The sequence below is a fragment of the Nesoenas mayeri genome (assembly GCF_963082525.1).
Source record: "Nesoenas mayeri genome assembly, chromosome: 1".
NCBI lineage: Eukaryota > Metazoa > Chordata > Aves > Columbiformes > Columbidae > Nesoenas > Nesoenas mayeri.
Window position 1 is genome coordinate 7,964,326 of NC_137541.1, and position 576,716 is coordinate 8,541,041.

The 576,716-nt window shown below is 44.3% G+C and overlaps 4 protein-coding genes across 7 annotated transcripts; 1 reads left to right on the forward strand and 3 right to left on the reverse strand.

The window, feature by feature from the left end:
* Positions 1-11,846: 11,846 nt before the first annotated feature.
* On the reverse strand, positions 11,847-59,236 carry BEND7 (BEN domain containing 7; the record flags this gene model as incomplete). Its single annotated transcript, XM_080353361.1, has 9 exons — positions 58,975-59,236; positions 55,096-55,179; positions 44,272-44,571; positions 38,247-38,369; positions 34,983-35,248; positions 30,851-31,076; positions 25,109-25,228; positions 16,665-16,715; positions 11,847-11,908 (listed from the first exon to the last, which is right to left on the reverse strand). The coding sequence occupies exons 1-9, from the start codon at positions 59,033-59,035 to the stop codon at positions 11,847-11,849; spliced, it is 1,293 nt and encodes a 430-aa protein (XP_080209487.1). The 5' UTR covers positions 59,036-59,236.
* A 12,855-nt stretch (positions 59,237-72,091) lies between these two features.
* PRPF18 (pre-mRNA processing factor 18) lies at positions 72,092-92,231 on the forward strand. 2 transcript variants are annotated; one of them, XR_013922773.1, is made up of 10 exons: positions 72,092-72,183; positions 73,816-73,893; positions 78,799-78,912; positions 80,644-80,790; positions 83,540-83,608; positions 84,657-84,797; positions 85,826-85,897; positions 86,836-86,991; positions 89,952-90,975; positions 91,730-92,231. XR_013922773.1 is itself a non-coding variant. In XM_080352676.1 (10 exons), the coding sequence occupies exons 1-10, from the start codon at positions 72,118-72,120 to the stop codon at positions 90,030-90,032; spliced, it is 1,029 nt and encodes a 342-aa protein (XP_080208802.1). In that variant the 5' UTR covers positions 72,092-72,117; the 3' UTR covers positions 90,033-91,242. The 2 variants fall into 2 exon arrangements, 1 of the variants encoding a protein (XP_080208802.1); XM_080352676.1 differs by lacking the exon at positions 91,730-92,231 and adding an exon at positions 77,034-77,138 and having other exon boundaries at positions 89,952-91,242.
* Positions 92,232-99,872: 7,641 nt separating this feature from the next.
* On the reverse strand, positions 99,873-484,510 carry FRMD4A (FERM domain containing 4A; the record flags this gene model as incomplete). 3 transcript variants are annotated; one of them, XM_080354261.1, is made up of 23 exons in its annotated part: positions 99,873-99,942; positions 101,770-101,866; positions 104,693-105,552; positions 107,332-107,496; positions 108,393-108,630; positions 109,359-109,415; positions 110,617-110,845; positions 114,014-114,136; positions 117,687-117,820; positions 126,613-126,754; positions 133,022-133,160; positions 136,803-136,879; positions 151,776-151,862; positions 153,678-153,735; positions 153,939-154,004; positions 161,724-161,807; positions 169,839-169,861; positions 172,055-172,111; positions 177,518-177,602; positions 192,035-192,127; positions 200,242-200,336; positions 232,420-232,485; positions 484,466-484,510. In XM_080354261.1, 23 exons carry the CDS (start codon positions 484,508-484,510, stop codon positions 99,873-99,875), a joined length of 3,090 nt encoding a protein of 1,029 aa, XP_080210387.1. The 3 variants fall into 3 exon arrangements, with proteins under 3 accessions (XP_080210387.1, XP_080210386.1, XP_080210385.1); XM_080354260.1 differs by lacking the exon at positions 484,466-484,510 and adding an exon at positions 310,929-311,021; XM_080354259.1 differs by lacking the exon at positions 484,466-484,510 and adding an exon at positions 288,487-288,949.
* Positions 484,511-558,335: 73,825 nt separating this feature from the next.
* FAM107B (family with sequence similarity 107 member B) lies at positions 558,336-564,722 on the reverse strand (the record flags this gene model as incomplete). Its single annotated transcript, XM_080364186.1, has 3 exons — positions 564,580-564,722; positions 560,212-560,365; positions 558,336-558,452 (listed from the first exon to the last, which is right to left on the reverse strand). Exons 1-3 carry the CDS (start codon positions 564,705-564,707, stop codon positions 558,336-558,338), a joined length of 399 nt encoding a protein of 132 aa, XP_080220312.1. The 5' UTR covers positions 564,708-564,722.
* Positions 564,723-576,716: the final 11,994 nt, after the last annotated feature.

The window sequence follows — 576,716 nt, forward strand, 5'->3', positions numbered from 1 at the left end:
CAAATGCCTATGCAGGGGGTTTGGTGGTTTGCCCTCCTCCAGGGGCTGAATGTGAATGTGTTGCCATAACAATCTCAGAGCAGAAGAGGAACCTGAACATCTCTCTTGCATCCAGTCCAGCTAGCAGAGGGGACATGAGGTTTGCTTTGACTCCCCTGAGAAACTCCTGAGAAGCCCCTGATTTACACACGGCAAGCGGTGCAAGGGCTGTTTCATGGGGATGATCTGTGGAGCTGCCAGGAGACCCCTCTGGTGGAGCTGGACCTTCCACCATACTGGGATGTGGTGGTGGACAGAAGAGGGTGTTGGGCTCCCCACAAGCTCTACATCCCAAAATGCAGCTCAGTAGTGGTGGGAATTGCTGTAATGTGGTGATCCACATCTTCCTAAAGGGTTTCTACCAGCATTTAAAAGAAAAAAGAAAAACAATATAAAAAACACACAAGGAGGACAATGATCATGCCGTTAAACCTTTCAGTTTCTCCATTTCTTTCCCATCCCCTGCATCACAATCATAGAATCATAGAATCACAGAATCATAGAATAGTTTGGGTTGGAAGGGACCTTCAAAGCTCATCCAGTGCCACCCCTGCCATGAGCAGGGATATCTTCACCCAGATCAGGTTGCTCAGAGCCCCATCCAGCCTGGCCTGGGATGTCTCCAGGGATGGTTCATCCACCACCTCTCTAGACAACCTGTTTCCGTATTTTACCACCCTCAGTGTAAAAAATTCATTCCTTATGTCTAACCTGAATCTCCCCTCTTTTAGTTTAAAACCATCAGCCTTTGTCCTATCATAACTATGTGCCCCACCCTCCTGCTGCAGCCAATTCTGAGTGTATTTTCTCAGGATTTGTGCCCAGGATTGGCACTAAGTGAACTCTACACGACAGCATTGACGTTTGCAGGACCCCACGCTTGGGCACGGGGATAAGCGAATGCAAAGGGGTAAATGCTTGAGGTAACATGGGGGTCCTGAGAAGACACATCCCTCCGGGTAAAATATTTTCTGGGAAGGCAAAGCCCACATACCAGCAGATGCAAGACACAGATGGGCAGCACTTGTTGGGAAAGCAGCAAAGCAAAAACCAGTGATCAGCCCCAGCAATGTCTGCTTTGATTTCCAGAAATGCAATTAACACTCCGCACCAGAGAGCGAACCAGCGGAGAAGAGCTGCTCTTCCCAAATGCAAAGTGTTGTGCCAGGCCACATCCACTGCTTGCTCAAGTGATGCCTGCGGAGTTCAGAGCCACTGCAAAGCCAAGCCTGAGCGTTGTTTTTAATTCAGTTAAGCTGAAGAGCCAAACCTTGCTATGACTCATATTCTTATTACTATCCATATGTCTATTGTAACTAATGGGTCAGGGAATAGATTTGGGCTCCAGAAAATGGGGTTTTCCCCCTCTTTGGGGGGTTGATTTAACCTGGGTGGCTCTGCAAAAGCTGTTGTGAATGTCAGAGGTTGAGGGGTAGACCTGAGATGAATGGGCTGGAGCAGAGAGATGCACGGAGCTGCTGATAGGTCTATCCGTACCACTGAAACTGCACCTCCTGACACCCAGCAGACAGCGTCAGGGACAGAGCAGTGAACCCAACCCAGTCTTACCAGTTTGGGCAAAGACCATAGGCACTGGAATGGCTCTTGCTTATGGCATCATAGAACGGTTTGGGTTGGAAGGGACCTTCAAATGCTATCGGGTCCACCGTCCCTGCAATGAGCAGGGAGATGTTCATCTAAATCAAGTTGCTTAGAGCCTCATCCAGCCTGGCCTGGGATGTCTCCAGGGATGGTTCATCCACCACCTCTCTGGAAAACCTGGGCCAGTGTTTTACCACCCTCACTGTAAAAAATTTCTTCATTATATCTAGTCTATCGTGTCCAAAGTGATCTTGGTGGTGCATAACACAGGCAGGCTGGGGTGGTCGTCATCGCTGGTGGTGCTGTCTTGTGTTGCACCACCAGCATCCCACCCGGGGGGACCATTGGCATGACTGGGATGAGCAAGGTTTGCTCCAAGGGACTCCCTGCTGCCAAGAGACCCCTGCAATGTTCACAACAAGGAGTCCAAATATCCTTGTGGAGAGAGCTGACTGATTTTACAAGCGGAGGTAATATTTTAGGGGTGATCTCCTTGAACAGGCAATGATATTCCAGTGACTTACAGACTGAGGAGGCAGAGTTCAGGGTAGAAAATTGCTTTTAAGTTCAGCCTTTTAAGATATCAGAGATAGTTTTGCTTCTAAAACTTCCCAAATGTGAGCAAGAATCACCTCACCCACCCACACCACTAAATATTTAGTCATTTTTAACAAGTTAAACAAAGCCCTTTGATTGGATTTATGCTAATGGCTCCTCCGTAGGCATTTCTGATTCATTTACATTTCATTTTGAAATTGCCTGTGTACATTGCTGATTCTCCCCAACACCATTAGCAGATAAAAGGAACAAGTAACGGGTCACAGACGCCACAAGATGGCAATAGTTGAAGAGCAATTTGTTTCTGGAGGATGAGATCTGGGGTTCGCCAGCAAACACCGAGCTGCCTGTGCATTAACCTTCGCTCTTGAAGAGGGGTTTGTGTCGGACGAAAGCAAAGTAGCTTGTATGCGAGGAGAATGGGTTCACCTTCATCCCCCCAGCGACAGGGATGGAGGAGAATGGAGAAGATGAATTGTTCAAGGTCGGCCCAGCAATGTCCTGCCTCCCAGTTTTGTGGAGCAAAACTTGCAGTGTGGAAACACAGGTGGTTTGCACACCCCGAGATGGAGCCTATGAGCCTGGGCTATGGGTGCAAATTGGGTTTTCCTGTGTATGAGCCTCTTGGGTAGGTGACAGCTGGGAGTGTTGCTGTGCTAACATCCAGCATGTATCTACCAACAGGGTAGATTGGTGACTGACCCTGATTTGTGAGGTCGAGATAAGAGGTCTCAGCCCCACAGCATCCCTAGACCCACCACAGATGCACTGCATCTCTGACTCCATGATAGGGCTAAGAGACTGGACAAGACAGGCCACTACTTGATTACTTTTCAAAAAATGTTAGATCAGTGGTTTCAAGTGAAGCCTCAGGAAGTTTGCAGATGACACTGAGATGAGAGGTGTGGTTGATTTGCTAGAGATATAGGATGCCATCCAGAGGGACCTTGACAGGCTGAAGGAGTCAGTGCATGTGAACATCATGAGGTTCAACATGGCCAAGGTCAAGGTCCTGCACCTGGGTCAGTGCAACTCCCAGTATCAATCCGGGCTGGGGATGAAGGGATTGAGAGCAGCCCTGCCAAGAAGGACTTGGGGGTGCTGGTGGATGAGAGATCGGACATGAGCCGGCAATGTGCGCTTGCAGCCCAGAAGCCAATGGTGTCCTAGGCTGCATCACAAGGAGCGTGGGCAGCAGGTCAGGGAGGTGATTCTGCCCTACAGGTGAGACCTGTGGCCAAGGCTGGAGTCTCTGCTGCTCTAAGGCTTCCTCAAGGGGTCACCAAATGGAGGATGATCCATCATGCTCAGTGAAGGTCAGCAAAGGAACTGCACAAGACCTCATGGCTGTAATAAACGCTCAATGCAAAATCTGTGTTAATGCACTGGGGGCTGAAACACTTTGTGGTCTGCAGGTGATGAAACCAGGAATGATGTCCTTATGGGCAGAGAAGCCAGGAAATGGAGGAGTTCTTGCAACAGCACCCAAAACTCCATCTCTGTGGGATGTAGCACATCCACCGCCATGTCCTGGCTCCCTGCCCAGAGACTGGCAGCACCTGGGTGTCCAAGCAAATTTTATGCAAGCGAAGGATGTTTCTGACACCAAGGGAAGGCTCATTTCCCACAGGGCATCCACCCCAGCCTGGTCCTTGGCTCTGCCCATGGCATCAACCTCATAATGGCAGGGTGGATGGAGAAGCAGATACCCCACTGGTGCTGCCAGCATTAGCCAAGGTAACATGCTCCAGGGTGCTGGAGATCTGTGGGCTTTGGGGACTAAGCCACCATCATAAAAAAAAAATCAAGAAAACCAAGGGTGGATGGTATCACCAATCTCACCAGCCAAAAAGCAGGTGGGATGCTGTGGGCAGGATCTGACACTGCTGCAGTGGTGGGAGGCAGAGATGTGGCAGGGGAGAGAGTTGGGGTCTGGGCACTCACGCAGGAGCTCAGGGAATGGGGGATCAGAAGGGAGCGGAGGTCCAGCAAGAGCAAAGTGATTTCCACACGTCCCCTGTGCCACGATGAATGGAGACATGAGATACAGTCAGTGAATCCTGAAATCTCTTGGGATTAAATGATTACATTAATCTTTGCTTTCTCTAAGCCTCAGTAATAGCAACAGCCACATGCTGGTTCCAGTCCAGATCTGTCCGTGTTAACTTCATGGTGACCGGTTGGAGAGCTGGCACGGGCTCACAGTATCCCAACACGCGAATGTCCCCCTCCAGTTCACACTCACTTTTCACAGTATCACAGTATCACAGTATGTTTGGGATTGGAAGGGACCTCAAAAGATCATCCAGTCCAATCCCCCTGCTGGAGCAGGAACGCGCAGGTGAGGTTGCACAGGAACATGTCCAGGCGGATTTTGAATGTCTCCAGAGAAGGAGACTCCACAACCCCCCTGGGCAGCCTGTTCCAGGCTCTGTCACCCTCACTGAGAAGAAGTTTTTTCTCAAATTTAAGTGGAACCTCTTGTGTTCCAGCTTGATCCCATTACCCCTTGTCCTATCATTGTTTGCCACCGAGAAGAGCCTGGCTCCATCCTCATGGCACTCACCCTTTATATATTTATAAACATTAATAAGGTCCCCCCTTAGTCTCCTCTTCTCCAAACTAAAGAGCCCCAGCTCCCTCAGCCTTTCCTCACACGGGAGATGCTCCACTCCCTAAATCATCTTTGTTGCCCTGCGCTAGACTCTCTCCAGCAGTTCTCTGTCCTTCTGGAACTGAGGGGCCCAGACCTGGACACAATATTCCAGATGTGGTCTCACCAGGGCAGAGTAGAGGGGCAGGAGAACCTCTCTCGATCTACTAACCACCCCCCTTGTAATACACCCCAGGATGCCATTGGCCTTCCCGGCCACAAGGGCCCAGTGCTGGCTCATGGTCATCCTGTTGTCCACCAGGACTCCCAGGTCCCTTTCCCCTACACTGCTCTCTAATATGTAATTTCCCAACCTATACTAGAACCTGCGGTTGTTCCTGCCCAGATGCAGGACTCTACACTTTCCCTTGTTAAATTTCATTAGGATGATGCCTGATGCCTGATGCCTCTGTGGTGGTGTCGGGCACAGGGTGAAGGTAGAGCCGGGATGTTGTGAGGTGGGAGTGTTGCTGCCAATTTGTGTTTTTTGGAAGTCTCCTGGACTGATTTCACTTGTCAGAGTGTGAGACCACCTCCCAGTGTGCACAGGCCATTCGTATGAGGGTTTGCTGAATGACTCTGGGGCTGGGAAGGTCCTTGAGGCCACCAGGGCATCAGTGGATGGCAGAACTATGTGGGTTGGCCTTTTCCATCCATCCTGACCCGACCAGGCATCATGTGAAGATGTGTGCTGGTTTGACTGAAAGTGAGTTGATTTTCTTCATACAGTTAGACACTTTTTCATAGCTAGCACTGTCATTGTATTTAGCTTGAGAACAAGGATGACACCCGGGGACAGCACTGAAGTTTTTAATTGTTACTGTCTGGGAGCAAGGTCTTTCTGAGTGCTCTGCCCACAGGTGGGAGGCAGCTGAGAAGGGGGACATGGATGGGACAGACATTGCCTGACATCCAGACCGATCAATAAGGGTATTCCATGCCATTAGCATCATGCTTCATCTTTAAGGAGACTCAGGATCTTCTGGCAAGGGATGGAGTCAGGATGGACAGGGATGGAGAGTAATAGAGACCTCTTCTGGTGCTGCCCTGTTTCGGGGAGGTCTGTTTGGGAGTTTCTTGATTTCAGCCTTTTGCCATCCTGCTGTTTGCAGAGTTTTTCTGCCTTTTTCTCTCTTTTCTCTCTGGGATTGGCTGTTCAGGACCATATGCTGCTTCCTTAGATGGGCTGCTCAGTATGAGTGGAGTTCATGAGGAATCACACTGAGTATCTTTTATTTTATATTCTATTTCCATTTTACATGTATTATCAGTGGTAGTAGTGTATTAGTGTTATTTTATTGAACTATGTTTGTCTCAATCCGTGGGTTTCTTCCTTCCCTTTCAGTTCTCTCCGGTTTGGGGATGGGAGCCGGGGGAGTAAGCAAGCGGCTCTTGCGATTGTATTGCTAACTTGGGTTAAACCATGACAAGATGACATTTCTCCTTGGTACACTGGCGATGGACACGACCAGGGGACATCCCTGACCACAGTGGTGGTTGCTACTCCAAGCTGGCCCCACCGTTAGGTTCCTATAGGGGCCACAGGTCACCATGGTCCTCCGACGCATGATGGATCTTGTTGGTTAGATGGTAGATGAAGGTCTTCATCCCATGGCAAGTGGCAGCTTTGGGGACAACCATGGTGGTGTAAATGCTTTAATGCAAAGTTACACTGGGATGAGCTGCATGGGAGAGCAACCATCAGGGGACCATTCCTCTCCCCAGACCTCCAGGAAAGATCATGCACCAGTTTGGCAACTGATGGGCCCAGGGTCCAGCTGATGGCCTACTACCCATCACACCAGTTTGTAATCCTTGACAAACCTCCCTCCAAAGGGTCTCAGAGCACAAGGATGGGCCCAAGCAGCTCCTTCTTGAACTTGGCTCAACATTTCCAGCCATGGGACCTTGCTTGTCCCTCACTGCTGCTCTTGATGAGTGGATTTGCTCTCTGAGCGATGTTATTGCTATTTGGCAGTTCCCTTCCTTGCCCTGCTGTGGTGACATCTTCCAGGGCTGGAGGGCCACAAGGTCGGCTTGAGGTAGGCTTGGACACCCTGTGAGGACTCCTCCTGAGAGCAATTTTGAAGCGAACCAGCTCATCTGAAGGCAGCAGCTGGGAAGGTTGGATGGATGCTAGATAGGGTGAGCTGGGTGCCTGGATCCACCCAAGGAATGAGAGGACCGAAGGGGAGAATGTGGGCCATGAAACGCAGCCTCTTCTCTTACCACCACCCCTCTGGTCAATGATTACTTGCAATTACAACCAGAATTACGTCTTCATTCCTAATTAGCTGCCTCATCCTAATTCCTCTATACCTCTGAGGATCTGGGTGGAGGAAGGAGCCAGCACAGAAACACAAGGGGTGTGACTCCCGAATTTCCAAATTCCCCAAGTATTAGCTGTTTTCTTCCCCCATTTACAGTTGGGCATAATGACATGTACATGGAGGGGAGGGGAGAAAGCTGATGGAATTATTTCCTTTTTTTTCTTTAAGCTCAGAATCAATGTTTACACACCGGAGCTAAATTATTTATACACATAATGTTATAGGTTTCACATCGGTAGCTTTTATTAGCATTTGGCGGATGAGAAATCATACCTGACCTACTTGTACAAACCCTTTTGTGCCTCTCCAGGATGACAGCGTGGTGAGGAAGGGGTGAAGGCACTTGCCCCAGCTCAGCTATGAGGATGCTTGAGCAGTGGGAGAGTCGGTGGAGGGCAAAGGGGTGTCTTGGTATGACCTACAGGACATTTTGCTGCTGTAGATTTGGGGGAGAAAATACATAAAGGAGTTATTTTTTCAGAGTCTTATAGAATCCTGGCTACCTCTGTCTCTCTAGAAGGATGTGCGCCCATTGGATTTTCCTGGGACTGTGCTCCCTCCCTTCCCCGGTGAAGGAGAGACACATTTCCCGTTGAGGCACCACAATTTCAGCATGGGTAGGTTTTTGGGGGAGAAGGTTTGTCTCCAGAAGGGGTGGCTGTGTTAGAACCACCCATCCCCAAACCGCTCCGACGTGACTGCTCATGTTTCCCCCAAAAGACTCAGCCAGCCATTTCTAAACCAATATGTCACAGGCACTAGAGATGACTTTCTTCTTGTCTCGCAATTAATGCATTTTTTATAAAGCCAGGGCTCCAGTTTCCTTTCATGTTACCAGGAGGATATCCTTTTTCCTCTTGAGCTTCAGAAGGATTATTTTTACACCCAAAGTATTAATCTCTAGTGTCCTGTACAGCAGGACTCACTGGCCAAATGGCCTGGCGAGGTTGCTGGAGCTCAGCTGGAGCCCAAGCGCCGGTGCTGGCAACAGTATTTGCTCCATCTCCAAGCCGCTTCAACAGGTGAAACCACAACCTTGCAGTGGTACTTGCTGCTGACTTTGCAGCACAGATGAGACTTAGTACCTTGTAGATCCTGACACATAGAAACCTTTCTCACCCTTATTTATATCTTAAAGATGGGCATTCCACTTAACGTTACAAATAAAGGTGTATTAACCTGTGCCCATTTAAAATAAGCCAACCAAAGCCACATTTTGGGCGATGACTTGGAGCACAGAGTGAGGTTGCACGTTGGTTAACAAAGGATGGATTTGTTCCATCAAGCCGGAAGATCCCAGTTGTGTGAGTGATGAATTGCATTAAGATCTGAAGCAGATTTGTGGGCACGAGGAGGGTGCCAGCAATTGCTGTTGACCTTGACAGGCTGAAGGAGTCATTCCATGTGAACATGAGGTTCAACACGGCCAAGTGCAAGGTCCTGCATCTGGGTCAGGGCAACCCCCGGTGTCAATCCAGGCTGGGGATGAAGGGATTGAGAGCAGCCCTGCCGAGAAGGACTTGGGGGTGCTGGTGGATGAGAGATCGGACATGAGCCGGCAATGTGCGCTTGCAGCCCAGAAGCCAATGGTGTCCTGGGCTGCATCACAAGGAGCGTGGGCAGCAGGTCAGGGAGGTGATTCTGCCCCTCTGCTCCGCTCTGGTGAGACCCCACCTGCAGTGCTGGTCCAGCTCTGGGGTCCTCAGCACAGGACACACATGGACCTGTTGGAGAGGGGCCAGAGGAGCCACAGGAATGATCCGAGGCTGGAACAGCTCTGCTGGGAGGACAGGCTGAGAGAGTTGGGGTGTTCAGCTGGAGAAGAGAAGGCTCCTGGGAGACCTTATTGTGGCCCTTCAATATATACAGCGGGAGCTTATAAGGAAGACTGAGAGAGACTTTTTACAGGGGCCTGTAGTGACAGGACAAGGGGTGATGGTTTTAAATTTAAAGAGGGTAGATTTAGATTAGATATAAGGAAGAAATTCTTCACCAAGAGCACGGGGAGGCACTGGCACAGGTTGCCCAGAGAAGCTGTGCATGCCCCATCCCTGGGAGTGTTCAAGGCCTGGCTGAACGGGGGTCTGAACAAGCTGGTCCAGTGGAAGATGCCATGGCAGAGGGTTGGACTAGATGGTCTTTAACAGTCCCTTCCAACCCAAACCAGTCTGTGATTCTACAATTTACTTGCTCTTTCAATATCCCCCCCAGAGCGGTACTGAGCTGACTCACACCAGGCCACACGGTCGCAAGACGAGCACCAGGCTTCGGCAGATCCTGCAGCCACCGAAGTGCAAAAGAAACTCTCACTACCCTTTTTACCAGCAATTTATCCCTAGCACTGCTTATATAAAGCAGAAAGGGTGTGGTGAGACACTCTCTCACTTCACTGGCTCCTTGTAATTGATGGGAGATTATCCAAAACATGTTTTTGCAGGAAATATTTTCTAAGGCTAAACAACATTTGATGAGGGTGTGATAATAAATTACCAAGCATATATGTCTGCAGCTACTCCGAATTATAAGTATTGGTTTGTCCTTCCTATGTGTTGTTTCCATAGAAGCAGAGCTTAACCTTTTAAATGCAGATTACAAAGGCACCTAATTCAATTAAAATTCGACTTCAAGCATATCAGCACTTAATACTCAAGAGTTATTATGTGATTGGATATAGACGCTGTTGTGATTGGCAGGCAGAACGGTTTCTGTCAAACCAGCTAGAAAAATACCGTTGTGGTGGTGACTTTTAGGGTTTTCCATATATTTCTCTATGTTGTTCATTAATTGCTAGGTAATTCCTTTGAAATATGGGAATCCAGCACAGAACACAGGGACGCACATGCAATTAAAGTTATTTATTGTAGGTTTTCTTTTCTGAACTGACAAAGAGGGTTTCCCAGAGATTGATGACACGACACAATGTTATACACCATTTCACAACTAGTCCCTTGTCGCTTTATTAAGAACATAGTAATTTAAAAATATCTAAATATTTACATATTAATAAAACATATATACAGAAGATTGAGACATTTTTACCTAAATATGGAATGATTTATTTTTTTTTCTTCTCTCTAATAAACCCTATAAAAAGATTTCTGAAGAAAGTCTGAACAGTAGTCACAGTAAGTAAACACGAATGCAATCTTCCAAATTTACAAAACGCTGATTCTGTCGCTGAAGGGTTACGATATGCACACGACGGACTGGTGCCCCCTGCCCCATGCAGGCAGCTCCAAGCCATGAAGGAAGGAAAGTATTCAAATGTTAAGGTTTGCAGTGCACATTCAATCTATTCCACAGTTTCAGAGAGAACGTGGTCATTCCCAAAAGTCCATGGTAGGTGGGTGGGGAAGGGCTGGGACCCTTGTTTCTCAGGTTATTCGGTGATGTCTGAGAAAACGGGCTTTGCGATTGCTAAAAAATAAGAGGTTTAATATTTTGAAAACCATCCCACTCTGTAATAGCACTTCTGTTGAGACACTCAAAGGCCAAGTAGTTTCCAAAGAAAAAATGATGAACCTAAAATATTCAGAGGGAAACACAATGGTAAAGGCTCCAGCGAGCTCTCCTTCCAGTTGCAGGAAACGTGCTCCAACTGCCTGGTGATCGATAGATGTTGCAGGTAACACCTTCTAGACATTTTCCTCAACATTTTTAAAGTGAATTTAGTGCTGATGAAAGGTGCAGAAATGAAGGTTTGCGTACGATCTTCCCTTAGCCCTGACCTAAAAGGACCGACCCTTTCAGCACCTAGTGCAATTTCTCGATCGATTCGCTCGTTTAACTGCTGAGATATCGAGAGTGCCAGTCAAAAGGTGACTCTTCTTTTCTTTTAAATAGGTGAATATTGTCGCCAAGGGCAGTGGTTGAAAAATCACAGCGTGCAGACCCTCTTCCAGCAAATTAATACATTTTGAGATTGAGGTGGTAGGGCAAACGAGGAGGGGAAAGTGAGTGGAGAATGACCCCCTCCTGCATCCTGCACTATGAAGATGCTCTAGAGCCATCCTGCTAGGACCACATAGGAGAAATTATTTGAGGAACAGCTTCTGGCTATAGTTAGGAAACAGGGCACTGCTGGGAGGAATCCTCCTTTATTTCCTGCTAAATCCAGCGAGGAGCTTTTCATCCCATCACGTACAGCTGGTCATCGGTCCCACAGCAGCCAGGAAAGGAAACGTGGGTCTGCAGCAGCAAAGAGCTTCACCGAGGCAAATTCTCATCGAATGCCCAGGGTTTGTGATGGAGAGAGATGTCACCCCGGGCCCTGGGGACGGGAATTGTCACCAGGCTGTGTGGATTCACCTCTGCGTGGCTTAAGACAAAACACTGCTGGCAAGGATACAATCATGTGGAAAAATACAATCGTGGAGGAAGAACAAAGGCAAGAGAATGTCTTCAGAGTGGATACCTCGCTAATTAAACAATGCATTCGATACGGAGGGAAATCATCTTTAATTAAGATGAGGAGTGAAGCAATCTGGCGGTTTCGTTATTGGAGGCTACATGAAAATGAATGAAACAACACAAACTCGAAGGGAAAACGGTACGGACGTCCGCGTCTCGTGGTGAGCTGAAGTTCTCGTGCCGATCTTGTGGGAATGTTATTCAAAGGAGAGGATGTTTCTATCCACTAAAAACACTGACGCAGAGTGTGAAATTCATGCTGAAAAATCCAGGTTTGCGTCTATCAGATGATCTGTCGTGGTGTCAAAAAGGTTACCTGAAGGAAGGAAGAATTTGAAGAAAGCGGTTACAAAATCTAAACATTTAAGAAATCAGTAATTTGCAAAAGAAAAAAAATAATTAAAATGATGGAAATTACATATTTGCGTTCTAACTTAAATTTATGATGGGGCTGAACTGCTGGTGTGTACACAGGCAGCAGCTGCTGAATTCCGTTTAGAATAGAGCTCAATCAGCTAAAGAAAAGCAAATTAAATGGGGTTTTTTTGAATACAGAAATTGGCGGCGAGGTTTTTTTCACACAACATATAGCGCTCCCCACTTGAGATGTAAAGCGTCGCATTAGGCTTCGGCACAAACTGCACTGCGATGCTCACCCCTTTGAAGTTGTGGTTCTGAAGAAGTGAAAAAAGCACCACATGAATTTTAAACCTAGAGTATGTACTTTGGAATCTTCTTTGGGGGAAAAAAACCCAATAAACCGAACCTAAACGCACCACTCCACAGTAGTCTAAATGCATATGGGAGAATATATATATACATATATATATATATATAAAAAGGTGCACGGTATGATTGTATCCCATCTTTTTAAAGCACTTTAAGAATGTGCTTTTTCTAAACAGAACAATGAAAGATGGACAGAAGAATTACAAGGAGAGCACTAAGAACACAGGGCAAATAGGAGACAGACATCAATCAGCCTGAGAGGCAAATACAACCCAATGAAAAGGGAAGACTCACACAATCACGCGCTGAAAGGATAAAGATTTATATTACAATAAAGGATTTATATTTAAGGTTTCGAAAAGGAGTTTTTTTTTTGAAGTTTCATTTTCTTGATACTGTATTTCAAGAGGAAAGGAGACAACCTGTATAGAATTGAATCGTTGCTGTTTTCTTATCATCTGTTTCTTTACCAAGAGATTGCTCTCATCTTTTCACAAAGCTGCATCACCCCTGGACCTGAGGATTGGGATGTTAGAGTTTCCACGTCTTTCAGAGATATCAAAATTCTTTCTCATCTTTAAATTAACCCAAGCGTGGAGAAACTATCTGGACCCTCAGCACAGCTGTGGTCCAAAGCACGGGCATAAGGAGAGCTCTCTCATGGTCCGGAGCTGCATGTATCTTCCAAATGTGATTTTCAAGATGAGGGTGTTGCAGCTGGCTTATATTTGTTTCCACATGCAGAACTTATGGGTTATGCCTTCCTTTATTATTTTTTTTAACAAAAACCAAAATCTAGATGCTTTGTGCAAATTATAGCCCAAAATAAGATGACCCTTTTTGCAATGCCAACTTATACTTAAAGACTCTAAAAGCTGCCGCATCTTCATCCTGATAAAGATCTATCTCACACCTTCCCGTTCTTGTATCACTGAGAACTAATCAGTCCTTCCACTCAGGCCACGGTAATTAGCCCTGGAGCTGTCTGGTCTGTCTCAGCTCAGGTCTGGACACAGCCTTTAGCTTTTCCTAGGTGTAAAAGCTGGAACTGAAGAGGATCTGAGCTTTGATTATGTTTGTTAGAGTCAATTTTTCTAGTATTTTCTTGAGATTTGTCTGTCAATGCACCAAAGTTCCCGGCAAGTTTAACTGCCATAGTTCTTCCAATTTCTTTAAACACCCTTCAATCAGCAGCGTTCAAAGCAAAGGCTCTCTCAGCATCGAGAGCGATTTTAAAACGGGAATGTGATTTCTGCTTGGAAGTGCTAAAATATAATTGGGCAAAAAATGTCTTCCTTGGTTTTATGAGGATGTACCAGCTCAATTTTTTTTTACAAGGCTTTTGAGTTCCAAAAGAGAGTTTTGAAAACAAACCACCTCCTGCTCACCCCAAAAGTCCAGGACATTGCTAACTGTGTTCAAACCCGGCTATAGGCACCTAAACCAATTAACTGCACTCAGACCGGTCCTGCTGGCACCAAAAGAGAGACACCTCCAAAAAACAACCCTATGTGATCTGACCTTCTCTCTGGAAGCTGTCCTCTTCGCCCCAACCATGAAGAGAGCTGAGAACAACCACACTTCTGATGGAGGTGTCTCAAATGAAGCGTCAGCCACAGCCTGTGGTCTGAAAACATGTAGGCTGAGGCAGTTCAGCACTGGAAGTCCATATATACCCAGGTCTTGGTCATAATGACACCAGTGCCACAGGTAGGGTTGACCAACCAGGAAAGGCATTAAAGGCATATGAGTTTCCCTTTTGTTTATTTTTTTCACCAACACTCAGCATTGTTTCAAGTCGTTCACTCCGGGTGCTTTTGCATCACAAGTTTGTTCAATTCTTGAAAGCCAAAAGACGAAACGTTTTTCCTAAACAGCTTCCATACCCCACTTATTCTCCCCATCCAGTCCCCTGCGATACTCTCCTCAAGCAATCAAATTTGGGCTGGTTTTATTCTGCCAACACACCAGGTTAATCACTGATCACAGAACCATTTAGGTCAGAAAAGACCTTTAAGATCGAGTCCAACCATTAACCCAGCACTGCCAAGTCCACCACTGAACCGTGTCCCCAGGCACCACATCTACACGTCTTTTCAACCCCTCCAGGGATGGTGACTCCACCAATTCCCTGGGCAGCCTGTTCCAATGCCTGACAACCCTTTCCATGAAGAAATTCTTCCCAATATCCAATCTGAACCTCTCCTGGCGCAACTTGAGGCCATGATTTATCTGATATCAGTTGTCATTCACAATCAAGGCCCATTGCGGCAGGCACTGTACAAAGGCACAGTCAGAGAGAGTCTTCCCCAAAGATTTTTCGAGTTAAACAGAGAAGACGTCTGGATAAATCACACAAAGGCTCGCTTTAAAGAACTTGTTAGTAACACCCCTTTATAAAACCAGCTGTGCTAGGAAAGGGAAAGACCTCTGTAAAAGTAATACTCCACCTCTTTTGCTACACTCCTTGATAGAAATCATCTGTATTTTGGCTTTCTATTATAATTACTGTCATTATACTGTCTGTATATCACTTTAAATCATTTGCTTCCAAGAACAGCACGATATTTCATGGATACGTCCTGTAAAGAGGCACTCGCACTCATATAATAACGGGGGTGAGTCAAACGCTTGGCTTACAGCCTGGAGCATCACCTCCCCCACCAACGCAAATTGCAGCGTGGTTTATTTAGGCATCCTTCCACAGATAGTACGGGGAGGTCTGCCTCACAAAGGGAAACATTTCAACTCAAAAACTGCCCGCATGGGTGCTCAGAGGTGTACAAGGAAGCAGAATGCAATGGTGAGCTGCTTGGGGGTAGAAACTGAGTCAACTTCTCCACCACAACCATCTCAGCACACTCGTTTCCATCGGTGACGTGTAGTAGCTACAGAAACTGTGCTCGAAGAAAAGCACAGCGACCTGATAATTCTGCTTCTTCATATGATTGCCAGAGCAATAAAATGATAAGAGTATGTCGTACTACTAACCTTTATGAGGGTCTTCTTGCAATGGAATTGCTTCCCTCCCTGATAAAACAAACGAACAGGATGTCCCTTGGAAGGAACCTTTCAAACCAGAGCTTCCTGCATCTACTCTCACCGCCGTCCCCTGCAACATTCAGCAGCTGGCCAAGAAAGCAGCGCGGTAGCTGCCGCTCGGCGTGTGCTCCCAGCCCCCGCTGGGTCCGTGCCAGAACAAGACTGGAGCTGCTTGTCCTCCCGAATGCCTCGCTGCTCCCATTCCTTAGTAACTGCACGTGCTCCGACAGCGGGATTGCAACCGGCAGCGCTCCGCGCCTGGCAGCTGCTGCTCCGGCACACGGCAGCCGCGTCTGAAAGCTCCTTCTCCAGCCCTTCTGTTATGCGAGAGAGATTTGGAAGCCCTTGCACAGATGCTGCAATGGTCCCAGTGCTCTCCTGAGCGCCCCGCAGCCCCCAGGTACCGTGCCACATGCTCAGCAACCCAGTACCAGCCCTGGTTGTCCTCATCTCCAACCACCCTTTGTTATTACACTTCAGGAGAATGATAAAAATGCACCATAATCCATGGCCCTATGTGTCTGCTCAAGATCTCCCCTCCTTTAATTTGGCTTTGGGGTCACCATGCAGCATCTTGGTGAAATTACAGGGAAATGACCATCTCCCCAGACTCTGGCTCTGCTGGATTTTCCGAGGATGGCAGGTCAATTCCTATCATGAGGGCGCCTATTGATGGACTGACTCTTAACGAGGTGCTGCTTCAAATTTCAGTCTCAGCCTGTCTTGATTTCAATACCATGTGCAACAGCATGCAAAAATCTTATTTACCAGCCCACACCGCTGCATGGCTACGCTGCTGTTCAGCAACTGGCAGGCTTTTAAGGCAGGGTGGCTGCGCTTCCAAGAAAAAGGAAAACACTTAACTAGCATATAAATGTCTTTGCAATCCTTCTGTGAACACGAGATATTATTGCTAATACCTTGGACAACTGAACAGATGCTAATACAAATTATTGTGTCTGTCCCTACCAATAACTCCGTAAAGAACTCAAAAAACTGCCAGAAATATCAGGGATGAGCACAAGTCCCTATCTGGCAAAAGGAGGGTGAAACTTACTGGCCTTATTAGCTTATTTGCTACCATGAACACTGAGATTTTATGAATATGAAATAGAGGGGGAAATTGTAAGATTCTGATACATTTGGGTTTTAATACAGGGCATTTAAAACTTAAGACAGCTGGGTCCTGTGTGCAATTACCTGACTGTATATGGCACACCAGGATTATTGAAAACTGCTTCTGTGCCATAAATAAACAAACACACACACTGGAAGCTGATAAAAATTTTAATGCATTTTACCTGTTTGTAGTAGAGAAAAGTCCGGCTTCTCATCACAGTCAGTTGCCTCTGCTGATTACAAATATAAACAAGAAATCTCATTACTTTTACTGAATACAGGAATGCGATTAAAAAGCTACACACTGTAGAGTGATTTTGCATTTTCTATCTACTTTCCCCAGCTGCAATTTGCTATTGCTCTGTTAAAAACTCACTGCTTGGAGGAAAAGGTCATATAATAAAAATGCAAACTTAGAAGAGGGAGTTGGGTATTAAGAAGCAGTTTTTCCAGCAATGGGATAGAGAAACACTTGCTCTTTTTGAGGTTTAGGGATATTTGGATGATAAAGGGAGTTGTGATTATTTGATAAGATCGTGTAAGAATAATCCCCCGCAGCACTTGAAGGAAGAGCCTCTCAGGCTGGTTTTCCACCCTCCAACAGCTGCTGTCACCCAATGTCTATGGGGAAAGGGTGAATCCCCAAATTTCTGCACCCATGAGCCAGCTTATTTTATGGGGGACACCTTTACTGGGGCAAAAGACGCAGGTGGGCACCTGGCACAATAACAAAAGCACATAAGCACCCAGGTACATAGGCAATTACAGCATACATACACACACGTGTGCTTTCAACCCGCAGCTTATGCAAGATCATTTGACTTAATTTAGCCCATGGTGAAGGAAAGCTAAAAGTTTAATTTGTTCATCTCGTATTTGCCACAGGCCAAGGGGATGCATGAAGATGGCTAATTTGGCTCAGCAGATGTGCAGTGACTTGTCAGACTGCAGTACCCTGGAGTGTGCATGTGAGCCCTGAGGAAATTATAGGTGTGTAACAAGAAACTGGTGCCTAACCTACACAAGCCCTATTCAAAATCCTATTACTTTTGTCTTTTGGCACTTCAGCATGATATTTAAGGTCTTTGAAGCACAATGAGATCTTTCAGAGCGCTTAAGCAAACAGGTGTGGTCCGAAAGGACCAGCCCATTACATTGTACACGGTCAGTGTGCTGGATAGACATCTGCTCACGTTGATTCATCGCACAATATCCACAGGGATCAAGTCTGACCAGGGCTGTAGATGCAGTGAGTAACTTAGTTCAGCTCCCAACTGAAACTGAGCTAATTGTCCTGGTCATCTTTACCACAGCTCTATACATGAGGATGTTGAGTTGCTGCCTTTATGAGGAAATCCTAAGAACTAACCCCAAAGCTGATCCACATTAATTTCCTTCCTCCATCAACTCCTGGTTATCCATCCATGGACCAAGAGATTGCTCTCTCTCCCCCATGCGTTTGGATGTCTGGTTAGTTTTTAGCTGTATGCTCGCTACGCAGTTCTGCAAAATCAATTGAACTAAAGAAAACAGTAACAAACAATAAACCGGAGTGCTGAGCAGCTTTCCTCGCATGGAAGGTTTAAATGGAGAGCCCTGACAAGTACACAGCAGAGACCTGTGACTCTGTGCCTTGCACTGACACCTTTTTCCACCTCCTGTGAGAAGGTGGCACGCTGAGCAGATATAAATTAAGTGCTTGGTACAGTTCACTGCAAAACCTTTGCATTTTGGAAGGAACGGGTGGCTCGATAAATGGGAAGAGGTTACTTAGGCTGGTTTGCAACTGGACTGGACTCCCAGCAATGGAAGGACTGGGTGCACAAGGAAGGAGACAGCACGGTGAAACGAGCAGCTGAGAAACAGTCAATGGAACATACAGGCTTAAAACACCAAAAGTGACAGTCTGAGGCCAACATCTAGCTATGTTATGAAGGACCACCCACACCAAGGGACACGGCTGCTCAGCACATGAGAGATGAAGCTGTAACTGGTCTCTTAGGTTGAAGGGACCCAAGGTATGAAAAAGAGGGAAGCCAGATATGAGTCCTGGCAATGGGCTGGGAAGCCTTTCCTCTATCTGTACCAGGGGTAGTGCCAACCAGGCTGTCCACTCAAGTCATAGGTTTTCTGGAAATCTCAGTAGCCACTCTTGAATAATAGAATAGTTTGGGTTGGAAGAGACCTTCAAAAGTCATCTAGTCCAATCCCCCTGCAATGAGCAGTGACATCTTCAACAAGTAACTCTAGAGATGTGTTTACCTTTCTGCCTAAATGCTCTTCTCAGCCCTGGCTAAATCTGAACTCAGCTGAATGCAGAATGAAACAAAAGGCAGGCAGGAACAACCTCGCTGTCAGAAGGTAAGAACTTGAGTCTACAGCTTTGCAGAACCAGCTTTGTTAACAGCGAAGTTACATGACTGTTTTAATCTGGCACAAGACTGATAGATGAGGTCTAGTTCGCCACCAATTGTTCCAGTCCCTTTCCTCATCCTAGCACAAATGTTCACACGGTCATCAAGATCAGATCTAGTTAAAAACTGACAATATCACCACATAAATCCTCATGCCAGTGCTAGAAAGGCAATGGGAGCACAGCAGATGCCTGGAGAGCCTCTTCAGTCATAGCTGCCTGAATTTATTTTATGAAACTGGATGTGTAACCGCAGCTCCAGGTGAATTATGACACAAAGGCACAACAGACACCTCGACCTCCTACCATGGCTGTAAACCACCAGCTTCTCACATGGCATTCTAAGCAGGAAAGAAGGTTTGTCTTCGAGAACCGCACCCAGAGACTGCCAGCCAAGCTCTACTTGTCTTGAGCCAGCCTGCAAGACAAGGCAAGCAGGAATAGATCCTGCTGTGGGAATTCAGAGCCTCTTCTCCATCCTTTGCTTAGATAGAGCTCAGTAGCTCTTGCAAAACAATCCTGGTAATAATTCCTTTAAAGTGCTTCCCCCAAAAAATAATTGTTGAGCTTCTGATGTACATGTTTGTCTGCTAAGTGCACACCTGCTGTCCCTGGACAGAAATACATGTACGCTCAGGGCTGGGAAGATGAATGCAGCGGTTATACATGTTAATATTGTTATCTTTATCTAAGATACTGGCCACAAAAGCACCGTGCCGCATGTTGGACTCGCATCCTACGTCCTTCCTGGCCATGTGTGTATTGCTAAGCAAGAAAAAAATCAAGCCGATCTTTCGCAACACGTAGATATTGCATCAACAACACAAACCTGGGAAATCAGAAGGATAAAGTGAAATAGAAAGCAAAAAAACCTCCAATGAGACAATGGAAGTAGCAGCTTGAACAAGGACATGGGAGAAAAGGTGCATTTCCAGAAAAAAGGCTGGCATTTATTCTTCCTTCGTTCTCACTATTGCACATCTCAACAAGGTAATGTAAATTTTAAACAACAATTCAAGGATGAAATGTGCTGGCATGTGATTTATTGAAATTAATCCTGCCTGAAAAACCTCAGCATGTTTTCTAACATTGCCATATTTTCCTTTACGGAGCAGGGCAATCAAAAGCTTCCAGGTTAGGCACCAGGTAATCACTTTGAGCAGCTCTTACTGTCTGTACTTCGGGAGTATTATTCATGGGGTACCAGCTTTTCTGTCTGTGCTGTGGACAGCTGCAATAGAATAATGGCTTGCAGGCTCTTCAAACAGAAAACGTGAGGAAGAACTTGCTGGGAGAGACGTGTGGTCCATGCCCTACTGCTTATTAATGGACGGAGAGTTTAGTAATCAAAAGGCTCAGATGTGACATCTGGTGCAGAGACGACACAAACAGCATCAGTTCCTTCTGATTTTACCCGTTTTAAGATCTTTATGCTAATGTTCGATTGACTCCCTCTGTGCTGCTATCGGCAAGGCCACCAGCCACCCACCCATAGTCTCTTTTGCGGGGTGAAAAGACCACGCCGTGGGAAACCCGACATAAATTACGAGGCAATTTGCATGGTAATTCAGGCTTTAAGAGAGGAAACCTACGCACGTGCCTTTTCCTTTGACTTCTGCCCTTCTAGGGTCACTTCGCATCCCGTCCCAGCAGCCAAGAGGGTTCAGCTGCTCTGCTGGGAGAAGGCAGACCTGGCACTATGAAGCTGGGCCCCAGTTCGCTGTGCTGCTGGCATGAAATTGGACCAGTCGTCAAGGCTGAAGAATATCACCATCCTCCTGAATTTTAATTATAACAGCTGTTTGTAACATTAACCTCGCAGTCTCTTCTCCCCTTCGTGACAGTTAACTTGTGAAATTTTGAAAAGACTGAACAAGGCCAATAAAAATTTAATAGCAGTGACAGCTCTATTCTCAGATCTAACAAATAAGAAGAAAACCTACCCAAGTCTCAGATCTCAGGCAATAATCTAAAAGAGCTAAGAAAAAGCCTAAGAAAAAGAAATATTTCCAGCTATGAAAAATATTGTCACTGATTCAGAACTTAAATGAATTTTTATTTGGCATAGGATAACAACCTTTCAAAATCTGCACGGGGGAACTATTTTCTAGAAAGCAGAATTTTTAAGTGTTTTTTGATTAGCTTTCCAAGCAGGGAGATTTTCTGTCCCTATTTCTAGGAGATGAGCTAAACATGGTAAATAAGGTTGTGGCTGGGCAGCACCTATGATGCAGTGATCATGATTTCATTTAATTCTGAAACACTCAGGAGAGTACATCCTATAGAAAGGGGTACAAAAAGCAGATCCCCCCCACCTGTTTGCTGGAATTCTCTGAAATTATTAATATCGCTGAAAGCTAGAGCAGGATTTACGTTATCAGACTGAAATAATGTTTCATAGGATAAAGTAGAGAGGGCTGGTTGTGAATGCAGTGTCTTACTGCCTGGTTTGAAATAAAAAACTAATCAGAGTATGTACTAAATGGCTCAGGGGAAGGCAAGCAGGATTGAAAGCCTTTCCCTCCTCTCTTAAATATTTTTGCTGTTAAAATTTAGCCCAACTCAGTGGTGACTAAAAAGTTGTCTTGTGGCTTCTGTAAAATAAATGGATTGTCTTAAGCTTTTTCTACATAAAGCCTCTACATTACAACAAACCAGAAGCTGATGTAGATGAATCGGTGCAATCAGGCAGCAGGGAGACACATTGGCTCAGAGAGTTTTGGGTGAATTTAGCCTAACGCAGGCTCAGATTTGCTCTTTGGGCACCTTAGTCTGTATCCACAGAGTTAGCCAGCGTGTTTCAGTGAGCAAATGGAGACAGAATGAAGAGAGAATGACCTGGGACATCAAGGACACTCACTCGGAATGGCTCAGCCTCTGCTCCACCAACCACACATGGACTGGCAGAGTTGAAGAGCTCAGTTGGAAGAGTGATGAGTCCCATGCCTCAGTGGCTGCAATTCCCATAGTTTTCAGATTCTTAAAAGCTAAGTTTTGCAACATGGAGTCCTTGGACACCTTCTGCCCACAGCACATCAAACCTCCACCCCTCCTGTTTTGGTCTCTGTAAGTTATGCACAGCTGTAAGAATCTTGGTATTGCTTCACAATGCATAGTTAAAATGTGCACAGTTCCCATATAACCAGTTTTATATCAGGGTAAAGCTGCTGAGGGTGGTGAGACCATGCCAGCAAGCATCACAACATCCTTCCCTCAGTCCCATAGATCTCCCCAGGCACCTGCCCACAGCCATCACTGGAAACAAAATATGGGGCTAGACGGATCTGTTGCCTGATCAGCTCCATGTCCCTGGTATCACAGAATCACAGAACGTTAGGAATTAGAAGGGACCTCAAAAGATCATGCAGTTCAATCCCCCTGCCAGAGCAGGAACACCCAGATGAGGTTACACAGGAAGGTGTCCAGGCGAGTTCTGAATGTCTCCAGAGTAGGAGACTCCACAACCTCCCTGGGCAGCCTGTTCCAGTGTCTGTCACCCTCACTGAGAAGAAGTTTCTTCTCAAATTTAAGTGGAACCTCTTATGTTCCACTTTGAACCCATTACCCCTTGCCCTACCGTTGGTTGTCACCGAGAAGAGCCTGGCTCCATCCTCCTGACACTCACCCTTTATATATTTATAAACATTAATAAGGTCACCCCTCAGTCTCTTCTTCTCCAAGCTCAAGAGCCCCAGCTCCCTCAGCCTTTCCTCACATGGGAGATGCTTCACTCCCTTCAGCATCTTTGTTGCCCTATGCTGGACCCTCTCCAGCAGTTCCCTGTCCTTCTGGAACTGAGGGGCCCAGAACTGGACACAATATTCCAGGTGTGGTCTCCCCAGGGCAGAGTAGAGGGGCAGGAGAACCTCTCTTGACCTACTAACCACCCCCTTCTAATACACCCCAGGATGCCAGGTTGTAGCACACAAGTAGTAACAAATCTTGTTTCAACAAGATGAAGATGTTATTGCAACCAGCTGTGTGCTCCTGCCTCTCTGGAGCTATCGACTGTTTTGTTGTTACAAAAACTGGGGAAACTTCTCATTTGCTTCAGTGCGAGGTCAGGTTGGGTTGGGTTAAGCCACCAGTGAAGATGGTAGGGGATGGTATGGTCACAGAGGCGTGTTCAATCACAAAGAGCATGTCTGCCTGTGCTCTCACACCAGAGGGAAAACAGTGCACTCCAGGGAACGGCCAGGAAACTAAACAACACCAAAAAGAGCTTTACTACCAACCCAGGTAGTGTGTACTTTTTTTCAGCAAATAAATCTGAGGTAAGTACATTGCTGCTCACTACTCATCCACATGCTGGTTAACAAGTTACTTTCTGTCTTATTCAGTCACACTATGCTCAGCTTCACTTATTTTTCTTTATGGTCTTGCTAGCTTAGAGACAATATCCTCTGCTTAGACTCTCCCACCCTGAGAAAGGACCAGAGATGGAGATGGCCCCATTTGAAAGGCAAAAGCTGCATGTCTTTGTCATTTTAATTAATATCCTGCAGAGGCACGAAGAAAAGCAAATAAAAAAGGATGAAAGAAAATAAAAATCAAAACAAAATTAGGTCAATCCTCTTTCCTAAGGGATCTTCTGCAGACAGCCCAAGGACCCTCTGCTCCCTGCATCCAGCACTGCACTTTTCACCTTATGGAAGCCTGGCATCCCAATTCCACCTTCCCGTCCTGGGGGGGGACAGGCAGCCTGGGAAGGGGCAGAAAGCAGTCCTGTTGTACAACACCAGTAATCTGACATTGTCTTTAACAAGATTATCTTGTATCCCTCTCTCCTCCCTCCCCCTACACGCACAAGAAACCCTTTTAAAGGCTGGTGCTGCTTTGCTGCTTTACTTAGGGAAGCTTATGTTACTGAATAATCTGCACTTTTTTCCTCCCCCCCATGTTATTTCTGTCTCTGGGTGTTCCTCAATTCCCTTAGTCTTATGCTTTTCCCTCCTGGCATTAATAATGTTGTGGAGAATGATTTCAGATGCCAGTCTAAGTGTGTGTTTCAGAGACACAGCTTTGACAGATGTCTCTCAGAGACAGGGAGCTGGAGAGGACTTTTCCTGTGGTCTCGCTCACCCCTCAGTAGCCAAAGGGACCACCGAGCTATCAGGTTTCCCATCCTGCCAACCCACCCATGCCAACAGGCACTTAATTGTGGTGAAGGGAAGAGGGAAGAGGGGAAAAGGCAGGCAGGTAAGTACGGTAACAGCAAAGGACCGTTTTAAAGGATGTTGGCACATCGTGCCTCAGACAACCATGTCAGATGCTCTAATGGAGCAATGGGAAAGAAATACGACCATGAAAGAGCCTTAGAAGAGCACTAGGATGAGGGAGAGTAAGTGAATCCTTGTATGAAGAAAGCCCCTTGTAGGATAGGGAACACAAAGACAGGAAGGAGACTAGTTAAGGTTTATAAAGTAATTACACGTCTCTTAATCAGTGATATTGCTTCCCAATGAATTCTACCGGGGATTTTGAGGCTGCACGTTGCTGTTTGTCGCTGAAGCTGAGTGCTCACAATCCGCACGCTGCCAGGGTGAAAGCTCAACACTGAGCCTTCAGCTGGTCCCAACCCCAAATGTGTATGTTATCCCTGCCCAAGTTGAGCAGCTTTGCTGCAAAATCCGGCCTATATTACCCGTCACTCACGGCCGGCAAGCTCCCTCCCATGTACCGCAGGACCCCGCTGGCACAACCAGGGTGGGTGTTGTTTTTATTTTTAGCTACAATGATGCTGATTCTTTCACAAGGAATGTGAGAAAACTCATCTATCCTTCCAGATGCATAGAGTTTAGAGGGAAAGGTCATTTGGGTTATGTGTTAACAGTAAAATGGGCTGCTTGTCAGAATAAATAATACAAAATTAAAACACTTCTACCTGCAACCCTGAGCAGATCAGCTACTTTAGGACTTAGATTTCATCAAATACTGGGAAGAAGAGTTTGCGTGGTGATGGAAAGAGGTTAGAGACAACATATGAGGAAGACTCAAAGTTAATTGGAATGCAGGGACAGCTCCTAAACTTGGTACCATATCAAACATAAGGAAACACTCCACACAGAAACCCGCTCACATCTGAAAGGGCTAATTTTCAAAGGGTAAACATATACAACTCTATAGTCAACAAGAAAAACACTTCTATGGATGCGAAGGCTCTAAGCTTTTAACCTTACACTCACATGTTGTTCCTTGTATTTTTATACATACCTGAACCTCTTTTTAACCGTCTTCTTGCCAGTTTAATTTGATCCTGAAGAATCTGGACCCAATCCCTAGGACCGGGAAGTTTATCCACATGGTTAGCAGTGCAGTATTTTTCTGTAAAGACTGAAATAAAAAGATATTGTCTTTTTAAAATGTGTCACCAGAACTGAGAAAAGGAGGCTGGAAAGGATTGTACAGAGAATGTATGAAATTATCTACTTTTCATAAAGCATTTAAATGGCCAACTTTGAGAACTGCAAAACGAGGGTCCAACTCAGTGTTTCACAAGTCAGTAATTCAGATGTCATTTTTGTGAATAAATACCATGGTCATATTAATACTGTAGTTACTGCTTATAAAAGCCTATCCTAGAGAAACGATCTACACCTGACGTCTTACATTCATGAATGCCATACAAAAACATCACAGAAAAATAATAATGTACTGAGTCTTCAGATGTGGTAGGTACTTATAGATGGTGCCGCCCATCGCCCATGTGCTACAGATTGAGAGCTCAAGATCTGGTTATTTGGTGGCCTCTTGGTCAGGTTTCTAGAACTGCAGGCAAACTGATGAAAGACTGAAGTCACAGAATCACAGAATGTCAGGGATTGGAAGGGACCTCGAAAGCTCATCCAGTCCAATCCCCCTGCCAGAGCAGGAACACCCAGATGAGGTTACACAGGAGGGTGTCCAGGTGGGTTTGAATGTCTGCAGAGAAGGAGACTCCACAACCCCCTGGGCAGCCTGTTCCAGTGTCTGTCACCCTCACTGAGAAGAAGTTTCTTCTCAAATTTAAGTGGAATCTTTTGAGTTCCAGTTTGAACCCATTACCCCTTGTCCTACCGTTGGTTGTCACTGAGAAGAGCCTGGCTCCATCCTCCTGACACTCACCCTTTATATATCTGTAAACATTAATGAGGTCACCCCTCAGTTTCCTCCAAGCTAAAGAGCCCCAGCTCCCCCAGCCTTTCCTCATACTGAAGATGCTCCACTCCCTAAATCATCTTCATTGCCCTGCGCTGGACTCTCTCCAGCAGTTCCCTGTCCTGCTGGAACTGAGGGGCCCAGAACTGGACACAATATTCCAGGTGTGGTCTCACCAGGGCAGAGCAGAGGGGCAGGAGAACCTCTCTGACCTACTGACCACCCCCCTTCTAATACACCCCAGGTACCATTGGCCTTCCTGGCCACAAGGGCCCAGTGCTGGCTCATGGTCATCCTGCTGTCCACCAGGACCCCCAGGTCCCTTTCCCCTACGCTGCTCTCTAATAGGTCATTCCCCAACTTATACCACTTATACCAATTTCCTACCACTGCGGAAATCTCTACAGTTCTCCTACTGCCAAATCAGATGCAATAGAATTTTTATAAAGCTACTAAATAAAGCCATTATTGAGAAAAAATAAGTATCCCATAGGTCCAATTTTATGTTTTGTAAAAATGGTACATAGAGGGTCAATAGTGTCTTTAATTCCATATTTACAGCAAACCTAGCAACGTTATACCAAAAATACAAAATCATAAATGGAGTGAAACCTAGGCAATTGATTTTCATCATGCAAGTGAGAGATGTGCAAAAGATAAACGAGCAGAAATAGAAAAAACATTATTACTGTTAGTATTGCTGTGGTAGTCTTGGTCAGAGGTCTCAGAGCACCATGTCCAATTATAACCAGCAAAGAAAGAACACTGGTTCCAGCTCAAGGAATTTGTGATCCTTGAGAATAAATGTCACACACATGGGATGGGGAAGCAGGCGACAAAAAATGACAGTTTCAGTATATTTACACACACTCTTCTGAAAACTGTGCTAGCTGGTAAGTATAAAGGGACCAAAACTAATCACAGCTTCCAATTTTTTCCCACGTTAACAGCTTCACAAAACCATTGCATGAAAGGCAATAGCCATCTTTTCCTCTATAGTCTGATTAGAAAGGATGTCAGACTAACTCTAAGGGCTTCCCAGAGAAGTCAATGCAGCCCCAATGCCAGGGTCCAATTTGCAACAGTTATGGGTTCTCCGAAGGTAAAAATAATCTCTCCCTTCTGAATCCATACAGTACCTGACGCAACAGGAGCTGATCAATGACTCAAGACCCCTGCTTATTTCAAACATGCAACTGCAGATCCTGCTCGTCACCAGGGCCTGGGGCAATGCGTGACACCTGGCTGTACCCAGGCCACCCACCTGCAGGTACCCACTGTGGAATTATGACTACTCACTTTTCTTTTCTAACTTGCTGCTGCTTCTTCTGAATGAATGAAAGTTAAAATAGCTTTGATTGCTCAATGTGTGGTTAGGGAAACACCAACATAGGCAAAAAGGAATGGGAATGCAATGAGAAGGGGGAAAGAGAAGTGGGACCTCCCCTTTCTTGTCCACTTGAGCAGTGTGGTGCTAATAACCTCCTGTATCATCCAGTCATAGACTGGTTTGGGTTGGAGGGGATCTATAAAGACCATCTAGTCCAACCGCTCTGCCACGGGCAGGGACATCTTGCACTGGACCAAGTGGCTGAGAGCCCCATCCAACCTGACTTTGAACATTTCTAGTTGATTGGGCATCCACAGCTTTTCTGAGCAGCCTGTGCCAGTGTCTGACTACCTTCACTGTACAAGAAAAAGTCTTCTGTATGTCCAAAACTGTCACCTCTTGTCTTGTCACTACAGATCCTGGTAAAAAGTCTGTCCCCATTTTTCTTATAAGGCTCCCTCTATAAATATATTGAAAGGCTTCAATAAGGTCTCCCCACAGCCTTCTCTTCTCCAGCTGAACACCCCAACTCTCTCAGCCTGTCCTCCCAGCAGAGCTGTTCCAGCCTCGGATCATTCCTGTGGCTCCTCTGGCCCCTCTCCAACAGGTCCATGTGTGTCCTGTGCTGAGGACCCCAGAGCTGGACCAGCACTGCAGGTGGGGTCTCACCAGAGCGGAGCAGAGGGGCAGAATCACCTCCCTGACCTGCTGCCCACGCTCCTTGTGATGCAGCCCAGGACACCATTGGCTTCTGGGCTGCAAGCGCACATTGCCGGCTCATGTCCGATCTCCATCCACCAGCACCCCCAAGTCCTTCTCGACAGGGCTGCTCTCAATCCTTTCATCCCCAGCCTGGATTGATACTGGGGGTTGTCCCGACCCAGGTGGAGGACCTTGCACTGGCCTTGTTGAACCTCATGAGGTTCACATGGACTCACTCCTCTGTCCTGTCCAAGTCTCTCTGGATGGCATCCCGTCCCTCTAGAGAATCAACTGCACCACCCAGTTTGGTTTCATTTGCAAACTCGCTGAGAGTGCACTCAATGCCACTGTCTGTGTCATTGATACAAATATTAAATAGGATCAGTCGCAGTATGGACTCCTGAGGGACACATCACATACATCTGAACACAGCTCGTTGACTTTTGCAGGGAAGGATTTCACTGGCTGGATTTCTAGTTGATGACATAAAGGAAAAATAACCACTTCTCATCTCTTTTTCCTTCCAGTTCTCAGTAAAGGATTGATGCAACCCACAAGGGAAACTGACTGTGAAAGAGAAACGCTGCAACTGATTCAACAAGTGCCAGTGAATACCCGAAGTCAAAAGAGATAATTTCTCCCCAGCTAATCATCCCGTTGCAGAAGTGTGAAATTATTAATACTTATAAGGACAACAGTTAAAATGTTTCCAGACAGGAAGAGTGAATTTTAAGCAAATAATTTCTCCTTAAAGTACTCTGCTTATTTTTGTCATGAATGTGGCCTTTTCTCCACTTTTGTATCTCTGTCATGGAGAAGAACTAGAAGTGCCACTAAAGGATGTCAGGGCATGTCATAGAGCAACATCCTCATGACAATAACACAAACAACACAATGTTGTTCTTGTGGAGATTTCATATTGGCTCAGTTATTTCTTGGAAATACAGCCCAGCTCTTTGGAGGGAAGAAGGGTGCTCTTGGAGCCAGGCCGAGTAAAGATCCACAGGACATGGATCACCACAGATGAAATGTATCTGTCGTAACTCCAACTCCATCCTTTCTTCCCCCTCCAGGCTCAAGGAAAGAGGTTAAACCAAGTTTCAGAATTTGCTCTGCTAACATGAGCTTATCTACTGTGAAACATTGCTCTCTGCAGTGGGTAACAACTGCTATTTTAATAGTGCTGCTCCATCCACTGAAAGACACTTATTTTATCACAGTGTTGCTCAAATTAGAGTTGTTGGTTTTTGTTTAGTTTTGTTTTGTTTTTTAAAGCTAATTTTGAACCCCTTTCTCTTCCATTTATCTTATTTATTAAAGCTTTTAAGGAAGATGAGACACAGATAGAGTGAATTCAACTTTGTATTTTTCCAGGTTACTGAGCTCAAGTAAAGAAGGTATAAAAAGTGTTTATGATTGAAACCTAATTATAACTGTAACTGTACCAGAGTCTGCCAGAAACTCTGTACGATGTATTAGGAGTATGGCATAGCCACAACATACACTTTGTCACAGAACTGCACAGGTTGAAAGGGTCCTCTCAAGATCTCCATGTCCAGCGTGATGCTCAAAACACAGCCAACTTATTCAGGATGCTCTGGACTATGACCAGTCAAGTTTTGAATATTTCCAAGGCTGGAAATCCTGCAGCCCCCATGAGCTCTTATTCTACTGTTCAACCACCCTTACATTGAAAAAGTTTTTCCTTATATCATGTTGAAATTTCCCATGTGTCCGATGCTTCTTGTCCCTTTGAGAAGAGTGTGACTCCATGTTCTCTACACCTTCCCATTAGGTAGTTGTGGACAGCAAGAAGGTTCCTCCTGTATCTTCTTATCTCCAGTGCTCTCTGCCTCTCCTCACACGTCACTTCACATCCACTTACCTGCTTCAGTACCATAAGTCTTGGTGGTTCTCAAATGAACTCACTCTGGTTTGTTAATGTCTTTCTTGTATGGGGAGGGGGACACCAAAAGTGGACACAGAGGTGGTTGCCTCCTTTTGCTGCCAGTGGACTTCTAGAAGCTCTTCTCCCTGCCTTGTGTCTCCTAGGTTAGCAATATGTACCTCAAGATGAGTCACAGCTTCTAAAATAAGCTCTACTTTGCAACACAGCCTGTCGTTTGATAACTTTTCCCTGCTATATCAGATTTCAAAATAACAGAATCCAGTTCAGAATCTCTGGCTGAATACTAGCTCTTTATATGCTGTTATCACAGAGTTCGAAGCTACATTTGTTGTTCTAGAAGCCAGAAAGCAGTGATTGTTAAGAAAAACCACCCAGCACAGGATCCTCACACCAACTAAGAAATTTGCTCCCACAAGAGAAGGACCACCACAGTTCTGATGAGCATCTCAGTCACCTCAGTCCCAGTATTATCGTCCTCCTTCTCTCTCCAATCCAGCCACCAACTACTAAACTATTTACAGAGCTGACACAGATGCAGTGCAAGCCTCAGAATTTTGATGAGAGAAAATTAGTTATGTTGTCATTATGCTTTTGAGATTTCTTTGCATCTCTGATACCCAGAAAAAAAAATAATTACCTTATACGAACACAGAGATTCTAACCATAGAGCTTGACTTCAGGAACCAGGATCATTGGCTTAAAATTAACACAAGCTGTCCCTGTAGAAGCTATTTTTAACAAGTGAATGAAAAGGAATAAAAATAAGACTGCATATTTTAATAGACCTAACACACGTCAGAAATTCTAATCCCCTTACGCTATCCTTATCTGAGAAGATGTTCTAATTACACACATGAAGGAAAGCAAAAACCCATACCTTTTATTGCACCCACAATATTTTGGTCTAGTCCTTTCCGGTTGTCATTGAGCCCTCTTTTCCTTTTGCCATTTGGTAAAGAGTTAGCCAAAGTCTTGTCATCAAAAAAAGCACAGACCAGCTTCCTAAAGAGCAGACTTCCTGAGCGAGTGTAGTTTGATAATATAGAGTCCAGCTGAGATTTCGGCATGAAGACGTCAAAGCCTTCTGCAAGTTGCACTTCTGGCTACCAAAAGAATACAAACGTTTTAATTAAAAGAGCATTCAAATATGTTATTTTGCTTCAGTCACACATCTGGTGAGGCTTGGAAATCACTTAATCAAACCGTGAAATCTTTTCCCAGTTATTCAGTACCACAGCAGCCTAGTTCATTGAAATCAGACCCCATCAGTGAATAAGCACCTTAAAAGGCAAATCAAATAATCACACTCATGTCTTGCCACTGTAATAGTTAGTAATTACTGACATTATTTCCAGGTGGACAGCTAACACAAAGAGATACCTTTCAATATTGGATAATAATGGCAAACCAGAGGATAATCCCAGAGCAATATTCCCATGTGAAGCTTTTTGGACATTTATCTAATCATTTTATCAACTTGTTTCACAGCCAAATGATGTGAACGGGCTTGCTGTGGGGCAGCCGGGCATCTCCAAGAAGGACAACTATGGGTTATCAGCTGATTCCACGTTGTTTCCCAAGACGACTCATATGAGTAGAAGTGGATGATGAGTTCGAGGTTGCCCTTGAAGCCAGCACTTGCTAATCCGCCACTTCTCCCTCCTTTTTATACCCCCAAATACATCCTTAGAACAGGATGATGTTAGAGGGACAGCTTATTCCAACGTAAAAATCCCCAGTGGTAAATCACAGGGATTTACGTAACTGCTAGAAAGTGAGATGGAGGGGAAGAAGAGGAAACAAAATCATCCTGTATTTCACAAGAGTCTCATCTCACGTGCACCACGGGCCAAAGTAGAGAAAGATCTTAGAGGAAATCCCCTCTCTAAGAGTCTTTTTGCTGCCCCTGTCTGTACATATCAGAAATTACATGAACAATATTTACAGTATTTTTTCCTGTGACCACAATACTTAGGCAAGATGTCTGTATGGAATAATTTTATATCTAGAATGAAAATACATCATGAACAAACCAAAGTTTTCAAGATATTACCTGGAAGTTGGCAAAGGGGGTGCAAAAATCAGTGGTCACAATGTGAGAAAATAAGCTAATGTTACAGCCTTGTTCCTAAGAACTTACTCTTTTTTTCCCCTGTATGAAAATATATCCACCAGTGATGGTGTATTTTCAAAGATGTTTACAGAGCAAAAGCAAATGCCATCTCCAATCAAATCACCTGCAAACGTCTAGACAGAAGAAAAGGCTGCCAATCTCAGAAGGATTTGGCTGTGTAACTCTTTTCCCATGGCTTTTTAAAAATCAGTATCAAGAGAGTTACAGCAAGCAGAATATTTTCCAAGCATACACTATCATTGGATATGCCTGTGTATTGTGAGATAAAACTGAAGATTACAATGCTTTGGGAAGTGAGGATGAAGAATCTTTAAATATGCAGATAGTAATAAAAAAAAATCTAAAAAGCATATAAGTTTCTCAGCTTGTTCTGAACAAAAAGTTGTTTTTCACCTTGAGAACTTTCAAAATCCAGCAAAACAGTCAGAGTTACTCTATTTGACATTTGACAATCTTCTGATGTAGGTGGATTTTTAGTATGTTACCTCTCAACTTTCTGGTGACAGAAAAGATTTTCAAGAGTAAATAAATCTGCGCCAAGTTTACAACTTGGGAAAAATGCTACTTTGTGTTAATCAAAAACCAGAATGTAGTTGTCATGGTGATGAAGGTATCCTGTCCTGTTCTGTTCCTTGGATAGCAATCTAAGATGACCTCGATGATACAAGATGCTTAGGGCAGAGAAAACATCTTCACTAATACAGCTGTAAAACACATTTGAAACCTCACCAGTGCACCAGTGCGGAAGAGTCCATATTATTTAAGTCTTGACTATTTTATTCTTAATATAGGAATCAATCCGTGTATCAGTGAAATAATTTGAAGGCAAAACGCTGATTTATTCTCACTTTCCTTTGGTAGCAAACTATTCAATCAAAGACAAGCAGTACCTAACTGAACTTTATGATCACTTTGAATGTGATTTCTCAAAAGGAAATGCATTTGTCAGTAGATAATGATCATGGTATAAGGAACTGGTGGGTAAACTATTCATGTACAATAAAATAAATAAGACCTGAATGCCAAAGGATTTTTGCTGTGCTAAACTTAACAGGCAGCAAATTAGATTTAATCCCAGACATTTTAGTAGGTTGTACTACATAGATTAGAAATGATTAGGTTATAAATGAAATATTATAACAGTAAAACAAACACAGGGAAGTTTGACTAAGAATAACAAATAATTACATTTAAAAAGCAGGTTCTCTGACTCATGGGCCAGATTAAGAGTTGGTCTCAAAGACTTTTTCCATCTCCATAAAAGCAGTATTTCATCTCAGCGAATCTGAGCTAATTGCACTGGTTTTGGCAGCCCCAATTTTATGCACATTAAACTGAGATTTTTTCTTAAAATTCAAGAAATGTTGGCAAAACAACAGCGGTGACAGTCCTGGTGCATGACACAGCACACACTACAGACAACCCGGGCAATATTCTCAAGGGAACATTCATTTATGGTGCTGCATAAAATGCCTTTCAGTTTTTTCAGGCACTCAGACACACTGGCCATAAGCACAGTAGAGATGCTTATGAATAAATAGAAGAAGATAATACCGTCATTCACTCTGAAAGAAGTGACTTTCTTTAGCCTTCTCAAAATGTTTTAGGTCACATTTTATTTCACTGTTAAATACATTTTCAGAACTCAACCGTTTCCTTTCCAAAACAAAAGAAAATCCACTTGTTTGTCTTGAGATTCTGGCTCTGTAGATTTAGTCAAACAACTACTGTGGCAAGCAGGAGCCACAATACGGGAGGGCAGATGAGGACCTGATTTATGAGCCACGTTTTCTCTTTGTCTTTTTTTTTTGGGTCAAATTGGCACCTACAAAGAATCATGTCCGGCAATGGGACCATTCATAAAGCCAAATTAAATTCCGTCGCAAGCACAGAACTGTTTTCAAAACCGTGTTTCAAGCTGAAAAGCGTGCCACAAGAGAAGAAAAATTACAAGCACAAATTGCTTATTGGAGACAAATTACCAGGCCCTCCCCAAACCATTCCCTCAAACATTATTAAGTATAATACTACAAAAGGAAAAAGAAAAATCAAACTAGTTACTCTGTACAGACTCTCTGGCATGAGACTGCAATCTAATTAGTGGTGTGGCTTGCATCTATATAACTGAATTATCATGACTGTTCTTTTTTATTACTAGTGTCCACATCCAGAAAGGTAGAACATTATCTGCTGCATTGTTTTCATTTACGCTTATTGATACTGAATTTAATTATGTTTTTTCTAGCTCATAGTACTTAGGAAATTGGAAATTGCCTGCTCAAAATTAAAAATATATTAGAGAAATTAATGATCAGTTTACTCATCAGTGAACTGGTTCAGATGACATCTATTTGGTCATTAAACAAAGCAAATGAAGCACCAGACACCTGAAATTTCTATCCATGCGTACATATTACATGACTGAGGTATGAACTTTCTAGAGGTGAGGAGTCCCCTGAAGGTAGTGGGACCAGCCAGGCATGAAGCGCAGCACATAAATCCATCTCGACTGGACAAGGGCAGTCTCATTGGCAAGGGACGGGGTTGGGAAGGGTTTTACACGTGGTGCTTTTCACGGCTCCTAATCTCGTGGCGGCTTGTGGAGAGATGAACAACAAGTTCCCACTGCGAGCTCAAACAGGCAGCCTTGAACTCAATGGAGAACTACATGCTCAAGAAAGTGAAGAAAACAACCCCAAAACTTCATCATCAGCACTTGCCACATCCAACTCTGCTGTCTCCATTCAACCCTACTCAAGATTTGCTTGTCTGTTCTCACGAGAAGAGGGAACCGACGTCAACTCAAGTATTGATTCTCCTAAACTAACCAGTGCTTTAAAATCCAGTGATCCTGCATATTAATATATTAACTTACATCTGATGAAGCCGATTCAAGGATAATTCCAAATCCTGAAACAGGGGTTTCTGGTTTTAAGGGGGGTTCAACTGTTGGCAGGCTCGATCGTTCCGAGTTTGCTGACAGCTTCTTGTCGTTCTCTGTGGCGCTGGGTTTCTTACTCATGGAAATTGGTTCAACAGTTTTGAGGGGCAGTTTTTTCTTTTTATTCCTCTTTCTTGATATTGTTGACTTCTGCGTGCAAATCAGAGGAACAGGAGGCTGCTGTCTGTTTTGAGTCCCAGCTGAACAAAAGAAAGTAAAGAATCAAATTTCTAGAAAAAAACACATGTATAACCACACGGACACACCATTAAACTACCGACATACTGAAGTCATCTTCTGGGTAAGTGATAGGGTTTCCAACGCTGTTTGTGCATGTGAAGCAGTTACATTTTATCACCTTTGCATAATTTTCCAATCTGTACAAAGGGGATAATGACACTGAGCTCCACTATGAGATTTTTCAAGGCATATTGATGAATAGCATTTTAGGAAAATTAGGAATACGTGGTTCTTTTTCCTAGTGGCCACTGGATGGTTGGTGACATAAAGGACTTAAGCAATGATTAATTTGTATACCCTCCAGAATGATTGAGAATCTCTGTGTCTTTGAGCATCTTTTCCTGATAAAGATAATAAAAGTGCTAATGCAATTACAGCTATTTTTACGAATGTAGTCACAAAGTTAATTAGCTCAGCAAGACCATTTCAAGTACCATTATGTCAAGAATGAGAGAACACACTATTCAATAGTTTAACTTCTGGGAAAAACGTGACCCAAAGTTGTATCAGTTTGTTTTGTGAATACACAGAAACTGAGAGTTCACGTGTTACCTCTGAAATCTAAGAGACCATCTTATTTATTTATCAATATTTTGCAGTATCCACAATCATTTGCATAAATTAAGGCACCAATCCTGAACCTGTATCAACGTGAGCAAGTCCTCCAGCAGAATGCTATGTAGATACAATTATATGTCTGGATCAATCACTAAACAGAACAAAAAAAGCCAAAAGTGCTACACATGCAAATTGAATTCATTCAAGCTAAGAATAAACTACAAATAGCTCTCATCTAAAAAGCCTGAGGAAAAAAACAAACCTTGGAATACAGTTTATTAAAAGATTTCTGGGGTATTTAATTTCTGGCAAGGATTTACAAGACGGTAATTTGTAGTTATCATTTAGACAGAAGGGTGTTTGAATACTAAAATATGTTATTACACTTTCACTTATATGTTTGCATTTCAGTTTTTCTTCTTTTAGCAACAAAAATGCCAAATGATTTTTTTTTTTCTCAGCAAAACCATCACTTCATGCTTACCAGAAAGTATGAACTATTCCCAGGCCTTTTCATAATGAGATTCACTAATTAACAAGGTACTTTTACTGTAGATACGTAATAAATAAAAAATGTTCCTGCTATTGAGAAGCCAGCTCTTCTGGCATAAACCCCAGCTCTGCACCTCTCACCCATAAGCCATAGTTAATCACGCACATAATTTCAATGAAATGAGTGCAACTGCATAAGGAATTCCCTGTCCCAGCAAAGACTAAAACTGGGCTTTTGTGCGCTTCTTTGTAAATCAATGACTTTTAGAGGAGCATTTTTATGTTTATCAACTGATATTACAAAACATATCTGATCCTTCCCATCACTCGCTCAAGCACTATACGCAGTGGAGACAAGGAGTTTACTCAGCCCTTTGCTCCACCCGTGTTTCAGTTAATTACTCAGCACTCCCTTTTCTTACAGAGCTCTTATCCAGCCACTCTCTGAGAAAAACCTCCACAGGTCCACTCCCCATCACTGACAGAATCACAGGACGGTTGGGTTGGAAGGGACCTCTGGAGATCATCCAGTCCAACCCACCTGCTGAAGCAGGTTCACCAGAGCAGATCACACAGGAATGTGTCCAGGTGGGTTTGAATGTCTCCAGAGAAGGAGACTCCACAACCTCTCTGGGCAGCCTGGTCCAGGGCTCTGGCACCTCAAAGTAAAGAAGTTTCTCCTCATGTTTAGATAGAACCTCCTTTTGCCTCAGTCTGTGCCCATTGTCTCTCACGCTGGACGGGCAACTCAACTGACAAAACCTCCAACATCTCCAGCTCCTCATTAGTATTAACACTAATTTTTTAGGAAGCAGAGAGGCTGCAGCTTCACAGCGGCCTACGATGACCTGCCTATCTCCTAGCTGCCATGGTCTCATTAACTTGCTGGCTCTAGTGCTCTTCTGGCTCTGCACTGTTCTGCTTCAGCTCCTAACTTGGCAAAAAGCAAGATTCAACAGTTTCCCCAATGAACAGATTATTGCTGGTTCAGCCAGTAGAAAGAATTGGTAAACCAGCCTGAAGAAGAAGGGTGGAGGCCACAACATGCAGTGGCTAGCTCAGCTGAGGCTACCACAGAGCTGTAACTTGAAAGATTTTTGAATGAATAGAATCATAGAATCATTTTGGTTGGAGGAGACCCTCAAGATCATCAAGTTCAACCATAACCTAACTCTGGCACTAAATCATGTCCCTAAGAGCCACCTCCAGGGATGGTGGCTCAACCACTGCCCTGGGCAGCCTGTTTCAGTGCCTGACAACCCTTTTCACGAATAATTTTTTCCTAATATCCAATCTGAACCTCCCTTGGGGCAACTTGAGGCCACTTCCTTTTGTGCTATCACTTATTTCTTGGGAGAAGGGACTGACACCCTCCATGCTAATGAAATCCTATACAATAACTTAGAGTGTCATTCCAATGTTTTTTTTACCCCAAATATTAGTGAACTGGTGAGCAGATAACAGGTAAAGCAGCATTTTGCACCTCTGAATGAATACATCGTGCAAACAAACCGGGGGTGGTTATGGCATATTGACATACCCACTCAGCTCCCATTACTAGAGTATCTAAGCACGTTAGATTTATTTTTAATTTAGCCTTGAAAGATTTCTACAAGAAAATATCCCATTTTACAGGTAAGGATCTGAGAAGTAAAAATTACATTTCCAAGAAGCCTGTGAAAATTTGACTTTGAACGATGTGTCAAGAGTGCAGGTTCTCCTGACTCTCCACATAGATTTCTGTCTTACTAGACCATTCCTCCTAACAAGAAGATGATAGGATGATAGAATCATAGTTTGGGCTGGAAGGGACCTCTAAAGATCATCTTGTCCAGCTTTCCTGTAACGAGCAGGGTCATCTTCAACTAGATCCTTGTCATAAATATAAGTGTACGGAACCAGTCGTACCTGCTTGAATCTGCATCAATTTTCGCATGGTCTTGAGCTCCTGAAGAATAGCCTGTAGGGTTGACTGGCAATTACATGTACAGCAGTTTGGTCCAACTGATGAATTCACCATTGGGATTTCTCCTGAAAGAGAGAGGAACAAAATGGGAGAGAGATGATGTAACCCACACAAAAACACCCAAAAACAATTACCAGCAGGTGTCTGAAACTATTATCTATATACCTGATCATGAAATTAGATCCAAAGCAAGAAAGCGAATAATTTTCAACATGGTTTCTTTGAAGAGGAAGGGGCCACTAGGTTTTATCCAATTACTAGTATGTGAAATTATATACAGTTGGAAATGCAGTTACATGGGCTGGAGAAGACTGCTCAGAATGTGAATACAATGCGCTCTTCACAGCAGGGCTCTCTATTGTCAGTCTGGTTCATCTTGAATAACAATAGCACCAAACCTCATTATAAACATACTCACTTTATCACACACACACACAAAAAAAGCCCATCTCCCAGAACAGTCTTACAAAGAAAGACGAGTCTGTGGTATTAAAGGTTTATACTGCACATTAAATGAGGGCCTAAGAATTTTTGAACTGCTTGAATGTTACATGTGATTCTTTACCATGTGAAGAATTGAGAATGAAAATACAACCCCGTATTCAGAGGAAAAGGAAAACAAAACAAAACAAGATGGAAAAGAACCACAAGCAAGGAAAACTTTCAAATCTGCTTTCTGCGTGCTAGGGTGCGATTGTTTTCTATGGCATGTTTTCCAGGCCTGTGACCTACGAGATGGGCTTCCCATAGTTTCCCTTTGAAAATGAATATAGTAGTTCAACAGGTTCTTGTTTTCTAGTAATTCTTACTAGTGTTTAACTGTATTTACACACTTCCAGCTGTAGCCTTTAGCAGTGCTTTTATTACTGCCTTGCTTTCCAGAAGTTTTGCGTTGTAGGTCCTGAATTGGCACAGGCTGCAACAGCTGAGAGATCTCAAGCTTCACCTGAACAGTTGTATCCTGTGCTTTAGTTTAAAATGCTTTAATGCTACAAATAAAAATTTCAAAATTCAACAAAACACCTAGCAGTATCTGCTTGAAACTAACACCAGAAGTGATGCACCCTCCTTCACCTCAAAATGTACTTACAATCATTTAAATTGATGGGTATTTTACTGCTCAAAGTATGCAAGAGGAGGGATGACCATTTTATGAAGATCAGTACAAATGGATCTAGCAAAAATCATCTCGCTTGGTGTCACATGAGGTGGATTTCAGAGAGCGTATTTCCCTTTTTCTTCCATAGCCTGACAGTTATCAGGTGCCATTTAATTATTACCTACTAAAGTGAACATAAGCAACTCATTAATCTTCACTCATAAATCCTCCCCATTTATCATTATTACTTTCCCTTTCCTCTAGAGCCAGACCCGTTTATTAACAGGTTTGGTTTGTGTTGTTTCATCGGCGCTCCCTGATGCCAGATCCACACAGATCTCCCGACTTCAATCCTCATGTGCAATGGCTAAAAATCTGGCTCACTTTCCTAGTTCTTCCAACATGTCCCTCCATCCTCAAATCTCCCTTCCCAGGTTCTTGTTCTCTACCTCCTTCCATTGAGTCCTTCAGCTCTGATGTAACATCTATCAGATTTGAGCAAACTGGTGGTTGTTCTCCCAATAGCAAATTACTTCTGAAACTAAACTGATGTATCCCTTAAGGATTGCTGACATCTTCTGGGTGTTGCTCTCCTCCTTTCCTCAGATATTTAGACTGTTTGCACTACTGCAATTATAATTTTTTGTATTTTAAAATATCATCCATGGACAGAAACTTGTTAATACTGCATTAAGATAAATGGAGCAACTTAAGAATCTCTGCAAACCTAGCAAATGTGAATGCAATAGTCCCACTGGTTTCTTCAGCTGTAACTACACCAACTTTTAAAAAGTAAAAAGCGACCTGAAAAACAGGCTGAGAGTTTCAAATTAAAACACAAAACAGGTTACTGACTCAGCAGGACTCTGCCTAGTTTGATCTCACCCTTCCTTTGTACGCTGTCTATTCAAACTGAAAGTTCCTTGGGGCACAGATGGGATTTTATCTTTTCAATGGTCCATAAAGTGTTTAGCCCATTGTTACAAGTACACAGAGGAAAAAAAAAATGTTATCTTTAGCTCTGCAGCAGATTACTCGGAATCCTTCAACTTGGCTCCACCAATACCCTTTATCTATCTGTTAAAGGTAGACTTGTGATGAGGTTCAAGACTACTTATAATTGAATAGCATCAGCATAACTCTGGACCTTTCAGTAAGACAAGCAGGTACTCCACAAATGGAGTTCGGGGAAATTAGCAGTGTTTTGTTAATAAAAGATAAATACATAGTAAGAACATCCTTCCTCCAGTGCTTTCAATTATTTTAGACTAATAAGCTTCATTGGATAAGGTCCATCTATCCTCTTTCTTGACGAGAATTCAATATTCTAGTGGGATCCTGGAAATAATATGTGAAGGGCTACAGTGGGAGACAGGGCTGGTGGCTTTTGTTTCCTTTTTAACAAAGACTCTACACTGTGGTCAATTGCACATGAAAACTTGGACAAATTGTGTCAGTAAACACCTGTACATCATTCCTGTTGCAATATAACACATTCCTAATGAAAGCACGCAGGCTCCTGATGGAAAACCAGAGGGTCTATTTTCCCACTGAGGCACGGGGGATTTACATTATAATCCCCATTAGCATTGATAGAAATTAGCCGTGTAAATCTACCATAGGTACTGGAAATGGGAAAAGAGACCACCAATATTTCATATCAAAGCAGGGTTCTACTGACTTCATACATATTCATGAGGGTTTTTTATTTTCTTTCTATCCTCCCTCTTCTGATCAGCTCCACTGTCGTAAGAAACATCTTGTAGAGTGTTCTCAGTCATTGTTCCAAGCACTAGCTTTATCATTTTTAGAGGACAAAAGCAACCCTTTTCCACTTGTTATAAATCAATTTTTAATTTTAAAAGGAGAGCAGACTTTTTATTTTTATGAAGGAATCTTTAAAGAGCCATCTCCCTCTCTTTTGGAAAGAAGCCAGCAGGCAAATTTGATACCGCCTTGTGTGATTGAGAGAAGGAGATGACACAAATACAGTAGTTGCTTCCTCTGTGTGAGCAGCAAGTAGCCCAGGACAGCGGTTCTTGCTGCTGGATCTGCTGAGAGTGAATCCACCTGGTGTAACATCGCTACAGCAAGTTTACATTTGAAAAGCATGCGAGTGAAATCCACTGAAAATGATCTTGACATAAGCAAAAAACAATCCAGCTGCTGCATCACTGCTGCATTTGCTTTTCCTTTTCTTTGTTGTTTTGTTGGGGTTTTTTTCCCAATACTATTTCACTACCATCTTCTACACCAGTACCTATTAAATATTGATTCCAGCCTTTCCTTGAGCCATCTTTTTACCATGTGAGTAGATAACTGTGCTGGTTAAATGGACTTAGATGCCCATTACATTCAAAACTGAGTAATTCAGACAGCCTACAACATATATCTTGGCTTCCTATCCACAAAGGACAGAAGGTTTCTGGGCTCAGACTGCCTACTACAGATGCCTGGACATCTCCTCAGTGATGACCCAGGCCTGACAGCCCCAGGTAATAAGTTTATGTCCTACCTAACAGTTTTGCTCTGATGAGTTTAAAGAACACGGTAAGTACCAAGGAGAAGTATCTCACTTGGTATATTGCTCGGCATTTCTACACTCAGCTTTTAAGGACTTTGTCCATCTTCTGAATAGGACGAGAGGAAATGGCCTCAAGTTGCACCAGGGAAGGTTCAGAGTGGACATTAGGAAACATTTCTTCATGGAAAGGGTTGCCAGGCATTGGAACAGGCTGCCCAGGGCAGTGGTAGAGTCACCATCCCTAGAGGGGTTGAAAAGACATGTAGATGAGGCTCTTAGGGACATGGTTTAGTGCTAGACTTAGGTGATGGTTGGACTTGATGATCTTAGGGATCTCCTCCAACCAAAATGATTCTATGATTCTATAACATCTAAAATACACTGTTCAATGTTCAGGGTCCCAATGCAAGGGATGGGGGAATCAGGCATGTTACAGTGGCCTCCCAGAAGAGCTACACTCTGGGTGAGGAGCGGTTTCAGAGCCCAGAAACACATCAAAAGTTTTCCTTTCCTAGACACCAGGCTTTGGAGCCAAAGCAGCAAAACCGTTCAGCAGTATCACAACACCCGATATGAGGTAGATGCCTCTAACCAAAGAGCTACGCAGATTGTCTTTTTGAAGGTGGCCAGTAGAGAGGGTCTTGCACCCTTCTTTATGTAATAACCTAAGACTTAATTCCTTTCTGCAGCAGGACAGCTGCAGAGGGAGGGGTGGAAGGTGCCTCCTGGTGCAGTTCCCCAAGAGCTGGGAGCTTGGACATTCTTCCTGACCAGCCCAGGAGGTCGCTCAACCCAACCCTTCTACTGTCTCTAACCTGTAGGAGATCAAAAAACAGCCGAACCTTCACAAAAAAATGGAAATGCTGACATTTTCTTCCATACGGGGCCAAATCCTGTCAACATGTTTTAGCTCACATGCTGAATCAGGCCCCTGAGGGGGTAAAGATGCTGCTCCACCTACTTTCTGGATCTGGGAACCAGGCACCAAAGTTGTGCAGGCTTGGGCACTTCTGGGCATGCAGAGAACCGTCCGAGGGACTCGCAGGGCAAAGCAGGAGATGAGGGATGAATTTTGGGTCCTTCCACATTCAGAAGGTTGTTATGGTGGAATTTTAAGAGCATAGTTTTAGACTTGGATGCTAAAACCCATCAAATGTTTTCCCTTTCCCCCCTGAACCTGCATCTTAGAAAAAAAAAAACCCACAACTATTTCTTGAATTATAAAATTAATAAATGCAACATATTTCTCCAGGTCATCTGGTACCTCTGTGTGAATTACTGTCCGTACAGAGAAACAGTTAATCTGGTGAGACCTGGAGCTGTATATTTTTTTTAGTGCAGTGACAGTATTTCTTAAAGGACAGTACCGAGAATCATAATATTTTTTTGCTTGGTTGGTTGGCTGTTGGTTCTTTGTTTTAATCTGTTATAAGCTATGAGAACTTGTTTTCCTTTAGAGGAGGGCACACAGCAGATGCTCCAACGGGGAAGTTCGAATATCTTCAGAATTGTCTTGAAATTGATAGTGTTTTCATACACAATCTCACAATTTTTTATTTTCCATAATTTAGAACTGAGATACATTTTTAATATATCCTCCCCTCTCAACTGAATATCAGAAGAAAAGCTTTTGGAATTGAATTTAGATCATTAAGGAAGGCCTTCAGCAATGTGGCAGTAAAACCTCAATTCTCTAGGACTTAAAACGACAAGAGAAAAGAATTATAAGGGCTCACTGCCATCTACTTTAGGGCAGAATTATCTGCCAGTGCAAGATGCCCCATGCTTTATTATGTACTTTTCATAGGTAGACTCCATCATCTCTTTTCTCCAATGGTTCAATTGGAATAAAAGCCTAAGGTTGTGATGGGACTTTGTACCTGAAGTTCAGCAGCCGCTTATAAGGTGGATGCCGTCCCCTCGTCAAAGTCAGTAGAATCCTGCTCCGCAAGTGCTGTCACAACAGCGCTACGTTACTCATTGCAAAGAGGAGTGGTAGAGGCTGACATTTAATTAGCTACGAATTTAATAACAATGGCTAAAGTTGTTTTAATAAGCACCGTATAGAAATTAAGCCTTGTAACAGCATTGAGTAATTCTGTCCTATCACCGTGAATACATTTTAAAAGCTTAGACAGATGGCAGCAGAATGCACCGTGCCGACTTTCGCACCTTTTCAAAGCGATAACTATGTGCTCATTTTGTAGACTCTGAACTATAACTGATTTCAGTGCAGCGGTACAATAAATCATCACAACAAAGGCAGAAATTGAGTACAGTACAAGGAGAGAGAGAGAAAAAAATGAAGTATTATACTATTCTCAGTATCTAATGCAGATCATACCATTGGATGCCACGGTTCGCGTTTGATTTTGGAACGTTTTGGATCGAGTTCCGTATTGCCCTGAAAAATGGCTAGCTTGGGGTGATAATTCATTCCACGCCCCGCTCTGTGAAGGGTGAAGGCTCGCCTGGGACTCCGCAGGAGGATTCAGGCGCTGGGCCCAGGCTAAGTCTAAATCTTGGGGCTCCTCCTTCAGTTTTTCTCCTTCTTTGCCAACCCGTTGATAGATTCTTCCAGTGCTGTCATTCAGTAATCTTCTCATCCCTGTAATTTGTTTTTTAATTTCCCGGCTTTCATCTCCTAATGAAAACAGAGCCACAGTTATCACTGTACATTAGCAAAAAAAACGGTAATGGGTAGAGATTAGTGATTTTAGATGCCAATAAGAGCTGGAGCGCAAAAATAAATAAAGAAAGATGAAAAAGAAAAGGGATGGTTGAGCGGTTGTTGGTGTGTACCAGGCTGCGCTTTAACGCAGCGATGGTTGACATCTCATGGTTGAAAGACCCGCTGAACTTGGCTTTCTTGATGCCCTTTCTAAAGCTTCAATGAGTAAGATTATTTTTCTCCAGAAGGAAATCATAATAGCTAGAGGAGTTTGAAATAAATTCTCCTTTTAAGAGACTGATCCTATTCAGGCGTTGACATCAGTGGATGTTTTCCCATGTAAAGCCTAAAGGATCAGACCTTTTGCATCAGTTTGTTATATGCTCAAAGATAGATCCTACAAATAAAAAGAAACAACACAAAAAACACCACACACACAGAGCAATGCTGCATCTGTTGATTTTAATGAACAGGATCAGTTCCTTAGCCTGCAGAATTTAATAATACTGGATTATACAGGAATAAATTAAAAAGCAGCTAATACGTGTGTAACTCTATATAACCTAACTGCTGGATGTCTTAAAAATGTAGATTATGAAAACAAAATGAAAATATATACAAGAAAAATGTGGCTGTTCCAAATAAATTCAAGGCATTTAAATAACAACAATTACATACTTTAATACTCCTGGCACCATTTAAGTATTAATTTTACATATGAAACTGCTGATTGCACAATGAATATATATGTTTGGGGCAGATAGTAGCTATTTTGCTCGTTAAAGCATACATTACAATTCACTAGTAATAATGAAGTGTTCATAGCCCCTTCTGAAATCAGAAGCTTCTGGTTTTTTTTACTGGTAATGGAAAAATCAAGCATCCTAAGTAAATGGAATAATGAAGATCAAGAAACTGATGAATCAACTTTCCTTTATAGTGTACTTAATACAGTAATATTTGGAAGCCTCTACTCTATTTACATTCTCACTTTCTGAAATAAACCTATTTTTGGAGAAGTGAGAGTGCAAAGGAAACTTCAGGAAAAACATATAAACAAACAATTCTCCGAAAAAACCCAAGATGCAACATGCATCTGGTTCAACAAGGTGTGCTGATGCCAGGCACGTGAACGCTTTTATCAACTCCACAGTGCTATTGTGTTGTCTAAACTTAGGCACAGGCTTAGACAGCTGGTTAAGCCAGACAGCTGAGAGAGCAGCAAGCCTCTCCCCAACACAAACCAAGCTCAAGGTGGGTAGGACATGCTGCAAGTACCCAGGGATGCGCAGTACCGAAAAGAAAGGAGTTTTTGCTCCAGGAGGTGAATAAGCAGGAGGGGAGAGGAGCTGCACGATCCGCTCTAGCCTTGGCCTGGCACAGCGGTTCCCTGGGCCAGCGCCAGTTGGCTCCAGCCCACCCCGACCCGGTGAGGAGAGTGGGCGGTTTGCAAGAAATCCCCTAGTCCAAACTTAGGAAAAACATTTGCCAACCCCATACAGCGACACTTTACCACCACTTCCACTCCAGCTAGAGAAACCCTTTGCGAGGAAGTTCTGCTCGGTATTTATTTTGCCTGTAGATTTGTGCATGTGGGTGTAATTTAATTAACAAATCACAGCAGCAATTCCTTTAAAATGACTCTTCTTGGCCCCAGCCCAGCCAGGGGTTGACTGTTTGCGGTTCCCAACCTCGAGAGGCCGCAAAGTACCACTGGGCTCCAATTATCGAGATATCCGAACCCGTACACTTAAAGCTGTGTTTCTCCCTGTATCTGCCTGCATCCAGGCTCTAAACGCACCCACAACCCCAGAACATGAAGCAATCCCTTACCCTCGTACCATTTAGCACCACACCAGGCTCTCAGAGTTTTACGTTAGCAATTCAAATTGGTATTCAATAGCAAAAATGTCTCTGAATATCAAAAAAACAAAGTTCCCCTCACCTCCTCCTGTCAGGCGTAGCGACTGCATGCTTGTCGGGTGACACATTGTTGGAAAGATTAAATTTCCCTTCCCCAATTACATAAAATATTAATATTAATTGAGCTTATTCAGTCTTGATCCTGGTCCCTTTTTCCTTCATACAGAGGCCTTTCTATGCAGTGACATGAGGATATTTACTTCCAAACAGAAAAAAAATCTATATTTACGTTACAGTAAACCCTGAACCTGCATCCTACATAAACATGTCTTTGCATTTGAGTAGCTCTATACTTAAAACTGGGAGACTCACCCTTTGTGAATTTGTTTATTGGGGGATTTTTTGGGTTTTTTTTTAGCGCAGGACTATTTGGGGTTTATCTTATTTGTTTTGTTTGATGGTTTTGTTTTGTTTTGTTTTCTTTTACAAAATATGTCTTCTGTTTTGTAAGAAAGGGCATGAAAAACATACAGGTATGCCGCTTGACTTAGTCTTCAGTGCAAGTTTACATCCCTCCTCTCCCAACTATGACTTTTTACAGCTTTTAATTTGGAACTGACCAGTGACAGCAGCGTCCTTCCCGACACCAGTGGAGAGCAGCTGTTCTTACAGCGTCCGAATCCGCAGGAACAGCTACAACTTCTCCCTCCCTGGTTATCTCATTTGGCTATTAGCTCTAGAGCCCAAAGATAAGAGTTTTGTTACTGGCTATTCCACTGCTGATGATTTGCACGCATAATAACCATGTAATTTAAAAAATAAAACAAAACAAAAAGGGAGATGAGGCACTGAGAGAAAAGCAAACAGCTCAAACTACTCTATGGAAGAGCCAGCCTTCCTTTTTAAATGCTGTATGGTATAATAAAGCACCAAAAAAAATAGCTTGTTACATAAAAATCTGCATTACCTATCTGTGAAAAGGCTCCTGAGGTAGATCTTGAGGCCTGAGAGGAGTTCTACATATTTCAGCTTCTCCCTGTACCCCGTACACATACTGGGGTCCGCAGCTCTCCCAAGGGGATGCTGCAGGTTTTGCCCTTTGAATTCCCCATGAAATTCCTTTGGTTTTACCTGAAACCAATGAATTCACTTGCAAAACACTACTCAAAATAGATAAGCATGGCAAACCATAGCCTTATTTAGGAACTTACATGTAAAGATGATAATAGTCATAACAGAAAGCTATTGACAATTTTTTTTTAATTACTATTATAGTTGTTTCTATGACGGCCCCTTATATACAACCTATTTTTTCCACATGGCCTGATTGTAATCTTATAAAACAAAAATAGGCAAAACAAAGCCCTTTCATAAATACTTATGAATACTTCAAATATTAATAAAAACTCATTTCTCCAAAATTCATTTAAGTCCTTTTCCTTTCTGCAAGTGTACACAGCATAAAAACCTCCTGCTCTGAAAGCTGTAAAGGTCTAAAAATTTAAAAACACACAAATGTAAACCAGAACTGTCCTAGGATTAAGTAGTATCTACGTGCCAAGTGTGCAGCTGTCTGAAGCAACAGACCTGTAAACAACTCCTGTTAACAAAATATTATCGATAATTCATTAATTCCATTCTTTGCCCCATATGCCTGACCATCTTTTCACTACTGCGCTGATTAAACTTCATAGAAATAGAGCGCACCGCCTACAAACAAGTTAATGTGCTTTTCTGAATAATTTGTCAAATATTATCATAGTGCTACAAAAATGATAAAATTATAAGCAACCATACCCATTTGTTAAAATATTCATTTTATTCCAGTATTAGAGAACTGGTAAACACACCCGTAATTAATATACGGGCTTTAAAGCGTATAAATGAGGAAATAAAGGTTGGATAATTGTCTGTATTTGATGCTTTCTTCCTCTGACTTATACAAACAAAAAGCCATAGTGTCCTCTTGACCCAATCTTTTGCAATTAATTTCTTTATTTTAACATTGATCTTTCTCATATGTTTTGGGCAATATTCATGAGTAGTTGACTTTTTAAATACAGTTTGATTCTCTGTGAATTAGAGTCTCATTTTATGTTGTGCTGTGTTTTGGCAGACAAAACTCCTACAGAAACCTTTCGTTTCTTGGCTCTGCAAACAGGGCTTTTTCCTCCACCAGGTTGCCTGCTGAAGGTATGTTGTACCTCACAGCTTTCCACTTTTGTGTCACACGAGGCTGAAATCGGTGGCTGAGCTCAGAAGCCATTGGGAGGGTAGGAACGGCAGCGACAGACAGCGAGACAGAACATGTGAGCTGCCAACATGAGCCTGGTTTGTGAGGAAACAAATCTCCAGAGGTGAGAAAAAGTGGAAGTCGAAGCATACGGCTCGAAAGCTCAATAAAAGAAGAATAAATAATTGCAAGGGGGTTATATTATCGAACAGATTAAATGCTGGTTTATTAGACACCACTCAAATGTTGCCCTTTCTGGAAGAGGGTCAGAAAAACTCAGCTGCCGCGTTGGAAGGTTTTATAAGGGGTAATCTGGAGCAGCTCAAGGAATCAGGAGGCACATGTGTACACAGCACATGTCTGCTGAACTCACTGAAACACCTTTTTGAACGTTATGTGGTATTCAAGTATTTCCTTAAAGGGTAGTTATCCCAGAAAGGAGCTAAGCATCCCTTCTTAGCAAAAGCTATACCCACATCAAACAGTAACTTTCAAAGCTCAAGATATTTTTGCCACTCTCATCTTGTACCGCAAGTGGCCCTAAACCAGAAAATTATGAAGGTCAGCATGGTGAAGATAGAAGAGCCACGTGTGTGATTCCTTATCAGATCAAAGGTTTCCTAAATCACATGGTGAGTTGTGACTGCTCTGTGGATTATTTGAATGGAGCATCTGTGTCGCTAAACTGATGCGGTAAGCACGCATTTCTCAAATAAGTGATCTCCGGTTTTCGCTGGCGCATAAGAAACTATATTGAACAAGTAACAGAGGCAACAACACGCTCTGCAAATTAAAAACCTAAACCCCAAGTCAGCAGGGAGAGCAGCGGTCACGGACAATGCCAGACGGTCACACAAGAAACATGAGTTATGAGCCGGGGACTTTGACTGCCCTGAGCTAACACAGAGGGACATTTAGGTGAGGCATCTCAGCAGGGCTCTAAAACGTCATTTAAAAGCACTTAATGATCTTCCCATCACCATGCAAAGCACTAAGATTATACCTGCAGGCAAACTGGATCACCCTAAAATTAGCCTCTGTACTCCCAAACCAAGCATGGGAGTACACGGGTTGATAGACAACCCTGCCCATAAGACACAGAAATTGATAAGCATCACAGAATCACAGAACTGCTGGGGTTGGAAGGGACCTCTGGAGATCATCCAGTCCAACGCACCTGCTAAAGCAGGTTCACCTAGAGTCGATTGCACAGAAATGTGTCCAGGTGGGTTGGAATGTCTCCAGAGGAGACTCCACAGCCTCTCTGGGCAGCCTGGTCCAGGGCTCTGGTATCTCAAAGGAAAGAAGTTTCTCCTCATGTTCAGATGGAACCTCCTGTGCTTCAGTCTGTGCCCATTGCCCCTCATCCTATCGTTTGGCACCACTGAAAAGAGTCTGGTCCACCCTCTTGACACCTACCCTTGAGATATTTATAAACATTGATGAGATCCCCTCTCAGCTTCTCTTCTCCAGGCTGAAAAGACCCAGCTCTCTCAGTCTCTTCTCATAAGAAAGATCCTCCAAACCCCTCAGCATCTTCATAGCCTGCCACTGGACTCCCTCCGTACTGAGGGGTGACCTCATTAATGTGTATAAATATATAAAGGGTGAGTGTCATGAGGATGGAGCCGGGTTCTTCTCGATGACAGTCAACAGTAGGATGAGGGGTAATGGGTTCAAACTGGAACGCAAGAGGTTCCACTTAAATTTGAGAAGAAACTTCTTCACAGTGTGGGTAACAGAGCCCTGGAACAGGCTGCCCAGGAGGGTTGTGGAGTCTCCTTCTGTGGAGACATTAAAAACCCGCCTGGACACCTTCCTGTGTAGCCTCATCTGGGTGTTCCTGCTCCAGCAGGGGGATTGGACTGGATGAGCTTTTGAGGTCCCTTGCAATCCCTGACATTCTGTGATTCTGTGATTCCTTGTCCTTAAAGTGGGGAGCCCAGAACTGGACACACAACTCCAGATGTGGCCTCATCAGGGCAGAGCAGAGGGGGAGAAACAACCTCCCTCGACCTGCTGGTCACACTTTTCCTCATGCACCTCAGGTACTATTGGCCTTCTTGGCCACAAGGCCACACTGTTGACTCATGGCCAACCTGTTGTTGACCAGGACTCCCAAGTCCCTCTCTGCAGAGCTGCTTTCCAGCAGGTCCACCCCAACCTGTAGTGGTGCCTGGGGTTTTTCCTCCCCACAAACAGGAATGTCAGCAAAGCACTTTTCAGCATCAAAACCAGGATCAGGCCCTGGGACCATCCCGGATTTGGGGTTATTTATCTGGAAGCTGGATCAGCCCAGGTGTACAGGTCACGACCGCCACAAAATAACTTGTAAAGAGAGTGGCGAAACAGTTTCAAAACACTCAACAGGAGCAGATACAGAAGCACAAGGTAACACAGTTTCAGGCCATACTGCAACAGCTAAATCACTCAGGAAAGTAAAAGAGAGCAACTGTTCAATAAGTGTATATACTAATGGGGTCATAGAATGTTAAAAAATAATAATAGATATGTAACAGCTTTCCCCAGTTCTTGGAAATATCCCAGGTCGAGATCATGCTTCAGCCCCAAAGGGAATTGCTTTATGAAGTTAGATCATTGGAGAACAAAGATATATATAAAAAAATCCCAATGTCATCCTAATTACAGAAGCTACTATTGCAACAATCAATATAAGTCTATTAAAAGTAACAAGTAACCTCACAGACTTGTGTTAAGTCAACTTTTTCTCTGTGAATAAATTGCAAAGGATATAATTTCTGGGACAGAATAAATTCTCGAAATTAGTGAGTAACTTATGCATCGCTTCCCTGCTCCAAGAACACATTATTTATTTTTACCATGACATAGCAAAGTTATTAATCTGCTGCCTTCCATTTCAACAATGTGAAACGCCGTAAAATGCACAGACACCTGCATTACAGTACATTTCAGTTCCACTTTATATCAGTCATAAACATCTCTGTTTTGGACATCTCTTCAAAACAAATGCTCCAAGCACACTGTGCGCGGCATTCGATTTTATGAAACTATAAAAGTTCTTCACCGTTAATTACACAGACAAATGTCTCATCACACATTTGGTTACCAGGATAATATAATTAGTTTTCTACATTAACCTTTCAAACGTAGAGCCTGAATTTCAAGTTGAAAGCATTGTAAAAACACTCAGTCTGGAGGTATATTGTATTTCAGCTTTTTTTTAGTGATGATAATAAAATATTAAGGCTGGAAAAAAACTCAAAAAAACCCAAAAACCAACAATGTGGCGTATGCAAGAGACACTTTTTTATAGACAAGTGAGGTTTAACCAGGGTTGTCCACAAGATCTGGATGTACAGTCCCCTCAAGGGTTTGTCCAAGTCTGGCCTAGAAGTCCTGGGAAAGAAGGTTTATGCTGATAACTGGTAAAAGCTGAAGTCATGTCTGTCTTAAATCTTGTCCATACTCAGGCTTTAAGCACTGCACTTTGGGCTGCCTCCTCCTTTTCAGGTCGAGCAGTCTCTCTTGGTATCAGATAACTAAGCCCTTTCCTTCAGAACAAAAGACATGCCAGACCTCACCTACAAAACTCCATAGTGATATTTCCCCCCCGAATTTTGCAAACTCCTCTGCTGCATCACACCAGCAACCTTCCTAAGCTTCCCAAGATCCATTCGAAAAGCAGTTGGGCTTTACTTTATCACAACCAGAGGTCACGTCCAGTACTATGTTCATATAATTGTGCTGAAGCTTCCTCCAATTTGCAGCTTATGTTGACACAAAGCCTTGTTTTGCCCACCTGTGCTGCTGCAAAAAAATACCATCCAGGTTCAACAGGTCTTTCCAGACATTTGATCCCTAATTCATCTGCATGTTAAACAAACTGGATTCTTCTGATTTACTCATCTACCCTAGAAGCTCCCCTCTTTGACAGTGCACCTCTTCATTTTGAGTTCATTGTTCTCAGCTGCGTAAGCGAAACACAGACACATCCCAGTCCTTATAAAGCTCCACTCGTTCATAAAATGGCATTAACATTTCACCTTTTCTGAAGGTAACAGTTTCAATGATGTGTCTCAGCATCTGCTCACATACTAAAAGCTGCTCCACACTAAGGTTTCAACAGCTGAGCCCATGGATCAGTTAAAACACCTAAATTGGAGAACTTGACTCTAAACCAACAAGTTGAAGTGAACATCCTTCTGGGATGAATTTTAGCATAAAACAGTGAAAAAAATGAAGCAGTGATTATACCCTGAGACTCCTTATCAGTGGACAGAACACTAAGCTGGGGAATGTGTTGTGATCCTACCATCCCTGAAGCACAATGAAAAATTACTCCATGCAATGCAAAATTTTTCAAAGGAAAGCTGGAATGCCAAATGCCACTCATCCCAGATCCCTGAAGAAAGGTGGGAGCTCTGATTTAAAGTGCTTTCAGTTGAGTTCAGTCCCTGACACTTTTCCTACAACTCAGATCAGTGCCTTCATCACCAGGAATCTGCACAGAAGTGGACACCAAAGTAACCTTTTGAAAATAAAGTGGAGGATGCTTTGTGAGCTCTGAGTAACTTACTGAAGTGAACCAAACCCTCCAAGGGAAAAAAAAATGCATCATCTACAAATCTTGCTTGGTCCTATGTCTTTCAGTCTTGTCAAAAACAACACGATTTTAGGAAACCTGAAAGCTGGACAACGTGAAGGAACAGCACCTTTTGCTTTCCACAGCAACAGAAGGTGGGCTCCCAGGACTCTGCGCTTCAGTGTCTGGTAAGGAAGAGCCTTGATACAGCTCATATTCTTAAAGGTGACATTCAGACCGGCTCTTGAAATATGTGAACTTCAGGCACTTAAATGCCAGAGCACATTCAGTCACAATGAAAAGCTAGGCATACTCAAAATCCCCCCAAAACCAAACCCAAAGACAATACAGCCAATCCAAAAATCAAAATCAATTGGTCTGACTCAGGCAGGGGTGTCAAAGCACAGACTTGTGCATGTTCTCAGAATCACTCTGGCTTAAGCAAGTAGATGCTCAACTCCTGCCAAAGTTTTATATGACTTAGAGTTGGAAGAGAAAGAATTCAAAGTAAACCTCTGGTGGAGCTCAATCCATCAGGTTTATCAGACTTCACCAAAAGTGCTTACAGAACACGAAATCCAAACACAAAGCACAGCAGCCACCTTTGTTTTTCCCTGGAAATGGGTGTAGGGAAGAAATATTTGCTCAAGATCCTAATGGTGAGAAGCTGAGAAGGGATTTTAACGCAGCTCTCACCCCTGTGTAAATATTACAACCATCAGAAGATTCCACGCTGCCCAAGACGTCCTCCTTTTCTCTCCCATTTGCTGCTGACCTCTAGAAGAGGACGTGGCACTAGGAATTAAGGGGACAAAGGTACTTTGCGTGCAGATTGACATCAGGTACCGCTTCACGCACTCGGGACCCACGCTTCTTGCTGCTTCCAGGGGGCAACAGGCGCAGACTACTGAAATCTTAAACCACCCTACAAAAAGGTTTAGGCTGCTGGTGCAGTTCAGTAGAGGCAGACACCTCCATATTTCTCGCTGCTTTTTTCAAACCCTAAGCAAGGTGTCCAAGAACTTGCTTTATACAGCAAGAGTCATTACTGTAGCTCAGAAACATGGCCCTCACTCCTCTGAATTTTGCCCACCAAATTTCTGCCAAGAGGTGCAAGTACCCAGGTGAAGTCCTAAATGCAACAGGAGGGAGGTGGAAGCAGGAAAAGCAGCAGCACTCTGCTGCTGAGGAGTTATATGGGACAAAAAGCACACAGACAAGAAAGATAAAGGTTCACTGATAAACAGTCCCACCATGCTGCAGTATATATCATGCGGCAGACTCTATATTACTTCTCTGCTTTCTTTACACATTTTTAACTGTTGATTTAATTTAATTTTGCCATGGTAAGATTAGCAGGCAGGCTACAGAGGTGAAAGGACATTACATTAAGACAGCGCATTAATCCTCTATCCCACCCAAGGCAGAAGCAAAACCAAACAAATAGCGGCTTCCTGGAAATTGAATTTCTGTTATCCAGATGTCAAAGATGTAATACCCCTATTACACAAACTATTGCCAGTGAAGCATGCCAGCGAATGTGCAATGTAAATGGGGTGAGCACAGAGCTGCAAAACTGCAGAGTCAGCATCTGGCTCTCTGACTGAGTGATAATTAGCACTGTGTGTAGACACTAATAAACATTTATGTCTGAAATTACAACTTTTAGCAGTGTTAATAAAGGATATATTGGCAATTCATAGGATAAAAGGGTCTTGAAAAGAACGTCATATTAAACAATGGCAGGCGTTTCCTGTGCTTGCACAGAGATTTTTTCCTCCCTAATTGCAAATGGCCACGCTATATTGCTCGGAAATTAATCAACACAAGCACATACCTAAAAAAACTGGTTGTGTTTCTTTGGTCTCCCCATTAACATCATTGCTGCAGTCAGAGATCTTATATATCTCATGATGGTAATCTGGAATGAAAAACGATAAAAAAAATTAGAACTCAAGTGATCTGGAAAAAATGAACACTGAACACATTGCTACGGTTTTACTACATAATTTATCAATATATCTGTAGTTTATTTCATGTACATGAAATTAACCACAGAAAACGTGCTCTGTATCAGCACCTCTTAAAAAAACTTTGCTCACACAGGAGAGACTCAGCTCAAGTATTTCACAGATTTTAAGGAATAGCTACGCCTGCCCTAAATTACGGTGTTCATTTTCACAGCAAATTATCCCACCAGATGCCAATTATCTGGCTTCTTGCTTTACAGATGGAAAGCTGATTTATAATGAAAACTTTACCTTTCCAGAGACTAAGGGGAAACTTTCAAACTTGAACTCAATCAGAACACCAGCAGCGTAAGTTAGGGCTGCATCGTTCCGCTGTACTGACTCATCTTGGTGTCACTGGCCTCCGAATTTTGCAGAAAGGAGGATCAGGGACACCTTAGGATGTTCACCTATAGAAACCAGCATCTGTGATGACCCTAAGAATAAACATTAGCATCTCTTATTCAGAGACATTACGCGATTAAAAAAAATACAAATAAAAAAATATCACCATTGAATTTCTATTTCAAATAAAAGAATATTTTTTGCAAAGGTTTCTGCCATAATCCCAGGCAGGTGTTCAGTAAAACCAGAGCTTTGCTTACATGTGTGTACAGAGGGAATAGTAAGTCCAAGGAACAAAAAAATGTCTACAGGCAGCTCTCCTGGATGCTATTTCTGACTCTGCTACTGGCACACACTTCGTCCTTCGGCAAATCGCTCAAGATTGAACAATATATTCAGTGTCTAGAAACAGCCATCTCCCCACCTAACTCCTTAATGCCCTCCCAGTTCCCAACACTCTCAGCTACTCCCTCCCTAAACTGGTTTTTGTGTTTACCCGCCTCACAAAAAGCGGGGTAGAGATTAATTCACGGAAAAGCACTTTTGGGGATTCACTTAAAAGGCAGAATAGAAACAGAGGGTGGCACAAGCTGCTCCTCCTCCCATGAGCAGCACACCTGCACCTCTGACAAAACAGCCACAGGATCAGAAAGGTCTCCTGGAAGCCAAACTTTTTTTATGTGCTGTTTATTTGTACAGCACGACTGTCTCGAGGGCACAAGAGGAGGAACAACCCAGTAAGTAAACTAGAATCAAGCCTGACACAGCGACGCAAAAGAAAGAAAAGGGGCTGGAAAGAAAATGAGAGGAAAAAAAAACCCACAACAGGGAGCTGGAGGGGTCAGCAATGAGGTGCTACAAGAAGGGTTCATCTGCCTTCCAAGCACACCCAGCAAGTGAAATGGTTAAAGGTGAAGTTTGAGATACAAAGTTGAGGAAGCAAAGGCTCCTTTCACAAGGCTAAAACTATGGGATTTGTGCCGACTGCCTTCCGTGGTCATCAGACGTCCTGTTGAGGAGGGGAGTGATGGAGTGGCTTGGTGGGCACCAGGTGTCCAGCCAAGGTCAACCCACCACATTCTGCATTTCCATCCTCCCAAGGGTGTCTGAGACCTGCTGGGAGTATGTGGAGACCATAAATTAAATGACTTGCAGACTCACGGTCTTTAGATATATACATTACATGTGGTTTCTTCTCAAGGCACTTCCCTCTGTACCTTCTGATCTACAACTGCTGCCTTGAAGTCACCACATTTCACCCCCAAGGCAGCTGGCTTTTAGTGCAGGAATGCACTTCCTCTTGATTATTGATCATCTCAATAAGGTGCTCTGAAGTTTTTCGGGGGACAGAACAAGCAGTGTGGGCACACATCACTAACAGATGGTGTGTTACCAACAAATCGACACACTGCACACGTTTATCTTCGCTTCTCTTCTTCTGCCTCAGATGTTACAGTCCAGGCACTGCAAAATCCATATCAATTTCACAACAGTAAACACTAAACTGTGACATTACGGAATGACTCCAAGCAAGAGGCAAAGGCCAATTACAAGAGACAACTATTTATACATAATTATCTTTCTAATCAACTGTGATAGAAGAAGAGTATGCCAGTGCAGACACACATGCAAAATGTGATTTTCATCTCCACTCTCAAAGTACAAAGATATAATTTTATCTCTAGGATGTGTTTTCAGTGTAGTTTTCTATTTGACTTTCCAGGTCCAAAAAGAGACCCCAGATAAAATAAGAATTACCAATAATTTTCCATCATAACTGAATTTACCTATTAAAACAAGGGTAAATAGATACTGCCTTATACAGTGAGGCATACCTAAGACTGTAAGAACGGCAACCGAGAATGTGCAAAACAGTCATCTACTTCTGATAGCACACATATTCTTTCTACAGCTCCACTAAGACAGAAATAAAACCAAGTCCTCAATTGCAGTTTTGCTTTTCCACATGTTTCACTTTCACCCCCCCCAGGCTCCAGCCTAGTTCTGTAATAACTCTGCCTCCGAGCCGGGAGCATGTTCGATATCAAAACCCCACAAACCAAAGCTGCTCTCCACAAAAATCAAACCCCTCGATCGGTTTGCTAATGCATACAGACATGCAACATGTCTCAGACAGGTCTGACAAGTCACTGCCCCTCTAGTTTTTAAACAGGGAGTATGTGCAGGGAACCAGACCCCCCTATGACAATACAGTAGTCACTAATTTACTATTCCTACCAAAGGAGTTTATTTCCATCTCTCAATTTCTTCGCGTGGGACATGATTTTGCCAAGCGCCTGCAAAGACATCGCTCTCCAGCCAGCGAGTCATAACACTCGCATGTGTGTGTCCCCCATTTCCCAAGTGTGACATTACACCCAAGCAGTCACCTGCCTTGAACTTGGCATGCAGGACACACACGGCGCTTCATGGAGACATTCCCGGCCAACACTTGGAAACACAAAAGGAAAAGAGATCTCAAGTCAAACCCACCAGTGCAAAAAGATCTCATCGGCCAGAGAAGGGGTAAAACACACAACAAAATAAATCCCTATGGCTGGGAAATCCACCTGTTAAAATGCCCAGTAGCGCCTGTGTCTTTTTTTCTAATTAAAGAAAAAGCCCAACAAGAAGACTGAAACAGAGAGCTGTGCTTCTTCCCTGACATGAATCCAAATATTTCTCCCCACGATCCCTTTCCAAATATCCTCTTTTCCAAAAGCAAACACACCCCGAACGAACAAGTTACACGCCAGCGGCTCTCCCCTGCCCACAGACAATTAATTAGCTGCGTGGATTTTTAATAAAGCAACCTCTATTCGGCTCTCCTTTGAAATACGCGGATGTACGCAGCCAAGGGGAGGAAAAAAAGAAAAACCCACCCAAAACACAATAAATCCACAGGAGTTGAATACTAAGAAGGTCCGTTGCTGCTCAAGTGTCATTATTTTCTGCTCGCTTCCCCATTTTCCTCGTTTCTCCCCCCCAACCCAAGGAGGATTTACCACGAAACATGACCCAACTTTATTTTGTGCAAGATCTGCCTGGAAAAAAAAATAATATAACAGGTCCACCTTTCTGAAGGGGGGTGTGTGTGTGTGTTTTTGCGACAACATGAAACACACATTAAAAAAAAAAAAAGAGAGAGAGAAAAAGGAGGGGGGGGGATAGAAGAAATAAATAAAAGGCGTGCAATGGTTTCGGGGAGTTGAAGCGGAGGATTGCGGAGTTAAATAACAGAGCCGGGGAGGGAGAGGCGGCCGGGGGGAGCGGCAGCCCGGGCGTTTCGTAACCCCCCGATCCCCCCGGGGCAAAACTCGGGGCTGCCCCCGGCCAGGGAACAAAGCCCCCACCGCCCTTACCTTCGTTGATCAGTTTAAAGCTTTGGGATTTCCTGCTTCTCTTCCTCTGGGTGAACTCCATGGTGCGGGCAGGAAGGAGCGGTGGCAGGACCAAGGTCCGTCTCTTTAATCAGCAAAAAAAAACCCAACCAAAACCACGCGGGGGTTGGGGAGACGGCGGCTGAATAAAAAGGATCCGGGACAAGTTGGCTCCCCCGTCACCTCCCGCCCTAAAGTTTGAGGGGAAAGCGGGGGATGCCCCGCGGGGGCGATGCCGCCCAGCGCCGCCGCCTTCCCCCCCGCGCCGGCTGCGCGGCCGCGGCCCCGGCGGCGAAGGGCGGCCCGCAATGGCTCGCCGCCGGCTCCGGGACCGCGGTGCCACCTGCTGGGGAAGGCGGCGCGCAGCCCGGCGGCGGTTCCGCCAAGCCCCGGCCGTAAGCCGCCACCCCGGGGCCGGCCCGTCGCCACCACGACACGCCGGGGGGGACGGGGCGGCGGTGATGGCGGGGGGGTGGCGGGGTAGGAGGGAGAGGGGCTGAGAGGGCAGCGCCATTTTGTGTCCCCCCTCCCGCCGCTTCCGCCCCCCGCACACCCCTCCCGCCCACCTCACGGGCACTCGGCGCTCCCCCTGCCGTGCCCCGCCGCCGACACACGTTCCCCTGCCCGCCCCCCGGGACGCCGCTGCGGCTCCCCGGGCGAGCAGGGGGGGTGCCCGGCCGGGAGGGAGCGGCGGCCTCTCAGCGCGGCCTTGCGCCGCCGCCGGGCGCTGGGGCCGCTCCGCTGCCTGCGGGCCCTGAGGGGCTGAGGGGACGCAACGCTTCGTGTTTGGCGGGAGCGGAGACGCTCCCCGAACCGAGGTCCGGCGGGGATGGGGTTGAACTTGGCGGCGTGGGGAAAGTGAGGTGAGACCGAGGAGCGGGGCTCGGCCGGTGCCAACAGCCGCTTGTGCCGGTGGTTTACAGTAATTACCACCCGCTTGTGGCGCGGACCGAGGCCCGGAGGAGCGCGCTGGGCTGAGGGATGCTGCGCTTCCACCGGATCCGCCAAACGTGGATCAGCTTTAGCAAGAGGAGAAGACTCTCAGTCTTCCAGATGAATGAGATTTTAGCACGTCTGGCAGCCCCTCTCCTGGTCCCCTCGGCCGCACAGGTGGCCCAGACACATCTGACATTAGCGCTGTGATTTATTCACCGCTCCACGCCTTGGGCCGGACTTCCAGTTCACTTAACTGCGCTAAGTCTGTTCCTGGCGTAGCGTTTTTCTTACTTAGTCAAGAGTGCTTGTGCCTAAATTAGTTTGTGGTGTGTAAGGAGCCATGGCAAGATAATAGTTTCTTGCATGGCGTACCTTTTTTATTTCTTTTTATTTCTTTTACAGTCAAGAGGAAGGACCCAGGATTTTACAGTTATGACTACAGATAACTGCAAACACAGCTCCAGATCGTCATCTTGTGTTTTAAGCGTAGTCAGGCTTTGTTATGACAAGGAGAAGAGTATGTGATACTTGCGTACGCCTACTCTAACAGATGCAAATGCGGATTTTTCCCTTGGCCTCGTCAGGGTACCCAGGAGAATCCCATTGGCTCCAGTGATATTGACTGACCCTCTCGCATGGAATAAGGAAATAAAATTAGTAAGGGGAAAGCAAATTGAATATTGACCATGTCAATTTGTATCCTAACTGTGAGCGCAGACAAAGTCAGACCCGAATTCTCTTGTGCAAGGTGCTGTCCAAACAATACACAGACAATACACCCGGTTCCAGAAAATCAGGAAATAGGCTTAATGGTGAAGCAATATCAGAAAAAAATGGTGAAGCAAAATCAGGAAATAGGCTTAATGGGGAAGCAATATCAGAAAATATGTTTAATGGTAAAATTTATTAGACTCTGGAAAATTAAATTCATGAGGGAGGTTATGGAAACCTCACAGATTGGGTAAGGGTGTAATTTTCTATTAAATTGCTAAGTGGAAAATCCCAGAGGCAATCAATATGCTACTTCTGGAATTTTCCTAAACTTCACTATAAGACTTTGTGAAAGGAAACTGGGCTAACGTACTATTTAAAATCCTGCATTATATATTTTTGGGAGGATGCTGAAGCAGCAAAGGTAGATGGATGTCATATGCTGCTTGCGAAGTTGTGTGGGTCCAATTAATCGCTGGTACAGCGCAGTGAAGCCAAATCTGAAATGCAGCAGCAGTGTGTCTAAATTTTGTGTACAAAACCAGTATTTTCACTTCTTTTTTTCTTCCCCATCCCAAACCAGTTTGCTGATTCCTGTCTGCAAGCATTATTTACAAGACTTGGACTGTTGCTGAAACTGCTGTGTTTGACTCCCATCCTTCCTGGGACAATAGGAGAATTTTTATAAAGCATAAGGCCTTTATTTTCTGTTCAACTCACATGATAGGCTTTATCCTGCATTTACCAAAGGAATGTGCTACAAAAGTAAAAAAAGTATTTTCTGTTTTCCTCTGTTGCTCGATTTTGTGAAACATATTGGAGCATAATTTATGAAAAAATGATGGCAGTGTTTTATCAACTGCTGTCTTTCTCCTTTCAGTTCTTCCTTCTCTGTGTTGGATTTTTTTTTTTTTGCTTAAAGGGACACTCATGATTCAAAATCACATTTCAGTCTGGATGCTGCACGCTGCAGTTTTAAGTAACATTTTATGGGAGTTAACACATCCCCTTTTTTGTTAGTATGTATCGTTTTGCTTCTTGTGAATTAAAGAGATTCACTCTTTTCTACATGCACAATGAGCCTGATCCTTCAAACGCACCTAATTATGGTTATCCAAAGGAGTAAATATGTACATTTTCATTTATGAAAGTATTAGCCAGTTTGGATACCTGGGCCCTGATCCTCTCGTCTGCATAGAAGTGAATTAGAAACTAGGACAAGGTGACTTTAGGTCAAAGTCTTCACACAACATGGAGGAGGATCCCGTAGCTGAAACTCCAAGCTTTCCATCTTTTATACCGCTGAAGTTTCTCAGCCACGACTTAGGAAAAAACTACTCCAAGAGTAAAAAAACTCCCATGTACAGTAAGTCGTGAGGCTGTTCTGGGGAGTTTCGGGGTGGGTTATCCTACATCTGCTCCTTTGTGACTGGCCACCATGGCGTTATTGGAGCTGGAGAAACCCTGAGATGAAAGTCGTCTTTATTCCCTTAGAATGGTGCCTTGTGTCACCCCGGTCGCCGGCTGCGGCAGCCAAGTCACTTGGGATGAAGCGCTCCGGCTCCCAGGCGCAATCAGCTTTTAATTTCATCTTGCATTTCAGTTCCTGTCTCAGTATCGGATTGTTATTATTACATATCAAATACCCATAGTTCCTTTTGTGTTTTTTTTTCTGGTGAAAATATGGAAAATTCAGAGCATTTTGTATATATTCATGCATAGTCGCAAAGTATTTCCTCTATCAAACCATTTATAATATGTTTTTCAAAACACCATGAAATTAGCCAACTAAGTAAGGGCTTTATCTTACAACATATTCCAGGTCAATGTGATTATCCCCGACTATTTCCGAGTTACCATTTTATTATGCCACAAATTACTTTCAAAATATCCCCTCCCCCTTTTATCTGATGGTAATTTTCCCAATAATTTTCTGGTTGTGTAAATGCCTTTTTTTAATTTCAGATGCTAGATCATGAGCTAACCAATTAAATATAAATAATCTAGTAACACTTCAGTATTAACAGCAGCAGTTCTCTTCATGTCAGGATGTCCCAAACTTTTTCTTTGCTTCCAGTCTCACAGTTGTGTCCCGTTAATTACAGTATTTTGATTACTATTCAGAAATGATGGTGTCGGTCAAAGCAGACTGAAGAATTCTAGAGCTGAGGAGAATGATATGGGTGTACTAAGAGCTCCTTCAGCTTTTCAGTTGGAAAAGTTATACTGGAAAAGAGTTTTACAAAGTTGATGATTTGATCTGAGGCTTTAAGTGTAATGTCAAGGAATCCATGCGAGGCCGGGTGAAGCGGGACCAGCTGCCGACTGTCATATTATTAATGATAACACTGTGATTTTTTCTCATCTCAGAGCCTGGAAAAGTTCAGTGTGGTGTTAAGAAGCAGGAGAAGGGTGAAGAGGTAAATCAGAGATCAGGAGCTGCGCAGGTGACAGGTTAATAGGTTAGCTCTTTTCGTTAATTATGTGTAATGAATGTTGTTGAGGGTTTTATAAACTGTGGTAACGTTTTTCCCTTGCAGGCTTCCAGGGATGTTTTTGTGGTAATACAAAATATGTAGGCAGTGCTTTTTCCCAGCTCCCAACTTGACAATGGGTCTTGTTGATTCTGTCCTGTCTTGCCACAAACCGTCCTTTGCAGGGGGTTTCATGTTGGTGTATCCAAGGATTGGGGCATTTCTGGATGTCTGAAGCTAGGAGTGGAGTTTAACTGGTTTTCTGAGCTCTCTTAACTTCTTATTTCGGTTCCACCACTTGACACTTTCTTATGCCTCCATCCTGACGCTCTTTTCACTTTGGAACACTATTTTGAAACGGCTTCTTGTCCATTCTGCTGCTTGTTAATCTTCCTCATACAAATTTAAAAGGAAAAGCTACAGGACAGACCAATGTTTTCATCTGTTTGCAAGCTCAGGGAGACCAAAACATTCCAGAACTGTTTCAACAATGAAGAATATAACTGAATCTGTATACAAAGTGTTCTTTGTGTGTGTTGTTACAAACCCTCTGTATATTTCTGTATCGGAATGCAAACCCCATTTCGACTGTAAGGCCAGGCTTTTCCTCCTCTCTGTCATTTTATGTGCAGCTTGGACTAAGACTGCAAGGGAGGGCAGATCAGGCTAAGAGTCAAAGTGTGATGGTCATCCATTCTGATGAAATATTTGTAGGATAATTGGATAGTAAGATATTAACTCTTCCCTAGGACAAACCAGTTTTTGGATTTGAATTCTGGGAGGAGTGAGTGGAGAGACCGGGGTGTATGAGCAATGGATGTGGTTGGAGGATAAATAAGAAAAGGCCTCAACAATACTTTTCTGAAAGCTAATGTGGAAGAATAAAAACCAGTCTGCCCACATATGTGCACATCCTGAGCTTCTCTGCAATGTGGAGAAATCACAAGCTCCACAAATTTGGCCCCTGCCTCCCACTTACAACCCAAGATGCCTTGAGGGAACTGAGTGCAATGTGACTGGGGCTTGTTATTTTGCCTCGAACTTTGGGTTGTGTGCTACATAAAGAGTAACAGTGCTTAGAAATCTTGAGTCTGGAGGTGTCTTTACATCATTACCACCTCCATCTAAAGACATGAAGTGTAAAGCCAGGCTGGCACTCTAGGAGAGGCATGTTTGAGCTTTGGCTAATTCAGGAGTGGATGTTAGTCGTGGCAGCCTGAGCACAGCTCGGGTAAGTGGTCCCATTCCTGCTGAATGCTACAGGCACGAACCACAGCAAGCTCAGCTCAGGGTCCAGCAGCCCAGTGAAAGCCCTGGTAGGACAAGTTCAAAGATGGTTACACTCCTAATCACACCAACATTTTTGTGCCATCAGTCGCAGCAGCTGACGGCAGATGTAAGAGTGCAGCCATGGCAAGAGTCAGGAGCTACGGATGGAAAGTGAATGCAGAATCAGCTGCAGAACAATAGCATTTAGCAATGTTCGACAGCTCCTCGAGGCTGCGGGATGAAGCAGCCCAGACAACAGCCATCCTGCTGTAAGTCCTGACTGAGACTGATGTGGGGACATTAGACTGTGCCTCCCCAGCCCAGCCTTCTCGCCGTTTCCAGCTTGCAATCTCTGCCTCCATTCTGCCTTGATCCTCTGCCGTTTCTCCTGCCACACATTAGTAAATGCACTTGCACTAAAATCGACGGGAGTTTGAAAACTAGAAGTAATGTGTGCTTTGGTATGCTACTAATCCACTTATTTGGATCCTCTTAGTGCTCCTCTGGGCTGCCCTGATCCTCTCTATCAGCCCACCCAGCTGCTCTGATCTGCTCTCTAAACTTCTGCCGTGGCTATATTAGCATCCCTGTCAACTTGCAGGGCTGCTGCCTCGATACCTTCAATCCCCTCTCCCAATAAGAGTCTCTCTACTAAATTATAATCCTTGTAGCTCAGAATACTGATGCAAGCTAAAATAAATTCATGAAAAGTTGCTGCGGCTCCTACTAAGATGCTCTATTTCCCTAAATGTTTTCAAACAGTACTTACATTTCAGGCTGGAGAAATAGCTTAAGACACGTTCATAACCACCTGCCTGCTTTTCAGTTCTAAAAAAATGAAATTTCATTGCAAGATACAATGTGGTTCGGAATCTACTCACACATGCACTTTTAAAAGGCAGATTATGTGAATTTAATATCTGTGTCAGGCTGGAGACTGACAACACTCGAAAATGATGCTTTTATTCCGCAGGAAGACACATGCAGCAGCATTTTCAATAATGTGCCCCTCTGTGGATTTACCCTCAGAGATGTGTAGATATCGAAGACTCCATCACCCATTCAATCCATGACCTCTCTGCTGAGGCAGCTGATGCACCTGAATGGGTATTTTCTCAGAGATGAACACATACTGAAGGGGTCAAAATGACAACAAAGAAGTATCATCATTTAATAACAACTTCAAGAGATTTCTTGTCTGGGTTGAATGGAAGCTAATGAACTCAGACGTGCAAGGCGCTCAACCATTTATCTTCTGTATGCTTAAAAATAGAAGAAAAATAGATGTATTTATGAGCTTTTCTACCATCCAATGAGATCTATTTGGCACTGGGAGACGGGGAGTCTGTTATGTTTATTCACTTATAATTTGAATACAGCTAAAATGTCTCAAAAATGATGGTTGTGAAGTATGGACCTTGCTTTGGGGGAGGTTGAGGAGAGAGGCAATTGTATGGATCTTAATGCACAGAATTCGAGAAACCAGTCTGCATTTGCAGGGATTAGTCCTGTTACTTCATCTTGCCCAGAAAGAGTTTGCTGCTTGGATATCTGTATTGCTGACTGATGCTGGGAGTAAATATGTTCTCCGCTTAACATGGTTTGCCCTGTACTGCTGAAGTGCTAGAAAGAACATCTACAGAAATATCAGCAACATAAAAAAAGCATGATCATTTTCCTGCTAGGTGTTTTCAATTCTTTAACAGTCACAAATGGCCACTGCTGTCAAAAAAGCACGGTCTCCCTAGCGACACCTCGGGACTGATTCATTCGGGGCTCTGCTGACACAGTGCTGTAAGCTGAGTTATCAATATTGTTTCCTGGAACAACACATTTTCCTCCGATACCTCCTGTACCAGCCAGTTTGACGATAATTAGCTGTTCTTAAATGTAAAGCTTTTTAGAAGCAACAATACATTTTTACACCACCTCAGTTTTACAGGTCATAAAGCTGCTGGGATAGGAATTGACCTCAGCATCCTTTAGGAAACCTAAACAATTCACCTAAATATTCCTTGATCAAAACCAGAGGATAGTTATCATTCAAACAGTTATTTCAAGCATTTTTTTCTAAAAGCCACACTAGCCTTACTAACCAGTAAAATCTGTATGGATGTCGCTACTTTCCAAAGTATTTTAACAGTGCCCTACAATGGTCTGTCCTGGCAGACAGGAACTACAGGGGTTGACGTAGCACAAGAACTAATTGAGCAATGCTTTAAAAAGGCAAAACAAACCAAATTAAAATGCAACCCGCTTCTTTTACCCCTAACAATGCATGGATGTAATACACTTTTGAAGACTTATGTTTGTTAGAAATGCTGGGAAGTTTTTTTTCTGCCATTGCCTCACCTGGAGCTTTTCTTGTGTTTTCCAGTGGCTTTTGGACACCCGTGGTAGAGCACTGGCCCCCACTTCTTCCTTGATCTTTCCTCTGTGCTACTGTTTCTGCAGTTCTGAAAGGTAAATAAGAAATAGCAAGCCTAGTGACTGGCTTATATTCACTAAATTAAGGAGATGGGCACATCCCAAATGAAAGAATTGTGGGGAAGTGCAGTTTGCAAACCTTCGCAGAAGCGCTAAGAACCTGCTTAGAAAAAAGTTGTCATGCATGTGGATGTGACAAGCCAGAGATACCTGGAAACAAAGAAAATGTGGAGGCAAAGAAAGGGCAACTGGATGAGTTCACCCCTCCCAAAAAGTTAAGGATTACTTTAATAAATGAAGAAAAGAGCAAGACTGGATGTGGAGCTCCCTTTGCCAGAAGTAGACATATTTAATCATGGTGTAAAGGCAATTTTATCAAAGGTCTTTTTTGTTATAGCATTTTGAAAAAGAATAAGAGGAACCATGTACTTATCTGAAAAAGGTTTCCAAGAGTGATCTGTGCCATGCGTTACGTGAAATGACTTCTTTTGCAACCTTGGTCAGCTGTAAGGCATCAGTTCTGCCTCCTGTACGTTAAGTGAAGGCACCGGCTGAGCTGGGATTTTCCGCTGGTTTCCTATCAAATAGAAAAGTGAAACTGGATCCTCATAAAGTATTGAATACAACCTGAAAAAAAACTAAACATAAACCAAATACAACAACAGAGTGCAGCCATAATCATGCTGATCAGTTTTACACTTTGGCAAATAGATGACATCTGGGTTGTTTTGAGTGAAATGGCATATTTCTGAACTGCCTTCAATAATCTTCCTGTAAGTTGACAGTTGTCTTGCAGCAGATAAAGCTGAGCAATCACTTAATCATCAATACATTTGAATGAAACACCTCGTGTATGTTTTAAGCTTGTATTTCTATTACTTACAAGTCTCTTACGAATGTTCCAAGATTTGGAGTAACTTGTAGATTTCCCTTTTCAGTCTTGATTTTATATGGAAAGTTGTGAAGTGAATTACTTCAAAGCAGCTTTGCGGTTGACTCTGTGGGGTTGTTCCAGAGGTCTGCGGAAACCTGGATCTAGGAAAAACACGGGTAATGCTATTGCTTCCAGATCCCAGCTCAGTTGCAGTGAACTCTCGAGACTCTGCAAGTGGTTTTGGGAAAGCTTAACAGCCTGGCTAGAGCCCTGGCAGCAAATATAACATTTATTAATCACATGTGAGACAGAATAGGCAACTATCATGGTATCAAACAAGCAATATTGCCCTGAAAAGCAAAACAGAAGCAGTAGAAAACAGTCAAGCTAAGGATTTATAGCCATGATCTAATTGAGTCTAATGAGTGGAGTAACACCATATATAATGATACTTTGAAATACAGCTTGGAAAAGCACCCATTTCACGTATTAAAAATATCTTATGCACTGATGCCATCAAAAAGATCATTGCATGGATGAGGGGACAGCACAGGGAAGGAATTGTCCATTTTCATAATGCATTGCTAAGCAGTTTCCACAGTCTAAGGGCTCCTTGGAGCAGGGGAGACTTGGAGAAATCCTTCTGTGGTGCACAGGAGCTGTTTCCACAGCATGGTCCAAGGAGCGGAGCTCAAAGTGTGGTCTGTCATGTGCACCATGAGTTTGTCCGGCAAGAGATGCTCCAGATCTGCTCCCTACAACCAAGTAGCCTGTGTGAATGGAAACAAAGGATGAGAGATCCATCACAAAGCAGGCAGGGACTGTAACAAATTTCCAGCGTTGATATACCCTGGGGAAGATGTTGCGAGAAACAGAGAAGCTTTGAGCAGAGTCCAGCCGAGACCTGACCCAACCATCTCGACAATTCATGTCCTTCAGAAAATGTTGCCCTGAGCACAAGGCAAAGAGCGTTCAGATTTGCCATCCTGGAAGTCAGAGAGCAAGCCGGAATGGATCTCCTCATAAGTCATCAGTGCAAGAAAAAGAACGTACCACAACTTATTATACATCAGAAGATTTTCTGATCTCTTCAAAAAGAGAAATATCGAGAAGATGGATGACACCAAATATTTTTTCCCCCTTTCCTTCTTCAGGGAGATACTAGTGAATGCCCTCAGAACAATATAGCCAACATATAGACATATTTGCATGCATACAGCAAGTCTTTTGGGAGGGCTTGTACTTTGTAGATTGCACGTCTCTTCCACAGGACAACTCTCTTGATCACAGCAGGGATTTACATTACAGGGTGATTTGATTTGGAGGCAAGAAGAGCACAGAACCAGGAGCACTGAAGAAGAGCACCCAATCAGTCATGGAAGGTTGTGTCATCGTTAGTGAACATATTTTTGGGGTCCAGCATTAATTTCAAACCTACGTTTTACCAACATGTAGTGTTCAGCTTTCCTTGTCCATTATACCCCTTCCCGACACCTCACTGGTTTGTTTCGATTTTTATAAACCAGGAGAATTTTGGTCTAAGGTGTCACCTCACAGTAACTGCATCATTCTTGAGAGTACTGTGTGTGAGTGGCTTTCCTCCTTTGTTTTGTAACCTCTCTAACTGAGATATAATGTCAAACTGGAGCAGGAAGTGAAGCAAAGTCTAAGGTTATGTCTACACTACAGTTAATCGAGGGGGGCAGCTGGCACTCAGACACAAACATCTGGATTCATTTGCCATAAAGTCCACTACAGAATGTTCCTACAGCCTCACAATTTGTGCCCTTAGCCAAGTGTGGGCACATCCTCCCAGGCCTCTCTACTGAGACCTTGTTGGATCCTTTCTCTGCCAGTTGTGAAATAATTTCCTTTTAGAAGAACTACAAAAAAGCGTAGGAGGACTGTTCCTTCTTCCTTGTTGCATAGCAATTGTGTTCGAGCCTGAGGTAAAGAAGGGCATGATTTCCAAATATTTCTAAATCCCTCCAGCCTGGGTTTAAACAATACCTGTAAAACAACAGGCTATATTCTACAAGAAAGAACACACGACTCAGATTATCTAATCTGGGTGAAAAGCCAGTTGTGGTTGTGGCCTCCAAAATAGGTACTGGAGTGATGTAGCTTACAATGGGGAAAGGCAAAAAAATAATCTAGGGGGACCTAAAGGTGAAAAAAGCCTGACAGAGCCAGGGGGCAGAAGCTGCCGTGTGCCATAGTGTGAGGCTGGAGGAGACAGGAGTGTTGCCAACAGCCACCCTGCTCCTGTTAATAACAAAACAGAGGAGACATTCATCCATTGTTTGGTGGCCTTTGTTTCCAGCAAAGGTGTAATCTTGATGAATTTCAGCATAGTGACAGTTGACTGTTCTTACCCACATTTCAAAGCTTTTTCTGGACCTGTTGCACGTTACAAGCCACAAGATGGAAATCGCTGTACAAAACCAGATAAATAAGCAAAATAAGATTTCTTCATTTTATTATCTCTGTCACACATGCTGTATGCCTGGTGACAAGGACTAAAACTAAAAAAGGCAGTAGATATACTCCTAGGATATACACACTTGGTAGCTCGGTTCCTACAAGCTACACGAGTCCTCCTGGTCTGAAGGCAGCAGGAACCAACATCACAGTGAGTTCCCAGCACATTGTCTCAGGTGCACAGACAGCACAGGGGACAGGGAACACAAACCTTTCTCATCTCTCGGGTGATTTTTAATACCAGTACCTGGGGAAGGAGCAGGGTACTTGTGAGCGCCTTGCAATTGTACCCTACACTTTTGGTGGTGTTGCTTCACCTGAGGGCACCCTGGGGCCAGTGAAACAGTTCTGATTTCCCTTAGGGTGTTGCTAAGAGTGGTGTTGGGCTGGTGGCAGGGTGACAGCCCCACTGGGAGCAGCTGGGATCACAGCCACCCTCCCCTGGGGCAGCCACCAGCTTGTGTGGCCCGGCCCATGGGCACCTTGGGTCAGTGACCAGCTCTACAGTATCAGAGAATCATTTTGGTTGAAAAGACCCTTAAGATCAAGTCCAACTGTTAACCTACCTCTGTCATCACTAAACCATGTCCTAAGAACCTAATTTATACATCTTTTAAACCCCTCCAGGGATGGTGACTCCACCACTCCCCTGGGCAGCCTGTTCCAATGCCTGACAACCCTTTCTGTGAAAAAATGTTTCCTAATATCCAATCTGAACCTTCCTTGGTGCAACTTGAGGCCATTTCCTCTCATCTTATCCCCTGTTAATGGGGAGAACAGACCAACACCCCTCTCACTCCAAGCTCCTTTCAGGCAGTTCAGAGATCAGAAGGTCTCCCCTCAGCTCCTGTTCTCCAGCTGAACCCCCCAGGTCCCTCAGCCGCTCCCATCACACTTGTGCTCCAGCCCCTTCCCCAGCTCCGTTCCCTTCTCTGAACTCGCTCCAGCACCCCATGGTCTTTTCTGTAGTGGGGGCCCCACCCAAAACTGAGCACAGGATTCAAGGTCTGGCCTCACCAGTGCCCAGGACAGAGGGACAGTCACTGCCCTGGTCCTGCTGGCCACACTATTCCTGACACAGGCCAGGATGCTGGTGGCCTTTTTGTCCACCTGGGCACATCACAGTATCACAATATCACAGTATGTTTGGGATTGGAAGGGACCTCAAAAGCTCATCCAGTCCAATCCCCCTGCCGGAGCAGGAACGCCTAGGTGAGGTTGCACAGGAACATGTCCAGGTGAGTTTTGAATGTCTCCAGAGAAGGAGACTCCACAATCCCCCTGGGCAGCCTGTTCCAGTGTCTGTCACCCTCACTGAGAAGAGGTTCCTTCTCAAATTTAAGTGGAACCTCTTGTGTTCCAGCTTGATCTCATTACCCCTTGTCCTATCATTGTTTGCCACCGAGAAGAGCCTGGCTCCATCCTCGTGGCACTCACCCTTTATATCTTTATAAACATTAATAATGTTCATGATCAACACTCCCAGATCCTTGACAGGACAAGGGGTAATGGTTTTTAAACTAAAAGAGGAGAGATTCAAGTTAGACACAAGGACGGAATGTTTTACACTGAGGGTGGTGAAACACTGTCCCAGGTTGCCCAGAGAGGTGGTGGATGAACCATCCCTGGAGACACCCCAGGCCAGGCTGGACGGGGCTCTGAGCAACCTGATCTGGGTGAAGATGTCCCTGCTCATGGCAGGGGTGGCACTGGATGAGCTTTGAAGGTCCCTTCAACACAAACTGTCCTATGATTCCATGACCGTTTTCGGCCAGGCCACTGCAGCCTCGCAGCTGCCCCTGTGCACCCACCACCCCCCGGCGCTCCTCCCACCCACCAGGGGGCGCTGTGGGCGTTGAGGGGGGGCCGCGTCCCGGTTCTCGGCGAGGGGTCTCCCGGAAGTGACGTTCTTGTTTTTACTGCAGCACTTCCGGCGGCGGCAGTCGGTCCGCCATGGACATCCTGAAGCGGGAGATCAGCCGGAAGCGGCAGCAGCTGGAGGAGAAGGAGCTGGTGGGGGTGAGGGCGGGCGGGACGGGCCCAGGAGCCGCCCGGTGTGAGGGGAAAGGCCTGAGGGGGAGGCTCGGGGCGGGGTGAGCGGGGAGCGGCCCGGGATGGGGCCAGGAAGAGGAGGTGAAGCGGCCTGGGCCGGGGTGAGGGTGTCAGAGCGGCCTTGGGAGGGGCTGGGAGCGGCTCGGCATGAGGTTTGGGAGGGTCAGGAGAGACCCGGGAGGGGGTTTGGGGAAGAGGAGCCAGGTTGGCCCGGGAGGGGGTCACGGGAGGAGCCGGGAGGAGTTTGGGGCTGGACGCTCAGGGGATGGGGCGCAGCTGGGCCTCAGGGCCTCGCCGTGTGTCTCTGCCTTTGGGAGCTGGTTTAGGTGGTTATTTTGGGCACTGAGAGATGAGGAAAACCCGAACTACCTTTGGTGAATGCTGTGTGGATCCCTTCCCATTGTGGGGATCCCTTCCCATTGTGGGGATCCCTTCCCATTGTGGGGATCCCTTCCCCCCGTGCAGATCATTTCCCCCCGTGCAGATCATTTCCCCCCGTGCAGATCCCTTCCCCCCCGTGCAGATCCCTTCCCCCCCGTGCAGATCATTTCCCCCCGTGCAGATCATTTCCCCCCGTGCAGATCATTTCCTCCCGGTGCAGATCATTTCCTCCCGTGCAGATCATTTCCCCCCGTGCAGATCATTTCCCCCAGTGCAGATCATTTTCCCCCCATGCAGATCATTTCCTCCTGTGCAGATCCCTTCCCCCCGTGCAGATCATTTCCCCCCGTGCGGATCATTTCCCCCCGTGCGGATCATTTCTCCCCGTGCGGATCATTTCTCCCCGTGCGGATCATTTCTCCCCGTGCGGATCATTTCTCCCCGTGCGGATCATTTCCCCCCATGCAGATCATTTCCCCCCGTGCGGATCCCTTCTCCCTGAGTGAATCCCCTCCCCCTGTGCAGATCCCTTTCCTTCATGAGCTTAAAAACACCCCCGGGAGAGCAGGGCACTTGTGTGGGTGTCTGAGTTTTGGTTGTGGCTGAAGTCAGGAGCTGTGATCAGAGGCTGTTGTAGATCAGGCAGGCAAAGTATTGAGAAAGAAGTTGATAGTTCATATTAATAAAAAGAAATACTTTGGGGTGACCACTGTTACCAGCTGTTGTGTGTCTGGAAGATCTTTTTGAACATGTTTCTACATTGAATGTGCTAAGCAAGTTTACAAAACACTCTCTACAAAGGTGATTTTTTCCATCTCCTTGACTTAGTGTAAAATGACATTTTTTATACTGTTTATTTAAACAACTTTACTGTGCTCCAACCCAGGCCTTGTCATGCATATCTGAAGTGAAGCTTTACACTAACGAGTACTGTGGCCTTATGGGACAAAGGACTGTGGCCTTATGGGACAAAGGACATTTTTTTCCTAAGCTCTGGTGAACACATTGTACTTTGATGCCTGCTTGTGCAAAGGGGCTGCAAAATCACTCTGTGCTGCTCATTTCCAGAGGTGCTTCCAACTAGTTCCCTTTACATGACAATGTAGTCACCTCTCTGAAAGGATGTAGCTGAATTCGCTGTATCAAGTAAGGAAGTTGGAACCATTTTTGCCCAAGTACATGAAGCTGTGAACTGTTAACAGTTCTCCTCTCTTTTAGGGAAATAAGAAATATTTCAAACGCAGCGAGTTAGCTAAAAAAGAAGAGGAGGCCTACTTTCAGAGATGCGGCTACAAGGTATGGTAATTATTCTTCCAGGAATTTATATGTTTGCTTTGAAGTCTAAATTTTATTATCAACAGTATAAATGTTGTTACTGATTATTGTTGTTCTTTGTTCAATCTGTTAATGTGATACATTAGCCTGTAAGTGAGAAGCCACCTGGAGAGGTATGAGTTTCCAAACCCATTTTCAATGCAGGAACAGATATGCATGATATACAGCTACTTAAGTTTGTGTTATGGTTTGGCTTTTATTTATTTTATTTATTTTTTTGTGGAAAGCATGAAGTGGCTTGGGATCAAAGCTTGTCTTCCTTTCTTTCTTTTTAAGTTGTGCTGTTAGGCATGAACACTGGGTCTGATGTAGCCACCTTCCCCCACCCATTATTGGGAAAAAAATGGATACATTTGGATAATTTTATCCATTCAGATGATTTTCACGATCTGCTCAAAATGTCCCAAAAGAAATCAGTATAGCATGGGCACATATTAAAAAGATCTACCAAGTTTCATACTGTATATATTTTATTTTGGCTTTGGCCATCAACCGTCCAGCATTGGAAGAGTGCAACAACAGCATTTATCTTCTTGCTGGCAAATTATGAGAAAACAATTGGTAACCTTGAGTGCATTTTGCAACAAATGAGTGATCTGGAAGGCTTTATCTGCCTGGAAATGGTGTCAGGGCAATAGTTTATGGAAATGGAAAGAATGTTGTTTTGTTTTACAAGCGTGTGTGTCTGCCTGCCTGCCTGCCTGATCGTACGTGTTTGCGAGGGGGGACGTGCTCCCGCGGGGTCGACAGAGGCTCGTAATTGCGTTTGGTGTTACTGGGCACAAATAGGAGCTTTGTTTTCAGTTGAACTTTACCCAGTCAGTGACTTATTCTGAAACCTTGATCTGTTTGTGGAATATTTGAACATCGATACCAAAACGATTCTCAGAATGCACAGCATACAGTCATGAGAAAGCATTCTGTGAATCCAGTCGCTTTTACAAGTGGAAATGACTACGCGATGCTTTTTGAGCATTGGCTTGAATTCTTCAGAACCTCATGTGGTGATTAAAATGGGTTCATCTGTGCTGCTGCAGCACCAGTTTTGGTTTGTGATGTAACCCTGAAAATGGTTTTAAAATAAGTTGCTTCATTAAATTTAGTGCCTTTTTAGAGCCTCCCAGATTTCTGCATTTGGCCTTTGCTGCATTCATAAGATTTAGAATACAGACTGATTTCTTTTTAAATTCAGGTGCTTTTTTGCTTTGCTTAGATTTAATCAGTTGTAATAATTTGATTTGCTTGAACAATAAAGCACTGAAACAAAAATAACTGTGGTAAAGATATCACTTGTAACTTGTGGAGTCCAGCTGACAGAACGGATCAAATCTTTTCCCCCAATGCTGCTGTCTCTTTATGATTTCAAGAATGTTTGTAAGTTAAAATTTGTACGTATCCTTCTGCCATGGGAGTGTATTTCTTTATATGTATATTTACACAGTTCTTCCATATTTTCTGTCCCTTGTCAATTCCCCCTTTCCTGCATTGATGGAAGTTTTATTTTTCCCTTCCCTTTACATGTTAAATGTTGATTTGATTGTCTTTCCCGTGCTTGTTTCAAACACTTGTGATCGTAGAGTTGATTTCTATGTGTGTGCTAATACAGCACTGAATGTAGATATGTGGCTGAATCGTGTAGCTGGAGCCACAGGGGTGGGTCCTGACACCCATTTGGAGTCATAGTGACATGGGAGGGCAAGACTGGCACATTGGCCTGAAAGAATAGAAAAGCTTCTTTATAAAATCTGTATATTCATCAAACTGACCAGCCAGAATACAGACTGGACATGACAATGCCTGCTCATGGAGAATGCGAGGGGGTGCTGTAGGATTAAGTGGAGCATTTCCCTTTTAGCAAGAATGGAAAGGAAATAAATTCTAATAAGGAATCTAAGTAAAAACAAGATGTAAGTACTGGAAGTTTTTCCTTATTGTAGGAATGTTGCCTGTAGCAATCTGCTCGTGCTGTCAGAAGTGTCAAATTTGGGCTTCTAAAGGAAACTGTAGTTACATGACTGCTGTCTCGAAGTTACTTTGATCAAAGAGTTGTTTTGCCTTATTAAAATATTGATTAATAAAGGAAAGCTCTGTTTGATTCGGGAGCCTTCTTTTAGATTAAGAGGAGCTGTTAATGAGGTTCCCCTCCCTGTGAGGAGTTGTAGGTACCTTTTTATTTTAACCCACAAGAAACTGTGGCAAGCTTGATAGAAAGATGTGTTACCTTCAACAACACCTCTCAAAACCCGGTAGAAACCGTGGATCACTGGTAATTGTACTCAGCTCACTGAAGCTGGAGGTAGTAAGTATTTTAAGCTGAAAGTGCCACCAAAATAGCAGCCCCACTCTCTCCCTGCCCTTGGGATTTCATTTCTGCCCTTGTGCCTGTGCATGTGCTACACCTGGTGAGCTGGGTGAAGAGGTCACACTAAGTGGGCTGGGAAGAGTCCATTTCTTTATGTTTGCCAGGGGATTTTGTATTTGAATCATAGCAATGCAAACGCTTTTGTATGGGTAAGGAGGAGAGGGCAGGAATCAACAGACAGAGGGTGGATTTGCTATTTTTGGCATCTTCCTGCTAAAGTGATTGCCCAATTTCAGCAGTTGTCCTTTGCATTTGCTGATGGGGACAGACTTTTTAGCAGGGCCTCTTGCGATGGGGCAAGGGGTTTGGGCTGGACATGAGGAAGAAATTTTGTACCATGAGGATGATAAAACCCTGGCCCAGGTTGCCTAGAGAGGTGGTGGATGCCCCATCCCTGGAGACATCCCAGGCCAGGCTGGACGGGGCTCTGAGCAACCTGATCTGGGTAAAGATGTCCCTGCTCATGGCATGGGTGGCACTGGATGAGCTTTGAAGGTTCCTTCCAACCCAGATTAATCTATGATTGTATTCCATGATTCTGTGATTCCTGCAACTTGCAGAAGTGTTAGTTAAATATTGATATTCTGTGAAATTCAATTATTGACAATAGAAACTATGAAACTAAAGGTTTCTATGGTCACATTAAAGTCCGTGTTCCAGAGTTCTCTATCTTTACATTGCTATCAATATATGGGTTTATTTCCATCAGCACATTAGTAACTGTGTCTGTGGAATGTAGGTACAGCAGCAAGAAGAGGAGGAGCAACCGCTGACTTCTTCAAATCCAGTGCTGGAACTGGAACTGGCAGAAGAAAAGTTACCGATGACCCTTTCCAGGCAGGAGGTAAAATCAGTCACCATCAACAGATTACTTGAGTTTACAGCAAATGCACCTGAAATTTCTTGGTAGGGCCGCTTTTTCTAGTCAAGTGTACATTTTATGGCAGTTTGTATAAAATAATAAGCCTCCATTGTTACAGTCAACAATGATCATCTTCACTCACTAAGGATCTGCTGTCCAGTTGAGTGCACAGGGAGGTAGAGATGGATAGAGCCTGTTGTTATATGGGTTTGCACAGATGCACTATGACAATTTACAGCTCTTTCAGATCACTTCTAAAACAGTACCCTGAATATCAGTATTATCCTTTGATAGTACTGAAGAGGGCATGCTGTTTTTTTCCAAGATTTTTCTCCCAGTGTCTTTTCTTTGTAGCTCATTGGTCTGAACCCAAATTTAGAAACTTAAGTTTTAGAAGTTCACCTTGATTTCTAGAAGAAAAGGTCCTGAAGCCAGAACAGCTGGTGTGTTCTTTGTCCTTTCTAAGGATAAAAATACCTGTGTGAATGTGAGTGCACAAACAGATCTATACCCCAAAGCAGAAGAGAAGCAGGAAGCTCAGAAGTACAGAATAATTTCTGATTTTGGAAATACTGAAATTTACAGCTGAGATCATCTGAGGATGCCACACATCCCCTTCATTTTGCAAGATACTTGCTATTTTTCACAGGAGTATATGACAGGCTGTTGGTTTCATGTTTGGTTTGAGGTTTGGTCTGTGTGTCCTGCGTGACGTGCGATGTCTTGCTGCTATTGATCTACTTGGGTGCGTGTTTTGGTCGAGGTTGAGGTGTTGCCGCTCTCTATCCACCCTTCATTTTGTGACATATTTGCAAGTCAAATGCTTGCCAACATACAGCAAGATACTTGAAGAAACAAATTAATGCCTCGATTCATATATTTTCTTGTTGTCCAACCTGTCTATTGATATAACAGAGTGGTGGCATGAAAGGAAGTGCAAACCCTTCTCTTGATCACAAAAGTATTGCATGGTGATTCATAGATCTATACGCCTATTGCTTCACACGCTAGATGAATAACAGTATAAAGAGATTTAGAAGCAATGCGTGAGATAAGGAATCAGGAGAATTAAGTTCTGTTTTTGGCTGTGACTCTGCAAATCAGCTGAGGGGGGATATTACACCTCTGTTTTATCTAAAGTTATTATCCTATTAGATTGTAGGAATTAATATTTGCCAAATGCTTAAGGATGAGAGTTTTCAGCACGTGAGTCTTGCAGATGTGCTGGGACAACCTGCAGCCAGGTTAGGGAGAGTATTTCTGTTGCCCTAGACAAGTAGGTAAGTGAGATTTCCTTAGTGATTTTCAAAACAGTTTTGAAGCTCTGCCAGAGGGATGATTTTTGTGTCTTTGTTTAAACAAGTCAGAGCAGGAAGAAGTCAGGATACACCAAGCCGCTTAGAGTTTTACGCAAAATTTAGATTGGTAATATTTGGAATGACCTTTCACTGAAATACCATGGGAATCTTATATTTAGATTGTAAAGCGTCTGGAACATTTTTCCACTACTTAAAATATTGCCATTTCCTCTCCAGTCCAGCTCAGCTTGTTATTCTAAGCAAAGTAAATAAATCTGTCATTCTGGATTTTATTTTGCTTCCTTTTACAAGTTTGCGCAAGGGAATGCTTTGATTCTTTTCAGGTTATCAGGAGGTTACGAGAAAGGGGTGAGCCAATCCGACTGTTTGGAGAAACAGATTATGATGCATTTCAACGGCTGAGGAAGATCGAAATTCTTGCGCCTGAAGTGAACAAGGTAAGACTGGCTGGCTATTAGTTACTTATTTATAGTGGGATAACCAGTGAGGAATTCTCTAAGAGTTACAGAAAATCAGTTTTAGTAACTGTTAATTTTCAGGAGGGAGGGGCAGTACAGAGCAATTTATTGCCTGAGAAGTTACGTTAAATGTCATTGTTTTGTCCACAATTACAATTCCTTATGCCTGATAGTTCAACCTTAGGCCTGTTTCAGTTGAAAAAGGAATCTCCAGGTGGCAGAAATACCCCAGCTTGGGTTGTTACCTGCTTTTTAACCAGCAGAGAAGAGTCATTTACTGTTAAAACTAGCCTGTGTTTGTGATTATATGCATTTCTGAGAAGGTAAGTAAGAGGAGGATTGCATCCTGTCTTTCTGGTATGTAGATGTTTTCTTCAAATCCCTCAATTCCAGAGCTATAACATCTTAGGCAATCTTCTTTTTCTCCTTTCTTCCCTTTAAAGGAGCTATCCATTAAAAAAATACTATAAGGTATATCATAATTAACTGATTAATTCCTCTTAAGAATTGATCAGTTAAGTGAGGAGACGCAACCGGGCTTTGTTTTGTGTTGGCTGTCAACCAAATTTGCAGCCCGGCTAAGAGAGTGACAATTTGGATTTTCAGCCCTAATTTGTAGCAAAGTGAGTTGTTTGAAATGTCTTTGCTGGGGCTGCACAGAAAAGTCTGTTCATGTTCAAGTCTTAATGAAAAGAAACAGATCTAAAGGCTTGAAAAAAAAATCTGCTAATAAAAGCTTCCCTTGCAGGGACATGGATGACAGTGGCAGGAGTATTAGGAAATAGTGAGCTCATAAATAGGTTTATGCTGGATTTTTGTGTTATGTGTTCCAGTCACTCCTGTTGCTGTGTGTTGCTTAGAATGTGGATAGTCACGGTAACCACTTTGTGGTTCAGACATTGCTAGACTGCTAAATGATTAATAGAAATGCTCCAGACAGTCACGTATGATGAAGAGGGGAAATAACTGTGCCTGTGTATTCCCAGTGAAGTGGCTGAATTTATCTTAGGGTAAGAAATGTCACACTCCTTTATGGAGCTTTATATTTTGTCTCAAGATAAAAATGCAGGTCCTCAAACTGTGACTAAGCTGAGTTTCTTGTTCTGTTTAAAAGCAGCTCTTAACTATAGCATCACTTTGAAATCATGTATGTAATCTTTCTTTGTTTATCACCTATTCTACAGTAGGGGATTTTAAACAATTGGTATAAAATATTTTAGAATGTTTAAATAATTGATAATAGGGGGAAGACGTAAATGTTTTATGTGATATTACTGAAGGAGTGTTTTTTACCTTATTTACAGCTTTTTTTAGGGCAGATGTGATGATTTGTAAAGCTGATGGTGGCTATGGTCTGTTTTCTGATTGGAGGTGGTTCAGCACATTGCTTGGAGAAAATATCTTGACAAAACTCCTAATCATTGATTGTCCTCCATGCTTTTCTGGTGAAAATGTGGTAAAAAGTCTTTTTCATAGATCTGAACATTGCAGAAGTTCATGCACCTGATTCTTGTGAAGTGCTGAAGCAATCCAGAAACCGTCCTTTGAATTCAGTTCAAATTCAGACAACAAAGCTAAACCCTTATGCATGTTTTTACAGAATGGGGCTTTTCATAAACAGAAGTTGGATGCTCACAGTGACAGTACTGAACTGCCTTTATTTATTTGAGGGTGTTTCTTTTCAAATCAGTCATTTCTTGTCTTTTCCAGGGCCTGAGAAATGACCTGAAGGCTGCTTTGGATAAGATTGACCAGCAGTATCTGAATGAAATTGTAGGCGGCCAAGAAGCAGGAGACGATGACTCACAGAATGACTTGAAAGTCCATGAAGAGAACACTACTATTGAAGAACTAGAAGTACGTGATGGGTAGATTTTAATTAAGGATTTTTAGACGTACTATATTATTGTGAGAAAGCTTCAGGATTGTTTAGACAAAGTTAGCTTGTTTTCAACATCATCTGACTTCAGTAAAGCCTTTGACACAGTCTCCCACAGCATCCTCACAGCTAAGTTGAGGAGGTGTGGTCTAGACAATAGAGTAGTGAGGTGGGTTGCAAACTGGCTTAAGGAGAGAAGCCAGAGAGTGGTAGTCAATGGTGTGGAGTCTAGTTGGAGGCCAGCATCTAGTGGAGTGCCTCAGGGGTCAGTACTGGGGCCAGTATTATTCAATATATTCATTAACGATTTAGACGAGGGAATAGAGTGCACAGCAAGTTTGCTGATGACACTAAGCTGGGAGGAGTGGCTGACACGCCAGAAGGCTGTGCTGCCATCCAGCGAGATCTGGACAGGCTGGAGAGTTGGGCGGGGAATAACCTAATGAAATTTAACAAGGGAAAGTGTAGAGTCCTGCATCTGTGCAGGAACAACCCCAGGTTCCAGTATAGGTTGGGAAATTACATATTAGAGAGCAGTGTAGAGGAAAGGGACCTGGGGGTCCTGGTGGACAACAGGATGATCATGAGCCAGCACTGGGCCCTTGTGGCCAGGAAGGCCAATGGCATCCTGGGGTGTGTTACAAGGGGGGTGGTTAGTAGATCAAGAGAGGTTCTCCTTCCCCTCTACTCTGCCCTGGGGAGACCACGTCTGGAATATTGTGTCCAGTTCTGGGCCCCTCAGTTCCAGAAGGACAGGGAACTGCTGGAGAGAGTCCAGCGCAGGGCAACAAAGATGATTAAGGGAGTGGAGCATCTCCCATGTGAGGAAAGGCTGAGAGAGCTGGGGCTCTTTAGCTTGGAGAAGAGGAGACTGAGGGGTGACCTTATTAATGTTTATAAATATATAAAGGGTGAGTGCCACGAGGATGGAGCCAGGCTCTTCTCGGTGGCAAACAATGATAGGACAAGGGGTAATGGGATCAAGCTGGAACACAAGAGGTTCCACTTAAATTTGAGAAAAAACTTCTTCTCAGTGAGGGTGACAGACACTGGAACAGGCTGCACAGGGAGGCTGTGGAGTCTCCTTCTCTGGAGACATTCAGAACCTACCTGGACATGTTCCTGTGCGACCTCACCTAGGCGTTCCTGCTCCAGCAGGGGGATTGGACTGGATGATCTTTTGAGGTCCCTTCCAATCCCAAACATACTGTGATACTGTGTGTGACTGTGACTTTGGCATTCTGAAGTATCCTGTTAGGAAATTCAGGTTTCTAAGCCTTGAGTGCCTACAATGGACATGTGAAAACTCAAGTGATCTTTGTACAACACCTCATGAAAAAAGGGATAGGAGTTACCTGCAAGGAAAGTTGATCCACTTAGGATCCCCTCTGCAGGGGGTTTTGGAAGTGGATTTTAATAAGAATATAGCACCTGGTCATAATTTCTAAAGCCTTTCAATGAGTATTTGAGAGGGTAATGGGCTTAGTACCAGACTCTGAAAAATAGACAACACAGATTGTTTGATATAAAAACACCCAGGACAAAGAAGTGGAAGTCAGAAGTAGGCAGATCGCAGAAAATACAAGAAATACAGTGACAGTGTGTCCCAGAAAGTTCATTGCAGATGACTACTGTGTTCTGAAAGAAAACCACGGTATTTGTGTGAGTGGAGACTGAGTGCCATGAAATGCATTCAGCACCTGGTGTTTCAGGATAATGTTTTGAAAAGCTCATTAACTAGACCTGAAGACTTTCACCCTTCATCTTCAAAACTCTTTGCAGAAGTTATTCTTCATCTCATCCTTCCAAAAGTGTGTTTATGAAATAATCTGATTTATAACTGAAAGCTCAAATGAGAACATTATTATAAGGAGATAGTCTTTGGCTTTTTTCTTAGCGTATCAGGGGTTGTGGTATAAAATACCTGCAGTACCAGAATGGATAGCAGTTGTAATGGGGCTGCAATTACCAGTCTGTTAGTTAGTTTTCAAAATAGTCCCATTTTGGGGCAGTTGCCATGGAAATAATCCTTTTCTGAAAGGTTTGTAAACACTGTAATCTTAATTTTATGCTACTTAAACTGCACTCCCTTGAGCATAAAGGCTTCTACTGAATTTGGTTCTAAATCTGGGAGATCTTTTTTAACCAGACTCACTTTGGTAATGTGAGGACAATGGAAACATTATCAGTGCATCTATATCTACCGGAAGATGTTTCTAAAAATGCTGTATTAACAGTTTTGAGGTTTTGGCAGAAAGCTCAAGTATTGGAGTATACTGGTTTGGGGTTTTTTTAGTTTGTTTGGGAGTTTTTGGAGTTGTTCCCTGAATTTCACAGTTACAATTCAATGAAATGGTAAAAAGCCGCAGTACATTGAAGAATTGAAATAGCTTAACAAAATAATTAGGTTAATTGATGGCTTTGGGGATCTCAAAAATGCAGCACACCCACAGTTCCCCTTAATACACTCCTGTGAGACAGCTGCTAATTATGCTAATAATTTAGTAGTTAGTGAATGTAAAATTCCTGTTGCATTGACTTGTCAGAAATAATCCTATTGGCTTTTTGACTTAAATGTTTTTAATAGATTAATGAATCTCAGTCGCATCTATAGCTGTTTTATTCCGTTTATTACAGTTAATGGTGCAGTGAATTGTGCTCTGCTGTGTTGGTGCCGACAAACCTCTGAACAATGTAGAAATCATTGCCTTTTTTCTCCTGTTCTAGGCTTTGGGAGAATCCTTAGGACGGGGTGATGATCACTATGATATGGACATCATAACAAAGTTCTTGAAGGTAATAAACTCTAGTAGGTGAAATATTCTGTAGCTATGTCATTTTTTACTATTATGCAGATACATTTTGTGAAAAAAAGGGAGGGTTTCAGCTGCTTGGAGAGAAAACCTCGCACATTATGCATAAGATGCGGGTTTTTAAGAGATCCTTGGCACTCCACAGCCTTAATCTCAATAGTGACTTCTGTTAGACCTGGAGAAGAGCTGTTGGGAGAGCAGCGTTCTTCAAAATCTGGCCCTACTTTTCCAAACAAAATAAATATAGTATGATGATTGAGGCAGTTGTATGTATTTGCTTCCATGTACTACTGTGGCATTAAAAACTTCTGAGGAGTCCCTGCCTCCCTTCCCTAGGATCAGTGCAAGCCGAAATGAAACTTCACCCGGTCCTGTTATGTGAAATAAGAGAATTTTAAAGGAAGTCCAGTGGCTTTGCTGAGGAAATGGGTTCGAGTGGATGGTAGAAAATTGTTTCCTGGCAAAAAGCCTCTATTTACTCTCGTTTGGGTCAGATGGTCCCTGTGTAACTGTTGTGATAATCAGAAGCCACAGCAAGAGTTGAAGCTTTCGTTTGTGTGTATCAGATACATTGACATTTTAATATAATAGTTGGAGCTGGGCAGCCAGACAAAGCTCAAAAATTGTTTTCCAGGTGGACAGAAGGAACATTTGACATGTTTGCTGTCTGGTGGGTTGAATTTTCACTCTGATCTTTACTGTTCCTTAGGCGCCTTCTCAAAAGTTATCCTGAAGCATGAGCATTCTACTGAGATTTCGGGTCTTTTACGTACCCTTCCTCCTCCCAGCACTGATACTGACACTGTTGTTCCCTTGTACATGCCTTTTTATACACACTCCTCCCTCCCTCCCTCACATGTTTTTATGATAGGAGGGTTGTTCATATCCCTCCAAAAGAAGCTTCTTGCCTTTTTAATTCAGATTTCTCCAAAACCCTCATTTTTGAGGAGAGTTAAACCAATGTTCCCATCTGCTTTCCGCAAGTGTCACTAGATGGCACCATGACATCAGTGTGCTTGTTCCTCCTGCAGTTTCTTCTTGGAGTTTGGGCGAAGGAGCTGAATGCCAGAGAAGACTACGTGAAGCGGGGGGTGCAGGGGAAGCTGAACAGCGCCACGCAAAAGCAGACGGAGTCGTACCTGAGGCCGCTCTTCAGAAAACTTCGGAAAAGGGTGAATCGCTTTTCAATGTCACTACCCTGTACGACTTATTTTAGCTTCTGCTTTCAAAGTACCCCATGGTTCGTGCCCTCTCCTGAGGTAATTTTGCCTTCGCTAAAGAAGAACTGAGTTGGTCAGAGTTTCTGTGTCTAGAGCCTGGGACTCCCAGCTCTGACCTTTCTATTCTGCCCACTGCTTCTCCAGGTGTTGCTTTACGCAACACCTGTTCTCTGGGTTGCAAACATGATAGAGAATTGGGATTGTATTTTGCGCTTTGCTGCCAGTGCGAGGTGTAGCCACTTAACCAGCTGGGTGACGGGGGTGTTGGTCCTGCTCTGCTCTGCGCTGGTGCCACCTCACCTGGGGCACTGTGTGCGGGTCTGGGCGCCACACCATAAAAGAGATAAAAAGCTGCTAGAGAGTGTCCAGAAGAGGCTATGAAGTTGGTGAAGGGTTTGGAGGTGAAGCTGTATGAGGAGCAGCTAAAGTCACTCAGTTTGTTCAGCCTGGAGAAGAGGAGATTGAAGGGAGACCTCATGGTGGCTACAGCTTCATCACAAGGGAGGAGGAGGGGCAGGCGCTGAGCTCTTCTCTCTGGTGGTCGATGACAGAACCCGAGGGAATGGCAGGAAGATGTGCCAGGGGAGGTTTAGGTTGGACATTAGGAGAAGGTTCTTCACCCAGGGGGTGCTGGACACTGGAACAGGCTCCCCAGGGAGGTGTCACGGCCCCAAGCCTGACAGTGTTCAAGAAGAGACTGAACAACACCCTCAGACACGTGGTGTGAACTGTGGGGTTGTCCTGTGTAGGGACAGGAGTTGGGTCCCTTCACTTGTGGGTCCCTTCCAACTCAGTGCATTCTATGATTCTAACCTCTCGCTTCAGATCCTTCATCTAAATAACAAAGATGTTTTCCTTTGTTGAAGTCCTCAAGCTCGGGTAGGTGCTAAACTTTGTATAAATACTGAGTAGGATGATTTTCCTGAGCTGCTGTTCTGAAGTAAAGATATCGTGTTTTTTTGTTTTCCCTTCTCCTGTAGACACTTCCTGCAGACATCAAAGAATCAATAACAGATATTATTAAATTCATGTTGCAAAGAGAATATGTGAAGGTAAGTTTGTTTGTATTCTTCTGGCATGTTCAGGCTGTCTGGTTCTAATCGATTTAGTTTATTACTTCAACATTTTGCATTTTGAAGATAACTAGCTGGGAATACAACATATATTCAAACAAAATGAAAAATGGCTATTACAGGTTAAGCTCCAGGTAGCGTTTGATCCACAGCCTTTCAGAGGATCTTTTGAGGTTGGTGAAACTTCAGAGCTTTGCAAACACAAAGAGAATTTTTCTCAGAGATGGCTATATTAAGTTGCAGAGGAGTCCTATATGGGAAACCTGATATTGTAAGGTTAAATGAAGGTATTGAATTTATAGTAATAGGGTGTTGATTAATTAATTAGGAATTAATTGAAGCAAACTGAGTTATTGTCTATGAGACACTGGCTCTTTCTTTGGCTATGCTCACGTAAGCCGACCTGGTGAGGTTGAAGTAAGTTAATGAAAAGGTTTTTGGACAAAATTTGCTTACTGAAGGAGGCGGGAGGACTTTGGCACACAAGATCAAAGGCGGTGCTGGGTTTTGTTTGTTGCTGCTTTCAGAAGAGGAACTCAACTCCCAATTGCATTTGCTTAAGCAGCTTGTGTATGCAGAGGAAATTGAGATGTGTTTTGCCTTTAAATTTCTAGTATTTCTTATTATTCTTGTGAGGAGTTGGGATAATTTGTCAAGCAGACTCGCTTTTGTTATGTAAAAAGACCTATATGGCCTAAGGCAAGTTTAATCCAAATCATTTGATTCTAGAACTAAAATTGTGGGATGTACGATAGTGGGCTTTTGTTTCGGGGCTTTTATTTTCTTTCAGTCATCACTATTATGCTGAAATTCCCCTTTTGATGCCTTCCCACGTGGTGCATCTGGCAGTGCCAAGATGCTCTGTGTTCTGATGCCCTTTCTGTTCTGCTAATTGTGCCAGCACTGTGTTCCTCCAGGCGAATGACGCTTACCTTCAGATGGCCATTGGCAACGCGCCCTGGCCTATCGGTGTCACCATGGTGGGCATCCACGCTCGAACTGGTCGTGAAAAGATTTTCTCCAAGCATGTAGCCCATGTTCTCAACGACGAAACTCAGAGGAAATATATTCAGGTAACAAATTTCAAACAAATTTCCTTTTGAAGTTAGGAAATGTTTGGGAAAGAATGGTTTTATAGTTAAAGGTGATGTGGTAAAAAGATGCTAGACATGGACAATTGCCTTAATTTGGGTCAAGCATAACAGCCGTTTAATAGGTGGCTCATTCTGGACCTGAAGGCAGTTCAGTGCTGGGCTAGGAGTGGAGTTTAGTGGATTTTTCTGTATCTTAACTATTGTGATGCTGTATGAACACCAAAGTAGCTGTGAAGCCGTACTTTGTTCTGAGTTCCTTTGCTGCTTAACTCATAGTTCTAGCATCGTGCATGGAATTTCACAAAATCACAGAACAGTTGCGGTTGGGAGGAACCTCTGGAGATCATCCAGTCCAGCCCACCTGCTAAAGCAGGTTCACCAGAGCACATCACACAGGAATGTGTCCAGGTGGGTTTGAATGTCTCCAGAGAAGGAGACTCCACAACCTCTCTGGGCAGCCTGGTCCAGGCTCTGGCACCTCAAAGTAAAGAAGTTTCTCCTCACATTCAGATGGAACCTCCTGTGCTTCAGTCTGTGCCCATTGCCCCTCATCCCATCGCTGGGCACCACTGAAAAGAGTCTGGTCCATCCTCTTGACACCCACCCTTGAGATATTTATAAACATTGATGAGATCCCCTCTCAGCTTCTGTTCTCCAGCTGAACAGACCCAGCTCTCTCAGTCTCTTCTCATAAAAAAGATGCTCCGGACCCCTCATCATCTTTGTGGCTTTCTGCTGGACTCCCTCCAGTAATTCCTTGTCCTTCTTAAAGTGGGGAGCCCAGAACTGGACACACAACTCCAGATGTGGCCTCATCAGGCCAGAGTAGAGGGGGAGAAACAACCTCCCTGGACCAGCTGGTCACACTTTTCCGAATGCACCTCAGGTACTATTGGCCTTCTTGGCCACAAGGCCACGCTGTTGATTCATGGCCAACCTGTTGTTGACCAGAACTCCCAAGTCCTTCTCTGCAGAGCTGCTTTCCAGCAGGTCCATCCCAACCTGTAATGGTGCCTGGGGATATTCCCCAGGTATAGGACCCTACACTTGCCCTAGTTAAACCTTGTTAGGTCCTTCCCTGCCTAATACTCCAGCCTGTCCAGGTCTCACTGGATGGCAGCACAGCCTTCTGGTGTGTCAGCCCTTCCTCCCAGTTTGTATCATCAAGAAACTTGCTGAGGGTGCACTCAGTCTCTTCATCCAGGTCATTGATGAACAGGTTGAACAGGACTGGACCTAATACTGACCCCTGGGAAACCCCACTGACTACAGGCCTCCAACCATGCTCTGCACCATTGATCACACCCTCTGAGCTCTGCCATCCAGACACTTGCAGATGGCTTGCAAAATGCAACTTCTCCAGCTACCGTGAGTGTCTTTGTACTGTGGCTACACGTATAACCTTTAGTTTCTCTTTAACTATAGTTTTTAACGGAGAAAATATCATTGTGAAGTCAGAGGAAGCTCCAGACACAGAGCCAATAAATTCAATTCGACCAGTTCTTTTGCAAGGTGAAAACCGGCGTGTGGATTATGCATCTTCAGAGGCAGGCTCCTGTTAGTGTAATAATTAAGGGATGAAATAATTAATGGACGAAATAACTTATGTTAAACTAAATAGCTTTGTTTTTATTCTATGTTAAAAGAAGGATTTAGACTCTGAAGGAAGATTGTTGTTGGCCTCAGCATGGCCACAATGCTGCTTCTCCAATTTTGGTGGATAATTTGCCAACTGTGTCCATTTACCACCCTTCGAGCAGAAAGATCTCTACTCTGTAGTGTCGCTTGATCTCTCTTAACATACCTTGTGGAAGATACGACGTATGTGAAGGGCCCAGTTTGCCCTTTTGGGGTTACGGTTAGGGCCTTGGGGTTAGGGTTAGGTTAGGGTTAGTCAAGGAAATCTTTGTGTTCTTCTTCTCACTGTGAATTTCATATCTGTCCTTCTGAATTACACAACTTACCAAAGCACCAAGACAAAGTTTGGCTTTAAACATGTGTGTTCTCACATTGATCTTAAACACCAAGTCTTGTTTAACTAGTCTGATTCAAACTGGAGCATGAAATATTTATTATCTGTGCTCCCAGCACTTACATCAAGCAAACGTGTTTCAGATTTACAACAGACCTGGGATCGCAGCATCCCACAAAGGACTCGTTATGGTGCTAGGACGTGTTTTCCAGAGTTGCCTGGATCGAAGGGACCAAAGCTCCTCTGTTGAATCATTTTCCCTCAGCGAGGAACCGTCTAATGAGTGTCTAATGACAGGGACACGACTCTGCCATCCTGGAGTACAGTGTCACTGCCACATAATGCTACCACCACTGCACTTTTCTTCCTTCTTTGTTAGACTTTTCTGCATAACTTGAAAGAAAATAATCATAGGGTCTCCATGGTGTTGGTTTTTGGCAGTCGATGCCTCGAAGGAACTGAAGAGTCCACATTCTGCTCTTCTCAGTTACTCGTTCGATTTGCCTCCACGGTGCAGGCCAGGCTGACACCGCTCCTCCAGAGTAATTGTTCCTTTCTTCTCGTAGCTGTGAAGCCTGTTTTGATGTTGTAAATCGCTTTTTGCTCTGTAGAATTACTTTTAATATTCAGGTTTCTTTTCAGTATCTTTTCTTGTTCATAGTGCTATTTTCTCCTCCAGTGGCAAAAAGGGATTAAAGCATCACTGTGATCCTCACTGTCGTGAGGGACTGAATCTGTGGTCTTTTCAGTTATGCCTCCTCTAATATTGGAAATAACTCCACACTTTCCAAGCAGAAAGGTTGATAAAAACTGGAAAAACAAGCAACTAAAAAAAACCCACAACCCCCAAAATAGCAGCTGTTTGTCTTGAGTTATTCCTGTGAAGCTTAAAAATGCTGTAGGCTGTTAAGTTTGCTTGACAGCTGCGGTTTTATTACAGAATTGTCCTTGTTTTGTTAATTCCCAGGGGCTGAAGAGGCTCATGACCATTTGCCAGAAGCACTTCCCAACAGACCCGTCGAAATGTGTGGAGTACAACGCGCTGTGAGGCTCCCCCGCATGGCTCAGATTTTCATCTCCAAGACCCAGAGAGGAGCAAAGAGCTGGAGTTTGTGCTTTAACACCAACAGGACCCTGGGGTGGGCTTTACGAAAAGCGCAAAGCAGCACAGCTTCCTTTCTACAAGCGCCATTTATTTAGATTGCTGTTTCAATCTGTGCTTTACACTGAACACATCCAATATACAGCAGTAGGTTGGTTTGTTTGGGTTTGTATTTTTTAAGAGGTTATGACCACGACAGTGACCAGGGGACAACGAACACGACTCTTGCTTTTATTTCATTTTATTATTCAGGCAACCGTATAGACTGAACAGTTTCCCATATCTTAGAGCTTTAGGTGAGACTTAGCCCCACAAGAAGTGTGTTTGGAGCCTTTTTGGCTGCTTTCCCATTGGAGACTGATGTGGGAGCTGATTAGAAGCTGTTGAATCTGAATCTTGGTTATTTCTGTAAATATGAAGACTTCCATGGCTAATCTTTCATGTGGTATTTATCAGAAGGGCAAAAAAAGAAAGAAGTTTATATATTTCTCAACTGAAAGATACAACCAGCCTCAGTGCAAAGAGGTTTTGATCTTGAATACATCTGATTTGGCTTTTTTTTCTGGTAACGACATGTTTAATGTAAACCTTCTGGGCTTGGGGGAAGTAATCTTATGGCTCTTGAGGCTTTCAAATCCCATTTTTCTACATCTGGAGAAAATTTCGGTCTGCTGGGCATTGCAGAGAAAATAATTAGGACCTCCCATGACCACGTACAGTATTTCTAGCAGCCGCAAATCGTTACCATTGCGCGTCTTGACTGGGAATGGTGAAGAAACTCATGGAAACGCCGACGTCTAATTCTGCACAAACAGTGAAATATTGGAGCTTTGTTTGTGGTCCTCACCTCGACTGAAAATGTGGAGCTGGGAACTGGTCATCATCTCGCGTGGGTATTTACAATGGGGAGTTTGGAAGCTTCTTGAGGAGCTTCAGGTTCTTCTGGAGCTTCGCTGCGTTCTCAAGTGCCTCTTTGGCCATGGGAGTTTTTCAGTCTGGAGTGTCTGACCCCAGAGAAAATGTCAAGAGCTTAAACAGTTGAGAAGTAATAAAAATGAGGCTGATGAGACCTAATCAGAGCTCGGGAGAGGCCTTTGGGGAATAGAGGGGGATTTGTGGGGAGAAGCTGGGCAGATGGCAAGAGCACGGAAGAGTTTCATTAGTGGTGTCTGGTGATGTTTTTGCAGTGCTTGATACAGATATTGGAGGCATTATTACAACAGGAAACATTTATCACACCACAGCTTTATCCCTCTCCCCGCCCAGATGATTTCCTGAGCTGTTTCTGACCTTAGTTTTGAACTCTTTCAATAATTGAGGGACAATATTGTCCCTCGTTTGGAAGAGCTATAATTTCCCTGGAAAGCGCAGCAAGTGAGTAGCCAGGGGATGGTTTAAGGAGCTTCATAACATCTGCTGGAGAGGGAACTGGATTCCTTGGGGCATCTGTAATAGTATTAGATAGACTTATGTATTTTTTCCCCTCCTGCTTTAGAGCTAATTATCGAGGAGCGTTTTAATGGCACCTTTAATGTCTGAGTGGGGATGCGCCTCCTGTCGGGATGTGAATTTGGCATTGGAATGTTTCAGTCTGCTCGGGTTTTAAAGGATGTGATTTAAGCGATGTGCCTCCTTGCCGACAGCCCCTGAAATACGGCCGCACTCGCTTGAACGAATCCCATGACGGAAGAGCTTTATCCCTTTGCAATTCGTGGAATGGTGCTGCACGGGGAACCGAGGAGCAGAGCAGGACTTTCTCACGGCATCTCCCTGTAAGAGTTTCCAGCTGTCCGGCACGTGAGAGCCGCTTCATCCTCGGGGGCCGCGGGGGGGACACACGGCAGCTGCTTTTCATCATCTTTGCAGCTGGATGGCCCCAAATTGCAGCTACCAGACCATGATGAAATAGTTAATAATGCCTTTTAGCCAAAAAAAATCCCAAACCCACCCGAGTCTAGTTTAGGGACGAGTGGGTGTGGTGCAGCTGTCGCTGCTCCACAGCTTTTGTGGGGAGGGTACATTACACTTGAGCAATTTAGACTTTTTCCCTCTGGGCTTCTCCAGATGTTTATTTCTGATAATTCTCACATTAGGCAGAAATAATTCAGCTGAATCCAAAGATTCTCGCCTTAAGATGAAGTTTTGCGTCCAGCACAGCCGTGTCTGGAGTGGTTTTTGGATTTTAATGCCCCTGGTTGATTATTGAAGCCCCTCACCCACTCCTGAGCCTACTGGTGGAAGGGGCTGTGTGAGGTGGTGCTCTCTGAGTCGGTGGCACCTGCCTTGTGTCCATGTTATCGAGCCCAGTGGTACCTAAATGTGTTTAATTCCTTGTTTGCTGTTTGTCTGTGCTGCTGAAGGGATTTAGCTTACGTGGGGTTGACTTATATTTCTCCAGAATTCTATGTTTCATAGAATAGAATAGAATTAGAATAGAATAGAAATAGAATAGAATAGAATTAGAATAGAATAGAATAGAATTAGAATAGAATAGAATTAGAATAGAATTAGAATAGAATTAGAATAGAATAGAATTAGAATAGAATTAGAATAGAATAGAATTAGAATAGAATAGAATTAGAATAGAATAGAATAGAATTAGAATAGAATAGAATTAGAATAGAATAGAATTAGAATAGAATTAGAATAGAATAGAATTAGAATAGAATAGAATTAGAATAGAATAGAATTAGAATAGAATAGAATTAGAATAGAATTAGAATAGAATAGAATTAGAATAGAATAGAATAGAATTAGAATAGAATTAGAATAGAATAGAATTAGAATAGAATAGAATTAGAATAGAATAGAATTAGAATAGAATAGAATTAGAATAGAATAGAATTAGAATAGAATAGAATTAGAATAGAATAGAATTAGAATAGAATAGAATTAGAATAGAATAGAATAGAATTAGAATAGAATTAGAATAGAATAGAATTAGAATAGAATAGAGAACAGTTTGAGTTGGAAGGGACCTTCAAAGCTCATCCAGTGCCACCCCTGCCATGAGCAGGGACATCTTCACCCAGATCAGGTTGCTCAGAGCCCCGTCCAGCCTGGCCTGGGATGTCTCCAGGGATGGTTCATCCACCACCTCTCTGGGCAACCTGGGACAGTGTTTCACCACCCTCAGTGTAAAAAAATTCTTCCTCACATCCAGCCTGAATCTTCCCTCTTAGTTTAAAACCATCACCCCTTGGCCTATTGCAACAGGCCCTGCTGAAAAGTCTGTCCCCATCTTTCTTATCACCCCCTTTTAAACACTGAAAGGCCACAATAAGGTCTCCCAGGAGCCTTCTCTTCTCCAGCTGAACACCCCAACTCTCTCAGCCTATCCTCCCAGCAGAGCTGTTCCAGCCTCGGATCATTTCTGTGGCTCCTCTGGCCCCTGTCCAACAGGTCCATGTGTGTCCTGTGCTGAGGACCCCAGAGCTGGACCAGCACTGCAGGTGGGGTCTCACCAGAGCGGAGCAGAGGGGCAGAATCACCTCCCTGACCTGCTGCCCACGCTCCTTGTGATGCAGCCCAGGACACCATTGGCTTCTGGGCTGCAAGCGCACATTGCCGGCTCATGTCCGATCTCTCATCCACCAGCACCCCCAAGTCCTTCTCGGCAGGGCTGCTCTCAATCCCTTCATCCCCAGCCTGGACTGACACCGGGGGTTGTCCAGCTGCCCGCTGTGTGATCTCCATTATAAATCCCGTCCTGCTTGAAGAATGAACCTGCCCGAGGTGTAAACGGCTTCATTTGTCAGGGGAGGAGAGCAGCCCGGGGGTCAGCACACACCATGGTCCCCTCTAAGGGCTGACGCGAGGCGTTGGAGCTGGTTTGGGGGCTGCAGGGCTTGCAGAGGTGCCTGCAGCGCCTCCAGGGCTATAAATCTGAGCCAAAGTCCCAGAGCTGGGGGGATGCCTGAAAAATGTCATCATTGCCATGTTGTCCCATCCCAAACCCATCTGGGGATTTACTGCACGGGATTGTCCCCCCGTAGTGATGGTGGGTGATGATCATGGTGGCCTCTTGCCTCTAAAGGACGGGCTTTTTGGGGTGAAAACACAGCTTTTCCTGCCATCAGCCCGACAGCAAAGGAGCGGGTCCCTGCCGGAAACCCTGCCCAGCTGTGCGCACATCTGGACCCAGCATCTCGCGGCGACGTGCTCAACGCGCCCTCCCCGAGAGACCACGGCAAGGTTTCATTTTGAAAATGCTTTAATAAGGAAGTGTTGACAACACCGTTTTGCAAAATGTAAAGGTAACTATACAAATTCTTAATACAAAAAGAATAAATTAAAAGCAGATCTTTTTTCTTTTTAATTCTGCAACTTTTTCTACAACATACATATTTTTTCCTTGATTACAGTTGAACAGAATCCAGTAAAATCATTTTCCATGCTCTAAAGTCGATTTCAGAAGAGACCTAATTTTTTTTCTTCTTTTTCCTTTTTTTTAAACTAGAGAGTCCATTTTACACAACTTGTAATAAAACTATTGACATTAATATATATGTAAAACTTTACATCTAGTTAACTAAGCAGTAACTGGTCATCTGATAGCACCTGAATGGGGATCGGCTATGCCTGAAACTAAAACTAATACAGAGTGAAAACAAATCAGGACTGTTTCAACATTTTCCACACTCGACTGCATATAATATCATTGAAAAATAAACCCTGCGTGCCGGCGCGGGGACCGTGCGCCGGTCCTGCCGAACCCAGGGAGCGCCAGACGTGTCGGCTGAGAACGCGGTTGTGGCTTCTATGGCAGATGGAGCCTTGGGAAATAAAAAAGTCAAGGAGGGGTTAAGTTGGTAAGTCAAGTGCTTGTATATAATAGCTATGTATATACCCCTCCGCCTTCTACTTAAATATGTTAATCTCATATGATTAACATTTTATGTACATTTGTGTTTAATTGAATTGAGCTAAACAGTAAAACCTGTTTTACTTAATCTGTCTTTACTACCAGACTGGCTGCTCACGTGTGCCTTGGTTGCGAAACAGAAAAGCAGAACGCAAAGCAAAACTCGATCCGTTTCTAGAAAGCTTCTTCTCTACTCCAGCCTGTTTGCGAGTCAGGCGAACCAATTATTTGTGGTTATATTCTATTTAATGTTGTTCTTTCCCTAATTTCAGGGCTGCCACCTTTTCACCTTTGCTGCAAAACTGCAGATCTGGTCTTGGAGGAATTAATGTTTCTTCCTGTAGTGCCCAGAGGCCTAATAGTGCCGCTGTTGTTGAATTCTTTTTAATTAAAAGAAGGTACACAGATAAAAAAACAACAAACCACTTACCAGGGATATTAAAAAGAAGACAGACAGTTGCTCAGAGCCCCTAAAAATCTGTGGGCTAAATTACTTGCTGCTGCTTAATTTGGTCCTTGTTTAATCCTTTCATTTTAGCTACTGAATCTTATCAGGAAGTGTCACTAATCGGTACTATCTCTCATCCAGCTAAAAATCCAATTAGGAGCTTGAAATAATTCCCACATTAAAGACCCCAAAGCGCAAAGAGATGGTGAAATCAGCATTTTGCATGTTCATATCAAGGGTGCGATCTCACTGCTGGCTGTTCTTCCAGCAATCGCTGTCAGGGGGTTTGTTCTCCTGCGGGCGGGCCCAGGAAAAACCCCTTGGCAGGATAAAAATTAGTATGTGCTATTTTATTTCATTTCATTCTGTTTTTCCAGAAGGATAATTCATTTATGCTTCATGTGTGAACATGAGGTTCCGTCCTGGCTCTGCCACGGATTTCCCTGGACAAATAGGGGCTTTTGTCGCCTGTCACCGTCCCCGTCCTGTCTTACCGGGGATAACAGAGAGCAGCACAGCAGGCGAGCGGAGAACCCGAGCGAGCGTTCCTCATGTGCGCCGCAGGAAGGCGTTCGCAAGGAGCCGCTTGCATCCACGTTTTTAGAAACCCCACGCTCTTTCCAAGCCCAGTTACCAAGAACCCATTCTCTTTTAAAGCCTGGAATGCAGTTTTCCAGCAACCTTCATACCAAAAGGTGTGGCAGCCCCCCCAAGTCGCGGTGTTTCATTTTAAACGTTTCGCCCTACTTTGTCTGGTAGACGCTATTGTTATTCTTGGAACACACACACGCACACACACACTCGCGCTTTTTTATTCCTTAAACTAAAGCTAACTTCAGTTTCTGCTTTTCACAAAGTAACCCCCTCCAGCCGTTTCTTTTAATGCCTTTCCCATAGGAAATCATCGTTTGCACGCACAAACGGGGGGAAGCCGGCTGCCTCCCCCCATCTAGTGGCAATAAAAACAGCATAGCACCGCAGTGAAGCCTAGACGTGCCAGCTTCAACATCCACCCAGATTGTGCACTTGTTCGTTACAAAAGTGTCTTTGAGGCCTTTTTTTTTTGAAAGTTCCATGGCTTGACGTGTATAAAGCATTGCTCAAAATACGTGTAAACTTGCAGCTCCTTCCACGACGCGCTCGTACGGTTCCTTTTGGTATCAGCCGGCGGCTCTCGCTCGCGTCCAACACCTCGTTTAGTTGCTTTTCTTCTTTCTTGCGGTCGCTCCTGGCACTGGGAAGGTTCTCCTGGTCTGCTGGGTGTCCAACCCTTTCCCCTTCCCGACAGACCGGTTCTCCCACGCAGCCGTACACGGGTGACGAGCCCTTTGCTACACTGGTGCTAACGAAGGGAAAATGAGCGGAACAGACACATTACTGCAGCTTTACCGTGTCAGATTGCGATGTGCTTTCCCTTTGATTTCACGTGAACGCTTTGTGCAGAAATAGATTAGAATTTATCGGCTGTATCTGTTGGTGGAAAAGTGGTTTTTTTTTGTTTTTTTGGCAATTTTTATCTTCATCAGAGTACTAAAAATCTACCAGCACAACCCCAACCTCTTTGTGGACTGGTGCGCAGCCGGTACCACCCACAGAGGTGCTGGGAGCAGCAGCGCTCGCCTCTGCTTCAGCTAATGCCTCTGTCAACCTCGTTTGTCCAGGTTAACAGCAGATTGTAGACAGCGATGCCGTGACGCCGGCCCAGCGCTCCGGCGCGGCTCCAGCGCCTCGGGTTATTTCACTTGCAGGTATGTGGGCTCGAAGCGAAGGAGGAAATGCGGTTTTACCGGAGGTGGTCGTGCCTGCCGTTGAGTTAAACCAGAGGTTCTTGTCACAAGGACTTGCTGAGCAAACTCATCCTGCTGAAATCGGTGTGGCGATCTTTGGCAGCGCAGGTCTGATTGTGAGACTCTGACATACCTTTAAGTGGCGGGATTTTACTATTTCATAACAGATGCACTTTCAGGACTATAATATCAATTTCTCAGCCTCTGTCTCATTTTATTCTCCCCCACCCCCCGTTTGAACTAATGCTCCGTTGGCTTCAGATCGCAGGTCATGGAAATCTTACCGCTGTTACGTGCCGCAGAATAGTAAGATGTGATGTAAGCCTTGAAAGGCTTCCACCCTATCAAAGGAAAATCAATTTCTAAATTGCCGACTGACTACTAAGACGGCTGCTCATCTGCGCCCGCTACCCCGCGGGCGTGGGAGGGACGTGCTGTCGCGGTGGATGTCTCAAGGCCCGTGTTCTGCAAATGTCGTCTTGAATTGCGTCGTGAGAAAAGTGCTTAGAGTTGAAGCTGGTGCTGGGTGACAGTGCATCTGGGTAAGGCAAATGAGAGGCAGTGAGGTGATCTCAGAATGGCATTGATGTGATTCACTTGAGGTCAGGGGTTCACACTAGAGTCCCAGGCTTGGCTTTTTCCTGCCCATACCACTGGACATCTGCTAATTCCGGGTAGAGGGGAGCATCCAGGAAACAGCTATCGTTGTAGCTCCTGCAGGAGAAAGGAAACTTCATTAGGACAATGAGGGCTCCTGGGATGTTCAGCCATGGGCACAAAACATCGTAGTATGGGATATTCACATGGGCAGTCTGCGAGTGCCCCCAGAGCTGACATTTGGGCTGAGCTCAGCATGCAGGGCCCTGCCTGGACCCAGTCTGCTCTTGCCCAGCAGTCCCGCTGTCCCCAGCAACCCGCCTGGGGCCAGGAGGCAGAAAGCTGAGCTCTGGTAGCCTCTCTGGGGTTTTGGATGATGCCCAGATGGCAGCTGGCAGAGCTGTTGTGTTTCCAGCTTGCAGGGGCTTTGCAGAGATGTGCTACAAGAGGGCAGAGCAGCTGCTGGAGGCTGAGAGCTTGTGGCCAACCTCACCAGCCGTGTCCATCCCACCACCCATGGTACCACACCTGCCTCTGCCTTCTCTGCACGAGTCCTTTCCCTCTGGGGGTGCAGCAGCAGCGCTCTGCCTCCCCACAAGGGCTTGGTCTCACTTTCCTGCCTGGCAGTCAGCTGGGGCAAAGAGACTTTCAGTAGGATGCTCTTCAAGGAGCAAGTCTGTAGAGCAGCCCCGGGCATGGGCTGCAGTTCTGAGTGGGAACACGGCAGGAGGAGGGTGCTGGTGCTTTCCTGCAGCTCTTCTGTGCATCACCTGGCGATCCTGGGGTTACAGGGCTCAGGGATGCGCTGGGAAGTGACTAGTGAGAGGTGCGAGGTCCCTTGTGGAAAGGACCATGGTTTTGTTGTGGGTAGCCTAGTCCTCATCCTGGGGCACCTCTCTTGACAAGCAACTGCTTTTCTTTCGCTGCGTGACCTTTTGTTTGTTTGCACAGAGCAGATGAGACAGTTTATGGGAATTTTCTTTGCTATTTATGTTAAGGCACTGATCAGGGTTGGCTCCTGGCTTCAGCCTGTGGAGCTCCTTGCCAGACGAAAACACTGAGGTCAAAATCTTGTTGATATTTTGAAAAGTGACTGGTGTATTCGCATAGTAATACCCAGAATTTATGTGTCTCCCTCATACTTTGATTTTAACCAATTTCCAAGCTAGGGCTTGTTTTGAGGCCAAAAGCGGGAGATGCATTTTCTATATATGTTTACTGTGGGATTCTCATCCTTCCTCAGCTCCCTCCCCGCCTCGCAGGACTGGTCTCAAATCTGACGCAGCCCAGCAGTTCCTGCTGCCCCTGTCCTGTTCTCCACCTGGTTTCCCTAACACTGAACCTGAGCAAGGGCATCAACATCTGCATGTTAAAGAGCCTTTTGTTTCCCAGCTCTGTGCTGGAGTACAGCAGTTTATGGGTTATCTCTGGAAAGCTGGGCTTGAAATACTTGACAGATGCCAGCTGTGAATGGTTGTAGATTCAAATGAAAGTGTCAGACGGGACAGCAGTTTAATTAAAATTGAAATACTCTGAGGGGTTTTTTTTATGTTCCTGACACCCTTCCCCCTCTGTATTCCCACAGGAACGGGGCCAGGGAAGCTTCTCGCTCTGTGAAACCTCATCCCTGCTCTGCGGTAGGGAGGGAGGAGAAAGGGGTGCTGGGTGCCACGGCTGGGAGCCCCATCCAGGTCCCACAAGGTCCCCATTCATCTCCCAGCCACGCTGCTCCCAGACTCCCCCCACAGCACTTTGCCCACGCTGCTTCGAAATGTCCCCAGTCAGAAACTTGTCACCACCGCCCGCTCTCTGTGCCAATTCAACCTCTGCATAAATGCACGGCGGCCTGGACTAAAGTCCTTTCGCAGGGGAAAACCCCACAGCTGAAAACTGGCCGAAAAGCCACAGAGAGGGCTCCGGGATGCTTTCAAGTTGTTCTTCCAAGAGCTGAAAGGAGCCTCGTTGCCAAACAAACGGGCACATAATGAAAAGGCTGCTCCTGTGGGACAGCGGGATGCCGGTTATTCACGCCCTGTTCACAGACTGTAAGGCAGAATGAGGAAAGAACAAAACGTTCCCTTACTATACCTCTATTCATCAGTACTTTGGTGGGTTGGAGACTGAGACTCATCCATAGTGGGTGAGTTGTCTGTTGCTTCTCTGAACAAAGGAGAGCAAAAAAAGGAGGAAAGAGGAGAGAGGAAATGTTAAAGAAAAGAAGTGACACAGACATTGTTACGAGCTTATTAATCCAGTGGGGAAACAAGTTGATGAATCATCTTCAGAAAAAAGTTAGTGACACAAAAACATGTGGGGAGAACTGTCAGTCTTTTGAGTTGTGCTGGGAGGGCACTATCTGCTCCTGCAGCGGCAGAGTTTGTGTTGTGCATCTAATGGCAAATTTTATCTGCTTCTACTGTATTTACATGTACATCTTGGGTGTTATGCTCCAGCACAAAATAAGTGCTGATTTGTCTCAAACTCCTTTTGCGCTGGTTGTTGGTGCATGGCCTGAGCTTTAAATCTGGGTAAATTCACCTTCACCAGCTAAGAATTTGGGTTGATGCATTTTTGCTGTGAGAGACTGGGTGCACGAGTTCTCTCGGATAGGAAAATATGAAAAAGTTGGGATTTTTCCAACAGATTTCACAGAATCACGAAATGTTAGGGATTGGAAGGGTCCTCAAAACATCATCTAATCCAATTCCCCGATTTCTCAGCTGGCTGCTCACCAGTTTTACTTCTGATCATCACGGAGATATTTAGAGGAATTAGGACTGGCATGGAGACTAAGATTAGAGTCAAGACTCAAACCTTTAATAGTGGAAATCTCAGTGTACATTCAAGATAGCTGCTGTTTTGCCTGTCCTACAATCCCTTCACTTTTTGTGAAATGGGACCAGGAAAATTTTCCTTTTCTACAGCTGGAAGCACATGCAAGGACCATGTGAGACTGGATGTCAAGTATGTGAATTTAAAATCCAAGGTAGGCCTAAGGGGGCTGTGGTTACGGTTCTCCTCATCTCCATTTTAAAGTGCAGTCACGAGCAGTGTTGGAGTAAAAACAGAGGTCAAAACAGGGGTCATAGGTGACCAGAAGAAATTAAAGAGCATTAGATTTTTCCAGTGGCTGCACAGCAAAATGTCTGCAAAGTAACCGGTCCTGCTTCACAACTCAGGGGATCATGTCTGTTTTCCTACTCTAGGGCCTACGGTATTTTCAGGGCTGTAGTCTGAAACTTTCTAGCTGATCTCACCAAACTCCATTTACATGCAAAAATCTGGGACATGCTGAGTTAGTCGGGACCTGGAAATTATCTTTATTTCATGTGGCAAGACAGAATTACAGGAGATTACTAGAGAATACCCATGGGAGCTTGGAAAAGGTTTTTTGTTTACTCCTGGAACTCCCTGCCTCACAAAGAGGTGCCAAAGAACCCAATTACTATATTTACATTTACATGAGTAATGGCTACCTGCATGGAATGACTCACTCACGCTTTGGTGAAGCACATTAAATTAGTGGTAGCTGAAAAAAGATGCGCTTAATAGTCATTAAGACACATTACCAGGGAAAACCTAGCAGAAAAATGTGGTTACTGCACACACAAATATGGTAGGCACCTAACCTTGCCTTTACAGCAATGACCTCCTTGGTCTGGAAAGCCAGTGGGATGGTTTATAAAATAAGATGAGCTATTTCAACATACAGAACATTGGAGGAAGGAGACTGTCCAAGCAGGAAGAACCTGCAAGGCTTCTTTCACCGCGGATCTGCTTGGAGCAGCACTGCTGGGTGCAGATGGCTGTGCCGTGCCTTGGTCAGCTTAAACTAGAGTTCCACCGCTACGAGAGCACGGGTGGGAGGCTGGAAATGCAGTAGGCACCTGGAAAATGATTCCTATCGCTGTTGCTTGTGTGCGGGGAGGATTTTCTCACTGGCACTGAGTGAGGTGAATTCTCCAACCTGCTCGCACGGACACTCACCCAGTCTGCCATGCGAGGATGTGGTGGGGGCTGCCTGGTGGCGTGGCTGCTAGTTCACTTGACGGTGTTGAACTCCTCTGGCTGTGAGGTAAGGCAGCTGAAAAACAACCGAAGGGTGGAGAAAAAGAACTGGTGAGGTGAGGGTGCAAAGGTCAGGGTGGTTCAGAAGCATCAGCTGCTTGGACCAGCAGAAACATGTCCAGCTGTGAGCAAATACAGCCTGGGAGTCAGACTTCAACCTGTTCCCGGATGGTTGTGCCCGAACGTGGCACGGGAGCAGCCAGCCTGCTGCTGACACTGCTGCGTGTCATGGGCTGGATCCATCCTCAGCTCTGCAGGAATCACAGATCACAGGATGGTTGGGGTTGGAAGGGACCTCTGGAGATCACCCAGTCCAACCCACCTGCTAAAGCAGGTTCACCAGAGCAGATCGCACAGGAATGTGTCCAGGTGGGTTTTGAATGTCTCCAGAGAAGGAGACTCCACAACCTCTCTGGGCAGCCTGGTCCAGGGCTCTGGCACCTCAAAGTAAAGAAGTTTCTCCTCACATTCAGATGGAACCTCCTGTGCTTCAGTCTGTTCCTCTTGCCCCTCATCCAATTGTTGGGCACCACTGAAAAGAATCTGGTCCCTCCTCTTGACACCCACTCTTGAGATATTTATAAACACTGATGAGATCCCGTCTCAGCTTCTCTTCTCCAGGCTGAACAGACCCAGCTCTCTCAGTTTCTCCCCATAAGATGTCTCAGACCCCTCATCATCTTTGTAGCTCTCCACTGGACTCCCTCCAGTAATTCTTTGTCTTATACTGGGGAGCCCAGAAGGATGATTCAGTTCACCCGGTTTCCAGCTGAACACAGCCTGGGCTCTCCCCAGCCTGGCCTGGGAGACACCGCACCGCTCTCATTGCAAAAGCCAACCAGATTTGCTGCTGCCTGGACTGGTGGGGCCGGGCTGTGCAGCTCCACAGGACCTGAGCTGGAACAGCCCGGCCTGTCAGGCTCAGCTCCTGCTTCCAGGGGCGGTGGGAGATGCTGTGTGTCCCCTGGAGCCAGGTACACCGCCTCAGGTGCAGAGGAGGAAGGCAGCCCTGAAGATTTCAAAAGCTAAAATTACCTTTCACTGTGCATCTATCTTGTAATAAATCGAAATTGGGCTTTGCTGACCCTACTGCTATGGCACCAGAGTAAGGCTTATCTTACTTCAATGAAGACAGAAGCAAGCTGAACCAAAAATGTACCATTTGCAGTGGTTCCGGGGGGAGTTTCCCCAGTGAGTGTCTAGCTAAGAAATCCACATGACTGATCTTTCCTCTTCCTCAAGTCCATACAGAGTTGACCCTACAAATTTAATATATGCCTAGAAGTATAATCCTCTTGGAAGGGCAGTGTGAAGTCCCAGAGACCTACCAGCTAGGGCTAATCAGCTAAAATGATGGATGTTTCTACCTGGCATCCTCTTCTGTGCTGTTAAATTCTTTAGGTGCTGCCAAATTAAATTTGAAGAGACCAACAGATTTTAATCTGCTCCTTGGAGACAATAGCCCCCAAGGTCAGTGTCGTCCCACAGCTGTAACTGGGAGCTGACGCTGAATGCAAAACCAATCTATTCTGTCAACTGGTCACGACCAGTGGTGATTACTGAGCACACTTAGCACTGTGCTGCCCAGGTATCACATTTAGATGTAAAGATGCAGCTGGGTGAAGAAACAGACTGACTGACAGCAATTTTTACGTGCTCTCCCCCCAATGCCACCATTTTCCTCTCTAGATCACCTGACTTAATGGGTACAGTTTCCAAAGCTCAGCAAGGCAAAGCTTTCCAGTGTTCAAGCATTTTGAGTTGCTGGGTGAAACAGAAATGCCAAATTAACCAAAGGAGGGAAGACAGATTTTCATATGGAGACACTGAACAGTTCCATCAGTTACTTGATTGTCTCTTGGTCCACATCTGGGCATCACAGATAAATCAGCCTCTTCTCGGGCAGATATTGGTGGCCAATGAGGAGCCTGGTGTTAAACATGGAGTCAGCAGTGACTACAGAGCCCCACAGGTGTCAGTGTGGTGGTCCCTGTGGACTGGTGAGATGTTGAGATGTCAGAAAGCCAACAGCCAGCACGGGTGGACAATGTCCTGGTCCTCTCAGGGAGCCGTGAGGGCCTGTGGCGAGTGAGGCCAGAGTGACCGTGTCTCGCAAGCCAAGGCTGAGGCACATGGAAGGGTGGGGGTGGGCATAGTGCAAACTGATTAACCTGTAATCCCGTCCAGGTGGGGCCTAATTCAGTTTTTTAGCAAGTCCTTGATCTGTCCAAACTGGCTTGTTCGGTGGTGACTAATGGCCAGTAAATATTTAACCTTGGACTGTTTCATGACACAGAGGGGCCTCCTAGGTCTAATGAATTTGACTGTTTTCTTACCATTTAATATTAACAGCACAGAGGAGCGCAAAGCTCTGTACATGACAGAGAGGCATAATACTGCACAAACCTAAGTGCTCTGAGTTTCAGGACATTTATTAGCACAGCTACTGGAGCTGCATGGGAAAACCAAGTCTCAGCAGCGCACAAAGATGTCATCGCTCAAACATTTTTGCAGGGGGTGGAGGGGCTGGGATGCTCCCCATTTTACTTTTCTCAGGCTTTTGGTGTTTCACTGACGACATGAATCCTCCTAGTCTGTGCTGAGCCCCCACTTGCTTCATTGCTCCCCTTGCTGGGATTCCTGAGGGACACACTCATGGTTTCTCCATCACCCGAAACCCAATTGCAGTGTGAGGAAAGATCCAGCAACAACGGTGGTTTGGTCCCTCTGTGTCTCTTGAGCCCATCAATGCAAAGTGACAATTCCCATGGAAAAAATTTGGGCAAGGTTTGCCCCCCAGGGTTACCCCCCTGTCCCTCCCACCCCTTTGCCCTGGTCTCACCTGACGTTGCTTTACACATCTGAGGCATTCTCGTGACCCGGCTGTGCGCCACAAAGGTGCTTTGCGAAGATGTGCTGTACTGGGAGCTGCTGTCCGAGGAAGTGGAGCTCGTGTGCGAGAGGCGGCTGTGCTCCTTGTGGGAGGCCGTGGACCGCTGGTACCAGAGCCGCAGCTCGTCCGACACGGCAGTCCTACCCGAGCCTTTCTCATGGCCCTCCCTGCCCAGAGACGGAGTCCTTATGATTTGGGAGCGGGAGGGGGTGAGCCTGATGGAGTCCACTTCATCCCCATGCCAGTTCTCCTTAAACATCCCCCCCGCCGTGTAGGAGTTGGAGGTTTTGAATTGTGCTTTCACGCTGTAATGTCCCTCCTGGTCATTCTCCAGGCTCCGCACCACCACGGGTGTGGAGCTGCCCTCGATGTACAAGGGATATTCCTTGATCCTGTACTGGGAGGAGGGTTGGCTCTGGCTGTGCAGGTAGACGCGGTGATGTCCTGTCCCGTTCCTCGCAGCCAGGTTGGGCATGCTCCCTGAATTGGAAGAGACCAGGTTGCCCGCCGATTTGTGCCTTTGCCTCTGCCGCTCTCTGGCTTTCGACGGAGAATCCTCTGCCAGGGTGGAGTAGTTGGGGTTCATCTGAGCGGGGTAGTAATGCTCAGAGCTGGAATGGCTGGTGCAGGAAGAGCAGTCGTCCATGGGGTCAGAGCCGTTACTGCTACGAGTCCTTGGGGTGTAGAAATCGGGGCTCCCTGTCTCATTTTCTGAGCCGAGGAGCTTGCCTTGTGACTCCAAACTGGAGCTCCGGTGTCTAAAGTGCTGAGCTAAGCTGTGCAGTCTGGTTGGGCTGATGTCTACTGACCTGCAGGTACCAGGAAAAAAACCAAACAGGCTTGTAAGTCAACAGGACAAAGCAGTTCCCATCCCCTTCTGCGCACAAGGCCAGACGCTGGCAAGGGAATCTGAGGGCATTGGAAACCTGGACCACTCCAGCACTGCATGGGGCTGCTGCCTGCAAAGCAACTTGCTTCCCTGATACTGGGTTTGGGGTGATCAGGTCCTGTTCCTGTTCCTGTCCAGTCTCCTTGGTGGTGGCATTCAGTCTGCAGCACCACGTGGGACATAAACCCTTGCCCACCCCAATTCCTCTGTGGTTTGCCACCCAGTCTGCAGGGCAAAACTCAGGGATCTCAAGCCCCAGCTTTGCTGGTGTGAACCCATGGCAGAGCTGGCTGGATCAGCATCGTCCCTGTGCTTCTAGGTTCACCTCGCTTCAGCTCTGCAAATCCCAAGTCCTTAGCCTCAAAGACAGCAGGACTTCCTTGCAAGCAACCCGTAAATGCCTGCCCAGGTACAATCCACCTGGTGTGAGACAGACAGACAGACTGCCCATACTTAGCCCAAAATGCAGTGATTTCTCCACTGGCCATTTAAAAAGTCACTACTGTCAAGCAGCAAGGTGTCACCAGGGCCCAGCCCTAGGTAGCACATGTAGGACTGTCAATGGGTGACAGCCCTTCAGGCAAACACCCTGAATTGCAGTGTTCAAGGCTCGACTCACAGCCAAGTCTGGGTGGTCTCTACTCACACTGGCTGTTTGGAGAGCTTCAGCCATCCATTCAAGGAGCAGGAGCACCCCGCGACAGGTCACACACCCGCATGATGGATGGGCAGACAGCTCATGAAAAAGCCACAGACTGCACAATGGTTGTTTCAAACACCCAAATGGGCCCAACCCGGTCAAGGCCACTTCTCAAGCCCCGTGCCAGGCTCATTTCTCACGCAGCTTGGCTCCAGTGTTAACAAAGATTGCACTCTTGAAAGCTAGTCTCAGCCAAAAACTTGTAACAAACTTAACTTAACCCAGGGCTTTAATGCCTTGTATCGTTGCTGCCCAAGTCTGATGTGTTGGCATGTCTCCTGATTTATGTCACGTTAAATGATGTTAGCACCACCCCTTAGGGCAGGATACCTAACAGCGCACAGCTTTGGCCCAGCTCTGCTTCCCAAGGCAGCAAAATAGCAATGACACTGAACAGGTTGTAGAAATTATCCTGAAAATTGGAGACAAATTGGGCCACATCAAATCACCTCCCTTACACACTTCAGCTCTTTCTTCTGTCAACCCTGGGCTTATTCCAATGTCACCTGGATCCTCAGGTGGATTGCTTTATGCAGGCTCTCTCTCCACATAAGGTCACACAGATGTAAACCTTTTATCTATGAGACAGAATTAATACTACTCAAGATTTCGTATCAGACAGGAAACAACATGTTATCTCCAGCTGGATCCACTGAGGAATTTACTGCAGCATTTAGCAGTAGCACCACATCCCTTTTAAACATGGCACGGGTTTGTAGCGCCTGTTAACAGTCCCTGAGATGAAAGGGCCCAGCGGAAGAAAAGCCTGATTGAAAAGAGGGAGATGAGGAGCAGGATCCCATTTATCTGAAGTGATTTTAGGATCTCAGTTCAGGAGAGATTCCCTACTGGCAACAGCACTTGAGCCTCTGATCAGTGAATAGGACTGGTTTGTGTCCTTTCCTGACCTGGGAATTAATTCATACCCTGGGGGAAGGATAAAGGAAAGAATATTTATTTCAGGGTAAGCAAGGTGAGACCGGAGCTAGGAAGACTTACCGTGTGGAGTGGACGTAGTGCGGACTGCGTACCCGTAGATCTGGCGTCGACGGCATGCTGGACTGGGAGTTCCAGTGGGGGAGGCTCCGGATGGGGCTGTTCTGCAGTGAGCTGCTCCCTCCTGCCTCAGCACAGCTCCCGGTGCTGGGGAACCGCTTGTGGCTGCTGCAGAGCAAACACTCGGCTTCAGTTCCCAGGCAGGAATTTGGGGAAGGGGTTCTCAAGCCCTCCTCCAGATCTCTGGCATGTGCCTGTGATCCCATGGGGGTGAGTAGGAGCTGGGTCAGCTGCTGCTCTGAGCTGTGTCCCAGAACTTGTGCTTCTGCAGTAGTCAGAGGTCAAGAGCAATCCCTGTTGAAGCCCTCAGATAATCCAACATCATCCTTTCTTTCTCAATGTTTTTTAAAATAACATTGAGATATCAAGCGGCAGTTATGTGGCTGCAGCCTATTTTTATGACATGCCCATTGGCCAAAACACCTAAAAGTTTCCTTTTGGTAAGGGATGGCTTTGTAAATTGGTCCTGTTAGAGAGGGGCAGAGGAGCCACAGGAATGATCTGAGGCTGGAACAGCTCTGCTGGGAGGACAGGCTGAGAGAGTTGGGGTGTTCAGCTGGAGAACAGAAGGCTCCAGGGAGACCTTATTGTGGCCTTTCAGTACTTAAAAGGGCCAATAAGAAAGATGGGGATAGACTTTTTAGCAGTGCCTGTAGTGATAGGACAAGGGGTGATGGTTTTAAACTAAAGGAGGGGAGATTCAGGCTGGATGTGAGGAAGAATTTTTTTTACACTGAGGGTGGTGAAACACTGTCCCAGGTTGCCCAGAGAGGTGGTGGATGCCCCGTCCCTGGAGACATCCCAGGCCAGGCTGGACGGGGCTCTGAGCAACCTGATCCGGGTGAAGATGTCCCTGCTCATGGCAGGGGTTGGACTGGCTGAGTTTTGAAGGTCCTTTCCAACCCAAACTAGTCTATGATTCTAAGAAATTTTGAAAGGGTCTGAAAGGGCCTCCTGGAAGCAGAAGACGTCTGTGTGATGGGGCTTCAAGATAGCTGGCTCACCTGGAATGACTGTGTGAGGAGCGTTTCTTGACCTTCTCATAGGGTTCATCCAAGGATGACTCACTCCACATCTTGGGTTTGATGGGGGACTTGTCATAGTCGTTGCGGTGGTAATGCATCTGGCGGAGGCCTTCCAGTGACTGCGGAGGAGGAGGCCTGTTGTGCAAGGGTGGCCGGGGAGGGAGTCCTTTGTGTGGGGACTGGAGAGGGGATATTGTGCTGGTGACCTGAGAATCCTCTGTGAAGAGAAGAAGGGAGAGAGGTGATGGCTGTGCAATACCTCCAATGGCAGCACAGCCCCAGGGAACACCGCCAGAGGAGGTTTAGGTTGGACATTAGGAAAAGGTTCTTCACCCAGAGGGTGCTGGACACTGGAACAGGCTCCCCAGGGAGGTGTCACGGCCCCAAGCCTGACAGTGTTCAAGATGAGACCGGACAACACCCTCAGACACATGGTGTGAACTGTGGGGTTGTCCTGTGCAGGGACAGGAGTTGGACTCCGTGATCCTTGTGGGTCCCTTCCAACTCACGACATTCTATGATTCTATGATTCTATGATCACACCTCCAGAACCTGCTTCTTTACCCTGCTTCCCCTGGCTGGGTCCAGAAGCAACCTGAAAACTCAACTTTCAAAAGTGCACTGGCTCACATTTCCATTTTAAGGGTGAATAACCAGCAAGAGCATGCGATACATTAAAACAACCAAAACTTTAAGAGAAAATAAAGGGCAATTCTGCGACTGTCTTTTGAAAGAATCCAGAGCAGTAACCATGGCAATGCTCACTACTCCAGGCCTGATGTCCTACTACAAGGTGGAGTCAGGGGAGACCAAGTATTTTTACTACTGGGATATTTGAATGGATTATTACACAGAACAGTTCCTCCATTTTGAGCATCAAGCAGGAGCTCACACATCCCTCCCTGTTTCCTTCCTGCCCTCTAGAACACACAGCAGCCAACATACCATCCTCGAGAACAAGTGCATCCGAGAGGGAGCTGTCTTCACTGGCAATGTTTCCTTCTGAAGGGAAGAAAATACAAAGATGGTCAGACATTCCTGAGAATTGCAGTGACCAGGCACTGAACCGCAGCACAATCTTCATCCACTAGGTCTTAGACATAAGCACTCACCCACGTCTTCCTCCTCGCACAGCTGAGAGGCAAGATTCCTATAAACAACTGACTCAGCCCACTCTCAGCCTGGGAGGGCAGAGCTGCAGGCCAGGTCTCTCACTAGCAGGCTGCCTTTCAAGGAGCTGCTAAGTCTTTTCAATTAACAGGGATTAAGACTGAGTCACAATAGAGAGCTGAGATCCCCAGAGGATGCGAAATGGCACGGTGCCATCAGCAAGATTTATATCTCAGGCCTTAACGACTCTGGGTTTGATATCCAGCTCCTTAAAATGATCATCCTGTTGCTAACTAAAGGGTCACATTAGGTATCAGTTTTGTGTAATTCAGGGAAATGCTTTCTGAGCATCCTCTGTAGCAGCAGGAGGAGCTCTCATGTCTTTTGTATGCACATGTGTGAGCTGCCTCCGCCAACCCGTGTCCTCACGGCTGTCTGTTATCCCCGACTGCGGTGCAACTTGGTACCCAGGTCACAAATACAGCAGCTCTCATCTCAGTTCCTGCTACAAAGGCACAGAGAAAAGCTCTGCAAGTCAAAGGGAAAGGGCAAAATCAGCAAGGGAGAAAGAACTGCAGTAGAAAGTTAATGGATTTCATGAAAAACCAATCAACAACCCAGTAAACCATAAAGTGCCCTGAGAATTACATTGTAAAAAAAAGAAAAAGAGAAGCATTTGAACACAGCGATGACACTGCTACCACTTTGATTTTACAGATGCCTTTCAGCTAGAGAGCTCACCCCAATCTGCTAACATTAATTACATTTGTACAGCACCGCTCTGGAGGAGACGTTAACAGAGCAGTTCTATAGATGAACAAAGGAGTCACAGTCTGCTTTCCTGACATGCCTATAATCTACAGCGTGACATCGCTTCTTGTGCTGTGAACCAGCACATCCGTAACACACGGCACACAGCCCAGACACCAGTGTGCTGGTACGGGAGAGGACAGCCTGACTGCCAGCATCCATGGAGGCCTCCAGACAAGACAGAGAAGAGCAGGGAGGGCAAATTTGTGCCTCAAGGCAAGAATTTTGCTCCCTGACCTCCACAGAACCTTCCGTGATGCTGTTGATGCTATGTCCCGCTTACCATCTATGATCAGGGAGGCTCTCTGGGTTGGCTTCTTTCCAGATTTGATACGATACTCATTGATGGCGTTTTCGATCTCCTGCAGTTTCTTCAGGGCGTTCAGGTAGGATGTCTTCCTCTGCTTCTTCAGCTTTTTGCTGACGTTCGGGTCGCTCGCCAGGCGCCGGGCAGCCTCGGTGATCTGGGACTGAATGGCAAACTCCCTTTCCAGGCGCTCCAGCTCTGCCTCCTGGGAAAAGGCAAGAGGATTTTGGCTACCAACAAACTCTCCTGGCCCAGCTCTGGGGAAGCTCCCCCTGAACCTGGCCAGTGGCCTCCAACCAAGGCTCTCCATCAGCAAAGCATTCACGATGATGCTGCTCCCCTCAGCTCAGGGCCTCCCTGAGCGTACCCACCTCACCTTCACCTGCTCACACAAGTGCTGGTGGAAGGGATAACATGTACAAGGAGGACATGTGCACTCCAGCCACAACCCTGCCGTGCTGTTTGGCCTTTCATGACGTTCAATATGGCTTAGTCCAACAGTGCTCTACTGCTGACACACTCCTTCTTTTACACTCATCTCGTGGGTAACACCTGCCTCCTACCCACTCCTTCTCCCTGTTTCCTTTCTCCATATCTCCCTTCCAACCCAAACTACTCTATGATTCTATTTGAGCCGCGTTTGATACCAGCACTATGTATTGATGCAAAACTGCACCTCTAACCTTCTTGAGAGGTTTGCTTGGCACCCACCGACCTCTTCGGGAAAAGATAAAAAGGCAAAGGATGGCTAATCCCTCCCTGGTGCATGGCTCTCAAAGTCCAAGAGAGAGTATGAGCTGAAGTAATTATGGGCTGCTGCAACTGATTGCACCAGAAAATTGTATTCTGGAGTTACAAGCCAGGAGGGTGGTTTCAGAGCGGGCAGGGTGTAACAGCAGGCTTTCTGTTCCCCAAAAATGGACCAGTGCCTCTAACATGAGCCCTTGCAGGGTCTCAGAAGTTTTTTAAATGCAGCCAGGTGCACCCCAAAAGCCACCTACTGGTTTTTAGTTATTCTCCAAAGTCAAAGGATTCAGGCCAATTTATGGCAAAGCAGAAGCCGATATAGAGATTCCTGGTCTACATCAGGACCCCAAGCTGTGAGCTTCAAAGGTACTTGCTGTCTGCAACAGATCTGGTCACCCTCCCCAGCTTGATGGAGTTTTTGGTGCTAGTCTGCTAGAAAGGTTAACACAGCACATTACAAATTAGAAGAAAAATTCTGAGATTTTTACTTCTAGTGAATGGTGGGTGTTCAAATTGCAAGCAGAGACAGCCAATTATTCATGGAGATCCCCGTTACGCAAATACAAATTCTTTTTCTTTCTTTAGCAGTGGGGTATGCTGCAAGAGCTTGATGCTGTGGGTGTTAATCAAATTTAAGATGTTCTCTGAAGTTTCTGTTCTGGGCTTTTGGCTTAAAAAATATCACTTTGCTGTCAGTCGTGAGTCAGCATTGCCTTAAAACTACAATTATCCTTTCCCTCACTTTACTAGAGACTGAACCCACCACCCAGATTGCTTTGGAGAGTTTAGAAGCTCTATCAGTGCCAAACTTATTAAAAGTTAATTTGATACCACGGAGTTTTAAGGCCTGGAACCCGATTCACCATCTTCTGGAAAAATCCTCCCCAGAGTCAGGAATTATGGACCCGTTAGAGGCGATTACCAAAAAATACAATAGGACCCCTTCCCTGCAAGTCTTGCTCTGATAAAGCTCTTACTAAAGGTACAGAGAGTTTGATGTGACCTGTCATTTCAGACCTTCACAGATTCACTTCTAAATCATTCAGTGTATCTTAGAAAAAACATATTCATTTTCCTCCCAGCCATAATTGTCTATTTTCTTCTAGCAAGGCTGCTATAAATAAAGCCTCAGAAAATTAGGGCTATCATCTGCCTCAAGATGGAAGTCTCTTGCTTCAGGTCCTTGTCACACTTGGTCACATCAGTCCTAGATTTACGTGACTGAGGGAGCATTTCACCTTTGGTTTAAACTGAGTTTCTAATGTTTGCACTTGCTGAAAAGCGCACAAAACCCATCACTGGCCTCTCTAAATGCTCTCAAACTGGCAGCCAAATAAACACAGCTCAACATCTTTCTTTGAGAACGGAAATTTATGGTTTTCAACACAGTTTTAAAGTTTGACAGATGAAAAGGGAGGTAGAGAAAGGCTGAGTCAGCGTGTTTGGATTGCTGATGCCAAAAGGCAGAGTGCCTGCAATGGGAAGGAACGGCTTTACCTTCACGCTCTCCCCACCTAACCTGCCACCCGAGTAAGGAGATTCCTCACTCACTGGCCCCCAAAGCTGCCTTGTAGCAGTAAGATCTGAGGAAGCTGGAGATCAGGTTATAACTGAGCAGCCAACAGACTGCAGGGGTTTTAGGAGTAACTCAGCTAAGCCGTGCTTCCCTTTGAAAAGCTTAATTAAATGTGCTAGTTCATGAATATTTTGACTTTGGTGGAATTCCTCTCCCAGGCTCCATTGAGAACAAAACTAAAGAGCTCCAGCTGTTTATTTTTTCAGCAGAAGGAAAATGCCAACAAAACGACAAACAGTTAATTCCCTGGCTGAATTGAGCCTTAAACCGCACAGTCACACCAGCTTCAGTCTCTCCTCTTACAAAAATAAAAAGGAAACTCAAGACTGGAATATACACAAGTGTCTCGAGACAAATGCGTCTCTGCAGACAATAGCTGTTCTGTGAATCTGGTCCCGCCTTACAGCTGCTGCAGGCCTGTTTTCACAACCACGGTTCAGGGCACTGACCCAGCACATTGTGGGAGCAAGGAAAGAGAACAAACACCCCTTGGCAAACTTAGAAAAACATAATTCCAGCTTCTCACAGGTAGGGACGAAGGCTTTTCTGTTTAAGGACTGGAGAGAAAAATGCTGTCATCTTGCTATTGCAGGGCTAAGATGGATAACGTTGATGCCTTTCTCCCTGTTAGAGGAGATCAGAATTCGGATTGCTACTGAAGCAGAAAGCAGGTTGTGTTTGCAGTAACAAGGCAGCAGTAGGGATCAGATGGCCCAAGGGGCTCTGATGTGCTCCCTACTCGCACGAGTCACTGCACTCGGTCACCAGAGTGCCGGGACTGTCATGGTCCATGCGGTCACCCAAGCTATTCCTGTTACCTCTAGCAAAGCCAGAGCTGAATTTTGAAGGTTTAACCTTTACTTCAAGTCTGAACTAAGGGCACCAACTCTCCCCATTCTGATGGATGATAAAAATAAAGGCACCATGACCAACTGCAGTCATTTAAAGCAAAAATGGCTATAGGACTGCTGTTTCCTATGTGATGCATACTGATCGTCTTAGAGACCCGAGATGGGGACACAGGGCTGGAAGGGAAGGGCACAACCTCACCTCTCCCTTGGGCAGGATTTTCTGCTCATCCAGTTTGAAGGCAGTTCCTATTCTTCTCCTTACAATTGGCGGCTCCTCCCCAGGATCCAGGGGGTATTCTCGTGGCAGCTTTCCTGTGAGCTCCTGTAAGCAGAAAGTGCTGTTAGCGATCTTGGAAATCCTGCAGCAGAGCAAAGCACAACGCTGCTCTTGAACTGTGACCACAAAATGACGGGCTTTCATTTACACCATACCCAGTCCAGCCATCTGATAAACACAAAGGAGAGCACCCAGCCCTGCAAACTCATGCCAGGACCTGACACTGAGGGTGGGGAACTTCTCTTCCACCTGTGGATGAATAGAGATTTTTCTGGCCTGGCCAGGGTAGGTCTGTAGGTGGTGCCCATCCCTAGGGCGTTGGGCCCTGGGGCTGAGCAGACTGCAGCACACACGCTTTCATCTCTGCCGCAGGGTGAGCAGGAAAGAGGAGCTTCTGTCTGCGGAGCTGCTTCTTAGAGGGGGGGAGCAGATCCGAGAGCCTTCATGCAGGATGCAGGTCTGCTGAGTCAGAAAGCCCTGCTGGCAACAGCCATGCAGGTTATGACCCGCACAGGAAAACATTCCCACCTGATTCATGATGTGTCTGAGAGGAATGCAGTGAAAATGGTCACTAAAAGCAGTGCCTGGTACCTCATTACCTGTCTGATAACACTTCATGTATCAGAGCAAACCCCAATGATGTCATTGACAGCTTTGGAGCAATAGCAGATGAGGCTTTGTCAGAATGACGGGTTCATTTGCAAAGATTTGTTCAAAATCTGAAGACCCTCAGAACTGAGGAATATTGGGAACACAGGAAGCAGTAAGCATCAATACTGATGTTAATGCTGTGTATTGTGGTTTTCTTTTTTTTTTTCCCCTTGGACTACACAATACAGTCACACATATCTGAACTGAAGGCATTCAAATGCCTACGGAAAAAGGCAGGAGCCCCACTATGAGCACAGCCCGACTCCTTGTACTCAAACGTCTCCCCATGGAGGACAAAAGGCTTTTGTGTTCTTTAGCATCAGCCTTGAGAGGATCCAGCTGGCAGAGTAACCTAAATCATCTGAATCCCCCCGAACAGCAGCTGACCTTAATGCGAGTGCGCAGCTCAGGCCCCCGCCTGCCCTGGCCTCTCCCCCCGCTCCCTAATGGGGTTTTTCTTTCTACTCTTTTCAGGTCACTAGGAAACAAGGACCTGGCCTTTTCAAATCTTTCCATCAAGCAGTTCCCAGTAAAATGGGTTTGCGGCACGGCTCTGTGCTGACATGTGCAACCCCCACTTGCAAGAGGCGCTGTTGAAATGTCTCAGAGTCCCATTCTGCACCGTCCCTCCAGCCCTGTGGGGTTATTTCAGTTTTTATTCTGTAACATGTTCCTTCTAGTGACATGTGGCGCTAAGCGGATGCATCAAGCCACAGAGTCCTGTATCCCTTCCCAAAGGAAACGAGGATATTTTCTTTAGAACCCCTAACTTAATATGAAGCAGGGCAGTAGGGAAAGAGTTAATAATCTTCTGTAAAATGCCCAAGATTACAGCAGAACAAAATTAATGTGGGCTACCATGCTGCCTCCATAAGCTGAAAAGTATTCACAGGCACAGTCCTGAAATGTAATCTAAATTAATAAGTAACTGGAGTAGTGATGGCCCCAAGTAACCTGATGCCACTATTCTGAATGGCTCTGGCTATGCTTATTTGATCATGCCCCTTCTTTTAACCCTTTTCTAATCTCCTGGTTCTCTGCCTTCTCCCTCTGTTTTGGCCATTCCCATGCCAAAGCACAAAGGACAAAGGGCAGCCTGAGAGGAAATACTTCCAACTGCAGGCTGCTGATGGATGAGCTGCAGGGCTGCAAGACAGGGTTAGATCCCAAATGTCCATCAACTGCCTCTCTTGGATCATCTACAGAAAGCACGAGCACTTTCTACCAGCTCTTAAGGTGCTGACAGATGGGCTCTGGCCAACCTTGCTGCAGCATGTTAAGGAAATATCAAATCCCTGGAGACACTCAGGGCCAGGCTGGAAGGGGCTCTGAGCAACCTGATCTGGGTGAAGATGTCCCTGCTCATGGCAGGGGTGGCACTGGATGAGCTTTGAGAGTCCCTTCCAACCCAAAATATTCTATGATTCTGTGATTCTTACCACTGGCTCCATGCCCCAGAGGGAGCTTTTGCCTGCATTCCCTGAAGCGCTTGAGGCTGCAGCACAGATGGGGCTGGGGTTAAAGCAAAGGCACTGGGCTGGGAGCTCCTGCAAATGGGGCACTAGCACATCTTCTCCTGCATGCGTGCTGCTGCAAGACTTCACCTTAGGGTGGTAAATTCTTCCAGGGTAAGAAGAACCCTCCAGACCTTGTCCATCGCACCCTGAAGAGCATGTGATTGCTTCCTGCAGATTATCTCAGCTCTGTACTCCATGGACTACAAGACTGAATCTCATACCTGTGGCCTTTATCAGTGTGAGCTGTTTGCTGAAGTCAACCAGGACTTCCCCGGTGGGAAAGGTTTCCTCATGTGGAGTAAAGGACGGGAAGTGGGGCAGCAGAGATTTCTGCTGACTTTCTTTGTTGAGAGGTGTTCTCCACAACTTATTCTTGTTGGTGTTAAAACTACAGACTAATTAAAACAAAGTGCTACAAGAGCTGAATCAGTGACCTATTTCCCCAGTGTTGTCAAAGGTGAGATACACATCAAATATTATGCAACAACTGGAAGATCTCAGCGCCACTGTCTGCAACCAGCTTCCTGTTGTGTTACACACCAGGATTTGTTGTTAAATTCAGGTTTTCAGGGCTCCTAAACAAAGGAGGATTGCTGAATGACCCAAGTGTACACTGCTGCTGATCTCCACATGCATCTGCAGCAGTGTTGTGATTTCCCCAGACATTAAATTGATCTCTAAACTGGCCTCCTGTGTACTTCAAGAACGAACTGGCAAGTGAGTGGGAAGGTTACGAGTTCCTGAGCTGTTCTGCATGCCCTGGTATGACCGCAACGGTTCCTCTTCACAAGGGCCACCACACTGCCATTCCTCTCCAGAAGTGCCAGAGCATGTTGGGTGGACTGAGTCTACACAGAGCAGATGAGACCTTGTGTGCTGCACGTAAGAATGTGCTGGGAGAAGAAAAGCATGTAAGGTCAGGCCTGCTCCAAGAAAAAAGTGTATCGGCCTGTTTTTTTGTGTGGTTTGTTTGTTTGGGTTTTTTTTGCTAATTCAGTCAAAAGCATTTGAGAAGTGAGAATCAGTACACAGGACAGCCTTTCAATGGAATTTATGTAGCTGCATTTTCCCAGAGTCAATAAGAAGCCCATCTGAATGCATCTTATACACAATTTCAAACAGCAGTCATGGATGCTGAGCACCTTCCTAGCTCCAAGCCAACTGGGTTCTCAACTGACATGGGGTTCCCAACTGACATGGGGTTCCCAACTGACATGGTTCCCCTTCTCTGGGACAAAAAGTCCTGTGATGTTGCAATCTGGAGTTGAAAGAGCTGGACCTTCATGAGGCCTCTGTACAATGAGCTTTGCAAGAGGTGACTGTGGAAGGAATCTCTTCTCCTGACTCCACAGAACCTCAAAACAATGAGCAAGCTAGAACAATGAAAGCAACAAAGCGTGACAGGTTATAAAATGTCCATTGCCTACCGCTTCTCGAAGACACAGTTTCTTCAGCTCTTCCAAGCGTTGGCGCAGCGTCTCTTCCAAAGCTTCTTGCCTGGATTTCAGTGCAGCCAGCATGTCTTTCTTGGCAGACTGAGAACTATCTGACTCTTGGGAACCTGTCAATAAACAATGATTTCACTAGGCCAGCTGACAGCAGAATGCACATCTGGAGCGCTTGTAATTTTACCCAAGCCTGGATGCCGTCCTTCCAAAAAGAAATCAGATTATGACATGAAGCAGGTGTTACCCAGTCATGTTTGTTTATGGCAAATTCTTAATGTTTAAGCTAACAGAGAGAGATTGGACAGTGAGGCACACAAAGACATTTGTAGTCATTACACAGAAAAATAAAAGCAACAAAAATATTCCTTTAAAGATCCTAGGAAAAAAGAAGACATATGATACCCATGGAAGTTCCCAATGGCATATAATAGTTTACGAAGCCCCGGAGACTTATTTTTTGAAAATTCAGCCTAGGAGAAACCATTTGGCAATAAAGCCTGTTTCTTAAGAACTGCAATTATCCCATTAGCAAACGTTTAATTCAATCCATGTAGTGCCTGTTCTATGAAAAAATGTAATGGAACAAAATTATCTAGCAAGATTCCCATAAAACACACCAAAACAACAATAACTCATAGATCCTTTTGGGACAGTAGTTGTTTCTTGTGAAGATGAAGGTCAAGATATATAAACTGGATGTCCAAATCTCTTGATTTTTCAAGTGGCAATTACCCAGCAACTTCTACTGAAGTAGTCCACACATTAAGTCCAGCTTTGTTGATCAGATATCATGACAGCCTTTGTAACTTCAAATCTTTAGGGGAACTTATTGATGTGGTTCCTGAATTTATCTTGGTTTGGGATGGTGCATCAATTACTATCCAAGATCTTGCATCTCAAAGAAGAGGCAATGTTGGCTGCATCCATTTTTGGGTCCCCAACTTTGGCAGCTGATTTTTCAGGATGATATTAGCATTTGCCCCCATTAATATAACTCTGGACTCTGGGATGACTTCACAGTGTAGTCACTGCTTCGTGACGATCATCTTCTTTGCAGAAGCTGAGTGCATCCTTTCATCATCGAGTAAGCACGTGAAGGTTACGGCCACACTGTGAGATGAATAGCAAGCTGAAGAAAGAGTAAACGCTACCTCTACATGTTTTTCACTCAGGTATGTTGTTCAGCTCCAGCTGTAGTTCAAAGCATCCACCTTAGGTTTATGGAAAGCTTAGTTCTGGTATCTCTTGCCTCAACAGAATTGTCTAGATGATCTAAGGTATTTGAGATGTCTTCCATGGGGTGGCAGGTATGACACAGGACCCAGTGAGACCCACACTCTTTTAGACTAGCAGGGGGATACTCTAACCCACCTGAAATGGCACCAGGCAGCTACATTTAGACAGCTGGGTTGTGCCCAGTGCTTTGTAGGGACTTCTTGTGGGGTCCTGTAGGTTTATGCCTAAAGGCAGAAAAGCCTTTGACTCGGCAATGCTTTCAGAGGGGTTCCTCCTGGTCTTCAGTGGTTCCTCGGTGGTCTCAGCACTTGCTGTCCAAGGGTTATTCTGGGGGGCTCCCCTGCCCCTCTAGAGCAACAGCACAGAGTAAGCAGAACTTTGTTATCTGCAGGAGTCAGATACAACGGGACAAACTTGGAGTTTCTGTGCACCTGTAGGATGGGGTGAGAGGGGCCTCTACCTGCATTTGCAGCTTGGCCTTCAAGCGTGCAGTGAAAACACTCAGTCTAAGGAGGCTGAAAACGTTGCTGCCGTTTCACAGAGCTCTGGCAGGAACCTGGGAACAATTCTTTGTTTTGGCAGCAAAACAGAGTAAAATTTGTGCTTTCAGCTTCATCTTTTATTGCTACTATTCCAGCAGACTGTTAAAGCTGAAAGAGGACTGAGGCAACCCATGCCATAAAACAGTTCTGCACCGGCCTGGGGGGAGCAGAGAATCTCACAGATCTTTTCCACCACTATTTTCTTCAGTTTTCCTACAGAAAGACAGCTGCCACTTATTCTGTGAAACGCCACCCCCCTCTGTTACCCGTTTTGTTCAGCTTGCTGGAGTGGAGGAGGTGGAAAAAGGGCTCTCTAAAGGTCAGCCAGGTTAAGTATCATCAGGCAAAGAAGGACAACCTCATGGTAAGGTGTTTGTTTAGCTGCTGTAGTCATCCTCATTTAGCTGCTGTAGTCATCTTAATTTCATTTGGGTTTGCTTTCACAGGGCAACAAAACTCAATTCTGCAAACACATCTGTGCTGCAAGAACTTGACAGAGGAGGCTGGTGTTTGCACTGGCAGGGAAAGCTCTCTCCAGCATTTAGTAATTCTTAATAGTAACCCTGGTGAGCAGTTACTAACAAAAGCTGAACTGCTGAATTTCTTCACTGAATTGCCCACAAACTGCTGAGTCCTGCTAAAAAGTTGCTAATGATTCCAGCAGATGTTTCTACCTTTTTTCCCCCTCTTTTAGGACAACTTTAATGACCTACGTTTTTCTTTCGGCTGCTCTTCCCCTTTCCTTCCTCTCTCTGCTCCCACCTCCACATCAGCCTCAGGTTTATTTTTAAAAGCGATTCGTTTTTTGCACCACTGGTTGCCACAGCAGCTACATAGATGCTGGAACATTTAAAAGCGCATTAAGAGCCTCAGCCCTGGCCAGGCGCCTGAGCTGATTTGGGGTGTGCCGACAAGAGGGAAATGAGCAGCTTCTGGTGGAGCTGGGACGGACCCAAATCAAGCACAGACGATTCACGGTGTTTGCTCCAGCTGTGCTCACCTTGTGTGAGAACCACGCTGCGTTCAACCCCAACGCGGTCGGTGGCAGCGTCCACTCAGCGCACGTTTTGCCATCTTCGTCACCCCTCCCAGAAAGCAACTGAATCGGGGGAGATCTTGAAGTACATTGTCATATTCTGATTTAAGCAATGGGATTATTGCTGAAACTAAAGTCAGTCACTCCTTGGCACTAACGAATCAGTTCAAATTAACCTTTTCCGAGTGTGTATCACAAACTCTTCCAGCGCAGCAAGGGTTCAAAGGCCAGGGGACAGGCCACTCAGTTCTTTTTAGCTTGACCATACCTGACTTGGATGATCCTTTGAGCATACTGTAGGACTTATTTATTTCTTCAGACCTCCCTGAAGTTTATCCTTCAGAAACCATTCTGTTCTACTTGCCTTTTAAAAAAAAATTATTTTTATTTAAAAGCTGAACTATTTTGGGGTGTATTATTAGATTTTTATGGGTTGGATTCTCTGCTTGTTCTCACAGGTAAAAAGCAAATGGAAACTTGATCAGTCAAGAGAAACCACAGCCGTGTGAGATGCTTGTAAAGGAGCAGAGAACAGTGCTTTGTATTGCTGGGGTGCCCACAGCTTCCATTAGAGGCTCTTTATTTATAAATATGTATTAATCCAGCCTCAAGGAAGGCTGTGGCCACAGATCAACTTCTAAACCCAGTGGCAATTGACCCAAAAATGTCTGAACAAATCAAAAGACCATAAAAACAATGAAAGAAATAACCAAAGACCAGTACAAACCAAACCAATCAAGCAGATACTACCTTAAATCTGCCTTATTAAATATGATGCTCACTGAGTCATGGCTGCCTAGTGCCTTCCAAAGGGGATCATCAACAGAGAAAAATCCATCCTGAAAGATCAGTCCTAACATGAGAGACTCCTGCTGCAACAGAAATAGTTCACTGGGAGGCTTTCTTGGGTATTTTATCTCCAACAGTTAGGGCTAATTCCTAATGCGGTAAACAGGAGAAATGTTGCTGAAATATATAATTTCCCTGTATAGCTTTTGAACCTTTCTGTGAAAATTATTATTCCGCCACCTTCCCATTTGCTGCGCAAAGATTTACCAAACTCTGCATTTTAACACATGCTTCTACAGAACCATGTCATGTCCCTAAAAGAAAAAGGGTTGTGAAAACACACCAGGTAGCAAGCACAGGGCCATCTCTTTAGTGGGCACAGGGAACCTGCTGAGTTGTGGCCTGTTTTTAGAGATGATGCTATTGGTTTAATTTCAAAGCCAAGGCAATTGTACATGTCCTTTCCTCTCTAGTATACAGGATGGGACACAGCTCTTGATGACCTAAACACACACTTAATATCCTGTTAGGGTGTGGATACGCTACTCAGCTTCTTCATACTTGGTGTCTCTGAGCGATTTCTCCATCCACTGACATTCAGGAGAATGTGAAGTGTGAAATGGGGGCAGAATGTGGTCCTCCCTGCCCAACTCACTCCTCCTGCAGAATTCATGGCTGAGCTTCTTCACCAGTGCTAAGGGGCTTGTTTCTGATCCTTCCAACACTGGTGATGTCAAACTGTGTTGGTGATGTTGATGGGGACACGGAGCAAGTGACTCGCACCCAGAAAGGATGTGACCACAGCGATGTGCTGTGCCTGCGCAGATCTGCAGAGGCTCCTGGCAACCAGTTGTCAGCTCCAACACAAGCTTTGTTTTAAAGTTTGTCAAAGAGATGAGACCAGCAACATGTGGCACTGTTGTGAAGATGAAAGTCCTATCAGTGACTCACTGTTTGTTCCATTTGCTCCACCTATTTTAGTGGAGTGGAGCCAGCTTGGAAAAGGGATAAATGAGAAAGATGGATGGGATTGCTGAACAGCAGATAGAGCCAAGGCTTGGTGCTAGCATCTGTGAGGAGAAAGGAGATGCAACAAGTCAGCTGAGCAGCAGGGAGGCAAGAGCATCCAGGCAATTCTTTCTCATTTTATGAGTCTCCTGCTCCAGGAAAAACACATCTAAATATGGCAAACTTTTCATGCTACATCCGGCTGCTGATTCCAGCTTGCTGGCATTTGGTTGAGGTCCCCGTGGCAGGGAGGGGATGTCCCCCCACGCTTGCTCCGTGCCAGAGCTCAGGCTGACTCACCGCGCCAGGATATCAGTGTACAACAGCCAAAACCCCAGACAGCCGCTATCTCTCGTCTCTGCCAGACAAATAGGATATCCTCCGCAGTGTGCGGGAGCCCAGCTGGAGCTGCTCCGCGCAGGATGCGCTCAGATGTCTGGTGGACAACTTTTTCGCAAGTCCCCGCACTTGCGGGCCGTGCTGGAGGCTGTGTAGGTGCTGTTTATCTGCTCTGACACCCACCGGGGCGGTCCAGCTGGGAGACAGCCCTGCCGGATGGAGTGGTGGGGGCCGGGGAACCGGCTGGCCGGGCTCTGCCGTGGCATTTTCGAACATAAACAGGCCCTTGCACAGGAAATATCCAGCACTGATGAAGGAATGGGGCTCCTCAAACATGTCTGCAGAGCTAAAGCAGAGGTGCTCCTCTGTGGTTTCTCCCACTGAGATGAAGAAGGTGGTTTGGGGTTCGGTCCAACAGTGACCCAGGAATAATGGGGCTCCTCACTAGCTAGGAGACCTGCAGAACTTATAGGGCACAGACTGCTCCAAGGGAAAAATCCACCTTAGATCTAACTTGATTTTGTTCTGATAATTATCTCTGCTGGCTTAGATTAGGGTTCATGGCAGTGTGAAAGCAAGAGCTTTTATTCACAGACAAATCTTGCTCCAGTTGTCTGGGGATGGCCCAGAGATCCAGAGCAGAAGATCCTTCAGCTTAATCCCAGCAGCCCACTGTTTTGAGGGTCCCCTTCAGAGCCCAAATGAAGATGAACGTTAAAGAATGAGCTTGGCAAAAATGGACTTCGGAGCATCAGGTATCAAACTTACAACTGTTCAGTGGACCCAGACTGAGATCGAGGGCCTGGGAAACAAGGAGGAGCTTAGGCTTTGGCCCTGAATTGCTGTGACCATGTGGAAGTCCCGGCCCCAGTATGAGACTCCGTCTCCCCCTCTGCTGTGTCTTGAGACTACGTGATGTGGGGCAGTGACTGCCTCATGCTGCAGAGCAGGATCTTGGCCAGACAGTGTGACAGCTGGAAACAACAACAAATATTTCCTTGCAGTCTTGCTGCAAACCCAGGGGAGACATGCCAGCTTTGGTGTGCTCCTCGTGGCGCTGACAGTGAGGAGGAGTGAGATGAAGAGAGGAAACAGCTACAAGCAATTTCCAAGAAAAAAGGACAGAGAACAGTAGGGAAGTGGAGACAAACAGAGATTCAGTTTTGTCCTTATGATATCGAGTCACTCGGGGTATTTATAGCCTGGAAATCTACTGTGGCCACTTAATCATTTGCACTTATTCTCTCCAGCACACAGGCTGTGCCGCGATAACCCATCATTGTTGTGGCTGTGTGCCGATAATCTTTGGCACAATGGGAGGAAACACAAACGCTGGGATGGAGCTGGTGGCTTTGCCCAGTGGGACAGGCAGCAAATGTCCCCTCCCATCCAGCGGGACAGGGCCGGGTCACTTCTGCTAGCTGGGCTGGAGGGAAGGGGCTCTTGGAGCAGTGGGGTCTGGGTGACTGTGTGGAAGCAATGCAGGGTCTCCAATGCTCTGCTCTCTGTCCTCTGCCAGATTTCTTTTCTCTATAATTCCTTGCAGCTGCCTGTAGCTGCTTGAAGGCACACAGCAGCAGCAAACCCCACAGGTCTCCTTAATGTTTTGGGAAGAGCCCTGTTCTCATGGCTGGTAGGACCTAAAGACAGTGCTGAACACAGGTACCTGGAGGGAGCCATGCTCGCCTGGCCCACCAGCAGCACCTCAACCAAAACAGAGGTTCAGTCAGTTCTACGTAGGTGTCCAGGTAGACTGATCCACCTGCTCCACCTTAAGAAATGACTCACCTGGTCAATGAAGTTTGCATGGCTCTAGTCACTAGCGCAATTTGGCTGAGTCTGCAAAAACCACGCTCAGGCAGAAGGGATTTCAGCAGGGAGCAAAAATCCACAGAAATAAAAGCATGGGCAGCTCACAGTTTGGGATTCGCATCCACATCACCCTGAAAGATGCTGGCCCTACAGAAGCTTTTCTGGGCCTGATTTTCTGCTGGCTTTCACCTGGTTGCTGCTCTCCCAGTGTGAGAGCAGAAGCAGAGACCCATGTTTTTTTCCAGGAAGGCAATAAGTCAGCATATTAACGTGAAAACAGGATTACTACCAAGTAGCTCTCACAAATTTGGGAATGGTGCCCAGGAGGCTGAGATCTTGGAAAGACCTTAAGAACTTCCTAGGGGTACTTAATTTTATTTACTTTCCAGCAGGAGAGCTGGAAAAAATGCCAAACAAACAAAGAGCTCCAACAACCTGACACCAGTCTGGGAGCTGCTCGGCTACTGCAACTCCCTAAGCGATGGGAGGCACAGACCTGGATTGTTTACTTTGTCAGGAAGAGCTAAGGAGCAGAAAGGCATCTCTGTTTGCAGGCAAGGCAAGGAATTGCACAGGAGGCTGCTCTGGAGCTCTGTGAGTATTTCACATTTTAACCCCTTGCTGGACATTTTCCAAGCAGGTGAGGGTGGCTTTTAAGAGACTTGAAGGATGCAGCAATGCAAAGCTGATCTACTCCACCAGTCTAGGTTCAGTTTTAAAACATGTGTGTTCTTAGATGGACTCCTCCCTTGGGAAACATGAGAAGGTTATTCTCTGGTGTTACATATCTCAAAACAATGGATTTTGATAACTTGACGTGACATTTAACAGAGGGCATTTAATTGACTGGAACTGGTAATTCTAGTGATGCCAGCAACTTTGACCGCCTGATGAGCTTCCCACCGGACCACCTTCAAGCTCTTTGCAAACTATCAATCCTTGCTTTGCTCCTGCAGTGACATTTAACACAGTTTTACGCACAGCTTGCCACATTCACACTGACAGAAGAGCTTCAAAGAAATACAGACAAGTTCCTGACTCCTCTTCCCTGGTCCTTCTCTTCTGGTGCTCTAGCTCTCCTGCATTCCAATTTATCTCAGTTTTTTTTCCACAGGTTTTGTCTTCCTCATAATAGGAAGGTGCTCTAAGCCACAGAAAGAAACCTATAGGTCCCCACACTAGTATGGTGGAGAGTGCTAGGGAATAGTTCTTTTGAGCTTAGGACATCAGGGAAATTCCAGTAACAGAGAGTGAAGGCAGATGTGCATTCTGTGAAGAAGCCACCCTGCCTCAACACTTCTGACGAACATCACTAATTCCCAGCCTTAATTTCCCCAGTGAGCTGCAGTGGTTGACTGCTTCATCACTGGTGAGGCTGGTGAGGGGTCTGGAGGCTGGTGAGGAGTCTGGAGCGGCTGATGGACCTGGGGGCTTCAGCCTGGAGAACAGGAGGCTGAGGGGAGACTGTCTCACTCTCTGTAACTGCCTGAAAGGAGGTTGCAGCATGGAGGGTGTTGGTCTCTTCTCCCAAGTAACAAGTGATAGAATGAGAGGAAATGGCCTGAAGTTGTGTCTGGGAGGTTTAGATTGGATATTAGGAAACATTTCCTCATGGAGAGGGTTGTGAAGCATTGGAACAGGCTGCCCAGGGAAGTGGTGGAGTCACCATCCCTTGAGGTGTTTTAAAAGACATAGAGATGAGGTGCTCAGGGGCATGGTCTAATGCTAGAGTTAGGTTAATGGTTGGACTCGATGATCTTAAGGGTGTCTTCAAACCAAAACTATGATCACTGCTGCCTGGGGGCTCCTTCACAAGCACATCTGCCTACGGATGAGCTGGTGCCCAGGGCTGATCATGGTAGAAACTGTGAAGAGAGACCAGGTCTCAGCCGGAAAGTGAGAGGCTGGAGATGACATCCTGGGGCCAAAGAGGAAACGAGCAGTGGTAACAAGAGAGGGGGAAGCTCCTGCCTGTGTTGTTTGTGGGGCAACGTGCTGAGAGACAGACTGACACCTGGACGGACAGAAATGCTAAAGGGAAGTGACTTTCATTTCTGCAGTGCAGTTTCTGGCTGCTCCCCATTATGCCATGGCCACGGCCCTTCCCACCAAATTCTCTCCAGTTACAGGAAAAAGGACCTACCTGATGACAGAAGACTCCCGCTGCTGCCGCTGATAATTTTGCCTTTACTCCCCATGTTGGCCAGCTTTGAGGTCTTGAGCGTTCCAGTTTCGGTCAGGTCAATCGCAATCTCACTCAGGCTTCTTGCAGCATGGATCTTGGACTGGACATGGACACAGGACTCATTAATGATCTAGTGCTTCTTTAAAGCTCACAGAAGGAAAAAGTCCTTTTGTTGTGGCAGGAAACAAGCCTCCACAGCAAACTGGGATTGTTTTACAAGAAAAAGCAATCTAGCACAGTATTCACTGCTGCGCTTTTTACATTCCTAAGTGGGTACAATTCTGGCATTGCTTCCTGGTATTTACTATTTTCTCTGCTTTGCCATGCACATTTTTCCCTCTTAAACAATGTATGGAGTCACTGTGTTACCACATACAATAAGAAACCTTCGGAAATGCCAACATAATAAACTTTAGCCCAAAGGCTAAAGACCATCTCTAGCATCTAAAGGAAGCCAGGAGGAGCCTTTCCAAATCTGCAGTGAGCTCTGGACCAAGGCACTGTGAGGACATGGTTTAAATGGGCTGCCATGAGAAGGTGGAAGAAAATACTGGTAGGGAAACATGTTCAGGTTATGGTCCAGACTAACAAGCTGCATACAATACCCCTACTGTGAGGGATCTCTTCAAAGCATTAATATTATTCTAGTATGAAACAACAGCCAGCCCCAGCTCAGTAACTGGCCACACTAGAGGAAGGAGTCACTCATTGTACACCACTAAATGTCAACAACCAAGGCACCGCCAGGGAAAGTGAACGTATAGAACGAAACGGAACAGAACAGAACAGAACAGAACAGAATAGAATAGAATAGAATAGAATAGAATAGAATAGAATAGAATAGAATAGAATAGAATAGAATAGAATAGAATGTTTCCATTGGAACAGACATCCAATGACCATCTAGTCTTCCTCTTATCTTCCTAAGATGTCATCCTTTCTCCTTTTTGTGACCAGTACAGCCTTAAGATCACCTCGAAATAGCAACTGCCAGATCAGAACAACCTCTAAGCCTCCCGAGTCCTCTCTCTCATTTCTGACTGGGTTATCTCCAAGTACTTCAGAAAAAAAAATATAAGGAAACTTTTCATTAAGCCATTGTGGAATAATCTGTCCACGTGGAAAATTTCCTCCTGCCTCTTCTGAACTAATGCTTATACTCTAAAATCTACTTCATGTATTGGTTGTTGAATTTGCCTCAGGTAATAAGCCATGCTAACAAGGAGAAGCCTGACAACCAAGAAGCTCACTGTCTGTAATATGGCACACAACAATGGCTGCTATTTGATCTCCGACCTGGAAACAGCTTCTTACTCACTGACCCTCATCTAGGCTCCTCAATCACAGATAGACGGAGTTTGGAGCTCAGCTCATCACCCAAATTGTCACAAGTCCTGTGCTGCTGAGCTTCAATTAGCCCAGACTCACAGGGCCACTGGCGTGCAATTTCTATTTCCCAGAACCCAGGCGGTTGTTGGGACACCGTGCTGAGGCTCTCCAGCCGTATAAAGACTTATGTTCAAGATGGTGAAGCCCCAGTTCACCTGAGCATTCACCTCTGCACCTCCTCAAGGCCAGAAGAGACTCCCAGCCCTTGTTGTACAGTTCAGGGGGTGAACACATCATTACAGTGCTCACAAATCAGAAGCTGATTGACATCCAGGGTGTGATTTGTTCCCACCGGAACTAACATGAGATGAAACCAGAAGGAACGCTTGCCATGATGGGATTTTCAGTGTTATTTCACATCCTCGGGAAGCAGAAATCATTTTAACAAGAACTAAGGCTGAACTGATGGCTGAATGCTCAACACACTGAGCTTCACTCTTAGCTCTGTTACTGATTTGCTGTGGAGCTCTGGGAAAGACACTTAAGGTTAAATCTTAGCGAACCCCTGCCTGTTTGCACATCAATGAAATAAAAACGGAAATAAAATGTCTCCCTGTTGCACACTATACTTTAAAGATTAATTTAAGACTTAGCATGAAGACAGCACTGGGAGAGCCTCATACTGAATACACTCTCAGAAGTATTATGATAATTTAATATCCTTGGGTCTTTATAGCCTCTGTCATTACCATTCAGAGGTACCCAAATGCCTCACAAGATTATTTCCACAATAACCCCAAGAACAGGGTGTGTGCACTCACTTATTTGAGTGCAGAGGCTGAACTACCTGCCAAAATGTCAGAGAAAATCAGGCAATCAGTACTGATCCTCTTAAACTAATGCTACAACCAGTCAGACACCCCTCATTTCTAGCAGCTCCTCTGCAAACTCAGCCCTGGTAGATGGATAGCACTCTTTTAGCTTCTTGGATTTCGGAGGTTCCTGGTCAGAAACAAGGCTTGTGAAAAATGTTCTCCAAATAGCCCTGGAAGGTTAGTTCTGGGTGAAGAGGAAGGTCCCTGCTTTTATCTAATGATATTTCCTGCTACTTGAGTTTTGACAAGGAGCCTGAACACGAACTGCTGTCTTGCTGCAGTGTGCTATCTAGTGATTTATCCCCTGCAGGTGCAAACATGTTGTATGACCCTACATATAAGTAAGGTTATGTATATACAAGGTATATATACCCCAGGAACAGCCAAACGCAGTATCTGCCTAACCCAATATACTGAGTCCTCGCAGCAGATGTCTAGAAGAGGTGCAAACCCCAAGTCTGCACAGACAGATCCTGCGCTCCCGTTCTACGAGGCAGCGGTTTTCCTGTATTTGTGGGACAGTTACAGCGAGAAGCCCTGTAGTTTATTTCCGCTCATGTTGAGACTGCAAATTAGAGCCCGCTCTGGCCCTACCTTTTTGACTAGGCACCAACCAAAAGGCTGAGTGAAGGCAATGCAGCTGGAGGCTGCGGTCCTGGCCAGCACGCCCAGCCAGCAGCAGCTGGAAGCATGCCCTACAGATGAAAAAATACCGTAAAGACTGAAGCCTGGCATCTCTGGAGCCAGGAGAGAGGAAAAACAAACCAGAAGAGAGCAGATAGGGGATCAGCAAAGCAGAGTGATCTTCCTCCACAGAGGGTGCAATCCAAATCTGCTAAAGCCATCGGGTGAAGGTTTTAGATCCGACCGCAGTTGTGCTAATGGTACCTTGCTCTAAACAGTTGCGATGAAGCACCTCCTGAAAGGAATGGGGTTAATTTGCCATGCTGCTCAAGCCCTGCTGCCTCCAGCAATGCCAATCAGCGTCGGGTGGTCTTGTGCTTTGGACAGCCGCTCATCAGCAGCAGGAATCAGACCAACAACTCATTTCATACAGGCCACTGAGCAGCAGCCAGCACAAGGCCTGGCCTAGACTTGGTACTGACAGCACAATAGTGGAGAGCTAGATTACACCCCATTAGCGCTCCCTCGGGCCCTCCATCCCTCCAGGCTCAAAAATTTTAAAGCACTTAGCGCAGAGCTGCCAAGTTTCATTTACATAGAGGAAGACTGGCTCATTCATGAGTCATTTTGAAGCACGGGGCCAAAATGATCCCCGGTGCTGTTCTGACAGGGTCAGAGGGTGAAGAAAAATCCATCAGTGAAATGCAAAAGTAGATGGACACGAGGGATGAATTTATCCCTCTTGCTTGTAGTGATAGGGCTTTGCTGCAGGTGATTTTTTAGAAATCCCTGGCCTATTTTCTTCCAGTTCATTCAGCCAAAAAGCCTCACGCTTGGAGGAACGTGCTGTTGGAAATTCCCACTAAAAGGGATTTCTCGAGGCTTCTAGGACAAGTGCTTGATTGACTCAGTGCAGTCAACAGAGCAAAGACGTGCCTTCAAGTCCTGCTGCATCTGCCTCCTGAAAAAAAGGGAAGCTGACAGGAGTTCTGCACACTGACATGTTCACTCGGAAAGCTGGGAATCTTTTCAGTCTCCACGTTACGCTTCGATTGCAGGGAGAGAGAGACAGATCAGCGGGGAGTGAGACGCTGGGAACTCAGCAAGCTGGCAGGAGTTCAACACGGACTGAGGCTGCGAAGAAGGCTGGGACCGCACTTCTTTACAAAAGGGTCAAAATCCAGACAAAGCTGATTTTATTTCTTTTTAAAATCAAGTGAAGGGGCTTTTTCCAGTGGAGCTGTGCATAAGGTTCAGATGCAACTGGTGCCCAGTTATGTGAGGAGGAAGGAGTTCAAGATTGCTTTATCACTATGTCATATCTCCTGCCATTTTATTAACACCACTCTAGTGTCATCACTTGCAGTAATCTCTAGCAGCCTATTTCTTCTGAGCTTGTTTTAATTTTTCTTTCTTTGGTCAAAATATGAAATGCCAAATTTGAACATGAAAGGAGGGAATATCTAAGTTTTGCTTTGAAGATGGGGATTCAACTGAATTGGGGGCTGAGATTTAAGGGGATGCGAACCCATGCATCCTGAAACTCAAATAAATGTTTGTCTACATCCTTAAGAGCTGAAATAAAGACATTTCACATCGCCCTACTCTGGAGTATGTTTTACTTGTTTTCAAAAGCAAAGCGCACATGAGTACAGTGTCCTGAAGTGACCAGCATGGTGAATTGAACAGACCAATTAAAACTGATGAATCTATCAATCTTGACAGTGTCACGTCAAAGACAAGGACAACAGACTAAGACACCAGCTCACTTAAGAGAAAGGGACAAAGATATTTGTATGCCTTAACTTCAAAGCCTCAGCATGACCACCGGGATTATTGTGACAAAGCACACTGACATGGTCACAGACGTGACAGGTTGACGGACGAGGGCTGGTGGGTGGTGCTGTCCCTAGGAGTGTGAGAGAGGGGAGATCAGATTGAAACACAATCTGCCAACAACAAAAGAAGGCACTGAAGGGAAGTCCTGGACATTTAAGAGACCCAGTTTCTTACCAAAGAAATGGGAGGAGGGGGGAATATCCTTTTGTTTGTTGGTTGCTTGTGACCTAAATACCTTGCAGCTAGATCAGCAAATCCATCTGGCTAAAAGCAAAAAAACCCAAAAAACTTCTGTTTGTTTGGTGAGTTGGTTTTGTTGAGAGCAAAACAGAGAGGGCTATGCATTGCCCTGCTGTTGCTGAGCAGAGCAGGGGGACAGGAATGCATTACCTGGTATCAGGTGAGCGTGCAATTTTGTCCATACTCATAGCTGGCACTTAGGCAGGGGTGAAAAATTAGTTATACCCCTAAATTCAACACAGCTCACAGCAACTATGATTAATCATGGTTTTTTGCATTAGATGGGGCATGGCCAAAGTGGGTTTAACCATGTGTTCTGTCCAAAAGTCCTACCCACTCTACAATAAAGTCACAGAGATCATGGAGTGGACAGCAATGTCAGGAGAATTTAGAGTGAGCTGGACTAATAATAGCACGCTAGTGGCCCGTCACATAATTCAGCAAGCCAATTCAGTTCACTGAACTGGCAAAAGTATAATGTAGCAAAGAAAAACAGGAAAAACAATTTTTTTCCACCAGTTTAGTGGGCTGAAATGGTTCATGAAGGGACCTGATAAGCCAGGGCTTCTGCAACCTCTGCCTGAAAATGCGGACAGTGCGTTCAGCAGCAGCAGGATGTTGTTTCAGCTATTTGGAGGAATATCACCCTGCCCATTCCTGTCATCTCACCAGAGATAGGGGGCAATGCAGTCTGTATAAAAAGGTATCCACTCAATACAGACTCATAGGGTGCTCATAGGGAGAGGGGCATCTGCATGAGAAGTCTCAAAGTGATCTCAAAGTGATCAAAGTGATCTCCTGCTGCTCTGGGTATGCCTAAAATGACTGTTGATGAAAGGAATTAGAGTGAGAGCACACAGTCCTTTGGTTTCAAGGTGGTTTCTTTTGTATATTGAGCAGCCTTTTGTGCAGCACCAGATCTAGAGAGTTTCTTGTAGGGCTAAGCTGTCAGCATCTTGTCCCCCTTCTTCTGTTGTGAGATTCCGTGTGGAGGCAGAAATAATATCCCTATCCTTTATCTCTAGGAAAATATGACAGTAAAAAGCAAGAGACAGCAAGAAGGATTCAGAAACAGGTGTACAGTGTGAAGCTACTTTGAACTCACTTATTGGAAGGTGCCCTAACTTTACGACAGAGTTCAAGAACCAGAAGACATGTGGAAACCATCCAGACAGGGACACGACCTTATCTGCCTGTAAACTTTGGCTCTTCCAATTTGACCACAGTTCAGTACAACCTTTCCCCCAATCCTCACTCCCATAGACATGAATTCAATATAAATTCCCTCAGTCTCACCAAAGCCAGCAGATATTTAGAGTCAATTTGCCTTTTTATTGACCTCAAGTAGAAAGGGAGGACAGGAAAAGAGCCACCATCTGGACTCGACCTTGCTGGGACTGTGGAGAGTGAGAACTGACTCACTCGCCACAACAGGTGCTTCCCACCTCCAACATGCTTACCTTGCTTTGCTTTCTGTCCAGGTAGAATTGATGTTGACTAATGGCCATAGCCCAGATAGACTTTATTAGAGCTGGACAGGCGTACCACGTGTGCACAGCGATGCCACTATGCCCAAAAGTCCTCCTGGTCACAGATGCCCTGAAGAGGAGAAAAGAATGAACTGGGGTTACACCAAGGTTTCCTCAGATTGTTTTCTGTGGCAGAACCTATCACAGATCTCATAGTAAAAACTGCTGTCTTTATTGCACACACCCTTGTGCTACTGGGAAAAAATGCTCAGAGAACAGCAATAAGTAGCTACTCAAGTCAGGACAGCATTTACTTTAAATAACTCCTCAAGTTAGCAAGTTCCAGAGTACTAACAGTAAAGATCATCCAGTCAGTCCAGTTCAGACTGTATTCCTGAGTCTGGCTGAACTGATGCTGACCTGCTACATGTCCCAGGGGAGTCACCAGTGTCAGAGCATGTGTGAATCCTCTGAGTCTCATCACATGCTGAGACACCCGAGGCCAAGTCCACACACACCACTGGCTTTGGACAGTGACTGTCAAACATTAGGATCCAGGTGACAACTAAAGATCCACAGGATCATTTAGAGAATGTGGGAGAAATTCTTCAGGTACCTTGATTTCCCCACTTGTAAACAGATGTAGCAGGACTTGCCATGTGGGATGGAAAAGGGGAGTTGTGAGGCTCGGAGAGGTCTGCCTAGTGCCCTGGAGAGAAGAATGTTACTCAGCGATTAGCTGAGTGAACATAAAAACAGGAAAAATAAGAGCCAAATGTTTCCTCTCTGGGAGTCCCAATTGTCCTCGAGTATTAATAGCAAAAACCACAGTTTAGGTTTCCCCATGCTTTCACAGCTGTACAAAAGTGCTTGATTATTCCTCCCCACCTCTCAACTCTAACCCCACCAGCAGAGCCCCTGACACCAGCACACTCAGTCTCACAGTGTCCTTGTCTTTGGAGCCCTCCCCATGCTGGGATGCAGCACTGGCTGGAGGAAAACAAGCCACTGATCTATGAAGCCCCAAATAAAGGAGGTCCTCCTCTCTGGTGTGTGAAGAAGAATCTTGCAGTGGAGTAGAATTATGAAATGAATGTGAACATGGGTATAGAGACTAGCACAGAAATATGGTCTGAGACAACCGGGATCTTATGTTGCAGCGTTATCCTGCGCTGAGCCCTTTCCATGTAACTGGAGCAGAAGACCTTGTCCTGTTGTATTGTTCTCGTGAGAAAACTCTCCATGGATGCAGCAGGACGGCAGCTGATGGTCCTAGTGAGTATGGGCATTGGGCTGCCCGATCTTGGGCACTGGGCAGGGAACCCAGGCTGTGCTGGGAGGTGCTCCTGAAGCTGAGGCTGGAGAGGAGATCCAACTCCAGATGCTTTATGTTGGTTTAAGAGACACAAACCATAGCAGCACATTGGTATACAAGGCGGTAAGCCATTAAGGCACCCAAACATGGGCGAGGCCTTAATTCTGGTGTCATCCTATTCAGTTCAAATGCAGTTACTTGTTTTGAACTCTCAGAAACATACTCTGCAAGCTATTCATCTTCTCATTGAAAAAGCAGTGATTTCCATTTTTTTTTCTTTTTTTTGGGATCTGTTCATGTTTCCCATCAAAACCGCAGACCCCAATAGAAAGTCTGCAGACTTAGCTGGTTAGAGCTGTGGACTTCTCACAACTTTCAGGGACCTGTGAGAGATGGCTCGTGGGTGCTTTTTCCATGACTTCCCTCCACACGTGCCACATGCGTTATGGAATTAACCCCGTTGATACCCCTTAAAACATATCGTTTCTCTCCTTTGTGGGATAAGTAACCATGATGAAGAGAGGTTAAACGGCTTGTTTGGGACAGGAAACCATGGGCAGAGGCAGGGCTTAAAAACATACACTGTGCTGCCCAGCCCTGGCCACAACCACGGAGCTGTGCTTGATCTCTTGCGAGAGTGGCTTCGCTGACTCAGGCTCTGGTTTGGCTACATGGAGAGGAATGCAGAGGGAGCAGTGTGTTGGCTATTCCTCTGCCTCCACATGCCCAAAAACTCCTCACAGGAGTCCATCCCATGTGGCTGGGAGACTACGACCAGAGCTGGGTTCCCACCATGCCACTGCAATGCGCCTTGCTGCTTTACAGCGGTGGTACTCTCTGGTCATGAAAACCAACCAACTGAATTCCCTTGCAGTGAGAAAGTACGAGGCTGACAACCTGGCACAGGGTTTTGTCCTCCTGGTGTTGATTCAGAGGAACAACACAACTAAATAAAAAACGGAAGCTCTCCTGTGTCAGTAATTCCTATCATCAAAATATAAATGAGACAGTAAGAGGTTCCTCCATTTGGTCACATTTCATGCATAGTATTGAGTTGCAAACATCATCATGATTTTAACTTCCCAGAGCTATTCACTCTCTGTTCCTGCTTATATACAACGGCCAGCCCGGGTGTTCAGGGGCTGCTGGTTGCCTGCAACACGCGTTTCTGACACCTCACCCAGAGGCTCGGCAAGGGAAGGAGCACACCACCCCCAGCTCCTGCTGCTGGAAGATCTCCCAGCGTATTCTCAGCTTCGGGAATTTGCTCTGCTAGGTTTCATGCGACTATTTACATGCTTAATATTAAACAGATGCTTCAAGGCTCTGCTGACCTGGAGCTGTGGAATGGTACGAGCCGCTCTGCTCAGTTTTTGCTTAACAAAATGCACTCATGGAGATAGGCACTGTTGTGTTGGTGTGACTATGTGCATATCAGGGCAAATAAGTACAGAAACTGCATGCAAAATTCCCCAAATAAAAATACATATATTCGTACGCAGATAGGCATGGGAAACGGGTGAAACAGGATCACAGCTGAGCGACCAGCAAAACACAGTACTATGAGAAGCACATCAAATCAGTCTGGGAAGAGAGCTGGTTTCCATCAGCCGTATTCATACTTTGCTAGTGGGACATTGCTTTTAGCGAGAACAACTTACAGAGCAATATACACACTGTTCACTGTCTGCAATAACCACCCACTAACGCAAACGAACATGGGGTTCAGAACGCACTGATTAGATGCACCACAGGCACTTGAACTCACTCTCGCCCACGTTAGATCTGTAAAGTAAGAAAAAAAAAAAGACTCCTATGCCAAAAAGAGTGATGGGCTTTCATCCAGACTGCTGGTAAATCTCTGGTGCGGTGCCATTCCTTTCAGTTGCACTACTGAATATTTATTTACAAAGAAGCATGTGAGTACAAAATCTGGCGCCCATCTGCGGGCTCCAAGTGCAACACGGGGGCAAGGCAAACCCCCTTCCACGCACGGGGGTGCCGGCACCGCAGCTGGATCACCGGAGCTGCACATCCCCGGGGGTCAGAAGGTGCCAAAACAGAGGGAAGGAAAAAAAAAATACGGCTAGGAGTTGAGGGGAAGCGCATCCTCAGAAACACCTACCCGAGCCCAAAATGTGCCGCTGAAGGAAGCGGCAGCCCCCGGCTCAGTACCCGCTGCCCTTTGCTTACGGGATTCCCAGATACGAAGCGCAGCAAACCCCGCATAGGGGCTGGAGCGCGGCTCGGCACAGCAAAGCCTGGCTCGGCACGGCTCAGCTGAGCTGGGCATGGATCAGCCTGGGTTGGCAGTTCAAAGCCCGGCTTAGCATGGCACAGGATGGCTCAGCCCAGTTCGGCATGGCTCGGCTCAGCGCAGCTTGGCACTGCAAAGCCCGGCTCGGCATGGCTCAGCCCAGCTCGGCACTGCAAAGCCCGGCTCGTCTCGGCTCTCACCTGCGCGGGTCATGCACCTCCACTGAGAACTTCTTCTCGCGGAAATAAAGGTTCTCCAGCTGCCTCCATTGGAAGATCTGCGGGGAGAATAAGGGTGTGAGGCACCTCGGCACAAACCCCCGCCCAGCCCTGCCTGCCGCTCCGCTTCCTCCCGGCGCTGCGGCGGGGCTGCCCCGCTCCGCTGCGCTCCGCCCCGGCCCGGCCCCGCGTCCCGCCCAGCAGCCGCGGGGCAGCCCCGGGGGCGGGCAGCGCCCTCCCGCCCGACCCCCGCTGCCTGCGGCGGGCTCGGTGCCGCCGGAGGGGGAGGCGGGGAAGGGAGACGGTTTCACTTTGCAGAGAGAAGTACGGTTTAAACACATGCAAGCCACGGGAAAACCGGGATTCAGACGCCTTTTTTCCTTGGAGGGCGGGTAGCTGGCACAGCAGCCCTTCCCTCGGAGGCCGTACGTGTGCAGCACTGACCTCGGAGAGGTCTGGTTGGGGAGGTGAGACCCCCACGGGGGCAACTTGCACCACTCCACTGAAGTATGATACCCAGCTCTGCTTTTACGCCTGCAATCGATGTACAACTTCACACCATCATAAGCCAAGCAGTGTCAGTTCATCTCTCCCAGGCGCTGGCGCGCTCGTGTTAGCGGTGCCCAGGGCTAGAGCGTGCTCCCGGTGGCACGAAACACAGCAGTAAGTCATATTCCTGCCTCCATTTTACAGGCTGCCCCACTGGGGCATCTCAAAGCACTGTGTAGACAAAGCCCAACGCTATCACCAAGGGGGGAAACTGAGGCATGAAGCAGGTGACTGACTTGCCCATGGTCACAGAAGTGAAATTCAGCTCTCCCAGGTTGCTGGCTGTGTCAGTACTGGCCAAGGGGTCTCTGCCTGCCCATGGAGCTTATGATGCCCTCACGCAGTCCCTGTACCCACACCTCAGCTCTGAAGTGACCCTCATCTCCCAGGGAGGAGGGATGACTGCTCACAGAAGCAGCACGAAGGACGCGGTGACTGCAAAACACCGTGTCAGCTCTGCAAACCACCTCATCGTCACAGCCGCAGACAGGTCCTCCGCCGCCTCCTCTTTACAAATGAGTAAGCCAAAATTCAAACCCTGGCTTCCAGGCTGCTAATCCACAAGGAGGAGGCAGCTTCCACCCCCTGGGCATCTTGCGCTTCAGCTTCCCTGTGCTGCCCCCAGCAAGTAACCTCGCTGGGGAGCAGAGCCAGCAGAGCTTTCCCTGATTTATAACTCCCTCTCCTACTACAAGCAGCTTCTGTGGAGTTCCTGTTCTACCCCCAAGGAAGGCGCTGGCTCCTGCCTTTCTGAGATAAGCCGCTTGCCAGTGTCAGCGCTCTGGAGATAAGTAAACAGGAGGTGTAATTTGATTTGCACTGATTAAGCTGCTGGTGGAGCTGAAATCTAGAAAATAAAACAAGCCACAGGGAGGACTCAAAATTTTCTCCTTGCTAATGTTTCAGGTGCAGCAAAACTGAAAATATTTGTGTTTGTAAAAGTTTCCAGCCAGCAGGTTTGTTTTGTTTTGTGTGTGTAGTTTGTTTTGTTTTCTTTTTCTATAAGGGGTGTTGGAAGCTAGGATGGGGTTAGGAGGTCTGCATCGCAGAAGAGTAGGGGAGGAAGGGGGTCAGGATGGATGGGAAGGTTGCAAAGATGGGTTACACTGTCCTTATAGGATTATTTTATTCCTCCATTGGAAAAACTAATTGCTGCCTGAAAGTCATAATCACCAAACAGAGCACAGAAATACCCAGTATTATACCCACCAAGGGAGGACAGACATGGGATGAAAGGGTTAAGCTGGGAGCTGAGCTCTGAACACAAAGTCTGTCTCCCCTGCAAGTGCCCAGCACTACAGCCGAGCTTCAAAGGCATGGAAAGGAAGTTCGGGGCCGAAACTCCCACTGACAACAACAGGGGTCAAGCCTGAGACTGCCATGTAGGCTGCTGAAAACATCCCTCCCTGCTTCCAGATGCCCGTCCACAAGGCGGGGAGGATAATGCGTCCGTGCCGCACAAAATGTGCAGAGGACGTGTTTGGGAGGCGCTCAGACATGTGGAACACATAAGAGTCTTAAAAAAACCAGCAGATCACACCCTTCAGAAAACATCCCTCTGTCCCTGGGTCCCCCATTGTCATTTATGACTAAACTTTGGTGCGGCGCAGAAGGAATTTGAAACCCTTTTCCGAGCTGTTGGCAGCCGCTCTCCTTCCCATTCTTCTCCTTCAGACTCTGCCGGACTGTCCCCTGCACTCCAATCCTTTCCTATTTTATCCTCTCTGCTACCAAACCTCACAGCGCTCAGTTCGTTAGCTGCAGCGCCGTTTCCCTTCGATGATAAACTCCAACTGTCCAAACACGCAGGGCTCTGGGGGAGCTGTTCAGATGACCCAATGTATGCGTTTGGTGCCGTTTTCCATGCCCCGGGAGTACCCTGCCTGGCCCTGGCCACTACCATAGGGCTGGTGCCTCATCTGCCAGCCCCATGCAGATGTCTTGAATCCCCAGCAAATCCTAAAATGGCATTAGACACCTACATTTTGAGTACTGAAGCAGCTTCCCAGATCACTGCACTTTTATATTTAGTTTCTTTGTTTTTCTTGGCAGGGTGCAGAAGGAGGCAAATCCAAACTCTTGGGAGGGAGGGGGTGAAAGCGACCCCACAACCTGAATTTGTGTCTTTTTTTCCATAGTTCTGCTCTCCAGAACGTACACGTGCATTTCACCATTGCTGTAACCGCTCTCCCTTTGCTCCCCAAATATTATTCTGCAGCCTCCCACTCTTTTTGCCCACGTTGATCTGAGAGGTCTCTATCCATAAGGAATTCAATCTACGAAAACCTGAATGCCCACAAGAAAGCATCTGCTTTCCTGTTAGCTGATCACAACCCCTCAGGAGAAACAAAGCCTAAGGTCTCCCTTCAGCCAGACCTCCTAATGTAAGCAAGCTGTTCATTTCACCAGTTGCCCAGCTTATGTACGGTTTCAAATTGATGTTGTTAATTCAGTGACAGATGCACAAGGTGCCATTAGTGGGTCTTCTTGAATGGAAGCGTAATTTTTACCCATCAAGATGCTTTTACCACTCTGGTGCTTGCAACCTTCACTGGGGAATACGAGCCACAGCAGGGAGTTGGTCATAATTTCAACAGGGTCTTGCGGAAATGCAGTGACAACAGATGAATGCTGGTTTGGGGGCTAGTTTGAGGCTTATGATTGTCATTGCTTGATCATAGAATCATAGAATAGTTTGGGTTGGAAGGCACCTTCAAAGCTCATCCAGTGACACCCCTGCCATGAGCAGGGACATCTTCACCCACATCAGGTTGCTCAGAGCCCCGTCCAGCCTGGCCCTGAGTGTTTCCAGGGATGGGGCAACTAACACCTCTCTGGGCAACCTGGGCCAGGGTTTTACTACCCTCATTGTAAAAAATTTCTTTCTCATGTCTAGCCTGAATCTCCTCTCTTTTAGTTTAAAACCATTACCCCTTGTCCTATCGCAAAAGGCCTTGTTAAAAAGTCTGTCCCCATCTTTCTTATAGGCCCTTTTGATTTTCAGGGCTGAATCCAACATCTGTCCTTCTGGGTGAGACAATTCATATTGGCTTTTTCTGGTGTTGTATTAGGGGCATACTGGCTTTTGTCAGACAAAAGGTACCTCATAGCAGGGACTGGGACAGCATCTTCCCAAACATGCTGAACATGAGGTTTAGGAGACTAAAGTAACTCAGAAGTACAATCTGAGAGCACAGTTCCCCTGCCCTTTAGTAGCTGCCTCACTCGGAGCCCACAGACAAGGGGATAATTAGCAGTGCTTGCGGTGGGGTGAGCTTCTGTGATGTGGTGGTTTGCCTGCTGGGATCTCTTCTGAGGTCAGCAGCCTATTTGGGATCATACAGCACTAGGCGACTTCAGATGGGAACAATTTTTGGTAGTGGCCATCATTACAGGCTGCACATGAGATCATTTAATCTTCAACAGATACTTAAGGAAGTCTCTCTGAGACTGGCTTTTGAGCACAGCTGCACATTCATGCATGCATGTGAAATGGGAAGGAGTACTTAAAAAGAAGAAAAGAATTACCCTTATTCCTCTGGGGGGACTGTCCCCACTGTGGGCTCTGTTGCATCCTGCCAATAAAACTGGAAACAACGCTCTCACTTGAATTTGCAAGACTGCTTATCAACGTGCAAACATTCAAGGGAATAATTGTTCCCTGTCAGACCATGTGTACTCTTTCAAATATGCTGGGGTAGGTGTGGAGGCTGTGGTGGGGAAGCCAGTGCCAAAAATGGCTTTTCTGCAAATCTGGCAGCCTAGACGAGGAGCCAGGGGAGAGATCCGAGTCGTGCATGGTGCACTGTGGAGAATTCAGGTGCAAACTACAGGAATTTTTTCATTGGAAACCCCTTCCAAGAGGCAGGTGAGCTTGCCAGGCACCAGATGTTTGTGACTAGTTACAAAGAGTCGCAGTCAAAGCCCTTCAGACGCAAGCTTCTTTTGTGAACACACTTGTGGTTTGCTGGCTGCTCCCTAATTAAGCTGAGCCCAGAGGATAGAAGGCCCAGGGATCTGCATCCGTTTGAGCCATGTGATTCTGAAGACGATTTTTACCATTTTTATTGACTGTGGGGCCAGAGCCGTGGAGTTTGCACACAGCAGGAGGTAGGGTCAGCATAAGAGCATTTGAAAAATGCCAGAGGCTCCTGATAAAGAAGGGAGGGGTTTTTTTGTGAATGAAATGTAGGGGAGTGTTTCTGGCTTAGTCACTCATGTCCTGGGTGACCTGGACATCGCTGAGGTGTGGGGACCTGAGTCGTGCTCTGTCCCTTTGTGCTTGGAAAGCCTTGGCTGAGTATCCAGTGGAGGGACCATGCCCTGCCTTTGGGAACCCCAGGCAGTAATGAGGCTGTTGTTGGCTCCTGTGTTGTCCTGTAGTTCAGGGACAGGACAGAGAATTGCTGAGGGGCAGCACTGGTGGTTGGTACCTAGTGCTCTCTTGATTATGGTTCCTAGAGAAACATACCCAAATAGTACCTTTTGGAGCTATTCTCAGCTTCTTCATTCTGGGGTTGAGGTACTGGGTCTCTGATACTGTCTTCTGCCTGGGGACACAGTGTGAACCATTTTGCATTGGGTCTATTAAGACTGGGCACAAGCAGAACAAGGTTATTCAGAGATGCACATGCTCTCAGGGGTTTCAGATTTCACAACTGGTGGCTGTTCAGAATTAAAACATTTGCAGAAGTCTACAGAGGATCTACTTGCTGTTCGACTACTCTCTTTGGTGACCTAAAAGGGATTTACAAAGGAGATGGAGACAGACTTTTCTCAAAGGTGCGCAGCTAAAGGATAAGAGACAATGGACATGAGTTGTGGCAAGGGAAATTCCAACTAGATATATGAAAAAAACCCCAAACAAACACAATCAGTGAAGGTCATCAAATATTAGGGCCATGAGTAAGCTGATCAAACTCTGAAGCTGGCCTGACTTTGAGCAGGAGGCTATAGGCTTTTTGCTCTATATTTTTCTTTGATTCTAAGCATCTAATAAATGACCAACTGTAATTGCTCTTGGACTTCCTGACCTATATGGCATCTCTCAGTCCTTCAAGTCTTGCAGCTTCTTAGATGATTAATGCCTTGTTAAATCATACTATGCAGAAGGAACAATCACCCTCCCAAATGCACACGTTGCCACCCAGACTGGATACTCTGAAAGGCTTCTAGGAAAGGCAGAGAAATAACATGGCACATTTCTAACAGCCCAAATGCAACCCCTTCCCTCGCCTACACTGTGAGCAAGAGCCAGGCCTGGATGACATCCTGATCCTAAAACTGGTACTAAACAATGGAACTAAACAATGACAGTATTTTCACGCAGCTTGCCTGAGTGCAGCTACAAACTCCCAAGTCTTTTGTTTTGCAGTTTAAAGACAAAACAAACATAAAAAAATTCCTCCTTGGAAATGTAATTCCCTCCACTGAACAAACCAGCAAGCAAAATTCTAGGGGTTGAGTTATGCAGGAGGTCAGGGTGGAGGTTATGAGTGGTCCCTTTTTGGCCTTAAACTCTATGAAAATCACAGTTCCAGCTAAGTCAATGGCAGTTTTGTCCCAGTGATTTCAGTGGGGTCATGGTTTCCGGGCACAGATTTGTGTTCTGCCTCAAGCCAACCCTGCTCCCATCAATCATACCTCTGTCAAACTAGTTTGAGTGAATGAGGAAGGATTTGGTCCAGGCAGAACAGCACCATCTCAGCTCAAACAAATGGACTCTTGTTTCAGGGTCAGATTTACCAAGAGATTTCCGTGGGCTGTCACCTGTGAATTAGTGTGACCCATTGCTGAGGGTGCCCCCAGGTCATGAGATGGAGATGCTGCTGCACCATAACTTAGCCCTCCATCCTGCCACACTTCCATTCATCCCTGTATTTCTATTAGTTTGGGGTATGTTTTTTTTTTCTTTCACTTCTCAAAACAAAAAAGTGAAAGGTTTCCTGTGTGATTTGATGTGGGAAACAGCTCCACCAATGATCTTCCCAGAGGCTTGTCGTCCACCCTTCCCCCACGGAATGAGAGCGTGGCTTGGCAAAGTGGGACTTTCAGTGGTCTGTCAGCAATCCCAGCTCACTGTCTAATTACTTCTTCCCCTCAGGCTTCAGGACTCTTTTTGTGCCAAACAGACAAACAATTTCTGGTCCAATTTCAGATCCGTTTTGCTGTGCGCTCTTCTCATGGGACCACACCACCCAACAAACATTTCTGGCTTGACCAAACAGAAATTGAGTCTAGATCTATATAATCACCACTCTACATTCATTTCCATTATGGAGAGACAATTCCTTATTAAATTTCAAAGTGGTTTATTGACTCAGAGAGACAGCAAAGCATCAGATCACAAAGGTAAGAGCCGCTATTTGGACAAATCATTATTTGTCTACATAACATAGCTTGCTATTTGTGTCTATAACTGTATAGAGACTGGGAGATCAGACTTTGATTTTATATACAAGCAAATCCATCTTGGCTGCACATATATATCTGGTAGAGGCTGTTAAATATTGCATTGCTGTCACCATGCTGGGTGTGTCAAAATCAATACATTTACAGAGAACTTTTTTTCTTGTTCTTGTAAGTTAAATTTTCTCCCTTTTATCCTCTGCAGGCAAATCAAAGTGACTAGATCTTCCTGCATTAAAGATCTCTCCTTTCTGACATAATATACTATGTATTAGATAAAGGATGCCCAGCCTGTGAATCAGCTGTGCACCCTAGAATGATTTATACTGCCCACAAACCATTGCTGCTACTCTCTTTCCTAAGGATCATTTTGTCTTCTCTAGTGACATGACTAAAGTACATCTGTCTTGGAACCAAAATACAGGAACCACCATCCCCATCCCACACTGCTATGACAATGCACATCTGTATTAAGTTGTGTGACTAAAAATATGCCTGTGCTGCAGCGCCTGTGTATGAGGTGCCACGGCAGCAGCAATTCCATATAATGGGCTGCAATGCCTGACCTCTGAGCCTCCTGCCCAGGTCACTGACTTGAAGATGCCTCATATTCATAGCTACTGAATAACTGGGTCCCTGCTTGGCTTCATCTGCGGATAAAAATACCCAGGTCTTCGGAGTAGTGAGTCCCGGTGAGCTAAGAATTTGAGAAGGAAGGGGCAGGCGGGGAGCCTGGTCCCACTTCAGAGCCAAACACAAGCACTGCACGAGGTTTGAGTCTCTAGATCTCCACCCGAACTCCAGGGCACCGAGGTCCAATTTCTTTTACTTTGTGCTGTCGGAGTGATTTGTCTTTGCGTCTTGTTGAAGTTCCTGCTGTGCGCTGCAGAATCATTTAAGACTTGGCTGCTGCTTTTATAGAGAATTACCCTTTAAGACCTGAATACGACAAGGCACTTAGAGTAAGGGAGTTTTACTTTGATGGGACTACTCCTATATTTTATAGTAGCCATGAGTTTGACTTGGCTGGGTCAGGGGACAGGATGTCATGGTGTAACCTTTGTGAATGTAAATTCTTAGAGAAAACCTGGGAGACTGTGTGCCTGATGGTATCACCACAGTACACATATACTAAACTACCAAAATAGTGCTGGTTTCCTTATAAAACAGCAGTGCCTTACCCTGTGTATTAGTGTTTACAAGCATTATAGTTGATCAAGCTACTTATTTGCCTAGATAATGCAAACTGAGCATGACTGTTCTATGATTTTTAGTAAGTTTCTTTACTTAGACAATCTACTTAGTGGTCTGAGATCACCTCTTTTTGGGAGAGACACTGAAGCAAAATTTTACCTGCTTGTTTGAGAAAGAAAAAGTGGTGATGATGACCCATACCTAACTGTTAATTCATCCTGGTTCACGAGGGCACATTCCATGTAGCTAGATGGTGAATGGGGACACGAACTAGTTGATGTTACAAGTTCCCACTTTTTTTGGCTGGGTTATGTAGAGCTCTGATCCCTTTTCTGGAGCAATTTCCTTCCCGGCCACAGAATTACACCGGTGTGACTGAGGATGGGGCCCAGGGGACAAACGGTGGCAGGATTGTGATGGGGGAGGAGAGTGGTGAAGGCCACTGCAGTCGGTGCTGCTGCCAAAAGAAATGTTCGCTGAATGACAGCCCAAGTGGCATTTCTGGCCAAATCTCATGGAAGTTGTCAGTGTCAGGGACAAAATCCTGCTTTCCAGCCCAGTGTGCTCTGATCGGATGTATTCATCTCCCAGTGCTCTTGGCAGCTTTTTGGAACAATGCAAGACATGGGGTAGTGGATGTTGAAAGGGGAAGAGCCTGGTGCTGGATGGCAGACAACCCAAATCGAGGGCAAGAAGCAGCAAAAAAGGTGCCGGTGAGACTAGTGTCTTCTGTGTAACAGGGATGGAACAAGACATTTCATCAGAGGAAGGTCTTAAACTCTGGCTGCTCTTCAGCAGTCACAGGTCTGGGTCTTACATTTTGATATGGAAGGAAATGCAGTGAGCAACCTCTCTCCATGAGAAGAAACAGCATAATAAGGAACCTCGCTTTATATATGTCTCCCTCTTCCAGTGTTCCATATTTCCAAACACTAAACCAAGACTGAATTACTGCACTATAAAATGAGTTGAACCCGCCGTGACCTGAAGACTGGTTCAGTTTACAGCCAAGTCCATAATCCAAAAAGCATGAAGGATCAGCAACGGGAAGAGAAATAAAAGCGCTGAGCAGAAGGAGTCAGCAGGTAGTCCTTAACAGTTTGCTAATCACAGTGAATAATTTATTACAGCAATACCACTGAGACTCCACGAGCTTTTAAACCAGTATTTCCTGGAAATGTTTTCTGCTCCTCTTGTATCATTTGTAAATTTGAAATCTTTTATCCCTGTCTGCAATGCAAAGATGTTTGCAAAGGTCTTAGGAAATGATGCTGTTCCAAGAAAAGCCCAATTAGTCACAAGTCCAATACATTGTCTCTGACCCCACTTGATTCTGGATGCTCTAGACAAAGTCCAGCTCTTTCTGAACATGCCCTGTGGCTCAGTGGCCAGTGAGAGAAGCGTTACCCATGTTCCATGCCTCTGACAACAGAAAACAACCTGCTGCCAAATCAAACACCCTCCTTGAACATGAGGGTTTATAACCCCTCCCAAAGTCCTGTTTGGAAACAACCAATTCAATGTTATAACTCTGGGTGGAGGGGTCACCCATACACACTTTTAGTCCCATCTTAAACCCTTCTAAACTCTTGATCTCGTGCAGCGAGGAGTTGTGCAAGTGGATTGACTTGCTGTAACTGAGCTGAATTTCATGTTTCTTTTGCCTTTTTGACTGTCCTGATGTCCTGTGATCTGTCAGGATAGAGACCAATTTGTCAGCTTCCTCCTCCCCATTGTTCATGAGTTTCTATATATTTCACATCAGTCCCTACTTTATGTTTTTTAAGTGACTGATCTGTCATTCCTTCACCGCAGGAATCACAAGTTTAACCACTCCATCAATGCAGTTACTGACTTGACAAAGCTTCATTATGCCCTAAAGCAGAGAGGATCTCTATTTGTTCTGCAGTAAAGCAGCTTTTAATTAGGTTATTGCTCCTCCTGTGTAAATACCTAATTTTGCCTCTGGAATTGGGAAAGTTCACTCTATCTCTTGCTGTTTGGAAAAGGCCAAGTGACATCTCACAGCAACCTTTCACTTTCTGGACACAATTAATGTGCTGATTACTTTGCTTGTGCTTTTGACAAGCAGGGGTTTTCTCTCTGATCAGATGCCTAAAACTACTGATTTTACTTGCGCTTTGTATTGCTTGATAGGATGGGTCCAACTCAGCTCTCTTTTTTTTTTAATGTTTAAATGGGAAGTCAATCTGTTATGGTCGCTTTGGATTCACAACAATACCACAAATTAAATTCTTCTGTAATGAGAATCCATAGAGTGTTGTGGAGACCTTATGGCAAGGAATGGAGTATTTTCCTATCATGCTTCATTTTGTCTCAGAGAAAGGATAATGCTGGGAAGAAATGGCAGAAACTGATGTTTGGCTGTCACAGGGAAAATCTTTGTCAAGTTACATTCACAGCTGAATTTTGGGCTGCCTTACATTTTATCTTATTTCCAAATGTCTTTATTCCCCTTGGGTTCTCTTCAGTCAGCCAGAGAATGCAAACACTAATAATGTTTATGAGTCTGAGAAAAAAGGCTTACCTTAAGTTTCATTGCTACTAACCTTCTGTGGAAGAAAAGGGGATAACACCACATAGTGATATTTCTTGCAAAGGAACCAAACACTACCAGACTCCTCTAATGTCATTTTACTTTTGGTGATAAGTTAAACAAATTCTCTGTTTATTTGCCATATGGAAGTGCTTTGATTGACTTTGTTAATCATTCACTCTTCAGCTTGGCATTAATTGTTTACTAACTGTTAAGCTGTGTGCACTGAAAGATGCCTTTGGGCTCTTAAATCAATGGGAATATCTCACCAAAACAAGATCACTCACAGACGATAGAGTCACACAGTGGGGCTGCAGTGCCTTGCTCTTTCTTTTTAATTGCTCTGCAGTATGCAAATGAAAAGAAAACCTTAATAACCCTTCTCTGAAAACCATGGTTTTGGTCACTACAGGCTCAGAGGTTTGTGGGAGACTGGTGCTGGCCCATCCCATCTGCAGACCTGACTCCAAAGAATTTGCTTTGATTTATTGTGAGTATTGGATGGTGCTGACCCAAGGTGGGTAGAGCCCATCAGGACAGCGACTCCTATTTGATGTGTTTTTTCAAGGCACACTGAGCCTTGAAGTGCCTTTTCTCTTGACAGGGAAGAGTTTGTTGAAGCTAAGTCTTAATTAACATAGAGGGAGATGAATTCTGCCCATCCTGGATGCTGTGAGCTGCTGCTACAAAAAATTACACTGGTTCTGCAAGCCACTACTGAACTTCCAGAATGCCTCAGCATATGGTTATGGAACAACACTCACACTTGATACTCCCTTCTTATGTTCAGCTGCAGAGATGGATTTTGTGAAGAATACCAAAACTTTTGCATTTATTTAATACCTAAGAATGAACACCTGTCAGATCATAACTGATCTGGACCAAATCTGGGTTCAAATAGGCAACATTCAAGAAGAATCCTTTGGCAGGGTTTGCTGAATCTGTGAGCTAGCCTGTGAAAATACAGGAGAAAACCAGAAGGGAGAATGATAAGCCTCAAAGTGATGACTTTGGGTAGCTTCAGGGCTTCCACAGAATTCAAGCACAGGCAGGAGGGAACATAAAAATAGAAGCACAGAGTCACATTAGGGCTCTGCAGCTCAGTGCAAGCTGCATTCCAGTTTAATAGCCCCACATTCCTACCTGAACCACCTTGGACTAGGTGCCAGACATCCATCTCAGCTGCATCCCCATTAATCCTGCAGGACTTATGCTTGAGAGAGAATAGCACAAGCAAGATCAGGTTCTGGCCTTGCGTCAGCCTCAATTCTCCTCTCTGGACTCATCCAACTTGCTGACAAACCCAGTTAGTTTTCTAGACACATGGCTGATTTACTCCAGCAATTTAATAAAAATGTGGTCTGACCGACGGCTAATGGGATCGGCTGAGATAGGCTCAGCTGCTTAGTGTGGGTTACAGTTTTACTTGCAAACACAATAAGCGTGGAAATCTATCTAGTATGACACAATAGCAAAACATTATAATCCCCCTTATAAGACAAGCAAGGTTTTTGTATTCATTTAATATAAATGTCTTGGTTTGAGCTGGTTTCTTGCTACAATTTTCTGCTTGTGTTTCTTCCAGGGAGTTTATTTTCCATTGTAATTTTTCAATTTGTTTCTGGCATTGGCAATGTGCAGGAACAAAATCGTAAAGATCAGAAAAGACATAATCTTTTTCCCCCTCCCTCCCTAAATTTACCTTGCAGAAAGTTCAGTAAGGTTCACTCCTCCCTTTTGTACAGCAGACTTGGACCAGCCCATGCTGGTATAGTGAAATGAATCAGACTATGGTAAGCTCCCTGATACCAGGGTTATAAAGTGCAATTTTATAATCTAATTAGCAGGGGATTAAACATTGCTCCTTGCTGAGCTGGGCTGCTCTCGCCAGAGGGGTTTTACCACCTGTGTAGGGTAAGAAGTCTTTTTACTTGCTCTACAGAGGGTAAAAAGCACATGATGGTGAAATACTGAAACCTCAGCCAATCTATCCAAGTCCTGTCCCTGATTTAGGTTGTGCATTTTGGAATAGTCCTGCCAACAGATGGGGTTTGCAAGCATCATGTAACAGAGAAATGCTCATCTAGGCTGTCTTTTCACTGCTGTGGTCTCTGGATTATGGCACTGGACAAATTCTAGCCCGGAAATTCCTGCTCTCCCTTCCCACCCAACCTTCCCTCCCAGATTTATGACCACTTCTGCTAAGCCACAGAAGTCCTCGGTGGTTTATACATAAGGCAGCATCATTGTTTTGGGTCTCTTGGATTTTCTACACAATTTCCTGAGAGAGAAAAAAAAAAAGAATTCTCTATAAAGAGAAAACTGCCACCATATTTTTTAGGGTTACACTTTCAGAAAAAGGGTAGGATATGCCTACAGTCTCTGATTCTAGCAGCAATGTGAGAGCTAGAGGTATGTTAATAGGGACACAGAGGCTGGCCAAGATGTTATCAAGCTCTAAAATGAATGCTACAGATTGGATCACCCTGAGTGGCTAAGGAGAAGAGAAATTAGAGAAGCTCAGAAAGGAGGCTTGACTCTTCTAGGGGAAACATCTGTCTCCATTCATGCAGAGCACCTGACCTCTTTTTTTCTTTTGATGCTGCCCACCAACACTCTCATCCCATCACGGTTGATAAAAGTTGCTACAACCTGTGAACAGCTGAGTACTTGTCACACCAGGACACTCTTTTCCTCCACAGAAATGTTTCTATCGCTAAGACTGACTTCTGGAGGCATGTTTTAAGGACACGTTTTCCCTGGGGGGTTGGCACTAATGGAGGTATGTGGGTGCAAACCTCTAGCCTAGGCATGTTTTAAACCATCATGAGTATGGCTTGCCCTGCAGGTAATGATTGATCACAAATAGATATGTCTTTTAAAGCATAAATGCTCTGTAAAGAGCCCCCATACTCCCTTCATCCTTTTCTTCAATGAATAAAAAGCCACATTAATAGCCTTCAGTGAATAAAAAAGCCTAATCAATGCACCTATTACCTCCTACTGCCTCCTTAGCAGTTCTGTTTTCTACCAAAACCTTGATTCTAGTTTATTTTAATAGAAGATGTTGTCTGTGAGCACCAGGCAGTATCCAACTTGAATGTGATCAGAGGAGGTGAAAGAAAGGAAAGGGGGATCTTGGCACAGAAACGTATTAAGAAAGAGAAAATGCAAAGAGAACTGCAGTACGTTAACTCAGCATGGAAGCATTTGTATCCATAGAAGAGATGCCTAGTTGCTCCAAATCATCCAGTTCTGCAGTCTGCAAGCCAGCCTGAAACGTCACCTCCTGATGTCTCCACAGGTCTGGAGTACAACAAATAATGTTGCTAACAGACTGTGCATGCCCACCTGCAGGGCATGTGCTCAGAGAGGAGCTTTTTCTGGTATTAGATGGCATCTTAGGTAGGAAAATCAGAACACATGGGTCCACCTAGTAGGATGAGCTCAGGGGATCAGAACATTCCTCCTCCCAAATGAACAGGATATTCCTTAGCTGGATTTCTCAAAGGCACTTTGGAAAGACTGAAACAAATCCCGATGTCCAGATGCACTGAAAGCCTCACTAAAAATAGTAATAATGAGACTAGAAAGGCTAATCACTGTCCACGCTCTAGTTTTGTGATCAGATCTATGCAGGCCATGCCCTGATTTGTAAACTTTTTCAAAGTAAAGTTCCTAAGCAAACCAGATAATGGACACAAGCTTTTTATATGCCTTTTCTTCAGGCATGTGATGAAAGTCTTCTTGTTAGCTTGACATTAACTCTTCAGTTAGTAAAATTGTTGCTTATCAAATATAATGCTGCACCTGGGAAGTTTTTCTCTTTGTAGCAAATGGAAGAAGCTTTCCTTTCCCTTCTGCCCTCTCGGATCATTTATGGCTTGACAATACACTAACAAGTGTTGGCTGAGCACCCTCAATCCCGCCACAGCCAGTGGGGATGTAAGGTCTCCAGCACCTGAGATAATCAGTCCTTCAGTTCTCATTTATATCTTAAGAACGATGCAAAAAACGAAGCGTAAGTTTGCAACATTAAGTGACGTTTTCCCCCTGTACCACAACATTTAGTAAGTTAAGAGCTATTTTTTCCATTACTTCTTTGCAGACATTCAGACAAGTTTAGGAGAAACAACATCCTTCAAAATCGCGTGGATCAATGCCAGCATTTGGCATCCGTCACACCCCCAAATCAAGTTGTAACATGTGTGGCAAGCCCAGACCTTGATAGAAAAGTAAACACTTACCTTTCTTGGTTTCACTTTGTCGTGGTAGTCATATTGAAAAATCCCCTTGTAGCTAAGTCCTAACCACCAAGGAATTCCCTGCTTATCCTGGAAGAAAAAAGAGAAGGAGTTACGTTGAATGGGATGGGGAAATGCTGGAGATTCCCTAGGTTGCTGTTTAAGGTAAAGATTTGTTTCTAAGCAATATCTTTGAATGTCAAGGGTGCTGTTAAATTTACCCCTGCTGGATGTCCTCGAATCACAAAGCCACATTGTGTTTAGGAGAGGTCTGTTTCACTTTTAGCTATGATATATAAAAGCATTTAAAATGCATCACCTGTGATCAAGTTACTCAAAAGGCAGCCAGGGGAGGTGGGGAGGTTTGACATGGGTCCATTGTGCAGGGGTGCATCCTCTTTCTCTTCCCTGCAAAACATTCAGCCTGAAGACTCAGAGACTGGAGAGGAAGGAAAGTGAATCACCCAGCTGACTTGAATTATGTGGAGGGATTTTAGCATTAATCTTGAAAATGCAGCAGTAATGGGATCTGAGAACTACCCAGTGATAAGGTCTGACAGGCTCAGACCCAACTGCTTTGTGTCTGAGTGTGCAATAAAATGGCCTTATGGAGTAATGGCTGATATCTGATACCAGCCTCTTTGCAATTTACTGAACTGGAGTCCTCAATGAAATTACATCTGTTCCATTAATGTGAGAGAGAATGGCAGAGTAAAACACAGCAAAGCCAAAACCCCCACCTCAGGCAGAAGCCAAACCTATTATCTGCAGTGTTTGCTGCCTCATAGCTGCTCACTTATTGATCATGGGGAGTTCACTGGAATAGCTCTCAAGTGTTTACAGGCTTGAACATCCATCCCAATCCACCAGATCTTTTTGGTTGAGAGTAGTCCAAGAGATCTGGTATCCAAGGGTGCTGGAGGGGTCCTGTCCTCTGGCAAAAGATTAAGCTAATGCCTTTTGCAAAATGCCATGCACATTAGCAGGAATAGACTAAAACTGCATCTCCCTGAGACACGTGCTGCCAGATATTTGTGTTTTTATGGTACCCCTTGTGTGCAAGACATTACGGATGTACGGAAAACCATATGATCTGTGCAGAGAGGTAATGATGTAACACATCAAAACTTCAGGGGTGATAAACGAGGGAATATGCTCTGGGGAGTGTGGATCTAGTTTTCTTCATATGTTTATTGATTTCTCTACTTAAAAAAAAATAACAACCCTATACAGCTGGTCAGAAAGGGAAGTAATAATATAATAATAATAATAATATGAGACTGGAAGATTTGGTGATAAATCATTAGACAAAAGAAATAAGGGATTTCATGAATACCTGAATGAAATCCACATAGGTAGAAGCAGAGAGTTGTTTGGAGAGGGGGATATGTTATCTCTAGAGTATGGGACAATGATTTTTGGCATTAAAAAATTGTACTGTATCCTGCATCTCAAGCGAAGGGAGCTGCAGTCTGCAGGTCATGGCTGGCCCGAGTCAGTTGCTCATGGATTTGCTGTCTGGGAAAAATCTGACCTCCTAGAACTACAAAAAGGAGTGAAGCATTTAGTCTGCCAGCGATGTGTCTGGCTTGTCCCTTTGGTGCTGGTTCACCGGCATCATCAGAGCTTGCTGCTGCTCGTGGGATGAACCTCTCCGGCACAATAGGACTCCAAGAGTTTTATCTCCAAGAACAGGATTTTCCTCTTTGGACCTGTATTTACCAAACATTCACTACACAGTTGAAATAAGTTTATTCTCCTACAGGAAGTGAAATGAGATTTTAGTAGTAGTGCATTGTGTATAGCGTATTGTGTTGTGAAAGCAAGATGATTATTTGTACCACTCTCTCTCTCCTTCTCCAACAACAGTTTCATTCAATAGATGACCCTTTTTGTAGCACGTACCTTTACTGCGTAATAATGCACTCCATATGTTGGGAGGGATTCTACAATACTCATGTAACTGCAAAACAACACATAAGAGAATAACATGTGTGAGAAGGTGAGAGGATGATCTGGGAAAAAATGCTTAAATAAATAACTAGTTAAGTACAGAAATACTTAAAAATAAAGCATTAGATGAGATGGGAGACATAGTTACATATTGTATTTACAGTCCAGCATAAATATTTCCTGATAAAACAAAGGTCACCAGAAATCACTTACTTCACAATTGCTTGACCTCTTGTCTGACCATTTAGTTTCTTGTAATGTTCAATGACTCGATCCTCACTGGAAAAGAAGAAATGATATGTTTTATATAATGACAGTATCATGACTAATAATCTTGCTGAAAGGCGAAGAGATACTTCTGTTAACACGGCTACCGACAGAGCGAATCAAAATACGCCAAGCAAAGTGTTAGATGAGGGGATTTGATGCAGCCCAGGGTGAACAAGGGGGACTCAAAGACTGAAAATAAAAATGGTTTTCCAGGAGCTGGTTTTCTGGAAGAACCTTTTTTACTCACAGACATGGTATCTACATGTACAGACTTTTCCCTTTCTGCATTACTTTCCTACGTGTAAATGGTGCCCATGACATTACACTGTGTGGCAAACAGATGTGTGCTGCAGCTGTTCAAGCTCTGCTTTGCCCTTGCTGGTGCAACTTCTCTCCAAGCCCATCAAGTTATCTGAAAACTAGCAAAGCTTTCAGAAATTGGTGGCCAGTAACAGCCCTAGGCCTCATGGATTGCTCCTCAATGCAGCTGCACAAAACCATGTACAGGAGCACTAGTGGAAGTGCTCTAGAGAAACTGCTGTCAGCAAGGAGTTAAATTCCTAGTGTACACAGAGGCAAGGTCTGTAACAGCAGGTTAAACAGTGGCAGGGAATGTTTCTAAGTCACTCGGATTTTGCTGTTAAAGTACTGGTGTGCCTTTGCATACATTTGGGTTATACTGACTTGTGTTCCCCCAGGCTATGTGCTGGGAGTTGGCGTGGGCCAGGCCCCATTCCCAACGCTGCTTTGGAGACATTTTTGTGGTATAGATGGATGCTGTTCCACACCAATGGGCCTCTGCATCAGAGAACACTTTTGAGCGTTTTTGATAAATGCATGTTGAGATATTCACCTATACACAGTAGAGAGGTAGCATCCAAGAGCAGATCACCTTGACCCAAAGGACAGACTGAGAGACATCTGTAAGTTCACTTTTAAAGAATGTTATTCCTTCTTCTACAGTGAATAGGGTAGCAGGGGCACACAGAACCAGACCTATTTGATGCACACAGTCAGCTGTGCTAGCAAGGTTGCACCATAGCAAAGTATAAGCAAATCATCTCCTTTCAAAGGTCCACAGCATTCTCCTTTGATTTCAACAGCATTCTTGTCAATCTACAGCCACACAAGTCATCACAGTATCCAAGCCTGGCCAGTCCAAGAAGAAGGAAACTTAAACTATCTTTATGCCACCTTTGTGCTGTCCCCACCTGGCACTGGATAAGCTTCCAGTAGCACCAAGTGTCCATCTAATGCCATCATGCTGCATATGGCTTAGGCCAATATGGACTGTCATTCCTTCCTCCCTGCAGTTCCTAGGCCCAGCTTGAGCCCCTAACAGGGCCTTTAAGGCAGCCACATGGTTGTCCACCATGTGGTAATCCTTCCCCAGGCAGAAATGAAGCTATTTTTATTGCTAGACAGTGTGAAGGAGCACAGGAGCGTGGGATGGTCTGATAGATGACCTCACCACAACTGTTCAGAGATGCCCATGGGGACTTCTGTGGAAAACTGCAAAGGGTTTCATTAGCCCTGCCAACACAACCACATCTTCTCATTTCTGCCTTCACCATACACACCCTTGTGCCAGAGAGATCTGCATGGAGCCAGAATCTCTTTTAGAAAAAAGTTCCTCTGCTGGGTACAGCCTTCATAATGCCCTCAGTGATGTCACAGGTAGAGGCCACATAGAGCCTGCTGTGACATCGCACAGACGTTCTGTTCTGTGACATCACAAGGAGGACAAACTGCACTGTGACATAACAAACAAGCCGTGCTGTGCGTGGATGGGCTGTGAGGGTTGGCACAGGGGAGCTGAGGGCTCTGCATCCATCCCTGGTAACACAGGGAGGAAAGGAGAGAACCAGAACCACCAGTGTGGACAGACTGGCAGCAGGGCCAGCTGTTCCCCCACAGGCCTGTCATTTGTCTGAGAGCAACTGCTTTCCTGACTTGTTCACTAAGTGATTTCGCTCAAAAGTCACTTGCAAACATAAAAAGGGATCTTTATGGGGCAAGGTGATGTCCCACCAGCATGCCACAGTTGGCACAAGGTGCTGATTGAGTCAGTGACAAATTACATGGGTAAAGGAATGGTCCAGCTCTCCCATCAAATCCCTCAGAATAATTTTAATGCTTGGGAAATGATCTGTAAGCTATAAATTCAACAGCTATGAAACCATACTCAGCCCACTGATCCAAGCAAGTACCACAGATGTTATGGGCGTGCACATGAAGGCAGAGCCTGGGTCTCCTGCCATGATTCTCATAAACAGGATTAGTTTTGGAGCAATAACTGAATTACATGAGTGTTCAGTACTGGAAGATCTCCAAACCCCATCATTCTTAATAAAAAAGATAGACAGAGAGGGTTTGCAGCCCTTTGAAATTGCCTCTTAAACCCACGATTACATGTGGATGCAATTCCTCTCTGTCTCAGACAGGAACAAACCAGGAGTGACTTCTCAGGAAACAATGGAGTTATTCCAATAGAAAACGCTCTTAGCTTTAGTTTCCACCCTGTGCAGTTTATTGTACAGATCAAGCTCTCATGTTGATGCCATTCAAGGGAAGGATAGATGTACCTACAGGATGATTCCAGATGCGCTCTGATTTCTTACGAATGATTATTACAAAATAATGGATATGTTTCCAGATCATACCCCTTTGGTCGGGAAGCCAATCGATGGCCCATTTCCTTCAAAAAGACAGACTAGATGTCAGGCAGTCTTCCTGAGCAGTGGGATGAATAAAGTTATGTTCTCAACCCATATTAAAAGATGTGGGGTAGTCCAGGCTCTACCCAGTTCTCTGAACAAATGCAGGCAACACTCTCTGTACCTCAATTGCCTCATTAGGATACTGATGATCTTCCTTTCTACTGTATAATATTTTGAAGTCTGAAAATGTAAAGGGCAGATAAGAATCATTCTTATTTCTAATTTTGGGCAATAAAAAGCAAGCCTGAACTATCAATTGAGCCATGAATATTTAAGAGTGGGATTTGCTGCTTTTCACCTCTCTACAACACTGAGCAACTCACACTTTGGGGAAAGAAACAGTCCAGTGCACAATTCATCCTGACAGCAAAAGGAGGTGAGGGCACCTAGCTCAGATGGAGAGGTCTACACAGAAGAAATGTTTGTGGTCTGATGAATCCCACCCCAGCTGTGTGACAGTCATCTTCTAACAGTTCTTTGAACTTCCTTTTCTTTCCCTGCGCCAGAAGGATCATCCAGCACAGAGGTCACTTGTTGCCACCAGCTCTGGGACTGAGAAATAAGCCCAGCATGTGCCAGGGAAAACAAGAAAATAATTTGTGGGTCAGAAGGAGCATTAGCAGAGCTTAAAACCATTCCCCCCTATAATTTCAGCTGTTCACCTCTGAGTGGCTGCTGTGTTGCTATTGACAGCTGGGAGAAGCTGTGACACGGCTTGGGCCGCCAGCTGATGCCTCCTCTCCCCCTGCCCTGGCTCATTGCTCTGTCAGTGACACAGAAACTCATTCATAACACAGCCCTGACAGAGGATGCTTAACGACTGTGGAGACACGGAGGCTGCTGAAGTGCTACTGTCTGTTTGCCAGCTCATAAAACATTCCCCCCAAAGCTGCAAAAATTAATACGTGGGTGATATCCTGCAGCAGATAACTCTGATAAAGATCTTTAGAACTACCAAGAAATCCCTCCTGTCCCAGCAGCTTATAGAACTGGATGGCAGACAACTTGTAAGCAAATGCAGGGCCAGAGTTTTTCATCATCAGATCCAGATTTTCAAAGGTAATTGTTTCCCCCTCTCTTCCTATCGCACTGAGCTGTTTTAAATAGCTGTCCACTCATTGCTGTTCCTTACTGTTCTGTTTCTAACCTGATTTGTCCATTTTGATTATATGTTAGAACTACTGTCTTTATTTGCAGTCATATACTGTCCCACTGAAGCCAGCAGAGTATCTCTTGGGTCAAAGGGACCAAGAGCAGGATTAGAGCCTCAGGTCTGTGTTGTATTACAGAAATTAAATAGTGATTTTCAGTTTATATTTTCAAGAGGTGAATTTTCTGGCAACGCTGATGCTTTAGATTGCTAAAAACAAGCCTGCATTCAAAGTCTGTTGGAGCCTTGGAGAAGTCTATCTCCCCCCGGTCTGTTGAAAAACCCACTCTAGCACCCACATTTGTGCTGTTGCATCTCTTCCTTGCCTTCTTACTGACAACCTAGTACTGGGCTGGCTTGTTAGGGAGGATCTGAATTGAGATAAAATGCAAAGACAGTGGCTAGAAAGGAGCACTGTGAATTAACACATTTTCTAAAACTTCTCTCCAGCCTCTGTGATTAGTTTTATGTCTAAAATAATAAATTCTGTAGGTTGTTTCCATGCATGGGCAAGAATATTAAAACTCAGGGCCCCAGCTCCTGGACTGTGTGGGAAGATCAGCTTAGCTTTTATTTAAGAGAGAAGAAACCCCACGAAACAAACCACCAAAAATCCCCTTCTTGCTTCACCAGTAATCAGCGATGCTAAGAGATGCTTGAGAACAAGATGTGCAACTGATTCTTCTGAATCTGTAGAGAGCTGGGAACAGCAACTTGGTGATATAAAAATTACTTCAACTTTGTTGTGAAGTTTACAATCCTCCAAGAAGTTACAGTGAAAGGAAAGGCCTGCAGCAAGGGTGTGCAATCGGGAGACTCCATGAAGGTGGAGCCTGAGTCACCAAACTGTGCTGATTCAGCCCTTGCTGCAGCCCAAAATCCAGGATTCACAGAACTGCAGAATCATTTATGTTGGAAAGATCTTTAAGATCATTGAGTCCAACCGTTAACCCAATACCGCCGAGTCCCCCACTGAACCATGTCCCCGAGCACCTCATATCTGTGTCTTTTGAACCCCTACATATCTTTTAAACCCCTCCAAGGACGGTGACTCCACCAATTCCCTGAGCAGCCCGTTCCAATGCCTGACAACCTTTTCTCTGAAGAAATTTTTCCCAATATCCAATCTGAACCTCCCCTGGCGTAACTTGAGGCCGTGATTTGTCTGACATTAGCTGTCATTTGCAACCAAGGCCCATTGCGCCAGGCACTGTACAAATGCACAGTCAGAGAGAGTCTTCCCCAAAGATTTTTCAAGCTAAACAGAGAAGACGGCTGAATAAATGACATGAAGGCTCACTTTAAAGAACCTGTTAGTAAAGCCCCTTTATAAAACCAGCTGTGCTAACTGTTTAATCACCACTTAGTCCATCTCAGCTGACACAAATAAAGCACCAGATTCTGTTGTTTGTTTGTTTTACACTAGCTGGAGCAATTACCCATCCCACCCTTAATGTTTTAAATATTTCTTTCCAGAGTTGGAAATTCACTTGTTACTGCTTTGTGCTAATGCTGAACAACGGCAGCTTAAACTGACTGCACTCAGAAAAGAACAGGGTGGAATTTGTATCCAGTGTGTAATCTGCATGAGACGCAGAAGTGTCAGAAGACACAGTTTTTAAAAATCTGACATCTTAGGCCACTGAAGTTTGATCTGTACTTCAGGAGTTTTTCATCTGATTCACCGGCAGCCTCTTCTTTAGAGCATTCAGTGTTTCAGAGGGTGTTTATGATAAAGCCACCATTAAAAACTAATGAGTTACTGATGTATTAGTGGTCTCTGAGACCTGGTTACTGAAGTGGAATCACAAGGGAGTCACAGGACTGCAGCCACTGGTTTTATTACCCCACTGGAAACAACCAGCTTCCCAACCTGCGACCTGTTCTCAGTCACATGAGAACTCCCACAAAATTAAGTACAGCTACAAGAAGTGCTGTACCTTGTGTACAACTGTAAATACTCGCATTCTGTGCATGAGGTTTTTTCACGGCTCTTCTTCCTTCAGGTGACTGAACAGATCCCAAACCCCCTGTCTTATGGACAGGGGCAGTCCCAGACGTCACTGAGACTTCCTAGCAGAAGTCCTTAGCACAGGTATGCAATCATAGAATCATAGAATAGTTTGGGTTGGAAAGGACCTTCAAAGCTCATTCAGTGCCACCCCTGTCATGATCAGGGACATCTTCACCCAGATCAGGTTGCTCAGAGCCCCGTCCAGCCTGGCCTGGGATGTCTCCTGGAATGGGGCATCTACCAGCTCTCTGGCCAACCTGGGCCAGTGTTTTACCACCCTTGAATGCATGTTGGCTAACACTTGCCTGCAGTGGGAGCAAACAGATCCTGATAGGCAGCCTGGGTTGTTGCTGTTTTTCTGCATACAGATAGCACAGAATCATAGAATCACAGAATCATTTTGGTTGGAAGAGACCTTTAGGATCATCAAGTCCAACTGTTAAACTAACACTGTCATCCACTTCTACACCACCTAAGAACCTCATCTATGTATCTTTTAAACACCTCCAGGAATGGTGACTCAGCCACTTCCCTGGGCAGTATCACAGACAACTGGGGCAAGGACTATGTGGGCACTTAATAAGATCTCAGTCCACCTTGCTGCTGAAAGGTCAATTTGCCCTCCCTACTTGTTCCCACCACTCCTTGCATGGTGGTTTTTAGCTTGAGCTACCAGTCTATCAGTCAGACCACGCCACTGATCTGGCTGGAAGTGCACTGCTTTTTAATGTGCGGATTAGTTTGTGGAAAAAGGAAATAAACACTCCAAAGACTATGTTGCTTCCAGTGAAATGCCAGCCTACATGTATCAATTTTTCACAAAATTTGGGTTGGTTACCAAGACAGAAACATCAGGAGACTGGGATGATCCACAGATTTGTGTCAGTGTTCCTAACTTCTGCTGGAGACTCTGAGTCGCCTCTGATGTGCTCAGAAAATGATGAGGACACCTCACAGATTAGCTTGCCTACAGCTTGATGCTAGGCACAGCTCATTCTGGTATTGTAGCCATGCTAGGAAAAGCTGATGGTCTTCCTGGCAAAGGGAAGAACTGAGATCATAAACTACAAACTGATTTGTTTCCCCCTGCCATCCTCAGATCATCAGGATGCCAAAATTAGCGGAGTAGCAGATAAAGAAGTTCACTCCCACCCCCAGGCTTATAGCCTAATGCTTTAAAGACAAACATGAAAGAGGAACAAACTGAAAATCAAGCGAAAGCATCTCCCTGTTGATGAACCGTCTTTCCCCAAATTCTTTCCTATTTGCACAGATAAAAGGGATATGCAGGGTGGCACAAAGAATCTATGTGTGGGGTGTACAAAAGTTAATTGTGACCCTGCTCCTACCCTGGATTTAATTTTCAATGCAATAAAGACAGAGCTCACAAGCCTCCATCTCCAAACATCATGCAGTTTGTATAAAAGGAGGAACACATTCTTTTGAGTTCAGTTATGACATACAGAGAGGACTTGCAAGATGAAGCTCAATCACTCAAAAATAACACAGGACAGTGCAAAATATTGACATTTCAAACTGGGAAAACTCTGCACAGATGCAAAATGCTGGCAAAGGCAATGGCACATTAGGTGTCTTGATTTCAAGACACTTGCACATTTCTAGTGATTTTTCTGTCTAGATGTTACTGCAGCCATTTGGCAGATGGGGAAACTGAGGCCCAGGGTGGTAGCTCTACTTGTGTCGAATCATACAATGAGTCAGTGGCAGACCTAGAGCTAGAAGACAGGAATCCCTGCAGCCCAGTTGTACTCCCAGATCACTCATTGCCAGAGCCAGGTCCTGCATAACCCACTGCAAAGCTGCTCAGCAGAACGATACGTTACCAGTAAGCGAGGGAAGGATGCTCCTTCAGCGCTGGTGTTGGAAGGGCCGGCAGCTTCTTTAATTCATTCCTTACAACTTCATTGCTGAAAGAGAGTTCAAAAGGAGGATCAGGCTACAAGAAAACAACCACAGTATTTGATATGACCTGACCTAGCTGGCAGGCTGCTACGGTTCTACATCTGTTCCTTCTTAACAAAAAGCACTGGGGTTTCCTTTTTCTTCTCTCTTTATTTGTTTTATGGCAGCCCAGTTAACTTTTCCCTCTATTATGAAAATTGGAGAGAAGCTCTCCCAGATGGTTGTGTTGAAGCACTTCCTATCGGTGACTGGACACAAAAGCCACCATGTCACATTTCATCGAGCAGGGTCCCACAGAGATGTTCATACAGAGAAAGAAACACAAGGACAAGAGAAATAAAAGTGATGCTTTCAGCTGCAATACAGAACCTTTATTTAATGCCTTACAACCTGCTGCAAAAAGTAATGATTTGCTTTCTTAGCATCACTGGTTGCTTTTAGCCTCTTGCCCCAGTGACCTGGCCTTTGCACATCTTCACTGATCAGGCTCCAGCTTGAATTAATGTCCTGCTACACGAAACCCTCTGTGGGACCAGGCCCAACCACTTTGCTCACATTTTCCTCCCTGCAGCCTTTAGTGGCCATGCTGGCCAGCTGCTGCAGCATTGCTGCACACCAGAGAGCAGGGAGAGCTCATGAAACGGGAGACAAATTCTCACAGATGGAATGATACTGTGGGATTTTCTCCTACAAACCCAAAATACCTCCCTTCCCACTTTTAAAAACACAAGAAATTGTGTGCATGCGAAAAAAAACCAAGCAACTCCCTCAAAGGCTTGGGAAGGAAGACAGTGTTGCTGTTAGTTCTAAAATCATAGAAATACACAGCCAGGAGGGCCAGACAGTACACTGAGAAGTGCCAAAGAATTAATATATATTGGCTTACTTCTTAATAGCAGTTTTTTTCTGCCTTCTTGTACCTTGCCTTTTATCCTACTAATAAAAGTGTGGCTATCCTGCAGCTGTGGAGGGAGATACCCCTTCCAGAGCTTCAGATTTCTGAGCCCACTGGCTTCTGCTGCAGGGCAGCAGGGCCATTAACCAGGCAGACAGGTAGACCTGGCATCCCCAGCTGTAGAAACAGCCACCTTAACATTTGCTAAAGGCCCAAGGAGCCCTTGGATGTGCCAGGTCACCCTGAGTTTTGTTCTTGTCTCTGGGACAGTCTGTACGGTTGCTCATAGAGACAGGAGCTTCATTTGTGAAAATCTTCCCACAGCATTTCTCTGTTCGGACACTCCAGCAGCAGGCTCAGCCTGAGACCCAGGTGGGTTTATCTTAATTGGAGCTTGCAGGTTAATTGCCATAGGGTAAACCACTAACATAAATCCCAGAGCAGGCATTTTGGGTACGTCTACAGGCGTTTATTGTCATGGTAGTTCCCTGACACTCAATTAAGTAGTTTTAAAACAGGACCACAACTTCTAACTCAAGACTACGACAGAGATGCCCAAGTCTCAATCAGGCTCAAATTTTGCAGAGTGAAGATGTATAGAACAGCACTTAACAAGAAATGACTTCCATGCTAAGCACATAGAAAACCTCTCCGTAGTACCTCATATGCCAAGTCAAATGACTCCTGACAAAGAGTGTTTGAACACCCACTCCTTCCTAAATCTCATGGGCATCTGACTGCCAGATAGTTCCTCCTTTGTAAGTGCAAATGCTCAAAAACTATTCAGATTTTTTTCTTCCATGGCACGTAAATACCTGCACAAGTCTGAACAAGAAGCTGCTCTGTTCCGTGCTATCTGCTGATCTGGCTGCTCTGCTCCGTGACTGACAGCCAAGAAAACAAGCTGTTGCTGTTTACAGAGTTCATGAGGTCTGCCCAGAGATGTCTCCTCCACAGCATGTGCATACTCAGCTCTTACTGAGGTTTTTTGACATTTTGAAAGAAAAAAGGATGGAGGAAAAAAGATCGAAACCCAGCACAATCGGAGCATGAGCAGCAGTCACTGCTCACAAGTGAACATTTTTTGAGGTTGGCTGCTCATCGAAGGAAGTTGAGAAATTTCCAAAACTTTTCTGGCAAGACAGGGAGTAATTTCCAAACAGGGACTTTCTGAGCCCAGAAAACTGTCAAACAGGGCAAGATTAGTGGTGACTAAACTATCTTTGAGAGTCTGGGAAAAAGCCTGAACCGGTAATGTCTCCCATAAAAGAAAGAGCTAATGCCAGTCAGCTCTTTCTTTTCTGTCAGTGAGGAGCAAACCTTGCTTGAACTGTGACAAGAAGTCTTTTTAAGAATCAGAGAAAAAGACATTCTTAATGATGTTGTTGGGTGGGATCAGCATTTCTGCTCAATACCTAGAAAACACCATAAAGATAGTGCCTCGCATCTTCAAAGCACCAAAGGTACTTCAGGTAAGCACTTCCAGGAAAAAAAAGGGATTTCATTCCATGGTCCATATATTCACTAAGTCTTCTGACAAGACTAATCTCAAGATGAATTAATTTAGACTCCAAAACGGATGTCAAAGCAAGAAAAAGGAAAAAATACCATGGCTCAGGTTGCGTTTGAGCTGGTGGCCTTGAGGTCACTTTCCTCTTGGTTCCTTTTAAAACATCAAACCCCTTAATTTTTAAAGTGTTTCCAGCAGGATCACAAGTAGTTCTATACTTACTGCCCTTCCTGTTCTTTCTAGTGAAATATCTCAGTGTGTTTATTTTATTACTGTATTTAGAAAGTGTTTTGTTTAATTCGGACACTTGTGCTGCATTTATTTTATATTCAAAAGTGTCCAACCTGCAGGACTGGTATATAAGGAAGGGTGCTTTTGATACAGATTTATTAATATACAGGGGAAAGTCTCCAAATATACTTTTTTGTGTCCTCCAGACATCTTCATTCCTGCACTATGGAGGAAATTATAATATTTAAAAGGCTGAATAACAATTTGAAAACTGAACTGGAAAAGCCATTTGCATGGGGTCCTGAAAGCTGGTTAGATATCCAGAAATAAGGCTGACTCACTGGAGGATGGACCTAGAAAACAGGAACTCCTGAATTCTGGTTTTAGTTCTGGTACTGCCCATTTAGTGAGTTTTGACCAAATAAATTAGCCTCCACATCTCAGCATTTCTGTCAACACGTGGGGATAAAAGGCCTACCTAGCTACTTCATCAACTTTTTGTGAAAAACAAGTTTTTGCAAACTGGCGGCAATAATTTTGAGCCAGATTACATATGCAGTCATCTCAGGAAATCCATACATTTTCCAGCATGTGTAATAACAATGATCACTAACAAAACAAAACTACAGGTTAAAGTTATCAACCCTTCTCAGCATGGTAATTAATTCTTTTGAATGCCAGAGGAAACAGAGTCTGAGATTCTTGGATTAAATGGTACTGTTTGAAACACAGTGTTTAGGTTCTTCTCCATAAGGTTGCAAGAATGCAGCCTGGGCTTTGTAGCCCCTTCAAAAATTCTAATTGGTTAAATGTCACCCGGTTCCACAGAAAGAAAAGTAAGCCTGAAACTATGTTAGATTACCATCTGCCCAAACATTGAAATTATTGTGAAATTCTGCTTAACAGTAAACCGGCCGTTTGCTTTCTTCCCTTGTTATTCTTTCATATGTTGCTGGGAGATACTTGGAGTTCACTCGAAATGTCTCATATTGCTTAATGGGAAGAAATCTAGCAATAGGACTCTGTCTGAGGAACTAGCTGCAATCATTCAAGATTTTGTTTTACTTAAGGTTTTTTCTTTCCCCTCCCCAAACTGAGGGACAAATGATCAGTATATGTAATTCCCAGCTGCTTTGAGACAGATACTGTTTAAGGTTGAAGAGCTGGATTCTGAACATTTAAAACCAAAGCTGGTGTGAGTTCCCAAAGATTTTAGTCGATGTCAGACTGGACTCTAACTCTGGTAGGATTAATTTAGGGGGAAAATCTTGACTATTTTAACAATATGCTATGATCCCTCACAAATCAGGCATGGCACCCTGGTTCCTTCCTCTATGTAAACCTAAGGAAAGTCACACCTGTAGGATTTGTGTTCATCTAAGGAACTGAAATTTGTCCTGCCCATGCTCTGCCAACCAAGTGTGACTCACAAGATTAGCTTGAGCTTATAACCTTTACATCTGTTTGCAGGATGCTTAGGAGCTTTATGCATGTGATTCTGTGCCTTTGAAGTGAAAATTTTTGCAGCTAATACCAAAAAGCACAGAACCAATTGTAAGTGTCCTGTTCAACCTGAGAATCAGCTGAACAGGGATACCTCATTGTCCTAAATTCAGTGGTATGTCCCAGCCTACATGTAAAACTTTTTCAGTCTTGTCAGCTGAAGCATTTGGGGAGTCTTTTAAATAATGTGAAAATCATTATTTAACACAGAGAACTAGGAACTTCTTAAGGAGAATAACTTTTTTATCTTAAAACCTTGCTGAGCTCAAGTTCCGCCTAAATCTGTGTCAAGGAAGAGATGTGCCCTTTGTGCAACTCTGCTTGCAAAACACTGAGGTGGACCAGGACACTTACAGCAAACACTGAGAAATATTTTTCTTAATTACACAGATCTAAACGGGTTCAAGAGCTCCAGCTTTCTGATGGGTTTGTTTTTGAAATGGATCACAAATTAGAAATGGAAAAGGCTTTAGTCAAATTGTTAGTAATAGATGTCCAACTGATCTGTCAGGGCTACTGTGGCATCTTAGTTCAAGACAGATAAGGGTGACTCAGAGTATGCGCTCTCCAGGCTTACCAAACACGGGGCGGTCACTGCGATGTCTGAGTCAGGCAGCATTCCAAGGTGACAAGAATCAGAGATAAGAATCATAGAATCATTTGGGTTGGAAAAGACCCTCAAGATCATCAAGTCCAACCAAAACCTAACTAGCACTAAACCATGTCCCTAAGAACCTTGTCTATGTGCCTCTTAAACACCTCCAGGCATGGTGACTCCACCACTTCCCTGGGCAGCCTGTTCCACTGCTTCACAACCCTTTCTGTGAAGAATTTTTAACTAATATCCAAACTAAACCTCCCCGGTGCAACTTGAGGCCATTTCCTCTCATCCTATCACTTGTTACTTGGGAGAAGAGACCAACACCCTCCATGCTACAACCTCCTTTCAGGTAGTTGTAGACAGTGTTAAGAGTGATGCATGATGATGCCATACTAAAGGATGCAAAGCAAGTGTTTGAAGGGGCACATAAGCCCCTTTCGGGGAAAGGAGAGAAGAGTCCTATGAGCACACTTACTATTCTAAGCCATGGAATGATTTCCTCAAAAGCAGCAGTGGAATCTGCTGTCATTGCAGATGTATCAGTTCAGAGGTAGAAAACTGACTACTTGACCTTGTAAGATCAGGTCTGGTTTTTGAGCTCCCATGAGGCTGAAAAAGCAGACCTGCAACTTCATTCAGGAGTCCTGAACCAGTACCCTGTGATCCACCACCTGGGTGCAACAGGGTTTGGAGCTAATCGCACTCAGGTCACCATGGGCAGGTGCCAACCCGCAGCTGGAATTGCGACAATTTGGCATTGGCTGTCCCAGCACCTGAGGCGATCAGCAGTGACTCACAGGAAGGTTCCCATGGGGAACAGCAGTTCTCCCATTGCCACAAATGAGCTACAAACTCATTTTTCTGGATCAGGGCCAAAGAGAGACTTGCAGTCTCACAGGCTGTAAATCTGGTGGTGGCAGTAGACAGAATAGGTGTGGGAAATCTGCAGCCTGCGTTCCAAGCATGAAACACTTTAGAACTAACTTATTTCTTCAAAAACAAAGCAGGAGTTCAAGAGTTCAGCTATCGTGCAATGTACGCTGCCACGCACAACATATTATCTTTAAATCTCAGCAGCGACACATTCACAACTGCAGAACTTCTCTGTTTCAAAGAGTAGCCACTTCTATTTCACACAGCATTTCAACATCGACTGACTTCAAACACAAAGCTAACTTCAGCCATAAGAGAAATCAGAACATTTGTCTCCATCTGCAGTTCCTCTGGCTGGCCCCAGGCTTGATTTGCCTCCCAGATTTTCCACTGCTGATATGGATGACCACAAATCTCAGCAGGCAAAAGCTTGACCACAATGACCACATGTTGACTTCAGTAGCACCTGGATTTCACCCAGCACATCAACCCTTGTCAGTGCACATTAGAGGGGAGCTGCTGGACAGACATCCCTGGAGATGCTAAGTCTTCTCCTAGACCAGTCAGGGTAGGATTCTTCTGCCTTCCTCCAGGAATAGGCTTTAAACTCCATTAATAAGGCAGATTGCTATGCCACCAAAGCCCATTTATAAATTAAGATCCCTAGCAGTGTCAGCAAGTTGTTACCACAACACCACTTCTCTGCCTGACTCAGATATAAGAATTTCCCTTCTGCTTCACATCATGGTGACCTACAGGTGGGAAGGAGTAAGAGCTGTTTTAATGAGGATGGTGATGATTGCCACATTGATGTGGAGGAAGCATTTAACACCAGGTGATGAGGGATTTTCTCTGCTCTCAGAGAAGATTCCTCATATCTCTGTGTTTCTCTCAGAGAAACACACTGTGATAAACACAACCATTCCTTTTACAAGGGACATCAAACAGCTTGTAGCAGCTGGATGCCTTCTACTGTCTGTTTCTACTTCTGGTCTGGAAACAGATATGTGAAGATAAAATGCTTTCAGTCCTATTACCCCAAGCCATCTGATACCTTTCTGTTCTGTGTTTCATAGTCTGAATGTGCATTTCTGGGTGTGTTTTCATAACGAGAAACTTTAAATATTGTGCTTCATAGCAAAACCACTGGATGGTATGGTTTATCACAGGTTCGAATGGCAAAACTCTGCTTGGTCCAGCTCTTCTGGGCTGAGCACTTGGCAGCGCATGGAAAACCAGACTGAAAAGAGCCACATGCACTCCAGTACCCTCTAAATAAACACTGCTGATAGCTGAGTTATTCCAAATCGGGTGGAACTGACAAATGAAGCAAGACTGGGCTTGTGTTTCTGTGGTCAAATGCATGTTAGGATTTTGCAAGTTGATTAAGGCTTTGAGAAATGATAAGGCAGAATTTAAAGTTCCTTTTAGCAAGTGTTACCTTATGTCATATCAGATTCCACAATGGACAGGCAATATTTGCAATGCATTGTCCCTTTTCACTGGTTTGTCTCAATTTTAGCTGGCTAGAAGCCCCAGTCCACCAGAAGGCAGAACCCGCCTGTTATTCACAGGCTCCTATGGGTGCACAGGATATCATTACAGTCTTCTCTCAGTGTATCTCAATGCTGACAAAATTAAGACACCCCTTCAGCTCATCTCACAATTCAGCCTCATTGCCCATTCACACTTTTTCTTCTCTGAAAGTAAATTCAACAGATACTGTGGTCCTCCAGGTGAAATCACATTCAGGTCAACAAAAGTAGCGTATGGAATATGTGAATTGTTTAGCATAGACGGTTCTCCTGAGCTTCAGATGAAGAACTTTCATGTTCCTCACATGAGACTTCAAACAACCATCTGACCTCTGGTTGCTGCTAATGTGTAACTGATAGATGCTGTCAACTTAAATGAAAATTCTTGGGCATTTCATTAACAGACACTTGAAACACCAGGCACAGTCACCTCTCTGGATTCCTTACAGCAACGCTGAAGATTTGGCTTAAGGGATAGGAGAAGTTCATCAATTACCTAAATTGTGATTTTGAGAACTCTGTCCAAATTCGAGCTGAAATACCAATTAGTGATGGAATTTTAATGTTCCCTCTGGCTCGGCCTGTGATATAACAGTGATTGTAGAGTCATTTCCTTAGTAATTTCCTTCCGAAAACTAGTCAATTTCCTGAACTTCATGGGCATATAAAGAGATTTGTCAACAACAAAGTCACAAACAATGCTGTGTGCAAAGCATGCTCTGGTCAATGTCTGTGTTTTGTGAAGAAATGATTTCAGCAAGCACAATGTCTACGTTAGAAATGCATTCTGCTGCTACACAGCTACAACTGAGTCACATTGCTCGCACAGTGATTTTAATAAATTAATTCTCACAGCACACAATGACAACAACTTTTAAGATCACCTACCTTGAAAAATCACCCTTTGCCTCCTGTAAAATGAGGGAGAAAAATTAAAAATAGATCATTAGAAATAGTATAAAAAAGACTGTTCAAGGTTTTCCATTTGCAAAATTCATTTAGCAGCAATTTCCTGTTGTAATTGATTCCTCATGTATTTTTTGGAACCAGTATCTAATGTCAAGTGCCATGATCCATGCAGTAAGATGATAGGCATATTACAAATCAAAAGGTTTGCCTAATACAGGGCTAGATGATTCCTCATTCTGTTAATGGACACCTACGAAGCTGTAGTAAATAAGTAAATTTTGGGGTCAATGTGGATGCTACATTATTACAAGATCTCTGAAATCTCAGTGACTTTGCAGCCTCAGAGATTGCAACTTCCCTGACTCTTTTTACAAGTATTCTCATTATTTTCTAGTAACTAGACTTTCCAAAAGCTAGTTCACTGTCAGCTTTCAGGGGCATGCAAGACATAAGTTTCTCTAAGTCCTTGCTGGATGTTTGGGGGAGTATTTAGCTTATATTTACTTATATATCTAGAGATATTTCTATTTATTACCATCACAGCTGGATAAAGGGCTGGGTAATGTTACACTCCAGCAGTTAGGTTAGTACGTGAGCCTAATTGCATATCTGGCGAACCCTCAAAATCTAGTGAGTCCCCTCAATAGATGTAACACACATTTTTAATTTTCCATAGGCAATACACATTTCATATGATGCACACTACAGCACCTCATTTGTTGTAAGCTATGCAGAAAGCACAGTGCAGGAATGCAATGTGTGCAGTGAAGGAGTTTCCACTGCCAAGAGGACTGAGCTTTGCCTCCAGATCTTTTGTTTTTACATCCTTCCATTCACTTGCAAAAGCTGTCAGCCTATGTCCAGTGGTGCTTCAGTTCTGAGGCTGGGGTAAAGTTCAGAGCTTTCATGGTACTTCAGTTTCTTCTGGTAACACAACAATTTGAAATAAGGCTGCAGAGGAAATCATTTAGAGTTCTGACAGTCCTGTACTATAATATTATATCCTCCTGTTTCCCTCTGAGTGAACTGAAGGGCAGACAAGCTCTCCTCTGGTTCATAGGAAGGAGACCTTGAACATATCATGGTCATAGTTCAACAAAGGGCAAAACCCAAAGGATATGCCCTGGCCCACGCAGGGGGAGCATACTGAATTTAAAAAAAACATTTCGTAGGATAGATTCTCCATACTTCAGTTCTTTGACCTACACGCTGCAGTGAGAAGTAGAACAAATTGCTGTATGATTCCTCTTGTTTTGCTTGGATCCTGCCACACACATGGGTTGTAGTAATTTCTGGTTGCAGACAGCAGAGGTGTGGCTTGTTTTGACTGTTTTCATTATGTTACACATCAAACTACTACAGGAATACACGTAACATCCTATGTTTGTGATGAGGAACAATCACAGCAACAAAGGTTACAGTGGCAGATCTGGATCTGGCTGCACGATTACTAGGCACTGTAGTTATTCATTAGGATGAGCAGACAATAGATTCATAACCCTATTGCTGCTCCTCACAATAAGCCTGTTGTTTGATGTGTATTCCCCCAATAGCCAATATGCAATTTCTATAATGTGCTTTTAATTGAGTCCCCCATCCTGGCTCTCTCGCTCCATTTTTGTTAAATAAAATGATTTTAATGAAGATTCAAATCCCTAAGCATTAATGGCTTCTTTAACATGGGAAGTGCTATAGAAGTGCAAAGCATTGTTATTTATTAGTGCAGTCTAATAAGATGGCTTGTCTGCTCACATGGCTCCTCCATAGTTGCATGGCTGATGGGAAACAAAATTAAAACTACACTGTACAAAAGGGGAACAAGGATCATCTGACAATGATCTCTGATCTGTTCCCACAGTCATGCTCCTAAAAAAGAGATCTTTCACAAAAAACACCTCTGCTACCCTGGATATATTCCTCTTTGGGAACCAATGCGTTTGCGTCAGTGCAAACATAATATGCATTTATGTGTGTAAAACGCCGGAGAGTGGAATCTGCTCCATGCACGGAGAGGTCTGGCTTGAGAGCCTTCTGTATCTATTTTGCATTTGTATAAATACAAAAACTGTGTAAAGACATCTTTTTTCTTGCAGTTGGGGAACCCCTGCTCTTCCATACAGCCATTCTGGATTTGGCAAATCAAAAGATATAATGCAACATAAGGAAGCACAGAGTGTGAGAGGGCAGGCACTTACCTGCAAGATGTACGCAGCCAGTTCAAACACCACTTCACTGTCAACCTCAATGAGTTCCTAGAAAGGTGAAGAAAGCAAGAAAGAAAAAGAGACTTGAGTCAGATATCCTGTAAGAAGGACGTGCATCTCCTCCTGGCTGCTGCATGGTGAAGTGTGTGGTGCAGTTTTTTCCCCCTGGCAAGGCTTCAAAGCATTCCCTGTGCTCTTGGAGACCAAAGTGAGGGAGAACCTGCCCACTCAGATGTGGAGAAAGCCAAATATTCAGTGTAATGGCTTGGTAAGTGAAGCATAACTGGATGTGGCATGAAGGGATTTCTGGGGAGGAGGAAGGAGAAGACATGTGGAAGGGGAAGGATCAGGGTGATTTTTATTTTCTTGTGTGACTTAGTCTGGAAAATAAGTTTTTGCTCCCCCAAAAGTCACCTGCGCTTCAAGGGAACACAGCCTTGTCCTTGCCTCACAGAAGCAAGGAAATGAGACAATTTGTCTTCACTGACGTTGTGTCAAACCCTCTGCAGAACTCCTCTGGCCCTTGCCCAGGGTAAACTCACAGGAAAAAGAGCCATATTCCCTCTTACAGGACAGGACCTCTGGTTTTGGCTCCTTCATCCCCATGAGCACTGTGGCTGGGGGTGCTTTAAGAATGAGCTGTGACATCAAATCTTTTGGAAGATCTTCACTGCTCTGTTCTATAGGATCCAGCCCCCAATGAATGCAATCCTGGAGGGTCAGGTGAAATTGTGAGCGTTTTGCTTGGACATCATGGTCACATGAAGGACACGGATGGTCCCATCAGATCCTCTCAGAGTCTTTCTGCTGTGCCTGAGATGGTGGTCACAGGACCAAAATGTCCAGGCACTGCTCCATCTGAACGTGCAGGATGCAGACCTGAAATCACAGGTGCCTGGGATGGGAGGCAGGAGCATTAATCTGGTGGCCAAGTGTGCTGTCCCCAAGTCTCCAGTCCCTGCCAGTGTTAGCTTTTGGGAAGAGAATGGATTTTTACTTTGATACGGTTTAGGCCTCAATTCTGCAACTGGATCTCTTATGTTGTCTTCTTTGTACACGGCCACGTACACCGGGTGACCGTTCAGATGACTCCTGTGGTGGCTTTTCTGTTGTATTTATTTAAGCTGCTGTTTTTAATATTTTACTTTATCTGGCAAGAAACGAGGGATCTAAATATAGATGGCTGCTGTGATCCATGCTCCAGCCAAGTCATGGCCACACCTCATTTACAAGCCACAATTGCTGCGTTGGCTTGTCTCTGGCAAAATCAAAAACAAAGGGAACAAAACAGAGGATGAGATCCAGGTGTCCTTGGCTTTCACCAGTGCCAGCTTTTTAAAATAAGCGCTTCCTTCACCTACTTCATAACAACTCCTCAGGGAGTAAAGACCAGCTATGCTAGGGGCAATAAACACACCTTCCCCAGTTCAGCTGAACTGCCTGATTAATGCAGGCACCTGCACTAATGATGTGCATGTGCCAAGGGAAGCGGCTGGTGCGAGATGTGGATTCAGCTGCAGGCAGGGCCGGGCTGGAGCAGTCAGGCATATCCCATAGCAAGGGGTATGCAGAGTAGAACCAGATCTCTCTCTCTCCTTGAAGCACCAGGCACCACACAAACAAACCAGCCCCTGTGACCAGATGTCGATGTTATGGCAAGTCGATGCTAGCACGTAAAGCGGCCAGAGTGCCTTGTCTGGCCCTAAGGATGTGTGGCACAGTAAAGCTCATAATTAAATGCTGTTCCTCCCGCCCCCGGTCCCAGACAGGGTTACCTCAGCCACTTGGGAACAGGTGCTCATCCCTGAACAGTGTCCAAGCAGTGCCTGGGACAGGGCCTACACCTGTGCCAGAACATGCTAGTAATTAACCAGCCTGACTGATTGAGGGGTGGTGCCTGATCCCCTGTCTCATTTGGTGGCTTGGCCTTTCTGGGCAACAGTTTTTTGCTGCTCCTGTGCGAGGGTTGGAGTGTCTGGGTCCATGAATGTCTCATTATACAACAGGGTGGGCAAGGAGGAGCAGAGGGCACAGCCAGAGGAGTGCAGGGCCAGCTGACAACCTCTGGGGACCAGCAGCCCCAAAGTAATCAGGCCTCAGTTTCCATCTTTCCCAACTTGAGCAGCCTTCTGCATGGGGACATCAGAGGGTGTGTGTCTGGATAATCAACAGGGGAAGGTCTGAGGTGCTACCATACCATTATGAACTACACTTATACCATACACAGTATGGTCTTTCCAGGCTACAGGGGAGCCTTTCATAGAATGTCCTGAGTTGGAAAGGACCCACAAAGATCATTGAGTCCAGCTCCTGTCCCTGCAAAGGACAACCCCACAGTTCACACCTTGTGTTTGAGAGTGTTGTCCAGTCTCTTCTCGAACAGTCAGGATTGGGGCCGTGACACCTCCCTGGGGAGCCTGTTCCAGTGTCCAGCACCCTCTGGGTGAAGAACCTTTTCCTAATGTCCAACCTGAACCTCCCCTGGCACATCTTCCAGCCTCAGGTTCTGTCGTTGATCGATAAGGAGTTCAGCACCTACCCCAGGGAGCCTGGGTTGAAGACATCCATGAGAAGTCCAACCAATACATTTTTGGAGGACTTCAGGGTTTGAGAGCTTGCAACACCCTCTGCTAGCTGCAGGGACAGCAAGCCCTGGTGTTGCTTAGACACTGAATCCTCCTTTCCACATCCAGGGTAATCCTCCAGGCATGCTGACCGGATGCTCGCCCTGCATCTTAGCAGAGACTTTGCACCCAACTTTCAAATCCACTTCCTTTTTTAATAGCACAGCGTGGCTTACTGTGGCTGGAAGTCAAATAGGGAAGGGCCTGCATGGGAGACTGGAACCCAGCAGGGCTGTTTTTGGATAAAGACGACAGTCAGCCTGAATGTGCAAAGTAATGGTTTCAGGAGAGGTCAGACTAAAATAGACCAACCTAGATCTGTAGGCATTTTTTTCCCCCCTCTTCTTATTAAGCTTTCTCCAAAAAAAGAACAACAGTGTAAGCTTTTCCTGGCAATACTCCAAAAAGGAACTTTTCCCCGGGAACAAAACTGTGATGCTCACTGAGCTTGTTGCTGGAGAGGGCTGACTAAGCACATCTAACCGCAGCCTTGCCAAAGAGCAAAGCTCTTGCCCAGCTCAGCAGCCCTGCCTCTTCCCTGGGCACTGGAAAAAAGACATTTTTTTCTGGCTTCTACCCTGCATTTTAGGAGATGCAAAGTTAGTCCCTACATTTTAGGACATGCAGATGTCAAGAAGAAAGGCTCCAGGTTCAGCGTAAAGCAGTTGGTTTAGCAGGTCACAAACCTGCTGTGGGCTGTGGGCTGGCGGTATTTGTTATACCATCATTCCCTGGCTGCAGCTGTCTTCTGCTACAACCGGAGGTGAGTCATTGGGAATGGCCTCTGCCAGCACAGGGGGGCTAGGAGGGATCCTCCCAGGAAATCCCAGCTGTTGAAAAACCTCTCCCAGACCCACACATGGAGCTGCCCATCCCTGGCTGAGTCCACATGCAGCCACCTCAGGTCCTGGATAATTTTCTGGATCCTGACCTTTCTGGGGGTGCTGGTTGACAGCAAGTTGACCATGAGCCAACAGTGTGCCTGGCAGCCAAGAGGGCAACTGTGTCCTGGGTGCATCCAGCACAGCATTGCTAGCCGGGCGAGGGAGGTGTTTGTCCCGCTCTGCTCTGCATTGGTGCGGCCTCACCTGGAGCACTGCGTGCAGTTCTGAGTGCCACAGCTTAAAAAAGATATAAAGCTACTGGAGAGTGTCCAGAATATGGCTACAAAGTTGGTGAAGGGTTTGGAGAAGAAGCCGTATGAGGAGTGGCTAAAGTCACTCGGTTTGTTCAGCCTGGAGGAGACTGAGGGAAAACCTCATGGCGGCTACAGCTTCATCAGAAGGGGAAGAGAAGGGGCAGGTGCTGAGCTCTTCTCTCTGGTGACCGATGACAGAACCCGAGGGAATGGCAGGAAGATGTGCCAGGGGAGGTTTAGGTTGGACATTAGGAAAAAGTTCTTCACCCAGAGGGTGCTGGACACTGGAACAGGCTCGCCAGGGAGGTGTCACGGCCCCAAGCCTGACAGTGTTCAAGAAGAGACTGGACAACACCCTCAGACACATGGTGTGAACTGTGGGGTTGTCCTGTGCAGGGACAGGAGTTGGACTCGATAATTCTTGTGGGTCCCTTCCAACTCAGGACATTCTATGGTTCTTTCACCAGTTTGGTCGGCTTGTGGCATGGGAGGGATCAGATGCACAGCTCTGCCCTGGGCGCTCAGGCGGGGAATGGAGGCCGTGCCAGGACGCCCTTATCTCTGGCACACAGAGCGCCTTGCAAGGGGCAGCAGGCTGGTGTTCTCAATAGCCTACCAGGCAGGGCTATTTCTGGCACAAAAACATTTCTTTGTGGTGGCTTGTACAAGGTGGTTGTCAGTACACAGGCACAGACAACCTTGTTTGCCCTCCCCCTGGCCCACAGACTCTCAGTTGCACTGTCACAAGCATGTAGTCAAATGTATCCTTAACGCACTTACACAGAATCACAGAATGTCAGGGATTGGAAGGGACCTCAAAAGCTCATCCAGTGCAATTCCCCCATGGAGCAGAACACCCAGATGAGGTTACACAGGAAGGTGTCCAGGCGGGTTTGAATGTCTGCAGAGAAGGAGACCCCACAACCCCCCTGGGCAGCCTGTTCCAGTGTCTGTCACCCTCACTGAGAAGAAGTTTCTTCTCATATTTAAGTGGAACCTTTTGTGTTCCAGTTTGAACCCATTGCCCCTTGTCCTACCGTTGGCTGTCACCGAGAAGAGCCTGGCTCCATCCTCATGACACTTAGCACAAACTCTCACAGTCACACACCCCTCACATACTCAGCCCTCCATGCCAACCCCGAATCTGGTTCAGCCTCACGCACCCACACTTTCCTTGCACACACAGACACACTTTCCTTGCACACTCAGACACGCACATCTCACAGACACACGTACAATTTCACAGACACACGCACTTTCTCTCACAAATCCACCTCCCCTCCCCCGCCTCGGCCACAAGATGGCGCCCGCGCCGCAGCCCGCGCGGTCACCGCCGCCCTCTGCGGGCGGGAACCGCTCACGACACCCGCTCAGCCCAGAGCGCGCCCCAACGGCGGTTTTTTAAAACAAAACCAGACGTTTCCTTCTAAATACACACCAGTTAATCATTCTAGCAGCTGCAGATTCCCTCCTACCAACCACAAGAGTTACTTCCAGGGGTGTTTTACCACAGAACCTCTGTCTGAGGAAGCTGGCCAGGCTGGTTAGAGACAGAGGAGTGAGGGAGGGTGTGAGGAAGAGGAGGTCATATCTCAAAGTCGGGGTGTGACCAATGTATATTTTGAGTCAGGAGATGCAGACCCAGCTGTCTCAGCCCACCCCAGTGCCACCCAGAGCTCGCCGAATCCTCACCTTGTAGATGCAGGACTTGGCGTTCAAGAAAAATAGCTCAATGGTGGCGTTGTCCTTTAGATAGGAGATGCTTTCGATGTAGAACCTGAAAGGGAAAGCAAGAGAGGTGAGATACAAGGGGGAACCAGGGCAAAACATGAAAGCGCACTCATTAAGTGAAAAATGTGGTCAACTGAGTCATGATGACTACACTAAAAATAAAGTTTCTTTGCTTATGACAGACTGGGGTAATGAAAGAAACTCGTGCATGCTCCAGGACGTGAACAGTCACCTCCACCACAGCCATATCAGAGGAACTGGATCATCAAGTGGATTATTTTTTTTCTAAAAAATTCCTTTGTATTGTTTTTAAATCCTTTATTCTGTTTGTTTGTGAACTCCCCTTCTTTCTCCGTCACATTTTGGCGTTTTTCCTTCACTCCTTTACCTAACCTGCCCATTTCTGTGCTGTTGATCTGCTTCTTGTAAAATGTTCACTGACAGAAATCCATGTCTGGATTACTTCCCTGTCCACTTCAGCTCTGCATAAGGCAAATTTTGTAAAGGATTCTTTATGTATTTAGGCAACTAGCACATAGAAGCAGCCAGCAATAGTTAAGGATCTTGCAGAATTTACCAGTACCATGACTAGTGATGCTGGGAATAACTGGGGATGCCAATATGCCAATAATCTAGTTTTTTTTTTGTGCTGAGATGACTTCTCAGAACTCAGTAGAAAGCCGACCAGCCCAAACCCTCAGTGTCAGAAAAACCCTCTCTCTTGCATTGGCTGATTACCCCAAATATTTGCAATTATGTTGTCAGCCCATGATATCTATGAATCAATTCCATATTCTGAGCTTTGAGGGTTTGATCCTTTGGCACTGAACTCCATGAGAGTGTTGCCGCTGGCTTGAATGGACTCCAGCCCTTAATTCTGCATTGTGACCTCTTGAGAATAAAAGCTCAGGATACTGTCAAAGTTAATGACTGATCGTTATATATATATAAGTATGTTATGTGTTCCTCATAGGTTCACTGTGTTCCTGTGCAGGTTCTATGAATGATTAAGGTGAATTTTGCATTTACTTTGTGTTTTAAGTAAGGAAAAAAAAATTACATCTGTCTGCCTGTGCTGTTTTATAGTAATCTTTAAGCTGCAGTACAGTGGCAGCAATGTTCCTTACATAAATTCCAGTACTATCGTGCCTTGTCAGAGGCAATTAGAATAGGGAAAGTGCCAGGGAGATGCTGTCTGCATCAGGAACTTAAAAAAATATGAGATACCATAGAAATCTGGGTTGAGATGCAGAGTCCAGTTACAGAAAACCTTATTCCCTGACCCTGCTGACACCCCTGGGGCTTTACACAAGCATCAGAGGGATTGTCCATGTTGAGCTGTTTGCAGAACTGAGGGTCTTAAATGTGACTTTCTTAGGGGTAAAGGTCAGAGCTTTGCAGTGCTCCTAAGTGTCTTCTGAAGACCCTTCAAAGCAGTTTATTTCTTGACAGATACAACCAACTACTTGCTCACTAGAGTGAGAGAAACATTTTGAGCTCTCCTTGTTCTTCTGCTGAAGTTCTGCTGCTGTTATCCCTCCTTCTACCACTTCAGAAAAGTTGCGATATAAGAAATAAAAATAAAACCCAAATTAAAAAATATTTTGAATGTCGGGATCATGAAGCACAAAACCTTAACTTTTTTTTTCCCTTCTGGCTTCCATTGGGTTTCACCTCCTGTTCTTGAAATTGCCTCTCTCTCTTTTTTTTTGCAAATAAAAATATACTTGGCTTCAGAGATGCAAAAGAAGGTGCTGCATTAAAAAAGGAACCTTCTTACTAGATACGCTCTCTGAGTGCAGCTGGCTTTCCATCTGCTAAATTCATGGATAAAAATTATAATTTTACACATTCTATGATTCTTGAACAACCTCCTCTGCATATCACCACTACCAGTGCTATCCGACTTGTGGCAGTGAGATCTTTATTTCCAGGGTCAGAAGAGTGCAGGAACATTTATTCCATTTTTGAATCTCAGAGAAGATCAGAAAAAATGCCTTTTTTGTTTGTTTGTTTCATCAGTGTTCAAACGAGACCACCCTCACCATCACTAGAGGGCAATATTGCATTTCTTAAGTCTGCAAGGATATTTTCCCAAGGCTTTCTACATAGGTACACAGACCATTTTCTATACAAAACTGAGTCTCTCTGAGCACAGAGCCTGCACAAGAGACTTCATCTGCACAAAGAAGACCCAATTCTCATGATCTCCAGAGTGGAGACTGTGCTGGGGAGCTACTGGTTCTCACACAGGCACACGAACAAATGAAAAGCGTGTGCACCGGGAAATTGGTGCTACTTAAAACAATTTACAGAGAGAACCCTGATGGGATTTGCTGTGTGGCAGGCTCAGAAAACCCCAACTGGAGCAGAGTCCCCTGAATTCACAGCCGGAGCTGCAACGACGGAAAGAGGAGGGAAAGAGACATTTTTTGCACTGATGGTGAATCTCTGTCAGATCTCCTCTCATTGCCACCTTTTCCAAATACGGTGAAGGAAAAGACACTTTACAACGACCAAAGTCAGTGACTAAGGAGGCAGGAAGAAGCATCCAGCTGCTAAGGCAGTGAACCGAGCAAAATAATCTGGGCTAAATTCCTGCCTCGGACACAGGTTTCCTTCGTGACCTTCAGGAAAACGTTTAGCTGCTTGGGGCTGTTGTGTTTAGAAAATACCCCTCCCTTCTCAGACCCTCTTTGTCTGCTTTGCCTGTTAAGCTTATAAGCCCTTTCTTACGGCGTGATTCAAAATCCTCAGTTTTAAGGGGCGACTCTCAGGTTTCTGCTGAGGACTCCCCTGAGAGCAGCATTCCTCCATGCGCTGCGAAGCTGATATATCCAAGAAATAATGGATGGGCTGGACGGAGAAACAGGCAGCACCGTGTGTCTGACACCTCGGCTCAGCTACCGACGTCTCTTGCAGTACAGCCAACAAACAGCTTTGCCTCAAGCAGCTCCTACAAGGGGTTCCTTGATAGCCAGACACCACTGCTGTGAGAAATTAGGTGCTTGCAAGAAGGGGGAACAGCCCCACAGGACTTTTTAAGTGTAAAAAACCAGAAATAATTCTTGAAAAAGTTTAAAAGATCAGCCAATGCTAATCTATTTCTGCCTTCCCCATCCCTCCCCACCCCCAGTAGCTTATGATTCATCAAGTACATTTTCTAAGCATTAATTAAATAGACCAGTGAATATTACGCTGTGTAATGAACACAAAGTGCCTATCTTGACTGCTCCCTCTCGGCGGCAGGAAGATAATAATGAATACTGCAGAAGATTGCTTGGAAGACTTCAGAGGCTGCTGCTTCTGAAATGTTTAAGGCTTCTTAGCTGCAAGGACATGCCTCTTACTGATCAGATTGTTCTATATTAAGCGTTGGTTAACTGACAACTTGCTCTGAGACAGCTTAAGGCCCCTCACATCGTGATGAATGGCAGTTCCCATCGTAACCAGCCAAGCACAGACGTTTATACAGCGACGCCTGTGAGAAACACCTGTGGAAACTCCTGATCCTTGGGTGATGGGAAACTGTCACTAAAGTAATTCCTCCTTTCCATTACACACATGCCCACCTCCAACTTGCAGCAGGAAGAAATGCCTCGCTGAGCATTGGACTCACCAGTTTGATTACTGGTTCTTCAGAAGGTGAAGATTCCCTGGCTGCTGCTGCCGGGCTTGTATGCGAACCCAGTGAGGTACGTGTGGATGGGAACATTTAGCAGTGTTGGGAAGATGCTTGGTCACCAGTGCTTCATCCTTGCAGTGGGTATAGGAGGGCTCAGGACTATTGGGGAAATGGCCTCCAAAAGCACCTAAGTTGTTGGTGGGCTTGTGTGGCCAGTGAGAGCTGAAAAGAGCAGCGCTCCCCATTGCCACACACCAAAAGAAACTATATATATATATATATATAAATGGCCATCTGTCACCTAACAGGGACCAAGCTCTGAGCATTCAGGTTCCTGACTCTGTAAATGTACTGTCCTAGCATTTGAGATCACAAGCTTGTGCATTTATTTCCAAGTAGAATCTGTCAAATGGTGAATGTATTTCACTGTAGTCCTCAACACAATGATATTTCAAAGCATGATGACAGCAAATGGATTTTATATCTAACAAAGCTGATGAAAGGTCTGGAGCACAAGTCTGATGAGGAGCAGCTGAGAGACCTGGGTTTGTTCAGCCTGGAGAACAGGAGCTGAGGGGAGACCTCCTCACTCTCTACAACTGCCTGAAAGGAGGTTATAGCAGGGAGGGTATTGGTCTCTTCTCCCAAGTAGCAAGTGATGGGATGAGACGAAATGGCCTCAAGTTGCACCAGAGGAGGTTTAGATTGGATATAAGGAAATATTTGTTCCTGGGAAGGGTTGTCAGGCATTGGAACAGGCTGCCCAGGGAAGTGGTTGAGTCACCATGCCTGGAGGTGCTTAAAAGACACGCAGATGAAGTTCTTAGGGACATGGTTTAGTGCCAGAGTTAGGTTATGGCTGAACTCGATGATATTGAGGGTCTTTTCCAACCAAAATGATTCTAATGATTCTAATATGATTGTATGATCTGTCTGGGGCAGTACTATCATCCTTGTTCTTGAGATGTTTTACTCTGGTGGGAACCAGCTGGTCCAAACGGCTTTTATCCAACAACAAACACATTTTTTCAACAAAAAGAAACACTCTGATACTCCCATTCTGGTGCTATGGTGTTTTCTTCCAAGAAAATTCAAAGATGACATTGAAAGGACTTTAGAAGACCTCAGAAAGATTTCAACACTTAGTTTCATTGAGGAAGAGCATCTTTTTGAGTAGTACCCCTACCAGAAAAAACTGTCACTGAAATGGGAGCCCTGACTAGGACAAAGGGTCCCTCTGCCATCTGGAGAGCCCAGACCAGGCAAGGACACAGGAAAGTGCTCTTTTGTTACTATCCTATTAAGCCTCACTCCTCAGATGTGCTGCTGCTCTAGGATGTAGGCAGGGGGGTGGCTAGAGAGGCACAGGACATAGCTGGGTGAGAGACATACCAGTACATGTGGCTCTGGGAAAAACTGCACAATAACAAACCCAAACGACTCTTCTCTCCACTGGCAAAAACATTATTTTTCCCATTAAGAAGGAAAATAAAGCGTAAAACCAGATTTCATGGGAGAAGTCAGAATGAAGCAAAAGGATTTTGGCTTTGATGTGCGGTCACCTTCCCCTGTGCTTCCTCCTGCCCAGGGTGGGAAATGCACTCAGACCTGAGAGAAAGGACTGAGGTGGGCAGAGGAGTGTCCCATGTCCTTCTCAGCTGGCTGACTCCATGCTGGTTGGGACACAGGACAGAGGTGTCAGCAGAGCTCGGTGGCTCTCTCAATGCACTGCCTTGTATTTCATTATTACAAAGCAGTGGATAGAGGAGACCCCTTTTCTGCTTCATCCACCCTGGGGTCTGGCTCATTATCCTTCACCCTGTCATTTAAAACCTCAGAGGATAATTTGAAAAATATGAGGCCATTTGCTAACCAGGAAAAGAAAAATCACATGCATCAGTATAATGGATTTAAATGCAGATGTCATTATGTCCAGTGTCTTGTGCTAAATGTGTATTCTGAACAGCTCAGGCCGCAGTGCTCCTTTCATGTTCCAGCCCTGTTTGCCAACAGTCATGGGCGCTGGCTTTTATGTGGGGACACTTAAAGCTGACAATGGTCATGCTAAGTAGTTGGCCTGTTAAGTAATTAGCCAGGAATGAAAATCAGAGGCACTTAAAAGGTTCCATTTACCCCTCTTCTGCATTCATTTTGATTGTGACCCCATGTCCCCTGTTCTTGTGCCACACTCAGGCCCCCCTTGCCCAGCGCCAGGGGTGGGTATTTGGGGGACAGGACACAGCAAGAGAGACCTATGTCGACTTCTACCTCATTGCAAGGAAACCACAAAACAGAAGGTGAATGTGATTCCAGGAATACAGGGAATTGCAGCAAATAAAACAATAAAAAAGCTGTGGATATCATTAATCCTGAGCCTGTTCCCTTGCTTGTTCCTGCCAGCTGTACTGTACTATGGAGCTGTTTGCACCTTTACCCATTACCCATCCATTTCTCTCAGTCTTTGCAGGAGGTTGGCTCATTTAACTCTTGGAAAACCAGGCATTTGGGGGATCTTTGCTCATTCCTATGCCCCATCTTCTCCAAGTACAGTGCAGTTTTGTACAAAAACGCTGTTGCGGCTCCTCTTGGCTTGGAGTGATGGGGTTTTCTGTCCCAAGTAGGATGTGGGAACAGTGACAGATCACAGCAGCATTCTGCCTTCCTCCCCTCCTCTCCCTCAGTCACCAGGGGCATTTCCCCACACTCTCCTGAGCACCAATCAAGCTCTTTCCTGCCCTTTGATCCTTACCACAAGTGATAATTTGGCTGTTAGAGGTAACTTGCTGGTACTCTGTCAGTATTTGGTGGGTAGCAGCAATATCCTAATCTTGTATTTATACAAATCCCTGCATGCCGATGATTTGTAGCTCCTTGCAACTACTCTTTGAATGCCATCCTGGGTGGCAAACCAATCTTTTCTCCAAGTCATTTTCCTGAAAAAAATACTTTCAGTGCTGTTAGTTGAGTTGAGGTTGCTGCAAAATTCTCTCTTTTTCTTAGCACGCTCCCATTTAGTGGGTAAGACAAGGGGTGGTGGTTTTAAACTAAAGTAGGGGAGATTCAGGCTGGACATGAGGAAGAAATGTTTTACTTTTTCCCATCTTTTACTATGAGGGTGGTAAGATACTGGAACAGGTTGCCCAGAGAAGTGGTAGATACCCCATCCCTGGAGACAGAATCACAGAATAAGGGTGCCAGAGCCCTGGACCAGGCTGCCCAGGGAGGTTGTGGAGTCTCCTTCTCTGGAGACATTCAAACCTACCTGGACACATTCCTGTGTGATCTGCTCTGGTGAACCTGCTTTAGCAGGTGGGTTGGACTGGATGATTTCCAGAGGTCCCTTCCAACCCCAACCAGTCTGTGATTCTGTGATTTGGGGACCATCTTTTTTGTCTGAGGATCTTGAACCATTTTAGGAGTAGAAATCCCTCCAGCAGTGGCACACAAAGGTAGGATTTGGATGTGAAAGCTGGTATGGGGTTTACTTACTCACTGGCTCTACCCTTTTGTCCAATGCTGCGATGATGGGACCCCTGATAACAGACTTCTCTTCTTGCTTCACTGATGACAGCAAATCACACCCACTGGTGTAAAGTGTAAAATCACAAATTCCAATGAAATTGGAAACAATGTCTGCATGACTTTGACCCAGTCAGAGCGTCTGTGTGTAGGCATCGACATCGCTATTGCTGCTTGATCCAAATTAGGTACAAATCCTACGCTGACAGCATCCATCATTTCTGCATAGTACCTATCATGCTGTCTAAATGCTTCCCAAAATTAGACAAGACAATGCTGCCAGCATCAACACATTCAAAATGTGCCTTAAATCAACAAATTTTTAGAATGTTGCTTTTTCTTCCCCCTCAGGTGGCTGAACGGAAAGGAAAAACAACTTATCTCCTTCTCTAAACACAGCTCACTTATACAAATATATTCCCAGTTAAGCAGCAAACAGAAATGATGTTATGGGACTCAAGAGCCAGACTGCCATTAAGACGTGTGTGTAATGGATGGCTTAGCTCAGAGCTGTGCGCTAAGTAGCAGAGCCCCATTAGTTCCCTTCCTCAAGCAAAGGTCAGTTTTCACACGAGTAAATCTTCCAACCGGACAGAAGTTTCTCATATCTCTAAAGAGACTCTGAGGAGCAAAGCCTCCCCGCAGGCAATTTATTACACCTTCCCCCGGGTGAACGGAGCAGGGGGCCACACTGAGAAGGCTGCAATAAATTGTCTGCAGGGAGCCTTGTCTGCCAGCACAAACAAGGTCTGAGTCACTGTATTTATACGCTGTGGCTGGGTGGGAGGAGGGGGTTTGCAGGGCTGCTGGCTTTTGAGATCTTTCCTCTTAGCGTATGCACAGCTGATGCAAACCAACCAGCAAAACACAGGCTGTACAAAGAGATGTGGGTTATAGCATGGTTTTGCTGGACTTCATAGACAAAGCAGCTCACAAAACTGCCTGAAATCAAGCTTAGTTGGGCTGGGTTGGTTATGTGGGTTTGATATTCTGATTTTTGCTATGGTTTTTACAGTACCCCAGCAGTGCATGGGGCTGTAGAGATATAATATGAGGAGGAGACATCTCTTTGTCTCTCTTATATGTAACATAAACTGCCTGTGAGCTTGGTGTGGGAAGTTACCAGCTCGGTGTTGATGTGGAAATTGCGTGTGGAAGGAGCTGAGAGAAGAGACAACTAGTCATGAGGATGAGAACAGAGCACCCCAAAGTGTCAAAACATCTCAAGAAAGTTCCCTGAACAATCCTGGGAGGATCAAGCTCCATGGCAAAGTGAGGTTCAGCGCCACCCTCCTTGCAGCTCCCCCTGCAGAGGGGTCTGCAAGGGAAGAGCAGAGCAGCAGGGCAATTTGTGTATATATGTTTTCTCCCCAGCATCTTCTCCTGGGTGCTAGCAGGTGAGATGAAGCATATCCATGGGTGGGAGAAAACTCTGCCACTTCTTTCCCTCTCCCCTGGCTGCAAAAATCATGTATTTGATAATCTCCTCAGACCTTTCCCCCCTGTTCCCATAAAACCCTGTCTTGCAGCACGGGGCAGAGAGAGGGTTGCTCCTTCTCTCTCCTTGGAGGAGAGAGACAGGAGCTGGCGATTTCTCATTCCTTGCGTGGAGCAGTGCGGTGAAGTGCCACATACACCTCTCTGGTGTGGAAAACTGTGGATGGAGGTATATCCCATTACGAGTGAGACAAATAAATTGCTCTCGTTAATTTACTGTGGTTCTGTTCTGCTCTTCCTGCTGCAGAGAGCTGCTGTCATCACCAGCTCCTAATCTAATTTCTTGGAGAGATGCAAAGCTGAGTGGAAATGAATGGCTCACACAGCCATGGTGTGCTGGGATCACCACGTGAGTGAGTCGGGCAAGTTGGGAGCAGGATGACATGAATCTGCACCCTGTGCATGTCTTCTGGCCAATGTGGGAGGCAGCAATAGGTTGTAAGATCCAGCTAGCCCTATGAACAACCCCTATTACCAACCACTGTCTCTCTTTCTTCCAGGGTTGGCTGTTCCAAACCGTCTCCCGCTTCTCTTATTGTTAACATTAATCCTTTTCTAATGGAACACATGTTTAAAGACTGGATATAAAGGACAGCTGAAAACCTAAAATAGCATAAGGCCTCATTAGCAGCTGAAATCTGGTCCGATTCCGCTCAGGCAGTCAAGCAAAACCTTGTAGATGAGGAATGCCTCCTCAACCTTGGCTGTGCCGACCCCATTTGAAATAATAATCTGAATCTATGGGCTGCCCTTGATGCACACAAGGGGATTCATCAGGTGAAAAGAAGTAGCTGCAACGTAGATGTCTACCTCTGAGTAGGGGTTTCAGGTCAGAGGAGAGGCGTAAGTATATTAAACTGCAACTTATTGAATTCCAAAGCAGTCATCTAAAATAAGTCGGATGAATTGATCCTGAAAAATGCCTATTTCTTTCCAGTGGTTACACAGGGAGGCTGCACTAATTAGCCCTGACATTGAACCATCTGCCAGGTAAACATCTCAGATTTGGTGTGGTGAATCCCACCTCAGACATCTGCCCCACCAGCCTTCAGACATGGGCCACTGCTGGTGCACATACAGCTACATTCCTTCAGGGTGAAGAAAGCGATGGCACGCGTGAGCTTTGCACTCTGCATTTCGGTGCTGGTCTCTGATTTAAGGCCACTTTGTTCTGTGGTTACTGTGGTAACCTCTCAAAACATCTGACCTCAATATTGAGAGTCCTGAACCCCCACGGCTCCTGTACTGACTTCAGCCTAGCCAGTGCGTATGAACACATGCCAGACGCTGCTGGACACAGGCATTCCTTTGTGGGAATATTGCCGGGCCATAGATACAAACTCTGCCCCACAGTGTATTTGAGTATTGAGGATTTGTGGGTTTTTTTTTCCTGAAAGACAATAATTTCCACATGAGAAATGTTCTGATTTAGCGTGACGACTTCTGCAGTGAGCTGACACTCTTTAGCTGGTGGAGCTATCCTGAGAACACACATATTCATTCGTGGGAAAAGATCCACCAGTGAGGTGAATGTTATTTGCTGAGTTTGTTCATATAAATTAACAGCGTGACAAACAACTGGAAGGTAAAGAGATCAGACCCATGCTGGTGGTTCCCTAGCTAAGCATTGCTAATCCCACAAGGCCGTTGTTTGGGAGTGAGAATTCGCTGGAAAGACTGGCCAGCTTTACTTTCCATGAACGAACAGCACATCTATGCTCTGGTCTGTTCTCATCTCAAAGATTTACACAAAAGGAGTCGCTTTACCTTCCTTCCCCTGCCTGGGTGAGTCAAAGCGAAAACCTTCCTTCCCTGCCAAAACTATAACAACCTTTACTGGAAGCTCTGCCAGCTCTGTTTTCCTCTGACCTCCTTGCTGCTCCTGGGTTCTCCACACTTTGTTCACGTTCCTGCCCTTTGCCATACAGCTCATGTTGTGAGGTACAGCTTCACCGTTCTAGTCTAAAAACACTTCTGCAAAATCAGCTAATTAATTCCTCTTTCCTTCATCCCCATCCTTCACTTCACCTAGACTTTAGCTGGCTTGGTTTGTCTGGCTCCTCAGTTTGTTGGCCTCCCCACTTTAAGATGGACAAGGAATTACTGGAGGCAGTCCAGCAGAGAGCTACAAAGATGATAAGGGGTCTGGAGCATCTTTATTATGGGAAGAGACTGGGGCTGTTCAGCTGGAGAAGAGAAGCTGAGAGGGGATCTCATCAATGTTCATAAATATCTCAAGGGTGGGTGTCAAGAGGATTGGAACAGACTCTTTTCAGTGATGCTCAACAATAGGATGAGGGACAACAGGCAAATGCTGAAGCACAGAAGGTTCCATCTGAACATGAGAAGAAACTTCTTTACTTTGAGGTGCCAGAGCCCTGGACCAGGCTGCCCAGAGAGGTTGTGGAGTCTCCTTCTCTGGAGACATCCACACCCACCTGGACACATTGCTGTGTGATCTGCTCTGGTGAACCTGCTTTAGCAGATAGGTGGGACTGGATGATCTCCAGAGGTCCTTCCAACCCCAACCATCTTGTGATTCTGTGATCTGCACTGTAAACCCTCTGAGGCAGGGAATAAGTTTCACCAACAACCATGGCACTCTCCCTTGCTTTCACGTATGGCTTTGAAGCTATTTAAATGGATATTAGCAGAGTCTCATAAAAATAATATTGCACAAGGATAGTCATGGAGCGGCTCACAGCTGCCTGAGCAGTTCTGACTGCTTCCTAGGTTCCTAGTGATGAGCTTCCAGAGAAGCTCTAGATGACAGCCTGAACACAGAGAGGCTTCAGTTTGCTGTGCAAGTGTACAAGGGCAGAAGCAATTTCTTCTGAACTAATGCCTAAGAACATCCTTCTTTGACACAGTGTTGTGAAATTTTTCATCTTTGGTTATGAAAGAGAGTAAAGAGACTGGACATCAAAGTTCAACAATGTCAAACGTCAAGGAAATGTGTGTCAAAAGACAAAGCTACAACAGTGCTGCAGAGATTTAAACAAGGGAGGAGAATTTCACACTGCAGAACTTGTGAAAGCTTCTATTTTCAGCACGGTTCTTCCAAGAAGCCTTTGCTTAAAAAGGCATGCTTCCCTTTAAATGTACTTTCAAAGCAGTCTACAAATTATGGCATCTTTGGTGGGCATGCTGCCCATCAGCATTGCTGCAGGCATGTTAAAGGTAAAAACAATTTGATGGTCACATAAAAGGTGAAAATGGTTCCTCTGTAGCTTCTCCTCTTCACAAACTACCATTTAGTGTTCTTGCCTGAAGCTTCATGTCTCCAGTTGTTATCCAGCGTGGTTGAACTGCACATTTACTTTGACTAGAGGGAAAAACCCACATGATGACTAAATCCTGATACAGTAAATAGATTTATCTGTAAACAAACATCTGGCACATCCAGTTACTTGTATTACTATCCCCCCAATTAGGACCCCCAGCACCAACCTAAGCTTTTTCAGCTTGGAATAATGCAAGAAACATATCTGCAAACACAAGCAAACCTTTACCAATTATACAGTCTGTGCCATGGCCACCTGTTCCCTTAAAAATTAGTACATTTGTAACTATCTATGGTACAGCATTAGTTATCTTTACTTTCCACCTCCTGATATCAGGGGACAGGAAGCATTCTGTTTAAAGATATGGATATGGATGGCTCTGCAAGCTGTTGTGCACCTTGAGATTATTGAAATACAATCCTGTCTATGGATGGGTCTCTTCACAACCTTTTCTTCAGCCCTTGCTTTAGTTCCCAAACCAGAACTGAAACCGCTGGGTAACAGATACCTGGGGCCTTCCCAACTTCAGCCAGCTGGCTGGCATCCATCTCTTCTCCAATTGCCTTCTGCTCCCATTAGATTTGAGGATGGACATGGGAACTCTGTGTGCTGGGAAACTTCTTGCCAGAGTCTGACATCCACAGGGGAAATACATAGTAGAAAAGGCCCGGTAAGTTAATGCCGTTTCCTAACTCTCGAGACATCTGGTCTTCCAGTCCAATTCAAATTGTAACTCGCTGTGACAACCCACTCATTACTACCACAAACGAGTATAAGCCCATAGTCAGTTTTGTTTTCACACACTTTTCGGATGCTGAATGCTGACTTTTCTGCTATGGATTTCCCCTACGAGTTGCAATTCCAGAACAGGAGAGGTTACTCACTTACTAACTGTTGTACGGATCCATAGTCCTAAGATGTCTCTTGGCTAAGATCCTGCTAGAATGCCTTGTCTCCACTGTACTGCCAACTCTCATAAAACAATACAGATGGCAATATTTATGCTCATTGAGTGGTCTTTGAAATGAACATGAGAACGGCTCAGCAGCACCGGGTTTCACACATTTAGCAGTTCTGCTCCTAAAATCTGCACTTAGTTCTTGCTGAGTCAGAGCTTTCCCTGCTTTATGTGCGATCCCTGTCCTAGTGCAGACTTCTCAATTTGGCCCCTAGGCAAGATGCTTGATAACAGAGCTGCCATCTTCTTAATGTGTTCTTAATTTTTGTTGGTTTGTTTGGTTTTAATTTGCCTAGAAGTCTATTAGTTTTGCAGAAGAGCACCAACAGTTTTGTGTAGTTCTAAGCACAAGTGGGTCTGGATCATATACACTGGAAATGTTTAGATCTACCCTTATGGTTTGGAGCACCCAAAATGTAGACTCAGCTCTTCTCTTGGGAGACAGCAGGACAGTTCTGGAGTCATGGGGGTTTGCACAGCCTTGGTTTGTCCTAAGATAAATCCACCACTAAATATGGGGACGTAACAGAACAAAGACTCTCTTCCCTTGAGAAGTCTCCCTTGTAATTGAAGTTAAATGAACACCTATCACTATGCAGGGGAAAAAAGCTTCGCTCAGGGGAAGAAACTCAAAAGTAGGTCTACATTTTTTGTGGGTACTATGAAATGAATGAGAGTGATTTCAGATGTAATATAACACTGGAGTGGAAAGGCTAACAGAAAAAGACAGACTAACACTGCACTGGCTAGTTCTAGACATCAGCTATCCATTAAAAGTAAGTCAAAACCCCCAACTTAATTTTGTACATATGCCATCCCAGTCTCCAGCTTCTCTCTGGGTGTTTTAAAGCTGCAAGAGCAAATATGTCTTCTCAGAAATTATCTCCCTTGGAGGCAAAGACACTGTGCACACAGGAGCACCGGCAGCTTCTATTGGCTTCCGAATACTAACAGTTCCTTGCAAAATTCCCACATGAAGGGAAATGCTCCCGAACTACGATAATCTCCATTAAAACCTTCCAGTCTATGAATATATTTTATGCCCATGCAGAAGCCAACCGGTTGACATAAAATGCCACCATTTGCTGTTGGTGGGTAATTCATTATACCATGACGTGGTTCAGTCCAGAAGGCAAATACAACAGAGCTATACCAGGATTAATTTGGTCCCTGACATAATGCACACCCTGGGCATAACCCAGAGGAAATGGTGACTCGCTGGCGAGTGTTTTCTCTCCAGGTGACTGGCTCAGGTTGAGTATCCTGACAGAAAGACTTATTTGTTTTGCAGTCCTACCCAGCTTGGACTTCTAGGAGTTCAAACCACACAAATAAAAATGTAAAGACATAACGTTTGATCTTGCCCTCATACAAGTTTCTCTCTGGGCAGTGATGGGTGTTAGTGTGGCTACTACTCATTTACACTTGTGTAAGAGGAGTTTCAAAGCTGAAGAGCTCAAAAAAACCCTCTATAAAAGTGTTTGTTTGTTCACAGGCATTTCTACAACGTGAGAACCTGACAGCCTTGTTTCTTGGCCTCTGGGAAACGGGTCATTCACAGCTGTATCCCATGGGAAGGGCTTCCCATCACTTACCTGACACAGAAGTACAAAACAACCGGTCCTGACTTTTTGGGGAAGTCATGTTCCAGCACCCGGCGGTCCAGCTGAAGCCAGTTCAAGTGTCCCCTGCAAAGAGAAGAGACAGTTTCGAGCCCAGCACCAAAGAAGTTTCTCACTACGCGTTGCAATGAGGTCTGAGGTGTTACAAAGGTGCAGTAAAGCCGTGCTGTTTGCCCTTGGCTATTGCATGATGTTTGAAAAAAACCACACAGTAAATGTTTGAGAAGTGGAGGCGACATCATCCTGGCAACGTTTCAGTCTGGGAATTGAACAGCTAAAGTTCAGTCTGTCAGGGTGAAAGCTGGCAGGACAGCCCAAAATGTTACGAGCTTCACCTTTTTATTACAACCCCCAGGAGCAATAGTATCATTAAAAGTTCTGTCAATATTTTCATTAGAAATTCTTATTGCTAAGAGTTTCCACAATGCCTGCAATATTTCACTCAAGGCTAAACCTGACTACACAGCCTCAGACAGTTTATTTACCACCCACATGCCTGCAATAGCCTCTCTAGGTTTTCCTAGCCATGGTTTTTCCTCCTTCAGAGAGCTCCTGAAATACAGCTGTTCCATGAAGCGTTCCAGCTCCAATTACCACACGCTGCCTTTTCTTTTGCCTGGGTGGTACCTGTCGCTACTATTTTCTCCTATAATTTATCCATTCGTGCCTTGCTGCTGGAAGCTTTCCTGAGCAAGAGCTCTGGTCTTTGTCACGTTCCCCACATTGTGGAGTGCTGTGTGCATGTGAGAGCTATTTCATAATTACCATTATTTGTGTTACAGGGGCATCTCACTCCCCAGCTGAGAAAAAGGCCCCATTAAATTAGGCACTGTGGAAATATATATGGTAAAATTCAGGCCCCACTGAAGTTGGCAGGAGTTTTGCCGTTGCCTTCAGTGATGCTTGGGCTACGTCCTGTGAGCGTTTTGCTATTGATTTCAGTCAGAGCAGATTTCACGCAGAGGGAGAGGCGACCCTTGCCTTCAGCGCTCTGCTGTCTAGACAAGCAAGGGGAGAGAGAATTGAAGTGATTTTGGGGAGAATCTTGCAGCAAATAAAGCAGGAAATGGAACTCAGATGCCCTGAGCACCATTCCAGTGCTTATTTGCCATCTCTACAATAATTCTTCATTCCACCAAAAATGAAAAAAGGAAAAAAAAGGAAAAAAGGAAAAAAAAAAGGCTTGGTTTATAAAAAGTGTTAAATTAACTTCTAGGGTTGCCACAAGCCTTAGCAATGTACCCTGTCAGCAAACACACTCAGCTTTCACAGGGGTCTGCTGTTACTTCTTAGCAGCACGTGTGCTTTGGGCAACTGAGAAGCCCCTTTAGAAAGCAAAAGCAAGCAACAACATCTATTTAGCTCTTTAACCAAATTTGTAGCTCCCCACTCCATCTTTTCCAGAAAAATAAATCAAGGGTAAGGTAGCAGTTTCAGGAGGCATTGAGTCACCTGGGTTCAATTTGAATTTCCATACAGCTGCCCTGGTTTATGTAGATGCAGAACATGCAGAAGATGCTATAGATGAAGAAGATGGGCAGCTCAGGGAACTTCAGGCCCAGGGAGCTCTGGGCTGTGCTGAAGACCAGCTGGGACATCACACATAGAATCATAGAATCATTTTGTTTGGAAGGGACGCTTAAGATCATTGAGTCCAACCATAACCTAAATCTAGCACTCACCCGTGTCCTTAAGAGCCTCATCTATATGTCTTTTAAACTGACTAAGGGATTCAAAATTACTTTTGAGCTCCACTAATTGTTCCAGTGGGTTCAGGATCAGACGTTTATAAATCTCATCTCACATTTTGCCATATAGACGTCAGGCGTTCAGTTTAAGCAGCCTTTGCATATATTTTGCAAGAATATCAAGTCTCTCATCTACCTACAAGTGAGACGTGGAATTGGGGACTTTTAAAACTCATCCTAGACATCTTTTGATGTACAAGAAAGATCAAAACCTTTTTTTATCCCCTGCTCTAAACCTCTGTGTGTTTCTCTCCAAGATATTTTAAGTCTTAGCCAGGTTTGGTTTTTTTTTTATTTAGATAAAGTTCTTAAATAAGTTTTTTCTCTAGGTAAAGGGCAGCCTGAACTGTGTTTTAAGGGCACAGATTTACTAGCAGCATGGCTACTAGAAAGACGTGACATAATGCAGATTTTCAAGCCCAACTAGTCATTTCATGTGTCTCCATCACTGTACATGTGCTGAGAGCCAATCTACCCAGGCTGGATCAGTGCTGGATACTGGGCAGGACTGGGGTGAGGCTGGCCGTGTTAGCAGGGCTGGGGATGGGGACTAACTGGTCTTTCTCTCAGCCAGCTGAATGTGCAGCAGGATCGGGTCTCCCTCCGTCATTTCTGCTGCTGGGATGCAGTTGCCCAGCACTAGTGTGGGATCCCTGCATCATGCCCGGCTGCTCAGCACCGATGTGTGCTTTAACTAGGCTCGGTTTTTAGAAGACAGGTGCTCCAGGGTGTCAGACAAGAAGCCTTGTTGGAAGATTCTCAGCCTGGACACCCAAAAATTAGAAGTGGCCACATTTCCCACTGCATCCCCCTTCTTGAAGTCTGTCCTTTTTCCTATTTATTTTTGTTCTGAAGATTTCTTTCAAAAGGATTCAGGCTGAAATTAACTGTGAAGGCCACAGTACACATGAGTATTGAAACTAGACACGCTTGCCCGTTCCTGGTCGAAGTACAAGGTGAGCATTTATCCATGTGGACCAAGGTAGAAACACTGCCAGAGCAAGAAAAAGCCACAGTAAACTAGACATCCTATCCTGAACCTGTCCAGCTGCATTTGTGTCACCAAAGTAGCAGCCACCAGCAGCTGATGGCATTACACACTGGTTCCCACCGAGACTGACTTGTTGACAATGGGCTTACTGTCTACTTCTGTTTATTCAACAGAAATGTCTGGGTTTGCCTAAAGTGTACAACGAAGGGTTGAGGAGCCGTGGTGCACAGAACAATAATTCACTTCAAGGTATTTCTTATTCTGAAAAGACTTGATCTTTTCATTCGCACTGCATTTTAACTTGAGAAACTGGTTGATATAATCGGTGCAAAGAAAAAACATGCATATACGCATGCATACCAAATGACACATTTATATCGTACATGTACGCGGGTGTGAGTACTGAATAACACATTTAATTGCCACTGAATTTTTGGGTTGAAGAGTTTCATTACTCTCATCTGCATGGAGCTTAAATCCAAAGCTCCTTGAGAGGAGGAAGGTCACTTAAATCACTGCCAGGAGTTAACTGCTCACTGTACTCAATTACCACTTACAATCTTTCATCGCTGAGGGCTTCTGCCCTGCAGATTGTCACCTAACTCCTTGTTTTCAAGCGTGTATGTGTGGCATGTTGAGAACAGCAGCAGTGTAGAGTCACCGGCATCCGCCTGCGAATGTGGTTTATCAGGGAGCCAAACTCCAGTGCCGTTACACCGCAAACCGCTTGGCTCTGGAAGCTGTCTTGCTGTCTTCAGAACTATTCATGGAGCACAATCCCATGTAAGACAGGGAAAAATATGGGCATATAACCCCAGGCATGTCGTAATCCTGACAGTTTACATGGACTGATTTAGGCAGCTTGCACTGGGATCCCATTCATACGTGCCTATGTCTAGCTGAATTTCCTTCACGGTTCAATTTAAAGACACAAAGTACCTTTTGTTTCATTATTGCCATTGATTCGTTCGAGTGTTTATATCAGTGTATTAACAAATGATCGTGCAAACAGTTTTTGAGTGACCTATAGGGAGATTAAATATTGGAAGCCAGATAATTTTTCTCTGTTAGTTGTACTTGGGTTGGCAGTTAAACTGGTCTGCCAATAACAAATACATAATCGCTTTTAGAAAAACAAACTGGGTCCATTTAGGTTACAGACTGAGTATGGATTTTGGTGCCCTGGGTTCATTTTGTTGATTGCAGGCAGCAGTTTTGTTTTCTTTTAATGGGGCTTTCAGTAAAGAATGGTACGTCAATGGATACTTTGCCTCCAGGTGGTTCTGTTTATACAGTTTTACTGGTTAGTGTCCAGTTTTCTAAAAAGTGGATCCACATTGATTTGTGTTATAAAGCTATTTGGAACAATAAACCAACTCACGTCCCTTTAGTGTCAAACTCATGTTGAATTTAATGGACATTGAGAGAGATCAGTTCACATAATAGAAACCATATAAACTATTTTACATTTCTGTCAATCACAACAGAAACAAAAAACCCCTTTAAGCTCACAGATTTTCTCACTTAAGGTCTTAGTCCTTCAGCAGAAATACTTTTGAAGGGGTTGCAAAGCTCAAGGAGCTATGTGAGTTTAACTTTACAGATTTTGCAAAACCCTGGACTTGGCGACAAAGGAATTGGAGGGTTGCAGCTTCCATTGGACTGGCTATTCAACCAGAACGTGGGGCACCTGGTCCCTCATTTTGGCTCTGCCACATGGCTGCAGGGTGGGAACAGGTTTCCCCCCAGTTCCCAGAGATAAGACACTGTTCCAGGGAAAAGTGGTACCCTACTCTTCCCTTGCCATCCCCTTGGCCATAGGATCCTGGGCTATGCAAGGGCACCCTCTGTCATCACCTTACCACGTTAGTGCGGTCTCTAGAACAAGTGTAACACAAATAACTCAATCCCTTGCAGTTTTTATTCTCTATATTAGCTGAAGAAGCTGTTCTGCAGGTTCTGCTCTGCCAAGGGAGCAAAAGGGTTTCGGCCAACTTTTAGCTGGGGAGCTGTGGGATGCAGAAGTTGGTAGTTCTTCATGGAGCAGGTGGCTCATGTCTAAGGACAAGTAAAGGACGTGGAAAACCTGCTCATGGCCCAGATGGGTCTTCTGCGGCGAACAGAAGGGTAATCCTGACCGCTTGCTCCTAGTCAACTCTGAAAGGGCTGATGCCAGGGGAAGGGTGGTTAGTGGAGATTTCATATATAGCTGAACCAAGAAAAGCAAGACCTTTCTCCATTGCTTTTCACTGTTAATCAACCAGCGTATCGCTCTTCTGGCTTCACGGGAAGCTTGGCCCCACATGCCGTACATGACACCCTTTTGACCTCTGCTCTCCCACAGTTAATGGCTCACGCCATAAAGCGTTTCTATGATCATTAAAATAGGAGGCGTTATTCTCTCTTCCATAATAGTCTGACAATCTAATTTTAGTCACGCTGAATGCAGTAATGACCCTATATTATCACAAGAAACTATTAAGTCACCAACGCAAAGGTTGTTCCTATTGATTTTCTTCTCAGGTTGTCATGATAGAGCACAACTAATGAATGGAAATCCCCAGTTCAAATCATTTCTAAATAAATTACTCTCATAGAGCCTTTACTCTTAAATAGAAGAATTGATTTAATACTTTAGCGGCTTTTCTTCTTTCTAAACTTGCAATTTAGCCAACCCCAGACTACATTTATGAACCAAGCTTGTTCTGTTCTAGCTGGTTATGAGTTCCTTTCAAGTAAGGCAAATGGAAACCCAGTGAAGAGAAGGAAATCCCTGAGGGCTCGTGTCATAGAATTAAAGGTTTTCTTTTTGTGTGCCTGGTCTATATCAGCTGTAGGGCTGTGTTAGGTGCTCTGCAAACACACATTAAGAGACTGTTTTTCCTACTTTTTCAAGAAAGGATTTTTTTTTAAATACTGCCATTTCATATTGCAGGTTAAGATCTGTATTAGAGAGAGCCCAGTTTATTTTATGAAGGTGACAGGGGACATCTTTTTTCAAGACCCAGTCCAGCTCCTCAGATATATATTTCTTGTCTGTGTTAGTCAACTAAAACAATAATTGTTTGTGCCAACTTTTTTTCAGAGCTTCTTACAACTGAGGAGGAATCACAGAATAGTTTGAGTTGGAAGGGGCCTTCAAAGCTCATCCAGTCCAACACCCCTACAATAAGCAGGGACATCTTCAGGGACATGAGGTTGCTCAGAACCTCATATATTATATATATATATATAGATATATATGTGTATGTATGCACATTTTTTTGGTCAAGATTATTTTCACATCATTTAAGAAGCCTCAGTGTAAGGGCCAGGCTCACTATGGGACAGCAAAAGAGCTGCAGACCAAACTTCATACCAGCTTGGACTCGCATGCTGCTGGGTTGACTAGATTTAATGAAAATTTCCAAAATCTTCCATCTGGGTTGGCTAAGCTCCTGCTAAAATGTATTCTGCTCCATCTTGACTACAGGTCAAGGAGGTGACCAAGTGAGCAGAAGCATCACCTCACCCTTTGAAATCTTGTCTAGACAGTGCGAATCTGCCTGCGTTCACTGTGCATCTTTGAGCGCTGCCTGGAAGGCCTCCATCAGCCTCTCGCACTTCCTCCCCTCACTAACCCAGATCTTCGAGCACTTCACTCTATGTTAAACCTGGAAGCCCCAGGGGAGGCTGGGCTCTCTCTAATTGCTGACACCTCCTCATTAGATTCCTGAGCGCTCCCAGGGGAGCCCTGTGCCTGCTCAGCTGGGCCGAGAGCTGGGACTTGCTCAGCTGCTCTCTGTTTGTAGTCTGACATGTGTTTCTTGTTTTTAACCTGTGCTCTTAGGACTGTTGAGGGAACATTTTCATCTCCTAGTCTGCTTTGGCTTCTCTGCATGGCTCTCCTGCACCCCTCAGGCAGCACTCCGTGAGTAACTTGCTCTTCCCAGTAAGAAATAACACCCTGGTGAAGAGTAATTTCCTCCCCCTGCTTTACAAGTTGCCAGTACCTCCTGCTGTTCCTTCTTTGAGGACTAGTCTCATTAATTTGGGTGGGGTTGGAGATCTACAGGGCTGAGCTGCTTGTGTCAGTGAGATGTGGTGGATTTTGGGCTCTCCTCTGATTCAGGACTTGCTTTGGCATGCGTCTGATGCTAAGCAACCCTCCATCCTGGGACCTGTGTCCTGAGATGGCTTCGGGCTGCCCAAGGCAGGCGCTTGCCAAAGGAACTGCCTCTAGAGGGGAGATTACTGCTGAGCTGAGTGTGGATATGTTTGTGCAATTATCCAGCCACCTCTGATTACCCCATCCTGAATCATTATTCCAGCGGATAATTTACATTTCCCAGCAGGAGAGTGGAGCTGGCTCATGACAGCAGTACTGCTGACTCAGCTGTTCTGGGAACACAGCATTGGCTTGAAAACCTTGCTTTTTGTCAGAATATAGGTGTGAGATGCCTCTCCCTGATTAATATACAGAAAAACCTATTGTAAAGCAAGGTGGAGTATGGTGGGCACACATACGAGATATAGTCCATGTGTCAAGAACAGTCTAACCACAGAGAGAAACCAGGCAGCTGGAAAATAGTGGCAGAGAGTGTGCAGTAGCATTGAGAGGTCCCAGTCTAAGACTAATCATAGCATTTGGCAGACCTTTAATGTTTCTCCAGCTCTGATTTTATACTTGCCTTTTAAACAGAGGGTAGAAATGGGCTGTCTTGGGACAAAACCTTAAACTATGTGGTAATATCAAGACTTTGGGAGCTGGAGTTCAAGGCGAACAACCAACAGTGCCTGAGATGACTGCAGTGTCAGGGTCCCATCCTTTGGTTTAGTGTAAGAGTGTTGTGTGATTCCTGGTGAGCTCAAATCCTTTCCACAATGAACATTTTATATTTTAAAATGCTTTTCGTTCACGTGAAATTTGACAATCCCTTCCTTTCCTACACTTTCTTCTTTCAATTTTTCAAGAAACTCTACTCTGGAATATAAAATATCAGAAATAATAATTTTGTGAGTTGTTTTTATTCTTGAAATAATTCAGCATTACTTTTAAGCCTGCTTGAGTGAATAAACTGATTAAAGCTTCAATTGAACAGTTCCGCCAATCTGGTCATAATTTTGAACTAGCGAGTGGATCTTAAGTCCATGAGAGCTTACATTAACCTTTTACCAATGCCAAATCACACAAACTCTTTCAACATAGGATTAGGAAGAGATTGTTACTGCCTCTGTACACCTCTGGCCATGCTTAACTTGCCAGGAGAGGCCTCCAACCCTTGGAAGGAGAGACAGTACAGGACAGACTCCGATGTGAGGTCCCTGCCTCCCTAGACCTTGGTCTAGGACTTTGGGGTTCTCAGGTCTTCTCCACTGGCCATTTTGCTCATGACAAAACTCCAACGAGATTTCCTGTGATCTAAGAGTTGCCTCTTAGGTCTTTAATTCCTCGCACTTACGTTTCATCTGTGAACGCAATTCCGAAGTACTCCTTCTCCTTCAGGTTGAAATGAGATGCCACCAAATCAAGCAACTCCTTGGCCAAAAGCTTTGGCTGGAAAACAAGAACGAAAGAGAGTGATTAATGAGGAGAACTTGGATGTAACTGCACTGTGCTGCTGGAGGGAAATGCTCTCCTTGAAGGGGCTCCACTGCTGTTGTTTTATGTTCCCTCTGGTGTTTCAGCTAAATCTGCAAGCACCTCAAAATGAGCAGTAGTTTCCCACCTAAGTAAATACTAAAAACCTGGCAATTTTGACCTCTTCAGTGCTTAATGTCTCTGCAGGCAGTTGACCTGCTGCCTGCCAGTGTTGAGATCTACCCTGACCAGCTCACTCGTGCCTCTCTGATAACTTTAGTTGTTAAAGCTTTTTATCAAGGACCTTTGCAAACACATTTCAGACACCCACTCTCACACACACAACACAGATGTACGCTCATAACACTAAGAAAATACATAGTGCCAAAAGATAGGATGTGACAGGACCAAATGAGAAGTAAATGACAGCACAAAATAGTTTCCCATTCAGTAGTGCTTGTCATTTAGGGATAAAGATTTATGCACTTGGAAGGAAAGATAAAAAGTAACACACACTTTCAAAATAGGCTTTGTAAGAGTGTGAAAGCCAAGCTCAGAGAAACTGTTCACCGTATATAAAGGACAGCGCCTTCCTTCTTGTCCTGTCTATCACTGGTAGGAAAACAGGGCACAAAGGCTCCAGGTAGACATAGCCTGTGAACCCACAGCCTGTAAGAGCCCCAGATCCCAGAGCTGCGATGGTTACAGCAACACTGACACAGGTGAGAGATCCCAACAGTGTTCCCTGGTGACTGCTCGTAAGGATTTGGTTTACAAATATCTGTGCTGTGAGTCTCAGTGAAAATAAAGCTCTCTGCAGGCTTGATTGCCCCAGCGAGTCTGCTGAACAGCTGAGTCAGAGTTACCCCAGATATGAACCTGTTGTTAAATGGAGATGAAATGATGATGCTGTGCAGAAAGTGGGTGGTGGGGACCTGAGAGCCCTGCTGTTCTAATTGACTGCCCTGTCCTGTAAATACAAACACAGCTTGTGTTGAAAAGAACACCTTATTTGTACTTAACTCCCAAAGAGATTCTTAAGACTCTCAGCCTCTCTCTAAAGATGTCCCTAAGCCCAGCACTGTCCTAATACTGACACAGCTGATCCAAGTTTGAAATTCTTCCCTGGCATTCCCCTGAACATTATGCCATCCTCCATCCACCCGTCTGCCTGCTACATCCCAGCGCAGTTACCAGCAACATCCATACTGTTCCTTGTGTGTGCGCCCAACATAAAGGTGGTTTCTAGGTCATGCCAGTGAAGAAAGAAGCAATAGCTGTGCCTAAATGCAGCACTAGCTGAAAGCAACCTCTCAATATGAGTTAAGTTGCTGTGTGGGAAGAACAGCCTGGTAGGTGACGAATAGGTGGGATGCAATAAGCTTCATTTTAACTCCCAAATCAGACTTCTCAGGCACAACTGTTGGAGTATCTGCTATGTCTACACTAGGTACTGTGTTGCCTTTCACAGACTCCTGAACTAGCTCCCAGATGGCTGAGTAGACCAGGCGTGGGGCCATGGTCATGTCCTTTGTCCCCTTGAGTCCCTTCAGGGACCCAAGCCAAGAGCACACCAGCTCCATCAGTCTCTTTAGTGACTCCTCAGATACTTCTCTCGTAGTATTGTGCTGGGTGAGATGGACATTCCGAGCATCCCTGTCTGCTGTAAGATAAAACTCCCTTTGTCAGAGCATTTTAAGGACAAGCTACAGTCTGGCTTATGAGGTACCCAGGTACTGTGATGAAGAGCATAGTAAGACCACCATGTGAATTCAGAGATACAAAGGCTCTGTGCTTGTACTTACTGGTGGCGTTGGTTGAGTTTTCAGCTTAATGGCAGGAAAACGAACACAAACTTGTGAAAGAGAGAGAGGAAGAGGGTTTTGTGCCTATCTGTCTACAACTACCTGAAAGGAGGTTGTAGCACGGAGGATGTCGGTCTCTTCTTCCAAGTAGCAAGTGACAGGACAAGAGGAAATGGCCTCAAGTTACGCCAGGGAGAGTTCAAATTGGAGATTAGGAAAAAATTGTTCACAGAAAGGGCTGCGAAGCAGTGGAACAGGCTGCCCAGGGAACTGGTGGAGTCACCATCCCTGGAGCGGTTTAAAAGGTGCACAGACAAGGTTCTTAGGGGTTTAGTGCTAGATATAGGTTACGGTTGGACTTGATGATCCTGAGGGTCTCTTCCAACCAAAATGATCCTATGTGCAGTCTGAGATCCTAAGTGTTGCTTTTCCCCCATCCCTGCCCAAGCCTCCCTGCTCCTTTCTCTCCCGATCGGGCCAAACTCTCTGCACCAGAAGGGGATTTCTCCCCAGCCCAGGGGTGGGACTGCATGGCCAGTGACACGTGGAGGGGAGGGCAGGACTGACCCCTCCATGGCCAAGGCCACTGGTAGGGCAGTTGGTGGAGGTGAACCTGTGCATCCCCATGACAGTGTGCATTGCTGGCACAGCGCTGTGTGGCTGGCACTGCCTGGCTCCCAGTGCTTTGGAGTGACTCAGTTATTTTGATAGATGGGTAATTGTGCTGCCAAGCAAGGAAGCAAGCCATCGGCCAGCCTTGCTGGGTGTCCACCTGAGAGGACAAGGCGGGGGAACAGGGGCAAAAAAGCATGCCTCGAACACAGTGGCATTTTCCCAAGCCTGGGAGAAGCACCTGGAGGGGATAGGTTGAGCTGTTGTATTTTGCAAGAAGGCAGAACAGAGCAATAAATGGCTGATGTGAAACAAACTGCCCATGGGGAAGTGATGGGCCCCTCAGCTCCAGCCAGCATGGTCACAAGGGGTGCTGGACAAGGGGTGAAATCCCCTTCTGATCTCCAGCCACATCATGGAGCAGCGATATCCAGCTTCCTCACCCATGCACCGCTGCATCCAGCCCAGGCATCCAATGAGGAACAGGATCTGAAAGCACCTGCCTTCAGCCACCCTCCCCAGGTGAGATGGGTAAATACAACACATTGCCTCCTTATCTCTGCTGAGTGAGACCTGGCTGCTGAAAAAGCCACGGTAAGGTGGTCAAGGTGGTCGGTATGGTGTGACAACCTTCCCTTCTCTACTGCCCCGTGAGGGCTGCTCCTCTGCCAGCACAGCCCCCCTCCTGCCCCCGGGGCTTGGCAGGGACACGATCTCCACTGCCCTTGCCTGGGGCCTCCTCCAAAGGCTGTGGCAGCAGATAAGGCGGGATCACCCTTTGCCTTTCGAGATAAAGGAAAAGAACAATAGATGCAGACACAGCACTGGAGCGGTGCCAGGTTAGTTACTGGGCCAGTGTCCCTGAAGAGGCTTATGGTGGTGAAGTTAAGCCCTGCTAGTCCTCTCCAAGATTACTTTCTACTCTCCTCTTAAGCTCTGCAAGGTTATTGTCCTTTCCAGTGGGATGAGTCCTGTGTCCTCACAACACCTGATGGGCAACCTGAGTCTCTGGAGGGCAGAGGAGGAAGGTGTCTTCTCCAGGTAGCAAAGACTCCTCACGACAAATGTGTATAGCAGGAAAACCCTGTCGGGCACAAGCTGAGCTAAAGCCCGTCCCGCTGTCTCAGGAGAGACCCACACACTCAATGTTAACGGTTAATCTGCTTGGCGTTCGCAATGGGAACGGCTGAGCAATGACCTCCTTTCATGTGAGCTGCGCAGACAAAGAGCTCATTAGCGATGCCTGTGGCAAGTTGTTTTAATTCATTATTAATTTCTGGACTTCATTTTCCAGAAGGATATTTATTTTGCATTAATAAAACTCCCGTCACAGACGCATTGAAGAAGATGGGGACTGGTCTCTGGGAGCAGGGAAATCAATACGAAGTGTGCCCAGGATCTTCTACATTCAGTATAGTGGGATGGTCAGCAAGATAGATGTGAATCCCTCAGGAATAATAGGTGGCATTCAAACCAGAAACCAAACTGTGTCCTCAGTGCTGCAGGGCTGGACTGTGGTGCCCTGTGAGCTGCCTGGGCAGCAGCTGAGACCTGTCTGCATCTGCTACCCTTCATCTCCTCCTACCCACACCTTCCTGGCATCTTCTATGTAACCTGGATCAGAAAAAGCAGCCTGGGGGAGGATGTCAGAGCTGCAGCTGGATGGCCGGAGCTCGGGATGGGGTATGCCACGAAAAGATCCCGCAGCTGGAGCAGCGAGGGCTGAGTGTGCTTTGCTGGTGGGGGTGGGTTGTCAGAGCAATGTGATTGAGCCAGTTTCCCTGCTGCTCCCTCCCGCTGCAGGACCCTCCTTGCAAAAATGCACATGAAGAACAATGCACTGCAAATCAACTCTTATTTTCACTAGAGAAATCAGCGGGGCCCCAGTTGTGGTCCATGTTGTGTCCATGGGAGGGAAGATCCTGTGTTTGGGGAGGCTCTCCCCCTGCCATGAGGAAAGGCTAAGGGAGTCTTGCTTCTATATAATGGAATTTTAGGCACACACACCAGCCATTTCATAGCCAGACACTATCCCTGAGGCTCTTCTGCATGGCAGTGAGCCTGGTGCTTTCCCAGCTCTGGAGTCCTACCTGTACTCCCTAATCTCAGCCTAGGACAGGCCACATTTTGCAGCCTGGGATCTCTGGACTTGCAAACACAATGCTTTCCACAAAACTCCATTGCAATTGCTTTGTATTGACCAGAGATACCATGGCTGAGTCTTGCAAAGGAACATCTCCCACTAGTAATACCTTCAGTTTGTAGCAATCCCTGGAATGAAAACTGAGCTGTAATTCAGTAAAGTACTGAGCATTTGGATAACATTTAGACTATGTATTTAGTAATTGTTTGGTGCTTAAAAAGGAGTATTGATGAACTTGAGTCAATAAGGACTGCTTAACAATATATCAAACATTGCTATGCTGCTTATTTTATGTGACCTTGTTGTCCTTCCATTCAGTGAGGGAACTGAAAGATCAGAAAAAAAATCAGTAGAGAGTATTCTGGTGTTCAGGACCAGAAGTTTATGGTTTGCAGTTCAAACATAAGTATCTGGATGGACACCCAGTGCAGACCTGTCAATACAGAATCATAGAATCATTGAATCATTTTGATTGGAAAAGACCTTTAAGATCATTGAGTCCCACATCTGCCTGTCATCGAGTAAACATTTGCCTATCTCAACCAGCAAAATCAGAGAAGTGCAAGGATTTGTCTGTAGCTTTATAAGATCATTCTGCCAGTCATCATGGAAAATACAGCAGAAACACAAGCATTCCAGTATTAAATATTCAACATAATTAAAAGACAATGTTACTGGGTTTTGAGCAGCCTGAGGAGCTCCAGAGTCATGTGTTTCCCCAGTGGAAAGACAGGCTGCCCACTTTTGGCAGAGAGGCATGTTTCTCAGTGACAGCTTCCCATTACACTCAGAAATGAGTGAGTTATAGAGAGACATTATCTATCCACAGTCCAGCAGGGCCATGAATAAAAAACAGATGACACGGTATTAGCAGCTGCTGGTATGTCCCTAGAAACGCGGGCACACACAAAGTATATTTTATTGTTTTATTAACTGTCAAGCAAGCCTTTCTATTTCGCCTCCCCCATTTCATAGCTTTTCCTTAATTCTCCGTGGCAGAGGGTTTCTGGGAATTGCAGAGTTTCAACATAAGAACAGACGTGCGCACCCAAACCCATCCAGCACAGAGACATGCTGAACTGTGGGAATCAGGTAACTAGATCACACTTGGTAATGCCTTGTTTCATTAGATTAAAGACCGCTACCATCCACCGTCTCCTTGCTGGAGGGACTTGCAGCGAGACGTATGATGAGAATATAGAGATGAGACACTAATACGCCAAGTGCTGCAGCGCTAAACACTGTTTGCAGCGCTGGTGCTCAGCCTGCACTGATTTTGTGCTGTAACCCAGCTGCGGTCAGACACAGGCTCCAGGACTCAGACTGTTGCTATTTAACTGTGAGCAAGTGCTGACACAGGCCGGTCCATTGTCACCCTCCAAGCCAAAGCCACCAGACCGTAGTCCGGGCCAGACACAGTCCCCAGGATGGTCACCGTGTTGGGAGGAGGGAGGTAGTGTAATCCTAGGAACACAAGCCAGGCTGTGTCATAGAATCATAGAATTGTTTTGGTTGGAAAAGACCTTTAAGATCACTGAGTCCAACCATTAACCTAACACTGCCAAGTCCACCACTAAACCATGTTCCTAAGAACCTCATCTATGTGTCTTTTAAGCACCTCCAGGGATGGTGACTCCACCACTTTCCTGGGCAGCCTGTTCCAATGCCTGATGACCCTTTCTGTGAACAATCGTTTCCTAATATCCAATCGAAACCTCCCCTGGTGCAACTTGAGGCTGTTTCCTCTCATTCTGTTGCTTGTTACTTGGGAGAAGAGACTGAGACCCCCTCACTCCAACCTCCTTTCAGGCAGTTCAGAGATCAGAAGGTCTCCCCTCAGCTCCTGTTCTCCAGGCTGAACCCCCCAGGTCCCTCAGCTGCTCCCATCACACTTGTGCTCCAGCCTCTTACCCAGCTCCATTCCCTTCTCTGGACTCGCTCCAGCCCCTCAAGGTCTTTCTTGTTGTGAGGGATGCAAAACTGACCCCAGGATTCATGGTGCAGCCCAGTACAGTGCCCAGTACAGGGGGATGATCACTGCTCTGGTCCTGCTGGCCAAACTATTGCTGATACAAGCCATGTGGCTGTCAGCCCAGCCAGCGAGACCTGAACTATTTTATTTATGAGCTCAGACATAGCAGGTGCTGTCCAGTGAGTTTCCAAGCAGGTTTACTTTCTGCAGGATGAACTGTGAAGTGTGTCTAGTTCAAACCATCTTCTTGAGTCTTTCTCACTTGGTCCAATTTTGCTAAACATTCAAAGGTTGGATGTTTGAAAAACATCTCTTCGGTGGCTTGAGTTGAAATGTAGTCTGGGGAATGTGTGTGGTGTGGCCAGTCCATCAGCAGGAGAGCTGAGGTGGAAAAAGAAGCAATTTGTATGAATACGGAGTAATTCCTGCCTTGGCTGTGCCCAATGCGGTACCACTAGGCAGGGTACAACGCTTCTCCATCAGCTGGCAGCGGCTCTCACCCATCTCGAGCCTTGGGCAGTGCAATCAGGAGGAAATAAAAGTGCAAAATGGTGATTCAAGCACAATTCTTCCCCTTCACCAACTATTTTCATTTGCTAATGAAGCAAGATCCAGGTGCCATAGCTGAATTCGATCATCTGCTAAAACCAACCACAAAGCTATTCTCCAACACCATGGAGATAAAGGCAGTAAAAATGCCCATATAGACGCTTTGTGTTGCTACTCTGTGCCTCGAGGCGTTGGTTGTTCAGTGGCCAGCAGCCTTATCTGCTGAAGGCCAGCAATGTGCATTAGGCAGTACATTACCTTGTGATAGTTACGGACCATAACTCCCTCCCGCCCCGATTCCCTGTGCATGAAACACCAAAATCTCTCATCCAGGGGGCATTCAGCTGTCACTCACTCGCAATTCTCTTCTTGTCAAATCGGCTCTGCCAACACCTCTGTCATCCTCTTGTTTAACTCATTTTACGTGCTTCGAAGAAAAGAAAAATCCAAAGTCACTGCATAGTAATGTTATAAAAATACCAAATAATGGTCCTTCCAGCTATTGTCTTGTCCAAATACAGCACAATAGCACCATACAAAACTGCTCACACTGAAGGCTTGGGGCTGCAATTCCCCTTATGGGATTGATCCACCATTCCTCAGCTCCGCATTACGTTGTCAGTATATGGAGTGCACATAATCAAAGCAGGCTGGGATGTAGTTGGGTGAAAAATTATTCATTGAAATGCAAGATGCCTGGAGAGAGAAGGCCTTATTTTTTACCACGGAACAGCTGAACTCTGCCAGTGTCGGGGACGGGCGGTGGGAGCGTTGCTTGTGCTGGCACACACAGCATCTCTCCCAGCATCAGTGCTTGGCTCTAAAAATCTCTTTTCTTCATTTACATAGGAAAATGAGACAACTCGCCTCCAGCAGCTGCCTCGGGAACGTGGAGGGTGGCGACAGAATGCCATTGATGTTTTTCTTGGAAAGTCAACACCCACAAGTTGTGGGAATTAAGATTTATTAGGGTCAGAGAGACAATGACAAAAGAATTTCCCCAAAATCTGTTTGGTGAAAGGATTAGAAACACCCTACTGACAAGTTGCTTCAGAAATGTTCACAGATAGCTGCATTTCTGGGTTCAGCTAATACCTGACACTCCATATCTTAAGTCAGAAGCCACTGGTGACACTCGCTAATTCCCCTACATATTAGCGATGTGAATCTGCTTAAACATTTTTGTAGTCAGAGGACGTAGAGAGCATGAGCTGGCCAAGTCTGCATGGCAAATTCATGTCAAAGCCAAAATGAGAAGCAGTTGGTGGGAGGAAAAAGACACTTTTGGGTCTGTAGCATCCCTCCTCCCCTTCTTGCCTGACGCAGAGGCAGCTGCACTCTTCTTCCATTCAGATGGGTCTGCATCGGTGCCCAGTGACCCCATTCGTCTCTGTTGTGTTCTGTGTCATCCTGTGACTCCAACAGCGTTTTCAGGTGACCGCATCCAAAAGGACCAGCTGGCTGCTAGTGGTGCTGGGACTGGAAATCTGCCCGTCTTCGCTGCTCCATGCTCAGACATTTCATGCATAACAAAACCCTCAGTTTCTCTGTCTTTCCCCCCTCAGCCCTCTGACTGCTCCATCTCCTCTCTGTCTCTGCTGGGAGAAGCTCATGTCCCCATGTAGAGCTGAGAGATGTTGAGGATGGATGAAGGATGAGTTCTGTGGCTGGCCCCTGCTTTGTGTACACGTTTTTTTTTCATCCATAGACCTGAAGCACAAGGAGATTTGGTGGCTGCTTAGAATTAGAACACTGCTGTAAGCAAAGAAGGGTGACAGGATGCTGGGCTGCATCAACAAGGGCATCACCAGCAGAGATGAAGAAGTCATTATCACACTCTACTCAGAGCTTCTGAGGCTCCATCCGGAATAGGGTGTTTAGTTTTGGTCCCCACTATACAAAAAATGTGTGGACAGGCTGGAGAGAGTCCACAAAGATTATCAAGGGACTGGGAAACTGCTGCATGAGGAAAGGCTGAGAGAACTTGTTCAGTCTTTAGTAAAGAAGACTTAGGGGAGACCTCATCACCATGTTCCAGTATTACAAGGGTGGCTACATAGAAGCTGGAGACTCCCTTTTTACAAGGAGTCACATGGAAAAGACAAGGGGTAAGGGGTACAAATTAGTCCTGGGGAGATTCTGATTGGACACAAGAGGGAAGTTTTTCACGATGAGAACAATCAGACATTGAAATAGTCTCTCCAGGGAGGGGGTCAACTCTCCAACACTGCATATTTTTAAGATTCATCTGGGCAGGGTGCTGAGCTATGTGTCTAATCTAGTCTAGACTCTGCTTTTGCCAAGAAAGGTTGGACCGGATGATCCTTATGGTCCCTCCCAACCTGGTATTCTATGATTCTGTGATTCTATGATGATCTCATGTGGCAATGTACGTCGTTGTCTCCTGCAGGGCTGGAGACAGGGAGAGGATGTTGTACCTGGCATTCAGACTGATGTCCTGGGGTGCTGCTGGTGCTTGGGGTACCAGCAGGAGTGGCACACTGTAAGGTGTTTCTGCCAGGGATCTCTCAGGAGTCTGCATCTCTGCGCTGGACATGCTGGCTGGATGCGCATGACTGGCATATGTTGCCCAGAGAGGTGGTGGATGCCCCATCCTTGGAAACATCCAAGGCCAGGCTGGATGGGGCTCTGAGCAACCTGATCTGGGTGCAGATGTCCCTGCTCATGGCAGAGGTTGGACTAGGTGAGCTTTGAAGGTTCCTTCCAACCCAAACTCTTCTATGATTCGATAATTCTATGATTCAGGAAGCATCTGTGCCAGGTCCACTGTCTCTTGCACAAGCAGCCCTTTGCACAGGATTTCTAGAGGCCTGAGAATCAACGACAAGTGGTCAAAATCCAGATGTTTCCCCTCAGTAATCTTTCTGGGCAGTAAAGGAGGTTGTGCAGGGTAACCTCATACGTGCAGGTCCTTTCCAACTGAACAGTCCTCAGGAGCATGAACCAAGTGAGATCTGACCAACCACAGAAGCAAACCCAGATTTCAAAGGCAAAGCAGGCATCTCTTTACGAGGGGTATGATAGAAAGTGTGGAATTCCTTATGCTGAGTGATGTAAAAATTGCTATTGTAACACTGCCAAGGTCACATACAGCTCAGCTAATCAGCCATGAAAACGTCACTGAAGCAAGTGAAAAAGTTGCCCCGAGTCAATTTGTGCATGCAACTTTTATTATTCTTTATTTAAACTTTCTAGGTTTGTTTCTGGATGGTTGGAGGAAACAGATCCTTCCTCTTTTATCTTTCCTTGGGTTTCTCCCAAAATCTAACACAACATCAAATCTGTTTTGTCCTTTACAAGACAGTCCTGAAGACAAGGTTGGCTGGCTGCTGGCTTTGCTATGTGATTACTCTAGCAAATACTATGTTTTGAGGAGACTACTCTGAACTGCATGGGAGGTTTTGTAGTATCATCAAGAACTGCATTCTGTGGATTAGTATGGCTTTAATGAAAATCCATCCCAAATTTGACAGTTTTGACAGAGAATTTTTTGAGCTTTCAGGGAATTTTGAGCTAATTTATGAGGCACAAGCTCGGAAAGACCAGTATGAAAAAAGTACCTACTGAACAATTGACTTTCCAACAAATTCAGTTCCCATAGAGCAGAAAAAAGCATACTTAGCTATGATGGCTAGACTCACTAGCCTTTCAAATAATTCTCAGTGTCTTGAACCTATTAACAATCTATTCAACAACTTCCCATCTCCTTCTGGATGAAACATCTGTGGGATTTCCATGTAAAAATGAGATGAGTGTGGACAACAGATCAGCAGAGCAGAAGGAAGACACATGTGCAGGAGGAATTTGCCCTCTTTGAAGACCATTGGCTTCACATAAGCAGAAGAAAAGAAGCACCTGTGCTTCAAGGCAAACCACTGTTTTCAAGGTCACACTGACTTCAGCATCTCCCAGTTCACCTAATTGCTGATGTCCAGACTGCAGCACCATTTGCACAGTGCTGGCATGTGCCAGCTAATGTTCTCCCAAACAATGCCCGAGCACCATCTGGGGCATAGTTTGGGTCAGGAACCGCTTTTAGATGTCAGGATGGATCCATCTACCTCATTCAAGAAGAGAGTTTAGCCAGCTGGATGCCAGCAGAGCCCATGGGCCAGTGAGCAACTTCTGACTTGTTTCTTAGAATCACTTTGGTTGGAAAAGACCTTTAAGTTCATCAAGTCCAACTGTTAACCTAACATCGCCAAGTCCGTCTCAAAACCTAAGCCTAACCCTAATAACTAAGCCTAAGAACCTTATCTATATGTTTTTTAAACACTTTCAGGGATGGTGACTCCACCACTTCTATGGGCAACCTGTTCCAACGCCTGAAACCCTTTCTGCCAACAATTGTTTTCTAATATCCAATCTAAACCTCTCCTGGTGCAACTTGAGGCCATTCCGTCTCATCCAATTGCTTGTTACTCAGGACAAGAGACCAACACCCTCCATGCTACATCCTCCTTTCACGCACAGACAAAATTATTGATTTTCCTCCCTTATGGGCCAAGTCGGAGAAAGGACGGTCCCAAATTTCCCATCAGCCGTCACAATCAGGTAAAGAAACCCAGATGTCACATATTCCTAAACCAGAAGAAGTGTCTCACGTGGTAGCAGGTTCTGTAGCAAGACAAGACACAGCTCAGATGTGTGTGGCATGTCCCATCCTTTCTGCCACAGCCACAGCACACCAGCCCCATGTCGTGCTCTCTTAATCCAATGGGCAGAGCATGAGACTTTGTCCCCTACCCCAGGTTTGGTCCCACAGTGAAAGGCGCTGCAACCTGGCCAAGGACCAGAGCTGTGAGCTGGTTTGTGTTCAGTCCCTAGATGTGGATTCCCCAAATACAAGAGAAACTCAAGCTGTTGTCTCTTTCCTCTAGCTTGTCTCAGGTGAGGGGAAGGAATCCTGCTCTAGACTCGCTTCCCATTGTGGAGCCGGGATGTGACGACCTTCTGAGTTACATCGAGATAACACAGCTGACTTTTATACTTGCGTTACTGGTTTTCTGTTTAATTGTTATTTTAGCTCCTACACCCTGATATCTTTGAGTGGCCTGGAAGAAGCCCAGGTAGCCAGGTAATTCTTCCTTCCCTCATCCTTGCAAAGAGTCCAAAAAGTCTCTTTTTGCAACACAAAGGCATTTAACCTGTGGAAGTTGCCCCTGCAACAGAGATATTAACAGAGACTCCAACTGAATTTTGGATTTAATTGCAGTTATCTATAATCAATTTAAGCAAGCTAAGATATTAGTGGGACTAAGCGTATCTCGTGCTTTTACCACAGGACTGGAGTCCACAGAGGATTTTTCACCTTCCTTTGCATGTAACATACAGCAATGATGGATACAGAGACCAGATTAGGTGAAGCTCTCCAACTGGAGATTGGTGCTAAATTAACACAAACTGAAAAGCAGCTCAAGATTCAAATTGCACATTGTGGAGTTAAGAGGGTTTGTGTGCAGGGCTTTGGTTCAAACCCTTGTCTTAATGCAAAGGAAAAAAGACACAGACATGGCATTTTTTGCAGCATGCTGGGTTGAAAGTTACATGGCCTAGTTTAAGAAAGCACTTCCAACATGACAAATTTATGCAGATAATCTGTATTGTAAATGATTGGCTTAAAGTATTCTGGGTCATTGTGTGTACTTGCCTTTCAGTTTCTGGAGATCTGTATAATTTTGAAAAAGAGTAGTCAACTGCTGCAAGAAAGTCAATTGTGTTTTAAATCATCCGACTGTATCACATGTGGCAAATCGAACTCTGAACATGGAGCGAGCCTCAGAGCCAACTTTCTGTGGCAGGAATCCATTTCACACTCAGCCGACAACAGGGTTTGATAAGAGCTCAACCAGTGTGAATAACCAGCTGCCTTCTATATATACTTTGATTTGGTAGCATCTGTTGAAGTTTTATATCACTGAGAGATTGTTCGTATTCTTTTTAAGCATTAAAGCTACCTTGACAAGGTCAACAACAATTTCTACAGAGGTCAGCATTTTTATTTTGAAATATTTGATCATAATTCTATCAAATGTTAAAGAAAGAGTTTGGCTAGGGCACATAATGAAATTGGACAGCTCACACAATCCATTTATCTTTTCGACTGTAAACCTCTGAAGCGCTCTAGTTCATCCAGTTTCAAATCAACTGTAGAAATGTCCATCTCCCTTCATCCAGCCCACAGAAATTGGTGCTTGAAAATGCTCCTGATCTCTTATTGCTGATGTGGAAAAGGAAAAATAATTTCCCAAGACATAGTAGCTCAGCTGCATTCTTATGTTCTGTTTGCTTTTTAAAAATCTCTCCTGAATAAGGATGTTTATTTCCATCTTGACTCAAAGTCACTTCTTCGTTGCTAAAAATGTTTAATAAGCTAAGTGAATGCTTATTTTTGTAGCATATTCTCTAAACACATTAAAATAATTTTAAAAATAAATACAAAACCTACATGACCATCTTATGAATCATGATAAGCTAGCTCAGATTTTAGCAAATCTAATGGCAATTAAAGTAAATAAACCAGACAACAGTGCTAGGTCTGATGCATAGAATTTGATCTTTCTGTTTTGCTGCAAACCATTTATAAATGCAGAGAAACTGATTAAACTTAATGAGAGCTACATCCTCATTCACTGAGACTGGGGAAGGGGGATGCCTTCAGAACCATAATAGGTACAGAGACTTTTGTGCATTCGTCTTTATCCACCCTTATATCTAGAGATGTAGTCAAGAGACCTGATTCCACTGTTAGATTCTCCATACATACCGCAATATTATATGCTCCCTCCCCTAAAGAGCTTGGAGTTGAAGCATATTGTTCTTCCTGGATGCTCTCATCAGTTTAATTATCTGCACATGTACAGTTGCTATATTGAGAACATATCACAATGTCTTGAAGCTTCTGGCTTAACACACGCAAGTGTGAAGCATGCAATGAAAATACTACACATCAGATGGACAGTTCTCCCCTGGGAAGGTCAGGAGAGGGATGCTGAGCCTCACTTGCCAGATGTTGGTTACATTGCTTAATGCCTGGTGGCAAAGCTCAGACACTGCAGGGAGCTGAGTGGTCAGAGACCTCAAGAAATGGGATAGTTAAGCAAACTGCTTTAACCTTGAATTCAAATAAAAGAACGATGCATTGCATAGGCCCAGCTCCCAAGGCACAGTAAATCAGTGCTACTCCACTTACATCCCTACTGATAGTCTGACCGCAAATCTCCTGTACATGAGTGTGGCCCCCAAGTTCACCAGAGTGATGTCTGGGACCTGGGCCATGGGGAAGGGTCTAACACACCTTGTCCTGCAAGAAAGAGGGTCCTCTCCACTCTTGGTGAGCACCCCAAGGGAGTCCTTGCTTCTTGAGTTAGCGGAAGGTGCTGAATATAATCAGGGATTAGGCTTCTGATAAAACCATGGTTATTTCACAGGGAATAGAGAAAGTCAACAACTTGTCGTCTACAAAAGGACAGACGCTCCTCCTGCCTTCAGCTACTCATGCCAAGCACTACCTGCAGTCTTCCCTAAGGAGAAAGCCTGTATATAAAACCAACCAACTGATTGGGTGTGTCCTAAGAAGCAAAGATTTCTGTGTCCAGCATGCTTTGGGACACAGCAAGGAAGCTGTCTGGGTCCCCTGGGCTGGTTCCCTCCGTCTGTCACCACATCCAACAGTCACCCATGTCAACAGAAGAGTTACATGGACAGGGCAGTTCAAGGAGCACACCAAATTGCAATGGAGAAACCCCGGGCACAGGCAAGTCCTTCCTCCACTTCTGGATGTTCCGTTATTTATCCTGTGATAAATTGGATATCAGGAAGAACTTCTACATGGAAAGTGTTGTCAAGCCTTGGAACAGGCTGCCCAGGGAAGTGGTTGAGACACCATCCCTGGAGGTATTTAAAAGGCACATAGATGAGGTTCTTAGGGGCATGGTTTAGGGGTGAACTTTGCAGTGTTAGGTTAAAGGTTGGACTCAATGATCTTAAAGATCTTTTACACCCTAAATGATTCTGTGATTCTATGAACTAACAAACACAGGAAATGCTAAAATTTAACGTGGCTGAAGCACATGGATTGTCCTGGTGCACATCAGGACCGTCTGCAGCCCAAATGGGTCCTACCACCCCCACCTCCAAACACTTCTGCTCCTAATGGCCTTGAAGGTGGATGAGAAGGGGACAAGGATGCAGGGCTTCATTTCCTGACCGTGCGCTCACCATTGTCACACAGTGACCCCCGTAAATAAAGGAGGAGGCAATGGAGAGTACTGATAACTTGCCACAACTTGAAAGAAAAGAAAGCAAAATAATACCTGCTCACCATAGGAATTATTGGAGGGGATAAGAAAGGCTTATTTCCCCTGATGTTTGTAAAAAAAAAAAGTGCTAGTGATGAACCAGGCCCATTAAAAAAGAGGAGGGTGAAATGAATGACCGGATGAGATAGTGTCTTTTATTAAAAAAACAAACAACAAAAATATTTTTTTCCACACGGAAAGAATAAAGAAGAAATAAGATGGAGTGATTACGAGAGAACTCAGGCAGGGCAAAAACTGTCAGTGATAAACAGCTACTAAGGAAATAATTGGAAAATGTAAACACATACAAATGTGGGTGATGACCCATGTACTGCGGCGATAGCGGAATTAGTCAATAAATGTAATGAACTGTGGAAGGAGAAGCTTGGAGACTTCATGGAGAATGGGTGAAGATTTTTCTGAACAGGAGGGGTAGAAAGCAAACAAAGACAGTCTGGTTTCTGAACAGGGGTGATCCTTGGCCTGGGGCTGGTAAAATGTCATGTGGGAAGGGGAAGATGAGTGTACCAGATCAGCTGAAGAAAGGGACCTAGGGAGGGATGCCCGCTCCACCAGTTCCCATGCTTGAAAGCAGGAATGCCGTCAAGCTTGGAGGAAGGGGCAATGGCCAGAAATGCTCATGTCCACTTCTTTCCCCATGACCTTTCATTTCGGTTAGAGGGAATCCTTGTCTGCCTCATCTTTTTGCAGAATGAAGGTCAAGGACAAGGTTTGTAACTGGTCCTAGTGGTGTTTTCCCACCAGTTTGGGGCTGGGACTGACTTCCTGAGGTGGTCTGGTTTCTGAATTGCAATGTCATGTGTCTGCCTACAGGCTTGGTGCCCCAGAGGTGGGATTTGGGGCATTTTCTGCTCAGGAACACTGCAGAGGAGCCAAGAGCAGATCAAGTGAGCCATGCAGTGGCACAGCACAGGGAGCTGCTACCCATGAGCTGAGCTGCCTAGAGGTATGAGATACGCTGCCAAAAAGCACAGCCAGCTTCAACCCAAGGACAGCACAGCTCTTTGTCCCTCAAAATATCAAAAACCCTACTCAGCATTGCAAGGAATGGAAAGATGGCTTGATGTAATATCAACCCAAAACTTAAGACTGAAGCCAACACTCTCTGTGTAAGGACTTGCCTGCAGTGTCCCAAGTCCAAGCACATCTCTCTGTGAGCAGATCTAGGGACCAATGTCATCCACCATGGCTGGTGTTGAGACCACGCTTCCCTCATGGACAGAAGAGCAGCTGCCTGCCCTTGAGGGATGCTGGAGCCCTTCTTCTTCCCCGAAGAGACGTCAAACCTCCCTCCCAGGTCCAGAAAGCCTCTTTTGGTATCTCATCCAGACACCTCCTTGCTGCATGGTGCATGAAAGTGAGATTGAAGTGACTAAGTAACTATATCTGTTCCTGCTTTCCTCAAACCTAGTGGAAAAGACGGGCAGAAGCACATCCTAAAGCCGGACTGCAGGCAGTGAAATCAGGAACTGTTCCAAATCCATTTCTTCAAGTGACGGAGTCGAAACCTTATGAACTGGGTCAGCCTGGAGATCAGAGCCTTCTCATGCTGCTGCAGATGCTGCTGCTGGAAGCATAAAGGGTTCCAGAAAATGTTTCTGGAGATCTTGATGGCCCTTGGGGAACTGAAGGCATCTCTGCTGACTGGCCAGAGGTCACATTGCCTTCATGACAGGTCACCCTCTCCTTGTTGTCCCACCAGATGGCTGCAGACCCATCCCAAAACTTGCTCTTACTGCGAGGAGTAAATGCCTTAATAATTTCTAATGCTGAAGGGCTGCAGTTTTGGAAAGAGTCACACTTCATATGTGAGGATGAAGAGAATAATCATGCTTAATATGAACTCTGGAAAACTGATGAAGATGAATTTGGGCAGAGGAAGGGTTTTGTCCTTCTCTGTGATAAAACAGGTGAGATGTCTGACTTGTAGTGGGAAATTAGCTTTGATTACTGAGGGTTTTGAGTGGCCCAGTGTCACTATCCTCTGTCCCTTCATAGTCCCTGCCACAACTGTGTGGTGATTTTTATCCCTTGTATTGAAAGTGTGCCAAGGACTTAGTGGGTGTTGGCCTCTGACAAACACTCGGAGCTTCATTATTTAACTGGTGGGAGCTGCGTTTCTATTGATTTTCCTTTCCAAATAGTGTAAACAGTTGTAGATTAAGTGGAAGCTTTGGAAAACAGGTTGTTGTCATCTGAATCTATCCCCACAATCTCCTTGAACATTGGTATTAACTGGGATCATTCAGCCATTTTAAACTCTGATTTGGCATCAGGAGAAGAAGAAAGGATTTTTCCTATTCCCCCTTCCCAACGTGTTTAGGTCGCTCTGTAGAAGCAGCACAGGAAATTTGGATTACTGGTCCCCATACCTTCGGCTGCAAAGTGGGAATACCCTGTACCATTAAATCACACCATAATATGTCCTGCTTTTTCATGTAGCTCCTAACCTCCTGTTGAGCACAATACCACAGGAAAATCTGTATTTCTACATATGCCTCCACAAAACATTATCCCTTTGTGTAACTAGAGCTTCCAGACCAGCTCCTTGGTCACTTTAATGTCTCAATGTAGGGACTCAAACTAGGTTATTGAGGACTACAGGAAAGATCATGTATCTTTAGAAAGATGTTTTCCATTCTGCTTGCCACTGGGATCAGGAAAATATTTGCCTGCCTGTCTGCTCTTCCAGGATTCTCTGAAAATGTGGCTGTAGTTTGTCCTGGGAAGAAGATGCCAGTATCACTTCAAAGAGAAAGGAAACTAGATAGCAAAGCTATTTCACCCCACAGTGCCTGAATCCACAAAGAAACTCTTGCTGGTAGAGAAAAGTCAAGAAAAAGTGAGGAGAAATCATAAAAAGGCAAAAGCTTCAAACACAGACTTAGTCTCAGACAGAAAGTGGTTATGTGAGAGCAAAGAGATATGTTATATCCTTTTAGTGTAAACCACTGCTCTTCCATAGAGATTCATCCATCAATACCAGAAGAGAAGTTGGCCTATGGCTCTTTGCTGGTTTGCCAGACTTTTATTAAATGCACAAGAATGCCAAGTCTGTAATGTTTAAAAGTGAATTTATTTAACAATGAACTCTTTGAAAAGGGAGTCCCAGATGTGTAATTAATAATGAATCAGTGATTTGAAATCTGATCCAAAGCCTACTGAAGCTGATAGACAGACTCTCTGACTTCAAGGAGTTCTGGATAAGGCTCTCATTAGGAAAAAGGGAAAAAAAATTAAAAGCTGAGCCAGCTAGTTAGTTAAAAAAATATTATAGCTTGGATTCTGCGCTTAACAGAGACATAGAATAATCTGCGCTGCACATAAATCCCCTCTCTACTGACAGGAGACTCACACATTTCTATGTCTGAAGCTGAACTTGAAATCTAGGAGATAAAATAAAATAAAATAAAATAAAATAAAATAAAATAAAATAAAATAAAGCTGCAAGAGAGTCCCAGTGGTAGGAACCACAGCTCATTTCCTTTTGGCACAAATTGGGAGATAACTGTCATATATGTGTCATTTGGAGGCAGCAGATGCTGCTCCCTTCTGCCTGCCAGAGCCCCTCTTGCTGCCCCCACCCTGCTCCAGCCCGGGCACCCACCTCTGCTCTGCCCTCCCTGCCTTTACACCAGCGACATGCAACACACAGCGTGGAGATAATCAGCCCCAAATTCCTGCCAAACTCGGCATAGCGTGTTGCCTAAGGGAGGGCGTGTGGCTTGTCTTCCATCAGTGCGACTGAATTCAATTTGTCAGGGATGCAGACAGTTTGGGTGAGCCTGATCCGGTCACCATCGTCCTGATGTCAGCCAAATTTTGCACAAGCCCTGTTGTGGCAGCCCCTGTTTTTCATTTGCCTTTTGATATGACCCTAAAGGGGAGGTGGAGGAGATGTTTGCTGATGAATAATTTCATTGCTCCGTATCTTTTTTTTTGGGAGACATAAAGCGCACATATTAAATCATCTCCTTGAGTCAAATATTTTTAAGCACAGTAACACAACTCATTTTTAAATAACCAAATAATAGTTGAAAACAATCGTCTCCCATTTCTGCTGAAGAACCAAAGCATCTACATTGAATTTGGGTTTTTTTTAATAGCAAATTGTAACTCAATCTAAATGTAAATTCCTGGAGAATCTGCTATCTAATTCTCATTATTTCCACTTGCTTAATGCAATTAGAAACATCTGTCACTGATCAACTGTCCACACAGTGAAAATAAACAATAATTCATGCTATCTGCTTCCATAGTGTTTCTCAGGGAATGGACAGCTTTAAAATCACTTCCTAAAGCCCGAGAGCTGGAGCTGTGCAAAATGTTTATGATAGTCTCTGAATCACACCGAATATGCCTGACCATCAGCATCTCTGTATCTCTGAAACATTTACTGTATAATTTGAGAAAATCCTAGATACATACAAAAATGACCACTCAATTTCTGGAAACATTTGGCTCTGAGGTCCTTATTTTCACAGATAATGTTGTGTCCTGCCAGGGGCAGATCTCATCCCCTGCTCCCAAAGCCATGCTGGAGCACACAGATATTTGTACAGATGGAGATGCGGTTGCAAAAAGGGCAGCAGGAGGCCAGCAAATGGGACACGGGTGCAGAGGGAAAGGACAATGGAGTCATTTGGGCTTGAGGGTTATCCCACCTGGTCCCGGTTTGGCTCTGCCTGTGCGAGGAGCAGAGGGAAACAGCAGAGCGAGGAGCTGTTGGGTACCCAGTCCTCTGAGATGGGCCAGCTCAGGGGCACGAATGGTGCTTCCTCCTCTTTAAAGCACATTAGTAGATATCACCTATCTGTGTAAACTCTGGTTGCTCAAAAGACAGGAAAAATCAAAGAACTAGAGAAGATAAGCCAGAACTGAACCTCAAGAAATGGGCTTCTTCATCTGCTGCCCACTAGTGATAGCAATGGAGAAGGAATAGAGGCAGAGCCTCAGTGGAATGGTATTCTCATTAAACATCTACTGATGAAGCATCATCAAAAGAGAGAACTAAATGAATCTAAAAACCAGCCTCCCTAGTAACCAAGAGAATCACAGAATGTCAGGGATTGGAAGGGACCTCAAAAGCTCATCCAGTCCAATCCCCCTGCCGGAGCAGGAACACCCAGATGAGGTTACACAGGAAGGTGTCCAGGTGGGTTTGAATGTCTCCAGACTAGAAGACTCCACAACCCCCCTGGGCAGCCTGTTCCAGGCTCTGTCACCCTCACTGAGAAGAAGTTTCTTCTCAAATTTAAGTGGAACCTCTTGTGTTCCAGTTTGAAGCCATTGCCCCTTGTCCTATCATTGGTTGTCACCGAGAAGAGCCTGGCTCCATCCTCCTGACACTCACCCTTTATATATCTGTAAACATTAATGAGGTCACCCCTCAGTGAGAAGAGAAGCCCATGCTACAGCCAAAATCCTCGATGTTTTTGCCTTTGAGCTGCTCAGCAGCTGGAGGCTCATCCCATGCAATGTCCTGGCTGCTATGTGGGGCTGATACGCGGATGCCGATGTGATCTCCTTCAATAAACACCAGAGAGACCAGGCGAGCGTGAACATTGCCCACACCGCTGTGTGGGTCAAAGTGACTCTACATGTGAAACGCTCATCCTGGCTTCAAAGCGAGGAGGGGAGATGAAGTGTAAATGGCTTGGCTGGTTTATTTAACTTTATTCTTAAAAAGGGCAAAGGCAAATCTCTTTAATTCATTTATTTTCCAGGAGACGAGTGCAACTTAGAGATGTTATAAGATCTGCTCTGACAAGCTGAAGTCTCTACCGCTTGCTGGGCTGCCAAAGCAGGAGGGCAGGGATGAGCTGAAAGTTGCTGGCCTGTTCGTGATCTCGTCAGGTCGCATCTAAGTCACCGCTGCACCTCCTGCTCCCTTTGTTTCTCCATCCTCCACCTTCACCACAGCGATGAGCCAGAGGTACCTCTGCAGCTTGGGAACCTTTCGATCCTGATGGTCCAAAATGTGCCTGTGCCCATGTGAGGATGAGGGTGATGCCTGTGCTGCTCACGCTGCCTTATTCCAGGGGGTGAGTGGGATGGCAGCTCTCAAAGGCAGATGTGACGGGGACCAGGCTGCACCCCTGGCCCAACGCCTGCTTGCACAGGGGGATTATTCCTGTTCTGCTAACAAGAATACAGGAGACAGGCAACACAGCACAGCCAGAGTGCTCTCCAAAATTAGGAATGAATCACTAAGACAAGTCTACACTATTAATCCATTTTCCCAAAGATAAACACCTTCCAGAGTTGGCACATTTTTGTCTCTACCTCCAAGTGTCTGGTTTGCCCTGCTACCAAGATAGCATCCTCTTCAAAGTCAGGCCACAGACTGAAGCTTCCTCCCAGGGTGGGTTTAGATTTGTGCCTCTTCCTCCCCAAATATGGGCACTTTCCCAGCAAAGGTAATAACAGAAGAGTTTTTGTGCAAACATAATGATGATGAGCTGTCTGCACGCATAGATAGATGGGGAAGTAAAAGACATTTTATGTGTATTAACAGCCTCTCATCCGAAAGGATTGCTTCTCCGGAAGAGGTCAGGGGAGGAAGGTAAGGGGAGAAGAGCACAAGGCTTGTTGCTCACGATGAGGTCATGCAGTTTATTTTAAAGCGTGACCCAATTATAAGCCGAGAGCCATCTCCTCTGTCCTGAAAATTAGAAAAGCTGATGGTTTTTCTGATGACATCCTGTATCACAGCTGACATGAATGCCACAGGCTGCCTTTCTGTGCCCGCCGCGGACGCTGTGGCTGCCTCACTCCTTCTCCGGGCACCGAACTCACGAGCGTGCTGCCCTCAGCAAACTAGTGCATCCCTAGGGGAGGAGGGGAATTCGGGAAAATAAGCCACCAAAGAGAGAGACAAATCCATTTTGACATCAGATGGCCCAAAGCTTCCTCATGAGTAGGCACTTCCCTGAAATAAAGAGCGAAAGGACTAACAAGCCACACACTGGAAATACAGTGAAGGCAAGAGGATGGAGATTTGTTCTATCACTTAGGGATAACATTTTGCATCATTTCCAAAGAGACTGGGCTTGAAAAACACACTCCTGGGCAAAGGCAGAAGGAACAGATGGGGACTGCAGAGGGAGGGGTGGGGTGGGCAGGACAAGGGAGCACCAGGTCTCCCTTGGGAAGGGCAGTGTGGTCTCCTCGCATTCCCACGCCGCCCTTTCCCAGCCTCCTGACCCTCTACGTGGTCACAGATGTCTTCTTTCCCTCACGTGCCACAGTCAGGGAGACAAACCAGCACCAGAAACCTCTGCTGGTACCACCATGTTGCCAGACCCAGCTTCTTTTTGCTTTGTTCAGTGCCACTGCCAGGTGTGATGTTGAAACCCACATCTGTGCAAGGACAGGCAGGGTGCCTTAAACCAACTGAATCATAGCATCATAGAATCACAGAACAGTTTGGGTTGGAAGGGACCTTCAAAGCTCATCCAGTGCCACCCCTGCCATGAGCAGGGACATCTTCACCCAGATCAGGTTGCTCAGAGCCCCGTCCAGCCTGGCCTGGGATGTCTCCAGGGATGCGGCATCCACCACCTCTCTGGGCAACCTGGGCCAGGGTTTTACTACCCTCATTGTAAAAAATTTCTTCCTCATGTCCAGCCTGAGTCTCCCCTCTTTTAGTTTAAAACCATCACTCCTTGTCCTATCATAACAGGCGTTGTTAAAAGGTCTGTCCTCATCTTTCAGGCAAACCTGACAGACGCAGCCAGGGCCAGCTGCCATGTGCAGTTACCTGGAGCAAGGTAACGGGAAAAAAGCCATTTTCCAGGGAGATGGTAGAGCTTAAGACTCATTTCGGTCATTACGTGTAATATGCCTGAGCCCAGGGGCCTTGCTCATGACCGAGGGTCTCACTATGCTGTGCTGAAGGAAGAGCATTTTGGATGAAAGTTGAGATATTTTATCTAAGCTGCATTCACTTGTCACTGAAGGGAAAGGGAATAGAAAACAATTTTCTGTAAGCCAAGTAATGTAGCTTAGACAATCAAGCCTTGCATCTCTCGTTTACTATCGACCTAGTATTTGTACTGCACAGTCCAATGGCAGCAATAAGGGGAAATACTCCATGCTGAAATGCTAGCTCGGATTGGAAATGCACATTTTTTACCTTGGCTTGAAAGCAAATCTTCTATGCTGCCTTGCTCATAATCTCTTGAGCTACTCTCTTCTAGAATGTTCAATATCTCCTGAAATCATCTGGTACATAAGTCATTATTTTTCAAAATTGCTTCCTCAGACCATATTGTAAAAGAATAATTTTCCATTTCTATTTCCATTGCCTTCGAGGAGGCAGCTCTTTTTCTGTGCCACATTTAGCACGTTCTTACCTGAATTTACTCTTTGAGCTTCCTTGTCCAGCCAGGAGGGTGTGAAATGGGGAGCTGGAGCTAAAGCAAGACTTATATGGCCACACATAACCATCCATAGCATGAATATCCCCCCAAGGCATAACTGCAGAAACTCCTTTTGCAGTCAAGGAGAGAAAGGGGCACAATGTGTTTCAGACGATCCATTTTAGGATGAGGTTCATCTATGCCCTACAAGTGCCCTGCTCTCTCCATAGCCTGTAAGAGTCCAGCTCAAGCACAGATGCCCACCCTGTATGTGCCTAAAGATAAATGAGATGAATTCGGATGCCCGGAGAGGTGGTGGATGCCCCATCCCTGGAGACATCCCAGGCCAGGCTGGATGAGGCTCTGAGCAACCTGATCTGGTTGAAGATGTCCCTGCTCATGGCAGGGGGGTTAGACTAGGTGGCCTTTGAGGGTCCTTTCCAACCCAAACTGTTCTATGAGTCTATGACTCTATGATTCTATTATTCTATGACTCTATGATTCTAAACTCACCACTGCCAGGCATGGACTGAAACAGGCAGGTACTCAGGCAAGCCAGGGCTGGAGGTGAGGGATGGGATGTGGCACCAACATAAGGGCTGGTCTATCATGAACGAGCAGCAGCAGACAGCAGAAGGAGCTCTGTGCATTTCAGCTTCCCTATCCTGCTGCTAAAACTAATGTATTTCCACCTTTGTGCTTGGTGGTGCTCCATGGCTGAGCCCTGCACTCATCCTGGGCAGCGAGGCTGGGCAACACTGCATTGTCCACGGCTGAAACAGCATCTCATGAGCTACAATGATGTATTTCACAGCCACTCTTGGACAGTCGCAAGTTGGCCCAGGCATGAACAAAAGCACCACTGAAGGCACAAAGCAGCTGATCCGGGCAGAAACAATAATGAATTTTTGAATTTCTCCCAAGTAATCGTGAGACGTTTTCTCTGTGATGGAGCCATGAGATGCTGGATGTGCCGTTCTTGTACTGGTGTATGTGGTGGGACAATTTAAATTGCTGATGCTCTACAGAACTTTAGGAGTTAACTCATCAGAAAGGAGTTTTCTCCCTCCACCAGACGTTTTACTAGGATTATCACCAGTCTGCCTCCCCAGTAAGTTTGAAAAGCTCCATATGTGTTCAAAATTAAGGGTATTTGACAAATTTTAGCAGAACAACTGAAAAAAAAAATACTGAATATGTTCACCCACATTTGGCCAGCTGTAAAGAATATCCAGCTCTCAGCATATGAGGTATGAATAAACATATGTCTTCAGCTTATCTCTCTCTTGACAGCTCATGGATAGCTCCCCAGCCTGTATTAGTTTAAATGCAATTTATTCTGGAAGACTGATAATAAGGATATTGATTATGCAGGCCTTTGGAAATCACACTCTCATTTCACTCCATGGAGGATCACGATTGCTGTTTCTTGTTTACTTTCTTATGAGGACATAAGAACTCTGCTGTGGGAGTCTGTTCCCTGAGGCTCCTCACATGGCACCTGATAGACATGCAAGGTTCAGCTACAGGGGTTTTAGAGCACAAAAGGACAAAAACTGCCCTCAGCTCCATTCAGAAACCAGCAGGCAGCTCAGAAAGAGGGGAATGTGCAGCATTACTATGCCAACGAAGCATCACCCCCTCTGGTTAAGCTCCTGGAGGCACAGAATTAACTCTGCCATTGGCAAGGTCAGCCCTAACCTGAGTCATTCTCCAGGGTTACTTTGCTTCCAGCGGCTGTTGCCCCTGCCTCCACCTGTTCCATCTTCTGCTGATGCTCCTCCTATGCCTATGCTGACCCACAAGCAACTGAGGAACAGATCTGGCAGGACTGAGCTGCCCTGCTGTGTATCATTAATTTCCAGTCTTGCCTTTCCTAGATGCAGCTTTGCTTTCTCTGGAGCTGCTTGACCAGATTGAGCTTCACTGCACAGCAAATCTCCTTGGAGGGTCTCCATGTCCATGGCCTTGAATGTCGTCAGGGATGTGGCATCCACCACCTCTCTGGGCAACCTGGGACAGAGTTTCACCACCCTCAGTGTAAAAAAAATTCTTCCTCATGTTCAGCCTGAATCTCCCCTCTTCTAGTTTAAAACCATTATCCTTGTCCTACCATAACAGGATCTGCTAAAAGGTCTGTCCCCATCTTTCTTATAGCAGCCTCCCTTGAACACTCACCAAGAGCATCATCGCCAGCCCATCCCAGCTCTCCAAGCCATATAGGACATGCCCTATAAGCTACCCCAACAGTATGTTCACCGTGCTGCTCCTGCAGAGGTGTAAGGGAGGGCAGCAGGGCTGGCAGGGCCATACTCACCCTCTTCCTCGCTCCTTCTTTCTCGCTCCCAGCCCAGCTGCCTTCACAGTGATGGTTAAAAGCTCTCTTGGAGCAGAGCCTGACAGTGCTGCAGGGAGCAGAGCTGCCTCTCCCGCATAGCAAGGGCAGCTACTGGCACCCAAACGTCTCCATTTACGGTCAGGGCCGTGCGGCTGCATTTCTTCATCAGCCTGGGAGCTGGTGCTTTTAAAGGGATCCCCAGTTTCAGCAGTGGAGCAGAGCTGGATCCTATTTTTTCTGCTATTTTTGTGGCATCCCAGGGGAGAATCAGCCCATCCTGGGGCTTGTTTATCCCTCTCTGAGGATGGGCTATATTGCCATGATCCTTATGCAAAACATCTATCCAAAATTAGGCAGCTTCTCCCCAATGGCAGGCAGGTACCATCCTCAGCACCTCCTGAAGAGGAACCTTTGCTCGCTATGCTAGCCCAGTAACTACCCTGCTTATGGGCATACAAAAGTGAGGCAGCAAGAAAATGTGGGTAAACCTCCATTGGCTGCAATTTCCTGACAATAAGCAATACTGAAAGTATTGCAAAATCTCTAACAGCATCTTGGGAGGAGAGTGGAATATTTTATTTCTCCCCCTAACCATTATTACTGGAGTTATTTCTCTCAAAAGATGCTGTATGTTCCCCAGGACAGCTTTCCTCAGCCTGGCCCCAAGGCGGCTGAGTCTAGAGGAGCAAGGGACATCCATGAGCTCTGAACTGAACATCTCCGCTGGGATGGCCACCCTGGTGACAGCTGCCCGGGCGGCAGTGAGTCACCAGCCCATGAGGCACCTTGCCAGTCCAGTGTTGGCTCAGAGCTACCAGCATCTCCCAGTCTGGAGTGGCTGCTGATGAGATACTGAAGCACAGCAGGCAGGCTGGAGACAAGTCCTGGGCTCTTGAACGACTCTTAACCCGCTCAAAGCAGAGACAGTGCACAAGGCAAAAAATTGGAAAGGGATGTTCTGTGCATCCCATTAATTTCAGTTGTATGTATATGTACATACCTATACTGGGCACTGGTGAGGCTGCACCGTGAGTCCTGTGTTCAGTTTTGGGCCCCTCACTACAAGAAAGACCTTGAGGTGCTGGAGCGAGTTCAGAGAAGGGAACGGAGTTGGGGAAGGGGCTGGAACACAAGTGTGATGGGAGCGGCTGAGGGACCTGGGGGGTTCAGCTGGAGAACAGGAGCTGAGGGGAGACCTTCTGATCTCTGAACTGCCTGAAAGGAGCTTGGAGCATGGAGGGTGTTGGCCTCTTCTCCCAAGTAACAAATGACAGAACAAGAGGAAATGGCCTCAGGTTGCACCAGGAGAGGTTTAGATTGGAAATGAGGAAAAAATTCTCCACAGAAAGGGTTGTCAGGCATTGGAACAGGCTGCCCAGGGCAGTGGTGGAGCCACCATCCCTGGAATCTAAAAGATGTGTAGATGAGGTACTTAGGGACATGGTTTAGTGCCAGAATTAGGTTAATGTTTGGACTCAATGATCTTGAGGGTGTCTTCCAACCAAAATGATTCTATGGTTCTATGATTCTATGTATTGCTGTTCATATGTTTTTGGATGCACTTGCATCAGAGCTGAGCAATAGAGATGCTGCAAGCTTACCTAGATTACCCTGAGCTGTTTGGGTAGCAGGAGTTACTTAAGTAGTGGTAACATGCACGACCACCCAAACATCTATGGACAAGCGTGGTGCTGACATCCATGTCTCTTCCTGGCACTTCCAAAGCAGACTCAGTGCTCCTTGGGGAGAAGGTTAGAAACAAAATGCCTGGTTATTTCCTACAATCAAATTTCAGAGCCCTCCAGACCCCACAGACAGCTCTGCTACGAGCCTTGGGTGAGCTCTGCTTCTGCAATAACTCTTCCAGAGGGAAAGAATTAGGAGGCTTAACGCTTTTGGATGACAGTTGCCGGAGCCCCCGTCAGATAACAGGCACCGGCAGCCGAGAATGAGCCAGGCCGACTGATTCAGCCAGCCCGGAAGAAAGCTGTGTTTATAAAAACCCACATGAAAAGGAATGAATTGCCAATTACAGAAAAGTCTTTAAATAAAGCAATGCAAACCTTTCATGTGCAGCAGACAAATGATACACGGTCACAGGGAACTAATATAACAGATAGGGAGGCTGAGTGCGGGGAATGTGAGCAAATCCATTTTCCAGAAGCAAGAAAGGAGACTCGCTGAAAAGGATTAGTTGGATAAAGTCAAACACTTAAAAAAACCCCCCTATGTTAGAAACTAAACATGTATCGAACAGAAACAGCAAAAAAAAGCCAGATTGTAAGATTCAGGGAGCCACGCTCTGCTCCTGCTCAGAAAGAAAGCGCTGTCAAAAAAATAACCTATGTAAACTTACCACACACACCAGTTCATCAACAAGCATTTATCAAATGAAACATATAGCAAATGCAACTCTTCTTCCTAATCCCAAGTCAAATAGGCTTTGAATTTCAGACCCTCAGGAAGAGATTTCCATATGATCCTCCTCTGTCTCCGTTTATGATTAGCCCTTCTAAATTTCAGCATTTATCTGACAAAACACATTGGGGAGGGCTTTCTTTTATCCGCAAAGCCTGTGTTTTCTGCTTTCCCTTAGCTGCTGCTCTACCACTCTGCAGCTGCTCAACTTGGGAGGAAAAGACTCCAGTCAAGACTCGCTGATTGACTAAACCCAGGATCACTTTCCCCGTGGTGGTAACACCAAGCCCTTGCATTAATGTGCCAACACCAAAACAAGCCGGCATTCGCAGAAGGGGTTATAAATGCGGCTTCTGAGCCAAAATCTTACATTTGGGGCTCAGTTATGCAAACAAAACATATGTGCATGAGGGGTCCCACTGGCAAGAGCTGTGTGGCCAGTCTGAGTGGTCTTCGTAGTTTTGGGAGGGAATTTGTGGTGGTGAAACATTTCAGTCTGGTCTGGCCAGTGACTGCTGGAGCACAGTTACCCCTTGCTGTCCTCTCAGAGCCTGAGGTATGGTCCTTGTTACCCACCAACTGATATGTTCAGAATGACATATTCATAAACCCTTGATTCTGATCACAGCTAATTTTCTTAATACACTGCTTTTTGCAAACACCCTGATCATTCCCAGATGCATCTGTTTCTGCCCAGCAGCACTCGAGGCAGCAGGAGAGGAAATAATTTCAGCTCCCCAGAGTCACCAACCTCAGCAGCTTTGAGATGCTCCAGAAGCTCTCCTGCATCTGTTCTGGACCCATCTCCCTCCTTCAATCAGACCCAGCTTCTTCTACTGTTTTTTTCACCCCAAAATACAGCAGCAGGATCCCTGAACCCATCTATAAGCTGAGCACTCGATATCACACGCAGAAGCGCTGCAAAGCTGCCCAAAGCCAGATCCAGGTTAGGATGTTACTTTGGTCACATAGTGAGAAATCAGTTCTGCTGATTTCCAGCAGTCTCTCCTAAACTTGCCATAGGAGTGTGAAATCAGCTATGGAAAAGCTTCCAAGAAGGCTGAAGTTGGTGGGAAGGAAGAAATTTCACATGAGAATTTAAGAGCTTGCCCCCAAAATGTTTCAAGCCAATGCAGGTGTAAATGCCAAGACCCAACACAGCTATGGGGGAAACTCTTTGATGGCATGAACCAGCAAATCAGCCCTCCATTTCAGCCCATGGCAAGATACCCACAGAAAAATACAGCTTTGAAGTGACAGCCAGAAGCTCAAGGTTGGATGAACATTGTATTTACGGCTTCTTATTCAGTTCAGCTATGAGATAAGGTAATAATAAAAACAATAGTACTCAGAGCTTACAAAGCAACTTTTATCTGAAATCTCACCACAAGTTACAAACAATACGGGTCAGTTGGTGAGATTTCCCCTGACAAAGTGCATGTTGCTCCCACAGGGAGCCCCGTTGATTGGGGACCTGCTGGGGCAAAGCACAACTCATCTGGGTGGCATCACCCACTCCTGTCCCGAGTGGAGCAGCCGTAGGACCTCCTCAAATCTGGTGGCTTTGCCCACACTTTACAGACAGGCAAACCAAAGCGTTGTGCCCACATCTGCAAAGAGTATCAATATTGGAGACATACTTCAATCTAAACATCCTCTTCCTCTGTTGTCCGTTCCACCCAGAAGTGATTTATTCACTATTACCCTGAGCAGAGTGTATCTAACAGCATTGAAAAGCCTCATTTAACCAGAAAAGCATCTGAGATGTCTCAGTGGACAATCCTGTACACACAGGGATATGGTGGTGCTCAGAGATCTAGGTTAACCTGCACGTAACAGAGGTTACTGATTTTTCTGGCATGAATTTTTCATAGCCACTCCTCCTGGCTTTCCCCATTCACAAGTTACTTGAAAACAGCAAACTGATTTATTGTACAAATAAAATTCAACCACAGGTCACTTGCAAACCAGTTAGTGTGATTTAACAGAGCAATTCGCTTCCTATATTGATTCCGAGAAATCCCCATTGAAGGTGTGATCAAACACTTAAAACAAATAATATCACATGCTATTGTTTCTGCTCACTCAGAAGTGGACACAGAGCTTCCCAAACAAGTATCCTTGACTGTCATCTTCATTGTGGTTTTCTTTTTGTGTTATTGATAAAAAACCCAAATAAGCCGTTTAGCCAGGGCAGCTCATATAGATTTCCTGCAGTATATTTCAAACTGTTATTATTAATATTGTAAGCAGTGCATTAGCAAAGCTGTTCTCCAATAACCCATTCATTTTTAATTGAACTAAGTAAAATGTAAAAAGGCAGTTATACTAAATAGGAAGCCAAAAGGCAGTTATACTAAATAGGAAGCCAAGTGCTACATCCTTGTGATGAAGGTGGCTGAAATTCCCCCACCCAGCTGACAAGCGTCAGCAAGCTCGGCACAGGGATGCTCGCAGTGCAGAAACCATTGGTACAGTTTTGGTTTGTTTTGTTTTAATTAGTCATCTTGATCTAGCTATTCTCATTCCAGTCCTGGTCTGGCTCATTCATGATTATCCAGGCACTCCCTGATGGCGCTGAGCGTCACGGGGAATCCTTGGTGACTATATACTTGAAAAAATGTTACCCATTAACATTTTAATGGTATTTTTAAGCAGCTTTCCAGAAAGAGAGGCTGAATGTGCTTCCGGCGATTCAAGTCACCTTCAGCAATCCCCATTCAGGTTTGCCTGTGCTGGGTAGGATCCTGCCCCCCTCCCAGTTGGGGAAGTTTCATTTCCTGCTTCTTGGGCTGGCCAGCAGCGTTTGTGGAAGGAAAGACATTCTTCTAATTCTTGTTATTAACCCGTTGGTGATCTCCGAGACAAGAGCCAAAATCGTCAGAAAAGCTCAGGATGCTACAGCTTCCATCAGCCCATCGTTACACAACCAACACCAGACTTTCATCTTTCTTAATTCTCCATTATTTTTTTTTTAATACAAAATAAAGCAGACGGCGTACAGACTTACTTTAATGTGTATTTGTGTTTGACACGTGATTTACAACATCTGTAATATCTCCTGGTGCAGCTGGGTACATGTGGCACAGCCACCTCCGGCACGGACCCATCATTGCACCCCAGCAACTTAGGATGGCAAGTAAAGGAAATAAAAACAAACGCTGGAGATATTTTAAGCAGATGCAATACATTTCACAGAGCTAAGCAACGTCTCAAAAAATAGCTAAGTGATATAGTAATAGCGTAAAAAATGACCAGAGCTGCTTTTCTGTCTCACTGTCAGTGACTCGGACAGTTTTGGCGTAGAATAAAGCAAAATATGGCCTGAATTATTCCTTCCCACAGATATGTCTTTGCACATCCTTCCCACCCAGCACTAATCAGCTTCCCTGAGCTCTGCCTGCAATCACGACGTGAAGTTGCTGAGAAAACCAGATGAGAACCCTTTACTCTCCCCACCCTGATGAAAATCCACTGCTGTAGCAGGTTATTAGATGGTGAAACGTGCAGTTCCTACCTGAACGAGAAGCTCCAGCTTCCTGTCGTCAAGGAGGTGCACTTGGCATCTGCGGCCCTCCGTCATCTGCAGGAGAGAAGAGACACGGGTGTCAGGGTGCTTGGTGTTCCAGCTCGGCACGTGGCTGCTGGATCCCCGGCACAAGCTGGAGGCTTTAATTCACTGCTATCCACTTCTTTTTCTTTAATTAATCCCCTTTCTTTTGGCACCAGGGGAAAGAGAAGACTGGAAGGAGAAAAGGAAAAGCCACCCCGGTAGCTGTCATGGAGCAGCGTGTGGTGTCTGCTTGGATGCAGCTGCTGGGAGGAGGCTGTTCCGGTGTGAAAAATGGGGCGAGGGGGATGATTTCAGTGCAGGGGCCCTGACATTTCATACCGCAGCCTCTGGCTTTGTAACTAGCTTGGTCAGCCAAAGAGACATCCAGACAAGTTTCCTCCAAACCCCTCAAGAACAGTGACTCAGCCGTCCCAGACGTAGCGTAGAGCAAACTAGGCTCGTAGAATCATAGGATAGTTTTGGTTGGAAGAGACCCTCAAGATCATTAACCCAACACTGGCACTAAACCATGTCCCTAATAACCTAATCTATGTGTCTTTTAAACACCTCCAGGGACGGTGACTCCCTCACTTCCCCAGGCAACCTGTTCCAGGCTCCTCCTGGGCTGTGCTGATGATGCTCCCTGGGGTTACACCAGCTGCTTGTTTGGGATTGAATCCCAAAATGGGCTTGTCCTACTTGGGGTGTCCTATTTAAGATGTACCACAGGAATCACTCATGATATCATTATATTGTTCCCAAGCTGCTTCCACACCAGTATAGTTTGTTACAACTGCTAACAAATAATATCAATAAAACTTTTATTTATAGAAGACTTATAGAAGCTTTCCAAGGTCCTGTAGATTGTGCTAAGAAATAAATAAGCTGTGGCCTGAGGAAACTCCTCTCCAGTTGGCCAAGCCCTTTCCTGGCTCTCATCTTGCACAGAGCACCATAAGTGAGAAGCAACTTTGCTTTGCAGAGCTATGGATCCCGACTCAGCCCCGCAAAGCCCTGCAGTGCACACAGGCACAATCCCACTGTCTATTAATGGGATATGGAACCCCTAAGCCTCTTTGGCTCTTGGAAATCCCTTCCTCAGCATGACTTAAGCAGCATGCAGGCATCCTCCCTGGTGGGGTTCACCCCACAGCATGCATACATGCCCAGACCCACAGCAGCACGGACCCAGCTCAGCCTCGCAGGGTGGCTGAGGCCCCTGGGCACCTACCACCCTCCAGCCAAGGCACTGTCCTGAGTGCTGTGTGGGTCCCGAGCTCTGTTTAATTACATTTTTCACCATGGCCAGTCCTAAAGCGTCACCTGAAGATAGCAGAGTGTCCATGGGAGCCTTGCTGGGGGGGATACAGGCTGTAGGGATGCAGCTACCACAGCCCCTTGGGCATTTCAGACCTCACCCATCACCTCTTCCCATCGATGCCAGCTGAGCTGAGCCCCCAGTGCAAAGCTGTCTTGCAGAGCGCAGGGAGACATGGGCTCAGGGGGTTAACTGAGGACAGCTTAGCTTTCTGCTTTAGCTCTGCGGGTTAAAAGTCACCCATTCGTGGCTTGATGAGGCCAGATGTGCTGGTATCCAGGAGGCAGTGGTGGAGGGCAGCCAGCAATGCCCCGCCAAGCCAGACAGGGTTCTGAGCAACCTCATCTAGTTGAAGATATCTCTACTCATTGCATGGGGGTTGGAATAGATGACCTCTGACGGTCCCTTCCAACCCAAGCTATTCTAAGATTCCATGATCAGCTTCAGCCGTTCAAGAGCCCAGGGGGTGAGTGGCCATTGCCACGGGGTCTATAACCTTGGCCATCTTCGGCAACACCACCCTCACCCTGCCACTTGCTGCTCTCAGCAAAGGAGCCCACCAGGCTCTCCTGGGTGCTCTTGTCCTCCCTCTTGGCAGCTCTGTCCCACATCCATCTCCCTCTTTCCTGGGGCCAGGACACACTGAGCCTTCTCCTGGCCCCAGCCTTTTTTCCCATAGCAAAAACTCAGATGTGCAACAATTCAATTGAGCCTCAAGCTGGCTATGCAAGATATGGAAGCTCTCATGAGACAACTTCAGTCAAAACGAGCTTTTCCCTTCGACTCATCCCAAATTTACAATGCTGGCACGCACAATCCCATGCGATCCAAGCAGACTTTACCCCCGTTGTTACTCACACCCAAATGCCTCTGGAGCATCGTGTGTGCTAAAAATCATCTCTTTTCCTTCTTGTTTTCTGTGAGCACAACTGGAGCCCTGGCATTGCAGCCAAAGGAAAGCCTTGTAAAACAAGACTTCTCATAAATGTCAGCCTGTTACTGCCATGGCAATAAATCGTCTTCTTACGAGAGTTTCCTCTGGTAAAGTAATGTTATGCAAAATGTGGCTTCTCATAAGGTAGATTACTTGGTGAGTGAGACTTTTCTCTGTGAACTCTGTATTAAACTGCTTTCAGCTCAGTTGTAAAGCTATGCCAGAGGCTTGCAGAAGGGTTTTGCAATGGTTGGTCCTGCTCAGAATAAGAGTGGTGTTGGAACCACGATCTTTCTCTGTTGGGCTTTCCCAGAAGATAAAACTCGGAGCAGCTGAGCTCTGCTTTGGCATCTCTGTCATCTTCTTACCGTCATATATCTGCTGCATCCCCAAGGTGGTGAGTATGCACTGTTATTCTAGTTTTAATAGGAGTTCACCCAAGGCAAGAGATTAAAAAGTGAGTTTATTGTGGAGGTAACACACGATGGCAGGGATGGAAACACAGTCCGGCTCTCATGTGTTATGCTCCAATTGGTTATACCAAAATTGAAATGAGAATAAAAGAAGGTGAAAGGAGGAAGAGGGAAAATGTTCTGAGAGGTTTGACTTTGTGTTTTAGTGTTTTAGTAAAGCGCTGGCTTTCTGCGTGGAGCTTCTTTAGCTCTCCATGCTTTTCCAACCCAGAGTTTCTTATCTCCTTAGTGCTTTCACGGCTTAAAGAAATCCCGAATGCAAACAGCTGGTAACATGTAGTATCTGAATAAAGTGAAGCTCTGAAATGCAGCACGTGACGGCTGACTAATTACAAGGCATTTCATTAACATGGCTTGCAGACAAGGGGGAGAGAAAGCAAATGGCTTTCACATCAGCTTGCCCACAGCAGTTCTGTCCATCAGCAAAGCGCCTGTCAGAGACCACAGTCATTTTTATAGGTTGGTCACACAGGGTGTGAGCACACGGCCAGGCACACGCTTTATTTCTTCAGTGCCACCTCATTTCTGTGCCTCTCACTTGTTTGAAGGTTCATGCTACAGGCTAATGACCCCAGTTTGTCTGCTGGCTGTTTCCACTCAGGTTTTTCTGCACAAGAGCTGCTGCAGGAGCTGGAGAGGATGCAGCAGCCAATGCACAGACTTGGGGGGAGAAAAAGACCCATCACTGACTCCTGCTACCAGCCCTGGGTACAAACACAGACAGCGAAGGAGCCTCTGGTTTCATTTTGGCTGATACCTTGAAGCTCTGAAAGACCACAGCGTATGTGGCTGGAGATCTGTTCCAGTATTTCCATCTGTAGACAGGATGCTCAGCCTTGGGGCTTTTCACTTCCCTTAGAAACACAATGATGCTTTCCAAGAGAAAAGAAGGTAAAAGATAGACTTCTTACTGGATACAAGCTAAAATATGATGGTCCTGCCCTCCCTTCTTTTTGTTTTATTATTCCACTAGGTGTCTGAAGCCTGCACTATGTGCTTTTTTGCACCGTCAGATCAATACAAACTCTGCTAGTTTGTCAGAGCAAGAAGAGGGAACGTTTCAAAGCACAGCGAGAAGGAACTGATTTAGCACAGCCTGTCTGCGTGAAAGGTGCTGCTTCTGAGGCTTTGCAAATTGGCTGATCTGTGGTACCTGCTGCACTGCGGTGGAGCTGTGGCTGGCTCCTGGGGGACAAGTCACGGAAAGCCTTCTGCTTCTCAGAACTAGAGAAGGGAAATCAACCCCAAAGCCCTGTGGATGGGGACATGGGAGCAGGAGGTCACTGAGCATGAGCTAAGCAGCGCCAGAGTTTGGATGGAGGATGACTCCAAGGAGTGAATCGAGGTTCCCCTCTGGCAAGACTCTTACCCAGAGAAGGATGAGGGGAACTGAGAGCTAGGAGGCACAAAGGTACAGCTTTCCCTTTTCCATGGAAAAACTGAACATCATCAAAGAGACAAGAAGCAGTGGTTGGGCAGAGCTGTTTGCAGAAAAGAAGGATGCTTGATGTGTAAGTGAGGGAGTTTGCTGCTGATCAAGTCTCGGGTTTCACTGTGAGCTCGGTGAGTGTGCTTTCCTGCACCAAAACAGCCCCTGGTTTCCTCCTGGAGGGCAAGAGCCCTCCACCCTAACTCCAGAAGTAAAGAGTCAAGTGTCTAGTTCAACCTAACAGACAAGATACCCTTGATGCTCAAAGAAGAGAGAACTTCCAGCCATTTCATGTTGACTGATGCAATTCCCAGTTGAGCTCCATGGTTGTTTCTGCTGCTTACTCAGCTCCTTGCACATGGTTTATCCCATAGAATCATAGAATCATTTTGGTTGGAAGACACCCTCAAGGTCATCGAGTCCAACCATAACCTAACTCTGGCACTAAACCATGTTCCTGAGAACCTCATCTGCATGTCTTTTAAACACCTCAAGTGATGGTGACTCAACCACTTCTCTGGGCGGCCTGTTCCAATGCCTGACAACCCTTTCTGGGAGTTCTTCCTAATATCCAATCTAAACTTCCCCTGGTGCAACTTGAGTCTATTTCACCTCATCCTATCTCTTATTACTTGAGAGAAGAGACCAGCACCCTCTATGCTACAATTTTCTTTCCATACTCAGAGCCGGGCTCTAGTGCTCAGCCCAGAAGAGCTTTCCACCAGCCAAGGATGCTGTACCCACATCAGCCCCCATAAATTCCAGCGCCTCTCAAGATGTGCAAAGAGGTGGGACTGCATTAGATGCTCCCGAGTGCTAATAACTCATCCTTATGGCAGAGAGCTGCACACGCTGGGTGTGAATATGGGCCACATGCATTTGATGGGACAGACTTATCATGAACTCAGATGGAAATTATGCACCAAAATACAGAACAGATTTTTTTTTTTCAAAACAGCTCAGTAGGTCACATTTTTTCTGAAAATCTGCCTCTTTTTTTCATGCCTACACATGTGACATGACCCCCAAGCACTTGAAGAGCTGAACACGAGCGCTTTTAAAAAGCTTTGTCATTTATGCACATGAGTTTGTAAAGATTAGGGATAATACATCTCCAAAACACAAACACAGATGGTGCTTGTAAGGCACATGTAGATCTGAAGAAACATATTTTTGTGGATGAGGTGCTGGATTAGTATGCAGGGGAGATGATCATATGCAAGTCATGCGTTCTTACTATTCTCCTTGGCTTCTGTACATTCAGGATGGGAAACTGATGCTGATCTCTTTTGGAAGGTGCTTTGAGATTAGTCAGTGACAACATGACCTGACATAGAATCACAGAATAGTTTGGGTTGGAAGGGACCTTCAAAGCTCATCCAGTGCCACCCCTGCCATGAGCAGGGACATCTTCACCCAGATCAGGTTGCTCAGAGCCCCGTCCAGCCTGGCCTGGGATGTCTCCAGAGATGGTTCATCCACCACCTCTCTGGGCAACCTGGGCCAGTGTCTCACCACCCTCAGTGTAAAAAATTTCTTCCTCATGTCCAGCATGTCACTCTTCTAGTTTAAAACCATCATCCCTTGTCTTATCAAAACACGCCCTTGTAAAAAGTCTGTCCCCATCCCTCATGCATGGTTGTTCTCTCTAATACAGCAATGCTACAGAAAGGAAGTCTCTCTCATGGTTACTTGTGGGATCTTCTGAATTATAGCTGTTTTTCTCAAGGCAATAACATTTTAATTACCTTTATCACAAGACTCTAAATCTCCTTTGGAGGCTCCTACCCAAATATTTACACAACGGGTTTCCCAGGGAAGGTAAGCTGGCGGTTGTTCTGCTCTTTGGCATGAACTGCTCTGGTGACTGCCCTCCTTTCTATTCATCTTTGCTGTAACTCCAAACATGGTCCCAGAGAATCCCATAAACTGTCCTTAACACAGCCCAAAACCCCACACCTCACCCAGCTAATCTCTGCACGCCTGTCACTTCGTCACTAAATTATCAGCAACTGCCCACAGAACTGCTCCATCCAACAGAAACAGTGAAGGCGATGGAAGGAAACAACTCCAAAGGGAACCTTTCCCTTTCAAAACGAAAAAACCCTCCTGGTGAAAGCGCCGTCACACTAAATAACTCAAAGGCACCAAATGCAAATGCTACTTACAATGGCAGTTCTATAAATATCCGCGGCACGTTTCATTAGCTGGTGACTGTAGAAATAAAGAGGTATACGGTGTATTCTTCCATGACTCAAATCAGAAATTATAATTGGAGGCAGAATATTTTCTAAATGTTCACTGCCTTTATGAGAGTCAATTACTATGCTGAATACACAAAAATCTGTTGTCACTTTGCCCATCGTTTGGACAGACCTGCTGAAAGGAAATAGGAGAGATGACAGCCTGCTGATTACAGTGAACTATTAGATTAAACATGCTGCTCCCACTTGACCACTTCTTACTGCCTTCTCATCCTGGCAACTCCTAAGCTTGTAGGGGGAGAGAAGGAGGAAAAGCTGTGTGATTTTGAACGTCTTCACAGTGTATTTTGTGCACATGGCAGCACTTCATTTTGCTGAATTGTGGCCGGTCTTGCAAGTGACTGCCTGTTGCACTGACCAGCACAGTCTCTTCACTTGCCTACATCCATCTGTCATCTCCTGTCCTACAGTCACACTTCAAGTTTGGAGTGCTGCATCCAGCTCTGGGGTCCTCAGCACAGGACACATGTGGACCTGTAGGAGAGGGTCCAGAGGAGCCACAGGAATGATCCGAGGCTGGAACAGCTCTGCTGGGAGGACAGGCTGAGAGAGTTGGGGTGTTCAGCTGGAGAAGAGAAGGCTCTGGGAGACCTTATTGAGGCTTTTCAGTGCTTAAAAGGGGCCAATGAGAAAGATGAGGACAGACTTTTTAGCAGGGCCTGTTGCATCAGAACAAGGGGCGATGGTTTTAAACTAAAGGAGGGGAGATTCAGGTTAGACATGAAGAAGATATGTTTTACACTCAGGAGGGTAGAACACTGTCCCAGGTTGCCCAGAGAGGTGGTAGATGCCCCATCCCTGGAGACATCCCAGGCCAGGCTGGACGGGGCTCTGAGCAACCTGATCTGGGTGAAGATGTCCCTGCTCATGGCAGGGGTGGCACTGGGTGAGCTTTGAAGGTCCTTTCCAACCCAGACTGTTCTATGATTCTATGATCCTAGAGGAATGACCTATCTTTCTTTTTTATTCTATGTGCTCACAGAACATCCTCCCCAGTCGCTGATCTGCATCAGTACCTAATAAATAGTACCGATGGTGACTGAGATGAAGACGGCTGTGAGATAGTGTGCAAAGAGCTGAGCTACATGGTAAATCCTTTCATGGGCACCTGGGTAGAAGAAAACATGGTCACAGATGACTCTGCGCTTGATGGGGAGCAGCACTGGCCAGGTGGCTGGGGAGCAGGCAAGGCTCTGCCCAGAGGAGGCTTGCTTGTTTTTGCAGTCCTTTGTCTGTGACTCAGTCAGAGGAAGAAGTGACAAAGGGAAGCGGGATGAGTTTTGGTGCAAATCTGGTTGATCTGTCCCAGTCATGAGGCTTTCATTGCACCCTTCACTGGCAGGCACATCACCATCATCTGCAGCACTGCTCGTGCCATCTTGCTTTCCAGGTCCAATGCCCTTGTGCACACTCATGTCCACTGCCCTTGCCCTTCACCCTTCAGGCCAAACTGGCTTCCACCTGAGCCTCGGTGGCTTCAACATCTGAGGATGAGGAGACAGGCAGGAGAAACCATTGTTTCTGAATACGTTCCACATTTCTACTATTTATTTCCATTTCCTAAACCAAAAGTGGAAAGTCTAGTTTGTAATTATTATTTCAAAAGGGAGAAAATTATTTTAATCAGGCACAAGGCTCCTGGCATAGGAAGCACAGGTCTATACAGCCTGTCCTGTCTGTAAAGGTCAGAGAGACAGTACGTAGCATGGGCTGAGCTTTCTGAAATGAACTGATACAGAATCACAGAATCATTTTGCTTGAAAGAGACTCTTAAGATCATGAAGTCCAAACATAACTTAAATCTAAAACTAAACCATGTCCCTAAGAACCTCATCTATACTTCTTTTAAACCCCTCCAGGGATGGTGACTCAACCACTTCCCTGGGTAGAAATACCGATGTTTCTCACCACAATGTGTAGGAAGCCATTAGACAACACTTCTGCCATGCAAATTTGTTCATGTGTTGATTTCCTATTGGAAAGGCTCTGGAGCAGGAGAGATTAGTTAGTTGTAAGGCAGTTGCTTTTTCACTAGGAGGGGTATCCCAGCTGCATCCTCAGGCAGAAGAATGAACATGATGCATATTCAAAGAAACAGAGGGATCCTTTTTAGGAAGAGAACTTGTTTGTAAATGGAGCCTTGGAGCTGAAAAGTGCAGCCCAGGAAAGATGCTGTAGATGTCGTTAGTGATGATGTGAAGAGAAGTGGAGAAGTGGCTGATGGCTGATGCATAACCAGACTCCAACTTCTAATTCAGTGTGGGTTTCCTGTTACTGAAGTATTTTGAGGGTCTGTGAAATACATGCACAGTCCATAGCTGAAGTGAATGGCCAGAAAATATATGCTGACAACGATGCTGCATCTCCCCCAGGTTTTGTAGAACCAGAAGACCGTATCATGTCCATGGCCTTTAGCTTTCCCTACAAGCTTCTTTAAGCCACCCCTTGAAAAATCAATGTCCTTACCGACGGGCTAGGGAATAGAGATGAAATTGCTGAAACCATGGTTACAGATACAGCTCTTAAAAACCTCTCCTGTCCTGCAGGAAATGAGAGCTGCTGTCCCATGAAGGCTGATGTTCCTCACTGCATGGAGGAGCTGCACAGGGGACGTGGTTAAGAGCGGTTGCATCAAGTGATGTGATTATTTCGGCAAATGGTCCTTTGCCAGAAGGAGGGCGAAAAAAAAGTGCACAACAGCTTCAGTAATTAGAAAGCAAGAATCCTCCTTTAGAAAGGAGGTGGGATGGTGTCAGCCATGGTGTCACCCCAGCGGAAGCACCTCGTGAATGGCATGACCCAGCCATTGTGTGGATGCTGATGGGGAGCAATGGGATAAAAATTAAGGCAAGCTAAAGGCTGAGTGACCTGGTGACTTCCCTGTTTTGTCTTGAGAGCTGACAAAGGAGTTCCTGGCCTGCCCAGGGGCTCCTCACTTCCTCTGTGCAGTGTTTTCCAGCCTTGCTTGGGCTCCCGCATCACCCGAGGACATCTGCACAGGTTATTTCTCATGCCTCCTCTAAACAGCGCTCAGCAAAAACGCTCTGATTCAGCAAAGCACATAGCTGTGTCCATAAATCCCTTTTATTTCAGTGTGACATAAGCGAGTGTTTAAGTGGCTTACTGTATCAGGGCTGAAATGAAAACCCGTCTCCTATGGTCCCTAAGTCTATTTACAACATCAAGCAATAACTCTCAGGCGAACTTTAAAGCCGGAAACGCCACGTCTTAACCTCAAAACACTTGGTGCTTGAGCCACGTATTTAGAATTAAATCTAATTCTGATGCCACATTTTAAACCAACCAGGGTATTACCCAGCAGACGCCTAAATCACCCCTCTGAGAGCAGCCAGCCTCGGAGGCCTGATTTCAGTTACATCCTGAGATAAGAAAGTCCTTTCCTGGACAGACTGGCTTCCTCACTAGAATGGAGGTTGTGCTGGTTTATGTCACGTATTGTTTTCTTTCTTAAAAATAATACACATCTGAATCTTTTCAAATACAAAGAGATGCAGAACATTTTATGCCTTCCCTGCCTTCTGATGTTGATGTAGGAGGAGAGGGCATTCCCAATTCATACTTTTCACAATGTTTGACTCGCTCTCATAATTCTGTCCATTCCCTTTCTTGGCATGAAAATAAACAGGTTACCAGCTTAAAAATACATCAGCTTCCAAGCATTATCCCCACTCTTAACCAAGCGGGAGTGGAAACCATAGGAGCTTTGAGATGGTCAGAGTATCCTCTGAGCTGTGGAGCTGGGGCTGACCACAGGCAGGTGGCACAGTTTTCAGTATTATTTATTATTTGTAATCTCTTCTGCACTCAGGAAAAATATGTCTGGATAAACCTCGACTCAGCCGGTCAGTTCTGCATGTGGTTTAGTTTTGACATCTGCTTTGGGCCAATGTTTCCAGGTCAAGAACATGCCAGAGCTCTTAAAACCTTAATCCAAACTGGGATGCTATAGCTATCATCTTCTCCACTTTTACCTGGCAAGCCTGTGTTGCTTCTATAGTCTTTCTGCATGTGCAGCATGATGGCTGCACCCAGCTATGAGTAAGGGCTGTGTGGAGAACAAATTATAAATAAATAATCGTGCAATTGAGGTGGCCCAGCTGCTCTTCCTCCTGCCAGCTTGGGACACTTCCCTGTGGTCAGTGCTTTCGTGCGGATGAGTTTTAATTGAGTCAGGGAATGGGGTTTCCATCCTCTCCTGTTGGACTTCCCTGCACAGCCTCATAGACCTAGCAGATCAGCTCCTTCCTGGAGCTGACCACAAGACCCAGTGAGAGAGAACAGCCACAGTCCAGTTGCCCTGTTCATCGCTCTTTATGGAGCAGGTGACGAGCTGTTCACTGTGAGCATTAAGGAAAATCTTTAGGTGCAGTGAAATCACTTAATCCATGTGAAGCCATTGCAACTAGAGGGTTGCTTCCTATAAGAAGGGGAAGACAAGTGCCTAGGGCAGCCTACAGTCTCATCCCACCTTCATAGAACCACAGAATCATAGAATCACAGAATCACAGAACGATTGGAGTTGGAAGGGACCTCTGGAGATCATCCAGTCCAGCCCACCTGCTAAAGCAGGTTCACCAGAGCAGATCACACAGGAATGTGTCCAGGTGGGTTTGAATGTCTCCAGAGAAGGAGACTCCACAACCTCTCTGGGCAGCCTGGGCCAGGGCTCTGGCACCTCAAAATAGAGAAATTTATCCTCATATTCAGATAGAACTTCCTGTACTTCAGTCTGTGTCCGTTGCCCCTCATCCTGTTGTTGGGCACCACTGAAAAGAGTCTGGTCCATCCTCTTGACACCCACCCTTGAGATATTTATAAGCATTGATAAGATCCCCTCTCAGCTTATCTTCTCCAGGCTGAAAAGACCCAGCTCTCTCAGTCTTTCCTCATAAGCAAGATGCTCCAGACACCTCATCTTCGTAGCCTGCCGCCGAACTCCCTCCAGTAATTCCTTGTTCTTCTTAAACTGGGGAGCCAAGACCTTATGGACCTTGGGGCAATTCTTCTGTCCTATGCTATTCATCTGTGTGCCCAAGTAATGCCCAAAGGCTGCAAAAGTGCCACTGTCACCAAAAAACATAGCAAAAAATAAGCTCTCCGTGCCTATATTTATCAGGCAACAGGCAACCTTCCTTGCTGCTAGCTTCCCGTTTAACACCCAGGATAACTTGCCCTGTTATAACATCTCCTGAGCCAACTCAGCTCAGCCAAACTGTGTAAAGAACATCTTTATTTTGTAAGCTTTCATATTTTTTTTTCCTCGCCCAGAGTGAGCTTGTTTTCTAGATAATAATCACTTTAAGGCAAGTCCAGTAGTTTCATCCCATGTTTGCGCATTATATACAAGAGTCGCCATCCATCATTTGGATTGCCAGTCCCTAATGCAGCCCAAAGAAATAAGTATAAATGGCAGAACTAAAATGAGACGCTCAGAAGAAAAGAGGATAAAGGATCTCTGGCATCTTCGCACAAGGACAAGCAACAGGGCCTTGGGACAGGTGCTCCATCAACTTTTGAGCATGGCCATGCTTCAAGAAAACCATGATATGCCCCGGGAGAGGTCTTGCTTCCCCTGGAAGAGCTCTGTATTTGCTTGCTATGCACAAAGGACACAGCGTGGTCTAAGGGAGAAGGATCTAAATTATCCATCAGGGTAGTCCTTTACCACTGATGGACTCCGCAGCCTTTTATAAGTCGTATCAGCTTCTCTGTGAGGACACTTGGTGACCTTCTGGTTCATTCCCAACTACAGACTGCATCAAGCACCGTGAGTCATCATCATGATAAAGACAGTTGTGGTACTAAAGTACATAGCAATAGATTATTATTATTATTTTCCCCAAAGATGTTAGAATATCTGTTAATCTCTCCTACGTCTGACTTTTAATTCCTTGTAAACATACATAAAAATGTACTTTTTTGTACGGTTTCACACTTCAAGCATGGCATATTTGCAGCAAACTGTTCCAGATATCACTCATTTGTGCATGTAGACAGGGTGGTAATTACATGAGAGCATCCAAGTCTTCTGGGAAAACATTTGCAGGAGGTTTGGTTTAGTTATAGAGAACAGGGCAATTTATTTGCTACTGAAACTAGTGTGATTTGCTGAGGAGAAAAAAAACATCGATGCAGGTTCATAGGAAGATGACCAAAGTGACCCAAGGCAGCGGAAGCAGTAATATCTGTGAAATATTTTTAAAGGTTAAATTAAGATTTAAGGCTTAAAGTGTCCTTTTAGCTCTCATTGACTGGTTTGTACCTACTGTATCACTAAGTATTTGGAGGTGTGAGCAGCGATCGCCCTGATCAATGGAGCCGAAGCACTGGGCAGTGCATCACCCAGATATTCTCCAGCAGAGCGGATCAATACACAGCACTGAGCAGTGTCATATATAACACATAATAGGAAACACACTTGCAGAAATCATTGCAGATGTGAAAAAAAAAAAAGTAAAATGTTAATCTGTACACGGAAGTGTTTCTGGTTTTTAATATTTTTTCTTCTTGTTTCAAATAACACTTTAAGAACTGATATGCTTCCAGTGGAAAAACATGTCACTGGGTTGTTTCCAGGCACTGTTAATCAGCAGGTTTGGCATACATTTGATGTCGAGAGCCAAGGCTGCGGCTGGTGTGCAGCTTGGGTATCGCCAGCGGTTCTGCCTGAGCTGCCTGAGCTGAGGGGGTCGGTGCTGGGTGGACATCACCCCCCAGCTGGGTTTCACAACAGGACAGGGTGAAACGCAAAGCACATTCAGACGACGAGTAGCTGACTCATCCTTAGGGATGCAGGTGTTTTTTAGAGATGGGATCTGGTTGCAAAAGGCTGGTTTGACCATTTCTGCTCCTGCTTTGCTCAAGAGCAGCCGGTGCTGAGAAGGGCAGAGCTGGGCTGCAGGGTGGGAACATCTCCCATGGGCTCTGCATGCACACCTGGCTGGGTGAGAAGCATGGAGAGGTCCTACCTGCCTTCTCTTGTTCTGGTAGGGAAATCTGCCTCCAGGACACATAACCTGTGCTTTTACACTCCCATTAATCTTCTGAGTAATACCAGGATTTTGTGATGCCTGTACTGGGAATGCTTTGCCTTGTTAGTGCAGAAAGATCAGGTCTTTTCTGCATCAGGACACCTCAAAACGTAATGATATCCTGCAACCTCTGCACAGGAGGAACCTGGAATAAACACCTCAACTTCAGCCTGTGTGTTTGTAACAGACACCTGGGCCTTTAAATATGTTCCTTTCTGGAAGACACAGCAGCTCTTTAGTACTGTGCAGAATCAATGCTGAAGAGTTAAGGATGGGAAGCGAAGAGGGAACAGCCTGATGCAATGTCTGCAAACTCAGCAGCTGGATCCGATACCCCCGAGCCCTGCACTCTCAGGATTCGATACCCATTTTGGAGCAGCATTTGCTGCAGATGCAATCGGCGGTGCCTGCGAGAGGGGACTGAGACGGCGAGGACACAACCCAGCACCTTCACATTAGCAGATTCACCCCAGAATCACCATTGGTGTTCCCAGAGCATTTCAGAAAGCATCTTCCACACTGCAACATAGGAGAAAAGCAGAGTCAGTGCTTCCCTGCTGCTCCCCCCAGTCTCGATGAGGCACAAGTCTCCTTCCCCTGCCACCCATTCCCACCACTTCTTTCAAGACAAGCCCAGGTGACAACTTTGGTGACTGTATGACCACTCAACAGGGCTGCAAATCACCCTGGCGAGCCCAGATCACTTCAGACAATTCTATTTTTGCCATTTTCTTTTTTGGTCTTTCCAGTTCAGAATTGCAGAAGGCAAGGGAAGTTGCCTTCCAAATTTACTTTTCAGCATGCTTCCATGCTGGGGGGTGTGTGTGTACAGAAGTACTGTATCTGATTACACATCCCCTAAATCACCTGTGTCCCCTGGAGTGCCCCATTTCAGCAGGAGATGAGTTTCTGATGGTACACAAGCACACATGCGGCAGCCATGTGTTGAGATGATGGGCATCTTCACAAAACCCTAGCTGGAGATAGCCAGGAGATGTACCATCCACACTGAGCAAGGGCAAAACTGAATTTTAAAGGTGGAAAGAGCTCAATCCACGCTCTCCTCTCCCGCACAAGCACTGAGCTTCAGATTTTATGCTGAGTTTTCAAGCTTCTAACCTGATGCACCAGCTTTCCACCCCCGGCGTGTCCTGCCCAAAGCTGGTGTGAAAGCAGCAGGGTGAGCCGGTGGCTGCTCCGCTATCTGCAAAGCTCTTTGCGGTGTGAAATATTTCAGCTGGGACGGAGGGGACGCCAACAGCGCCTGCAGCGTGTGTGGCACAGCTGCAGCCACCTTCAGTCCCACGCGCTCGGGAAACCCAAACAAGGGTGGATTTATTTTGGTTGGGACATGTGGGAACTTCTAAGAAGAAAAAAGAAAATATATATAATCTAAACACAGAGCCTGATCCTTGCGGGTTGGCAAGTCCAACAGCTATTGTCAAAATGTAACATGTTACACGTGGAAATGTATGCACAAAGGTTTCCTGTAGCCAAAATGGGAATATCAACATCTTTTTGGTTTGCAGCTTTCTAGGAGATTTTAAGTGGACCCTTTTACAGTGAGTTTAAGTAAATAAGGATCATCTTGTCTCCCTTTTTTCTGCTGTCAAGGACTTTACCCAAAGATTACTACAGTAGGTCACACCATATAGCACCAGTGCAAGACAGAGGGTGAAAAGGGTATTTTTCTCACCCACTAGTGATCTTTTCTTGAGAGTGGGACACAACAACTGTTTAACACCACGTGAAAACTTCACGCAGCAGCTCAGGACGAGAGCAGAAAGATGATGTATCTGCTAGGAAAGGAGCCATAAGGGGTTGTAAGCAAGAACATCATTAACTGCACTGGAAACCAGACGGTTCCTGCTCCTCTTGTCTCCTTTGTGCCTTAAAGCTGGGCAAGTCCCACCCCACCCCATAGAGATGCACCCGGGGTATCTGGCACCATTAATAGGGCCACAGAGAAGCACAACACTGAGAAGCAGAGGTACATCAAGCTCTTTTACTTATTTTGACAGGCAGGCTACTGGGACTAAGCACAGACAAGGAATAAACCTTCAGGCTCCCATCGACCTGCAAGTAGGTGGAGTGCAAAGGGGATTTGGAGCAGAGGGAGGCAGGATCAAACCCTACGTGTTTGCGGTTCGTCAACATGAAAGTGCTCCCAGAAGCTCAGAGCTGATCAAACATCTGGCCAGGGCATCTTCACAGTGTCAGATCAGAGGGAAAAGCAGTCAAAGTCATTTTTGGTCCTTGATGGGATTTATCTCCAGAGCAGGGAACAGGAGCTCCAACTCTTTGTGCAGCCTCAGAGAATAATTTGTGGCTTTCTAGGAAATGGCACATATTGAGGTTTAAAGAAGGGCTGGAAATTAAATTGTTAAAAGCCTGGAAGAAGGATAAATATCAGGGGATGCTGTCAGCTGCAGTGGTTCCCAAGGCTGTGCTGGGCAATCCACTGCAGGCTTAGGGAACTGTATGATTTGGGAGATGCTGGGACAAACTGAGATTTGGAGCTGGAGGAGGCTTGCAAGCAATTCAACCCCAGCTTAACCTTGTCAGACCTTGCTGCCGGCTGGCTGCCGTGCTCTGCTGGCGCTGGGGCTGCAGGGCAATCCGCACCTCCAGCCGCTGGAAGGAGCGAGCCAGCAAGGATGACTGGAGGGTGACATTGCCAAGTGACCTTGGGATCCAGCTGTGCACCCAAGGACACCCTAGCCTGCGATGAAGCATGGGGAGAAATGTCTTTGCTTTCAGGTGTCAGAGCCCTGGACCAGGCTGCCCAGACAGGTTGTGGAGTCTCCTCCTCTGGAGACATTCAAACCCACCTGGACACATTCCTGTGTGATCTGCTCTGGTGAACCTGCTTTAGCAGGTGGGTTGGACTGGATATCTGCAGAGGTCCCTTCCAGCCCCAACCATTCTGAGATTCTGTGACCTCAGGGGGACACCATCACCTGCTCTTATGGCTCCCCCTGCAGCACTGACCCCCAGCTCCCCAAGAGATGGGGCATTCACGGGATGGCTCCCAGCTCGCAGGAGATTTTGGGGGCAACTCCAAGGCACAGAAGTTCTGAGCACCTCAAACCTAGAGTGCTTTGAATGAAAGACACCCAAGGTTCCTGAGAGCTGAGCATGGCCCCATGCCTGACAGCAGCATTTACTGTCCCAGCGATCCAGCCTGCTGCTGCTTAGCTCCCGAGAACTGGGTCACACAATGCCTTACTGCTTCTTCAGGGGATAACACTAAGCCCTGACCCCAAATTTGGTTAGTGTTGGATCAACACACTCCTCTTTCACCTTCCCTGTCTGTTTCACTCATCTCGCAATGCATGAGCCTTCCTTGTCCTTCACAGTCCCACCAGGTTGGGACTTGAGACTTCAGTCACTCTTCAGCCCCTTTCAAATTCTCACTAATACAGATTTTTCTCCCTCATCCACACCATCCAATTTTACTTCGCCTTTGTTATCTGTTAAGCTGCATTCAAACCTTCTGCTATTATTCATACAGCAAGCTATAGTAGCAGCAAAGAGGATATGTATGACTGTAATGACCTGTGCGATGTGGGACTAGACTCCATGACTTGGGAAGTCTTTCCCAGACCTATGTCCATACTAACATCACTGAACACACTAACCAAAGCTCTTGATTTGGCTAGACAATTTGACACGATCTACATGGAATTTGCTCTCTGTACCAAGTGAGCTGCATTGCTGTATGGCCATGAATGACCCAATGCTGTGATCACAGGTATCACCCGATATCGATTTGCATTTTTAATGCAATGATCAGCTCAGATGCATGGCAATGTGACCACCAGAGACAAGCTACCAGGAGAAATGGGTAGCTTGGCCCAGCGGGTTGCAAGTGACTAACAAGTGTATCTGCGCCCAAATAATGGCAGAGATTCCATATTTTTAGCCTGGATGTTTAAAACACAAATTCACCTAAGAATATTTTCCATGCATAGCAGGGCTGCAAAACCTGCCCCACGAGCAGCTCTCCCTCCTGTGGCACATGGCACATCCCCGCCTGACACCAGTACTTAAAACTGCCTTAAAAATATTAATATTTGGAAGAGGGCAAGCTACTGGTAACATACGCCAGGAAGGTCAGGACAAGCAGCTCTGAGCCACCAAGCTGAGCTGGCGCACCATCGCCCGGCCAGGGTCAGCACCCCGGGTTCAAGTCATGTGCAGACAGTGGTGCAGGCAGCAGCCCTCCTGCCCGGCCCTCTGCCATGGCCACAAGGAGAAAGCAGATCAGTTTGATAGTTTTAGCTCCACCGAGACCTCCCTAGTGCCTCACAGGGAATTGGAGGCAGGGAAAATGGCACAGACACCCACGCTGGTGATGACCCCCTCTGTGCAGAGATGGGGGATGCTCATCAGACCCCAGATGCTGATCTAGGAGGAGACGTGTCTGAGACACCCCGATATCCAGCTGGTGCTGGGCAGAGCTGGGATTCAGGCTCTCTCGATACCTGAGGCACCGGGAAAGCCGAGCTCAGCCGTGCCCATGGAGTGAGTGCATCCTGAAGGCACAGGCACCACACCCCCTTCTCAGCAGAAAAAGCGAGCGGTGCCGGGGTTTTTGTTCAGGACAATATTTTAAAATCCTGAACCAAACCAACAAGCTGGGAGTTCAGCTTTCCCTGTGACCTGGCTTGCCTGGGAAAGGAGATTTGCTTGCTCACTCCCACATCTGTGTGTGTTGTATTGCTAAACCGCTGCCAGGGCTATTATTAGAAACAATTGTCTCTCCTGGAAATTTTATATAGAGGCTTGAAACAACTTTTCTCATACCCTCCGCAGCAGTCAGGGAGCTAACAATGTGGCCAAGACCCTTCTTACATGCAGATACACCCAGACAGGCACAGTTTGGAAACAGGGCTATTTATTTGTCTTTTCTAGCCCCGGATCTGTAGCAACTTTTCTACCCCCGATTTAGGAAAAGGTGCATACGAGAAAGGAAAAACAAGCCAGGGGTTTTACCCTCTGAGAAGCCCCCAGCTCTGCATTAAACTTGCTGCAGCCATTCAGAAAGGGAAGGAGCAGCTCATCTAAGCAGTCAGTGGGGACAGGCATCCAGATGACTGGGGAGGGGTGGGGGGGAAGAAATCACAGCACCAGCTTTTCTCCCCCACACCCTCTCCTTCCCTCTAGTGCAAAAAAAACCCCAAACTAAAACAAAAAAACAACAAAAAAACCCAGAACAACCCAGCCGCCGATCTTGTCTCCCTTTACTCGCCCACAAAATTCAGGGGTGTGGGTTTTGCTTTTTTTTTTGTTTTAAGGAAAGGATAGAGAATGCAGATACTGCCCACATTTCCTTCTGTTTGAGCTAAATGGAGGGAGGGGGGCGTGGAGCAACCCCGCACACACTGCGGCTGGGCTTTCCCCGCGGGACCGGGGCTGGCAGGGGAGCCCCGACCCGCCTCGCCTCCCCCTCGGCAGACAAAGACCCCGTTACCTTCTCCCGCTCCTTCGGTAGCTCCGGCGGCCCCTCAGCTCCGAGCCCGGGGCGAGAGCATCCCCGCTGCACCAGCGTCTCCAGGCCGCGGCTCTACCGCACCGCATCCATCGCCCGCGGCCCCGCCGGGGGATGCGCGGAGCCGGCGCGGCCCTTCCCTCCGCTCCCCTCCGCTCCGCCGGGATCCCCGGGCGGCCTTAGGGCGGTCCCATGCTCCGTGCCGGGATGCTGTAACCCTCCTTTTTTTCTCTCCTTCTTTTCCCCTTTCCCCGCCTGCCCGGCCCCCGGCTCCTGCGCGGCCGCCGCCGCGTTGCGAGGCTGGAGCCGGGAAGGGAGGAGGAGGAGGAGGAGGAGGGGGAGCAAGGAGGAGGAGGGAGGAGGGCAGCGAGCAGCAGTTGGCGCTGGGTCATGTGAAACAGATGAACCCGGCTCGGGCCTGCCAACATCTGGGCTTGCTCTCGCCTCTGGGAGGATGGAAGGACGGAGGGAGGAAGGGTGCGGGGCCATTCAGCCCCCCGACCCAGGCGTGCACACCTTGAAATGATAATGGAGAGAGGGGAGAACAGCGGGGATACTCGCTCCGAGTGCTCACACAGCCCCGGCAGGGAGGAAGAGGAGGACAGCGGGGGCCCCGGGCACCCCTGGGGTGGGCAGCAGAGCAGCTCCTGCCAGTCTGCAGCCCTGGTGCTGCGGGGCACCCCCGATTCCCCCCTTCCCCTAGCTGGGAGAACGGTGCAACTTGTGATGGTGTAAATGTGCACCGAGCAGCAAAGCATGCTGCCCAGGAACAAAGCACCCTTACAGACTGTACTAGCAGTAGCCCTAATGCAAAGGTATCGCTGTTAAAAAACTAGATCAGTCAAGAAGGACATTGTGTGTGAGCCTCCAAAAAATGCTAATTTTTTGGTTTAAACAAGCACAGCGCGAAGCCACAACACCTGCATTTAGAGCTCCAACTTGCTGCAACTGCTTTGCCTCACCGTCAGCATTTTCTTTCTGGAATGGGGGTTATTTCCACCAGGTAAAAACCCTGAGGTTGTCGTTGTGCCACTTTCTGGTACAGGCTGGCCAGGCAGAGGTCTGCGTTGGGAGGGGAGGTGTAGAGGTGCGCCCTTTCCCTTGTTTTTAGTGGGCATTTATGCCACCACGAGTGTGCTCATGGCAAAGATAGAACTGGAGCTTACAGGGGAAATGGGAAATTTCCTCTTTGCCCTGTAAGAAGTGACAAAGTTGCTCTCCCAGCATGGTGGTTATAGCCAGGTGGGGATTGGTCTCTTCTCCAAGGCAGTCAGCAATAGGACAAGGGGGCATGGGCTTAAACTCTGCCAGGGGAAATTGAGGCTGGATATTAGGAAGAAATTCTTTACAGAGAGAGTGGTCAGGCATTGGAATGGCTGCCCAGGGAGGTGCTGGACTCGCCGTCCCTGGAGGTTTTTAAAGTGAGGTTGGACATGGCACTTAGTGCCATGATCTAGTAAACAGACTAGAGTTGGACCAAGGGTTGGACTCGATGATCTCTGAGGTCTTTTCCAACCCAGTCGATTCTGTGATTCTGTGATTCTGTGGTGGTGAACAGGGTGTGGATGTCTGATTTTAGCTGGGGCTGTTTCTGGGTTTAATCTGCTGTCAGACTGACAGCCAAGACCATGGCAGCATGGAGATGCCACAAGCTTTGATGTCTTCTTCTCTGCAGTGGGGCTTGTGGGAGCCAGTGGGCTGCAAAGTGCTTTTGGGTACACTAGGTAAGTAGAGTACAAGCACAGTTCTATGCATGCAGCCACAGGCAGGCTCACCCATCCAGCTCACTCCACCCAAAGGCCTGGTTTAGGTTAAAGGCATAAATACAGAGGCTGGCTGCTGAGGGTTAAGAGCAAGGGGCTGAGGTGTCCCAACTCTGCCCTGGACGCGAACCCAAGATCAGAACACAGTAACAAGAAGCAGCAAAGGTACCCGTCTCCACTCCAGGAAAAGCAGGATGACCACGACTACATTGCAAAGGTAAAGCTAGATCCTGCTCAGGTTTTCAGGTCACAACTAATTCACATCTAGAAACAACTGCTGAAGTACCCTGGAAGGGCAAACTACTGAAACACAAACTTCGAAACCTCCTGGAATCTTAAACCCATAATTTCAGAGAGGGGAAAAACTTCAAGTTGCCTTCTCAGTTCTGTTTTGCTCTTTTCCTTCAACAGAGGTCACAATGTACCTCAAGTGGGTTCTACCATCTCCAGTGGCAGTGGTGAAGAAAAGCATGCAAACCTGAGCCCCAGCTGTGGTTCAGCCCTGCTCCTGAACCCTGCTCAAGCCTAGCAGTGAACAGTCACCTTCCCAGGCTGTCTTGCACTAAAACTAGGGGGAGAAGCTGCTTTGGAGGTGCACTCACCATGCAGATGCCTGCTGGTGCTTGTTGCTCTACAGGAATATGCCAAGGCAACAGACTTTACCTTGGGGTAGGAAGATCCTTCAACCAGCAAAGCCCCAGGGCAATTTCCCCACCCATCACTGTATGGCACACGTTCTCCTTCCACATAACTTGAATTCTCCTGGCAGGATCTGCCTCCAAAGCCAGGGGAGAGCCAGGGTGTGGTGCAGCATTAATCAGCTGGTGATATAAGAGCTCAATAGGTGGGTTAAAGAACCAGCATCAGAGATTGAAAGTCTCTAATTGGAAAGTGATTTACTTCATTCATAGCAGCAAAAACTGGAAAACAAAGCTCACTCTGCCCAGAATTGCAATTTTCAGCTTTCAGTGCAGGTGTGGAGCATTTCATTAGACTTTGCTTGAAATTATAGGCTCCACACAACAGCTCAGTCCCTTCCTTTGGCACAAAGCTTGAATAAACAGGCATGAGGTTTGGACTAGTCAGGAGACAGCAGGAAAGCGTCTTTTCTCATGCCCCCTGTTACAGTGGGGTTGTCTACCAGAGGTGTCCAAAGAGCATCCCATCACTGTGTGGTCCTAATGGTGCCCTCCAACATCTTTGGGGCCACAGCTGGAAGGGAAGGATGTGTAGTCACAGACCAACTGAGTGACAGGTGTCATGTCATGGGAACTGTCGGGGATAGAAATAGATGGGGAACTCCTTGGTTTCCCAGGTGCAACGTCTCAGCATCTCTGCAGTCTTTGAACCCCATCATGCAGAAAAAGAGGTTGGATCATCACAATTGTGACACCACAAGCAACCTCCTCCCCAGATCCCTTGTAAGGATATCCAGGACCACATGCACAACACTCCCCTAAAAGAAAGTGCAATATGATTTAGTACAAAGACTTAAAATTTTCTGAAATAGTGGGAGATACTCCTGCTACATTTTTGTAATCCTCCAATTCAAGATGCAACATTTGTATTAAAAATAAACTACTGGTCTGAGTGAAGATCATAGAAACATAGAACAGTTTGGATTGGAAGGGACCTTCAGAGGTCATCTAGTCCAACCTCCTCTGCAATGAGCAGGGACATCTTCACCCAGATCAGGTTGCTTGGAGCTGCATCCACTCATATAACATCCTCTAGGCACCTGATGGAGCTAACAAAGCACTCAATAAAGGAGACTGTTTCTTATAACATGGGAAGACAGTGGAGCATTGTCCCTGCCAAGAGTTGATCATGAAAGCTCAACCAGAAGGAGATGTTTTCCCTCAGAACTAGACAAGGAATTTGCTCCAGATCTTCCTAATGCTTCATTGCACATCTCCTCCTTTGAAACATTCCAGCCAGATCTGGGCTGATTCCCTGGTAGCAGAGTGCTGCCCGGAGCTGCAAGGACAGCGGTGTGGAGAAGGGGATCTGTGGAGGATATAGACTAACACCTGCAGAACCTTTATTTTGGGGTCTATAAATAGAGAGGAACAGGAGGTCTCAGAGTGGCAACAGACTTATACAATAAGAAAACATACTTGGGGTGGAAAAGTGTGAAATGCCATCCCTAGCAAAGCCTCCAAGGGAAAAATCATGCTTTTGGGGTCTTTATCCTTCCAGCCCTGCCACTTCAGGTAAATCAGTGAGCTGGAGCAGCAGAGGATGTTAAAGAACCTCCTGAATGATGAGAAGCTGTTGTCTGCAGTTACGTGGCACTGCTTGCAAAGCTCTGCAGTCGCACTAACCGAGCCCGGCAGCACTCCCAGGATGTAGGGGAGAGCTGCCAGCCTCATTTCACAGATGAACAAACACACGAGTGCAGAGTGGCACTCAAGGCTGTTCGATGGGTGGGAAATTTGGCTAATGGACTGCGGAGCACCACGCTGTGGGGTAGGTGTAACTGCTGGGAGCGCAGCCTGGGGTGTCCATACCTGGGACAACTTTGGGTGGTTGCCTCGATGCTGGTAGACATGAGGCCACCAAGGCTGGGACCACTAGTCCAAGGAAGACACCAAAGCCTGATGGAGCATTGTAATGCAGGCAGGGCTTGCTGCTGGCTCAGTGGAACATCTGCCAAAGGCCCCACTAGCTTGATTAAAACCTGCAAAAGGATGGATGGATCGCAATGCGGAGCCAACACCTTGTGCCACCCAGAGTTTGCTTTCCCCTTCTTCCTCTCCCAGACATACATGCAAAAATTCAGATTGCCTCAACAGCATCCTTTCAGGAAGAAACCACCACCTTTCACCTCATGCACATTCCTCTCTAAATTTCCTAGTTGTACTTCAGCAGTGGTAGCAAGAGTCGTCTTCTTTAAGGAGCTTCTGTAATTTCACAAGGTCTCTGGAGTTGTCAATACTCAAATAATATGCCCCGGTAACAAACATTTAGTCTGGAGGCAGCAGAGCTGCTGTCATTGCAATGATTAGAAGCAGGCGATAGCTGCATCACTTCCAAGCTGGTTTGTATCATGGCAAATCCCAAAAAGAGAACAGTAACCCAAATATTTAACTTTAACATACACAGAGGGAAACCTCCAGCAACCAGATGCCTCTGTGCCAAAATAACAACATGCTGAGTCCTTTCTATTGGTTCCTGATAACAAAGCAAGGAAGAAACACCATGGCCTTGTGCTGGAGAACTGTTGTTGACAATTCATTTCCACTCTCGTTAGCAAATATTAAAGTATCAAAATACTTCACAGAGAACGTGGTGGTGAGACTGTGGGCACCATCAAAATGTGTGAGCTCTTACATGAACATTTCTAGTATTTTCAGAAAAGCTTAATGAATATTGTCTATCCCAGAACTGCATTAATTAATACTAACGGGTTGGAGGAGATGTCGTGAAGTAATATTCACACCTACACAATGATTTGCATCCATAAGCAGTGCAGTGCTTTACAGAAATCAATGTCATTCCCCCATGTGGTACATCTGAAACCCATGGAAGGTGAGGGAACTGCTTTCAAAGAATATTTAGGATTTGCTGAAGGTATCTAATTGCCTGCCTCTCTGTGGGAGGTGTTTAAAGGCCTAAATCCCATTGATTGCACAACTCTTAAGTCAAAATACTTGAATGGCAGTAAAAGATTAAAAAGCCCCCAAACTTAAAAAGCAACACAGTTCTAAGTAACTTGGGAACCGAAATCCATTTTCAGATATTGTATCATTTGTTAGACACATGAATCTCACTGTAAATCAGTGCAGCTGACTTATTCTATGCATGACAAGGGTCAGTCAGCCCAAAAAACCAAAGTGTCACATTAGCCTATGGGTTAATTCATGCTGTTCCTCTAAAATTCATGGTATAGCACTGTCTTGTCTCCTCATGAGCTCTGATGTAGGCTGGGTGGACAAGAAGCAAGTGTTCTCACCTCTTCAGCTGAGATAATCTGTACCCTCCATGTAATAAAAATGCCTCAATGCTGGGAAGCAGAAAAGAGACCAACATGACCCAACTGATCACCCAAGGCACCAGGTTGCCCTCAACCCAATTCCACGGACCAGGGCCAGCAAGCGAGAGACGGAAGGTTGCATGTACCACGACCAAGCCTGTCCCCATCACCTCATTTTCCCTATAGAACAGGTTGGGATGAACTGTGTCCTTGAGCTAATTCATGCTGAGAACTTCAAGAACCAGGTGGAAACCACAGGGATCTCATTCAACAATGTAAAATGCAATTATTCAGTAGCAGGACCTGACTCGTATGACTGACTCTGGACCTGGAAACCATTTAGGGGATAGAGCACATGCCATACCAACTGTCATGGTGCAGTGCACTTCAAACTGGGAAGATCTCCAAGTTTGCTGAGTGAACCATGAGATGTATCTAGTTAAGCCTTCCACAGAAATGCCTCACTTCTGAGATGAACCATGGGTGTTATTTCCCATGCCACGCTTTCATTACTTTCCAGGACAATCTTTTAAGTAATTAGGACACAAAAGGAGGGGGGAAAGGGAGAAGCAGGACTTTAGCTTTGGACAAAATAAGCCTCCAGGGCATCTGATTAATTTTCACACAGACTCTACTTAAAGGATCTCAGAAAGCTGAGGAGGGAAGTAAGCAGACCTCGACATTCCCAAAGAGCCGGTGCAATAAATCCTTCCTTCATTAGGCAAAGAAAGTCCATGCTGGCAGGATTATTATGCAGGCAAATGAAGCTCAGTCTTTGTGAGGCAGCTGAAATGGATGGTGGGGAGAAGCCAACTCCAGCTGGTTGATGTTATGACCTGTGGGCTGGCAAATCCTGCCTGCTGCCTCCAGCTCCCGCCTGGGGCTGGGACAGAGAGGGACAGGACTCACGTGTTAGTCGCCCGTGTCCCAGTTATCTCTGGGCAATCCCAGCATCCAAGAGGCCAAACAAAACAAACAGCCGAAGTGTGCATAAGGGAAAACAGAGGAGCTGGGTGTGTCACCAGCCCTCCCTGGGTGACACATGCCTCAATGGAGTGATGCTGGGGAAAGGGACTGTCCCTGCAGTCCCCCCCACACCACTTTGCTCCCACCTGAGGCTGGGATTGAGGGGAAGAGAGAATTAAATCTTCCCGATGGAAAGTTCTGGGAGACATCCCTGTACTTGCAGGAGGAATAGGAGGGGTGAGGGGGTCCCCGCTCTATTGGAGGTCAGGTTCTCATCAATCTCTTCTACATTCCTATGGGATGGAGGAGACACTTTGGACCCTGTTGTCCTTTTCTTCAAAGCTCAGCAAAGCTCTGCCTCAGGAACCTCCACCTGTTCCCAGAATGTTGCCATTTTCTCCTGAAATTGCCTGAAGGCAGAACAATGCGTAAAGGAGCAGACGTGATGGGGGCTTCTTCCGTTTATAAAATGGGCTGAGTGGTGGTGGGAGATGGAGAGGGAAGAAGCAGGGGCTTCTGGAAGAGGTGGGTGGTGGAGGCACAGAGGAAAAACAGAAAACACTCCTGTTGCTGGTGAGGGGCACTGTTGAATCATAGAACGTCCTGAGTTGGAAAGGACCCACAAAGATCACTGAGTTAATCTCCTGTCCCTGCATAGGACAACCCCACAGTTCACACCATGTGTCTGAGGGTGTTGTCCAGTCTCTTCTTGAACACTGTCAGGCTTGGGGCTGTGACACCTCCCTGGGGAGCCTGTTCTAGTGTCCAGCACCCTCTGCATGAAGAACCTTTTCCTCATGCCCAACTGGAAACCTCCCCCGGCACATCTTCCAGCCATTCCCTCGGGTTCTGTCATTGATCACCAGAAAGAAGAGATCAACACCTGCCCCTTCTCCTCCCTGTTTGGCTGGGGCAGACCACTGGCATGACCACAGTGCAGACAGAAACAAATGCAACTAATAAGAGGGAATCTCATTCCTACAAAGGCAAGTGGACCAGCTTCATCAATGCCAGGGAACTGCTGAGTGAATAGTAAAGCAGTTAATGGCAAGAACCTGAGCATAAGGATGAAGAAAGAAGAGATTATTCTCCCCACCCTGTCCTCAGATGTCGCAATTGACTGGTGCAGGTAAAAGATACCCAAAATCCTTCTTGGATGAGAAAAGGCAGCACAGGTGAAGGACATCAAATGAGTCAGCTGAGAGATGTGAGCCCAGAAATGTGCCTCCTGCCAAGCAAAATCTACAGGTACCTCTTACATGGAGCTACATAATGAAGTATTTTATTTTGTACAGAAGAATACAAGAAACTAATTCCTACTTGTTTGGTTTCTTGTACTGAAGTAGCCCTTGCACTTTGCATGATGTGAGACATGAAGAATATTTTTGTAGTTTTACACTGCCTTCTACTGAGGATTGCAAAACTTACACCTTTTGGAAAAGCTTTCTATTTCAAAGGCGACCACATTTTGCAGAAAATCCTGAGAATGTTCCAAAATGGCACCGAAATAATTATTAGTAGCCTTTGCTAAATACGTTTTTAAAAAATCAAAAGCCAGTTAGACAATGCTCTCAATACATCAGTGCAACATTAAAAAAAAGCTAATGAGATATTAAAGTGACACAGCAAAATGGCAATTTAGGCAATTAAAATTAAAAAAAAAAAGAGCTGTAAGCCTCCTTTCTGATTTCTGTTACTTTTTGGTCATACTTTTTTATATTTCTTAAAACATTTTTCTCTTGCCCACAGAACAAAATCAGGGAATCCTCCTGGTTGTAGTAGGAAATAGCTGTTCTCGTCAAAGCTCTTGTAGGTATTAGTAGTGGGTAGCCTAATTTTGGATGCAGGTGTGGTTTTTAAGGTAACCTTTCCTTCTTATGGAAAGTTTTCACTATCTTTGTGAGGCAAGATCATTACCTAAGTTGAACAGATGGCAAAATGGAGTCCTAGAGAGATCAATTTACCTGGGTAAGATCCCGTACCAAATTGGAAAGAGATTGAGACCTGGGAATAAATCGCTAACCTTGTGACACCAAAGACTTTGTGCTAACTTGAGACCCTTCTTCTTCTCCCAGCTAATGAATCAGTGATTAACAAAGGCTGCTCCATTTCTGACAGTTTAATCGGCGATTTCTACTTAACACTTTGGTTCACTTTGGCTCTTCTAATCTTTACGAGGCAATCCTTGCAAAGAGAGGAAACAAACAGAAAATAAATCTCAGAGCAAGTAAGCCTTCATGTCATAAAAGTGCAATGAACAAATTTTATTTGCCAGAAAACATTTATCTGACCAATAATATTTGCATTTAGGCCCCGTCAATTGCTTTAATAACAAACAATCAAATTACATTTAATATGAAAACACTTAAAATGGGCTCAGCATCTTCTAAATAAACATAGCACTAGTCATAATGGTGTTCTGCTAAAGCCAAAGGCTCAGTGTTACTTGATTTAGTGTTTAACTTGAGTCTAATTACTGCATATCTGACGTCTCTGGGAGCATGGGCTTCTATTGCTCGTCTGAACACAATTTCCTTTTCATTACTGAAGCACACTAGGAATAAAACCCAGCTCTCCTGATGCACTGTCCAGGGCGGTCACCACAAGATTATTAACCCTCAGCTAAGGAGATTGAAGCACTTGATTAATTCACTCCATAAAGGTTGCTCATTTCCCCTCCGTAGGCGATGGCGGCCTGGTTTCTGAGCACCCTCTGACTTGCACGATTTGCTCCAAGAAAGGTCTCTATAAAGTCTTGCTGTGTTTGTACAGAGCCTCACAGACCCAGCGCTGCTAGAGAACAACCCTGAAAATGGCAGGAGACCCCTGAAGTGGCCCATTGATGGGACTTATCAGTTCTTGCTTGCTGCCATTTGGGACGGGGGAGTCTTTGGTATCAATGCCTGTTTGATGACTCAAGTCTTTCACCTAATGGCTGTGAAAGGCCTCACAGACACATGCAAGGTTGTAGCATAAGTGGCATTGATACTTTCCCCCCCAAAAAAAGAAATGAGAAGCTCAAATTCAAACATCCCAAGGGAGGTCTCAAACCATAGAGTCCCTGCATGAAAAGGGTGAAGGTTTCTCCTGCTAGCTCCACTTGCTCAGCTTTTCACCGCCTGCTCCCTTTTTTCAGGAAAGGATGGAGCTGCCTGGCTCCAGGCAGCGTGCTGATTCCTAAAAAATCAGCATTAAACATGTGGTCCCCACTTTGGGTACAGCTCTAACCTGGCTGATGCTACCTCAGAGCTAGGATTTGCAGGCAATATGTGGGACCTGCACCATAGCACCTTTTCCCCGTGACCACCTTGACTCCTGGAAGTGGGAAGCAGGAGATATTTTGTATCTGAAGACTGAACAACCCCGTCAACTGCTCAGCTACCAGTAAACCCAGTACTTGTTGGTTACTATAATGGTAGTTTCTGCAGCTCTGTAGTGTTCTTGCAGGCTTTGGGCTACAGAAAACTAGGTGCCTGTTTTTAGGACGGGGAAGGACACGTTTATGGTTGGATCTGTTCTTTCACACCTATTTCTCAGAGACATTTTGCCTTATGCTACCCCTCTATCCTCACCTATAACCTGAGTTTGATCATAACACACTTCTCTCTCTCCTAGGAGGACTGTGCAGTGTAACTCATTAAACCCTGAGAAGTGGATATAGACTTCAGACATAACACAAAAATCGACTCTTGCTAAGGTGACACTTTTTACAATGACTCCTTGAGCTTGTTTTATTTAAAAAAGAGGGAGAAATTATATTCAGATTATCCATAGCAGCATATTGCCACTGGTCAGATAGGGTAGATGGCAGTTAAGCTGTACAACAAACTGACTAATGTTTGGGTTTTGGCTTTGCTTGAACGCTGTGGTGGTGGCTGCAATCTTTATTTATAAGATTTTGAGTACACTGAAGACATTTTTAGATTAAGTGTGTTGGAAGGGTTCTTATTAAAGCAATTGAACAGGCTTAAATACAATCATGGTTGGTCAGATGCATATTTTCAGGCAAAACAAGAATATTTGTGGCAATTCTCATGAAAGGCCACATGGGAGAAGGAGAGGAAATAAAACCCAAATGCCCCATGGTCCCTGACATTCAAAATATCACTGCTTAGCTGCAGGATGCAACCAAACTGCACCTCCAAAATCGGGACAAACACAATCATAGAATCCATCATAGAATAGTTCGGGTTGGAAGGGACCTTCAAAGCTCATCTAGTCCAACCCTTCTGCATTGAGCAGGGACATCTTCACCCAGATCAGGTTGCTCAGAGCCCCGTCCAGCCTGGCCTGGGATGTCTCCAGAGATGGGGCATCCACCACCTCTCTGGGCAACCTGAGCTGATGGCATTCATACATTATTTTTTGCATATTCAAATTGTAACAAGGGAAACTAATGATTAGAAGTTCCCCTGTGCCTTGTCTGCAAATTGTTTTGGAGACAATACCATGGATGGTGATGGGGCTGTGTTTCTCCATGGACAATGGCTTGGATGCCCCCATCTGATGGGCACCTGAGTGAAGCAGATTCACCCATCTCCAGTGGGTTTGCACCATCTCGGAGGGGCAGTGATGCTCTTTCCCCACTGCAGCTCAGCCTCCTCGTTTAGAGCAATGCTAATTTTCCCATCCCCCAGCTTGCGGGCAGAATCTTCTCCCCTCCTCCTTGTTCCCGAGGCGACTGCTTTTCTGCAGTGACAGTGACCTTATGATCTGAGAGCACAAGGTTGCCAAATCTCATGACAGATGACGTTTTTCTGAAAACCTGCTCTTCTGGGCTGATTCCAGAAGGTGAAGGAGAGAGCCCAAATCTGTGCATTTTATTAATCACAATTGTCTTAAGGCAGTCTTAACATTTTTGAGCTTTAGCAATTTTAGAAACAGAACTTGCTTTGCTCTTTAGAGTCAAGGGAGTATTCTGATATATAAGTGTAAAGTTTTTCCTGTCTGGTGATGAACAGGAAGACCCTGTCCTAGTCCATTTTATAGTGCCAGTAAGCAGTTTTCATATAATTTCACCGATCCTTGTTTCATAAGGGACCGCTGTGCTTGGAGGGTTCAGAAAGCTCAGCTGCCAGCTTCCTGTGAAGTGAGGACTGCAATAAATGGGAATTAAATGAGAGTAAAATGGACAAAGCCAGTAGTTAAAAGGTCACAGAGGCAACTCCTTTTCAGGAGGAAAAAAAAATAATTAATGCTCTTTCTCAATAATTTGCTTGGAAACACCGACTGAAAGGCTGACCTGGGTGGTCTGGTTTCAAAGGACTTACAGGAATGATGTTTGCTTTCTGCAGAGAGTCTGGAAAATAGGCACAAGTTTCTCCCATCACAAGCAGGAGAAAAGAGTCAGCTGTGGGAACAAGTGCCATGAGGTAGGGAAATGGGCAGAAAATGGGAAAAATGCTTCCTATAAAACTGATCCTAGAAATCAGCTGTGCTGTCATCAGTCAAGAGGGCAAATGGTTGATGGGGGTTGGTTTTGTGTCACTTATTACACAACACGTGGGCTGTGTGTCCCAACGACTGGGATGGGACAAGCCCTTTGCCAGGACAGAGCCATACAGCCTCACTTGCCAACCCAAGTGAATTGAACTGGGAAAACACATTAATTAACAAAATGCTACTTCTATTGTCACTCTGAATGGTAATTGAGAATGGCAAAGCTCCCAGCACCTCCCAGTGCCCTATTTGTACACAGGTCTTCCCCTATTTTGTAATAATTATTTTCCTCCTTTTTCTGTTTTTATGGTTATTATCGTTATTACTGGAATTATTGCTGTACAAACAGAGTGTCTTTCAATGTGAACGATGAAGTTACAGTTTCACTTCTAGATGGCAGTATAAATTATTTCATGGGTTACCCTATAATCTTTGGTCATGTTGTACGGCAAGGTAATTGATTCCCAAGTCACTAAAGCTAACACAACTGTAAATCTAATGCTTGAGCAGTGTTTGCTATTAAAAAGTCAACATCTACGGCAGTTACTACACTGCAATTACTGGGAAAATGCTGATTTGCTCTAGACTTGGAGCGGGGAGTAATTGTAGCCTCTCTTGAGACCCTGAGTGCAATAATTGGTGGTGAATGGTGGGTTTTTCCAGTGGTGATCACATAGGTTGTCTCTCTGGAAGCCTATTCCCAGAGCCCTTAGAACATCACTATTTCTGCAGCTGCCAGTGCTGGGCTCTGTACTTCCACCTGCATTGGCCAAAATAAATAAACCCTCTAGGAAGAGCACACAGACTCAGATTTTGGGCTGGTGCAGACCTTACTCAAAGTTCAAGGCCTGTGCCAATACACCTCACAGAAACCTGCCCCTTTCCACTCCTGCTTCCAAAGTCAAGCAATAAATCCTGTGACCTCTGAATTCAGACTTCATGGTTAGAACCTACCTAAAAACACAAAAGTTTTTTTAAGTTGTGTCATTAGATTTTTAATTTTCAAGGACAATATGTTGGATTTTTGTGAAGCATTCTCTAAGCTGTGATACTTCCCAGCTTTAGAGCAACTGGGGCAGCGTGCAGCAGCCAGCGCTTTGCTCTTCAATCCTGCAGGAGAAGCTCTGGAGATCAGGACATGGCTGGTCTTTGGCCTGGTGGCCTTCCATGGTATCACATCCATAGGAATGAGTAGAAGGCTCCAAGTCTACCCCTGAGAAGATGGATGGCAAATCTCAAAGTTTTGAATCATGGAATCATAGAATAGTTGGGGTTAGAAGGGAGCTTCAAAGGTCACCTAGACCAGCCCTTAGCTAAAATTCACATAGCACCCAGGACTGGGGAGTGGAGACCCCATAATGGGCCATTCTGGTCCTGTCAGGGAAGGAAAGCAAAACCCTTGAGAGGAGCTGATTTCGGTAGTATCTTTCAAAATATTTTATGTAGGGATGTGCAAAATATCTGGAGGGAAATCTGTAAGTCATGGCTTTCACTAGGAGTTCTTTTTCCCTGCTGATTTCCTCTTGCAGAGAAAAAAGCAATCCCAAACAAATAAACAAGGCAATCCATAGGAAATGCCCCATTTCCCTCTCATCCTTTTATTCCCTCAAAACAACCTCTGTAAATTGCTGGATGGCTGAAGATGACTTGCTGCTTGTGACAAACAGAATAGAGAAGCTGCCACCTGCTTTTTTTTTCCTCCAAACTAGTGAAGACAACTGATTTCTGTGTTGCCAACTGACCAAAGACAAGATCACGTAAATGATGGTGCAGAGCTGAGAATTGTAAATGGAATTTTTATACACTCCCTGGCAGGAACAGTGAATAATACTAATACTACTACTAATAACTTATAAAAAAAGAATCATTTGACCCTACAGTTGAATACTAATGAGTGCACAAGTTCAACACCAGTTTTGCCATTAGTGCTGCCTGGGCAGAGCTCAGAAAAACAGCCAGGAGCAAAGGAAGAGAAAATAGAAAGGGGGAAAAAATCCCAGCAAAAGTAAGCCAGATGTAAGGAATACTGATTTTTAAGTGAGTCTGCTTAGCAGTAACTGTGTTTATATTGCAGTTGAGCATCATTTTACTTGTGCGGCTGTTCATACATCACTGTGCTAATGAGGTAAAGAGTAACTAGGTGCCTGTATACTATGAGATGCTTTATTTCTACTGAACAAAGCCAACCTTCTAAAAATAAGGTTTGAAACCCCAAACCAAACAGCTGGGGTGGTTTGGGAATAGCGGCAAGAGAAGGAAAAGAAGCGCTGGGTTCAGCCCTGTCCCCATGGGAGCTGGCTGGGGTTTTGCAAATCACCTTTTCTCAGCTTTCCTAAGCCCACGGACTGACATATGAGCCTGCGTTTGCTTTGCTCCCGCCGGGCGAGCGCAAGAGGAGCAGGAAGAGGCCCCTGCTCTGCCTCAGCACTGGGAAACAAAAGAAAAAAAGGAGTCTGCATTTACCCCCGATTATCCTGCGATTGTCTGGGACCTGCCCTCTGACCACCCCACAAACCGAAGATTCCCCAAAACCCAAGAAAATCATGGCAGGATCCTTGCACACAGTGTTGGGTGCTTACGGCGGGACTGAAATGTTAAATACCTCCAGCATGTTCATTTATTTATGACTTCTTCAGCCTACAGTAACTACAAGCAATAATTGGATTGCGCTCAGCGTAGCTGGATTGATTTGCTACTTAATAATAAAACTGGGTCCTCTGTTGATAATGGCATCCCTAGAAACGAGGAGGTTGGGTGAAAAATGCATTCAAGGCGCAATGTTAACACTGAAAGCTCACGTGGCTCTCGGTGCAGAGCAGGACCTTTGCCAGATGCAAATTTTATACTTGTGACTGTTAAAACACGCTCTTTGTGGCCTCCTTTGCCTTTGACAGAATATTTACCAACTTTGGCAGGGCTGTTACTTAGCATTTTGACAAAGGACAGCGAGCACAATGTATTTTTCCATAGTATTCTGAAGGTCATGCCTGACTCACAGTGCAATCTGCAGTGGCCTCTGGTTGCCTCAGAGTGAAAAGTGGCATTTACAGACCGAAACACAGGAGGTTCCATCTGAAAGTGATGAGAAATTTCTTTCCTTTGAGGTGCCAGAGCCCTGGACCAGGCTGCCCAGAGAGGTTGTGGAGTTGTCTTCTCTGGAGACATTCAAACCCACCTGGACACATTCCTGTGTGATCTGCTCTGGTGAACCTGCTTTAGCAGGTGGGTTGGACTGAATGATCTCCAGAGGTCACTTCCAATCCCAACCATTCTGTGATTCTGTGATTTAGACTTAATTACAGAGCAGCACCAGTGAGCCAGACTACCCAAAACCCTGTCTTCATCTGAAGCCAACAGAGCCTAAGGTGACATAAACATGACAAACGTAGCTCTCTGCAGATGGGTGTTCATGCAGACAGGGCTGTTTCTCCAGTGCTGCTCCTTGTGCTTCACCAGCAGCTCAGGTGATGGGATGGGAGCAGGTGGCTTGTGCCCTGCTGCTCCCTTCTTCAACTAAATGCCCTGGCTCTACTGGCAGCAGCCTAAGGACCAGAATTAGGGCCACAGCATCTCTAAGATACATTTAAGGATGCCAGTCCACTCTAGAGGCATAAATGTAACCTGGCTTTCCCTGGGCTTCCCCTCTTTTGAGCACCATGATGCTCTTGCTCTTCCCTGAGCTCATGGCCGTGGGAAGCACTGGTCCCTGAAGCCACCTGAAGTTTCATGGAAGGATGGAATCTCCTAGGAGAGCTACACCTCAAATCACTCCAAAAAGTGCTTGAGACTGTTTTGCATCCAGCCCTGGCCAGGCTGGAGGAGCTGACCCTGCATTTTGGATGCTATAGAATCATAGAATAATTTGGGTTGGAAGGGACCTTCAAAACTCATCTAGTCCAATCCCTCTGCCATGAGCAGGGACATCTTCACCCAGATCAGGTTGCTCAGAGCATTGTCCAGCCTGGCCTTGAATGTCTCCAGCGATGGGGCATCTACCACCTCTCTGTGGTAGTAACTCCTGTTGCAGTAACTATGTGGGCATAGAAGAGGTATGTGAAAGGGCATGTTTTCTCCTGTGCTACAGCAGTCAATGAAGCTACAGGAGCCACAGGCAAAGCCTGGTGAAGGTGTGAGACCAGCCAGGAGCCCTGACTCTCAAGGTTTCTCCTACTCCCCTCTGTTCATCCACCCTGGCTGCAATAATTTCTGATTACAAGGAATTGCTGGCCAGGGAGAGATCAGGGCATGGTGAGGAGGTGCACCCAGCAGTGCCCTCCCCACCAAACACAGCACAGCACAGGAGGTGTGAAGTCACCTGGACTCTCCATGGAACACCAAGCTGGTGGCCAGGCCATTATGCTTCCTCCATGGAGGAGCACGGTGGCTGTGGCTGTCACCGTGCACCCCGTCCAAGCACATAGGTGCCCCCAAGCCACGTGCAAGCTGCCTGCCCAGCCCTGCTAGGACAGACTTCAGGAGAGCAAAGAGGAGCAATTGGTTATTCAAATGCACATTTTATGAACAAAGTCAGCTTCAGGATGCCACCTTCACTTGAAAGATTGCTTGACTTTCAAATAAGAAAAAAGTAGAATGCTTGAGGCATGCATGATGAAGAAGACAAGAGTTTGACAGGAAGGATAACATTGCCCAGTTCATTGCCTGCCTATCAGGAGCTTTCATAGAGGTGTCTGATTTGAGCAAAATCAAGGACTGCAGGTTCACCTGTCTTGAAAATGCACAGGACTCTGCACTCCATTGCCCTGCACCTGCAAAATGCTCAGAGCAGACCCAGCTCTGCAGTTACACAGGACAGGGTCCATGTTTGGTGCCTTTGCACATTGCTTGGCCCCATGGTAAGAAATGCAACACAGAACAATAAAAACGCAACCATTATGTAGGTAGTGACCCTTAGCAATATCGCTGTTGTGTTCAGTATGGAGGACGCGAGGTGCTGTCAGCAGAGGGGAGGCTGTCAAAATCAGTTTGCAAAAACAAGAATTTTGAGAATGTTTGGACTTCTCTTTCTATTACATGATTTTTAAAAGATGCCTTGCTCTAGTAATTGGCATCATAATTATTCTATAATTATGATTTATAATTATCAACAACTTGAGGAGCAAGAAGGGGTGAAAACAAGAATCCTGCTGAACTTGGTAGGTTTTGGTTGGGAAATCAGTTAAGGAGGCCTGAATGTCCTCATGTCTAAACACACTGCCACATCTCATGTGAAATGTTTGGTGCCTAACACTGCCCTGGTGCCCTGCTGGGTGAGTTTGTGGCCGAACATCACGCATCATTAGGCACACAGAGGGCAGGTCTCTGTTCAGCCCAAGTCCAGCCTCAGGGTTGTGGTGACCTTGAGGCAACTCGTTGTGGGGTGATGGACCAGTAAATTATGAAGCCCAACTGCTGAGAGACTGACTGCTTTTGTGAAGTGTTTGAATGGCCTTTTTTTTTCCTACTTGGACCAGTATCCACATTCTTGATAGAACAAGAAATGTCCCTACTCAGAACCCACCTTCTCCTCCTTGAATGTGAACTCAGAATAAAACCAAAGTTTGCTGCAAGAAGGCTGGCAGTTTGCTTGTTTTATGGACTCCTTCTCAAGCATGCACACATGCTTATGTGAAAATTTAATGTATAGTTGTTGCTCTATGATGGATGTATTTCTGTGAGAATCAGGGCTAGTGGATCGCTGTGTGGAAGCAATTTTGAAGGCAATCCTAAAGGTGCTGCACATTATGTACCATCACGGTTTAATCAGACTTTATGCATCCGAGATGACTAGAATCGCCCAGCTGCAACAGATTGTGTTTGGGGTGCTTGAGGTTGTGGGACTGCTCCCTCCCTGCCCTCTACATTGTTAAATGGAGGTGAGTAATGAAAAAACCTTCCTGGTGAGCACCATGTGGAGCTTGTGTGCCCAGTTGCACAGAGATGAATGGGATGGCAGCAGCTGCTCTATTGGAGGTTAGTTCAAGAGACAATGGAGCAGGAGAGAGGGATGGGATTCCTCCAGCCCCACCACCTCCTTTGCTCTCCCCTGAGTTGGTTGGGAAACCCTAGTCTCCTCCTGAAATTTTGGGGACCATGTGTCAGGCGCTTTTCATTTGGTTCCCCCAGCATAATGAGGACACCACTGAAGTCCTGCCAGAGTCAGGGAGTGGGATTTCTGTCCCCATTCCCCCCTTGTTTATCCCCAGTACCGAAGAAGCAAGGGAGAAACCCCTGACGGGAAAACTCCAGATTACTCATTGAATGACAGCTTGTCACCAAATAAATAAACAAAGCAGTAAAAGCAGGTCATGCCTGTCACCCCCAGTGTGAATCCCCTGTGATGCTGACAGCCCTCATGTTTCACAATTTGAGAGAGAGTTCCCTTTCCTTGCGGGATAATTAGTAGTTGGGCTGGGTGATGTCTGACCAAGATCTCTGACCCAGGGTCACCTGCGTTGGGTGACAGATGTCCTGCCTATGCCTAAGGCTGACCCTGCCCTGGGAAAGGGTCCCTGGATGATGCAGGGGTCTTTTGCTGTGCACCACATTTCCCCTGCGTTATTGGCCAGAGTGGAAAGACATGGGCAAGTCAAGTGAAAATGCTGCTTCAGCATTAAAAACACAGGTAAAGACTCACATCTTGATGTCCAAGGCAATGGATGATGTGCTTTTAAACCAGTCTTACCACTAAGTTCCTGATTTTGAGGGAATTAAAGCAAGGCCCAACTCACGATATGACTACAGATTTTAGAAGGGCAAAATCTTCTGACCCAAACTTGAGGTCAGCGGGCCCCTCTTGAGCAACTATCTTCATCTTGCATTTCACCTTCACCTATGGAAATACGTCAGTCTTGCTCTGAAAATGAGACTTTCCTGATCTGCACAAAGCAGGCTCTTCCACTGGGAATGAGCTGAGCAGGATAAATCTAATCTCCTTTTGCCGTGTGTTCCTCTAACGAACTGTTTGTGCAGGGATGCACCCATCCCTGTCCCAGGCAGCAGACAAATTTCAGGCTGTCTACACGATCAGTACCTGGGCAAACGTGCTTTTTTGGGAAACTGCAAAAATATTGATGAAAGTATATTTATTTTTGGCAGAGAAAGCACCGTGCCAAAATGCCCTGCAAACTCATGTTTTGCTTAAAGGTACACTTGGTGATGGAGAAGTGGGAAAATTCTTGACGATCTCTTTAGACTTTCCCTAAAAAATAACAAAAAGAAATCTTTAATTTGCCATTTTTTTTAAGCTTAAGAGAAACATGTAATATAAATACTGTCACTGTAATGGCAATGTGTTTCAATTGCTCCAAACATTCGGTGGTGAATTCTAAAATCTGAAATGCCTTATACCAGGTAGAGGCCAGGAAAAAAACAAAACAAAACAAAAACAAGGCAAGAAACCCTCTGAGACTGAGAATTTGATTTCTTTCCATCTCTTCTTTCTGTGGTCTAAGCTCAGGAGGATCAGCTGTGTTTTGGGATGGCAGGGCTGCAGCAGCCCTGTCTTTCCATTCTTGATCACAAACCATCTCAGCCTTGGGGCGATCCACAGCTTCCCCACACACCTCCACCCCTGACTGCTTAGCATGGGGCAGCTGCATGATAGAAATTCCTGCCATCTGAGCCAAAATCAGATTTCTTCTGTAGGTTTGTATATTTTGAAATATTTTAGATTTTTTTTATATGCTCCCCCAGTCTGTGCACATTTTACATTCTTATCCTTGCATGAGAATATGTAAGAGTAATACATTCTTATTCTCTATAGAGGAGACAAACTTAAAACCATAGCACAGCTGAAAGGCTTGATTTTTCAGCTCAGGTAGCAAACGGAATAGTATTGCTGAGGACAACGGATCCAAGGCGTGCTGTTGGTTGTGTTGATGGCCATCACAACAGGGGTGCCAGCTGCATCATTACGATACCCTCTGGCAGCAGATTAGCAGCTGCAAGAGTGTACAGGATTAGCAATAAATCAAACGCATCCTGTGAGCATTATTGTGGGATATGATTAATTTTCATGTATGCCAATAACACAGTGAGCCAGCTCCTCTGGTAGTGTAAAGCTGCCTAATTCTTCACTTCAAGTTTTGGCTTGATATATGCTCACTTGAGACTCATAGCTGATGTGCCCATATCAGTATATATTATATTGGTTTCCATGTTCAAGGTCAGATCTTGGTAAAATTTCCGATTTACAGCAAGGAAAAGTTTGCCTTGCCACAATGGATTGAGATGAATATGAATTGCTTTGCATGCAAACCACCGCATTTCAGGAAAACACGTAAGATCAGTAGATCCAGGGGAAAGAAAGCTTGTATGGGTCCAAGTAACAAATCCAAGAGCCAGAAGAGACCACAGCATGTAAAGCCGCTAGATAAATCTGCAGACTGAAGTAAGTAAATGACTTTGTATTTCTAACATCATCTGCAACATGTCGGGGATGGAGACTCCTCAGCCTCCACTCCTCACTCACCCTGGGGCCTAAGAGCCCATATAATCCTACACCTGTGGAAGCAGCTACCCTGATCCATCTGTCCTTCAGTCTGGTGTAAATCAGCAGTAAACTCACTGTCATAATTCACATTTACTACTGCATAACCACGGACAGAATTCAGCCTGTTAACATTTCCCCATTTATCATCCATCCATCTTCTACCCAGACTGACTGCAGGCCTGCAAGGGGAATGGGGTTGGTGCAGCCTGGTGTATCTAAAACATCCCGAGTGGGGGAGAAAATCCTAAAATCTCATCTTCCTCCTCACCACTATGACTGGCTGAAAGAAGACAAGAAAAAAACCTGCTCCTGGAGACCTGTGGGGTAGAAAACCTATTGTTTGAGGCACAACTTTGCTAGGCAGCATTAAGGCTGTGTTTTCCTGATGCTTGAGAGTAGCATGTCTCATAATGACATGATTATGTCCCTATTGAATTGTTCGCCTTTATGGTGTTTGGATTTCCTGGTGATTCCATTGTGAAGGGCCCTATTCACTCCGGCGTGTTTACCCAGCTGCAGGAGTCGCCATGCTCAGGAACTGGACGTAGCACCACAGGTTGTGGGAAAGAAAAAAGCAATAAACTCAAGGAGGATAAGCCTATGAAGAAACCCTGCTGGAAATGCTATATTTACCATGGGATAGCCATATGCATGAGGCAGCCTCATCCCTTGGCTCGCAGTGAGCAGGTGCTCTTGTTACCTTGCTCATGCTGGTGGTCCCAACAAATAGGCTATTTTTTTAAACTCAAGTGATTTAGTGAATTTTAGTGACTGAAGGACGTGCAGCATTGGGATTTGTGTTCGCAGCCTGTCTTCAGAGGAAGGCGTTCACTGAAGTCGGGGAAGGGGTATTGATTTAAACTCTCTGAGAGCCATCCCAGCTTGCCTGGTGTACATGCAAGGAGCTGCCTATCAACTAGTGCAGCTTCTAGTGAGGTCCAGCAACAGTCTGAATATCCTTCCTCTGCAAAGCTAGGAAGAAAAGGCTACCTTAACCTTAACCTTAACCTTAACCTTAACCTTAACCTTGACCCTAACCTTGACCCTAACCTTACATATACACCCCTCCTGTCTGTCCACATAAAGCGTGGTGGTGGCCCCAGCCCCTTCCAGCCCCACTGGAATTCATGCAAACATGTCAGGCTGTGTCCAGAAGCCTTATAAGTGTGTGGGGCCTCGCAGGGAGGTGCAGAACTCTTTTGCTGCCTCCCACGAGCTGCAGGATGGTACCCAGACACCGAGCTGCCTCTGCTCACTCACCCACACATGGAGACTGAGTGGAGCCTTTTAGCTCCTGCTCAAGAATATGTGTAAAGGGACCTTAATGAGGAGAAGAAATCAAATCCTTTTAAGCCCAGTTGCTTGTATCGTGGGTAAATCTGTGGGCTGGAGTATGGGGAAATTCTACAGATCTGGATTTCTCCTAATTCACTTTGCTCTATGCAATCTTACTGTTGCCAAAAGGTGATGAAATTCCCATCTCGATGATGGGTTTGTCTCAGAGAGCCACAGAGAGAAAAGCACCACCCATATGCAGTAACTGCTTTCTCTTAAAAGAAAAAGCAAGGGAGAAGAGCAGCAATAATAATAAAAAAGGGCAAAGACACACTCAGCCTCTAAGGCTTATAAAAAGCAGCTTAGCCTTCAATAAGCAATTCTTTGAAAATAAATTAATGGAAAAGGTTACAAGCCTTCTCTTGAGCAAAGCCTGTCACACTGCTCTTTCACATTGTTACTACAAATGGAACAAGTCTGTGGCATTTCTTTTCATTTCAGATGCCCTGAAAGGCTGCATTAGTCACTGGACCTTGCATTTTTCCTTCTTCCATTTGCACAATACACTGAGGAATTCCTCGTGGGTGATTCAGCCGGCGATGTGTGCCGAGCCCAACCTGAACACCCCATGTAGCAAACAAAACGTCATCCATCAGCTGCTTCTCGCCAGACACAAGAATCCCTGTCTGTCACAATCCAAGTCTACTTTGCAAAAAAGAAACCATGAAAAGGAGGTAAAAAATTCAGGGCTGCTCAAATGGTGCTGTTTCTTTACCCATGGGAGGTGATAGTGCATGTGGTGTATCTGAGAAATAGGATTAAAGAAACAGACCCTGAACTTTGCAAACAAAGGGTTGCCCTTTTTTTGTAGCTGGGCTCCGTCACTAGGTGGTACTGTGCATCACAGCTTCGTGCCTTCTCCAGATTCATAGAATCATAGAATAGTTTGGGTTGGAAGGGACCATCAAAGCTCATCCAGTGCCACCCCTGCCATGAGCAGGGACATCTTCACCCAGCTCAGGTTGTTCAGAGCCCCGTCCAGCCTGGCTTGGGATGTCTCCAGGGATGGGGCATCCACTACCTCTCTGGGCAAACTGGGCCAGGGTTTCACCACCCTCACTGATGCGTTTGTCCCTCCCCTGGGTTAGATGTTTTGCTGGTAAATATCGTGCTTTGAAAGAGGGAACCTGTTGCCCAAGTCCTCTCGTACTCTTGACCTCAAACACAGGAAAGCTGAAAGCAATAGAAGACTTCTGACTCAGCTAAGGTTCTGCACTGGTGACTGGTTTGGATTTCTGCTGTCAAAACAGCACGTGTTCAATGCTGCCTTGCTGAGCCAGGTGGTGATCAGCTATGGCACTTTTCATCTCCAGATGCTCAGGCTTGTGAATGGGAAGGGAAACCCACACAAACCAGGGATGGTTCTATAAAAATGAGGAAATAAAAATACCTTTGGTTCTTTTTGTAATGAAACCTTTTGTAATTGGAAGATCTTTCTCAGTCCTACCACTGCCTGGGAAAGGGCAGCAAAGAGGTTTGCTGGATTTTTACTGCTCTTCTTTGGATTTTGGCAAAGATCCAAGTTGAAGGGATTAAAAAAGAACCTGGAAAAGGGGATTTTGCTTGCTTGTGCAAGAAAGGCTGAGCAGCACAAGCCATCGGCTGGTTACAGTGGGCTGCCTTGCCTCGGCGGTGGTGCCACTACCCCTGATTCCACCCCAGATCCTGCTATGCATGTTTCATGCAGCGAAGAAGGTTGTTAATCCAGCTCTGCCTGCCAATGTATGGTCTCTACCCTGTACAGAGACTGTCAGTTCTACCAGTCCATGGTATGGAAGCCATTTGTAAGACGAGAGCCCATGATGCAGACTGTACTGCCTGTGTGAACTCAAAGCTGAAGGACTTTGTGGTCTTTCAATACTTAAAGGGGAGTTATACGAAAGATGGGGACAGACATTTTAGCAGAGCCTGTTGTGATAGGACAAGGGGTAATTGTTTTAAAATAAAAGAGCATAGATTCAAACCAGATATAATGAAGAAAAGTTTTACACTGAGGGTGATAAAATACTGATGCAGATTGTCCAGAAAGGTGGTGGATGCCCCATCCCTGGAGACATCCCAGGCCAGGCTGGACGGGGCTCTGAGCAACCTGATCTGGGTGAAGATGTCCCTGCTCATGGCAGGGGTTGAATTAGATGAGTTTTGAAGGCCCCTTCCAACCCAAACTATTCTATGATCCTATGACACAGACTGTATTGCACGTATGAATTCTGTGCTGAACAACTGCACTCCCTTTTATTAAATATCTGTTTATTATGCATATTGCAGCATGTATTAAAAAAATTGGCTGAAGCCTCTTGTGAAGTGCACTGTTATAAACTCAAACTGTCCCAAAGCAGGTCTGAAACAGGCTGCCCAGGGAGGTTGTGGAGTCTCCTTCTCTGGAGACATTCAAACCCACCTGGACACCTTCCTGTGTAACCTCATCTGGGTGTTCCTGCTCCAGTGGGGGGATTGTACTGGATGATCTTTCGAGGCCCCTTCCAATCCTTGACATTCTGTCATTCTGTGTGAAGAACGTGATGAAGAAACACTAGCACCCAGGAGGCAAAGGTCCGGCCACTTCCCAACATTCAACTACCCCCAAAAGTCTCCTCCAGTCCAAAACGGCATCAGAAGAACTGCTGATTTGAGATTCAACTTTGTCCCAGTCTGTCTCCGGACTTGACACTGCTGCAATGACACTAATTTAAAACTCCCTTTATTTTCATAGCTACAAAACCGTACAAGGGTTTGTGATTCTGCAGATTTCCAAAGCTGCAAAACGGCCCAGCAAAATCCTTTCACAGTATTTTTTCTGAGTGTCTTTCATTTTGTGTTATACTAGGACATTCTGGGTAGTTTGCTGTAAAAGGGAAGAGCTTATTGATGGGTGATCAAAATTAGGCCAATGATGAGTAAGATAGGAGTCTTCCTCAAATAACTGGTCCTGTGCTCCACAGCTGCTGCGGTCAAATGCTCAATCACTCAGCTGCACTCACTCCTGGGATCTACCATGGGCATGTGAAGCAGCACTTGGCATCCTAAGTGGCATTTAGGTTTTGCATCAGAGGAGACTAGAAGCGCTATCATCTGCAAACACTTTAATTTGCTTATGAACAGGAGACAGGGTGGAAATGTGGGTGCAACTCCTGGTAAGAACAACCAGAGCAATACTGAAAATCAAGAGAAGAAGTAGAGATCTCCCTGAATCTGTAAGAGGGCAGATACATGGTACTTCAAGGGCAATGCAACACCTAAGGCCACAAGCTTGTCATCACTTTGGGTCTGTCACCCTGTCCAGGTCCATATCAGCTATTCAGACAGGAGCCTCATTGCACCAAAGGAAAGAGCAGCTAAGAGTGAAAGGAATAGCACATCCTGGGAGAAGATGGATGTGAACAGGAAGCTTTGGAGAAGACCTTTTCTTTGAAAAAAGAACCTTTGGAGAAAATCCCAAAAGGTCATCCAGCTACATGCATCCCTAAACCACAACAAACTTGCAAGACATGGGAGCAAATGCCCACCTGAGAAAACTTGTGGCTGTCCTATATTAATAGCAATTAATCTCTGGAGACCAACAAGGTGTCTGGAGCCCTGTTAGAGGAGGGGAAGGCTCCTGAATGGCTTCCAGGATAATGAGATCCACTGAGACTTGGGTTAGTGAAATGAAAAGGCATGAAGTAAACCACTAGCTATCAGCTCTGACAAAAATTAGCTCTGCCCAACCTTCAGCATTCACAAACCATTTCAACACCGCGCACGCCGTATCACCTGCTGCATTTTCCTGGCTGGGTTTCATTTGCTTCCAACCCTCCTAAGTCTGACGCAAGAGGGAGAGGAAGCTCTAATGGCTGTCATGCCTTTCCCAACCACAGTTAATGGTTAAGACATTACCCATGTGTATTAATAAATGATAGAGGCCAGCCCAGGCTGAAGGTGGAGTGAGTGGGAGATGGTCCTGGTCAATCCTAGACTTCTGAAGGGCAGATGGGTTCATCTCTCCTGGTCTCCCCCTGTGATTGTCAGCACTGGCAGGAGAAACTTCTGATCTGCTTTATGTAGGAACTGTAAGCAAAGATGAATCATAGGAATGAGTTTGTGTTTGTAAAACACCTACTGATAAATATGTGATTAGTTTTACTATTATAAAGTGGTGTGGCTGGGAACCACAGCCTCCCACTCAGGGGATGGTGGTGGGTCACTTCTTGGAGCCAGCGTTTATCACCACCACCCAATGATGGGTCAAGGCTTAATCACTTCTGGCTGGTTTGGTGCTCATGAGGAGGACTGTCTTCATGGCTTATCACTGCGACGCGACTCCTTGGCAAAGTCAACGGCAGCACTTAAACCTGGGGCTTTCTACATCAAGACTCCACAACTAACCCCTTACCACAAGTGGGTGTAAGCCAGCAGAAGGGCAGCATCTTCAGCTTGGGGTGACTCTAGATCTCTATGCCCTTTGCTGAAGTTAGATAATGAACCCCATAGATGTGAAGGACTTTGTCTGGGAGGTTCCGGCACAAAGTTCTCCTCACCCATGTCGGGACATCCAGGCGCTGCTGCAGTGTGTGATAACGTAAAGAAAAAGCCCTGGCTGCAGCCCACCCCCTGGTCACACAGACGATGGCTGTTTACACTGGCTCCTTTGCAGGAATTCAGGATTTCAGTCCTGTGCTATATTTAGGCTGTGAACCTACTGATATTTTTTTAGGTCATTGGCCTTTGACACACAAGTGTATTTTCTGAGAGGAAAAATTTTGTCTCTTGACTAAGTGGTGGGAAAATACAACCCCCAGAAATGTTGAATTTTCTAAAACTGGACCCAGGAGTTAGCAACCGACAAGAGGAGTTTACATTATAAATACAGTCTGTTGGCTGAGCCAAATGTTTAATGCAGCCCCATGTTGCGGACCCTTCATCTGGGCTAGCAGGACTTGGCCGGCTCCTGACACTTAGGTTGTCCGGAATATTTACATTTCAGCTTTTACCATAAGAGGAAGAAGAGCTGTTAAATGCTGATTATCTTGGGACAAAGAGGAAAGAGGTTGAAAATGGGACACAGACCTTTATTGAAACATACTGTCTGCAAAGCAACATCTGGCATTTAGAAAAAAAGAAGAAAAAAAAAAGTCCCACTTCCAGATTCTTGGTCTGAATGTATTACAGGACCAGGATCCAAGGGGAAAAGATTTCTGTGAAAATGGCTTGAATGAAAGAATCCCTTTGTAGGAGGTTATGACTGATAAATTACGGGAATGTTTGTGATATGATATAATAGTGGCAATTAAGAGACATTTCAGATGATGAATGTCTGAGAATATGCAACACAGTGAACTTTCCAGAACCTCTCTTTTTTAAGATGAACAGTGACTCTGTACTCACTTTAATTAGAAATTATCCAACCCCTGTGATGCTTATTCCCTCTCCTTCTTTCCTACCTCCTCATCCTGGTGGCTGCTCCGATATAATTTGTCTGGGGCAAATTGTTCCTCATTTGCACTCTGGTTTTGCAAAACCCTAGATTGATCGCCTGAGGTTTTGCAAAGCCCAGCTCAGCTGCTAGTCCTGCCGATACTCAAAGTTGTTGTCTCAGCTGCAGCTATGTACATGAGGACCTGCCTTACTCTAGGCTCCTGTGGCTGTGGGGCTCTAAAGAGTACTAAAAAACCATAAAAAAACAGAAAAAGCAGAGGTCAACTCAAGTGCAGCAACTTACGGTAACAAAAACTCCCAGCCCTCCAACAGGTCTCTCATCATGAGCTGCCTCTTCACCAGCATGGAAGTGACCGTACAAACACATTAAGCTCCTAGGCACACAGAGACTGAGATGGAAGTGAAGCACAATGAGTTTGCAATGGCTGAAAACACCCACATTCCTGCCCTCCCAGAGCTTTACAAGACACCCTCAAGTCCCAGGAGCCAGCAGCTCTGGTGATGCAGTGACCAGTGAAGTTAGTGAAGAACTGCACGCAATGGGGTTTGCAAGTTACACAAGGCTGCAGACATCAGGGGACTCCCGCCAGGTGCCGGACAGACACTAATTCCCCGTTGGGGTGCCAGATGGAAGTTCACAGCGTGGAGGAATTTGACCTTGGATAACTTTTTGTATTTGAGACTTAGCACTGGCTGTCATGCCGAGCTCTTCTCCAGGAGCAGGGGATAGGACTGGCCCAAAACTGTGCTTTGTCAGCTGTTTGGGAGCCCTCAGTGGACTCACATGGTTAAAAAAATAGCTCCCAAACTGAAAGTGAAAAAGGCAGGCTTTGGAATCCCATGACAATTTTCCTCTAGCCTGGCCCCATAAGCTTCCAGTTTAGCAAAACAACAACTCTCCTTCACTGTGAGCCCACATGGACACAGGCAGTGCATAGGAAGTTTAAATTAAGAACGTTATAGATAAATCAGAATGGATGAATACAAGAAATGTCTCTTTATATTTAAATGTCCGAAGCAATTAATGTGCAAATGCTGGTAAAAGACCTGTTATAGCCACTTGCAGTTGTCCAAGGTAGATAGGGTTAATATTCTCCTCAATCCAACCTGGGAGGGACAGAGAGAAGGAAGAAGAAGCAGGACATACCCTGATTTCAATGCCTTCTGATACCGAGACATCAATGGCATTCGAAGCCTTTGTTCTGTTCTGTTTTGTTGTCACGAGAGTCATCTTTCAAATACGTAATTTGGGCTTGCTTTTCCCCTAACCTCCCATGCCCAAGAGCAATTGTTTTTCTCTAAACAATGGAATGCTGTCTGTTGGATGTGAAGAGAGTTTCTGCAAGAGCGCAGATGATTCGTGGCAGCATCTCGAATATAGTCCCAAACACAGTTAGGGCAGGAACACATTGCTGGCACTAGTGAGCTCCACCTTTGCTCCAGGAGAACATCCCAAAGAAATAGCACCCATTGCACAAAGCCTTTGGTGGAGCAACAAAGGCATGTTGCAAACAGAGAAGGAAAAAGCAGGTTTTTTCCCACGATCATCTTATTTTATGCAAGAGAAGAAACAGATGGAAGCCCAATGGGAGTGGACCTGTTCTGGGGCTACTGTGAGCCATATATTCAGGATGGATTTTTCTTTGAGGGAGAAGGGGTTGAACTGAACAAAATTTATCCAGGCAAAACTTCCCACTGGTTTCAATTACTTTAGATGATTGAATTGTTCACAAATGTCTCTGTGGGGAAGGCAAAGCTCTTTACAAAAAGCAGGTTCCTGGGGGCCTATCCCATTACAGACCATGTTGGATCAACTGCAACAGCTGAAGCTGGATGACTGGCACTGCAGGCTTGCTGGGCACTCTGTCCTGTTGGCTGTCTGCCTTCCTGAGGGTATCCAGCATCTTCCATCCTGGCCTTGAATGACATATATTTAATGAGAACAACATGACTACGCTCTATCTCACAGGATTGTAGGTGCTTAATACTTCGGCATCTAGTTGGGTTTAGCAGACTCAGCTCTTTCTGGTTTCAGCACAAAGGGGTAGGCAGCCCCAGAGAGTGGCTTTGACCATCTGCCCAAGACAACCATCTTGGTGATGGGATGAATGGATGAAATATCTGATTTTTGATAACTAAAAGAACAGAAGATGCATCCTGTCTCTTGTTTCAAGACACCGAGCAGTAAGCAGCTAAGCCTAGGAAAGAGTGGTTCAGGCCTGGCTTCTGCAAACCCAGGGGATCAAAGAGTATTTTCCTCGCCTTGCTGGTAGATATATATCTGTTATAAACAGGGTGAGCTTCTGGGGATGCTCTCAGTTGAGAGATTTTATATTCCTTGTGTACAGCACAGTTTCTACCCCTTGGAGCCAATAGCAAAGATAAGGTCAGGAAAGTCCAAGTTATTGGCGATGGACTTTAAGAGAGCTCAGCTTTGGGACAGATTAAAAACCATCCCAGGACTGAAACTATTCAGCACTGCTTGTGTTTGCTTCTTGGCTGGTGGCCTGTATAAGCTTCATTGGCAAACCTAAACCATGTATTACTGGGCTGGAATTAACACCATAAAAGACTTTCTCTGTGTTCATAACTGGGGCAGCCAGACTCCTCTCTCGTGAACAGACTAGTACTGGAGACTGTTTCTCACAGAGAAGCAGGCTGGAAAAATCCACATATGATCAAAACAATGCCAAGTACTCCTTCCCTTTTAAGAGGCTGCTGTATTTCCTGAATGAAAACAAGCTCAGTCGTGAGACTTGACCACTCAATCTCCTCCTACTGTCCCTAAAAGTTCACTTAAAGATGGATTAGAAGAGTCAATGTGGGTTTAAAGTTGACCTTATTCTCCAGCAGAACTGGACAATTTGCTGAAGCACATGGAAAGCACTGCAGTGTTGTGTTTGCAAACAATTCGTGAGCACAAGCCCCAGCCTGGTGCAGCTTCACGTTATCTTTAACAGGAGGCAAAGCAACCCTTGACGTCATGTTCAGGTTCAACCATTGCCCAGCAAACCTCTGGTGCCATTCCCTGCCCTCTAGAAAACCCCTGCGTCTCTTGTCTTGACCCACAGATGCTTGGGGGCAGTGGAAGGAGACATGAGACCCCACAAGCTGCTGAATGGTGTAGGTGATTGTGATTGTCCAGGAGACAAAAGAGTTATTGTCCTAAACTTCCCAGATGAATAAGCTCTTTGTGCTCCTCTGGTGAGCTCCAACATGACATTTTACCTTGAATCCTCGGCCCTGGGTGAGGCATCCTAAGTAGTCCTCTAGCTTTACCCAGACCAGACTGCTATTGCCATCTCATCCAACACAGTGTGGGATGGAGACCAGCCCTGGGCAGGCTGATTTGACATCTCCCAGAGTGGGGATAAGCACCCATGTCCAGCTGGATATTTTGCAGGGTTAACATTTTGACCTCTCCACTGACATCAACACTCTATGAGGTCACACTGGGGCTGGTGGCAGTGACACAGATCCTACCAAACCACCCCAGCCCTTGTCAGGTCTAGAAAGGCAGGAGAAGCCTGTATCAAATGCTGAGGGCAATTTTACAGTGTATCATAAAAACACCCAGGGAATGGGAACCCATTGAACACCTCCTGTGTTTTCTCCATAGATACTTCAAGTAGAAATGGCTTGAGGTACCTCCATAGGCTGACGGTTTTTTTCCTGCCTGTTTGGATATATGTTCTGGCAAAGATGGATTTTTACCCTTTGCATTTTCTCTCCCCTCCCCTACCTGTCTTACACTCTTTGCTTCTGCCTGTAATGAAGATGGGGTGAGAAACTCTGTAAGCCAAAATCTCCTGAGTGGCCTTTGGAAACATGTGAGGCTCATTAGCCCTTTCTGCAACTCTGGGGCTTTTGGGTGGAGTTTTTTGTCCTCTTTCTGTGTGATTTGTGTCTTTTTTTCTTTTAGGGGAAGCATTTCAAGTCTCATAAATGCTTAAATATGTAGCAATAAAGTTTGAGAAGCCTCCAGGGCAGCTCCAGAGCCTGTGGACTAGCTCAGCAAAGAGTGCCAGAGGAAAAAAGTTGTAGTTGCCTCCCACTAAAACTGGAAATTAGGCAGGCTGCAAACTTGGAGGGGCCTGAACCCATTGCAATACCCCCCGGGATGGTTTTAGGGGGTCTGAAGCCCCCTTAACATCATCTGTACCAGGGCTTGACAGTGCCCCGAGGACTTTAAGGGACTCGGAAACAGCTTCATCTGCAGCCTGAGACCTGAATAATGTCCCACGGTCTCTACTTTAGCTAGTTAGCTAAAGCCAATATTGTTGGCTCTTCTCTCCTGCCCACCCAACAGTCCCACATGCCCTAATTCCCGTTTCCTCAGCCTTCACCGTGCTGGAGCTGACTAGATTAATGGCAAATGCTAATACGTCAGGCCCGAAAGGAAAGCAAAGAGCTAGTTGTGTTTGAATTCCACATTAATCTACTTGGTGATGAAGCTATAAATCAAAACGTGGAAGTTTTACCAATCTGAAATGATGTGTTTAACATTTCAGCCCTTTCCTTCCTCCCTTTTGCCCGACATTGATTTGCACAGCCTTTTACAGCGGCAGGGCAGGCTGGCAAAACATTGCTTTTTCTGAATCCCTAATTGCTCTTACACATAATAAGATGTCTTCAAGGCAAGCAGGGTGAGGAATAATGCTGAAAACAATAATGGATTCCCCAAATGCTGCTTTATGATGGGGGAGACCATAATCCTTATGGGGTACATGAGGTTGTGGAGATGTCTCAGAGCTCACTGCAAGGTGGGTAGTAGTCTGTCCCTTTACAGATATGATACCCAGCACAGTGCTAGCAATCCCCCAGGTGAATGGAGAAAAAGCCCCAAAGACCTTCAGCTCAGCTCCACAAAGCCCATGGCAGATGGCTGAAAACGCATCAGCACCCGTTAGCCAGAAGTGGGCACAATGTGGGAAACACACCTGAGATGTGATTTCACCCTGGGGAAAATACAATTGCAGAATCTTGAAAATAATAAGAATGAAGTAGCCAAACATCATGCTCATGAAGGACGTGGTTTGGGGGGTGAGTACATCTGCCTGTACATGGATGAAAAAACAGCTTCTGGTCAGCAATATGCACCAAGCTCTGGCCCAAGAGGAGTGACAGGGAGTTAAATCACTACAAAAGCACCCTCAGTAATGAAGAGTCAGGAGTCATAGGTGATTTTTACAGCTGGAAACCAGTTAGTGAGCTGGGATCTGTGACTTGATTCTGCCTTGCAGGAGCTGGGAGTTCCCACAGCAGCAGCAACCCCCTTCCCTGGGCTGGGGGTGCCCAGAGCCCCCAAATATCTTTCCTCATCACAGGCTCTTGACATCTGCATTTATTCCTGCCATTGCTCCTTGGGCCTTTATCCTCCTGTCAGCATGGCAAAAGCTCTCTTAATTCTCTTCATTCTCTTATCCTCACTTTAGGTTGACAACCAGCCCCCAAACGCTGCAGCCCACCTCCTTCCTTAATCACATTGCCTATAGCTGGATATATGGGGAGCAATGAGGTATTGAAGACAATTCTGCACTTGTATCTATAGCCCGAAGTGAGTAATTTCATCTGTCTTGGTTTCTACAACAGCAAAATAAGCATGATATTACTTAGCTGCCTTTCCAAGTACTTGGTGAAAAAGAAGCGGCGTGTAAAAAGTAAACAGCACTACTGTGTACAGTGTGCAAGTAATTAAATATCTGTGATTGGTATTACAGCTCTTCGAGAGACTGCTCTGTGTCCAGCGATCTGCATCTGACTTGGTAGGAGCAGCCGGTGGGATTTTAAACAGACAGACACATAAACAAGTTTTTCCTGAAGATGTAGGTCCTGGCCTGCCTAATGTTCTTTGACATTGCACAGACATAGCCGGGAAATTAAAACATTTGTTGATGGATTTGGAGATTAAATAAATAATGAACTATCTTCAGAATGTTAAAACGCAGAACTGATTGCCTACCTGATAATAAGCCAGTCCTCCCCCAGCACTTCTTAAAATGTCAGTATTTCTGCAAAACAGGCACTGTATTAGTTCACAGGGCCATTTTTTTTTTAGTATTAATAGATCAGAGCAGTCAGACATCCTCTTGGCATTGGTAAAAATACACCTGGCAGCTCTGTGGCATGTTGCACAACTGACTGTCTGAAAGCCTCTGGAAGTTTATTATTTGTTAATCTCCTTTTTTTGAATGTGTTATGATCATGCAGTCAGAAAAACACAATTAAAACATAGCAAGTGTTCATTGCAATTAAAATGTAGCAACTGCTGAATATTAACCCCACTGAAAACAGAGCAAGGCAAGTGGTTTGTTCAGACTGTGCAGACAAATGTATCCTGGACTTGTATCAGCAGACTTGCAGGAGGATTTACTTGCTGGGAAGAGAAATGCAATCTAAGACATATTGTGGTAGCTTGTTTCAGGGTGCCGAAAGCCTCTAGTTCTGGGATGTCGTAAGTACTACAGCGTCACTTAAAGACAATGAGAAATGGGTTTACTTGTCATCTCTGAAAGTCAAACCCAGTTTGGAGACCAAGAGGGAAAATTTGTATATTTTTTGAACCTATTTTGTAACACCTAATGCTCACAGCACAACCTGAGCAAGTCCAGGCTTCCAGTTGCTGTGTCAGTTTGGATTTGAAGACTGAAATCTCAAGAGGGACTGGATCCTGACCACCACAGCCAGCGTCACACCAAAATTGCTATTCCATCTGCCTCTGCTGATTTCCCATTGCTGCTGATTTCCCAAGAGCAAAGAAAGCAAAGCCTCACTTGTCAGAAATAAGGGGAATTACACTGATTATGCTGATTCCTGGAACTCCTTTTCTTTTCGAGAACCCACTGCCTGTTGCATCGGCAATAAATCTGGACCGTGCCCTCTGTACAGTATTAGATTTGTTTTTATGTATTTTGTTGATGTCGTGGAGACAAGAGTCTAAGGAAAGGATGCCAAAACATTCTTCAAGTTGGTGTCCTACCTGGGGAGGCCCAGTCTCAGCTGGTGGTGCAGAGGAGGACACGAGTCCTCTCCCACGATGTGGGGTACGCTGCTGCAGTACCCCCAAGTCCCTCTCAACAAGGGTGAACCAGCAAATGGCTCCAGAAGCAGAGATGCACTGGGATGCAATTAACTCAAAGAAAAAAGCATAAAAGAAAGGTATATATATATATATATATATATATATGCTTTCACAGTATGAAAAGTTTTCCTTAATTTTATGAAGTTGACTGAAGTTTCTTTTTAGGGCTGTTTGGGTTCTGGTACCATGCAGAGGTCCTACAGCTGATCTACTTTATTCTCAAGATGCAGTAGCAACAGGGACATATTGCAGCAACAAAACTACTAATGGCATGCTCAAGAGCTCATTTGCTTATCTAAATAATAAACAGTGGAAGAAGTCTCTGTCTTTGGGAAGTGATTAAACCATCTGTCTAATAAATATTCTACTAAAATAACCCGTTAGTGTTTAAATTGGAGGATGCTAGCTACTGGAGGAAGTGCTATTAGGATTAACATATGTAAATGTTAGCTATGCTGGCCAGGAATAATACTACCGCTTCTGGCTCCCTGTGGCAATGAGCTATGAGATGCCTTTCCCAAGTCAAACTCCACCCAGCAGCAGCTCTCCTGGTACCTGATCCACCATTTTTGGGTTCTCTCCAAAGAACTGGAAGCTCGTGGGCATTGACAAATAAGGTGACGGGCATTTACTGAGCTTTTGCAGATGTTCACTGGCTTTGTCTGAGAAATGGGCAACAGTTCACGTTCACCCTGCCCTGTGAGTGTCAGGCTGCATTGATACTGATTTGGATGGGGAGGGAGGGACCTTTCCTTGTCCCATTTCCCTAGTGACTCTAGAAAAGAGGGGCAACAGAATAACATGCCAGGAACGTGATATAATGCCATGGTGGATGGTTGAAAATGTGTGCATGTCATGATGGAAAAAGTGGACTTGTGAGTGTGCTCAGTGCTTGCAAAAGAATAAATCTGTTAAAAGACCGTGGATTGCAGGAGTTATCACAGGCATGGCACCCCCTGAGGCACAGTAGGCTGGGACAGATTATTTGTAATTAGAATCTGGTCACATCTAAAAACTAACTCCTTAGTTTTTGAGGATGGTTTTACATGGGTGGAAGGTCAAGAGGGGATTCAGAGTTGAGCCCTCGTGCTTCCCCCTCCCATTTCCCAGGCCTGTGTGAGATAATTGGCCTCAAGTTCAGGCTCCTAAAGCAGGCTGAAGAGAGAGGACAAGACAACCCCACACCACAGGCAGTCCCTGCACAGACTGACCTCCAGGTTCTTGGCACCAGCCAAGACCAAGCGCAGCCCGGGGAAGGCAGCTTGGCTCACTTGGAGCCATCACTGTGGTACCCCTCATGGGCGTTTCAAAGCCATGCCCTGGGACCACTAGAGCAATCAGTGGGACAAGGGGTCCTTCTGCGTAATGGGGTTGTGTTACTGGCTGCAGGCATCTTCCAGGAAAAAACAAATACTTAAACATGCTGTGCTTGCCCAACTCCAAAGAATCCCATAAAATCTATTCCTGAAGTCTGTTGAAACCAGAGCATGATTTGATGCTGGTTCAAAGCTTGCTGAAATTACAAAGAGCCTTCCCTTGGTCTCCCTCTAAGCAATGCACAAAACTTCTACAGCCTTTTAATCTGGCTGCTTCTGTATAACTTGGCTTTGCACATGAAGACTTCCAAAGCACAGGAACAGCAAAATGCCAAGCAAATGGGAGTAGCAGAAAATGCCTTTTCCAAACGCAAACACCAGTCAGTCAGTCCAGCATCCAGAATTAGCCAGACCTGTGAAGCTGATAAATATTGTAATGGGTTCGTCGCTGCAGCAGAATAAATGTCTAGTCTCGGTTGTCTATGGTGGATTAAAAAAACAGATGAGCTGGATACTGGTTGGTTTATAGTATAATTTCAACCTGTGCTCATCTATGGACTGGAATGATTTGCTATTCAAAGTGCTATCCAGTTCTAGTGCCTTTTCTGTGATTATTTAACCCAGTTTAGCCAGTTTCAGAAACACACAGTTCACTAGAGTTGTTTTGTTATGCCTCAAGGTGCAAGCAGTTAGCGTAACTCTACAGAGATGCCGATCGACCAAGCCCCAAACTTCTCTACACCACGTAAAATACACACAAAGTAAAATAAAAGTTTTAGACAATCAGATTCCTCTGACTTTGCAAGACTAAGCAGTCACAAGGCATTGCACAAGTCAAATAGGGATAACTAGTGCTACTGCAGTTTAAAACCCACCGTGTTTGCCCATTTTCCACAGGTTATGTGTCTTGAGGCGTCCTTTTGTCTGGGTAAGTTATAAATTACTCTTGTGCAGGCACAGGGACAGCTTGAGGATGCAGCAGAGCTAAGGCTGAGTGTACTTATGAATATAAAGCTCAAGGAAAGGGAATATAGCAGAGTGACCCTTAATTTACATTCACTTATTCCCCTCTCCTCCATGCGAAAGAGAGTTTGGGTTGTTGTTCAGTCATGGGAGACCCACCACCATCTCAAAAACCTGCATTTCTCCTCCCAGACCTCCCCTGTCCACGGTGTCTCCTCTGTCCAACCACCTGTGGTGAGACCCGAAGTGGTGCAGATCCACAGGGGTTTCCCCTCTACGGCACCAGGCTTTGAGGGTCTGGCCTGATGTTTTGTAACCCTACCTGATAAACGGCTCTGGAAATGCACCATGGCTTCAGCATGAGCTGCAGGACCCTCAGGTTTCCAAAGCGGCAAGTCCTCAGAGCCCGGGATGTCAGGCTCCACACCAGGCTGTCCCAGCTGTAGAGCAGATCCTCAAAGCCAAAGAGCACGGCAGCCATGCCAGCTCCCCGTGTGAATCACCCCGGAATCCCTCCTCGGAAAAGATCAGCTAATCCCAAGGCGCCTTATGAACTGCAAGGTTAAAAAGTCACTGCAATTTCCATCAAAGGAGGAGAAGGAAAAGAAACTAAAAAAAAAAAAAACCCAAAACACAAAACCAAACAAAATGCCAAACCACCAAACCAAACTCGACAACAAAAACCAGCAGCCAAAATAAACTCTTTGGGGATGTGCCCTTCTCCCTTCGCATACGCCCTTCAGGATGTGGTTTCTCCCTCTGTATCTTCTCAAAGCGAGTTCTGCTGCTCCCAGGAATGAGCAGGGAAGAGGTAAAAATATGTCTCCTGCCTTAGGAAGGCAATTGTATGTCCCTTGCAAAGGGCTTCTTGGTTACACTACATCACTTTCCAGCTCTCTGCTGCAGCACCAAGAAACAAACTCGGATCCAAAGTCATCACTTTGCAAGCTCAGTCCTGGGATTCCATCCAGAGGGAGGAAAAAAGCTGCTGCTCTCCCTCTGCCAACATTGCCAAGACATTCCAGTATTGAGCTTAACTCTTTCAAACACTCACATAGAACAGCTGAGAAGACAGCTTTGCCACATGCAACATTTCATCCTTTGGTTTCGTGTGTTGACTAGCCACTGCACAGTTACACTCCAGACTTTTTTCCACCCAGCTGTCTGTTCTGGAGCCTTTATGTGTTTTGGACTCAGAAGGGTACTTAGTCTTCATATGAAACTTATGCAACAGTCTGCAGAGCACCTTATTTACCCGAGGAGTGATATCTTGGAAAGCTGCATGGATTAAACAACACACATTTAAAATCAGTCTGATTCAGCTGGTGTGGATGTATTTTTAACCCTTGTTGAGCTTGCATTCATAAGGGTGGGTCTCATCTGAGCAAGCCCAGGAGAACGCAATACTATTCTCTCCAAGATGAATAAGATTCCAAAACACCCTTTTTAGTCTATGGATGCAAAGATCCGCTTCTGTCATCCCTTCCTAAAATAGGTGTTGACAAGAAATAAGTTCCCTGTCCACTTCCCCCCAGGAGCAGCTTGTCTGGGTGGAGACTTCAATGCTGTCAGCACCTATGATGAGGTGGGCTGAGAGAGCTGGTCCAGTGAGGGCAAAAATACATTATCAACACAAGGATTTTGCAGTTCAGTTAAATCACCACAAAATCATGCAGTTACATTGCAGAAGCTTGTCCAGCTGAATTGCACAATGGGCTAAATTTTAATAACCAAGCGGAGAAACTGAGGTGGAAATATTTTTACCAAAGGCACAGTGCAAACCAGACTGTTGGAGACAGCTGCCCATAGTGCTATTTTTCACCCATTTCACTATCCCGTCAGAGGAATGTGAACAAAAAGGACTCGGAGGGAGCAGATGGGAGTCAGCTGGGGAATGCCTACATGGAGGCATTTCCGAGAATGCACTTTTTAGAGGGGTAGACAGGACACCACCCCTTTGAGCTGAAATCATGAGGGACCCACACGGACTGAGCCCTGAAGCCGCTGCTTTAGCAGAGCTGAGAAGCCATAATCTCCCCAAAGCCTCAATGTCTTCTCTGATTCAACTCCCTGGATGGGGAAGGAGCAGGAATATTCATCTCTGGTTGATTTTCTGTATGTCTATCCCACTCTAACCCCATGCATAATTTGATCTTTGAGGACTGGAGGGCACAAAGCGAGCAATGCATGAGGATGCTCATCAGCTCATTGACAGGGCAGGTGGATGGCCAGGAAAATACAGCTGCAAAATTCATGTTCTCAGCCTAATTGCTTCTTCAGGACTTCATTTTTAGAGTGGCATCATAAAATATGGTAATAAAATCGTAATAATACTTCCTTCAAACTTGTTAGAAGCTATTTACTCTGCAAAGCGTAGTTTTCTTTCCTCTTCTCTCTGTCCCTGCCTATCTGTTTTCTTGGTGTCCAGCATGTGCTGGTAGTTTCCCTGTACTCATAATCACTCAGTTTTATCTTTGCCTGCCTGTAAACTAGGTAACACTGTCTCCGTTAATGGCGATGTAGAGAAGGGACCAGGAATGTCTCTATTATAAAGCCCCATTTGGAAGAATTTTTTTTATATTTATAACTTGACTAGACAATATTTGCTCCAGGCTATAGTCTGGCGCATAAGATCTCTGCCTGGGAGCACAAGAGAGGAAAAGAAAGAAATGTGTTTGATAAAAGAAAACAAGGAGTGGGGAAAGAAACCATAGCAAGTGATTGCTCTGGGATGTGACCTAACCCCTTTGGTATTCTGCAAGGGGGAGATGAGGGGAAATGGAGGATATGCTGCAGTTTTAAAATTAGCTACTCCACATGTGCAACTAGTCTTTCCATATGCTCGAAAGGAGACTGTTGGCCCCCCGTCCCTACTCAGTAATTACTCAACAGATGAAGGCAGCTCTGAAGGAGCCTTTTCACTCGGCTGATGACATAATCAGACTTTCTGAAAACAGTTTCCCTACGTATTTATTTAACTGATAGACTGGAGCAGTCTCCTTAGGAGTCACTTGAGTCTACAGGAGGCCCAGCGAGCATTTCAGTGTGTAGATTTACCTTCATGATTAGAGCAGATTGTTTAGTTTCCTGTGGAGGTTTTCCTGCTGATTAGACACATACTATTTTTTTTTGAGGGGGTAAAATCTGCCTGAATACAGATTAACCATCTCACCTCACAGCTTCCGAGTGAATTGCAACCGTGGAAGTTTCTCAGGCAAAGACAGACTGTCCCCTCCAGACCCAAGGGATACACCACCACAAGTGCTCTTTTCCAGGGAGATAACACAAAAGGTGCTGTCACTTATCTGAAAAGGCCAGAAGAGGTCATTGCTACTGAGAATGGTAGAAGAGAGAAGAAAAAATTACCAAGAATAAGCAACTTGGCTCTTCTGCTGATATACACTATGAGTTTCACCCTCACTAAGGTCAATTAGGAAAAAAAAAAGCCCTTTACACTCTATGTAGATCTATAGCCATTTGCAGTTCCTTCCAACATATAATTATGCACTGATTATTTCCCACTGTTTCTGAGAAAATGTGGGGCAAAACATTTACTATGAAACCTCCCACGTTTCACTGACAGTCTAAAGGCTGTTACTAGGCTATAAAAATAGCTCATTGCTTCCCACGGGAAAAAAAAAAAAAAAAGAAAAGAAAAAAGAAAAAAAGAAAAAAAAAAACACAAAACACCAAAACCCTTTAGGCTGCTGTGTTGTTTCATGGGTCTGTCACCAAGGCTTGAAGCCTGAGGGTGGACTTCCCAACCCAGCCCCAGCAGGCAGCTCCTCCTCACTGCAAACCCTGCAAATCACTGCTGTGCACTGGTGTAGGTAGACGCTGCCGGCACTGGGAGCTCGAGAGACGGGTCCGTGTTTTGCCTTTAGGATGGTTGTATATTCTGTCATTGGAAAGAGGAGTTCAGCATCTCTTTCCAGCATGCTCTCGAGTAAATCTCTACCCACAGCTTTCCGATGGGTGTGGATGAATTTGGGTGTGTTGAAAGGCAGACATGCCGGGTGGAGTGCAGCCTCCTTTGAGCTTGCTGTAGACATAAGAGAAGCATTTTGCTTCTACTCAACATATGGCCCCAGCAGTCCCTGCAGCTCCAGCCCACTGTGGTCTTTTAGGTCTTATTTCAAATCCATTACCCTTTTTGATCTTTATTTCTCTATAATGTTAAGAGGATTAATGTTCTTAGATCTTCATTTCTAAAGTTCCCTTTCATGTTGCAGCTTCACGCTTTCTGGTGCTGGAGATGTTTTTCTGAGATGTTTAACTAGTTGCATTTTCCTCCTTGTTCCTTAATGGAACATCATTTTCTTGTCTGATACAATGGGAACAGTTAGAGATGGCCCACTGCCAAGTGATAAAAACAGAGAAAGAACCAACCTACCTTCCTTCAAATGTGCCTACACAGAGCCAGGGCCCTCAGGGGGGACTTACAGAAGTGTCCTCCCATCCCTTTGACTGCTCTGGACCACAAACTCTGCAAAGATTTCCAAACGGACACTGCGCATCATATGCACTTGAGAACCTGAGGCTCTGAGTGCCCTATTTCCACCCCAGCCAAGGTGGTCTCATCCCTCATGACAACCCATTTGGGTTTCTCCACCTTTCCTCTGACAAGCGGCCTTGCTGCCACCCAAGGAGGGACCACATGTCCAGCAGGAGCTTCCCAGAGTGCAAGGAATGGATACTATTGGCTTTATTTCTTGTACCTATGCCAGGTTTTATACTCTGTATAAGGAAATGTTTAAGGGAAGGGTTTTAAAAGGAGCTGGGAATGGCATATGACTTGCAGGAGCAGATCTGCAGACTTTGAGAGATATAGTATAAATATATATACGTCCTATGCAAAGGAAACTCACCAGAATTTAAAAATAAAGTTAAAATAAAGTATGGATATCCATACTGGGTCTGCTCAGAACTTTGATCAACTAAGGGTCTGCTGACCCTGTAATCATTTTGTATTGCTATAAGTTCATGGCCTCCGTCTGGTTGGACCACAAGACCTGGATTGGTGATCACACCTGAACCTTCACAGCCTTCAGAGGAGATACCAACACACCAAAGTCACCTCTCCAGAGCTGTAGCTCAAGAAGCTGTACTTGGGTGCATCGTCCCAAAGATCTGCTGCCCCAAGCAAATATGATGGCTCTGCCTGAACCACTTCAGTTACCTTCCAACTCCCACTCATGACATGCTACCAAAACCACAGATAACCACCAAAACCCCCTGGTCTGCCACCACTGGCAGCCCTACAACCCTCCTGCAGAGAAAATGCAAGAAATCAAAGACTTCTCTGCTGTTTTAGGACAAACATGAGTTAGAAATCTTGGCCAGCTTCCTCAAGATGTTCTCACGAGTCCATATGGCCTAAAATATTCCATAATGAAATGAACTGTTGCTTCACAGTAATAACGGAATGAAAATTTACTATTCCAGTCATCCACCTTGATCATAACATTTCTAAAGCTATTTGAAAATGTAAAGTGCTCTGATAGTGCTGAGTATTATCGTTATGCAAACAGCAGCTCCTTCTGTGTAAGGCTAAACATGTCCTCACTTTAGAGAGGCTTTTACTGACTAACGCAGGAGACTATGCCATATCCTCAAATCATACCCATCCATTTCCTAAAGTAAGCTGTGTTAGTGATTTAACAAGGTTTAAAAGTAGGTGAATCCTATAAAGCTGGGCTCGTACTTGTCCGTAATATTCCACCAGCTAAAGTGATTCCACTTCTACTATGCAGAAACGTGAAAGAGATTGTGCAGAGATTTGCTATTCAATCCTCTTTCTCCAGGAACGCTGTGGTGGATGAGTCTGCAGGAGGAGATGTAGGTCAGGACAACGTATTAAGTAAATAGTGCAGAACAGCCGCAGAAAGTGAATGGCGAGATCTTAAATACGATTATTCACTTTGGAAACCCAAGCTTATGATTAACTCTAATCCTGCTGGGGACTGTAACGTTCTGTGACCAGGGTGCCTCATCAAAGCAGCACGCGCTTGTATGTACCTATTGCCACAAGGTTTATCATTACCCTGTTCTCTCATATTAGGTGTAGAAATGCTCAGGAGAATTATTTTTGGTCAGGAGAAAACACAGAAAGAAAAATCACAGCCTGCTTAGGAGGCAGGTGTGAACAGAGGGCAATGTAAAACTCATCTACCATTTGAACTGTTTTGCTTCCATGTTATTTGCCTGTGTCAAAATAGCCTCCAGCAAGTTTCAGGGGTGAAGCAATATGAACCTGAGATGAAGTTATGTTTATATCCATCAGGTAGGCACTGAATTTCAGACTGGAGACCGAACTCACTTGACTGTTCAAAGAAGAAGTTGTGCACTTGTTCGGTTACAATTTTCCTGTTTCAAAGATTTTCTTAGTCCTTTAATGAGTGGAGCAATATTTCCCTTTATGAGAGGTTCCCCAGTACTCATACTCATGTGGCCACATAATTTTGAATTATACATTTAGCTTGTTCTTCTCACCCCTTATCTGAAGCTGATGGCCAAGTTGTCAGAAATCAATGGCCTTGGCTGTGAGCTGTGGTTTGGAGGACGCATTGCTCGCCATTGCAGGTGTCTCTAAATGGGCACAGTTTGCTTGGGAGAGAGGACAAATCTGGTGGCTCGTAAAAAGTCAGTCTGCAGTTTTGCCCTATGGCAAGATGGATAATTCAATGAAGGGCAGCCTTGCTGTCTGTGCAAAACAATCCTACAGACAGCACAAATGGCCCATTTCAGCAGAATATTTCTTACAACTTATCCTGCAGATATATTTAAGTAGTCTGTCTGATTCAGGTCCAGTGGTAACACTCACTGCATTCAATGACTAATACAAAGTCCTTTCTGTTCATAGACAAGAGCTGAGCATTTCATTAGAAAGCAGGAGGGCAAAGGGAACATATTTTAGAAAATCAGTGGTCCAGATTTCTCACGTTTGATCTTGCTTATGGGTTGGAAAGCCTGTTCATGCCTAAGTTAAAGCCCATGCATTTAATTTATTCTGAAGCTCCTTGTGATCATCACGAATAAATACTTGCCTTGCTGGTGAGGATGCAATTATCACTGAACAGAGAGAAAAGATATAATATAAACAGGTCAAATATGACCTTCAGAGTAGAAATGTAGAGAGATCTGGTCCCATTCCAGAAAAGTCATCATTTTCCTGAGCAACACTAGATGAGCCACATAACTTTATGGGTCTTCATTTCCTCCGTAGATTAATTCACTGACATTTGTCAGGTTCTATGAAATCTCAAGGGAGCTCTTCTACATTAAAAAGTAAATATGTGTTCAGCCTGCTAGAAAGCCAAGTGGTCATATTCCATGAGAGTTATACAGCAAAAAGCAGAAATACTTAAGACATCTCGGATCGATAACGTACCCTCTGTTTTGAAAGCTCCTACACTGGTTATCAAAATGGGCATAACTATGTGTGAATAAATGTTCCCTGAAGTGAAGACTAGTTATGGATGTATATTTTCCCTGTGGGAATAGCACTGTGTACATCCAGGCAATGCTAAATGCACGTGGGCAGGGTTCCATGGAGGAAGGTGATGGCTCTGGTGGATCTGGGGTAGAGAGGTCCATGCTGAGTTGTTAGCACTGCAAAATGTAGTGCATGCACACACTTGCACACTCATTTATGGCATCTGCACTGGGATTGACTCATGTGGGATAGTTTGGTTGCTTCTGTTGCCAAAGCAAAATTAATCTGCGGATGGGAAACTCGGGAGTCAATGTAGGGGGATTACTGTGCTGCAGTAGATCTTCATGCTGAGAACATCTCCCCAGCTGGGACCAGTTAGACCTTCTCAGTAGAGCATAAGAGTTGACCTCTACCCCGTTTGCTCTCAAAACACAGACCCCTGTGGCTCGTGCTAATGGAAAATCTCCATTTGCATTGTAGGACAGCACTGGATCCGTGCCATCTACAGTGATAATGCATGCAGAGTTGACAGAAGATGATAACTTGCACTTCTGTTGCTGCTCAGCTTAAAACCCTGTGCAAACATCAGCTTCTATTGCCTCATGGTGCTTGGGGAGATTTGTATTTTTGAGCTGCTATCAGAGCTGCAGATAAACTGGGAAAAGAGGACTGAAGCATTAGGATATTATGATATTTAGTATTAGTGAAAAATTCTTCACAGGACGGGTTGTCGGGCATTGGAACAGGCTGCCCAGGGAAGTGGTGGAGTCACCATCCCTGGAGGTGTTTAGAAGATGTGTAGATGAGGTTCTTGGGGACACAGTTTAGTGACAGTGTTATGTCAACAGCTGGACTCGATGACCTTCAGTGTTTCTTTCAGCCAAAATTATTGTATGGTGTTAAGGTTCTATGAAGCACCTGTGTGGGAAAGCCAGTCGCAGAGGCTGGCAGTCCTGGCTTTCCCTTTTTCTGCCTGTAGCTTTCTATAGCTACGATTAAACCCACAGACCCACCAGCACATCCAGACAGGGTGCAGAGTTTCAGGAGGTATAAATAGTAGCCCAGACTCCACCAGCAGAGGTGCCATGCAGTTAATCAAACTCCCCCACGCTCTGCTTTCCAACCTCATGACTTGCAATGTGGAAGCCAAACTCACTGTTTGCTCATACCTCCTGAAAAGAGGAGAAAATGGATCGAAAGCTGCCAGATCGAAGCAGCAAGTCAGTCACTTCATTGTCTCTATGGAGAGCAGACTGAAACTGCTCAGAAGTTAAAACAAAGAGGATTTACTCTCTTGATTTAGAAATTTATGACTCATTCCCACTTTGGCTGTTAGAAGTGGCTGTCATTTCCCCTGCCCCCAAAACATCCATGCCATAAAAAATAGAATCCATAAGCTCTTTGCTGTCGTTATCTTGATGCACAAAGAATTCAAATGTTCACTGTTGCTATCTGGAGCTTGACTTCCTGTTATTAAGAAGGACATCCTAGTATTTAACAACACAAGATTTTTATATTTTTCCCCTTCTTCAAGCCAGGCAGAATGTCTAATGGTTCTGGGGTTTGTTTCCTGCTTGTAATTAAGTAGGTCACAGCTGCAAAGCAAGAGAACAAGAAAATATTCAGATCACACAAAGCCAAGAATGATTAAATCATTTGCAGCTGAAGGATATGGCAGATTTTCTTTTTTAAAAGAGAAGTCTCAAGTCTAAGGAAAACAAGTATAGGAACTTTTAAGAAAAGGATGGATTTGGAAGTTCTGCCCAAGCGCCACAGTAGCTCGGAAAAAAACAGTGATCAAAACCCAGCTGATGTTGTTCACAAGTTGCATAGCTTTATGTGGTTGAAATAAACTCACTTCTTCGTTGCTCAAGGGCATATATTCTATCCATGCAATTCTCTCTGAACTACATGCAAGACTGGCCTCATTTCTACTGGCAGTTCCCACCAGTCGCTCTGTGCCAGCCTGAAATGCCACGCTATACCCTCTCCTGTAGGTCCTACACAGCATGTACCCCATGAGACCCCAAATGCAGCTCAGTCACAGCAGGATCTCTACCCAGACAAGAAACTCCCATGGGGATGAAGGTCTTTTGATCTGCACTCATGGCTCTTGGTGTTATGTTGCCCTGGTTTGGCTCCCACTCCATCTCTGTTTAGGATGGTGAGCTGTTCTTGGTCCCTGCATGACTTCCTTCACCCCCCAGACAATGCATAGTCCGTTGCCCTTAATGAGCCAGGCACACATGGGTTGAAGAACAACCTCTGAAGGCCCTGGCAATAGGGGTAGGAAAGCGGGTTAGGTCTCGTCATGGACAGGCATCCTTTGACAAAGCCATGCCACAACCTTACAAAGCCAGGAAAATCTTCCCTCGTAGAGTCAAGGTGTCAGTCTGTGCAAACCAGGCACTTCAAGATAAAGCTGGTCCTGAGTGACCTCATTTGGGTTATTGCAGGATTCAGGAGGAGCATACCTGACTGCAAAGTTCCATCACGGTGCTTTTGCCTAGATTTTGGTATAAACACTCCTCCAAACCATTGCTCAGCCAAAAAGAGGGGGCAGAGAGCAACGACTCCATCACCCTCGCTTTCCCCAGGTACAGTGCCTAGGACCACTCTTCTCCATCATGAAAAAGAGATGAAACAGGGTGCTCAGCTATGAGAACGGCCCCGTTAAGTGGTGGCCTTGGTCTAAAGAGCAATGGAGATGTGTCCCAAATGCATCGTAGCTGTAACAATAGGGCTCTTATTCTGTGCAGGGAGAAAAACAGTCTTTGGGAAGATTTATGTCTGAAGACCAGCAAAATCAACTCTGTACAGGGCAGTGGTCCAGTCAGACAAGAATCCCTGCCTTGGCAGGGAACACCCTCTGTGAATTTGTTTGGTTTAAAATTGGGTGTTTGGTTTTGTCAGAAGAGTGATTAAGATATGGGCAGAATAGCAAGAAAAAAAAAAAAAGCATATTGCTGCTTCTATAAAAATCTGATCAGGAGAGACATAAATCTCAGCCGTTATAAATTGGTGATGACCTCATGTTTACTCAAGCTCTGATTGGGAAACTGTCATGGGAAAGAAAAGCCCACGTAGGTGGTATTCTGGGCCCTGTCCCCATCTGACCGGACGTGGTCAGTTCATTCCGGGATAAGAGAACATGGACCTTTTCATACTGGTATTTCTTGGCTTCACAAGCTAGGAACTGGGAGGAAGAGATGGTCATTGCCTCCCTGATAGGCAATCGTTATGAAATGCAAACAGCAGAGGGTTTCTTGGAGGCCAGTGCCCAGGGAATTTGAGGCCAGTCCTACAGTCTCTCCTTGTAAAGCTCTGACCTTATGGGAGAGGAGCTGCATGCAGGAGCATGGTGGTAAATATCCCGGGCTGCAGAAGATGCCTGATCCATTCTCAAGTGATCCAGAGTACCTGGATTTTTGGGTTTCCACCTAAAATTTTTCTAAAAGGTCTTGACTTTCAGAAGCGTTTTGCTCCCTTCCCTCCAAAGCAGAGTTCTTCCACCTTGAACCCCTTAAATAGAAGACTCTTGGGAAAGGGAAGGTGCTGACTTTGAAGAAAACATCAATTCTGGGCTCTGTAAGTGATGATCAGAGACCTCACAGCATCTCTTGGCCTTTGCAGGAAAATGTTCATGCTGCCTACACCCTCATCCTGAATCTGTCAGGAATTTCCTTTTCAGTCTAGGGCACATAACAGTGTCTATGGATTAGTATAAAGCAAAGCTCAGGAATTAAAAGTTTTCAAAATGCTGCTGCCACTCAGAATCTGGCCAGCATTGCACAGTCTGCTGTGACTGATTGTAAGGAAAAGGGGCTGGATCACCCTCTGGCATCAGTCTGCTTATCTCTCCCCCGACACCATCCTCCAGAAGCCGGAGGTTGGCCCCAAGGCCACTTTACCGGCTCTCCGGTGACTGATTGGATGCATTGGAATGCACTAACATAACTGTGCTTTTAAAAAAACAACGTCCTCTGGTTTTATGACTCTTCTTGGCCGGGTTCCCACTTGCTGGAACCGAAGCAAACCCTTTTTCATTTGCAGGAAGCTGCCGCTATTGGTGCGTTTTAAAGTTGAGAGGAGGATACACAATGGCTGCATTACAAGTAGCAAAGTCCAAGATGGAAAAAGGAAGCTTTTCAACATTTCAGAGTGGAAATTGTGAAAATTAGAAAGCCTCCTCCCAGTCCCTGGTGTGGTTTGCAAGCACGGATTGGGTGGAGAGATGCTGGGGAGGGAGGAAGGGGATGTGAATGTGCACTTCCAGCTAACGGGAGCCCTGAAGTTTGATCCTGCTTCAGACACAGCCAGATGTGCACAGTGTTGGTATTCACCTTGGCTTTTTCCCTGAAAGCACCCTGGCTGCCAAGCAGCAACAGCAGCACTGGCTGGGTCTGGCAGAGATCTGGAGAGGATAAATGTAGTATGTAAAGCCTAATGTACAATAAAGAACCGTTTTAAATTGTGACCTAGGATTGTGAAGCTTCCCTCTTACAATAGCCCATCCATCGTATTAGCCTTGACAGATTTTCTTGGATGGTATTTTAAAAATTGTGAACTCCAGGCTCTGCCCTCAGGCAACAGTAACAGCTTTGAGCTCAGCTCTGAGGAAAGGAGACCCCGTGAAACACTTGCAACTCACTTTTCTTAGTTTCTGTGAAAATCTTGGCTTTTAATGAGGAAAAACTACCTGTGGGGTTTTAACCTTGCTCTTCCTCCTCTCTGCTGTTTGCTGATGCATTAAGATTGATTAAGGGAAGACTGAAAGACAGAAAGTCACTTGTTGCTGCACTCATTCAGCTTCCTAAGATGTTCCAAAACATCATGGATAATATTACAACCCACACAGGACAAGCCTTGTGGCGGTTACGGACATAACGTGGCTACTGAATATACAGCAAAAGGATTAATAAAAGCAAGATGTTGGAGAGATTTTTTGGAGTGCTGTGGAGGATGAAAAGGACACTGGTATTCTCCTTTCTGAAGAGTGGTAACTTCTCATGGGTCACACTGATCAGGGGAGCACAATGATCCTGTGCCCTTCCTCTGATCATCTCACTGTGCTGTTATCCAGCCAGATCTCAGCATCTTTTTCAGATGAAGTAAATACAGGCATTTATGCAGAGAAACTGATAGGACATACATATTGCTCTGAATGTCAGATTATATCTATCCTGCAATGAAAGAGTAGCATTTGGAGAGGGTGCAAAATTCCTGTCCCTCTTCTGTATCCCCAGCTACCCTTTATTCAGGTGATGTATCTGATGTTTTATCAAGCTATTGGTCATAAAGCTACACTGTGCATTTTTCATGGTCTACTTCTCCTGGCCTTACCTTCAGCCTGCAGGCATGTAAATGGGGAAAACTAACCCAGAAGATGGCCATGGGTCTGTCCTTCAGAGAAGGTTGAGACATTCCCTCAGGATCTCTGAACACAGGTGTCCCCAAATGAAACACTTAATGCCATGAGCTCCCCAAAACAGACTCAAAGACAAAGGCTCCTAAAATTGAATGACTCCTTCTGTAAACATGGTCTCAAGGACATGGAGAAGGGACTGGAGACCAGGACCCTGCTGCCTGGTACCTGCCCTTTGTCTGGTGGAGGCACCCACGGGGTGGACAAGAGCATGTATTGCTGCCCTTGTGACACAAAAATTAGTTTTGCTAGGACTTAGGTGATGATCTAGTGATCCACAGCAATGAGGAAGCAGAGCTTTCTGCCCATCTCTGACTCCAAAGACAACATCATCTTCACGTTCTGCTGCAGTTTTCCAGCCTGATCTAGAGGAGCAGCAGACCACCACCAGGGCTATGAGGGCAAGGCCACCAGATATGACATTTTTTGGTAAAGTCAATGGTAGCCACCTAGTTTGCTGTAAAATCAATAAACTGTATTGCAAGAGGGACACTTTTTTCCTAGCATGCAAGCTTAGCATGCAAGTCTTGACTAAAGAAACAACTACACAGAGCCAGCCCTTGCTCATCTGTTCTTCCACACGGGAAAAGCTGTGAGCAGCATACAGTAGTTCCAACATGAATGAGCTGGGTTGTGTTCTCGGCTGTGAAATTGATTTGTATCTTCTCTAAAGTGAGTGTAGCCTACCTGTTTCACACTGAACATGCCCCCCTAGAACTCCTCTGTAATGACAAGCAAGATCTCCTCCAATCCCACAACTACTTGTGCTGCCATCCAGTGGGACCTGGACAGGCTGGAGAGTTGAGCGGGGAATAACCTAATGAAATTTAACAAGGGAAAGTGGAGAGTCCTGCATCTGGGCAGGAACAACCGCAGGTTCCAGTATAGGTTGGGAAATTACATATTAGAGAGCAGTGTAGGGGAAAGGGACCTGGGGGTCCTGGTGGACAGCAGGATGACCATGAGCCAGCATTGTGCCCTTGTGGCCAGGAAGGCCAATGGCATCCTGGGGTGTATTAGAAGGGGGGTGGTCAGTAGATCGAGAGAGGTTCTCCTGCCCCTCTACTCTGCCCTGGTGAGACCACACCTGGAATATTGTGTCCAGTTCTGGGCCCCTCAGTTCCAGAAGGACAGGGAACTGCTGGAGAGGGTCCAGAGCAGGGCAACAAAGATGATTAAGGGAGTGGAGCACCTCCCTTATGAAGAAAGGCTGAGGGAGCTGGGGCTCTTTAGTTTGGAGAAGAGGAGACTGAGGGGTGACCTTATTAATATTTATAAATATATAAAGGGTGAGTGCCACGAGGATGGAGCCAGGCTCTTCTCGGTGACAACCAATGGTAGGACAAGGGGTAATGGGATCAAGCTGGAACACAAGAGGTTCCACTTAAATTTGAGAAGAAACTTCTTCTCAGTGAGGGTGACAGAGCCTGGAACAGGCTGCCCAGGGTGGGTGTGGAGTTTCCTTTGCTGGAGACATTCAAAACCCACCTGGACATGTTCCTGTGTGACCTCAGGCGTTCCTGCTCCAGCAGGGGGATTGGACTAGATGATCTTTTGAGGTCCCTTCCAATGCCAAACATACTGTGATACTGTGATACTGGAAGTGGTAGTGCAAGACTTCCCAGGACAAACCCTGGGCTGATAAATCACAGTTTCACAGCACCATGTGCACAGCTAGTGATGTTCACATCTGAGCTGGGCTAGTTTGGATGCCCCATCTGGATCTGGTCTTCAAGAACAGGCATGAAGAGCAGACTTGGCAGGCTGTGTTTATCTCCTCTAACTGGAAAGGTTTTTGTTCCCTCTACAGTTAATGAAAGACGGATGTCAACACAAAGGGAAATTCATCCCATCCTAGATTGTCTTTGAAGATATTAGGATGAGTTGTCACCAGAAGACACACGTTACTCTCTTCTTTGACTAATGAAGAGGCCTAAAAAGGTAGTAAAAACTGTTACAATTGCATGACAAACTTGTAAATGTAGGCTGGCCGAAGGTACAAGTGGAAGGCAGCTGACATGGGAAATACACACTAGCAAGAACATGAACCTTTAATCTCTCTTAGATGAGTTTCTCCAAAAGACATGTCATCCCATCACTCATTTGCAGGGAGCTGGCAGGGTGGAAACTTCTTGTGGCAGATACTTTTGAGTTGGGGACGATCTGGTTCATTCTTGCAGTGATTTCTATTCTGAACTAAAATGGTAAAGCAGAAAAAAGGTACTTGTTCTGCACATAGATCTCCAAAGGGCAGATGCTTATTGCATCAACACTAATTGCAGGTTATCAGTCCTTAGCTATTGTTTCACGTGGAGTTTACCTAACCTATGATGATGCAAAACCTGGAGAGAAAATAGATATTCGTGGTCCCATCCCATCAAGACAGTGGCTTTTATAGACAAAATGCTGGAAGCGAAAATGAATTTAAACCTCAGTTAAGAAACTTGCTCACTTATTTCAAAGCATGCACAACCCTAATTACACCTTCTAAATATATTCCAGAAGTACAGCTGGATTGTAGAGTGACTAAATGGCATCATTTGCAGCCCATTATCTTTCAAAAGCTTTTCATGTGGTATCTTTGGGAAGTGGAGACTAATTGCGCTCCTTGCCTGTGCAATTTGGAGAGTTCGATACTTTAGACCCAACTAGAAAAATTAACGTATAAGAATCACTCATACCCATCTGCTGGTAGAACGAAAAGTCGCTGTTTCTTTGAAGCCATTAGAAATGATTGAGACAATGAGGATAATGTGTACTTCACCAGGAAACAAGCTAAGCTCAGACAGAATGTTTGACCAGGAGCTTGGAAGCATTTTTGAAATCTAAATCCAACTTTCCAAACTTCTTGAGTGAGCAGAATAGAAACTGCATGACTACCTACAGAGCAGATCTCCTTTTGTTCAGAACAGCCTCTATCATGATTTCTCTCAGGCCGGTTAGGAGGGCCCTGGTGCTTGTGAACTTCCCTAAAGCCATTGCTGGTGTTTAACCAGACTTGTGTTGGTGCCTGGTCTGGACCAAAGATGTCTCAAGAGTGAAAATGGAAGAGCTCTATGAAGGCTGAGTTTGTTGCTCATCCACTTTTATTTCTTTTTAAAGATTGATAAATAAATTAAGAACTGGAAAAAGGCATGTATCGTACTTTGCACTTGATAGCTGAAAATACTTTTCAGGAAATTTTTGAAGCAGCATTTAAGCAATTCCTTGTACAGATCATGAATTGACGAAGTCTGGACACTTTCTATCCCTGGACTTTAAAACCCATCTGAAGACATGTCTAAGCCCTTCCAGGCATAAGTCCTGGCTAGAAGCTGAGTTAGGACTAGGTCTTCAAGGTGGGGTAGTTTGGAAGATATTTCAAATATACAAGTTTTCCATTATCTATCACTTGCTGACCTTGCATGTATGGAAAAGCCCTTCTAGACAGCTCCTTGTGGTAAGTTCTTGTCTTTTTTGCCCTGCCTTGAGGCAAGCTACTCTGGTGCTAAACCTTCATAGCTCCTGAGCTTTGGGCTGCTGGTGGGGGTGTGATCTGCACATGGCACTGAGAAAGCCTGTTGAGCAGGACCAAAAGGCTCCACGAACTACAGGAGCCTTTCCACCACCTCCAGAGCTTTGTAACTGGATTCACACCACTGTCCCCTTCCCTTCACCCGAATCCAACACTTCTCGCTCATTTCTGGCTCCCAGTATCTGTCCCCTTACCTACCCTTGTTGTCCCAGGGCCTGGCCAGTGCAAAGGCAACAAGTGCCAGACTGTAATGAAAAAAAGCTTTTCATTTTCTGGTCGAAATAAGAATCTGAGGCACTGGAAATTTCACAGCAGAGCCTCTGCTCATGAGGTCTCCAGGCCTTAAGAGCTTCCAAAAATTCAATTAAGCTCCAGCCGTTTGAAAGCCAATTTGAACAATATCCCGGCTCCGAACTCTGCAGAGTTCACCAGTCACTATCCATCAGCCTCTGCCGTGCTCTCACCTCCTGCACTGCTAACCTGCATGTATTTTGGGGGGAAAAAGTCTGGCACAGCTCCTGATCCATTTCACAGGAAAGTCTGGTTTGATTTGTTACACCTTTTAGAAATGTCACAAAACATTACGACTTCCAGACACTCAAGAGGGTACGCCGAGCATTTATCTGTCTAGGCAGAGTTCAAATAGAACCAGTTCTTCCAAAATACTTGTGAACAGGTCAGAAGAGATAAAGCTCAGATGAAGCAGCTAAAATTGATTTTTCGGCAGTCACAAGTGATTATATCACAGCATTACACAGGTGACAATTTTGCTACTTAAGTTTATCCTCTTATTATTTTTTTGATACAATTATATGTCTATAATGTTGGTGAATAATTCATTTCAAATACAGTGTGTTACAAAATGCTGCTTTTTTTTTTAAACTGCTCTAAGTTTGTATGTTGATTTCATCACCTTGAGGGCTTCCAGAGAAAAGCCAAGACAATAGGAGCTCCTTGCTTCAAGATCTCTTTTAGGAAACTTCTACACCCAAATATCTACTGTTCCTTTGTCATCCACAGTATATGAGTAACTCTGCTGTCAGCTTGGTAGTCTATCAGGTTGGTAGTGATGCTGTCAAGGTAAGACACCCATCCAAAAAATTGTCACTGAAGGTTCTAAGCAAAGGTCTGCAGGACCTGGATGCCATTCTGAGTGTTTGCAAGTAAATAGCGTGAACTGGAAAGATCAGCTTCCCTGGAAGCACTCGCTTAGTCGTGGTGTCAGAACGAGTGCTCGCAGCATCACTCACAGAGACTTGCACGAGAGGGTTTAACAAATGAGGACCACTCCACCGCGAACGCTGCAAGAGCTGCTTGGTTCCACTCTGTTAGACCTCGCACTACAGCCTTTGGTGTGAGAGGTTTCCAACCACTTCACTCTTGAATGATTGACACCAAGACAAACGTTGGATTATGCTTTGTCTAGTAGAAAAAGAAAATCAATAACTCAGAGTAGTAAAAGTGCTGGTAGATTTGTACAGCAGCAAGACATACCCAAGTTCTTTTGCTGGGTTTTCTTGAAGGCAACCTCCTCCCTTGCCAAAAGCAAAGGTCGCCATAAGCTGCAGAATAGCGTGGGAAAACCTGCCTCAGACTTGGCCTGCACAGCAGAAAAAATGAGTTTTTTTTTCTTTTCAGCTCTGGGTTCTCTCTTCTCAAGAAAAATGTATTTATAGGACGAATGACGTTTCCTGCCGCATTCTTAACGTGCTTGCAGCTTGGGATAAGAACATGGGAGCTTTGTCTTCTGCCATCTGTTTTCTATGGCAATAAATATCCATTTACGGATTTATCTCTGCCTAGTGTGTTTTAAAGTCATGATATGAATGAGTGTTCATGGATATCCATTCAGAGAGGAAGTGTCATAGGTAAATACCAGTCCAAGCTCTGCACCGGTGTAGATTTACACTCGTTTAATGGACAGCGGAGTTCTGACTTGAGGCTCTGGTCACATTTTTAATCTTAGCTTATCTTCTTTGGAGGCAAAAGAAATAAAAAAGCAATCTGGACTAAAATCCTGCTGAGCTGCAAACGTCCACTGACACAATGGAGCGCAGGGCCTTTAATTTACCATAGCTGAGAGCTGGGACCTAAGGCTGGAGTGCAAACTGCAAGACCTAATTTAAAGTGGCTTTTCCAGCCATATCTCTCCCAGCTTGATTTGTTTCTCACAGCACTTCATTTAGTCTGGAGATGGCCTTCCTATTTACACAGCATCTGTAGTACCATCCTTTGAGCCTAAAGGCAGAAGAGAGGGCAGGCTTGTTCTTTTTTAATACAAGAAAGCTGCATGGCTTTCCTACTCAGAAAAACAATGCCTTGTGCTTGTGGTGAGAAACATTCCTGTGGCTGGAAAGTAGCCAGTGAGGTCTTGAGAGAAGGAGTAAATATGTGTTCTTCTTTACCAGTGCCTTGCAACAGCAGAAAGAGATCTCTGAATGGTGCGAGGCATTTGTTAGACATTAGCAGGACTCTATTCATCTTCCTCTCACACACATCCGCAGCACATGGATATAATAAAGATAGCTCGCAGGCAGAAACCGTCTCACATTAATAATGCAAAGGGAGAAAGGACTACATATTTAACGTGCATGTTTATTGGTGGGGGAGGGAGACCCAGAGAAGGAAAATGTGGTGGGGAGGGCTCTGCGTTGGGAAATACTGTGTTAGGAGTGGGATTCATGTCTCCTGGTTTGGGAGGAACCTCTTCTGACTGAGGTGTCCCTATGCGTGCTGGTTAAAGGAGAGCTGGCTGGGTTTTAAGGAGTTGTTAATCCAGTCAAAAATGTGTGTTCAGGGATCCTCCTCTGCATCCCCCACAGAGCATTTTGACACCTTGGCAGTGACCTCAAAGTCAGCCCAAGCTGCTGACCAGGATGGAGATGTCTCATAGACATCAGCATGGACTTAGATGAATCCAGCTCATGTCTCAGTCCTGACACTGACTGCCAGTGTGCCCCATGGCACAAAACTTAATTCTGCCTTAGCTGGCATGTTCAGTGGTCTCTGTGCCATACCTATGAATATTTAGCACCATCCTTTTTTCATTTGGACTTGTAAAAGCCTTTGCAAAGCCGTGTCTCCTGCTGGGTGCATGCCACGTGTCGCACAGGTCTCTCACATCTCAAGTTTACATGTGAAAATGGCTCACTCTTAACTGTATTTTGGGCTTTTTCACTGCTGCAGCAGGATTTGTTGGACTCTGAGCTTAGAAAGAGAGCTTCCACGTGGCATCAGGATCCCAAGTACAGGGGATCTGTGCCGTCACCTCTAGCTGGTGGGTGGCTCCAGGGAAAGAGACTGATGCATGCTTCAACCAGGTTGACCACAACCTCATGGGCCAGGTGCCTGATGGGGCAGCTCTGTGATGAGGTAGAGAGAATAATGGCAAGGACAGAGATTTAGGACAAAAATGAACCAGTCGCAAACCCCATCCTACCAAATCCTCTGGCAGCCTTTACAGCAAGGCTCCAGCGTATGCCTGACAAGAAGCCTAAACCAGCCCAACCTTAGGTCAAGAAGTGGGAAGGAGAAAAATAAACTGTAGATGTGAGTGAAAATAAAACAACACAACCCGCCCTGACCGCAGCTGGTCACTTGGGCTGTGCATGGAGCTGTTAAGTGTGTTATACACACTGCCAAGTCCCCTGCAGCGCTGGTCATCCCTATGCATCTGTTCTTGTCTCCTATATAAATACTCGTCTTCTCTGACACCTTCTTCTGCAGGTATTTCCATGCTTTTCCTTGCTCCCCATCAGAGCGTTGCCTCCAGGAAACACCCTGTGAGAGTACTGCTGTTTTTCACACCTCTCCATCACATGCACTAACACACACAGCAAAGCAAAGGCTCAGCAGCTGCTGCTCAGGCAAGTCAGTGTGGATAGAGTGTTTCCAAAGGGGATGTGAGCATCCATGGAGGAGAGTGGTCTCCCATTTTCCACACTGATTTATGACTTGTATCTAAGCTCATCACTCTAAAGGTATTTTCTGCGTGAAAGCATGAGCCCTTCCAGATGGGGAGGGGCCTGCCATAGCCAGCAGCAAAGGATGGTGGCCCTGAAGCAGCTGAGAGCTTGGTCTGGCCAAAAAATCATCTACCACCTTGTGGGAAGCTGCCTTTGAAGAAGACACCAGTCTCTTTGCCTCACACTTGCAAGAGCAGCTGCAGAGCCATCAGATGCTGACCCACCTCCTGTGATCTGGGTCACGGTACAGGGGACACAAATCAAACCTGTCCCCAAGGTGGGTTCAGCTCTGCCTGCCCTGGGCCCCTCTTAGAAAAAGCATCTTGAACCGCAAAGCCTGAATTTACCAGGAGGGAAAATTCTGAATACACTCCAAAGCAACAAACAACAATCAAACAATAGAAGACCAAAACTGTGTGAATAATTGATTATCTTTGGTTTGCTTGACGGACTGGGAAGGCAAAGGAAATATGTTTCAGGTTGACACAAAGTTATTCTGCTTTCTCTTCTGCTAAATGGAGAAGGAAGGAAAACAAACAAAAAAAGGCTTTGTTTTTAACAGAAACAGTTTTTGAACCTGCATTTAATTTTTGAGATTTTTTTCATATCCCTTAAAAAAATGAAGGCATTCATCCAAATTAAATTGCACTCTGCTTGGAAGAAAAATTGTACAAAGAAAAAAATTCATTTGAAATGTCCAAAAACAGATTTTTCTTTTGAGTGACACATGCAACAGACTCGAAGTAAACTCACAGGTGGCTTCAGCTGCCGCAAAAATGCTTTTCAGCAAAACAGATGCCAGGAGCAAAGGTTTCCCTCAGTCCTGCATGGAGCAACTCTGAGCCGCTCTGTCCTTGTAGAGCTTCTACATGTTCCACCAGCCATGGACCACTGGGTGAAGCACCCCTTGCCCACCCTGCAGCACCCTGCCCAGACCTCCTGCAGCCAGAGCGTGAAGACCATTCCCATTCCCTTCAGCTGAACACCCTGTCAGGGGATATTAGCAGTGACAAACGGGGTGTGCAAGGTGTCCCTGTCCCCTGGGGGGCTGTGCCACCACTGCCAGCTCCAGCAGAGGCTGATTACCAAGCAAAGACAGCCTGAAGTGTCCAATGTGCACGCAGTGTGTGCTCAGTGTGTGCTTGGTGTGTGCTCATTGTGTGCTTGGTGTGTGCTCGGTGTGAGCTTGGTGTGTGCTCGGTGTGAGCTCATTGTGTGCTTGGTGTGTGCTCAGTGTGTGTTTGGTGTGTGCTCAGTGTATGCTTGGTGTGTGCTTGGTGTGAGCGCATTGTATGCTTGGTGTGTGCTCAGTGTGTGCTTGGTGTGTGTTTGGTGTGAGCTCATTGTGTGCTTGGTGTGTGCTTGGTGTGAGCTTGTTGCACATTTGTGTGTTTGGTGTGTGCCCAGTGTGTGCTTGGTGTGTGCTCAGTGTATGCTTGGTGTGTGTTTGGTGTGAGCTCATTGTGTGCTTGATGTGTGCTTGGTGTGAGCTTGTTGCACACCTGTGTGTTTGGTGTGTGCCCAATGTGTGCTCAGGTGCATGCACAGTGTGCACTTGGTGTGTGCTCAGTGCACGCTCCGTGCACTCCACAGGTGTGCATTGCTCTCTGTGCTGACACCCATGTCCCATCCACTGCCTGTTTGCCAACTTGTCAATTCTTCCAAGCAATGGGACCCCCCTCAGTCCCCTGGGTGTTGCTGCTATGGTGATGTGCTTTCAGGTAATTAATGTCATAATTACAGCTTTCCCGGGACCCCCTGCTATGCCTCCCACAGCAAGAAAGCGGCAGTGTCACGATGGCTGGCCAGGGACTGCCAGTTCCCAGTGTCACGCTGGCTGGCACCGACCAGAGCTGCACATCATGCACTGTATAGCCCATATTGCACTGTGCAACCACTGCTCGCTATACATCCCAGCTGGGACAGACACTAGTGCACATCTGCGTCTATGGTAACTTAGACAAAGCTCTCCCACATCACCCTGAGCTTTCTGCTGGTATTCATTATTTGACATTGCTATTGTTTACTCCGCATTTGTACAGGTCAGTGCTGCTGTGTGCTGTCACACTGTCTCAAGTATTCATTATTAGAAATTACCCTTTTTGGAAATTATTACCTGCAAGTATTATCACAGACCCTTTAACTAGTTTTAATTGCTGCATGCTATCTTATTGTTCCTGCTGGCATCAATTTCTACCCTACGTTATCACACAGCCTTTGACTAATATTAATTCCCATTCATCACCATACAGGTCCCACCAATAGTAATTTCTACACACCACGGCATACACCAATAGTAATTTCTACACACCATGACATAACCCCTATTAGCTTTGGCTACTAACAGTTGGGCAGACAACTGCTATCAAATGGTGCCTTCCTCATCCTCTGGGCATGCATGCAGGACAAAGAAATCACAGCTTACCCTCTCCACACTGCGTCTCCTCAGTGATCCATATGGTATTTTGAATAAAAGTCTTCGGGTCCTACCCGGAGTCCCAGCTGTCTGCACTACCATAGTGCAGAGCTAACTCGTGTGTGTGTGTGTGTTGGTGTGTGTGAGGGTTCACAGCACACACAGGCTTCTTTTGGAATCACTTACAGTCTCATCGAGATTTCCCAACTATCAAATAGCTGAGTGGGTTTTCACATCAGACCATATGAGTCAAGATGTGGCTTGTTTGAAAGAAGGAGGGGGGAAAAGGGAAAAAGGAAAAAAAAAAGAGAACCCAAGCCTTGTAAGCCTTGTAACCTTAACAACATGTTTCAAGCAGCGTATCTTTAGCTTCCTTCCCTTTCTCGGTGTAGTTTGCTCAGCAATATTGCTGTGCCACAGAGGTGGAAAAATTAAGCTTCTAGGGAGAATGTTCCAAAAATGTCAAGCTCGCTTCTTGTTGCTACAGATGGTAACCAGGTCAGTTGTCTAATCAAAGCTCGATCAGAGTTATTATACATTTTGCCATGTGACTGCAGACCCCTCTGGTTTGCTGTACAGTAGATCACATGTTCACCTTAAAAAGAATATCTGGTGTATGACCATCTGGTGCAGAGATTAATGTTAAATCCTACGTTTGGATATTCCTCTCTCCTAGATGCTGGAAAGCACATCCCCAGAGCACAGGGATCACACAGATCCTTGGGGCTGCTCAGCTGAGCACACGCACTAATAAAAATCATTATATTAGAGTCTATAATTGTGTTCTCTTCACAAAGTCAGACCCAACATGTGCTCCTTTTTTCTCTTACAAAACCACTTTAGAGACTAATAGACAATGATATTTTCTTTCTCTGGAAGAAAAGTTTGAAACTATAGTTACACTTTAAATTGTACACAAGTGTTTTGGAAACGAGAAAAATACTTTCCACTCCCACAGTCTTATCAAGTTGTCTCAAAGCAGCCAGGTATGATTCTGTGCTTTTGTAAAGATGTGTTTTGGATGTTATGTTCATTTCCATACCTAGTTACATGCACTGGTCTAAATGCAGGTTAGAGTTAATGTGTGCGAAGTGGGAGCTTCTCAGTTCACCAGCTCCATAGTGGTATTCTGAATTTGCTTAGTAAAACAGAAAAGAAGTTGGCCCACGCTCTTTTCCTTGGAGCAGTTCTAGCTGGGAGATCAAAATCTGCTGAGCTGTGGAGCCAATCCCTTCCTCCGCATTTTGTTCTCATTTTAATGCAAAACTAAAAATACTTCGTTTTGATCGAAGTCCAAAAGCCAGGATTAAGGTGTTAGGGACATGGCATTAAAGCAACCATTTAAAATAGAGAAACTCTGTATCTGCACAGCATATGCACATGCATTAAAACTGGTCAAAGAAAAAAAAAACCAGCAGCTTGATGTGGGAAACTCTAAATATTAAAACAATCAGCCTTTGTTCATAATTAGTTCCATATGTCTCTTGCCAAAGAGAGTGAGAGAGACAGGAAAAGATGAAAATATCTTAAGCATGACTGACTTATATAGGTTCTTTATGTGAAATAGGTGAAGTGTTTGGGTCTTTGCTTCTTGCAGGGGTTTTTATGATTGTAAATTCCCCCCTGCTATCTCACAGTTTGCCTACCTGTTTTTCTTTAAGCACAAGGTGTCTGGCATTTCCCACCTGCCCCCAGGGGACCTTGCCTGCATCAGCAGAGCCACTGGGGATCTACCCGTGGAGAAAGAGAGCAAAGGTGTCTGCGGTCTGCTTTACTGGGAGCTTTGCCTGGATGAACAATGAGTCATATCTGAGTCAGGAGCTCAGGGGTGAGTGTTTCCAGAGCAGCAAAATCTCCCTGCTCACCCCATCTGAAGCCCTAGGCCTGGGGGATCCTGCTCACACCAGTTCATTCCCCAGAAGCTCTTGTATTCCTGCACACGAGGTCTCCTGTGGGTCCAACTCTTAGAGAGATAAGCCTTGTAGACAAAACTTCATCCACTAGAGGGGACAAAGAGCTGTAACACATCCCCACCAGTGTCTATGAGCTCCAGGAGCAAAGGCAGATAGTCTAGTGGTACCAGCATGAAGCATCACATAGACTCATTTTCTCCATAGGGGAAACGGGAGCATTCATTCAGTTATTTCCACAAAATGTGAGTTCTTTATGTAGGTTTTTAGGTCTTGCAAATGACATGCAAATCTGCATACTGCTTAAGGCAGCTGAATAATAATACAAATATTCTCCTTTGCAGGAAACCCCTTGCGCATGTGGAAAGTAGAAGAAATCCATCCGTTTGCATAGTGTTGGAACCGGTTCCAACAAGATCCCTGCATATCCCAATGGGCTTCATTTCTCCCTCCCTCCATGTGCTGCACCCCAGGCACAACTCTATGCGTATCCTCCACAGAAACCACAGAAACCTGGAGACCTGTACCCACTATGACACTTTCTTCTATCTCATTCCTCATCACCCAGTTGGTATGAACCCAGAGATGGGAAGCCAAACCACAATCATCAGGACTGTGAAAATAATCTAGAAGAATGAGATTTTTGCTTTCTGTTTTTAGGGTTGTTCAAGGTACATTGGTAGGCAAATGTACAGGGTAGTCTATTAATATTAGTTCAATAGATTCCCTATAGGATAAGTAATGCAAAACATGCTCTCATTATGGTCTTTCTAGTGGTTCCTGGAGAGGGAGATCAGGTGTTTGTGGCAGGTCATGGGCACTTCAGGCCATCGAATTCTGAATTTCCCTCTGGAGGGCCCCTTCTCTCTTGTAGTTGACTGCAGAAGCAGATTAAGTTGACCAGACTCATCATTGAGGCTTCATTCGACTGTATTGTCTGTAGAGACAATCTCCAGCCTGAACAGCACAGTAGGAAATAAAAGCCAAACTATTGTAAAGGAACATCCTGGCCTCACCACCACAGACCCTCAAAAGAGACACGCTATATTTACTAACTGCTGAAAGACGAAACTCTTTAAAGCAGTAGATGCTTTTTAGTACTAATTGCAGGCTGCCAGGAACAGCGGTTTGTGGTAACAATGCATCAGAGGAAAGTACATTCCAATAGATTGCTATTTAGACTAGATTTTTTTTTGGTCTTTAATGAAAAGGAGAGAAAAATCATTTACTGCTGCAAAGCGTGTCTTATATTTGCAACTGAGGAGTCAAGTTTCAAGTTAGTGTATGCCCAGCGGAGAGCAGTCAATGGAAACCAGTGACAGCAATGGCATAAACTGAAATGCAGTATGTGATATCTATCAGATCTATCAATAACACACCGCTTTGTAAAACTGAAAAGTCACTCAGTATAGAAAAAAACCACTTAAGTTCTGTACTCTATGGAGACATGAGTATGGCAACAGAATAAGAAGAGAACAAGGATAACTTGCAACTCCTGACAACATTTTCCACCCTGGATTATATTGATGGTCTCTGTCAATAGCAAAGCCAAATTCTTCCCTGGAGTCCTGATAGGGAAACCACTTGTATTTGAGCTCATCAGCAGCTCCTATTAATCTTAGTGGAATTCCTTGCTTCCCATTGTAAGAAATCCTCTTTAGCTGATTTGTTGGCTCATGGCAAAGCAATAGGAAGACAAGGAGAACATGGTGATGCTTTGGGGCTGCAGTCCCTACAGAGACTTAACTGATGTTTTACTGCACCCAGAGTCAGACTGTAAAGGAAACTGCCATGTTGGGAGTAAAAATAAGCACAGGTTGTTATTGCAAATCCAGCTTGCTTTAAAGTTAAAAAAATCCCCACAATGTTCCAGTCTTACATGGTGTTTTACAGGGGAATGTTCTGATCACTTTAGCCTGGGGAGGGATGTGGGAAAGCACACTGAGTGGAGCTGCATTCCTGTATGAGCCTTTTCCGTCAGAGCTGGCAACAACCCAGCAGCTTGCTAGGCTGAGAGATGCTGTTTGCAGCCCCCAGACATGAAAACCCAGGGGTTTCCCCTGTGTGTGGCAAGGCCAGGTCACATCTGGGGGACACACAGACCATCACACATCCCTGTTGTCCTTAGGCAAACAGGGTTGCTGCTGTGGCAGCTCCTGCATTGGTACATGTGGGTGGCTTTGTTGGGTGCAGCAATGCAGGTTGAGTATGAAGGTCAGCCCCACATTTGAACAGAGATTCTTGCTTTGTTTTACTCTGTTTTGGTGCTCTGGGTTATGCAGAGATCAGCATGGTGTTGCACTGTGTGTGCAGCATGTCCATCACTTGTACCGACAGAGACAACTGGGAATTTAGGCTCCTGTGACAGATTTGCATTGTACTACAGCAAGGTTGTTTAACCATCTGTGGTTCTTAGAAGTGTTAGTAAGTCTGACTAGCATGAACCTAAACAGAAACCCAGAGCCAAGCATCAGTGTAGGTTAATCCAGAATGTAATATTAGATGTTCCTTAATTTCCTAATTCATTGGTATTCCAGCAGAAATATCCACATGGCCACTCATCTGTTACTTCTTATAATTCAGCCTTGGGTGTAAAGGGGTATCACTGGCAGAGCAGAGCATGAAACCCTGGATGTCACCTCCTGAGCCCACACCTAGCCAAGTTCTTAGACTCATCAGCTGGCATGCCCACCAAGACAGTAAGTTCTTGACAAAATCTCCAGCAGATAGAAGATAAAGTCACACTGCTCAAAAGCTCTGAGTAGAGGACCAGTCTAGAGCTGGAAAGAGCAGTGCTCCTGTTCATTCACAAGTCAGAAAGAAGGCTATGGGAGGCTATGGAACTCTAGTTCAAGAGCCACGCACATGGTATGTCCATGGGACCCCAGAAGCAGTCACTTGTGACTCATTGCATGTCCTTGAGAAAACAGGTTTGGCTGACAGGTTGGAGGCCCTTCCAACATGCTGAAGTGTCTGGAAGCAAAATGTGTCATCTCCAAACAGAACATGGTGTTCAACCTTTCTTCTGATCTTTAAAGAAAATACGAAGGGCACAGCCTCTACTGGAAGTCATAGCACAGATGTTGACAGCCCAGAAAATGTCTTCAGGAAAGAAGACAGAGCATCCTGCATCCTTCCTCCTCCCCTAGTGCCAGCAAACAGACTCTCCAGGAGCAGCCTCCATTCTACCTCCAGTTCTCCTCCCCACCCATCGTCCTGTGCGTGGTCCCTGCTGGGGAAAGTGGTCCCAATCTCTGTGCATCCGGGCAGACGGGCTCCTGGAAAACCCTGGCCAGAAGAACAGCAGCAAATAGCAACTGAGGCCTCTGCTAGATGGAAGGACATTTCCCTTGTGTTTTAGTGTGCCGGTAGGTCGGCTCTTTTCCCACATAACTCAGAGAGACAGTAATTAATTAGGGAGGGAACTTGCCTGATCCCATTGCCCTGGAGACACACCCCTGTAAACATCACGAAGGGATCGCCGAGGCCACCTCTGACTTCCAAGGCTTATATAAACAAAAGAAGAGATATTTGGCAATGACACCACATTCCCACATCGTGGATGTGTAGCAGAGGTTGGATGTCATGCATAAAATAGCCGTCATGCACACAACCGAGGTATGACTGTGCAATATTTCTATCAGGGATCTGTTCTAAAGTCTTTGCAAATCCCAGCAACTGCAAGGAATGTGCAAATATTTGGTGCATCTCACTATCAGGTCTTAAAATGTGAGCGGGTTATTCCTGAGTAAGGCTTAACACTGCTGATTTGCTTCAATTCCTGAAGAAATAGGGGTTTGCTCAGCACGGCATGGGAAGTACTCAGCCTTGAGCCAGATTTAAGGCTTAAACAGGATATGTGACATATGGACTATGTCAAACACTCTGAAGATAAATGCTTCTTTGTTCTGTGTAATTTTCCCTCTTTTAAAACTTCATCCTTTTTACACTGCTTTGATTAATCTTAATGTACCGCAGGAAAGCATATGTGTCTATGTGAAGGGAGGAGAGAGAGTTATGTTGCCCCAAGAGAAAGCCACATGGAGAGAAGAGAGGCCAACATGTCCATAAAGAATGGAGAGAAGCAGAAGACTCATGAGAGGCATCATGAGGGGTTTTTTTTAAGCCTTGCCAGACCTGGTAAACAGCCTCTCAGGCAAATTTTGTTTTGTAGTTGAGGTCTCACAGGCATGAAATAATGATGGATTTTGTCTGAGTGAGGAGAAAACTGCATTTGCACAGAAGAGAAAGAGAAATTGCTAACACTGGCAAAATAAAAACCAAAATCGGTTACATTCTGATCTTTGTAGATTTATATGGACAGACGAAGAAATGCGAAAAGTTTGTCTGACTCCCTGGATCTTCAGGCTTGGAGTGTCACCCTGTAGTTACTATCAGTTTCCATTTTATTGCTTTAGCTCTTTTGTGTTGGCCAGCACCCTACCTCATTTGTAGGAGACATCTGGAGTGGCGTTTACCTCTCTTAACTTTGATCGCTTTCATCTGAGCTTGTCATCTGGACTCCTTCTGTCATCAGTAAAGAGAAATGGGCACTTTCAAGGTTCTTCAGCTGCCTACTTTACTGGGGGGTAAATGATACCTAAAAGTGTCAATGTCTCCCCACTGATTATAAAATAAGCTTGATAACTGGCCACTCTTGTTCTACCTCTCCAGCTCTCAAAAGTTCTGCTGTGTCCCTGGGCAGCTGTATTTAATTGCCCTGCCTTTGCTAACATCCCTGTTGGCATTCGCACTCCCAGATCTTCATTCAGGCTAGAGGTGAGGAAGAGATTTTTTACAATGAGAGTGGTGAAACACTGTCCCAGGTTGCCCAGAGAGGTGGTGGATGCCCCATCCTTGGAAACATCCAAGGCCAGGCTGGACATGGCTCTGAGCAACCTGATCTGGGTGAAGGTGTCCTTGCTTATTGCAGGGGATTGGACTAAATGACCTTTGAAGGTCCCTTCCAACCCAAACCATTCTATGATTCTATGAATCTATGATTCCATGACTCTATGGTTCCATGATTCTATTCTCACCATCTTCTTTTTGTGCATTCTTTTGCTAAGACTGGACTGCTTCAGAAAGCTCTTCTGTTCCACAGAGGCTTTTTGAGGGTCAAGAGCATGACCTGACTCTCATGGGAGGGAGGTTAGGAGCTATCTGTGGTTGAGAGCACTGTGCACGGGGCTGCAGCACAACACTGGCTTTTCTTCTGCTCCATGACTCTTCATGGTAGCTGTGCCTGGTAACTCAGGTCCCTGGGCTGGGTTCAAGAAATGACTCAACAGATTCATGAAAGCACATCTACTGTGGGATGCTAAATTTGAAGACACCACTTCTGGGTTAGGAAATCCCCGAGTGGGAACAGCTTGTGGCTGGAAGATGACTGTGTACTTGCCTTATTCTTACATTTGTCTGTAGGCATCTGATGTTGTTTGCTGCCTGAGACATGATGTTGGACTAAATCATTCATTGGAAAGACCTGGTAGGATCATTTTTATGTCCTTATTTTCCGAAGTATCTAAACAAAACCTGATGAACAGCTACCTAACTGGATCTCTTTAACGCCGCAATCATGCTGAGCAACCTCAAGGGTCAAGAGGCCTGATTCTGCTCCTACCCATCAGACTGGCAAAACTTAGGCTGAGTCTAGTGGTGGAAGATGAAGCTTTAAGACTCCTGCAAACTAGGTGCTGAGGATACACTAGAGGATTAAGTTGTTGCCAGAGAGATACGCATTAGGATTTGCTTCAAAGGACTGATTTCTCTGATAAACAAACACAAAGAAATACCCATTATGTTGCAGAGGGTGAAGGCAGCACCCATGCATTTGTATTATGCATCATTTGTGGCTGCTTCAAGTATGAACTTGCTGCTTGATCTTTGACTAGCAAGTCCTGGCAGCCTGGCAAAGCCACAGGATTTATTTCTGCTATAGAGGTTAATGGATCACTTTACATGTTGATAATGTCTTATTATTGCAAAGGTCATAAAGAATAATGTAACAGACACCAGGAGTCGATAGTAACTGCAAGAATGTTTGATTACACCAGGGATGGAGGTTGCAGTGTGCATGGATCACACTGCAAATTGTGGTTGAAGCAGGTTCATCACAACCATCTTTCTGCACCCCTCCTTTCTCCAGATTCTCCTCAGTACCGTCTGTGAGAATGACTACTCTTTACCAATGTTGATGGCATGAGAAAACAGGAAGGTTAACGGTGCAATTGCACAAAGAATGGACAAGGAATAATACCTATCTATGGCAGGGAGTGTTAGGACTAGATGCAAAGGCACACTTCATCCTGGGTGCTGTAGATCCGAATTCCAGATATTGATGATTTGGATTATTCCGCAGTTGCGGTGGAGTGTTATACCCTGGAGGGAACAAATAATCAAGCTGGGATTCTGGAAGTCGTATTTCTACTCCTTTTTAAGTGAGATGACAGAGGAGGGCTATGCTCAATTGGCTTCATGTCCCTCTGTCTCAGTTTCCCTATCTGTGAAATGATGAGATGTCACTTATCACATCTGATTTTTTTTCTGTTTCTCTGTTATAAATAAAGAGCCAAGTCATTTAAATGCCCCTCTGTTGGTAGCTTGTTTTTAAGAGCTGGAATACAAAGTTATTGGTAGCCACCACTCCAGATCCTTACCAGGACATGGCATCCTTGTCCACCTCACGGTGCCATCCCCATTGCCAAGGTCTGCCCTGTCTCCCTTGGCACCTCTGGCCAAGGGAGCTGAACCTCATTTTGGAATTTTCAGTGTTAGTGTTTGGTTACTTTTAGTTCAAATACCCAGCTTTAGGTCTGGCTGGATACAGGAGTTTGACTCCAACTTTCATTTCTGTTCATTGCTAGCTGGCAGAAAAATGAGCCAGAATACTTGTAGCATCCCAGGTAATTTCCTCTTACTTCTTCTCCCTAAGTTATGGTATTAGAAACAGATTTAGTCTCACATCCTTGCTATTTTGGTGTTAACTCTGCCAGGACTTGACAATGTGGAGAGGGAGAAGAGCAGCTGTTTCTCAGGGTAATGGAGGAGGCTGGAGCATAGCGAATCCGTTGTTTCTTAATTCCAGCCCTGATTGCTATGTCCACCCAGGGCAAAGCAACCACAGTCACTCTTCATGCCAGGAAGCCCTCACAAATTTCACTTTCGTCAGATAGTGTCCTATATATATACACACACACATATATTTATTTAAATATATATGTATAAAATATGTATATATACATATACACACACACATATGCATATGTATACATTTATCTGTGCAGTATGGTGGGAGGAAGGCTGAAGAGCCAGCTGTGGAAATAGATGTCTGCAGGAATGCAGATGGAGCTGTGGAATGTACTGTGCATTTGGCAGGCTTGGTTGTGTTTGGATGATGTCTAAGACCCCATGAACTACTGGAGATAAATGGCCTGTCTTTTCCCAGGTGGTATTTAGAGTGGGACAGGGCTACAGTGTTCACGGTTTAAAGACTTCATCTAAGTCTCTTTCTCTCCTGGGACATCTGCTACAGCTCCATCACACCTGCCTTCAGAAATCAATCTCCTTTTTGAGGCCAGCTGATTGACTACTTCAGGCTCTCTCTTCTAGCAGGGTTGCTATCCCTTTGTTTACTAGAGAGGCTATTTCTTCCAGGTCTAAAGCCACATCCATAATGCAAAGAAAAGCATCCCTCAGCAGGGCAGGCTCCACTGCCCATCTCACTCCTGAACCCTCCCAGACAACCCATGCGAAGCACCCTAGGCATGCTGGGCATCCTATATCATGGAGGCTCCCTCAAGCTGTGCCTAAGGCAAGGCTTGGAAGTCAGCAATGTTGGTCCTAAGGTGTACCTCAAAGGTCTCCTTTCACAGACTGCACAAAAATAATTAGCATGTCCAGAGGCAAGGGAAGTTTGGCGCAGGGATGATTTTTGCAAGCAGTGAAACAACGATTCAGAGCCTGTATTTCTTACCCAAACCCCCTTTTCCCCTTAGTGCACCCAAGGGACCTGCTCAGCTTATCCCTTACACTCATTTGGCCCTGGCCTCCTTCTCTGGGTTTCTCTAGGCAGCCAAGTCCAGCCTTATCAAGCAGCTCAGTGGCAGCCCTCGGGTGACGACAGTTAATTATGAAATGTCATGTTGGAGGCTTCCCTTTTATCTCGCCTTGTAGAGCCCAGCAAAGCTCTCGAACGGCCTTTGGTAAGAGGGGAAAGGAAGTGTCAGTACAGCAACAGCTGCTTCTCTGATAGCGGGCTGACAACGCTGTGAGTACACCATGTCCTGGAAGGAAGTGGCAGCTTATATCATATGGATACAAATCCCTAGTCCACACAGAAAAAAAAAAAAAAAAAAAAGGTTTTAAAATGTTCTGATGTAATATTACCTTTCCAGAGAAAGTGTTAAACATATCTGCAGCCAAGGCTTGCCATTGTCCCCGTGACACTCGCTGAACTCACTCCAGATGAGTTCCTGCAGGACAACTTAGCTAAAAACCTTGTCCAGAGAAAAACTGGCCCAATATAGTCTTTCTTTAGTCTATATTCCTGCAGAAGTCAAATTACATCAAGGTCGGTTAGCCTGAGCCTGAGTTTTCTTTAGAAACTGCTGGTTACTTCACATTTGTTGTTTACTGTAATGTTTTTCTCTACACCGTGATAAAATGAGTTCACTACCTTGATATGAGCTGTTCAAGTGAGATTTGTCAGGGTCCACTGATCTGGGAACAGGTTACTGCCCCTGCAGCCCAAGGACCATTAAAAATAGGTTTCTTCAAAGGAAAAAAACCAAAAAGATAAGTCAAGGTTCCACAGCCTGCAATTTCCCAATTTTGTAAGTAATCATCTGGTTTGGGGCAGTGGAGGGCACCAGGGAATTGGAAGAAGAGCATTATGGTGACAGATGGCCTCAGTCTTTCAGCAATAATCCTGACATAGATGAAGATGCATGGCATGGAGACCATTCCCTGGAGGGTCCAGTTACCTGTCAGTCCATCTGCCTGCAGCCCATCCAGCCCCACTGGTCTGGCCCTGTGCTCCTCACCCAAGTACTAGTCTTGCCAGTAACAGCAAAACATCTGGTAACAGATTAATGACCTCTGACGAACCTGGCTGCTGGAATGATCCATAACAGCCAGAGCTCTATGTTTTGTCCTTCCTTCATACTGAGTTTCATGTTTACTTTTTCTGTATCTAGTAGTAGAGATTATTTTTAGCATTGCTCAATGGACAGGCGGTTAAAGATCAAACACAGTCGCGAGGCAAGAAATGCATGAGTAAAGCCTGAAAACTGTGCCTGATCGTGTCAGACAAAATTATTCTGCATTTGGAATATTTGGTCTAGGTTATCTGAAATGCTTCCTGCTATAATTCCCAGGTAGAAGAGCCCAGCTAGCTGAAAGCATGGTTGCTCATCAGGGAAAACTGATCTCCTTGATTCGCATAGAGGTCAGATTAGATTCACAGTCCTGACAGCCAAAGTGAGACGTGAAGCCTGGACGTGCTGCCCCTGAGCCTTCCAGCCCCAAGGGGACGAAGCAGTGACACTAGTGCAGTGTGTCCCTGCACAATGCTGCACAGACACATCAGCTCTTCCAGAGCCAGCTGGAGCTCTGGCGTGGCACAGGGTGATACTGCATAGACATGTCCCAGCATCACAATTTCAGCTGTGACTGCAACGTCCCAGCTGGGGACGTTTCATGGGTTTCTGAAATTACGCATTGGAGGGACCAGTTCATAACACAACCTGAGAGGACATCCTTTGGTTTCATGGACTGAGGCCACCTGCACCTCTGGAGAATTTGGCCCATACTTCATTTGGTCTGCTGTCACCCTCATTACAGAAAAAAAGTCCCACAAACAACCCCCAAAACCCACGAGGAAATACACGTGGATGGAGGCAAAAGGTGTACATGAGACTCGACAAAGCCTAGACACAGCTTCAAAACAGTGCTCACAACGGCATGCGGAGACATAGAAGAAATTATTCTCCATCATCTCTCTCATAGGTCTGGGTGGTTTCCAGCGGGGCACAAGGCTTTTCATGTCCTTCAAACATGACAAGACACATGTAGCTTTGGCTCTCTAAGCCTCAATCAACTCAGTCAGCCCTGGCTTTCTCAATTTTGGAAGTCTCTCAGATACTACTTGGAGCTACCCCATGACACATCACCTTTAAACACCCCACTGTTCGATGACACCTGTCCCATGAAGACTCTCTGTCTCCCAGGTGTCAAGTGCTCAGCTTGATGAAGTGACGCTGAAGTACAAATAGACCAGAAGGGATCACAGTGCCAAGTTTATTCTACAGCAGCTGCAAATAGTCCAAAGAAAGCACTGGCCCCTTCCCACGCAGAATAGCTTCCACAGCATGTTGTGGTCATGAGATGCGGATGTTGCATCTTTGCCTGTTGTGGGGATTTAAACCCTTAGGGATTTTCTCTGGGATGCACGGTACTCAGAGCTGAGGAAAGGAGTTGCATTCAGAGTGGCAAATAGTCATTAGGTTGGTTCAAATAATACATCCCAAAGAGTACTTCAGACCCTATGTTGAGGCTTTGACAGGACAGCCTCCAACTGTTTCCCTCCAGCTCCCATTGCAGCAACATGTAAGAAAGAGGACACCCCAAAGGGCTGAGAGGAGATTCCAGCCCAGAGGGACTTGAATCCATTTCACAGCACAGGTGGACACTTTAGTAACTGGACCATAGACTAGAAAGCTGGCAAGCTCTCCTGTTTTTCACTTTTATGGTTGATGCCTAAGATTCCTTATCACTAGACCCTGAAATGTGAAGCATTTCATTAAAGAGGTGCCAAAATGAAAATTCGGAATGTCACTTGTCATCTTATTTCTTATAGCCTGAATTCAGAGAATACAGATCACCTTAACGTGACTTTATTTTGAAGAAGATAAATGATCTGGCATTCCCTCATCATTGCTTTCCTTCTGCTCCCTAAAAAACTTCCAAAACATGGCCATCTCTGACCTTGAGACAAAAACCATCAAGTTGTGTGGGAAAAAGCAGGAATCTGTTTTGAAATGTTTTGATATTTTTAAAGAAACTTTAAAAAAGAGATTATAGGGAGAGATCCTTATCTCAGATGTGCAGAAGCAAATAATATGTGGCTTCACTGAGCTTTGGTGATTTCAAGGAAGCAATTCCAGATTAACACTGGCTTAAAGTGTTTGATATATCCTGGAAGAATAAACTTGATTTTCTTGGAAACAAGACTACTTTTGCTTGTTTCTTCATCTCTTACAAAAGTAACCCGATAGTCAGGCTAGTAAAAGACTGTAATTTTATAGCTGCCAAAATCCTAAAGCCAAGGACACTTGATGCTAAACAATACACAGTTTAAAGATGCAGTGAAAGAACTTCTTTTACAGGGATATTCTTCAAACTGCTTTGTCTAAAACTCTCTTCCTCTCCATGTGCTTCATCAAAATTTTAGATAATACACAAAACTAATGCAGAATAGTCACACTGGAGTCACATTGTTCCAAATTTGCATATTACTGCTTGCAGAAGATGCTTTAGCTATAACACAACACATTGATAGTGTTGGATAGACAGTTGATCACAAAATATGAAGGAATTAAGTCAGTGCAACACTTGGACATACCATTAAATTTGTATGTTGCCTTCTGGATTATTAGCATCTTGCTTTAAATAGGAAATCGAAGCTTACTTACGAACACATCCATTAGTAGGTGCTCCAGCGTCACTTCAATGTCCTCTAATTTAGCTGCTAAAGTCATTGTGAAGTCAAATGTTAGCTCCGGCTGGAGAAGAGCTCTCAGGAGTCCCAATCCAAACTGTTCGTGGTCAGAGCTAATTCTCAAACTGTAGCAAATGAGTTTATCACAGCTAAAGAAAACCCGAGAAATCAAAACTTAACATCTGAGTCCAGATGATGCCTGGACTCCGTGCCGGCTGTCAGTCCTGCTTGCGGGACTGACGACTATTCCATGTGTGCAAGATGGGAGCAGAAGCTGCAATGTGCGTGCTGCTTGCCTTTCAGAGCTCCCCACTCAGAAACATGGAGTTATATCTGGGAAACCACAACAGAGGGAGGGAGAGACGCACACACAGAGGGAGAGAGAGGGGAGGAATGGAATAAACTGCCTTTGACTATGACTGATATTTATAGGACTACTTGTTTTTGACTCCAGTCTATTTCTCTGTTCATTTCTGACCTTTCACAAATGGCTCAGCACACTGGAGCGTATTGTAAAACGGGGGCAGCAGGTCCCACAGAAGTTGGCTGTGACTAGTGCTGGGCCAATTCACACAAGCACAGCATCAATAGCTCTTTGTCAGAGCCTATCAGGCTCTGTGCTGTAGCTAGTGACAGAGGAGAGCACAGACGTGTAAAAAACAAGGAAACAAAAGTTGTTTGGATGCTAATTTTTTCCTAAGAGTATTAATAGATTCCCTTAGCCGCTCCCCAGGGCATCAGACTACAGTGAGTGCTGTGGTGACTGCTGAGGTTACGTATGAAGGGGAACAACCTTAAATAATCCTGCAGGATTTGACTCTGCACACAGCCTGGCAGCCCCTATGACATGTCCTCCCACCACTCAAACCTTCAACTTTGCAGAATCTCCATCTGGGATGCTCAGCCCTTCTCAGGGCCAGACTCTTTTACTGTATTTATGAATCATAGAATGTCCTGAGTTGGAAGGGACCCACAGGATCATTGAGTCCAACTCCTGTCCCTGCACAGGACAACCCCACAGTTAACACCATGTGTCTGAGGGTGTTGTCCAGTCTCTTCTTGAACACTGTCAGGCTTGGGGCTGTGACACCTCCCTGGGGAGCCTGTTCCAGTGTCCAGCACCCTCTGGGTGAAGAACCTTTTCTAATGTCCAACCTGAACCTCCCCTGGCACATCTTCCTGCCATTCTCTTGGATCCTGTCATTGGTCACTAAAGAGAAGAGCTCAGTGCTTTCCCCTCTTCCCCTTGTGAGGAAGCTGTAGCTGCCACAAGGTTTCCCCTCAGTCTCCTCCAGGCTGAGAGAAAACTTTTATGGAAAGTTTAAAGTATGACTCTAAGTGCTCTTTGTTCCTCCGCACATCTGCTCCTGCTTAAGTCAATGGAGAAGAGGTGACACTTCTGCTTCCTTAGCTGGTTTTGCCTGTAGCTCTCACAGCACCGCATGTAGCAGAAAGTACTGGTGGGCCAGACCCAACTGAAGCTTCAAGAATTTTGGTTAATGCTGACTGGGAACCAAATAGAAAGAAAACCAAGGTGCAAAAAGGAGAAATACTGAAAGTCTTGGTATGTCCAGGAGCAGTGCCGAAGTCTCTTGCACCCTAGACAGTGCCAGGTTCACCAAACTGCCTTCCATTATGCCCACTATATTACTATGCCGAACTCTTTTTTGTTTATTTAATATGTGCCCACACAGTTTGAAATCTCAGACTGAAATCTTGCATGTGATGTATTCCAGACACTGGAAAAAAAACCTCACAAGGCTGTCCTAAAGGATTCAGAAACTGAAGACCAGTATTATTTATAAAATTGTCAGATGGATAGGGTTGATGGAGCTTAGAGGGTCCTCTAGTCATAAATTCCAACTAAATGTCCTCAGAGTTATAGCTGAAATCACATTTTCAGACATCTAGCATCAGCATCCGAACAGGAGCTGACTCTCATGGCCGAGTTTTACCTGACAACAACATGATAGACCATTTGGGACACGATTATGATGGATAGTTTCAATACCAAAGAAGGGCACGTAATTCATTTTCCGGATGGACCAGCTCTCATTCACATAAGGCCCTGCATCAGATAATAGGTTAGCTGCTCCAGGAATAAATCCAGCACAGGAAGCTTGTGTACTGCAGAGAAAACCTGTTCATCATCCACATGCTGCCCTTTCATTAAAGCTTTGACAAAGTGTCTATCTTCACCAGTCTGAGTGGAGGGGTGTTTTAATGAGCATGGATCAAACCACAAAGAAATATATTCGGAGGGTATTACATTGGAGGCAGTGGAAACTCGGAGAACCATAATGCATTATAATGATGCGTGAGCTGGTATGCATTGCTTACCACTGCAACGGGCCACGTGGGTTTCACTGCAGACAGGATTTCACATGCTGTGCTCTTCAGAACGCGTTTGCAGAAGAAGGAAGGTCTGATTACTGGTTAGCCTTCACCTCCTCTGGCATATGTGGAAATTCAGAGATCCTAGGAATCTAGCTACAAGATTGTGAAGGGTCTGGAGCACAATTCTGATGGGGAGTGGCTGAAGCAACTGAGAATGTTCAGCCTGGAGAAAAGAAGGCTGAGGGGAGACCTTACAACTACCTGAAAAGAGGTTGTAACATGGAGGATGTTGGTCTTTTCTTCCAGATAACAAGTGATAGGACAACAGAAAATGGCTCCAAGTTGCATCGGGGGAGGTTTAGATTGGATATTGGGAAAAATTTCTTCATGGAAAGGGTTGTGAAGCATTGGAACAGGCTGCCCAGGGAAGTGGTGGAATCACCATCCCTGGAGGTGTTTAAAAGACATTTAGACGAGGTTCTTAGGGACATGGTTTAGTGCCAGAGTTAGGTTAATGGTTGGACTCAATGATCTTGAAGGTCTCTTTCGATCAAAATAATTCCATGATTCTGCAATTTCTGCAAGAGCAGACTGGCTACAAGGACACACGACAGTTGTTTTGCAGGTCTCCATCTCTGGTCCACAGCAAGCAGTGCTCAGGCTGTGTCAGTATGAGCCAACAGAGGTTCACCAGGACTGAATCATGCATTTGTCTGCCTCTAACTGATACTACTGTCCAACCCATCTGACAACAACAGCAACTTTACTGGAACCAAACATGTGATCACTTTGCCCCTCCCCACCCCATTTATTGCACAAAGGCTATGAGTCAAATACTGAAATATGAAATTAAAGATACTTTTCTGTAGGATCCCTCTGTGCAATAGCACAGGGCAACCATGTCACTTCTGGCTCTTGACTGTTCTTGTAGCTGCATTGTATTGGCGCCAGAGATAAACAACAGGACACATCTTCCAGGGTCAGAATGCAGTGTCCATGTGACAGACTCTTTGACTCCAAAACAGGCACAGTTTTGTCTTCACAAAGATGAATTTCAAGATTATTTCAAAACTGATGGAGAAAATAGTGCCAGGCACAAGAAAATGGCTTAAGGAAACATAATGGCTCCCTTGATTCCCACACCTGGCACTAAAACCACCATATGCTCCAATAGTGACGGCAAGAAGGATGAATGGGTTCATGGGTTCTCACCCAGGCTCGGCTTTACATGGTCTGGGTTTCCATCATCACAACAAAAAACAGAGAGAGTTGAGATACGCCAGCTCTTAGGCTCTTGCAGTTGCAATGTCCAGCTTAGTAATCCTCCTACTGATCAATGTTTTTTGACTGTCTTTAGAGACAGTCAGAAGTTTGGGAAAAATGCTGTTGGTGTAAAATTTGCTTTTCTAAAGTAACTTCTGTGGAATTTTCCTAACTGATAGACTGCAGGGTGTTTTGTACCTAAGGGTTTCTATCTTTCCATTTTTCCTACAAATTGCACTAAACCTTTCAGATTCAAAGCAAAGCACAATGGGAAAAGTTCTAAAATAAAGAAAATGTGCAGAAAATGAAAAAAAAAAGTCTCCTTGTTCTACTGATAACTGAAAAAAAATGGTAAAAAATACTGACGATAAAAACAAAAAGGTCACCAGGGTGCAGAAAGTGGTTTCACTGAACCCCTTGCAAAGCGTGGATAGCAGAAATCAGAGTCACAAAATCAGATCTAAGCAGAAGAACTTCTTCAAACGCATAAAAGCTTGGGGACGTCTGAATCTATCCCACTGACTCTCTTCTAACTCCCACTTTAACATTGCCTACCCTAGATGACCCGTGTTATACAAATAGCCTCTCAAATACAACAAACAAGAAAGAAAATTTCCCTGAGTTCCCCAGGGATTATTCCCAAAGCCTCTGTGTATATGTGTGTGCATTATAGGTACATAAAGAAATTAGATTGCATGTGATAATGAGAAGCTTTAACTTGGTTGATTCATTAATGCACTAAGTCCAAACACTTTCTTTGTTAAATCATTATTTCCATCTTTTCTAATTCATGAGAATTTATTATTTTGGCCTTTGCAAGCGTGAGACCTCTTCTATTTAAAGCAGAGCATCCATCTGACAACACACCAGGGTATTTGTGCAGAACAGGATGTTCTTCTCCACCCACATTTTCCCCTCACTTCCTTCCTAGTTTTCTTCTACCATTTGGGAATAAGATATCAGAAGAGAGCTGAAAAGTGGAGACTGTTGGAATATTTTTGCCAACATGAGATTTCAGCAAAATATGCTGTTTTTCAAAAGCTGAAATGTTATTTGGGGACACACGGGGTCCCAAAAGTGTTTTCTTAGGAGAGTTTCAGGGGTGAGGGTGGTTGGTGATGGTAAGAAAAAACTCAATTTGCAAAAGCTGGCTTACAAAGACAGGGGTGTAAAACCAGGGCACACAGTTTAGTGGGTGAACTAAAAGTTGACAAGAAAGGGTTAATGAACAGATCTGGGCCTAATTACTCCCAGGGTGCTACGTTTGGGCTAGTCTAGCTCGCAAAGATGGGAGCTGAGGAGTCTGGGAAGAAGAATAGGCAGATTGCATGAAGCAAAAAGCATGTCTGGGTTGTGGAATCCACTAGAAAAGGGACCCCAAGTGACCTCCACTGGTTTAGCCAAGGGGTCAAGTCCTCAGTAATTCTGGATTATGCATGACATGCATGAAAAATACGGGTGAAAACCCATTTGGACAAGGGCTTTTGCCAGCCCAGAAGCATAGAATGGGATAGCAACTCAGTTGTCACAGGCTAGGATGTGTTTCCACCCAACTAATAGCAAACTTTTATGAACTTCTCTGCCTTAAATAATCAAAGTGTGGATTTGAAGATGAGTGATTTTGGCCTCCTACGCAGAGTTTTCTATGTTGTCTCCTCTTCAGAGCAAATAATAGGTCTGCTGCAACAAGGTGTGGAACTGTTTCATTTGGGAGAGGAAATGGCCTCAAGTTGTGCCAGGGAAGGTTCAGATTGGATATTAGGAAACATTTATTCATGGGAAGGGTTGTGAAGCACTGGAACAGGCTGCCCAGGGCAGTGGCGGAGTGGGCTCGATGATCGTGAGGGTCTCTTCCAACCAAAATGATTCTATGATTCTATGGTTTAGAGGTGAACTTGGCAGTGTTAGGTTATTGGTTGGATTCAATGATCTTAAAGGTCTTTTCCAACAAAAACAATTGTATTGCGTTGTATTCTATGAAGGCATCTAGCTATGACACAAGATCTCCAGAGAAGGAGTCCTGCAAACCTTGAGTCTGTGCAATAAAGGCAAGAGGAAATGGCCTTTTGGTTTTCTCTGGGGATCTGGGCAAGGACATGCACTGCTCTACCTATTCATAGGCAACCTGAGAAAGGAGGTGAATATCGAGGGAACACAGTTTGCAGGTGACACCATGGTATTCAGGGTAGTGAGAACTAGGGCCTGCAGAAAAGATAAGACTAAGTGAATGAACAATAAAACAGCAAATTAATTTTAATGTAGCCAAATGTGAAATAATGTTCATGGCAGGAAAAATGTTCTGAACTTCACATATAAAATTATGGGCTCTGGGCTCACTCAGGAGTAAGATATTTGGATTGCAATAGTTCTATGAAATGTCAGTTCATTGCTCAGTAGTGGTGGAATAAGCAAAGAAAATATTAACAATTACTAAGGGGCAAGGAAAAGAGAATATTGATATGCCACTGAATCAAACTAGGCTTCACTTACATCTTGAATACTATCTTCTGATCTCTTTATCTCCTGAAAAGATACAGAGATGAGGGACAGGATTCAAGGAAAGGCAGTAAAGACGATTAAATGTGAAAAAAAACCCCACCAACCCTCCTATAAAAATTACTTAGTAAGCAAAGTGGACTCTTCAGTCTGGAAAAAGAAATCCTATAGGAGAGATTACGGAGATCTGCAGAATGATGGTGAGTGACACAGAGTGAAAAGGAATTGACTGTTCACTGTTTTGCCCAATACAAGAATAAGGGTACATCAAAAGAAGCTGGCAGGAGCCACGCTCGGAACAAATTTAAGGAAGCAATTCAAGTACAGATGCTAGCCGATCTGCAGCATTCCTTGCCAAAGGATGGTAAGGGTGTAAAATTGTAACTGTATTCAGAAAAAGACTGGAAAAATTACAGCATGATAAATCCATAGAGGGATACTCGATATCTAGAGGGCACATCCAACACAGGAGGTCCCTGAATTGAAAACATATGGAAGGTGGGAGAATATCCAAGGAAAGTCTCATGTATGTTTTCCACTCTTCCCTCTGCATCACTTGTAACCACTGCTGGAGATGGGACACTGCACGGACCTTTGCTCCGACCCAGTGAAACTGCTCTTAAGTTTCAGTTCCATAAGAAAAGCTGTTCCCAATTTTTAATGAATTTCCCTAAGTGCCTAAGCCAGTTTCAGGCTCTGCAAAACAAAGTTCTCCATGAAGTACTTCGACCCCTTAAAGAAAGAAATGTCAGAGACTTCATGAAGTCACCAGACCTTTAGATGTTACTACTAGGCTTGCATGGAAGATATGTGCAAGCTGAAGCCGTGGAAGCGGTACGACACCAGTTGCTGATCAATGGCCTAAGAAACCTATAGCCCTGAACAGAAGCTACCTGAATCTCTCACAGCAGGTATACTTTATTATTATTATTTCACAGAATCACAGAATGATTGGGGTTGGAAAGAACCTCTTGAGATCATCTAGTCCAACCCATCTGCTAAACTACATCCACACAGATCACACAGGAATGTGTCCAGGTGGGTTTTGAATGTCTCCAGAGAAGGAGACTCCACAACCTCTCTGGGCAGCCTGTTCCATGCACTCCTCCTCACACTCAAATGGAACCTCCTGTACTTGAGTCTGTGCCTGTTGCCCCTCATCCTATAACTGGGCACCACTGAAAAGAGTCTGGTCCATCCTCTTGACACTCACCCTTGAGATATTTACAAACATTGATGAGATCCCCTCTCAGCTTCTCTTCTCCAGGCTGAACAGCCCCAGCTCCCTCAGTCTTTCCTCATGAAAAAGATGCTCCAGACCCTTAATCACAGCTCTCTGTTGGATTCCCTCCAGTAATTCCTTGTCCTTCTTAAACTGGGGAGCCCAGAACTAGACACGATACTCCAGTACAAATTTAATAAGAGGATTTATGCATGTTTGTTTCCCTCTATTTGTAAGTCTTGCCTTCATCCCAAAATGATGACACCCCATGGAGTGGCAGCTACTTTGACCTGTAACTGTACTGCTGCTGGCAAAAGATGATGTGCAAGACCAGCCTTGGAGAAAGGGGCTGAGCAGGCACGATGGCATCCTCAGTTAAAAACGTGCCTTTCCTCCCCATCCTAAACTGTGTGGGCAAAGCCTGCAGGTACACAGTGCACTGCCAGGCAAGGCTACAAGAAGTCTGAGGGCTGCTCAACGGGCCAGCTGAGATGCCATGTATCCGTCCATCCCCCCCGCTGGCAATGGGATGGAGAAGCCATTGCTGGCAGCTGACGGACTTGCCAGTCTGGGGCTGGCCTGTGCCGCCAGATGAAGAATGAGCGTAGAAGTCCCATTCCTGACCTCTCGCCTGCAGTGGGATTGACATAGCTCCATAATGGAGAAAAAATGCTGCTTACACACGACAACAAGATAAACGTTTTTATAAGAAAGTTCCCAGATGGGAAACATCAGCAGCTCCGAGGTATTACGAAGAAGGAAAGAGATGACTGGAGTCGCTCTACCCTGGCAGGTTTAGCATCAAACTCAACACAGCCTTTTTACAGCCTTTAACAGGGACATTTCTGTTTGTTTTTTGAAGCGAGCTTAGCATCAGCAAAACGGAGCCCCGGCTCATCCTGCCTCTGAAGAGTCCCAGGTGTTGTGGAGCGCTCAGCTTTCAAGTTTAAAAATCGTGGCAATAATTTCTGTTTTATTGTGACTATATTAAACCAAAATCTCATCTCCTGCCTGGACATAGTAGCTGCTGTCTTTTTTCACTGTCCCCATTGCATTACTTTCTCCTCATGGGTGGTCCCTCTTTCCCTGGTGGCCTCACACTGTTCTCTGTAACTAAGAACATAGTTGTATTTTCATGATTTAACTGTGTGCCATGAAAGCCATCTTTTGTCTAGAAGGCATCTGTCTCTTGTCCTTCTCACATACACTCTCATTTAACAGCCGCTCTGGAAAAGAGAGTGGAAACTTCAAGTTTTCTTTCTTCCAGACTTCTCTCGGAGCCAAACAAGCCACCCAAGGATGGAGGAGACATTTTGTCTTTGCCACAGGCAAGGTGAGTGGGTGATGCTCAGATGGGTCTTGGCTTTTTCAGATGTGGAGAGAGGGCTGTGATCACGGAGAACATGAAGAATCAGGAGAACATGAAGAAAACAATAGTTCTTTGACCTGGTTAGCCTATGCATACCCAAATCTGCCTCCCATGGCAGCAGTCTCTGCAACACCATTCACCTACCCAAATCACAGCAATAGATTGTTTCTTTTTTTTTTAAATTAACAAAAACCTTCATTTTTTTCCTAATCCTATTTGTCACGATTCAACAACCAACTGATTTCTCTCCTCACTTTTCCAAACTATCATCTGTTTATCTTTGGGGTCTCCCATCCCTCAAGGTGACCTATTGGTGATACCATTTCCCAGGGAGATGACTGTGCTGTGCTCCTGCTTGAAGATGTCCAGATGTCCCTGAGACACATGAACCTATTATTTATCTTGCTGGTAGGGATCCCTCTTCAGCTTCCCTCCTTGATGTAGCAAATCAGCTGCATTATTAAAATGATTAAAAATAGACTGAGCTTGCCTGAGTCTGCATCTATAATGGATCAATTGCTTTTCATACATTTTTGGCTCCCTACAGTGCTGCTTTGTCACGTCACTTTCGCTCATTTGGGTGAGATCTTGAAATAATAGGCACATTCAGGAGATATAAATATAGCTGTTTATTGCCTTAAAATGGGTCTGAAGACAAATCACAGTCCCAGCTTCAGGTATTTGGAAGTTAAATCTTCCTCCCCTGTCCTTTTCCTTTTGGATCTGGATCAAACACTTGACTTTGCATCTTGGGGGCTGCTTTATTTTAAGCTATAGGCACTAGTTCTACTGCACAAAATTCATACATTCATAGGGCCTTGATTTACACAGCTCTTAGTGCTAGCCTGGATTTGATTCCAGTAAGAGTGCAGAGTTAACATTGAAAGGCTGCAGCACAGTGAAATAAAAATAAATGCACTGCATTGTGTAGCTTAACAGGGTGCTAATTTCTTGGGAGTGTATAAATAGGAGGCACAGAGCACATCTGTTTGCTGGCATTGGGTCGGGAAAGAGCAGGGGAAATTTGGAGCTCTGTCACAGGGACAGGCTGAACTTTGTTCCCATGTCTTGCAGCACTGCACAAAGTCTCCTCTGTAGAGTAGCCAGTTAATTAAAAATGATATTTACAGTCCCCTGGTGATGTATACCCGTAATTCTGCTATTAGGCTTTCTGGCAAAGCAAGGGGGTTGGGGGCCCAGCAATGCAAACATGAGTCCTTATCCTTGGTGCTACTCCATCCTCGGCTGGAGTCCACGTAAGAGGGGCTTTAGGCAGGTAAGCCTCTCTCCATCACACTGTGTTTGCTGAAGGGTTTTATTGCCCAGGTCTTCTGCAGTGAACATAGGACACTGTTTTCACCTTGCTCTAAGATTCTCAGGTATTTTGCAAGCAGAAGTGAATTAACTTGCCTGATGTGGCGGGTGCAATGCTCTCAGGTTGCGTTGTCACTTACTCATAGTGAGATACATAGAGGCACGGAGGAATTCAATACACCTAAATGTACCAAAACAACGTCCTGTACTCGACCCGGCAGACTTCACATCCTCTTGCATCCTTCCTCCTTTAGCTCACATCCAACACAGCCCACAGATGTTATCGTCAGGCAAAGACAGGGTATTTCCCTGGCCCTTCCTGTAAGGCTGGGCATTTAGAAACATTTGCAAGATTTCCTGCTGTGTGACACACGGGCTTTTAGCTCACAGAGCTTGATGACTCATGAAGAAGCAATGTCCTGAAGCTTTAAAATATGTGCATGATAAAATATTGTGGAAGTGACAAGGGATGGAGATGGCAGGGAGATTTTCAGTGATTTTAACCCTGTATTTAGGTGACTGTTCTGTACATAGTGAGAAAGAGGGAGAGGTTTCTCCAGAGGCAGGTGGGAGCAGAAAGCTGCACCTCTACTGACCACAAATGGAGATTAGGGAGGACGTTTTTCCAACCTGCTCCCAACCCACCACTCTCAGCAGCACCTGTGGGCTCCCACTTGCTCTTTGAGCTTGAATTTGAAGAGACTTAATGTAATGAAGCAACCTCTCATTTAACCTGACTGGAGGGCATCCCAGAGGTCTCCATCTCTCAGGGAAGAGGTCCCTACCTTCCCGTCCCACTCTATCCCCCTCCATCCTCCATCTTCAAAAGATTTCAGTTTGGGGAAACTCCTACAGAAGTCCATAATGGAATTTTCTCCCACCACCGCTGCCCCATCCAAGCCCTCTGCACCCCCCAGCCGTCGCTTCCATCCCGGCACAAGCATCTCACCTTGGGCAGGGGCGAGCAGACCCGGAGCTCGGCCGGCACCCGCGAGGGTCTGCAGAGCCGCGGCAGCTTGCGCCTCATCCTCGCATATTTTTTCATATCCTTATGTTGTGTAAAAATAAATCTCCTCTTACGGTGCGTATCCAGCTCCTGACGGCGTCTATTAATAGCCGTTAATATGTCCTGCAAGTATGCTGCAGTGAGTTGTTATAAGCTTGGTAAGAAGGAGTTTCAGTACTTGAATGTTTAGCTGAAATTATATGCATAAAGGCTCTATCCTGGTACCACTGAAAATAATAACAAAAATCTCTTTAACATTTTATTACCAAGCCTTTCCCTCTATTCCTTTTTACACATTCCCAGTCAGTTAAAAAAGGACAGCGCACGCTCATGGAAAAAAGATGATGAAAGCTAGAGAAACTCCTTGACATACTCCTGCGGCTTCATGTATTTCACTTTGAATTAGGATGCCAAACCAGAAGAATGACACTGCAGACTTCTGAGGCATTAAAAAAACATGAATCAGACCTCAGCACAATTTTATTTGCTAAAAAAAAAAACGGCTCCAAGTATGTAACTCAAAAAAGAAAATACTGTTTGGGAACTCACTCATTGCCCTGTAGTTTTGTTACACTTTGCTGTATCATCTGTCTTCTGACCAGGTCTGGTGTCACAATATAAGCACTTGGTTGGAGGAGTCAAGGATCTAGGAAGGATTCAGGGACTGTGAGACTTTTGGGGGATGCCATTCTCCATGACCTGACACCCGGTCCCCCTACATTCATTCCACCTGTACTGAGCTCCCTACAGGAGGGATGTCTTGGCTAACACGGGCCTCACTTGGCTGCCAATAGTCAAAGAAGACCAACATGCACTTCCAAAAAAAGGACATTCATGCCATTGGCCTTCAGACTTTCCCTCCACTGACTCCTGGAGGCACCATCAGCAGCTCAGTGGGATGAACCTCCTCCTCAAGGCCTGGTAAGGTCCAGCAGCAACGACAACCTTGGTTCACTCAGCCACTTCACACTCATAGAATCACTGAATCACAGAATACCATGTTGGGAGGAAGTTCAAGGATAATCTGGTCCAACATTTCATGACAAGAGCACCGTCTACACAAGATGGCCCAGAAGTCTGTCCAGCTGAATCTTAAAAGTGCCCAACGTTGGAGAATCCACCACTTCCCTGGGGAGATTATTCTAATGTCTGATTGTTCTCATTGTGAAAAATTTCCCTGTTGTGCCCCAAAAGAGTAACTTGCACCCATTACCACTTGTCTTTTCCATGTGACTCCTTGTGAAAAGGGAGTCTCCAGCTTCCTTCTAGCCACACTTTAAATACTGTGATTGTTCTCACTGTAAAAAATTGATTTCTTATACCGTGATGAAACCTCTCAGTGCAATTTGTACACTTTACCCCTTTTCTTTCCCATGTGTCTCCCCGTGAAAAGAGACTCTAAATCCTCTTTGTAGCTGCCCTATAAGTACTGGAATACTGTGATGAGATCCCCCCTAAGTCTTCTCTTCTTCAGAGAGAAGGGACTTAACTCCTCCACGGATTCTGCAAAACTCCTGTGTTCACAGCATCTCCTGCTAGACATATCATGTTTATATAGGATCTCCTGCCACTGCAGGTAGTCCTAGGAATGAAGTTTAGTTTAGGGACAACCAGAAGGCATCTTCCTGTACCCTGATCATAGAATAACTTGGTTTGGAAGGACCTTCAAAGCTCATCCAGTCCAACCCCTGCCATGAGCAGGGACATCTTCACCCAGATCAGGTTGCTCAGAGCCCTGTCCAGCCTGGCCTGGGATGTCTCCAGGGATGGTTCATCCACCACCTCTCTGGGCAACCTGGGACAGGGTTTCACCACCCTCAGTGTAAAAAATTTCCTCCTCATGTCCAGCCTGAATAATCCCTCTTCTAGTTCAAAACCATCACCCCTTGTCCTATCATAACAGGCCCTGCTAAAAAGTCTGTCCCCATCTTTTTTACAGCTCCCAACCCATAAACACTCTGTTCCAACAAATAAGGCTGGAAGCCATGGCAGGAGGTACCAAAGTGTTTCCAATGCTCCTACACAACCATAAGACGCATTAGCCAAATTTCCATGATGGTTCCAGGTAAAGGCACAACACCCCTGACAAGAGGATCTGGGGAAATGACATTTTGATCCCAAGTCTGGAGTGTGGCTGGTCTCTGAAGGTGTGATCAGATCACACAAGTCAGGCACCAGGGAGACCATAACACCTCAAGCAGTGGCATTGCACCCTGCCTTATATCCTCTCCCTACCCCAGCACCACCCCCAAAGCAGACTGACTCCCAAGGCCAAATGGCTGACCAAAGAGAAATGCATTTCTCCCTGTTTCAGAAATCGAAGCCTGGCTTCCCACGACAGAAAAATAGCTTGAACAGTACATGGCCTCCTCTATCACAGTGCTTTGCTAAAACGATCAGTGGCAATTCTGCCTCATACGGCAGTGATGGAATAGAGATGAGAAATCTGTCACTGATTATGGTCCATTACATCCTCACAAGATTGCCTGTGCTGCCTGCAGAGTCAATGTTCTTGCTTTGGTTTGTAAAGGATTTTAGGTAAAACAGACAGCCAACATCTCTGCTGGCAGCAGCCTGGTACTCTGGGTTTGATCCTTTCCCAGCTCTGCCCTATGGATGTACAAAGGTGTAGGAGTCACAGAAATCACAACTTTTATGAGTTAAACAGGCATTTCTCAGGAAAATACCTGTTAAAAACACATTATACTTGCTGCCTATATTCCTTAGCAGGAACCTTACTGCAAAAACAGGCTCTAGTACATACAGTGGTGGGACCCAAACGCTATGGATCTGTGGGTGCCTGCTGGGGATGTAAATGATGTTGGGAGAATAGAGCACAACTGAATCCAGAGGTGCCAATACACGAGGACTGCAATGGCTATGTGCATGGTGGGACTTGCACAAGCAACACAAGTCAATTCCCACCTCTGAAGAGCATCTCTGAAGCAAGACTGTCTGAAAATTCTCCATGACTAGTGCTGGGAAGCAAAACAGTTGCAGAGAATTTATTGCTTATGCTATGGGAACTCACAATCCTCAATAAATTTTCTTCCTGATGACAGAAAACACAAAAAGGCCTCGGCTGCTGCTTCTTCCTCCTGGCTCCTTACTTCAAACAGCCTCTGGGAGCTCAGCAGGCTGGATGTCACCTGTTTCTCAGCAGCTTTCTACCTGTCCTTCCCTTGTTTCTCACATGAAGCAGCACTCAGCTACCTGCTACGACATGCCCGAAATATCCTGCTGAGGCTTTCTGCCCCAAATACCCATGCCCACAGCACACCTGCTTGCTTTGCCTCCCTCTCTCTCAAAGTCAGCCAGCAGCCCAAGAAAAAACCTGTTCTCTCCTCGGTGAGTTCAACGGGGGACAAATGGAAAGCTCTTGCAGGGATGCTGGAGATAAAGCTAATGGTCACGCCGAGGAGTGACAGGTTTTGCTCCTGTGGGTTGCTCTGACAGATCCATCAGCAGGCACTTAGCTGTAAAACCCCAAGACCTCTACAAGGGAATCCCTGTCCTGCTTCTCTGTTTATGTTGCTCTGAACTGCCAACTTAATGCAAGAGCGAAAAAAAAAGGCAAGGTAATGGGCCTCTTTAAAGGGGTTTTAGGCACTTAGTGGGAAGCAGGAAGCCAGGGCCTGTATAATTAAATTGCTAATCTCTCATCAGATCTGGCAGGCTAGGTACTCTTCTTAAAAACAGCTTTAAGCCCCACAGCAATTTTTGTTTCAGCTCTAGGTAGAAGACAGGATCCTTAATTCCTTCAGCCCCAAAATGCTTCTAATAGTGCTATGTCCTTCATTAGAGAGCTGCACTCTAGCAAAGCCCAGATGCTAGAAAGCATCAATATGACACTCTCCCTCCTTAAAAATGAGATTATTAATGAGGTGAAGTTGCTTATGCTCTCTGCTGAGACATAGCCTCTCCTGAGGCTTCTCTCTCAGCAATGGTCTATCACATTGTCTTTCCTCTTTCCATATCTAAGCAGTCACTCACACCAGGGATCCCACCACGGAATTACCAAACTCAGATGATGTGCCAGGGAAGATTCAGGTTGAACATTAGGAAAAGGTTCTTCACCCAGAGGGTGCTGGACACTGGAACAGGCTCCCCAGGGAGGTGTCACGGCCCCAAGCCTGAAAATATTCAAGAGGTGATTGGACAACACCCTCAGACACATGGTGTGAATTTTGGGCTTGTCCTGTGCAGGGGCAGGAGTTGGACTCGATGATCCTTGTGGGTCCCTTCCAATACAGGACATTCTATGATTCAGTAGACCAGTTCCAAGGTTTGAGGTATCAGGCACTTATAGAAGTGTTTTCTTGCTGTCTCTATATCTTTGCATGTGTTCTACACTGTAAAAAGAGTAGCAAGCCCAAAATGTCCTGCTGGCTAATCCAAAGCAATGGAGAAGGTGAATTTTGGAGCTGAATAAACTCATACATCACTTGTTGGTACATTCCTCCTCCTACAACAACCAGATATGGATAGAGAACACTTGCAGTCTACTCTCATTTTGCTGCGGATAGTATGGGATACTTGGGTTTATTCTTGACTCTATGGAAAGAAATCAAAGCAAAATGAAAAAAATCCCCATTCTTTTCATCATCCTGCCTCTGTACCTTCGTGTCTATATTTCCCTACCTCTTTTTCTCACCTGCCTGTAGGTCAGGAGGGAGAGGGTGTCCCGAGGACCGCTGTCTTGCATTGCTTGGAGCTGCTCATCAGCTCAGCTCTGAGCCCCTGAGAGCAGCTTTGCTTTGGGAGATGCTTCATCCCCCAAATGAAAGCAAGAGGCAGCAGTGTGGGGGAACTGGGGCACAAGTATGGGAGGGAAAAGCAGCCTGGAAATCAAGGCACTTGGCACTGCCAAGGGATCAAATCCCCAATACTTGTATATGGGCACGTCTCCACTGATACTGATGGGTATGAAGGGCAATAAGTTCAAGTGTGTGAAAATCCCACTTAATGTGAGTAGCAGATGGTTGCAGCTGTGGTAAACCTGCTCAGCACATCTGAACCCCCAAGGACAGGATCTGGGCTGGGTTTGGCATTTGAACCTCTACTGGGCTGGCCCTGGTTGTGGATGATGTGAGACACAAGGAGCATTTAGCCCTCAGGAAGGAAAATCACCTGTTTGCTCTTCCAAACACATTTCTGTTCACAGACATTAAAATATATGGTCTGCTTCATTTCAAATGGATGTTTACATGTGCTCTGACTCAAGCAGCTAAGACATGCAAATTTAATATATGTCACAGCAGCAGTCACCTGTCACTGGCTAAACCAGTGCTAAATATTACGGTTTTTCCCTCAAAAAGGGAGATGCACTCCAAGAGCCGAAGGTAGCGTGGCTTAACAGATTACTAGTCATCATGTTGAGGTGAAGATGTTTGCATGCTTCCAGCACATTATAATGTAACATAAACCATATTAACTTAAATGAGTGGTAATAACTTGCTAATCTGTGCTAATTCAGTCACTTGCAAGCCTGTCTGCAGACCTCTTTGTTTATGTGATCGATCTCAGTAGGATGAGGGAATGAGCAGACATTCACAAACAAGGACCATTTCCCTTTGTAGATCACCTAGAAAAATATATTTCTCCTGTTCTTAAATAAATAAATTGAATAGGAGTTTTGTTGTCAAAATGGGAGACAAATGTGCACCCCAGCAGCCAAGTGGGCAGAGGGCTGAGCAGATGGAGGAGAAGCACGGTTCTCCCACTTCTCTAGGACACACTTTGCCACTCGCTTCTCACCTATCGTAACCTGTTAATTTTTCTTGTTCTGTCTGTTTTTCAGCTGTTGTCTCCTCAAGTTGGAAAAGTCTTATTTTTTTCCATTCTAGTTTGAAAGGCAACTTTGAAAAATGAGGTGAGATGGGCAGCATGCAGGATTACTGAAGAAAGCCTTTCTCCACTAGTTTTAGAAACCCAGCTTCTGAGAACAACACATGAGCACAGGGAAATGAATAAGAAGCACATCCAAACTGTGGATGTGGTTGCCAACCCTGAGTTATTTTGACTCCGTCATGTATATTTGTATCGATCATTGTAAATACTGAGAATCTACGCTTCCTAAGGGCCTCTTTGGGAGCTGTGACCACTAAGCACATCACAGACCGAGGTAGCTTCTGGTCTACATGGTTTCTAAGAAAAAAGAAGATCTGTGGCTTCTCCTAAAAGCTTTGTAGGCTTTTGTGATTTGTGAATCCCAGAGATGCGACATTTCTGTGTCCAGAAATGCATGTCTAGAAGAGTCTATTTGAACTGGCTTATTATTTTCTTAACTCACACATTTCTTCCACTCAGCCAGCTGAATAAGATTTACTTTAATTCCCTCCTCTGCTCAGTCCTGGCACTGGGCACAGTCCAACGCCTGCTGTGTGACATATCAAAGGTATCTATACTTCAGTGTTGGGCAAGGGGAGTGTATCCTCACTGACTGATGTAGCAGCCCACATCAAGATTTAACCACAGGCTCTCTATAGAGGTAGCAAACAATTTCTTATGCAGAGGGACTAGATAGATAAGGAGCATTCAGGCTGGGGAAGATGACAGAGGGAAGATATGATCAAAGCATATGAAATTGTGAAGGACACAGAGATAGTGAATAGAGAAGGATTATTATTTTTTTAAAAATTATTTTATTCATTTCAGTGTTATAACACTGGAACTAAGGACTATGCAATGACATGATGAGGCTGCAGATTTAGAACAACGTTCTTGTTTGCATAGTGCATGGTGAAAGTAGGGAAAGTGTCACCAGCAGATGCAGGAGAGGCCAAAAGCGTAAGTGGGTTGGAAATATAATTAGGCAAATTAACGTAGGAAATGTCCGTAAAGGGTTCTTAAACATGAAGTCAGGAAGTGGCTGAACTAGTGACTCTTGGGCAGTGGGAGGATGTGCTGTGGAACTGCATCTCCAGACTTGCCTTGTTTGACCCTTCTCCTCAGTATTTGTGTCTGGCTGCTGTTGGAGGCTGGGTTTTGGGGCAGATGAACCTTGGTTTGACCTGACTGAACTGTAATATTATGTCATGGGCCACATTATCTCAGAGAGTGTGATTCAGAGCCAGAGTGTGATGCAGCTTTGCCTTCCCTCCAGCACAATGCAGGGACATCGCAGTCTACTTAAGCACATGCATTAGACACCTGAAGTTGCTTAGTGTAAATGTCCCCTTTACTGACTATGATTTGGAAAAAGCAATAGCAAGTTAAGTTTCTAAACCCCACTGCTTTTAAGAGGGCTTACATACGCTTAATCTGCTTATATGTTTCCAATAATCTCTCCAGGCACTGCCATGAAACCTCTGTGAAAATCAGGCCTAGATTGATTTCTTCCTTTTTATCTTCTGACACTCAGATAATACTTGCAAAATGCCTTGCGACCCACAGATAGAAGCTATAGTTTCTCCACACTTTGCAGCCATTATTAATGAGGCTTTTCAAGTGTTAGATTGCCTGGAAAAGGCATATGTCGCGGTTGAGACGGACAAACGACATGGACCGGGTTCTTTCAAGATGAAAGTAATAGAGTGCCATTTATTGCTACAAGTGAATTTTTATACAATTCTACCAGTTCATGTGTCTTTTCACTATTGGTTACAAGTTACAGCAATAACATCTCATTGGTTAATTTTTGTATCATCCATGTTATTCTTCTATCCCCTTCTCTCTCACGGGTACATCTCTCCTCTCCCTGGATCCTCCTTTACTCCCATCCTTCTCAAGGGTAAATCTTAATATCTCAAGGCTGATCTCTACTCTCATATTTTCTGTCAAGGATTCCACAGACCCGCTGCAGTTTCCCACAGGCATATTTTGTCTGTTTGCAAGAATTATTTCAGCAAGTTTTCTTCTCACGGGTTACAGAAAGCAAATGCATTTGGTGCACCAAGACCCACTGGTGTTACCTCCATCAATCTCTGACTTTTAAAGCTGATTCTTACGCCTCTTACCTTCCCCACCTTATACAAGCAAGTTGAGAAAAGAGGAGCTTTCAAGCTTGGCTGGGCACATTGCATGTAACTATGCCAGGCTCCAAACAGAACCGTGAGCACTAGAAACATAAATCAGGTCTGTAACATGAGGCCGCTGGAGGAGAACTCTATTTTATGTACTTGACCTGCATCCAGGGTTCATTTCAACATGACCCTGGTGTAACTCACTTTATCAGCTGTAAAGACAAGCTCACCAGCTGTACATTATGTTCACACTCCAACGCCACTGGGAAAAGCAAGGAAAGCCCTAGAACAGACCTATGGGAACAGACTAAGAAAGTCTCTTCTAAATCTTTTGCTTTCCCTGCTATAAAGCTGAGAGAATTTAGGTGGGATGGACCTCAAATAAAATAATTCATTTAATTTGGGGGGTGTGCTTTTCCAAATAAAGCAATAAAATCAAGCTGAAATCTAAGATGAAGAGTTTTCTTAAGTGAGTGATTTGAATGTTTCATGTTGAAATGTTAAAACAGAGGTTTTCTGATTCATCAAGAAAAAGAAAGAGTCCCCCTTTTTGTAGCAGGAAACATTAGTTGAATTCAGTCTGCATCTGTGAATAGTTTCAGCCAGCCTGTAACTATATTTATTAGCAAATAAACTCTTCATCTGAAAAATGTTATCTAGTTCTACTGCAAATGTTCTTCCCATTGCTTAAAAATATCCTATTTATAGACAAAGCTATTGTTAAGCGTAGATTTAAGCTGTTGTGCTTCATTGTCTGGCACAGTATCTCCTTGGGAAAGCAAACCAATTAAACTATTCTATTTTGGAGCCTCAGTGCCTGTTTGTGCAGTTATTATGTCATATAAGGGAGTACAGTCTTACAGTCTTTGACAGATATGACTGCACTTCTTATAAGCGAATGCCTTGTTTTCAGTAGCTTTGAGGTATAAGTGGTCACAACACAGCTTAGGAAGGCAGGCACAGCTGAGATCAATGAAGCATCATGTATCCAGGTCTCTGTCAACCCTCTGTTTAAAAAGCTCCCCCAAAAAACCTGCCAGGCAGTAAAATAAAAGCACTATTCCTAAGCCCTGTTAGTAAGAGGTAGCTTCTTGGTTGAATGGGGAATTATGTCCTTTTTAAACTTTTCATTAGACAGCCAAAAAAAGAGAAAAAAGTGAAATGAATGGACAGGGGAAAAAAAAAAAAGAAGCATTAAAAGCTGCTGCTTGTATCCACGATGCTTTTCATTATTTTGAGGATCTTCTAAAAGCCCGATTGCTGGCTTCAGCTTTTGAAGTTTCCTCTCTCTTTGTGAAATAGGTACAGCACAGACAAAATGAATCACACCTGACTTGCCAAGGTGTCTGGGCCTTCTGTTGTGGGAGGCAAGAAATGTGTGCAATGTGCCCTTTGGGATGAGGCTGGCAGAAACAGAGCTGGAGAGCCATTTTTTACTGTGACGGTGACCGAGCGTCTGCACGGGTTGCCCAGAGAAGTTGTGGATTCTCCATCCTTGGACATATTCAAAACTCAGCTGGACATGGCCCTGAGCAACCCGGTGCATGTAGGTGACCCTGCTTTGAGCAGGTGATGGGATGAGAAGATGTCCAGATGTCTCTTCCAACCTCCTGTGATTTTGTGGCACGGGCACAAATCCCGAGCATGGCTCTTTCTGGCAATGGGCTCTGTGATCGTGCTACATCCAGGACAGTCACTGGGCATGTCCCTCAACACGTGCCTACTCATAGACCTGCACTTATACCTGCAAGATTGGCAGCTTTCATTTCACAGACAGCAAGCTGAATCCAGCCACTCATTTTATATCTATTTTACCAAGCAGACAAAAATGCATTGGCCAGTTTTACTGAATTGCTGCTTTTGCTTTGCCCAGCTAGGCAGATGGTCCAGGTTCACAGCTGCCTCATCCCCCTGGGTGACCCAAACCAGCCTTCTCATCTGCAGCTGTTGGCTGCTGATGACTCAGACAGGACATAGTCTGGTGACCTAAACAGCAGAAATCTGTTTCTTACCAGTCTGCTACACCTCATGGCTATTTTCCAGCCATCAACTCAGGAATGGGGTTGCAAAGGCAGGCACGACAGCGCAGATTTGTAAATACTATGTTTGTATAAAAAATATTTGGTTAGTTGTGGTGTGGAAAGGGCTGCTGGTCAGTCTGGCTTTCTGGCTGTGAGAACAATAGATGAGATGGCCCAGTCCTGACTGTACTTGATCTTGGGGAGCTACCACCATTTATCACCTGCCAATTATTTATGGAGCTCATCTTTTCTCAGCTCACTCAGATCCACAACACACGTCCTATGGCTCTAGAAACATGTGAGATTTGTAGTGCACTGTTAAGGGAAGACAGTGGTTTGGTTCTAAGAACATTGCTCATGTCCCAGCACATCTGCAACATGTCTGCTAGTAAGGGAAGAGTCCTCAGCATGTGATTTGCAGAAAAAAATATTGTCACTGAAAATATCCAAACTCTCCTTGATTATGAAGTGCCGCAGAGACCCCACAAGAAGACAGAAGCCAGCAAATGTGGTCTATGTTTAGGCAAGAGACTGGACAAGAAGCTCAGGATGGTCCCAGCTGGTATGAAGCTGGATTAACTGGACCAGACTGGAGTGATGAGGCGGCACACACAGACACGGTGCAGTTATAGCCAAGCTTAAGAGCATCAGGCGGCACTGGCTGTTGCTTGCAAAGCCTTTTCCCTCCAAACTGGCACTTTAACAGTGCCATGGCCGTGTGTTTGTCAGGTGCAGGAGCGAGACACAGAATGGTCTTTGAAGTGCCACAGCAGCTGCAACAGCTCCCTGCTAAATTAAAGCAAAGTGCTTAAAGCTCCTGTGTGCTGCTCAAGCGCGCACACAGCAATGAATTTTACAGAGCTCAAAATCCCCACACTGATTTCATGTATTCATTTAAAAGCCTTGCGGGGCACAAGCCACGGTTTAACAGCGGGAACATAAAGAAACTCTTCTTTGGGAGTAGAGAGTTTTCCTTTACCGTGCGAGAGAAACAAAGCCAATATACCACTAATTTGAGCTCTTTCCCTACTGAGACACAGGATTACTTTGCAGCAGTTTGTTAAATGCTCAGCCTTAAGGTAGTGCGAATTCAAGTGTTCAACACACTTAAAGGACTAGGACAGACAGAGCTGCCTCCTTCCCATGCCCTGATGACATTCATTCGTCCCTCACGTCAGCACAGTTGAGTTTGTATCCTAAGAGAATTTATTTTTACTCTTTTGATAGAAATAGCAGAAAAGCTAATTAAACCCTCCAAACAGTTGCTGTTATTCATCATTCCTTGCCTATAATATAAGCAGCGTTATCTCGGGTTTGAGTGCAGGAGCTCTGGTTCCCTATAAAGACCCACCTTTGCCTCTGTGCTCAAAGCATTTCACACAGCAAATGCAATTAATTTCATTGCAAGAACACCCAAACAGTGTAATCAAAGTTCTCTGCTAATCCATAGAAGAAAAAAATCCTTCCATCCCTGCGAGAAATGTGCAATCCAGCCTCAGCAGCGCTACACAATAATTTGGGGAAACAGCACAACCTAGTGTTCCCTCTGCCTCTCGCTGACTTTTGGAGATGGGTGGTTTCTGGACATGTCCTTGCAAGTGCTACCCCTACCAAGTGCCTACGAAAAAAGGATTTCCTTCTGTAACCCCAGTTTCTTTTCTTCTCCCCGCTGAATATCAAGGATTTTACACAATCCTGCACAGCGTGAATGGGTTCAAAAGCAGCACGGGCTTGGGAAGGAGTCTGCTTCAGCCACACTGCAAAGCATTTTAATAGATTTCTCTTTCTGTATATGAACGCTTAGCAGGAGGTGTTTGTGAACACCGCTGGGTGCAGGAATGGGAAGGTGCTGGCACTCTTTGTCCTCTCTGCACCTTATTTGTGCAGTCTGTGTATTTTGATATTGCCAGTTCTGATCTGAAACAAAGCACTAGGCATGTCACTGCACAGCATATAAAATGGATGCATAAAATGCCTTCTCAAACAAGACAATTTAGCTTGGCATTCTTTCAACTAAAGCCCATCAACAGCTTCTCCTACACTGCTGGTGTGGTCACACGTCTGTAACGGCAGGGTTGCCCACACACCTTCCTGCTAGCAGGAAAGTGGCTTCACCAGAAGAACCTTCATGTGAACATGTAAGACAGTCTGCTCTGCTCTGCCATCACCAACATAGCCACAAAATGTCTGGGTAGCTTCTGGCTACTGTTTTCCAGACAGACCTTATGAAATAAACCTATTTTTGACCAGGCCTGTTATTCACCCATTCTCAAGGTCTGTCCTTCCCAGGACACATCTCCATGCTGGCAAAGCCTACCACTCTATCTGCTGGAGGCTTAGGACTGTGTGCTTTAAAGGAAAAGCCCTGCCCCAGGTCTGCAATATTGCCCTAAGGAACTGTGTTTCTTCCGGACCTCAGGGTTGATCCCCTTACTCCCTGGAGGCCGAAGATGCCTGAGAGATTTTTGCTAGACCCAGTGTTCAAATGTTACTGCTCTGCAGGTAACTACAACAACGGAAGATACTCCTTCCATATGCTCCTCAATGAAGATCTCGATTGGATGTACCAGTAGACAAAAGCTAGATCTCTCTCATGCACAAAATGAGATAAATAGGGAGCAATTTTCTCTGTTGGCACATTGGAACTGATGTGTGGACACTGGCAGACCTGGACCAGTATGTCATAGAATCATAGAATCATTTTGGTTGGAAGAGACCCTCAACATCATCGAGTCCAACCATAACTTAACTCTAGCACTAAACCATGTCCCTAAGAAGATCATTTATGCATCTCTTAAACCCCTCCAGGGATGGTGACTGCACCACTTCCCTGAGCAGCCTATTCCAATGCCTGAAGAATTTTTTTCCCTAATATCCAATCTGAACCTCCCCTGGTGCAACTTGAGGCCATTTCCTTTTGTCCTATCACTTGGGTTTGCAGATAGTCATGGCTATGGTGGGATGACAGCTGTGTCTGTCATTTGGAGCAAACAAGGATAGAACTATTATTTTGGGAAGGGCTCCAACAGGCATCCTGCAGGGTCACAGGTTCAGTGAAGGTCACCCCTGCTAGCTGTGGTGTCACACAGCACGGTATGGGAGTTTTATGTGACACAGCCGAGTTATCCACTCTCGAGCTCCCAGCTGCTAGTCCTCTAGAAAGCGGTGTCAACCCATCTTCACCCTGGCAAGAGTTTCTCTCTTGTTTGTTGTATAAACACAAAAGCAAATAACCGATCTCAAGGCAAGACACAGCTTGCCCAACCTTTAATCCAGGCTGGAAGCAACGCTGCCCTGACATCTCCCCCAGCACAGAGCCCCTCATGACAGCGGAGATTTCAGTCAACCACAAAACTGGATGAACGGGTGGCCTGGCAATAGATTAAAAGGATGACTCCTTATCTATCACCCACACCATCTGGGAACCTCACTCCTTGCCTTCCCAGCCCTAATTATTTTTACTGCTTGATCTCAAGAGGTGTTTGTGGCACAACCCGTAACCAAGCGAGCCTGCTGTTTCTTGCCCTCTCTCTGGCAGTTGGCTTTTCAGCCACTTTATTACCATCTTCACCTGTGAATCGGATAATTGCTCATGTGATCCCAGAGTATTAGTCCCGCTTGTGTCATCGCAAGCGTTTGGACATTCCAATTTTCAGCGGATTATATGCAAAACAGAAAAGACATCAGCCATGCCTTTCATGCTTTCCCCTGGTCTCTCTTTTCCCTGGGGACAACTCTTTTATCTCAGGGAGCCTTGCGGAGAAATCAGCAATTCAATCGCACTATTTTTTTGGCCTTTAATTTCAGATATTTATTCCTGTTTGATCACGTCATGCAGCAGCTCACAGTAAAAGAACAAAATGGTTCCTTGTTGCAGATGCCAGTCGCTTGCTAAACCAACAGCAGGATGCACTCTTTTGTCTACTCTGTCCTTATTTATGCGGTCTTTCAACCTGTCAGTCTTGAGGTCTGTTTCTGTGAAATACAGACCCAAAGTTATTTTAGCTGTGAGTTCACCAGATCTGACCTGGCTTAGCTTTAAGCTCATACCAAAATCCTGCTGATGAACTTCAGTGAAAGAAAAGGGTAAGTTTAGGTGGCAACTCAAGCCTGGCTCTGAGCATCTTTCCTGCAGGAGAGATTAGCAGGAGCAGAACCTGATCTATTTGAAGATGTCCCTGCTCATTGCAGTGGGGTTGGACTGGATGACCTTTGAAGGTCTCTTCCAACCCAAACTGTTCTATGATTCTATGATCTTTCCTTATGCTGGGGATGCAGGAGTGAGACTGCAGGGCAGATTAGCTGATCATAATGGTATTTCCTGAACACATAACCTATAGATAATCAACATGGCATATTAGATACCTATAAGTCTGCTCAAACTTGCCTTGGGCCCAAACTACTAACAAGCATGGATCTCAGCCATCTCCCATATAACCATATCCTTCAGGGATGGGGACCTGCAAATATTGCTACCACGTGTCATTTGTCCCCCAGCCACCACTGAGCTGAGAAGGTGACTTCAGGCCATCCTGTGTGTGGATAGGTGTGCAGAATAAGGGCTGAGATGTGGGTGATTGAGTCTGTAGGGCGCTGCCTAGTCTGAAGCCCTCCAAGCCTGCAGAGCAGAGGCAGAATGGAGCACCCCACTGGGTTAGGAAGATGCTCATGACCTGCCCTCTGCCATGTGAGGTAAGCTCAGCCAAGCACAGAGCCCACCAAAAACCCTGTGCTGAATCAGGGTCTTGATAGTGAAAAGCAGAACAAGTTTGTTAATTACTGCTCTTACTGGTAAATCTCTAACTGAACTGAAAATTATAAGGCAAGTAATTTATTTTATGTGCAGATTGTATCTATTTTAATGAGATCCAAAAATAGAGCTTTAGCGTGGTGGATTTAAGCTCTGACGTTGCACAGGGTATTTTTCTATGTGAAATTTTCCAGAGCACTTAATGAAGCTTTTCTTTCCTAGAGATAAAGCATTGCTTTTTGTATCACAGTGCACTGAAGGGAACTGTGAGCTGAATCTCGCCTCACCAGACTGTCAAGGACTTTGATTGTTCTTCATGACTCTCCTGATTCAAGGCCTAATCCTGCATTACTAGGGTGCAGAGGCACCTTTGGAGTCTGAGGCATTTTCAGCTCTATCATGAGTTTTCATTCTCATGTGCATGAGACATCCCTGCCTCAAATCCCCATCCCAAGTATTAGGTGGTATCACACTGGACCATGTCCCTTGGAGACCTCACCTGAGACAATGATGTGCCACTTTTCTGCACCAGTGATGCCCTGCCGGTCTGCAAGAGTTTGTCTAGTACTTACTGGTGTAGGAGACTCCCATTAACGTTGCCACTCTGAATTTTATAGAAGGCGCCACAGAGGTATGTTTAACCTCAGGGACAAATCCACTGCTGCCATGACCCACCAGAGAAGATCAAGATGAAAACCTGGGAGGTCACTTCAGCTTCTCTTGGTGGAGGGTCCCTGCAGGTTCAGTCTCCAAGAGCTGAAGTGATCCTTCTGTTGTCAAAGCCATGGTCACTGGCAAGGGGACTGTTGGGGATTTCCTTGGATGGAGGACAGGATGCTGCGAGGACACAGACTGCTCTATCAGCACGGCGTCTGGGGATTTCTGGATGGGCATTCCCCACGTAGCTTCATTAATATAATCAAGTCCAGGACTTATTTAGTGCTCATCCAGTCATTGCAAAGGGACTGATTACAGGCTGCTCTCCTGGGGCACTATTTCAGTCTGGGACTTGATGGGGGAGTATAAATAGCACGGCAGCTGCACTGAAGAGGTATTCCTGTGTGACAGAGAAGCTAAAGCCCATGTCAAGGCCTCGCTAATTGCTCAAATTATTGCCGCTGTTAACAGGGCAGCAAATTATGTCAGGGAGCCTTTTAGTACTCATGCTACTCCACCTACAAATGATATACGCTCCTGAATTAATGCTGACAAACAATAATAAAAAGGGGTTGAATTAATAAAATCTGAATGCTGGGAATAGACGTCAAATTAAAAGCAAACAACATCTGAAATATTGACTTTGGCAAAATAAAGTGATACTAAGAGAAAGAGGAAAACATTATGGAGAGAAGATTAAGAGCACAATTATGGTCAGGGTAAGTTTTATCCAGCACTATGGAAACAGAGCTCAAGCATTTGCAGTCAAGTTCTAGTATGCACCAACTGAGATGCGAATGTCTCCTCCTGACAGAGCTTGTGGGACCTGGAGGAGAAATGATCCCAAGAGCAAGAACTCAAGGCTTCATTGTGGGGAGTATCCTCTGTTCTATTGACACCGGAATATTAAATATCATGGGTCCACCTACTTCTCCTTGTCAGGTGGAATTCTTCCACGTTGTTACATCAATAGATCCAACAGGTCAGGGGTGTATAGTCTGAGTAACACAGTCATTCTCCTTTGGAGGAGCAGGATGGTCCCCCCCATTTTATCATCAGGTAACTGAAGCTAAGAGGTGGGGAGAGCTTTGGCCAGGGTAACTGAGGAGGACAGAGGCAGTAACAGGAATTGGGTCTGTCAAACCTCAGCTCTTCTATCTCCACAGGACAGCCATCTGCTTCTCTGAGTTCAAACAATGACGAATTTAGTGTACCCACTATGGATACAAAGGACCTATCTGGTCTCAAATTTACAGCAGTAAAAAGAGGAAATATCTTACAAAAAACACTGACTTACACTGTTTTAGGTCCAATCCAGGTGGAGACCCAGCTCCACATTTTCAGCTTCCTGTTCCTTAAAGCAGGAAGGATTGAGATTTCAGGTCTCATCTCTGAGTGATAAACTCTCTCCTTCAATTTCACATTTTAAAGATGCCATAAGCCACTAAATTCACCATAGGCTGTTATTTTAATAATACTGTGCCCTGTCTTCTTGCTAATGCTATCAGAGACTGTCAATATAAAAGGTAACAACAGTATCTTCCTCCCTCAACATATAGATGTATAGATGTCACAGCACTTTAAGCAAACTGCTAAAACTCCTTGGGTTCATAGCACTGTAGAAATTATGGTCTTAGCTTGGACCACATCTGACTTGACTGTCTATACGTGTGAAATAACTACAGCTAAACTGTCATGGACCCTGAAGATGCTGCCTTTGTAAATGCTGGAAGCTCCAGCACCAGGACAAATAGACCTGTCTCTTCAGTAATGCTCAGGAAAGGTGTGTGTTGAAACAGATTGAACTGATCTGCAGATCAGGCACAGAAGTAGTTTTTCAGAGACGGTTGCTGAGGGCTAGAGAGATGTTTCCACACATTCCTGTACTATCACAGCAGGGATAAATAAGAGCCTTAGCCATTGCATTGCTGTGAAACCCACTGTCAAATCAAGGCTGAAATGATTCTTTCACTAAATAGTGCCATTACCAGCATTAATTGAGTAGGAAATGTATCATTATTTGTTCTGTGTCATCCAAGGCTTGGATTTGGGCTACCAAACATGTAGGAACATGCTGCCCTAAAGCAGTCATGACCTAAAGCATGTGACACATGGGATGCAGAAGGAATTCCAGAGGCCAGGGAACCTTTGCTGTTTGTATAACAAACTTACCTCTTTGAGGGTTTCTGAGAGAGCTTTTCTTGTGTTTTTGAGAGGGATCTGAGAGCAGGGACTTCTTGTTTTGGTGTACTCAAAATCTAGACTCACTCTACTTAACATCCTGCTTAGTGCCATGGGCCACATGCTCCCCTCCTCCGCTGAACGATGCCATCCCACAAACCCAATGGCAATTAATATATTCTCAAGAGCATTTATTGGTAATTCAGAAGCTGACCACAGCAGGATGGGGGAGTTTGCAGGTGTCCCTCTGTGTGTGCCGTGGGTTGTCCCTGCCAGGGGACAGGCACCGCTGTGACAGTGCTGTTTAGCAGCTCACCTTTAATCATCCTCCCTCTGTTTTCTAAGTCCTTTAGCAAGCGGGGATTTTGGGTCTCTCTGGAGGGCATTAGAGTCAGTAATCTCATTAGCAAGTAACAAGCTGTGTTTCCATCTTCTTATGTGGCAATGTAAAAGCTTTTAGAAATAAACTGTTTGTAAGGATGGCACCTATGAGTGGAAGAAAAATACTGATGTCGCCATTTTCTGGGTGGTATTCTCAGTTTTCTGCTAGTTTTCCACAAAACTCCTTTTTAACTGGGATATTAAAATGTACCACATGTCTATCTGCTTCCTAAATCAGTGCAATCAAAAGCTGAAACAATCCTCGTGGCAGAAACCAGGGGCTTTGCAATAATTAGCAGTAGAGCCTTGCAGAAGATTCAACAGTCCACCTCACTTTAACATATTTAATCTTCTTAGTGAGGTGTAGGTTACATCACCTCAAACCAACCTTGAAAGCTCCTGATCAGCCACATCAATAACATGAGCTTTTTAGGTAAATCAGTGCTCTGGTCTTGCTAAGCTCCATAGTAGCAAATTAACACAACACAGCTGGTGCTTTCAGAAGCTTTGCAAAGTAACTGATACAGATTTGGAGTCCCTGCTGGGTTATGAGCAGAAGACGGCTGTTCATGCCCAGGACTGGAGAGTCTGATATTATCAATGTCAGTCTTATTGCTAAAAGTTCATTTTTATCTCTTAAAAAAAATCCAAGCACTGGTGTTGTTCGGTTGTGGTAATTTTAAGAGGCTTAATAGCAATGAGATTGAAAGACTGCTGAGGCTTCCTGGGACAACATCTATTGGTTTCACAACATGTCTGTATAAGGAATAGATGGGTTTAACATATTTATTTCATTAGAGCAGCTTCATTCTAAGTGGGCATTAGGAACAAAAGGGAGTAATTTCCCATTCCCAGTATTTGCCCTGGGAAGTCATGGGAGCGTCATCTTGCATGGTCAATCCCAGGCATAGCCAAGGTGCATTTGGGGGCTGTTACCACCCATTAAACTGAGGTTGATGTTATGTGACTGAAAATGGCACTGCGTTGTTCATCTGCGTGGCACTTCAGTGTTCTGCAGGAAAGGAAGGATATTGAAAACCAAGAAAATCTCTGCATAGTGTTGCCTTACTTGTAAATCTATCCAAGCAGCAAATATTTCATTTTAGAAGGGACTTCCAATCCAAAATAACTTCTGAGGGCAATAATGGAACCAAGGAGAATTGAGCCTTGCAAGGCTATTTATGTTTCTAAGAGAAATTGATATGAGACTTATAGCCTTGGGCTTTGGGTCCACTCTGTCTTACTCAGGCACTATATCACCTAAATGTGAAATGATTAGCCCTAAGCAGGTCATCCAGTCCTCCTAAAATAAGAGCCTAATTTCCTCCAAAACCCACCAGAAGGAAGACCCTTCAAAGACCTTCACAGGTAGCACCCTCCATCTAATCTAACCCATTTCCTGATTTTAACCACTTGCCATCTATTAGAGACACAGGTTGTGAAGCTGGGAGATTATTGAGTTTCCAGGGCTTCTCTGGGGGATGTTGCAGCTGGTGGCCATGAGGAACATCCTCACCACAAGGCTCCCAGGCTTTCTGGATGGACATACCCTCTCCACTCCTATGGAAGATGGTTCTCCACTTGGCCATGAAGAAAGAGCCACAGATACACCAGGAGAGATAGTAAGAGGGACTCTTGCCTTTAATTTGGAAATGCTGGGGATAGACCAGACCACTGCTGTATTACAGACCTCGGTCCTTTGAATCTGTATTAGTTCATATTTAAATTGGATATAAATGACAGCAGATGGTTCTCTGTAGTTCAGAAGTCTTCCTTGTCCTCTGCTTGAGTGAGCTATTGGTTGGTATAGTCTTAGGTCATTGCAACCACTTCTTTGGATATTACACCTCAATGCTAAAATGTGAACTGATGTTCAAGCTTTGTGTATGCACCAGGGACACCCTGCTCTGCTCCCTGGGTCTGCCATGGATCTGGGTGCTTTGTGTCTTCATGGCACAGAGGGCCTGGTTGGTTTGCTCCTTTGTGGGGTCTGGGATGAGAGCTGGCGAGAAAAAAAAATCCCTCCCAAGGAGAAAGATGAGATTTTAAATTCGAGGTTTGTTGTATTTCTGCAGGAAATAAATCTTGAGAGACCTCCGTCCCTTCCCACAGAAGCCTGGAGAAGGTGTCCCTGGCCCAGCACTGCAAGTCCTGCCTGAGACAGGGGCTTGAGGGTGGTGTCTTACTTGGGAACAAGCAACCCTGTCACATCCCTTCCCACTGGCTGGCCTGGGAAACCTCAAGTGGAGAGTTTTAATAAACCTATTTTGAAAAACTCTGTTTCTGACAATGTGTCATTTCTGACAGCACATCCCACAGTGACTCCTGACTGCCTCTCCTCAGCCTGCCTTGACAATATCCATGGGGAACCTGCAGGGAAAAGTCTCCTGGCAGCAATTAGCACCTTCTAGTCCAATGCAGTGAGTGGCTGGATTAATCTCAGATAACGTGCATGCTGTCTGATCCAGCACTGCAACCCTCAGATGGCACATGTGGTGTGGAGTAGGGTGCTGCCACCAGCCATCCTGCCACCGGGGAAGGAAAGCAGAGGGGCAAGCCAGGTGTCCACCTTCAAATCAAAGGGTTACAGCCACTATCAAGCTAAAGACTTCCCACTCAAATGAAACGGTAGATGCTGAGCATCTGATGTGCTGCAGGAAAGCCAAATTACTCTGCCGGCACTGAAAAAGCTTCTATGGGGCTCTCCGATGGTTTTGGGGGGTTACTGCAAAGCTAATGGACCACTGTGGTCATGCATACACCCTTTGGTCAACAGACAGGGCCTTTGACCAATGAGATGCCTTGATTGTGAGATGTTTCTGGAACACTACCATCAATGTCCACAGCTCAGCTTCAACTAGGGTATAAATGGAGCCTGCTGGAGACTCCCATTGAGTGGGTGTTCCTTAGAGCAGTGGGTAGGCAGTTGAAGACTCTCCTTCTTAGACTGACCATCCAGGGAACATTCCTTGGTGACTGAGACACCTCGTGATCGGTGTGCCCTTAAGAGTCCTCACTTTGTCAGAGCGGAAAGATGCACATTTTGAATCGTTGCTCTAGAGTTTTGAGATCTGATCCCCTTGAATTTGAGTCAGTTCTGTAGTAATTGAACTCCTAACCAGTATCCAAACCTGTGTTGTATAATGTTATTGGAGTGCCGAATGCTTTTGGATAAACCCCGTATGTAGGTGGTTTCTGTTAGAATGAAGGCTGTTTGCAGTTCGTTTCTTGCCTAAATTGACTTCTGTGGTACCTCTATGACACAATGACCTGACAAACCAACCCTGGAGAGGGAGAAGCAGGGAGGAAAGGTTCTGTATTCCTGCAGACATGCTGTGGAAGGCAGGAGTTTTCCAGCTCAGACTTAGTCTCCTGACAATTGCAGCCTTTACGGAGCCTGAAGAGACATTAAATGTAAATAAATCCTGGTGTCTTTTAGGGAGATACTTCTCTACAGGAACAGCCTCTTGTTTTGGGTGTAATGTTGGAGTAAGCAGCTGGTCCCTGAGGTCATCTAGTCCTTCTAAAGCCAGGTTTCTAGCTCATTTGCCTCTGCTTACTGCCACCTAGTGAAGCTTGCTGGGACTACGGTTAAGCCTACCCTCCCTCCTTCCCTTTGCCCCCCCTCAAACTCATTAGAAGGAGGAGGATTTCCTTTTAGGCAACAGTTGTTCCAGGTAAATTACTGTGCAGCAGATGAGAGACAGAGAGATAGGGAGATGCTTAGTACTTGGTGATCACATTTCCGAAAGGTTTATTGACTCCACAGAGAAGATTTTAGATCAAAGAGTGGTTTAACTCGCTGTCCTCCGTGGTTTTTGCTCATGTGATTATCCCTGTGGGTCCCCCCTGACTTGTTAAAGTGATGGATCATTTAACTTAGCCAAGTGGAGAGCCTGATGTGGGGCTGTGATGACGAAGGAGAGCTGCCAAAATAGTTGGTTATCTTAAAACGGGTTAGGAAGATGGAGCTGGGCTTTCTTTTCCTCTGTTTATAATCTCTAGAATGCATTTATGAACATCAGCGTGGCCAAAAGATGGGATCTGGATGAGGGTTCTGGGCAGCTAGAACCTTGAGATTTGTGTGCTGAACTAAGGTCTGTGACAGCCAGATCCAGCCCAAGGAACAGCAGGCTGGGAACAAGAGTCCAGGCTGAGGAGAGCAGAGATGCCACCCTGCTGAAGGCTAGAAGATACCCAGAACCTCAGCTCCTCAAACACAGAAAGAGATGTTTGCTGTAAAGAGCTCCTCATCAGAAGGCTTTTATTGTAAATAAAGAGCTTGGTAAGACACCTTAAATCATTGCCAACAGGGTGGAGTTTTTTTCTGATATATAAAAGTATATTTACTTACCACACTCCAATAGGAAGTTGCTAATTGTTAAAGAAACGCAGCATTTCCAAACAGCGCTTGGACTGAATGTAATGTGTCCTGAAATTCAAGCTTTAGTTGCAGTTCCCAGTGTGCTCCATGAAAAGCACTGGGGTACCTCAGATTCCATCCTGCCTCCAAGCAAAGAAACAACTAGGGGAACATTTATTTGAAAATATAATATATACAGCCAGTAACGCTATTCCACAGATACCGATTTTCACGTTTCACGTCCTGCACATTGTGCAACTGTCCTGACTGTAACCGTTATGTGACATTATTCCAAAGCACTGGGACAGATGAACTTCGGGTAGATGAGAAAGCCAAACAGGAGTAACCTAATCCCCAAAAGACCAAAGAGAGTTGATGGTATCAAGGACCTTTTGGACCATGTTAATTTACATGGCCAGATCATGCCAGATGTGGTCAGGAGTCTCATAAGAGCTGCACAGGAGGGACCAGGGAGGGGATGTGATCCCCACTCAGCTCCCAGCTTAGAAGAAATGCCCAAGTCTGGAGGTTTTGGTATTGAAGGTTTTGGGGCTAAACTTATATTTTCACACAGTTAAGTTGAAAGAAGGGGTTACAGTTGAGGTGGAGGGGTTGAAAGACCTGCTGTGGATGGCCTACCAATTATGGCACATTGGGCTAGAGGTCTCTCAAGTTTTTGGTTCTGCTTTTGCTTTTTTCTCCTATTTTAAGCAAAGTCAAAGATGGTCAGGTATGAGCTCTCACAGTAGGTGAATATATAGATAAATGTGATCAGTGTGAGGCAAACACGTACTTTCAATGCTGAGTTTCTATGAAGCGGGAAGGATAGTATTTTTTAACATCTACCACCCATCAGAGCCATCATCAGAAGGTGGAAGGGTTTTGCAAGCTCACGCTACATTGACATGTAGACAAGGTCCAGCCATTACCATATGCCAAGACTGAGCCCCATAACTGTCCTGTTACAATGTGCTCTCGCTGGGGGGTACTTTGCACATTGCAGCATCACTTGGGATTGAGGATTTGCCTCCTTGCTGAACACCACCAGAGGCTTTGGGAAAAGCGAATTAAATCTTCAATTGTGGAGCTGTGTTTTAGTAGCAGCCCAAACATCTACAGTCCCTTTCTGTATAAAGACTGATCACTCAGTGTGTGTGCATACTGAAGGCGGTATCCAATTAAGTACACGTATTGTGGTTTCCAGCATGCTGACTGGTCCTTAATTACACCAGACTTTATTCCGGTAGTTGAAGATATTGCCCTTCCATGAGGCCTAAAAGCACCAAAGGGAGCTGCTGGAGCCAGTGCTGTATCCAGATCAATACAGAGGGGAAGGATAATGTGATTACCAGTGGATTAAGTTGGAGACAATAGCAATACCGTGATGTATTGGCAATGTGGAGCATTTCATCACGAGGAAGAGAGGGGAAAAGAACCCAACATGGTAAAATTGCTTTGGAGAGAGGAAGAATGGCTGCATTCCTGGGATACCTTAAGGATATTTTTCATAGATTATTAAGGCTACAATTCAACAATTTTCATTATTTAGTCTGACCTGTAAACATCAGGTCAAAGAATTTTACCTTGCCATTCTTGCTTTCAAAGACTATTTCCGTTGTTACATCAATTCAGTGGCGGAACCACAGATAACAAGTTTCCTATACTCACAGAACCATTTTGAAGTCTTCTGTAGGAAATATTTTCTAGAAGCTGTCCAAGACATTTCATATTCCAGTAGCACTCAGCTTTTCTAAAATGCTATCCTGGAAGTAAACTAACAACTTGTACTGACTAAGCATCTCTGAAAAATAACCAAAACTATTTGCAATTTTAGATGGAGTCAAATTAGTAGGTTTATCTCAAAAAAAAAGAGAAAAAAATAGTTAATCGCTAGAATACTTTACTATTTCATTTTTAATTGTGGTAAATAATTGGAAAATGTTTCCAATAAAATAAACCAATTTTGAACTAGAAGCTGGTATCTGACTGCAATTTAGCACAGCCTATATGCATGCCTGACACAGCCCTTGAAGCCGAATATTACTTCAGGTTTTCTTTATACACAATATTTATTTTTTCAGCTCACTGCTGCCTCTGCCAAGCAGATATTTTAATAACCTCATGGTGTTCCATTACATGAAAGATATTACAATATTTGGAATCACCTTCTTTATTTAAATTGAAGGCCATTATATTTTCCAATCTGCCAGAAGGTTTTCAAAACATTCCCTTTTAAGGCCAGCCCAGTATATTTCCTTTGACCTGACCAAACCTTTATGTGACATACTTTAAGGGTTGATGTCATCAGTGGACTTAACGGTGCCTAAGAACAAAATACGTTTTTATAAGTACATTCATTAAGAAATAGTGGCTGTCTTCACATCTTTGTGTCTTGCAGTTTCACCTCTGGATTTCTTGACAAGTATTTTTGTGCTGGCTTTACAGCTCTAAAAGCAAGATCCATAATGAACTCACAGTTCTGATATTATTTTGAGCTATTCTGGAGGTTTTATTTGTTTTTATAGAGTCTCAAGAAATTTCATCTCTGTTTGCTGCATCATCTTGAACGTTTTTTGGCAAACCACGGCATTTTTGACAGAAGGAGCTGACCCCACTAACCCCTTACAGATCTTTTGGGGGCCTGGAGTAGGAGAAAAAGTCACCATTTCATAGATCATGATGAGGCAAATGGCTTCATCAGAGCCATAGTCATCTTCCGTCTTTTGCTTTTGGAAACATTGCTGTGGGGTGCAAAATCTGACGTCTTGTATTGCGGCTCATCTCCATCGCCGTCTGCTCTTCATCCTCCCCTGGGAACAACTCCTTGTCTCCGCTAACCTTGAAAAAGCCTATTCAGCACAAATGCTCCTCCTTCATTTCTCCGAGAATCAGGCAATATGGAATACAGATAATAGCTCATTTATGTTGACTCTCATTTTCCCACCTTGTAAACACCCCCTGAATTTTTATTGCCGTCATTCTTGCTATAATACTGTTCCTTAAGCCATAAAAAGGACAATTCTAAGCTTCTTGACAGTTAATATTTCTGTTGAGTGATATTAACGCATTGTAAGTCTGACCTAAATACTGATGTATCACAGTCTGATCCTACTTGGTACTCAGTTCCAGCCACGTCTCTTAAAGTGTCCTGATGTTTTTGGAAGGCGAACATGCTCAGCAATCAGCAGGATTGGACTCCCAAGTAGCGGTGATGGCACAAAACAGAACTAAGATGCTTACTGTCAGTCTAATGCAAAGGTAAGACGTGTTTGCAGGAGCTAAGCTCTACTGGAAAGGATTCCTATAAGAAATAGCATCCCCTTGGGATAGATATCAGCAAGAAAATAAAAAGCTTTACATCTTCATGCTGCTGTGAGCAAAAGCAGTGGTTGTGAGATCCCTGTAATTCTAAGTAAACACTAACGGTTCCCATGTGCAGCATGTTTGTGTGAGCGAAGTTTAGCTTTTGGATTCTTTAGCTGTACAATTAATTTTTATGTTAATCATTGCATCTGCAAGAACAAGGTTCTTAATAACTTTGCAGTGTTCATGTCACATGAAAGCCATGATAATGCTTGGAATCACAGTCTGCTTAAACACCAACAGACGTCTATTAAAAAAACTTATTACCTATGAAAACACACACACACACACACACACACACACACACACACACACATCTGCATACAGGCTGTGTTATATCAATTTCTCCCATATATACAAGAGGAATCTTGCACCTGAAACTGTAACTTACACGCCAAGACAGCTCAGCCTGGTTTTGTCTCAGTGCCTCTTGGACTAGAGGGGTCAAAACCTCCCACCTGCAGGTCTGCGTCCAGCTCTGGGGTCCTCAGCACAGGACACACATGGACCTGTTGAAGAGGGGCCAGAGGAGCCACAGAAATGATCTGAGGTTGGAACAGCTCTGCTGGGAGGACAGACTAAGAGAGTTGGGGTGTTCAGCCTGGAGAACAGAAGGCTTCAGGGAGACCTTATTGCCACCCTTCAGTGCTTAAAAGGGGCTGATAAGAAAGATGGGGACAGACTTTTTAGCAGGGCCTGTTGTGATAGGACAAGGGGTGATGGTTTTAAACAAAAGGAGGGGAGATTCAGGCTGGACATGAGGAAGAAATGTTTCACACTGAGGGTGGTGAAACACTGCCCCAGGTTGCCCAGAGAGGTGGTGGATGCCCCATCCCTGGAGACATCCCAGGCCAGGCTGGATGGGGCTCTGAGCAACCTGATCTGGGTGAAGATGTCCCTGCTCATGGCAGGGTTGGACTAGATGACCTTTGAAGGTCCTTTCCAACCCGAACTATTCTGTGATTCTGTGATAGGTAGTTCTGGTTTCTGGTACCAGTCTATAAGCCATGATCCCCGAGAAGGTGGGAACAACCAAAATGTAGAGTGGGAGGGCTAGGCCACTCTCTCACTTCTACTCTACCCTTCCCCCCTCCTGTCTTTTTTTTTTTTCCTAAATTCTAGTGTTCTTTAAGCCCTGAGCACTTCATTGGCTGAGCCAAGGAAGATGTCCCTGGAGTATTTCCCGTTCCTTCTAATCAACCTTAACACAGATGTTTGGAGTAGATTTGTTTTTCTGGCTACTCCAGCACTGACTAATAAAGTCATCGAGATAATGAGAATTTCAGTCAAATGAGAATTAAGATTTCCAGCTGCACCATATGCTGGGAAGGTTGGCTTTGTGTGCTGCAAAGCCTACCTGCACTGGTCACCACGGCTGGGAAAGCAGAAGTCAACCATCCCCAGACCTGCTCCCTTCCTCATCAGCTGTTGGGTGCACCCCAAATTCTGCAGATGGGGAGGCTGATAATGAAGATTAAAACATGTATTTTCTGCAATAAGCTACTCATTTGTTTCCCTCTTCTTGTCATGTCACATTTGAAGTAACACCCAAATTGGGTCCCTGGACAATTTGTTAGAAGCTGAAAGCTGCAGCCAAAGCTTGACACTTTGGAGTGCTTTGGAGGAATTAATGGATTAACTCCCAGTCAAAACCACTTTAGCATTCTCCCTTCATAGCCTGCAAAGTTAAATTACTCTGGGCAGTGAGGTAGAGTTACCAGCTTAAAAAAATACCCTCAGAAATTCAGCTATAATTTTCTCAGACCTCTCATAAAGAGAGATAATTTTTACTCCGTAGTACTTCGCAGTGGATGCTTCCTAAGCTACCCAACAGGCACAAGGAGTTGAGGAACACAGTGTCTGTGTCAGGAGCTGGCACCACCATGTCCCATCAGTGCCCACGGGGAGGAAAGGTTCAAGGTAGGGGAGGGCTGAGAGATCTGATCCAGCAACTCAGTAGGGCAGACTGGCAGCATTGGACTGGGAATGCGGCACGCATTTCTGACCGAGAGAGATGCTGGCTGTGGGAATGGATCTCCCATGGTCATATCATGGATTTGCCAGTACTTGAGGCTTAATTTTTTATTTGTATTTTTTTCAGAGATTATTGCAGCTTCTCCTAGAGAAAGGAGCATGATCTCAAGGCGGAGATGCTTGTTCCTCAGCTACACAGGAACTCAGATGACAATTTTCACTGGTCTAAATCTGACCTTAATAACCAAGTAACACATTGGGGAAATAGACTCATCTCTTTCCCTATTAACCCTGGCCACAGCAATACCTACTGTCTGATACCAGCAAGCCAAGGGACCGCTCAGCTTGGTTTTCAAAAAAGACCTTTTGGCCTTAAAAATCTGTGCCTCCGTGGTGGGAGAAACAGCAGCAAAGGGAAAGGCTGGGTGAAACGTCTGCTGTCATACCTGCGACAGCTTCAAGTGGCTTCACACATAACAGTGGCACTCAGGCGTGGTGTCCTGGGCATTATCACATGCAGGTCAGCAAAAACATGTCAAAGCAAGTAGGGAGTGAGATGTAATCTTTTTCATTTTGTTTCAGATGCCCCCTCACACACAGAGAAAATAAGGTCCATACTTGCAGCCCATGGGTGCCTTAGGCTAGAAACATAAGTGCATCAGCAACAGTTTGACTGACAAATCATAGAATCATTTTGGTAGGAATAGACCCTCAAGATCATCGGGTCCAATCTTTAGCCTAACACTAAGCTATGTCGCTAAGAATCTCATCTAAGCATCTTTTAGACACCTACAGGGATGGTGAGTCTACCACTCACCTTAGCAGCCTGTTCCAATGCCTTGACAACATCTTTCATGAAGAAGCTTTTCCTCATATCCAGTCTAAACTTCCCCTGGTGCAACTTGAGGCCATTTCCTCTTGTCCTATCTCTTGTTACTTGGGAGAACAGACCAACACCCTCCATGCTACAACCTCCTTTCAGGTAGTTGTAGAGAGTGCAGGTTTGCACACATATGGTTTAGGTGAAAGAAAATGACACCCACTTTCAGAGTTACTTTCTGAGCATCTGGATTATGCAAAATACTTTAATGTCTCTCAAGCATTGTGGAAAACCTTTGTGCCAATGCTTGCCCTTGGTCTGCTGAGTCTGGAGGCTTCTGCTTGGATTTCCTTTTTTTTTTCATTTTCCACTGAATGCCCTGGATCACAGCAGCTATGTTTTGCTGCAACACTCTGTGCTGTCATGGCTCACTCACTGGGATCCTCAGCTGGGATGTACAGTTCATGTCATTATCGTAATAGGTAAAATTTTAAGTGCTGAAATATCAGTGTAAGTTAGGTGCTTTGTTACACATGCCCAGATCTCTGGGTTTTGTTCCTCTGGGAAATTGTGCAAGACTCTACTGTCCTGAAACACTGGAGAGCAATTGGCCCTCTACCCCGTACTTTGAGCCATATGTACCCTATGGTAGATTGTGCGATCCTCAGACCTCTCCCTCTCCCAAGGCCAAGAAGAGGTGACCCATTTATCTCTCACCTTAGAGCAGCAAAGATGTCAATGCTCATTAGCCTTCCACATCCTGGATATGAAAATTAGTTGGGTTTTTCTAATGCTAAATTGACTCCATTCTGATGTCTTATTTGCATGTGTGCTAAAATTTGCATCATTTCTCCCAGCTAGAAACAGTGGTAAGTGTAACACTGAGACCCAGAATTCAGGTCCTGAAGGTTTTTGTTGTAAAAGAAGCATCAAAGGGTATTTCTGTCCTCATTAGGCCATCATCAAGCCATTAGACATAGACAGTAACACGCTCTCTGGCAGTTATATATGGAAATGCATCTAATGGAAAGAAAGAGAATAAGGAAGCTGAAGAGCAGTGAGGGGAGAGTTATGGCTGAAAGCCTTCATTAAACACGCTGTGGAGACACACTCTGTGTCTTGCACTTAACTAAAAAGCACATTTTGAGTTTCCCATGTACCATGTTAGAAAATTAATCTGTCAGATCTGCTTATGGGAAACATGCTAGCCTATGAAAAGCATTTTCTCTGTTCTCCGGTATAGTGCATTTTAGCAAATCTTCCTTCTGTTATTCCCTCAAAATTATTGTCATTACTAGAACAAAAGCCATCTTCGTTGAGTGGTGTGTTGAGGTCTGATTCTCCAGGTACTCACAGTTGATAGGTGGTGATAGAGTTGTATGTTTGAAAGATATCAAGGTCCTACATCAGAGTTTCACACCAGATCTCAGACTCTAGTTGAGTAGATATTCAGTCTCATTTCTGCTCCCCTCTCTGGTGTTCCCGCCTCCCTCCATGGAGCATACAAGGAGCCTAGGGCAGACTGCACTTCTCGGTTAGATGTAATATTTCAGATAGTAACAGCTGTGATCAACCCAGAGTACAAATTTCTGATGCCCTTCATGTGCTGAACACAGACATTAATCTCCTGCTCCCCACCCCAGGGGATGGTTGTAGCTGCAGAAGGATGGAAACCACCAAGTGATGGGCTGTGCCACTATTAGCTGTAGTGCAGCCTGTTCTCTAAAAGCTCTATGTTACATGAAGCAGCAAAAGGTATATTTTTTGTCAGAGTGTACCACACCAAAATACACTTAGCTTAGTACATTTTCCTGCAGATATGATTTCTTCCAGCTCAAGAACCTGTACTAGAAATCTACCTGGAGCTCTACTTTATCATTCCAAATAAATTAAAATTGCTGTGCCAATGTCCTCCTTCTTAATGGCAAGTTAGTGAAATTAGACAACCCAGGCTGTAACAAAGAGTTGTCAATGAAGAACTCAGAAGACCTTTTGGCTCAGAGAATTTTGATGTCAGAGGCTGTAACTTGAGGAGCAGATGGGCTGGCAGGAGAGTAAATGGAAGGATTTGTCATCAGATTACTTTATGCAAAAGTATTTCAAGAGCTAACAATTGTTTGTGAATGTGCTGAATATCTAAGATCTTTGAAGAAGTTTAGCATGAATAATTCTGCATAGTACTTGATTTTGCTGCTCTTCTTTTCAAAAGGAAAAATAAAAAGAACATTGCTGCATATCAGGGATGTCAGCATTTTTAGGGTAGGTCCTCCACTGGTGTAAAATTGCTGCATCTCCTCTGGCCCCAGTGGGATCTGTGATGGGAGTGGGGCAATTTAGAAAGAAACAACCAACTGAAGTTTGCGAGCATAAACTATTTAGTGAATAATTGTGTGTAAGTAATGCATTACTGCAGGGAAGAGCAGATCGTGGCGCCCTGGCCATGGCCAGCATCCACTTGGCAGAAGGCTGAACAGAGATGTCACTGTGAGGTCTGGCACCAGGAACAGCATAGGAAGTGATGGATGGCACCTGGATTTGGTCAGTGGGCTCCTTGTCTTGGCCTGGGACACTAACCTTGAGTAGAGCACCTCAGTGATGAGATGATGCTGCCAGTGATAACAAAGTGGTGAAGAAGGATACCTCTGATCTGTGTTTTCAATATAAATGCATATCTTTAGTAATGACTTCAAAGCAAAGGCACTGAGCAGCATCAAGTGCTTTGGACACCTCTTCCTCCTGATGTGACTTTTCAACTGGCCAAATATTGTCACCAGCACCAGGAAGCATAAATCTCAGAGAGGGAAGGGAGAGGGACTGCTGGACCATCTTGCTATTAAGGTATGATTCCTGCCAGGGAAATGTTTCAAGACCTTACATTAGGAAAGTGCAGATCAGATTACGAACAACCTGTGGACTTGGAAGAAGTGTAACTTCTGCACAGACTTGCAGAGCATTAATTTCAAAGGCTGTAAGCTTGATTTTCTGGATTTTCCTAATAGGAAAATAATCTTAATACGAAATGTTTTCATTAAGTACACTTCTGTCATCTCCTTCTTTGGCTCAAATGCCACTGAGACAGCTGCTGAAATACAGCTTGCAGAGAAGTGCGTAATGATTTGGAAGGGCTGTGGGCTAATTTTTAATGCCTGTAGGCACATGGAGACCCAGGCACTGTAAGCTTTTACTCTTATCAGTAATTCTTTGTAGGGCTCTCTCTGCCAAGATGTATGAACATTGTGTTGGCGATATGTGAACAGTTAATAAGAGGGAAAAAAGTTAATCTAACTATTCATTTCGGGGAGCAATCATTAGATTTTAGCCACCGCTGGCTCAGCCAGAAGATAATTTTGCTCACAGTTCCGATTGTCCATGTACCCAGTCCAAGGCTTTCTGCAGTCAGGGTGAACATTCCCAGTACTTGAGTGGCTTGTGGACTTGGAAAAGAATTAGTCTTTGGAAGGGCTTCATGAAGATCTTTTTTATCTTCTGTGGTTGAGCATTGTAGCAGGAACCCAGTAGCCTGCACCTGGAATCTCCCGCCAAATCTGAGCGAGGAATCAATTCAAATTCATGCCATTCTGCACCACAGGGACATCCTGTTTGATGCTCCAGTTCTGCATTCGGTCGCTGGCATGATTATAATCATTACGTGAAACACACAGAGGGTTTATTAAATGGCTGTACTGTTTAAGCATGCTCTAATTATATAAAGCACAGTACAAGGACAGCACAGAATGTCTCCTAATAAGTGTAGCCTGCAACTCTGGCATCCATCTAAATTAAAAACATTCTCAAAATGATAACCTTAAGTAACTATGTACTTCAGAGGCATCTGTGAAAGAGTTAGAACTAACTCAATCAACTAAATTATGTGTAACTGGCTCCATTTTTATTAGCCGTCTCCAATGTATACAAATTTCAGTGGTAAAGCAGCCACAACAAATGGATTAGTCCATTATCTATTATCATCTCTTTCCTCTCTGTCAAAACATTTCTCCAACCCTACAGACTAGCTTACAAATTAAAAAACCAACGTAACAACAACAACAGCAACAGAAAACCTAACAGAAAAATATCCTGCTTAAAATTCCATCCCTGGGTTGGTTTTCCTGAAGACAAAAGATGCACTCTGCACTGAGATATTCAAAATGCTGTAGAGGGGAAAGCAAAAGGACACTTTTACTAGGCACACTTTGGTAAAAGCACTCCAGACAATTATGATACTTGTAAATGCAATCTAGTCCAAACACTGCTTGCATAAAAAATACATGGGAAATAGAAATCCCCTGTCAGCTTCTCTTCTGTCTCTAAATATAGGCTGCCATGCCTCCTAGCAGGAAAAAAAGGATCAGTAGAAAAGAAATTCTCATTGATTCAACAGCAAGGCTGGGATTTCAATGGTTTGGACGCATCTGCCATGTGAGGTACTCCACGGTTGGGCGAGGGCCAGGGAACTAAAAGGCTGATGGCCCAGGCGGTGACTGTATGCCATAATGGAGGGGTTGGGATGTAGTCTGAATCATGGAATCATTTACAATCATAGAATCATTTTAGTTGGAAGAGACCTTTAAGATCATTGAGTCCAACCATAAGCTGACACTGGCACTAAACCATGTCCCTATGAGCCTCATCTACAATACACTAAGCCAAACACTAAGAAATACTAGGAACACATAGGTGGGGTTTGTGATGTCTGAATATGACTCTGAAATTGTGGACAATTCCTTACCCAGAGTGCTGCTGATTTTTCCCAGTCTCCCCCCACACAACATGAGGAGTCTCAGCAACCAAAGCAGCATCACTTTCCACTCAAGACTTCTAAGTCCTTTCTCTGATCTAAGTCTTGGTCACAAGAACATTTATTCTGGGAATATACAGAGAAAATGTAATGGCTTTCTATATAAATTCTTGGACGGTGACTTCAAGAGGCAAGCTACAAGCTTTGCATAGGGAATGAACATCTTTTGCCTGATATTAGGGTTTCTTTGATCTGGATAGCTTTTTCCAGAATTTTCTGACGGTGATTCATCAGTGAGCTTCTCACTCTGTAGTCAGTGGCTAGTAAACCTTTATAGCATTGAAATGCACTCTAAAAATATGGATATTACCCATAGAAACTCATCCAGAACACCTGAGCGTGTAATGACAAGGTGGAGTGTATGAAAACTGTCTCACAGGAGAGCTTATCTATGGCAATGCCGCCTCGAAACTCTCCTGAAAATGCAACCGAGACTTTTACATTATCCATGTCTTTAGTAACTTCTTTCACATATGGACAAAACTAGGAACTGGGAAAAAAATGAGAGACAAAGATAGATGGGAGCTCAGCCTTCTCAGTTACTTCGCAGAGATCTGCCAGTAGCTGGGTACTTCCCAGACTTCCAAAACTTGTTCAACCTTTAACTATAGTCTCTTACTGTCCTACAAAAGCTCTGGTGGGTTCACCTGGACTTCTCCCTTCAGGGACCTCTCAAAGCTGGCTTATAAATCATACTACATAGGTATGTCCTCCAACATTTGGGGTAAATGACTGGGAGTGAATTAACATGACCAACACTGTGGGTGTGACCTTGGAGAGGGCACCTTTTTGTCCTGGTATCCACCTGTAAAATACAGATAACAACTCTTCCTGAACCGTACATCATAGGGTTGTTGTGATGCTTAATTAAAGCATTTAGAAAGTCTTTCAGGAGCAGCAAGCTATAAATGCTAAATGAGGCTGTTATTCTTCTTCTCCCATGGTTACCATCAATTGTTTTATTGATCTAGTCCATTATAGACTCAGAAAAAGAGTTGTTTATTGCTGTGAGAACTTAGGAGTAGAGATATTTCTTTTCTCCTTGCTAGACTCAACACTTGCTTCCACAGATGTTTTTAATAGACTCCTGTCTATAAAAAGGGGCAGGAAAATACTGAGTGTCATTCCTACTAACTAAAAGCCTTTTTTTCTGATCTTTCCTTAACAAGTGTCATGCTCAGTTTACTGACATCTAGTGGGACTTTCATATGAAAGAACTTCAACAGAAAAAACGTCTGCTCTTCAATTACGTCTGAATTAAAATCTAGTTGATATCAATAGGAGGCTTCCCAATATTACACAAGACTTTGAATCTGATTATTAATGTCATCCAAGCTGATGGTGCATAAAAATCTAAAATGATTTCACCAAGAGTTTTGCATGCAAAGAAATTGCAAAATTGGTCCTCAGTATTGAAATGCTTTTGGGACAAATGAATTGATGCCAGTGTAAAGAAATGATTAATAGCAAAAGATAATTTAGCGACAAGTACTGTTAAACTTTCTTTCTCATTAATATGAATGTGTGTTCATGCTAAAATTTCAAAATGTTGTACTAGCTTCATGCAAAAGCAGCATTTCTAAGATGTCAAGCTATCTTGGCAATCCAATTATTGCTTATAGGATCCCTGAGAATCCTGCGTACTGATGTTATTCAAAGAACTATTTTTAATTAGTTCACAAGTTAGGCAGCAGTTTCTAACATACCATTTCACATTTCAGAGAAAGCTGAGCAATAAACAGGTGCTTTGTTACTGTGCTCCCTTCTTTTTCAATTACAGGGAGAATAACGTTTTTACAGGAATCACACAAAGGTTAATTTGCAATTAGAGCTTTATGATGGGAAAAGGCTCTGTTGGTGAGTGCTATGACTCACAAGTCCATCATTGAAGACACAAAAAGGAAAGGGAGGTCAAAAATTACTCCACAGACATACTCTGGTGCTTGTCCATTGATTGGCAGTTCCCAGCTCAGATTAGGTCCTGCTAATGAGGCACTAGACATGCACACTGGAAGTGGACTCTGCAGAGTGAGGATGAAAATTTGCCTACACAAAGCTGAGATTAAGAGAAAAAGCATTACCATCCCTTGACAGGAATGTGAAACTGTGAGGTTGGGTGGCTTGCCAAAACTTGAAGCAGAAATAGGAATGGAACTCCTGTCACTTGGCTCCTAGCTTGGTGTCTCTCATTATAAGATAAATCTGATTTTATGTTCTTTCTTCTATGGTCCTGTGTAAATCACTGGGTGTTCAGTGAGGGTTTCAATTGACAGGATGGCAGTTAATAGTCCGTGACCATCTACTGTGATGTATTGGAGGGAACAGGGAAGGGATGAGAGCCTGTATTCAGGTATCGGCTGGAGGCCAACTCTTGTGTCTGGTAGCCATACCATCACCTGCATGGAATCTTAAGAGCTCTGTTCATTTGTCTTGCGTACTGAAGTGACCCTTGGATAACTTCAGTGGAATAACACTGCAGTAATGAGTAATTCCCTGTCATTCCCCAAAATGAGATGTGTGCAAGAGAAAGCAGGAGATTATCCTTAGAAAGGAAAATCCTAAAATAAAATAATGTATAGCAAAGCCCCAGGAGTCATTTATAATGGGGTCCTGTGGTCTACAGTGTCTTTGGCTGGCTTGAGCCACCATTCCCTGATCACTATGATAGGACACTTCACTTGCTCTCCGTTCACTAATGAAAGGTGATATTTAACCCTCCTTAGAAGCAAAAATCATCCTTGCTTCTCCTGACAGACAGGACAGACATCCTTCTGCTGCCAGAAGCAGAAGCTCTGGCTGATGAGTCTGAGGCTCTTGTCTTTCCTCCAAAACTAGAAATCTGTGTGTGAGAAGGCAGAGACAGTGTATTTGAGTCTGTAGGTGTGTCTGTGTTCTGCCACTCAGGGTTGGAACACGGATCGAAACTCTAGTCAGCCACCAATGTCTTTATTTTAAAATAAAAACTAAATAGATCACTAAGACTTCTTTGTTGTTCAGCTACAATCTTTGAACAAAGATTTCATTATAAAGGCAATGTATATTATTTACCTTCAGTTCAGCACAGACAAAAAGTTGGACACTTTTTTTCCTAACCAGCTCATGAAATGGCTGATCGAGAATGATTAGCAGAGATTGGAAAAGCCAATGCCAGATACAGTCACACAACGGCAAACAAATGAATTATGCAGCATGAGAATATACAACCTCAGCATTGGGAAAGTTCTGTCATGAAGAAGGAGTGTGCAAGTACTCCCAATGCTATACCTTGGCTCAATTACTTATGAATATTTCTACATACCCTAAGTCATTGATATTCATCATAAATCAGGAAAAAGTAGTATATGAAAAACAAAAATTAAAATTTGTATATGTCATCTGATTTTTAAGTCTCTAATAATCCTTTGGATTTTACTGTTAAGCTTCTCCTAGCAATCACGAAGCTAAATTGTGCTTTAAAATGAAATCTGGCAGCTGACTTCCAATATAAGTTGACTCCAAGAGCTAAGGATCTAAAAACAATTCCAATAACATAAGGTTCATTCTAAAATTATTCTAAAATTTTGAGAGTTGGCAACTGCACTCTGATAAACTGGGACTTTCCAAGTTCTAAGCAGAAGGTGAGGAGAAAAAACAGGAAAAACTAGTCTTCACCCAGGTTGGAGCTAGCATCCACCTACTCTTCCTCGCACCCTTGTTCACCTGGAGAAGAGCACCCCAGCAAAGCGGGATACTTTGTTGTCCATGCATGCTTATTAGTTTCTCTCCTAAACCCAAGACTTTTGTCTTGCCTGGGTGTTTAAATAAGGAAGGGAAATGACTTCTGCCTGGATGTGTACTGCAGCAGCTGAGAAGATCTGATCAGCCTTTGGGCAGCATGGCACATTACTGAGCATCTCCTGAGCGACTGCGTGCATGCTGGAAACTTTCATGTACCTCCCCAGCTAATGAAATGTGATAGAGAATGGTTAAGCTAAGGCAGCACCCAGCACTCTCAAGGAGTGTGCACCATCGCAGAAAATGGTCCCAGAAGAGGGACCATCATAGTCTTGGATGAAATGGGGCAACCTCTCTTCATCTGCCCTAAGTCAATGCCATGTCTGGACCCTTCCTTGCCATCTACTTTGTGCTTTCACTTGAGCCTGTGGTAGGTTTCACACTTCATGATGAGGTTTGCAGAAGTAGCCATGGAGGAGCCTGAATTAAATCACGGAGTGGCCCAAACTTGAGGTGCTCATCAGCGGGAGGAAGGCCCAACCCTTGCTGTGATTGATGGCCCCAGCGCTGGGGACGGGCAATGTGCGCACCAGAGGCGTCACCGCAATGCAGCACCTTAAATCAACCTGTCTTCCTTCACATTTAAAACTTCCCTTGATTAATGGTGCTGAAAGCCTGTTAAATGAGAATCAGCTGAGTTGTGCATATAGATATCTGGGCAGATTAAATAATTAATCATCTGGTAATTAATAAAGACAGATACTGGCTTTTTCTGAACTTTCCCTCCTCCTCTCCTCATACTGGCTTTCAAAACGTTTTTGACAAAAATAACTACAGACACCAGCAGCTAATCCTGCTTTATGGGGGAGGGGGCCTTCACTGCTTCATTAATGTGGCAAAACCTGCGCATACATTTGAGCAGTAACGAGATCTCCAGGGCAAAGTATGACATCTGTTCCAGAACTTCTAAAATACAGGTTAATTTACACCCGCCAAACCTCTTTGAAGCCAGGCAGTTTGATTTTCACTTGTAGACTTAATGTAGTAACATCTGACAAGCATCCAGCCCTCAAAGGCCTTGCCATTACTTAGCTCCCAGTAAACGAACCTATCAAAGCATGTTATAAATAATACAACCAAATAATATATCGGTAGAGGAGCACCCAAGTCCATGGTCACCATGTGAGTGGTCACTTATCCCAGAGGTGACCATACCTACAGGGATGGACCACATGCCCACAACATTGCCATTATTTCGATTGTGATCATCAAGAAACTCAAGTGTGTGAGGACTAAATAAGAAGTGACATAAGGAGGATCTAATAGAGCTGGGAATTAAAAGGTAAAACTGGAAGTTTGAATTGTCTTCCTTCAGAGTAGACCAGGACACTTATTCCCCTTAATTTCCTGGTCAAACATCATACATTTAGAAGGCAGATTGAGATAGAAAACCTGCATTGACAAGGATCATTTGTGGTGAGTGATGGCTGAACTGGGCTATTGGTTCAAATGCTCTAAAGAAATGCTTCTAAGCCCATTTGGGGTGGTCCCCTCACCCCTTTTCACCTTCTTCTTGGAGTATACCAGTTTGCAGCCCTGCAGTTCAGGTCTCCATGGGTCCTTAGGTGGCCAGACATTGCTCTAGAAGCAGTCTAATATGACTTCAGACACCTGTGCCTCAGCAGAACTTTTAACTTTTGTTAAACCAATTTATATAAAGTAGTTTATTCCTTGGGAAGGTTAGGAGATAACTTGATTACAACCTATTAGCACTTGCATGAGGAGATTTCCTACAGGACTCAGCTCTTCAAGCTGAAGCAAAATTCATAATGAGCTCTAAGGGACAACAGTTGAGGCTGAGCAAATTCAGACTGCAAATGAGGATCTCAGCTTTTTCCTAATTTTATTTTGTTGTTTCATTGTTGTTGTTTAAGAAGAATGGTTACTAATATCTAGAACAACTCACTAGGGCATATAGCAGCTTACTGACCAGCTGTAGATGTCCAAGCAGCTCTTTCTCAAACATATGCCACTGCCTATCCAAAAATTCTGGACTTGATACAGAAATTACTGGGTGATTTTCTAATGCAGAAGACTAGAGGCTCAAAAGGTTTCCTGGCCTTTAGAAGCCATGAACTCAGACATCAGAATGAGCTAAAGCAATTGAAAAACACAGGCCACTAGGACAAGCAGAGAATGAGTCAGGTCCAGATGTGTCTTAGACAAATCAATTTATTTCTCCTTGCCTGAAAAACCATTTCAACAAACTGTTTAATGAGATTATTCTAAATCTTTTTCATGAAAGTCAGTCTGAAATCTGATTTCAGAGATTATTTGCTCTCATAATCCAGACATAATTCCTAAAATGCCCTCAGGAATGCTGTGTCCAGTACGGGACATATTTAGGCTATAGAACAGCTTTTATAGGGAAAATCCAGGCTACAGAAGAGCTACAAAAACCCCAAGAGGTCCTGCTCACTGGGACTCTCTGGGAAAAGGTGCTGTCTATTTTGTGTACTTTCCAACACAAATGAGATTAAAAAAAAAGAGAAAAGAGAGAGCAAAATAATGGAGCAATATGGGCACTATCAGGAATGCAGCAGGAAGTAATCAAGCACAAGATCACGTTGCTTGTGTGACTGTTGCCATGACATTCAAAAAGCACTTATTATTATCACAGACTATGAATATTCTGTCGGCTGATTGATAGTCTGCGGCTTTTTTTTCTTGTAAGCAAATGCAATGACAATATTAAGCAATTACTGATAATGTCACCCAGCTGCTTTCCTACTGCCTGGGTGACGGGATTTCTGAACTGCAGAAAAAACAACAAATTTATTAAAGCGTGCAGCCTCTGCTCACTGGCATCGCGTTTGACCAGCGATAGCACAGCAGAAGGTTTCATTATAGCAAATGAAAGAATCGCATCCTCAGTAAAGTTTACTATGGGAAGTACCATGGGGCTTATTTAGCTGTGATTAGATCAATGAGACTCTCTAAACACAGCAATTAAAAATACAATTGGTAGCAATGTAGCCTGCTTTAAGGTATCTGCATGCCTGAGAAGATTATACAGAAATAGACTTGCTAAAGTACATTTCATGATTAGTAAATAATCAATATGCAAGGTACTTGGTGGATTCACATGGAACAATGGTGAAGGCCAAATTTTCCTCAATTAAGTGTCTTACTAGCAACCTGCCAAGAACCATCGTGTTGGGCTTAATTTATGGGTAATTTACCAAATTGTGTCCATCTTTTCCCTTAATTATCCAGCAAGGACTATACGTTCCAGCTTGCAATGCCTTACCATGAGCCAAACAGAAGTTTCGGCTTGGATCAAAGATTGAACGTTGGCTCCTGCTGTCGTTGCGTGTGATGGAGCCACTGGAAGCATAATGAGAAGGTCTGCAAGAAACCTTGGGGTAGGATTTGGGATTGCTCTTTGGCTACAATGGCATTTGTGGTTGGTTTGCAGTTACAAGCTAGACCTGGATCTGGCGATCAGCACTAAAATATCAGCAACTCGTGTATCTTACAGCACTGAGGACTTGGACAATACCTTTGTTATTTCGTGCTTGAAAAAGAGGGAGTTTTAGCTGTACTTCTGTGCCAAGTTTTTATTACTTGTCCTGGAAAAGAGAAATCCAGGTCACACTTCCAAGATGCTGAGGCGCCATCTCCTCCCATCACTTCTGCTGCTCCCTCCTTGCACGAGTGATGCTCGCAAGGTGTGAGAAGACCTGGTCCAAAGTCTACAGTGTCTCAGTCACCCCGAGAAGCACAGTTCTATGGTGTGCAGTAGAGATTAAAGGCTGGCTCCTCGCTAGGTGTGGATTGGTACAGTTATAATGGAGTCCAAGCAGATACAGCAAGTTGCATAAGCTAAAGATTTAGTCCTAAATTCACAGGGATTCATTGAAGTCTCTCTAAAAGCCTGTTAAATGTAACAGAGATGAATATTCTACTCATGGGATTTTAGAACATTTTACAGCATGGCTTTTTTATTAATTCTTATAGGATGATTAAAGTAAACCTGCAGCAATAGTAGTGTTTTCTGTTACATTTTACAACACTTTGCCGGTTAAAATTGGCATGTGGATTTGTGTAGAGAGAAAAATATTGGAGGCTGGCAAATTAGAATATATGTGAAAGGTTTTACAACAATAAAAGGCAGCAACTTACTGGTAGGATAAATCTCCATGCCATATAGAATGTAATTTAGACTGTAGTGTTTTGAATCCCAAACTGCACATGAATCTGAAGTGTGATGCTATACTGCAAAAAAATAATGAAGATAATAAGGCAGATCTCATCTGAGGGATATGTTCAAGAAGTAGGAGACAGCTGTATGACCTGGAGATTGTATCCACATTTGCACACCACCTTTTAAGAAGGTATTGGACAATTTCTGGGCAATTGGAAAGATTATGGTTTAGAAAATGTGACCAGTGAAGAAAGATGAAATGAGGTAGGTTTCTGTGGTCCAGAAAAGAGAAGCCTGAAGGGCTGTGAAACAGTTTGTCATAAAAAGGTGGTAAAGAGGGCTGGGATTAATTGCAAGAGAAGGACAATCTGTCTTACGCTGCAGAGAGAAATTAAGTGGGCATTAGGAAAACCTCTTTAACCATAAGCACTGGGAGGGAAGCTGATTACCTGAGGGTCAAATCTCCCATGCTGTAAGTATTGAGAATAGCTGAGACAAACTCTCATTGTGAACAATGCAAATGTGCCTGTTTTTTCTCCCAAGTGTCTTCCAGTCCTAATTTGTTTACAAATTTTGCGATATGCTGAGAAAGTTTGGCATATGCTATTTTCTGAGCAGTATACAAACAAACAGAGCTTCAGAATACTCTTCTGAAAGGTGAGTAGGTGGACAGGTATTACAACTTCGATTCAGAAAACTGGGGGAGATAAAACCAGAGATTTGAGTATCTTCCCTAAGGCCAGGGAAGCAACAAGCATGTCAGGCGAGATTCAAACACAAGTGTTTCTGAATCCGTCAATCCCTGGGAGCTCACACCCACCCGTTCCTTCTCAGATCATTCACCTTTCAGGGCTTACTTTTCATCTGACTCTATTTTCATGCAGTTGCCTGGTGCTTCCTTGTTTTTTCTCTCCTGAGTCCTTTGCTAGTGACCACATTAATAATTGCATACTTTGTAGCTGCCTTATTACAGATGAATACAGCTGATAACGGGCATTCATGCCTATTATCAAAGCTTTGCTGAGCTGCATAAAGCATAGGAGTGACCCATTGCTTTTACACCAGTGGGCAAAAGGCTGCCACCAATAACACCATTAAACCTTTGGTACCCAGAGCCTCAGACCGTGACCTGGCTGGGACTGGAGAAGGGGTTGTGTTCTCCTATGAAAGATGGTCTGGACAGCATATGGCAAGAGCATGTGTATCGGTGTTCATTGCTTGCCTGACCTGTTCCTTTAAACACATAATAGAAACAACCCTCCTGGCCAGCTCAGAATACCAGTTGCAAAAGGGAATAAACAATCTATAGGACTCAATCAGCTTTCACAAGGCGTTGGGATAAGGTGAGGGCTGGTGTTTGGGAGTTTGCCGGTGAAGGAGGTTGCTCACTTTGTGCACACCACAAACGCATTTAAAGATGTGAGCCCTGCCCACCAAAGCAGACAACCCAACAGTGGAGTCACTTTGGATTTATAGCCTCTGCTTTTTTTCTTTATTCCACTCACTGTGTTTTCATTTAATTTATAAGGCATCCACGGCCTTGGGGAACTAGGAACAATCACATTATGAATAATACAGACATAATTCAGTACTTTTCACCCATTTCTCACTGATGCATACTTGCTCATTCACCAAAATATCCTTCTACTTTCTTCTGCCTTTCTGCATAAGATATGGAATATTCTCATGTTGCGCTAGGTATTAATTAATCTCTCATAATCAGCTGGCTGGAGGACCCTATTATTACCATGGTTTCTTTTGCATTAGAGTCAAGCCAGAAAATCCTTATGCCTTGTGCCTGAGGATTAATAAGAAGCCATGGATGACTTCTCTACAGAATTGTCTCTTGTATTTGCATTAATACCAGTAGAGATCTTCCCAAGCAGCACTACCACTGTGCACACCGGCAGTCACAGCTAATTTGTACATATGCTTCCGTTGGACATATGCCATGCAATTAAGAGGACGCCCTCGAGGCATTAACATTTCTTGTCTCACAGTAAGTGCAGTGGGAGAGCGCAGCAGAAGTTTATGGGGTGTTATCCATGGGAGTGTGTTATTTCAGCAGTATTTCTATGAATCTGTGAGGACAATTCAGAGCTGGGCAGGGAGCCAAAACAAAGAGGCCACAGTGGATCTTAAGTCCCTGTTGCTGGAAAAAGAAGAAAAGGGAGCATGATGGTGCTGGACTGGAAAACTTCTACAGAATCATAGAATGGTTTGGGTTGGAAGGGACCTTAAAGATCATCTAGTTCCAACCCCCATGCCACAGACAGGGACACCTTCCACTGGAAGTGTGCTCAAAGCTCCATCCAACCTGGCCTTGAACACCTCCAGGGATGGGGCATCCACAGCTTCTCTGGGCAGCCTGTTCCAGTGCCTCACCACCCTCATGGTGAAGAATTCCTTCCTTGTATTTAATCTAAATCTACACTCTTTCAGTTTAAAGCCATTACTCCTTGTCCTACCACTACATGCCCTTGTGCTGTAGGCAAATGCTGTTTCCCTACTGGCCTGTTGCCTTTAGGACCTGGACAGCAGGACCTCACTCACACTCTTCACGGTGTTTATAACCCCTAGTCCCAGAAAAAGGCTCATCCACTAGATCCCTGTGAAGCCTTGACTACAGAAAGGGTATCAACGTCGTCACCCTTCCTAGAGAAGAACTGAGACACTTAAGAGCAAGGACAGTATTGTGCTTCATGGCCTCTACCAAGCCAAAGGATCTGCAAATTTCAAAGGACCATGGATAAGGTCCTTTCCACTGGAGAATTGCTGGCATGCGGGTACGCTGTGGGTCAGTTTTCTTGAGCAATTCTCTGGCCTTAGGGAATCCAACAACTGAGTGCTCTGGGATGCTACTGAAACCTTGATGCAGACAGGGAGAAAGTCTGAGGCTAACATGTTTTGACCAAGATATCTTGGAAGCAAGTAATCTGGAAGAGCTTTGACAGGAAAATTTTAAGCCAAATTTCCACCTTGTGTGGCCGTTAGAGACTCGATGAATCCCATTACTCTCTGGCAGAAGGGTCTTGGCTTCATTGTCCATCCCAAGCTGTGTCCAGATGGCCCATCTCTAGAACCACCTGAGAATGGTAAAAGTCTTTGCCTCTTTGGCATTGGTAAGACTGTGTGTGTCATCTTTATCAACATATTATAGGGAAGAAAGCACTTGCTCCCAGTCCCTTTTCCCCGTCTCACTGCTGCACTTAAAAACCCACAAAACATATGGAATATATTTATTAGAAACATAAGGCTTTCAGCTGCACTAGTTTTGAGAGCATAACATCCACTCCCACCATGAATGCATCTGTCCCCAGGTACTAAAATGATGTATACTGAGGCTTCAGTGCCACTGTCTAATTTAGGAGTGTTGTCATCATCATGAAAGGAAGAAAATCAATTCAAATCAAAACCCACAAACACACTATGACCTTATTCAAATCAGAAAAAAAAATCCAGTCCCAACCTCTGACAACTCTGGTAGGATGTCAGAGAAGCCGGGAAGCCAGGCAAGGTGCACAGTATTGATTACTGTGCAATAATTATTTCCCTTCAGCCCACAGACTCAACCACACACTTCATTCTGCATTCCAGAGCACGTCTCTGAGCATCACGGGAGCTGGGAAGTAACACACACCAGACGTCGCTGGGGGTTGCAGGTTAAGTACTGCACTTAGGTTTTATGGAGCAGAAGAGTAGATAAATTCTGTCAAATGAATGTAAATGCTCAGCATTAATTTTTGCTTCTGGGAGTCTTTAACCATTTCCTTAGGTTTCTGGAAATATTTCTAAGATTTCTCATTTTCACAAATCTCTCCTTGGTTCTGAGTTTCATTTTATTTTAGTTCTGTTTGTTGATACTAATGTAATTATTCCTGATTTCTTTGCTAAAAATTTCCACATCTGGTCTACAAAAGCATCATCTCTGGTAAGAATTTACCAGTTAATCTCTAGGAGAAGTGACATTTTAAGTGATCCCTAATTTTTCGTCCTTATTCTGCCTTGTCTGGAGCATTACATAGACAGGATTGAAAAGGAGTGGCCACATTCCTGACTGAATACGAGCTGGCAAAGTTCCTTCAAGGTTGGTGGTAGAACATGAGTTTGCATTGCTGAGTCTCTGCCCTGCATTTCATTCCCTTTGGGTTTGATCTTTTCTCCGCTGACATTAATTCTTTTGCAATATACGTAATAGGCAACATAGCTTTATTTCATCTCCCTCTTTGTAATGTGGGTGATATCTCCGAGGGAAGATTAATGGCTTAAGCTGATTTAATGGTGTAAATACTTTTCACAGAAAAAAATAATAATAATAAAAAAATTATATATATATATATATATATATATATATACACACATACAGAAACCCTTTCTCTTTTTCTGTCCAGATTGAAAAATGTTGTATTTTTTTTCCCCTTTGGTATTTGTTGTGTTCCAGCCTTTGATGCCTTCCCAAACAACTTTACCATCTTTCCGTGCATCTGCGATGTTCCCATATTAACGTGAGTCATTCTCACAAATAAGCCTGGGACTCAGTTGCATGTAAGAGAAGCTACAGTTTATCTCTACTGATTTTTGGGAGTGATGCCAGCAGAGACTCTGACCCTATGCAATGTAATCTCAGCCACCTCCGTGTTCTGCCACCTTTCCTTTTTCTTTTTGCTGTACCCAAGACAAATATTGTCTCACTTGGTGAAAAGAGATTTGTGATGTCTGTGGGAGAGGTTTGAAACATTTGCCTGACGTTTCTCCTTGCACTTGCTGGAGAACCAGAACACTGTTATCAGCCATCTAAGAGGATCTTCAACAAAACCCCAGACCCAGACACATGTGCCAAAAGTGTGGTCTAAGCAAAAAAAACACATTTAGAACCTGAAAAGAGCTGGTTGGAGGGTAAAGAAGTGCCAAAAAAATGGGTTTGTTCAATGTTTTCTTCTTAATCTACCTGTCAATCTACCTTAAAAATACTAATATTGTGTTTACTGATTAGAAAATCTACACTTGACAAGAACGTAAATGCCATCATTAAATGTGCAGGAGTGATTTAAAATAGAGCGACTACTGGCATATGCAGATACATATTTCTAAAAATGAGTTGCAACACATTGCAAAAGTCACACCCATTTTATAAAGCTTTCTTTCCTACCTGATCAAATGAGGGCAAATAATCAGATGCAGCTTTTCCTGTGGGCAAAGACATTTATTCTGGGCAAAGATGGCATATAGAGAGATGCAAATGGAAGGACACAAATTCACTCCCCACCCTCAGCATATGGTTTTGCCACAGAGCTGTATTTTTATTTGTGCATTCAAAAGCTGCCTGGCATTTTCATACAGCTCTGCTCACATCTACTCCCACGACTGTCTGTTTTGTCAGTCTGTGTTACTCCAAGAAGGTGCAAGGAGGAATGATTAACTCCAGTCAGTTTATCTTAAACTCTTGGAGGGAATTAATAACAAGAGGTTAAGCAAAAAATAGCCATATGACAGTATGCATATGCTTGTTGGTATTATAGATGTGGCAACTGCATTGGGTGAATATCAGGGTGAAAAGTTAGAATATGCCAGGCATGAGGGGTTGTTTTATGATGCAATTTTTAATGGCATGATCATATGCTCCATTCACCCTAACCTCCACCCCCATGGTTTCCTTCTTCCTCGTGTAATGTGGAGCTGTCTTAAGGATAAATCAGTGAAGGTGTCTGCTTTCTGAATGGCTCTCTGACATTTGTGGCAGACAGAAGGTGCCCAGGGAGTGAGGCTGAGGAGCACTGCAGAAGTCTTTGGGTGAAGACAGTTGGTGATGGGTGATTCATATATCCCAAACTTTTACTGATGATCTCTGACATCAAGCTTTATTTTTGGGTTTGTGAGCGACACCCCTGGCACATAACTCGAAGAAAGCCTGGGCTCTGCCAGAGGCAAATGATGAGGGGCACAATGGACATAGAAAGCACTGTGTAATGTTAAGGACTTGGAAAAGTCAGCAATGGCCCAAAACTGGAGGAGACCTTTAACAATTCCTTCATGGCTCAGTTCTGCATCAGTTAAATGGAGACAAGCCCCCAGTCTGATTACAGGTTTTGATGAACCTTGATACTGTTGCAATTAGTTCTGCAGAAAAAATACATGAGAAAATGAATAATTATGTTTTCAGGGCAGTAGGCAGTAAATAAGACCTAGGGTTATTCACTGAGAAATAAGGAGAATACAAAATAAGCAATAGCTTCTCATTATCTGACTATTGTCCATCTTATGCACAAGATGAGAAGAAACCTCTGGAAAATCAGTGTCTGACAGCATAATTAGATGGGACAGGGCTGCAGGGGTGTCCCTTGCTCCCCGCTTTGCATCTTGAAGGTGTTCCCTCTTTACAAAGCAGCTTTGCACATCCAGCTGGCCCACTGGGTGTGGGCAGAAGGAGGTTTCCACACCACAGACATAAGTCCTCCACCTCATCTTTGCCCCTCCACCCCTCATTCATCCTCTCCCAAACTCATCTATTTAGACCTGGTTGCCACTTTGCTCAAACTCCTTATTCCAGTCCTAGACCTCTGTCTGCAGCCTCCCCCACCTCTTAGACTGTTTATTCCAGCTTGGATTTTGTTTCCCCTGCACTTGTGCCTTATTTTCCATGCTGTCGTGGGTGTTAGCAGGGATCCTGGGGATGCAACACAGGATTCCTGTCCCACACATTGGGAGCCACTGGTCTAACAGAGACAGGGACAGGTCCTGGGTTAAACCTCAGATGAGCTGGCTTCAGCCTGGATGTTTCTCAGGCATCCCTACCCTGGTCCCATGGGTGCCCATACGTGTGGTACCCACCTACCGTTGAGGGTGTGAGGATAAACACTGAGACAGTGGTGCTTTGGAGAGATATCTGACATTGTGAAGACACATTTAACCTCTCGTCTCTCCTGATCTCTCTCTTAAAGGCCACAGTACATTATGGGAGCAGTTGCGCAAGCTGTAATGTGGTTGAATATTGCCCTATTTGTACAATATATTTCTTGGACCTGATCATGGAATATTTACTGAAAAATATTAGTCCTGTAAGTAATTAGTCTTGCTGGAAAAGAGTTTCAGTGGCACTAGATAATACTCTAATTCTCTCTATCCAAAATAATTTAATCTCTTCTAAATGAAATCCATTTTTCTAAAGAAAAATTACTTCCACAGTATTATTCCAAACCTGGCCATGGAGTCATTCAGCTTTAGATGAAGCAGTAATGATTTCACCTGACTTCGTCTTTCAGCTCCTAAGCTACTAGAATTAATTGAGCGTGTAATTAAGGAAGGGTTTTCTTACCAATACGATCATGTCTATAATTAAAATCTCACACAAATGTATGTGTGGAAGAATAGGGCAGGGCAGAGCAGGGAAGAGACCAAAGAGTCTGACAGGTTTACATCAAAGGGCCAGAGCTCCTGCAGCTCCAAGCCAGAGGTTGAGGAGGAAGGGAAGACAAGACTGGCTGATAACTGACTTGGTATATTGGTTTTGACCTCCTGTCTTCAAAGCCCCAAGTGGTTTGAGTGCTGTCTACCCAGGAGATTGCTTCTACCTTTAATGTTACTCCAGCAGAGTCAAGCTTTTCAAGCATTTAGTGCTACCAAACCCAGGCTGAGCAGAAGAGTGATGATATCTGCATGTTTTCAGAGACTGGAACGGGTTTGGCTGTTGCTTTGGGCTGTGTCCCATCAGTGCTGCATCCCAGGGGACCCCATGACATGCCAAAAGAGCCACTACTTTCCTCTGGGTTTTGTTACACGGGAGACCTGTGAACAAGAATTTGTGAAAGAAGGAGCAGTGCATTTTTTATTACTGTTACTTACACCACGTTTACTGTTCAATCAGCTTTTAATAGCAGTGTTCAGCCTGTGATATGTGACCTGAGTCAATGGCTGTGCCTGGGAACAGCTGAATTTTGGGAGGTTTTGCTGTTCTGAATGTGGGGAAAGGCTCGGTGCTGGGATGCTGCAACACAGCATCTCCACCAAAGCTGAACTCCTGCACAAAAGGGACAAGTATTTTCCTTAAAAAACTCCAAACTGGGACCTGGAGCTTGAAGAGAAGAAAGGATTGACTTCTTCAGCTGGTCTGTCATGTGTTGTAATCACATATATCAGGGAGGGGCTGTATCAGGGAGGGTGAAAATCCTTCCTCATAGTATAACCAAACTAAGGACCAAAGCACCAAGGAAAACCACAGGTGTGGTGAGTGTTGCACGAAAGAAGGCAGCTTGAGCAGGAAAACTGCCCTCTCGTTTGTTTGATACCTGCTGTGCTCAGGGAAACAAGACTTTGTATGTTTATTGACTTTATAATATATTTATAAATTACATGAAAAAGACACTCGTATCTGTCCTTAGGTCTCCTCTGAACTGGAACAACCTGCAGGGCTTAGGGGTTTTGTCTCACTGTTTGAATCCCAAATGGGGTCATATTTTTGGTCTTGTAGATTTGATGGGGTTTATACTGCAATGTAGATCAAAGAGGAATGCAATGAAAGTTAAAGTACATTAGATGTGCATTCTCAGGAAGAAAGCTCACATACCCAGCTGCACACATATTTTTTCATTCATCTAAAACCAGTAAAATATTATAATAGCTGACCACTACTGAAGCATTTGCTGAGGTGCTTAGAGTTATGCTGGTATGCACTGGTCACAAATCAGACATTCTGTACATCAAATACGCACTGTGCAAGTGCTTTATTGCATTCCATATAGACCCAAGCATTAAATGTACACAGTGTCTACCAATAACTGCCTTCAGAATGACCTAATACATCAGACAGCCGTGCAGGAGAGCTGTTTTCCTCCCTAGATTACCACTGTGCCGGCATTTTGGGCCAACCATCATTTTTGTTTCACAAGCATCCTCACAACTTTCCCATTTTTTTAGCTTTCCCCTTTTTACAGAAGTTAAGACTTTATGACCTTCCCCAGTGCATACAACCTGTGATTCACAGATATCAGCGGGTGGCTCCGAGTTCTGCTTTTGAAAAGGGTGGCAAATTGCCTGACCAACAGCTGTTCATGAAGAAAGCTGCTTAATGAAATGACTAGGAAGATGGGTGCTCAACAGCATGTTTTCTCTGCTCTTTTTAAAAAACTCTGAAGCCTGTAACCCACACACTGAGTTAGTGAGCTCTTAATGGTGTCATTGTCACTTTTCTTTGATTCCTGCAGTCCATGTCTTGTCCTACTCTATTTTAAAACTTTTCTTCTTCTTCTGCTTCTTCTTCTTATTATTATTATTATGATTGTTGTTGTTGTTGCTGTATTACTGTTGTTGTTGCTATTATTAATTTCAATTTATTATCAGTGTGGTCTTTACATAGCCCCCCACTGCCTGTGCTAATCTGTGATACCTCATGGGAGCCAAAAGAAGGTCCTTGGGCACTTCCAGGCCACCTCAGCAACAGGAAAGTTTTGGGAACCTGAGGTGTTCCTGGACATCTCTGCTACAGCCTGGGCTTTGCACAGGCTGATTTAAGACATGGAGGATCAAGGTCAGGGTGCAGACTGGCTTGAGATGGGACATGGTGCCTGGACAGTGGGAGGTGAGCAGTTTTCTATTTCCATCCCCTGAAAGGACCCATTGGTATTTGATACACAATATGAGAGTTTTGGCTGTCAAGGTATGCTGTGGTCATCCCAGCCTCTGACGTGACAAGATACCAAGCTGATTTGCACCTCCCAGTGATGTCCTGATGCTCTGTTGGTGATGGTAGAGGAGGGACTACAACCAGGTGACTGTGCTGTTTTTGAAAGTCAAAGCAGTCTCAGTGTTGTGGTCATCCTAGTCCATCTCAAGGGATAGCTGATGGTCATCATGGGAGTGCTCAGCAAGAGCTGAACTAGCTCAAAATAGTGTGCACTGAAGGGTACCTGGTGTTAGGGTGGTGTAGCTTCAACTCACAGAATCACAGAATCGTTGGGGTTGGAAGGACCTCTGGAGATCATCCAGTCCAACCCACCTGCTAGAGCAGGTTCACCAGAGCAGATCACACAGGAACGTGTCCAGGTGGGTTTGAATGTCTCCAGAGAAGGAGACTCCACAGCCTCTCTGGGCAGCCTGGTCCAGGCTCTGGCACCTCAAAGTAAAGAATTTTCTCCTCATATTCAGATGGAACTTCCTGTGCTTCAGTCTGTGCTCACTGCCCCTCATCCTATCGTTTTGCACCACTGAAAAGAGTCTGGTCCATCCTCTTGACAACTCGGTGGTGCTGCTAAGGATGCTGAGAAAGGACACCTGGCCGTTATGTCACAGGTGAGATATCAGTCTGCTCTGCAATCTGTCCTCCTTAGGAAACAGAGGCAAAATGGACCAATTTTCTCCCAGCCCTTCAGTGGGGAGCATCTGGGGACAAGGATTGTCTTCTCAGCATGTGTTTGGCCAGCACTAAGTGTAAGAGTCCCCATGCTGGTCTTTGACCTTCTAGTACTACTGCAATGCAATTGTCATTGGCAACGCAGTGTCCAGTTCCTGCCCAGGACACACGAGTACACCTTCCCCCTGTACAGTAAATAACCCGCCGATGCTGTGGCTGTGCACGAAGCCAGGGCGCAGTCAGGCGTCGTGTCTCACTGCACTGGTACAAAGCACAGCCGGGGAGGAAAAATAACCTTTCAGTTTTATGTTCAGTGATATATTGTTTTTTAAATCTAGATGGGTTTAGGAAATGTTACAGAGGAGCAGAAAGGGCTCTGCTTTTCCAGAGGCATAATGTTATGGTAGAGTTATTCCAAAGCCAAACTCTGCTCTGAGTTATGCCCTAACATTCTCTCTTCCAGGTATTTATAAATTTATGATTAACAGTAGCAGATGTAGGACTTCATTATTTCTTTCACTGCCTTTCTTTTCAATCGTCTACAAGCTCAGAGAACTACATATGGCCTCGTTGACCTTTGAGTCAAACTGCTAATAAGATGGGAAAGGAAAGACCCACTGAGCTGCTCGGCAAACTGTGCAAAAGCCCTGTGGAAGGAAGGGCTGCTGTGGGGCACTGGTGATTCTCAGTCCACGCTATGACTTCATGTGGCCACACGGGCTCGTGACTGATTGCACAGGAACCCAAAAGGTTTGAGTGCTCACCATCCATGTAAAGTTACTCCAGCCAGGAGGTCTGAATCCCCCAAATGACTCTGAAAATCCCAGTCTCTGAGTGGCATTAGCACCTGTATGTGTCTATCTCAATGGGATATTAAAAATGGGAGTTAAATACACAGTAGTATCAAATCAGGGATCTGAGACCCCAGAGGATGGATGTGCATGATGCTCCCTGTTGCCACTTCGTCTTTTGCCATTATCAAAAATACGGGGAATAGTTTCACCACATATGCAAAGGACTTATTCAGCTTTTTTGGCTTGTACGAGAGTGTTATAAGCTGATGCAGAGCTCTCCATACAGTGCAGCAACCTAACTTTAACTTCTGAAGGACAGCTTGGGAGCCTGAATTTAAGAATCTGCTCAAATACTTCACTGGATTCAGCCTCACACTATGATAAAAAACCTGCTTATGTAAACCTCTTTACAATTACCATCCAGTGGGGTTAAAGACTACAGCAATTCCATCCGTATGTGTAACCCAGACTCCAGACTTCCTTTCTCTGGGGCAATTTTCCCTTCTGAATTTCCAGCCCGGGTGATCTCCAAGGGCAGCTGTCACAGCCCTTTGCTGTCCCAGTCTCAGGGCCATGTGGTACCTCCCCAAGTTTCTCTGCTTCGAGCTGCCATGAACTTCTCTAAGTAAGACACAAAGGACAACTTAACCATTCTTTTTGAGAGACCTAGCGGTCAAAAACTAAAATGCTTCACAAGTAGAGTCAACAGGGTTTAATGAATAAATAGTAACACCATGGGAGTTTGCTAATCCCCAAAATCTATAATAAACAGATAAAGTTAATAAGATTCAATAAGAGAGAACAGCCCCATTAACGTTTTAAGAGCACTATCTAAATATTACACACATTATTTACTGAGTTCCCTAGTTGAACTCTTTGTACACAGGAACACTCAAAATTCATTATCTTTGGATGCAAAGCTTAGTAAATTCGATGGCAATTAATCTCCATTTACCCTCCGTGCGTGTTTCTGAACAGATGAAAAGTTCATTGAAAAAGTTCTTTCAATCAGTCTGAAAGAAAAGCAGCGCTTTGATAAACAAAAAAGCGCCAAACACAGGCTTCTCAGAGGAAAATAGAGCAGCTAGCCAGTTCTGTGTGGTTCAAGCCAGGTGCTCATTGCAAATTCAGTAGCGTGCGCTGGCAAGTGTCAGCGGCAGGGAAACTGAAATTACTGAAATTCTTATGCCAGTGTAATTTGCTGAAGGCGATGCACTGAGGGTTAAGGCAAATTGTGCATGTGTTGAGGATTATAAAACAAATTAAAATGGAGGCTAACAAAAGGAGTGCAATATTTATGCATTTCTTCATTCTTTTCGCTCCGTGGTACTCAATCAACTTCACAGTCTCTTAAGGCAGTGTGGGGACATTGCTATTGTGTATATTCATTTGCTCTTAAAAAGAGGTCTCAGACATACTAGGATACAGAATTCAACTGATTCTGGTAGTATTTATCTGTCTCATAATTAAACCACCAAATATTGACATGCCACTAATACTTCTAGTTGTGTGTAATTTAACCATCTATACCAAAATTGCTGTAAGTTTTCTGTTCAGTGCACTCCACTTATTTGCTTCAATTTTGAGATATCAGCCTATTTTACCACATATTCCTTCACTCTCCCTTAAATTCCTGCATTTGTGCATCCTGGCTGTATAAAAGTAGAAATGTGTTAATCGCCCATGACTTACTGCAGTGGAGTCCATTACATGGAGTAATGCACTTAACATTTTATATCCAATTTACCTCTACAAATACTCTAAAGAGTTTCTAAGCCATTGAGCACCCCATTCTATGACCACCCAGCATGGCCCAGTAACCAAGCGGGTTATCACTTTGTGGAATGGGACACAGATCCCCTGTGAAATAGGCTCTCGTCTGTGTTTTCCCAGCACTCTGCTGGCAAGCCCTGCTGTGGAGCTGCATGGAGAGGTGAGGGCATGTACCCATATCCTGGCCCTGCACACTAAGTTCAACATACCAACCCCAGCCCTCCTTGCACCACAAATTAGGCTTCTGAAGTCAAGATATGCCTACCTGTCCCTTTGCCAGCTCTGCTGTGTGGTGGGAACCTCTATGAGCAAAGAGAACCAAAGAGCTGACAGCAGTTGTGTTTTTAGTCATCACTAGGAGATCCACCCAAGCCCACCTGCAGGGATTTGGATCTCGTTTTAGTTGCAGAGGCTTTTGCGTGTTTGGCTACGAGAGGCAGACGCACATTGTCCTCACACTTGGTGACAGACTGTGGGAGTCAGCCCTCACTCCTACCCATGGAAACAAAGCAATCTAGATCTGAGCAGACCGAATATAGCTGCCTGGGACACTGAAGATAAAACTGAGTGTCTGTTTGCATTTCACTGTAATGTGGAGATGTTTTCATGCTGGTTGAAGTCCTGGAGCTCACAGATGCTCCAGATTCACTCCGGGCAACACTGATGGAGATGACCAGAAGCCCACCATCCTTCATGTCACCGCACAAACCAAAGGACAAAAAAACCTTCCAACTAGCCTCCAACAGTTGCAGCCTAAGTGTAAACCAAGTGACAACAGATGGGATCAGACAGACGGGGGAGCAGAGGGGAAAAAAGGAGGCAATATTAGGGAGCGTGACAGGCAGGGGTCTCAGTACACTGACAGCCTTGCTATTGTCAAGTTTTTTTGTAGGCATCACATGTTAAGGTTGTATTTGGAGAGTTATAGATTTTATGCCTGATTTTTTGGCAAGTGAGCAGGGACTCACTGCCAGCAACGAAGCATTTTGGAAATGAGATTAGTTTTCAAATCTATTCAAGTGATTTTCTCATTGTTATTTCTTTGAAAGGTTAAACATGTAAGCGCCAAATCCTGAGCTTTATTACACAGAGTCAATTTGAATATCTCCATCAGCATCCATGGAGCTACTCCAGATTAACAGCAATGTAACATCACTGTCAGGAAATGGGTCTTCAAGAGCATCACGTCGGTTTTACATCATTGCAATCCATGGTTCAAAATCACATTACTTTGGCTTGAGAAGCTTTTCCTGTACACAAAGGAGGTCAGAATCCATCCCTTACTCTGATATTACAGAAGATTGGGACCCAAAGGATCACATCTGTATTCCTAAGCAGATTCTTTGATAGGATCGACAAATAACCTAATAGTAGTAATTGAGATTACACTTTATGAATGGTGTTATTAGGATTCACATTCCAGTTGCAGCTAGCTACCAAGCGAATCAGATGGACGAACATAACACCCAGTCCCGGTCCATTTCCCTTACTCTGTCATTTTTATGGCTGTACGCATGCTGCAGGTGCTGCTAGTACACACGTCTGACTGTAATCCACGCATTAACCTGATAGCGCACCAATTCTGGGAGAGACTGCCCCCAGCAATCATTTCAAGCCGTGTTAAGGGAGCAGAATGGAAACATCAACTCAAATGTTGGAAGTTGCGTTTTCTAATAATGGAAATGAGATTTGTTGGGCAGATTTTTTTCTTTTCTATTCTCTGATAATTTTTTTTTTAAGTAATACTGAGACATGCCTTACAAAGACTATCACTAATGCATGTATTCCTCAGTAATGAGGGGAATGAATGGCTGGTTCTATGATCCCTTATAAATCTTTCATTCTATAAACTGCCCGTTAGCATTATTCTTGGTAATGGAGAGCTATACGAAGTTGGTAGGTCCTTTTTTAATGCTCAACTTATTGGGCAAGACAAAAAAGAACTGAATTAAAGTGGAAAAAAAAATATTACTGCCCTGGAGTATTATAGTACTGCTATTTGCTGGCAAATTATTATTATTTAAATCACTTTTCTGGCTTTTAATAATGAAAATGCTTTCAGTCATTGAAGAGTCTTTAATTTAAGATAGTAGGTGGCAGGGGTGTAATTGAGGAGACCAGACTAGCTGATCTGCCTCAGCACAGGAGCTGGACTAGACGATTTCTCAGGATTTTTTCTAGCCTGGCATTTATATGAAACAACTCTGGTCTGACTACCTCTTCAAAACTACTTGCATTTAAGACATATGAAGATACCATGTTGCCAGCAAGAATTGGCATTGAATTCCAGTTCTCCCAGTCCTGAGGTATAATACAGCAGGACTGGATTGCATTTGGTAATGGACCAAAATCAGAAAGATTTATCCAAGGCAATTACCACATGGGATGGAGGCAGTGACTAAATAAAACAAAACCAGGATTCAGCCTATCCCCCAGGACCACACAGAAATAATAGCACAGAAGGAGATTTTACAAACTAAAGCATCACTGTATTTGTCTCTGGCTTTTCCCTGATGGAATTCAAGTTTCTTTAATCACAAGGATTAATGTCAAACCTTTAAAGAGAGTTGGGAGCATGAGAAGGCAGCAGACAAGTGCAGCAATTCCTTAGGTCTGCACATTCACTTTCTCTTTTACAGCTTTCTGGTCGGAGTCCACACCAAGTGGTGTGACAACCTGATGGGGCACTTGGGCACAAAAAATCACACACTTCACTTGTTTGTGCATCTCTTGGTGCAGAAAATACCATACTAGGGTAGCCCACCGGCACCATCCATCCCTCCCCACACCGCAGGTACGCGTTCCCCGAACGGCTCCCCGGGGAGCACACACAGACACACAGACACAATGAGAGCCTCCGACTGGAAATTCAAACAAAAATATGGCTGTCTACTCCAAAAGGCAAACTCATTTACAAAGGTCATCTCTGTTGAGGAAGAGTGATGGGTTACTCCCCTCTCGGAGGCGACTGCTGTCGCTTCTCCACTGAGTTACATTCACGAGCGTAGTTTTGAAAAAGAAGAAGGGGAAAAAAAAACAGAGAGAAAAAAAGAGACAAAAGCTCAGCAAGCCCCCTATTCAAAGAGCTAGCCCCGCACCTCCCCTTCCCCTCCTCGGGTAAAAGCAGCTTCAAAAGGCATTAACATCTTCCCCTACCTTCGTTCTCATCGGAGACAGAAGCCCTTCCATTTTGGTCCGATCCTCATGCCAGTCCTCGTCTCCCAACTGAGTCTCTCGTCCCTGTCTCAAACATCCCACACGAACCAGAGCATCTCAGGGACTGCCAGCGACGCCCTCACAGCAGCTCGCCCAGCCGACAACCTGCCAACTTGCAATCCTCAGTCGCGTGGAGCACCGTTCCTGGAGAGACCTTCCTCCCTCTGCCTCCTCTCTCTCTCTCTCTCTCTCTGCATAATCTGCCTGCAGCTATGTTTGTACCATCGCGGCTGACAAACGATCCCTGCCTTACGTAATGCATTCAGCACAGGACAGGCGATCCCAGCCCAGCTGCGGGGATCCTGTCGGCAGCAGCGATGGGAAAGATGTGGGACTTCGCTTTGCCTATTGTGCCGCTGGGTTAGTCTGGTAACGTCCCCATGCGGGGCTGACGCTCGTCGGCTCTCTGTGCTAGCAAGGAAAGCACCGAGAAAACTTCGTCACCGTAGAAAAATTGTAGGTTCCCTGGGACTGACTTAAAGGGGTGTAATCCTGACCCCAAGCTCCAGCTCAAGTGGTTTTCCCCGCTTGGGAAACGCGAAGAGTTGGAGCATTTTCTGCTGGGTGCGTTTGCTGCCGGCGAGTGACCAAACCCACGCTGAAAGGGAGTTCCTGTCAATTGTCAGCCGGGAATTGAGGGAAAGAAAGAAAGAGCGGAACAAAAGGATTATAGTTCTGCAAAGTTGATCAGCGAAAGATACTCGCTGAGTGCATTTCTATTAGCATTTTAATTCAGATCAGAGCACGCTTTTGTAGAAAATTCCCTAATTGCCCCTGCTTCCTGCATTTTGGTTTCTATCATGGAGTGATTCTGGGACTAAACCTATTTTGGAGAAAAAATGGTGGTATGATGGGCTTCAGATCTGCAAACACACCAGCATTTGATCCATAAGGCCAGACCATACCAGTTCAAAGTAAAACCTGTCCGAAACATGGTCAAATGAACACCAGCTGTCCACCACTGCTCCCTCCGGGGCCACCTCGCTTCCTAATACAGGCACAAATAAGGCTCCCCTTCCCTGGCCCAGGGGATATCCTTCTACATGCCAGTACCCAATTGCTGTCCAAAAATGAAACTAAACACCCTGTTACACCACTAGAACCTGATTTTCAGTGTTAGAAAATCGCTGTCAGGCTGGTTGGAGCACACCACAGGTAGAAATTTCTAACGCCCTTTAACATAGGCTCCTTTTTCAGGACCCACATCTACATGTTCAGGGAGAGTCACTGTTGGATTAAGGCACTGATCTGGGATTCAGCAGGTCTGGTTAAACCCCTGGTGCTGTCACGTGTTTGCTGGATGACCATGGAGATTCACCACATTTAGCTTCCACCATCTAAAACTCTGCTCTCTGGTCCAAGGCAGCCACCAAGGCTCCTGCAAGGCCAACAAGAGAGACTCCTTCCCAAAGTGATTGGCTACAAATGTCCAAAGCCAAAGAGAATTCCATCCTCAGGTCTTTAGTGGCTCCTCACCTCTCCATAAACCTCTCCTTTTGGTGTGGTTTTGTGCTTTGGCAGCTCAGGGCAGGGACCATCTCTGTTCACATGCATCCTTCATCCTCAACACAGGCTCCTGGGGACTACACTAACATGGAGAGGGTGTGAGGGAATGTGTACAAGGACACAGGGTGCAAAATGTGGGATGAACCCAGAGACAGACATGGCCCTTTTCATGGAAAACCCCAGCAGAAATGCACCCAGGCAGTGATGCAGACAAGGGTGTTCGACCCCCCACATCCCTTTTCCTCTCTATCTCTTCTGATACTTTCAACCCTGTAGGTCTCACAGTTTTAGGGCATTTTTCTTATTATTCTTTATGGGGTAAAAACATGGAGGGGAGGTCCCCCTACAGTGATTAATATTATTTTCAAAGCTAATTAACTATTCTCAGTCAAACTCAACTCCTTATTAAGTGTGTCTGAAACTGATCATATCATATTGAATTCAGAGATAAGTTTTCCAGAGCTAAAGAGACTGTACAATGCTGGCAGGCTCATCTATTTCTTGCTGGATGTGTATAAATATGTTTTGCTATTGGTATTTAGAAGACTTTAATTAGACTTTGAATAAATGGCAGTAAGAATTCCAGACTCCAGTAATACACAGCAATTGTGATTTTTCTGCTGTACAGCGTTGTGTCAGACTCTGACATGAAGTTTACAAGTCTGTGCATCTGTGACACATCCTCTCTTCCAAATTGTCAGGGGAATTTGACTCTCCGAAGTGTAAAGAGGAACCTAAATGAAGAGAAGCATTTGGGAATTTTGGGGATCTTGAACTGCATGGTCAAACTCTAACGCAATATGATAATGTGGATGGTGCACCCACAGCAGCACAGGAATGCCCCAAAGTTCAGTTCTGCTTTGAACTAGGCTAAAACGTAGTACCTCAAGGGGTTTCCTGTGATATCTCTGTTTACAAGCAAAAAAAAAAGAGATAGTTTTCCTAAAGGCCAAAAGTGTAATTCAGTCTGGGACCAGAAAAGCGAGCCGGGGCCTTTCTGGTTCAGCAGCACTCAAAGCTTCTCTGATCTGAACGGATTGGGGAATTGTGCTGATACTGCATGAGTCAGAGCAGAGCCCAGCTCAGCAGGATGAGCAGGAATAGGAAAGACGATGGTCCTGTTTGAGCAGCACCCATGGCTGTGTCTGTGAGCTGGCAGTGAGCCTGACAGCCTGGGGACCACAAGCTGAGACCCCCAGCTGCATCCGGGAGGATGGTCTGGTCCCCTGGCTGATTTATGAGCCCGCACATGGCATTACCATGAGCCACAGCTGGAGTGATGCGTGACAGCCAGGTCTGGCCACATCCACCTTCAGTAGTGGGACCAGGAAACCCAACTAGCATTGCCTGGGCAAATTTCAGTGCAGCTCCCCAGAAAGTGTTGGGGCTGGCAACATCCATCAAGTGTGTGGGCTGGAGTGGCAGTAGATGGATGGGGATGGTGCATCATATTGCATTCTTCTCTCAATTTCCAGGCACCGGGTAGGACTTGAGCTTTACTAGTATCTGAGTGGACACTGTACTTTAGCCACCAACCTGTCCTTTGCGTGCTACAGGAGCAGCATGAACACCCTCTGTGTGCATCCAGCATGTTTGCAAACACCTTTTGCATTCAGAGCGATAATTTTACAACTACAGGAGCCAAAGTTGATCGTCACTTTAAAACGAAAGATTTAGTTGCTGTAGCTGGGACAGTGGTGCTGCAATAGTGCATGCCATGGTCTGACAACCCGTTCCTCCCCTGGGCTGCGACTCATGGCAATGCTCAAATTACTGCAGACTTGTTCGACAGCCTCCACTCCTGCAATTTTCATATCAGAGGCACTACAGAGGCAAAAGGAGCATGTGAACACTTGCTTTCTCATCCTCTTTCTGGGGAGGGGAGCAGCATTTGACTCAGAGCCTGGTCAGTTACACCCAGCATATCTCAGGTTCTCCATCTGCAGAAGAGGGGACACACTTGTCTGGTTCACACAGATGCTGCAGAGGTTCATCCTGTCCTGGATTTAGCCCATCTCATCGTATAAGAAATGTTTAATATGGGAATATAATTAGTCTTGGCTCCATAACTAATCATGGGAGCAAGACAGATACCTTGAACCTCCCATATATCGTCACAGTCTGAACGTCTTCTGGAATCTAGACCGCGGACCAAGGTAGATGACTATCTGGAGCCAGGTAGATCCTACCTGGATTCTGTCTGGGAGCTGAATTTCTTTCTAGGGTCTGCTAACTGTACTTACAGATCTCCGTGGATCAGAACGAGAGCAGAGATACCTGCTGACATTTAGCCAAGTAGACATGAATTTAGCCAAATGACTGAATTTAGATGTCTGACTCAGGAGATAAATCTTGACCCAGGTACTTAGTAGTGGGGAAAATGGCCAAAAAAGCACCTTATATTCAATGTTAGGCTATTGGTTAGGGGTCCTAGGAAGAACTAAACTCTCTGGCATATATTTGAAACCCCAGCTTTACTCTTGTTCACCCACTGTGAGTGCACGCAAACCGTAATAAAACAAAAACGGTCAGCTGGAACAGCTCTGCTGGGAGGACAGGCTGAGAGAGTTGGGGTGTCCAGCCTGGAGAAGAGAAGGCTCTGGGGAGACCTTATTGCGGCCTTACAGTACTTAAAAGGAGCCAATAAGAAAGATAGGGACAGACTTTTTAGCAGGGTCTGTTGTGATAGGACAAGGGGTGATGGTTTTAAACTAAAGCAGGGAATATCAGACTAGACTTGAGGAATATTTTTTTTACAATGAGGGTGGTGAAACACTGTCCCAGGTTGCCCAGATTGGTAGTGGATGCCCCATCCCTGGAGACATCCCAGGCCAGGCTGGACGGGGCTCTGAGCAACCTTAATCTGGGTGAAGATGTCCCTGCTCATGGCAGGGGTGGCACTGGATGAGCTTTGAAGGTCCCTTCCAACAAAAACGATTCTGTGATTCTATAAATCATTGTTTCTGTAAATTGAAACCCTTCCTAACCTTTGGGGTGGGGATCTCAACAAAGAGCCAGGTCGTGCTGAAGTCAGTCCTGAAAAACAGAGCCAGTTTGGATTTGGACCCAGTCTCTATTAGGCTCTGATGCAAAGAGCTGTCATCACCTCCTACTTGCCCCCTCCCAGACCTGCTGGTGGTCAGGACAATGGGAGCTGTCACAGTCCAGCATGTCCTGTATGAATACCGCTGACCAACCTTGCAACTGGTCATTTCATCCAGCAAACAAAAGGTAGCATCACACTGTTGCCATGGTGACATCCCACCATCCGAATGGCTACGGCATCATATAAGGGAAAGCGAAACACCCCAGTCACATACCGGGTCTGCGCTGAAATGTATCTTATATTTAGAACAGGCGTCACGGGGAATACTAATGAATATTTAACACTCGGAGTGCCTTCCATGCTTGCTTTTTTATTTTTGTTGCATACTTTTCATAAGCGCAACATTTGCCTCCAAATGGCATGAGTATTATTGCTACTGTGCTTCTCTCGTCACTGCTTCCTCAGCTGTTCGTTTCTCTTCTGTGAATAAAAGTCAAGACCAGCACACAGCACCCAGAAAAAGTAGCATTTGCAAATCAGGACCGATGCCTGCAGTGGTTTGGGAGGGAACTGAGAGGCTTGTGTGATCCAGTTTCCCAGCCTGGCTCTGCCGTGTTTAGATTGTGACTTTTACTATGAGTCTGCTGATGTGATAAAAAATGCAGGCTCTTTGCAGGTTAAGTAAAAATGGCTGAGATTTGTTTATGCCCTCCAAGAACCAGCCCCTTTTAGGGCTTTGCTCCCCACATTGTTAGAAAGAGCTGCTTTCAAGCATTTTTCTTCTCTGTTGTGGAAAAAAAAAATATCTAACTTTGTTACATTCATCCAGGAAAAACACACACCGGAAAATGTCCTGAAATTCCCTTTTTTTCTGCCTTTTTATGTGCCATTTTGTATAATACGCTTTAAAATAAGTCAAAGGTGCTGGGCATGGCAGTGAGTCCCACCTGCTACTGCCAGGGAGGTGCAGGGGATGCAGGTTGAGCACCTCCTGGTGATAAGCAAGCTGATATGGGTTTTTTTGAGGGTGGAAAGGGGAAGGATGACCCGCACTGGCTGGAGTGGCATGGGGTGTGGGTGCCCACCCATTTGGGTGCAGTTTGCCGTGTTGTCTGAGGACTCCTGTCTGCAAGAGGGGAGGATGTAGCACGAAACAGGTTGCAGGTTGCACTGATGGCTGGGTTCATCATTTCTGAGACAGCTCTACCTCTTCAGTCTCCTTTTCAGCTATAGATTAAGTTACAAACAGGGTTAAAAAATGTGATATTTCAGATCTTGTTCTGAAATCATCTCCTGGTATAAGAAAAGCTTTGTTCTCAGAAATGCCAGATTCTCAGCAATGATTTTTAGAGTGAAGCGTGCTCTTTTTACTACCCTGTGGCAAGGTATTGGGGTCTTTTTTGAGCCTCACAGCCCTGGAAAGGCTGCTGGGTTCCCAAAAGCTTATCTATGTGCTTCCTGCTTGGTACCACTCCAAGGCATCAAAGATACAGGCGCAATTCAGCTGGCAGCTTTGTCTGTGATGCAAGGGGAGTAACAGTGCTGTAATGGGTGTGTTGTTTTGGCAGCACTGAGGAACCAGAGCTGTGTTTATTTGTTTGCTGGTTGTAGGGTGTGTTTTCAAAACAGAGAATGGTTTTCCTCTCCAAGATTGCTGGTGCAGTCCTTTGAGATCTGCCCTGTGGCTTCAGAGGGAGAGGGACTCTCCTCTGGGAAAGTAAACAAGGGGCAGGCTCGTGCTCTTTGCAAGCTGTTCCACTGATGCAGCATTTGCATGAGTAAGCGTTGTCAAAATTATTTGCCAACTTAACCTTATATGGCACCAGTTCTTGTGAGGGCTAGAAACCCTAGTTACTTTTCTAGAGTTCAACTTTAAAGCTCTAATGATGTGATTTTTTCCAGAACAGTTATGTTTTTTCCATGAAAGCAAAGCACTACAATGAATATTGAATCTCAAGGTATTAATAAGGTCAGTTTAGCTGCCTTTTAGATTTGGAAGGCAGATGTCAAAAAGTCATATCTGAAAATATCAATTTGCTGTACAAGCCTAAGAGAGATTAATATACAGGAAAGCCAGTTTAGCCCCTGTCCTGTTTAGCACGGCCATCAGGCTCTGTCCATCCTCCTCCAACAACTGAAAGGCATTTATCTCTACAACACATCAATGATCTCAGTCATTATTATAATGATTCCTATTAAGTCAGTGTGGTAGTTTAGGAAGGAAAAACTGCCTCTTGACCACGCAAATAAACCATCCCAGCAGAGATGAGGACTGCTATGTCTGAGGAAGAGGTCATTTACTTCAACAAGATCCCCAAGACTAGGCTCTAGCTTGGTGACCTAGGGAAGGCTCTCACTGCCTTGTTTCTCCTTGCCTCTATTCCTGCTCTCCAGGAGCATCTATAATGTTTTGAGGATCTATAGATGAAAAATGGGAGCTGTAAAGGTGATAACTGCTGTCCAGAGTCTCTGCCTCTGGCTATCGAGGCTCCCAGCAGGTGCAGCCACAAGGTTGAGCATGCTGCTTAATCTTTTACAAAATGTGTGCTGGCTGGAAATATGATGGGGCTTCCTTCCCTAAACAGCAACTGGAAATATATTTTCCTTTTGCTGTTAGAAATATTTGCTATTCTGGATGTTAACAGTCAAAACACATACAAAACCTTTTACTAGAGCATTAGGTCTATGTACGCATTTTCAAAAGTCAGATAGATGATTTATTCCTCCACTTCAGTAACCATTCAAACACAGCACAATGTTCGCTACAGTGTAGAAAGCAACAAACACTGGATGTGTTTGGTTTGCAAGAACAATTCAACAGAACAGGATAAGAAAAGCTGTTTTTTCTGGTGTAAAGGACTCCACTGCCATCTCTGTTAATATCTATGTCAAATTAAACAGTTTCTCAAAGCTATAACTCTGCTAAAGCACAGCTATTATGCTCTCAGTTAGAAACCTGATTATAGCCACTTTGTGTCTGTAAAAACACAACCTCTGAGACAAGGTGACTCCAAGATACTCTGCAAATGCTCATAAATGCACTTGACGCTCTGTAAACACATCTCTGTGTGTACTGGGAGAGGCGGCCCAGCTCTCGCAGGGCAGACGAGGCATTAGGAAAGAAATAATCATTTATCTAAAGCATAATATAATTACCACTGTACAAATACTGGACTGTGGTCATTTTGGCCTTGGGAACAGGAGACAGAGAGGGAATGAATAGAAGTGCTTGGGATCAAGCAGAAATAGAAGACAGAGGTAAGGAGAAGAAAAAGTTTGTCAAGTACAAAAGTATAATAATAATTATCTGAGGTTGCCCAAAAGCAGTCCTGTAAAATACTATTTCATGCTGAGATTCTTTCATCTTTTCTAAAGACTGGGTTAGTTTTGAAGCAAATCAGAACCCCAGATGAAAAGAGCAACCAGAGACGATCTCTTCTTCAAAACGTTTGTGTGGTTTCGATCCCTCTGAGGGTGAAGGCTGAGAGAGAATTTTGCAGCTGCCCAGTTCCGAGAGTCACAGAATGGTTGGGACTGGAAGGGACCTCTGGAGATCATCCAGTCCAACCCACCTGCTAGAGCAGGTTCACCAGAGCAGATCACACAGGAATCACAGGAATGTGTCCAGCTGGGTTTGAATATCTCCAGAGAAGGAGACTCCACAGCCTCTCTGGGCAGCCTGGTCCAGGCTCTGGCACCTCAAAGTAAAGAAGTTTCTCCTCATATTCAGATGGAACCTCCTGTGCTTCAGTCTGTGTCCATTGCCCCTTATTCTATTGGGCACCACTGAAAAGAGTCTGGTCCATTCTTTTGACACCCACCCTTGAGATATTTACAAGCATTGATAAGATCCTCTCTCAGCTTCTCTTCTCCAGGCCCCTCTGGGGATGTCCTTTGGTCAACCAGCTATTGACCACAGTGTCGCAGCTGTGAAGGTTTCTGAGCAAGGTTTCATTGGCATTGGAAAGAAGATGACAGCTAAAGTGACTCAGAGGCCAGAGATCACCTCCTGCTTTCTTGCTGATCTACTTTTCTGAGCCTGTTTAGCTCACGTAAACTCTTGGTCCTCCCAAACCTTTTCACTGCTGGGATTCGGCTCTCTGCGACATGGGCCCTAAATGTCTGCAGAGGTGGTAGCTCTTTTTAGATGCTTCTCTCACTGCACAAACCACAGTCATATAAATACTCTTCTAAGAACATTGTCGATCCTAGGTTTCCTCACTATCTTATTTCCCCATCTTTACTGAGCTAATGGGACATTTAACCATCTCCCAGAATGTCAATAAAGATGTAAAATAGTGATGTCGGCACAGCATCTCCAGCAAGGCACAGGAGAGCTTCTACATATAATGAATACATATGATCAGCCTGTTTTCAGCCTAAGCAACAATCCCCACTTACATCAAAGCCTCGTCTGAATTAATATTTGATGCTGGTATTCATGCCACTATTAGATGCTGTTAAAATTCAGAAATCCCAATCTTTCTTTATCTGGCAATGACAACAAAACTCACTGAGCCAGGTTAATCTTCAGAGGTGGGATTCATCTCAGCTGACTTCAAATGTCTGTGGTGTCGTGGCTCAGCTGGTTCGTTATCATTTCTCTGTAGTAAGTGAAGTGAACTGGCACTTCTAAGGCTTAATTCCCTTGACCTGTGCCAGGATAAGGTGATGTGTGTTCTAGCCATCTTACAGAAATACACTTTTTGTGTTTCCCATGCTGCAATCCTTGCAGAAATAAGGAAGACAACACCTCATTAAGGTTTCTGCTCATTATCCTAACACTGTAATTGCCCATCTGAGTTATCTTGCATGCAATAAGGAAGGCAGTCACTGTGCTGGCAGAGCTGAACTTTCTAAAATAAAAGTAGATGATCTACAATATGGGGCAAAAGCCAGAAATTGTGGTTTGAGGAGACGGGGTGAAATTATACCAGTTGCCTGAAACCTGCCTGTTGTGCATGATATTTGCAAAGGTAATTGACAGGAGTTCAATAAGTTAATCAGCTAATTCACTTTACACTAAAGTCTAAGCATCACCTGGATGTAATGACTGCTGGACACTCAATTTTTTCCAAGTGTTTCCTCACCCTCTTTTTATGTGCTACTGCATTTGCAACATTACCACCACTTCTTCGCTACCCTTTCCTCTTTACCTTACTTTGCTTATTAAAAACAATTCAAAAGGAAGCATCATTCTGCAAACACACAATTGAATGTATAGGGAAGGATTCCATTTAGTCAAAGAAAGAAATCTGTTGTATGGGGGTTGTCTCCTATTGATTCAAAGAAGGGTGATGTTTGCCTTCTGTTAGCCCTTACAGAAGTTACACAGACATAATCCAAAGTATGTATTACTTGTCTCCCTCTAACCCATAACAGGTAAAAGTCTACCACAGCTTCCAGGGGCATGAAGTTCAGCCTCATGACTGGAAGACTGAGCTTGGTCCTCCTGAAGAGCTGTAGCCAGGGTTGTTACAAACATTGATCTTCAAAGCATCAGCACGATCAATACAGCCAGTGCTGTGGTGGGGTTATTGATGCTGAGGTGACTGAAAATAAAAGCCAACCGCATGACTGCGGTTATGGCATTTCTCCATGAGTGCTGGCCTCACTTGTGCCTCAGGTCTCACATGTGGGCTGAGAGCAGCTCCATGCTCCATTCCCTGGCCAGAATCAGCAAATCCTTGCTGAATACTTTATGCAATGCTGTGGTCCACTGAGTGCAGTATGTGCCTCTTACCCACGTGGAGCATGATTTCTTGTGCATCTCTATGGGGAGAGGGAGCCTACCATGGGGGTGTGGAGCAGGGACCTGGGTCTACTCCGTTCCCTGCCTTGCAATCCCTTGAGGGTTTATGGCAAGTTACGTCGCAAACCCCTACGCACTCCGTTTTATCACTCTGAAAGTGGAGATAATCTGTACCTCAGAGCAACATTGCATGGATAAGTCAATTAACCATGAAATCACAGATGGAAGATGCAAAAGAAATGAAAAGGATTAGTTCTGCAGAGCAACCCTGCCAGGCACAAGTACATTTTTAGAAACACATTTTTTTTTTTCCCCCTAACTAAAATATCACTAGCAAGATGCTCCTTATAGTCCTGCTTAACTTGTTAATATGGCATCCATACCAATACCAGCTACATCTGTAGTTGATTATGGAAAGGTGGGAGTGAGGCCATCTGGGCTCAACACCCTTATCTGGGCAGCCCAGCCTGTCCTAGCACCAGGTCACCAGTGGGATGTGGAGCCCACCACTCTACTGTCTTACCCAGCAACTATTGCATGTCCAAGAGACCAACAAATTCTCTTTGTCTGTGTCACAGACATGGAGCTAAACCAGGCAGAAAACCATATCAGGATGCAGAAAGCTTGCTGCTGGTGTTCAAATTTGGGAGGAGCTAAAGGAAACCCCACATTTTGGACGTTGTGGAAGTTTCTGGTGCTCCTGGGGCCCCAGGGCCAGATCAGGTAGGGGCAGGGTCTTGCTAAGAAGACCATTGCTGCTCCTGGGTTACATGACCCAAGCACATAAATTGTAGGAAATAGTGTCAGCAATAACTTGTTAATGGTATTGAAATAGCAATAGCAATGGGTCTAATTTCAGGAGAAGCTACTGAACCACTTCTTGCCCATGATCACCAAAAGTGTTTTCTTCAGATATTTGCTGACCCCATTCTCTTTTACGGGGCAGTGCTTTCCAGCAAGGCCACCACTGATACTGAAGCAATGACTCCCTCCTGGTGCTGTCCCATTGCTATTATTAATCACTGATATTACATGGCTATGGTTTTGGAGAGCCAGAACTGGGGATACACTCCTGTCTTGGTCCCGCTCTTCCCCACAATGAATCTCTCTACTTCTTTCCTTGGAGTTACTCTTCCTCCAGCCATGGTACTTCGAAGTAACCTTGGTGTAGTGCTCCTCAAAGGGTGGGATTGGGCTTGGGAACACCTTCTCAAGGGTGCTGCACCCTGGCCTTCATCCTCATCTTCAGAGTGTGATTCCTGCCAGAGCTGGCCCCACATAGTTAATCTAGAAATCTATTAAAGGATTTTTTAATTTTATTTTAATGTAGTTTAAGAACATCTTTAACATCTGGGATTTTGAAAAAAAAACACCTGTACAGACTATATAGATTTACTCTAAATCACTGTCCCGTAGATAATTAAATGGTCCTCATTTTGAAAGGTCACTTAAAAACATCATTGGATTTATTACCCACTAGTGATAACCACCTGGGAGGTAAAATTATCTTATCCAAGTAAAACTCCTCCTGTAGTCCTGAAGCCTCCAAGAACTAGTGTCAGACACACAGAGTGTGGTTTTGTGTGATGATTTATCCAGCAGCAGTAAGAGAAGGGCTCTTGTTCTCCCTCAGCCTCCCTGAACCCAAACCCATTCCCCAGTCCCAGGGCTGGTGGGCCCATTTTTCCGGGCAATATTGGATTAGAAAAATAATCTCAGCTAAAAGAAAAAACATGAAAGGAAAAAGAAACCAAAAGTGACTAAATGAGGTTTATATTGTTCGTCCTGTGAAGACCAGTAAATTAGAGCAGAAGAAGCAAACAGACATGAGAAGGGGAAAGCTTTCATCTGCTGCTAGAAAAAGTCGAACACAGGACTCCTGCTTCTGCTTGAAATGTTGTCATTTTTCAGACCAATTGTGAAAAGTAGCTCAGTGTATTTTGTTATTTGGTTGTTTTTTTTCTTTTAGTAATTTTTTCTTATATAGGCAAAATCCTTAGGCATACTTGCACAAGCAAAATAATGCTTCTGCTGGTAATCTGTTTTGTTAGAAAACTTCAGTAAGCTACATCAGACAAAGGTCTCTTTTGCCCTAGGCTGCCCAACCCAGGGGGGTTGGGCCGTAGATCAAATCTTTACCAATAAGCCTTTAATAATCCAGAATAGGCTATTGTGCAGATCAGCTGCTTTCCTGAGTTTCACATAGAAAAGAAAAATGCTTTACAGTCCTTACTGTAGCCTCAGGTATCTACATTTTCTGTATCACTACAAATATTCACTTGGTTATACGTTGAAAGAGTCCACAGTGATTGTGTACTCAGTACATGTCTCACAAATATGGTTGCAACAGGAAAGCAGGAAAATACACCAAAGTGAACAGTCTGTAGGCTGGCTTCATACCTACTTGTCTGTCTTAGTTTGTTGGCAGCATTTCCAGCTGACATGAATAGCCTCCTCTTACTCAAATGACATTAACTTAGACCTGATGATGACATTTCCAGAGCAAATGTGCATTCCTTCTGCATAGATATAACTATTGCCTTGTCAAAGCTATTTTGTTACAAAGATGGGAGAGCAACTGTGGTCCAGAGAAGAGACCTTCCTCTTGCTTTCCTGATGGAGTGATGCTAAGTTTAGCAGAGCTCTGAAATATGCTGGATTTAGAACAGAGGGCCAAGGACTTCCTGGCCCCCAGGTTAGGACTCCTGTAGCAGGGCTGGCTAGGCTGGATGTGTGATGACTTCTTGCTCACAGGATCACAGGATGGTTGGGGTTGGAAGGGACCTCTGGAGATCATCCAGTCTAACGCACCTGCTAGAGCAGGTTCACCAGAGCAGATCACACAGGAAGGTGTCCAGGTGGGTTTTGAATGTCTCCAGAGAAGGAGACTCCACAATCTCTCTGGGCAGCCTGTTCCAGGTCTCTGGCACCTCAAAGTGAAGAAGTTTCTCCTCATATTCAGATGGAACCTCTCGTGCCCATTGCACCTCATCCTATTATTGGGCACCACTGAAAACAGTCTGGTCACATCTTCTTGACACCCACTCTGGAGATATTTATAAACATTGATGAGATCCCCTCTCAGCTTCTCCTCCCCAGGCTGAACAGACCCAGCTCTCTCAGTCTGCTCATAAGGGAGATGTTCCAGACCCCTAATGATCTTTGTAGCCCACCACTGAATTCCCTCCAGTAATTCCTTGTCCTTCTTACTCTGGGGAGCCCTGAACTGGATGCAGCACTTTAGATGTGGCCTCACCAGGGCAGAGCAGATGGGCGGATACTTGCCCTGATTTAAGTGCGTCCTGTTAACTTAAAACATTGACAACACTGCAGCCCAGGTAACTTTGCATATGGGACCTTGTTTTGCATGTTGTAACTATTGGTAGGGAATGCAAATGTGGGGACTTTTGCAAACCTAATCCTCCCTCCTGAATACATTTCTTCCTGCTTCTTGGCGTATCCCTCTTCCCTTTGCTCTGTTCCCCAGGGCTGCAAGCAGCACAATGTCTGGGCCAAGGCTGTCTATGGCCACCACTTATATCATATCTCATGATTTAGCTCACTTGGCTCTCTCTGCACAGCGAAACCATCGGTCCTGCCTTCACAGGGGCTGGGCTGTGAAATGCTTCTTTGCGCTGAAAGAGAGCAAACTTGATCAGAAATGTCAACACACCAAGTGCTGAAAGCAGCCAGAGAGATCTGTCTCTCCCATTGCAGATGCTCAGCCTCCACGATAGCTGTGAGGTTGACACCAATTTTCAGGCATTTCCAGCTTGGTTTTCTAAGCAGTTGCTTGTAACATTGAACACAGCTTAGTTTCAGAGCAAAGAGTCTTCCACTGAAGCATCCCATCCTCCTCAGGAGATTTGCTGCCCATTTCTTTTTTGTCGTGTTGGTACTTCAGTCATGCCAACAGATGTTGTCTAAAATCATGGCCCCTCATGCCAGGGGAGGGTTCATTTATACCAAAAAAAAGGCGTATCAGAACAGGGAATAAGTGGATAATCAACAGTTTAATCTCTCAAAAGATGTTTACCAGAAGACAAATGATCAGATATATACATTAATCCTAACTGTGTGTCACCGTCACTTGAAAAGCACCTATGGCTCAACTCTGCATATTTCATCTCTTTTCTGTTCCCTTATCTCCTGAGGATAAATAAGGTTTGGCTGCAATTACATGTTAGAGCAAAATGAAAAAAGTAAAAACCAAAACATAGTAATCGTTTTAAGGAAATACATCACTGTTGCATGATCATGGCAGGACTTCTATTATTTAAAAGCAACATGTTTCTGCCTATATTTTTTTGACAATCACATTTAAAAAAAAACCAAATTAAAACCTGCATATTTTTCTACATACGGGTATTGTTGAAACTGTCACACCTAATAAGAGCACGAAAAGAAAGATGAAAGTGCCATGAACAGCTGGGAACGGTGCTGAGAAAAGCACAGCAATTGAGATTAAGAGAGAGCCTTCACAGTGCAAGATAACCCAGCTGCTTGGAAAATCAAATCTATTGAACATACAGATTTCATGCAACAGAACAATGCCTTACTGATAAAGGAAAATAACAATGCTCATGCAGAGTTGTATAGTCTTCAATTCAATTTGGAGATAAATGGGCAGTCCTATGTTTTTCTTCTTTAGAAAAAGTCAGAGTTAGCTTTCTAATTGTGACTATTCATTGCCTCTTTTTGCCAGTTTTGAAAATTCAGCTCAGAGATTTTCATTTTATAATAACATATCCCACAATTTACTGGAAATGGCACTCTCACACAGAGTTAGAACGTGCAGGTTCTCTTCCAGGGTCTCATGCTGCCTTTAGGTACCTCCTTCAGCTCTCTATCTTCTCAGTCTTCCTATGCTAAAGAGACATCAACGCCTTTGTAAAATGTTTTGACATTTCCAAAAGAAAAGTGCTATAACACTACCCCATCATTTCTGTACTCCTAGCTAATTCATTCTAAGAAGCCAGGAATAATAGGATCTACAAAACTGATCAGAAAATATTTTTCTCTCTGGTATAAGCTGTGTACGTCATAGGACGACACAATTTTCTCTGGAAAACACTATTTGGGCCCAAACGTTTTAGCTTTTTGAGAAAACTGGCTATTTTCTCCTAGAAAATGACACTTGTTCATGACCTTTAAATCTTTAGTTGAAAGATGCTTTTTAATTGAAAAGTGATTGTATATGATCATTTTGTATTCAGCGATGGAACAGCAAGCTGCTTTATCAGGATTTAAAATTTTCATCAGCATCCAGTTGCTATCCAAATATAACACTTCACCTACAGTGAATTTTTGGTCCAGGTTTAAAGTGTTGATCATTCCTACCCATTCTTCATTCTCCATTCTGTTTTTTTCACAGTGGAAACTATGAACACAAAAGCACTTTTCCAACACCAAGACACAGCCTTCCTTCCCAGACTCAGGAAATACATCAAACCCTGGACAGGGAATCATAAAACCCACCTTTTTCTTTACTTCAGTACTTTCTTCATTTTCAGTAACCTTCTAATAACTTATGCATGTGCAAGATATTAATTGAGAAAAGTAATACTTCTGGAATTTTAGGTGAATTTCAAAGAAATACAATAGTCTTAATTCCTCTAAATGTAGCCTTTTATTTATGCATGAAAAGATGGCTAATACGTTCCCTTTTGTTAGCCTTTTGGCATTGTAATAGCTAACTAGTCATTCCTGCTCCATTGTGGGTTTCTTTTTGCCATGGCCAGTTTTTTAACCAATGACACAATACTTTACCTTTCAATCAATGCCTCTGGTTTCCTTAACAGCTTTTGTAAGAAACTTTGTCAAAGAGTTTGCAAAGTCCAAGGAAACCATTGTTTTCTTTCAACTCATTATTGCATTGGTGCTGAAGAATTCAGGTAGATTGGGGGAAGGATATCATATTCCTTGGAATAGACTGTTTTAAGTTACAAGTAGATTTCCCTGCAAAAAAAGCTACCAAAGGTGCCACAGCTGGAGTTCCTCCCTGCTCCTGCTTAGACCAGCAATAATATATATTACAACTTGTAGCCCTGAAATTACCCTCTTGGGATGAATTCATAGCACCATGAGTCCTTTATTGAGAGGATATAATTAACGATGTTTTCATTCTCCCTCCCTTCTTCCCGGCAAATCTGGACTCAGGCCTTTACATCTTTGCCTTGGTATCCTCCAGCCCTTGCGAAAACAATGTGAGTTTTGGCCTTAATAACAAGCCATGCAAAATCTACATAATTAACCCCTTTTCTGAAAATATTTCAAAGCTTTCTCTTTAATCTTTGAATATGCATGTGCGGAAGGAATGCCCTCGTTTCGGCAGACCCCTGTTGCATACAGCAGCCTTCTTGCTGCCATGGAGAAAGAACAACTAGGGAGTTGTAAGAAATGTTTTTTCTTTCCTCCCAGATGCCCTACTTTTCCTTTCTATGTGATTTTATGCAAAGAAGCTCAACCTCCTTATTTTTGTGCAAGGCATCTGTGGCATTACTGCACATCTTATAATCCACACATCTGCGGGATACCAGGGTGACTGGGTCCCATGTGGAGATCCATGGGCCACTGCTGATCTCTGGGCTTGGGTGAGTGGTCTGAAGTTATTTTACAGCACCACCCAGGGCAGAAACATTTCTATGACTGTCTGCCAGGACAGAAAGGTACCCCAAGCAAGTCTTAAAGGTGAGAGCTGGATCCTTGACCCCAAGATCTGGAAGCTGCTCATCAAGATATAGGAAGTATTAAGGCACTTCTGCCTTTCTTCAAGGCATAAGCTGTCAACTTGACCATTTTCTATTGTGTACCATTTGACTAATTTCAGTGCTACCTTGTCAGGTTCAGAGCTAATGTTTTATGACATGTGTGCACAATTTAAAGTCCACCGAGTCCATGGCACCTCTCCATTGATCCTGAAGGGACCTCAAAGCAGTGCTGGTGTGGACATGAAACAATGGGGGAGATGGTGTTTCGGCTTTGTCTTTGGGGTTTTTTTGGTTGTTGTTTTGGGGGTTTTTGTTTGGTTGGTTGTTTGGGTTTTGTTGTTGGTTGGTTGGTCGGTTGGGTTTTGTTGTTGCTGTTTTGGTTTTAGCTTTGTCTTTGTTTTTGGTTTTGCTACCTGTCAAAAAAACTGACCGCGTTATGAGCTTCTTTTTTCTGCAGCCAAATGCAGAGTTACACCTGTGGTGAGATCTCGCTGGTCTCCATATGTTAGCCAAGCTTTCCCTGCTCTGGTTCTCAGGTGGGTTGCTGAGAGCTGCCTGATCACAGGCTGTAGGTTACCCCCATGTTTTATGCCAGTTGATGTTATTTAAAAAGATCTACAAACATGACCTCCATGTCCCTTTTCTGGGAATGGTGTCACCATGGGAATCTTGTAAAACTGTTCGTGGGAACTAATCACATGTGTCATTGTGAAGAAGAGAGAAGATTGTAAATGGGAAGGAGTAGGTGTGTTGAAGAAATTTTGGGAGAGGGCATTCAGACCACTCTATTCAGATATGATTCATACCAAAAAAAAGCCCCTGAGGATTCCTGGGGATCCATCCATAAGCCATAGATCTACAGGGGCCTCTGTCAACTATGGGTGGAAAATAACAGTCCTGTGTTTTCACTGTATCTTTCCCAGTTTCTCACAGCCATGCTTCACCAAAACCTTTTTTCTCTTTCCCTTTGACAATTCTTTATCATTCAGATGTCAACCTCTTCTCAAGCCCTGGACCATGGCTCTCTCACCACTTACACTGCTCTGCCCATCGTCCTCCTTCTTCTATCAAGCCATTTAAACACTATTCTTCATTCATTTATGGAGCCCTGTAGTTCTTGTGCCTTTATCTGCCAATGGGACTGAGAAAAAGGATGCTGGAAACAGACTATGCTTTCATATCTGTGACTGAAACCTGTCGTTCTCAGTTCCAGAAAGGGACTTCCACTTCTCCATCCTTTGGAACCTGTTAGTCCTTCCACTTGTTAAGAGATGGCCTCTCCAAGTCAATATTACTCACGTGTTCAAAATCAATATTGCTTATTACAGCTTCTGCAATTGTGTCTCACTGTCGCTGTCACCAAGTTAGCTCACAACCTTCCCGGCAGACTCACTATGAAGCGTTGGAGTTGCAAGATTGAGAAAAAGAGATCATGAAGTCAGGCAGAAATGGACACCTGCTGACAGAGGATGACACATAAGACAGGCTGCCAAGAATTCCCTTTTCTGCTTCTCATTCCCTCCACTCAGATACATCTGGCCAGATGTGAGACAGTCATGATCTTTGAAATTCCTGTATTATTCTCATTTTCTGCTTTCCTTCCTGAAAAACAGAAGCGATAACTCATACTGATGTTGAGGGTCACAGCAAGGATCAGCCAGCGCTCAGGAAAAAGCACCATTTAAACAGTGCGTAATATTTTTATACCTCGGTGCTGCCTCTGCTGCAGCAGATGGCAAGCTCCCATTGCCTTTAATGAGGCCATAAAACCCCATTGTGTGTGTGCAGTATGTAACAGCTCCTCTTGCAGCCCACATGCCGTGAGTGTCGCTTCCACTTTTGTTGTCTCCAAGGATTGAACAAGCCACCACCAGCCCTCTTTGGATACCCAGTCTCCTCCATATAAAGTTGGAGGAGAGCAAAGGCCAAATTCACAGCAACAGTGGGGTCTATGCTGCCACCTCCACTGTCCCCCCTGCTCTGAACCAGCCCTGGCACTCAAGTGCCACAACTTGCAGGTGGCACAAAGCATTCAGGACAGCCAGTTCCAGAGCCAGCCATGAGGGGGTACAGGAAGGTCTTGGGGCACTGAATTACATAGCATTAAAACGGCAGAGGAAACTCAGTGTCAGTGCAAAGACAGTCACAGAGAGGGGAAAATAAACCTGCCTACATGTACGCAATGATGCTGCTAAAGTGCTGATATCAGTCATGAAAGAGATGCTGAAAACACTGTGGATAGTTTTCTGAAAATGTTGGCTCAAACTTAGTGCTGATGAGAAAGGCAAAGTGAACACTAGGAAATCTAAGGGAAAAGGTTAAGAATAAAATCCAGACTTCATTATACTGCTGCAGAAATCTCTGTGCACCCGTATTTTGAAGATATTGTGTTGTGCTGATGACTTCATCATGAAAAACTAGAAAAGAGAGAAACAAGAGGCAGAGATTATTAAGGGTGTAAAAGGGTTTTCACAAAACAGAGGAAACTGAATAGAAAAAATGTTGGGCTTGGAAAAGTGGTAAAGAGGATATAAAGATAAAGGTTTGTAAAATCACAAATAGTGAGGCAAAAAGGAAGAGAAAGATAGTACTGATGTGTTTCTCATAATATAGAAAATAATAGGCATGCCACAGTATCATCTAGAATTAGCTTAAAAGGAACCTAAGAAGGCACTTTTCATATATATGTGATTAAACTGAAATCTATTGCTGAAAGATACTGTGGAGTTCAAGGTGTAAGTGATATAAAATGAAATAGATAAAAGAATTAGATAATTTTAGTGGCTAAGTCCCATCGTGGCTGTTAAACACAAGGGTCCAGCTGCAACTTTTAGCTTAGGAAGACAGTTTGTTCATTGCTGGGAAGTACTATGATGTACATCCTTATTCTTCTCTGTAAACACCCATCAGTGGACACTGTACATCGGGTTTGATGGGTATGTGCCCTACAGTTGTGGCGTGCCTCATACACCTGTACACGCTATAGACCTTATCCTATGGAGGGAACACAACTGCAAAGCACAATTCTCTGTGATGGCAAAATAAAGCCTGACATAAAAAGACATCCCTTGTGTCACCAACAGAGCTGCTGTTCCCCTACCTCAGCTGAAGACTTGGCTCATGGGTGGCCCATGAAATAAATACTTTGTGTGGAAGTTTCCAGTGAAGACCCCTGCCCCTTGTGTCTGCAAAAGGCAGGAAAAAATACATATATTTGTAACCTTTCAGCCTCTGATCCTCATTTTTCCATTGATTACCTTAAAAAACATGGGCTATTTATACACATTACGGTCTATAACTGTCAACCTTGTGACAAATCACCCACCTAGGGCCTTGTCAATGATCTGGAAAATAGTGGTCATATAAAGAGATCAAATGAAGTGGAAGTTAGACAGCACAATGGTGTCAGACTTCAGCCTTTGATCTTTGAAGGCCAGAGGTCAAATCTGCCTGCACCGAGGAGTAAAAATGACTTGGAGAGTTCAGCCTGGTCTGTATGGAGCTATGAACCAGCATCTCCTCTTGAAATAGGTGCAGAGTTTGTAGAGGTAAAGCCTGGGTTTCATGTGGAGGTTTGCACTGGTATTGGAAGAACTGTAGTTAGAGAAGAGTAACTCCAGTGATGATACCAAACTACTTGATCAGGAGGAAGGTGAGTGCTATTGAGAAATCTGAATATCTGGGAGAAGTCCTACAGGACTGGTAAGAGGCTTGTACGGAAAAGATGCTCCTGTGTGTATCATGTTTCAGTTGGGGGATGGTGGGGAGCAGCACCCAGACCTGCAGCCGGGAGAGCCCCTTTTGCTGTTTGTTGTGTAGCAGTTTGGTTTTATGCAGTTATTGTGGTGCACCGAACAATGAGCAATCTCAGGCTAAGTCACTTCACTACTACTTTACCTGTGTTTTTCTATATAATGAAATACCTTTGATTGTTGGGGAGAAATAGGTTATTTTCAGACTAACAAAAGCACTAGCTTTTCCGTTTCATCCCAGGGACCGTCCCTCTTATTTATTTTTATTGACCCACTCTGCTTTTCCCATTTGATTTACAATTTGACAATTGCCACTAACTGCACCTTTAACAGTTTCTCCTGGCTGTGTTCGACACATGAAAGTTAAATACTGAGACAAGAAATACATTTAAAGCCATTGCAGTTTTAAACCCTGGTAGGCTTTATTTTCTCTTCCTCTTCCTCTTCCTCTTCCTCTTCCTCTTCTATTCTCTCCTCTCCTCTCCCTCTCCCTCTCCCTCTCCCTCTCCTTCTCTTCTTCTTCTTTTCTTTCTCTCCTTCTTCCTCTCCTTCTCCTTCTTCTCCTTCTCTTCTCCTTCTCTTTTCATTTCTCTTTTTCTTGTATTTTTTCTTATTTTCACCTACATTACCTCTTCCATTTGACGAAAAATTATTTACTTGAATGCTGTGCAATTCTTGCTGTACGGAGAAGGGAGAAGGCAGGACAGGCAACATAGCACTCCTCCACCTCTGCTGCTGTCATTGCTACCCTAGGACAACATTGAGCATTCATTGTATTCTGCACTGGATGAAGCATCAGAGGTGCAAAACGCCTCCATGTTCCCCAAGTTTGAATCCCACAAGGGAGCTCAGAAAACTCTTTGCTCTGCCAGAGTGGCCAAAGAAAAAATAAATGTAATTTTTGGATTCCAGCCTGCACGGGGGTAAAGCACTTTTCCTTCTGCTTGACAGCAGACCACCTGTTCTGCTACATGCAGTGAATAACCAGCTCCACGCAATGTGCACTCACTGTCTGGGATTAATTCTCTTGCAGGCATGTGTGCTTAGTCTCAGCAGTCAGGTGCAGCTGCTGCCTCACCTAGGTTGTCATCACTGCCTATCAGGGAGGAAGTTCATGGCCTCTCGTGATGGCCCAGGGTCTCCCAGCAAACTGTTTTTTCAGTGATGGTGAAGTTGATCTGCATTGCCAACAGAGAGACGTTGAGACATCTGGCTCTGTAGATGCAGTGAGGCTCTTAGAACAGAGCCCCTCATGACACCAAAGGACCTTGTGGTTTAACTGTGGGAGAGACCTGCCTTTTTCATGGGACTCTGATCAATCTCACAGGCCCTTATCCCTACGACCCACCACTGCCAGTGGTGCGAAGAGCTGCTCCCCTACTTCTTTAACCATGCGCACCAGGACAAGGCAATGTCACGAATCATGCCTCTTGGTAGAAACTCTGATACAGGGCAAAGGACCAGGTCCCCAAACTTTCTCTTCCCTTTACTCCATCCAAAAAAAAGGAACATTCATCATTTAGCTCAGAAAAAAAAAACAACCCTCATATACATTGGAAGGACTTCAGGTATCAAAGACAGCTTTCCCAAGTCCAGCCTGAAGGTGTGAGTTAGTCTTACTCTGAGTAAAAATAGTCATTAAGGAAAGGATTTATCTCATTTGCACTCAGACATGCCAAAATCACATGCCTATTTTTAAGTTAGTCACTCCACACTATGCTTCCCCTTAGCCACAGATGTCCAGAGGCCACTCATCTGATCTCAGATGCCCATTTTAGGATGAAATGTACTACCTGTTGGAGGCATCTACTATTTTTAATTGAATCTAGTGAGACAGTAGGGTTAATAGTCCAGAATTAGATGTCTAATTTTCTCATGTCCTAAACTAGGTCATAAAAATCACCTCCTGTCCTCATAGGCAGGGCTGAACTGCTTAGGCCAATGATCAAGGGACATGAGCACAACTAAAAGTGATGGCAACAGGTGGCTGGATAAAGGGAAGGGTGGGAATGTCCTGTACCCTGAATGAGATGAAGGGGAGTCAAGCTTGAATGACCTCTGGTGGTGGATCCAGACTATATAATCAAATGGGGTGCACTAGTTTGGGGATCTGTCCAATGAATGCAATCTCAAGATGACAGAGCACCAAGACTGGACAGTGAAGTAGAAGAGAAGCCACTAGGGATAATCTAAGTGCAAGATCATCGTCTTTTGCTTCTTTCGCCTGTTCTTACCAGCTTTTCACCTACATTGTCTATTTTGGGTTTTGAAAATAAATGGTTTTATCTATTTGTAGCTTAACAAAGAATGTGTTAAAAGCATTTTAGAGAAAATGGGTAAACATAAAGGATTTTGTTATGCTGGGGGAGAATAATGATATTCTTGGTCTGGAATAAGGCATGACTAGCCTTCTCTAGTATATTGTGGTTTATATATTAAAAAAAGTATATATAGTTTAACCTCATGGTTGGCACCTTGGTGACGAGCAAGTGAATGAAGATTAAGCAACAAGGCTTGACATCCACTATCTCAAAATGGCTCAGCCACAGCCATGGAGCAAGTGGCTGCATCATGAGCTGAAGCAAAACTGAGGCTCACAGGACCACATCCATCTACTCCTTCCCGATCAATTGCTTGAGTGAGATTATTGCAAACGTGATGGATCGGATCACTTAATCCAGTTAGACAGCAGCTCAAGCAGATGAGTAAATAAGAGGAGCAGGGAGTATGGTGACCTCTGCTGACCTACAGCAGCAGCCGGTCAAAGTGGTAGCTTTCAGTGCTGCTCTTGACCAGCTTCTTGGGATAGACGTTGCTAACAAAATACATGCAAGTGACACAAGAGATGTGTAATTTTGGGCAAAGTATTCACCGTCAGAAGGCCAGAGGGTGGAAGAGGCAATGGTAGATGTTTCTTCCTTACCTTGTGCACCTTTAGGAACAAGTAAAATGTTTCTCATTCACAAAAACAACAAAAAAAGAGAAAGAAAGATGAAGCTTAACAACCTGTTCAGCTACTCCTGTGCAAGGCAGAGGACAGTGCTTTGAATACAGGGCAAATTGATATGTAAGACTGGAAATGGTAATTGCAGGACTGGATTTTGGAGGGTGATGAAGCACAGCTGAGCTACATTTAATGAGGGTGCTCTGACACCATGAGATCTGCACAGCAGCCAGTCTCTCGTGAGCAAAATGCAGTGATTCACACCTTGTGTCATTTGGTATTAATCAGCACAGCGCCTTAATTAAAATTTAACACCTGAATTATGAAGATTTTGATCATTAATGACTGTATGCAATGCCACACTCAGCGTGAACCATCAGATACGTATTTTCATTTTGTATATGCAAATCCTGCAGCTGGAAAAGGAAGTGTTTCGGTCGCTTTTTTTAAAAAATGGAAATCATTCCACTCATTACCCTTGGTAACACCAAAAAAAGTGTGCTACATTTTGTCACCCTTTCTAAGGAAAAAAAAGATGCTCACAGCAATATAAACTAGTGTGTTAATATATGTGCTTCATTATGGTCTGATCAGTTATTATATGTAACATTTGATTCTGCCCTCTTATAAAGTTTTATTAGATGGAAGAATCAGTGCCTGGGTTGGCAAACAGAGGAGGGTGAAATCTAGAGCCCGATATCTTTACACTGAGTAAAAGGACATCAAAGGATTTCTCAAGTAGGTGGGTGAGGATTTTTTTTTGGGAGGATAACAACAAATCTTCCTTCAAAAGCCCCCAAATGCAAGGAAAAAGTATGCATTCTGCTGGCAGCAGAAATGAGTAGCAGAAGTCCATTCTCATTGAATAATCACCACATGCATACGCATGTAAACATACAAATACGTATTCAAATACATTTAGCTTACAGATGTTTTCCAAACTTTAAAAATAAATAACAGGTTTTTATAGTCTGGCAAAGCCCAGTATTTTGAGATAATTAAGCCTGATTGCTTTCAGAGAAACCTGCTAATAGGCTTTGGTTGTTTATCAGGGGTCATTTTACATAAGCAACGTACAAAATATTCCCCAAAATCATCAAGCCACTTCCCATGAACAAGCCTGCTTAAACAGATGATGTGATGGGTCTGTGTTGGACCCCTCTGTGGCTCACAATGCCCGATACCAACTGATTTATTTACCAAGCAGTTTCCACCCTGAACATGGACACGGCACCTCATTACAGGTGCCTTAATCTGCCTTCCCTTAAAGTTGCCCACGTGGGGATTTTTCATCTCTGAATTCTTCAAAATTCGCTCAAGGCTGTTGTCCCACTTCCTTATGGTAGGGACTGTGGTGTCTTTGGGTAATATGGACAAAAAACTCAAAGTCACTTTCAATGTCATGAATGGCATCTCCTCATGGACCTCTTGCTGATGTAAGATCTGCCTCCAAGCCAGGACTTGAGGAGCAATGCCAACCCTTCAGGGTCTGAAGGAGGGCCCAGCAACCCATTGGGTCCCTGCTGAGCACATCTAAGGTCCATGGACCTCAGAGGCCATCCTTGGAAGTTTTAGAAAAACAAATTGTTGACTGCTGATAGAGAGGGAGCTGATCTGAACATGAGGGGTTGTGAAATGTCCTGTTCTTCAGGGTGGTGAGGGGCAGAACTGTGCTGGGACCTGGGGAGATGACATACTGGGGCAGGGGGGCTGCACTTCGTGGCTTCTCAGGAGCTGTCATTCCCAAGAGCAGCCAGCCTGGAAGAAATAAGAAGCAACTGGTTTGTGCAGTTATTTCTTCACAAGGCATGTTTTGCAGGAGAGGATGTGAAGGTGTGCGTTTCCATGAAGAACCTCTCTTGTGAATAGGGAATTTGCAGTAATTAATAACTCCAGACTGTTTCTTGGGAGGGGAAATCCAAATCATACAATGACAGAAATATGAGCGCAACAGTTTGCTTCCTTTCCCATAACTGTAGCTTTTCTTTAATGATCTGGCAATACTGGCTGCAAAGTCATGGATGAACTTCAGCGGGTTTTGTTTGAAAATCACACAAAACTCTAGCTGTTTTCTGAAATCAACTCTTGTCTAAAGTACCTTAATTTACCAGCTCTGCTCTGCTCTATAGTTTGACTGCATTTGTCAAGTGGAGGGCAAAAGTGTCAGAGGAACACTAGAAAAAAAACACAATAATGCTTGGCTCTAAGGGAGGGCAGTAGATGAAATGGAGATAGAAAAGAATGAGACTAAACTAGAATAATTTCATATTATTTGAGAACTGCCAGCTTCCATCATTGTACTGCAAATCTTACAGCATTTGATTTTTGTTTTTTTTCCTGAAATCCCCTGAGAGAATACAAGGCTCACTTTCATAGACATAAATGTCTTGTTGTTCCAAGGAAGACAGTGAAAATAACTGCACAAATCTAAACCCCAAACAAATAGAAGGTGGCAAACAAACAGACCAAACACCCTCCAAACTTATCTCCTACTCACTATCCTCTTCCCTCAGGAATTAAATGTGAAGAATGGCAGCTTGAAATACGTGATAGCAAAATTTAAATGGTAGCTTGGAACTCTGCGAAAAGATGAGATTTACGGCAAATTCAACTTCTGAGCATTTTTGCATAGATATTTAAGAAAGGCTGAGAATGTTTATTTAGTTTGGTTAAAATGCTAAAGCCTAAAAGGCAAACCAACTGATGAAATATATTCAGCTTTAAAGTATGCAAAACCAAAACTAAGGAAACGTAATCATGTTTTATTGAAAAGCACACACATACACCCTCTCTGATGAATAATATAAGCTCAGTGAAAATCACTTACTCTCACTACAACAAAGACTGAACTCGTGGAGTTGGTGACGCAGCTGCTGATCCCTCATTCTCATAGAAGACCATCTGCTCTTGCATCTCAGCTCGGATGCTTGCAGACACGTTTTTAGCATTTTTGAACATGTATATCTCCTGGTGCTTCCCTAACACGCCACTTGGAAAACCACAGTCCCAGGATGGCTATATTTTCTGTCTCTTAAAGGACAGATAGCAATTAAAGTGTCATTAAGTTAAAGGGGTCAGACCGCCTCTTTCATGATGTTGCTTCTCTCCAGATGCAAGAACACACAAGATCAAATCTCATCAAGAAGGTTTTTTTCATAAGGAGTCAGACATGACATCTTCTAAAGAAAGATAATTCTGAGAGGACTGATGAGGTCACTAAAGAAATACTGACACAGAGCATTAGCAAGGGCCAGTCTGATCTGACCTCTGCCTGTACCATTGAATATTGTGGGATTGCTTTTAATATCGACTGTTCTTCAGGGAGCAGGAGGTCACAAGCTGCTTTTTTCATACCACATGTGAGTGGTTTGCAAATGACTGATGCCTGCTGATCTTTGGGGCTGCATGGATCACTTGTAGTGAAAGCCACCATGTGTGATTAAAAACAACTCTTTGCTAACTCAGGATTGCTACGGGGGAAAAGGTTATTAAACATGACTGAGTTCATACTGAGATGATCTAGGGACATTCACATGATCTCTTAAGGCAACTGAGGGTATGGGGTAGGGCCCAACAATCGCAGGAGAATCTTAAAATTACTCAGGTTACATCTGTGAGAGTACATCCACCTTTGAATTAGCAAAGCAGCCATGCAATAACCAGTCTTCTCCTTCTCTTCTGGAAAATCACTGCCAAACTCTGAAGGTCCATCTTATATGACTATTAGTTTGTCCTGCTGCTGCATCTTGTAGGGTTTACCTTGCAAACCCTATGTCTTTGACAATCTTTAATGTCCATAACTTTAAGATCCTGACACTGAGAAAGGTCCACTCATGGTTACAGTATGATCAAAGGAAGCAATATATTTGCAAGCTAGATTACAACAAACCTGTTTCCTCTAGCAAGTAAATTTCACTCAAGAAGGCAAATAGCCTAAGAAATCTCTCAAAATATCTCTTAAAGGACCATAATGGCTATTGGAAACTGTATGGTGGTGCTAAGACCTCCACCAGCATCTGGAGTGGATGTAGAAAGTATGCTGCTCCATACCAATGTCAGCCAAGGCTTCACAACAGCCTGGTGGTCATACCAACAAATCACCCTCAGTGACCTTGGTCTTTATCAGTCCAGATAAACTTTGTTCTGTTTTATGTCCCTTTGCTGCCACATGGCCAGTGTCAGAGCCAGAGGAGAGGATGGAGCTCATGGACTTTTCTCAGTTAAGACAACTGACCAAGGTGGTTTCTCCTACCTTTGGTTTGACTCCCTGTCCATTTCTAGCCCATTCTGGGCTTTTTCTAAGTACCTGAGTAACTTCATTCTCAGTGACATTTACAGGACAATCCCTGATGATTATTGACATTCCACTTTAGCAACTCTCATCTATGAAACCTTGAACCACCCAACTCGTGACAGATCCTGAGGAGGAAACAGCAGCCTCTCTAACCAGCCTGAGGACCAGCAACACAGGTATTTCCAAATTAAAGGAGCACAACTCTTGCGACTCTGCCAGGAAGCACAAACATGGAGCCAGGCCTTTCTGCCCAGATCAACAGCTGCACCTTGCCAACAGAAGTGTAAGTAAAGTCTTGCTTTATTTTACTGGGGAATGCTCTTTTGGAATGAGTCTCCTGGTTGTCCTCACTTACTGCTGTGTGGTTCACCTCACAAAGCAGTCATGACCTGGATTCTGGAGCACATGATCTGGATTCTTTTCAGGTCAATCTCAACTGAAAGATGCTGCAGAAACATTGCATGGACACACCTGATGTGCTCCAAACATTAATGGACCAGATGGTTCACATGATGTGGCTGGAGTGTGTCAAATGCCTTGAAATTACTCTAGTGTATAAGAGAGGTCCTCAGCATCAACTGTTTCAGTTTTATAGACCTGCTGCTGTTAGAACACATTGCTTGCTAGGAAAACATGGCCAAAGGCTTCAAACGTTGTGACTCTACCATAAAACTCATGATTTGTATAACAGGGTGACATTATGAAATCATCTGATTACAAGGCAATTTTCTCCTTGTACAGAGAAGAGGATCCCAGGTCTTTCAAGTCAAACCACAAATGCAATAATATAAGACAACATGGCAAGGACCCCTGATTCATGTGGCGGTAAATGCTAAACTATTTGCTACCACATCTTCTCTGCTCTTTTTTCTCCACTTATCACAGAAGTGGTGCACAAATGCCCCCCCTTTTTGCTTTATATAACATTTGGAGTTGTCAAGGACTTTCTGAAGGATTCAGAGTTCGCCTTAGACAATCAGGTCTTGGTGTCAACAGATTGAAGTACTCTTGATGGATGAACATGATAGAAAATGCTGGTTTCAGTAACTGAAGATGTAGGGGAAGGATGGGGTGGTGAATACAGGGTTGGGTTACAATATGTGAGAGATGAAAGTTCATTATGGAGCTGAGAGCCCTCCTCTCCCCAACAGAGCTGCGATAGCTCCATACAGTCTGTTGTGGAACAGAGTAGCATAACAGAGCATGGACTATATACAGCATATATCAGGCATTTTCTGTGGTGAAATGTACAACAGTATGAAATTGCCTGTGTTTTCAACACATCATCTGGGCCTTTCAGCTTTGTGTCTTGTCTATTTTTTAAAACCTGAGCTCTGGGAGACATGGGATTAAAGTTCTCGATGTTTTTTTCTTGAGGAATAAGTCTTTGAATATGAAATTCCAAAATGTAGATGAAATAAATAAAATAAAACAAATAAACAAACACAACAAAACATAACCTTTCTGCTAATACAGATTTTGAGCTGATAGTATTAGAGAAGGAAAATGACTCGTGATTTTGAGTGTATGGATCTGGCACTTCATTATAGCACAGAATTTAAATGAGCCCTTTCTCATATGATGGTTCATCTGTCTGCGAGTTGAAGTACAACTAACATACATGCAGTGTAAGACTCCGTATGACACTTAGTAGAAGCATGACATGAACGCAATCAAAACCTACAGAAGAATAAGAAAGGGAAAGTTCAGGAGGAAAAATTCAATTTCACTCTGTCGGTAGTTCAGATCTGACCCGAGGTGTCAAACAGGCTGCGTAACAAAACCCACAACAATTCAACAGCCCATCTATAGCCAGAAGGGGCCCATGGTGGAAAAGATTGAAAAATTAATTCCATCCACCTCTAAGAAAGAGGCAAATGTCACTGAGTTAGGAATAACAGCAAAGGGGTCATTGCTGAGGTCTCTCTGTACATGGTCTAACCTGTGCACATTAGGACAAGAATCACAGACAGAGGTGCATCAAGACCTTTCCTTTTCTCTGAGTAAGAACATGTTTTATAAACAAATGCACAGCTCCTTGCATATCCTGCTTAATTTACATCCTGTCTGTTTTCTTATCATAAAACCCTGCTTTCTTGTGGCTTTTAATGATATCTTACGTAAACTGCTTGGACAACCTCTCCCAGGCTGAGTGGCTGCAGCAGGTTGGTTGACTCTCTGTGCCCAAAAACTGGTAAACGAGAGATGTGGTTACGTGGGGACAACATAAACCACAGGGGATTTTGGCATGAAGCACATCACAGAATCATAGAATGGTTTGGGTTGGAAAGGACCTTCAAAGCTCATCCAGTGCCACCCCTGCCATGAGCAGGGACATCTTCACCCAGATCAGGTTGCTCAGAGCCCCATCCAGCCTGGCCTGGGATGTCTCCAGGGATGGGGCATCCACCACCTCTCTGGGCAACCTGGGACAGGATTTTACCTGGCTCGTTGTAAAACATTTCTTCTTCAGGTCTAGTCTGAATCTCCCCTCTTTTGGTTAAAACCATCACCCCTTGTCCTATCGCAGCAAGCCCTGCTAAAAAGTCTGTCCCCATCTTTCTTATTGGCCCCTTTTAAGCACTGAAAGGCTGCAATAAGGTCTCACTGGAACCTTCTCCAGCTGAACACCCCAGCTCTCTCAGCCTGTCCTCCCAGCAGAGCTGTTCCAGCCTCGGATCATTCCTGTGGCTCCTCTGGCCCCTGTCCAACAGGTCCATGTGTGTCCTGTGCTGAGGACCCCAGAGCTGGACCAGCACTGCAGGTGGGGTCTCACCAGAGCGGAGCAGAGGGGCAGAATCACCTCCCTGACCTGCTGCCCACGCTCCTTGTGATGCAGCCCAGGACACCATTGGCTTCTGGGCTGCAAGCGCACATTGCCGGCTCATGTCTGATCTCTCATCCACCAGCACCCCCAAGTCCTTCTGGGCAGGGCTGCTCTCAGTCCCTTCATCCCCAGCCTGGATTGATACCGGAGGTTGCACTGACCCAGGTGCAGGATCATCAGCAGCCTCAGCCCAGCTCTGGACACCTGCATCCCCAGGAGCAATGTCTCCATGTTGAACCAGAGCTCCAGCCAGGGACCCTCCCCCCAAAAAACTACCCACAGGAAAATCAAACATTTAACACAGAGATAGAGGCTGAGCCATTCCACTGCCAGCCCACAACAGGCACCTGCCTGCAGCAGCCTGTATCTCCCTCTGGAGACGTCCAAAGGCACCTACTGCTTTCCTCTGCTGATCACACAGGAATTTCCAGCCCTCCCTCCCAGTACTGGGTTGCTAGGCACTTAAGTTATAGATACAAATTGGGAGCTTAAATTAGGCAGGCTCAGTCCCACACCTGGTACTTACATATTATGAAACAGCCTTTCATTACATGGTCCAATTATTGTGGGGGTTTTGTTTGTTTGTTTGGGGTTTTTTGTTTCATTTGTTTGTTTGGTTTGCTTTTGTTTGTTTGTTTGGTTTGGTTTTTTATTTCCCAGAGGACTCTGCCTTCATTTAGGATACAGGATGGTCTATTGCTAAGGATGAATTTTAGCTGAGCAACTGAAGAGGGTGAAGCCCACAGACGTACTTGGTCTGAGAAGTGTGCAAAGAGCAAAGCAGAGAAGTATGGAGAGTAAAGAGTGGTTTAGGATTAACACAATTGCAGGCAGTTATACAGAGAGCTGAACAAGGCCAGTTCTCCTATATGTCATGAGTTCAAAATTTAGATTACTTTTTTTTCCATCTCATGCCACGATGTTAACATGAGTTCCTAAAAAGAACTATGGTCTGGTAATTCAAACATTCCTTGTTTCCCCCAGCTGCAGCAATCGTTGTTTTATTATCAGCTTGGATATAAACTTCACTAGAAGAAAAAATTCTTAGTGAAAAAAATCAGTTCACAGTGGAAAAGAAAATATTCTGAAAATTTCACAAATGGCTATTTCAGTCATTTACTATTTTTTTTTAGTTTTTGTTTGTTTGTTTGTTTTTCCCAAATGTGGAAAAATGTTAACATATTCCTTCTCTATAAAACACTCCATTCTAGCTATCCACCATTTTCCCAGCCATAACACACCTTCTCCCCGCTGTTAAGTGTCCCCAATTAGGTCTTGTTGAACAACCAAGCTGGGGGTGACCTGGACTCTGGCCCTTCCTCTGCCACTGGCTCCCCGCATCCCACTGGGCTCCCTCACTCAAGCTGTGCTTTCCTCTTTATCCTGCCTGAAATCAAGTGGAAATCCTGGAATTTTATTTGGCACAACACTGAACACCGAAGTCCATCTTAGTAGTGCTTCAAGTATATATTACATTGTATAATGGTTTGAAAAATCAAGTTCTAGGTGTTTCCAGTAATGTAGCTAAATTAAGTGGACACTTTTGACCTTAAGCTCTCTTGTACTGTAGCTCCTCATCTGTAAAATGGTGGTAATAGCATCGTCCTCTCTCATCTAGTTCCTTGCAGAACTGGCATTTGTGAAGGTCTCTGATAATATATGGTAAGGCGTACATTAAAAGCACCCGTGAGGAAATTTATAATTCTACCTTCAAAACAGCATTTAAACAGTACCCAGTAATGGTGTGTGGCACTTTTTACATGGTTTTTTTTGTTGCAATTCATATTTGATTTTTCAGTGCCAATGAAATAACAAAGTATAAAAGTTTTTCTAAGTGATAGTTTTCTATATTCAAATGAGAACCAAACTGGCAAGGAAATTACATGATCCTAATTATGCTTTGTGCATATAAATCAGCTGTGAAATCATTTGATACTCTTATGTGTTTGGGATCTTTATCAATGAGGCAGAATAATTATCAACAAACCTCCATTAAGCTTCACTTTAAAAAGAACTCGTTATTAAATATGAACACAATTCTGCACTTCAAAGTCAAAATGACTCCCCAGTGGACTGGCCGGATATTAAGGCTTGTACACATCAATGTGCATATCTCAAAAAAATTAAATTATAATTATTTTGTGTTTAAAATAGGAATTCCCCCCTTTCGCTTTTATCAGGGCAAGAGATTGCTGTGACCTAGAAACAAAGTTAAGCTCGGTCAAACGCCACACAGCAGTAAAATAGTCAGTCTAAATGTAATGTCAATAAGCATAAAACAAGCATTGATACAATTCTCAATAATGCAGATTCTCAATAAGCATGGAATATTTTATCTTCCCAAGTAGCAAATCGTGTATAGATCAAGCGATAAAAGATATCAATTTTTCTCTTCGATCTGGTCCAGTGAACACCAATAATAGATCTTGCAAGACAGGCTGAAAAAAGTCTATTACTGAACATCCGCAATGAAATGTTAAATTAAAAGTTCCCATAAACAGATTCAGGAGATAAATAATGACATCTTGCATGGTTCTTCTCAACAGAAAACCTCACCACAGTTTTTAAAGAAGGCAAATCACCTTCTCCTGATTTTTCACTTGATAAAACAACTGCTTGGGGTGAATCCACCTGCCCCAGCTTGGTCAGAAATCTCCCTCATTGCCATACATCCCTATGCACATGTGCCCGCCATAATCCACACCCTGGGGTGACCCAGAGTGCTCCCCACATTGACCCTCTGCAATGTAGGTACCCATCAATGATAGGAAACACCCCAAGAACTACTCCCACAGAGTCTCTATGGACCCGTGCAGTGAGGAGCCAGGCAGAATCCTGCCTGTTTTTATCCCAGATTAACTCAAAACCCAGCTGGACACATTCCTGTGTGATCTGCTCTGGGTGAACCTGCTCTAGCAGGTGAGTTGGACCAGATGATCTCCAGAGGTCCCTTCCAATCCCAACCAGTCTGATCCTGTGATTCCCTCTTAAATTTTTGTAGTTAGTCACCCATCTCATAGGCGAGCAACAGAGTCCCCCAAAAGCTGTACAGCCAAGGCAGCACCCCCAAACCGACAACAAATCTTGCTCCTGCCTTTGGGAAGGGACGGTCCTTGTTGTCTCCCTGGGTGTCCCAGCTGGGTCCCTCTGTCCCCACAGGCAGGTTGTCCCCATGCCTGCACTGCTCACGCTCACAACACCGGCAGCCAGGCCAGAGTCTGCAGAGGACTTTGCAAAACAGAGCTTTGCTGCCCTGAGAAGGCAGTGCTGCACATTACTTCTGCAGGACACACATTACTTCTGCTGGAACAGTAAAGGGGGGACCTGGGTGTGCTCCTGGCTCTGAGAAATGGGCAACCCTCTGGGAAAGCGTGTGCAGCAGCTCCCTCTGGGGGCTCTTCTTCAGGATGGTTAAAAGCATCTTCACATTCTCAGTCCTTCAAAAGCAGAGACTGAGCAGGGGTGAAGGGAGTGCTGCCAACCCTGCTGGGAAGATGTGAGGATGAGGAGTGAGGGTTTGTAAACAGACATATACATGCAGACCCCTACGATGTCCCTGGGATGACAAATGAAGTTGTAGGACGATAACATTTGTTCCTGTGGGGTTTTAGGATTTATCACCTGGTGAGGAAGAGGCAGCCCCCTTTCAAGACAGAGCCCATGTTTATAGGGAGCAGAGAAAGGTGACCTGGAAAAATACTTAATGCTTCCACTGTGTTTATCCCCCCAGATCAGTTCCATCATTCTCCTCACTGGAGCAATTTCATCCCTTCTGATCAGCTGGGGAGGGAATGGCCACATCTCAGCACAGGAAGACTTGAGATGAATTTGTCACTCTCCAAACATGTTGTACACATAGGAACCAGTACTGCACAGCACACCTGTGTGGTCCCCAGAAAACCCAAGTAAATGTTACCTTGTAACATTACCTTGTAACAAGGTAAAAAATTACCTTGCTATGCCCTTTCCTGTGCCCTGACCATGTGCTGCTCTCATTTGCAAAGGTGAGTTTGAGCCTCTGTTTTGCAGAGGATGGATGTCTACTCCAGCTCCCAGATGAGTAAAATCTCCCTAAAAACACCTTGGGCTGTTTTCAGAGGCTAAGCAGCATGGGTAGCTGCGAACAGTTTCTCACCAGAACTGGCTGGAAGTTAGAAGGAAGATTATGGCACCAGATCTCTTTTTTGATGAGATTATTGCTTGGCTCTGACAGTAAAAACACTCCTGATTGCCCACAGTGGAATTACTCTTACACAAAGCATCACTCTTACACTTTCTATAGAAAACCACATCAACAACTGTTGTAAAGGTGGAAAACAGAAGCATTTATAAATGCATATTTGCAACCAAATACAGGTGCACAGTAACACTGCCTTATAGACAAACTGTACCTCATGTTCTCCAGTTGTCCCTTTGTGTCCACTTGGAGAGATGGAAGAAGTACAGGATACATCACCAAGTTAAAGCCACCAGATCCACTCTACTGCGACAGTTACAGCCTCTTTATTTAAGCACTATTTTGTGTGCATCAGAGGAATATAGGCTGGTCCCATTGTCCTCTTTAGATCCTGTGGCTCATGCCAGCTCCCCAGACCACCCAACAAACAAAAGAGTCTCAGCATTCCCCTAAAATGGCCTTGTGACCCAGGTACCATCACCCGATACAGGGATGCTGGGTCTCCTGAGGACACCGATGTTGATTCAGCCTCTCCTGGCTGCCGTGTCCTGCTGTGACCCAACACAAGGCTTCCATCAAAGCTTAGTCCACATATGATAGTGTAATAAAGCCTCTGCACAGTTAACCTTTAAAGACTTTAAGTTTGGAGGCATCTTAACACTCCTATTGCAAAGGTCTCTCCACTCTGGCAGTCACAACACTTACATTTAAAGCACTTAATTTCATTACTGAACCTAGCCCAAGGGTCTTCTCTTTTGTGTTCTCTGCCTTGCAAGAATTGATCTAAGATCTACCCTCCTATCTTTGAGTAAATGTAATTGAGATCTGAAACAACTGGGTTTAGCCTGTTTAGAAGCATTAATGTTCTGTGAGGATGGAAGCTCCATTACTTTAACATCCCACAGCTGAAATTCCCTTGTAGCTGTCTATTGACCTATAAAGATGTGACATAAATGCATCCTTGGCATGGAGAAAATGGTGAGGTAGGTATGACATTTCTCCCTGAGGCAGCTACTGCAGCTTCAATTATCTTATCTGCAGGAAAAGTGGCTATAGAAACCTAATCACTGCTTAATTTACTTAGAGCTGGCCAAAACCACACCACTCAGCAACTGTACTTGGCACTCTGTCCCTGAACACCCCCCACCAAGTGCTGGAAGTGATTATCAGGTGTGCTAACAACCATTGCACAACTAAGAAGGGAATAATTGGGTTACATGGTCGTTTCTGACATGTTGGCATAATTTTATAGCCAAGAAACTCTGCTACAATATAAAACATTTTGGAAAAACCCACCTTATCACCAGCGCTAAAAAACACGACTGTCCCTAAAAAGTCAATAATGTTTCCTTTGGTCCTGAATTAACCTGCAGTTTAACAAGCCATACAAGCCCTGACATGAACGCAGAGATTATATTGATTAGCCAAATTGGAAAGGGTAATAGGAAGAGGGAAATGAACACTGAGGCAGTAGTTGAAGCAAAGAGCTGTAGGAGAAAGTACAGACATAGAGACACACTCCCTCCCCCTTACATATCCCTCTTCTAATTACATTTAGCTAATCCGTTCAATTAACATTGATGAATTTTATGATGAAAAGCATAATGAATCCATTAAACACAAAACAAGTATTGGCATAAACCCTTTTCACCCCAGGAAGTGAATTATATCAGGAGAGCTACAGTAATTTCCTAATAAAGTGATCTAATGATGAAAAGGAGCCATTCATTTTGTGGCCAGTTAAGATTCAGGCTGGCGGAGATTGGATCCTCCAGATCAGATGCTGATGCTGAGGGACTCGCTCTTCTCCCAACCTGCAGCAATTGGCAGCAGAATTGGGCCAACATGATACGTCATTCCCTGCTACCTAATAATAATGTTACACCGACACTGTCAGTATTTTGCATCCCGATGCTGCTGCTGCTAGACTCTTCTATAAAAAGGCGATTTGTTAAGCAGTTAGTCACTGCTTTATAATTCATAGACTCTCCTGAAAGTTTTAATGAGAAAGCACAAAAGCAGTAAGAGGGAAGTACGGGCTGAGATGACTATTTATAAGCCAGCAAATACTCTGCTATAACACAGTCTCCTCTCCCGACGTGTGCGTTACATTTCTATCATGTGCACATTAAATTTATATGTCATGCATTCCCTTAACAAGACTATTCATACAACTATGATAAATAGGGCCATAATCTGCAGCGATTTCAATCCTTCTGTATGCCAGCAGAAGTCTCTTAGCAACGGTTGTTAGGGGCAACACCAGCATCCAGCATCTTTTGTCGAATTCAGAGGTAACTGAGCTTCCACCGGCTTACGATGGAGGCTCCAGCTATACCTCAGAGAAAACAGAGCCTCCCTTCCCCCTTCCACAAATCCATGCTATCAACAGAGACCCACTGCACAGCAATTATTAAAAATCATCAATTTAGCGTGATCCAAGCGGTCACTCTGGACGTGACATGTATCCCATTTCCTATTGCATTAGAGGTCTATTAGCTTGTTTTCAAGATCACAACAGCCTTCACCCCTCCCCAGCCTACTTAAAATTCATGACATTGTCTTTAAATTGGGGTAGGGAACCTCTGTAACGTGGTACAAAATAAATCCCTTTACTAGTCCCCTGTTGAGGTGTGTCACCGATGCGCTTCTGGAGCCATGGCACAGTGTACGTTCCTGTAAAGTATAGCCATGAATTTAATGATCCTTTAATTTTTTATTCCATCTGTAGCCTAATGCCATCTCCTAATTGCTGAGCATCCTCCACAAGAGGAGTTGCTAAAATTCATCCGTTTTTACAGGATGCCATTTTTTTTTCCCAGTGGGAGCACAGCCAGGACTCTCCAGTTCATGCCACAATACTGAAGGGTCTCTGGATTAAAGGAGAAAAACTAAAATCTGGTAAAACCCAACCAAAAAATTGATGGGAGTCCTATGCCAATCAAACCAAAGTGTGTATTGAGCATTGCCAGCTTTAATGATGACATCTGTGATGTGGGCTGAGAAAGGTATTGGGCTGCCTCTTCCCTGGGGAATATATTAATATTTCATCTCAAATCAATTACTGGGTTGCTATTCCCACTGCTGTCCTTAAGGCTGTCAGCAAGCTCACTCTAAAACCCCTGTTCTGAGGCAGCTGACATCTCAGCCTTTAAAAAAAAAAACACAACCAAAAAAATCCCACCCCCGCCAGCCCCCTCTGGTCTGAAATTTGGCATCAAAAAGGTTTACCCTGAAAGCACATCACAATGTTTACATGAGTGACAAACTTTAATTCTTAAAAAAAAAATCCCTGAAATTTTTGCATACCTTTTTCCTCATTTGCATTTAAATTACTTCATTAGGTGGTGTGCCATTTTCCTTGTGTTGTATTTTTCTGCCAGGAACAATTTCTTCCTTCTCTTCTAAACTTGCAAATTTTGCAAGTTTAACCCAAGCCTCGTGTTGGAGCAAGTTTAGATTCAAACCAAAAAAGAGCAAGACACATCTAAGTTATGGGTGACACTCTCTTCATTGCAAGGAGTTTCATAGTTGTCAGATCAGTACAGGAGATGAAATATTATTTGCCATAACACTTTGGCATTGCCAGTTGATTTATGGATCTTATGTCAGACTTAGATTTGAATTTCCTTGTTTAGCCTAGGGTTGAATCATGATTGTTTCTTTTCTCGCTCCCATGAGAGACAGTCAGAAATTTCAAGCTTATATTTGCTGGACAAGGAATTATTCTGCTCTGCCTGGAATTAGCATCACTTGCTCAACATCAGTTGATTAAATATCCTTCTGTATCTCTCAGCCTTCAGTCCTGATCAGACCTTCAGGATGTTGCAGTGAGCCGAAAATCCCCTCCTCACAGCTTGCAGAGACTTCTAGGTGAGGAATTTTCTCAGCTAATTTTAGAGCGTTAAAACGTAGATGTTGTAACCCAACCCTGAGCCAGCCACTCGACCCCTTCTCAGAGTCGATGGAAGGAATGAGACTCAGCAGTTCACACTCGGGATGGGTTGGATATAAAGGGAGATGATGGGGCCATTCGACAGTCAGGTGTCAACATTTAGACAGAACTCCCCACCTTTACCTCTCAGAGGGAAAGCAGGACTACAAAACAATGATAAAAAATTAAATCTCAGCTGTACTGTGACCTTATACAAGCAATTTAGGGTTAGCCACAGCTCCTCCCGTTTGGATAATGGGAAAGTCCTTCTTTTCTTCCAGTGTTTGTCTTGCCTTTAAGAATTCTAGCTCTTTCAGGAGGAGACTGTGCCTTGAGTGTCTTTGTATAGCCCCCAGTCCTGGTCAGACTTCCCCAGGAAAGGATTTCCACATGCTGCCCTGACAGACTGGCAGGCTGAGCTCAGCCCCTCGTGGTAACATAGACCCCTGTGTAAAGAGGGGTGAGGAATTACCCAAGAAAAGAAAATCCTGCTTCAGCAGGATACTAAAAAACATCAAAGTGTAGAGGTGATGGCAACAGTAGAAGCAGCATATTAACCCCTTTTCTCATAAACATTAGGAGCAACCAAAGAGAGCAGGGGAGGGCATGATCTTCAGTTCTGAGAGATCAGAGCACCTGCTTATTTATAGAGTGATCACAGATTTGTTCAGCCTTAATTACAAAGCAATTCAAGGTCTGGGGAAAGAATGGAATGAAAAGGACAAGAACTGGGAGAGAAAGAAACAGAAGAAAAATTTTAAAAGAGGAAGAAAAACTATAGGTTGTGAAAAACTATATCTTAGCAACACTTTGACTTGGTGGAAGCGAAATATAATGATGGCAAAGGAGTCCAGGGCTGAAAGAGTCATTTAAACAGCTTTGCAAAGAGATGCTCTGTCTCAGCTGGATGACCAGGCTACTGGTCACAGAACCTTGTTGATGGATAACAAAAGGATCCACGGATGTTCAGCTTAAAAAAAAAAAATAAATTAATTACACTTGGTAATTAATCTCACCTACAGATTGAATTAGACTTTAAGAATGGTTTTTCTGAAGTTTCTAGATATGAACACATTTGAGAAGACAATAGTTAATGTAGTACACCTTAGACTTACTAATACTCTCTGTGCTAACTGGTTCCACCTCTTTGTTATCTTTAATGTGCAAGTTCTTTCTGTAAAGCCCTGCATGCTCCCAGATGTGTTTGACTTCTTGCATTTGACATGAAAAAGCAGCCTTCAGGAAAACGCCAGCTGTAGGTTTGCATTAGCTGTAGAACAGACACAATTTCTTTTGTGACTGGAACTAATGCAATCTGCAAGAAAATCAATGCAGGTTCACAGGGAAATAAGCAGACGGTTCTGAGAGTGCGCTGTAGTCTAACAGAGACACGGTCTGCTAACACTGAAAAATGCTCCATAGCCATGCTTTTGATCTTGGTTCCTTCATATTATAGCCAAGCCTTTCAGACTATCATCACACAGCTTCCAAACATATCAATCTTGCATGCGTTTCTACTGCCTGCTCCAGTGTTTGCTTTATGAAGACTGGTCTGATTATTCAGCACTAGATCCAGAAGTAAGTATTTTCCATGTTCACTTAGATTATCAATGTGAAAAACATACTGGCAGGACTACAGACTAATTATTTTAAGCTGATGGGGTTTTGTCTGGTTGTTTGGTTGGTGTTTTTCTCTCTTACATAGGTGCTTCCTTTATTTACTCTGCATCTTTGTTCAAAGATGCATTAAAGCATCTCTTCCTACCTGCAAATCAGAACTTCTTTCAGGCATGGCATTCATGTGTGAGTCCTAGAGCTTGTTTTTATGCTAATTTCAAATACAATATTGTGTGTGGATATATATATATATATATAAAACCTATTTATTTTTATTTTAAAAAGGCTTTAAAGCAATCATCCCTTATGGTGCTAATCTGTATGGAAGGAGGGAAAAGTATCTGGTCCTAAATCATCAGGGCAATTCTGGAAGAAATGCATGTGTTCGAGAAGAGGCTAAGAAGAACATGAAAACAAGTGGTGTAATTCAAGCAGACTTAAACCTAGTGCTGGAAAGATGAAGAAAAGGTGAAATGCGCCTTGATTTTATTCAGGAAGAAAGGAGTATAGCTGACACAAATGGATTCCCTTTGCATTTGGCACCATATGACTATCAGTATGAAATGTCCAGAAGGAGAACATAAATCATTGCTCTTTCAATACACTTGTATTTGTGCTAACCTGTAAAACATATGTAAAAGTCTGCTGCTGTATTTTGTGAATGAAGAAGTAAAAGAAACCATTTGGTATAAATGGATAGCTGAAGGTTAGGAACAATTTTTGCCTTGGACCACCATGGAGATATACATTATTAAGGGAGTGTGCACCTCCTGAGTTGGAAAACTCTTTCCAGCTTGCTAATGATTTTCTCAGATTTAATAACACAGGCTGAAATTCCCATTCTGGATGTCTGCTTCAGGCCAATTATTCCCCTCACCCTCTAAATTCAAACAAAAGTTAACGTTATTTATGAGAGTAAAATGGGAGGGTAGTGAGGGGAGGGCACTGAAGGCATTTTTCAATATTCCCAGTAATCTGCAAAGTTGTAGCAACCTCAGGCCATGAAGCAACGACTTGGAAGTTGTTAAGTATGATTATGCACAATAATTGCTCTGTAGAGTTTTGCTTTTCTATGGAAATCCACTCAGTTAAACTGTAGATCTTTGCAAAAAATATTAAAGTTTGCCTTTGTTTGGTAAAGACAGGGTATGATTATCTAATTTCTTGGCCCCAGAGAGCAATCTTGAACTTCTAATATCTCTTGAAGTTCATCAGATTGCACACATATTGTCTTCTTAGAGCAAGAGACCATGTTTCCTCCTGCTTAGAAAGGTTCGTCTTGTAGTGATTGTTCCGATGTGCTCCTATAACTAGGATTTAATGAAAGCAAAGGCAAGGGCACGAAATGAAGAAGGAAACAAAGTCTAGAGTAAGAGGACAACTTGGAGGTGGTGGGAAGAGAAGATGCTTGGGGATCAGGAGAAAGCAGGGACAGCTGGGATTAGCTGAGGAATTGAAGAAAACCTGGAGTCAATAAGCAAAAGGTATGGAGGGCAGAAATGTGTCTAGCTGGACAAAAAGTATGAAAAAAAAGGACCCAGACTGTAGAAGAAGGCATGGATCTGATAAGACAATTAGTGAGGGAGAGTTAGTGGGAATGGGGAATAACCATCAGTGGGGCATGGCTGAAAATCTGGGAGGGAGAGACAGGTGGGAGCAGAAGCTTATACCAGCAGGGCAGGGTCACAGCAGGACACAATGGCACAAGTTAATTGCTGCAGTAGCCCAAGGAATCTCGAACCATCTCCTAACTTTAAAGCGCATGACCATGATGCTTATTATTACTAATTCCATCTTTTTTTTTTTTTTTTTTCCTAATTAGTGTATTAAAAGCCAAACAAAAGAGAGTTTCTTGAGGCAACAGCAACATCTCTCACAGAAATCTCCCAGGATTTCTTGCAGGAAGCTGTATTTAATGCTGTGGTTGCTGATGTGCGATAATGGGTCAACAGCAGGGCAAGAATCAGCGCACATGGGGTACAGCACGGAAGGCTTGCTACCATATGCCAGTGCAGCATGTTTGGTATCTAGGACAGCTAATAGCAGCAGACTTGTGAGCAGGCACTTGGAGATGTGAATATGTCACAGTATCCACTAAACACAAAGCTCGTTGGCTTGGTGAGACAAAGCCACAATAACACGGGCTGTTCAAAAGGGATTCCACGTCAGAGCCTCAACAGTCATGTCCCTATAGCATAGACCGATGAGTCTGGCCGGATTTCTTGGAAGCACAAGGCATGGGAAGTCTCTTCAACAGTACAAGTGGAGAAATGTTTGCTGAGATTTGTACAAAGCACAAGAGCAGGCTAACCCAGAAACCCAACCCCATTATACCCTGTGGTGCCCACGACTGAGGTGCTGAGCAGAGGTGCCCTTGTCCTGTAAGAGCAGAATGTGACAGGCTGATCAATTCACTGCAGCATCTACAAGAAATACAGCAAAGATGAAGCTGACATTGCACACTGTAACAACACACTAAAATAGAAAATACAATAAAAAACCAAAAAGGTTATTTTTTTCTTCAGATGGAACAGCAGTTGAATAAGCAGTTTGTAAAGTAAAACAGGACTGGAACTGAGGTCCATCAGCCCTCACTGGGGCAGCCTGCTCCAGGATATATGATTTATAGACACTACATAGCAGGTTCACTCTCAGATTAGCATCCGTTCAGGCTTGACACAAGTACAAATGAGCAGTCTGCATGCAGGTGCTTTCTGGAGTCTTTTTGGGTTTGGGTACTAAGCATGACCAAAAGTGACATATTGAGAGCATGCTAGCACTCCAAAAAGGATCTGAAAACTAGGCAAAGATTATTCTTTGCTGGACATGGATTTCAATTCTGAGAGCATTAGCTAAGCAGTACAGATTTTCCTGGGAGTACAGAAGTGCCACAGTCTAATTTGAATCCCAAACAGGATAAATTTACTCTCACAGAATTATCTGAGAAAACTTAAAACTAGATACAGATGAAAGATACTATCAACAAGGCTGGTTGCATAAATATCTACCAGGTCTCTACTGGGAGGGATTTATGGCTCCCATGAGATCCCACAAATTCATTATTATCACTACAAAACTGATGAGCATCAAGTCAGCCAAGCTGTGAACTTGATCTACAGTTACATCTTCCAAAGCAGAGTGGCCACAACTTCCAACCAGCAGCAACTGGTTTTGCAGGAAATAAAAAATGAACTGATTTTAGTTCTTATCCATGGGGAAGATGAGCAGGTGTACTAAAGCAGATCAAAAACTCAAGCTCAATAGGCAAACTGATATGGGAGAAAGCAGATATAGATGTCCCTTAGTGACCACAGCCAGAGCAATCATATTTTTAGTAAATCTACTTGCAAAGCTAAAACTGCAGATTGAAGATGGTGATAGCTGCTGATCTGGGTTCCAGTCACCAAACTGGAAGTCTTCGTATCTGAGAAAAGAAACAAAAAATATTTCTCCATGCCAACAGCAGAGGTTCTACTGAAGTATCTCATGCTGTTGGTCATGGCAGCAGGTTGAGAGTCTGGATGGTGAGAGACTGATGGAGACAGAGGCAGATCCAGCTGCCAGAGGAGCCACATCTGGCTGCTTGGCTTAGACTGTAAATCCTGTCATGAAATACAGCTGACCTCTAGTGAATGTGTCTTCTCTGTATACATAGCGTCAGTCACAGCAAAATCCTGCTGGCTTGTGGGGTCGTGTTGGTCTTCGGCGATTACGGTAATAAATGTGATTAACTGCAGCTATAAAACGCAATTTCATTCTGACTGCTAACCTCACAAAAGAAAAAGAGAATTAAATAAACCAAGGAATGGGCTGCAATATGACATTTTTACATCCATGTTGTTTTATCTTCCACCTTTGGACTGTGAATCTGACGGCTCATAATGGGAACAACAGCTGTTTTTGCACAGTCGGAATTTGCTATCACTGTTCTGCGGGACAGAGGTGCTGCAGGGAATTCCCATTACAAGGAGAAAGGAACTGCAGCGTTTCTCCAAGATTGTTGTAACCGTTGTAAAATATTGGTGACTTAATTGTTTTGCTGTGTATCAAAGCAACTGGGGTCACTGGCGAAAGCAACTGAAAGCCGATCTTGCAACCTCCAGTGACAAGTAACCTCTACTGAATGCACAGAGTTGCAAAGGGTAGGGCTGAAATTAATCCTCAATTTACTTAATCTAAAATACAGGCTCTTTAGAGGACTCTGTTGCTGAGGCTTAAAGTGTATAATGTCATGAACACACATCCAGTAGTCACTGCATGGACAATACAGTCCTGTGTAGTTTTCAGAAAACTCTGACCAAACTAAAATTCAAACACAGCATTTGCGATTAATATTTATTTTTTTTTTGTAGACTTCTAATCATCAATTGAACATGATGTACATCTTTGATCATCTTGAAGAATTCACTTAAGAGAAATCATTTTTTTCAAGACCTTTTTTAATTTAGGAGAAAATGCTGTAACAATATCCAGTGGCTGATAGCTGAGGTTTGCAATATAAATTGAGAGCTGAGGTTTGCAATATAAATTGGGATGCATATTTTTAACAGGAATAATTAATTATTGGAACAACTTACCCAAAGATGCAGTGGCTTCTCCATCAGCTATAGCCTTTAAATTATATTAGATTTTTCTGAAAGCTTGGACACTTCAATGGTCAATGTTTGAAGTGAAGACAGGAACCAAGATCTGCAGTAACTTCCTATGACCTATGGGTCTTTTCACTGAAGACAGGATTTTCTCCATGGCTTTTGTAGTTTTTATAGCCCCATTTGCCAAACTTTGTATGCCATTCTCTTAACTTTACAAACAAAGCTGTATTTATCGTGTCTTAAATTAAAGGGAAACTTGAATAGACACTTCATACGAAGTATTCACAGCTGCATAAATCAACTCAAAGGGAAGATTAGGTGTTTATTAGTAAGAAAACATAAGCTGTAGGAGTATGCTTTGTACCTTAATTTCTTTGTGCTTCTCTTGTAAAACATTAAGGATGTCCTAGGATATGAGGCAATTAGGCAGATAGTGTATTACAGGCAAATAAATGCCACGTACTCCCTCCTCTCTGGACAGCTTATAAGTCACTGTTTATTTCCTCACTACAATATAGGTTTTTCTGCAAAGGCTGTGCTGCTCTGATATGGAAGTTTTAGAAATAATTAAATGTCAGAATTTATTCTTTGAAGACTCTTGAAATGCAAGCAAAAGGATGCAATAAGGGTTTAAGACACACGGGAAACAAGCAAAAGTTGAAATGGGAGCCAGACGAAGATGCCTGTACTTATCATGCCTTCACCCTGCCGGGTTAGAAGCAATAGAAAACAGCCACACACGGCAGCACGATGTTCAACACCTGCATCATTTCTATAGCAGCAGAATGTGAGATTGCACCCTTGGGTTTTTTGAGCCAGGGGAGTTGAAACCAGCATCGTGCATCTCCAGCCTGGAGCTGTGGTCCTGAATACATCACTTGTCTCCTGTGAGAGACATCCCACAGCCTTGTTCCCTCCCGCTCCCATCCCTTTTCTCTCTCATCCTTCTCTTGGCAGTCCTGAAGGGCTTTGCAGGGGCATGTGCTGCACCTGATGCCGCCATGAAACGTTTCACTCCCTACCTCAGAACTTCAAGATCGGTCTCTGTTAAAAGACAGCAGAACCCTGCCAAGTGGATTAGGTTGTCAAGGCAACATTTTCCTTGAAAAACTGGACAACAAGAGAGATCTTACCATACAAGGAGATTGCATTCCCTTAAGTGATCCTCTGTCATTACTTTTACACACAAGAAATTGAGTGCTGAACATCTGCAGATGGATTTCAGTTGCTCACCAGGGCTCTTTACCATGGTTTCCACTCATTTAGCGGGGACACCTTCCCATGGCAGATGTTTTCCCCTCAACAGTGACATATTCAGCTTTCCTTTCTTCTCCTATCCAACCAAACTGGCTAGAGACACCACAGCTCCTTGGAGAGGAGCAGGGAGGGCAGCTCAGTCAGTGACCCCTTTGGAAATCCCAGCTAAACTCCTTTCATATAGATTACAGGGCTGTTAGACCAACCTAGAGGAAAAAGACCTCAGAGAGGGCCAACAGCTACATAGACAAACTAGAACTGGAAGCTTGAAAAATGAACAGATAGACCTGACTTCACAGTTAAACCTGAGTTTATCTATTTGTGCATGCAGGTATTTAAGATAATTCAAACTAACTGACATATCAGCGTCGGTTCATTGGTTAAAAGGGAACAATATCTAACCCCCTTCTCTTTTATTTTCCATTAGGTTACATCAGGAACACCTGGATTCCAGGCATGGCTATGACAGAGAAATTCAATGAACAATTTTAAATTAACTGCATGCTAGTATCACAAGCAATGGCTTAGCAATTCAAATGAGAGGCTCTGCCTAGTGCCTCCTTGCCTTTGTGGGATAATGGAGAAATGTCTGTCCCATCAGGGGTCCATGTACATTGGAGGATTTGAAGGTCAGAAAGGACTCAGCTTGGCTATCCATTCAGGTCTCATGACAGAAAGAAGGCATCATCCCTTCTCAATCAAGAGCTTCTCAGAAAGAATGACCAAACCTTTCTTCAAAGTGTTGAAAGCACATGTGTATCTCAGCTGTACTTCCAGACAAGCTGCTCAGTTTTTAGACCATGGCACAAACCACTCCACTGTTGAGCTCTATGTGCTCTGCCATCCAGCAGTACCTGCTGGAAAACCAGAAACAACTTGTTGTTGCTTGTAAAACCTCTGGGTTTTCTTCTTAGGTGAGCCTCAGGCCCCTTTTTTCACCTGACAGTCCTTCTGATGACTTGGAGATCCAGGAAGATATCCCAGGCTCTCACCCCAAAGTCTTCAAGGAAGTGACCTCTCTTCATCCAAAGAGTTCAAACTCTTTTAAACTCTCTTGGAACAATCTGTCCCCACAAAAAAATATTTTGAGCAATAATTTGGCCAAAACCAAAAAACTATTTTGAGCAAGCTTTCAAAGTATTGTAGCCCAAGATGTCTCCTTTGTGTATACTTTCCTATTTTGTACTCCCTCGTACTTAAAAATTCAGAAACAATCTGCTAAGGTTTTTTTATGCTCTCTTAAATCCCCCAAAAAGAGTCTGTTTCCAGGCTTCGCTGCCATGTGACTTTCTTCAGCATTTACCTATGCTTGTCAGCTTGTGAGCATTAAATATTCAACTCTAAACACAGAGTGACCTCTTCTTCCTGTCTATGACAAGTAATGCACTATGTCCTTACAGTAAACCAGCTTTGTTATAACAGTTGTATCATGGTTTTGTCTTTTTTTGTCTCTCAGCATTCTCAGGGTACCTGGGAAGTGAGGCCAGTTACAACACAGAGCTAAGATAGAGGCTGGTTTTGGCCCTCATTTATATCAGAGTGACCCCACGCTTCAATTATTTATCTATGCTATTGCAGTTTTTAGGAGCAGCTGGCATGGAGCAGCTGCCATGATGCTGTGACACTAGAAAGATTTTTGGTTTTTAAGTGTTTCCTCACTTAAAGCATTTACAGCCTGAGACACTATGATGGCAGCCAGACAGAATGGAGGAACTGAGAGACAAACAGATAAGCCATTTTCCAGCAGTGAGCCTCCAAAATTGGCAGCTGTCTTGTGTCAGCCCACAGCATGAGTCCCAGTTCACCCAGCGCTGCCTGATCAGACCCAAAGATACGTGGAGTTCATGCATCACATCTCTATCAGGCACAGGCACTTCTTCCAAATAAGTTTGATGAACTGCTCTGATTTTTGCCAGTGAAATCGGCACTTAGGAAATGGACACAGTTGTTTCTGATGAGGAAAAGCAGGCACATCTCTTCCTAAGGGCTGTGCCCTCAATGAGGCTGCAGGGCTGAGAAGGTCCTGTTGCGGTCAGGTGCCATGGGGGCTGCTCTTCGCCTCCTGCCATGGACTGTACTGGTGTCACCTCCTCTCTGCTGTGAGGAGCAAGGGCTATGGAGCAACTACCCAAGCAGCAGAGAGCCCCAGCATGGTGGACAGGACATCTGGAATAGGGCGGCAATTCTTGTTGTCTCCCTTGCTCTTCAGGCAGTGGGGAGGATGAGGTCAGGCTTATTCTTAGCCTCAACCACCCAGGTTAAGGGGGAAGGGACAGCCAAGATGTGGTCCTTCCAAACCCAACCTTCAGACATTAACAAGTCTCCAGAAGGAAGCATATTTGGTCATGCTCTTGTTTGATGGGTGAAGTGAGTCTGAAGCAAGTATATACAATCGCTTATATAGGACAAGAGGAAATGGCTTCAAGTTGTGCCAAGGGAGGTTTAGATTGGATATTAGGAAAAAATTCTTCATAGAGAGGGTTGTCAGGCATTGGAACAGGCTGCCCAGGAAAGTGGTGGAGTCACCATCCATGGAGGGTTTTAAAAGAAGTAGAGAAGAGGTTCTTTGGGACATGGTTTAGTGACAGTGTTAGGTTAACAGTTGGATTCAATAATCTTTAGGGCCTCTTCCACCCAAAATGATCCTATGATTCTATATATGAATATTCTCTCCTCCTCTCCAGGCTGCTCAGGTGAAACACATTAAAAGCTGCTAAGCTAAGGTCACAGTGTCAGCCACCATGTGTAAAAGGTCACCGTAACTGAAGCAGTTGGTTGGATCTCCTGCATGGTTTTGCTGTTCGCTTTGCATAGAGAGAAGTATCTGCCTCAGAGAAGGAATTTCACTTTGTAAGGCTTTTCTGATGCAGAATTGCTTGTCATTTTCCTCATCGATATGTGCCTTCGCAATTTAATCCACACAGTATCACTGTCAGCCTCATTTTCTTTGCTTTTACATCCATGCAGCTGGGAAAACAACTTCAGTACAAAAGGTAATGGTGTAAAGACAGAACAGAAAGGTTGCTGAAGGCAAGAACGAGCTTTGAATAGGCTCCACCTTGGAAACCTTTTCAGCTGTAACGCAGGCTGACCCAGCATTTATTTTTTCAAATATTTCTTTTTCCATCCAGTCAGTTTATTCCACCTGAATTCTGAACAGGTTGTGCTTCCCCTTATGCAAACTAATAAGGGAGATTTCAGTCTCTGTAGCGGAACAGTTTGGCAATAGGGGACAGGCCAGGTTTCTCTGACAGATGCAAGTATTTACACCAAATAGCAAACATGTCACAGGGTCGAGCAACAGAGCAGCTGCAATACCAGCATAAAGCCACATAATGTTCTCTTTGGCTCCAGGTTCACATAATTGATTGAATCAGCAGATAATCAGTTACGCTAAACACCCACTAAATCTTCTCTTTGTCAGCAAAGATGCAGCTTCTTATAGAGACGTTTAAAGGATGAGATAAAGCTATTTCCCAGAGTCATGTGTAAATACAAACATCATTATTTAAAGCAGTCATTGCACACATATAAACTAGCCACTGTAGCCTATGGCACAAGCCAGGATACTCATAATCTGATTTTCTCCACAAATTTCATTGAATAAAGAAAATTTTGTATCACAAGTCTGAAAATGGATGTTCCCAGCTGAGACACCTGATCCGAGCCAGTTGCCTGGGCTCCCTGTTCTCTTAATGGAAACAGGCGTGTTTAGGTCATGAACTGTCTCGTCCTATTTTAGCTAAATTGGGATGAGATGAGTCAGGTCCTCGAAACATCTGTTTCTCTCCTCTGATAATACAAGGTGTTCAGACAAATAGCACATGTGTAAGCATATATATTGTAGAGACTACACTGGGTCAGATGGTTTCCTGCTCAGCATCCAAATGAGCCTCACTGAGAACTGGTAATAAAAACCTAACAGAAAAGTCACCAAGCTTCCTGGTTTGGTCAAAATACTGAAGTCATATAGAAATCTGTCTTCCTACTTGACTTATTTACCAAATCACATTACACCTGCTTGTTGAAATTTTTGCTCTCGTCTATCCCACCTTTTGCTAACAAGCATCACCTCCATGCTAAAATTCCGAATTTCTTTTGTAAGCCTTCACCCTGGTTTACACTTCTAGAGTAGTCATTCCCACCATGGCGTCTATAGCGACACGTTGATTTGTTCAGAAAAAAATCCCCAAACCTCTTTTAATTGTTGTTTCTATTTCCTGACAGCTGCCAAGCAGCAGACAAGTTGTGGTCCTACAGTATGAAATTCCCAGGGCACACATGACCCTTTAAGAGACACATGGAAGACTTTCAGCATCTCAGCAACACACAAGTAAAGTATGTTAAGAACCAGACCAAGGCTTACTGCGAGGCTGATGAATCTGGGCCATTTTATAGAAGGTGCTACAGACATCCAGCTTGGCAGTTTTGCTCTGATGCTTTTTGGGAGATACCGCTTCAGAAGAAACCATTAAGTCAAATGGTACATTTGGGGCACTCCCAGACAAAGACATTACATTTTATATGACTCTGGAGCATAGTTAAATGCTGCGATTTCTTTTCACCTCCTGAAATAGCTCTGCCCCAATTGTAAAAGTGTAGCAGAAAACTTGCCTTCAAAATGAGCTGACTCCTGAGAGGGGAGGGTTGTGGGGAGGGATTATGGGATTGTGCTTGGCTGGGGAAGTGTGCTGAAATTGGACTTTGCATGCAGATCAAGGAGATCACATCCATGCAAAGCCATGCACTTGTACCCAGAAGTCTTTCTTTATATTCATACATATCCCCCAATCCTCACTCTTCTGCGATATTTATTTGGCTTCTTCCATTGAAGATAAATATTCCTCTGTAAGGCAATATATATATGAGCTCAGAGGGAAGGAAAAAGGGATGAAAGACTCCCAGTTTGCAAGTTCATAGATAACAGGAGGCCTAAAGGTTGCTTTTGAACCTGTATCTGTGTCTCCACAACTGTTTGCCTTACCTGCAATATCCACTATAGTAAGAAAGATACACTCTGAGATCATATGAGAACATTTCAGTGATGCTGGGATGAACCTGTGTTTAGAGTTTTGAGGACAGCTTTGCACAATGGTGTCCCCTTTAATGCACAACAGCCTCCCCATTAACGATGAAAGAGTCCTCCTTGGAGAGCTAAGGAATAAAAAAATCCAAACTGTGCAATCCCTTTGTTGTGCTTCAGCGGGAGAAGGAGAGTGTCAGCTGATGCTGTCCCACAACATTTTGCTTTTGCTGGCTAATCATTTGAGCATTTCCACCAGAAACAGTAGTGTAAAAGGACATCATGTTTAAAAAAAGGAACCCCAGAGTTTAAATGTATGCCTCAACATAAATAAGTCATGAGCAGAGGAGCTCATTTCAAATTCATGGAGAGGTAAATGAAAGGAAGACAGAAAAAAAGTCTGCCTTTATGCAATAAGCTTCACATCTCTCCCAGGTGTAAGACCCCGGTGATTTCAGTGGAGTTGTGCCAGGGGTGGATTTGGTCCCGTGTATTTGCCTTAAAGAGTTTATCTGCCCCAAAGCAATAGGTTGTCCCTGAGGAAGCGATAACAGCACTGATGTGCATAATGGGGGAGGGTTGGTACCTTGCTGTCTGAATTAACCAAGTAACGTGATGCATTAGAGGTGCAGGAGAGGACTCTGGAGAGGAGGCAGGTTTGCAGAGGGATGCTCGTTTTTACAGGAGCGATTTGCATTCAGCAGCAGCCACGAGCTGCACACGTTGCCTGTCTCACTATTCCCCATGCACCTGGAGATGATGCAAAAACAACTAAAATTGAACAGTCTGCAAAACTGAGTTTAGGACTCAAATGATTCCTATTTCTGCCCCAGGTCTGCTCCTATTGGGAGGGAGGGTGAGACCCCAGTGAGACTCCAGAGTTAGGAAAGCTGCCTAGTAAAGCCAGTTTTCCAGTCTTTTTCCAGAGAAATTTGACCAATCTCTCCCACTTACTCTGTGCATTCTCCCATTCTTCACATGATCAGCTTATTCTGCTGTTATTTCAGTTTGTCAGTGCTCCCATTATTTGTTTATTTGTTTGTTTGTTTTCCTTTTGGAGTGTTCAAGACACAGAACTTCAGGTCACCTTTAACTTCAATTTCAGTCCCTGCAGTTTAGGGATTTTCTGGGAGCTTTAGTTATAAGTGACTGAAGCATTTTAGGGGAAAAAGCAAAGGGAAATCTGAGTCTATTATGTGTATTTTGTGGCATACAGAAGCCACAGCAAAGACTTGTGTGTACAAGATACTCATAGAGGAGCAAGCAACTGTTTCTCTAATAGGCTCACAATATGAGCAGAAAATGATCAATTAATACCCACAAATGCTGAGAAAAAGGAAACAGTTGATGTGAATTTGACAAAGCCATACAAAGACCATACAGTCATCCTGTGGCAGAAATGAGAATTCCCGCAAGCCTTGTCCCACGATCCTCAGCACAATATCATCCTTTTACCAGCAGGATCCTCAGATAATGCATCAGTGATTTTGTAGCCCTGTCCAAAACTGCAAGTCCAGTGACAAACCACAGAACTGTGACAACTGTACAGCTGAAGATAATCTGGTGGGCGTAGGTTTCAAGTTCATCAGGTGGTATCAGACAACAGAAGGAAAAAGCTATTTCTTGTTGGAAAAGCAACCTTGTATTTTAGATGAAATGCTTTGGACAAATACAAACCTACTGTATATCAGAAGGAGGATTTGGGTGCTGAGCTTAGGCTCTGAATGAGTAAAATTGCCTGCCAGGAGGATCGAAGTTGGGGTGTCTTTTTCCAGTTCACATTCTAAGACTCCTCAGAATCACACTGCTTGGAAAGAGGGTAACTCACCACTTATCTCATATACAAAACTGCATGTAAGAGAAGGAAAAAAAAAAAAATAGAAATCTAGTTATTTCCCTACTACATATTGAGGAGAGAAATATTTCTTTAGAGTGATGTATCTCAGTTGGCCTGAAAAGAAGAATCAACAACAACAAAATGAGAGGTGAGAGGAGAGACAAAACCCAAGCAAAACAGGACATGGTTCATACAGTGATTTCCTGGTGAAAACACAGCAAGTTTAATGAAATCTGTTGCTGCCCATCTAAAAAAACACCTTTGTCTCCATAAAAGTATTGAACTACTCCAACTGTATTGATTTAGGTCAAAGTGTACAAGCTCTCCAATGCAGAGACACTTACATTGCTATAAAGAGGCTTTATTTGAAATGCAGGAATCTGCAAAGGAGAGTAACTGACTTTCCTATATAGCTATATTCATCCTGGAGATTATCTTGGTATCAAGATTTAAGTTAAGCTTTATTTACCTTAAAAAAAACTCGTGAACTCAAGTAGTTAAAGCAATAAAAGCAATACCCAAAAAAGTTAAACCCCTACAGAACTAGGACTGAATACAGACTTTTTTTTTTCCTGTTTAAACTATGGTAGTTGAGGAGTGATTATGTCTTCTGTCTCAGTCAGAGGTTCATGGATCCTGCCAAAAGTGCTGATGCAGCAACCACACCAGCCATCCAAGTTGCATCCACTTATACGTGAGAATAGGATCCTTCATTTCAGCATAGTAACTTAGAAGATTGGTTTCAAGAGGGGGGGTTTACCCTGCCTTGCAGATGAACAGATCAAGCATTCCACTTTGTAAGTCAATGTTTTCCTCTGGCTTTATCATATCTCTCTCACTCGCACACAGGGGTTGTCCCATCAGCTGATCAAGACTATTTGCAGAATTGAGAGCTATTTGTAAGAGAACAGCAGCTGGGTCAGAGCATTTGCAGAAGGAGATTAGTGCTCAGTGGATAGGCGAGTACCTCTGAGACTTGGAAAAAAATAGAATATATAGTATATTCCTGAACCAAAATCTCATTTTCAGCCCAAGAAACACTAAACTCTTTCATAAGACTCTCTAGGATTATAACAGGTATGATTCAGAATACGTCCTAGGGACTCTTCCTTGCAAATAAATAAGCCATGCTGTGCCACACTCCAATTCATAAAGAGAACCAGAGGGCAGACTGTAAACAGAAGGAAATTGCAAGAAGGCCAATAAAATGCAATTCTGATCTCATACCATCAGCTGGACTAGGCAACAGGGATAAATAAAGTCACAGACTTCTCCTGTATTTATGATTTCTTATTGTTGCAGAGCTCTCCTCAGAACAAAAATGAGTCTGGAAGGGCTGCGGTCATGCTCCTTTCAAATGGTAGTGTTTAAGAAAGGAGAACCATATGGTTTTGAGTTGGCTCAATTGTGGCAGCCGGGAAACTAATCCCCAGATTTATTAGAGCTGGCGTACGTAACGGAGTGGCAATGCTCCTTTCATTTGCTGCCAAGAGACCCTCTGTGGTGCAGAGCTTTACCTTGAACAGCAATTGCTTACTGGGCATATGGGCCTTATTTCTGCAAATGGGAGTGGAAGAGAGTCAATTTGCAAATCAAATTGGAATTCTCTTCTTCCTGCCACTCCCATTTACTACACAGGCTTTATTCATAGTTGAAGGAGTCTGGATTTCTGCCTCTTTTTTTCTCTAATGAACTTGTTCTTTTGATTTAAGACAGCCAAATGGGAGGAATATGATGAGGAGAGAAGAAACCTTTTAGATCATTGTCACTGGCCAGATAAAAGTTATTGCAATAAGTATTTTATCTAATAGCTTATTACGTTGTGCGTACTTGCTGGAAGACCCCAACTATTATCATTAGAGTTCCTGACATCCTGACTTTTCTTGAAAAGGTCATCTGAAAATAGAGAATGGCAGATCAGAGTCAGTAATCTGTCTAAGGTATATATGATAATCTATTAGATATTTTTTTCATTTGGGTTATGAAGCACAATAAAAAAAATTCTCGAGTATCCTTTCGGCATATTCAGATAAGGGTTTTCAGAGTTCCCATGGGTATCAAAGGCCTGACTTCTGAAGAGAGACAAGGTGGTGGGGAGTGATTGGTAGATGAACTGCCACTCCTTACAAGTGCAAATGGGAACATGACCAGGGTTTGGAATCAGCCCCGTTCACCTGGGGAACACACAATGCTGCATCTGAGGTCTGCAGCAAGGCATGGAGGGTTTTCGAGGAGGAGACAGATGCTACAGCAATGTTAAATCTATTTCAAAGATTTCCTATAAGCAGCAGCTACAAACACCAAGAAATTCATGTAATTTCTCTTGGAAGTTATATCTGAAAACCATGTTGATCCATTTTACAATAGATACAGCACTGTTTTCTTTTTTCAGCAAGAGAATAACAAAGGAAACTGGAAGCGCTTTGCTTGTTAATATCAATCATCAATCATAGCGCAAACCTACTGTGTTCAGTGTGCGTGGTACCAGACATATCAGAGAAAGGTAGGAACGACCATGCATGGGTGGTTCTATAATATACCTCTGCCAAAATTATCTTCATACCCAGTTCCCAAGGGTATGTGTCTAGAAAGATCAGTGTATCCAGCAACAGCAATAACCTAAGAATACAACAGCTCCGTCAGCCCCTGGTGATAATCAGTAGAGGTTTGCAATGAATTAGGGGAATAAATCATTATGCTTTTAAAGGTTAACATTTGCCATCTCTCTCTGCAAAATTATTCCTCTGTGAAACTAAGCATTGTTCTCAATACAAAAATATTATTAAAGGAGTTAAATTATCTTCTGAAGACTACGTTAAATCTGAAGAAGGAATTCAAATCAATAAAGTATGAGTTCAAAGAAGCCAGAAAAGACAGTCCAAACTACAGGGGCTCCCACAGGTCACTCAAGCCTGCTGTGACCTTATTTCGATACAGCTCCTATAAAATGGGTCAGAACAGCAGTTCTCTTCAGCAAGTCACTCAGATGTTCACAGTTCCCTCCTTTCACTACATGCTACAGGTAAAAAAGCAGAAATATATTATCCAATGAGAACTCAAAGGAATAAAAAAGATATGTTTTTATATAGTCATATTTATATAGCATATATATCAACAAATATAAAGATGCTTGAGGAGTTTATTGCTCAAGCAGGTGTAAACGGGTACTGTGATTTTTGTCTGTCAAAGCCACATCATTCGACACACGTAACAATACAGAACTAATTGCAGACGAATATCCTGTTTTTCATTCTTCCCTTGTGAAGAACCAACTTTGGGTCAACACCTCAATAGGAATCAGTTTCCAGTTGTGTGACAGGGAGCGAAAGAGAAGAGAGATGCATTTTCATACCTGAGGAGTCTCATTACTGTGTTGAATTGCTCACTGTTAAAATCGTATATTTTTTGTTCTGCCTACTGAAGAGGCAATAAAGCACATATATACACATGACGACAATGAAATATTAATTATATGGGAATAACTCCCTGTTTTACAACCTTAACATATCACTTTCGTACAGTTGGCAGTAAAACTTCTTCATTTTGAAATAAGTATCTACACATACACAAATATATTAGTCTATATATTTGCACCATTGAACTAAAGTACCATAAAGGAAGATTTCCATCATCCGCCTCATGAAATTAATGTTTCTTTGACCATATAAATGATTTTATTTTAAGAGGTGGTTTTGGAAAGCAAGTATCTAGTCATAAGCCACATATGTCTGAATTTGTCTGCAATTTCTACTATGAACATTATGAACACTGAATGATAAAAAAACAAGATAGCCATCAAAATAACTGCTCACTGCCTAGAAAGAGGGAAACAGAAAATAGTCAGTTATAGCTGTACCACATCACTAAAAAGCAGCACATGAACTAATATTGGCCCTAATACTGTGTCCTCATCTCAAAGATGAAGAACAAAACCTGTCTGATAAATTCACAAATAAAGGGGTACCTATTCACCAGTGAGAGGAGATACAGGTACTGCTATGTGTCCTTTGAAATTGCTTATAGGATGATATGAACAGACAAGAAACCTTCATGTTCCCAGGCATCAGTTAATATGCCTTCCCTCTCTTAACTAATGAATTAAATCATTTGGAATTCAGAATGTGGTTCTACCCCAAGTAAGATCACCATCTAATGAAAGGAACAAGATGCCTTGCACATGCACAGGGTGGGTGTTTTATTCCTTCTGCTGTAGAATAGTCTTTAAAGAAGAGACCGTCCTACCCCTTCCCAGCCTACACCTGGGGTGAAGAAACAGTCACCTTCACTTCTGTCTGTCTGTGACTTTTTAGCAGAGTCTATTATGACAGGGCAAGGGGTTATGGTTTTAAACTAAAAGAGGGGAGATTCAGGCTATACATGAGGAAGAAATGTTTTACACTGAGGAGGGTGAAACACTGGCCCAGGTTGCCCAGAGAGGTGGTGGATGAACCATCCCTGGAGACATCCCAGGCCAGGCTGGACAGGGCTCTGAGCAACCTGATCTGGGTGAAGATGTCCCTGCTCATGGCAGGGGTTGGACTAGATGAGCTTTGAAGGTCCCTTCCAACTGAGACCATTCTATGATTCTGTGATTCTTCTTGCTGTCCACACTCCACTGTTTGACTCCACTGCATCTACTGAGGAGTTCATCAGACATAGAGAGCACTGAGCTCGTGGGAACACCCTGCCCTGGCACCCAAGAGAGCTTACCTGGGGTTTATATGTGGACAGTGTCACCATGGGTCTCCATGAGGGCTGGAAGCTGGTGAGATGAAGGGGAGGGTGAAGGCCTGTCTGCCCAGCTGCCTCCTGCAATGGCAATCACTGATCTGCAAAACCCCGAGGACTCCATGTTTAAGTAGGCATGGCATTATTCTAGCATATATAGCTACAACTTCATTCTGTTAACCATTAAGCAGAGATCTTGAAAACAGCTAAGCATGAAATATTTAGTGTCAGAGACCCTAAATACATTATTTTAATTTCAGACTTTGGAACTCTCCAAAGTTGTCGTGTTTTTGTCTTGTGAATGTTGTAGCAAGCAGTTTGGTTTGCAGCATGAAGAAACAATTTAGATATTTCACATAAACAAGACTTTTTAAAAAAATAAATTTTACATTTCACATAGTTTCAATATTTTAAAATTAAAGACGCTTGCAAAAAATCATTAAAAACAAAACACACACACATACACAAAGACCAAATCAAAACAAAACCTTGGAGCTTCTGAAATATTTCTCTCCACTGCTCACTCCATCTTTAAAATGAAACAGCTTATTTCATTCCACAGAGTCCACATCTCATCCTGTCAGTAAAAGAAAACAGTTCCTTGCATTACCCCCCAAAGATGTCTTCCACTCCTGGCTGTAATCCATAATAAAAATGAATGACAGATCACACAGCAGTACTTTTGCTTGCAGATCTCAGGAATCACCTCTCATCTGTATCACTTTGTCCCTGGACCTATTTGCTTGTTACAAACAGGCCTGAACACCCGGATTTAACAGATTGCTGAGCTCTCCTGTTCACTTCTCTGCTCATTAATCTTCATAAAATAATATGGCAATGAGAATTGCTGGAGTTCTCCCTGTACTACCTGCTGCACTCTGGGCTCTAGTGAGTAAATGGAGAGTATCTAATATGTGGAGAGAAAGGTGTAAGTCTGTATTCTTTTATGCATTGGAGTGTCTACAGCCTCTGTCCCTATGGAAATGTAAAGCTTTGTACAGACTGATTTGCTATGCAATGCACATTCAGCAGGACCATCTGAAGGCATGGTGCAGAGCAGTTAAAACAGTGAAGTAAGTTACAGATAGCACAGCGCTTTCTGGAATGTATAAATCAGCTTGTGCCACATGGTGAAATTCTGTTGTGGATTTGTTTGTTTGTTTGTTTTAGATTTTTTTTGGTTGGTTGGTTGGGGTTTTGGGGTGGTTTTTTGTTTGTCTGTTTCTATGCAATAGTTGCATTAAACATATTTCACAAGGGATTCTCAAAAACTATTCTTTTTAGGTCAATGAAAAGAGTAGCCCATTCAGTCTTTTGTTGCAGCAAAGGCACCTGCAGTCTGCAAAACTTGATCCTGGGGACAGATATGTCACATTTGACATGCATTGATAGTTTCACGCATAGCTGGAAGCCCAGAAGGAATCAGACCACCTGACTTCATGTTGTGTATCTCAGAGTGGCAGAACTGCCAGGGCAAGCCCCAAAAGGATGCTCTTGAAAGGGAACCACTCTCAGCAGGCTGCCAAAGGCAGGACTTACACTCTGCATCTGAAGCACAAGCTTGGTTGGCGTCAGCATGTCACCTTGAGCTTTGCTCATTACATCACAGAATATTTGAGGTGGGATGGCACCTCTGAAGGTGACCTCATCCAACCTGCTGCTCAAAGTAGGTTCGCCTACAGCAAGTTGTTCAGGCCCATGTCCTGTTGGGTTTTGAATATTTCCAAGAATGGAGACTCCATAATCTCTCTCCGGGCAACGTGTACCAGTGCTCAGTCACCCCCATAGCAATAAAAGTATGTTTTTAGTATCTAAATGGCATTTCCTATGTTTCAGTTTGTGCCCATTCCCTTGTTCTGTCACTGGGAACCACTGAGAAGACCCTGGCTCCCTCTTCTTTAGTTCCTTCCTCCAGTTATTTATATATGCTGATAAGACCCCTCTGAGCCTTCTCTTCTCTGGGTTAAATGGTCCCATCTCTCTCAGCCTCTCTTTGTAAGACAGATGCTCCAGTCCCTTTATCATATCCACAGTCTCTCCAGTATATCCATGTACCAGGTAACCCAAAACAGGACACAGTACTCCAGGTGTGGCCTCACCACTGCTGAGCAGGTTGCTGGTGCATGGTCATCTTGGTGTCCACCATGACCCCCTGGGTGCGACATTTTCTGCAAAGCTGCTTTCCATCTGGTCGGCCCTAACCTGTACTGGCCCAGGGGGTTATTCCTCCCCATGACTTTATATTGCAGTTGTCTGAGTGTCATGAGGTTCCTCTCAGCCCATGTCTCCAAGATGCTGAGCTGTCTCCAAATGGCAGCACAGTCCATTTAAGGTATCAACCACCCCTCCTTGTTTTGTATTGTCTCATTTTGAACACCACTTTGAAACCCTAGGAGGACCAAATTAGGAAGCACAGTTGTCTATCAAGAAAAATACTTCTCACTCTTGGTGTTATTATCTGATGTGTTTTGCATCTTTAGAGCAGGCAAAGGCCAGTTCATACAGGGTGTGACAGCAATTTCATGAACCTGAAGTACTCAGGATAGGCTAGTAGAAAGTGGCAAACACTAGGGATTTAGGGAATGTTCCAATAGTGTATCAGTGTTAAAACTGACATGACTTTTTTCCTCATTTAGAGAGAGCAGTCTTCATAGATGAAGTCAGATACAGTGGGGTTTTTTGCACAGGAAATATTGCTCTGAAACATAAATAATATTGACTTTCCACATTGACAGGAGGTAACAAGAGACTTGAGAAATCACTGACTAGCAGTGCCTAATTCAAGAGAAATTACATATTGAACTATATTGGACATGTCCTAGACGGTAGGGAGCTAAAAACAACTTGCACGATGATATCCATCAGATCACTCACACATCCTCAAATGCATTTAATCCTAAAAAGGCATATGAAATGACTGAATGATGTTCCAAAGCTACTTATTTTCTACACTCTCTGTAAGGGGACTCCAGAGCAGGTAGCTCAGATGGAGACTTACACTGGAGACAACTAAGACTGGGAAGAATAAAAAGGCTGAGACTTCTCCAAGGGTTTAGAGGTAAAGCCGTAGGAGGAGTGGCTAAAGTCACTTGGTTTGTTCAGCCTGGAGAAGAGGAGACTGAGGGGGGACCTCATGGCAGCTACAGCTTTCTCACAACAGGCACCAATCTCTTCTCTCTGGAGACCAATGACAGAACTAGAGGGAATGGGGAATGGCAGGAAGATGTCGTAGGGGAGGTTCAGGTTGGACATTAGGAAAAGTTTCTTCACCCAGAGGGTGCTGGACACTGGAACAGGTTCCCCAGGGAGGTGTCACGGCCCCAAGCCTGACAGTGTTGAAGAAGAAACTGAACAACACCCTCAGACACATGGTGTTAACTGTGGGGTTGTCCTGTGCAGGGACAGGAGTTGAACTCGATGATCCTTGTGGATCCCTTCCAACTCAGGACATTCTATGATTCTATGAACTGTTAAATGCACAGCAGCCCTGGTCCAGCATGAGTGACACCTTTTTAAGACAGCAATTTAGATAACGACATTATCATATTAAAGTATATTTTCTATCAAATTTCTTTGTTAATTAATGGCACTTTTCTTTGGCATAGCTGACAGACCACCTGCTGCTCCTCAAAACCAGAGATGAAGATATTGAACCGAACTCAGACTTGCTGAAGTGATGCCACAGGACTACAACCTACAGTCCTTAAACATCAGGGAAAAGGGACATTTCCAGATGAGCCTGATGGTGACTCGGGAGCTCATATCTAAGTGAGAAGAGAAAAAGGGGAGAAAGGAAGGAAAATATGCAATACTTGAAAGAAAGATGGAGAAGGGCTGTGCATCTGCCAGATCTGTGGCAGAGCCTCCAGCTGAGTGTCATACCCCAAAAAGAATTTTTCATCCCTTATGGAAACACTGAAAAGGGATATTTCAATGATTTCAAAATATATATACATATATACATACACATACATACAAATGCAATCAAAATGATCCCTTGCCTGAACAAGGAAGAAAAACAAGTTTTGACTTTTACAGTGTTACTATAAACTGTTTTGATAAGAAACCTCTGATCAATAACAACATCACAAGAAACAAGATCTTTCCTACTGGTGCTCATTGTGGAAGATGATATAAACACATTCAGTTTGGTTTTGTCAATATCACACAGAATCACAGAATCACAGAATGTCAGGGATTGGAAGGGACCTCGAAAGCTCATCCAGTCCAATCCCCCCATGGAGCAGGAACACCCAGATGAGGTTACACAGGAAGGTGTCCAGGCGGGTTTGAATGTCTCCAGAGTAGGAGACTCCACAACCACCCTGGGCAGCCTGTTCCAGTGTCTGTCACCCTCACTGAGAAGAAGTTTCTTCTCAAATTTAAGTGGAACCTCTTGCTTGAAGCCCTTACCCCTTGTCCTACCATTGGTTTTCACCACGAAGAGCCTGGCTCCATCCTCGTGACACATTATATACCTTGCATCCACACCCAGCTTGAAATTCAGACATCATGTGGGTTTAACTTTCCAGGATACAGAAAGCTTGGATTCTCCTCCTTGTTTAGGACAGATCTTAAGCCATTGATGCAGGGACATTTTGCATTTCAAAGCCTTCTGCAATTTTTTTTTTTTTTGCCTTTCAAGTGAACCACAAGAAATAAATAAGTATCATATTTCTCACTATTACTCCTTCCCAACACTTCTTCCCTCTCAAGCCCACATTTACTCTGCACCTTCTTCAGGGTATACGTGGCTTGTTTGAGCAAATCTAATTAGCAAATGTCAGTAAGAATACATGTGCTCACTGCAACAATGTATAATCCCTATGATTTCCTTGGAACATTAATGTGCTTGTCATGAGAAGAGCAAAAAGTTGTATGCTATTAAATGCAAAGATTTAGGAAATGGATCCATTATAAATGGATAAGTTCCGGGATAAAAGAAGATTTTATTTCCAAGAAAATGGTGGTTTTATGAAATGTGACCACCTCACTCTTTATATACTTTTATCATCAAGGTTTTGCATAATTCTAAACTCAAACTATCAGAGCACTTAACTTCCATGTCTGTGCTAAGACCAGACCAACAACAAGCATTTTTGGAAGGATCAGTTTGTGGGAGAAGTAGTTATTATGTTTTCTCCCCTCCATCCTATGAAGCTACAGAAAATTTGTCATGCAGAGAAAAGAACAGAGATGACAGAAGGTCTACTTAAAAAAGTAGAAAGCAAAAGCAGAGACACACAAAGGTTCGAGCAGAAAAGGGAAGAAATCATATGTTTTTGGAGCTAAATGGTAGTTGTGAGGGGACTGTCTTGAGGATTCACCCTAAGATATGAACACAAAAAGAATCTTATGCCACCAAAGAGGTGATCATGATGAGGGTGGTGAGACGTTGGACCAGGTTACCCAGTGAAGTGTTCAAGGCCAGGCTGGGTGGGGCTCTGAGCAGCCTGGTATAGTGGACAGTGGCTCTGCCAGAGGGGATGGAACTAGATGGTCTTTAAGATCCCTTCCAACCCAAACCGTTCTATGATTCGATGAAAGAGGATTCAACACAAACTGCCAAAATATGCCCAAGGAAGGAAGGAGGGGAAGTCAATGAAACGTGTGGAAGGTTTCTTTCTCTAGATCCAGTCTCTCCATTGCTTCTGTCTACTGAGAAGAGAGAAGATTGCTGAGTCCTGTAGAAGCAGTTGCAAGTATATTGCATTAGTATTTCCATCAACAGTTGGAGGAATTAATTTGCAACCCAGAATAGCACAGAGGGCAACACAACTAGATCTTGATGTCACCTTTTATGAACAGATGCCGATAGAGGATTTCTGCCCCAAAAAAAGAAGGTTCCAACATGCCAAACAAGGGAAAGACTTGAAGCACTATGCTGGGGTATTAAAAGCTCTTCTAACCCTTGGAGTAGACAGAAAGGGTTAATGGGCTGCTAGACAGATCTGTCGCTGGAGATGGACTAAAGTGCATGGGGCCCTGGGTGGGTAAATTGTGCATTTGTGATGCTCTATTAACAAAACACCAGCAAGTGCCTTGTCCTCAGAGCAGGGCTTGGGCATGCAATGTCCTGAGTTTGGGGAGAAAAAAAGCAAAGGCTGAGGATGTGAATGAAAGCTTTATTTCAGCTAAAACTCTTTGATATCAAATATCATAGATCCAGGGGGTGAGGGAGAGAAAGAGAGAGAAAAATAAAGGAGGGAGGGCAGAAGAAAGCAGGGGAACAGGTGAACACTTGATGTGAATTTCACAGCTGAAAAGCATCTTTAAAGCCTTTCTCTGATGTGTCATTTATTAGGTAGCACGTGGCAGGACGACAGAGTCTGGTCCTGCTGTTTTAACCTACACCCACTGCCTGTGGAGCACACCTCATGTCAAAGGTCACATGTAAATGCCAAATTCCCCTTTGAGGGAAGGAGAATATTGGCATCACGGAGCCCATCCAGACCCCCTCAGAGAGGCCCTGATCCTTCTCCCCTGCGATCTGATTCACCCTCTCCTGTACCATGGCCTGCGGATTCCATCCTCGCTGCTTCACTAGAAGATATTGCAGCAGCAGCACCGACTTTCATTGAGCTGATGAACCTGAGAGACATTTTGTCCATTGCACAGATCAAAAAATATTTTCTCCAGCCAAAAATAGATTGATTTGGCACTAAAACTGCAGCACGCTACCCTTCAGACAACAGCCTGAAATTGCATCCCATTTACCCCTTTATCCCTGTCTTGGCTTTATTGCAGTTAAGACAGTCAAAAGAGCCTGCACATTGTGAGATTTGCAGTGTTTTTCAGATTAAAAACATGAAAAATCCTTCAATTTCTCATCTTTACTGAAGGGTAGGGACAGGAGACAAAAATCTGGTCATTTTATGGACAGAAAGAGGTAAAAACAAAACCAAGACTCTCCCAAGGAACGCTATTACTAATACTTTAGTGTCTATCACAGGTCACAGTCAAACCTGGACTGTGGATTCATTTAATTTTCATGTTTACTATTAGTATCCCAGACAAGCTTGTACACTCTCAGTATGGAAAAACAGGTAGATAGAGAAGGAACACTTACAGAATGTTTCAAAAGTACAATATTTGAGAGGCTGGCAGAAAACTTTGGTGTTTTTCAAAAGGCAAATTGTATTTTCAGAATTTTTTTTTAATTAAAAATGACCAATTTGTCTATTTGGATATTGATAAATTTGATATTTCCTGCAATTCCAGTGCCTGATAAACCAAAGTGTTTTTTTCTCAAAACAAAAAACCCAAGATTTTTTGCTGTAGTTGCCAGAAGACTCTTTCAGATGTGAAGTTCTTGGTGAGAGATCAGCTCTAAATTTTATAACTAACAAGGTCAGAAGCCTTGTCAGGTGCATACCAAGAGAATTTCATAAGATTTAAAGTAGTTGTGCTGCTGTATGGCAGTTGAGGACATGAATTAAATTCTTGAAGGGGAAAAAATTGCACTTTGAAATTACAGCAAGATACACTCGAGCTGTCTATAAATTAAGACACCTTCTCGCAGCTCACAAATAGAACAAATCTTTTAACAAGTGTTAAAAATTAATAGAAGAGGAGAGAAGGAGATCAAAGCTAAGGGATATGCTTCCAAAAACTGTCGAAGCATCGACAGAAGAAATCTTTCAGCTTTAGTTCACAAGAAGAAACCAGCATTTCCCCTTTGGTGGAGTGAAATAGGTTTAAATCGAAGAGAATTTCAAATGAAATGTCTGTAAGGAAAGAAGTCTCTTAATTCTCCTCCTACTGGGGAAAATTTGCTGGGTCTGAAATCAAAAGTTGTGAACTGATCATTCACTTTCTCATCCAAAATGTGCCCAATTGCCTTCGCCACTGAAGAGAGAGGACACAAGAAATCCTTTAGGCCAAGATGCACACACATCAAGAACATGCACTTACAGCTGCAGAATTATCACACTGGGATCAAATCATTTTGGAAAGAAGTTATTCTAGCTGCAGGTCCCACCTTCCAGGCTTCTCAAGGCAAATTTTCACCATGTTTATTCCAGAATAACATTTCGGTTACCGACTGATCGTGTGCTTGTTGTTTCTCATCTCGATTTATTTGCCTCTTCACAGTATCACAGTATCACAGTATGTTTGGGATTGGAAGGGACCTCAAAAGATCATCTAGTCCAATCCCCCTGCTGGAGCAGGAACACCTAGGTGAGGTCGCACAGGAACATGTCCAGGTGGGTCTTGAATGTCTCCAGAGAAGGAGACTCCACAACCCCCCTGGGCAGCCTGTTTCAGTGTCTGTCACTCTTACTGAGAAGAAGTTTTTTCTCAAATTTAAGTGGAACCTCTTGTGTTCCAGCTTGATCCCATTATCCCTTGTCCTATCATTGTTTGCCAACGAGAAGAGCCTGGCTCCATCCTCATGGCACTCACCCTTTATATATTTATAAACATTAATAAGGTCACCCCTCAGTCTCTTCTCCAAACTAAAGAGACCCAGCTCCCTCAGCCTTTCCTCATAAGGGAGGTGCTCCACTCTTGACCCTCTTGGGTGATGCGTGCCATGAGCCACCCACTAAAACCCCATTACGGCTGCTGGATAAAGTTCCCTTCTTGCCACCTTCAAAGAAGAAGATCCTCAGAGAGTGGGTCAGGTCAGCAATTCTTGGAGATAAGGACCGACTGTAACTGTGAAGTACTTCGAACAATGTAACTCAGGCTTCAGAAATGCAGTGAGAAAGAGGGAGGAATTCTTCATCCCTCCAAAGCTAACCTCCAACAACCATCTAGAAATCTAAGGATGTGCAAAAAAAATCTCGCTGATGTCGCAGCTATGCGTCACGTAACACCAAGCACAGACAGAAATCTTCGTGACAACTGTGGAGACTTCAGAGGTTGTATCTGGGTCAGATGGGGATTAGCACAGAGTTCAAACACTTTCACAGTCCTACAGATGTTAGGTGTTGGTCTAAGGTAGCCATCTGGGCTCACGCTATAATTGGAGAGAAGCAGATGTCCCCAGTAGGAGGTTTGTCCCATTTTTAGACAAATGTCTAAAATAGGGTACCAGCCTCCCCGTTTTGTTCTCCCCTCCCATGGGCAGAGCCCTCCATCAAACTAAGTCAGAGTCTTAACTTTCGAGAGCTTGACACTAGAAGAGAGGAATCTCACCCCACACAAATTGCTTGCCTAAGGTCACATAAGCAGCTCATTGCAAAGACAGTTCCTAAATTGGGGTTTAGTCCAGGCACTTCTTCATCACTGTTCCCTGGCAACAAGAGAGGACACAGCTTCAGAGTTTGCATTTAGTCTTGCAGCCTTTGCATGCACGGATATCAGAGAGACCCACGCAGCCTGTAATGAGCCTTGCAATATGCAGACAAGTCAGAGAAAGATAAGGGCAGGTCACAGAATACATCTATAATTGCTTTAAGGGGAAAAAAAAAAGAAAAAAGGAGGAAAAAGAAAAAGAAAGTTGCTTCATTTAAATCTTTCACATCTCTTAGTACAGCAACTAGATTTTGGTTTAGGTCCATACTGCCAACAAGTATCATTTTGATTTGTGTGAGCAGAACGAAGACAATTAAGCTTTCAAAAAGACAGTATTTGGTAAAAATATCCATGGCCTTATTTAGCATCAAACTGTACTTTTGAAGAAATATCTTAGCTCTTACTTAGCTTCTCTTTTCCAGTCAAAGGACACTTTTTTTTTCCTGCCAGAGTTATTGACTTTTCTCTGTTTTGAGACCATTAGAAAAAAGAAAATGACAGGGAGCTAAGAGTTGTCCAACATCTTCTGAGATGTGCTGAAAAGATAAGAGTTACTGTCTCTCTCCAAGCAAGTACCAGTAATATACTGTACTGTCCAAGTCTCCTGGACAGTTCGACACAGTCTAGCCCCACTGAACCGCTTCTGATTTACACCAGCACTAAAAAGGGGAGGAGGAGAAAGAAGTCAGACATCATATATCTTTGCACTGAGTGACACGTTGAAAGTCTCATACATCACCTTGAAACTAAGGTCTAAACTCACAATACAGATGACCCGGAGACTGGTTTATATGCCCCAAAGACTCTCCTCTTGTCCTCAGATATCATTTGCTTTATTAGAAGACATTAACTTTTTCTACAAAGCCTGTCCCAATGGACCCACAAAGGCATTTAGAAGCCAATGTCCTGTTGACTGTAAGGCTAACACCTCCAGGATATTTACTTAATATAATACAACCCACTGATATTAGCACTTTCATGGGTTATACAGCAACTTAAGATCCCGATTTTCTTTGAACATCAAGGGAACAAGGTTTCTAAATCATTTGTGAAAGCATCAGCCTTTATAGTTCATTATTTATACTGCAGAAAAGAAGCAAGTGTTGGCAGCCTGTGATCTGGCCACCCAAAGACACAGCTGTGGGCATTAGATGTTCATCATCATGCACTCGGTGGCTCTGCCATGGTCTCTGAACAAGAGACAAGATTAAGCTGTGTTTTAGCCAGTGCAGCATATCCCCATTTCCCGTCGTGTTGGAGACAGAGTAATATTCTATGATTCTGTGATTCTAATAAAGCAGGTTTAACACTAGCCTTCCCTAGCACATGCATTTTTCATATAACAACATCAGATTCTTTGCCCATCTGCCAAACACACCTTCCCTGCAGTTTAACAATTCATACAGATCAGAAAATGACAGCAACACCTCAGCAAAGTGACTTATCCAGATCTCCATTTTCGAGCTTTGATTCAACATGCTTGAGACACTTGGATAAGTCTCACTGGGCTGCAGTAAGGATGCTGAGCATCATCCCATTCAGCAGTGCTGTGTAAGACCTCTGTTTTCAATATACTTTTGGGTAGAATTCAGTGTCTTCTTTAGACTAAGACTCTGGCATCCAGACAGGTCATATGGATACCATCATGGAAAGACAGAAAGGCTCAGGACCTCTTTCAACAGAACACAAGAACTATTATATTGATCAGTGCTCTAATACTGTGCAGTTTTAATGAGTTAATGGTGGAGAAAGAGCTTCAAGTCTGGTAAGCTTATCAATGATAGGATCTATGTCACGTAAGATTACACGTCCACAGCTGAGCAAATTGTCTAAGACTCCCATCATAGCACTTGAAGTCTAGTCAATGGAGTTTATGGTGCAACTCATCTAGCCAAACACAGGCTGCACTGACAAGAATGCATATTTGAATAGCTCCATTGCTATTACAAAGGGATCCTAGGCTCACTTAAATTTACATCCTATAGGCACTGCAATTTTTCATATGAATCACAACCAAGCTTTCCAAACAACTGAAGCCTGATTTATCGTGTACAGAAAAGGATTAAACGTATCCAGCTTGAATGACCCAGAATAAGATCAAGGTGAGGAAAGTGTTAAGTCCTCAACCACAATAGACCTCAACTACACAAGCACATATGGCTTTAAACACAGAAGAACCTACTGTCTCATAAGCACCAGCATAATCAGCAGACAACATGCCGATATATCCCTGCACAAGCATTGAAACTTCTGAGGGAAAAATGAGACCGGCAGTATCCATTACCTCTAACTCAGACATGATGCTGACACACTATACTTGACCAGATGTCATATTCAAGCCTTATCTAGCAGTGATGATAAAATTACCAATCTGCTGGTGACAACTCTGCTGGTTCTTAAAACTGCATTAGCAATTAGTCTGCTGAAATATTAAAGATAATAGTTATGGCTCCAACAAAACATACCATTATGTGGTGATTCAGAGACTGAAAGCATAACTAATTACAGACTGAATTTTGCAGGGCTTGAGACAATATTTAAAGACATGTGTGGGCAGTTACAGAATACTTCCAGAAACCTGAACAAAGATTTTTGCAGAGGATTATAAAGCTAAGTCTTTGAAGAGCAGAAGTAGCATGTTAGTCGTGTCCTTTCCTCAAACCATATTACTACACTGTCACTTAGCAATGGATTAAAGTGCTTTGTACTGGAATCCCATTAGTGGCTAACACCAACGCAATAGACATTCTGTGTCTTGGAGGTACGATGTTGCAGTTATGTCCTACTTGTAGCGTTGATAGAGATGGTAGGAAAAAATATTTTAAAAATACTATGAAGCTAGAAAATCACAATTTTTAAAGCATGTATCAGTTGCTAACATTTTCCTGCCACATATTTTCTTCTTACTAATAGCCTCTGTTTTCAAAGCTAATAAACACACAGGTATACAAGAGTCAATAAAGCCAGGAAAGAGGGCAGTGAGGGTCACTTGTACTTGTTCACAAAGGATCAGTTGTGGTGTTGGGTACAATCTCTTTTCATTCTCCCTGGGGAAGGGTTAGCAGTCATCTGTCCTGCTCCTGTGGGGGACTGAGCCTTAGAAACATCACTTTATCCGCTGCTTTTTCCCTTAGGTGTAAACTACATCCTTTCTCCCCAGTGTCCATAATTTCCCCATCCCACTCACTCCTATATATAGTAGAATAAGAAGATATCAGCAAAGCAGTCTTTATTCCCTAAGTCTGACCTGTGGCAGACCTCCCTGTGTGCTTGCACAGAACCAGGATGCAATTTTGCCTTGAGTTATAAGAGGAATTAAGAGATGTGCATCCATATTGACCTGGTAGAATGACTCCAGCATCTTGCCCCAGACCCTGGGGTGCAGACTTGAGCCTCAGCCCAGACTGAAAGGCAAGGCTGACACATATGCACCTGCAGATCCATCAGTGCCTGGGCAAATGAAGATTAAAGCTGGCAAACTCATATGTCAGATGTCCTTAAAGCCTACAGTTTTATGGCCAAGAGCAAATCTTTGAAGGCTGAAGTTTCTTGCCTTCCCTTTTACCACGTAATAACCCTTTGAACACAGCCCAGGTGCCCCCATACAGCTGTGCAGGTCCACTTGAGCTGCCCTGTAGGATTTTGCCCCACCATCAGTTGCCACTCTGGTCCTGGCTCACATCCACCAGACACAAGTGGATGGATACCTTACATATCTTAAGGCATTCCAAGTGAAACTGGACACCTGACTAGGTCATCAAACTTCACCCACCGCATGTTGGTCAACACCATCAATAGGGATTCAGTTCTACCTAAGGAGATGACTCCTGCTGGGACCATTTCTCAGCTCCACTGTCTAGATCTCCATTGATAGTAATAACATAAAGTTGTACTACACATATAGGTATCCTAATATTGTCTGAGCCTGTGAGTTGCATTCTAGGGGACATGGATCCCTGCTTCAGTGACTTAAAATGGTCTCTGACAACTGATTCTTCATTTTTCTTTAGATTTTAGTATTCTGCAGACGTAGATTGTATTAAGTTGGCCTAATATTTTGACATTTATTTTTTCCAAGTTATTTACACTCTCCTTAAACAACACTAAAACTATTGCAAATCAGGGGACTGTTCAGGTGGCCCAAGGACTTTTTGCATATAGTATGGAAGTGTCCAAATCAATTCACTCATCATAGCTGCTGCACCTCAAGTGCATCCCTTGTAGGCTGGCAGCAAACCTTACTGTGCACATGGAGGACATGGAGGACTTATAAATCTGAACCAGGTACTGCTGCCACACAGATCTTGGGAGGAACAATGGGCTGAAGTCCTTATATCTCAGAATATAAAGCAAATTGCTCCACAGTGGGGTAAACCTATGGCTCCTTTACTACAGAAAAACTGCAATTCGCCACAAGAGCAGCAAATTTCCTATGACATAATGGAGCATCTTACTGACCATCACTAGAATGTGTGTCTTACTGAAGATACTTGTGAACTTCACCTGTTTGGGGGTTTATATGTGAGAATCCTGCTTTAAACACCTGGATAAATTGTGTTCTACATTCCTGGATTATATTTCTGGTATTGTTTTTCTGTTAGGGTAGATTTTTAAAATTAAAAAAAAATAAATAAAAAGAACAAGAATCTAGTCAATCCTGATGGTATTTCTTATCAGCAGCCACCCAGATTACTATTTAAGTTTAGCCAGAAAAGAGTTTATACAGTACATTTCTCAGTAACATTGTATAAGAGTCAAAGCAGACAATCTTTCATAACTCGGCTGTCTGCCATGACAACTTTCCTCATACAGTTTCCATTTATTAATATTTATTGTTGCAGATTTTTAGCCTCTTCACAGCAAAATATTGTGTTATAAAGAGATTGAAAGTGTCATAAGAGACAAAGACAACATTATGAAGAGCAAAATGGCCCTAAATTTCCAAGCAAAATTCTATCTTGTACATAGCAAAAAATGTGATGCAGTTGCATTTCTCAAGTAATAGCATCAGTACTTGTAGTCCCAAGTGTCATCATTTTATTTCAGCTGTAGAATGTTGTTTGTAGAGACTCTAAAGAAGAGTCTCTGGGGATAAGCCTTTCCTCTGTCTGTCTGATAATGTAAACTTCAAATAGGTTGGCAAACAGGACAAAGCTGAATCATCAAGATCTGCTGATCAGTCTTCTTATTTGGCTTCAAGATCAGATATTTCTTCTCTACTTTTTAAAGTTTGCATATTATATCTCAATGAAGTTTGTTCTCTTCCTAATTATTAATTGGGTCATCATCTTTGTATGCATGTACCCACACACCAGACTAGCCAGGTTCTTTGTAAACCAGAGATCAGCTGAAGCCTGAGGACATATTTTGGACAGATAGTGTCTATATGACCAGAAAATACTGGAATTATTGGTTGAAAACTCTATTGCCTAAATTATTCATAAGATCAAACTGCATCACTATACTGCTGTTGAGCCTTGTACTCCAGGAATACATGTTAGAACTGGGGTAGTGCTGCAGGTGCTGCAGTTTGATGCTTCTACTGGATCATACCTCCAAAAAAGCATGGGGGCTGCACGCAGAAATCACCAAGGACAGATTAATTTCCTTTAGCTTTAAGCCTGTTCCTTAAATTCCCTTTATGGTAAACAAAAGGAAAACAGATCCTTCAAAATCACAGTCTGTCTAATCTCAGACTTTCACTTTCTCCAAAATGGTCGGTGCTCTAGAAATATCCATTTTTATTCTTTGGCCCTCACAGGAAAGCAGATGACCAGTCCAGATGATCCCAACCCTGTGTACAATTTCCCTGCTTAGTTTTAAGCCCAAACTCTGAACCAGCCAGGCCATTTCATTAACTGTTGCAGACCTGCTGGAGCACGGAGGATCAGATTTCCCCAAAGAATTAGGCTCCTATTTAGGCAAATGACAAAAAGAAATTCTTATTCATGTATGTGTTTAAAACAGGAATAAGTACCTTCACACTCAGCAGAAAAACAAACAGAAAACGTCTGCAGGAAGACTTGGCAAAAGTCTGTATGAAAACATAATTCAACTGAAAGAATTTCACTTTGGTGTTGCTTGTAACAGGCTACATGGATTCTTTGCTGTGTTAGGGTCCTCATGTCTTCTCTGTCACCCTCAACACTCTGGTTGCAAGAACAGGTAGAAAAGGTAGTTCACACCATGGGTTTACAGGTGGACAACTTGCCCTGTGTATGAGCATTTTAGGAGGTGTACAATAACTGTGCTGATCTTGTAACATGAATAAATAATAAAGATCTGTGACAACAGTGTAGTAAAATTCAGGACAGAAGTTAACAACTAAATGTGCGTCTTTATTGTTTACTCTAAGTTATTATTCTGTTTAAAAATTAAAGACTAGCTCATTAGCTGGAAAAATGCATTTTATATCTACCTAATTTATGAGTCCTGAGGCGTTTGGACAGGGCTTAACATGACAAAAAAAAATCTTAAATGCAATATCCTTTCATTTACTTTTGGTGTGGTACATGAAATAGTCTCTTTATTTCAGAAAGCTTTTTCTTTGTGAATCAACATCATTAGCAATCAAAGAAACAGCTATGAGCGCTGAGTGCAAATGTTTGAACTTTTGTAATTTGCATGTCATTAATAAGCAGGCTGGCAGAGTTTGGTCATGAAGTTTTCTTTGAAAGTTCTTATTGCTGTTACATCTAGAGTTATGGTAGCAACAGTGAGATGCCTGATTCCAACTCATGAAGGTTTTTAGGGAGTTGACCATTGCCCACTGCTCACACAAGGCTTCCTTGCTGAGGAGTCAGAGTTTGAATCCACTCCATCAAGATCTCCCTTTTTTTCTATATGTTCATCTTTGTGCATAGGTCAGCTACTCATTTTACTTCTCCTCTCTCTCATTATTGGATTAGTGGACTGCCAAAACACCTAGCACACTGGAGATGTGCAAAGTAGTCCTGCAAAAAGGACACTGAGCCCATTGACAAAACCAGAAGATACAGATAGCTGAAGGAGACTGCCCAAGGGCATAGAGAAGATATATGCCAGTGCTTGAAACCAGGTCCTCAAAATTCAAGTCTAGTATCTGGAGGCTTAGAAACCAAGGAGTAGAAACTGGCAGCTGTTATTGAATTATTGGTAGATTGCCTTGGGGAAGCAAAAGTAAAATACATTGTACAATATAGACAGAGACAGAGAGGAAAAAAATCAGCCACCAAGTCAAACAGAACTAGTTGCCTTGGCTAGTCTGTTTCTCCCTATTTTCTGTCTCTAAACTTTATAATCTGGATGGTTATTTTCATAATCTCAGTGAGCCGCAATAATCAGCAGAGTGACACAAACAAAACCGACAACTGGGGAAAATAACTCCAATCTTTTTGATTAAAAATAATCAATAATGCGGTGTGAAGGGCTTCAGCAGGTAGGAAGGGCTGATGACTCAGGGGTGCAATGGAAAAGGCCAAGTGAGCCAAATTCAGAGCATACTTCCCCTCCTCTGCCGTGACTGCTGGTGGGTAAAGCAGGGACATGGCTGTGGCTCGCAGGCAAGCTCAATAACTCTGCCAAATATTGCAATCTATAGTTCACTGACCCCAAATGATTACTACGCTCCTCTCATGCATTCAGTAATTTTCTGTCCTGATTCAGTGAGATTCGAACGGGCAATCCAAAATAAACGAAACTCTTTAGCCCTGCTTCGGAAAATGAATAAAAAGGTGCAATCACAGCCCCCCGCTTCCCCTTGTAATTTTTTAATGTCATGTTCGAGGGTTAGTGTTCAAACCTCTTTCAGATCTAGCCACAAGAGCAGCCACCTCACTGATTCACCGTGAAATGCCCTTATCATTGGAGAAAGGGGTTGAGAAAACAGCCAAAAAAACCTGGGAGCAAACAACGTCACCGCATGTTTGTGCCCCAGCTCAGAAAGGTGCAGAGGGACAGGCTGAGACCCTGAGACCGCTCTGGTGCTCCCACACCTTGCAGGAGCCCCACAATCCTTCCGGTGGTCAAGTAATTACTATGACATTAAGATATAGACATCTCTTCAAAACGAATAAACCCACAAAAGAACTAAGAGCCCCAGGGATTTCCACAGGCAGAATTTTCCTGGTGAAGTTGTAATTGTATTGTTTTACCATCATTTTCATTTCAGGAGGAAACGTGGGTGGGTTTTGGGGGGGGGCTGCCCCCAAAGAATCTCAAAACTTTTTTTTCTCATTTAAATTTCACATGTTGCTTAAGAACAAGACAACATGATTAAACATGTGTTCTGAAGACATGCTTGCCTCTAGTCCTGCAAGTATCATGTTCCCTACTCAAAAGGGACTTGGGGAGCTGTGACAACCCATCCTCATGCAAGAGGCTCTGAATATGTTTGCTGTGATATTTGGACCTAAGCCCATGTTTAAGCCTTGCTCAGGTCTAATGAGGAGTGGCTGAGGGAGCTGAGGCTGTTTAACCTGGAGAACAGGAGGCTGAGGGGAGACCTTATTGCTCTTTACAACTACCTAAAAGGAGGTTGTAGCAAGGCGGGGATCAGTCTCTTCTCCCAAGTAGCAAGTGACAGGACGAGAAGAAATGGCCTCAAGTTATGCCAAGGAAGGTTTAGGTTGGATATTGGGAAAATTTCTCTACAGAAAGGGTTGCGAAGCACAAGAACAGGCTGCCCAGGGAAGTGATTGAGTCACCATCCCTGGAGCTGTTTTAAGAAACACATAGATGAAGTTCTTAGGGACATGGTTTAGTATTAGAGTTAGGTTATGGTTGGACTCAATGATCTTGAGGCTCTCTTCCAGCCAAAATGATCCTATGTTTCTATGATTCTATTCAGGTCACTTCAAGCACACCCAGTCACCCTTCCTGGCCATTGCTCTGACACTGGTGGCTCTTTGGTCCCCATAACTGTCCCTTGCTACCGTGGAGCAGGACAGCAGAGAAGAGCCAGGCTTCCTGGTGGAGCTAAGAGTTGTGCAGTCCAGTGTGTATGCAAAACACAAATGCTAGAAGCTCCTCAGTGTCTGGATGCAGGGGGCTTCTCAGCTGCTTCTTTGTCCTCTGGGCCTGCTGGCTTTCCCATCTATTCCAGTATGATCCCATAGGTACCGGTCAGCTGGCAGGCTACAAACACCAGCATCCTCAAGTCAGCCCCTTAGCTTAGCCTGAGGCCAGAAAGGGACAGTGAACAGACTCTTAATTGCTCAAATATTCTCTGCATGAAGCAAATTTTTACATTAATATTCCATACATGCAATTTTTAAGTAAATTGCTACTTTCCACTGAATCTGATCTATCCAGAAGACACCACCTGTGTTGGCTACTAGAAATTATGAAAATAACACTGCTCTTCCCAAGACAAAGTGGATGATTTATTTGCAATTTAGTATTATCTCCCGGTTTTACTGCAGGCAGCAACATTCTCTGTTGTTGACACTGCAATCCAGATAAGCTTTAATTCTGTTCAACTCCACAAACATACGCATATGTTCTTCCAGCAGTCAGCAATAAAAGCTAAACAGACTCAACTTCTATAAGCATCAAACACAGCCCACACACTTGAGGTACATAAAAACGTTTGGCACAATATATAATATATAAAAACCCTTTTAGTGCAAGATGCATCATGGCAAAATCTTCATTTGACTAAGTGTTTGATATTCTCATGCAGTCATTACTGCTAACAGGATTCATAAGTCACATTCCTTTAGCATATATAACGTTAAAGGGGACCATTCACTTCATCTTTAAATCTTACCATAAATTTCCCTGGAGGAAAACCTGCAAAGCTCTGCCAATGAGACAAATATCCAGTTTACAATGATCTAAAAGATTTGGACTCAAGGATGAAAAAGAAATATGTTTGGGTTTTTTTTCATCATGTTTGCAAAGTTTCTGTTATTAATACAATAAAGCTCTTTCCTCCAATGAGAAATCTAGATGCTGTACTAATGCAAACACAATAGCAGCACGGTAGCATACACAGGTATGACTGTGAGCAAGGGAATAAGTTTTAGGTGGGGAGGTGAGAACAGTGAATTCCTAGGAGGAGGATGACTCCACTTTATAAGGGGAAAACAAAGTAAATTCATCTACCCCTGCCAGTGACGCCCCATCCTGTACTAAAAAATAAGGTGCACCTTCAAAACCCGATAGTTCTGTTTTCTTAGACAGTCATATGAATAATTCAATAGGGAATGAGAAGTCCACCTTAACCCTTAGAGTGGAAGCAGCTGACACCTAGGAGTTACACGTGCTTATGTGGAAGCACGGGAGGAAAATACACCCACGATTCTGCGAGGATTAATTTTACACATGCTCATATTGAGCATGGAATTTTACACGTACAAATGTGCACGGAAAGTATAAATATACTCGCAATCCTGCGAGCAGTTTTACTCACAGCCGTGGCGGCGAGGCAAGTGGAGTCTTCATCCCGGGTGGGGGCTCTCGGCGGCAGCATCTTGCTCGTGCTCTGAGACCCGCGACAATGGGTGGAGTCTCGACGAGAGTCACATTTTTATATTGGCTGATCAGATCTGACTGTAGGCATTCCAGAAGCTTCTCTGCACCCCCACACTGTTTGTGGGGTGCCCCTGAGTCTCCAAACATCCCACACACTGGCCGCAGGTGCCCAGCGGCTCAGTGGCGCCTTGGCGCTCCCTTCTCCTAAAGGCCCTGGCCAGGGTGCTCTGGGGCCAAACAAAAGAAGCTGTTAGCCTCAAGTAGCAGAGAGAGAGGGAGATGTGCCTACTCCTTCCATACTGAAGGAGGGAGGGGGAGAGAGGGGGGTTTGCATCCTGCCACAGATGGCAAAGATCACCCCACCGGATGCCGTTCCACATTCCCTGAAAGCTTAATTCTCAGCTACAGTTATCTCAACTTCTGCCCTGTAAATGCTTCTTTTCCCAGGGTTAGAAGAGAATATTTTAAAGAAAGACCTCCTAGGGCAAGAGAGACATCAATTTCTGCTTCCCACCAAAGCCCTTCACATTCCCAAGAGAAACTTCTAAAGGGAAACATTCCCCAAAACTGGGGACCATAATATGAATGCGTAGAAGCAAAAATAAAATTTGCTTCAGCAGCGGCCTGTATCTTGGGACACTTTGCATTAGGTTTCAGATGAGAATATTGCTAAAACCAAACTTAAAGCAAAGAGGGATTTAAAGATCTAATACTACTTCTCTTGCACTCACTGATTTAGGACTCACTACAGCCTGTTCTTGCTGCTTGCCAGCAGGACACCTTCAGATAATTTGATTCTAGCAATAACATAACACTTCTTCTAATCATGGCAGACTCCCCAGCCAGATGTTGTGCTCTGGAAGCCCTCGCTGTGGTTTCTCACGCTGTGGTGCCTTTGTAAATGCTGCAGCTCATGGCTGCCACGTACAGCACTACATGATAAAAATTAAGACACTTTATGTGAAGCCTTGAATGCTTCTCCGAGGGGAAGCTGCCTTCTTATTTAGACTGGCAGAGCCAGAACTTAATCTAATAAAGCTGTAGTGGAAAAGACGTGAAGGAGAGAAAACTTTTTTCTTCTTAGAAGGAGATGTTTCCAGCCTGGAGGAATGAGGGACTTCTTACTCCCTTAGGATTGCTCACATGTTTTTGGAGATCCAATGGGAATCATAAGCTGTGGTTTGTTAAGAGAGAAAATACACTGAGCAGTGCTTCAGGGGGCCAAAACAACTTTAAAGGATTCTGATGAGTGTATATGGTGACCTGCAGGTGATGTCTTCAGACGAATGAGGTGTGACCAGAGCATCTACCAGGCAGCTGGTGTCTGAATGGTTACCTGGTACCACTAACCAGCCAAACATCCCCAGGGCCTGCTGAGATAGGGCAAGGGGTGATGGTTTTAAACTAAAGAAGGGGAAATTCAGGTTAAACATGAGGAAGAAATTTTTTACAATGAGAGTGCTAAGGCACTGGCCCAGGTTGCCAAGAGAGGTGGTAGATGCCCCATCCCTGGAAACTCAAGGTCAGGCTGGATGGGGCACTGAAAACTCATTTTGTTGACACTTTGTGTTAACATGAACAGAACATTTCAGCTGGTCAGTGACTAATATTCAAAACATTATTCTCCATGGTTGATTTATTTATCTGCAGCATAGTACAATTAAGAGAACAAGCCACATTTCAGCCAAGGAGGCAGCAGTAAGACAACGATGGTGCTGCCTTAGTAGATGTACATCATAGTGAGATGCTCAGCCTGCTCCTCACAAGATGTGGGATCCCAGCTGTATGCTGCTTTCCTATCTGTGCAAGCTTCCAGCTCCCTTTAATCACAGTTCACTCTCCTCTGCATATTCCTCTCTGTCATTCTCCTAATTCCTTGTGTTTTCCCCAACACGTTTGGGGCTCAGCCCAAGCACTGCACTATACATGTTGTGAGACATCTTTGTGGGTCACCTTTTCAATAAGTATAAACCCAACCTGAAGATGAATCTTTACACAACAAGCATATCCAAAAGCTTGTTACACAAATCAGAGAAAGATACTGGAAAAAGTAAACATATAAAATAACATACCATGAAATGAATAAAATCCACAAGAACACACAAGCAGCAGTATGAAATCTATTTCCTTCAGGAGTTGTCACCTGGTCACATTAAAGAGCCCAACTAGACCTCAACAAGAGGTTACATGGAAAATTAACCATTATTATGCTGCAGCTGGATTTCTGTCTGCATTTAACGCAGAGCACCCAGCATGGCTGTGACTAGATGTCTCATGGAGAAATTTAGTTTCTCTCTCTGCTTCAAACTTTCAACAGCATTAACATCATCAGAATTGCTGTTTGTCCTGGGTTGAAACTCTGTTCTCTTTAACTTGGTGGGTTTCTTCAGACAACAACAGAGATATGAAAGAAAGTCTGAACAGAACCAGACCAATCTGCAGTGCACTGCAGCCGAATTTTGTTAGATTTGACTTGATCTCCCCTCCCCAAAACCTCCCCTGCATCCCCTGTGCTTTCCTTCTCCAGCATCCTTAGCCCCTCGCTTGGTCCTTTGCTCATGCTGCCACCCGAGTTACATGCTGTAACCATCAACCATTATGTCCTTTAGGTACAATTAGACTTTTACCATTAGATAACCTGAACTATGAGAGCAAGTGTTCAGCCTAGGGAAGACACAGGGCATCACTTTAGATCACACCTGGAATATTGTGTCCAGTTCTGGGCCCCTCAGTTCCAGAAGGACAGGGAACTGCTGGAGAGGGTCCAGCGCAGGGCAACTAAGATGATGGAGTGGAGCACCTCCCGTGTGAGGAAAGGCTGAGGGAGCTGGGGCTCTTTAGTTTGGAGAAGAGGAGACTGAGGGGTGACCTTATTAATGTTTATAAATATGTTATGGGTGAGTGTCACGAGGATGGAGCCAGGCTCTTCTCGGTGACAAACAATGGTAGGATAAGGGGTAATGGGTTCAAACTGGAACATAAGAGGTTCCACTTAAACTTGAGAAGAAACTTCTTCTCAGTGAGGGTGACAGAGCCTGGAACAGGCTGCCCAGGGGGGTTGTGGAGTCTCCTTCTCTGCAGACATTCAAACCCACCTGGACACCTTCCTGTGTAACCTGATTCGGGTGTCCCTGCTCCAGCAGGAGGATTGGACTGGATGAGCTTTTCAGGTCCCTTCCAATCCCTGACATTCTATGATTCTATGATTACGTTGGGTGCCACGTACAGACAGTGACTTGCAAAGAGGGAAAAAGTTGCAGCAAAACAGACTTTGGTTTCTCTGAGCACCCTGAGAGCTGATTTTTCCTGTGAGCCAGGCACTGGCTTAAGAAATGATAACTCAAAATGCCACTTGCGATGAAGCCAGTTTCAGATTCTATATCACCAATTCTTTCTTACCTTTGAAGCCAAATGCGAAGCCCTGAACAATCATTGCAACTCCACAGTGAGTTTAACGAATGTGCAAAAAATCCAGTGATGTCAAAAAAAGGACAACAATATAAAACAGAGCCACTAACCTTCTGCCACTGAAGCTACAGGACACATTTTCTTTTATTTCAGCACGAGCAGATTCAGATCTAGAGTATTCTCAGAAGGAGAATCTTAGAATCCGGTCATAGAGTAAAATTAATACCAGCTGATTGATCAAGATTTTACTGATTGCTTTTCTTAAAAGTAATGACAGTGAAAAAAAAAATAACATGTCTTTGTTTTCCATCTCTTCAGCATTCATTGCTGTGGTTTCTATCTCTGTTTTTTATATATTTTAATAGTCTTTGCCCTGGAGAAAATAGTTTCTTGATGTTACGGTTGACCTTTTGTGTCATTTTTTTTCCCCTGAAGAAGGTTTGCTCCCCCTAAAAAAAAGGGGAAAATAAAGCCAACTCTTTTTCTTTAATCCTAGCCACATCCTACCTTTAAATGAGTGTAAAAGTTAACCAGATTTAGGATCAGCGTTTTCAGTTTTCCCAACAATCATTCCTATATTAAACCATGATTCTACAAGAATAAATGTCTCCTTTTCAAAAATTGCTTCTTACTTGCTCACTGGATTCCTGTAAGGTTTTGGCCTAGCTAAGTGTAAATTATCTTTTATTGAATCCCCCTTCTGAGTATTGGGGATGGCAATGATACTTCTGGTAGGGAACACGTGAGGAGGAAAATTCTCACATGGGTATTTAGGATCATACTGTATAAACAATTACAGCATTCAATGTCTGCAGAAAATCAAGTCACAAATCAGCAGTGAATATCAATTATACATCTGCTGCATCGCAGAGGCAGATGGCACTTTAATTGTACATCCGAAAAATTATGGACAGTTTTCCCCACCCCAGCCTCATTGAAATAGTGGCTTTAGCACCTAAAAATATCAAGGGAGGGTACATACGCCATGACTCATTTAAGAATTCATTTTGGTCTTAAAATAAATATTCCACCAGTAAACCAATAATAACCTCCAAGATTCATAGCTCACATGCAGCAACTGTGATATCTTGATCTAGGTAAAAACTTTTGTCGATGAAAAGCAATAGGGTGACCGTATGGGTCACACCACTCAGCTCAGAGTGTGAAATCATCAAAGAGTTTGAAGATCAATGAGCCAAATTGTTTTGATTGCATCTATAGGAACTGGAAGAAAATGTCGTGGAGATAAGCAGAATAATATGGATTTACACTCTTCTCCCTGCTTGATCCTGAGAGAAGAAAGATCAAATCCTTCTCTCTCAGAGAGGAATGGTTTTCTGCAATGAGTGAAGTTTTATGGAACTTGAACAGACTCAGCTACAGCTACTGACCATGGAGAAATCAATTGACACCAGCCTACATATGAAAGAATAACTCCGGTTACCCAGAGACAGTTATGGTGCTAATGCACAAATACCAGAAGAGTCGTGAATCCTTACTTAATTAAAGATTATTAAAAATTAAAGCTGACTGCTGGTTTATTCAGAGATGACGATATATTGTTCTGTTTGCATAGGCTTTGGCAATTAAACAACCCCTGTTTCATTATACATGAACAATAATGCAGATTTCAAATAGGATTTGTTCCTTACTCCCACAATGTACAAAGCCACTGGGTTTTTCATTTGTCTGCATGGTCACACAGTCCTAAAATGTCCAGTAGCTCTCTAACTTCGGTTTAAATTTCATCATGGAAGTGGACAGCACTAATTTCCTCCTTTCCTCACCAAATGTACTTGGGGCTACCCACAACAGACATGTTTTACTTGCAAAGTGAGAACAAATGCATATTCTTGGGAGAAATGTAGGAAGGTAATGGCTGAAACCTGTATTTGGAAGTGATGTCTCAGATGAGTTACTAAACAGAGACAAACCAAACAGGAACATTCAAACCAGGATCCATGTCCAAGACACCAGGCACCTCTGGACTTTGTAGCTAAGATTTAATTCCTTTGGATTAATCAAAGCTTTAAGGGAAATTCTTTATTTAGCTCTTCAAATCTAAATGGTGCACCCGAAAATGAGAAACTCCCTAAAATGATCTAAGCACTACCTGACCAAGGAAGTCTAGTAGTAAGACTTTGATGAAAGATTGGGTCAAAGCATTCCCACAATACAAAAGCATTTGCATTGGAAACAACGTAAGCAGCATGTTTAATTTTTTTCTTCTTCCAAGGCAGCGTAGAATAGAGACGGCATCTGATATTAGATATAGAGAAGGAAAAGAATTCGAGAGAAGCAATCCATCAGTAGAGGATTCTGAACAAATAAGTCTTTGATTATATAGTGCAGGGAGAATGGTGACAAAATGAGTTTCTATATCAATCAAGAGGGCAATACAGGTCTATTCATATGGAATTACTTAACTCCTGACCCCAAAACAAGATTTCGATGGGGAGAAAATAAACACTGCTAGGAACTTCAGAAAGTAACAGAACTTCCCCATCGTTTTTCTTGTGCCATCACTGTATCTTCTGCTGTCTGTAATTTTGTCTATTTAGAGCTGAAGTGCTTCCTCACAATCTCATTAAAGCCAACAGTCTCAGAATACTGATTCAAGGACTTTTGCCCATGTGAAGCACTCATCCTATTTTAAACACATGATTAAAGAAAAGAGTATTCAACATAAAGCTATATTTAATATAGTAAATAAGTGCTATTATTATTAATACCATGTTAAAGGAAGGTACTAAAAAATGTTTCTATTAATCTTCTGGTTTCATTAAGACTTTCTTTGTCTTAAACTAGAAAATAAGGAATTCTCAACCACACCAGTCTGCTAGAGGAGGAAATACTATTAATCCTTCTTAGATCTGTCATTTAAAAATTTTAGTTTTCAGTAGAATTGTCACCCTGCTGCTCTGGGGACTCTGACCTACAGAGCAGTTTGATGGATAACACTAAAATGAATCTCCCTACAGCTCCTGCTTGAGCTGGAAGTTAGAAGCCCCTCTGAAGGCAGTAGGATAACTAGAGAAAAGGCTGATTTCCACCACCAAAATCCTGGAAACTCAATCCAAGTCTGAGATATCAGGACACAAACACCACTGGTACAACATGTAGCAACAACTGTCCCCATTTGCCCCACAGCCACCTACCTGCTGTGGATGTTTTGCTGCTAAAGAAGCCAACACAAGGGATCAGTTGGGTCTTCGCTCAGTCATTGTCCAGTCCCCTGTGACTGACAGTAAGAGCACAACCTGTGCCAATCCTTTGAGAAGGTCAACATTTTTGGCCACATAAAGCTAGATAATCATCCTTGCAAACACTTTAATTAATTGGTCTCTGGTTTTAAGAAAGTAGGCAAACTCTAATTCCCTGAAAATCAATGTAAATGCAGAATAATTGAGAACAGTCTTTGCTCCCAGATCTCTGAAAAGAGACCAGAACAGGGAAACTAGGTTTTTGAAAAGCTCATGCCAACTTTTTTTCTACTACAATAGCTTATATAACAGCAGTAATAATGACCTTCACTAGACATTTCCTTGGGTACTAATGACCTGCGGTTAATGGCCCAAGGCATAGTTTTATGCAGTCAACTATCACAGCCAGCAATTAATTACCAGGAAATACAATGTACTTTGACCACTATGGCTCATTAGCCTCATATTCAAAAACGAAAAATATTTCATTCTTATTTACTGTGAAGTTGTCCTGGATTTTAATATATTAGACTAAAAAAAGCTTGAACCTGTATTAAGCCCAATATATGTTCTATACCACTCCTCCATTAACTTCACACAAATTATGGGGAGCCAAAGCTGAGTCTTGCAACATGAGGATCAACACAGTCTTCCCACAGACAGAAAAATATCGTGGAGCAAGGCTCTGTGTGAATTCTGCTTCTGCACTAGCAAAACCATCCTAAAAATAATTTTCAGCTCTCTGGTGGCTGCAAATGGATAGAGGGGAGGGAGGAGAGTAGAGGATGCACCACAGAGAGCAACTCTTCATGGGCAAGAGGTGGGCAGTGTGTGTTGAGGGGAAGGCCAGGAAGGGAAAGGGATATTCTGTTCTTACTGAATTTTGCAGTGCCCCAATATCTCTGCAACTGATTTACAAAGAACATCAGGATAGATTATTTTTGCACTCAGCCTTATGCCCTCCTGGTTTACTTCCACTCATTAGATTTTATTGTTCCAGCAGGTTTTCTGCACTATGTCCGGAAAACAAATCACCTTGTCCTCAAGTCTCATTGTTCCTGGTGAGTTATTGACATTTCATCACAAACACTAACTTTGGGGAGTTCTGAAAAGCTAAGGCCAGGCACTAGAACTAGCACTAGGAGGTGCTATCTTTCATTTGGGGATTATCAGCTTTAATCCTTTTATTTTTTTTTATTATGGATAGCTGTCAAGTTTTCCAATGCATTTTATTAAAAATAACCAAACAAACAACAAAAAAACCCCACACCAAACCAACCAACAAAACAAAACCAAAGTGACATTATACTTTTATATGTTGTCAAAAGGAGTTGTCATATTTAGTGATCTTTTCAATCTGTTAATATGTTACTTTCCCCCTAAGTGCAGAAAGGCTCCAATTAATCATAATGATCATTCACTCAAGTGCCCAGTAATTCTCTTCTACAAATAGCCATGCTCTATAGTATCATAAAAAAAAATTAATGGCCGCTTCTCTGATGAGATAATTTTATTAGTCACTCAGAATGAGCAGCTGGAATAAAAACCACAAGACATATTAATAATAATAACAATAATAAAAAATAATAAACCAGTAAACCCTCTTACTCCTGTTTTAAAGCATAGTAATAAATAGGAGAATTCAGATACGCAAACATTATGGTCTGCTTCTTCTACAGCAAGTTCATGCAAAGGGACAAGAAAAGGAAAATTGATGGCATGCACTAGGGCAGAATCAAAGGCATAACAATTTTATAGGCCTCCAGCTCAGATGGGTAAAAGGTGACATCCACCACAGGAGAGCCAAGAGCAATCTCAGGGAGTGTTTAATCTCCTTCAGCAGAATTAAATCACGGTGTTTGAAGTCTTACTGCAAGTTTATGGAGGCATATAGTAAAGTTCAGATACATTTCAGTGCTACAGAGGAACTCATCAACAAGAAACAGCTAAATTCCCAGTCCATGGTAGCAAGCAGCCACAAAGCACTGAGCAGGAATTTGCTGCTCTCACCCCATCCTCCAAAAGAGCAAACAGCACAGCTCAGCTATTTGCTGCTCATGAAGCCCATTAGCAAATTACTGCCTGGTTGGAGCAATAAGGAGCCGGGGAGGAGGGAGATTCCTGCAGCACGGCTCCTCCTCAGCGACCTCCAGGTGCCGTGGTGCATTATCGTCTCCAGCCCGGACCTTCTGGGATGCAGCCTGCACACCTGCACGGTGCAAATATCTGCAAAACGAGCGCTGAGAGGGGCTGCATAATCACCTCCCCTTGCTGTTCAAGTATCCCCACAGACCTAATTTTGGGCACGAAGCTGAAGTGGGCCAGATGCCAGAGGTGCAGCCAATTCCTCAGGGAAGCCGTTATTCGTTCCCAAGCAATGCTGCTTACACCCAGATCCATGTATGGGTCACACACTGCTGACACGTCACACTGCTTCAGCATCAGATGAGAAATACATTAACCCCTTACGCTGTGCAATGGCAAGAAACGAGTGGGGTTTATTTCGCGGATGGAGCGTGCCAAGCTTAGCTTTGCTTCTAGGTCAATGTGGTCTGTAGATGAGGTCGCAGCAAGGAGATTTGAATGTCAAGGGCTTTTGCATACTGTCAACATAGAGATAATTTAAGCCTGAGATGAGAGAGACAGAAAATGACCTCATCCCTTCACTGTAACCTTGCTGCTCCCCAAGGCTTTTATATGATCCTTCAAGCTGAGCTGCGCTGTTGCAATCTGTCTGGAGGTTTGAATGGTCTGGAATGTAGTTTTATAGCACAAAGAGACAGTCCTAGGTCTAAATAGGGCTTAGAAGCTCTATACCTTTTTAGTTACCCACCTTGCCTACATGAGGATAGACTTCAGGCATAAAAACTTACCAGTCAAACGTGAAATAATGGATGGAACACCCAGAACATTGTCAAGTCCAACACCTCAGAATCCAACAAAGCAGGCCATAGCCCTCACAGCATTTAGTAATGATGCAGTTAATATCTGCGAGAGTGTTTTAAAGGAAATCCTACAGAGTATGGTGCTACATTTCACAATTGTCACATTGAGGACATTCACATTGTTTTGGGGACTGCAGCGTAGCTTTGGTTGGGGGATGGAAGGATGATTCAGGAGAACCCTCTTTAAAAGGAAGACTGGAAGCAGAGCAGCATTTTCATTGAAGAATGACACTCAGATGATAATTATTTACGCTAAGCTTTAGAAAGAAGGTGGTTTCCACATGTCCTCGTGTTGCAGGTGTCTGCCTTAGACACCCATTGCAACGCCTTCAACCCAGCAGAACAAGGAAATGCTGAGTTTGGCATCCCAACAGTGGGTTGGCCAGCCAGCTTCTTGCTCTTCATTGTGAACATCATGTCCTGAGTTTATGTTCCAAATTTCATTGGCAGCCTTTTCCCTCTTGAACTATAGAGGTGAGTCCCATGTGGTTAGCGTTACCTAGAATATCTCACATCCACCTCTACTCCAGCAACAGTTTTGAATGCAACTCAGCCACAAAATAATGAATTTTAGAGTGTGAAAGCATTATACAGTGCTTTGAAATGAAAGATGTTTCTCCAAACACAACAGTTCTCATTAATTTACAAGTGTACTTGTTTGCTAAATGGTACATTGTTACTTCTTCAAGAAAAGCATTTATATATACAGAGCAGAGAGCTTATAAATACAGTAAAGATTCAAATTGATGGAGGGAGCGAGAGGAGCTGGCTGGAGCTAGATTTTCTGGAAGCAGAAAATCATGCTCTTCTTCCCTACCATTATAAGATTATTTTGGATTAATTGGTATACACTGAGCTGTATACCTTGCTCATCTGAACCTCTGTTGTCATTTAACACAGATTAATTAGTGCTAGTGCTATGACCTACAGTAGTTTGAAGGTCAAGTCCCTAAGATCTATTTTCATGAGGCACAGTAATGTTGTCTCAAGAGATACCAGATATCATAACTTATTGTGCTGTTAAAATCTGTGCAATCAATATGTCTGCAGCTTTAAAATTTTACAGTATACTAATAAGATAGACATAAAATCCTACTAGTATTGCACTTACTCCCATCAACATTAATGATTGTAACACAGCAGGTGTTATCATTCCTAAGAAGACACTGTATTTGCTATTTCATGCTTAGGTGCTCCTCCCTTTTGGTTCACAGAAGCTGAGGAAGCTCAGTTTTAATGATTTGATAATGCTACAGGCAGAGCCACTTTGGGCAGTTCAGCCCCATTTCCTCCATGCTGAACTGAGCAACATCCCTCATCTGCTGTGGTCTCCGGAGCAAGGTGGACACAGGAGTCCTACAGGCCAGGCACAACCAGAGTCGTTCCTAATACAAGTCATTTACCTGAACGGACAAGTTGCAGTTTTATTTTCAGATAACTGTCTTTGTATGAAAACACTATCTTTATGTTGAAAAGAATACATGTTTAAGACTGAAATTCTCCTGCACTGAGCCTTTTTCCTGGCCTTGGAGAAAAAAAAAGTCACTAACAAGCAGAAAAACAGAATCATCTTGAGTGTTTAGGTAGCTAGAAAAAAAACAGTGAAATAAAACTAGGTTCAATTTAGTTTAATTCATTGTATGGTCAATATTTATTTCACTAAACTTGAGCAGGACCTGTCCACCTAAGTCTGAAGGTTTAATGAGATTCTTCGGTGTTCTAATGGCTGCACAAGATCCACAATGACCTGTTGTCTGGGAGCTGCCTTAGGCCATGTCAGCTCCATGCCCTGGGTGGCATTTCCCAGGCACAGATAAGTCATCGTGAGCTGTCATCACATCTGGCACCCAGAAATGCTATGTGGTCCCATGTGCAGCTCTCTCTGCTGGGACATACTGATGCTAGATACCTGTGTCCTGTGTCCTTCTATAGGAAGGAAACCCCATACCCTGGAGATGCCCATCTTTCTTAATTGACCAGAAAGGAGTTTGCGATGAGCAGACTCCTAATTTGGGTCACTCAATTCAGTGCATGAAATTCCAGGGAAGTCAATTAATGGTTCTGTACCTTGGTTTCTTTACCTGCAATGGAAAGTGCTTTGAGGTATCCCACAGAGAAGGAGTTATTTTCAGACTGAGTATGATGCAGCACTGACAAATGCTGCTGACAATTAGGTCTCATAAAAAGTGGACGGTTGGATGAACATTCTGCATCCTATTGCAGAGGCAATGCAGTACTAAAATACCTCTCATTGCTAAAAGAAAACTCTCTCAATTGAGAAAGCCCATCAAAGTACTAAAAGCTACTTCTGTGGACTTCCCGAAGACATCTAATCCTTTAATTTCTGAGGGGTGGCAGTTTTAGAAGAGATTCCATTATAGCTGGTCATTGTGGGATGAATTATGCAAGGATTTATTATTGATTCAAGGGTAGCCTGCTCAAGCATGCAATCAAAGCCAAGGCAGAGCAGAGGGGAAAGGATGAGGTTTCCATAGCTAAGCTGATTCATGACACTAGAAAAATCTAGGGAAAAAGCACTAATTGGCAAAAAATGGAGCATTTTACACATCAAATCACCTTTTCCACATCCATAACTAGCCTTTAGTACCAGACTATTGTAAAGCAGAGCCTAAGGAGTTATATGAGTCCTCTTGAAACACAGAAATAAATCCTCACCACGTCAACCATCCACGGAGTCAAAGGCAGGAACCCCTTTGGCTGTGGACCCCCAACCCAATTCATCCTCGTAAGGCTGGGAGACCACAACAGCCCTGCCCAGGGCTGTGCCCAAGGTCAGGAGACCCAAGGGATCCAGGCTACAGGCCAGAGCTGTATTAACACCTGACACATCTCAAAATGACAAGTGGAACAAGGCCACGTAGCCACAGAAATCCATGTTTTATGAGGGAAAATTTGTAGGGAGCTTGGCACCCTACCAGAGTTTGACAAGGTCTGTTCAAGGAGTACAGAGGAGGGGGAGGGAGAAATTTAAATTGAGAATTAAGAAGGTAGTAAAACTCAAAGTATGTACAGCCCAAGCAATGACACAAGGGTGACAGGTGCCCATCAATTTGTCTTTGAAAGAGAAAAAGAAAGAGGCTATTTAAAAAGCCAGGAAGGCTGGAGGTAAGCAAATGGAATTTAAAAAATAAAAGACCTTACACAGCAAGTCAGTCACTGGCAAATATAAAACAAGCCATGCGGAGGCTTAACAGCGTGTTTAGCATTTTGAGTAATGGACATAAAATTTGCTTTTCTCAACTTGACCTTTGTTAACAACCTTAGGCACTACAGGGTTATTATCCTGCAGCATTCCCTTTATTGAACTCATCATATCTCTGAGTGCTAGGGACCATTTCCTAATACAATCAGAAGAGAGATCAGTAGTAATAATTATATAAATATGTATAATGCATATATATCTATGCATTCACACACGCGCGCACGCACACATGCTCTTTGCTTATAACAGCTCTCCAGAGGAAACATTACAGTGACATTTGGGCAGAAAAGCATCCAGCAGAGATCTTACACTAAAACCATCCCTGATGCTGCTGCATAGAAAATGGCAACAAAAGTAGAAGAGGGGGAAAAAAAAAAATCAATAAAGCTAGACAGCAGTCTAATACCTCACCAAAAGGGTTTATATTAATTGCAGTAGGACAGTGGCATGTTTCTGGATTCAGCCACGTGTTTTGCTAAATAATCTTCTTTGAAATATTATAAATATGCAGAACTTTGAGAAGTAGGTCAGTGGCTCAACATGTAGCAGCAAATAGCTCAGATAAATACTAGTCATTCCCCCATGGTCTGCAGTCAGCAGCAGGTCTGACATACACTGCAGCTTATTGAATGGCGATTCACTGCATAAGGGGGTCATTCCCCAAATGACACAACATCCGAGTATCTGGTCACAGCTAACAACGCGCCTCTCATCTAACAGAGAAATCACGCTCTCCCTCTCATCATTTAAGTTGTCTCAAAGTCAGCAAGGGCAAAAGCAGGAGAAGGCAGAAGGACGTGAGAATTCAAGACACTGATATAATGAACAAAATGAAAAACTACAGCTCAGGATAAACCCCCGAGTGCAAGCATCAGCGCTGCCAGAAAGGTGACTTCAAAATCCTGCTTTGAACATTGGTCCAGATGCCTTAAAACCCATTGCAGGGGGAACATCCCCCTGCAAGCACCAGATGAGCCCTTTGCAAAGTTCCTCGGGACCTGTAAAAGCCAAGCGGTGGCTCATGCAAAATCCTCCCGTGGATTTGGTGCCCTAAATCCCAGCAGTGCAGCTCCCCTCGCCCACCTCCCCCTTCCCAAACAGATTTCGGCAAGCACTTACCATCAGCAAGCTCAGAGCAGACTCGGGAGCACGCTGCACAGCCATCGCCTCTCTTCCTACGTACAAATCCTCCCCACGACTCGGTCAGCCCTCGGCCCTCCGTCACAGCAAAGCATCCACAGAGCCCACAGCTAACTGTCGGGAGAGAAACCCCAAATCAGGGTCGGAGAGCATTTGCAAGAGGAGGAGAGGATGGATGAGGGGGTGGGGAGGAGAGGAGGGAAGGAAATAACCTTCTCAGCCAGGGAAAGAAGCTTAAGCTAGGCCAAATTTTACACTAGAGAGAAGAGGAAAATGAAATGCAGAGCCTGCTGGAGAAACAAGATATCGGGAACTGCAGGATATTTAAAGCTCAGGCACACGCCGTCACAGCGAGCAGCAGCAACGCAGGACACATATCAAACACCTACATGACAGGTTAGGTCCAAGCCATCCTCCCCCTGCCCCAGCGTACGGACTATAATTAATTGCTTTTAATTGACACTCTTCTTTCTCCACCTAAATAAATGCCTAGGTAGCATAAAGCAGCCATGCCCCTGACTCTGCATCTTCCTCCCTGCCATGACGATGCTAGTGCAGAAACAATGTCAAATATTGGAATGTTCCGCTTCCCACAGGGTCAAACTTCTCTCTTGTCGCAAAGCCCTGCTTCCCCTGCGTTTGAAAGCAGACGCCTGCATAATACAGACATGAGGAACGAGTGAGAGGAACCACAACCAGGAAGCACTCAGCTTTCACTTGAGAGCAAGAATTACCTTTATCACGTTCAAGCGAGAGCTGGGTTATGCACTGACCCTGTTCACCTTACTCCCCCCCCTGCCCAAGAAAGTCTTGTCTTCCTTCTCCTCCTCCTCCTCTCCAAATGGCCTCAGCTCCCCGTGGAGCTAACACACTTCCTAGAAACATGTAATTACACAGGCTGTTGTGTTAGCGCTCTGATCATTCTGCCTGTACCGCATGGAGACGGCAGCCAGGCAGCCCCCCCCCGCTTCCCTCCCTTCATAAGGCAAAGTGCTGCCATCACCCCCCAGCCCGAGCTCCATCGGCTCAGGGGGCTTGAGGCAGCTAATTGTGAAAATGTGGCTGGTTAAGACACAAAGACAAATTAGCCTTGAAAATAAGCCCCTTGTTTAAATGTGAGATGTAAATGGAAGATGGCTTTCTGAAAGCCTTTAAAAATAAATAGAGCATCCTGCTAGCAAGGCCAGTAGTCTCACATACTTGTGCTCAGCAGACCTGTAGGACCCCTATTTTTGTAGGGCTCGAAAGACTTCTGCATGTTAGTGTATCAATTCTTGCATCTCCCCTCTGAACAAGCAGAATTTTGGCTTCATTTCCTAAAATGTTAGGCTTTATGTAACGACAATGACTGTTAATCCTCCAACTCCCACCTGCACATTCCCCCCACACACACACTCCCACCCCCATGATTTTGGAACCCAATTAAAAGTTTCAGACACATTCAACCAGAGTTGAATTCTCTGACACATGTCATTCCTTCAACTTTTATAAAAATTGGCAGCAGGAGAGAAAAGATAATCAAATTTCTGTCTCCATGAAGGAGTACAGCAGTAATTCAGCCCTTGCGCTCTGCAGGCTACATCTGGTGGGTCAGCTGTGGTGTGTACCACACTGGAGTTCTTGTTGGCTCAATCTCTCCTTGCTCATCTATCACCGTGTTTTAGCAAATGGTACACAGTGACATGGGGGATTGCAGAAATCACCCTGGGATGGTCATCTGTGGCAGACACAAACTTCTTGGCACACAGTTCTCTGATCCAGGGGACTGCTCTTCTTGTAAGACATGTATCACATGTAGCATGGAGGGTGTTGGTCTCTTCTTCCAAGTAACAAGTGATTAGACAAGAGGAAATGGCCTCAAGTCATGCCAGGGGAGATTTAGATTGGATATTATGAAAAATTTCTTCACAGAAAGGGTTATCAAGCATTGGGACGGGCGGCCCAGGTGCTTGAGTCACCATTCCTGGAGGTGTTTAAAAGACATGTAGATAAGGCTCTTAAGGACATGGTTTAATGCCAGAGTTATGTTATGGCTGGACTTGATGATCTTGAGGGTCTCTTCCAGCCTAAATGATTCTATATAGAGAGGCTTAGTTTTTTTCATGTAAATCCAGAAATCAGTGCAACACCCCCAGCCCAGATGCAGCACCAAGCCTGGGTGTTGCATGGTGATGGAAGGGGCTTCCTTCCCACAGCAGGTTCTCCACCAAGAGGTGTGGAAGGCACTCACACACAGAACAGACACCTCTCAAGAGAAAGTGAAGCCTCACTCATAGGCAACCAGTAAGGAATTTTCTGGGTTCCTCCCTTATTGGTTTTGGGTTACAGACATCAGCACTCAAGGATAGTCCCTTGCATCACACCCGAGGCCTGACCTCCTTCATGGCAGTGAATGTAGCTCCTGCAAAAGCAGACTTATGCCAGCAGACAGGGTTACTTCCACCCTTAGATGTAAGTCATCTCCATTGACGGAGAATAGGCGCCCAGCTTCTCAAAAGCATTAAGGTACCTAAGCACCAAGAAGCTCTGGACATCAACTTCAATTAGTCCAGAGAGCTGAGGTAGAGTTTCATGGTGTTTGCTAAACACAGAATCCATGTTGGCCATCTGCACTGGGTTATTCTTCAACCCACAGTTGTCTGACACTATGAATTATCTCACACTGTGATCTGTTCCCTTCCCTCCAAAGGAATTTGGCTTCATCCCTGTTGTGAGGAGTGGGGAAACAAGCTACTTAAATGTTTTTTTTAAGTGGAGAATTTGCAGAATAAAAGATGAAGGAAAGTTTTAAAAAACATCTCAAGGTATCAAATTATAAAATATGTCACTAAAGCTTTTTCAACGGTACCATGACAAATATCCCAAGGCTGTTATATTTTTCCCTACACCAACCCAGCCTAAAGTACTGTAAGGAGTTGGCTGCAGGAACAATGCATTCAGTAAATCTTGAGTCTGACAAAGTTTTTCCTTTGCCAAGTGATTTCAAGGAACCAGCCTATCCCTACATTTTTGGACTCATCTAAAATGAAAAATCTGGAAGTGTGGATGTTTCTTCCACCTCTAGCACCTGAACACACTCTACAGCTGAGCAGAGTAAACTCCCAGTCAAACACTAGGAGCTGGCTATGATTTGTGGTGTCCTTGACAAAATCCTACATTTTTCCTGAGCTCTGCAAGTCTCAGGGTAATGATCATATGTAGGGAGCCATCTGTGCACAAGTATATGATCTATGGCTTCAAGGTACACTTGCAAACTTACCTAGGGGTTTACCACTTTCTACTATTTAGGTGAATAAATATTGTGGCACAAGAGGAAAAAGAAATAGATCATTATTCACTGCAGGCTGTCAGTTAAGAACAACCATTTTAAAAAGGAATTTATTAGATAGATGGTTAAAACTACAGACTTATGGTTTTGTTTCTAGGCCTAAAGCTATGACCTTAGCCAAAGAAAATAGCGTATTAGCTGTCCTTCCCCCTGCCCACCTATACATTAAGAGAAATACGTGCTACAGCTGGTTAATAAAGTAACTGCTTACAATCACTCAGAGAAAACCCATTGTAGCAAACCTGGGATTAAATAGAAAAATTGATACCAGTAAGAAGACACAAAGCACTTGCAGACTGGTATTTATAGAAAGATCCTCCAATGCCAGTGTTAACAGTGGCATTACTTTGGCAGAGATAATATAAGGACAAATACTCCATGCCATAGTGGGTCCACAACATTAGAGCTGGTGGTTGCTGGGGCTGTGATTCAAGGTTCTGGTAATGCAACATGGTAGGAAAACCCTCTGCTTAAAGCACATTTTGTTGACTATTCATGGACATACAGAACCTGATAGACACCTATTGTCCTCAGCAAGAGTTGGGGCTTTAGAGGCCACGAAGAAGGCAGCATTACTAATGGTATGAACAAAGGCAATATAGAGCTCAGGGTTAATTGCAACACTTGATTTCAGCTTGTATAGAGCTTATATCTCTTATTAAATATATTTCCTGTTTGTTTGTTTTTTATTCAATAAGCAAACAGGAGCTCTAGTTTTCACTGAAAATAAATTTGCCACGTATTGCTTCTATATGTATTTTAACGGCTAAAAATCAAAGTCCTTCCTACAACCACCTGTGACATTTGTGAGAGATTAAAATCCTGATATGAATTTTTATTTGCTTTCTTGCATCACAGATGTATGCTTGAGTGAAATGTTGTCTAGTGATACAACAACTGCCAGGAGGTCACTTATTTAAGCAAAGGTGTGTACAAATAAAATTGTTTGATCGAGAGGAGTTAAAGTCTATACCTCAGTTTACAAGGACTTAACAAAACAAGTGCTGCTATTGTTTTGTCAGGAAAACAGTCAATTAAAGTTGATGGTATTACCATAAGCAATGCCGTGACCAGAATAACACTGATTTGCAAGACCTATCTAAGAAACTAAAGGAGAACCAAACAAATATCTCTGGAACTTGAGATATAACAAAGTTTATGTCATGCTTGTAAATTTTTAACCTTAATTTTAAAGGTCAATGAGCTTTCAGTGGTAGGAAAAGAATAGATGATGTGAGAGCATGAAAAGCTGTTTGAATTTACTTACTTTCCTTCAGCCATTCATGTATTCCTCATGCATCTCAACTGTTTACTGGAACTTAGGTGATTGGTTTCAAGTACGTGCTAGTCATAGAAATCAAATTTGCATTATGAATGGCCATGGTAGAACTGCTTCTGCTTTAATCCACAGAGGAGGAACTGCTTCATAAAACTAACTGTGACAAAGCAACACAGCTGGGATGACTATGATGCCTAACCAAGCTATAGAGAATTAGACAAAAAAGAAATACTCACATAATTCAAACAGACAAATCCGAGGACCTACATTTTGCTTGTAACATATCCCCAAAGAAGATAAAAGCCTGATGCCAACAAGTAAATTATTCACTGTAAATTATTCACTCAGCTTTAAAGAGATCTGGAAGGAACTTCTTGCATTAGCTCTCCTCCTTACCTTCCTGAGCTCACTTCCATCAACCCAATTGCTCCAAAAATCATGTGTCATGCCCCACAAACAGATCTCACAGGGGCTGGGACTGGTTCTTTTGAAAAATCTCTTAGAAGCTTTTGATAATTATAATTGCAGTAATAAGGATGATTCTCCAAGCTGCCAAAGAAATACTACATAGGAAGAGAAACATCGTTCAGGAATACTGCTTGTCCGCACCTGATATCTGGGAAGCAAAGGAGCCTCCTTCTGAGCTCTGACTAGTGGGAAGTGACACCAAGCAGCACCTCCTGCATCCCTCATCTATCAGTATCACCTCTCCATTCTGAACTCAGCAGCAGCTAGGCAGCCTTCGTGTTCAGAAACATGAATATTGCTGTCGTGAGCAAGGCATGTTTTACAGCTCCTTTAACCAGACTGAGCATAGAATCATAGAAGGGTTTGGGTTGAAGGGACCCTCAAAGCTCATCCAGTGCCACCCCTGCCATGAGCAGGGACATCTTCACCCAGATCAGGTTGCTCAGAGCCCCGTCCAGCCTGGCCTGGGATGTCTCCAGGGATGGTTCATCCACCACCTCTCTGGGCAACCTGGGACAGTGTTTCACCACCCTCAGTGTAAAAAAAAAAAATTCCTCTGGCCTACTAGACTGGCATCTCCCTTCATGCATGAGTAGCTGTTTCAGCTTGGCACTCGTACATCTCAGATCGACCTATGACTTTTATCTGAGCTCTGGTTCTCCACTATATCCCCATCCAGTTCACCACAGCCCACATCAAGCAAGCCAGGAGAAGAACCCACTCTATAGCAGAATTCTGAACTTTCTCTACTACATGAAGCAGCCTGTGGCATTTTAAACTTTTGAAAGAAAAAAATGTAGATTAAAAGAAAAACTTAACATAAAAACATTCCAAAATGTAAACTCCAATGTTCTTCTTGCTTATGTTATATTTAATTTAGCATGTGATAACTTAACACTAATGGTGTACTGGGACAACTCTAACTTAAAAAAACCTGAAGGTTAACAACTAGGAAATAAAGATGTCATAACTCAAAGTATGACTTAGTAGTGGCATAGTAATTAACATTCAACAACCATCTGACTCAATTTGAAAGCCCTGGGCTTCATATTATGATTATTTAATATTAATTCGACATTTATAACATGATGGCCTCAGCAGACTCAGGTATTATGATTTTAGCTGAACATAGAGGCCCAATACATGGTGTGGGAGACTGTAAGTTTGCATCACTGCTGCAGTTATTTTTGTTTTCTGAAAATGCATTCCCCAGTGCTGCCACATATCTATTGGGCTATACTTGTGCTACTTGACCTAATTGCACCTGTGCAAGTACAGTCTTAGTAAAACAAAGCAGCATTTTTTAACTGATTCCATTTTTTTTTTTCCCTTCTAATATTCATTTAAAAGAACCTGGAGGAGATTGATCTCTCCTCAAAGAGGACAGTTCCTCTTCTACAGTCAGCCTCTGCATAGTGTGCTGAAAAACTTATTAGGTTTTGTATTACCACACATTTTTAACTTCCAATCTACATTTATTCATAACTGGGTTTTTATCTTTGTGCTGACACTATATTTCAACTGAAGTAGCTCAAGGTCCTAATGAGTTCTCTAGATATACTTGAGATAACCAAATTTCTCCTGAGCCTTTGTTTTGCCCCCTATAGGTTTTCTAGCAGTCTTCCAAGGAAAAGGCAATTTCTTTACATTAGAAAACCTTTTCTACCCATACCAACTAGGATTTATCTTCCTTGAACAGCATTAGCCAACACATTAATTCAGACAAGACCTGAGATCTTCACTGCACTACACCACATATTTGTGCATATCATATAATTGTTTTTTTTCTCTAGCCAAGGCCTGAGTGTTCAAATAATTTTCTTCTCAGTGCACTTCATTATGCACTCATAGACCTCTTAAATACGGTCAGGTTAATGAATTGCACCCATCTTTAGGCCCACCCAAGCCTCACAAAGAAAAAGGATGCATATGTACAAGACTACATTCAAGTAGTTAGGGGTTATGGAGGGGCTGAAACTCCCAATCTTTTTCCCATGGACTGTCCTTGGGTCTGAAAAGTATATTTGACCTTTCAAAACTTATCAAAAACCTCATCCCAACAAGTAGGCCAATTTTCAGTGCCTGGAAGGTGAAGGTTTGAAGGTTCTACACTTCGAACTCAAATCCCATTTAGGGCAGCCCTATAAGAGTTGCCCATATTCTCAACCAGGAATTGGATGTCTACTTCAGTCCCACCTATTCTCCCCCTTGTGAAGCACCTTTCTTCTCCTCACACAACTTCTGACTTTCATCCTCAGAACATCTCCTGCACAGTGTGGACTTCATACAGATTTTGTTTGGCTGGATATTAAGTGATTTCCACTACATAATGCCTTTGGTCAGGAAGTCAGACAACCTAAAGCAAATAACACCTACCCAAATGCAAGTGCTACTGAGAGTAGTCTATGCTCAGTTTCTGTCCTTAGCCCAGGAGTCACCTGAGCTAGTAAAAACAATTTATGAGTAAGATGTCTAGCCAAAAATAGCCAATTAAGGCTCCTTCACCAGTCAGTGGACTAACACATGCAGCCGCAGAGGGTAGGTTACACATCCCATTAATCTTCAAATGGGATGAGTGCTCTCTGGAGAGCCTGTGCTCTCTCCATGGGCTATTACAGAATCCTAAATGCCTATTTTAACATTGTCAGCAAATCTCAGGTTAAGTATCAGCCTTGGGAGCTAACCTCAGCTAGCAGTGCTGCTGGTTGTGCATGCTGTGAACTTCTCAGCCAGGATGCACCACTCCAGTGCTGGGTCGGCATTTGAGGATGCATGCAAACCACAGGCTCAGAGTACATCCAGGTCCAGGATGCTCCTGGCATCAGTCTCGCCTTCCAGAAGTCACCTGTTGTCCTTTAGGGTCACCCTTTCCTTCCTTCTGCTGCAACCTGAGGTAAGCCCAGAAAGAGACAAAAGTGATCAGACAAACAAGAAAACCATATTGACATCTGTGGCAAGGATGGGGTACCCAAGGAAATAGGTCATCTGCCTTGGATTGAGGAATGAAAATAGTATAGGCTCATACATGGAAATCAACATGAATGTCCACTCTTGATCTCTTTGACAAAATTATTTATTTGTGCCATAGTTGCATTTTGGATATCCATCAGATATTTAGATGACCAGTGGTGTTAGGCATTGTACATATACCTTACTAGACCAGTGATGTTACTATAAACAATTCGTTGCCACTCCCACATCAGAACAACTCATGAGTGCTCATCAGCTTCAGAGCACAATCTGAGCTTAAAGAAGAAGAAAGTGATGAATACTTTCACAATCTATTCACCTGGTGTCCAGCACAGTGCTGTAACCTCTCAGGCTATCATGGCTATTTCAGCAGAGATTACTGTGGCACAACCTAAGTAAGATGTGTTGCTCACACTGAAGATTTGACGAGCCACAGTGAGATGAGGGGACTAACAGTGGTTTAATAATAGGAAAAAAAAGTTGCACTCACAGCAGTAAGAGGCAAAGGCTTTGTGCATTTAGAATATTTACAGCAATCTGTATATTGGTGCTCGCCAGAGCAAGTTACCAAAGTTTATAATTCAGTTTTTATTTCATAACACAGTCAGAGTAACAGTGTCATATTTAACAGAAGTCAACTTTAAAATAAAAAGGAAAATTAGTTTTATTCACTTATGAATTACTGTTACAATAACTAATTTATAGCAACAGTAATAAAAGCAGAGCTGTGTTCACTAGGTAACATCTAGAGTTATGGAAGGGTATGGCCATTAATAAACAGAAGTGAGTGCAGAATTTTAAGTACCCTTCCTTAGTCCAGAAATATGTTCCCTGAAAACTGCACATAAAGGAATGAGCAACTCAGCTCAGTCCATTAATTGCCCTAAATATCATGGCTGGTAATCTCCAAATTAGATTATAAAACCTCATTGCATATATACAAATGCTAAGACAGATTGCCTCTGCTTTCTCAGCAATTAGTTTGCGAAAGAGCTACTGTATTTTATGCTTAACTGTATTAAAGACCCAACAGTGATTTCACAGTAAAGCAGCTTCATAATGAATATTGTTTTTATGAATCCTAAGTCTAGTCATTACATGATTATTGTTGCCCACACAAGTCAGTTTTTAAAGGTATTTCTGGTCTTCACTTTATCTAATCATGTCTTTCCTACACCACTTCTGGGCAGTCAGGAGCTAGGGCTTCAGGCCAACGTAGGGCACATTTGTTTTCCCCAGATGTGGCTTTTTTGTATTTTTTCCTTGTCAGGAACACAAACTGGTGGGATATTGAGAAGTTACCACATTAGCCAAGGATTTCTGGACATCTGGTGTCTCTGCCAAATTAGGTAAACCAATAACAGCTCTGGCTGGGATGCTCTACACCTAGAAGTCAGGAGTGACCACAGTGCACACACAGTAACTTTCATATTCTGGGCAAAGAGTTAAATGTATTTAAATGTCTTTCTAGACCACAGCAATTAATAAATAGGTCCACGGACTGACCACCCCTTCATGTCTGGTGTGGGTGTGAAGTCAGTGACACTGGCCTGTGTACAGAGCTGTTTCCCACCACTCCTCATTTGTTGATCATGAGTGTGGTGCCTGACACACACATCTGACGAAATTAATCTCTGGTTTAGGGCTCAAATAGATCAAGTTTAAGCCACTGGAGAAACTGTTAGTGGGTTCAGTCTGCAACTGTGGAGCTCACTTCTAGCCCTCCTGCAGCTGTAGCTCACTGCAAGAGAAATATTGATTTTTTCCCTGTGCCTATGTTGGGCTTTGCTATTAAAGCAGCTTATCAAGCTCCTCTTCCTCACCATCTCTCAAGCACTAGTTACAGGTTCCTACCTCAGGCACATAGCCTAGCACAGGGGTGACAATGGAGGGCTCGACATCCCAAATCACATAAGCACAAGGGACAACAGGATGTGTTTAAGCTCCCTCCCAAGAGCCTGGTGCAGCCAAGTGGAGAGCCAGCATGCCCTGCAGTGCCAAGCAGTGAGAAGTTTGAAAGATCTTCTGTCTGCTTGACTTCAAAGTTTTTGGCATCCAATCAAGCTGACGTGGTACCAGAGGAGTCTTCAACCCAAAAGCCTTTCCTGGGCTCAGGCATTCCAGCTGCTCTCTCAGAAACCCCAAAATTACAGCAAAATATATATATGAGAGATAATGGAAGGGCAATTGCCTCATCCTGGCTTGTAGCAGGAATAGTGTTGCCAGTAGGACTAGAGAAGTGATTGTTCCACTGTACTCTGTGCTGGTGAGGCCCCATCTTGAATCCTGTGTTCAGTTTTGGGCCCCTCATTATAAGAAAGACTTTGAGGTGCTGGAAAATGTTCAAAGGAGGGTGACGAAGCTGGTGAGGGGCTTGGAGGACAAGTCTGATGGGGAGAGGTTGAAGGAAGGGTGTTTAGCCTGGAGAAAAGAAGGCTGAGGGGAGACCTTATTGCTGTCTACAACTACCTGAAAAGAGGTTGTAGCATAGAGGGTATTGGTCACTTCCTCCAAGTAGCAAGTGATAGGACAAAAGGAAATGGCCTCAAGTTGTGCCAGAGAAGGTTCAGATTGGATATTAGAAAAAAAATTTTCAAAGAATGGGTTGTGTAGCAGTGGAACAGGCTGCCCAGGGAAGTGGTTGAGTCACCATCCCTGGAGGTGTTTAAAAGATGCTTAGACAAGGTTCTTAGGGACATAGTTCAGTGCTAGAGTTAGGTTATTGATTGGACTCGATGATCTTGAGGGTCTCTTCCAACCAAAATGATTCAGTGATTCTCAGTCAAGCACCAAGAGGCTGAGACACCCCCAAACAGTGTGGGATGCCATGGTCTGATCACCACAGTGAAGCAAGGGAGTTCAGACTCCTGTGACTCTGTAGTAACCCAGCTGAGCTGTTTGCAGGACTTGCACTTCTTGGCAGCACTTGGCCACCCACAGCTACCTGGAGATGTTGTGTCATGTTGCCTTACAGGGCATGGGCACATCATCTTGCAGATGCAATTCCAAGGGACTCTTTCAGATTTCAACAGCTGCAGAGCAACAAGGCATTTACCTCCAGTCTTTATCACTCCAGAGAAGCAGCTGAAACCGAACATCCCATCTCTGAGGCACTGCAGAGGCATTGGTCTCCCTTAGGAGACTGTGGGATCAGAATTCTCTTGTTCAGCTAGTAAAACAGTTTTTATAGTTGATCAAGCCAGATTTTCATCCATCATGAGAACATGTCACTGTTTAGACACTGGCCCAGCACCTTCCACATCCTCTCATACATTATTATAGTAAGACATGGGTGGAATTTCCTGATGGGTTTCTAGAAAACATTTAAAAGCAGCAACAGAGTGGAGACAGGAGAGCTGCACTTCAGCCTCCTAAAGCAAGTATGGCAAAACACACAGTTTAAGGGATGCTGATGGCACAACACTTGGCTCCATGCACACATGTCTAACCTTGATCCTTTTAGTGTCATTCTGTTGCATTTTTGTTTCCAGATTCAAATACAGTATTAATACACCGAGTTACTCCTACCTTGGACATAGTTATTTCATTTGCAAAGAACTACAAACCTCACACCAGCAGTTTAACTATGCCCCTTCACTTACACAGGGAGCTGAAAAAACATTATTCATTCCTTCCAAAGGGAATAATTATAAAATAATATTTTATTCTGCATTTTCAGCTATGCTTAGTGTCTAAATTAAAATCTGCTGAGCTCAATAGATTTCTCCTAATTAAAATTAAGGAAGATTTAGACCAGCTTATCACTGAGAGAATATATTTCAGTTCTTCTGCACACACACAACCAGCTAGTCGCTCAGAGCTGTGCATTTGACTTGGAGTGTCTTCCCTTGGTTAAGAAAATGTCTGTTAACTTTTCTGCAAGATGTTGCCACTCAGGAAAGTATGTGCTTGAGCTGAGGATGCTGTTATCTCCGTGGTGTTGCACAGTCCCAGGGCTACAGCTCCTAAGTGCTCAGATATGCAAAGGCCATGCTGGGATGTAATATTCAGACCATAAATTTTGCACCATTATCACAACTTGACGGCTCTCATTTCCACAACGTCCTCAGCAGAACGTGAAGTGGCACAGGTAGGAATGCAGAAGAGCAGTGCCTTTAGATTGGCCATTAGCAAAATATGTAGTCAAAGCTTAAAAAAAGAACAGTGTTACCTTCGGTTTGTGTCACCAGGGAGCAATGCTCCATTTACATTACTAATACATGGGGTTTTAAGAAGAGAAAAAGTAATATTTTTCATTGCATTTACTTGAGATCCTCATACTCAACATGGCCCTGAGGGCCTCACTCCCCTTCTGGTCCACATAATACAAGAGACCACCAGTGAGAATCCAGGGTCATGGGCAACAGCCTGATTCACCCAACACTCTCTTGGCCTATATTGCTTATTAATCTGAACAGAGAAATCATGCATGGCTACATTAGGTCTTCCCTTATTTGAACTCCTTGTGATTCCATGCAAGAGCCACCACAGACAAGACCTCATGAGAGACTCATTTGGGTATAACAGACACCTTCTCATAACCTGTTTAAAAAACAAGCAAATAAACAACCAAAACTCCATACGCCAAGTCCATTTGGCTCAACTACGCTTTCCTTAGCCAGTGAGTTTTACCTGCCCGTGACAAAGTAGTTGTCTTTGGGAAGGAAGAAGCAAAACCAGCATATGGAAACTGGTAATCAAGCAGCTGAAAGTCAGGCATAAAACCTACATCTCCTCTCTCCTGGCCAGGGAAACATTAATATTCTGCAACCCATTCAAGTTCTTGCTTTAGGGCACAAGATTATCTATACAAACATAAAATTGCAACCTTATACTAAAAAAACCACACCAACCAAATAAAAAACAACACATAAACTTATTTCCAAGGCCAAAGGAATGACAAAAATCTTACTGTTAACTCTATCTTCTTTCTCAGAACCCAGTCCAGTTACCTCTCTCCACGCCCCCTTCTTCCTTCATTTAAAAGGAGTTCGTAATAATTGGATTAAGCTCACCTGGGAGGGACCAGAACAAGCACAGGTGCAGTTGTGCCCAAACACCACTAAGGTACCAGACGTCTCCGCAGAGTGAGAAACAGCTGACAAGATGCTTTTTCCTTTGGAGCTTTAGACAATAGCATTTTCCTATGGGATGTGCAAACATGAGACAGGGTCTGTGTACACAGATGGGTGAAGATGTCTTGTCTTCTGGGCTGACTACACACAGAGCAACCCCAACCTGCTGTACCCATGCACCTATTTATTAATAGAAGGTCTTATCTTTGCTTGGGGAACAGAATTTGAATAGACAGGATAGAATCATGGAACAGTTTGGAATAGAAAGGACCTTCAAAGCTCATCCAGTGCCACCCCTGCCATGAGCAGGGACATCTTCACCCAGATCAGGTTGCTCAGAGCCCCGTCCAGCCTGGCCTGGGATGTCTGCAGGGATGGCTTATCCATCACCTCTCTGGACAACCTGGGACAGTGTTTCACCAACCTCAGTGTAAAACATTTATTTCTCATGTCTAACCTGAATCTCCCCTCCTTTAGTTTAAAACCATCACCCCTTGTCCTATCACAACAGGCCCTGATAAAAAAGTCTGTGCCCATCTTTCTTATAGACCCATGCAGAGATTAAATTGCCCCTTTACCTTCTTGCTCTGAGTTTAGTAAGAGACAGGCAAAGTCAATTAAGAGAATAAGGAATTTATCTGCCTTGTATCAGTAAACAAATGGTACAAAAAAGAGATGTTGCTTCAAGCTAAGAGTATTTAGATGGGTTCCAATGAAAGAACAGAACCAGATTGACTGAAGGTATTCACAAACCATTGTCACATTTGACACGCAGTGTCCAGGGAAAAATTAATGAGAATAGAACAAAATTGAAACTTTTTTTTTTTATTTTCAGTAAATTCTATACTTTATTATTAGGTTATATTTAGAGATGTAGCTATTAATAGCATTATAGTTCCATAATATATACGTGTTTTGTTTGGGAAAAAAATGTTCCGTTTGCTTTGAATAAAATAATGAAAATTAAAAAGATTACTTTTGTTTTAGGTTGACTTAAAAGATTCCTTCTACTTCTGAATTGAATCAAACAAACAGAAAATTTGAAAAAGTTAATTGTATGCTAATCCTTGTGAGTGACACACACAGAAACAGGTAATGGAACTTCAGCCTCCTGGATTTATCTTTCCATCCTCCCTTTCTTCAGAGACAAAGAACAGTGACTGTTTTCACTAAAATACAGTTAAATACTCTAATTCTACTAATGCAAATCTTCCCAAGTAGATTTTGTAATTTGAGGAGGTCGGTTTAGAAGTGTGTGACCTTTTACAGTGCTGGATCTAAGCAAATGAAAACAAGATTTTTTTACAGTCATTTGGAATAGCTCTTTGTGAATTAGATAACCACAATTTCCTTTAAAATATCAGATTAACTTAAAATCAATTTACTTCTCCCAGCTTGCATTATAACTCAAGTGTTCTTAGGCAAGTTCTTATCCAGACAGCATATTTAATGCTATGTTTACTGCAAATGGCATAAATAGAAGCCTGTATAGCTTATATTAGATAGTGATGTTAAACAAAAATGTGATGTATTTGCTTTATGTTCTGGGAATACATCTAGAAAGCAATTTGTAGCCTCGATATTGCCAGTGGCTGAGTGATTGCCGCATAAGTGTAAGTGCCATGTGGCTTTTAACAAATAATGAGCCAGAATGTCTTTATTGCTTTGCTAATTAATACAAAGTTTAGTTCAGGGCTCTAACTTAGCATGAGATGTCATTTATTTCCTTAGCACAAGAGTGCCTGTGTTGCCCTTATTGAGTTGTAAAGAGAGGAATATAATTTCCACAGCGTTTCTAGGATACTCCATGGAAATCAATAGCTTGGCTAAAATTTTCTGCTCTGTTTTATCAGAGAATGTGAAATGCTAAATGTGAAATGGGGAGTTGTGTCATTGTTATTGCTACTGGAGTAATTTAATAAGGCAAACAAAAACCCACAAGAAAAAAAGAAAGGAAAGGAGAAAGGAAAGGAAAGGAGAAAGGAAAGGAGAAAGGAAAGGAGAAAGGAAAGGAGAAAGGAAAGGAGAAAGGAAAGGAAAGGAAAGGAAAGGAAAGGAAAGGAAAGGAAAGGAAAGGAAAGGAAAGGGGAAAGGAGAGGAGAGGAGAGGAGAGGAGAGGAGAGGAGAGGAGAGGAGAGGAGAGGAGAGGAGAGGAGAGGAGAGGAGAGGAGAGGAGAGGAGAGGAGAGGAGAGGAGAGGAGAGAGAAAAGAAGAGAAAGAAGAGAAGAGAAGAGAAGAGAAGAGAAGAGAAGAGAAGAGAAGAGAAGAGAAGAGAAGAGAAGAGAAGAGAAGAGAAGAGAGAGAAGCGAAAGAAGAGAAAAGAAAAGAAAAGAAAAGAAAAGAAAAGAAAAGAAAAGAAAAGAAAAGAAAAGAAAAGAAAGAAAAGAAAAGAAAAGAAAAGAAAAGAAAAGAAAAGATATAAAGTGGTGTGACAACACTTTTTCAAAAGAGTGAAAAAAGGCATTGAAAGAACAAAGAGTGAAAAGGATTTTAGCAAAAATAAGTATGGATTTTGGCAGTTGTTTCATCCACAAGCTTCCTTTTAAATCAGCAGAACCACTAAGTCACTCTGGACTCAGCTGACACTAGTCAGCATGTTTTGGAGGAATTATAACAACTTATGAGTTTGTGTGTGCCAGGGATGTAATAAGAGGGCCGTGAAGAAAAATAAAATGAACTCTAGGAGATCAATAAAACGTAACCCTTTGACCTTGTAGACCACCCCTATCCATTTTTCAGAGTTAGGTGATAAAATCAGTACAGCACAAGGTTTTAATCTGGCCATTACTGCTACGGTGCACCTGTGAAATTGTGCATTCATTTGCCACATAGATCGACTTCCAAATGTAGATACGGTGCCTCTAGAGAAGAAATCAAATTCCCAATCGGTAGTAAAACTGGCTTTGATAAAATTACCATTTGTACTCACACTGTGACAGTTCTCAAAGCTTATCTCAGGAAAAGAAAGGATCTTCTTTGCTAGGACAAAAAAAAAAAAAAAGGCAAGACAACAAGAAATGGAGCAGATGGAGTAAATTTTCAAAGCTGTGTGTGGGAGTTGAGCATTCAAATCCCATTAACCAATATTGGAGTTGGAGGATCAGACTCCTACTCACCAGGCTTTGAAAAAAACAGGTTAACATTTCTCCAGCTTTTTACTTGCTTCTTACATATCCCTGACGCCATCCTGGCCCTTGTCTAACAGGCTGACATTTATACAACAGCACAAGGCCAAATGTGCCTTTACATTTGGGGCAGGACTCCTCATCCAGCAAACAGAAATACGTGAATTATAGGTCTGAGCTTACGTATATATCACGTGTGCTTATGGATGTGGTATGGAGAAGGACCAAAACCATGCAGTGGCTATATCCCATGGCTGCATCCTAGGACCAGAAGCAAGCCACAGATCACCACTAGTTTGATATAGATCCTCCCAATAGTCATACTTTACTCCTTTAGGACAAAGGCTGCACATGAGGAAGAAATTTTTTACACTGAGGGTGATAAAACATGTCCCAGGTTGCCCAGAGAGGTGTCTCCATCCATGGAGACATCCCAGGCCAGCATGGACGGGGGTCTGAGCAACCTAATCTGGGTGAAGATGCCCCTGCTCATGGCAGGGGTGGCACTGGATGAGCTTTGAAGGTCCCTTCCAACCCAAACCATTCTGTGATTCTAAATGAAGGGTGAAAAGCAGATAGATCCAGCTAGTGTGGTTGTTCAGTGGTTCTCCAGAGCCTGTTAACAAATGCGTGACTGTATTCATCAACATTGGAACCCCTTAACTATGGGCAATGCACTGTTCAGGTTGATGCAATGGCCTCTGTGAGTAAATATGTCTAACAGCAACTCACTGCACTTTGAGGACCTAAAATAGCACTGCTTTTGCCATTTGGGTCCGTCTCCTGAATGCTGTATGAAGTGTGCAATGGCCCCACAAGTTCAGCTGGGACAGACACATATCATTCAGGACTTTGTCTTCTCCCCTCGGTCATCTCCACAGTTTTCTGTTATGTGACTAAACATCCTCTTCTGCAAAATCAGGTTTTCCATCCTTGATAGCTAATGAGAAGCAACTGTCTTCAGCTCTGCTGTATTTTATCATAGTAGCTTTATTTTTAACTGACATTAATCACCCAATTATTAAGAGTGACACAGCACTTACACCCTATCACTGCAATCTAATTAACTTCCAATCCTATAAATCAGTCTTGTACATCAAATCAGTAGTATCTATGGGCTGAATCTCTTATTTGCTCCACAGGGACACTCAGCAGCATCAGTTATGAGCAAAATGCAGTACAAAGGAGAAAAAAGCAGTTCTTGAAGAGGACATAGAAGTACTCCCTTCCCTTCTGCTGAGCTTAAAAACAACTGCAGATGGGCAGCAAAGGCTCAATTGCCTGGCTGCTACTCACAGAATCATTTTGGTTGGAAAAGAGCTTTGAGACCTTCGAGTCCAACCATTAACTTAACGGTGCCAAGTCCACCACTAGACCGTGTCCATAAGAACCTGATCTAAGTAATTTTTAGACACCTCCAGGGATGGTGACTCCACCACTTCCCTGGGCAGCCTGTTCTAATGCCTGACAAACTCAGGGCACCTCAAAACACTGCACCTGCTATGGAGGATACCTGGGGTTGCCATTCATTCCCCCCATTTCTCTGTATGTAGAGGACTCAGCAAAGGTGACACAGACTCAGAGTTTGGTGACTTGCAGCACAGGGCTGGGGAATGTTGGATGTGGCCTCCTGATGTGTATGTGGTAGAGGCAGGTGCCTGGCCCTGGTCCTGGTCGTCTTCATTCTGAAGTAAGAAGGGACCTGGAGTCATGTCTTCAGCTAGACACACTTTCAACAGCATCTCCAGAAATAATGTCTTTGAGTAACAACATCCTAAAAGCTCTGCAGAGCTCCTACCAGCAGAATCAGTGAAAAAATCATTTGTAAAAATATAGACCAGCGCACTAGTCTGGAAAGTCTGTTATAGGAGACATCCTATGGGTCCAAGCTCCTTCCTCACCCCAAAGGCTCTTCTGGACAGCCCTGGTTATCAGAAGACACTTCTTCCTCTTTTTGACCCCCATGGGGTCATATATGAGAGATGTCTTGTTACTTCCCCTGTGACCAGAAATCTCCTTTAACTTACATTAAGGTAAAGTGAAAATAAATGTTTCTTTACATACCTAAAAAAATCCTCATTGTAGTTATCAATGTTCATAAAATACATAGTTTGAAGAAATGAAAGAACACACTTGAACAACCTGGTTAAAGGGGTGTTAATTCTGCCTGGTCTCTCTCTCACAGCATCCCAATGACGTGCTGCACACACTATCCTGATGCATCATTTGTCAGGGCTCCAGTCTGGTTTGCATACTTCAGAGAACCTATTCACAGTAGATGGCACTACATTTTATTGATAATTTCTGTTTTGGAGCCCTCAGGAGTGTCTGGCCAGATTTAATCTTTCCTGTTGAAAGACATTTCTTTCTAACATCTTCAGGAAAAACAAACAACAGCAACAACACCAAAACGTGATTAATAACAACAAGCATTGTTCCACTTCCTTGGAGATGCAAGCACAGACTTGCTAGTGCAGATGTCACATCCTTAAGAGTCTTCAGCTCACTGAGGTGGAAAATTTCCCCTCCCTCCTCTCAATATGATGTGTATCCACAGCCTGAACCTTATTTTTTGTATTCATCTGCACAATAGCAAGCATAATATCAACATTTAAATGCAGTGACAAAGGTGACTGACTACAAATATCCTTTTAGGAGTGTGGGAGCAGTCAATAATCCCTGAATTGAAACATAGAAAGTAGGAATGAGGAGGGGGGGTTGACTCTGTCTGGCAAGGCAAACAAATGTCACAGGGTTCCACAGACACCGTGTTTGCCATGAGATGCTTATTCCAGAAGGACCCAGGCTCTGATCTCATCTCTAGAGGAAGGTGATGGCCTGAAGTGGTAAGCAGAGAATAAACAGCAGGCAGGAAACCCATCAGAGGAGCAAGGCTGAAATATTGCTCCATGCAACTGCATCCCCACACCCTCAGCTTGAAATTTTACTGATGTGGGTGCAAGAACATTCATCTGTCACTGTACCACCCTGCAATGCAACTCAGGGCCCCCTGTGCCAGCCCATGGTGGCTGAGTTGCTGTGAGCTTGTTCACTCCAGTCACATCCAATGAAACGTGATGGTCTCAGTGAAATTTATTTTGCTTCCCTTGAATAGATGATCAGTGCTCCTAGCAAATCTGACAGCTCCAACCATCATCAATTACTACTTTCACTACATAGAGACTCTGTGTCAGATTTTCTACTACAGAGACCTTTGAAATCTGCTTTATTTTAAATGGGTAGAACTAAACCAGGAAAGCTCAAATTAATTCCTCTTTTCAAACCAAATATTGCACCTCAATAATAGGAACTCAAAAAGAATCTCACCTGATGGGGGAAATCTTCCTCACAAAGCTGGCAGGCTGCCTGTTGGAAAGCTATTCTCAGAAATGCAAGGTTATTACCTATGTAATCCTGTTCTTTATAGCTATGGGTCCACTGCTGACCAGAGTGAAGCCACCGAAGCAAAGTCCTTGCCTGCAGAAATGTGCAAGTCTGGTGGTGTTCATGGAGAATCATTCTTTCCCTCTTCTCTATCCCTCCATGGCAGGTTCTGATGCTACCAGAAGACTGGAAAATCACCCCAAGAGGATGTGATGCTCTCAGACAGCATTATGATATCTCCCATCACAATTGCTATGTCGGATGCAAAAGTGCATTACTTTTGGGAAATAAACATTGGCTCACTTCGAATAACAACAAAAAAAAATTAAAATGGATCAAAACACTAATTTGGAGTATATACAGAGACAAGAAGTCTCAGCTGTTAGGCTGAGCTGCACTAGGCTCCAGAAGACCTAGGCTTGATTTCTGGCAGAGCCTCTGATCTCTGAGTGACCTGGAACAGGCTGGTTTCCTGTGCTGTGCCTCAATTGCTCCTCCTGTGAAATGAGACCAGCAGTATTGATTTGATGTAAGATCTACTGGTGAAAAATCTTATATAAAGACTGGTACTATTATTTTTAGGCCCTGCCCACCCAAACACAAGCTGTGATTTTTTTTTTTCAAATATTCTCAGCAATAAATACAATTCGACCTTGCTGACTGAGTGTAGGTCTGGTCTATATGAAAGCATTTCATGACAGCTTTTCTTCAGAGTGATCCAAAGCACGGGGGTCTTTTTGAGGAATGTTGTTTTCCTTCTCATTAATTTCCTGCTTAAGGATTCTTCACGGCAGCAGTAAGTGTTATGTTTTCCCATATACAATTATAACCTACCAGCTACTTCAGCCAGAGTGACCTTTCATTTCCTAATAAGAAGAACAAAATCAAAGGCAGCGAGGAGTCTGTACCAGGCTCAGCAGCTGAGCAAAACTGGCAGCTGCCTCCAACTCACCAGCTGCCTCCAGGAAAAGCAGGTGCAGCACATGACACCCCTTATGAAAGGCAAGCAAAGTCCCCCCAAAATTGTTTCACTAGTTCTCATTCAGATAGTGGAAGATGCAAGCAAGAAACGTATTGAAGTTGTAACAGTTTCTATGGAAGTCTATCTCAATAACGTTATCCACACCTAGATCCATACTTGTCATCTTCAGGGATGTTTAAATGGTGTGGTTAAGGTTGGTGTTAAGTTTTGCACGGAGGAGAGTCTTCCAAACATTGCAAAATTAAATAGCCTCAAATTTTGGGTTGTTTATGAGACCTAACCTGTCTAAATCCAAGTTATATATTTCTGCCATAGGAGGCTACAATTAAAACACCCAGATGCCTATTTTGTCAGATGCGTGCAGAGCAGAAATCACTGCATGACTCCTAAGGCTTCACCCAGTCCATAAGTCTTCATCCAATCTAATCACAGTGCAATATTATCCCACTTGTCAACAGTTCAGGAGGAAATGACAGATCCTAGTTTAACTATTTAACTCTGCCAGGGGTAATAAGTTCTCTCATGCATTAAATTAAAAATGACACTTGAAAATAAGTACATTATGGACCAAACACAGCACACAAATGGGGAGCAAAGATTTAAACTGCTGCCTAGTGGAGAATTGCCAATGAAGCAATGTACATCTCATTATCCAGACTTACACTGAACACATCCAACAAGAAAGCCCTTTGCATATAGATGCATTTGCTATGGGCAAATGCCTGCAATCAGCATGGACAAACGCATCTGTTTATTTTCCATTGTAACAATGTTTGAATTAAAAAAAATGGCTGAGAACTCCTTACAGTGAGCAAATTCTGGACAAGGCAGCCCTTGCTCACCCTCAGCCCCCATCATTTTGTGTTGGGGCCCATGGTCTGTTTGTGAAATTTCCATCCCTTCTGCTACCATCTGACAACTGAAGAAAAATACTGAGTGGCTGAGCTGATAAGACATACTTAAGCCCATAAGAGCAGCAATAAAATTTACAAAGACAGATTTTACTTGTAAGTGGAGTGTTCTCTTTTCAGAAGGAAGGGAATTTCTTTACAAGCTTTGGGTTTGATAGTCTTGAGTTATGCCACCTTCTTCTGTTGTCACTGTGGTTTCTCTGTAAGGACTCTGGCTGCTGTGGGGTTGATGCAGCCCACATATTTACCTCCTTTCTGCATTTTCCTTTGCACCGCTTTTGGTCCCAAAGGTGTTCATTTTGCAGCAGTGTCCCCCATACAGCTACAATTTCATACATGGATACATAGCTCTATTAAATTATAGTGCTGGAGTATGAGTCCAGTCCACTGTCAGGCATTTAAAGTGGGTTTTGTGCATCTTAATCTAAACATGTAATCATCTGTCTGTGAGCCGGTCTCCTCTATAGTCAATGGAGAGTTACAGGAATTTGAAACCAACAACTCATCCACTCCTCCTGAATGAAATGAATTACCCATCCAATAAGTGGATCTTAGGAGCTGAATCACTCCCCATTTTTCTAGGTTGCCAAACAGCAGTGGGAAGGGAGGATTGTGATAGGAAATACTGCCGACAGCCCCGCCAGCTGGCTCAGGTTTAGTCATTATTCTGCAGACATCTGAAGGTAGGCAACAGGAATCCCCCATGTAAGTTATGCTTTTAAGCAAGAAGACACCTCAAAAAGGAAATGTTGGGTGAAGAACATGTGAAATAATCAGGGCCATTAGACATGAGCTGAAAAGCAGGAGGTAAAAGGAGATGTGATGAAGACCGGAGTTTGCCAAAAGCCCAGAACCATGGGCTGCAGTTAGGAGCACACAAGGATCAGCTTTCATAGTCAGGCTGGCAGCTGTGACAACCCACACATGTATTTATATACCTTCCATGGCAGGATATAGATGTGCTGAATTGCTTAGGCACTGCGGGCAGAAAACAAACTCCTGCAGACAAGTATGTGAGTGTGTGTCCAAACAGCCCAAGCTAAATGTCAGATCTGCACTGTTCCCATCTGTTCCAGGAGGAGGAGGAGGAAGTAAACACAAGTTATTCTTACAACTGCTGCTAGATTCATATCTTGCATGTTCTTCCTTAACAGCTTCACATCTTGCCTATCATTTGAGAAATAGTCACAATCGCTAAAAGGTTGCAAAATGATTAAAAAAATTCCATTGAAAATCTGTCCTCTGGTAGAGAATACTGACAATTTCCTACTGAAAATGTGTTGTTTAGTAAGAGGTGAAGATTTGTAGGCTAAAATTCTTACTGATTGGACATCCTTTCAATTCTATGGGGAATATAAAAGGGATTATCTTAATGACAGCAATCCAAATCAAAGCACCCATTACACTGAGGCTGCAAGGAGACATTGGGACATTCCCTTTGACCAAATGCCTACAGAAAGCAGAGGAGAGGCATAGATGAGGGTTTCTCGGGTCAGACTCTGCACATAGTGCCAGGTGTGTGAAGATATCCACCTCTAAAAGAAATAAAGACAGTTATTCCCATAGCTACTGAAGGATGAAATTCATTTGGAGGTTTAATCAGGGTCCGCAATCTGGATTTGGAAGTTTCCCCCTGGAGACTACCAAGCCAGAACATGATAGAATATGGGAAAGAGGAAACTCAACAAAAGTGCCCATCCATACTCAAATGTCAAACAAATCAAGCCCCACTTGAGTCTTGTTTTCATCCTCTCTCATTCCCTGTGTCCTACTGCCAGAGGAGTGGATGTTTAAGAGAAAGCAGTGAGTAGTCCCACTCATTTTGCCAAAGCAGGCTTAAAATGAAGTCGTCTCCCTCTGGAAACAGAGAGGGGACACCCAACCACTCCACCCCCAGCTGTATCATTACATTTGCTAAGCTGTCTCTTGTTTGTTCTGGCAGAGCATCCCTGGTAACTGGTTCCTCCAAGCTGTCCCACCCATGGGATGAGCTGTGACATGACCCAGAGGGACCCACTGGCAGCATCGAGGGTCTGGTGGGACGTGGCTGTGCACAAATTCCTGCGAGGGACCCTCGGCTTACGTAGCTGAAGGGCTGAAATCAAAATCAGCCTCTCCTCAGCGTATCTGAGCTCACGGCTGCCGTGCTGGGCTCCCTCGAACAATGCCTGAGGTGCAAACAAAATTCTCAGAAATCCTTTCTTGGATTACTCAGAGTCATTCATATTCATTAGCTGTTATCAGCACGCAAGCAAGGCCCACATTAATTAAATATCTTTGGCATTTGGGAATTGAGAAGTTTGGTCTTGTTTTGCTTAAGTTTACTTATTTATTAGGAGTATTAACTTATTCTGACCCAAGTTTCCCTGACGTCTTCCCCAGTTACAGGAATACAGGCTTACAAGAAAGATGTTTGAAAATGCAGCCACAAAGGCACAGAGAGTATAGAAGAAACACTGGAAATGAAAACTCCAGCCTCCATTTTTAAAGCTCATTGTAAGGCATCAAATGAGAAAAACATAGGGGATGTTCTCCCCTCCTTGACTCTTTCTCGGGAAGTCTCTGTACCAAGAATGTTAATTACCTCTGAACCTGTGTCTAAATGAATTGCTTCCATTACCAAAATAATTTATACAAATAGAACTATTTCCATTTCTTCAGAAATCTGTCCGCAACATTAATACACATGGCAGTTAACAGCATTGTGGTTAGGGACGTGAATCTCCTCACAGACCTGTTGTAAAAGGCGAGTCCCCCTGTTCAAAACCATCATTTTCACAAAGTTCATTGCCTGTTTTTATTTGTTTTTAATAACATTCTTCTTCTCTGTTGCATAACACAATACCATTACCTAGATGGCCTGCAGGGCCCCATTTCAGCAATAATCCTGCAGTGACTGCATCTTGGCATTGATTTATGCTTGCATCTTCGTAAAATAGAAAACCTTTCTATCGTAACAGTTTCCTTGTTTACTGAAGGGCAGAAAAAGCAGCTAAATTATTTCGAAAGCATGAAGTAATTTGTAACAGGTGCTGTTCTACTGATATGAAACTACTGCTCTAATGGGGAATAAACTGAAGAAATATTAAGTAGTTATGCAACTTCGCACCACAAAGAAACCACTGCAGAGTTGTTTCCTGTGGGAAAAGGCTCAAACCTTCCTCATCCTCAATGTCAGACCTCTCTTGTTAAAATCCCTCGCATTGTGCTGCCTTGGCTCCTGGAAGAGCTGAGTATGTGAGACAAAGGCTGAGACTTGGAATTAAACGTGGCAAAATGACGTAGAAAAAACATCCTGATCCTGCTGGACCAGATTTCCCCATCAGATGAAGGGGGATTGGTGGTAAAGAACAAAAACAGTCCCAAAAGAAAGAGGAGAAGATTTGGACCGTGGAAAATCACTGCTTTATTCCCACCCTTTTTTCACTCATACCTATCTCTGCGGCTTCTGTACTAATAGCACATGACACTTTCCTCTAAGCCAAGAGAGATACAGGTGTTTTATGCATATATTCATAATGAGGTGGAATTTTTATTAAACTTGTCTGTGGAAGCTATTGTGGAGCCTGAATTTTATTTACTACAGTGTAATAAATTTCCAAAGCCGTGGTGACACCATGGTAACAATATTGCTAATGTAATTATTCCTGCCTCTAAAATAGAGTCAAGTCTTTGTAACATGTAGCAATGCCATACAATAATTGAATATGATTAGGTTTTCTTTCTTCTAAGCAGGAGGTGAGGAACTGAAAATACACTTCTCTATGGTAATTTTAATCAGTAATTATTTGCAGAGATCAATGGGAATAGCCCATTTACAGCCTATAGCCTTCTGTTTGGTTGGTTTTCTTAAATCAACTAAAATTGGACAGGGGGATTTTGGTCTGGGCATCCTAGCAATTCAGGACTGAGGTGACTTGCTCAAGGTGTTTGTACACACAGAGGGAACCATACAAATACAAATTTTTGCTGAGCTGATCAAACAAAACCTTCTTCATGGTTTACATTTTAACATTGTGTTGCAAATTTCTGGAATATAATGAGGCAGAAAAAAAAATCTCATTCAGATAAATTACATATATTCCAATGAAGTGTAATTACTTTGCTGCACTGCCAAATTTAATCTTCACATGGAAATACCTAAAGGAACTTTGTAAGGCTTTTTATCAGTACTAGGAGAAATGTCTGAATAAGGAAGACCTATGAAATATCACAACAAATATGTTAATCTGTAAAATCACCAATGTCAATAAAACATTTAGAAATTAGTGGTAATATTTTATTATTCTATTTATATTAGAATAGCTGTGATCACACATTTCTGCTCCTGTGATGTAATAATGGGGTGAACAAATGGGCACATGAGCCCCTCAAGAAACATTAGCTCTGTATGCATGAACTCACATATATGGCTACTAAATGAAGGCTGGAGCTGCTGTGCTGGGATATATATTGATGTAGCTCAGCTGAAGCTGATTAAACTCCACCACAATCTGCACCAAAAGATGCATCTCCCTCCTGCATTTTCCCAATGAGAAGAGAGAAGTCTCTCTAAAATTATTGTTGTTAAAATTAAGTTTCCTCATTTAGTTTCTTCTATACAGAGAAAAGACATTTGATAGAGTGGAATGGAAAATCTCCTGGAAAAAGAGGTTAGTCTGTGGATTTTAAAATGTTTTATGCACATTTGTGGAACTTAGACCTTGGCCTCAGTGAGAAAACAAGAATATTACAAGGACTGTAAGTAGAGGAAAGAGCATCTTAGTCCCTTGAGCATGGCCAAAGTATTGGCTGTATTTTAGAAGGTGTATCCAGTGGTCACCTTTGTCTGTGCCCTTCACAAAGACTGCTGATCATTTGTCATAGCCCTGGAAATATGGTCAGGAAACACCTGAAGGGACCTTTATCAAAAAAGGCTATTTTTGCCAAACACCCATGGCAGTCAATAGCATTACTTGCATGCTTAATGTTAAACATCTCTAAAGTGCTTTGCTGGACAGAGGCCAGATGGCTCAACGCTTTGCAAAGCTGAGCTCTGAATGAAGCTTCTCTGGGGTCTGGCTGTCCTTCAGCAAGGTCTTCCCTGGCCTTGTCACACCATGGCTCTGTAGAGCCTGAATGAAGACCCGTTTCTCATCTATGTTGTTTCAGAAATGACCCTGACTCTTTTCTGTTGTGATCAAGGATTGTCTAGAAATTCCTAAAATAGATGCAAGTTATGCATTTGTTAAGAGAACACTAATTGGAGTCTATTTTAGCTTCTGATTCTGGAGTCAGACACTGCAGAGGCTGCGTTGCAAATGCAGTTGTTGGGCACTGCAGTTCTCTCTGTGATGTGTTAGGTGAGTCAGGCTCCTCAGGAGACCTATTTCAAAAGGAGATGGCAGCTGGAACAGAAAGGTCCTTATGGGTAGACAATGGGTGAGCACAGGAGTGCTTCCAGGCCTGCAAACAGAAATCTCCATCTTTGGATTCAGATCAGCAACGCTTCTTGAACCTGGGAGGTCTCTATTTCTCACAAGAACTGAGCACATCATGGTTTTCCCTTTTTAAAACACATCTTGTGGTGTAGTTCATCCTCCTGTCTTTCACTCCTTGACTTCCATGTGCCAGGGCAACCCCATGTCTTTCATGAAATGACCCCAAAGGTATGAACGGAGCAATGTGTGCTCCATCCTCCAACAGAGTCAATGTAAGCAAAGGACACCAGTCTTGGGCGAGAGGGAAGCTCTCAAGGCCAACAAGGACAAAAAAGGACCCAGCAGCAGGACATTGGCCTGAGATTGACAGTTCAGGGGTATTCCTGCATTTTGTTTCATGTAAAATATATAAAAGGTGTTGAGCACTGACAGTCATCCTAGAACTTTCCTTCTTCAGACAGATATGCCAGCTCAATTTTTATGAACACACTTGGAAACATTGCTTTTTCAGAGCCTAAGCAAATAGAGACACTGAATTACTTTCATTCAGATCACAGCTTATGGATTTCATCAAGGCCGTGGCCAAGGTGATGCTGAGTATGAAATCCTGTTCCCAATCTAAAGATAAAATTTCAGGAGTTCAAGTGCAGGTGAAGGGAAATTAGTCCCTTGCACAACATTTTGTATTGAGAGAAAAGAAGGCTTAAATAAAAGCTTGTTTGCAACTGAAATTAGTTTTAAAAAAACAACCAAACAAACAAACAAACCTCATTATTGTTTCTTACCTTAAAACCCTCTCCTTTAATTTCTAACCCTATTGCTAGGGTGATTCAGACAAAGGCTGTCTGACTACAAAGATAAGGATAGACGTGATGACTGGTCTGAACACACTTTATTGTCAAGTTGAGTGCTGTGTGAAGTCAATAAACCTCATAGCTACAGATCATGCTGGAAAAGGAAATTAATGTTGACACGGCTTGTTTTTGCAATATGGTAGGTATGCCTGCACATCATCACCTGACAGCCTCAAGATGTTTTTGCTTGTTTGAGTTGGATGGGATGCAGCTATCCAAAATCTGGATAAAAAACAAAAATCAGTGGTGACCTTGAGAAACTTCAGAGTCATAATCAACATGTTGAGAAAGGTACCTGGGAAGTGACTTACAGCACGTTTTTTGATCAACATGACATAATAATCAGAGTTAGAATAAACACAGGGAGAAGTTCTCTGGCCAGCAACCTACCCTATCTGACCATAGAATCATAGAATGTCCTGAGTTGGAAGGGACCCACAAGGATCATCAAGTTTATCTGAGCTCTGCTTCGAAACATCCACAGAGAGCCAAGTCCACACGATTTGCAGGTCTCATTCTCTTTTTTTCAAGTCTTCATCCTTTCTTTGGCAGTCATTAGGAGGAAACTGCTCCCTGTTATGGTCCTTTCCATGGCATTCTTCAAGAAGCCATCCCCAGGACTCTCGCCCAGGAGGACACCAGCCTCATACCTGGCATGGCCAACAAGCAGTGTATGGAAAAACACATGGAGTAGCACCAGCTCACCAAGGTCTTTTCATTCCCAACTCAGCTTCTCTGACCTGCTTGTGAATCAGCAGGTCCTCCCCTGCAGTCAGGACATTTGGATGCATAGAAGGAAACTCCCTATTACCACTTAAATCAATCATATCATAAGAGACATACGGTTGTCATGAGTCTCAAAGATCAGCCCGTGTGTTTTCGTTTTTGTAGGCTTCATATGTGGGACTTTGCAGTGTGGCTCTCAGATGCTCTTTAGAAGAAAGTGTTATTGCAATGAGCTGTTTTTAGCAGACAAGCAAAGTATTTCAAAATAGTTAAAAGCTATCATAAACTACGCTGTACTAGGGGCCTAAGTAGATGCAGGATGCCCTAAGTACATTAATTCATATTTACACTGCTCATAATTGTAAATCGTGGCAGTATCCCACTGTTACCAAGTCTCATATAGATGAATGTTTTTATTCATAAGCAGATCTATAGATACCAGAGTCAGCTGGGGGCATAAAGTTTGCAAGGTACTTCACTTACTTCGCTCAGTGTGCTTTTATTAAAAATGTTACAGATTTATAATAAAGTTCCTCACTGTTTTTACACTTTGGTACATTCCTTCAGTAATCCATCACTAGCTCTGTCAGGGAAAAACCCACAAAACTTAATCAAGTGGAAGTGGCTTGTTTTTCAAAGGAAGAAATTTTCTCTGAACCACAGTGCATTATGAATTTTCCAGCCCTAGTAGATCGACTGAATGATATTTGAGTCACAGTGAGAAATGGAGTTGCATGGTTGGATGAAAGCAGTAAAAACAATCAAGTGCCTTGCTGAGCATGTGGTGTTGCTACTCTGCTTTGCTCCATCTCTCCAGGAATTACTATCGATTTTGCTGCATCAAATGAAAGAAATCACTTTGGAAAACCACTGAGCAGGAAAGTCCTAACTCTGCATAGATTTCTGGACTTCTTTGACAGGTAAATTAGATGCAGAAAACTCTTCTACTCTTTCATTCTACTAGCTTGTGATTTCTGGCTGGTATCTGGTATCACACACCCAACCTAAACCCACAAAACCAAGTGGCTGTACCAGAGCTCGGCATTTTGCTGGCTGATGCTCACAGGAGTGAAGGTGGCACAAGCAAAGCCAACAGCAACCAAGGACACAGCTACTGCTCCTTGAAGCCTCCCTGCCACCACAAGGCAGGAATCCTGAGCCCATTTATCTGCTTTCACAGCCCAGACAAGTCTCAGACCTGTGGTGGCTCCCCACAGATGTGCGCTTGTCTCATAGCCTGTCCTGCCATCAGGATTCCCCTTTTTCAGAGCAGGGAACCTGCTTCATTGTGCGGCTCATGTCTTCATGAAGTACTGCAGACAGGGGAGTTGGACTGGAGTCATCGTGTGCAAATAATTCTCAATTACAGGTTTCGTAGCAAGCTTTAATCTTTTCTAAACAGCTCCCTATGGCTCCAAAGGGACACATCTGAATGGCCCTAATAGGCTGTCATCATTTCACTAATGGGGCTTTAGCGCCTGACTTATGGACAGAGATCTAATTCCAGTTCTCACTGCTGCCCCGCAAAAAGTGTTCCTGCTTCACTTTTCCCCCTGCCCGTGTCCCTCTGCTGATAGGCATGATTATCCTGACATTAGGAAGGACTTCAGAAGGAAGAATCCATTTCTTTTGCACACTTTAACTAAGCAGACAACTTCGACCATCAAAGCTTTTAGTAGAGGCGGGTAAGAGGAGGTTAAACATCTTTCCATGACCAGATCCATTAAGTATTTCTATATGAAAACCATACACGATGTGATGTCCAGTGTCTCCTCAGGACCAGACATGAAATGCCAGGTGGCACAATGGGAGGAAAAAGCCCTTTTCTTAAAGCGTGCTATGTGGCTGCTGTATCCAGAGGCTTGAGAGAGAGTGGACTGGGCTCTTGAGTAGGTCTCCCTTGAAAATTTGCTCCCTACTCCCTGCAGGTTACAAATCACTGCAAATCTTTCACCGACATCTTGTCTAGCTACTCTTGTGCCTGTCACTATTTTCTGTATTCTTTAAGTGCCTTCCATTGGAAGAGACACCGACAATTCTTGGCGTTAGGAAATAGAAATATTTTCATGTTCCACCTGCCAAAACCTGCACGAAGGCTCCAGGAGAGCATATCTGCTGCAGGATCCCTCAGGGCTGTGTGGCTGACACTGGGCCAGCAAAGACACTCCTTTGTCTCAGACCTCTTGGTTGCTAGCTCCCAAATTACCTGCACGAGGGATTGTAGCCCATTCCTCCACAGATGCTTTGAGGAAGGTGTTTGGCGGTTGGGGATCAGCATTCTTCTTTCTAATGGTGAGAATCTAGATGAGACAGAGGCAGTCTGTTCTCAGCATTGAACAATGAAAGTGGACAAAATTTACTGAACAAAGGCTGGAACACAGAAAGGTCCAGCTGGTCACAGGAAATAAATTCTTCACCCCTTGGAGGAGGATGCACAAAGAGGCTCTGTAATCTCCATCCCTGGAGGTTTTCAGAATTCAGTTAGACAAAAAATCCCAAGCAACCTGACACAATTCAGAAGTTAGACACGCTTTGTGCAGAAGACTGGGCTATAGACTTCCCGAGGCCCCTTCAGCCTATATTATTGAATGATCCTATGTCTTCATGGGTGCTTCAGAAACTGGGTTGCCGATATTAATACATTTAGGATTATGGAACATCTTGATGTTAGCCTAGTCTCTTAAAATCACCCTAACCGTCAGATAGATTAAGCTTAATCATAAAACTAAAAATAAACAAAGTAACTACACTATCTACTTATTCAAAGATTAAATTAATTCATTCCTTCTCCATGTCCATCTGTGAAGATGAAGATCTAACTCAGATAGAATATGGTACCCCAACATCCATGTACACAGTTTATCAGGGTACAATTACAGGTGAGGAATTATTTCTTAGAAGTAGAACTTCTTATCCAATCATTTTCTTGGAGTCTCCTATGGTTTCAGTTCATACTTTTCCTTCTTGGTCCTCAAACTCCTCAGCAGGCAGGCTCAGCACAACCCACTCCTAGTTTGTGGTTGTCCTCACTTAGGAAATGTCCATGCTCCTTGGGGTATACTTAAAAAAATCTTGGTGAGGATTCATCCCCATTCTCTTGGGAACTGAAGTAAATACCTCAGTGCAAACTTTTTCTATGCATAATAGTTCATGCCAAGATGTATGAATATGCAACAGCACTTAATCTAGATATGAACAATGAATTATATTGTGCTGCTCATGGCCGACTCTCATTTAAATCAAGTCACAGGGATAATAAAATAATTGGAGGTCATACTGGGTTAGGCACAACTAAATCCAGTTTAGTCCCCAAAGCTATCTTTTGATTACTCCTTAATTTAGACAATGTGGTTTATTGCTCAAGCAAAAGCTGGAACTACATTGCATTTCTGGTCAATAAGAAAGAGAAAAGGTGGGGATACTACAAACATTAGTAAATGAAAAAGCTGAGGGTGTTAGTCACAGTTTAAATGGCAGCACACTGCTGAGCATGGACTAATTGACCCAATTTTTCAGCATCACGTGGCAGACTAAATTACTTTAGAAAGTGTGCCCTGACCTCACACCTTCCGCTGGAAGAGAAGTCCTACATCAAACCCACATCCTGGTCTGAATTCACCAGGGGCTCATGCAAGAGTGTAAAACATATTAACGTTAAACAATGCTAATGCACATGTGTTAACCCAGCAGAGGGGATCAGCTGCTGAAAAGTGAATCCAGAGCACAAGGTGTAATTGCCAAGTCCCGGCTATGCCTTCGATTACCCCAGGCTTCTACCTGTAATTTTGTCTCATGTTTCCCAGCTATTTCTGGGAAAAAACAAGTGAGAGGTTTCTACCCATAGAACAGGCAGGGGAGCTGGCTTGGGAAAGCTGTAGTTACCCTGCATCCACCATATGAGCTGAAATTGTTTTTTTCTCCCAGTTCCATGACCCTGTAGTTTTAGTTCACTGATAGCATGTTTTTCAGCTCTATGTGCCGGGGAGTGTTGTGCTTGATTGCTGGGAAAGCGCATCCATTTTCTTTAATACCCCATACACATAACACATGTATCGGTAAAGAATGCAATTTCACCATAAAATCTATGTGTTTCATTATGTGCTCCATATAATCTATATATTCTATCAGAAAACATTGCCCTCTCTTTGCTACTTTATGTTACATTTCTCATGAGGTTATCTTGGTTTTCATGTTCCTTCTATAGTAGATTTTTTTTTATGTCCACATAACCTTTTAAGATATACATGTTTTTTTGTTACAGGTACAAAATGTGTTAGGTTCACATATTGCAGCTATTATTAGTGCTCACAAAGAGGTCTCATTACCCTGAAAGAAACAATAATACCTGCTTTAAGGCAAGACTTTATCTTTTCAATGGCTGTATATGTTCCTATTGTCTGCAGAATAATTTTCTTTTCTTTTGGTACTTAAACAGGAGATGTGCAGAGAAAAAAAAAAGAAGGTTTGTTCTTTATTGACATCACACAGCCTTTTTCAAGTCATTTCAAGGGATGTAAAGCAATGCAAAGGCAGACTTCACATCGATATTGGGAGCAACGTTTCAGACAGACAGCAGTCCTGAGACTTTGCTGCTGAAAAATCAATTCTGGTCCATTGGAGTCAAGAGCCTACAATGGTATAAATGAGAGAAGCGACTGGCGTATTTTCTTAGCACAACTTTTCTAAGAAGACTAATTAATTGGCTCATAGACACCCTTTGAAATTGCAGCCCTTTGTTTTCCATAACCTTGTCCCAGTTTTAGACAGTTACACCACCACCAAATTCACACCAGTTAAAACAGGAGCAACGAAATGCTGAACTGTTGTCACCAAGTCCATGACACAGGTTTGGATGTGATGGCCAAGAAGAGGCACGATTTCCTTGGCATTGCATGAAGGTATGAACAAACTCGATTTCTGCAGCGGGCTGCTCTGTGCATTGAGGAACATCATTCACTGCATAACAAAAGGTGGCTCACACACATAATGTGTGTGATAGTGGACAGGCCCTTATTACAAGGAGCTCATAAGTGATCTGTCTGATGTGTGATTTTGTGGAGCAAAATCATTCTGGCCAGACTGGGACTGAAGTGCAGGAAGATGGCAAGGTGTTTGAACCCATGTCGTGTAGACATTGTGGATGTTATGTCTATCCTGGTAGTTTTTGGAGTTTCTCTTCTTATCTGAGAGCCCCACCATGATCCTGAATCGGCAACATTGCTCATTTTGTAGTCACTGGACAAACAGACACATCCAGAGGGCAACCCAGATCTAAGGGAAAACTGATTTCCCCTTTGAACTGTGTAAAGAGGGTCATTAAGTAAATATCATTGATCAAGCAAAATGATTCTGAGCCACTTTCATCAAAGTTAACCATGGAGCACGGGGTGCAAATAATGATGCAAAAGAGGAGTTTTAAGTCTATGTCTTGACAGCGAAGGGTGAAATCCATATTATCCAATGTAGGCATCTACTTTGCATCTGGATTTTAGATGCCAGTGAAGCTTCTAAGTTGTGTCCATATACAGTCAATGAAGGGAAACCAAAACATCTAGAGACATGCAAAAGAAAATTTTGTTTGGCTCTATTGATCTCCCCTCTTTTTTAGATTCCTAGGCCAGGGAGGCTCTTTCTTAGGTCAACAAGACCAAGCTGTGTGATGAACAGTCTGAGCTCTGTTATCCGGCATCTATCGACTAACACCAGATGCATGAGGAAGGTAAAGCATATTTAACTCTTAGCTGTGCAGCACATTTATTGTGTGACTTCCAGTAAGTCTTTTTTATTCCTTCTGTGACTTAATTCCCTGCTAGAATAGTAGGAGTGTTATTTCTCAAACTCAAAGTATTGTTTTAGAATGGAGGAAGTAATATTTGTAAGAGGTTCAAATATCATACTAAGAAGCTCCAAATAGGTTATATGGAAAGATCCCTAATTTCAGTGCAGGGGAACTGTTGATTTTATTTTTAGTTGAGGCATAAATACACTAAATTTCATACACTGAAAGAAAAAGATGTGAAGAAATGCAAAACTGCTACACAGCACACTGAAAGCACATTTTTAAAACATAGCTGGAGTGCATATCTGAAAAGGGCCAGAGTTAGGATTAACAAAGTTATCTTCATTTTGTCATTTATTAACTCCCAAGCTCAGTGTTACACTTGTCTGCCCTAGGAAGGGGAAGAGTTTTGCCAGGAATATTAATCAGAAACACAGTTTATTTTCTCTTTATTTATGTGCAACTCCTATCAATATTTCTGGGACTCAGTTCAACAAATACCAGAAGGAAATGAGGAATGAGAAGGGGAAGAGGAAGGGACAAACACAAGGGTAAAGGAAAGGGAAGACGAAGGATTATTTCTGTTCATATATCAACTTTCAATCATGGAATTTAAACACTGAATTGTGCTTAAATACTGCCCTTGGCACAAACAGAGTCTGTGCCCCTGATTTTCCCTTGCCTTTCAGCTGGTATACTCCCTGCACAATCACAGAAACATTACCACTCTTGTGAGATGTTTTATGCTCATTTCATAGGAGTCATCTCCTAGAGAAGATGGAGAAACAGAAGTAATTCTGGGATTCAGAACAGGATTAACATCACCAGTATGATGCTTTCCCCCAGGAAGAGTTCAGCCCTGAAAAACATTCATAAGCGAAATATTTCAAGCATTTTAAAGTTCATATTACTGAAAATGCCTTCTGTATTAAATTCTATCATGTATTTACAAAACCTCTGCCCCTGCTAGATAATAAGAGATTACAAATTACAAATGAATGCAGCTGTATTTCATTATTAATTGTACCATGTTCTCAAGCTGTTAAGCCTCATGGTCTGCTGATCATGCCTGACCCACAAATGGGAGTATGCAGTGCAATAAAATTTCACACACTCTCGGTGTCCTTTCTAATTAGTGAGTGAGTCATGCCCTGTATCTGCAGACTGGAACTGCACTTCTTTTTTTCTAAGAGCATCTATAGGTCGGCTTGCAGATGTCAATTCAGACACACCACAGTTTTGGAAGGATCAGCAGATAGGGAGCTACGTTTTACACCAAAGCTGCAGGCACCTTCAGGAGTCTCCTTTTGGAGCTGGCTCATTCAAAATCTGTTTGGGGATTTGTTTTTATTTCTTTATGTTCAATACAGTGGGGAGTTTTGGATGAGCCTGAGCATGGACTAACTCTGTGCTTGTCCTTTTGCTTGTGTGTGTGTCAGTAAAGTGTCCTTCAGCTGGAAGCAGATGCGGGAAGGCTGTTTCTGAGGGTATTGTCAGAACATCACCTCATGGGGCACACAATGAGTTGTGATGTATAGATTGCTACACCAGCTGAAGGGCTCTCTGCTGACAGCAAGGCTTGCTCAGGGACTGAAAGGACTCACTGCCAAAGAGCTCCACTGTTCAGGAAAAAGAACAGGCTAGTTTAAATGAGGTCATCAGGCCACTTGGACAAATTCCTACCCCAGGCATTTATCCTATATGTCTCCTCCAATTCTATAGCACAACTGTTAATTGAAAGCTGGATGTTTGCCTGAGAGTAGTGCAAATCTCACCCCTTCAAGCTCTCTGAACCACCAGGGAATCTGTAAGCTTCAGATGCCTATGGAGGCCAAAGTGACCCTTTTCCCATACATTGAGGCATTGCCAAAATGCCCATGGCGTGGATTGAGCTCCATAACAACACAATGCATGGGCAGCTAGGAGTCTCCCATTATGTTACTCCAGCAAAAGCCAGACTGCCTTCTACAGCAAAGCCTTCCAAGTGGGTTTCACTTGATATCTGATCAAAAGGGCTGATGTACTTCTGACAGGCTAGCTGTCCTTCCTTCCTCTACACTGGTGGGATCCTCCTCAGCCCACCACACGAATGAGAGGAGAGTGGCAAGGGCATAGGAGAAATGGAAAATAGCCTTAAGTGATGGATTTACTGCAACCTCATCTGGTGTACTGGACAACAGAAGCTAAATTTTCCAAGTTTGCACAAGAAAGGGATAATTCTTCAGATTAACATCAGCTGGATACAAACACCAGAACGCTAGTGGGCAACTGGGTTTTGCTGTTGACAGTTCACCCATCACCCAAGCTCTTTGGGAGCACAAGAACTAACTATCTGAGCAGAGGTGTAGAACCACACAGGAGCTTCAAATTCTGGCCAAATGAATTGTTTGCCCATCTCCAAACCTTCATGTGAGTTCAAAGAGCTTGGCTGCTTTGCTCTGGAAGTACTTGACATCCCCTCCCTCTCTGATGCTGGACAAAAATTTCTAAGGGATGCAAAGACAGCTCAGGAACCTCTCTCAGACTTTTTGGACCTTCCATTCTCAGTCCTGGTTAAAGGAGTGATTTTGTGTAGGGAAGGCTTGGAGTCACTTCTGAAGCTACAATTCAATCAGACTCCTAACTATATGCTACAGGTGCTTGAAATTAATTCCCCTTTTGAAAAGAGGTTGACATGAGTTCCTCATTTTCCTAATGAGATAATAACACTGCCACATCCCATCAGGAGCTGTGAGGCATAAAAAGCATTTTGAGGTGCTTGGTTATTTTGGCAGCCAGTACTAGCTGTGTGCAAGAAATAAGCATCACACGTACCCCTTCAAAAATGGGAAGAGGAGCTTCGTATCACAAAAGCACAGACCCACAGGACGATTTAGGTTGAAGAGACCTTAGGAGGTCTTTGTGTCTCCTGTACAAAGAGGAAGTAACTTCCTAATTAGATCACATTGATCAGGGCTGTGGCCAGTTGAGTTTCAAAAGTCTCCAAGAATTTTCTTCCATCTAGCGTGTGAACATTGCATCTAGGAGTACAGCCTGGCTTTGTCTTCCATATAAAACACACCAAGTATCAGAAAGCTGCTATTGTGCCCTTGCTCATCTCTTCCAAGTTAATCAAGCCCAGTACTCTGTGGCTCTCTGTACCAGGTACTCCAGTCCCCTACCCATGCTAATTTGCCCTCTAATTGGGTCTCCTCCAGCTTACTAATAAATACTTGCCTTGATATAGAAATGCAAAGCTTCTAGACCCATCCAAGATATCACACTTCAGAAATGCCATACGATTGTGAGTTTGAGAGCTATTTCATCAGTTTCCAAATGTATTAGCTATATACATCTCTATTATAATCTTCTTAAGTCATGTGATTTGGACACCTGGCTTTACAGATGGTGAGACAGTAAAAATATAAAAATATTCCCAGTACGTCTGTTTAAACATTTGCAAAATAGTGTCTCCCTAAAACTTAAAGCATATGCAGCCTATTGCTAATATTACTAATTTATAATGGTTTCCAAAGGCATCACACAGTCAGGGAGTGATGCGTTCTGGGTGCTGCACTTTCCTTCAGGAAGAAACCAAGTTGTCTCAAAGAGCTCAGCCCAAGGAGTCTGCAAACTAGGCTACAAAAATTGCAGGAGGGAGAGATGCAGAAATGGGAAATGGAATATCTTATTCACAGAAACTGTCAGCTGAGGAGCCAGAAATAAGACTCAAGTCTTCAGACTCACAGTTCACTCTTCCATATACTTATTTTCCTTTTGCACCCTTCTAGGGCTTATTGGGACATCTGTTGAATGACACAGAAGCCCTTTGACATCTTCAGCTTTTGCAAGAACTTCATAATGAAACATGAAATGGTTGGGTTTGGCTTAAACCATTAAAGCCCTTTTTTCCATCTCTCCATTATATATGTTTTTCCCATGGATTCCTTTCTAATACTGTGTTTGCGCAAAGGCTGATCACAGGATCACAGAATGTCAGGGATTGGAAGGGACCTTGAAAAATCATCCAGCCCAATCCCCCTGCCGGAGCAGGAACACCCAGATGAGGTTACACAGGATGCTGAACACCATAATGCTACCCTAATTTCATGTGTTTGGAAGTGAATGAGAAAGCACATTTTTGGACTAATTTTATAGATATAAATAAAGGCAATATTGCTGACCTTTAAAATGAAACTTTCCTCTCAGCAAAGCAGACTCTGAGTCTGAAAGGGATTTGAAAATTCAGCAGGAAAGTATTAGCACCAAAAGCCATCGAATGGATGTCTGGCACTACTTGTAGGGACATGGGACAGCAGGGACCCCCTGACTCATCAGCCGAAGACGAACACTGTTCTGATGCACAATGGATCCATACAATCTCATTCAAATGTTTGAAGTTTTTCTCACTCTTCCCTAATCAGCTCTATATTTGACAACCAACACTGGTGGAGGAAAGAAGCCTAAACCTCGTGCAGGATCACTGGGTATGAATAACAGGACTCTGTGCAGCTTTCTCCTGAGCCTATCTACAGGATAAATCAATTAGTTATCCCTTGACACATTTAAGGAGACTGCTATTTATAGCACAATAGTACCTCCATCTCATCTTCACATAATCTCTTAATCCCCTGAGAAAGTCTGATGAATTTAATCTAAATATATGGTTTTCCATACAGAGGAGGACTTCAAATGCAGATACCTGCCTAGATGTATATCATCTGCTGGTATTTCAGGCATGAGAGTTAATGATTTTCCTACATCTCCTGACACTTATTCTCCTTACAAGAGTCCCACCCGTTGCAATTTCTGGCCATCTTTTGAGCATCTTGGTGGCTCACTGTCCTGTCCCCTCACATGAGGGGCCCAGCAGTAATTAGAAAAGTGTTTTTAAACAGTGTCAGCTCATACAAGCAAGTGGCAGGCTGGGAGAGATCTGCCCACAGCCTGGTGTATTTTAACATAACAACTCTGTCTCCTATCCATGGTGCCTGCAATTGAAACACAACTAGTTTAATGGGAAAGCAAACCACAGGCAGGGTGAGTAGGGACCAAAGAAACAAATCTATTTAATACATAAAATAAAGCTTTTGATATTGTGATGCCAAATGGATTATCCAGGAGAATGTGCTGAAAGGAAACAAGTATCTCCCCATTCAATATTTATGTATCCCTAGATAACAGCCTTCATTGAGATGGATTTGTCAGAGTTACAGTGCTGATCATCCTTTTATGGTTAGTTTCTCAATTTTATGCCTAACAATAAATGGCAGCGATGCTTTCTATTAGGAACGTAGAACAGCTGGATTTGGCATGAAGTTCAAAATCTGATTCCAAAAATGGTAGCGATTTATGAGGCTTTGACAAAAATACATAAACGCAATAAAAAAATATTGATTCTTCTGACTTCCGTTTCACAGATTTGACACGTGCACTTATGGCCCAATAGAAATGAATAATAACAACAGTAATAATGATTAATTGCCTTCTCCTTCTTCCAGACTTCACCTTTGAAACTCTGCATGCTTTTTTCTTACCTCCATTACTGTTCAAATTCCCTCACGTTAATATTTCTTTTAATATTATTGGTTATTTTGCAACATCTCCAGGGGCTGCAGCAGTTTAAGGCTTCATTGTAAAAAAATGGGACCTATTTGTTCTGTTGCCAACACGTACAGTCTCCATACTGAAGAGTTTATGACCTAATTACAGGTAAGACAGAAGCAACCAAACATACACATTGTGAGAACATTTTCTATTGCCTGTTGTAATCTGCCTTAATCCCTCGTTTCTCTCTTTTATGCACCTTGTCATACCCTGTATGGATGGGGTGTCTTCTCATTGTTGGTGTACAAGATCTGTATGTCCTGAATTCAGACCTTACCTTGAAGCACAGTTCTTTGTGAAGCTCCTTACTGCCAACCTGCCAGAGGAAGACTTCATGCTGACAGAAGCATCAGGGCTGGGATCTTAAATTTGGGTCAACACTGAGAATCGACCCAGAAACTGTTGATGATGACTGGTGTTGGTCTTGGCATCACAGCTTTACCTAGACAAGAATTCACTTGTTCCACAAATAAGATATGAGATAATATTGACTAGACATGCTGTAAGAACCATTGTTTCTCATTCCAGCAGTTCATTTGGAATGAATAAGCTGGGGTCCTGAGAATTGAATTATATTTTTCAGTGAGGTTTAAGACAGTTTGACCTGAGTGAGAACTTCAGCTGGCTTAAAGAAAGAAGGAAGACTTTCCATAGTTCTCCAGGTCAAAGAGGAAAGTTCAGAGAAGAGAGTTAATGCACAGAAGTAAAATCCAAGAGATACAGTAAAAACACCTTGACTTCTTATTTATGAATTATTTCTCACATCCTCTTAATTCTTGGGCCTTTTTGATGTTTTTGTAAGGCCACAGATCTGACAGCATGGAAGTTCAGATTCTTGGTCTGGGGATCAAAAGGGACTTTTAAAAAGACTGGGATTTGTCATGATTTGTGTTGAGTTGAAGATTGCACAGAAACAATGGTGCATCGGATGTTCCTGATCAGTGCTGAAACCAGGGAAGTCCATAGGAGAATTAATTAAAAAGAGGCCAAGGAGCCATTTTCCAACCACAACTGAAGAGTTTAGAACAAAATCTTGTCTTTTTAGCTAGAAATTATAGACTCTTAAAACTTGCCTTTTTTAAAAAAAGTCCTCAAAAGACTGGAAAATTGACATCAAAGAACAAGCAAATGAAAATGCCTAAGAGGAAAGATGAATTTTAGCTTTTCAAAATACTGCTGAAATCCAATATACCGAACAAAAATATTGCCACCAGGTTCAGGATTTCTGCCTCATTTTTCTGAGTGTTTCCATTAAATGTCTTTCATACACCTGAGGAAAAAAATGCCGAAAAAAAAGCCTTTGACAGAATATCATTACGTCCCTACCATTTAATAAAGGTTGAAAAAGTTTATAATGTGCATCAGAGATCACTGAGTCACTCTCCAAAATCAAAGAAGTGCTTTCTTAATGTATTCAAATGACAAAAATATAGCATCTTTTTGAGGACAAGCAAGACGAAAGAACTTCCAGATTGCTTTTTATGCATGGAGAGAAGCAAACCACGGGGGAAAAAATGGCTGATTTCTTCCTTTGTGAGTTACCTTTAACTACTGCAGATTGTCACCACTGAGCCGTAGGTGACAACAGTGTCACGTCTTGTCCGCTCCACTGATGTTAATGTTTTCTTACTTCTCCCTGGTTAACGGGGAAGGCAAAAGATGACAAAGGCCCAGGAGTCAACAGCTTTGTGGTGAAATTGCTGGGTGTCTTTGGACTTCAATCCTAAATCATTCTCATCCACTTCAGAGCAGGTCTATTGATTTCATCCAATTCCTGGGGATTATTTGTAAGGTGCTTTGAGCTCCTCCAACTGAATCCACTTCTGGAGCACATCATATTATTGGATTGCTTTTTGGGGGCAGGTGAGTGTGAAAATCTCTGGTTTAAACTGTGATTTTAGAAAGGCAGAGAGATAAAGACAAGAATCTGACAGCTATGTTAATCACACGACTTGCAGCAACAGGGGTTTTTTTAATACATCAGGTCTTTGAGGATATTTCTGATGGATCATGCTACTCATTGGTATTCCGGAGGGGCTCTACAGGAGTTCAACTCATATTTCTTCCGTCAACACATTTTTCAGCAACTTCTTAGCGTGTCTGACATATTATGAATACATGGTTATGGAATCAAAAATATACCAGGACTGAGACATACATTTCTGACACTTGCCATATAGACTGAAGGTATTTCACTCTCATAGGAATCCCAGCATCCTTTTTAGAAATGTCAGTCATGAGAAAAGAGAACCCCATACATCTCCTAGCAAGACCTAAACACATTTTTAATTTCCTCTCAATTTCAGCAGCTCATATAATGCTCCTTTTGATTAAAAAATGTATTGTTTTACTATAGTAATGAGGTTTGCAAATATGCAAATATGAAAACAATGAAGTCTTCTGTTCCCATTCAGTTTCATTTCCATACCACCGCTTTCTATAGAGCTGACCTCCAGACAGATCATGGACATTCCCCTTATATAGTTTTCTAGGGAAATAAATGTTTTAAAGCAAATTTCCTATCTGCTTTACATGGAAATAAAAGGACTTTTTCTTACAACTGGGTGAATCAAAGATTTCCTACTGAAAAACATATAACTTATCAACATCCCCTCACAGATTAGGGATGCAGGGATGGAAGCTGGAGTTAAAGGTGATTGCCTGGGGAAGAATGTCTTTAGGGAAATGCTGAATATGCCGGCTTTATAATGCAGAAGCATTCTCACAATGCCAAGGCATTTTAAAATAAGCTTACTTTGCAACAAGATCTGGTTTTGATTTTGCTGTCTAGCGATTACAGATTTTTGTGCAGCTTGCAGAAATGCCTATGGTTTGCTGGGGGAAAATTGTTCTCAGTGTTTCAGGCTCAGTCTGATCAAAATTTCCTTTGTGTGGTCGTTCCTTCCAAGGGAAGGCCACGCACTGAGTGTTTTGGAGGTGAGCTGGATGGAGTAGGCTGACTCCCTATCAGCTGGAGAGATGGCAGCTTAGCAGTTTAGCTTAAACTGAAGACTTGGTCTTTCTCTTACACCAAGCTTACTTACCACGATCATGGAGTCAACAGTCACTTGCACAGCTGCACCTGTGTCAATACAGCATTTCCCTACAGGCATATTCAGGCTGGAGTCATTCCCCTTCATGATAAAAGCTTGGAGTTGGTATAATTAGGGTTTGGTGGGATGGACATCACAGTAACTATCTTCATGGGCTCAAGTAGCAATGAGAGTTAAGATAACGTTGACTAATGTGGTTTCCTGAAATGGACATGAGACATTTGAAAAGCCAAAACAGTTTGGACCAAAGTTCAGCTGATGTAGTTTTTTACCATGGCTAATACTGGATTTTAAGAGAGGAGATAAGAAACTGTATGATCCTGACCCTTGGCACCTCAACAGAGCTTCTAACCACCAGCAATTATGAGCCTCATGATGCTTCTGGGCCATCATGTTTAATAGTACAGGATGGATGTATTTGACATGAATTTGTCCAGCTTCTTTTCAAACCCATTTTAACTTTGGATTCCCTGATAACGTTTTACAATGACTGCCACAGTTCCACTGCTGTTTTGAGAAAACATATTTCTGTTGCTTATCTAAAATGTACTCCTCAGTCATTTTGAAGATGACCCCTGAGCACTGTGCAATGAAAGCATAAGGATGGCTATGTGGGTAGAGACCAGAGTCCAGCCCATTGCTGTTTCTCACAGTGACCAAGAGTTTTCCATGGAAGAGGACAAGGGTAAGACACCAAGAGGGTTAGGAGCCATCCCTGAATACCTTCCCCAGATCCAGAAATCTGTGGCTTACGGGCTTCCTGGCTCAGTTTCCTTGAATGTAATAGTATTTAATGGATTTTTCTTCCATCAAATTGTCTAATTTCTCTTTGCACCCTTGTAAATTTTCCAGATCACCATGTAGCGAGGAGTCCCATAATTCAAGTCTATGTTGTGTGAAAAAAAACAGCTTAGTCCCTACAGCACACCCTTGCTGCTGTGCACTCTTACTATATGGCTGTTCCTGTGTCCTTTAGCTGGTTTTCAAAAGCCTGGCACCTACAGGTCTGGTTTTGGGCAATTCTTGATAGTGAATAAGAAAGGATCTGGGTCTCAGGCACCTTCTGCTTCTACCATGATGCTATGGCTTTGCTCAGACCCCAGACACCTCTTTTGCAGCTAAGACTGTCACTTATTCTGTGTCTTAAACACATTCTCCCTGAGACCCCTGAAGAGCCCTGGTACATGTGTGATGCATGATTTCTTCCTACAGAAGTCATGCCTATTCCCCTAACATATTTATTCATTTTACATTGATAATTTTACACTACGGTTTCAGCTGATTTTCCTGGTGCAGAAGTCAAATACACTCATCAGATAGATACACTTGTAAACAGACATACTTGCACGGGTATAGTAAATAACTATTTCAGCCCAAGCAATAGTTCCCTGGACTCCCCAGAGTGCTTTTTTTAGTGCAGAACTGATTTTTAACAGAATTTCTCTGCTAGTGCAATTGATTCCAGCAATAGGTTATACACCGCTGCAGGTAGTTTAGCAGTTTCCCCTCAGAGTTCCTTTAAATTGAAAACGTCCTTTGGCTCACTTCCATCCACATAGCCTTCAGAAGGACTGTAATCCAAGGATTTGGATCTCACTAAAGAGTTTGAGGTCTTTTCCCTGTGCAAAGCACAAGGTCCTCTCTGGATCTAGGCAGTTGCTGACCAGTACAGAAGGGTGTAATCAGAAAACACCTATATAACCAAAAGCAATTCAGGCATTTAACTCCTAATTACTGCCCTTTTTCAATTAAGGCTCCAAATACACTGCCAAGTGATTTGCTGTCATGGGAGATCAGGAGATGGAAGCTGTCAGTGATGAAGCCCCTGCAACTGTACCATGAGTGGTTCAGAAGGATTCAGGTCAGTCTGGTGCCTTGCACTGAATGTTTGTCATATTTGGAGGGCAATCATTGGTCTCATTGGACCCATATGTCCCTCTGAGGAGATGGAGAGCATTAGCAGTGGTAGCAGAGCTTGTGTGTCTTCCAGAAGGAATCCAATCCATGCACACCAACCCCAATCTGAAAAGCAAACTGAATCCTGCATGGGGACTACTGCCGGGGGATTCACTTCAAAATCTCACCAAGGCTCTGAAGCAAATGGCTAATGTGGATATTTGAAGAAAAGTCTGTACCTTACTAAAGCAAGGCTGGGGGCTTTGAATGCTACCTGGGTACACATTACCATCTTGAAATTGCCACGCTGCCTTTCAGGAGCAATGTACGGATCTACTTTTCCTTCTATTTATGTAAACTGAAATAGGAATAGCTCAATTTTCAGGACATAAAAGGGCCATCAGATCCCCATCTGTGTGGCTGGAAGTTTAGGGGATTTTTCAGCTGGTTGTAGAAACACTCCCCAAACTCCCACCCTTTTTCAACATGCCATTGCACAACAGCATCTTTGTCTTGCCCAGAGCAGCATGGACCCACAGGGTTCTTGCATGTACCCATGTCCTCCTCATCTGAAAGCTGGTTCTGGTGTGTGGCTGCTCCTTTGTTCATTGGGAAAGGCAATGGTCACCGCCTTGTTAAATGGTTTTAGAAAGGAAGCTGGCGAGAAAACAGGGCACAGTCCTCCCACAGCCTGGTCAACAGCATTAGGAGGAGTCAAAAGCCCCAGCTCCCTTCTCAGCTTTGTTCTTCACCACCGTCTGTTTCTGCAGCCAGCTGTAGGCATTTTGGGTGGCCCTGGGCTTCCTGTGCTGTGGAGGGAGAGGTGGGCTCACCCATGGGGCAGGCTGAGTCTTCTTGGGTGGTAGATGTCAGGAGTTTCTTACTCCTCTCCATTGACCAGGCAGGAGGCCTGGCGCAACAAATGAGTTTTCAGACTCTGGAAATCTAAAGAGGAATCTGAATGGAGATGGGTTTTTTTTTTTAATCTCTTTTATCCCTTCAGATGGAGATATTTATAGACAGTGCTGAGTTTCTCTTCTTGGTTAGCTCTCCAGATCAACCCAAGCAGAGAAGACACAGAGTGATGCAGGGATGTTGGTTCTCCAGCTGCTCCTTCAAACCCATAAACCCTCAGTGGTTTCCTTTGAGGTACTCCTGATCTGCATCAATGGAAGGACAGTTTGGAGGTGCTGAGTCTGACCCAAAGCTCCACAGAGGAGAGTGAATCTCTGCATTGACTTCAGGGGTTTTAGGGTCAGGCCTACTGCAACTCTCTTTAAAATGCACTAAGCTCTGTTAAAATACAACTAATTCCTTGTTATTGTATGAGGCAAAACCCACATTTTTTTGTAGCCTAAGATGCATCACAAGGTATTTTTCAGGTAAGACTATGAAGCAGAAATAATCTTCCTCTTCAAAAGGAATAAGATGACATACAGAGGTGCTTCCCTGACTCTCTCCCAGCCTGCAATGATTTGCATCCCAGGGATTTGCTGAGCTGGGATGATATCATTGCAAATAAATAGTGATGTCTTCTACTTGCTGTCCACTGCTTATATGTCATGTTGTGTCAGAATGACGTGGTCATAAGGGTAACGAACAGCAATGTGTCTGCCTGTGGGAGTGACACCACCAACATCTAGAGATGTGCACGGCACGGACAAGAGGTTGTCACGATGATCATCCAGCATCACAGAGATGTTCAGAAAGCGACAAGAGATCACTGGGCTATTCAAATTCAGGCTTGGTTCAGAAGTGCAGACCATTTGTTGCTATATTGATGGAGACAACAACTTTGGCCGTGTTTCTTGGGAACAGCTTGCTTTGGCCAAATAAAGGATTGCTCTGCGTGGAACTTATTGCCAGGAATGAAAATGCTTTTTTTCCCCAAAAAATGCTGGTGTGTGGCTAAAAGATAAGCCTGTTCCTCTCAGGAAATATTTGGTGAACTGGGTGAATTGTTTCTCATGGTTGCTCCTCTGGCAGAGATGCTCTTGTGCAGAGGGATGGCATTCCCACGTGGAGATCTCACTGCTGCCTCTGCATGCCCCTGCCTGGTGATGACATTCAGGGATGTGCCAAAGCAAAGGACAGCACTGAAAGACCAGGCTCTAACAAGATTAACCTTTCTTTCGTCTAAGAGCTAGCTGTTCCTACGTTGAGTAAAACACAGATGTATCAAACAAGACAGACTAAATAGAGCTACAGGGAGCAGTTTCCTAAGAGGGACATGTGTGCCACCATCCATCATAGAATCATTTTGGTTGGAAGAGACCCTTGAGATCATCGAGCCCAACTGTTAATCTAACACTGACACTGAAACATGTCCCTAAGAACCTCGTCTATGTGTCTTTTAAACACCTCCAGGGATGGTGACTCCACCACTTCCCTGGGCAGCCTGTTCCAATGCCTGACAACCCTTTCCATGAAGAAATTTTTCCTAATATCCAATCTCAACCTTCCTTGGCACAACTTGAGGCCATTTCCTCTCATCCTATCACTTGTTACTTGAGAGAAGAAACCAACACCCTCCACGCTACAACCTCCCTTCAGGTAGTGGTAGACAGTGAGAAAGAAGGTCTCCCCTCAGCCTCCTGTTCTCCAGGCTGAACCCCCCAGGTCCTTCAGCTGCTCCTCATCAGACTTGTGCTCCAGAAAACCCTTGTGTGGAGAACTGTCCTGGGAAGACATGCGATACAGCTCTGAAGGGCCGTATTAGGCCTCTTTAGCCACAGGATCAAACTAGGGTTTGTGCAATCACCCATGGATGCAGCAAGCCAAGCAGGGAACTATGAGCTACCAACACAGCTTCACGCTTTGCTCTGGGTGTAAATGATGGTCAGTCACACAAGAAAGCACTGTATGAGCACACGATAGAGATCAGACTGGGACAGAATGCTAACCATGCCCTCTCCTAATTTAAACAAGCCTGATTTCTCCCACTTAAAGTTTCAAAGCTGTATTTTTTCATATGCTGTGTGCAGGAGATAGGTATTTACACATCTATCCCTGTGTCTCTCCAGCTAACTGAAATACAGTCTCCATGCAAATCAGATGCTGGGATCATTGTCTGGGATCACAAAGGGGCAGCACACCGATCCCTCTCCTTTTGGAGAAATCTCCTAATCAAGGGATGAGTCCTGAATGGCACCCAAGGACAAAGCAGCTCTGCTGTCTCCTTCACACCTGACACCACACCAGCATCCTCTTAAGTGTACGATGTTTGCAGGTGACAAATAGGAGAGGGAAAAGGGAGCATAATGAGGGAGGAGGTGTTGAGAAAAAATGAAAGCAGTACTGCTCATTAGAGACACAGGGAAATCAGGCTTTTCATACCTGCTTTGCTCCCTTTTGCTCTTTCCATTCTTCAGACAAATGAGATACCCACAGCATACGCAGCACACTGGTGTGCTTCCTCAATTATTAATGGGAGATGCTTTGTTTTATTTAATGCCATGGTTTTGATTAGTTTGCTCTCCTGGGCCATGCTTTTTTCCACACACCCCCCCTTGTCACCTCCTCGTTTCTCTGGTCTACCTTTAATCCATCTTTTTCCTTGCAGTAACAATGCACCTACATTGATGCTTCTGTCACCAGGTGCTTTGCGAACACAGGTGCAGGTGAGCCAGGCAGGCACAATGTTTCCCCAAAAGGCCACGTAACGACAGAGTCCCTTCTTGGGAGAGAGTGAGTCTTGCTAGAAAATAATGAGAACTGGCAGGTCTGATGATCCAAAGCCGAGAAACATATGCCTGGCCTGTCTCTTTCATCTCTGTAATTGGGTTTTTCCACTCCTGTCAATTACGGCTTGCTTTCTTTTCCTTCTGCCCCAGCCTGTCTGCTTTCGCAGAGCACAGTGTGAACCTCTGATCACAAGGGTGGCCCTGGGGTAACCGGCACCGGGGTGATGTGCAGAGGTAGGTTTGTATGGGATCACGCTGGGAAATCCTGCAGTTACTTTGACAGGAGAAAGGGAACTATTTCTGCCAGAGAGAGACGACATCTGTGAGCACATGGAAGTGGAGGTCTTATTTTCTCTTCTTGTCTCCAGAATAGCCCGGGTGCTACATGAATACATATTTAAACAAAGGGCAAGGTTTTTTCCTGCTTCTACTTCCAGCCACGGCATTTATTCCCAGCAGTGCACTTACAGAGGATTACTCAGCTGCAGCAAAGCCCCTTGCTCCTGTGTCAGTGCCCAAAGAGGGGCTTAAAATAGGCAGCATCTCTTTTGTGAGAGCAGTGTCTGATTTGACCTTGTACCCTTTCTCTAGCCCTGGTCCCAGCTCTCAACACTAAGGCCGTGAGGCTGCAGACAAGAGCCACAGCTGAGAGCACCCAGGCTTCCCACCTCCTTGCCGGAGCTGGGGGCACCCTGCCCTAATTCAGCCTGGATACAGGAAACACCCCCTCAACGGCTCTTAAAGACAAACCAGCTAGAAATCATATTTCTTGCTATTATTTCTATTTCTCCAGCTATTATTTATATTTCTCGATCACTGACTTCTTGTCATGAATGTTTCTCTTAGCAGGAAAATGTCAAACTCAACAGCTTGAGAGTTGGTGTGAAAGGTGAGAGCTACATTTTAAATTCTGGCAAATAATTTGATCTGGCCACAACAATCACCACTGTGGCTCACCAGCTCAGTTGCTGGTCTGCAGACACTGTTATAGCTGAAAAACATTGATATTTTTTTTCCACAGAGTGGATTTGAAGATATTTTTGTCCCATAAAAGAAAAGGAGGTAAAAGCTATTTACTTTGAAAAGTAGTTCAAATTTCACATTGGTTAACACCGTCTTTTTTATTATTATTGGAAAACAATGTAAAATTTCTTTTCTTATTTTTCATTATTCTTGGCAGCAGCAAAACAAGTTCCAGAAAGGGCTACTTAAAAATCAGTGTACACAAACATTCAATAGCTGCAGAAAACTGACCCTTCCTTCTTCTTGCTTTCTGCTTAGGCATTTTCATCTGGTGTTCATAGGTCTACTGAAAGTATCCAATATTTTGTGACTTAGGACCGATGTGAGTGGCCAGAGAGTAGCTGCTTAAGGACCTTTCTGGACTATGCACCATCCAATACCTGGGGGTTTGCAGTTATGGATCCAGCAGGGTTCAAACCCTCCACAACTGTCTAAATGAAACAATACTGAGAGAACTGGGCTATATTACAGATGTTGTAGATAAAGCTCTCCTCTCCTAACCAAATACCATGGAGATGTGAATTAGACTTAAAAGATTGCTTTGTATGTTGTAGAAAAAAATTCTGCATGTATTTTATTGCTGGGTTGTCCCCAGAGTGGGACCATGGGGATGGGTGGGTGTGCACACCTGTGTACACAGGAGACAGCACAGATGCTCTTTATATTTCACAGTATCACAGTATCACAGTATGTTTGGGATTGGAAGGGACCTCAAAAGATCATCTAGTCCAATCCCCCTGCTGGAGCAGGAACACCCAGGTGAGGTCGCACAGGAACATGTCCAGGTGGGTTTGAATGTCTCCAGAGAAGGAGACTCCACAACCCCCCTGGGCAGCCTGTTCCAGGCTCTGTCACCCTTACTGAGAAGAAGTTTTTTCTCAAATTTAAGTGGAACCTCTTGTGTTCCAGCTTCATCCCATTACCCCTTGTCTTATCATTGCTTGCCACCGAGAAGAGCCTGGATCCATCCTCATGGCACTCACCCTTTATATATTTATAAACATTAATAAGGTCACCCCTCAGCCTCCTCTTCTCCAAACTAAAGAGACCCAGCTCCCTCAGCCTTTCCTCACACGGGAGATGCTCCACTCCCTTCAGCATCTTTGTTGCCCTGCACTGGACTCTCTCCAGCAGTTCCCTGTCCTTCTGGAACTGAGGGGCCACAACTGGACACAATATTCCAGATGTGGTCTCACCAGGGCAAAGTAGAGGGGAAGGAGGACCTCTTCTCTCGATCTACTAACCACCCCCCTTCTAATACACCCCAGGATGCCATTGGCCTTCCTGGCCACAAGGGCCCAGTGCTGGCTCATGGTCATCCTGTTGTCCACCAGGACCCCCAGGTCCCTTTCCCCTACCCTGCTCTCTAATATGTAATTTCCCAACCTATACTGGAACCTGGGGTTGTTCCTGCCCAGATGCAGGACTCTACACTTTCCCTTGTTACATTTCATTAGGTTATTCCCTGCCCAACTCTCCAGTTTGTCCAGGTCTCGCTGGATGGCAGCACAGCCTTCTTTCACGAGCTTTTCACCAGAAAAATACTGAAATGATCAAATACTATGATATTTCATATAATACTCCTCTTTGGACAACTAAACAGGTTTGTCTGAGTAGCTGTCAGCATCAGACATCTGGAGGGAGTGATACGCCAGCCTGGCTGATAAAAAAAATTGGTCAGCTTCAGGGAAGACAAATTATTTCACAAGCCTCCATACCAATTAAATCTGTGTTTCATTTTCAAATCATATACTGTAGGTATCTGTAAACAGAGTGAAGGGTGTATTGCTGGCTCTCTCCCAGTCTGTATATGTGTTTTCTCCCCCAATCTGCTCCTCACCAGAAGCAGAAAGGGCAACACACCAGCGCTGGGTTCCTCCCCAGCCCTTTTCCCTGAGGATGCTTCCAGGGATGTGCTGGTTTTGCAGCCCTTCATGGGCACTGTGAAGAGGAAGCTGTGACTTGGCTTGGACATGACACTGTGACTTGGAGGACATGAAAAAGGAACTTCTAAGAATCAAGCACTGGAGTAATTAACGTTTCTGAAGAATGAACTCCAAGGAGTCCGCAACTGGGAATACAGATGTGCTAACACGTCTGTTTAATCAGGGCAGAGAATTAAACAGATCCACAGAGTCTGTATAGATCAAATTCCACTTGGATGCTGTGACTGAAGCTACACCAGACTCTGTTGAATCTGGAGGAATTGCTCTAATATTTTAAGAAAAAGTGCCCTATCTGCAGGGGACTGACAGCTCTCGAGATCTTATGGGAGCAGGTGAAAATGACAGAAGAAATCTGAATACATCAGCTGAGATACAACAGTGTGGTTAAGCTAGAATCTTTGAAGATACGTCAAGGTAACCAGGAACCCAAAGGAAGAGCCACAAAATTAGGTTTTAACCTGAATCTCCACAGATGTCATAAGACAGTGGCTTGAATAACAAGCTCAGCCTCTGGCTGGTATCTGCTGCCAACCCGTTATTCGCAAAGTGACGATCTGCATAATTATTTTTTTTTAAATTGGCAACAAAATAGACTGTATCACTTGAAAATCTCATCTTAAATTTTCTTTAAGAATAAATGAGGGCATATTGCTAGCAGGAATTTTAAGTATTGGCTCTTTAGTTTATTTACACCTATTGAAATACATATAATAATTTTATAATGCCTTACATTTGCTATCTCTCCCAAGCTTTCTCATTTATTTTTCCTTCTTCCATCATCTCAATTATCATAGAAAGTGGATAAACGCCAGCAAAGACAGACGCAGCTTATGACATCTACAAATGCCCAAGGGGCAGGTAAGTCCCTGGGGAGGCAGGAGCCGTGAGTTCAATGCAAATTTCAAGCAAAGTAAAGGAGGGACCAGCACCTGTCTCTTTCACACTCGAGAGAATGGTCTAATTGCTGGCTATTAGCCCTCTGTATAGCTCAAAAATCTGGCTGCACACAGGGCCTTTTCCTCTTAGCAAATACAAACACAGGACAGAATAACTGGAATTGTGAATTAGATGCTTTAATGCCACTGTAGATCTGGCAATAAGCAGTAACTCGAGGGAGGAAATTTGACCCTGTTCTTTATCTTGTATATCGGTTGCACGCCTGAAGCACAACGATCCAGATTACATTTGTTTGGGCACAACAGCCTCAGGATTTTCTGACTCAGTTTTCAGGCACATCAAATTCTGCTTAAGTAGAGGAGTTACTGCTACTCTGAAGACCGCAAGCATCTGTTTCAGAGTCATATTCCTGCTTTCCAAGGCCATGATGCATTTCTAAGAAGTCACCCCAGATACTCAGGTCGCATCCCCTTCATTTCTTGTCAGTCTCAAGGGGCGCCTCTATCTCACTTGTCCAAGTACTGACCCTAACCAAATTCTGACCCCTAGGTACCAAAATCAGTGAGATGGGGAATATCAAAGACACAGAACATGTAGCTTTTGTAGAAACCAAGGGCTCTGCCATCTGCTTCACTCTTTACCACTCTTGCTGAATAAGATTCGATGTGCAATAGCCATAAAACCAGTAGAGAGGTTCATTTCCATGGAGACATCCCAGGCCAGGCCAGACAGGGCTCTGAGCAACCTGGTGTGGTGTAAGATGTCCCAGCTCATTGCAGGGGTTTGGACTAGATGACCTTTGAAGATCCCTTCCAACCCAAACTATTCTATGATTTCCCACAGTACCTCTGTTTTTATCTTCTTTCCAGCTTGCCTGAAATCCTCTGATCAGCTTCACTGCATCTTGACAGCTCCAACATCTCAGAGGCAAGAGAAGGGGCCCACTGAGAAATGACCGACACCTTCCTTGTTGCAGATCCTCCCACTTGACATGGACCTCCCAGGTCTCTGCTGCCTTCTGGTGATTCCCACCTGTGGGAAGGTGACCATGTGTGCTTGGAAAGGGCGAGCAGGGTGTCTGAGAAAAGCCAAGTGCTCGGCATTGCCTGGGACAGGAGCATGAACTGCAAACCCATGGAATCATAGAATCATAGAACAGTTTGGGTTGGAAGGGACATTCAAAGCTCATCCAGTGCCACCCCTTCCATGAGCAGGGACATCTTCACCCAGATCAGGTTGCTCAGAGCCCCGTCCAACCTGGCCTTGAAAAGGCCATGGCCAAGCTCTGATTCCTCAGCCTGCTCTCCTGGCAGCCGTGGTGACCATCGTGCTCCTTTGAGATGCAGTTTCTTCTTCCCATCCAGAACAAACACAGGAAGGTCGTGCTGTGATAGTGGCAGCAAAGTCAAATGAAACACCGGCGCTTCATAACTGAGAAATGCGTAGACACAGGAGGCAGCAGGGAAGGAATGTCTTTGAAGTTTAGCCAGTCAATGCGCCCCTCTGGGGTTTTTTTTCTTATGCTCATTTTTCGCTTTTCAAATATATGTATTTTAAATGGTTGTGTAAATAAATGAGGACCTGGGAGAGGACCTGCTACAGCACAGAAAGAAAATAGATTTCTGTGCACCACACAAAGAAATAAACCACGAGAGCACGTTGCACAGCCCCCTCTCTTGGTAGCAGTTGTTAATAATACCAAGATGTGGCAGCAAAGTTGGGATGTTCACACCTCCCCATGGCGCACTTCACTACACCCTGATGTACTTGCTATTTGCAGCTCCTAATTGAAAGTTTCATTACCCTCAAAAGCCCCAGGGATGAAACATCTAGAAAGGAAAGATCTCACACTTGCTACCGATCTGAAGTTCAGGGGGAAGCACCCAAAACCTTTCCAGCCTTTCCAAAAAGTTTGGAGTGAAACATAAAGTGCTCCTCCAGGATCTGGAGTCCCAGTGGTTAATAGATACTCGGCAATAATTCAGGATAAAAGAAGATGAAGCAGGAAAAAAAAGGGAGGAAAGAGACTCTTGTGCTCTTCCCTAGGATGATATTTGTTTCCTAGCTGAATTACAATTCAAATCAAAATATATTATCTTTAAATGAGAAGAATTCTTAAAATTGTTTTTCCAGATTTTTTGGCATTTAAAAGAAAAAAAACAAGGAAAGTGTTAATTTTCTCAAAACAAACTGAGAGATGCACAGTTGAGATCACTCAGTGCTGCAACAGACACAGCATTTACTCTTTTGTATCTTCTCTTTTCAGACTGGAAACCAGAGAAGAAAAGAAATGGTCATTAGATGATGAAGAGTAAATCAGAACTGGAGCTCGATGCATTCTGTGAGATTTTAAGGTCATCTTGCTACAGAGAAAAGGAAATTATTACAGGAAATATTACACTTCATGCTTCTGCAGCTGGATTAAGTGTTTTATTACTTACCGCTAAGGACACTTCTGTTTGACACAAATATATTTGTTAGAGCATTTTATTAAATTACACCAAACATCTGAATTCAGAGTGGGGCTATTGAGAAGCTAAATGTAAGAAGAATTGACACTACAGTGTCTCAGCAGCAGTAAAGCTGTAATCAGATGTGACAGATCTTACTCATGTGCTTTAGGCTCGATGAGAAGTTGTTCAGATACCACCACGGTGAAGCAGAAGGGAATGAAATATCAGCAGCTCCCTAGAAATGCAGCACTATCGAGAAAGGCTCTCCAGAGATGCTTCTCCCTATTTTTCACAAACAACACTACAAAACTGAGGGATTTAGGTAAATAACCAGTAAACACTTGGTTTTCAGAAAGATTTGGCACATTTGTTAGTAGTGCTGCCTCCTGACCTCACGTGGCTTATCCATCATTTTAAAACATAAGCTTCTGGCCCCCAAAGCTGTAGACAAATTGTAGGGAGAACATAAAATGATTCCATTGAGTGTTTTTCATGCTGGGGTTTTTTTTAAGGCTTATTTCATGAGTTTTGTAATTCTCATTTGATTTTTCAAACATTTGGGACCAATAACTTCATGTCCTTGATTGTGCTGTTTCTGGCAGGAGAATTAAGAAGAACTGGATGCTGGTGCCTGTGACAGCCTGGAAGGGCCAAACCCAGGTAAGGGCAGCTGAGGGGCAGTGTCTGGTTCTTTCTTTCTCCCTTGGACATGAGATGCAGGAAGAACATTTCAAAAATCACTGGCATCACCACATTTATTAATGATGAGGGACCCCCAGTAGGTCCACCTCTCAGTTTTAGGTAATTCTTAATCCCAGGCCAGATGGAAATTATATTCAGCAATAATTAGGCCAGTCTGTAATGATGTGGGGTGCAGTATGAGCCCTTTTATTGTTAGCTCTCATATGAGAACTACCGTGCAGGGAACATTTTTCACATTTGCAGTCTGTAGGAGGCATTTTCCAAGAGTTAAAGGCTTCTTGCTCATCACAGGACAATTAATTTCCCAGAGGAATGTTCTCAGGCTCATCCTTTATTCCTTCTGCTTTATAGTCCTGAGAGTCATTAGAGCACAGGTACATCTTGAGTCATATTTGAAATACCATAGGAATTGCACAGCTGAGATTATTTCCTCCCTCTAGCACGCAAATCGTCCCTAAAAGGGTTTTCCTGGAAAACAATTCCTTACAGTTTTTTCCCAAGGGGTATGTGCTCCTTTATTTCTTGGGGATCAAAATGCTTATGTGATGATGGATGAGGAGTGACTATACCTATACCTATACCTATACCTATACCTATACCTATACCTATACCTATACCTATACCTATACCTATACCTATACCCATTTATACCACCTTTTGAGGTGGCAGCTGCTTTTTCTCCTCTTCACTTATTTTTCTGATTCTTTTTACCCGTTCATGAGATCTTCATTGAGCCAGAAACTCAGGAAAAATCTTTAAATGATTGCTGAGTGTCTTAGTTTGCTGAAATAAGCCAGTTTCTCTGCAAAATTCACTCAGGCACCAGCTGATTGCTTGTAACTTCTTGCTGTGGACAAGTCTTTATAGGCTCCTTGGACTTCTTATTTCCCTACTCAAAGTTCACACGTAGTCAAGAGTATTGCAGTGAGCTCCATCCCATGTAGATTCAGTGGTGCTGGATTATTCTCGGATGTCTGTTACATTTCTGTTGAAGTCTCTTGGCCAAGAACACGTCCTTTAAGTCTCCATCCAGAAATGAGTACCAGGTGCGAGGTGTGTGGAACTAGGTACCACATATTTGCTTCTAAAGAAAAATCCTCTTGAAGTATCCAAACCACTTGTGTAGTCAACAGAAAGGAAAATACGTCTTGAAAGATTTCCAGGGATCAGACCCAACTGAGGACCTTGATTGCATCTCTCTGAAGACAGACACAGGTAGACCACCTCCCAAGGTTAAATGTACTTCTAGACAATGACATTAAATGCGTGCTCATGTTCCAGTGATTCCGATACAAATTCAAACCCCAGACCCAGGAAACTAACAAATTGCAATCTGGCCATTCACATGGGGACTGGGATTCACACAACTAAGCAAGAGCTTTAGTGTCCCATGTACAGAGTGTTCCAAATTCTCTAATTGTTTCTGAAGTCACACAGCTGCCAGCTCTTTGTGTTGGGTCTTGTGCCCCGCGCCAAGCGCGCAGGCTGTGCCGGCGTGGAAGGAGCTGCTCCATTGACCAACTCCACAGGGAGTCCTTCCTCCAGACTTTGTTTTCTTGCTTCACAAAAGGAAAACTGTTACAGTTCGGACAGGATTTTCCAGTTCCTGGAAGCCTCCCTCAGAATGAAGCTGACCGATAAATTTGTGTGTTGTTTTTTCCTGGTTGTTAGCCACCCCGAGTCAAAGCCACTGGAAATTATAGCAGCCTGTAGATGAGTTCAAGGGTCTGATGCAACAAGGGACCTGTGTGCTCAGCTCTTTTTCTCCCTTACAGGAGTAATGTCTTATTCTTTTTTAGTTTCCTCTCTGGAGAGAGCTTTATTTAAAATTCTGTTTGTACATTTTTTTTCCCCTTTATTGCCTTTGTGCCTTGAGAAATCTGGAAGCTGAAGAATTCAAACCTCAAGGAGGTGGTTTAGAAAAACTTCAGCATGCTACAGCATTTTGTAAACCCCAGACGCTGCCTTTGATTATTGATATATGCCATTCAAGCTCTGCCTCTGTCAAACATTTTCTATTTCCACACAATTGGGTGAAAAATTCCCCATCCAGCAGGTGCCTTGTGAAGCAGAAAATGCTAATGTTTGTGTCTGTTGCAATGCACCTCCGGCAGGAAAAACAGAGGCTCTGTGCAGGGAAATCCTAGTGTTGTCAACCTCTCCTTTTCAGGTAGAGTACGCACCTATATCACATTTTTATACAATCACTGCATGTTGGTCTTTGCAGAGTATAAAGAGCTTAAATTTATGGCTTACCTGACTGTGATTGTCCCCTGCGGCTCATTTGACTATTCATCATGCTCCACACCATCAGCCCTCCATAGAGCTGAGGATGTCACCTATCAGAGGATAAACCCTTGGTCATGTTATAAAATTAATATCACACATTAATTATCTGTATTATTATAATACTGACATAACGTATTATACATATATTAAATCTCTAGAACTCCTTGCAAAGAGATTTTGACTGTCAGATCCCGCTCAGGTTGTAGCTCCAGTAATTACAGGATACTCCTGTCATAGTGGGCCAGAGCTTCACATGGCTGAAGAGGGAAAATCAATGATGTGACGCCACTGCTGCAGCTCTGCCGGTTCACAGCTTGATGGACTGGCAGCATCTTCCTCCCCTTCATCCCATACAAGCAACACTGCAAGCTCTTACTCCAGCTCCCCAGGGGTGCCTTGGGTACCACAGCTCATTGTCCCAGGGAAGGAGGTTTGATCCTCGATGGGCTGGGAAGCTGCGAGGACACAGATACTTGGGCCTGGCTGCAGACAGAGAATCACAGAATCGTAGAACGGGTTGGGTTGGAAGGGACCTTCAAAGCTCATCCCGTCCCACCTCTGCAATGAGCAGGGACATCTTCACCCAGATCAGGTTGCTCGGAGCCTCGTCCAGCCTGGCCTGAGATGTCTCCAGGGATGGGGCATCCACCACCTCTCTGGGCAACCTGGGCCAGGGTTTTACCACTCTCATTGTAGAAAATTTCTTCCTTACATCTATCCCAGTCTGATGCCACATCTTTTTTACTCCAGAGCTGTCCACTGGAGCGGGTGGCCATGCTCTCCTGACATGTACCTTAGGCACCCCTGTGATGCCAAGACACCAGTATCCACAACCTGCAGACACTTCTGAGTTGCTTTCTCCTTGAAGATCATGCCACCTCCTGCTGCTGTTGCTTCTTAAGCCATGCCCCAGAGAAAGCCGAGGATCCCAAGCCCCGTCCCGGGGTGCCCTGCCATGGTGGCGGTGCTGCAGACGGATGGCACCACAAGGACGGCAGCAGAGGTGAGCACTGCTGGTGCTTCCCACAGGTGCAGCCCCACTGCATGGAGGTGTCCACCACAAATAGTTTCTTGGCCCGGGCTGGTATATCACCTCCAGCTACCCTCATCCATAACCTCCACACAATCCTGTGAGCGGGTATTACCTGAGGTGACAGTTCCCACTGGCAACTAAAATGGGACTAGATAACAAAATTGAGGCAACCCAAATAACCTTACTTGAACAAACCTAAAAGGAGGATCTAGAAAAGCAAGAGGGGTACCAAACTGAAGGGTGAGGGATGTGATGAGGCAATAGAGCAGGTTGCTCCAAGAAGTGGTGAAATCACCACCCTTGGAGACATTAAAAACACACCTGGATGAGGCCATGACCTCCCCTAAGCTGGCCCTGCTGTTAGGGTGCGTCAGAGACACCCAGAGGTCCTTTCAAACTTAAATTATGCTACAAATCATGATCACAGATGGGATAAGTCAAGATGAGGCTCACAGGAAGGACCATAAGATACATAGGTCTTGCTCTGGCCCCTCCAAAAGACAGGGAAGGAATGATATGCACATCACCTGGTGTCATGTTACAGATTGATTTTCCAGAGAGAAACCACAGCTTAAGAACAAGTGCGTTTGATTTTCACTAGCTAGGCACAGAAATAACTGAAGTCACTTGAACTCTCCTCTTGCTCTTCAGTTTTACAGATTTTTCTCAGAAAGCTTCTAAAATTTAGACATATTCCCAGGCAACCTTCCAAAACTCAGAAAGTAGAGAATATTGAACACCGTTTTCCTTCCTCTAGACTACCTCATCAATTTTAATCACCAGGGAGTATATTTTCAAAGTGGCACTTAGAGGCAGAAAAATCATGTTAAAAATTAAGGAGATTTCCATCCCTAAATCACCATGACCAGCTTTAAATCATACCTGAAGGCGGCTCATTTTCTGTCCAGGCAAAGAACCAGGCAGAGGGAAAAGCTCTGGGTGCAGGAACAAGTCTGAATCTTTCTTGCTTGAGGAAGCCTCTTCATTTGCACGTGTCTAGTAAGGGTCCCGGGAGCATCTGGGACCTGTGTCCCACGGGATTTATTCCCAATCCCCAAAGCACCCACTCCACACACCATCAGAGTTTCTTCGGTTTTTTAACATAGGGTGAAAGAACGGAATCATAGAATTATAGAATCATTTTGGTTGGAAGAGACCCGCAGGATCGAGTCCAACCATAACCTAACGAGCACTAAACCATATCCCTAAGAACCTCATCTAAATACCTTTTAAACACCTCCAGGGATGTTAACTCTGCAGGTCAGTGCCTATATACACTATATATATATATACACAATACCTCAGCCAAAATGCCATCTATCTTCTCATTGCTGCAGACAAGACATTGTCTTAATTGGTGTTCTAGAGCTGTCTTCTCACACTGCACTTTTGTTTTAATTACACCACATTTATTTTTCCCTTCTAAACTATTACAAATGGCACTGAGAAACCCAGATGCAGGCATATTCTCCTCCATTTTTCATATTCTTTTCATTCTGCGTGTGTGATGTACACAACATATTGACACCAGAGCACTTGATACCAGAAGATTAAGACCCAAACACAAAAGCATTAACTCTGTTGGCTTCCCAATGAACTCAATGGGCTGTTCAGAGTCTCACCAGGAGCAAAGAGCTGCAATGGTTGGCTGAATCGGAGCCTTAAGGAGGCGGCCAGGACCACACAGTGAGCCAGAATGAGAGCCAAGAATAAAACCCAGGAGCTTCTTGGCTCTTTGTTCCCCATTCAGGACATGAGATCTGGCTTTCTCGTTCCACTAATTTCACATAAGAGCAATAAGGGTTGTTTCTAGGGGGCTACACGTATGATTTGGAGATGGCCTGTGCACCTTCGCATTCGCAGCACTCCAGGTAACCAACAGAGAAAATATTTGAGGAGAGGGATGTGAGCAAATCTGAACACAGCTAATTGAGAAAAACAATAAAACAGAGCTGCACAAAGAACGAGGTTGAAAGATGAGATCTAAAAATAATAAAATACGTAGGTCACAATTTTGTTTGGTATAGCAATGTGCAATTAAAACAATGGACTTCAGGGAATGTGGCATTTTTAAACTTGCAGGATTATTAACAACTTTGTATGAGGCTTAATGCAATGTTTCCTCAACCCTCCTTACCAGAAAATAAATGTTAAAATACATAAAAGGGAACACTGAATTTTAAACAGAAGAAACTGTTGAAGTGGCCGTTCATGACACAAACCCACTCATTAAAGCATTTTTTTAGCACAAAGGAAAAGAACAAACGACATACATGAGACGATCCAAATAGCAGCCTCTACTTTGTTTTTCATAATGAATTATCTTGAGGCAGTTTTCCCCTGGTGCACACACACAGAAGCTCACGCTGCACGAGCCGTGCTTGTCCTGCTGGGGACTCAATCACAGAATCACAGAATCAACTGGGTCGGAAAAGACCTCAGAGATCATCCAGTCCACCCCTTGGTCCAACTCCAGTCCATTGACTAGATCATGGCACTAAGTGCCATGGCCAATCTCAGTTTTAAAACCTCCAGGGATGGTGAGTCCAGCACCTCCCTGGGCAGCCATTCCAATGCCTGACCACTCTCTCTGCAAAGAATTGCTTTCTAATATCCAGCCTAAATTTCCCCTGGCAGAGTTGAAGCCCGTGCCCCCTTGTCCTATTGCTGACTGCCTGGGAGAAGAGACCAACCCCCATCTGGCTAGAACTGCCCTTCAGGTAGTTCTAGAGAGTGCTGAGCTCACCTCTAAGCCTCCTCTTCTCCAGACTAAACAACCCCAGCTCCCTCAGCCTCTCCCCATAGGGCTTGTGTTCAAGTCCCTTCCCCAGTCTTGTTGCTCTTCTCTGGACCAGCTCCAGCACTTCAATGTCTTTCCTGAACTGAGGGGCCCAGAACTGAACACAATACTCCAGGTGTGGCCTCCCCAATGCAGAGTACAGGGGAAGGATCACTGCCCTTGTCCTGCTGACCACGCTCTTTTTGATACAGGACAGGATACCGTTGGCCTTCTTGGCCACCTGGGCACACTGATGGCTCATGTTGAGCTTCCTGTCCATTAGTACCCCCAGGCCCCTTTCTGTCTGACTGCTCTCCAGCCACTCTGTGCCCACAGAGCCACCATTAAACACAATGGAGAAAGCTGGAGCTGCCTGCGCTTGGAGCACCATCGGCAAACATCTCCAGCACCAGTCCTACCAGCTTCTGAAAAACACTGACATTCACACTGCACGCAATGCAGACATTTCTGAACTTAAATATCAGCTGAGATATTTCTGAACTGAATCCAGCGCCCCTTCCGTGAGCCAACCCCTGCCTCGCAAGAGGTGAAACACAGTAGTCAGTCAGTCATGGCTGGAAGAAGGATTATGCCTGTCTTCTAGTTGTGTTCTGGCTACATTTGGGATAATCCCAACATTTTCAAGACAATGAGTGATTTTTCAAGGCCCTTGGCTGAATACTGGCCTTTATAAAGACATCTGCTTTGAAGAAGCTGAATGTACAAAGTATCTTCACTGAGTAGCATAGCTTAAATATGTAGGCATGTTGATAGATGTTTTCCTTTTATTTGGAAGCTTAGACATTCCAAATATCTTCGATTTTAAATTAGTCCAAGTATAGGGATGCCATCATTGCTGCATATGAACTCAGCAGCAACAAAATCCAAACTCGGTGGGGAATTCAGAATAAAATGCAGTAGATTTTATTAAAATCCTTAGGAATTAGAATAACTACTGATAGAAAACGTTATCTTTTCCTGAATGCATGATTGCACAAATTTGACTCAAGGTGAGGAGAAGCAGATTTGGGATAACTTCTTTGACACTTGCCCATAAAACAGATATTCTGAAACATTGCTCAGGTCTGAAAGTTTGCAGTGAGAGAATGAAAAAAGAATATGAGCTATTGAGGTTTCATCCCCATTCACATTTCTAGTAGCAACCCTACATGTCATAATGAGTTAAAAACTGGGAATGGAAAAAATACATGGCCTCAAAAAGCTGCAACTTAACACAGCCTGGCATTATCGAACAGATCCTTGTTTTGTAATCTGTGGTATTAAAGAGTATAAAACTCACTTGGGTAGTTGCTGGTGGGAGGGAGATTCTGTCTGAATCTTCCTGAAAAATGACCCCTCATTTGGAAATCTATGCTAATGTCCAAATTGTAAAATACTGCACGCATAGTATTTTCGGTTTAACCTGACTGGAATTGGAATGAAAGTGTTAGAAGATATAATGGATTGATAGACAATTTACAGAGGAATAAATCATGGGTTGGTAGAAGAGGAAGCCCAAGATTGCCCTAATTGAGTAGAATGTGGATCTGTGAGGAGTTGTATGGGAAACCGTGCATGGGACGAAATGGGTTCAAACACTTCATCTACATGAACAGGTGACCCTCAGATGCTGAGCTGTGAGATCAGATGGACACTCCCCACACTAGCGAGGAACAAAGAGACTCCGGCTATTGGAAAACAATGATGCTTTTATGAAATATTGGTGTCTTCCTCCAAAAGCCCTTGAAATGGCAGGTGGAAATCCAGTATCTATTGTACATAATGATTTGGATGGGCTTGAAGAAAGAATGGTGCTTTCTGCAGAGAAAACAGGCGATGCAGGATGAGTGGTGTCAAGGTGATCTGCTGATGGGAACTCTCGCATTTCACAGGGTAAGTCAACTTGGGTCAAGGGTTGTCTTCTCTGCAGATTGTCTTCTCCTTGCCCTGGCCTCTGGGACATCCCAATGCAGGGGAAGGCAGAACAACCCAACTGGAACTGCAGATTGGACTGGGAGGCAGCAGTTTGGATGATCAAAGTAAGGACAAGAACATCTGGACCAGCTTGTTGCTGTTGAGGATGGCACAGCCTGGACCTGCCATGGATTTGAGCTGAGCCTGCTCAGAGGCACAGAACACTCTGTCTGAAAAGAGAACCCATAGCACTTACCAGCTTCATTAAGGTATGTCAGCCTTGGAAGATGGCAAACTCTACACAACGGGACACCATCCCCTGTGGTCACAGGAAGAACAGATGCTTCCTCCTGATGGAAGGGTAGCAGGAGCACCTCAAGTTTGTCTCGAGCCTTTTCCCAGTATTGAAACCAGGCTGTGTGAAAAGGCCACCTGAACACTGAGCCAAAAGCATTTTGCACTTAGAAGTTATTTTAAAAAAGAAAAGACTGGTAACTTTGGAGTAAGGGAATTCTTGAAATCAGCAATCGAATATGAACTGAAAGAACACTTCTTTAATCCAAAACTATGCATATAAAGAAGTAAATTTATATTGTGGTTGAGGCCACAAAACCACCAGCTGATATGCACTTCCAGCTGCAGGCAGGACTGCAAAAACAGGTCATTGCTACAAGGAGCAGAAACTGCCATGAATATTTTGTCTCGCTTTTTAATTCGCTGTTTTTGAAGTGATTTCGCTTCAGTTAGTGAGGATGAGATAGAAACGCCAAAGGGCTGGGGAATTTACAAATGCACACAGAGTACTTTTTGGGAACAAACTCTCAGCAGATGTTTTTGGCCACGTCTGGGCACCTTGCTCATCGTACAAACAGACAGCAGCTCCTGAGCTTCACTGGCCCACCGAGGGAAAACAGACAATTTAACGTCTGTTTTCTGAAACACCCAGATTTCCCCTGACCTTCCATGGAAAATGCTACAGGCAAAGCCTGAGGTGATGACAGAGGGCATGGTGTGGATTCTTATGTCCCACCACCTGGTGTTGGGGCTGTCCATGGTCTTCTTCATCCCAGTGGTCAGAAGTCCTCATGACAAGGAGAGGGCAGCAGAGCTGGAGCTCGGCAGGGAAGGGCATCCTGATGCTACTCTTTCCCTGCCCCATGGTGGACTGCTTTTGTCCTGCAATTTTGTGCTAGACATGTCCTGCAGCTTTCAGACGATAACAGGACACAGCCCTGAGCACACCTTCTTCACCACATTTCAAGCAATCCTCCTGTTCCCACGTATTCATAATTTAATCTGTGTGGGTTTTATGGGCCAAAACAGGTATGTTTTGACTTGAAGCATGTGTGGGACAGTAAACGTGGTCCACATCATATATTTGGACCTGGCTGGGGGGCTGGAAAGCGTGTGCAGAGTGGGAAGGGGGCACATGGGGGGTGTAGAGGGTTGACACCCCTCAAACAGAGCATCCCTCTTGTAGGTAGATGGTGAAGACCTGATGAGGAAGTGAGTGTGTTTGCACATAGGGAGGTGATTTGGATGCAGGCAGGCAAGTGTGGCAGGGACTGGCCAATTTGGCCAGGCTGTTGCTTGTTGTTATAGCAACAGGAGGAGTCTGCTGTCAGCTGGGAGGATGGAGTGAGAGGATAGAGAAGGGGAACATTTTTAGAAAGCAAGAGAGGGAGTTTGAATGGGTGAACAGAGGGAGAAGTTGAAGGTCTGCAGATCATGATGGAAACTGCAGAGGGATGGGTGGGATATGTGGGAATCATAGAATAGTTTGGGTTGGAAGGGACCTTCAAAGCTCATCCAGTGCCACCCCTGCCATGAGCAGGGACATCTTCACCCAGAGCAGGTTGCTCAGAGCCCCGTCCAGCCTGGCCTGGGATGTCTCCAGGGATGGGGCATCCACCACCTCTCTGGGCAACCTGGGACAGTGTTTCACCAACCTCACTGTAAAAAATTTCTTCCTCATGTCCAGCCTGAATCTCCCCTCATTTAGTTTAAAACCATCACCCCTTGTCCTATCACAACAGGCCCTGCTAAAAAGTCTGTCCCCATCTTTCTTATTGGACCCTTTTAAGCATGGAAAGGCCACAATAAGGTCTCCCCGGAGCTTCTCTTCTCCAGCTGAACACCCCAACTCTCTCAGCCCGGGTGAAGATGTCCCTGCTCATGGCAGGGGTTGGACTGGATGAGCTCTGAAGGTCCCTTCCAATCCAAACTATGATTTCCATAACAAAAATCACTAAATATTCTTGCATTTCCCCAAGAAACCACCAATTTACAACAGAGAAAGTCTCAAGAGCTCAGCACCACTGTATTTTCTGAGGAAAGCTTTGGAGGAGGAAGGAGAGAAGAGCCTTTGCAGGCCCATCCCGCAGGGTAAAACGCTCCGTCCCGCTCCGCATGGCCCAGCCCAGGAGGTGGCAGCAGAGATGCGAGTCCGGTCCAGACCTGGGAGCCGCTGGAAACATAGAATGATAGAACAGTTTGTATTGAAGGAACCTTCACAGCTCATCCAGTGCCACCCCTGCCATGAGCAGGGACATCTTCACCCAGATCAGGTTGCTCAGAGCCCCGTCCAGCCTGGCCTGGGATGTCTCCAGGGATGGTTCATCCACCACCTCTCTGGGCAACCTAGGACAGGGTTCACCACCCTCAGTGTAAAACATTTCTTCCTCATTTCTAGCCTAAATCTCCCCTCTTTTAGTTTAAAACCATCACCCCTTGTCTGGTTGTAACAGGCGCTGCTAAAAAGTCTGGAAGCCCCTGCAGTGCTGCTTGGTGAAGTGGGGGGTGAATAACCTGGAGAATAAATAATTTGGACAAGCTTTTCATCACTTTAAGCTTTGCCCAGGGGTTGCTTCTATGTCTTTCAGATTTCGTGCTGATCACAGAACATACTTCTTTCATCCTCCTTCTCACCCCCATCGGGCTTTTATCATCATGGCCCTTCTTTTTAAGTGGGGTTCAGAGATAAAAACTTTGATACAACTATACCAGTTGCTCATTTATGTTCTGTCAGACATCCACTATGAATTTTTAGTCGTCTCTGCTGTTTCCCTTTGCATACAGAGCATTTCTCATTTCCACCCCCCACAGGCTGAGGGTTTGGGCTGCATTTCGCCCTTCCCTCTGCACAGCAATGCAGTCGCCAGCCTCAAACACCCATTTGAGGGTCCATCCCAAGGATTCCTCGCTAATTAAATGCCTTTCATTACAAACCAGCCCTGGGAAATTATCCAAGGGCAGGGAGGCCTGAACAGGCAGCAAGAGCTTGGGGTGAAAGGAAACAATAGGAAAAGAATCAAAAGCACCGTGAACCTAAAAAGACATACATGATGTTGGATGTGAATACAGGGACACACTCTGCCACGCACGGGCTGTGCATCACCCTCGGATCCTCAGACTTGCTGTTTAACCTTGGGTACAGGGTGGAAATCTTCATCAGTCAGGGATTCACCTTCCCGCTGTCTGTTCCTCCTTCTCAGCATCTCCTTTGTACTCCCCAGACTGCAACCCCTGCTCCTCAGCACCAGAATGGAGCAGCTCTGCCCACAGAGGGGCCTTTGAAAGCTGCAGGTGGTTTCACTTCACCCCCAGTCTGGTTATCGGCACCATTTCCCAACATGCAGGAATGGAGCTTTTGGTGCAAACCAGAAGCAACTCCCTTGTAATAAGAAAATGATAAAATATGCAAGATTTGTGTTTTGAAGATAATTTACCCTTTGGTATTTAATGAGTTCATTTGATTTGTATTAAAAATGAGAGGAAAATATCCCTAACAAACCAGTAGTGGTGAAGTATAGGGCCCAGTGTGCTGAGCTAATTTCCAAATGACACTTCTTTCTTTTCTTTCTTTTTCTCTGAGCTCCGGTGAATTCTCTGTACGATTTCAGGGCTCCACCATCACAAGTTAAATGACTAGCACAGAAATAAAGCCAGCTGAAGACCAGCGCCGAAATCCTACATCAGGGAAAATCACTCATTCTGGTCCACGACCATGGTGATGAAGGGCCCTTCCAGCTCTGATGGTGTTAAGTTTAAAGGGTCTCTCTTTTTTCCTGCTGCTACTGAGCTACTGATAAAAGCAAATTCCTCATCAGTTTTTTATCAGAGAAATCTTTTAGGCTTCATTTACCAAAGGAGAGTTCAAAGACAGATATCCCATGGGACAGAACCCCTTTTCCAGACGGGCTGGGCTGCTGTACCCCGACTCTGGAGCGGGTGGGATTCAGCGCTCCACCGGCAGCTCCCTTTGCCTTTATCTCGAGTGACACCGCTGCAAATGAACCTTGCTAAGGCTTGCTGGGTGCTCTTTAATTTTTGAGCACAACGAAGCAGACTTGGCATTTCAGTAGCGTTATGAAAGATTAGTTTCTGAACAGCTGAAGAGGGGGAAAGAAGTGCGTTTCTTCTTCCCACCTAATCAGGCTGAAGTTTCCCGGTGCCAGCCTCCATCTGTGCTAAATTGCTCATGCCTTCCACCAGAGAGATTGGACTTGGGCACATAATAGAAGTTAATTCTGGAAATGATTACTCAGATAATTAAGTACTACAGCTGTAGTGGGTGATTCTGGTGCTTGGAGGCCCCTCTCAGGAGCTTTGCATCCTCCTCCTTCCATCGCTGTGGAGATGTCATCTCCTCTCCCACCGGCCTGGGGCAGGTCCCTTCTCCCCATCTACTACAGGGGCCACATGTTCCCCCAGCACCTCGGGGGCTCTGCTGAAGATTCCATGGCCCCAAGCACCAGAGCACAGTGGAGACTGAGCTCTTTATCAGCTTATGAACCCCACAGAGATTAAGGGCCCAAGTTACGAAAGGTATCCAGGGGCCTCATCTGTCCTGGGGAGCAAAACTCCATGAAAAGGAATGAATTGTTCAGAGGTGGCATTTGAACTGCCCAGCTTCAGAGTCCTTGCAACGCAGATGATTCTCCCTCCAAGCTGGGCGTTGCAGGCTCCTTTGCAGCCAAAGAATGGAACTGTGCTCCACTGGGCTGGTTTCTCCACAGTGGTATAATGAAAAATCATAGAATAGTTTGGGTTGGAAGGGACCTTCAAAGCTCATCCAGTGCCACCCCTGCCATGAGCAGGGACATCTTCACCCACATTAGGTTGCTCAGAGCCCCGTCCAGCCTGGCCTGGGATGTCTCCAGGGATAGGGCATCCACCACCTCTCTGGGCAACCTGGGACAATGTCTCACCACCCTCAGTGTAAAAAATGTCTTCCTCATATCTAACCTGAATCACCCCTCCTTTAGTTTAAAACCATCACCCCTTTTCCTGTCATAACAGACCCTGCTAAAAAGTCTGTCCCCATCTTTCTTTTAGGTCCCTTATAAGCACTGAAAGGCCACAATAAGGTCTCCCTGGAGTCTTCTCCAGGCTGAACACCCCAGCTCTCCCAGCCTGCAGATGATCAGTTCAAATGCACCTGAGGTTCAGCAAAATAGGCCCCTGGTACCCAAAGAATAGAACTTGGCCCCATCTAACCTTGGAGAGTCAGTGCAGGCTGTGTGGTGGACCCAATGCAACCTCTACCTGGGCCTAAAGCAGTGCCAAAAGATGGGCTGTAGAGCGTGAGTCAGGACATCTGTGCTCTATAACCACCACTAAATACTTCCCCAGGCCATGGTTTCCGTCACCTTCATTGAGAAGAGTCACCCTTAACAGTGACAAGGGCACCAAAACTCTTTACTCTGACAGATGAAAGGTTTCAAATAGAACACAAAGAAGTTTAAAGTGGTGAGAAAGAGACCTTGTATTTCCACTCCTCCAGATCCCATTGTGTGTTTGTGTTCTTTCTATGGTGACGTCTTGAGAACCCAACTTGCGCTCTTGTTCTTCACCCCAGATACATCAGTTCTGATCCTGTGGAAACCACACTGCTGAAGCTGCTCCGTCTCCAGCTGTGTTGCTCAGTTACTTTCTTAAGTGCAACTGGCCACCACAAGTGCCATGAGCCATTTCAGGTGGCGAATGCCATCCACGGCCCCTGTAACAGCAGCCAAGGGACCTGAAGGTTCTTCTTTCCATCCAGCTATGACACGACACAATCCATCTGCATATGGCCACAGGGGCACAAACAAAGTCCCCAGCAGACCAGTCCTTGCAGAACCACATGACAGAACATATTAGGTCAATGCCATCCAAAAAAGCATAGAAAAGGAAAATAATCTTTTCTGCTGGACGTGCTACAAAAGCAGATCATAGGCCCTCACTGTTTTCTTTCTGGAGCTGCAGTGAAATATCAAAGGATAATTCGAAACACATTTGGGTATGGTTGAGACAGGAGAGCACCAGGCAGGATCTCCAGCAGGCCACAGGAACCCACCCTCAGTAACTCACCATTCTTTCTTACCTCCCCCACATTTGACAGCTCCTGGAGCGGCTCCAGCGCCATCGCATCAGCAGCACTGCCAGGGCCCGTTCCACACGCTGAGCAGTTTCTGACGGAAAAAGCATTTCCTGACATCTGTTGTGAATTTGCTGCTCTTCTCCTCCCCTCCACCACCAATTCACCCCTCGCTCCTCTCCAGCTCCCCCTCCATCACCACCTGTCCCCAGCTATCAGAGCTCACCAGCAAGAGCTGACGATCTTCGTGGAGAACTGATGACCCCACACCTGATCCAGTCCTGTTCCTCGCCATGCTCATTTTCTCTGATGTTGACACAGGATTTTGCGCTTTGCAGTGTCACTGAGCAACCTGACCCTACCCAAGCAAACCATTTGCGTGGGCACCTTCTTTCGCTTGTCCAAGTTTTTCCTACCAGAACCACAGGCTTGAGCACCACCTAAATCAAAAGCACCTTTGCAGGACTGAACCCAGGACCAGGCTCACGATTCTTTCCTCGCTCCTTTTTAGGACGGAGCTGTCGCAATGCTGATGGTTCCAAGGTTGAACTTTGCCTGGTGCGCTTTGAGGTTAGCAGGATAAGATTCCCATTGGCAGTTTTCCCTCATGCTCTGCTTCTGGAGCTGAACAGTTACACAATCCTAAACATTTTCTGCATCAAAAATATTCAGAAGAATATAAGACTAAAAAACACAACGAGATTGTTCTGCTAATTCACCAGTAACTTTGTATATACAAACATGGATACAGTTTAAAGGCACCAAAAGTCATCCTGATGTTGCTACTCCCTTCTGCATTGCAGAACTTTAAATAACCTGGATATTCCAGCGCAGTCCATGAGGTTTTGTTTTTAACAGGACAGGACAGACACCACCGCATATGCCAAGCATGTAGCAGATTTTATTAAGCATAACTTTGGTTCTAAGTATTCCACCCTCACTCTCGTAATACCTTTAGTTAAAAACAATTATACAAGAGCAAATACAAAAAATATTAAATTATGAAAACAAATCCATTAAGGCTCCCTTTTTATATTTATATATATTTATATATGTACACTCAACCAAGTGCAGGTATTAACAGAAGGTTAAAGCCACAAAAATGCTAAAAAATTTACTATCCTATCAAAAGCAAGAGTTTTTAAAAAGTACAAAGTGGTAAGTGAGCCATTTTCAAATCACTGAAGTATTTGCCTCAAATCGGTTGCTTCAAAACCCACACAGCTAAAGGTCGATCAGGAATTGCTTCTACTCCCTGGCAAGCAGTTTCTTACTTGAGTAGCCGCACGGGACACTTGTGGCGTGACGAGCTGACCACCCATTTAAGCATTGCCCATTCTAGCCCAATCCTGACTTAAAAGACAAGCTTTTGCCCGTCAAATCAACAAAAAAGGTGGCTGGAATTGCTAGACTAAAGGGGCAGTGGAATTGCAAGATGTTCTAACACACACGTTGATGATCTGTTCACACAGAGAATTAATTCCAACTGGAAACAAAAACCTACTTCACACCGTATGTACAAGGGAGTTTTCTGGCCTCCTGTGTTTCAGAATGAGCTCTACCCTGAATCACAAGCTGGCATGGAGAGAAAGCAGAAGGTCTTCAGCCTTGGAGAGCCCAACCCAACACCCACTGAAGCCAAAGAGAGGTCCTCATCCCCCACCGCCTCCCGTGCCTTTTGGATTACGCCAACTTGGCTGCACTGGCCACATTCACCACGGGGAAATGGCTGAGAAGAAATGGTCTGCTCAAGCCAGAGAATGGTTTCCTCACCAATTTCTACACATTTCCACACTGAGTAGAAGGTTAATTGTAGAGTGGAAACCGACAGCGTCAAGTTTGTTAGGCTGGGAGCAGCTCAGATAAAACACGAGCATGGTGTGGAAGGCTCATACATAGTGCTCTCTCAATGAGATAAAACAAAATCAGTGCAAGTGTTTGAATAATTTGCTGCCAGAAAGGAAGATCCTCTCCTTCCAGAAGAAGGGAAGGAGAGAGGGAAGAACCTGCAGCACTCAGGGTGCTCCTTTGTTGAGAAAACACATGGAAGTGTCCTACGTTTGGCCTTTGTCTTTCATATGTCCATAATCTGAAGAGTCTGGTAGACCATCTTCACATTTAATCTTCCAGACGTCAGTCACACTGCAAGTCCAAATCAATGGCAATACACTTATCACAATTCAATCTACTCTCGATCTGATTATGTCCTCATGAAAAATGCCTGAATCTTGACAAATTGAAGTCTGTATCTAGGAAACATTTCTAATTGTGACCACTTTGTCCCGAGCGCTATGCTGAAATTGTATTTAAAACATCCAATACTTACAGGAAAGGCAGAAGCAACTAAAAAACAAACCAACAAACCCTCCCCCACCACCTTTACAATACAAACATGCCACTGTTGATATTAATAAGAAGTGGTTTTGAACAGCTATGTCCAATATAATTACAACGTAGAAATAGTTTTGTTTAGCAACCTAAGGCAAAGACTAGGGATCAGATCCTCAGCTGATATGGGTGAACACAGCTTCAGTTAGAGCTGGGGCTGTGCTGGCCAAGGAAGATCAGGATTTCTCCCCAGCTTCTGAAAATAAGATATCTGCACCCATTCACACCAGGTAAGAATCCAGTCCTGGAATCCTACATGAGTAATCTGTTCCCCTCTCCTCATCCCAGGCTTCCCTGGATAACTAGTAGTCATAAGCATAAAGGATCAGATTCTGTCATCCCCGTGCAAGCTGAGCAATATTCTATTTAATGGCAAGTCGCAGGGGCAACTCGTGGAAAGGCAAAAGGTGACAGAATGGGACCCTAAGATTCAGTGGTAACACACTTCCCTCCTTTCTTGAGGCTAAAGGAAGGACAGGATGAAATGAATTTCATATTATGCCTCACTTTAGGGAAAAAGATCCATTTCAGCAGATCTCAATGATCAGTTTGGTCTGGCTTAAACACTGCTCTGTTGCAGGAACCACAGCAAGTTCCTGCAAGGAACTGATAGCAGATGAGATTCCTGTTTCAGTTCCAGCAAGTGAGTTTAAACACTCCCAAGTAATGTGTTAGCACTGCAAGCAGATCAGCACGTCCTCAGAGAAGAAAGGCCACAACAGTAAAGGAAGGAGGGTTTCAAAACACAAAGAAGTAGAAGACAGGTCATTTTGCATTAAGAGACAGAGGTAAATTCACAGGTAGCACTGCACAGGCCTGTTCATAAGGTTGTAAGTTTACAGACAGAGACAAATCAGCTTCTGGGTTCTCTCTGGTGAGAGGATCGTGTTTCTGCTCTTTCCATAGCCCAAATTCTATATGTAAAACAGGGAGAATGAGGCTTTAAGGCTGCTTGACTGTTCATTGCTGGTGAAGTTTAAGTATTCTCAGTTTGCTCACACCTGTCTATCCTAGTGGGGATGGGCAGCAGTGATCAACATACCTTGTATCCTCCCAGATTTGGTAAAAAAATCCAAGTAAGCACAAATTATTGTGTAATATGCACAAGCTGTAGGCCTAGATGGAGGAAATTTACCTGCACAGCAAAGCTTCTTCAGAAATCACAGGAGAAATTTTGTTCTGTTTTAAAGCAAAATATAATCTGTGTTATCTCCACTACACTAGGATCACAAGAGATAAAGCAGTGCAACGCTGAAGGAGTTCCTCTAGTGTCCCTGGTTAAAATCTCTGAGTAAGCACATGCGGCTGGTCCCTGACACTGAACTGACAGACAGACTCCTTATCCAGCGATCTCAGGACTGCATTTGGCAAGTCAATCTGTTTATGGTACTTGTCTTTTTAACCCACGCACCTCAGAAATTCAAAAACTCATCTTCAGTAAGTGTCAGCTGGATGCTGTTATTTTCCCTCTTGAGGGGCAAATCTGAGACAAGCTGCAAAAGCCTCTCTCTGCAGGAAAGCTGCAAGTCTTAGCGGGCACCGGCTCTAGGAGTCTGGTGCTTCTGTAGCGTCCTGGACCGTCCTCCTCAGGTTGCCCTTGACTTTGACAAATTCAGGTGCATTTTCCTGCTCTTCCTGTATCTTCTGTTGCTCTAGTTCCAGCTTAAAAGAGAATCACATGTAAAGAAAAAAATGTGTAAGTCAGATCATTGAAATGCAAGACAAAAAAAAATAAAGGTTTAAAGAAATGGCCATGCAAAACTCTTTAAATTGCTTCCTTTCTCACATGGAAAAGATAAAGTTGAATTTCTTTGGGAGTATCTGTTCTCACAAACAATAAATCTTTCCAAATCCTTGGCTCTAGCTTGTTCCAGATGTCCACCTTTGCCAGATGGACAAAAACTCTACAAGCCCAATAGAAGAACAAGATTTTTGAAGAAATGCTTGGACATCCTCATTAAAGAGCCAACCATAAACCTCTTCTCTGGTTTCTACAACAGGGCACAGATAAATGTGCCTTGTGGGAGAGGACATGCAAACAGCTACTACTTAGCATACTTGCCAAATCTATTTCTGAGTGTCTAGGTATGGATTTCTGTATCTAACTTGAGCCTCTTTTGGTGTATCTGTTTTGTCTATCACAAAAAGTGATTTAAAAAATAAAAAGAAACCTCCTTAGCCTTTAGTTGTTCATTTTTGAGAGCCCATTTGCTGATATTTTTAACCCTGTTGGAGCTTCTGCCCATGCAGACGCTTGAAATTCCCATGTGAGGTCAGACACCCTGCGCGGCGGGGCCAGGCCATACAGTGCCCATATAGAATGTGTCCTACATGCCGCACAGAACATGGATTGTTTGACAACCCTCAGTGAAGGCACAAAGGAAGAAACAGCCCTTTAGAAAACTCTTGAAAGGAGCTTTGTGGGTTTTTTTTAACAGACCAAGGTCTCAATGATTAATGGGGACCACGTACGCCTCACCTAAATAATCTTTCTTTTGTCTCTGGTTCACGGACAAAGGACACATCTTGTTACAGTAAATCATGACAACATTTCTCCATGAGTCATGCTGTCAATTAATGCCATTCCTACAATGTTTACAAAGTCACAAAATTGTTTGCAATGGGTAGGTTTTTCCTCTTGTAACAGAATTTTCTATTCTACATATGCCCTCGGATGGCTCCGTTTCAAATCAAATCTTCCCACAAGCTGAACCATTTGAAGCTGGGCCCTCAGGAGCAGAAAGGAAAAGTGACAGGATGATACACTTAAAAACAGAATAGCATTCTCCCTCCAAAAGTATTTCTAAGCCTAATTTAAAAGAAACTATAACAAAACCCCCTAAACCTAAAAAATTGTTGGATTACACCTCATTTTCAACAGAGTAATTATTTGGCTTAACTGATTTCCATTGAGAAAAACACGAGATACTGTTTTAAGCCATTTATTAATTTAGAGATAAATGCAATACTTGATGCACTGTGACTTCTTTACTGAGGTGTTTTGCTGGAGAACTATTAATATTTCATCGCAGGTTCACGAAGTGCCTTCAGAGGCACAAAGACATTTGGCGGGTTCTGTGCCACAAACTCCAGCCCCACATCATTTCCATGCTCGGGGTCTGAGGATCCTTCACGTGAAAACACCAATAGGCTCATATATTTTAAAGCTATAAAAGACCTTTTTAAAGTCTTCTATAGTTTCTTACGTAAGGCAGACACCATATGCGGTTCCTGCACTGTGACAACAAACAGGCAGTTGTAGAGTGTGATTTGACTCATCCTAAAAAAAAATATATCTGCATTTGATCAGAGGAAATGTGCCAAAAATCGGCTATTGCTTCTTTCCTGCCTATAAAGGGAGCACTGGGTGAGCAGCTCAGACGCAGGTGTGTGAAGGTGGTGTTGTTATTCCCCATATTACCTGCTCCAGTTTCTGCTGCCGTTTCAGTAGCTCTATTTCCAGGTCCGATTTCTTCTTTTGTGCCTCCTCTTCTTTTTGTTGTTTAATAACTTGATCTCGTTTCCTTTTCTCCATCACCTTCTGTAGCTCTGGTTTGTTCTGAGGTGCAAGACCCCTTCAAATTCAATGGAAGGAATGTGGGGAGGGGGAGAAACAGGGAAGAAAGATCAGTTTTAATTAGCAGAAATTCACACAGATTTATAGGCAGGTTTTCTAATGTCAAGCAGTTGCCTATATAGATACATTGGAATATAAATATTCAATTAAAAAAAAAAAACGTGCAGACATTTGCCTGGTTACTAACCAAAACCCTAAACTAGAATGTAAGCCATATTATTACTGAGGATACTCCCTTTTAACATACATGTTAGAGTTTCTCCTGTATAATTCACTATTTTGACTTTCATCTTTAGTCTTCCCTCTATTCTCTCAATTCCATAAGAATGGATTAAATAAACGATCACAAATCAAGACTCCAGCAGAGCTAGAAACAAACTTTGGACAAAAAGAATTCCCTTGCTGGCTGATAATCCGGAGAGATTGTGTTCAGACAGGGTATGATGCTGTCGAAGTTTGCAGGGACAGAACAAGAAGTGACCTCCCTTTGGATCTTCTCAGGTTGGTCCTGGAAATTGTGGATTCTGTCCCTCATCCAACATGTGGCAGGTTTACCCACGCCTGGCTGCAAAGCTGTTTCCAGTGAGAGGCTAGACTCCAAATCACAAAGAGGCTAAGACAACAAAAATCCAGAATAAAAAGGTTGCAGTCACCTTGGAGACCAGACAAAGGCTGGAGGATTCTTCCTCTTGCAAGGTTTTAGCTACTACATCAACTGAATGTTTCAGGTCTGTTCAGCACAAATTGAGAAAGCTCAGACCTTGGGAAGATGCACGGCTTTATTTATACAGGCACACACACACACTCACTCCTATTTATTTGTGTGATTTCAGCTATTTCTTTTATCTCTGTTACGACAGGACGTTTTCAAAATTTCTTCTAAGATTCAAAGCTCTCCCAATTATTCAGATATTAGTATCACTTAAGTCTGACCAGAAAGATCTGAAATTTGTGTTTGTTATTGTCGTCTGTGAAGACCGTTATGTGAAAACATCCAGCATTAAGTTTACCATCGACCATTTTTTATTTCAACTTTAAGAAATTCAATAACCTGAATAAGTTTTCAGAAAGTGTATTTTTACCCTTTTTACCCTTCCCCAGGTATCTGTGGTTGCTTAATTCTTCTAGAATATGCATATGTGACAGTGCATCCAATAATACATTAAAATGCCATTTTATGGTGACATCTATGAATGACTCCATATATTATGCAACACTCTGTCCCTGTACATACCCTGACAGCAAAATCAAATATTTAGCAACACCAAATGTGTTCCCTATTTCTCATAATAGATCTCATGGTCTGAATGCAACAGAAGCTACAAGACTGTGTTAATATTTAATGTTTCATGCTATTTTAATTACATTTTAACACATGAAGCTTAAATCAGGCAGAGGAAAGCTGGAGTGATTTTTTTATTACTAGTACTGGTTCAGTGAGAGCTGAATCAATGGAAACTTGTGTGCTGGCAATTAGCAATCAAGATAGCCATGTACCAGAGGCAAGCTGCTAAGCAACATTACTTGTTCCTGATTTTTTTAAATAAGTTTGCACATAACAAAGCAGAGGTACAAGAATGATTTGGATGTGCTGTAGCTGCAACAAAGGGGACCCACAGACATAGAAGTAAATACAACCTCTCAGGCTAATCAAGTGGGGTTGGTGGCCAGATCTGTAGCAGAACAACTGTAACATCAATCCTATTTTCACTCTCCCCATGTATGGAAAAGCAACAAATGGGTGGCTACTGGACGGACTGAGAGGCTTGTATCACCTCCTTGTTCTGCCTAAAGTTTTGATATAGAGTAAGCAAAGGGTGCAACAAGTTAGAGCTGGTAGGGTTAAAACCTCCAGAATGGACAGGACCAATACTCTGCAGAGCTGAGGTTGAATCCTAGTATATAAAGCCAGTTTAAGAATAAGGGGAGGTTTAGATTGGATATTAAGAAAAATTTCCTCACAGCAAGGGTTGTCAGGCATTGGAACAGGCTGCCCAGGAAAGTGGTGGAGTCACCATCCCTGGAGGGGTTTGAAAGACACGTAGATGAGGCTCTTAAGGATGTGGTTTAGGGCTGGACTTGGCAGTGTGAGGTTATGGTTGGACTTGACCTTAAAGGTCTTTTTCCAACCAAAATGATTCTATGATTCTGTAAGTGATCAGGTGCCTTGAGGTACCACCACCTGGATCTTTGTTTGCCCAAAGCAATTATTAATACCACTTCTGCAAGTTTAAGAAATAACTATGTCAGTTCAAGACCCAAGAGATGCTGCTCACATGGAGAATGATCTGACCAGCATGGGCTAATATCTTCTAAGACACAGAAATGGCTCTTCAGACCTGACTGGTCCAAAAATGAAGCTGCTGGTGCCTACACTGAGTCATCACAAAAAAGTAAGGTACATGTTATACAGACTTCTGTAAAAGCCCTGAAGTTCCTCCATATGTACGGCAATTCATAGCAACAAAGCAGAATACAAGCCTAATATCTACATTACCGAAAAGCCTCATATCAGAGGTAGTACAGTGGCACGAAGCACAGAAGACTAACCCTCTTTTCAAAAATACCACTTTTTCTGCTGGTGAAAACCTTCCAAGTATTTCATTTCTGCACCAATAAATAAGAATCTAAAATTAACAGCTGCAGCTAATCAAAATCACAATGAGAGTGAGTATTGAGGGCTGCACAACTCCTCTGTGTAATAGGATATTCTCCTAGAAGAAAAGAACTCCATACTATTTAGAAGTGCTTTATGCTTTCATAAACTTAAAAGAAAAAAAAAATAGCCTTAATTTATTGCAGCCTCCACATCCTTTAGAATAAGATCATAAGTCAGGAAACTTCAACTATCTTTCTTTCAATGACTAAACTTCTTGGTGCCAGGAACTGACTTTGATGTTTAATCCCATTAACAAAAAATAGGACAAACACCTATTTAGGCCAGTTTCTTCCAATTCAGTCAGCATTCCGTAAAACATTCCTGCTTCTTCCTCACTAAAGAAAATCTGTATTGTGCGTGCAATTCATTTAGAATTAAGTATCTAAGGCTAGCATTTGGGAGGATTTTGCCATTACATATAGAAAAGACCCCTTCTCCCTTTTAAAGGGGGGAGAAAAAAAGGAAAATAAAAGAAACTCTCATCTTTCATAACATGACTCTCCTTGATAAATAGACAAATCTAGTTGTGCTGGAATAGCCAAAGCAACAGCTTCCTCCTCTCCTTTATCAAGGTGCTGCGTCTCAAAGCACCTGAATGGCCACTACCAGCAGCTTTATTCTCAAATGCACTCTGAAACACTCTTCTTCCACCTCTGTTCTGTGGATCCTCACACTTTTGCCTTTGGAAAGCCCACTTTGGACAGCTTCAGTGCATCAAATCGCTAATTTATTCATGGGAAGGTTCTGTTTGTTTAAATGGAGGAGCCTCAACAAGCTTGGTGGCTTCTCCTCCCGTGTCTGGTCTGGTGGCTTTTGTCTCAATATGTTTTCCTAAATGAGTCCTCCGTTGCTGAAGAGACTGAATAACAGAACTTCAGCAATCTCTGTGCCAAGTGCTTGTGTCTCTGAAGTTGATGAAATAAAGTCCCAGTTATTTGCATCTTTAAAAGCAATATATAGAGCAACAGCTGTGCATCCCATCCCAGAATGACGTAGTATTTGCATAATATACAAAGAACCACTTGTGCAGCAGCGGCGCAGGCACCGGACTATCCCACTGCATCGCAAGGAAGATCAAGTAAGCAGAGAGCAGTTTTGTATGAAATAAAATACAGGATTTCTTCAGAAGTGGTCCCATAAACTCAGTGCGCTGAGAATGGTGAAAACCCACGGATTTTTATCATGCTGCTGGTAATAGCAAAAATGTTGTCAAATATTTGATAAAGTTAAGGGCTCAGGATAAATCACAGTGCCCAGGTAACCAATATAAAATGCGATAGGGGAGAACTGAACTGCTTCCCCCTGAAAATGACCCTTTGTGAGTATTCATAAAAATGAAGCAAGAAGTCTTTTACAACACGCTTTTTGCAGAGCAACTGGAATTCAAACAGAAATAAATGCCACGGTCAAGAACCAGAGACCTTTCATCTACAAGATCTGAATCAACAAAAAGCATCTGCTGGGTTTTGCATAAAATGTCATTTCGATGAAGCTAAAACTCAAGCTGTGTGTTAGGGGTGGGAAGGTGGCACAAGTGATTTTTAGACTCTTACCTTTTCTGATTCATCAGCAGCTCTCTGTGGAGATCTTGATGATTCCGGGATGATTTCACAGGATTAATTAATTTCTGGGGTCTAATTAATTCAGGATTGTCATCATCTATGTAGTCTGGTTCAGCCATAATCTTTCTTGGAACGGGATATGGATCTTTGGGTTCAGTGTCCTTATTCACAGTATCTGTAAAATAGGGAAAAAGCTGCAGTAAATCTACATTGAAAGGCTTTTTAAAGATGTATTAAAACATCAAGGCAGCATACTACATTGGCAAAAGCTATGCTTTTCCCAGATTAATTTTGTGTGTGTTAAGTAATGGCTCTCAGAGCAAACATTAGTAGTATCTATTTAAATAAATGGCAATTTCACAACAATGTCATCTCCAAGAGCCTCCATCCATTGACTCGGAGACACAGATTCCTTCCACTTTAAGAACAATTAGACAAATAATTTAGGTTAAGTGTGTGAAGAGCCCTATTGATTTTAATAAGCCTACTCAGATGAAGCATTTCCAGATCAGCAATACCGAGACCCTAAAGACATTTAAAATACTGTCTATATTAAATACTATAAATGCGTACCAAAGCCATATAGTCTCATTTTCTGCCACCAGTATCATGTCAGCTACAGGGAAAACACCTCCTGTGGATAAGCCCTGAACTGTACTGAGCAAAAGCTTCCATGTGGAAATTGCCAGATCTGCATTTGTTGGGACAGAGGTCAGATTGTTGAGTGGAAAGGTAGGGAAGAAAAAGTTGGGTGAGCTTGTTTCTTTAAGGCCATATTTCACCCAGTGAAAATCCACAGAAGTTGACTGATCTGAAGGCAATGAAGTCTTGATGATTTACACCATCTGGAAATCTGGCATTTTCCTATCCTGCTGTAGAAAGCATACCTATATACCAAATCACAACACTTTTAATCAACTGATCAGCTGACCAGTAAGCTGTATTTTCAAATAATGCATATGTAGCCATTCATACTCCCATTAAAAAGCCACAGTCACCGAAAGTTCAGCATCCAAAACAAAGCACATTCAGAGCAATTCTGCCTCCGTTTGCTGCTGTGGAAACCTGCAGGCAGAACCTGGTGCACTGCGATTATCAGTTTGATGAAACACTGGCCCCTCAAACAGACCCCAAAACTTTAATCTCACAGCATGTGGGTCTACAGACGTGAATTGATGCGACATGAAAGAAAAGGCAAGAGAGATCCATTAGCCTGGCTGGCCGAACAGCTGAGTGCTGCACACCGTACGGTACGGGGCTATGAGAAATCAAGAGAATCCCTGCGATTGGCCCCATATTTTCCAGTAAAAGCTGAATACGCGCTTTAATTTAAATCCTGCTGTTACCAACCCTTCCCTCCCTCTCACGCCACAGAGCTGCAAAACCTAACTTCAGCCTCAGATTAATCCCTAAACTATTTTGTTTCATTAGGAATCTCATATTGTTGCTCAGAGGGTCTGATTGAAAATCCATTTGATATAGTGGAGAGATTTCCACTAATTCTTCAGTACATGAACACTGAACAGAACAACCACCACCATGCTCGGCTTGCACATGCACTTAGAGACAAAGAAGCAAAACACTAAGACTAAGTTTTCAGTAGATTCGGGGAAGCCACTCTGGATTTGAATGTGTCCAATGGATCTTGAACAGCCCTTTCAGCCTCTTTGTTTGAAAGCATGATGTAATTGTGTTTTACTGGTGCTACATCTCACACACCAAGTTTGTACGGAGCAAATTCGATGAGAAATGGCTTACCAGTGTGAGCCGCTCTCAGGGTGGTCCCTGCATTAGTTTTTCAAGGCAATTTTATATGTAACGTTTTTGAACTCTGTGGGGGTGCTAGTTCTCACATGGATCTCTGGAACTAATATAAAAATTGCCCACAGTTCACAGCTATGTAAGTATATTGCTGTACATGACATAAACCTCTTAATGACATTGATCATGCAATAAAAATATTACCCATTACCCCTTAGACTCTCCCTTGCTTCAGTCAAGCAACCAGCTATCACCACAGGTGCCAAATATACAGGTTCATTGGAAAATTAAGGTCAGAAGAAACTTGGAAAGTTTCTAGTTCAACTTCCAGCTAAGAGCAGGAGCAGCTGTAAGATCAGACTAAGTTGCTCAGGGCTTTACCCATAGAATCATAGAATGTCCTGAATTGGAAGGGACCCACGAGGACCATTGCGTCACAGAATCACAGAATGTTAGGGACTGCAAAGGACCTCGAAACATCATCCAGTCCAATCCCCCCGTCGGAGCAGGAACACCCAGATGAGGTTACACAGGAAGGTGTCCAGGCGGGTTTTGAATGTCTCCAGAGGACACTCCACAACCTCCCTGGGCAGCCTGTTCCAAAGTTCTGTTACCCTCACCATGAAGAACTTTCTTCTCGAATTTAAATGGAACCTCCTGTGTTCCAGTTTGTACCCACTGCCCCATGTCCTACCATTGGTTGCCACTAAGAAGAGCCTGGCTGCATCCTCGTGACACTCACTCTTTACATATTTAAAAACATTAATGAGATCACCCCTCAGTCTCCTCCAAGCTAAAGAGTCCCAGCTCCCTCAGCCTTTCCTCACACGGGAGATGCTCCACTCCCTTCAGCATCTTTGTTGCCCTGCGCTGGACTCTCTCCAGCAGTTCCCTGTCCTGCTGGAACTGAGGGGCCAGAACTGGACACAATATTCCAGGTGTGGTCTCACCAGGGCAGAGTAGAGGAGCAGGAGAACCTCTCTGACCTACTGACCACCCCCCTTCTAATCCACCCCAGGTACCATTGGCCTTCCTGGCCACAAGGGCCCAGTGCTGGCTCATGGTCATCCTGCTGTCCACCAGGACCCCCAGTTCAACTCCTGTCCCTGCACAGGACAACCCCACAGTTCACACCGTGTGTTCGAGGGTGTTGTCCAGTCTCTTCTTGAACACTGTCAGGCTTGGGCCCGTGACACCTCCCTGGGGAGCCTGTTCCAGTGTCCAGCACCCTCTGGGTGAAGAACCTTTTCCTCATGTCCAACCTGAACCTCCCCTGGCACATCTTCCTGCCATTCCCTTGGGTTCTGTCACTGGTCACCAGAGAGAAGAGCTCAGCACCTGTCCCTCCTCCTCTCTTGTGATGAAGCTGTAGCCTCCAAGAGGTCTCCCCTCAGTCTCCTCTTCTTCAGGCTGAACAAACCGAGTGACTTTAGCTGCTCCTCATAAGTCTTCTTCCCCAAACACTTCACCAGCTTCGTAGCCTCTTCTGGACACTCTCTAGCAGCTCTTTATCTTTTTTTTTTTTTTTTATCCTGTGCTGCCCAGACCGGGACACCCTGCTCATCTCTCTTCATGGTGAAGTTTTTCCTTACACCCATACAAACCCCTTCTTTCAACTCATGCCCATTGCCTCTTGCCCTCTGGCCATGCACCACAATGCAGAGCCTGGTTCTGTCTCTCAGTAAGTTCCTCCTCCACACAGGGGCTGCTCTCAGGTCCCCCCAGCCCTATCTCTGCTCGGCCAGACCAGGTCCCTCAGCCTCCACCACAGCACCTACACCCTGGCCACAGCCCATCTTGGTGGCCCTTTGCTCATCTTACATCGCAATTCCCTCACTGTTTAATTGCATGCCATATAAAAAAAAACCCAAACCCCTCAGAAATCCAGAACACAACATACTTCTTAATGCGCACCATGTCGCACCATGCTGCTACTAAAAAGCGTGTGGAAGTCTATTCTCCTAACCATAAATATTTAACAAACTAGCTATAGCTTGGTTGTGTTGTTTTTGTTTTTAATAAGGACACAATTCCTACCTTTTCAGCATTCACATCACACTTATCACAACAAAAACAACTCAAATGTTACATATCCAGCCTTCACCCAGAATAAACCTGCTCTGTAAATATTTGGTTTTCTGCAGTCCCTCAGTCCTGTTGCATCGATGGGGCTGTGAGCCTTCTACAAGGTTTTATCACAGACAGCTCTCCACTAAAGTACATCCAAAAATAACCTGCTGCTTCTCTCAAGACAAGTCTTGTGTTTGCTAGGGTGAAGAAAAACTCCGAATTGCCCTACAACTGTCTGTCATAAACAATGTACTATTTTTCTAACACAAGCCCCTGAAAAAACAATTTGATTCAATAATTTCTCAGCAAGTTTGATGTAATATTTTGCAGCACGTAGATTTGCCTTTGGCAAGCCCTTAAAATGAAGTCTATTTAATCTTCTTTCTTCTGTCCCATCTCTGTTTTTAAAAACATGTATTCAACTCAGAGGTCAGGAACTGTGGTTTCCTAGCGTAACACAAACTCCACTAGCAGCAAACTTGAATGAATAAAACTCCCCTGGGAACTGCAGACGCTTTCTGTGTGTGATTAAGCTGTAAGTGATTTCAGGCAGGATTTCCAACCGGAGCCAGCAAAAGAGGGCACCCGGTTCCCACTCGGTGAATCCTCTCACACCCTTTGCAAACCTCATGTTTGGCTCGAGGCCACCAACCCAGTCCTGCAGAGTCACCATGTAATTTTAGACACCAACAATAAATTAAGGTGGTGTGATTTCTACCCACGCCCTTTCAAAGCAACATTTACAAAAGTACCAGCGAGTTTCACGGAAAAAGGAAACTGAGGCACAAATGAATCACCAGGTAACGGAGGGCAGGATCAGGGCGGGCAGTGCAGCCCCAGAGCTTTATTCTGAGATTCAGGCTCACTCCAATAAACCAGTCAGGCAAAATACCTTAAAAATCCTTAAACAAAGTTCAATCAATGTTCAAGCAATAACAATTAAATAATTCCACAAGTCTCTAGTGCTCATCAGCACGGAAGTCACAACCATAGAGCTGCTTTCATATCATCACTAGGTGCAATGGCGGGACATGAATAATCCAAATAATCACTTAGCAGGAATGTGCTGCTTTAAGAGCATCTAAGAGGCTCTTTATAACCATCTACTATTACATGATCACTATGAATACACAATTAATTTCTGTGTTTCCCTGTTACCTTGCTCCAAAACAAAGGATTTGGGGGATGTTTTAGCTAAGCTTGGCTCAGGTTTAACACAGGCACTAATTTGGCAGGTGCTCCCCCAGTGCATTTGCTGAATCGGCTGCTGCTGCACAAGCAGCACAAAAGCATTCATCTACCCTACCTTGTCCTATTTGAGCAACACTCAGATTTTGTTCATGACTTCTCACCTACACATGGATTTTCATCCAGAAAGAACAAACCGGGGATCTGGCACGGAAGAGGAATTTTAACTCCTTAAACAGAATGCCAAAGCAATTTAAATTTTCCACTAAACGAGGTCTCTATATAAAAATAACTTCAAGTATCCACCCAGACAGAAGTTTAATATTAGTTTTCAGATACAAAGACACTCTTAGAGCAATAAAGCTGTACCATACTGGTACCTCACTCTTGGAGAGCCAAGGCCAAGCGGTCACATACCTGCAATTCCCTCATTTATCTTCTTTGGAGCACAAGTAAATTCATGGAGAAGAGACCCTTCAAATTGATCACACTGAACAGATACAACTGAACCGGAGGGTGTGAGAAGCACCCAGGCTACATTTGGAGGAGATGTGTTTGCTTCCAATGTTATTTATTTTTTATTCTACCTATAGAGGGATTTTTCAGCAGAAGTCCCTTCTTGGTATTAACACTGGAAACACACGTGCAAAGAGAACTGCAGACAGGCACCGGTGTTTTTAGCAGATTCGAGGCAGATCTTAAAATCAGGTTCAAGGTTCAGCAGCTGCCAGAGCTTTTGCTTCATTGGGGCTCTCATGGCTTCCACAACAGAGCGAAGTTCATGCCAAAAAAGCCCCAGGTTTATATGGTATGCAGGGAATTGCATTTATTTTCTATCTGGTATTCCTCATACCAGAAATTGCCCTCTACATATGGAATCCAAATATAAAAATTCCTGTGAGACACCATATATTTTTATTATTATACATATATAAGGTGTTTTCGCCGTTCAAATGATTCCCACAACTACTTCCAGCTGTGAAAGCAGAAGCAGAGTTGAGGCCCCTTAAAACGCAAATAAATAAATGCCTAAAAATACCGATGAACATCAAAATAATAGACTAGTCCGGGATCCAAAAGTTACATTAAGGCTACATTCACGTGATTTCCTTTTTGCCTTAATAAATTATTGAATTAATATCTTCAACAGAAGCATGAGCTCAAGCAATGAATACCTCCCAAAGTAAGATTTAATTCTCAAAAAAGCTTCAACATCTGTTCTGAACTGTACTGTAAACCATCAAACGCTATTTTTTAAGACTTAACATTTTTAGCTCTTCAAACTGCCGCGTAGACTTGTGGTTTGCTACAAGTAACCCAGAGGCATTCTTTGAGAGGAAATACAGCTTTTTACTCCCCCTCTTCCTATTTGGAGAGGAATTGGAATATAAATTGTTCAGCGTGTCTCTGCTCAGACTTACAAGACCAGCACGGCCAGTTTGGGTAGAAAGCAAAGGAGCTACTTAAATATGCAGAATGTGCTTTGCAGGCACCACCTCGGGGCTGTTTGCACACGAAAGCGCAGCACCGCTATCATTTTTATCTCCATGCTCGCAGTGCAGTAAGAGGCACTTGACTAGAGAGATTTACCTGATTAATCCTTGATTATAGATATCATTAATAATTTCCCACAATTCACCCCTTAATTCAAAGCGAGAATCCCTGAAAACAGAATAGAAAACACTCTTCCCACCCAATGTGCTCGAAATAGCCACTGTCTAAGGAGTTTGGCTCTTATCTGCACCGTCTTTTGTGGCTGGAAGCAATGACGGGGTTTGGATTGTGGCAAAACGCAGCGGGAGAGCTTTGCAGGGAGCGGGGGGACCAGAGAGGACCTGGAGGCTGCGATTCCTCCCAGCCCCTGGTGCTTTGTTCAAAAAGGCTGCTGTTTCCCAGCTATAGGAGTTTTGCTTCAAAAGAGGAGATTGTCCTCACCTGCCTCAAAATCAAACACATTTAGGGGAGTATGTATCTACTGTTCCATGCAGATTGCACATTTAATATCCTCCTATTACCAGATTACTTAGTATATTGCTATTCTTCAAATAAAATAAAGACCATCGAACTTTTTGACCCTTTTGGCAGTTACCTGGGTTGTGTGTCTGGCTCCAGCCTTACCTCACTGATCTTAGGCAGGCTCTTTCATCCCTCTGTGCCCCAGCTCACACTTATACAAGAGAATACTTTTAGAAAGCACCATGAGCTTCTGCAAGGCCAATCTCGCTGCTCCTTGTCATGCACTTTAAAATATTCAGATCCCAGCAGACAAAACAAAGTAGCAAGACTGAAAAACTTCTGTCCCTGCTATGCCAGAACTGTTTAACTCACAGCACCTTCCTTACACTGGGTATCACCAGTTAACAGCTTCATTAATTGCATGGCTGTCTAAAGACTGACAGACCACATAGGCTTCTCTCAGAAATAAGGGTTCACTCATTGACTGTGGCAGCCCAAAGTGATCTCAGTGATGTCAAGGATATGGGGCTTGCTGGCTACTGAAGCTGTCCCTGTTGTCACTTTAGAGGGTGTTAAAATGAACTAAACCACTCAAATTCTCAAGGAAATCCAGTTAATGCTCCTTTTCTTCCCTTTAGTACTACAGAAAGTGTAATGTCAACAAGCACAGATAAAACACCCGCTAAATAAGAAACCAGGAGAAAGAGGGTCCTTATAAGGATGTTTGCATTGGCACCGACACCTAAAGAGAGTGCAAGATTTGGGGCAGTGTTCACGCTCTTACAATTCTCTCAAATGCAAAGAGCTGCTTATGGGTCTGGTTCAATTTAAACACCACCAGGCAGTCTCTGTTCTGTGCTCTGAAGTTCAGTCAGGTTTTGGGTGCTAAGGGAAGAGCCCAGATCCCCTCAGAGGCTGGGGGCTGAAGAGCAATGCTGGTGAGAACAGAACAGCTGGTCCTCTCTTGGTCTCTGGTCTACTTGGACAAGAAAGACACAAGGAGCTTTAAGAACAGTCTCACCTTCTGCTGAAATTACCAGGCCCCGTGAACAGGAACTTCATTTTCCCTCAGGTTGCAAAATCTGCGATGAAGCTGCTGGCTGAAAGTACCAGGTGTAAACAGTGGCATTTCTTCTCTCTAAATAGTTGCATTTGTTCTCTTGCTCAGTTAAAATGCTGCAGAGGTATCAATGAAGCTGTGTAATTAGAGGCGGAAGAACAGAGAAGAAGAATGTGCCTTTCCACTCCTACTGCAAGAGGTCTCCATGCAAGGGAGGCTGTAAGAGCATCGGGAGAAAAGGAGGAGATGAGACCTTTGTTCACCACCCCAGGCAGAGACTGGATCCCTTTTTTGTCAGACATGGGCAAAACTTAGATATAGACTTTCCCTGCAACACATTCCCTAGCATCTAATTTTTAATACAGGCAGAGAAGACAGAAAGATACAGCACGAAGACTTACACACTGCAAATAGCGACCATCCTCCCTAAATCCCGGTCTATGCTTAATCCACTGTAACATCACAGTTCCAGTCTAAGATTAGTGGCAAATAAAGCAGACTATGCATCTTACATCACTTCTCTTCCCCAAAAATCCTCCATGTTCATTAAGGATTTTATATTCTCCATACTCATTTTGCTCAGGTCCTTGTGATTACTGAAATCCCTAGAGAGGGTTGGGGATGCAGAAAACCATTCTGATGGCAAGGAGAAGATCCGGTGTTCTGGACACCTCTAATCAAAAAGGCCCATAGAAATTACATTGCTTTCTTCCCGCAGAACAACAGCACATCATTCACCCACCCTCCCCTCCATCTCCTCTGATGTCATTCACTTGAAAGGAATAAATCATGACTAGCAAATGCACACAACTGAATATATATCTGGCTTCCACCAATACACTACACAAGTAATTATTACACCACAGTAAACATGATTTTCAGAAGATCATCGAAATTATTCCTCCTAGGAAACACACTCCACAGCACAGTTTGCAACCAAATTAATCCCAAAAGGTAAGTAGCAATTTATTTACACATGGGTCAACAGTGATCCGTATGTGATTCTGAAATTATACACGTTTTAAAGAGATTTTATGATTAGAAAAGTAAGATCAGTTTATAACCCATGCAGCTATAGGGCATCATCAGTGTTCTAGACCAGTCAGTCTGGACCACTTAATTAAAAATCGGGGCACATTTGGTTGAATGAAAATATGGGACTTTTTTATGAAAATCAAGCCTTGATTCAAAATCAGAAGCCTAAGAGAATGGTTTATTCAGGGCTTCACTGTTGCAAACGTTAAGAACTATCAAACAGTGTCACCCAGTGGTAAAGGACATCCTGCAGACAGGAACCCAGCAGGAAAAAGGAGGGGGGGAAGGGGGAAGACTGACCCAAATCCATGTTTATATACAAAACCGCCAAACTTGAAGAGCAAACAAACTAAAGCTCACACCATTTAAGGTCTTACTTGTAAGTCATACTATTTCTGGAATGTCAGCTTCAGAGGATAGTAATTCCTCAAATGTAAAAAGTTCAACACTAAAGAGGTATGTTTCTCAGAAAACAGGGGAAACCCAGAGTAGGCAGCAGCCTTTGATTAATTCGGAGTAAAACCATTTCAAGCCATGTGATTTGAGGTAGTTAAAAGGAGATTGGTGAATCTTGAGCACTCTTAAAACTCCAGTTCAGAAGACTTCACCGAGACTCTTCCAGGGAAGATGGAAACACATGGATGGTGGTTGTTTCTGCACTTGTTCTGTATTTTGTTCGCTAAGATCTGGTGAGCAAGGTGAGAAAGTAACATGTGTCCCAGAGAAGCAAAGCAAGATCCAGAAACACAAGAGTGTAGGTCACACTCTCTGAACAGAAACACCCTTCTGGATGATGAGGATGACAATGGAGGATCCTGGTAAATATTTAACCAGACAGAAGGCTATGCCAGATATAAGCCAAAAAAGTAAAATGACCTTTGATATAAGCGACAAAATTCTGGAGCAATAGAAGAGGCAGGTTACTTGGTACCCCTGTAAACATGATTGTCATGGCAAACACGGTTTTCTTATTTATATAGAAAATAGGATGTTAAAAAGCAAATGGAAGAGAAACAACATTGAAGAACTTGAGAACATGTCCTATGTTAATGCTGTAATAAAAGCTCAGTCCATTTGCTTTTTTAAAAGTGAAGATTAAGACCAGTCCTGTTGTCTTATAAACAACAAGCCCAATGATAGTTTGAGAAGTTTCAGTGACTAAAGATGGAGGCTAGGAAAAAAACTCCTAAAATAAGGCACACACTTTCAAAGTAAGGGGAATAAAATGCTAATTTAGTAAAAGATTTGTGATAGCAAATCAGAAATGGGTCAATTACACTGAGAGACCAATTGACAGGATCATAATTAACCCTTCTAATTTTACAAATATATAAATCTCTAAATGCAATTATTGAGTGTTTGCAAGGGGGGCTGAAGATTAAAATCTCTGCATTAATCATGTAATTATGCATTCAGTAGCAAAGAAGAGACCAAGTGAGCTAAGTATTTCTCACGCTGCATAAGTTACCCAATCTCAGAGCATTGCCAGTCGGGGTGTACAGGGCTGGTGAACCTCCAGATGTTCCCCAGGGCACACCAGTGTCCTGCCTGGGGTTAGGACACATCTCGACCTGCTGCATGTCACACCTCCCCACCCTCATCAGGGGTGTTTCTGAATGACAACCCAAAAGGAGTTCTACCACCCATGAAAGAAGCCCATTTTAAATTAATTTAAAAGCAGTGACATAATGAAAAACACACAGACCACTGCAGCTTGCCAGCTCCCTAAATACATTCATAGGTAGTTATATAAAAGTTAAGCACTTCTTCAGACTGAGCAGATCTGTACCAATTACCTGCAAAGTCAACTCAAGTTCCCTTTGTTTTCTAGAAGAAATCCCTTTCCTAAGAAGGAAAAAAAGACAGACAAAAAAAATCTTCACTAGTAGAGATTGCTTTATTCTTCTTTCTTTGGTGGCAAATGGTTCAGAGCAAGGACCCAACCTCTACTGTGATTTCTTAACGCAAGGATTATCTTTTCTTAGAAACGGAGAAAAGGAAACAAAATAAACGTATCGCTGCTCCACGCTAACACACTCCCAGCTTACTCACAGGGAACAAATAAAACCTTCACCTCAAGAGTTAGTCTTGGCTCAGGCAACTAAATCCCCATTCCAGCCTGCACAGTGTCCACAAAGAGCCACCCTTCCTTGCCCAGACCTGTTGCAATTACTTGCAGCTGTATTTTAGGTACATGGATCCTCACTGCAACTCAGGTGAAAAAGACACAACTACAAAGGCAAGGAAGGAAAAGGTAAAAACAAAGAGACCAGTAAAGATGATCTGATCTTCATCAGAGGTGGGGCAAGAAATTGAAGAGAAGGCTGTTCCATACCCTACTCATGACCTTAACCTGAACCCTAATGGGTTTAAAAGGAACAAGTGGGTGTAAGAATGGACACCAGCCAGAACAAACCTCCTGGAAATGTGTGCTGCAGGAGGCCGGGCATACACCAGATGGCTTCAGGACAGCCAAGCCTGGTAGACATGAGGCTTTTCAACTGCAACAGTGATCAACAGGAGCCCTGCAAAGAACATGACACGGTATACGGTATTTAGCGGAACATCATCTTCTCATGGTTTGATGGAAGAAATGTGAAAACAGGAATTAATGGAAAATAAAATCGGAAAAAATGTTGGCACCAGGTCATATCTGTCAAAGCTGGTGACTTTTTACATGTTCTCTAGGAGCAGCTACAACCAGCAGCTACTGCAACCACCTAAATCATGAAGCTCTGACACCAGGGCAGGGCTCGGTATCAGTCAGTACACTGCACACGAAAGGTAACACAGCTGCCTTGCTTCTCAGATGGAAGGGAAGGGCGTTGTTTTCTAAAGAAAAACACCTCCATCTAACAGTATCTTCAAGTGTTGTTCACACGAGTTGCCTTTGGCCTTTTAGACCCTCTCGAATGAAGAACCTGAATGTCAGCACCTAAACCAAAAGTAGTCATGCAAGCTTAGCATGTGCACAGGGGAGATTTTAGATAAGACTCTGGTAAAACAAATTAAGTCATGTATGGTGAGACCAAACTGTTTCTAGGACGGTTTCTTAGAA

Excerpts from the sequence above, each read along its gene's own strand:
- PRPF18 (XM_080352676.1), top strand. The coding sequence starts at position 72,118 with ATGGACATCCTGAAGCGGGAGATCAGCCGGAAGCGGCAGCAGCTGGAG. Across the intron at positions 85,898-86,835 it reads TGCAAAGAGAATATGTGAAG|GCGAATGACGCTTACCTTCA; the intron begins GTAAGTTTGTTT and ends GTGTTCCTCCAG. Across the intron at positions 86,992-89,951 it reads CTCAGAGGAAATATATTCAG|GGGCTGAAGAGGCTCATGAC; the intron begins GTAACAAATTTC and ends GTTAATTCCCAG.